At 42.4% G+C, this 576,716-nt stretch overlaps 2 protein-coding genes, 4 long non-coding RNA genes, 3 other non-coding genes and 4 pseudogenes across 14 annotated transcripts, besides 58 other annotated features; 6 read left to right on the top strand and 7 right to left on the bottom strand.

Annotated features, from left to right (window-relative positions):
- Nucleotides 4,608-4,902: a silencer, noted in NCBI's record as "tiled region #8767; K562 Repressive non-DNase unmatched - State 24:Quies". NCBI's record gives its function as "represses a minimal TATA promoter and a strong SV40 promoter by Sharpr-MPRA in K562 cells {active_cell/tissue: K562}" and the evidence as "EXISTENCE:reporter gene assay evidence [ECO:0000049][PMID:27701403]".
- On the bottom strand, nt 28,940-31,246 carry LOC105370953 (uncharacterized). Its single transcript, XR_001751742.2, has 2 exons — nt 31,134-31,246; nt 28,940-29,977 (listed from the first exon to the last, which is right to left on the bottom strand). It is a non-coding gene; the product is annotated as an uncharacterized LOC105370953 (long non-coding RNA).
- Nucleotides 71,168-71,227: an enhancer, noted in NCBI's record as "active region_10025". NCBI's record gives its function as "activates an Ori minimal core promoter by ATAC-STARR-seq in GM12878 lymphoblastoid cells {active_cell/tissue: GM12878}" and the evidence as "EXISTENCE:reporter gene assay evidence [ECO:0000049][PMID:35858748]".
- On the bottom strand, nt 89,016-92,789 carry LOC105370952 (uncharacterized). Of its 2 annotated transcripts, none has more exons than XR_932579.2 (3): nt 92,667-92,789; nt 91,950-92,107; nt 89,016-89,936 (listed from the first exon to the last, which is right to left on the bottom strand). It is a non-coding gene; the product is annotated as an uncharacterized LOC105370952 (long non-coding RNA). The 2 variants fall into 2 exon arrangements; XR_932580.2 differs by having other exon boundaries at nt 89,016-89,537.
- Nucleotides 89,186-89,445: a silencer, noted in NCBI's record as "silent region_6788". NCBI's record gives its function as "represses an Ori minimal core promoter by ATAC-STARR-seq in GM12878 lymphoblastoid cells {active_cell/tissue: GM12878}" and the evidence as "EXISTENCE:reporter gene assay evidence [ECO:0000049][PMID:35858748]".
- Nucleotides 92,790-104,349: 11,560 nt separating the features above from the next.
- MIR548AP (microRNA 548ap) lies at nt 104,350-104,445 on the bottom strand. Its single transcript, NR_049805.1, has one exon. It is a non-coding gene; the product is annotated as a microRNA 548ap (primary transcript).
- On the bottom strand, nt 108,123-108,225 carry RNU6-231P (RNA, U6 small nuclear 231, pseudogene; annotated as a pseudogene).
- Nucleotides 134,965-135,034: a silencer, noted in NCBI's record as "silent region_6787". NCBI's record gives its function as "represses an Ori minimal core promoter by ATAC-STARR-seq in GM12878 lymphoblastoid cells {active_cell/tissue: GM12878}" and the evidence as "EXISTENCE:reporter gene assay evidence [ECO:0000049][PMID:35858748]".
- KLHL25 (kelch like family member 25) lies at nt 135,155-170,754 on the top strand. 3 transcript variants are annotated; one of them, NM_022480.4, is made up of 3 exons: nt 135,155-135,314; nt 160,260-162,063; nt 169,069-170,754. In NM_022480.4, the coding sequence occupies exon 2, from the start codon at nt 160,270-160,272 to the stop codon at nt 162,037-162,039; it is 1,770 nt and encodes a 589-aa protein (NP_071925.2). In that variant the 5' UTR covers nt 135,155-135,314; nt 160,260-160,269; the 3' UTR covers nt 162,040-162,063; nt 169,069-170,754. The 3 variants fall into 3 exon arrangements, with proteins under 3 accessions (NP_071925.2, XP_047288894.1, XP_047288893.1); XM_047432938.1 differs by lacking the exon at nt 135,155-135,314 and adding an exon at nt 135,397-143,862; XM_047432937.1 differs by lacking the exon at nt 135,155-135,314 and adding an exon at nt 149,370-149,454.
- Nucleotides 135,185-135,484: a silencer, noted in NCBI's record as "silent region_6786". NCBI's record gives its function as "represses an Ori minimal core promoter by ATAC-STARR-seq in GM12878 lymphoblastoid cells {active_cell/tissue: GM12878}" and the evidence as "EXISTENCE:reporter gene assay evidence [ECO:0000049][PMID:35858748]".
- Nucleotides 140,547-141,231: an enhancer, noted in NCBI's record as "H3K4me1 hESC enhancer chr15:86332080-86332764 (GRCh37/hg19 assembly coordinates)". NCBI's record gives its function as "activates a minimal SCP1, AML or CMV promoter by ChIP-STARR-seq in naive H9 embryonic stem cells {active_cell/tissue: H9 hESC(naive)}" and the evidence as "EXISTENCE:reporter gene assay evidence [ECO:0000049][PMID:30033119]".
- Nucleotides 152,033-152,532: an enhancer, noted in NCBI's record as "H3K4me1 hESC enhancer chr15:86320779-86321278 (GRCh37/hg19 assembly coordinates)". NCBI's record gives its function as "activates a minimal SCP1, AML or CMV promoter by ChIP-STARR-seq in primed H9 embryonic stem cells {active_cell/tissue: H9 hESC(primed)}" and the evidence as "EXISTENCE:reporter gene assay evidence [ECO:0000049][PMID:30033119]".
- Nucleotides 159,198-159,970: an enhancer, noted in NCBI's record as "H3K4me1 hESC enhancer chr15:86313341-86314113 (GRCh37/hg19 assembly coordinates)". NCBI's record gives its function as "activates a minimal SCP1, AML or CMV promoter by ChIP-STARR-seq in primed H9 embryonic stem cells {active_cell/tissue: H9 hESC(primed)}" and the evidence as "EXISTENCE:reporter gene assay evidence [ECO:0000049][PMID:30033119]".
- Nucleotides 159,502-159,584, top strand: MIR1276 (microRNA 1276). The gene has a single exon (NR_031682.1). It is a non-coding gene; the product is annotated as a microRNA 1276 (primary transcript).
- Nucleotides 159,971-160,745: an enhancer, noted in NCBI's record as "H3K27ac-H3K4me1 hESC enhancer chr15:86312566-86313340 (GRCh37/hg19 assembly coordinates)". NCBI's record gives its function as "activates a minimal SCP1, AML or CMV promoter by ChIP-STARR-seq in primed H9 embryonic stem cells {active_cell/tissue: H9 hESC(primed)}" and the evidence as "EXISTENCE:reporter gene assay evidence [ECO:0000049][PMID:30033119]".
- Nucleotides 160,746-161,519: an enhancer, noted in NCBI's record as "H3K27ac-H3K4me1 hESC enhancer chr15:86311792-86312565 (GRCh37/hg19 assembly coordinates)". NCBI's record gives its function as "activates a minimal SCP1, AML or CMV promoter by ChIP-STARR-seq in naive and primed H9 embryonic stem cells {active_cell/tissue: H9 hESC(naive and primed)}" and the evidence as "EXISTENCE:reporter gene assay evidence [ECO:0000049][PMID:30033119]".
- Nucleotides 161,520-162,294: an enhancer, noted in NCBI's record as "H3K27ac-H3K4me1 hESC enhancer chr15:86311017-86311791 (GRCh37/hg19 assembly coordinates)". NCBI's record gives its function as "activates a minimal SCP1, AML or CMV promoter by ChIP-STARR-seq in naive H9 embryonic stem cells {active_cell/tissue: H9 hESC(naive)}" and the evidence as "EXISTENCE:reporter gene assay evidence [ECO:0000049][PMID:30033119]".
- Nucleotides 165,226-165,958: an enhancer, noted in NCBI's record as "H3K27ac-H3K4me1 hESC enhancer chr15:86307353-86308085 (GRCh37/hg19 assembly coordinates)". NCBI's record gives its function as "activates a minimal SCP1, AML or CMV promoter by ChIP-STARR-seq in naive H9 embryonic stem cells {active_cell/tissue: H9 hESC(naive)}" and the evidence as "EXISTENCE:reporter gene assay evidence [ECO:0000049][PMID:30033119]".
- Nucleotides 165,959-166,692: an enhancer, noted in NCBI's record as "H3K27ac-H3K4me1 hESC enhancer chr15:86306619-86307352 (GRCh37/hg19 assembly coordinates)". NCBI's record gives its function as "activates a minimal SCP1, AML or CMV promoter by ChIP-STARR-seq in naive and primed H9 embryonic stem cells {active_cell/tissue: H9 hESC(naive and primed)}" and the evidence as "EXISTENCE:reporter gene assay evidence [ECO:0000049][PMID:30033119]".
- Nucleotides 167,427-168,160: an enhancer, noted in NCBI's record as "H3K27ac-H3K4me1 hESC enhancer chr15:86305151-86305884 (GRCh37/hg19 assembly coordinates)". NCBI's record gives its function as "activates a minimal SCP1, AML or CMV promoter by ChIP-STARR-seq in primed H9 embryonic stem cells {active_cell/tissue: H9 hESC(primed)}" and the evidence as "EXISTENCE:reporter gene assay evidence [ECO:0000049][PMID:30033119]".
- Nucleotides 168,977-169,478: an enhancer, noted in NCBI's record as "H3K4me1 hESC enhancer chr15:86303833-86304334 (GRCh37/hg19 assembly coordinates)". NCBI's record gives its function as "activates a minimal SCP1, AML or CMV promoter by ChIP-STARR-seq in naive H9 embryonic stem cells {active_cell/tissue: H9 hESC(naive)}" and the evidence as "EXISTENCE:reporter gene assay evidence [ECO:0000049][PMID:30033119]".
- Nucleotides 170,755-171,354: 600 nt separating the features above from the next.
- On the top strand, nt 171,355-175,139 carry LINC02883 (long intergenic non-protein coding RNA 2883). The gene is made up of 6 exons (NR_120366.1): nt 171,355-171,569; nt 171,732-171,829; nt 172,091-172,196; nt 174,124-174,258; nt 174,425-174,562; nt 174,839-175,139. It is a non-coding gene; the product is annotated as a long intergenic non-protein coding RNA 2883 (long non-coding RNA).
- A 5,582-nt stretch (nt 175,140-180,721) lies between these two features.
- Nucleotides 180,722-549,477, bottom strand: AKAP13 (A-kinase anchoring protein 13). 3 transcript variants are annotated; one of them, NM_007200.5, is made up of 37 exons: nt 549,282-549,477; nt 444,327-444,370; nt 408,505-408,652; nt 396,200-396,496; nt 386,125-386,308; nt 354,751-354,949; nt 347,973-351,150; nt 344,257-344,378; nt 290,631-290,706; nt 284,126-284,262; nt 274,293-274,663; nt 271,490-271,543; nt 265,325-265,517; nt 260,250-260,358; nt 247,868-247,922; nt 245,207-245,339; nt 236,629-236,803; nt 221,994-222,061; nt 219,435-219,501; nt 214,157-214,292; nt 212,678-212,790; nt 211,921-212,073; nt 210,754-211,004; nt 207,964-208,089; nt 207,733-207,850; nt 206,760-207,008; nt 203,594-203,670; nt 202,833-203,014; nt 202,617-202,699; nt 199,373-199,567; nt 194,930-195,088; nt 194,450-194,520; nt 193,946-193,990; nt 189,808-189,858; nt 188,585-189,034; nt 186,255-186,588; nt 180,725-185,452 (listed from the first exon to the last, which is right to left on the bottom strand). In NM_007200.5, the coding sequence occupies exons 2-37, from the start codon at nt 444,357-444,359 to the stop codon at nt 185,403-185,405; spliced, it is 8,442 nt and encodes a 2,813-aa protein (NP_009131.2). In that variant the 5' UTR covers nt 444,360-444,370; nt 549,282-549,477; the 3' UTR covers nt 180,725-185,402. The 3 variants fall into 3 exon arrangements, with proteins under 3 accessions (NP_001257475.1, NP_009131.2, NP_006729.4); NM_006738.6 differs by lacking the exon at nt 271,490-271,543 and adding an exon at nt 267,627-267,692; NM_001270546.1 differs by lacking the exons at nt 271,490-271,543; nt 344,257-344,378; nt 347,973-351,150; ... (4 more) ...; nt 444,327-444,370; nt 549,282-549,477 and adding an exon at nt 309,908-310,130 and having other exon boundaries at nt 180,722-185,452; nt 219,435-219,498.
- Nucleotides 202,514-203,713: an enhancer, noted in NCBI's record as "BRD4-independent group 4 enhancer chr15:86269598-86270797 (GRCh37/hg19 assembly coordinates)". NCBI's record gives its function as "activates an origin of replication core promoter dependent on BRD2, P300/CBP, MED14 and CDK7 cofactors, and independent of BRD4, by STARR-seq in HCT116 cells {active_cell/tissue: HCT116}" and the evidence as "EXISTENCE:reporter gene assay evidence [ECO:0000049][PMID:35650434]".
- Nucleotides 221,321-221,450: an enhancer, noted in NCBI's record as "active region_10024". NCBI's record gives its function as "activates an Ori minimal core promoter by ATAC-STARR-seq in GM12878 lymphoblastoid cells {active_cell/tissue: GM12878}" and the evidence as "EXISTENCE:reporter gene assay evidence [ECO:0000049][PMID:35858748]".
- Nucleotides 222,423-222,732: an enhancer, noted in NCBI's record as "active region_10023". NCBI's record gives its function as "activates an Ori minimal core promoter by ATAC-STARR-seq in GM12878 lymphoblastoid cells {active_cell/tissue: GM12878}" and the evidence as "EXISTENCE:reporter gene assay evidence [ECO:0000049][PMID:35858748]".
- Nucleotides 225,099-225,228: a silencer, noted in NCBI's record as "silent region_6785". NCBI's record gives its function as "represses an Ori minimal core promoter by ATAC-STARR-seq in GM12878 lymphoblastoid cells {active_cell/tissue: GM12878}" and the evidence as "EXISTENCE:reporter gene assay evidence [ECO:0000049][PMID:35858748]".
- Nucleotides 231,994-232,163: an enhancer, noted in NCBI's record as "experimental_42385 CRE fragment used in MPRA reporter constructs". NCBI's record gives its function as "activates a minimal promoter by MPRAs in K562 erythroleukemia cells, with activity observed for both the introgressed and non-introgressed 15:86241233 or rs11636347 variant alleles {active_cell/tissue: K562}" and the evidence as "EXISTENCE:reporter gene assay evidence [ECO:0000049][PMID:34662402]".
- Nucleotide 232,078: a transcriptional cis regulatory region, noted in NCBI's record as "Neanderthal adaptively introgressed variant 15:86241233 (GRCh37/hg19 assembly coordinates) or rs11636347 in the experimental_42385 CRE". NCBI's record gives its function as "modulates activity of the experimental_42385 enhancer by MPRAs in K562 erythroleukemia cells {active_cell/tissue: K562}" and the evidence as "EXISTENCE:reporter gene assay evidence [ECO:0000049][PMID:34662402]".
- Nucleotides 236,811-236,860: an enhancer, noted in NCBI's record as "active region_10022". NCBI's record gives its function as "activates an Ori minimal core promoter by ATAC-STARR-seq in GM12878 lymphoblastoid cells {active_cell/tissue: GM12878}" and the evidence as "EXISTENCE:reporter gene assay evidence [ECO:0000049][PMID:35858748]".
- Nucleotides 237,301-237,350: an enhancer, noted in NCBI's record as "active region_10021". NCBI's record gives its function as "activates an Ori minimal core promoter by ATAC-STARR-seq in GM12878 lymphoblastoid cells {active_cell/tissue: GM12878}" and the evidence as "EXISTENCE:reporter gene assay evidence [ECO:0000049][PMID:35858748]".
- Nucleotides 238,291-238,380: an enhancer, noted in NCBI's record as "active region_10020". NCBI's record gives its function as "activates an Ori minimal core promoter by ATAC-STARR-seq in GM12878 lymphoblastoid cells {active_cell/tissue: GM12878}" and the evidence as "EXISTENCE:reporter gene assay evidence [ECO:0000049][PMID:35858748]".
- Nucleotides 238,531-238,580: an enhancer, noted in NCBI's record as "active region_10019". NCBI's record gives its function as "activates an Ori minimal core promoter by ATAC-STARR-seq in GM12878 lymphoblastoid cells {active_cell/tissue: GM12878}" and the evidence as "EXISTENCE:reporter gene assay evidence [ECO:0000049][PMID:35858748]".
- Nucleotides 242,174-242,483: an enhancer, noted in NCBI's record as "active region_10018". NCBI's record gives its function as "activates an Ori minimal core promoter by ATAC-STARR-seq in GM12878 lymphoblastoid cells {active_cell/tissue: GM12878}" and the evidence as "EXISTENCE:reporter gene assay evidence [ECO:0000049][PMID:35858748]".
- Nucleotides 252,598-252,767: an enhancer, noted in NCBI's record as "experimental_42317 CRE fragment used in MPRA reporter constructs". NCBI's record gives its function as "activates a minimal promoter by MPRAs in K562 erythroleukemia cells, with activity observed for the introgressed 15:86220629 variant allele {active_cell/tissue: K562}" and the evidence as "EXISTENCE:reporter gene assay evidence [ECO:0000049][PMID:34662402]".
- Nucleotides 261,823-261,992: an enhancer, noted in NCBI's record as "experimental_42301 CRE fragment used in MPRA reporter constructs". NCBI's record gives its function as "activates a minimal promoter by MPRAs in K562 erythroleukemia cells, with activity observed for both the introgressed and non-introgressed 15:86211404 variant alleles {active_cell/tissue: K562}" and the evidence as "EXISTENCE:reporter gene assay evidence [ECO:0000049][PMID:34662402]".
- Nucleotides 277,288-277,582: a silencer, noted in NCBI's record as "tiled region #7683; K562 Repressive non-DNase unmatched - State 22:ReprW". NCBI's record gives its function as "represses a minimal TATA promoter and a strong SV40 promoter by Sharpr-MPRA in K562 cells {active_cell/tissue: K562}" and the evidence as "EXISTENCE:reporter gene assay evidence [ECO:0000049][PMID:27701403]".
- RNU6-1280P (RNA, U6 small nuclear 1280, pseudogene) lies at nt 278,452-278,558 on the top strand (annotated as a pseudogene).
- Nucleotides 300,372-300,541: an enhancer, noted in NCBI's record as "experimental_42264 CRE fragment used in MPRA reporter constructs". NCBI's record gives its function as "activates a minimal promoter by MPRAs in K562 erythroleukemia cells, with activity observed for both the introgressed and non-introgressed 15:86172855 variant alleles {active_cell/tissue: K562}" and the evidence as "EXISTENCE:reporter gene assay evidence [ECO:0000049][PMID:34662402]".
- Nucleotides 301,228-301,769: an enhancer, noted in NCBI's record as "NANOG hESC enhancer chr15:86171542-86172083 (GRCh37/hg19 assembly coordinates)". NCBI's record gives its function as "activates a minimal SCP1, AML or CMV promoter by ChIP-STARR-seq in naive H9 embryonic stem cells {active_cell/tissue: H9 hESC(naive)}" and the evidence as "EXISTENCE:reporter gene assay evidence [ECO:0000049][PMID:30033119]".
- Nucleotides 311,950-312,119: an enhancer, noted in NCBI's record as "experimental_42240 CRE fragment used in MPRA reporter constructs". NCBI's record gives its function as "activates a minimal promoter by MPRAs in K562 erythroleukemia cells, with activity observed for the non-introgressed 15:86161277 variant allele {active_cell/tissue: K562}" and the evidence as "EXISTENCE:reporter gene assay evidence [ECO:0000049][PMID:34662402]".
- Nucleotides 313,788-313,837: a silencer, noted in NCBI's record as "silent region_6784". NCBI's record gives its function as "represses an Ori minimal core promoter by ATAC-STARR-seq in GM12878 lymphoblastoid cells {active_cell/tissue: GM12878}" and the evidence as "EXISTENCE:reporter gene assay evidence [ECO:0000049][PMID:35858748]".
- Nucleotides 313,898-313,947: a silencer, noted in NCBI's record as "silent region_6783". NCBI's record gives its function as "represses an Ori minimal core promoter by ATAC-STARR-seq in GM12878 lymphoblastoid cells {active_cell/tissue: GM12878}" and the evidence as "EXISTENCE:reporter gene assay evidence [ECO:0000049][PMID:35858748]".
- Nucleotides 317,491-317,660: an enhancer, noted in NCBI's record as "experimental_42230 CRE fragment used in MPRA reporter constructs". NCBI's record gives its function as "activates a minimal promoter by MPRAs in K562 erythroleukemia cells, with activity observed for both the introgressed and non-introgressed 15:86155736 variant alleles {active_cell/tissue: K562}" and the evidence as "EXISTENCE:reporter gene assay evidence [ECO:0000049][PMID:34662402]".
- Nucleotides 317,940-318,109: an enhancer, noted in NCBI's record as "experimental_42228 CRE fragment used in MPRA reporter constructs". NCBI's record gives its function as "activates a minimal promoter by MPRAs in K562 erythroleukemia cells, with activity observed for both the introgressed and non-introgressed 15:86155287 variant alleles {active_cell/tissue: K562}" and the evidence as "EXISTENCE:reporter gene assay evidence [ECO:0000049][PMID:34662402]".
- Nucleotides 348,408-348,702: a silencer, noted in NCBI's record as "tiled region #6632; HepG2 Repressive non-DNase unmatched - State 15:Elon, and K562 Repressive non-DNase unmatched - State 21:Repr". NCBI's record gives its function as "represses a minimal TATA promoter and a strong SV40 promoter by Sharpr-MPRA in K562 cells {active_cell/tissue: K562}" and the evidence as "EXISTENCE:reporter gene assay evidence [ECO:0000049][PMID:27701403]".
- Nucleotides 349,505-349,644: an enhancer, noted in NCBI's record as "active region_10017". NCBI's record gives its function as "activates an Ori minimal core promoter by ATAC-STARR-seq in GM12878 lymphoblastoid cells {active_cell/tissue: GM12878}" and the evidence as "EXISTENCE:reporter gene assay evidence [ECO:0000049][PMID:35858748]".
- Nucleotides 395,971-396,050: an enhancer, noted in NCBI's record as "active region_10016". NCBI's record gives its function as "activates an Ori minimal core promoter by ATAC-STARR-seq in GM12878 lymphoblastoid cells {active_cell/tissue: GM12878}" and the evidence as "EXISTENCE:reporter gene assay evidence [ECO:0000049][PMID:35858748]".
- Nucleotides 448,299-448,458: an enhancer, noted in NCBI's record as "active region_10015". NCBI's record gives its function as "activates an Ori minimal core promoter by ATAC-STARR-seq in GM12878 lymphoblastoid cells {active_cell/tissue: GM12878}" and the evidence as "EXISTENCE:reporter gene assay evidence [ECO:0000049][PMID:35858748]".
- Nucleotides 448,993-449,042: a silencer, noted in NCBI's record as "silent region_6782". NCBI's record gives its function as "represses an Ori minimal core promoter by ATAC-STARR-seq in GM12878 lymphoblastoid cells {active_cell/tissue: GM12878}" and the evidence as "EXISTENCE:reporter gene assay evidence [ECO:0000049][PMID:35858748]".
- Nucleotides 454,361-454,420: a silencer, noted in NCBI's record as "silent region_6781". NCBI's record gives its function as "represses an Ori minimal core promoter by ATAC-STARR-seq in GM12878 lymphoblastoid cells {active_cell/tissue: GM12878}" and the evidence as "EXISTENCE:reporter gene assay evidence [ECO:0000049][PMID:35858748]".
- Nucleotides 475,255-475,801: an enhancer, noted in NCBI's record as "H3K27ac-H3K4me1 hESC enhancer chr15:85997510-85998056 (GRCh37/hg19 assembly coordinates)". NCBI's record gives its function as "activates a minimal SCP1, AML or CMV promoter by ChIP-STARR-seq in primed H9 embryonic stem cells {active_cell/tissue: H9 hESC(primed)}" and the evidence as "EXISTENCE:reporter gene assay evidence [ECO:0000049][PMID:30033119]".
- Nucleotides 475,802-476,349: an enhancer, noted in NCBI's record as "H3K27ac-H3K4me1 hESC enhancer chr15:85996962-85997509 (GRCh37/hg19 assembly coordinates)". NCBI's record gives its function as "activates a minimal SCP1, AML or CMV promoter by ChIP-STARR-seq in primed H9 embryonic stem cells {active_cell/tissue: H9 hESC(primed)}" and the evidence as "EXISTENCE:reporter gene assay evidence [ECO:0000049][PMID:30033119]".
- Nucleotides 476,940-477,059: an enhancer, noted in NCBI's record as "active region_10014". NCBI's record gives its function as "activates an Ori minimal core promoter by ATAC-STARR-seq in GM12878 lymphoblastoid cells {active_cell/tissue: GM12878}" and the evidence as "EXISTENCE:reporter gene assay evidence [ECO:0000049][PMID:35858748]".
- Nucleotides 477,220-477,289: an enhancer, noted in NCBI's record as "active region_10013". NCBI's record gives its function as "activates an Ori minimal core promoter by ATAC-STARR-seq in GM12878 lymphoblastoid cells {active_cell/tissue: GM12878}" and the evidence as "EXISTENCE:reporter gene assay evidence [ECO:0000049][PMID:35858748]".
- Nucleotides 489,137-489,326: an enhancer, noted in NCBI's record as "active region_10012". NCBI's record gives its function as "activates an Ori minimal core promoter by ATAC-STARR-seq in GM12878 lymphoblastoid cells {active_cell/tissue: GM12878}" and the evidence as "EXISTENCE:reporter gene assay evidence [ECO:0000049][PMID:35858748]".
- Nucleotides 495,194-495,998: an enhancer, noted in NCBI's record as "OCT4-NANOG-H3K27ac-H3K4me1 hESC enhancer chr15:85977313-85978117 (GRCh37/hg19 assembly coordinates)". NCBI's record gives its function as "activates a minimal SCP1, AML or CMV promoter by ChIP-STARR-seq in primed H9 embryonic stem cells {active_cell/tissue: H9 hESC(primed)}" and the evidence as "EXISTENCE:reporter gene assay evidence [ECO:0000049][PMID:30033119]".
- Nucleotides 514,237-514,913, bottom strand: FABP5P9 (fatty acid binding protein 5 pseudogene 9; annotated as a pseudogene).
- Nucleotides 514,429-514,928: an enhancer, noted in NCBI's record as "H3K4me1 hESC enhancer chr15:85958383-85958882 (GRCh37/hg19 assembly coordinates)". NCBI's record gives its function as "activates a minimal SCP1, AML or CMV promoter by ChIP-STARR-seq in naive H9 embryonic stem cells {active_cell/tissue: H9 hESC(naive)}" and the evidence as "EXISTENCE:reporter gene assay evidence [ECO:0000049][PMID:30033119]".
- Nucleotides 515,784-516,983: an enhancer, noted in NCBI's record as "BRD4-independent group 4 enhancer chr15:85956328-85957527 (GRCh37/hg19 assembly coordinates)". NCBI's record gives its function as "activates an origin of replication core promoter dependent on BRD2, P300/CBP, MED14 and CDK7 cofactors, and independent of BRD4, by STARR-seq in HCT116 cells {active_cell/tissue: HCT116}" and the evidence as "EXISTENCE:reporter gene assay evidence [ECO:0000049][PMID:35650434]".
- Nucleotides 515,784-517,438: a biological region, named in NCBI's record as "BRD4-independent group 4 enhancer GRCh37_chr15:85956328-85957527".
- Nucleotides 516,268-516,562: an enhancer, noted in NCBI's record as "tiled region #6429; HepG2 Activating DNase unmatched - State 5:Enh, and K562 Activating non-DNase unmatched - State 22:ReprW". NCBI's record gives its function as "activates a minimal TATA promoter and a strong SV40 promoter by Sharpr-MPRA in HepG2 and K562 cells {active_cell/tissue: HepG2 | K562}" and the evidence as "EXISTENCE:reporter gene assay evidence [ECO:0000049][PMID:27701403]".
- Nucleotides 516,437-516,936: an enhancer, noted in NCBI's record as "H3K27ac hESC enhancer chr15:85956375-85956874 (GRCh37/hg19 assembly coordinates)". NCBI's record gives its function as "activates a minimal SCP1, AML or CMV promoter by ChIP-STARR-seq in naive H9 embryonic stem cells {active_cell/tissue: H9 hESC(naive)}" and the evidence as "EXISTENCE:reporter gene assay evidence [ECO:0000049][PMID:30033119]".
- Nucleotides 516,937-517,438: an enhancer, noted in NCBI's record as "H3K27ac hESC enhancer chr15:85955873-85956374 (GRCh37/hg19 assembly coordinates)". NCBI's record gives its function as "activates a minimal SCP1, AML or CMV promoter by ChIP-STARR-seq in naive H9 embryonic stem cells {active_cell/tissue: H9 hESC(naive)}" and the evidence as "EXISTENCE:reporter gene assay evidence [ECO:0000049][PMID:30033119]".
- Nucleotides 528,630-528,729: an enhancer, noted in NCBI's record as "active region_10011". NCBI's record gives its function as "activates an Ori minimal core promoter by ATAC-STARR-seq in GM12878 lymphoblastoid cells {active_cell/tissue: GM12878}" and the evidence as "EXISTENCE:reporter gene assay evidence [ECO:0000049][PMID:35858748]".
- Nucleotides 540,197-540,250, top strand: RNU7-79P (RNA, U7 small nuclear 79 pseudogene; annotated as a pseudogene).
- Nucleotides 545,683-546,404, top strand: LOC124903546 (uncharacterized). Its single transcript, XR_007064747.1, has 3 exons — nt 545,683-545,873; nt 545,970-546,017; nt 546,345-546,404. It is a non-coding gene; the product is annotated as an uncharacterized LOC124903546 (long non-coding RNA).
- Nucleotides 548,597-549,166: a silencer, noted in NCBI's record as "silent region_6780". NCBI's record gives its function as "represses an Ori minimal core promoter by ATAC-STARR-seq in GM12878 lymphoblastoid cells {active_cell/tissue: GM12878}" and the evidence as "EXISTENCE:reporter gene assay evidence [ECO:0000049][PMID:35858748]".
- Nucleotides 548,773-548,940: a silencer, noted in NCBI's record as "fragment chr15:85924371-85924538 (GRCh37/hg19 assembly coordinates)". NCBI's record gives its function as "represses an EF-1alpha promoter that drives an FKBP-Casp9 reporter gene in an ReSE screen in K562 erythroleukemia cells {active_cell/tissue: K562}" and the evidence as "EXISTENCE:reporter gene assay evidence [ECO:0000049][PMID:32094911]".
- MIR7706 (microRNA 7706) lies at nt 549,418-549,484 on the bottom strand. The gene has a single exon (NR_106993.1). It is a non-coding gene; the product is annotated as a microRNA 7706 (primary transcript).
- Nucleotides 549,547-549,626: a silencer, noted in NCBI's record as "silent region_6779". NCBI's record gives its function as "represses an Ori minimal core promoter by ATAC-STARR-seq in GM12878 lymphoblastoid cells {active_cell/tissue: GM12878}" and the evidence as "EXISTENCE:reporter gene assay evidence [ECO:0000049][PMID:35858748]".

The raw sequence follows: 576,716 nt of genomic DNA, 5'->3' as shown, positions 1-576,716 counted from the left end.
GCAAAAGTCAAAACTATTGGGACAGAAAGGCAGTCAGTAGTTGCCAGGGTTTGGATGTTGGGCAAGAAAATTTTCCACAAAGGGGCATGAGGAAATTTTTTGGAGTGATGAAACTGTTCTGTGTCTGGACCACAGTTATGGTTACACCACTGCAGGCATTTGTCAAAACTTATCTAACTGTACACTTTAAAATAGTGAATTTTATTGCATGTGATTTATTCCTTAATAAACCTGCCACACACACACACAAAAAAAATCACCTTCCACTTGGAAAATGCTTTACAATTAGCCATGCACCTTTTTCATCCATTATGCTGTTGATTTTCACAACTCAGTAAAGTAGGAAAAGTGGTTTTATTATCTCCATAGGAAACAGGGCTTTGGAAAGTTAGTCACTACTGAGCTCATTCAGCCTGAAGGAGAACCATGTCTTCCAAGTCCTAAACAAAGGCTCTTCCTTCTCTGCCCAGAAAATCTGCTTGGGTCAAGCAGATGTGAAGGCAGCACCCATCACCCACTCTGGATTGTGCCTGGGAATATGTGCTTCCCATTCACTCTCTAAGTTTTCTTCTGACAGCTAAGCTATAATGGAAGTATCATTATCCCAGTTTACAGGTCAGAAGAGAGAAGGATTAATTATTTGGCCTGAGGTCAAATGTCAAGACAGTGACAGTATCATGATTTTTAACCCAGGTCTGAATGGGTAGATAGTCCTGTGCTTTTCATGACCAAGCCCTGTGCTTCTCAAAACTTAACTTTAGTTCCAAATAAGAGCCCACAAAATAAAAAATCTAGAACAATCATGGGAAACAAAACAATTATGAGCTTCTTCAATTGGGCAGTGAGCAAAACAATGCTAACCAGGCTTTTAGTTATCTTTTTAACTCATCAGTTGTTAAAAGTCTTCAAATTCATCCATGTACACGTGTGGATTAAAAAAAAGTCTTCAAATTCCACAGACACTTCCTGAAAGACTCTTTGTCCAGCAAATTAGCCACCTTTCTTGATGCCCTCTCTCCTCACCAAGACCTTCCATTTTGCCAACTCTGTTGCGCAAAGCACAGTCCTGAATCAGCCGCAATCTGACCTGGAGAATCAAAAGGTAAGAACACCAGGCAGGACCAAAAGGTGCTTGGGAACAGCAGAGGGGCCCAGCAGTGTGTGCCAGAGGTTTTTCTGCAACTGTCCCAAGTAACCCCAGGGGCCAGGGTGCAGCATCTCGCTGTCCCTTCTGGCAGGGCCATCTGTAAGAACCTTTATACCGGAAGAAGCAGGTCCTGATTTGCCCTTGTCATCTGGGCAACTGCAGGCTTTACCCACATCTCTGTGGTACCTCCAAGTCCTGAGCATTAAGTTAAGCAGACTCTGCTTTGCAGATGGAAGGTCAAGGCCAGATGACAGAAGTTTCCCCTTCCTCATGCATGCCTCATTTCTTGCAGCAGGAAGAAAGGGGAAACAAAAAATTTCTGAGTGCCTCCTATGTGCCAGGATCTGTGCTATGAATTTCCTGTGTCATACTATTAATTGTCAGCATCCATGGAACATTTTCTATGTGCCAGGAATTGTGCTATTCACTTTTCTATACATTATTTAAATCCACTCAACAACCTATTTGATGAGTACCATTACTATCTCCACTTCACAGATAGAGAAATTGGAGTTTATAACATTTGAGCAATGTGTCTAAGGTCACACAGCTACCACATGAGAGGAAGATTTCAAACCTAGGGCTGCTGGCCCCAAAGACTCAATTATTTGCATTACACCCTGTTGCCTATGATGCTTAACTCCCCACAATTTAGTCTGTTTCCAGAATCAGCCCTAAGTCCCTATCTAACTTAAGAACAGAAGTGAGCATTTTTAAGAAATCAGCATGTTTCCCCTAGAAACGGCCCTGTGAGATTAAAAAATATTTCATAAACACTTTCTGAGCTTCCTACTCCACCCAAGTCAGTGATAGATGCTTCCTGCTGTGGTTTAAACGTGTCTCCTCCATAACTCATGTTGAAATTTAATTGTCATTGTAACAGTATTAAGAGGTGAGACCTTTAAGAGGTAATTAGGCCATGAGGGCTCCACCTTCACAGGTGGGATTGGTGCTATTATAAAAGGGCAAGTTCAGCCTCCTCTTGCTCTCTCACTCTCTTTGCCTTTCCAACACGTGATGCCCTCCACCATATTCTGATGCAGCAAGAAGATCCTTGCCAGATGCTGATCCCTTCATCTTGGACTTTCCAGCCTCCAGAATGATAAGCAATAAATTTCTGTTTGTTATAGATTACCCAGTCTGTGATATTCTGTTATAGCAGTGCAAAACTGCTAAGACACTTCCACATTATATCACCTAAGAGATTATATAGAAATTTGGGAGTGGCAAATGCTTGGCCCAAGACTTCCCTCTCCACGTTTAGTAGACATCCCTAATCAACCAGGACACTCACTCTACTTGAGTCTAAATGCATCCTCAGAGTCCTTCTCAACACAGAGCTCAAACTACCAAAATCAGCTAGTTTTAGCCCATAAGTTGAAGCCTATTAGACTTTCCTGCTGGAGTTTATAGGCAGAAATAGTAGTGAGGTGGCAACAAGAAATAATGGAATAGAGTATTTTGAGTAGAAGTGCTAGGCTCAAATCCTTGTTTTACTTCTGTGTGTGAGCAAGTAAAGTAAACTCTTGGCCTACTTGTCTTCTTCATCTAAATGAAAATAATAATACCTCACCTATGTCACAGGTCTCTTGGACCCAGAAATTGTTCATGAGAGTGAGAAGAAAGAGGCCACAAAACCAAAAGCCTAAAGTAAGGGTATTTGCAAGAGATAAGAAAATTGGAGAACTTAGAAAGTGAGTTTTGCCTTGGAAATAGCCTAAGATTTTCTACAAAGGAGTTATGTTAGGTGTCAGGATGTCTTCAAGGTCTTAATGCCCTGTGTTATACAACAGAATTTATTATGTATAATAGTGCTGTCCTCATAGGTAAACATAGGGCTAAGCCATAACTCTAGAGCTACCCAGGCAGGAGAACATGAAAGAAACATGCAGGCCGAGGTGCTGGCTTCCTGGTCAACTCCTGGTGTGATCACACATCAGCTGTGTGATCTTGGGTAAGTTCTTTAACTTGAAGCTCACTTCCATCATCTGAGAAGGGAAAAAATCATTTCTATTTTAAAAGATTTAATGAGATAGTTCCTACACACAGTGGGTTTGCAACAAAAGGTTTTTGTTGGAGTGTAAAGACACAGGGATTGGCAGGCAGAGATGACAGCAGAGACTCGACCATGTGGTAAAGGGATGATGTAAACAGGGGGTGGTGATTTTCCATCATGGTACAAGGAGGGGCTGAGGGCGGAATTTGCATGTGTCTTGTTCACTGATGTCACCCATGGCAGCTGGCACATAGTAGGTGCTCTCGTGTATTTATAGGTTGGTTGTTTGGTGGATTGGGTAACAATCAGGAAAACATTAAAAGGCTTCAAGCAGGGAAGAACGTGATCTGATTTACATTTTTAGAACATTGTTCTACCTGTTTCATGAAGGAAGAGAGTGGGAGGACAAGCATGGAAGCAGAAGTCCACTTTGTTTCTCTCATCCAGGATAGAGACCATGTGGATGGGAGATCCTGAACCAGTTGAAGAATCGTGGCAGCCAGGGCCCTGAGCAAGCCAGAAGAGTTGGAAGAATGTCTGGAGAATGAGATGTTCCCAATTAAATTTCTAATTAGGTGCCCTCTCTGGTGGTAACAAATCAAGGGCATATCCAAGGCAGAGGCAGCTGAGATTCTGTGTAATGAAACACTGGTGCTGATTAGAAGGTGGAGAAACTGAGAAGCCAGAGTGCTAGATGCATTATCCTTCACCGGCAGTGTCTTATTTCATTCTCATGCAAAGCTGCCATGTCTGCATAAGTGTCCTCCTGTTACAGATGATGGAGAGACTCAAAGGTTAAGTGATAGGTCAAGGACAGGATAGTCACCGAGCTGGGCTTCAACCCAGTGAGGTCGGACTTTACAATGACCATGGCCTTTCTCCCGTTTCCCTGTTGCCCAACAACTTAACTATAATCGGCACTCCTTTAACTTCACTACACCCAGCTAACATCTCACAGCTTGCATTCCTCTGATTTGTTTTTCTGCAGTTACTGCACTAAGAATGCCCCATGGAAGGAAAAGGGTGTGAGAGGGAATCAGAATTACAAAGATGCAAAGTCACAAGGTGAACAAGTGAGGGCTACAACCCAGCAGGCTATTGCCTTTGGCTACTCCAAGAGGGGAGCCACTGTTTCCCTCCAAATTGCAGGGCTGTGCCCTTTCTACCTGCCACCAGGTCCCGCAAAACAAGGCAAAGCACTTGGTATTGCTAAAATATCCATCATTTTCCAAATACGGCGCTAAATGGTGTGTCTGGACCATAAATACTGCACAGGCACTGGGCAAATAGGTGTATTTTTGTCACCATTTCATTTCTTATACATCATTACCTATGCAGACCATTTGGAGCCAAATGTTTGAGAAATAGGAGTGCAGCCCAAAGCAGTTGCCCCTCTTGCATTGTCTATTTTTTGGAAGATTTGCCAAGGTGACAGTGGAAAGATGGGGGCACATATTTATCATCCTCAGATCTGCTCATACATCAGTCCAGCCTGCCTGATCAACCTTTGCCCAATTTGGAACTTTATGGGCTTTATTTGAGCCTCACTGTGGCCGTTGGGCATCTCGCTATGAATCAGGGATCTAAAGCTTCATGACAGGAAATGCAATCACTCCCTTAGATAGCCAGCTCTGCCTGGAGATTGCATTGTAAAACTCCTCCAATGCTGCTGGGCTAGAAGGCCCAACACTGGAGAAATTGTGCCTGTCTTTCTTTATGTAAAGAGAATGCTGGCTGTTGCAAGCTCCATCACCAAGCTGCCAGTGTAATCTGGCTGCAATCAGGAGAGGTTTCAGAGGCATAGCCTAGTTTAAGGAAGAGCATCTAGGGAGAAGTTAATTTGTCAAGTAACTCAAGTTAAGGTTGAAATTCCAGGTTTGGTTTCTTTACATCCTAATAGAGGGAATTTCTGCTTCTGGTAAATGTGGATCATGACATAGCATACTGAACATCCTGCTGGAAACAACTAGAGTAACTGAACAAAAGATGTGTATAAGATCTGTTTGAAGGCATCAGAGAGCTGCTGAGGCAGCAAGGACTTGAGGGACCAAAAGCCAAGAGGGAAGAGATGCACAGAGGTGAGCCATCATTTGAGACTACTTCTTGCTCAAGGCATTTGCCAATTACAATGCAATGACAGGAGACCAAAAGACCGAACAAAACTTAGGCATATTAAGGTCTTCAAAGGACAAAAGTTGGAGTTCAGAGTTCATTGAAAAGGAAAGGCTCTGGTAAGCAACTCAGGCTTTTCATTGAGAGCTCCATGGGGCTCCCTATTAGGAGTCAGGTGAACTTGATACAGATCAGGCTCAAAGAGACTGAAGCCCATCTTCAATTCAGCCCAGTCCCCAAAGCACTCCATGCAGCCACTACCAACCAATTGGAGCTGGGCTGGCACACAAGGGGTAACTTTGCATATCCTAGAGAAGAGGTCAGACTTTAGAATTAGAAAAACCTGAACATTCTACCAAAGACGATTGTGTGACTAGGTCCCTTAACCATTCTGCCCCTCAGTATCCTTAACCTTTAAAACAGAAGCTGACTAAGGCAATATGAGAGAAGTGCCTAGCACCATGCCAGGCACACACTCCGTGCTCAGGAAATGGAAGCTGCAGTGAGTGGCGGGGAACAGCATACTGGGAGTCAGGAGACCTGGGGCCAGTCCAGCTCCACCACTACCTGGTTGTGCAATGCTGGGCAAATCACTTAGCATCTCTCAGCTCTGGTTTTCTAACTTATTAAATCAGGAGGTTGGAATACAATCTCTAGGGCCCTTCATGACTTTAAATTCTCTATTTCTCTGCTATCTATCCTGCAAGGTGATAGAGTGTATATAGACACATATACACGCATGCAGATATACACAAATACAAATTTTGATATACAAATATTTGTTTATATTTTGTATATATGTATATGTGTGTACCTATTTGTGTATATATATACTTTTTAAAGTTTTGCATCTTCTCAAAAAATATTTTCATTAAGGGCCTCCTTTTTCAAAGGATCTCTAACAGCAAGAGAGCATCACACAGCATGGTGGGGGCCAGGGAAGTGGGGGACAAGGAGTATTTCTGCCTACACTTGAAGAGCTTATTCCCCCAGGTACAAAGCCCAGGAACAGGTAGGTTGACCAGGACCTCCCAGGTCATCTCACTTCAGATCTGATGTCTTCCCCCTACACCACAGCTGTCTCTTGCCTCAAGCTGTAGAGGGCTCAGTGGAAAAAAAGATCGATAACAAGATCCTAAGAGCCTCTCCAGCTAACTTTTCCAACAAAAAGCATTATCCTTGAACCTGTAACTTTTCCCTCAGGAAACTAAAGAATGCCCAGCGGCCAGGTGCAGTAGTTCATCCCTGTAATCCTAGCACTTTGGGAGGCTGAAGTGAATGGATCATTTGGGGTTAGGAGTTCCAAGACCAGCCTGGCCAGTATGGTGAATGAAACCTCATCTCTACTAAAAATACAAAAACTAGTCAGGCGTAGTGTCATACACCTATAATCCCAGCTACTTGGGAGGCTGAGGCAGAATTGCTTGAACCCAGGAGGTGGAGGTTGCCGTGAGCCAAGATCGCACGACTGAACTCCAGCCTGAGTGACAGAGCAAGACTCTGTCTCAAAAAAAAAAAAAAAAAATGCCCAGAGGCTGTTTCTGGGAGTGGGCTTATGCCAGTGCTCCTGTTTGCAATGGTTGGAGGGGCCTATGAAGAAGCATCTGGGACTTGGGCCAAGGTCTCCAGACACCTGAGTCTGGGATTGGCCAGGAGGAATGATGACAGCCTTCCCAGCACAGGCCTTTGGGAAAATGCACCAAGAGGATAGGGCAGTTGTTGCCAAGTGAAGGGCAAGTCAGGGACTCAGTGCACTGCCTCTGGGTGGATTCTGAGAGAAGACTGGGGCCTGGATGAGTTTTTCCAGAATCCTCACTTCCTTAGCAGAGTTCTGGGAGAGACATTGAACATCTTTCCTCCACAGAACCGTGTAATAGCTTTGCTGCTAGCGGTGCATTGATTAAAAGTGTGAATTCTGGAACCAATCTGCCAGGGTTCAAATCCCAGCTCCATCACTTTCTTTCTACTTGTGTGACCTTGGGCAAGTTGCTTGACTGCTTTATGCCTCAGTTTCCCCATCTGTAAAATGGAGGTGATAATAATGTCTGCTTCATGGCATTGCGGTCAGGATTAAATGAGTGTTAGAACAACGTCTGGTCTTTAGTAAGGTCCACACCCATGTAAGTCATTATAAAGGTCCTGCTTAAAGATGCTCCAGTGCCTTTGATGTGGGCAAATGCATCTTCTGGCTAGTCACTTACAATTCTCTGCTTGACTCCTGAGGATCACCATGGGATATCTTCAGACTTTCTTCCAAGATCTTCTCACCTCTCTGGGTGACAACACCTTATCAGCGCACTCTCGCTCTCTCATCCACAGGAAATACTCTTCTCTGACCTCAGTCATTGGGAGTGGAATGACTTCCCAAAGGCAGCTTCTGTTCACTGAGTCACCTTCAGGCAGCTCCAGCCACAGCTTTAGTTCTGCAGATTCCCCAGGATAAGTTAGGTATCAGTCCACTGTGGGTTTCAAGAACCAGAGGAGGTATACCAAGATCTGCGAGTATTCCCATGAACATCCCTCTCAATAGACTTAGGGTCAGAAAGTATCCTTTGCTCCTCTTCCATCAAGGACAAGGATCACAGCACAGCTCTTTCCAAAGAAATTCTCCAGCTTCCAACTGCCCATCTCCACTGTCGCAATTTTTTATGTCCTCTCTTTATTGGCCTTTTAATACCCTCCAGTGGACAAAGGTTTAGGGTTCTAAAAACAGTTTTCAACCACATTTTCAAGTCCTCTAGCAGTGTAGGAGTCTGCAGTGTAGGAGGAGTTGGCCCTTACTGTCGTAGGATTTCAACTGAAAAGAGTGAAGTTCTATTTTTTTATTTTTCCATAAGTTATTGGGGGTAGAGGTGGTATTTGGTTACATAAGTTCTTTAGTGATTTGTGAGATCCTGGTGCACCCATCACCCGAGCAGTATACACTGCACCGTATTTTTGTCTTTTATCCCTCACCCCCCTCCTACTCTTCCGCCAAGTCCATTGTATCTTTCTTATGCCTTTGCATCCTCATAGCTTAGCCTCCACATACCAGTGAGAACATATAATGTTTGGTTTTCCATTCCTGAGGTACTTCACTTAGAATAATAGTCACTAATCTCATCCAGGTCATTGCAAATGCTGGTAATTCATTCCTTTTTATGGCTGAGTAGTATTCCATCATATACACCATAGTTTATCTACTCATTGATGGGCATTTGGGTTGGTTCCACGATTTTGCTATTGTGAATTGTGCTACTATAAACATGCATGTGCAAGTATCTTTTTTTGAATAATGATTCTTTTCCTCTGGGTAGATATCCAGTAGTGGGATTGCTGGATCAAACGGTAGTTCTACTTTTAGTTCTTTAAGGAATCTCCACACTGTTTTCCATAGCAGCTGTACTGGTTTACATTCCCATCCGCAGTGTAGAAGTGTTCCATTTTAATGCCCTTTTGAGAGAAAGGGAGTTCATGAGCAACAAGCACCTGCTTGGTATAAATACTTAAAGGAAATAGCCTGGGAACCTCACTGAATGGCCGTAATTACTCCCAGGGTTCTGGGCTGGAGGAAAATGGATATTTCTTCCTGAATGTGAGGCACTTGCCTCACCAGCAGAAACAGGCTGCAAGGGGCATTGAAGCTGACTAAATCTGCACAAGGACATTTTCCGCCCGCTGCCTGCTAACTCCCCTGCAAGGCCCAGTTCATTATCTTCTTAAAAGCTCGTTTTCCCGTGCAGGCTTGCTTGGCAGGCCAGAGGGTCTGTGGCTGTTTAGTCATGGCCTGTTGCTTCCACAAGAACTTTTTTCAACAGGACACTGCTCAAGCCCAAGGCAGCTCCCACCTTGTGCACAGCAAGCATGTGGCTGTTCTCAGTTCTTCCAGGATCCAGCAGCTCTTCCAGAGACCTGAATGTCAGATATCCCAGGTTCAAATGCTGGCTTTCCCACTCACCAGGACTGAAACCTTTTGTGAGCTATGTACCTTCTCTAGACCTCAGTTTCCTGCCCTCATAATGGGAGTTACACCTCCTTCCTTGGAGGTTTTGGCATGGATGTGACATGCTATTGTACACACGGTGCATTAGTCCGTTCTCATACTGCTATGAAGAAATACCCAAGACTGCATAATTTATAAAGAAAAAGAGGTTTAATTGACTCGCAGTTCCACATGGCTCGGAAGGTCTCACAGTCATGGCAGAAGGCAGAGAAGCAAAGGCACGTCTTACATGGTAGTAGGCAAGAAGAGCATGTACAGGGGAACTCCCCTTTACAAAAACATTAGATCTCGTGAGACTTACCATCATGAGAACAGCACAGAAAAAAACCTGCCCCAATGATTCAATTACCTCCCACCAGGTCCCTCCCATGACACGTGGGGATTATAGGAGCTACAATTCAAGATGAGATTTGGGTGCAGGCACAGCCAAACCGTATTACACAGCATACAACAAAGTACATGAAACATAACAGGGTCTCCGGCACTGTTAGCTCCCTTTCCTCTGGAGTATGCTCTAATCCATGATTTTTGGGGGGGCGGGGGGGTTGGGGGTGGGGGACAGAGTCTCACCCTGTTGCCCAGGCTGGGATGCAATGGCACAATCTCGGCTCACTGCAACCTCTGCCTCTCAGATTCAAGAGATTCTCCTGCCTCTGCCTCCCAAGGAGCTGGGATTACAGGCACCCACCATCATGCCCGGCTAGTTTTTGTATTTTTATAGAGATGGGGTTTCACCATGTTGGCCAGGCTGGTCTTGAACTCCTGACCTCAGATGATCCACACCCCCCTCAATTTCTTATATTGCTCTTCATTCCAGGTCTTTAACACTATATTTCAGTGCCAGTAACAACTAAAAATAAAAACGTTTCTATACTCATTAATAATTGTTATTGTCTTTATAGGGACACAAAACTACATAGACTAATGGGAACCAAATACACTACTAGGCCAACAAATTTTTATTTTACAAATGAAGAAACTTAGGGCATAGAAAAGATATACAGGTTAGTCTACAGAGCCACCTAACTGAAGATCTAGCCCAGAAGGCAGGCTTCCTAGCATTTGCACCTAACCTGGGACTGGGCAACCTTAGTTCTGGGAGGAGCCAGGCACAGCCTGATAAACCACCACAGCTGGGAGGAAGGGGCAGCAAGGAAAGGATCAAACAAAATCAACCAGCTAGGGGAGGGCAGCCATGGACGAGACAAAGCCAGATGTGACAATAAAAATAAACTGATCATCATTACTGGGCATTTACTATCCGTCAGCCCAGAGCCATGTGCATTATATATGATCACATTTAGTGCTTAACAATTCTATGAGATTATTATTCCTGGCCAGGCACAGTGGTTCACGCCTGTAATCCCAGCACTTTGGGAGGCCAAGATGGGAGGATCACTTGAACCGGCCTGAGCAACACAATAAGACCTCATCTGTACAAAAATTCAAAAAATGAGGCAGGAGGATCACTTGAGCCCAGAAGGTCAAGGCTGCAATAAGCCATGATTGTGCCATGGTACTCCCCCACCTGGGTGACAGAGCCAGACCCTGCCTCAAAAAAAAAAAAAAAAAAAAAAAAAAAAAAAAAAAAGATTATTGCCATTCTTATTGTCAACAAAGAAAGACAGATTCCTCGAGGTTGAGGAATCTGACCTATATTTTATAATTGTAAGATAGTAGAGCCAGGATTTGAACAAACAGGTCTGTCTGGTTCCCAGTTGTAATGTCAAGAGAGTCCAGTCTGGCGGCATCATATCCAAAGCATCTGGAGACAATCTATCCAGGCAGGATCATAGCACTGAGCCTTCAAGCTGAAGTCACCAGGAGATCTCCAGAGAACAGCACACCACAGAAGGGGCTCATTCATTCTTTCATCCTCTTTTTTGCTTTCTTGCATTCACTGCACAAGCACTAACCCATGCCTTAGCTGATATGGTATTGAGAAATGCCATCCAGCATCCTTGCTCCTCTGCCCATGAGAACACCGCATCCCCACTTCATCCCATGAGAGTCATGGAAATGTCCAAAACATTCAGATAAAAGCTTCTGAGGATTGGTATGGCATGAATTTTGCTCCCCAAAATAAGATGTGAAGTTCCAACCCTGGTACTTCAGAATGTGACCTCATTTGGAAATAGGGTCTTTGTAGATTTAACCAAGCGAAGATGAGGTTGCTTGGGTCAGTTCTCATGTGACAAGATTGATGTTGTTATACAAAGAGGAAACATGGACACAGAAACACTCAAAGGGAAGCTGACGAGAGGAAGAAACACACAAAGGGAAGAGACAGGGAGAATGCCACATGAAGACAAAGGATTGGAGTGATGTATCTACAAGCTAAGGGTCTTAGTCCATTGTGCTGCTATAAGAGACTACCACAGGCTAAATAATTTACAAAGAACAGACATTTATTTCTCACAGTTCTGGAAGCAGGGAAGTCCAAGATCAAGGTGCCGGCAGGTTGGTTTCTGGTAAAGGTCTGGACTCTGCTTTCAAGATGGCACTGTACATACTGCACCGTCCAGAGGGGAGGAATTCTGTGTCCTCATGTAGCAGAAGGCAGAGGGGTAAGAGGGGAAAAATTCCCTCCTTCAAGCCCTTTTATAAGACACCTAATCTCATTCATGAGGATGAGATTCAGTCAGTCACTGTATTAGTCCATTTTCACACTGCTGCTAAGGACATACCTGTGATGGGGCAATTTACAAAAGAAAGAGGTTTAATGGAGTTACAGTTCCACATGGCTGGGGAAGCCTCACAATCATTGTGGGAGGCAAGGAGGAGTAAGTCACATCTTACATGGATGGCAGCAGGCAAAGAGAGAACTTGTGCAGGGGAGCTCTTCTTTTTAAAACCATCAGATCTCATGAGGCTTATTCACTATCATGAGAACAGCACGGGAAAAACTTGCCCCCATGATTCAATTACCTCCCACTGGGTCCCTCCCACAACACGTGGGAATTCAAGATGAGACTTGGGTGGGGACACAGCCAAACCATATCAGTCACATCCGAAAGGCCACACTTTCCAATACTGTTGCACTGGGGATTAACTTTCAACATGAATTTTGGAAGAAACAAAAACATTCAAACCAAAGCACCAAGAAACACCAATGATTTGCTGGAAATGCAACAAAAACTAGGAAGAAGCAAGAAAAGATTCCCAAGTAGGTTTTAGATGGAGTATGACCCTGCTGATGCCTTGATTTTGGACTTCCAGCCTCCAGAACTGTGGGATAATAAATTTATCTTGTTTAAGCCACCCAGTTTGTAGTACTTCATTACAGTAGCCCTGGCAAACAACCACAGAGATGCTCCACACACTCCACCCTCAGCCCTCAAATCCCCCTACGAAGCTGAGAAGCATATATGGATATTGCTCTGAGGACTCTCAGATGACCTTTGACAATAAAGGTAACCCAGCCCTCCATGTCTCATTCATTTATTCATTTATTCATTCATTCTCCCTGGTTTTTCAAGTCCCAATTTCATGCCAGACACTATGATGAGTCATAAATGTGAAAAAAAATGCACCTCTGTCATCGGGGAGCTCATATTTGAGAGGGAGATGCGCTATTCAGAGATTCTGGCAGGCAGGATAAAGAGGGCATCCAGGTGGTTGGAATCCACTGAGAGGGAGGGGTTAGGGGCCAATGCCTCGCTTCTAAGGAGCTGGGGTGTTAGGCATGCTACCCAGATCCAACAGAGGTTCAGCTAGCAGGACAAGAGTGGTCTAGAAGTCTAAAATGAGAACCAAAGCTTTGGGAGGACAGAGCTGCTAAAATTCCTTCTAAGAATTGCTCTAGAGACCAGGGAAGCCTGATCCTATAGTGAAGAGGTAAACAGCACCAAGGTTTTGGAAAGAAAAGTCTTATTGTGAAAACTGGACTAAATCTAATCCATTCTCAGTGGTTACATGAAGTAGGAATTTTATAGCCACCCACCAGGCTGCTCAGAACTCTCATCTGCCATGGGCACATGGGGCTCTTCTCTCCCCTTGGAGACTGTGCTCCAGAGGCTGAACGGAGGCTGAAGAAAGGCTCATAGGTGGCAAAAGCTTGGCAAAGGTGTCTCAAATTTGTGAGCCATCCTGAAAATTTACATGATATTGCCAGTGAAGAATTGCAAAGCAAAAAGGATCTTTTACTAAGCTCTCAATAACAAAAAAAAAATTGATCAATCATGCTAGAGGGAATGCTGAATCATCTTTATGTGTGATTTTTATACTCTTTCTACAACAGTATCAAAAAATCATTGTCATGTGAAAAGGAAATCAAAGAATGCACAGCCAAAAACTTGTAGGATGAAAAGGTATACTAGACAAATTTGCAGGTAGTTAATGAACAAATTATGTTTCTTTTCTGGTTTGTATGCTGAGTTATTTGGTAACTTTTCTTAAAATTAATAGACTCTGGGGTTTTTGTGGGTTTTTTTTCCCCCAGATGCAGTCTCGCTCTGTCACCCAGGCTGCAGTGCAGTGGTGTGATCTCAGCTCACTGCAACCTCTGCCTCCCAGGTTCAAGCAATTCTCTAGCCTTAGCCTCCTGAGTACCTGGGGTTACAAGCACTTGCCACCACTCCTGGCTAATTTTTGTATTTTTAGTAGAGACGGGGTTTCACCACATTGTCCAGACTGGTCTCGAACTCCTGACCTCAAGTGACCCACCCGCCTCAGCCTCCCCAAGTCCTGGGATTACAGGTGTGAGCCACTGCACCTGGACAACTCTGGGGTTTGTTTTTGTGGGTTGTTTTTGCATGGTTTTAGGTTTACAGAAAAATTGAGCAGAAATTACAAAGTCCCCATATCCTCCCACATATGCACTCCCATCCCAATTTATTTGGGAGTTTTTTGTAAATTTGTAAGCTGTTGTGATTCCTTAATCTAAAGAAAAATTTACTTTTTATCAAATTTTTATGTTTGTGATTTTGTATTCTTTTTTATGAAAGGGCACCCCAAATCTTACAAGCTTCAGATACCCCAAAACCTGGACTCACTCCTCCCGTTACCTCTTAGCTTGATGCATTCTCTCTACACCAACATGAGTAGGCATATTATAGCCAAACTGCAGGCTGAGCTACAAAGAGGCTAAACAATGCAGCCAGAGGCCCTGACCAGTGAGTCACTGGGGACCCAGCACTAGTGCCCAAATTCTCCTTGAACAATGTTCCACCATCCACCCTCTCCTGACAGGCAGCTGCCAGGTCAGGGCTTTGGGCTTCCACAGGTTTCCTTGGCTAAGCACTGGGCTCACCCAGTCCAGTTCATCCCTCTCTCTAGGTGGGTGCCTGACTTCTTGTCCTCTAGAAACAGAGACAATCGTGAAAACAGGCCTGTAATCCCTCAGCCACACATCTGGAATTCAAAAACTCCAAAACTCAAAAGTTTTTCAAAACTCATCAGCAACAAAATCTGACCCAAATAGACAAGAAGTTATCACTTATCTTTATTTATCTAGCTTTGCGTGAATATGAAGATATTTTGCTGTTGGATTTCAAAGCTGCCCCAGACCCTACAGGGATGTTATGTAATATACACAACATAAACTATCATTACTTTTCTCAAGTCCACAGGGTTCTGAATTCTGAAGTACATTTGGCCCCAAAAGCGTACAAAGGAGTTATAAATTTGTGTATACCCCATAGGATTTTCCGAAGGTCAAAAATGGTAATGCACAGCTGTGCATCGTGGTGTGTACCTATAGTCCAAGCTACATGAGAGGCTGAGGTAGGAGGATCACTTAAGACCAGGAGTTGGGCAACATAGCAAGACCCCATCTACAAAAAAGAAATAAAAATGGTAATACATATCAACTTGGAGAATTACAAAGTACTGAGCAGATGTAAGTCGTGGGGACGGTGGTTGTAACTGTTACTATCGGTAGCAGATTCTGGTGTAGAAATTCCACCACCATCATATTAAGAGCTGTTACACGAGAAGGAGAAAAAGACCCTCATTTCAATCTAAGTGACTTGTCCACTTGAAATGTTACCCGAGAGCCAAGCATCCCACCTGGACTGGGGTAAACACTGCTACATCACACACCTAGATTCTGACAAAGCTCAGTGACCTGCAAAGTGCAGCAAGAATCTAAGGTCCATTCCCAGTCCTCCACTGATTAACCAGGCCACCCCCAAAAGCTCTCTAGGCTTCTGTTCCCCTTCTCTAAAAAAGGGGGAATAATAGCTCATCTGGATCTGTGTTACGAGTTGAATCGCATCCCACCAAAATTCACGTGTTGAAGTCCTAAACCCCAGTATCTTCAGAATGTCACCTTATTTGGACATAGGGTCTCTACAGAGGTAATCAAGTTAAAATGAGATCATTAGAATGGAACCTAATCCACCATGGCTGGTGTCTTTAAAACAAGGACAAATTTGGACTCAGACACATGAATAGAAGGAAGAAGGTGTAAAGAGACACAGGGAGAAGATGGCCTTCTATAAGCCAAGGAGAGAGATCTGGAATACACGCTGTCCTCAACAGCCTTTGAAGAAACCCATCCTGACCTGGGTTTTGGACCCCTAGAGTCTGCAGAACCATGAGGCAATAAATTTCTGTTGTTTAAGCTGCCCAGTTTGTGGAACTCTGTTACCGCAGTCCTAACAAACTAATACAGTCGGTGTAAAAGGAGCGTCTACTTTGTGAATGTATCACTCTACCTTTATCATTACTCCCATGATAATGCAAGTCACAGCTGGTCGTGGTGGCTCACGCCTGTACTCCCAGCGCTTTGGGAGGCCGAGGCAAGCGGATCACTGGTCAGAAGTTCAAGAACAGCCTGGCCAACATGGTGAAACCCTGTCTCTACAAAAAAAAATCCAAAAAAAAATAAAATTAGCTGGGCACCTGTAACCTCAGCAACTCAAGGAGGCTGAGGCAGGAGAATCGCTTGAACCCAGGAGGCGGGGGTTGCAGTGAGCCAAGATCGCACCATTGCACTCCAGCCTGGGCAACAGAGCAAGATTCCATCTCAAATAAATAAATAAATAAATAAAGTCACATGTGTGTCATAGCATATAGGACCATATCTCAGTAAATCCAACTTCAGGTTGAGCCTGCTGTTGCCTGGCAGATTTTATAATTCTGCATGTTCTCCTAAAAAGTTAGCTTTGCATAAGAACTCCAATTTACAGCAGAATGAAAGCAGCATAAGGATATCTCTGCTGTTATCTGATTTTGGATCTATTTTACTAAGTCAACGGGTTTGAATTTCACCTCCTGTTCCTGCCCATCTGTCAAGTCGACACATTTCAAATGAGTTGAATGATTATTTACCAAGCTGCTCTAACCACAGTAATCATAATAGTTACTGCTTACTGAGACCTACTCTGGGCCATGCCCTGGGCTGTGCACTTAGAGACATCATGTAACTTAAAGCTCACCACAGGACTGGGAAGTAGTGGTCTTATCTCCATTTTATAGATGAGAAAACTCATCTGCGCCACTAAGCACAACACTAAGACAGACACTGTTGCAAACCAAGGGGCTGTGGTCTCCACTTATGAGGACATAGAAATCCTGTTGCTGATGGAGTTTAAATATACAAAATAAGAGAATTACATGATTGGATGCATATAACAAGCTGTTAAACTGAATATAAGTGGATGTCAAACCTACGATATTATGAACTCCTCGAAGTGCAAGCCATGTTATAACTTGAAATTCTGGTCCTGTGGTTGTCACAGTTCTTGGGATTCAATAAAGATTTATGGAAGGAAAGGAAGGGAAGAAGGGCGAGAGAGAGGAAGATACAAAGAAGTTGGTTCTCCACAAAAAAAAAAGAGAAAGTGTCAATGTTCTATCTTGACCTCAATCAAAGCAAAATGGTAGGATTTGGAGCTATCAGGGCAGAAATGAGAGTAGCACATCCAGAGATGGGGGGAAGACAAAGGACAGACACTGGAAAGAGGAGATAAAATCCATATCCCAGAGAAAGACAGAGGGAAGGACACACCACCTATACAGCCGCACTCCATATCTGCCGATTCTCATCCATGAATTCAACCAAAAACAAATCAAAAATATTTGGAAAAAATAATAAATGACAATGCAAGAGCCAGTACTTGGGAGACTGAGGCAGGAGTATCACTTGAGCCCAGGAGTTGAAGACCAGCCTGGGAAACTAATGAGATTCCCATCTCTAAAAAACTTTAAAATATTAGTTCAGTGTAGTGGTATGCACCTGTTGTCCCAGATACTTGGGAGGCTAAGGTGGAAAGATGACTTGAGCTCAAGAGTTCAAGGATGCAGTGAGCTATAATCACCCCACTGCACTCCAGCCTGGGTGACAGAGCAAGACCTTGTCTCTAAAATAACAATGCAACCACAAAAAAAAAATACAAATTGTAAAATAACTATTCACATAGCATTTTCGTTGTATTGGGTAATCTTGAGGTGATTTAAAGTAAACAGGAGGATGTGCATAGGTTATGCAAATCCTATGCCATTTATATCAGGTACTTGAGCATCTGTGGATTTTGGTATCCATGGGGATCCTGAACCTAGTCCCCAAATGATACCAAGGGAGAACTGTACTCCGTGAACGGGAGGGAAATGCATTCCTGATCCACATTCAAGGGCTCTTCTGCCAAAGCCCTCTGCTGGGGTGGCCTCACAAAACACACTTTAGAAGCACATCTCATATCGGAATCTCTAGGGCTGGCAGAATGAGAAGGCCAATCCACACAGATGTATCTCTTTGAGTACATTTTGCTGTGTCTTTTTGTGGCATGCTTCTGCAGGTCTTAAAAGCACCATATACCATACACCCAGGTTCTACTCTGTCCTACTGATTGGGGAAAAAAACAACCAATTTATTCCATGCACACACATACACACATGTGTACACTTCTCTTTAGAGCAAATCTGACTTACCAGATTGGAATATCTTTGCTTCGTGGGGAGGTGGGCTTGCTCATATGCAGTAAAGGCATCTAAAACCACCAAGAGCTATAAAATCCTCAAGCGAGGTCATCTGTCTTTGACTACACAGGAGCTGACTCCAGTGAGCTGGAAGAGCACCACTGCCCAAACCCCTTAAAAAGAAATCATTCTCTCAAATGTCCCCACTGGTATTCAATGGGAATTCTAGGTGCCCAGGAGCCATAACTTGATTAGTTTAATGATATGGAATAGAATAACTTACTAAATCCTCTCAGAAGAAATTGACTTTTTTTAAAAGATGAAATCTTTGCCTCTGAGAGCCCCAGCTAGGCCTGGAGCTTACCCTTCCTGGACAACAAGTTTCAGCATACTTGTCTGAACTTCTGAGAGTCACCCCTACCTTCTGTGACAGAGACAGAGAGTGAGACATCAGATAAAGTTATCTGGATTTATTTAGGTAAAAAGTTTAGAAATCTCACTCAGAGGTGGGAGTTGAACAATGAGAACACTTGGACACAGGAAGGGGAACATCACACACCAGGGCCTGTCATGGGGTGGGGGGAGGGGGGAGGGATAGCATTAGGAGATATACCTAATGTAAATGACGAGTTAATGGGTGCAGCACACCAATATGGCACATGTATACATATGTAACAAACCTGCAGGTTGTGCACATGTACCTTAGAACTTAAAGTATAATTAAAAAAAAAAAAAGAAAGAAGAAAATCATCACCCACCTCTGGCCAATGAGTAAGTCTGCCAGCAAAGTGGATTATGCTAATTGCAGCCCTAGACAAAATCAGCACTGCCTTTAAGTTGGCCTGCCTGAGCAACACTTCCCAGTCTGGGAAGCCAGCTTCTCCACTGAATACAGAGCTTTCTTTCTCGTTAAGCAAATATCAAAGCACAAAGGTTATTAATGGCAAGAAATTCCCAGGAAACACTGATGTCAGAGCTCCGCACATGAGGCTTGTTGGCAGGGCCTATGATCTTACTCCCAGTGCTCTGAGCTGCAGTTTGCCCTGAAGGTACGGCATGCAGATTAGCTTCCTAGGCTGTGTAACAGACTCTGCTCATCCAAACGGCCCTGAATTTGTTTCCAGGGATTGTCTGGACACCTGCTGCGTGTTTTATTCTTTGTTCTTGATTTCAAAGGTGGCTCCAAGTCACCTATCCCAGCCCAGACAGAGGAGGGCATGTCAGCTCCTGCTCACATGTGATCCTCAGACCCACAGCACCTAAGCTCTTTCCCCTGGCCCTGCAGAGTATGTAGCAACAGGCTCCCAAAGAGCAGATAACTGTAGTTCCACGTTCTTGGGGGATGATTCTAAATAAATGAGACTTGGACTGGCCTACTTATGCTCTTTACCTGAGCCCCAATCGGCTAAGAAAGACATTTTCAGCAACCAAGTGTCCACTTGGTTGAGAACAGATGACATGACAGACAAGGCGCCCACCTGGTTGAGGCAAACAGTCTGCCAAGCAAGGGCCTGCTGGGATAAGGGGTGTATGACAATCAGCTTCCTACAACTGGGATGCCAAAAGAACTCTGAAGAGCCAGAGGAACAGAGAGACACCACCACAGAGCCAACAAATAGCTGCTGAACACATGAATGACCTTTCAGCATAAGCAGGTCAGCAATCCATGTTTGCCTGCTAATTATTTCCTTGTAAAACCTGCTGCTCCATTTCATGCAAAATTTAGCTGAATGCATCAAGTGGTTAGTTGAATAAGCCCTCCTACGTGAAGTTTCTAGTAACGGAAGAATTCATGTGGTCACTAATATCTAGTTTACTTTCTCTGAGTGCTGCAGATCAACACCCACCTCCCCCCAACCCCCACCACTGCCTGTCAAACCCTGCCTCCCCTGACCCCCGCTCTGCACACCAAACCACCCTCTCCTCTAGCACATCTTAGAACAGAACAGATGTGATGGTTTGTAATGTGCCTACTAAAGCTGGACTTCATTTCCCAGAATTCCTTTTTCTTGTATGTTTCCTTTCAGGGTGGACTACAAGAGATACCCTTGTGGCTTCCACAAGATACCCTCATTACCAAGGTCAGAGGCAACAAGAACAGACATGGGATTCTGTTTGTACTTATGAGGTTCCAGCCTGCATGTGATCTTCCTCTTCTGACCAATCTGCCTGGAGACTTCAAGCTCTAGCATTAGGCTGAGAGACAGCCTTGCAGAGACCACTTAGGCAGCATCTATAATTTCATAAACTAATTCCCAATGAAATTGGAATTCCATATAAAATTATGTTCATGAGTCTTTGAGTGAACCCTGTCTGATACAACAAGTAAAGGATTTTAGAGACAAAACTCCTTAAAGAAGGTATAGGTAGAGAGGATTACTAAAGTATAGAAAGCACCCAATACAGATTATGGCATGCAGTAAGAGCTCAGTAAACATCACCCAATTTTAAATGGCCAGGGTGTGTGTGAAAATAAAATAAATGTGAAAATGTTTTGAAAGCTATGAAATACTATTCAAATGCTGCTTTTATTATTACTACAGTTGGTGATATTGCTTATACTATCAGTAATATAAAGAATATTGGCTGGGCACAGTGGCTCATGCCTATAATCCTAGCACTTTGGGAGGCCAAAGCGGGTGGATTGCCTGAGCTCAGGAGTTCGAGACCAGCCTGGGCAACACGGTGAAACCTCATCTCTATTAAAATACAAAAAATTAGCTGGGCGTGGCAGCGTGTGCCTGTAGTCCCAGCTACTCGGGAGGCTGAGACAGAATTTCTTGAACCCAGGAGGCAGAGGTTGCAGTGAGCTGAGGTCGCACCACTGAACTCCAGCCTGGGTGACAGAGCAAGAGTCCATCTTCAAAAAAGGAAAAAAAAAAAAAAAAAGAATATTGATGTAAATATTTGAGGAGAAAATACCTAATTCTTTTGGATTAGTGACACAGCATTTGGAATACATATTTCTATACTGAAAACACCTATATCAACCACACCAAAATGGCTATGCTGTGATTAGAACTCCTTCCCCTAAGGCTCACACAGGTTCCCAGGCCAGTCTCAGCAGGGGCAAGGGATATGCAGATTACCACCTTCCTACTTTTCCCACCCAATGGAAATGTCAATTAAGTCATGTTTCCCGAACTGGGATCCAATAGCCAGATCCCACTATTGGGCTTCTACCTTATGAGCCAAATAGTCATATGTCCAAACACACTCAATATTTAAATGTCTTCAAAGAGTTGAACTAGCCACATACATTTTCTTCCCTCCATCTGGGGATGAGTCCTTTCCCTCACTTCCATTTCTGCTCTTTAATTCTTCGCCAACTACTCCTTTTCCTACAGACACAGCTAATTGACTCGGGTGCTAGTACCATCCTCCCCATTCCACAAGACGTGATGTTTTGCTGCCTTCTTAGGGTGGATCTCCTGAAACGACTGCATTTCCCACAAAGCCCCAGAGAATTTCACTGATGTCTGTGCAGCTACAGAATGGGATGGCCTGGAACAGACCACTTCTAGAAGTAAGAACCAGGTATCTCTGCCTCTTTAGAACTGTGGCTGGTCTATTCAGGACCCTGTTCCAGGGCAGCCAAACAGGTCAAGTTAGTCTTTCCTGGTTAACTCCCCCTCCCCATGGTGCCACATAGAAGACAGAATCATAATCCCTTGCAGCCTAAGTGTGTCTTAGTTGCCTTGGTTCTGGTCTCACAACATTGAAAGATCCCTGAGATAGGATCAGGGAGGTGTCTGTGCTTCAGGAAAAACCTTCAGTAATTGGATCTTAATTCAAACAAGCCAACCAAAGAAGACATCTTTAAAACAATCAGGAAAATTTTAACATGGGCAGTATATTAGATGCTGTTAAGGAAACTACCATGAGTTGTTTTGGGTGTGATAATTACTATTTACTGGTGAAATAAAGGATTTGCTTTAAATAGTCCAGAAAATAAGGGAGGGCAAGAGATAAACAAGATGGGCACAATGATGATAATCATTGGATCTGGGTAAGGAGATGCAGAGATTCATAAAGTTACTCTCTATGTTTTATGTCTTTGAAAGTTTCCATAATAAAAGTTTTGTTTGTGAAAAACATACAGAGACTTTCTACTCCAGGTGAATTTCTACCCTCTCAGTACCAATGAGGAGCCCAGCTCCAGTCGGGAAATGAGACTCCAACATGGGGAGGGAAAACCTGGATCTTCTCCACCTAGAGGAACAAGGGACCAGGAGAGAAGGGACATGGAGCCTGAGGTCCTCTCTCAAAGCTTCCCCTCTCTGGATTCTCAAAGCTGCTGCATATTGACCAATTTTTAGTGGCTGATCCCAGGACTATCAGACCCTAAGTAAAAGTAAGGAGTAGAAATAAGAATGCATAAAGCTGTTAGGAATTATTTTTAACAAATTTACTCTTATTATATCTTGAAATATAGGTGTAATATCATAGATGTATTTAAAGTGAAAGAGTGGTTACTGTTAGGGGAAGCAATAAAACATGCTATCAAGTTCAAATATTAATAAACATATAGGCAACAAAAACTACTATCCACATTAGATTCAACTATTAATATGAAATAGAACCACCATCTGCACTGTCAAACAGAGAATTTTTCACTTTCAGATTATATAGTTACCCAATAAAAAAGCTAGTATATTTTGAGTCCCAATGGAGTTCTCAAGGCATCTAAGCCAAAGTTAAGATTTCCACGAGGTCAGGAGATCGAGACCATCCTGGCTAACATGTTGAAACCCTGTCTCTACTAAAAATACAACAAAAATTAGCCGGGTGTGGTTGGCAGGTGCCTGTAGTCCCAGCTACCGGGAGGCTGAGGCAGAAGAATGGTGTGAACCCGGAAGGTGGAGCTTGTAGTGAGCCCAGATCACGCCACTGCACTCCAGCCTGGGCAACAGAACAAGACTCTGTCTCAAAAAAAAAAAAAAAAAAAAAAAAAGAGATTTCCAGAGGAAAACATTCTTGCAAAATCTCACATCACTTTTTTTAAATAGATAACAAACTTCAGCTTTCTTTCACAGTGCAGTAGACTCACCCTGCACAGTGGATCGTGTGCATGTATATAAATCTTCATCTCTCTCTTGCTGTGAGATGACAGTCCCATTAAGATGCCATCAGCCCCTCTTGTTCAATGGTCACCGAGTCTTTCAATCACCAAATATGTATTAAGTTGCTACACTGTTTCAAGCACTCCCAGAGGCAAAGGCTGCAAGGAAATGGTCTTATTCAGTGATGCAGTGAGGAAAGTAACATTTGAAGAGTTTTTTTTGTTTTGTTTTGTTTTTCCAGTTTACAAAGTACAAAGAACAGAACTCTCTTTTGTCTTGAGGAAGGCTCTGAATCTGTTTCCTCATTTGAAAAAGAAGGATAATACCATCATCTAGCTGAACAGCTGTGGTTTGCTTTTTGTTTCATTTTGTTTTAATTCAAAAGATATTTGTTGAGTAACCGCTTTGTATCAAGCACTGTATTTCTATTGATATCACAGACAATTACTATAACAAGCCAATGAACTGTGATAGCGCCTAGCACCCAGACTGGCAGAGTGGAAGCTTCCTAAAGCCCCATTCCGTTCCCATTCATTTTTTTCATTGGATCTGTCCGGGGACCTCCTCCGAGCCTACTTTCCCAGCCTGCGTCTTTGACAATGATTCAGTCTCTCTTCTACCACTCTGCCTTGGGCCTCACAGCACAGGCCAGCATGGGAAACATCCAATATCCACACAGCATCCTGATGGGCAGGGCTCCCACTCATCTCAGCCCAGCCCTGCCAGCACCTCCCAGACAGGATGGTAGACCAGGGACTGGAGTCACAAGGAGCAACGCAGGTCTGCCGTACTGAATTAAATAGATGAAAACTTCTGTTTCAGATACTGCTGAATTCTTGGGAAACACTTGAATAAGCAATACTTTGTGTTTTCTCACGACGGAGCAGGACTGACCCATAGAAAAGACTCCCTCAGAGCCTGCGGGGGGCTGGGCAGGCTCTGAATGGCAAGGCAGCCTTTCCCACTGGAAACCAAGGCCTTCCCGCTCCCCAGCCATTAGCAACACCAATCCCTTTTTCCCTGTCGCATTGTGTCAGCATTCACTTCTGACCAAGAAACCCCATTAATTTTCTGTGATGTACATCCCAAATGACATCACTTCAGTCCTTTGAAATTCAAAATGCTGGATTAATGAACCACAAACTTCAAGAAATTGGCTGCACAATCCATCACATCTGACTGCAACTTTACCACTACCTCAAATTCCAAAGAGCGGCATAAATTTCCCAGGCTGCTTTTGAAAATGAACACAGAAGCCGGAAACAGCAGCCCACACTGCGTTCATCGTTTCTACAAATGTTGTGTCTTCTGTGTGCTGGAAATTAAATGGTCCCATTCTCCACCTGGTATTTTATTGATATAAATTTAACCTGTTCAAATGTTGTATTAAATTCTAGTCTTTTCCAGAATAATCTGCATTTAATTCCTCATTCCACCAATCTATTGAAAATCTCCCTCTTGGCAGCCTTTCAGAAAAGCTATATGAATTACAAACTCTTTGAAATTTTGTTGAAGTATTAAGAACACTACTTACCCACATATTCAACTGAGGCCCTTTTAATTCCATTCCATTTCCCCAAACTCCTTTATATAATGTCAGAGCCACAAAAACCAGACTCAGTGACTGGGCACAGCCATTCACCTTTCCTTCAGAAGTGAAAATGGCATTAACATTCGCAAATGAAAAAATATAGATCAAACTAATTACCTCCTTTTTTCCCCAAAGTAAAAGACGATCTAACACCATTCTTTTGGACATAATGCCATTTATTTCACATAAGGGGGATTTTGTGTGCTCAGAAAAGATGGTATTTAATACGTGTGAATCAAAATCCAGATTAGCTAATTAACTGATGTCTGAGAATGAGATGAAGAATCAACATGCTATGAAAATTGTCAAAAGCACAGAAGAAATGTCACACCAGGTGAGACTAGTCCATGGGGTCCAGAGTTTTCTCTGCCAGTGAAACAGATTTTTTTTTTTTTTTTTTTTTTGACATGGAGTTTTGCTCTTGTTGCCCAGGCTGGAGTGCAATGGCACGATCTTGACTCACTGCAACCTCTGCTTCTGGGTTCAAGCAATTCTCCTGCCTCAGCCTCCCAGGTAGCTGAGATTACAGGTGCCCATAACTACGCCCAGCTAATTTTTGTATTTTTAGTAGAGATGGGGTTTCACCATGTTGGCCAGTCTGGTCTTGAACTCCTCACCTCAAGTGATCCACTCACCTCGGCCTTCCAAAGTGCTGGGATTACAGGCATGAGCCACCATGCCCGGTCCTGTTTTTTTTTCCAAAAGCACAGTAGAATAAAACTTTGGTTAGTTGAAATCACCAGAAAATGAATCATCGTCAGATAGCCAAGTTTTCCAGATAGCTGAAGGTAATTTCTTTAAATCACAAAAATGTTTTATTTAGCTTAAATGTTTCTCTGCCCTCATAGAATGCATTTATCCAACACTGGTCATTCAGTCATCACTATGAGCATCAAAAATTATTTACCGAAGGCCTAAGGACTTGGTGAATTGTAGTGGGTTATTTGCCCCTTCATTAAATTGCCCCAAACTGTTGTCCTGGATGTACCTGTCAGTGACATCTGGCTTAGTTCAATATTTCCCGACTCTCAGGTAGATTCCAGAAGGCTCATTTTTGGAAAGGTGATGTTGGGGTGGACTACCAAGGTGTCACCTTTAATGATGAAGGATTTACCTCACCCAGATCCCCAACCCTCAGTAAGAATTGGCTAAGATATTCATCATGTAGAATTTATCCAATCTAGTGGTTCCAATTTTTTTTTTTTTGGTAGAAGCAGGCAAATGAAGAGGTCATTTCTCGAATAGTCATGGTCACCTACAAGATGTGATAGTGAAACCCAGTCCTAACTGATCCAGTCTTTAGTTACAGAGGAGGAAGAGCAGAAAATTAGATTCTTAAGAGTTTCCTGGCTGTGGCAGTCAAGTGCCTCATAGAAAAATCTAGAGAACTATAGAAAAAAATAAGCCATAGAAAAAGTCCAGGCTAACAGAGGGAATGGGAAACATCAATATCACTGAAGGGTTTCCAGGTAATACTTCAAGATAAACCAATTCATTAATTTAACTACTGCAGTAACATCTCTTTCTGGTTTGTAAAATGTTTTAAGAGTACCAACTTCCAAACGTTCATACCTGTACGTCAATGTATATAAGTTTTCTAGAAACTTGAAGCCATTTAAAGTAATTAGAAGCTTTTTATTTTTCCTATTTCATGTGTAAGTCTTTTCAAAATGGACCACATGGTTTCTCGCCTACTTAGACAGGAGTTGAAGAGTCTCAACCACTCTTCTCTCAGTGTCCACGAGTACTTGACCATGGAGAAACTGGTCAACATTCCTTGTGATTTCTCCCCAGCTGAGCCACTTTGGGAACATGTATTAATGTTTCTTTACTTGAAAGATACAGAACATAACAGTACCTACCTCATAAGGTTGCTGTGATCATCAAATTAGATCAAGTAACTAGACAAGCATGTTATATTCACAAAGAGGAAGATTCTTGACATCCATATCAACTTATTCTGGATTCTGTGCCTTATTTCTTGCTTTTGCTTCTCAATTTTCTTCTGTGTTCTGCCTGAACATGTAGCTGTCATCCATCCCTTTTCATGTTTTCAGATATCTTTTTTTTTTTTTTTTTTTTGGAGGTGGGGAGACGGAGTCTCACTCTATCGCCAGGTTAGAGTTCAGTGGCACAATCTTGGCTCACTGCAACCTCCACCTCCCAGGTTCAAGTGATTCTCCTGCCTCAGCCTCCCAAATAGCTAAGGCTACAGGTGTGTGCCTCCATGCTCAGCTAATTTTTGTATTTTTAGTAGAGATGGTGTTTCACCATGTTGGCCAGGATGGTCTCCATCTCGACCTCATGATCCACCTGCTTTGGCCTCCCAAAGTGCTGGTTGTTTCTTATTTTCTACAGGTTGTCAAAATGAACTGAAGGCTCTTAAACTTCTGTGTAAAACAAGATAAAGTAGGTCCTGAATTGAGGTCTCCTCTCTGGCCTAAAACCCCTCATGAGATTTGATGGTGGTTATTTCTGATACTCAGTGGTCTTCTCTCATTACTCAATGGTAGTGATTTCCAGGAGTGTGACCCTTGATATGTGATAGAGGACTATGTCTCATGTCATTATCTCAAAATCATTCCTCATGTTATCAGTTTTATCCAAGGATTAGGACCTGGAATAAATGGACATTTATGAAACAATTTTCAAAATGTTGAGGTTAAAGAAAGTACGCAACTTCATTTACAAAGTATTTTGTTTTTGTTTTTTGAGACAGAGTCTCACTCTGTCACTCAGGCTGGAGTGCAATAGTGTGATCATAGCTCACTGCAACCTCTGCCTCCCAGGTTCAAGCAATTCTCCTGCCTCAGCCTTGAGTAGCCAGGACTACAGGTGCACGCCACCACACCTGGCTAATTTTTGTATTTTTAATAGAGACAGGGTTTCACCATATTGGCCAGGCTGGTCTCAACTCCTGACCTCAGGCGATCCACCTGCCTTGGCCTCCCAAAGTGCTGGGATTACAGGCGTGAGCCACTGTGCCCGGCCTTACAAACTATTTTTTATTTAAATACTTGAATCCAGTCAAGCCTCTAGCCCTAATTCTTTGTATAGAGGGGACGAGAAACTATAGTAGATAAAAAATGGATTAACCAAACACAATGTGGTAACTGTAAAATCTTTTTTTTTTTTTTTTTTTTTTTTTTTTTTTTTGAGACAGAGTCTAGCTCTGTCGCCCAGGCCGGACTGCGGACTGCAGTGGCGCAATCTCGGCTCACTGCAAGCTCCGCTTCCCGGGTTCACGCCATTCTCCTGCCTCAGCCTCCCCAGTAGCTGGGACTACAGGCGCCCGCCACCGCGCCCGGCTAATTTTTTTTTTGTATTTTTAGTAGAGACGGGGTTTCACCTTGTTAGCCAGGATGGTCTCGATCTCCTGACCTCATGATCCACCCGCCTCGGCCTCCCAAAGTGCTGGGATTACAGGCGTGAGCCACCGCGCCCGGCCAACTGTAAAATCTTATGTGAAGAATCTCATCAAAAGAACACGACTTTAAGAACCCATGGAGCATTCAGCATGGAAGAGGCCTCCTATGATATTAAGAAACAATGGCTAATTGTGTTGTGGTGATAAGGTTGTGGTTTTTTTAGTCTATCTATTGGAGGTACATACAGATTTATTCACAGGTGAATGACACAATGTTTGAAATTTCCTTTATGGTACTTCAGCCAAAAAAAAAAAAAAAAAGTGGACACCTGAAGTCCCAGCTACTCTGGAGACTGGGAGGCCGAGACAGGAGAATGGCATGAACCCAGGAGGCGGAGCTTGCAGTGAGCCGAGATGGCGCCACTACACCCCAGCCTCGGTGACAGAGCGAGACTCTGTCTCAAAAACAAAAAAGTGTGTGTGTGTTGGGGGTGGGGAGGCAGTGATGTGTGTTAAGGGAAGTAAACAAAAACAGCAGAATATTGATTTGAAGCTGGCGTAGGGTACCTAGGTTTTATCATACTATTCTGTTTAGTAAGGTTAAAATGTTTCCAAATTAGTCTTCAAATTTATAGATCGATTCATTTTTGGAACATGATGCCATCTAACACATTAGAGGCACCATGCTCCCGGGGATGGAAGGCTAACCGAAATCTCAGTCAGTCAAGACATCCATCAGTACTCATTGAACACCTACTGTGCACCCAGCCAGGAAGCTCTGAAAGGTCAAGCTCATTAGCAACCATTCCCAATGCAGCCTTTGACACTTGAATGCATTTATTTCCATTTAATCAATTTTGCAAAATCGTGGTCACAATGAGATTCTCATTTAGGGTTAGCGTAGGTTGAGAGACAAAGTCAATGGGTCATTTTTACCTTGTAGCAAATCAAGTATTTTTAATATATAACAATGAGTAAATGTGGCATCAATTATTAACAAAGTGAATAGAAATTGATACAATGAAACAGCTCCCCTATCTCAGTCTTCTCTGGCTTCAGTTCCTTTGCTCTTTCAAATTTGTTAAGCACTGCTAACACTATTTTTGGAATCCCTCATTAATTCCAAATAAAAGAGTCTTGGTTCTTTAATAGATTGGTTCTAGCAAAAGCAGCATGTACCTGGAAATCAGGAGGCACGACTCCTGCCCGAGACTCTGCCAGCAATACAACGTGTGACTTAGGAGAGTCGCTTCTCTGCTCTGAGTCTCAGTTTCCCCACATAGGAAATAGGGCCAATTGTACCTGGCACACGTCTTACAGGGGTTATACAAAATTATGCCTGCCCCCATATTATAGGGATCAAGCAAAAATACACAAGACAGGTGGGAAATAATGTTTAATAACTTAAGAGATGGGAACTGAGTAAATTCAAGATACCCATTGTCCTGAGTTCAAGCCTTCCTGGTCTTCATGAAGCAAAACTATTGTCCTAACAGAAATCCTTGTCGAGTCGCCTTCACGTTTCACTTGGAAGCTGGAGATCTGTCCATTCGCCCTTGTACCATGAAGTGTGGATACAGTGGCAGAATGCCCTAGAGGATCCAGGAGTTATACAGGAATTATCTCATCTGCAGTTAACCCCAGAGATGGCTGAGCAGTATGATGCCACCGTGTTCAACCATATTCAACTTATTCTTCAACTCCCCCGCGGGTGACTGCGGCTCACTGCAGCACGGTAAGTAGGAGGAGACTGCCTCGCTCAGCAGGGCACATCTGAGTCTCCAGCAGCGGCTTTTTTATGAGTTCCCCTTGGCAGCACTTCTCTAGGACTCCTTTACTGTGTAACAGATGCAACTGCTGCAAAATATCAGAACCAGATCCACCCTAAGTAAATGGGAGTGGCGTGCGTGTTCAAGCAAGAGACACAAGCAGTTACCCTGTGACCAATCTCCATAGACAAAGAAATTCTCCATAGACATAAACCCAGTGATGCAGATAAGGAAAGAAGACAAGGAAATGAATTTCATCTCTAACAGGATCATTAAAACCTTGAAAGTGGCACCTAGGAGAATTGGGAGGCTGTTCAGGGTAAAGGTGAATGGTGGTCCTCCCAATAGTGTTGAGGAGTGCAGTGGCCAGGAACCACCTCTAATGACTTTCCCTAGAAAACTCAAGCCCTAACAGAACAATAGGTAGGAAGGTGACCTCAGACTTTCCAGTAGATGGGTCTGGAATCAGAGGCAATGCCTTTGAGCTCACATCTATTGGTCACCCCTGCCTTGAGTTGAGCTCTGGTTTGCCCACCCATAGGGCCACCCTTTCCCCTCCCTCTCCCACCACTCAGCCCCTACTCGACCTTCCAGCTTCCTCATTCCTCCTTTCCCAGGCATCCTCACAGACTGAGGCCACTGTGATCTGAGAACGTTTCATGACTCTGATTTTTTATTATTTCTAATAAATAAAAGCAAATCTTTACCCCCTCTGCTGGCCCCTTCTACTCTCATTCTGAGTTAGACTTAGAAAATCACAAAGCTAGCGGCTGAGTGCGGTGGTTCACACCTGTAATCCCAGCATTTTGGGAGGCCAAGGTGGGTAGATCACATATGATCAGGAGCTCGAGACCAGCCTGGCCAACACGGCAAAACCCTGTATCGACTAAAAATACAAAAATTTCCCGAGCATGATGGTACATGCCTGTAATCCCAGCTACTCGGGAGGCTGAGACAAGAATCGCTTGAACCCAGGAGGCAGAGGTTGCAGTGAGCTAAGATTGTGCCACTGCACTGCAGCCTTGGCGACAGAGTGAAACCCTGTCTCAATAAATAAATAAATAAATTTTTAGGAGACCACATGGTCCATTTGTGTCCCTTGGTTCTGGTTTGCTCAGATCTTGGGCAAATAATTCACTGCCCCTACCTAAGTGTTACTAATTCCATTTGTTAATAACTCCAAATGTTTCTGTTTAGCTTCTCTCCCTGGATTTGGGGTACACAATGAGCAGAATTGAAAATACCTCAGTGACAGCTGCGATCTGGACATTTGGAGAACTCGAGGCTCCACACTGCAAGATGGGGTGATAGATGGGCCCTGAAAATAGAACCCATCTGATGACCTGGAATGAAATGCCAGTAGCAGCCGACACTTCCCCATCCCACTTACATGGCACATGCCGGGCTCCTGCGTGGAACAGACCGAACTGTACCGTCAAACAGGCAGATATTAATTGGAGGCAGTTTTCTGCATGGACAAGTCTGGCATCCACTTCTGTCCAGACACCCAAATGCGTATCACGTAGCAGAGACCCAAGGCGAGATTTTGACCCTTAGGCAGATAGCCAATGAAAGGCTTATCCAATGCAAAGTATGGAGCCACAGGATGCTGCAGAAGGCAGGTCCAGAGCCTCCCCTCAGGCTCCAGCTCACACCCCAGCACTCACCCATCCACCCCTCATTTTAGCATGAGAATCAGTAGCTGTCAGAGTTAATTACAGAGGGGGCTCAGGAGGCTGCTCCCACTGTGGCCTTTTCTCCCTTCTTTTTACATGTTGGGAGGGGCTTAGAAAACGATTTTTTGCTACATCAGTCCCAAAATAGATATTCTCTATATAAGTTATCATTTTTACCACAGCAAGATGCTAAACAACATTTTTCCCTTTTACATGTGTTTTTGAAGTTGTTCTCCTAAGATAAAACGCCCCTGGGAAAAGGTTTCCCCATCGCATGCCACAGAGAGCAGAGGACAGCCAGTGAAAGTGCCCGTTGCTGAGTCTTCACCAGGCCACAGTGAATCACGGATGGCAAATAAACACGCAGACCAAGCTGCAGAGCCAGCTCCCTTTCAGGTTTCTCTGAGGGTAGCTTCTGTAGTCCTGAGCTTCTGACTGGCCATTCCCAAACTCACCGTTGAATTGGGGGATGCAGGCACCGCCTGGCCTAGAGGCGGAGAGAGACAGCACAGCCAGCCAAATCCCAAAGCTCAAGACTCCTCGGGAGTCCGAATGCCTGACAGGATGAAGCCTCGGCATAGCAACAGGCACAGAGGTGAGGCCCGGGAAGAACAATTTTACCAAGCTTTGGGTGATCTCTATGAGAAATGCTATGCTATCATCTAATCAGCGCTAACATTTAACTGCTCCAAAAACATTGTGCAAGTATTTTATCTGGGTGCTGTGGAGAAGACACAGAGGCAGGAACAACCACTGTGGAAGGGGTTCACATTCAGCTGGCCAAGGAAAAAGACCCATGATTAGCGAGAAACCAATTCCAAACCATGCAGTCCTATAAGGTCATTGGGAGGTCAGTGTATACCAGATTCGAAAAAGCTGCAGGAGTTCAAGGCTGCTGTGAGCTTTGATTGCGCCACTGCACTCCAGGCTGGGTGATAAAGTGAGACCCATCTGAGAGAGAGACAGAGAGAGAGAGACAGAGAGAGAGACAGAGACACACACAGAGACAGAGACACACAGAGACAGAGAGAGACAGAGACAGAGAGACAGAGACAGAGAGAGAGACAGAGAGAGACACACAGAGACAGAGAGAGACACACAGAGACAGAGACAGAGAAAGAGACACACACACAGAGACAGGGACAGAGAGAGACACACACACAGGTACAGAGAGGAGGGACAGAGAGAGGGACAGAGATAGAGAGAGAGAGACACAGAGAAAGAGACAGAGAGAGAGAGAGAAAGAGACAGAGACAGAGACAGAAAGAGACAGAGACAAAGAGACAGAGAGACAGAGACAGAGAAAGAGAAAGAGACAGAGAGAGAAAGAGACAGAGAGAGAAAGAGACAGAGACACAAAGAGACAGAGACAGAGCGAGAGAAAGAGACAGAGAGAGAGACACACAGAGAGACAGACACAGAGACACACAGAGAGAGAGACAGAGAGAGAGACAGAGAGAGACAGAGAGAGAGACAGAGAGAGAGAGACAGAGAGACAGAGAGACAGAGAGAGAGACACAGAGAGAGACACAGAGAGAGACACAGAGAGAGACACAGAGAGAGAGACACACACAGAGACAGAGAGAGAGACACACAGAGACAGAGAGAGACAGAGACAGAGAGAGAGACACACACACGGAGACAGAGACACACACACACAGAGACAGAGAGAGACACACACACACAGAGACAGAGAGAGAGACACACAGAGACAGAGAGACACACAGAGACAGAGAGAGAAACACACACAGAGACACACACACAGAGACAGAGACACACACACAGACAGAGACACACAGAGAGAGACACACAGAAACAGAGACACACACACAGAGACAGAGAGAGAGAGACACACAGGGACAGAGACAGAGAGAGACACACACAGGAAAAGAGACAGAGACACACACAGGGACAGAGACACACACACACAGGGACAGAGAGAGAGAAAGAGAGAAAGAGAGAGAGAGAGAGAAAGAAAGAGAGAGAAAGAGAGAGAAAGAGAGAGAGAGAGAAAGAAAGAGAGAAAGAGAGAGAGAGAGAAAGAGAGAGAGAGAAAGAGAGAGAGAAAGAGAGAGAGAAAGAGAGAGAGAAAGAGAGAGAGAAAGAGAGAGAGAGAAAGAGAGAGAGAGAAAGAGAAAGAGAGAGAGAAAGAGAGAGAAAGAGAGAGAAAGAGAGAGAAAGAGAGAGAGAAAGAGAGAGAGAAAGAGAGAGAGAGAGAGAAAGAGAGAGAGAGACAAAAAAAGCAAAAAGAGAAAAAAAAGAAAAAGAAAAAGAGAAAAACAACTGAAGGAATGTTTGAGCTAGACTTTATTCAGAGATAACATTTATTTAGGTACTACTACATGCCAGACCGTAAGCTAATATTATCTCCATTTTACAAATGAGTAAAAGACACTTCAAAATGTTCAGTCATCAAGGGTTAGCTATGCATCACCCAGACCTATTTGCTGCTAATGCCTGTTTCCTAATTGCTGTTTTATTATTCAGCTTCTCCCAATATCAGTCATCCTGCAAGAGACAGAGAGAAGAAGGGGCAGAGGGAACAAAGGATGGACTAGAGCCAAGAGTTAAAGGTAGAAGAGAGGGAGAGACATGTAGAGATGTTGTGCTATTGTCATCAAAAAGCAAGCATTGGCCGGGTGCGGTGGCTCACACCTGTAATCCCACACTTTGGGAGGTGAAGCAGGTGGATCACCTGAGGTCAGGAGTCTGAGACCAGCCTGGCCAACATGGTGAGACCCTGTCTACTAAAAATACAAAGATCAGGCAGGTGTGGTGGCACACACCTGTAATCCCAGCTACTTGGGAGGCTGAGGCAGGAGAATCACTTGAACCCCAGAGGCAGAGGTTACAGTGAGCAGAGATCACACCGCTGCACTCCAGCCTGAGCAACAGAGCCAGACTCCATTTAAACAACAACAACAACAAAAAAAAACCCAAGCATTTTCTTCCTCAATAAAATAGCTTTCATGTGTCACAAACAGCAATATTGTATTTAAATGATACATAGGGCACATGTGGAGAGCATTTAAGCAGAAGAATCATAGTTCTTCATGTTCTGCTAGTTGCATGATTTCATATTACCTAGAGAGAAGCTGAGGCATCAAACTAGTCACTTGCTCAAGGCCACCGTGAGATAAAGGCAAAAGTGGAAGAGAAATCATGTCTGTGCCTGGTGGGTGCCATCTTCACCATGCTGTACACTGCTGAAGTTTTCCAACAAAGGAAGCATCAGGATGCAATCGACAGTTTAGGAAGCTTAGTAGAGGGGCAGAGAAAAGGGCAAAAGGAGTTCAGAGAGGGTGCCAGGGGATAGACTCCTGCAAGAAGGTGTGGGCAGGCTCCAGACTTCACTGCAACCAGGAGTTTTAGTAGAAAGCAGCAGCAAAGAGGAGGGAACCATGATATAACCTGAAGACTAGTCATATCGATCAAGAGAAGAATTAAAGGGAAATCTGTGTTCTGGAAGAGAGACACAATGGTGTGCTATTGACCTTCCTGACTCAGGGTCTATGGCCCAGGTGTTGAACTCCAAGTTCAACATCTGACCACCAGGAGCAGAAGCCCCTGCTCCCTCACTGCCTCTGAATCAGTCCATGGACACAGATCAGGACACTAAATTGGCGGTTCTCAACCTTTTTCTTTCACAGCAATAACCCTGATGTTTGTTATTTGTCTGCAGCGCAGCGCACACTCTCAAATTTTGATGAGACTCAACATTTTTTGGTGAAAAATAAAGTGCTTTACACTGTTTAATTGTCACAGCTATTGATGGAAGTCTTTTGCTGTGGGAAATGGCATGTGTAAGATCATCCCTGTTGTTCCCCAAGAGCTCTCTGTAACCCTGACTCTTTCTCCTAGTTAAGAAAGCACATCAAAAGCAAGTGAGTATTGGCCAAGCATGGTTGTTCACGCCTGTAATCCCAGCATTTTGAAAGGCCGAGCAGGTGCATCACTTGGGGCTAGGAGTTCAAGACCAACCTGGCCAACGTGGCAAAACTCAGAATCTACTAAAAATACACAAATTAGCCAGGCATGGTGGCATGCACCTGTAGTCCAAGCTACTTGGGAGACTGAGGCAGGAGAATCACTTGAGCCCTGGAGGCAGAGGTTGCAGTGAGCTGAGATTGCGCCACTGCATACCAGCCTAGGTGACAGAGCAAGTGAATATGTTTTCCTAGAGAAATCATCTTGATCTACCAGTGTACCAAAAAATCATAAGCACTGATTCTTTTATTGTTATAATGAATTACTTGTGAGTTTCCCTCTACAGTGTCAAGGCACTGTGTCCCAGGGAAGTCAACTAGACCTGTCCACTTGGAGATTCTTAATTTCTAAGCCATGCTGTCAATTACTGACCATGAGGGTTCAGAAGCCTCACTGGACACTACTCTGACCTGTCATTTTCTGACTTCCCACCTGCCAACAGACAGATCCCTGATGCTGTCCTCTCAACACCACCCCCGGCATGCTGGATGTTACATGGACCTCCTTCCTGATCAGAATCACCGAGTTCTTCAGTCCACTCATTTGACCTCCCTGATGCTCAACTGCTCCACACATTCCACCTTGGACAGGGATTGTGCAGTGGAAAATTTTTACGATGTGCCATTTATTATTCAGTATCATTAATGAAATGACAAGGAGAAGTAGTGAATGGTGAAAGAAAGACACAAGGACAAAGAAGCTAAAGCTACAAAATGACTATCGGGAGTGCAGGGGAGAGAAGACAAGCACCAGAGCCTACAGAAGAATGTACACACAGACTGCTTCTCTCCCCTCCTCCCACCCTCTCAGGGGTCACCCTCACACATTGCACTCATGTCCCGCCCATTACAATGTCTCATGTGGACCCCAGTGTGCCATATTTTTCTCTTCCAAACATTTCTGCTCCCACTTTACCTCCCTGACAAAAAATGACTACGTGAATGACACATAACTCAATTCCTTTTGTCCAAACACATCTTACCCCCTTTCACAAGGCTTTCCACTAACGAACAGCCTGACAGCCCCCCAGTGCTACTCCTGTCCAGTAGCCCCAGGCTTTTTCAGAAGCAACACAGAGACATGGGATCCCAAGTAAGAAGATTCTGGCCCGGTACAGTGGCTCACGCCTGTAATCCCTGCACTTTGGGAAGCTGAGGCAGGTAGATCTCCCGAGGTCAGGGCTTCAAAACCAGCCTGGCCAACATGATGAAATCCTGTCTCTGCTAAAAATACAAAAAATTAGGCATGGTGGCAGGTGCCTGTAGTCCCAGCTACTCAGGAGGCTGAGGCAGGAGAATCAGTTGAACCCGGGGCAGAGGTTGCAGTGAGCTGAGATTGTACCACTGCACTCCAGCCTGGGCAACAAGAGCAAAACTCTGTCTCCAAAAAAAACATTGTTTCCCAGAAAAATTGTGACTTTGAAGCGTAGAATTTGATGGCCTTCAAGTATAGATATCCCACAAAGAACTGGAAATACACAACCAGAAGGAATTTAAGAAGTCCCTGCTGTTATAAGTTTTATTCTTATAGGCAAGACCAACCTAGTAGACTTATCAAAACCTTACAAAACCTTTTGATGCAATGACCATATTTTCCCAATTGAACTGACCAGCATGAATACACTTCTTGGAATAAGAGGACAGAATATTTAAATTCAGGAAGGGTCTTGGGGGAAAAAGTATGTGGCTCCTTCACCTGCTGTCTGAGCACATTTTCCCCAACCACTGCACAAGGAGAAATTTCCTGGCATAAGCATTAATGTCACTTCCCTCAACTGTTGAATTAACACTTCAGATTTCCACCTTCCATAGCCTTTAAAGGAGGAAGCCAGATGTACCTGCCCCAAGAATTATATAATTTGTAGCTCGAAAGCAGTCTTGCTTTTCTGTTATTGATTTCTACGTCTAAGCAGATTTTCCAGACACTCTGTAACTTGATTCTGATTCATGGGCCTAGGGCCATGAAGTCTGATGATGTGGATGAAAAACAGGCTCATGAAGTCTGATGATTTCTGTGGACGACAGGCCCAATCGGGTGATGAAAAAGGTCAGGGTCATACCCCAGATTAGATAACTTTTTGGGTGTAATCTGCTGAATCAGCAATAGCCCATGTCTACTTCAAGAGAAAATGAACATTTAGCTCACCTAAGAAACAAGCTAATATAAAAACCACAACATGTTTTAATGAGGAAAGAGTTATCTCTGGCAAAGTAGCCCCCAAATCACCACAACTGAAGCTGCTTAATTGTGAAGCAAATGCAAATGAATTCAGAGGGAAATGGGTTTATGACTGGACCTTTGAGATAAAATCATGCCTGTCGGTGGGGCACAGTGAGTCACACCTGTAATCCCAGCAATTTGGGAGGGCGAGGCAGAAGGATCACTTGAGGTCAGGAGTTCGAGACCAGCCTGGCCAACATGGTGAAACTCCATCTCTACTAAAAACACAAAAATTAGCCGGGCCTGGTGGCAGGCACCTGTAATCCCAGCTACTCAGGAGGCTGAGGCAGGAGAATCACTTGAACCCGGGAGGCAGAGGTTGCAGTAAGCCAAGATCACGCCACTGCCCTCCAACATGGGCAACAGAGCAAGAGTCCGTCTCAAAAAATAATAATAATAATAATAATGCCCGTCATTTCACAAGTACATAAAGAGGTTCAGAGAGGGAAGGCCTGTCACTCACAGCAGGACATTTCCAAGTTAAGGATTATGCAACATCTGGCAAGCAAGTTGTTTAGTGCCACCAAAGACATAACTTGTTCATCCTTCACTTGCTCAGTATTTGTTAAGTACCTATTATGCACTAGGCCCTGATAGCCACATTGTGGTTGCTACTGAGAAAGTTCCTGAACTAAGGGGGGGGTGAGAAACACAAACCACCTGCCCTGTGAAGACAATGGATTTGCACCTAGCAGACCACACGCAGCAAGGAACTCAGCTGAAGCTGCTGTAGAGACCTCTGAGGGCAATAAGGAGGACCCAGCCACTGAGTGGATACTTACAAGAGACAACAGATGGATGCCAGAAATATCTAGCAGGTAAAAATCAGCAGAATTGTTCACGGATTGGATGTGTGGGGTGATGCAAAAGAAAGTTCTGAATGCCTCCCAGTAACCAAATAAATAGGATGTAGTGAGGAAAATACGCAAGTTTTCCAAAATGCAAGTGAGAAAAGTAAGAGACAGCCACACACAAATGCTCTAAGAGGGAGAAGGAAGAGAGATTTTTCCCCCGCCACTGGAAAAACAAGGATTGCTTCATTCACAGAAGTGACATCTGAACTAAGCCCTGAATATTGAGTAGGGTTTGAAGGGGTGGGAATGGGAGGGCAAGGCATTCTGGGTGAGGGGCTGATGTCAGCAAAGCAAGAGGAGGAGTGTTTTGTTGCGGGTCGGGGGAGGAGGGTGCAGAGTTGCCCAATGTGGCTAAAACAGAGGACTGGGAAGGGATGGACTGTGGGGGGCATGGCTGAGAAGGTGACCCACTTCCCATGCTGGGCTTTGAATGTCATGAGCAGGGCTGTGGGTTGCCACCCAGGGTAGAGGAAGAGAGTGAGGGCTTTTGAGCAGAAGGGTGACAAGATCAAAACAGAGCTTTAGAAGACACTTCCCCAATTTTTCTCAGAGTTAGTGAAACATATCATTTCCTGAGCCTAATTCTACTGCTTTGGAGACTTGGAAATGAATAAAAATGAGATGAAACTAAATCCCCTCCACATTTCTCTGGTTGGCCTCTCTCCAAGGAAGGCAGATGGAAAGAGGTGGGCACGGATAATGCTTGCCCTTTTAGACTCCACAGCCATCAAGCTGCCCCACAGAGCTTCCAAGATGGATCTCGGATCAACTGATGGACACTAAGGAGTGCTTAATGACCAGAGAAAATGTCCAGCCCCAGAGGAAAGGGAGAGCTTTCCGGAGAAGCTGGGTGAGAAGTCAGCCTTCTGGAGTGGTCTTGCAAAGGGGGCTTGAGGCAGGGAGAGAGGGAGAGGCAGCAGGACTGAGGGCTGTGTTGCCTTGCTCCTGGCAGACCCAGCTCCCTCTCAGGATGGAGCTGGCCAGCAATCAGGCACCTGAAGCGGCTGAACAGACCTTCTTCCACTGTCCCCAGGAACCTCATGGCACTGAAGTGGACCCAGCCAGTTGGCACTGGGTTTGTTGTGCAAGTGAGATGGAAGGTTACAAAGGAAAAAAAAAAAAATGAAGTCAAGGGAATAAGAAAATCCCCAGGACTTCTACCCGACCCAATGCAATAAACGCGATAGAAACAAACCCTGGAGCCAGCAGCCTGTGGTGTTCTGACGCCAGCTGCACCCGCAAATCCAAAGTCTGGCATCCTTAAGGTCACAGGCCAAATGGAATTTGTCTACTTACATGGGGGTCCCTCTTCCTTGATTTAGTACTCCCCGAGGACAAAGGACCACCCAGACTTATCCCTGGGCTCTGTCTAGACGTCGGAACCTAACACAGGGACTATTATAGCCTGGAAGACAGACGGACTGGCTGGTTCAGACAGTGAGCAAGAGGGAGCGAGGCAGGAGGGTGAAAGCCTCAACTAAACTATGCCAACAGATTAATGTCTGCTAGTAATGGGTAACTTTAATGAATCGTGTCTATGTAAATTATATTCTAAATCTAATTATACATGTTCATGTGTGATATGTGTGTATATACATACACATAAACAATTACATATTATACACACATACACACATATATATAACAGTCCCTATTGAGGATTCTGAGTTACAAAAAAGAACTTTTGAGATTTGATAACTGATTAAATCATGCTATTTCTTGCTCTCTTTTGGTCTAATCTTAACTGCTGTTTTGGAGTAGTTTGTTTCTTGGGCTTTATAGTTTTTCTAGGAAGATATCCCGAGAACCCTGTAGAAAAGCTTTGGAGGGTTTACAGAACCCCCCACTGCACCCACTCCTTGTACTCTAGCAACTGTGACCCAATTTCTTTTTATGAAAATCCACCTGCCCTAATTTGCTTGGTAGAAATGTATACCAGAGTGACAGACCTTCCCCTAGCTGAGGGGTTAAGCACATCGTCAAGGCCAGACAAATTCAACTCACTCTCTCGCCCTCTCTTTCTTTTGGGACTTTGTGTCTTGAGCAGAGTGATACAAGAAAGGAGATAAATTATTAGAGATTTAAAATAATCGTCTACTTTATTATTTTCACACAAAATAATAAAATAGTAGTTCCATGTCACTCCTGAATTGGAAGTGGAATTGTTAGGAGTATGATGAACCGCCGGAACATGGTGGGGGCCGCATAGGGGCACTCCAGTGACTATCATAGCCAAATTCTTTACCACGGAGAGGTCTAAGGGCTGGGAAATATGGCCACACTTTCCCTTCTTCCACCTTCTCCCCTGCCTTAACATGTTTGATATTAACCAAAAAATGCTTAGTCTCTGATTACTACATGGGGATGGGGAAAGACAGAAGTAAAATAAAAGTTATAATCTTTGCCTTTTATATTATTTCTCTACTACACATCAGGTGCTTTGTATATAGTATACAATTTAAAACAGCAACCCGCTGTGTAGGTGCTATTATGCTCATTTCAGGATATAACTGAGGAGATAAGGCACCAGGGATAGCAGTGTCATAATTCCCTAGTTGTGTTCTGAAATGTGTGTAGCAAACCATGGAAATAGTTCTGGAGTGGATGGAGTTCTTTAGCCAAAGCAACCTCCTGGGATTATTATATAGAATATAGGTGCACACCATGCTAAGCATTTATTTATAAAACTTAAACATATCAGGCACAAAATGACTAAACAATAACATCAGGTATGATAGGAAGTTGCCCAATACCCAAACATAATATCGAAGGCAATGTCATCCATTGGGCTGAATGTTGAACACGTAAATCACATGAGTATCCTTATAACTGTTCCACCTTGCAAGCAAAATAGCAGGATAAAGTAACAGCCAGGCATGGAAATAATATATGGGCTGGTCCTCCAATATGACACCATGCCTCTTGTGTGCTGATTATCAGGGCCGCTTAGGGATGGGTCATCTTTGGGAGCTGGGCCTGAGTGAATGGCAGCAGACATCCAGGCCTGTTTCCTTAAGTGATAAGAAATGTGTAGATCTTTTGGTTCAGCAGAACCAATTCATCCCTGCAGGAATGCTCAGTCAACTGAGTCCTGGAGTCCTGTTGCTTACTCACCATGACTCTTCCGCCTCCCGTTTACACCTATATGCTCCTGACATCCTTCCACTAAACTCTTCCTCTGTGTAAATCAGCTAGACTCCATTTCTGTTGCAGGCAACCAAACACCCTGCTTCCTAGAGGCCACGAATGACAACTAAGAGAACAAAGCATCAGGCTTTCAACAGACGTGCCAGTCACATCCAGGATGTACTATGGTCTTCAGGGGGTAGAATCATTAAGCCTCTAGAACATGCTTCCTTCAATCGAAGGCCATTTAATAAGCACCCACTATGTTCTGCATCCCATGACAACAATTTTCAGAGCAAGAGAGAACGCAAAGCCATTTTGTCCTGTCCTATCTACCCTGTTCTCAAACATTTCCTCTGATTTGCAGGGCCCACGGGAGCCATTGGCCTGGTTATGTTTCAGTCAGTTTTCTCTGGAGTTAGCACTGAATAATTCCCTAAAACTTGCTAAGTATGTCAACATGCTGCTTTGATTGTTGTTACCCTCTTGTTCCAGGATTTTGGAACACATTTTCCTGGAGGCTGAGCTGAGCAAACCCAGACTTACCTGAGGGGCTTGTGAGGGCAGCAGAGAATGGAATTGATTTCTACTATTTTTAAGTATAATACACTTTTGAGCATTTGTGTCCCACCCAACTAAATGGAGCATGGTGAAAAAGAACAGGTTTTTAACATTTTTAATGATTGTCATATTAGCTTCTGCTTCTTGAGCGCTGTGTACCACTAGGTACCAGCAACTGTTTTAGGTGCTTTTATTAGCTTCTTCATTTAATCTTCGCTGGCAAGGAAGCAACTCAGAATGTAAGTGACGTGCCCAGTACGCTGCCCAGCTATAGAGCAGGAGATGCCAGGATTTAACTTCAGGATTTTTTTTTTTTTTTTGAGACAGAGTCCCACTCTATTGCCCAGGCTGGAGTGTGGTGGTACAATAACCCCTCCCTGTAGCCTCAAATTCCTGGGCTCAAGCAATCCTCCCACCCCAGCCTCCCAAGTAGTCGGACATGTGCCACTGTGACCAACTAATTTTCTTATTGTACAGATGGGGCCCTGCTATGTCACCCGGGCTGGTCTCAAACTCCTGGGTTCAAGAGATCCTCCTGCCTCAGCCTCCCAAAGTGCAGGGATTACAGGCACAAGTCACCACATCCAGCCTAAATTCAGGTTTTTTAATTCCAAAGCTTAAAGATTTCCCCAGCCTTCCTTGATAATCCCTCTAATAATAAGTGAGGTTTTTAGACATGCAGTAGCTCAAAGGTGGTTTAATCCAAACCTTCTTATGCAAGAGAACACTGAGGCCTGTGGATTCTTGACTAATGTGGGAATATGATTAGAACTCGGTTCTCCTGAATCCCAACCCACTTCCCTTTCTACTGTCTCATCCTACAAGAAACCTTCCCTAATGCCTTTGTGCTACATATTAGGTTGATTTTTTTATGTAAATTCTGCATAAATTCATATAAAGTGTATTACACTTAAGGCATTAAATTAACTCCCGTTCCTCTTTCCATCTCCCTATGGTTCCTAATTTTCAACTCCTCCTTATTTTGAACAGTCTCCAAGTTCCTCCTGCCCGTCTGCCAGAGCAGCTGCCAGCCCAGTTTATAGCAGACTCATTTTTGCAGGATACAGTCATTTGGGAATGGTCAGGGACATCAGGGAAGCCAGGACAGAAGCCGGACAGGGCTGATTTCAAGGGCAAAAGAACAGCTGGCACTTGGGACAGCCACTGCCAGCATCGAGAGGGCAAAGTGGGCCCTGGGGAACACGAAGGAACGCCTGCCCAGCAGCCAGCGAGAGCCAGAGCCTGGCGAGGCTTAACTGTCCCAGTGGCACTGTGTTGGGATGAACAGGTGCTCCCACAGATGACTGGGCAGCTCAGCTTCTAGCAGGGATGTGGTGTGGGGTAGACTGAGCAGGGAATTGCAGATACACACAGACCAAGAGACAACCACGCCCTTGCAAAGCAGTTGAGAATAGCAGCTGGGATGAAAGTACTTATTCTTCACTTGAGACAGAGTCTCTCTGTTGCCCAGACTGAAGTGCTGCGGCACAACCTCGGCTCACTGCAACCTTCGCCTCCCTAGTTCAAGCAGTTCTGCCGCCTTAGCCTCCCAAGTAGCTGGGATTACAGGCACCCACCACCATGCCCAGCTAATTTTTTTGTATTTTTAGTAGAGACGGGGTTTCACCACATTGGCCAGGCTGGCTTCGAACTCCTGACCTCAATCTGCCTGCCTCAGCCTCCCAAAGTGCTGGGATTACAGGCATGAGCCACTGTGTCCAGCCAGAAGTACTTATTCTTAGGGGAGTAGAAACATTTGACCTTCAGCCAGTCAGAGGCTAAAGGCAGCATGACTGGGGGTGGTGCTACTCAAAGGGTGGTCCTTATACATCAGCTTTACCTGGGAGCTGGTCAAAATGCTAATTCTCAGGTCTCACCCCAAACCTACTGAATTAGAACCTGCATTTTAATAAGAAACCCAAGTAATTCCTGTGCACAGTAAAGTGAGAAATGCTGGTCTAGGACAGGGATTCTCAGTGTGGTTTCCAGACCAGCAGCATCAGCATCACCTGAGAACTTGTTAGAAATGCAAATTGTCAGGCCTCACTTCCAGACCTCTGGGGAAGGGGCTCAGCACGTGGTTCTAATGAGCCATCCAGGTGACACTGGTACGCATTAAAGTTTGAGAAGCACTGATTTCAGAAACATCTTATGCATTTTGGAGACAGGCAATTCGGAGGAATCTCAGGAAAGGAATCCTGATTGCAGCTTGGAAGGAAGACCCAGAACACCGGCGCCAGCCAGCACCGTCTCCTGCTGCTCCAGCCTCCTGACACTCTTACCCACAGACAGCAGACCCAGAATCCAGGCTTCCCTTGCCAGCCCAGGAATTCCCAAGTTTCAGAGCTCAGCTGGTTGGAGGTCACTGCATTGAGTAGTGGCCGTTCCAAATTGGTACACCATATACAATCAAGCCAAACCCCAGAAGAAAACAGAACAGCCCAGATCTGTAATCCAGCCACCAGCTGAGGTCTCTCCACACTTAAGGACCAGATACTACCAGCTAGAACTTCACTCCTTGACCTGCGGAAACCCAGGATCCTCCCCCATGACTTCTGGGTGTTCTTAAAAAGCTTATTTCAGGGTCCCTTCTAGATTCAAGTTCTGCAGCTGAATCAAGTCAGCAGATGGACAACCTCACCCATCCTCACAGGGAGTCCCTTGCCCCATGGCATCAACCTGGATATGGGACCCAGCACATCTGTGGTTACTGTTTTATGAAATATATCCCACTAGGATTTTGAAGGTAGTACACTTTCATGAAGCCACTAGGGAAAGGGGCTCCAATCAAAGAAATACAAATCATTTCCAACTGAGTAGCAGCATCTCTATTCTTAAAAGCCCCAGAACCCACCAGAATGCTCTGACACCTTCCCCTCCCTATTGTGCTGAACCCCTGTAAACCTCAATAGAGAAGGCATCAGGTTCAAGAGGCTGAAGAGACCCAGAGCAAGCACATGAGACATAGGGCTTTATTACGGAGCTTACCTACAGAGAAGAGGGTCCAGTGGCTGTGGGTTTGACCCCCTTACCTGCAGAAATGGTCCAGTGGCAGCGGGCTGGACAAGATATCCATCTCATCTACGGCCCAGTGGTAGTGGGCTGGGCAGGAAAACCACAGCCACCTGCAAATAACATGTAGTTTATATAGCATTTTAATTTAACACCCTCTGCGTAATGACCTCCACCTGGCAAGCTTCATTTAACCCAAAACTCAGGGCTTCAATTCCCTATACAGCCCGTGTTCCATGGGGTAAGCTGTAGGCTCAGATGTTCATCATGGATAAGGAATGAATCTCTGGGTTGGCCACTCCCAGATTCCCTAGCTCAGAACACACATTCAGGTGTGTCTGCCATGCAGGGTCATTCTAAGTGTATGCTTAAATGATTGCTATTGGGTGCATTTACCCCACATTCCCCTCTGATCTTCTCTCTGCTCCTCTCTTCTTTACGCCCACATCATCAAATTTCTATTTATTTATAATACAAAGAAATTCGCGTCTTGACTCTCTATAAACTATGCTTTCAACATCTTACCTTCTATACCAAGCAGGATCTTTTCTTAAATATTTTCTTCTCTAAAAGGCATTCCCTTTATCAACTATATAAATACAGGAATAGATCCAAGGGATCTATTCTTCCTCTGCCGAAGCACACAGCCCCTCCTCCTTCCCAGGCACTCCTTTGCAGAGTCTTCATTACCCCACCTTGTCCCACTTTCTTAATCTAACTCTGAGATGTTTTCTTTTATAATAACTCGAGTTATTTTCTCTCCTTCCTTTGTCTGAGACCAAACCTCATTTCTGGGACTTCTATTGTACACAAGGCCATTAACCCCCATCACAGCCTGGAATTACATGTCTCTTATCTTTGGATCATTTCCAAGGCAGCTGGCAGCTTGATACAAAAGCTAAAGTCTGGAGATGTTTTTAATGTAAAGGCTGGGAATCCCAGAGGAAAGGAACTCTATCACAGAAACTCTCCTCTCCTTTCCATTCCCAACACCGGTCTCCTAGCTCAAGACTCACTCTCTTTTCCTCAACTATTACGATAGCTGTGTATGATTTCCCCAATTCAACCCCACCACACCTCATCACCACCAACTCCACCTTTTCCCCATTCATAGAGTCAGCCCCATCCTCATAAACCTTGAATGTTCCCAGTTGCTTATAAAACAGCACCAACCTTCCCAGCTCAGTTCTTGTACTAAAATAAGAAAGGAGTAGTGGGCTGGGTGTGGTTGCTGACACCTGTAATCCCAGCACATTGGGAGGCTAAGGTGGTCGGATCACCTGAGGTCAGGAGTTCGAGACCAGCCTGGCCAACATGGTGAATCCCTGTCTCTACTACAAATACAAAAATTAGCCAGGCATGGAACCAGGCACCTGTAGTCCCAGCTACTCAGGTGGCTGAGGTGGGAAATTTGCTTGAACCCAGGAGGCGGAAGTTACAGTGAGCAGAGATTGTGCCACTGCACCCCAGCCTGGGCGACAGAGTGAGACTCTGTCTCAAAAAACAAAAACACAGAAAGGAGTTTTAGACATGAAGTCCTTGCCTGTGCCTATGTCCTGAATGGTAATGCCTAGGTTTTCTTCTAGGGTTTTTATGGTTTTAGGTCTAACGTTTAAGTCTTTAATCCATCTTGAATTGATTTTTGTATAAGGTGTAAGGAAGGGATCCAGTTTCAGCTTTCTACATATGGCTAGCCAGTTTTCCCAGCACCATTTATTAAATAGGGAATCCTTTCCCCATTGCTTGTTTTTCTCAGGTTTGTCAAGGATCAGATAGTTGTAGATATGTGGCACTATTTCTGAGGGCTCTGTTCTGTTCCATTGATCTATATCTCTGTTTTGGTAACAGTGCCATGCTGTTTTGGTTACTGTAGCCTTGTAGTATAGTTTGAAGTCAGGTAGCGTGATGCCTCCAGCTTTGTTCTTTTGGCTTAGGATTGACTTGGCGATGCGGACTCTTTTTTGGTTCCATATGAACTTTAAAGTAGTTTTTTCCAATTCTGTGAAGAAAGTCACTGGTAGCTTGATGGGGATGGCATTGAATCTATAAATTACCTTGGGCAGTATGGCCATTTTCACAATATTGATTCTTCCTACCCATGAGCATGGCAACAAAAGCCAAAATTGACAAATGGGATCTAATTAAACTAAAGAGCTTCTGCACAGCAAAAGAAACTACCATCAGAGTGAACAGGCAACCCACAAAATGGGAGAAAATTTTCAAAACCTACACATCTGACAAAGGGCTAATATCCAGAATCACAATGAACTCAAACAAATTTACAAGAAAAAAAACAACCCCATCAAAAAGTGGGCGAAGGACATGAACAGACACTTCTCAAAAGAAGACATTTATGCAGCCAAAAAACACATGAAAAAATGCTCACCATCACTGGCCATCAGAGAAATGCAAATCAAAACCACAATGAGATATCATCTCACACCAGTTAGAATGGCAATCATTAAAAAGTCAGGAAACAACAGGTGCTGGAGAGGATGTGGAGAAATAGGAATACTTTTACACTGTTGGTGGGACTGTAAACTAGTTCAACCATTGTGGAAGTCAGTGTGGCGATTCCTCAGGGATCTAGAACTAGAAATACCATTTGACCCAGCCATCCCATTACTGGGTATATACCCAAAGGACTATAAATCATGCTGCTATAAAGACACATGCACACGTATGTTTATTGTGGCACTATTCACAATAGCAAAGACTTGGAACCAACCCAAATGTCCAACAATGATAGACTGGATTAAGGAAATGTGGCACATATACACCATGGAATACTATGCAGCCATAAAAAATGATGAGTTCATGTCCTTTGTAGGGACATGGATGAAATTGGAAATCATCATTCTCAGTAAACTATCGCAAGAACAAAAAACCAAACACCGCATATTCTCACTCATAGGTGGGAATTGAACAATGAGAACACATGGACACAGGAAGGGGAACATCACACTCTGGGGACTGTTGTGGGGTCGGGGGAGGGGGGAGGGATAGCATTGGGAGATATACCTAATGCTAGATGATGAGTTAGCGGGTGCAGCGCACCAGCATGACAGACGTATACATATGTAACTAACTTGTACATTGTGCACATGTACCCTAAAACTTCAAGTATAATAATAAAATTTAAAAAAAAAAAAAAAAAACAAAGAAAGGAGTAGTGGAAGGAAGAGGGGAAAAGCAGAAGGCCACGCAGAGGCCGAGGCAGATGTCTCAGCAGGGAGGGAGGAGGACGCAGACTTGGTGTCCCCGTAAGACAGTAGAACACGAGGTACCAGCCACAAAGGTAACCCAATAGGACAAAGGTCAGAAATATTAGAAGTCATCCTGTCACTCACTAAGAGTTGGCTCAGGAATTAAACCTCTGGACACCCTTATTACGGAAAAAGCTGGAATAAGAAAACAGGTAGGGGCAGATGTCAGACGTGAAATATGTAGAAAAGTAAGCCAGGTTGAAGGCCAGTTTGCAAAGGCAATTAAATGTGTGCTTTCCAGTGAAATTACTTCATTTTCTCTTGCTGTATTCCCCTGTGAAAAAGAGCTGGATGAATGATGAGCTTTGTGATTTTATTTCCAGAATAAACTCCACACTGTTCGCTTCTTTGCCTGAACATAGTGTAAATACTTTATTTACCAAGTGTACTTGTGTGGTCTTTAATTTGGGCATCCATATACCTGTGGCCTGTGCTTTAGGGGATCCAGGCTGCCCGGATGAGAAGCCCTCCATGGTCAAGAGTTCTGTTCTGTTGGTTAAACTGCTGTGTGTGGCCCCATTACAGACAATGAGCTATTCAGTATCATTTTGATTTTGCTAATAAAAGGCTGAGAGCAGCAGAAAAAACAATCTTGGGGGCTGGAAAGAAGCTAGTTAAAAGCATCCCTTGGCCACCTACAGAGGAGAATAATGGTTTTTCCTGTACTCAAGGACCAAAACCTAACTCCAGGGGAAATGTGGGGAGTCGAATATTGAAAAGCATAGACAGGATGGAGGAAAAAAGTCACGACCATTTGTCCAGAAGGAGGAGCAGCTGTGCCAGGGTGGTTTCAATGACTGAAAGGAGAAAAACCTGGTCCGCGGAGGCCGGTGAGGGGGAAAGGTCCTCCCTAGGAAGAAGCAAACATTAGCCAGGCTTGGATTTAGAAAGACTCAGATTTGAACCACTCCTCTTGTGATTTACCAGATTACTGGCTAGCTGAATTTATGTAACCTCTCTAAGTCTCAGTCCCCTCATCTGTAAAATAAGCATCAGGGTACCCACCTCAAAGGTTTGCTGGAAGAATAAACCAAAACTGAGACAATAGACATGAGACAATAGACATGAAAGGGTTAAACACCAGTTCTGCACTCAAGAAACTCCATTTCCTTTCTTCCTTCCCTCCTTCCTTCCTCATTTCCTTCACTTATTCCAATAGATCACCTCCTAAAATGCAATACACTGGAAATGAAATAAAACCGTTCGTCCTCCTCCAGGAGAACCTCACCAATGAACCCCGACAAAGATTTGCGTCCTTGTGAAGAATCCTATGGGGATCACCCAGGGTGGAAAGAGAGATCACGGAGAAACCAATTTCATCCTCAGCTTCGGAGGGATTATTACAAGCGGCAGCGAGGAATAAGTGTATAACGATGACTGGCGTTTCAATAGCCCCATTCTTCCACCAACATTTTCAAAATTGCTCAGAAATTTTTCCAAAACCACATTTCATCCCTCGCCCCAAAACAGGCATTTTACTCAACTCTGAATGACGTGACCACCACGATCCTCCAAGAGAAAGATGGCAGCCACGTGGCAGCCACATAGCCGCCCTGGAAATACTGCAGGGAACTAAGTTCATAGGAATGCAGAGAGGGACAGAAGGTGGGGTGGGGCAGCAATTTGCCTAAGATCCAGTCAGGATGTCAGAGGTGACTATTCACACATTGGCAATGGCTCTAGTGGCACAGGCTGGAGGTCCCCAGACAAATAGGACCCCCTAAAATTTCCTCCACCCCTCAACTTCCAGATGCTCCTATCCCACCAGTCTATACTGAGATTTGAGCTGCGTCCATTCACTTTTCTGTGGGTACCCACGCTGAGAGGAGTCTTCTGGTGACCCCACGTAGGCAGAGGAACAACTGTGCTCCTAGGAAAACACGATGCCTGCATCTAGCAATACGCAGACTCCCACAGGGCGCCCCGTGGAGGTCCTTGCTGACTCAGAGGAGAGAATGTCACTTCCTGGATCACTGACACTGCACTAGCAGCTGGCTCTGCTGTCTCTAGGAAATCTCCTTGTCAAACTCTGACAAGCTCCTCAGTGGGCTCACAGCCTGAAGGCACCAGGAGCCTTTCCTACCTTCTCCTCTGGGGCTTCTCCATCTGCCTACCCACAACGTACATCGGTGTGGACAGACACAAAATCTAACCGTTTGCGTGACCATCCCAGGTCGGCAAAATAATGTGGGAACTTGGCAGCTAACCCAGAGGACACATTTCTTTATGATGGCATAATTAATTTTGATTTAAAAAAATCCATCCACAGCCACACCTGTGTGCTCTAGATATCAGAGGGTCATTTTGGCAAAAGGAGTGGAGGAGGTGTCCCTCCTGCCTGGGGGCCCCGTTCTGTGTGGCTTCTTGTCTGATTGCCCCAGACACAGCAGAGGAGCAGGGCATGACCAGGAATCTAACCCAGCCCAACTGGTTAAACTCTGAACAATGCCAGGATGTGGGAATGACAGAACCAGATTAACTGCACAAGGAAAACCTCAGACAAGCTGAAATTTACTTCGGTAAAAGAGATCCCTGACTGGATTTTTTTTTTTTTTTTTTTTAACTTTCAGCTGGACTTGCAACTTTTTTTTTTTTTTTCCAGACGGAGTCTTGCTCTGTCACCCAGGCTGGAGTGCAGTGGCATGTCTCAGCTCACTGCAACCTCTGCCTCCCAGGTCCAAGCGATTCTCCTGCCTCAGCTGGGATTACAGGTGCATGCCACCATGCCCAGCTAATTTTTGTATTTTTAGTAGAGATGGGGTTTTACCATGTTGGCCAGGCTGGTCTCGAGCTCCTGACCTCAGATGATCCACCCGCCTCGGCCTCCCAAAGTGCTGGGATTACAGGCATGAGCCACCGCGCCCGGCCGGGACTTGTGACTTTTTACTCACTAACATGTATACAACATGTATTTATTAAGCACCAGGAAACACCTCAGAGGGAGAGCATGGTGTGCTCGAAAAAGAACAGTCTTTGAAACTTGGGTCTCACCTACCTTAACCACAGTTTTCTCATCAGTGAAATGGGGAATAGTATCATCTTTAGCACATAGGGTTGTTGTTAATATTAAATATATTGCTCTAGACTGCACTGTTAGCTTCAATCTTCATTTCTCCCTTGTGCCTTGCCATGTGACTTTGAAGCCACACCTAACCACATATTTCCCCGCCCTCTGACTTTGGGTTTGGCCATGTAACTTGCTCTGACCAACTGAATGAGGTGAACATGACAATGTACCAATTCCTGACACAGGCCAGAGACCTTGTGTGTTTCCACTTGTTCTCTTGTTCCTTCGCCACTGCCAAGAGAAGAGCATGCCTCGGCTAGACCGCTGGTCCCAGGGGGAGGATGAGAAATACAAGGAGCAGAGCCACTCCAGCAACTATAGCCTGAAACAGGGCTATCCTAGCTAACTCACAGACCCTCAATGAGAAGAATCACCCAAGCAAACCCAGCCCAGATCAACTTAGATCACCCAATCCCCAGACAATGTAAATGATGATAAATGATTGAGGCTTTTTTAATCAACTGAATTTTGGGGTAGCTTGTTATGCAGCATTCTTGCAATAGCCCACCAACACCCTTACATCTATAGACACACAAGCATGTGCAGATAAAGCATCTCCCCCAGGGCCAAGAATATAGTAGATGCTCAATAAACAGAAATTTCCTTTTCTCTCCTACTATATTCCAAGTACTATGCTACATGCTGGGAATATCAAGGTAAATAAACCTCACAACCTTATGAAACTTTCAGGTTGGTGAAATAAGAACCATAAGATATCTGTTCAAGTCCTAGGGCCTCACAGAAAATTAGTGGAAGCTATGGAAAGCAAAAGCAATAGGGTGCCCTGCGGAGTCTCTTTCTCAACCTTTCCCTAAAATATGATAAAATAGTTACTTTATCAAAACAGGGGTCTCTTTTCTACTTCCTGAGACCACATCCTTCAGACACTTTCATGAGTCTATAAAGAAAAATGCCTTAAAGATGGGCAGAACTTTTCTGGCCATGTCTGTTCTTTGCCTTATATGAGGTTTCTGTTAGAAATTCTTCAAGAACCAGCCTAGTTGGGTGGAGTCAGACAGTGTGGCAAATCTAGCTAACTTGAGCTCGAAGCAGGACGCCCTTCAAGGGAGATAAAACATTTTTTATCAATGTTGAAAAAAGTAGTTCAAAAGTGGACCTATTTTTCTGAAGACAAAAGTGTACTCTCTGCAGCCGCCTACCCTCATGAAAGGAAACAGTTCTTGATGGGGACTTTGTCTGCAAGGGAAGAATCAAATCCACTAGGAGGTAAAGCACGGAGACATTAGGGATTTTATCATCGGCCATGTAATGCCTGTCATTGAATGTTCATCCAGTCATGGTACAGCCCAATAATACCCCTCTGTGTTCTGAAATCTCTCCTGTCAGGGGAGCTTTAAGGATAGCTTCTATTATTTGCCCCCTTTGAAATGACCATTCAGTGGTTTGCTGTAAGAGTAGCTTCAGCCTGACAGAGAATTATTGGCGTTTTACTTGTCGGCTCAGAGGAAACGTCTATGGGATGCCACTGGCAGCTGAGATGGCAGGCAGACAAAAGGGCACTGAGATGTGAAGCTTGAATCCAAAGGGAATGGTGTTGTCTGGAATACACTCATGCCTCAACTCCAGTGAGGCTAGCTGGTCACCTCCAGGAGAGGGACATGGTTTAGGAGAGAGTCATGCAAGGTGCTTTTGCATAAGCAGGCTCTGTTCAGGGGAAATCTGTCACTGCGATGAATAGAGAATTCCCACCCACCCAGCTGAATGGCTCCACCAGCATGTCATCCTTCTCATACTATGGACTACAAAGCACTTCCACCTACTTTCATGCACTTAAGCCTTGCCACTTATATCACCTTCATGTGATATGCATAGGTTACACCACATGAAATTGCAGCTCTTGGACTGTTTTCGACCTACGAAAACTGCAACTTCCATGTGTAGGTCTAGGGATTTTAGCAAATGCACATAATCATGTACGCACCTCCCTGATCAAGATTCAGAACATTTCATAACCCCAAAAAGATCCCTCATGTCCCTCAGTAGGCAATGCGCTCCCTGCACACACACAGCCCCTTGCAACCACTGATCTGTTTTCCATCCCTATAAAGTTGCCTTTTCTAGAATTCCACATGAATGGAATCCCACATTATGTAGCCTTTTAAATACGGCTTCTTTCACTTAGCATCATGCACTTGAGATTCACCCATGCTGTTGTGCAGATCAGCAGTTTCTTCCTTTTTATGGATTAGCAGAATTTCAATGTATAAATTCGCCACCATTTTTTTTTATCCATTCACCAGGAGACGGACATATGGGTTGTTTCCAGTTTGGGGTGATTATGAATAAAGCCACTATAAACATTTGCCTACAGGTTTTTGCATGGGTGTATATTTTCCTTTCTCTTGGGTAAATACCAAACAGTAGGATTGCTGGGTGGTAAAGTAGGTGTGCTTAACTTCACAAGAAACTGCCTATTTTCCAAAGTGCCACTTTGCATTCCCAGCAGCAGTGTATGAGAACTCCACTTTCATGTCATTGACAACACTCTGTCAGACTGGGGAAGGGAGACGGTTAGCCATTCCAAAAGGAGTGGAGTGGTATCTGGTTATGGCTTTGTGATTTTACTTTGTGTTTCCCTAATAACCGCTGATGCTGAGCATCTATTCAAGTGATTATTTTCTATCCATACTGTTTATTAAGTGTCTGCTTACGTCTTTTGCCCAGTTTTCAAAACTGGATTATTTGCTTTCTTAGTATTGAGTTGTAAGAGTTCTTTATTCTAGTTCTTTACTCACAGTTAGCATCTGGATACTAGTCCTCTCTTAGGTACAAGTTTTGCAAATGTATTCTCTCAGACTGTCTTGTCTTTTCCTTTCCTTAACACTGTCTTTGGAAGAGCATAAGATTTTAATTTGGATGAAGTCCAATTTATCCTTTTTTTTTTTTATTTTATGATTCCTGCTTTCTGTGTCCTATTTAAGAAAGTTTTGCCTAACCCAGGGTCACAAAGATTTTCTCCTATGTTTTCTTCTAGAAGTTTTCTAGTTTTAGGTTTTACATTTATGTCTGTGATTCATTTTGAGTTAATTATTGTATAGGAGGCAAGGTATGGTTCAAGGTTTATTTTTTGCATATAGATGTCCAATTGTTCCAGCAACATTGAAAAGGCCATCCTTTCTCCATTGAACTGCCGTGACACCTTTGTCGAAACTAATTGACCATATATGTGTGGGTCTATTTCTGGACTCTATTCTATTCCATTGATCTATGTGTCTATCATTTTTCCAACACCATGCTGTCTCGATTACTTTAGCTTTATAGTAAGTCTCAAAATCAGGTAGTAGGAATCTTGCAAGTTTGTTTTTGTTTTATTCCAAAATTGTTTGCGCTATTCCGTTTTCTTTCCTTTTCCATATACATTTTAGAATCTGCCTAAATCAATAAGCCTTGTGGACTATTTTTTTTTTTTGAGATGGAGTTTTGCTCTTGTCGCCCAGGCTAGAGTGCAATGGCACTATCTTGGCTCACTGCAACCTCCACCCCCCGGGTTCAAGTGATTCTCCTGCCTCAGCATCCTGAGTAGCTGGGATTACAGGTGCACGCCACCACGCCCAGCTAATTTTTGTATTTTTAGTAGAGACGGGGCTTCACCATGTTGGCCAGGCTGGTCTCGAACTCCTGACCTCAAGTGATCCTCCCGCCTCAGCCTCCCAAAGTGCTGGGATTACAGGCGTGAGCCACTGTGCCCGGCCGGTCTATTTTTAAGATGAAAACAATGACTTATCCAAGGTCACACAGTTAATACATGTCAGAGCCAGCTCAGTCTCCAATCATTTTTATGCATCCAAGTTCAAAAATCTGACCATGGGCTCCATATAGAAGTCTGAGGGAGAGCATCCTTATGGCAGATCTGAGGCAGGTCCTGCAGAGCTCACCGAAGTTCAATAATTCTGGCTCTCAATACACTGGGAAAAAAAACAACCCTGTCTTCAGTCACTCAGCCCCTGCCTTGCCTTATCAGGACACAGGGAATAATGAGAGGTTGTCTGCAATAAATCATACAATTATAGACCCAGTGTCTGGGGAGCCCAGGTTGAGCCCTGGTCTCTCATGGAGTCATGAGTCTCAGGTTTAATAAGCCCTTTCCCATTGACAAGTCTATTCAAGCAAGCTTCTGTCTCGGTTTCCTGGTTAGCATTCCCACTCCCCACTGGGAAGGAAGCCCAGCTCTGAACCGTCTTAGCTAGTGTTCTGACAACCTGCCTTGCCCATTCCAGTCCCCTCCATTGAAGGGCTGCTGCCTCTACTTTGTCACTGGCTGGGGCTCCCACACAATGAATGCTCACAGGGACAGACACGACACTTGTGCCTCTGCCTAGGCACAGCTGACTCCACCCACTGGGCTGTTCCTTTTATCTCTTCCTCCTTTCCAAAGCAAACCCAGCTTTGTACTTTCCCATTGGACAGCTTCTAGAAAGTATCCCTTCCAGGTCCTCCCCAACACCGCACAACCGGGAGGCAGATCAGGGTAGCTGTATTTTCAGGTAGGATAACTTTCTAAGTATCTGTTTGTTTCCCCCTTTGTAAAAATGCCCCCCAGGGCTGCCAGGAGAATGAAAATGAAATAAGGTGTGGGAAACGCTCGGCCTGGTTCCTGGCACATACATGGTAATAACCAGGGATTGTGTGGCTCCTCCATGCCAGACCCACTCACCCAGGCCTGTTCTCTTGCCCCGCCAACCTACACCACCAAGAAGGGAATATGCCTCTCAACAGAGCCCCTGCCTGTATTGTGTCTGCAGCTGCAATGGCTCTTCCAGCATCTATGATGAAAACAACCTTAGAAAGACTCAGCTGCGATAATTCAGCAAATCCTCCATCACGAGAACAGAAAGACTCTCCCCACAGGTCCCTTGTGTTAACTTGATTGAAGAGAAATGGGCATTTCGTTTTCATGATCCAGAAAACACCCTTTTGCACTTAGAGAAAGGAACTCAAGTCTAATATCTGACTCGATTGATAGTCTTATTCACTTTTAATGGGGAATGACCACTGAGAGCACTTGTCTACATCATTGGAGGACCTTAATGAGTCCTTTAATTCTCTTATTGCTGGCTTACAACAGAGCCAAACCAGCAGCTATCCTTCATTCCAAAAACAGTACTATTGGCTTGTGAACAAAAGAGCTTAAGATTGTTTTCTGATGGTGGTGATGAATGGCACTGGTCCACCTCACTTTCTTCACTCCCTCCCAGGACCAGCAGTGGGCACTGATGAGGAGGGGGCCTGGGTTTAGGAGGGAAGCCAAGGCTAGGGATGCAGCATTACACAGCACGCATCCAAGGATCACACCTGCCACCTTGGTGTGTTTGCATTGAGCTCTAGCCTTGGGATGACAAGTATGAGTCCTACCTGCTAAAGGAGCAAGCCTGGGGTCCTTCCTGGGCCTTCTGAGGGGAGAGGTTATTGGAAGCCTTCAGACACTAGAACTCAGAGGTCACACCAGGAACAAACCAAAAGTCACCAAATGCATAAACAGGATGGATGAGAGCATAGACCCAGGCCCACAAGGTATACCAGCAGCACACAGGAGTGCCCAGACAGATGGGATATGTTTGCAGGCATGGATCTGGAATCATTCCCTTTCCGGGACTGTTTCTAGTCCTCCATTCACTTCTGCCTTCTCACCTACTCTATCCCTCTAGTTTGGCGGGCTGACCAGTCTTATATTACCTGTCTTATATTTCCTGATTCATTTTTCAAGCATTCGTAGGTCTCCTCCCTCCTTAGAATAAACCTCATATGGAACATCCAATGGATCACCGTGCATCAGTACTGCCCTCATGGCAGCCCTGGCTGAAGATGTGATCAGCCCACTTACCCCAAGCATCTATTCCCAGCACAGCCTGAAAACAGCTCATTCCAGCCCTGGGAGAGTACAGGCAGGATCCTAAAATCTGACCCACAGATGGCAAATACCTCATACATATGCCTTGATGCTCCCAAACTTTAACCACAACAAATGTGGCGTTCTTCTCTGATGGGCCAAAGACAGTGGAGTTCAGCCTAAGTCCCAGATCGGAGACGAGGTGAGAACGTCCGGAAGTGACCAACCATCCCAGTTTGCCTGGGAGTGTCTCAGTTTTCAAACTGAAAACCTAACTCCCAAGAAACCCCTCCATTCCAGGCATTCCAGGACAATGGATCACCTTAGCAGAAGACATCAAACCAGAGGAGGCCTTGCAGAAAACCCCACTGTGGAGGGAGCCAAGGGCAAGGTGGGAGGAAGCTGGAGGCAGGGCCAGAAGCTCTGCAGATGGTTCTAGAGACTGGCTGGATGTTCCTTACCTGAAGAAACTCTACGAGTCAGGACAGGCTAACTGGGGTAAGAAACGACCCCAAAATATCAGTGGCCTGAGGTAATAAAGGTTTATTTCTTGTTCACATCACAAATTAACGTGAACTGGCAGTGAGGCCCTCCCTGCATCAAACAGCAGTTCAAGGATGTGGATGCCTTCCATGGATCGGTGTGGCACCCCTTAGGGCAGAAGTCTCCCCTGGATCCTCTGTGTTCATATAGCAGACACAGGAGGAAAGGTGGGGGAGAGAGCTGTGCAGGGGCTGTAGGGCCAGGCCTGGAAATGGTTTTTCATCACCGCCTCCCACATTGCATTGGCTGAAACCGTCACAGGGCTGATGCTAGCTACAGGGGAGACGGAAATAGAGCTGGCCGGCTGTGCACCACAGGTAAACAGGAAGGGGGTTGTGTGCTGGCCCTCCGGGTTGCCTCTGTGTTCACCACTCACTAGTCATCAAAGCAGGACTCTCAGAGCTCAGAGGGTCCAAGGGCCTCCCTCGTGCCGCAAGCCTTCTCCATACCTGGCTTCAACATGAGAATGCTGTGGAATGCCAGCAATAAAAGGGAAAGAAGCCGGGCACGGTGGCTCACGCCTGTAATCACAGCACTTTGGGAGGCCGAGGTGGGATCACCTGGGGTCAGGAGTTCGAGACCAGCCTGGCCAACATGGCAAAACCCCGTCTCTACCAAAACTACAAAAATTAGCCAGCCGTGGTGGCATGTGCCTGTAATCCCAGCTTCTCAGGAGGCTGAGGCAGAAGAATCACTTGAACCTGGGAGGCAGAGGTTGCAGTAAGCCGAGATAGTGCCACTGCACTCCAGCCTGCGCAACAGAGTGAGACTCCTTCTCAAAAAAAAAGAAAAAGAAAAGAAATGAAAGAGAAAGAACCAGCAATTACCCAAGAGAAATGAAAGCATATGTTCACACAAAAACTTGTACACAAATGAACATAGTGGTAGCCAAAGAGTGAAAACAACCCAAGCGTCCACCAATGGATAAATGGGTAACCAAAATGTGGTGTAGCTATATAACGGAATATTATTCAGCCTTGAAAAGCACTGATGAATGAAGTACTGATGTATCTACAACATGGAAGAACCTCAAAAACATTAGGCTAAGGGAAAGAAGTCAGTCATAAAAGGACAACAGTATATGATTCCACCTACAAGAAATGCCCGAAATTGGTAAATCCATGGAGAGGTGCATGGGAATAGCAGTGACTGCTAAAGGGTATTTGGAGTGACAAAAATGTTCTAGAATTAGTAATGGTTTCACAAGCTTTCAATACTAGAAACCACGGAATTGTACATCTTAAAAGGGTGCATTTTATGACATATGAATCATATCTCAATAAAAACAGAAAAAAATAAAAGGAGGGCAAAGTTGTCACTTGATTCCCCATCCAAGCCCTCTCACACCTATCCCCAGCCACCTGCTGCGCCCTTTGGCGTCCTTCCATGGGCTCCTGGCACCCCCTCATCCCGCAGCTGGTGGATAGCATGGGAACATGTACACACACACACACACACACACACACACAAGCACATGCTATGGTTGTCATGGTGATGTGTGACATGTCCAACCCTTGGGTCTACTCCTCATCTCCAAAGCAGCAGGTGGGCAGCTGTGCCAGGGCAGGCAGCGGCTGCAGATGTGAAGAGCACCAAAAGCATTGATTGCAAAGGGCATTATTGATCTTTGTTTCTGCGGGGCACTGCCAGAGCACCGGGGCTTTCCACTAAACCACGGAGCTTCTGGAAACAGTAATCTAAAAGATTTTTTTGCCGTCTGGTCTTTTAATGACCCTTCAGCTCTAAACACCAAGGCTTCCAGGGAAGCACTCTGGACTAAAATGCTAGTTTTTATTACTCAGGCAGCTGCAGAAAGAAAGTTCTGAAGACGCAGAAAAACTGAGATTTCTTTGTTTCAGGAAAACTGCCCCTGAATGAGAATAACCCCTTATATTTAGAGATTGTGTAGTATGGTTCGCTGAGCTTGGTCACACTCACCATCACATCACTCTTCATGCCAATTGTATGACAGAAATGGATTAGTCCCATTTTAAAGATGGAGCGAATGAGGCACAAAACAGTAAGAAGTTTGTCTAGGGTCATCTGCCCACAAAGAGTAGAACTTGGTCTCAGATAATACTGGAGTCAAGGCCGGGCTCAGTGGCTCACGCCTGTAATCCCAGCATTTTGGGAGGCTGAGGCAGGAGGATCACCTGAGGTGAAGAGTTCAAGACCAGCCTGATCAATATGGTGAAACCCTGTTTTTACTAAAAACACAAAAATTAGCCGGACGTGGTGGTAGGCGCCTGTAATCCCCGCTACTCAAGAGGCTGAGGCAGAAGAATCACTTGAACCTGGGAGGTGGAGGTTGCAGTGAGCCAAGATTGTGCCACTGCACTACAGCCTGGGTGACAAAGGTAGACTCTGTCTCAAAGAAAAACAAACAAAGAAAAGCCCCAATACCCCATTGAGCTGATTTCATTCATTCACTCATTCACAAACATTTACTGAGCACCTACTGTGTGCCGGGCTTTATTAGGGGTGATGATGCAGTCATAAACAAAACAACCCAGGAGTCGGCCTTCGTGGACCTTGGGAACCTGTAGGATGGGGTAAGTCATTTCTTACTTACCAGTAAGTAAAGGAATAAATAAGTACTTAATTTCAGTTGATGATCAGTGCTTCATAGAAAAATAAGCTAGAGATGAAACTAACATCTTAACTGAAACCTGGGTAATAAGAGGGAGGCACTGTGCCAGAACATTAAGGGTGGAGAGAACTGAAAGTGCAGTTTGATGTCTCCAAAAACACCGAAAGATGGCCAGGTAGGTAAATACAGTGAGCAGGAGGGAGAACAGCTAAACAAGGTCAGAAGGTAGGCAGGTACTATCCAAGTAACCTACAGATTCAGCGCAATCCCTATCAAAATACCAGTGGCATTCTTCACAGAAATAGAAAAAAAAATCTTAACATTTGTATGGAATCATTAAAGATCCTTAATAGCCAAAGCAATCCTGAGCAAAAAAAACAAAGCTGGAGGTATCACACAACCAGGCTTCAAAATATACTACCAAGAGGCTGGGTGTAGTGGCTCACGCCTGTAATCCCAGCACTTTGGAAGGCCGAGGTGTGTTGATCACTGACCAGGAGTTTGGGACCAGCCTGGCCAACATGGTGAAACCCCGTCTCTACTAAAAATACAAAATTAGCCAGGCATGGTGGCACACACCTGTAAATTCCAGCTACTCCAGAGGCTGAAGCAGGAGAATCACTTAGAACCTGGGAGGCAGAGGTTGCAGTGAGCTGAGATCGCACCACTGTACTCCAGTCTGGGCAACAGAGGGAGATTCTGTCTCAAAAAAAAAAGAAGAAAGAAAAAATACTACAAAGTTTTAATAACCCAAACAGCATGGTACTGGCATAAAAACAGACACACAGACAAATAGAACAAAATAGAGAACCCAGAAATTAATCCAGGTATCTACAGCCAACTGATTTTTGACAAAGAAATCAAGAACACTCACTGGGGAAAGGACAGTCTCTTCAATAAATGGTGCTAGGAAAACTGGATATCCATATGCAGAAGAATGAAACTAGACCCCTATCTCTCACCATATGCAAAAATCAACTGAAGATGGATCAAAGACCTAAATGTAAGACCCCAAACTGTAAAACTACCAGAAGAAAACATAGGGGAAATGCTTCAGGACACTGATCTGGGAAAAGATTTTATGAAGAAGACCTCAAAAGCATAGGCAACAAGAACAAAAATAAATAAATGAGATTACATCAAACCTAAAAAGCTTCTGCACAGCAAAGGAAATGATCAGCAGAGTGAGAAGACAACCTACGGAACTGGAGAAAATATTTGCAAATTATTCATTTGACAGGGGATTAATATCCAGAATATATGAGGAACTCTAATATCTCAACAGTGAAAAAAATCCAATTAAAAAATGGGCAAAAAGGCCAGGCATCATGGCTCATGCCAGTAATTCCAGCACTTCAGGAGGCTGAGGCCAGAGGATCACATGAGCCCAGGAGTTTGAGACCAGCCTGGGCAATGTGGCAGGCTATCTCGACCAAAAATACAAAAATTAGCTGGGTATGGTCAGTGACCAGGGTTGTGGGGATAGGAGGCCCTGAGGTGGGAGGATCACCTGAACCTGGGAGGTCAAGGCTGTAGTGCTCCTTGATCATGCTGCTGCACTCTAGCCTGGGTGACAAAGACAGACTGTCTCAAACAAACAAACAAAGCAGTGGGGGTGGACTGGAGGAGAAGCAAATGATCTCAACAGATTTTTCTCAAAAGAAGAAATACAAATGGCCAACAAATAAATGAAAAAATGTTCAATATCACTAATCATCAGGGAAATGCAAATCAAAACCACAGTGAGGTATCATCTCACCCAGTTAGAGTGTAAAGTGGCTATCATCAGAAAGACAAAAAATAACGAATGCCGGTGAAGATATGGAGAAAAGGGAGCTCATCTACCATTGATGGGATTGTAAATTAGTACAGCCACTATGGAGGAAGTGTGGAGGCTTCTCAAGAAACTACAAATAGAACTACTGTAAGTTCTGCAATTCCACTATTGGGCAGTTTTCCAAAGGAAAGGAAATCAGTATATTGAAGAGACTTTGCACTCCCACGTTTATTGCAGCGCTATTCACTATAGCCCAGATATGAAACCAATCTAGGTGTCCAACAAAGATGAATGAAGAAAATGTGGTGTATATGCACAAAGGAATACTATCCAGTCATAAAAAAGAATGAAATCCTGTTTTCGCAGCAACATGGATGGAACTGGAGGACATTATGTTAAATAAAATAAGCCAGGAACAGGAAGTTAAACACCACATGTTCTCATTCATATGGAAGCTAAAAACAGTTGCTCTCATAGAAGTAAAAAGTAAAACAGAAGATGCTAAAGGCTGGGAAGTATAGAGGGCAGGGAGGAATAGGGAGAGATTTGTTACAGGATACAAAATCACACCTAGATGAGGAGAATAAGTTGCAGTGTTCTATAGCACTGTAGGATGACCATAATTAACAATAAGATACTAGATATTAATAGTTTCGGGTAACTAGAAGGAGGATGTTGTACGTTCCCAACACAAAGAAGTGATAAGTGTTTGAGATGGTGAGTGTGCTAACTACCCTGATCACTATATATTATGTGTATTGCAGCTTCACTATCAACCTCATAATTATGTACAATTATTATGCCAATTTAAAATTTTTTTATTTTAAATTTTTTTTAATTTTAATGTTGAAAAAGAAGTTAGACAGCAGCCAGACCATGCAGGGCTGTGAAGGCATGGCAAGGAGTTTGGAAGCTATTCTGGGCATGGTGGGAAGCCATAGGAAGGTTTTGAGCAAAGGCATGGCCTCATCTGACTAACACTTTCAGAGCATCTCTCTGGCTGCTGCAGGGAGCGTACAGACCAGCGAGTCAAGGGAGGAGGTGGGGTGGCCGTTCAGGATTGCTGCAGGCGCAGGACAAGAATGAGTTCTCTGCCCGAGGTCTGATACCTTAGCTAGGTGTTCAAATTTAGCATCGTCAGTAATGGGACCACATGACATCATGTGCCGCCTGAAGTGATGTAACAGGAAGGATGCCAGATTGCCCTGGTAGTATTCTTGCCAAGATACTTAACCTGGATTAATAATCCAGAATCAGTAAGACAAATCCAGAGTGCTGGGCATTCTACAAAACACATGAACCGGACTGTTGAGAAATGTCAATGTCATAAAAGATCAAAAGCGGAGGAGGAGAGCTCTACAAAAAAGGTGACATGACAACTACATGAGGGTGTGATACTCAAATGGACTCTGTAGCAGGGGATTGAAAATTACTATAGGCCAGGCGAGGTGGCTCACACCTGTAATCCCAGCACTTTGGGAGGCCGCGGCAGTCGGATCATTGGAGGTCAGGAGTTCAAGAACAGCCTAGCTGACATGGTGAAACCCCATCTGTACTACAAATACAAAAAAATTAGCCAGGTGTGGTGGCACACGCCTGTAATCCCTGCTACTTGGGAGGTAGAGGCTGCAGTGAGCTGAGATCACACCACTGCACTCCAGCCTCTGCCACAGAGTGAGACTCCATCTCAAAGAAGGAAGGAAAGAAAGACAGAGAGAAAGAAAGGAAGGAAGGAAGGAAGGAAGGAAGGAAGGAATGAAGGAAGGAAGGAAGGGAAAGAAAGAAAATTATTGTAAAGAACATTGCTGGGACCGTTGGGGCAATTTAAATGTGATTATAAATTAAGTAATGTATCAATGTTAAGGTTCTTGGATATGGTGATGTTGTGGTTATATAAAGAAATGTCTTTATTCTTAGAAGACGTGTTGAATTATTGAGAGGTAAAGTGTCAGGGTGTCTGCAACTATCAAAGCTTTCATCCAGAGGAAGAGAGAGAAAGATGAAATAAATGTGGCTAAATGTGATAATTTGATGAATCCCAGTGAAGACCAAGAAGATGTTCATCTTCCAGCTTTTCTATAGGTTTGAAACTTTTCAGAGTGAAAAGTTGGGAGGATGGAAAAAGAAGTAAATAAATAAATGAATCAATTGAGTCAACAATTGAGATTCCTTTTCCCTAAGACCTTTATAAGCAGTTTGCTCACATTGATTCTGATGTGGACAGTTCTGGATGTAAAGGGGGCAGGCCTAGAATGAATGATCTTTCCTGGCGTCTTCCAGATTGCAGATGTACGTTTGGTTTGGTTTGGTTTGGTTTTTAATTTGGGAATTACAAAAGCAGCAGGGACCCTGTGCGAAGCTTGAGCGGCTGCTGCCATCTTGTGGATCTCAGCACTTCTGCAAAGTTGGAAACATATTCCAGGTCACTGCAGGCTAAGGAGCCCCCCTCCACAGCCTGGGAAGGAATGCCCTGGAGGTTAAAGGTGTAAGTACTTTTGTTAACTTCCTTCCAGAGTGAGTGACGATGCAGCCTACATCCTTCAGTGGGTTCTCTGGATGCACAGGGTCCTCCGCCTTTAAAGTCAGCAGGCCTGACAAAACTTGCATCGATTTCACTCTGCAAAATTCAGGCTAGGGAGCCATTGAGTGGGAATTTACTGACATTTGCACGCAATATTGACTTGTTGGCATTGTTTTCTTATTCATGAAGTCTCATAAAAATGATACTGGGCACTTCTGATACCAGCTTTTCAAACCTCTAATTGGTTCACAGACAAAGCTTTGAAAGCAGGTGTGGGAGGGTCACGATCAGAGACAGTGAGAAAGAGGAGGGAGTGGACTACCTTAGAAGGAGAGCGGGAGGAGGAGCCAGAAAAAAAACTAGCTTCTAGATTTTCTTTGCAGGCAGGGTGGATGTGGTAAGAAGCTCTGAGGACTTTCAGGCTAGGTGGACTTGGGTTTGCATTTCAGCACTGAGGTGCCACTTTCTGCTTGGGGCAGCTTAGACATCTCCTGGGGATTGTTATCTGAATGGTGGTGATAACACATAGGGGATTATGTTAAGGACTGAGGATGTTTTAAGGCAGCAGTTTTAAACTTGAGCAAGCCCCAGAATAATCTAAAGGGTTAAAACATAGATTTCTACCCCGACTCCTCCCCCAGAGTCTCTGATTCAGCAGGTCCCAGGTGGTCCCAAGCATCTGCATTTCTTTTTTTTTTTGAGACAGAGTCTGGCTGTGTTGCCCAGGCTGGAGTGCAATGGCAAGATCTCGGCTCACTGCAACCTCTGCCTCCCGTGTTCAAGCAATTCTCCTGCCTCAGCCTCCCAAGTAGCTAGGACTACCGGCACATGCCACCATGCCCAGCTAATTTTTGTATTCTTAGCAGAGATGGGGTTTTGCCATGTTGGCCAGGCTGGTCTTGAACTCCTGACCCCAAGTGATCCTCCCACCTCTGCATTTCTAATAAGTTCCCAGGCAGCGCTGATGCTGCAGGTCTGGTTACCATGCTTTGAGAACCATTGTTTTAAGGACTAAAATGGCATAAACATATGGTAAGCATGGGGTAGGTAGTCAACAATCAATCAGACCTCTGCCTGACACTTCCCAGGGCTCCTTCCAACACACCCCCTTTGAGTAGGCACAAGCATTTCTGAGACTGAGTATATCTCTACAAGACATGTCCTGGGTGTTTATCTTAGACATGAGATAAAGCAAAGTTCTCACAGTAGTGCAGGGAAAAGACCCACGTGGGCTTAGGCTGGGATTTCAGGCACTGAGTGGTGCGGCTCAGGCTTGGATGGGCACAGTTGCTTGGCCCCACCCTGTGCAGAGACGTTTGACTGAAAAAGACACAGGCCTTTTTTTTTTTTTTTAATTTTACTTTAAGTTCTGGGATACATGTGCAGAATGTGCAGGTTTGTTACATAGGTATACATGTGCCATGGTTGTTTGCTGTACCTATCACCCGTCATCTAGGTTTTAAGCCCCGTATGCATTAGGTATTTGTCCTAATGCTCTCCCTCTCCTTACTTCCAACTCCCTGACAGGCCCCAGAGTGTGATGTTCCCCTCCCTATGTCCATGTGTTCTCATTGTTCAACTCCCACTTATGAGTGAGAACATGCGGTGTTTGGTTTTCTGTTCCTGTTTTAGTTTGCTGAGAATGATGGCTTCCAGCTACATCCATTTCTCTGCAAAGGACATGAACTCATCCTTCTTTATGGCTGCATGGTATTCCATGGTGTATATGTGCCACATTTTCTTTATCCAGTCTATCATTGATGGGCATTTGGGTTGGTTCCAAGTCCTTGCTATTGTAAATCATGCTGCAATAAACACACGTCTGCATGTGAAGACACAGGTCTTATGATGGAATAAGACACTGGACACAGGTCTTATGATGGAATGACAATACCCTGAAGAAGCACCTGAGAAGGAGCCTGTCTTGCCCAAGTCTAAGGGCAGGGCTGGTTTGGCCTACACGATATCCATTTCCCCATCTCTGGGAATAACACCTCAATCTCCCTTTGGGGAGCCACTCTCCACCATCCCTGTCCGTGTGGTTCAAGTGGGGCCCCCTCCTCACTCCTGCCGCATGGGCTTGTGCCATTCACACCCAACACAGAAGTGCGTGGTCGACGGAGTAAGCAGGTCTGAAATCCAGCCGTTCTCTGCCAGCAAAGCATGTGCTGCTTAGCCCAGTGGAAGGGGCGCCCTTTTGTTACTCACCTACCCTAAACGGTCACCCCATCACCTCTCCAGGACCAAGGTCCATTCCATTCCTGACCACAGTAAGCAAAAGGATCACTAGCAAAAATCCCTGACACAGCAGACCACATCGATGGCAGCGCATGGGAAAGAGACCTGAAGGTTTAGTTATTTCACAAGCCCAGTGAGCCAACAGATTGATACAGCTATCAAAAAGCCAGAGGGAGACAAAAGTCTAGAGCTGTCTTCAACCGTATTTATGGAAGTCTAGCATTCAGATCAAAGCAAGTCACGAATCCGATGTGATTTACACCAATCAGGCCATAATAATTAATTTACATTCTTAATAACAAATTAGGTCTGTGAAAAAAACTAAAAGCGGACAATAATCAAAAGCAAACTCCAAATGTAGTTCAGGTGTAAATTCTGTGTGTTCTTTCAAGGTTTAATATAAAGGTTCTCAACCCTAATTGCACATTAGATTCAACTGGGGAGCTTTTAAAACTATTTGTGCTGGAGCACCCCCGCCCTCAAGACTCTGATTTAATTGGACTGCGGTGGGACCCAGGTAACAGTATTTTTTATTAAAGCTCCCCCGGTGATCATAATATGCAGCCAGAATGAAAACCACTGGTTTAATATTAAACATACTCTTTGGAAAATGTGAGCATTAGCTAAATAGTGCAAACGTCATCTAGACCAGCAGTTCCCAGCCCAGAACGATTGTCAGAAACACCTGAGATGGGTTTTTAAAATTCAGGTCCCTGGCCTGACCCTTAATCTACTCAATCAGCATCTTCTCTGATGAGGCCCAGAACTCAGCATATTTTTCAAGGACGCCTGCTCAATTTCAATCATCAGTCAGTGACCTACCATAAAGTTTCTCCACTGGGGGTGCATCTCAGCTCCACCTGGGCTCAACCCAGGCACACGGAATCAGTGTGGGGGCTGAGCATCAGTATTTTCGAATTTCTCCTGATTGTCCAGACTGGGGTGAGAACATGTTTCTCTTAGCTGAGCCACAGTCAGGGGGTGGCCAACAAAGAGAGAAGCCTGCTGCTTGTGGTCAAGCTCAACTCTTCTGCCTCCAGAGAGGATTTTGAACCCCAGCCTCCTCCTGTCCTTGCCCAGCATAGCAGTCTTGAATAAGCTGGATGAATGAACTATCTTTTCTCTTTTTTTTTTTTTTTTTTTTTGAGATGGAGTCTTGCTCTGTCACCCAGGCTAGAGTGCAGTGGCGCAATCTTGGCTCACCGCAACCTCCACCTCCCTGGTTCAAGCCATTCTCCTTCCTCAGCCTCCTGAGTAGCTGGGATTACTGGTACCCGCCACCATGCCTGGCTAATTTTTGTATTTTTAGTAGAGACAGGGTTTCACCATGCTGGCCAGGCTGGTCTTTAACTCTTGGCCTCAGGTGATCCTCCCGCCTCAGCCTCCCAAATTGCTGGAATTACAGGCGTGAGCCACTGTGCCCGGCCTTGAACAAATCTTTCACTTGCCATCCTTTGGTATGGATGTTGCCTTCAGCTGAATTGGCTAGGTTCAAGCTGACACCACTTCGGCTAACATGATGCTTTCCACTGATGGGCTTCACGTGCTCACAGGAGGATGTCCCCCGCCAATGGTTGCGGATCTCCTGGCACATCTGGAGAACATTTTATAAACAGCCAGGACTTTGGTGGTTGGGAGTTAAGTTTGAAGATGAAACTACTCTTAGATTTATGTTGTTAATAAAGTGAGCTTCTTTCTGTTCATATTGGGGAAAATGCTTAGACTTTCAGCAGTGTCTGGCATGGCCCAGCACTGTGCAAAAACTGTCCACCTAGAACACAAGGTCAGCAGAAGAACAAAAGGTTGAAGGTGGCCTGTGAGTGAGGGAGAGGCCGTAGACACAGGGCCCTCAGGGCTGTGGACTCCATGGGGTTTCAGTGCCCACCTGACCTGAAGTCTGCCCCATGAGTCTTAAAGAGGCCCTTGTGAGAGTCATCCGGCAGCCAATCTGACCCCTGAACTCAGCGCACAGGGCTGCCCACCTGGGGTCCCTGAATATATCATCCAATCCTGGGACGCGAGAGCCCCTCAGCCCCCTGACATGCACACCTTGATGACGATTCACTCAACAGGGGCAGCTCTGACCACACAGGTCTTACGACGGCATGACAATACCCTGAAAAGATCTGACACTGTGAATGCAAAGAGCCACGGAGCCTGATGCAGACCTGGGGTGGGACCATGAATCTACATTTCTAACACTCCAGGTGACGCCACAGTTGCCGTCCAGGGGCTACACTTTGAGTAATTAAATCCAACTCAGAAGGCATGAAATGATGACGTGACCAGCCACTCCCGTGAGTGACAGGAATGCAGGAAAAAGGCAAGGCGCTGCCAGCGTTCCCAAGGCACCCCACTCACTCTGCCTCCTTCCCTGCAGAGAGGTGACATTTCTGAGTAGGCAGTGAAACTTACAAGAAACAGCATATGGTTGGGCATGGTGGCTCACGCCCGTAATCCCAGCACTTTGGGAGGCCAAGGCAGGAGGATTACTTGAGGCCAGGAGTTCAAGATCAGCCTGGGAAACATAGCAAGACCTCATCTCTACCAAAAAAAAAAAAAGCAAAAAAAGTTTTAAAAAATTAGCTGGATGTGGTGGCAAGTGCCTGTATTCCCAGCTACTCAGGAGGCTGAGGTGGGAGGATTGCTTATGCCCAAGAGTTTGAGGCTATAGTGAGCCATGATTGTACCACTGCACTTCAGCCTGGGCCACAGAGTGAGACCCTGTCTCAAAAAAAATAAAAATAAAAAAATTTAAGGAAACGGCACAGAAGAAGATGTCCAGAGACTCACAGTCTAGTACTGATTCCTCCATTAGTAAGCTCTGTGACTCTAGGCAAATCCCTGTATCAAATGTACTGGCTGCTGCAACAGGCCCTGTAACACCTAATACAAACAGAGACCTGACAATGTTTGAAAATCACAAGTGGGTGCACAAATGTAAGGCCAAAGAACCACGATCAAAAGTTCAGAGGTCAAAGGGCAACATGCTGCCCCCAGCATCCTCACTCCTGTCTTCATCAGCCACTGCCCCGCAGGTCCCTTAGGGAGACAGGCACCATTAGTGATGCAGAGAAGTTCCCAGCAGGCTTCTCCTAGAGCCGCACTGTGTTCATAGCCAGTGAGCCCCATCAACCTGGTCATCCCTGAGGCAAGAGGCTTTAGAAAAGGACATCAGATCCCTCTTGGGCCTTAAATTCCTAGCTGCTGTGTTTGACTATTCTTTTCATCCTTCAGCCCCTAAGGAGGTTATGGGGAAAGTATGTACTCTTCAAATGTTGTGGGCAATGAGGTAAATATTAATGTTAGTACGTCTCCATTTGATAAGGAAACAGCAGGATGAGGAATCGGGTTGGGGAGTGGATCAGAACGACAGGGCCTTTGGGAATATAGTCCTGCAGTGAGTTTAGAGATGGTATATGGCTATACCCTGAAATTCCTAGGCACAGAGTGGCTCTGAGTCTCACTTATGGTTTCTACATCCCTACCCCCTGCACCCATCACACTATCATCCGCCAACACACACTGAGACCCTTAGATCTAATTCTAAGTTAACTGCTGTTTGGGGGTGCAAGGGTAGCTAGCAGAGATGATCATGAGTCAAAGAAAAATAAAAAATAAAAACACATTCCTTCTCTCCAGGAATTTAAAACTAAATATAGACATTAATTATAGTATAAACAAAAACTGCAATAAAAGTCAGGATAAGCCAAATGTCAAGCAAGATTTTCAGATGTGAAGTGCTAAGAAGTTCTATAAGGAAAAAAACCCTTGGCTCAGGCGTTTCTGACATGTGGCTGCAACACAGGGCAAAGAAGGAAAATAGGAATCATAGCCATTGTGGCAGCTGCAATTGGTTGAAGGCTCACCATGCCCTGCAGAATGGCACTAAGGGTTTGGGCCACACCCGAGGAGGCCGCAGGAGGAGTTGGGCAATGCTGCCCCCTAGAGGTCAGCTGAGAATGTCACTGAACACTGGAGACTTAAACCCCGGGCGCCGCCGACCGTGGTGTGCTCAGAGTCCGGATGCTCTGTGGAAAAAGACATGAGCCTGTCTCACCTTGAGGTGAGACCTGGGGGTTCAGACCTGTTCAGATCTTCTGCTGGGTTCGGAGGAAAGGACTCGGCCACGAGGGACGTGTGCACGCGCGCGCAGACACACGCACACTCACACACACACATGCACACACACACACACACACACACCACTGCTGGGAGCTCCCTGGGTAAGAGCTGTCGGTAAGTAATGCAAGCTCTTTATCCACCTGCTGTGAGCACAGCCTGCAGGAAGGGGAAGCAGGACAGCAGCCCAGGGTGTGACCCACAGGTTCAGCAGACAGAGGGCAAGTGTATCAATTCACTCTCCTGAAACGAGAGGGCTACTGTTACTAACTTCAGTCTTTCAAATGAGAAAAAATGATCATCAGAAATACTGGTTCCCGACCAGGAGCGGTGGCTCACGCCTGTAATCCCAGCATTTTAGAAAAAAAAGAAAGAGAAAAGAGAAGAGAAGAGAAATACTGTTTCCCTGGGCCAGGTGTGGTTTCTCACTTTGGGAGTCCGAGGCAGGCGAATCCCCTGAGATCAGGAGTTTGAGACCATCCTAGCCAACATGGAGAAACCCTGACTCTACTAAAAATACCAAAAAATAGCTGGGTGTGGTGGTGCACACCTGTAACCCCAGCTACTCAGGAGGCTGAGACATGAGAATCACTTGAACCCAGGAGGCAGAGGTTGCAGTGAGCCAAGGTCATGCCACTGCACTCCAGCCTGGGTGACAGAGGGAGACTCTCTAAAAAAAAAAAGAAGAAGAAGAAGAAAGATAAAAGAAAGATAAAATGGCCACTAGTTTATTTTCTTCATTTTCACTTCATTAACAAATAATAACATATATGTATGGAGTACATTGTGATGTTTTGAAATATGTATACATTGTGGAATGATCAAATCAGGCCAATTAACATATTCAGGATCACTAATTTAATTAGTGGCAAACCCAAGCAGTGGCTCTAGTTCTTCCCAGGGTAGAGTGGGAACTGTCAGAACTAACATTCAGGAATGAATCTTAATGGGGAAAATAAATTTTAACTATCAGAATTCTAATGAGAAAACAAGCATGGCTTAAATATGCCTGAGGTTTGAGTGTGTAGTAATCTAGAGTCAAATTACCTTGATGCAGATGAACTCAGGGCATCCTAAAAATTGCAGACCCAAGATGTACAGGGAAGTCCCAGTGCAAAACAGCTCCCAACCCTCTGCCCTGTCTCTACATTTATCTCCTTTTTTTTGCTTGTTTGTTTGTTTTTTTGAGGTGGAGTTTCACTTTTGTCACACAGGCTGCAGTGCAGTGGCGCGATCTTGGCTCACTGCAAACTCCACCTCCCAGTTTCAAGCGATTCTCCTGCCTCAGCCTTCCAAACAGCTGGGATTACAGGTGCCCACTGCCACACCCAGCTAAATTTTGTATTTTTAGTAGAGATGGGGTTTCACCACGTTGGCCAAGCTGGTCTCAAACTCCTGACCTCACGCGATCCACCTGCCTCAGCCTCCCAAAGTTCTGGGATTACAGGCGTGAGCCACCATGCCTAGACTTCTACATTTATTTCTGTGTGCTGCCTCTGCTGTGTCAGAAGTTAAGTGGCTAAAGAAACAGTTAAATTCTTACCTTAGAACAAGGAAGGAGAGAAGCCTTCCCTGACAACCAAATAAATATAAAATGATCTCTCCCTTTCCTAATGACAATAAGTTAAATTTTTTTTAAAGTTTGGGGGTTAATTTGAATATGCAAACTTTCTAGGGATGTGGAAAGAATAGTCAAAATGTCTACTTGTTAATATTTCATTTATTCACTGATGTGTGAACTGTTCTGCAGTAACATAATTTGAATTTTTTACATCATGTATTATTACAAGTGCCCATGTCCATCTGCCATTCATGACTTCTTTTATAGCCACTTACATGTGGGGTTGATGGTGTCTTTCTTGGTTCCCAGCTTCCTAACTGGAAGAAATGTAAGGTATAAGGGTAAAAAAGGCAAGACCCAGGATAGATTCATGCAATTTGCCAAAATTATTTGTTTCTATTTTTCTTAATTTTTCAGAATCAAGAATTTGAAAAAAAATTACACCATCAACATTGTATTAGTCCGTTCTCACAGTGGTATAAAGAAATACCTGAGACTGGGTAATTTATAAAGAAAAGAGGTTAAATTGGCTCACAGTGCTGCAGGCTGTACAGGAAGCATAGCAGCTTCTGCTTCTGGGGAAGCCTCAGAAAACTTTCTTTCTTTTTTTTTTTTTTTTAAATGTGAAAATTAGCATTTATTTAAAGGATATCTAAATATGGAAAATACACTATATAGACTGAAGGAGACAAAGACATTGTTAATGGTTAAACAATGTCCTCTCCATTCCAACCTAACTTCGGTCTACTGAGCAAGTAGAAGACTGTGAGAAATAAAACAATTACAGAAAATTAAGACATTTCTTTTTGTCACCTCAGTGACAGTGTGTAAATTTCCAAACCAATTCCACACAATTGCACTAAAATATAAATACTAACTTATCCTTTCAATGGATACTTTTTTCTTTGAGTTCCTCCAACAGAGTCCCTTTCCTTGTAAGTTTTGAAAAGGTTGTCAACATTCCTTCATCACAATTCAGCAAAACACTAGCTGCTATGTCATGCTCGGGTATCAACAGCGGAACTTCTTTGCACTCTCCCTCCTTCTCTCTTCTGAATAACAGGAAGGGTAAGAGTCAGCAGCACACATTGGATTTAGAACTGAAAGTATCTTTGGTTCCCTGCTAAGACTTAACTATCTCCTAGGAACCACATCATCTTTTCTTTTTTTTTTTTTTTTTACTTCAATCATGGCGGAAGGCAAAGGAGGAGAGAGCGTGAGTTGTCTCACATGGTAGGAGCAGAAGCAAGAGAGGAAAGAGGGAGGTGCTACATACTTTTAAATGACCAGATCTCGTGAGAATTCACTCATTATCATGACAACAGCATCTGAAGAATGATGCTAAACCATTCATGAGAAATCTGCCCCCATGATCCAATCACCTCCCACCAGGCCCCACCTCCAACACTGAGGATTACTATCCGACATGAGATTTCAGCAGGGACACAGATCTAAACCATATCAAGCATTATATATAATTTTAGAGATGCCAGGTTTCAACAATTGTTGGGAAAATTTTGTATTTCAATAATCTTGTTTCTGGAGAAATGTTTTTATTTTCAATTATCTCATCACTTTAAAATAATAAAATCGGCCGGGCACAGTGGCTCACACCTGTAATCCCGGCACTTTGGGAGACTGAGGCGGGTGGATCACCTGAAGTCAGGAGTTCGAGACCAGCCTGGCCAACATGGTGAAACTCCATCTCTACTAAAAATGCAAAAATTAGCTGGGCATGGTGGCGCATGCCTGTAGTCCCAGCTACTGGGGAGGCTAAGGCAGGAGAATTGCTTGAACCTGGGAGGCAGAGGTTGTAGTGAGTCAAGATCATCCCATTGCACTCCAGCCTGGGTGACAACAGCGAAACTCTGTCTCAAAAATAAATAAATAAAATAAAATCTTGGCCAGGCACGATGGCTCATGCTGTAATCCCAACACTTCGGGAGGCCGAGGCGGGCAGATTACCTGAGGTCAGGAGTTCGAGACCAGCCTCACCAACATGGTGAAACCCCATCTCTATTAAATACAAAAAATTAGCCAGGTGTGGTGTTGCATGCCTGTAATCCGAGTTAAGGCAGAAGAATCGCTCAAACTCGGGAGGCGGAGGTTGCGGTGAGCCGAGATCGCGCCACTGCACTCCAGCCTGGGCAAAAAGAGCGAAACTCCATCTCAAAAAAAAAAAAAAGAACTAGATGTATGGGCATTTGTAATATTTTCCATCATCACATCCCTAGAACATCCATAGTTCAAGCAACCCCAGCTCCCTGCAGGCTGAGCTCCTGCAGTAATATCCTGCACAAAAGCAAATCCAGCCTGCAGCCCAGCCCCAGGATCCCTGCTTGCCTCGGAGCCCTGCTTCCTAACCTCATGCATTAGAGAACATTAGAGTCCAAGCGGCAAGGTGGTTTGTTACTGCATTGGGAGGAGTGATTTCTCCTCTCTCGTTCCTTATTGCCGTGCTCAGTATGATAATATTTCCTTGATTTTCTCTCTATCTCTTTGACAGTTGCATATCAATGGTCCCTTCTGCACAGAGCAGACTTTTCTGAACACTCAAAAACTCCTTCATACACACAAACACACACACACACACCCCAGAGGACAAGGCCAATTCTGCCCATAAATTTGTCAACTTGTTGCCGTAGAGACAGACTCCGGGTACCCCAAATGTGGATCATCAGTGCCACCTAGTGGAACATTGATTATCCTGCATCCTCCAAATCCCAAGACTTCGGATGGGAGACAATGGTTAGGTTTTTTGTTCGTTTTGCTTTTTTGTTTTGTTTTTGGTAGCTATCTGGAGCTCTCTTTCAATGTTCTAGGGATCTGCCCACCAGAATCTACTTCAACCAACTTCCTCCAGGCTGGTTCCTTCCCACCCGCAAAAATAGATCACATAGGGCACTGGCAGCCCATCTCACGTTCGGGACGCTTGGCTTCACTACCTCATGCTTACTTCTTTTTTTTTTTTTTTTTTTTTTTTTTTGGCGGGGGGCTCTGTCGCCCAGGCTGGAGTGTAGTGGCGCGATCTCGGCTCACTGCAAGCTCCGCCTCCCGGGTTCAAGCCATTCTCCTGCCTCAGCTTCCCGAGTAGCTGGGACTACAGGCGCCCGCCATCACGCCCAGCTAATTTTTTGTATTTTTAATAGAGACGGGGTTTCACCGTGTTAGCCAGGATGGTCTCGATCTCCTGACCTCGTGATCCGGCCGCTTCGGCCTCCCAAAGTGCTGGGATTACAGGCGTGAGCCACCGCGCCCAGCCACCTCATGCTTACTTCAAAAAAACGCCGGAATGGCTAGGTCCCTTGATTGTCACATATAACAACAAAGACAAACCAACACCTGATCCATGGGAGAGTAAGATTCCTGAGGATTAAAAATAAATGAAGTCCTCCTTTATCATTTTATTCATTTGTCTGGCCTGTGTGGCTTCTATGGCTTCTAGCTCACACATTTGAGTGTGCAACAAGTCAATTTTCTTTATTTTCTTTTTTTCTTTTTTTTTTTTTTTCTTTTTTTTTGAGATGGAGTATCGCTCTTGTTGCCCAGGCTGGAGTGCAATGGTGCAGTCTTGGCTCACTGCAACCTCCGCCTCCCAGGTTCAAATGATTCTCCTGCCTCAGCCTCCCAAGTAGGTGGGATTACAGGTGCCCGCCATCACGCCCAACTAATTTTTTATTTTTAGTAGAGATGGGGTTTCACTATGTTGGCCAGGCTGGTCTGGCACTCCTGACCTCAGGTGATCCACTCACCTCAGCCTTCCAAAGTGCTGGGATTACAGGCGTGAGCTACCGCGCCCGGCCCAATTTTCTTTATTTTCTATACAGAGCTTACCCATTGCACTGGGTAGCAGAAGCTAATATCAATAAATGCAGGGTCTCCCACCCTCACTTTATCCAAGTTCCAGAGGACATAGAGGGTGTTGAGTCTGGGCAGGGTGGGTCGGGAGCATCTTATCCTCAGAGTGTTATCAATCCACACTCCATCCACTAACAAGGCCCCCTCCCTACTCATTTCAAGCCATGACCCTGGGGAAGAGCGCTGCTAGGTCCACCTGGTCGAGCCCTGGAGTGTCTGCAGGCCAAAGCCACCCCCTGCTGCTCTGCCCTGCCAACCTTCTTGAACAATGGCTGCCAGGTGGTGCCAGTGAAAGAGGGAGACCCTTGGTGAATATTTCCAATTATAATCTGTCAACCAAGATTTATCACACTTAGGGGCATGACCACACTTTGGGGCTTGTGGTACATAAAAATGAGAATGCAAACTCCTTTCTTACAATCAGAGACTCCTTGGGAGACAAACTAGTCAACCAAATACAGAAATCTTCCCAGCAATTGTTTCAAGGGAGGCACAGGCCCACAAGCCCTTCATCGAAACACTCGGGCCAGATGAGTTTGGGGATTCTGAATTTGTCGGATTTTAGGAACTATCTAGGATGTCACCCATAATCTATCACATCCATATTTCTGCAGCAAAATGTACCAGCAGTAAAGTGAAATAAAGACAGGCAACAGCCTCATGCTGGCTCAGGCAGGATTTGCCACCAAATGAGTTTTAGCACCAAAAAGAAAAAACTTTCAGTTTTCACAACTTTTTGGAGTTCAGAATTACAGATAAGTGTTTGCAGACCTGTATGTACAATGCAGAGAAGGGACCTGTCAGTTGGCCCAAAGACGTCAGGAGGCTTCAGAGAGGAGGTCGTGTTTGAGCTGAGATCTGACAGTGAGAGCTGGTGGGGAGACCAAGCACAGGAATCAGGTGAGAACTAGCAGAGTATGAGGGTGGGGGCAGCCTCCCCTAATTCGTTGTGCTTGGAACTATTAAGCCAGACTCTTCACTCTTGTTGGCATTCCCAAGTTGGCCTCAAAACCACCCTGTTGCAGGAAGCCTGCTGGAAGCCTTCTCTGACTACCCACCCTCTCCTATGTATATTGCATTGACATTCCAAAAAAGTCCTGTGGGTTTTCTTTCAGGCCACTACAGATATAAAATTCCTTGAGTACAGGTACAAAAACAGACACATAACACATATTCAGTGGAACAGAATAGAGAACCCAGAAATAAAACTGTGCACCTTCTTTCAAAAGAAGACATACATGTGGCCAATAATCATAGGAAAAAAAGCTCAACATCACTGATCATTAAAGAAATGCAAATCAAAACCACAATGAGATGCCATCTCACACCAGTCAGAATGGGTATTATTAAAAAGTCAAAAAATAACAGGTGCTGGTGAGATTGTGGAGAAAAAGGAATGCTTATCCATTGTTGGTGGGAGTGTAAATTTGTTCAGCCATTGTGGAAGACAGTGTGACGGCTCCTCAAAGACCTAAAGACAGAAATACCACTGGACCCAGAAATCCCATTACTGGGTATATACCCAAAAGAATATAAATAATTCTATTATAAAAATAAATAAAATGTGGTACATATACACTATGGAATGCGACGTAGCCATAAAAAAAGAACAAGATCATGTCCTTTGCAGGGACCTGGATGGAGCTGGAGGCCATTATCCTCAGCCAACTAACACAGGAACAGAAAACCAAACACTGCATGTTCTCACTTATAAAATGGGAGCTAAATGAAGAAAACACATGGACACATAGAGGGGAACAACACACACTGGGGCCTTTCAGAGGGTGGAGGGTGGGAGGAGGGAGAAGATCAGGAAAAATAACTAATGGGTACTAGGTTTAATATCTGGGTGATGAAATAATCTGTACAACAAACCCCCATGACATAAGTTTACCTATGCAACGAACCTGCACTTGTACCTCTGAACTTAAAATAAAAGTAAAAATAAATAAATAAATAAATAAATAAATGCAGACTATGGCTGGGCTCGGTGGCTCACGCCTGTAATCCCATCACTTTGGGAGGCCAAGGCAGGTGGATCACAAGGTCAGGAGTTCGAGACCAGCCTGGCCAACATAGTGAAACCCCGTCTCTACTAAAAATACAAAAACTTAGCCGGGCGTGGTGGTGGGTGCCTGTGATCCCAGCTACTCTGGAGGCTGAGGCAGAAGAATCACTTGAACCCGGGAGGCGGAGCTTACAGTGAGCCGAGATCATGCCATTGCACTCCAGCCTGGGTGACAGTGAGAGACTCCATCTCAAATAAATAAATAAATAAATGCAAAATAAAAAAGCTAAATGAGAAGATATAAATAAATAAATAAAATAGAATTCCTTCAGTACAAACAGGACCTTCCCTCTGTTGTATCTTTCCTACTCTATACTTATCCCTATTTGAGGATTCTCAATAGCAGCCATTCCCTTCCCCATACAACCATAACCACCTCAGCACCTGACAGTAACAACAGCAACACGTTCTTAGAGTTTCTTGTCTTGGGGGAATGAGGGTGACATTAGTCCTGGGGGAGAAAAGGAAGGGGGGAAATCTCTAGGGGTTGTGTGCACTCACTTGTGTGTTTCATCTCCTTACCCCCGACTCACAGAACAAAGAGACAGAATCTTTTTCTGTACGTTAATTCTTGAATCAGTGGAGTTTCCAATGCAGTGATGTAAATATTCAGGCAATAAACAAGGAGCAGATGGAATGGCCTTCACAGTTATTTTCATGTCTCTGTCAAAATATTTACTTTGTACATAAATCTCTTTTAAAATACATTAATTTGGCATTGCATGCAAACATTTCCATGAATATTAATCAATCACCCCCAAATTACTAAATGTAGCTTCCATTTCAGCATTTCATCAGCACTTACCAAGGATGGTTGGGCTGGGCAGGGAGTGGTGGCTCATGTCTGTAATGCAGATCACTTGAGTCAGGAGTTCAAGACCAGCCTGGCCAACATGGAGAAACCCCGTCTCTACTAAAAATACAAAAGTTACCTGGTTGTGGTGGCCCATGCCTGTAACTCCAGCTACTCGAGGGGCTGACGCAGGAGAATCGCTTGAATCTGGGAGGTGGAAGATGCAGTAAGCTGAGATTGTGCCACTGTGCTCCAGCCTGGGCGACGGAGTGAGACCTTGTCCCCAAAAATCCAGAATATAAGACCCAAAAAGGCCTTGCCTAAACAAAGGGATGGGCGTCCCCCGGACACCGGTTCAGGGACAGGGATGGGGGAAGAGGAGGGGCCCAGGAGGGCTTCACCCTCTGTCCGGGTGCAGGCCAACACCTGCTCTTGCCCACCCAGCCCTCAGGGAAATCAGCCTGCCACACCACCCGCTGTGTTGTGAATAGATGCTAAGGCAATTCAGAGAGCTGGGAGGAGGCTAGCGGAGAGGGGATATTTCTGGAATGTGTCTATTCTCTAGGGCTACAGTAAATCAGCCTGAACTCCTTAGAACTCTATTTGCTGCACATCACGTGAATGCAAATCCGTATGATTGGTTCAGAGTTTGTTCAGCATGGATCTCCTCTCCATTTTTGAAGACATGCACAGCACAAAACCAAATATATATTTGATACACTGAAAGCATGTGGTAGATTTTAATGGAAATGGTTACCCCTTGGCAAAGAAACAAAGTATGGAGGAGGTCGGTCAGTCTGCAACACTGCCCTCACCACCACCCCAACAGGGGAAGGACTCCTTGGAGGCATCCACTCCACTCCACTCCATAGTCTGCCAGAGGGACTCGGCTGTGACCTACAGTGAGCACCAAGGACCGCCACCTGGTGCTACTAGCAAAGGTTTGGAGAAGGAAGTTCAAGCTCTCTGAATTCCCTTCAGTTCAGCAAGCCCTCTTAAGAACCTACTTCAGCCGGGCGCGGTGGCTCACGCCTGTAATTCCAGCACTTTGGGAGGCCAAGGCAGGTGGATCACCTGAAGTCAGGAGTTCAAGACTAGCCTGGCCAACATGATGAAACCCCATCTCTACTAAAAATACAAAAATTAGCCAAGTATGGTGGCAGGTGCCCCAAATCCCAGCTGCTCGGGAGGATGAGGCAAGAGAATCGCTTGAACCCAGAGACAGAGGTTGCAGTGAGCTGAGATTGTGCCATTGTACTCCAGCCTGGGTGACAGAGCAAGACTCTGTCTCAAAAAAAAAAAAAAAAGAACCTACTTCATGCTCAGCCTTGTGCTAAGCAGGGAGGATGAAAAATAAAGTTCTGGCTTGGCCATGATGGCAGAATAGTTTTGGTAGGCAGGATAACGACCCTCAAACATATCCACATCCTAACATCCCAAACCTGTGCATGTGTTATCTTATATGGCAAAAGATTTTTGTAGATGTGATTAAATTAAGGATCCTGGGATAAGGAAGGTCATTCTGGATCATCCTAGTGGGCCCAGTGAATCAAAATAGTTGTCCAGGGTGGCAGGAGTTCATGGGCTGAGTAAGGTGTGCTGTATTTGTAACAAAGGGATTAACGAAACTGAGCACATCAACAATGATCGAATGTGCAAATACCAGAAATTAAAGACACTACAAATTCCTGTCCTATCTTGGAACATTTTGTGGCTTGAATTGCCAGATGGGAGTTAATGACTTATAATTAATGGAAGGTCAAATCAACTGACTTGTATAATCAACAAACTTACAAACTCCCATTTTACCATGTTGAGGCAGTTTGGTGTGTTAGAAAGAGCCAGGGGTCTGGATCACCTGGTAATTTACTATGTGCATTTTGGCAAATCACTTAAATTCACTAGATCTCTGTTTGCTCATGTGTAAAATGAGAATAATGCCACCTCATCAACCTGAGTAAATTACCTGGCCCTGAGCCCAACAATAGGGACCTATTATTGAAGATCTGTGTTAATATGGCAATAATGATAGGGTCTATGCAATACTAAAGTGTCTGACTGAAAAAAGAATAATTAAGATAACCCTTATAATACATTAGCCACCACAATATCAATGGTGTCCCTATGTGGAAACATTCATAGATCTGGTGATAAGATATGTACGACAGCTATTGCAAATGACTGTGAGTAAGACTTAGAAAGGGCACGGAAGGGACAGGTACCCCTCAGACACCAGTGCCCCGGGATGATAAAGAATCAAACACAAGGCATCCATGGGGTCACTTTACAGGTAATGCATCTTTAAGAGAAGAGATCTAGGTCTGAACAGCTGAGCTGACATTCTGGGTATCCTGCACCCACCATGGCAAAATTTCAAAGCTTCTTGCAAAAAAAAAAAAAAAATTATTAGACATCCAGACTCCCCTTTTGTTTCCCACCTTTTTGTACTCTTCATGTAGTAGACAGCCTGATCCCAGGTGGGAAATTATCTTTGAACTCTCACTTTTCCATGCTATCACTTTCCCATATTATCACAATAACTCAGGAGTCTGTATTCAGTGGGGGTGTAAGTGGATTAGATGGAGAAAGAGAGACTTGGAGCAGAAAGAAGACAGAATGTGATGCTCAAGTGTTGGAATAAAATTCCTCTTTACAGTTACTCTAAGGAGCTGTTTCTATGCATTTCCAGTAAGCTTAATGATCAGTTTCCACAGCATCAATCATGTTGAGAAGCTTCATTATAAAACAGCCAAAGCATTATTCATAGTCACTCTGATGATAATATGATCATATTATGGGAATAATATTAAAGCACAGAAAAATAAGAAAAATGGGTAAGGATTGGGTTGGAAAGGTACTACTCTGGGAAATATAGAGCTAGTTATCATCTGGAGCACCCATCACAGGCTTTACATGTTTAGAAAGAATCGCAAGATTTCAAGTCTGCTTGTAGAGAAATACTCAGTGTCACATTTTACAACCCAGTGTGCTCCTTTAATAAAACACATTATTTAATATTGTATCTCAACGTGATTCATTCTACTATGAGTAGTTAATATTCTTCCCAGGTGCTGAAGAACCAGAAAGTCTGGAGCTGAAAATTCGAGGGTCAGGCCAGTTTAATCCCCTTTTGTTCTCAAATCAGTGATAAATAGATTACCAGAAATATTCTCAGGGACTGAGACAGACAGGCTGGACGACATAGAGAATTTATTTCAAATCCAGCTTCTGTGAATCCAGATGTCCATTCATCTCCTATGCAAAATGCTGCCGGAATCATCTGCTGACTTGTAAATGTCCATTTCCAGTCATAGAGCTCTCCCACATTAGCTTTGGGATCATGACCCAGGGAGCTGTTTAAATATCAGTCCAGCAACCTGCACTGTTAAGCTTTTTTTTTTTCCTAATCTTTTGAATTTTATTAAGACTTATTTTATCACCCAGCATATGGTCTAACTTGGTAAATATTCCAGGTGCATTTGAAAAGAATGTGTATTCTGTTCTTGGGTATAATCTCCTATAAATGGCAATTAGGTCCAGGTAACTGATAGTATTTACATATTCTATATTCTTACTGATGCCTTTGTCTAATTGTTCTATTAATTACTGAAAAAGGGATGTTAAAAATATTCAACCAGGATCGTTGACTTGCCTAGTTGTCCCTTTAATCTTCTCAGTTTGTGTTTCATACATTTGGAAGTTCTGTCATTGGTCACATATGCATATAGAAGGGGTGTATGTTCCTGCTGATTTGGTTCTTTTATTATTATAAAATAATCTGTATTGTATCTCATAATACTCCTTGCCTTGAGGTCTATTTTGTCTAATATTGTTATAATCACACCAGCTTTCTTATACTTACTATTTTCATGGTATGTACTTTTCCATTCTTTTACTTTTAAACTATCTGTGTCTTTACATTAGAAGGGTGTCCTTATAGGCACACTTTATAGAGCATAAAGACGGGAATTGCTTTTTTATTCAGCCTGATAATCTCTGTCTTTTAATTGTTATGTTTTGTCCTTTTACATTTAATGCAAATGTTGATATGTTGGTCTATCATTTTATTATTTGTTTTCTATTTGTCCTATCTCTTTTTTGTTCCTCTGTTCCTTCTTTTCTACTGTCCTTTGGGTTAATCAAACTTTTTTAGTATTCTATTTTAACTCCTCTATTGGCTTTTGAGTCACTTGCGACATTATCGTTTCATTAACCTCGCCTAGTCCTTTCTACCACTATTGTCATTATGGTACATCTACATACATTATAAACGCCACTGATTTGAGAAATTGTATTCAGCAATTAATATATAAATAATACATAAAATAATATATGAGTCGTTTGAGTTCCTTATATTCTGATTATTAATTTGTTGTCAGATGAACAATTTGAAAATATATTCTCCCATTTTTGTAGGTTGTCTCTTCACTTTCCTGATTGTTTTCTTTGCGTTTGTGCAGAAGCTTTTATGTTTGATGTGATCCCATTTGTCCATCTTTGCTTTGGTTTCCTGTGTTTGTGAGGTCTTACTCAAGAAATCTTTACCCAGACCAATGTCCTGGAGCATTTCCCCAATGTTTTTGCCTAATAGTTTCATAGTTTCAGGTCTTACATTTAAGTCTTTAATCCATTCTGATTTGATTTTTGTAAATAGTGAGAGATCAAGATCTAGTTCCAGTGTTCTGTATATGGATACCCAGTTTTCCCAGCACCATTTATTGAACAGACTGTCCTTTCCCCAATGAGTGTTCTTGGCACCTTTGGCAAAAATTCTACCTTCCAATACCAGATGAAGAGAGAGGAAAGTAGAAGGAGGAGAAAGAAAAAGAAAGGAAAGGAAGAAAAGAGAGGCAAACCAATGAGTTCAATTGGCCAATTCACACAGTGGCTTCTGTACCATCACTCTGAACACTGTCCCAGCGTAGCCCAAAGCCCCCTTGCCTCCTTCCAGCTAAGACCCTTGCTGGCCCAGATCTGTACAATCAAGAGTAGTGTTCTACACTGGAACTTCAAGTTATTCTTCCTAGTTCATAGGCACAAACTCTGCCTAAAGCACAGGACATGCCTGGATCCCCAACCACAGCCACATTCAGAGCCGGCTCCGTGTCTTCTCACAAATCCAAGGGTCACCATCTCACCTTCCCTCACAGTGAGTTTGTACTCCAAGGCCCTTGGCGTCCTTTCCTCTCATAGGGCCTTGCTCAGGACCAAGTGTTCTATACTCCTACAGGTTTCCTGATCTTTTAATTCCAGACAGGGGTTGGAATATCAGTCCTTTTCCTTCCACAAGGCCTCTAGGCTTCTAATGCAAGTCGATGCATTCTCCAACTCCCGCCACCTCCCCCAGCCACATCCCCTTGCACTTGGAGGGGAGAAGCAGCCTTGAAGAGCCAGATAAAGCATCCTGTTAGCCTCTGTTCCCAGGAAAGGATTATCTACCGTTCCTCCCCTTGCATATTGATAGGAGCTACCCAAGTGGCTCTTCAGGAAACAAAAGAGCCCATCTCATAGTGACTTTTAATATCTGGCCAGACATTGAAGATACTGGGACAGCTTTTAAAATCCAGCTTCACAGAGTACTCAAATATACAAATATCTGCTTGCACATTGAAAGCTGGCAGAATATGCCACATCAACATATGCTGCTCTGGCGTAAGGATTATTTTGAGCTATAGGCACTTTAAAAAATACATGAAAGAAGGGCATTCTGACCCTTCCCTTTCTCTTCCTGAAAGAAGGAGATAACACCTCCTTACAGAAGAGGTCCTCCCTGTGCCAGAAGGAACGTTTGTTCTTATTATCAAAGATGGGAAGTTGAGACCAAGAGAATCCTATAAAAGTAAGTCTTGTTAAAATTTGTATCTTTCTTGAGCCTCCTCATATACTTTTTTTTTTTTTTTTTTTTGAGTCAGAGTCTCTCTCTTCTCTGTCACCCAAGCTGGAGTGCAGTGGCACAATCTCGGCTCACTGAAACCTCTGCCTCCTAGGTTCAAGCAATTCTCCCGCCTCAGCCTACTGAGTAGCTGGGATTACAGGCACCCGTCACCATGCCCAACTAATTTTTGGTATTTATAGTAGACACGGAGTTTCACCATGTTGGCCAGGCTGGTCTTGAACTCCTGTCTTCAGGTGATCCGCCCGCCTCAGCCTCCCAAAGTGCTGGGATTACAGGTGTTAGCCCCACACCCAGTCAGCCCCCTCACATACTTTAGTTACTTTTCCACAATTGCCTGCCTTTGTTCAACTTAATATAAGAGCATTTAGGTTTTGTCACTTATTTGGGTATTCATTTTCTCATGAGAGCTCCCATGTCACATGAAATTTATATTAAGTAAATTTGTTTGCTTTTCTCCTGTAAATCTGCCTTATGTCAGTTTAATCCTCAGGCCCAGCCACAACACCATAAGAGGGTATAGGTAAAAAATTTTGCCTCCCTTATGCTGTCTTCTCTGTTCCTTGATGGTGAGGATATTGGGACTGACCGAGGGTTTGAAACCCCAGTGGCTGAAACAACACTGACACAGAGGAAATGTGCCATAAATGTTTGAGAATGGATGAACAGATGAATGAACTAACTGCTGAGTTAAACCCAGGCTGGGCTGACAAGAGGCAGTAGAAACAGCCTGCAGGGAGCAGAGAAAACACCTGTACATTTCCCTACACACTCCTCACTTAAGAGTGGAAACGGGGGTCTTATGGAGTCCCATTCCGTTCCAGGCCACCGGCAGAGTCGTGTTTGCTAGTGCACAGGGCCACTGTATGTTCACTCTCTGTGTACATCCACCAGACCTCCTCTTCTGCCCCTTCCTTCCAAGAGGCTAGATGCAGAAGTGGGCCAGTGTCTTCCCCAAGATCCACCATCTTGTGAGCCAGTGTCTTCCCCAAGAGTCAACATCTTGTGAGCCAGTGTCTTCCCCAAGAGCTGCCATCCTGTAAGTGAGCCAGTGTCTTCCCCAAGAGCCACCATCTTGTGAGCCAGTGTCTTCCCCAAGAGCTGCCATCTTGTAAGTGAGCCAGTGTCTTCCCCAAGAGCCAACATCTTGTGAGCCAGTGTCTTCCCCAAGAGCTGCCATCTTGTAAGTGAGGCAGTGTCTTCCCCAAGAGCCACCATCTTGTGAGCCAGTGCCTTCCTCAAGAGCTGCCATCTTTGCCTCCACGCCATCCCTCATGGAGAGACAAAATACTGGAGCAGGAAACTCTGCCTCCCAGGTTTCCTGTCACAGCAGATGCTGCAGAAACATCCTAAAGTATCCCTGTTGCATCTGATGACCAAGTCAGAGCTGGATGTGTCATCCTGCCCTTCATCCATCATGAATCTGAAGTGGTTTTGGTTACTCTGATGATGCAAGTGTGAATTTCCTTCATGAGACCTGAGTCTGCCATCCCTGAGAGCTGGAGCTGAGCCTCCAGATGTGAAAAAGAAGAGCAATGGCTCCTGTTGATTCTGGGGGAGGGGGGTGGGATAGCATGCCTCCCCCATGCAGCACCTGCTCCAGCCCCTGGCACGAGGAAGGTGCTCAGCAAGGGCGAGTTGCTGCCCTTACCATCTTAGACTCACATAAAGAGCACATGCGGCCGGGCGCGGTGGCTCACGCCTGTAATCCCAGCACTTTGGGAGTCCGAGGCGGGTGGATCATGAGGTCAGGAGATCGAGACCATCCTGGCTAACAAGGTGAAACCCCATCTCTACTAAAAATACAAAAAATTAGCCGGGCGCGGTGGCGGGCGCCTGTAGTCCCAGCTACTCGGGAGGCTGAGGCAGGAGAATGGCGTGAACCCGGGAAGCGGAGCTTGCAGTGAGCCGAGATTGTGCCACTGCAGTCCGCAGTCCGGCCTGGGCGACAGAGCGAGACTCCGTCCCAAAAAAAAAAAAAAAAAAAAAAAAAAAGAGCACATGCACCTATAAAATGGCCCAAAAACTGAGACTCACAAAAGTTAAATATTACTCAAGATTACACAGCCAGAGAGCCTTTCTCCACAGGGCTAGTGAGGCTTGGAGCATCCTACTCCAATTTGCCTTACTTGAATTTTGACCTACCTGAGATTGTATAATGTCTTAAAAATCTGATTTTTTAAGAGGAGGGACAGTGTTCTGTGACCCATCTATCTCCAGATAGCTCAGATGGTGAACTAATTCAGCCAACCCCCTATCTCCTAACTAATACCCACACTGAAACAACTCAATAATAAAAACACGAATAGCTCCATTAGAAAATGGACAAAGCAGGCCAAGCGCAGTGGCTCACACCTGTAATTCCAGCACTTTGGGAGGCCTAGGTGAGTAGATCACTCGAAGCCAGGAGTTCAAGACCAGCCTGGCCAACATGGTGAAACTCCGTCTCTACTAAAAATACAAAAATTAGCCGGGCAAGGTTGCACATGTCTGTAATCCCAGCTACTTGGGAGGCTGAGGCAGGAGAATTGCTTGAACCTGGGAAGCGGGGGTTGCAATGAGCTGAGATTGTGCCACTGCACTCCAGCCTGGGCAACAGAGTGAGACCCTGTCTCAAAAAAAAAAAAAAAGGAGAAAAAGAAAGAAAGAAAAGAAAATGGACAAAGCTGCTGGGCACTGTGGCTCACGCCTGTAATCCCAGCACTTTGGAGGCCAAGGTGGGTGAATCACTTGAGGCCACGAGTTTGAGACCAGCCTGGCCAACATAGTGAAACCCCATCTTTACTAAAAATAAAAAATTATTATAAAAATTAGCTGGGCGTGGTGGTTCGCGCCTGTGGTCCCAGCTACAAGGGAGGCTGAGGCAGGAGAATCGTTTGAACCCGGGAGGTAGAGGTTGCAGTGAGCCGAGATCCCGCCACTGCACTCCAGCCTGGGGCAACAGAGCGAGACTCCGTCTCAAAAAAAAATTTTTTTTTAGTAAAAGAAAAAGAAAATAAAACCTACTTCAAAGGGTTTTAAGAACACCATGTGAAAAAAGAATTCTACTATAACAAAATAAATATTAGCAATCTCTTCAATTTGTTTCTTTAAAAGCTGAAGGCTGATATTTAGGGGGAAGTGTTCTAATGTCTGCAATTTACTTTTTGAAATGCATCTGAAAAATAAGATGGGGCCAGGCACGGTGGTTCACAACCGTAATCCCAGCATTTTGGGAGGCCGAGGCGGGCGGATCACGAGGTCAGGAGATAGAGACCAACCTGGCTAACACGGTGAAACCCTGTCTCTACTAAAATACAAAAAATTAGCCAGGCGTGGTGGTGGGCGCCTGTAGTCCCAGCTACTCGGGAGGCTGAGGCAGGAGAATGGCGTGAACCCAGGAGGCGGAGCTTGCAGTGAGCCCAGATCACGCCACTGCATTCCAGCCTGGGCGACAGAGCAAGACTCCGTCTCAAAAAAAAAAAAAAAAATTAAAAAGAGAACAAGAAAAAGAAAAAATAAGATAGTTTGAAGGATGGAAAGAGGGATGAATAGATGGACAGATATGCAATGAAACCAATAGAGTAAAATGTGAATAACAGAATCTAGCTGATAGATAAATGTGTGTCCACTGTAAAAGCATTTGAACTTTTAAGTACTAAAGTTTTTCAGAATAAAATTTTGAGGAAAATGGGGAGAGGTGCCACTTGCATTTTACAAAATATGAACATGCTTCTCCCCTCCCCCGCTTAGTTAGACGCGCGCTCCTTTCTGGTCTGATTGCGTTAGCAAGTCACCTTGCAGCCCTGCCCAGCGATTCGGTCCGGTGGGTGCCCAGGATAACACGCGCCAGCCTTCGCCGCTTGCGAAATGTTCAGGGCTCTTGCCGCCAGAGGGCGCGCCCGCGGAGCGCTGAGCGCCAGGGCGCCAGGGGCTGGGTGGCCCGCGCCGGGAAGTGACAGACTCCGGAGCGGACTTTGCCCGGGGGTGGGTCCCAGGCCAGCTGCTACTGCAAGTACCTGCAGAAAACAGCTCTTCGAACCGGACAGTGCGAGAGTCAGCGCCTGCTGCCTGGCCGGGCAGAGATTCTGATGAAGAAGAGAGAGGAAACTGAGTGTGCTGAGGCAGTGTCAGACAATGCTAAATGCTTTCCTAGCACTTATTTCACGTTTTAGTTATAAATCAGCCTGAAAATAGAACGGTAGTGGAAGTGCGAAGGACATGCATTTCATTCCCGGCAGAGGCTGCCCAATCAGGACTCCTGGTCCTCTGAAGACAAAGCAGCTTTTTTGGGGTAGGGAGCGGGGGCGGGATAGCATGCTTCCCCCGCCCTTTCCCCCATGAGCAAAGGGGCTCAGAGTAGCTGTGTCCCCTGAGCTGAGGTGGCAGCTCCTGTGGGTGCCCTGGGACCTCACTCAGCATCTTCAAAGAGCCTGTGCACCCTGCTCCTTCCAGCTTCTTCGTGGAGGGCTGGAGAAGTTGTGAACCTTTGTCAAAAGACAGAAGCACAAACTTAAAGATCTAATTGGCTTTTATTTGCAATTCTAGAAGTGAGCAACACCTCATCCTATAAAATGAGCTGAGCACAGGAGGTTGGCTTTGCAGGCAGAGAAGAGCGGCAGAAAGCAGAAACAGAACAAAACACGGACTGATCATGTCAAAGTTACTTTCCCTACAGGGTTAAAGCAGAGGGGACTTCCTTATTACTTAGGTTGATGCAGATTAAATGGAATGTTTTAGGGGAACTGGCCCATTTCAAAGTTCAGTTTGATGACACTGCACTTAGCACAACTGACTCCATTCTGGTGTCTGGCCTGCTGGGGCCTAGTGCAGGAGACTAGTTCCATAACAACAGCCTCCCATAAATGATGTTTCACACCTCAAACCCTTCCTCACCTCCAGTCATCCCAATGCTCCCACTGACCCAAGTATTTTCTCAGACTATTTGGTTCCCCAGCCACCAGAGAATCAGGCATAAATCATAAGTCACTCTGTATTTTAAGACCATAATCATGCTGGGTGCAGTGGCTCATACCTATAATTCCAGCACTTTGGGAGACCAAGGCAGGTGGATCACCTGAGGTCAGGAGTTCGAGACCAGCCTGTCCAACATGGTGAAACCCCGTCTCTACTAATAATACAAAAATTAGCTGGGCGTCGTGGCAGGCACCTATAATCCCAGCTACTCAGGAGGCTGAGGCAGGAGAATCGCTTGAACTGGGAGGCAGGGGTTGTAGTGAGCCGAGATCATGCCACTGCACTCCACCTGGGAGTCACAGCGAGACTTTGTCTCAAAAAAAAAAAAAAAAAGAGAGAGAACCAGATATCAAGAGTACTTATAAACCCTATAATTCAATTTATATAAAACTGTAGAAAAAATAATCATGACAGAAGAAGATGAATGCTTGCCTTGGGCCATTGGCTGGGGTGTCAAATGGAATGGGGCACAAGAGAACTCTGGGGGGCAATGGAAATGTTTGTTCTGTATTTTCATTGTGGTAGCGGTCACATGTATGTAAAAACTTGTTAACATTCAATGAAAAGTTTGCTTGAAAAAAAAAAAACCTGCCTTCCATTACTCTAATCTTCATATCTGGGGTGTTCTTCCTATTGCGATTGTGTGAACAAAATCAATTGCTCTACTTGTTCAGTTTTTCCAGGTTTCTCTACTCCATGTTCCAGAAGCTACCAACTGGGAGTGTGCAGACTGACGCACAATCGTTTCCTGGCAACTCCCCAGTAGAAGCTAAGGTGTATCTGCTTCCTGCTAGGATCCTGACCCGGGACGAGGGCCCACCTCTCTGCCTGCCTCCTTTAAGGGACGCCTCCTGCTCCACAAGTTTCTGTCCTCCCTCTGAGGGAGCCCTGGAATGTGCTCCATCTACACTACTAGGGCCACGTGGACTATCCTAGGAGTTGGGAGGGCAGGGTGCAGCTGGGGAGGGAATGCTCGCAGAGAATGGGGTTGGGGTGGCTTTGGCAAAGAATGCACTTGGGGTCTGTAAAGAGGTCAGAGAAGAGCAGGGCCACCTTTGCTCATATCAGATGCTGCTTGGCCACCCACACCTGACCCTAGCTCTAAAAGCCAGTGTGTGGAGGGTCTGATTCTGTAAACTGGATGAAAGAGCAGGGAGGATTGAATGAAGAAGATACAGGAGGAGCACAGGCTACCTGGGCAGGGGGCATTTCACTGAGGTATTCTTTCAGCAAGCTTTAATTGAACAAACACAGTGGAATCTCAATGGTCTTTATGGAGTGAGTGCAGGAAAGAAAGAATGAATGAATGAATGAATGAAGATAAGATAAGATCCCTGCACTCTCAGAACTCACCTTCTAGATAAGAAGACAATTCAAATACAAAAATACCAGTAACACAGAATGGTATATGAGAGGTACCATAAAATTTTATGGAAACGAACAGAAGAGAAAAATCACTTCTAGCAACACTGCAGGGCCATCCTACCCCTTATGAGTGTTGATGCAAATTAGAAGGAGCTTACCTGAACAGACCCAGCCTCCTGGGCCCAGCGGCCTGCAAACAAAGAGCAAATGCTTTTATGCCACTCTGCTCCTCAGCCAGGCATCCTGGTGCAGGACTCAGCCTGCTTCTCTGTGAGTGGCAGCCAGGGCTTCATGGAGGAGATGACATTGGAGTTTGCTGGAAGAACAGAGAAGACAGAGAGGACTTAGACCAGTGGGGAGGTGGGGAAGGTGGCAAGGGAGCAGATTAGAGGAGAGAAGAGGATATTCCAGGCAGAAGGATGGGTGCACCAGGATCCTGGAAGCAGGGGATAAAGAGATCTTACAGGAGTGTTAAGATTCTGCTGGGGCTGTCCCCTGGAAGGCCATAGGGGCACTTATCTTTGTAGTGGGTGTCCTCAGGTCACATGCTCAGGCCAGCCAAGCAGGGCAGCCCAGTGACTAGAGAGCATAGGCCTGGGAACTCTTATGAGTTGAATTTTGTCCCCCCAAAATTTATACGTTGGAACCCTAACCCCCAGTGTCTCTGAATATGACTGTACTTGGAGTTAGGGTCTTTAAGGAGGTAATAAGTTCGAATGAGGTCACAGAGCAGGGCCCTAATCCAACAGAACTGCTGTTCCTAAGAAAAGGAAGGCACACCAGGATGTGTCAGCACAGAGAAAAGACCGTGTAAGGACCCCATGAGTAGGCAGCCATCTGCAAGCCAAGGAGAGAGGCCCCAGAAGAAGCCAGACCTGCCAAAACCTTGATCTTGGAACTCCAGCCTCCAGAACTGTGTGAAAATAAGCTTCCATTATTGAAGCCCCCAGTCGGTGTTGGCAGCCTGAGCAAACGAACACAGGAGTCAACATCAGGCTCCTAACTTCCTCACTGTGTGTCCTGAATGAGTCATGTAGCCTAGCTCAGTTTGTTTTCTGATCTGATATGGAAAGCAAAGGTAGAAACGCCCAGGGTGGCAATGAAGCTTAAGTGAAATTGCACTTGTAAAATAGGCAGCTGGCAAGTACGCAGATGTTGACAGAATAGTCTGGTTTCTAAAATGAGATGCAGGCCGGGCACGGTGGCTCATGCCTGGAATCCTAGCACTTTGGGAGGCCAAGGTGGGCAGATCACCTGAGGTCAGGAGTTCAAGGCCAGCCAGGCCAACATGGTGAAACCCCATCTCTACTAAAAATACAAAAAAAATTAGCTGGGTGTGGTGGTGCCTGCCTGTAATCCCAGCTACTCTCAAAAATAATAGTAATAATAAAAAATAAATAAAATGAGATACAGGCACCCTGTGGGGGTGAGGAGGGGAGAAAATTCACTGGAGTGGAGGAAGAAAAGATAAGAACTTATTTCTTTTTCTTTTTCTTTTTTTTTTTTGAAACAGAGCCTCACTCTGTTACCCAGGCTGGAGTGCAGTGGCGCGGTCTCTGCTCACTGCAACCCCTGCCTCCCAGGTTCAAGCAATTCTCCTGCCTCAGCCTCCCAAGTAGCTGGGACAACAGGCACCTGCCATCACGCCCAGCTAATTTTTGTATTTCCAGAACAGACGGGGTTTCACCATATTGGCCACGCTGGTCCCAAACTCCTTACCTTGTAATCCACCTTCCTCGGCCTCCCAAAGTGCTAGGATTACAGGCGTGAGCCACCGCACCTGGCCAATAACTTATTTTTTATAGTTAGTTCTTTTTTTCTTGAGACGGAGTTTCACTCTCGTTGCCCAAGCTGGAGTGCATTGTTGTGATCTCGGCTCACAGCAACCTCCGCCTCCAGGTTCAAGCAATTCTCCTGCCTCAGCCTCCTGAGTAGCTGGGATTACAGACACGTGCCACCACGCCTGGCTAAGTTTTTTAGTTTTTTTGTAGAAACACGGTTTCACCATGTTAGCCAGGCTGGTCTTGAACTCCTGACCTCAGGTAATCTGCCCGCCTTGGCCTCCCAAAGTGCTGGGATCACAGGCGTGAGCCACCGTGCCCAGCCAATATAGTTATTAGTTATTTCTTTTCTTTCTTTTTTTTTTTTGAGACAGAGTCTCACTCTGCTGCCCAGGCTGGAGTGCAGTGGCGTGATCTCAGCTGACTGCAACCTCTGCCTCCCGGGTTCAAGCAGTTCTTGTGCCTCTGCCTCAGCCTCCCGAGTAGCTGGGACTACAGGTGTGCACCACCACGCCCGGCTAATTTTTGTAATTTCAGTAAAGACAGAGTGTCACCATATTGGCCAGGCTGGTCTCGAACTCCTGACCTAGTGATCAGCCCACCTCTGCCTCCCAAAGTGCTGGGATTACAGATGTGAGCCACTGCATCCAGTGCAATATAGTTATTTCTTAAATTTATTTTTATAGTTATTCTTATGTCCCCATTTTACATTTCTCTTTTTATATATGGCTTTAATGAGCATAATACATTAATGTTTATAATTTATGAAAAAGTATCATCCTTGTAATTTCTACTTTGTGCATGGTTTTAAGGTACACCCTATATAAATCCAGTGCTAACTGTATAAACTATATGACTAAACAGATTTGCATGTAGTAGGGATGCATGATTTTTTTTTTTTTTTTTTTTTTAGAGAGAGTCTGGCTCTGTCACCCAGGCTGGAATGCAATGATGCGATCTCGACTAACTGCAACCTCCACCTCCAGGCTCAAGCGATTCTCCTGCCTCAGCCTCCTAAGTAGCTGAGATTACAGGCATGCGCCACCACACCTGACTAATTTTTGTATTTTTAATAGAGATGGGGTTTCACCATGTTGACCAGGCTGGTCTCCAACCCCTGACCTCAGGTGATTTCCCTTCCTCGGCCTCCCAAAATGCTGGGATTACAGGCATGAGCCACCACACCCGGCCTGGACAAGTTTTAAGACCTTCGAGGTGGAAGCTCAAGCTGCCTTTATGAGAGTCTTTTGGAGATTCTAGCAGTGAGTGAGGGCCTTCAAACACTGAACAAGCTACATTGGCCCAGACGTCAGCAGCACATCATTCTTCAGGTGGCCCCTTTTGTGGTGATAATGACAAGAAAACTGTGACTAGTGCACAGGTGGAAACCAGAACCAGAAAGGAAAAAGGGGTGGGCATTGTCTGGGGTTGCAACTGACAGAGTGGGTATGTGTGTGAGGCTCCCTCTGAGATCTCCCATGAATGAGTGAAGACCCTTGAAGGCTAATGTTCTTGTCTAGGGGGATGAGTGGCTCGGAACCTGCAATTTGGGCACAAGGGTAAGTGTGACTTCATTTTGCAATCACCACCAGATGGACAGATGAGATCCAGGGAATGGGGAAGTTTGGGGCTGGGAACTCACATGATGAGGCTGCTCAAGGCATCTGCAGAATAACCCTGAGGCTGTAGGTGTTGGGCTATTCCGAACTCCCTCTCTGGGAGGTTTTCATCCATGAAGGTAGGGCCTGAGAAAGGATACAAATGTGCAGAGCTGAGAGTTTGCAAAGCAAGGTTGAGTTCAGAAAAAATATCCTGGCCGGGCACAGTGGCTCATGCCTGTAATCCAGCACTTTGGGAGGCGAAGGCGGGCGAATCTCTTGAGCTCAGGAGTTCAAGACCACCCTGGGCAACATGGTGAAACCATGCCTCTACTAAAATACAAAAAATTAGCTGGGCATGGTGGTGCACGCCTGTAGTCCCAGCTACTCGGGAGGCTGAGGCATGAGAATCATTTGAGCCCTGCAGGTGGAGGCCGCGGTGAGCCGAGATCATGCCACTGCACTCCAGCCTGGGCAACAGAGAGAGATTCCATCTCAAAAACAAACAAGAAAGAAAGAAAAGAAAAGAAAAAATATCCCAGACAGACTCAATCCAAGTTCCTAGCCGTGTGGCCTTGGAGAAGTCACTCTCTGAGCCTCAGATGTTTCATCTGTAAGACAGAAATATTCTCTCTTCCTCAGGACAAACAAGGGGAGAGGTCTATTTATCCAGCAAAACCCTCCACCCTGCCACAACCCCCACCTCCCCCATAACCTTTCTCCAGGAAATGATATTCAAAAAACAAAGTCTTCCAGCTCCGACAAGGCCCCAGAGCAGAATCACCAGTTCACTGGACAATAACCTCAGTGACGTGATTTTTCCTCCCAGAACATATGGCAAGTGGGCCAGAGCTGGAGAAGTGGGAGCAGCCGCTGCAGAGGCCGGTCTTGAGAATGTCCTCATTTTGCAGCTGACCAACAGCTTCCCCTGGCATGTACAGGCAGGAGCAGCCCCTCTCCTTTCTAGCTGGGAGGAGAATGCCCACAGGCTTAGAGCAGCTATGCCAAAGCCCATCTTGGCCATTGGCAACACCCCACCCACCCACAGGGGTGCCAGAGGACTTCTCCCTGAGCACCAGGTCCAGGTGCCATGTGGCATTCTCTGGGTAGACACCGGCTCTCCCAGCCTCTCCGCCCACCTGCCCCTTCCCCATGAGGACACTGGCCACCCTCCTTCCCCTTCCTGTTCTGTCTTCCACTCCCTCTGGCTTCATAGACACCGCCAGGGCTTGTTCTCCTCCATCTCGGTCAGGCACTATGCCCTGAGGTTGGCACTAAATGGTGGGGGAGTCAGACCACCTCCAGAGCCCCTGCACGGTGGCCCAGAGTATGTGAACAAGGTGCTTTCCTGGAAGAACATCTCCCTTAAAAAGGTCACTCATACCAAAACTTGGGCATTCTTTTTACATTTTATAGAAAAGAAAAAGGATGACGGGCTTGGTGGCTTATGCCTATAATCCCAGTACATTGGGAAGCCGAGGCGGGCGGATCACTTGAGGTCAGGAGTTCGAGACCAGCCTGGCCAACATGGCAAAACCCCGTCTCTACTAAAAATATAAAAATTAGCCTGATATGGTAGTGCGTGCCTGTAATCTCAGCTACTCAGGAGGCTGAGGCAGGAGAATCACTTGAACATGGGAGGTGGAGGTTGCAGTGAACCAAAATCACATCCCTGGAAATCAAAAAAACAAAAAAAGAAAAGGAAAAGGAGGCACCATTCAATTCAGCGTGAATTTATCAAGCATCTCCTCCATGCCAGGAACTCTCTGGACACTAAGGATGCTGTAAGTGACATTCCCTGACCTCATGGAGCCCAAGGAGATTAAATGACCCCTATAACCTAAGGCAGTTTTTCAAATGTCTTCAAGCCTCCTGATGTGTACAAAAGGTAAAAACCCTGGTACCTCTGGTGGAAGAAGCCAGAGCGATCACTGTTTCTCACCCCAGGACTCCGGGAAGTTCTCAAATCACCATGCGGGGTCTCCTGCAAGATCTTGAAAAGTAATAACAGCTAGTGTGTATTAAACACTTCTTAGGGGCCAGGCACTCTTCTAAAAACATTAGCACCTGAACTCTCAGAACAAACCCATCATGTAGGAACTATGATCCCCATTTTACAGATGGAAAGGAGATCACAGAGAAGGAAGTCACTTGCCACAAGGGCTGACTCCAGGGCCCATGACTTGTGTTCTCACCTGGCCTAGCTGCTGCACAGAGCTCCTCACAAGCCGTGAAGAGCAGCGCCAGGAAGCCCCACCGCATCACCTCCATTCTGATGATGATGGTGGTGATGGTGGTGGCAGTGGTGATGAGGTAACTCTTAGTTCCTTTATTTCCTGCAGAGAATGGCTGGTTCCTCTAAATGGCTTGGTGATTGTTTTGTTTGTTGGGTGTTTTTGAGAAAGGGTCTGACTCTGTCACCCAGGCTGTAGTGCAGTGATGAAATCGCAACTCACTGCAGCCTTGATCTCCCAGGCTCCAGCAATCCTCCCACCTAAGCCTCCCAAGCAGCTAGGACAACAGGTGTGTGCCACCACACCCAGCTAATTTTTCTATTTTTTGTAGAGACACAGTTTCACTATGTTACCCAGGCTGGTGTCGAAATCCTGAGCTCACATAATCCTCCCGCCTCCCAAAGTGCTGGGATTACAGGCGTGAGACACCACGCCCAGCCTAATTTTTCTTAATGTACATTTTCATTTTACCAGTGCTATTGTAAGTGCTTTTTGCTGTAACACATTTCTAATACATTTTAAGCAAATGCGGCATTAATTTTGAAGGAATGATCCTTTCTTGTGAAGACCCTTATTCAGCCATTCCCAGGAGGGAGGAGGGACAAAGAGAGACTGAGAGACAGAGAGTGCAGGCGTTCGCAGACAGGAGACAGAATAAGAGAACATTTGCTAAAGAAATGACCCAGGCACTCAGTAAATGTTAGAAGACACGCGAGGGGCTTTTCCAGCGGTCAGTCCTGGCTGTGAATCTCAGTCCCACCCTGTGCCAGATGACATGTCGGACCAACTACATAAATCCTCCGAGCCTTGGTTACCTTGTCTGCAAAGCAAAAGATCTCATTGGGGTTTTCTCCCACATTAAAGGAAACAACCCCACTTTGCACAAAACCTGGAACAGAATAGGAATGCAGTGTGTGCCTTATTCAACCCCTTCTGGACCCTGAGTACAAGACTGAGAATGTCAGCAGAGGGCGCTGGCTGGTCTGGGTCCCTCAATCTGGGAAGCGTGCAGTGTGGATTCAGCGTGGATCCTCTGTCTTGTGGGTGGAGGGCTGAGGACTTTAAACCATGGTCAGATTCCCCCGCCTGTGGGCACTGTGCTGGGGACGGAAAACAGAGCTCTCTGAAGGTGCAATTACACGTCATTTGCATATCTTATAGAGAACAGATGCTCCTTTCCATCGGGAAACATTCCCATATGGTCTGGCCTTGTCGCAATTTCCAACAAGGGCTGGTTTTAAGTTTTGCAATTAAAGGTGTCCCTTGGCCACAGCCAGAAAACAAACTGAGTTTTCATTGAGCCCTGGAGGTGCCTTTGTTTTGCCTCTGACAAGAAGGAAGCCAGCCCTCTGGGCCCCAGGGCCCTGCCAGCTCTCCCTGAGGTCCCCAATTGAGGGAAGGGTTGGGGCCTTCCCTTTAAGGGTGGCTGGCAGTCCCAAAAAAAAGGCTGCGCTAGGGGGATTGGGAAGGGAATGGGAGGGAGATGAGATTAGAGGACAGGGCTAGGGCTGTCAGAATGAACTTCAGGAGACTTTTCCTCCAGCATCTCACATCCTCACTTTTCTCTACCCTAACCCTCTAGACCCCCATCTTCCATCTTTCCTCCTCTCTACCCTCAGGACACATACAGCCCCCAGGTCATAAACCCTCTTCAGATGAAACACACAGGTGGCATCATCGCTCTGCCAGCTGGCCAGGTCCTCCCTTGTGCGGCATCCTCAGGCCCCCCAGCAGCCCTGCATGATAAGGGGCTCTAGGCAGCCTCCACCCTCGGGTCCAGCCTTCTCCACTTGCCTGGCCCAGCTCTTGCCCCTCCAAGGCCTTCAGCTTGCTGTTCCTTTCCTATTCCATCCTTGCCTCACTACTACTTGAATCTGATCCATGCTTTTATCTCCCTGATCAAGTCTGATTTCCTCTCGGCCAGGACTCCCCCTGGCCCTCCCAGTAATGCATCCACAAGTAACAGCAGCAACCCTTGGCCCCATTCCCCTCAGCCCCTGGTGCTTTCCTGCCTCCTAGAAACTGTTCCCACAAACTGCCATCCTAGCCAGCTCTACCTCCCTGGAGAGAGCTGATCCTTGGGCATCCCATACATATGATTTTCCACCGGTGGCCATAGGAGGATGCACGTTCACCTCCTGTCCTGCTGCTCTGTCCTCTCTGGGCAACTTCTATGTCCCCAAGCTATCTCTTGTTTCAGAGAGTCCCCTCCCAAGTAGCATTCCAGGTCTCCCCTGAACTACTGTCCTCCATCATGTGTTTATCTCCAGTGTCCCAATCCATCAGGACCTCGCATGGGCTCTGAATCCATTAACTGGCTGTGTGACCTGGAAACCAACTTATCCTCTCTGAACCGCAGGTTCCTTAAATGTAACTTGGGAGTGCTAATGTCCAATCCTTTTTTTTTTTTTTTTGAGATAGAGTCTCACTGTCACCCAGGCTGGAGTGCAATGGCGCAATCTCGGCTCACTGCAACCTCCACCTCCTGGGTTTAAGTGATTCTACTGTGTCAGCCTCCTGAGTAGCTGGGATTACAGATGCACCACCGCGCCCAGCTAATTTTTATATTTTTAGTAGAGTCAGGGTTTCACCATGTTGGTCAGGCTGGTCTCAAACTCCTGACCTCAAGTGATCCGCCTGCCTCAGCCTCCCAAAGTGCTGGGATTACAGGCATCAGCCACCACTCCCAACCATGCCCACATCATTTGCTGCTGTGATGATGTCATGAGATGACAAACAGAAACATCTCCTTCCTCCTTCCTCAGTGGTGGTAACTCTCCAGGGTGGGGTGAGAGGACTAGGACAGACTCCCCACCGTCCCCACAAGTGACTGCCTCTGCCTCAGGCCAGATGACCCTGACTCAACCCTGCAAGTTGCAGGAAAGCTGAGCCTAGTCTCTCTCTCCAAGAACCTGGTCCCAAAGAGAAATAGTTCCTGCTGCCAGGGTTCCATGGCTTTCCACAGGTGACCTGTAAGGTCAACTATCTTGAGCCGATAGTATGAGCCGCCATACTATATGGTGGCTCATTTAGAGCCTGTAGCAGCTGGATGGAGACTGCCCACAAAGAACAGGTCAATTTGGTCCATCTTTGCCTTTAGTAGTTGCTTAACAGATGATTTTTGTGGACTTAAACCAACCACCCTGATCGGAACCACACCTTTGTTCCCTTTTCCTAGATGAAAAAAAATGGGATTCTTTGCTATGGCACCTACATGGAGGCCACCTGAGGGGCTCTGGCCAGGAATCCAGGTGTTGAGTCCTTCAGAGTTGTTACCTGGGAGCCACAACCATGAAGCATGTCTGTCCTTTTACAGGTCTCTTAAAACCACCTTCCAAACAGCCACTTCCAAAGTCATACAGCCATTAGGAGAGCTGACTGCACTGATTTTTACCCTTTGTGCTACTGATGTCAGAGGCACAGTAAGCAGATTAGAACAGGGGCGAGATGCTACCTTCTGGCACTTCCTGCCAAAATTTGCCTACAGCACATGGATGGCTGTTTAGAGGTAAGCTAAAAAATCTGGTGGAAAGTGCCTGGAGTCATTTGGGATTTTGAAAACATAAGTCGGCCATGTGTCACTGACACTGCTGGTTGCCTACTTAACATGCGTTTCTCACCCACCCTCCTTTCCTCTTTCGATTCAGAACAGCATCTGCCCTCCTGTGCTCAGCTTTGTGTTTCACAAGGGGTTGATCACAGCCCCAGCCCAAGGGCTGAATCCTCATAGGTCCAAGCCAATCATGGGTTCCCAAACCCTTTGTTGGTAATTGGTTTAGATAAGGGTATGTGACATTGTGACATAGATTTCTTTTTTCTTTTTTTTTTTTTTTTTTTTTGAGACGGAGTCTTGCTCTGTCGCCCAGGCTGGAGTGCAGTGGCACAATCTTGGCTCACTGCAACCTCTGCCTCCCAGGTTCAAGCAATTCTCCTGCCTCAGCCTCCCGAGTAGCTGAGATTACAGGTGCCCATCACCACACCCGCCTAATTTTTGTATTTTTAGTAGAGATGGGGTTTCACCATATCGATCAGGCTAGTCTTGAACTCCTGACCTCGTGATCCGCCCGCCTCGGCCTCCCAAAGTGCTGGCATTACAGGCATGAGCCACTGCACCCGGCCTAATTTTCTGTCATTATAAGCCACCCAGTTTGTGGTAATTTGTTACAGCAGCCCCAGGAAACAAAAATACCCTCTGTCTCCAGCCTCTACCCTCTTTGTTGTGTTGGCTTCTCTTTTTCTTCTGGCTATGGACCAACCCCTGTACTCCCTAAACCACAAAGCTGCCAACAGCTTGCATATTTGACACCTGTCAATCAAGCTTCCAGAAAGAAAAACAGTACCCTCTGTTTTCCAAATCCAGTTCTCCATGAAATAACTTTGATTGGCCTAGCTTGACTTGCAAGCTAAATTTGGTCCAATCAACTGTGCCCAGTGGCAGACTGGCATTGAACCAAGATGGCAACTCCTAAAGTAGCCATATGGATGGGAACAGAAGATACAGGGAAATTTCTAGAGTAACAAGTGTCCGCTCCAGTTATCTTTAAATAGTTACTCCATAAACACTGGCTTCCCTGGACCATGTTAATCTTTTATATTTTCAGGTATATCTATCGATAAACAGTGAGGCAAAGATAAAGAAAAAATATGGATCTTAAAAAGCCAGATATCTCAGCTGATCAGTGAAAGTCTTTGAAAAGGATGTAATGGACACCAGTACTCTTAGAAGTAATAATGGCATAATTTATAAAGTAAATAATTTGATTGTCCCTACTCCAGCTGTCTGCGTGGAAAAGTGAATTGAGGGAATCCAGCCCCGTGCAAAAGGGCTAACAGGAGCAGCCAAATAGGGCCAGGTGCGGCAGCTTACGCCTGTAATCCCAGCACTTTGGGAGGCTGAGATGGGCAAATTACTTGAGGTCAGGAGTTCTAGACCAGCCTAGCCAACATGGTGAAAACCCATCTCTACTAAAAATACAAAAATTAGCTGGGCATGGTGGTGGGTGCCTGTAATCCCAGCTACTCGGGAGGCTGAGGCAGGAGAATCTCTCAAACCCAGGAGGCAGAGGGTGCAGTGAGCCGAGATTGCACCACTGCACTCCAGCCTGGGTATCAAAATGAGACTCTGTCTCAAAAAAAAAAAAAAAAAAAAAAAACACTCTGATAAAGAGCTGAATAGATACAAATAAATAACCCAAATATACTCTTGTTTGTCTTAGAGACAGTAAGCTAAATCTGATCAGAAATGACTGAAGCAAGTCCAGAGATGCCGACAGATTAGTACTTCTACACAGGCAGTTCTTGTGTGCTGAGGGATGAGATACTTGCAGCAACTTTGTGGCCATTCTCTTAGACCACTGAGTAATAGGCTGTGCTGATAACGACTCATAAAACCTTCAGACACAAATTTTGTAATTGCACCATTATTACAAATTGTATTGTCTGACATTCCAGGTTTCTTGTAAATAACTGATGTAAAGCCTCAATCATTAAAGGGGAGGTTTGAGATAGGATCAAAACTATCTTAGTTCTTTTTGAAAACGTCTCTTGCAGTCAAATTATTCCCCAGGAACGTTTCTGTACTATCAGCATGTTTTAAAAAAAAATCTAGATCACTTCTTTTTTTGAGAAAGGGTCTTGCTCTGTCATCCAGGCTGGAATGCAGTAGCGCAAACATGACTCACTGCAGCTTTGACCTCCCTGGGCTCAGGTGATCCCCCCACTTCAGCCTCTTGAGTAGCTGGGACTACAAGTACACACCACCTCGCCCGGCTAATTTTTCTATTTTTTGTAGAGATGGAGTTTTGCCTTGTCCTGAGCTCAAGGAATCAACCACCTCATCCTCCCAAAGTGCTGGGATTACAGGTGTGAGCCACTGCACCTGGCCATAAGTTCCCTCAGGGGTTTTTCTCAAGTTGCCTACAATAATCATAAATACAGCCTTTTCAGTGGCAGACTTATTCTATGGTCCATGATGGTTTACTGAAAACATAGGTTCCTTCCTGTCAATAACTTTCCATTATACTGTTATAATATAGCCAAGATAATATGGTAAAAATATGTTGACATGATAAATTTTTCCAATAAAATGCATCCTTTGCATGCAGACAATTCATACTTATTAGTAAATAAATTTCACTCTTTGGGCAGTTTCTGTCTAGGTCACCCCTTCAATACCAAGTTTAAGGCACAAGCTGATCTAGCATCACACAGGCAATAAACAAAAAACTATATTGTATCTTCTCTTCAACAGAGAATGAGGTAAGGCTCCCAGGATCCGCATGTCCTGTAAAGCTGACAAGGAGCATGTAGTGTGAGGGCACTTAGTGGGCAGTAGTCATTGAGCTCTTCAAGGATTCCCCAAGAGAACACAGGAGTTGGGTTGGAAGGGAAGACTCCCACAATTCCTAAAACAGTGCTGTAGTTCAAGGATAGTTTTATTCTTAGAAGAGTCCCTAGAAAGTCAAATGATAGCTTGTCGGAAGGATTTAAGGAACTAATAATCCACATGAAGTGCTTAGCACAGCACCCGATGTGTGATAAGCATTCAGTATATGTTAGCTAGTCTTGTGATTTGAAGTGGCGGTAGGATTTCTTAACATCCATGATAACTGTTGGGGCTTCCATCTTGGTATCTGTGCAGCTGCATTCTGTGAGTGACAGTGTTCTTGGGTGGAAGCAGCTGGTACCTAATGGCCATCTGGCACTCTGTGGCCAAGCACAACTCCAGCCCTATAGGGTGGAGCGATTACATCAATAAATAGTGGCTGCATTCACAAAATCCATGGGCCCTGTCTGGGAAGCCAAAAACCTGCTTGACAGCCTGTGCTCTTGTTACAGTAGGTAGCTAGCCAGCCATGAGCAGGGCAGGAGAGGAACCCTCCCAACCACCAGGAATGTCAGGCAACCATCAGGTGATGGTAAAGCATTTGTTACACTGTCTCCCTAAATTAATCTTTAGGTCAGTAAAAAGTAATTGTGGTTTTTGTTATTGGTTTTAATGACAAAGACCGCAATTACTTTTGCACCAACCTAGGAATTGGTCACAGCTGGTGCCAGGGAAAGGCAGTCTCCTAGTAGAGAGAAACACCTGAAACTAGCAATCAGCAGCTTCCCAGTGAGATCTCTAGAGTTGGGTGAGTGGGCTCAAGTATGTACACTAAGGGGCAAAATGACGGAGTTTAACCAGTATATGACCTTCCTCCAGGAACACTGGTAAGGGGAGAATGCCTCAAGTGAGCATGCACACAACTCCAGTTAAATACACTGCACATGTGGCCCCTCCCAAGTGCTGGCAGGCCACTGTGCACCCAGACAGCCCATCCCAAGGAAGAATCAAGAAGAAGAGATGCAGAGCCCGGAAGCATGCCATTGTATAAAACCCCAAGTCAAAGGTCAAGCAGTGCACTTGACTCTCTCAAGTCTCCCGCTTGGCCCTCTTCCAAGTGTACTTTACTTCATTTCGTTCCTGCTGTAAAGCTTTTTAATAAACTTTCACTCCTGCTCTAAAACTTGCCTCTGTCTGTCACTCTGCCTTATGCCCTTTGGTTGAATTCTTTCTTCTGAGGAGGCAAGAATTGAGCTTGTTGCAAACCCATAATGATTTGCCACTGCTATCACTGTCCAGGGCCAAGGAATATCCCTTTCCAGTAGGTGATAACATGGCTCAGTAATGGCTGCCATTTACAAAAATGCAAAAGAGGCCTGGCGCGGTGGCTCACTCCTGTAATCCCAGCGCTTTGGGAGGCCGGGGCAGGTGGATCACCTGAGGTTGGGAGTTTGAGATCAGCCTGACCAACATGGAGAAATCCCGTCTCTACTAAAAATACAAAATTAGCCTGGCATGGTGGCACATGCCTGTAATCCCAACTGCTCAGGAGGCTGAGGCAGGAGAATCACTTTAACCCAGGAGGCAGGGGTTGTGGTGAGCCAAGATCGCGCCATTGCACTCCAGCCTGGGCAAAAAGAGCAAAACTCTGTCTCCAAAAAAAAAAAAAAAAAAAAAAAAGCAAAAGAAAATGAGTAGCTCTGGCAGCAAGGCTATGGCACTTCCTTTATTTTTCAGTATTTTTTAGTAGATTGAACAGATACTATGCCTGCTTGATTTCAAGTGCTATGGATCCCTGAATGGTAGTCATGGTAGCAGAAGTGAAAATAGGAAGTTCCACGATATATATATTTTTTAATTTCCCACTTCTATGTCTGATTTATCTTCATAAAACAGGACATTCTGATTTTGTTCTGGGTAGTCTTTCTCTGTTGACCTCATCATTGAAACACAGTGCTACCCCCTTGGACTCCTAGAAGAGAGGTTGTCATCAAAGCATTAGGAAGCTTTAGGAACCCCAGGAATTCTAGAAAGCATCTGAAGGTCAGCGATTGGACATCTGTTGATAAACTTGGGCGGAGTCAACTATTGCAAATAATTGCCCCCTCCCAGAAAATATTAGAGGGTGCTCACTAGCCCCAGGCATCTGCCATGGGTGCTGCCTTCTCACACAGTGTCTGTACATGTCCCCAGTTACACTAACATCTTTAAGCTCAAAGAATCCCAGCTCCTCCAGGGACTGCAGTGGGAACCTTGAATAGATGACCAACCTCCATCAGCCTGTTTCTTCATCTGCAAAGTGGTAAAATAGCTTTATTCCACACGGTTGTTTTAAGGTAGAAAAATACAATATATAATAATTATATATAATATAGTTTTTATTGTATAAAAATACAACATGCAATGTAAATAAGTATGTATAATATTATATATATAATAATATAATTGAGTATTTAGCACAGCACTAGCCAGATAATAAATGCCCAATAAGTATATGGAAGAAATAGAGAAGACAACTACCAGTGCAATTCTTTTTTTTTTTTTTTTTTTGGGACAGAGTCTCGCTCTGTCACCCAGGCTAGAGTGCAGTGGCGTGATCTCGGCTCACTGCAACCTCCACCTCCCAGGTTCAAGCGATTCTCCTGCCTCAGCCTCCCGAGTAGCTGAGATGACAGGCACACACCATCACGCCCGGCTAATTTTTGTATTTTTAGTAGAGACGGGATTTTGCCATGTTGGCCAGGCTGGTTTCAAACTCCTGACCTCCAGTGATCCACCCACCTCAACCTCCCAAAGTGCTGGGATTACAGGTGGGAGCCACCATGCCGGGCCTACCAATGCAATTCTTAAAAACTGCTGAGTATGTTTTACTGATCTAAGAACACTTCGTTACGCTAGGTCGAGGATTTATAATTTGAGGTTTATGGTGCCTTAGAGAAACTTACTTAAATTTTATGCGAAATGATATATTTATGGGCGTTTCTCTAGGGAGAAGGCGCAGAGTTTTCACCAGATTCTTAGATTCTCTGCTCTGGATAAGGTTAGGAACCACCATGGTTTCTATTTCTTAAGCCCACACCTCACTCCCATTAGGATGTCTCCTATCCAAAAAACAAAAAAAAAGGCCAGGTGCAGTGGCTCATGCCTGTAATCTCAGTACTTTGGAAGGCCAAGGCAGGTGGATCACCTGAGGTCAGGAGTTCGAGACCAGCCTGGCCAACATGGCAAGACCCCCATATCTACGAAAAATACAAAAATTAGCCAGGAGTGGTGGCTGGCACCTGTAATTCCAGCTACTCAGGGGGCTGAGGCAGGAGAATTGTTTCAACCTGGGAGGCGGAGGTTGCAGAGAGCCAAGATTGTGCCATGGCACTCCAGCCTGGACCACAAGAATGAAACTCCTTTTCAAAAAAAATAATAATAATAACAGAAAATAACAGAGATTGGAACATTATTGTATCAGGCTGCTCAGACTTTCATAATAAAAAAAAAGCTCCAGACTGCAGGTCAGGCATGGTGGCTCATGCCTGTAATCTCAGAGCTTTGGGAGGCCAAGGCAGGCTGATTATTTGAGCCCAGGAGTTCTAGACCAGCCTGGGCACCATAGTAAAATCCTGTCTCTATGAAAAATACAAAAAATTAGCTGGGCATAGCGGTGCGCGCCTATAGTCCCAGCTACTCAGGAGGCTGAAATGGAAGGATAGTGGAGTCCAGGAGGTAAATGTTGCAGTGAACTGAGATTGCACCACTGCACTCCAGCCTGAACAATTGAGCGAGAGCCTGTCAAAAAAAAAAAAAGAAAAAACCAAAAACCTCCAGACTGGGTAGCTTAAACAACACAAATACATTTTCTCACAGTTCTGGAGGCTAGATGTCCAAGATCAAGTTTCTGGCTGATTCGGTATCTGGTCAGCTGATTCAGTATCTCCTCCTGGCTCGCAAATGGCTGCCTCTTGCTCTGTCCCTACAAAGCCTTAGTGCCTTCGCATGGAGAGAAAAGGGCTAGCTCTTTGGTGCTCTTCTTTTATTATTATTATTATTATTATTATTATTATTATTATTTTTTGAGACAGAGCCTCGCTGTCTCCCAGACTGGAATGCAGTAGTAGTGTGATCTCAGCTCATATCAACCTCTGCCCCCACGGGTTCAAGCGATTCTCCTGCCTCAGCCTCCCAAAGATCACAGGCATGAGCCATGGCTCCTGGACCCCATGCTTTTACAAATGAGGAAACTGAGTCGTAGAGAGGGTTAAGGAACTTCCTGAATAGAAATAAAAAGTAGGAATGGGAATCAAACCTAGGCATTTGGGATCCAGTGTGGTGGCACGCACGTGCCAGTAATCCCAACTACTGGGGAGGCTGAGGCATGTTTCCACGACAACAGGCTATCTCACAAAAATGTAAGTGTCTCATGAGTCTCTAAGTCATCTCGGTTTAGGGACCAAGCCAATTGTCTCTGTAATGCTTCAGTTTTAATATATGCACTGTCAAAGTGAGCATGTATAAAAATGTACATTGTCAGCTATGATAATTAAATCCTTGACTCATCTGAACACTCCGCTATAACAGCAAGCATCACGTCATTTTGTAACTGTCTCTTAGCTGGTCCACCTCCTCTACCTCCTCCACTAAACCGCGCATTCCCTGACAACAGGGTTGACTTGTTCCCGTCTTAACCCCTTGTCTGATACAAGGTATTATGACCCTGGATATATACAAGTTAGATCATTTTGCAAGTGAGACTTGTACCATTTATAAGGACAAATACTCATTTTATATTTTAGTCTTACAAGGAAAAAGGCATCTGAGAAAATGTAGGGCATATGCAAGGGCCCCCACAAATTGAGCATAACACAATTCTGCAGATGTCTTGCTTTGTTATTGTTGTTTGGGGTTGTGTTTTTTGTTTTTATTTTTTGCTTGATAATAAGATTAAAGCCTCATATATATGTCAGAAAGTAGGGTGGCTGAATCTAATATCTTAGCATGTCCCATATTTTAAGCATAGTAGCTGCTCTATTTTCCAAATTAACTTGTTGATCATTTAAGTATCAAGAAGCCATGTGGTCCAGTCAGAGAAACATGCATCTCACAACTAAAAGTTGTGACTTTTAGTCACAGGCAACTTCAGGCCAGGCGCAGGGGCTCACACCTATAATATCAGCACTTTGGGAGGCCAAGGCAGGCAGATCACTGGAGGCCCAGAGTTCGAGACCAGCCTGGCCAAGACAGGGAAACCCCAGCTCTACCAAAAATACAAAAATTAGCTGGGAGTGGTGGCGCACGCCTATAAGTCCCAGCTACTGGGGAGGCTGAGGCAGGAGATTCGCTTGAACCTGAGAGGCAGAGGTTGCAGTGAGCCGAGATCGTGCCACTGCACTCCAGCCTGGGCAAAAAGAAGAAGAAAAGCAAGGGAAGGAAAAGAAAAGAAAAAACAGAAAAAAAGAAAAGAAAAGAAAAAGCAACTTCAAAATAATTCAGATCCTTCCCTTGTGTTTCTCAGAAGCCATGAAGTAGGGCCAAATAAATGTTCCAGAGCAGCCCTTATTAGAAAGCCCTTTCCTTTTCTAACCTCATACTCTAGCTGCTTCAGTGCCTCCTTCTACACATTTTTGGTGCTCATCTGGATCAAAATGTTGGAATAACACCACAAATTTATCTTCTCCCCAATCTCAAACTCATAAAATGCTACTAAATTAATTTAAAAGGCATAAACCTTCAATGGTAGAAGGAATAGCAGGCAGATCACACACAAGAGATTTCAGCAAAGCTCTGCAAGATGAGGAGCACCTGGAGAAGAGTAGCTACTGGGTGGGCTGAAGAAGTCCCAGCCAAGAGTAAGGTGCTCAGCGTAACACCAGGGAAGGATGTCAGCAAGTCTCGCACAAACTTAGAGAGACTTGGGATTCAGAAATGCTTGGTGGGAGTGAAATGCGAGCTGAAATAGAAAATTATGGAAGATGTCCATATGGAACAAGTGGACTCACCACCAACGTTCAAATCCACCCACTTCACATGCCCCTGTGGAAACACCAACACCTGGGAGCAATATATATTCCCTCCAGACGAACAATCACACAACCTCTTTTTCAAGAAACTGAATGTTCCAGAGGAAAGAATTCTGTGTTCTAGCCTTTAGGGGCCCAGGATAATGGACAGCAGCCCTCCGGGTCACCCTGACGCAGAGACTTCCATGGGAGAAGCCCCACCTACAAAATGCAAAAGAGTGCAATCCCTAAGAAGGGGGATTTAGCAATATGGAGCAAAATTACATATGCATTTGTTCTCTGACCAGCAAGCTCACGTCCACAAATCTATGCAAAAGATACATTGACAAACTATGAAAAAGACATATATACAACAGTATTCATTGCAACTGTATTTGCAATAGCGAAAGACTGGAACCAAATGTCCATAGGAATGGATTGACTAAACATTCAACCCAAAACAATGGAGAGCTCTGTAACTATAAAAAGAAACAAGGAAGATGCCTGTGAACTTCTAGGAGTTGATCTTCATGAAGTATTGTTCAGGGGCAGGGAAAGCCAAGCATGTTCCCTTTTGTTTAAGAAGGGAGAAATATAAATATAAAAACATATATTTATCTTTTGAAATAAACAATGAAAGAGTAAAACACAATCGATTTTTAAATGCTTATCTAAATATCTCAGTTAAAAGGTGGAAATTGGCAGACTCAATAAAAAAAGCAAGACCCAACTACTGTATATAATCTTTATAAGAAATACATTTTATTTTATTTTATTTTATTTATTTTTAAGATGGAGTCTCTCTCTGTCACCCAGGCTGGAGTGCAGTGGCTCACTGCAACCTCTGCCTCCCGGGTTCAAGCAAGTCTCCTGCCTCAGCCTCCCCAGTAGTTGGGATTACTGGCACGTGCATGCCACCATACTGGCTACTTTTTTTTTTTTTTTTTTTAGATGGAGTCTCACTCTATCGCCCAGGCTGGAGTGCAGTGGCATGATCTCAGCTCACTGCAACCTCTGCCTCCCAGGTTCAAGCAATTCTCCTGCCTCAGCCTCCCGAGTAGATGGGACTACAGGCATATGCCACCATGCACAGCTAATTTTTTTTTTTTTTTTTTTTTTTGTATTTTAGTGGAGACAGGGTTTTACCATGTTGCCCAGGCTGGTCTCGAACTCCTGGAATCAAGTGATCTGCCTGCTTTGGCCTCCCAAAGTGCTGGGATTACAGGTGTGAGCCACCGTGACCAGCAAGAAACACACTTTAATCATAAAGACACTTTGCAAGATCTACCATGCAGGGCGGATCACAAGGTCAAGAGACGGAGATCATCCTGGCCAACATGGTGAAACTCTGTCTCTACTAAAAATACAAAAATTAGCCAAGTGTGGTGGCAGGTGCCTGTAGTCTCAACTACTTGGGAAGCTGAGGCAGGAATATCACTTGAACCTAGGAGGTGAAGGTTGCAGTGAGCCGAGATTATGCTACTGCACTCCAGCCTCGCAATAGAGTGAGACTCCGTCTCAAAAAAAAAAAAAAAAAGAAAGATCAACCATACAAACTCTAAACATAAGAAAGCTAGCGTGACTATTAAAATAGCAGGCAAGGGTAAACTTCAAGAGAAAGAGTATTCCTAACGATCAAGAAAGACATTTCATTCCAATAGAAAGGTTGATTCATCAAGAAAAAAACAGAACAATCTTAACTGTGCACACACCTCATAACGTAGCTTCCAGATACATGAAACAAAAATCGATGGTACTAATTTTAAGCACAGTTCCTGGCAATGTTAGGAGGTAAGTTTCTCATTTGTCACTTTCAGAGTGCACCTGGAGTTGACAGCTGGCTGTCCTGAGCCTACCATCAACACTAACAAGTGTGCACCACAATCCTCATGCCTCTCATTGATGCATGGCATCCGAGGGACACAGCCACTACATAAGCAAATGCCTCACTTTCCACAAGTACCTTTTCCAAATTCACCGCAGGCCAAAAGCTTAATAATTTTGATGATACTGCATACCACGTATTACCATATCCCCCTCCCAATCATTAATAATGCGGTCCTTGAGAAGACCTTAAGGTGAGTAATCCTACTCCAAAATTCTTTTTTAAGGGTCTGCTTTCTAGGGTCATGCCTGTTATTAAATATCTTGGTCAGAGCTTCCCAGACAACCGAACCTAAGGCAATCCCAAGGAGCTTGGTGTGGGTGGTGGGGAAGGAGGGAGAGCGATGGAGGAGGCACTACCAGCTGGCCCCTGCCTGTTAATGCACAGTCAGATGGGACCATCAGCTTCTCAGCACAGTCTGTCTGGAAGGGGAGAAATGGGGAAGAATTGATCAACTGGCTCTATCTTCACCAGTCAAAGCTTGGCCCTAAGGCTACACTGTTAGGGACACCTACTGCGGACCCACCGTGTCTCCCACCTCAGTGTGCGCCGGGAAACCCTCTGGGCGTGAGGGAAGAGTCACACAGTGTGGCATGAAGAGAGGTGCTGTCAAAGTATGTCTGGGATGGTGATCAGAGCCCGTGAAAAGATGCTTCTAGCAGCAACAGCTAGACCAAGATGTGAGGCAGAGAACCCAGAATGGTGCATGGGAGGGGTCTGATAGATAGAATCTACTAAATCTACACCTAACAGCACACTTAAATGTGAAACAGTCGGTGTTCTTCCCCTGGGGTTAGGAACAAGACAAGTTTTCCCGTGAGCACTGTTTTAATCAACAATGTGCCAGAGGTCAGAGGCAGTGCAAGAAGGCAAGAGAAAGGATAAGAACCATAATGGGCCAGGCGCATTGGCTCACACCTGTAATCCCAGAACTTTGGGAGGCCAAGGTGGGTGGATCACCTGAGGTCAGGAGTTCCAGACCAGCCTGGCCCTGAGGTCAGGAGTTCCAGACGAGCCTGGCCAGCATGGTGAAACCCTGTCTCTATTAAAAATACAAAAAATTAGCTGGGCATGGTGGCACGCACCTGTAATCCCAGCTATTGAGAGGCTGAGGCAGGAGAATCACTTGAACCCAGGATGCAGAGGTTGCAGGAAGCCGAGATCGCTCCACAGTGCTCCAGCCTGGGCAACAGAGTGAGACTCAGTCTCAAAAACAAACAAACAAACAAACAAACAAACAAACAAAAAACCATAATGATTGGAAATAAATAAATAAAACTGCTGTGATTCACAGAAAATTTAAAAGAACCTATAGATTAACCATTAGTATTAATAAATGAATTTATTAGGGAATCTGGAGATAAAAGTCAGTTCAAAAATCAGTTGTATTTCTATACGAGAGCAACAAACTAATAGAAAATGAAATTTCAAACTAAATACCATTTGCAACAGTATGAAAAAGCATCAAACATTTCCTGAATCTGGAACCCACAGGTGTACATCGAGTCACTCAAGGCTGATCATTTAAAAGCAAAAACAAAAACAAAAATACCTACATTGCAGAGAGCAAGAGAAATGGGCTCTAGAGCTCATCTGTACTGTAAATTTCCCTCTACCCATGTCCAAATCCATCTAAATAAACCAGTGGTCCTTCCTGAAAGGTGTGCCTGAAAGTGTGATCAGACCTGTTATGTAGACTGAAAAAAAAAATAATGAATACAAATAGAAACAAATGGCCAGGCGCGGTGGCTCACGCCTGCAATCCCAGCACTTTGGGAGGCCGAGGCGGGCAGATCACGAGGTCAGGAGATCGAGACCATCCTGGCTAACACGGTGAAACCCCGTCTCTACTAAAAATTCAAAAAATTAGCCGGGCGTGGTAGCGGGCGCCTGTAGTCCCAGCTACTCAGGAGGCTGAGGCAGGAGAATGGCGTGAACCTGGGAGGCGGAGCTTGCAGTGAGCCGAGATGGCGCCACTACACTCCAGCCTGGGCGACAGAGCAAGACTCCATCTAAAAAAAAAAAAGAAAGAAAGAAAGAAATAGAAATAAATGCCACAAGACTGCTTCTGAAGGCCTCATGGGGAAAAGCCAAGAGTTTTATGAGTGGGATTAGACAGTCAAATTGCACATGACAACCGGAATGTGACAGAAGAGTTAAGAAGCATTCTCAACTTGGTAGTGGAGACAGAGACGCACGGCATGGGAAACCTGTGCTCTCCCTTCCTTCCACTTAGACCTGGTGGTCATAGAATCTGCTCTATAGTTTGTCAGTCAAAAGGGGCAAGACCCAGAAGAGTTTTTCTCAGCTACAAGAGGAGAAAACTGTATGTCTTTGGCGGAATTAGAAAGAAATTCTCCCTGAGTTACGTGGGAGCTATTTGAGCACCATCGCCCGCTCTCCTGCCCAAAGCCTTGGCAGCTTGCCTCCTGCCCGCCACTCATTTTGCCCACACTCCATTTTCTTTGTCTGGTATAAGTCTTCTAAGTTTGGTATTCCAACCATTGGTCCCATGTTCCTTGTCACGCTCTGCGAGGATCTTTAGGACTTCAGAAGCCTGGATTGGGCCAGGCGCGGTGGCTCACACCTGTAATCCCAGCACTTTGGGAGGTCGAAGTGGGCGGATCACCAGAGGTTAGGAGTTTGAGACCAGACTGGCCAACATGGTGAAACCCTGTCTTTACAAAAATACAAAAATTAGCCGGGCATGATGTTGGGCATCTGTAATCCCAGCTACTGGGGAGGCTGAGGTGGGAGAATCGCTTGAACCCAGGAGGTGAAAGTTGCAGTGAGCTGAGATCGTGCCACTACACTCCAGCCTGGGTAACAGAGCGAAACTCCATCTCGAAAAAAAAAAAAAGGAAGAAGAAGCCTGGATTGGCATGGTAGAGTTCTACGGCATTGTATCCACAAGGTTGTTGGGTTCAAGTGTCTAAGATTGACAAGCTTTAAAAAATTAAAATTAAAAAAAGCAACACCCTGTCACCCAAGCTGGAGTGCAGTGGTGCAATCATGGCTCACTGCAGCCTCAAACTCTGGGCTCAAGCAATCCTCCCGCCTCAGCCTCCCAAACAGCTGAGACTACAAGCAAGCACAACACCACCCAGCTAACTTTAAAAATATTTTTTGTAGAGATAGGCTCTTGCTATGTTGCCGAAGCTGCTTTCGAACTCCTGGGCTCAAGTGATCCTCCAGCATGGGCCTCCCAAAGTGCTGGGATTACATCCTTGAGCTACTGCAGTATGACCTGGTTGGGAAGCTTTTAAAGGGAATCTTAGAAATGTTAGATCCCAGGAAGAATGGATGGGCTCTGAAGTATAAAAGGCAACTCAGAAATTAATGTGAATACATGTTTAAATGTAGCACTAGGCAGCTAGTCAATTGCAGCTCAACTCAGCTCTCACCTGGTTCTGTATGAATTACATTCAGTATGGCAGGTGGTATATTTTCACATGTTTTGTGGGGAAGTGCAGCCTCTAAAATGAGGTGTGCCCATCACCTTTTGTGGCCTTACGTGCCTTGGCAGAGTTCCCAAGCTGGGCCTTCAGATTCACAACCTTGTGGAAGCCTCACAGGGTGAGGATTAAGTGAGATAATAGAAATTAAACGACTTTGAAAGAACATGGTGTACCTGCACAAATACCAAAAAATGTTTTAGGTTCTTTGAGGACTTCTTGTCATTCTTTTGTATTCTCCTTTCTCTTCTGCTTTTAGACGGAGTCTCACTCTGTCGCCCAGACTGAAGTGCAGTGGCGCAATCTCAGCTCACTGCAACCTCTGCCTCCAGGGGATTCTCCTGCCTCAGCCTCCCAAGTAGCTGGGACTACAGGCGCACACCACCATGCCCAGCTAACTTTTATATTTTTAGTAGAGACGGGGTTTCGCCATGTTGGCCAGGCTGGTCCTGAACTCCTGACTTAAGTGATCTGCCTGCCTCGGCCTCCCAAAGTGCTGGGATTATAGGCATGAGCCATCATGCCCAGCCTGAGTCAATTTCAATTTCTCCTTCACCCTCATCCCTCAAGCCAATCTCAGGTACCTCTTGGGAGAACCGCCTCAACCCCAGCAAGCACTACTGTTCTGACTCTTGTTATGCTTGCCTGGACCAGTGCGGTTGTCTACGATTGTTTGGTCGGTCCACCTGGAGCCTTTGTCCCTCTAGTCTTCCACTCCCCTTTAGAAGATGAAGCTTCCTAAACCTCAGACCACATCATGCAGATCCAGGAATGTTTCCTTGCTCCATAGTCTATCAGGTTAAAAATGTTTCCTTCTATTATTAGTAAATAGGATTTTTTTTTTTTAATCAGGACGGGGCATGGTGGCTCACGCCTATAATCCCAGCACTTTGGGAGGCCGAGGCAGGCAGATCACTTGAGGTCAGGAATTCGAGAGCAGCCTGGCCAACATGGGGAAACCCCGTTTCTACTAAAAACACAAAAATTAGCCGGCTGTGGTGTCGGGCACCTGTAATCCCAGCTACTTGGCAGGTTGAGGCAGGAGAATCGCTTGAACCTGGGAGGCAGAGGTTGCAGTGAGCCAAGATCGTGCCACTGCACTCCAGCCTGGACGAAGAGTCTAGAAGAAAAAAGAAAAAGAAAAAGAAAAAGAAAAACACTCAGAAATGGGTATTAATTTCATTAAATCTCTTTTTTTAGTATCTCTTAAACTTCTCATACCAGTAGGTCCAATAAGAACCTACTGATATGCCATATCACAGTAACATATTTTCCATTTTTATGTCATTTTAACCCTCCTGAGATAAACTCTTCTTCATGGTGATAGTAGATAATTGTTTTAAATTGAATTCAATTTGCTAGCATTTTGTTTGGGATTTTTTATGGCAATAATTCTCCATAATTAGGACTGTGCAATAGAGGTAATTTTCAAAAAGCAAGCTGCACAGCCCTTAGTTTCCACAGAAACCCAAAATGTAGTTGTGGGTGGGAAGTAGGCAGGGAGGGGTTTGTGGTGGAAAGAGTGGGAAGAGGGGAAGGAAAGTAAGTGACTACAAGCTCCCCACTCTTGTTTCTACCAGCAACCCTTCATCTTTTACAGTCTTTTCACACTGGGGTTCCATGTGTGGTTTTTTGGTATTGACATTATCTGAGTAAAATAAATGAAATGGTTTTCCATCTCTTCATATGTGCTGAACCACTTTAAATAACATGGAAAATTATCTGTTCCCTAAAACATTTTAACTCAGATCCTTTTTTGCAGGGAGGGACAATGAGAGGGTCAGTAAGTTTTTGATAATTTTTTTAATTGACATTTTTGTTGAGATCATTACAGATACACATGCAGTTGTGAGAAGCAATACAGAGAGGCTCTTTGTACACTTTGTCCAGTTTTCTCCAAGGGTAATAGTTTGCAAAACTATAGTATACTGCCGGGCACAGTGGCTCAAGCCTGTAATCCTAGCACTTTGAGAAGCAGAGGTGGGTGGATAACTTGAGATCAGGAGCTCGAGACCAGCCTGGCCAACATGGTGAAATCCCATCTCTACTAAACATACAAAAATTAGCCGGGGCAAGGTGCAGTGGCTCAAGCTGGGCAGAGTAGGCCTGGCATTTTGGGAGGCCAAGGCAGGTGAATCGCCTGAGGTCAGGAGTTCAAGACCAGTCTGGCTAACATGGTGAAACCCTATCTATACAAAAATACAGGCCGGGCCTGCAGTGGCTCATGCCTGTAATCTCAGCACTTTGGGAAGCCAAGGCGGGCATAACACGTGAGGTTGGGAGTTCGAGACCAGCCTGACCAACATGGAGAAACCCTTTCTCTACTAAAATACAAAATTAGCTGGGCATGGTGGTGCATGCCTGTAATCCCAGCTACTTAGGAGGCTGAGGCGGGAGAATCACTTGAACCTGGGAGGTGGAGGTTGCGGTGAGCCGAAATCGCGCCATTGCACTCCAGTCTGGGCAACAAGAGCAAAACTCTGTGTGTGCATATACACGTATGTATGTGTGTATATACACACATATACACGTATGTGTGTATATACACACATACACGTATGTGTGTATATACACACATATACACGTATGTGTGTATATACACACATATACACGTATGTGTGTATATACACACATATACACATACAGGAAATATTCCTGTATCTGCATGATGTGGTCTGAGATTTAGGAAGCTTCATCTTCTGGAGGGGAGTGGAAGACTAGAGGGACAAAGACTCCAGGTGGACAGACCAAACAATCGTAGACATATATTTTTATATATATATATAAATTAGCTGGGCATGATGTCAGGCTGCTTATAATACCAGCTACTCCAGAAGCTGAGGCAGGAGAATCGCTTGAACCTGGGAGGCGGAGGTTGCAGTGAGCCAAGATCACGCCACTGCATTCCAGCCTGGGCAACAGAGTGAGACTCCGTCTCAAAAAATAAATAAAATAAAAAATAAAAAATAAAAACAAAAATAAAAAAGGAAGTTTTTATTTCTCCAGGATAAATGCCCAACAGTGCAACTGCTGGGTTTTGTGGTGAGTGCATATATCATTCTATAAGAAACTGCAAAATTGTTTTCCAGAATTGTGATATCATTTTATATTTCTGCTAGTAAATGCATGAGTAATTCAGTTTCTCTATTTCCTTGCCAGCATTTGGTGTTGTCATTTTCTACTGTAGCCATTCTAATAGATATACAGTCAGTCCTCCATATCCATGGGTTCCACGTTCATGCATTCAACCGAGGATCAAAAATATATTTTATTTCAAAGACGGTGGTTGTGTCTGTACTGAATATGTTAAAAAAAATTCTTGTCCTTATTTCCTAAACAATACAATATGACAACTATTAACCTAGCATTTATATTGTATTAGGGTTTTCTTAACTTTTTTTTTTTAAGAGACAGAGTCTTTACTCTGTTGCCCAAGCTGGAGTGCAATGCTGTGATTACAGCTCACTGCAGCCTTGAACCCTGGGCTCAAGAAATTCTCCCACCTCAGCCTCCCAAGCAGCTAAGACTACAGTCATGCACTACCATGCCCAAATAATTTTTTAAAAAAATTTTTGTTTTTGTTTTTGTTTTTTGTAAAGACAGGGTTTCACTATTGCCTGGGCTGGTCTCAAACCCCTGGCCTCAAGCAATCCTCCCACCTCATCCTCCCAAAGCACTGGGATTATAAGCATGAGCCACTGACCCGGCCTGTATTAGGTATTAGAAGTAACCTAGAGATGATTTAAAGTATACAGGAGGACTACATAGGTTAGCAGTACATAGGTTAGGTACACCATTTTACATCACGGACGTGAACATCCGTGGAGTTTGCTGTCTGTTGGGGAACAGGGGCGCTGGAACCAACCCCTCATGGATATGGTCGGTTCCAGCAACCCTCACGGAAATGGAGGGATGACTGTACAGGGCATCTCATTGTGATTTTAACTTGCATTTCCCTCATGGCTAATAATGTTGAACGTCTTTCATATGCCTATTTTGTCATCCTGTATCTTTTTCAATAAAATTTCTGTTCATGTCTTTTGCTCTTTTTCTAACTGGATGGTTTGTTTGTTTTTGTTGCTGTTGTTACTATTGAGTTTTATGAGTTTTTTAAACAGTATTCCACCTTTATCCTCGGGAGACACATTCCAAGACCCCCCCCAGTGAATGCCTGAAACGCAGATGGTGCTGAGCTCTGTACATACTATGTTTTTCCTTCACTTACACACCCAGGATAAAGTGTAATTTATAAATTAGGCACAGTAAGAGATTAACAACAATAACTAATAATTAAGTTTTTTGGGATTTTTTGTGAGACAGAGTCTCACTCAGTCACCCAGGCTGGAGTGCAGTGGCGTGATCTCGGCTTACTGCAGCCTCTGCCTCCTGGGTTCAAGCGATTCTCCTGCCTCAGCCTCCCAAGCAGCTGGGATTACAGGCACCCGCCACCACGCCCAGCTAATTTTTCTATTTTTAGTAGAGATGGGATTTTGCCATGTTGGCCAGACTGCTCTCGAACTCCTGACCTCACGTGATCCACCTGCCTCAGCCTCCCAAAGTGCTGGGATTATAGGCATGAGCCACCGCACCCAGCCAATAATTAAGTTATTATTAGTAAAGTGTTATTAAATAAAATAAGGGTTACTTGAACACAGGCACTGTGATACTGGGACAATCAGTCTGGTGACTGAGATGGCTGCTAAGTGACTTCCAGGTAGCTAGTGTGGACAGCGTGGCTATCCCAGGCAAAGGAATGACTCACATCCCAGTGAGGGGGAGAGGACTGGCACGAGATTTTGTCATGTTACTCAGGACAGTGCACAATTTAAAACTTATGAATTGTTTATTTCTGAAATTTTCCATTTAATATTTTCAGATACTGACTGAGAGCAGATACCTGAAACCACAGAAAGTGAAACCAAGGAGAGGTAAGGATCACTGTATATTCCAGATACTAGTCGTTTGCTGGATATTTGGTTTGCAGATATTTTCTCCTAGCATATAATTTGTCTTCATCCTCTTCACATGGACATAAACAGCAAAAAAAAAAAATTTATTTATTTATTTATTTATTTATTTATTTTGAGACAGAGGCTCACTCTGTTGCCCAGGCTGGAGTACAGTGGTGTGATCTCAGCTCACTGCAACTTCTGCCTCCAGAGTTGAAGCAATTCAGTTCTCCTGCCTCAGCCTCCTGAGTAGCTGAGATTATAGGCGCCTGCCACTATACCCAGCTAATTTTTTGTATTTTTCGTAAAGGCAGGGTTTCACCATGTTGGCCAGGCTGGTCTCTAACTCCTGACCTCATGATCCGCCCGCCTCGGCCTCCCAAAGTGCTGGGATTACAGGTGTGAGCCACCGCGCCTAGCCAAAAAACTTTAATTTTGATGAAGTTCGATTTATCAATTTTTTCTTTTATGAATCATGCTTTTGTTATCAAATCTAAACACTTTGCCTAGCGCTAAATGCTGAAAATTTTTACCTATTTTTTATTTTTTTAAAAATTATAGTTTTATGTCTACATCACATTGTACTCCATAAATGTATAAAATTATGATTGGTTAATTAAAAATAATATTAATAAAAAATCTAAATGGGTCATAGACTTAAATGTAGACATGGCAGAAGGTGAGAGGGCGAGAGAGAGAAAAGGGGCCAAACTTACCTTTTTATAACGGACCCACTCCTGGGATAACAAACCCACTCCTGCTATAATGGCATTAATCCATTAATAGGGGCCGAGCCCACAAGGCCTAACTACTTCTTAAAGATCCCAATTCTATTAATGTTATAATAGCAATTGCGTTTTTGTTTTGTTTTGTTTTTGAGATGGAGTTTTGCTCTTGTTGCCCAGGCTGGAGTGCAATGGCGTGATCTCAGCTCACCACAACCTCCGCCTCCTGGGTTCAGGCAATTCTCCTGCTTCAGCCTCCGGAGTAGCTGGGATTACAGGAGCCACCACGGCCAGCTAATTTATTTGTTTTTGTTTTGTTTTGTTTTTGAGACGGAGTTTCGCTGTTGTTGCCCAGGCTGGAGTGCAATTGCATGATCTCAGCTCACTGCAACCTCTGGCCTCCCAAGTTCAAGCGATTCTCTTGCCTCTCGAGTAGCTAGAATTACAGGCACCTGCCACAAAGCCCAGCTAATTTTTTGCATTTTTAGTAGAGATAGGGTTTCTCCATGTTGGTCAGCTGGTCTCAAACTCCCATCCTCAGATGATCCGCCAGCCTTGGCCTCCCAAAGTGCTGGGATTACAGGCATGAGCCACCACGCCCAGCGCAGTAATTACATTTTAACATAAATTTTGGAGAGGACGAACATTCAAACCATAGCAGGATAATACTAGCCTCACAAAATAACTTTGGAAATATTCCTATGCCTTCTATTTTCTGGAAGAAATTGTGTAAAATTGGCGTTCATTATTCTTTAGATGTTAGAATTTTCCAGTGAGACTATCTAGGCCTGGATATTTTTGCAGGGAGAGCTTTGAAATTGTTAATTCAATTCCTTCAGTGGTTATGGGACCAGTCAGATTTTCTGTTTCATCTTGGATGAGTCTTGATAGTTTGTGGTTTTTGAAGGATTGGTCCATTTCATAAAGTTGTCAAATTTATCACTGTAAAGTTGTGTATTAGTCCATTCTCAAGCTGCTATAAGGACATACCTAAGACTGGGTAATTTATAAAGAAAAAGAGGTTTGGGCCGGGCCTAGTGGCTCACACCTATAATCCTAGCACTTGGGGAGGCCGAGGCGGGTAGATCACTTGAGGTCAGCAGTTCAAGACCAGCCTGGCCAACATGTGAAATCCCATCTCTACTTAAAATACAAAAGTTAGCCAGGCATGGTGGTGCGTGCCTGTAATCACAGCTATTCGGGAGGCTGAGGCAAGAGAATTGCTTGAGACAGAGGTTGCAATGAGCTGAGATCACAACATTGCCCTCCAGCCTGGGGGACAAGAATGAAACTTCATCTCAAAAAAAAAAAAAATAAGAAAGAAAGAAAAGAAAAAGAGGTTTATTGGACTCACAGTTCCACATGACTGGGGAGGCCTCATAATCATTGCAAAAGGCAAAGGAAGAGCAAAGGCATGTCTTACATGGTGGCAGGCAAAAGATCCTGTGCAAGGGAACTACCCTTTATAAAACCATCACATCTCATGAGAACAGCACAGGAAAACCCACCCCCATTACCCCATTAGTTGGTAATTTGTGTCTTCTCTTCTTTTGTTTTTGTCAATCTTACTAGAAGTTTATCAATTTTATTGATGTTTTTCCTAAGAATCAGATTTTTTTTTTTTTTTGAGCCCTCTCTCACCCAGGCTGGAGTGCAATGGCACACTCTCCACTCACTGCAGCCTCCACCTCCTGGGTTCAAGCGATTCTGCCTCAGCCTCCTGAGTAGCTGGAACTATAGGCACATGCCACCACACCCAGCTAATTTTTGTATTTTTAGAAGAGACAGGGTTTCACCATGTTGGCCAGGGTAGTCTTGATCTCTTGACCTCGTGATCCGCCCACCTCGGCCTCCCAAAGTGCTGGGATTACAGGCATGAGTCACTGCGCCCGGCCTCCTTTTTTCTAATGTAAGCATTTAGTGCTATCAATTTCCCACTAAACACTGCTTTCCCTGCATCCTACATATTACGATAGGCTGCATTTTTGTGTTCATCCTGTTCTACATAATTTTTCATAGTCAGCAGTGTACATTATTTATTATTCATGATCCACTGTCGTACAAATGATGTCGTGAAGAACTTCCATTTACCAACAATTCTGAACCATGTCTTGTGTAAAAAACAAACAAAACAGAAATGTTCTCAAACTCAGGCGTACATCTGAAAACAAACAAACTTGGAGGAAAGTTAGAAAGAAACTATATTGGAAGGAGAGGGTGTAGGGACGCTGTCAGCTCAGCCATGTGTAGGTTTCTTGAAGGTCCAATCTTCTCATGTGAGAGAGAAAGTATGGAACATTTGCCAGCTGGTGCACACCAAATCAATCCTCTTTTCAGTATTGAAACAAACAGCAACTTATTAAAAACTTGGCTTCTCTGCTTTACAGGGAATTGGACTACCTCTGTGGCTTTCAATATTGTATTGTCAGGAAAGTTTTCTTGTTGGGATTGTGTATGTATTTGCTAATTATTTCTACCTTTGAGACTTCTTTTCTAACCCATAGATTATTTAGAAGTGCGTTTAATTCCTACATGTTTAGAGGTTTTCTGTTTCTTTTTCTGTAATTGTTTTCTAGTTCAATTCCATTATGGTTAGAGAACACATTTTCTATAATTTCTTTTTCTTTTTTCATTTGTTGAAGTTTGGTTTATGGCCCAAGATATGATCCATCTTGGTGAATGCTTCATGGACACCTGGGGAAAAATGTATATTCTGTTGTTGGAAGGAGTGTTTGATAAATGTCAATTAGAGCCTGTGGATTGATGGTGCTCTTCAGATCTATATACTCTCTGGTTTTCCAATAGTACTATCAGTTGCTGAGTGGAGGATTTTAAAGTCCCCAACTATGATTGCGCATTTGTCTATTTCTCCTTTTAGCTGTATACTATTTACTTCATGTATTTTAAGGCTCTCTTTTTTGGTACATTCACATTTACAATCACCATGTCATCCTGATAGATTAATCCTTTTTTATTGTCATTGAACTGTTTGTTTTTCTCTCTCTCTCTCTCTCTTTCTTTCTTTCTGTCTGTCTGTCTTCTAGGCTCCCAGGCCCACTTCCCCCTACAGATCTTGGCAGGGGATGAGGCCTAGGATTATGCTTTTTTTTTTTTTTTTTAGACAGGGTCCTGCTCTGTTCACTCTGTCGCCCAGGCTGAAGTGCAGTGACCCGATGTAGGCTCACTGCAACCTCTGCCTCCTGGGCTCATGCAATCCTCCCACCTCATCCTCCCAAGTAGCTGGGACTATACATGCCTGCCACCACACTGGCTAATTTTTGTATTTTTTGTAGAGATGGGGTTTTGCCATGTTGCCCAGGATGGTCTCAAACTCCTGGGCCTCAGCAATTATTTGTGTTTTCTACATCTTTGAGGCAGTTTCAATAACCTACATTTTCCCAGAAATCTTCAGCCTTATTGAGGTTCTCAAAATATTTTGTTAAACTGTTGCATATTGAGTGTATATGCATACATGATGTTTTTATATTTATACAATATTTGCAATTATCTATAAATAGTGTATACTTTACAGCATTGTTTGTAAGATGTTATAATGTACATAAATATGATTGTACTTTATGTATCCATTTGCCAATTGCTTTTCTCACTCAATCGGAGTCTTCAAGATGTATCCGTGTTGGCACATAAAGACAGCTGATTACTTTGCACTGGTGTGTGGGCGATCCTTTGTATAAATAAACAGTAACAGTTAATTTACTCACATGCCTCATTTTTCCTGTGGTGAGTTTTCAGTATTTGATGGACCTGGGGAGGCTTGGTAGCAGGACAATTGGCAGGACTGCTAGCCAGAAGCCAGTTTATTTTTACTCTTCTCATCTTCCCTCCCCCATGCCCCCACTTACTCCTCCCAGGGCCTCTTTTTCTTTTCTTGAATCTGTCCCTGCAATTTCCCATGCCAAGTCTTCATTTACACCTTGAGATGCTTTTCTACCCCTTTCGAATTTTACCCACTTAGCAAGACCCAGTGCAAATGTTACCTCCAAACCTCATCTTTTCTTCTCCAACTCTGCCATGGCATATTATTTGACTCTCTATCGCATTCTTTGTTTTCTTTTTTTGCAACATTAGGCATTATTTGTGCTATTTTTAACAACAAGGACTAGGATTTATTCACCTTTGTATCCCTTCTCTCTCTAGATCTACTCAACTCCCAGCATTGTGCCTAGAACACGTTGCGTGCTTGATAGACATTTTGAAATCAACACATTAATGAACTAAGCCTGTGGTCTTTAAACAACCCCTAAATAACATCCCCAATTGGGTATGCATGGACTCATTTGAACATGGAACCAAATTCCACAGGGCTCACTGTCTATTTTTCTGGAGGAGCTTTTCTGGAACCAAGCCCAGGAATCTTCCAGTCCTGTCCTGGCTACATCCCCACAGCTTTCATGGATGCCAGGGAGGGGCCCCAAGTGGTAGAGGCCACCCCCTCTGCCGTCAACAACTAGCAAGTTTTAGAATCCTAATGCGATAAGATTTTTAGGGGTGGCAAGTGAGAAGTTCTTACCCCTCCAGCTGGGGAGTTATCAGAGATGACATTGATAATAATGGTGATATTCACGGACAATAATTACAATTAACAGAGCACTTAGGAAAAGTAACCAAGGGACTCTCCTTGGCAACTTACAAACGTCCAGCTGTACTCACAGCTAGGGTGCTTCCTGGCTAGCGTTTATTAGCTCCCAGGCTCTGCCATAAGTGCTCTACACAGAATTTTGTTTTGTTTTGAGACAGTTTCACTCTTGTTGCCCAGGCTGGAGTGCAATGGCTCACTGCAACCTCTGCCTCCTAGGTTCAAGTGATTCTCCTGCCTCAGCCTTCCAAGTAGCTGGGATTACAGGCTCATGCTACCACGCCCAGCTAATTTTTGTATTTTTAGTAGAGACGGGGTTTCACCATGTTGGCCAGGCTGGTCTAGAACTCCTGATCTCAGGTGATCTGCCTGCCTCGGCCTCCTAAAGTGCTGGGATTACAGGCGTGAGCCACTGCGCCCAACCTTACACAGAATGATTTTTTAAAATCTAACCTTTTCAGAACCTTATGAAGTAGGAATTATTATTATTCCCCTTTTACTGATGGGAAAATTGGGGCCTCGAGAGGTAAAATCAGCTGTCCCTGGCACCCACAAGGTGGCAGAGCCAGGATGCAAACTCAAGTTTTTCTGGGTTTCTCCAAATGCCATTTCTTTCCTCTTTCCTGCTCTCCCTCACTCTCTTTCTTTGTTCCTTCCTTCTGAACATTATTTTTTGATTATACAGAGAAACCCTGAATACATTTTTCTAAAACTCCAGATCATATGGATAGAGTACAAGCCTCCTTTATCCTTCTCCTTCCTTTTATTCATACATAGAAAGATATCATTTTAATTGATTTTTTGAGCTTCCAACTTGGTTTTTGAATTATTATTATTATTATTATTATTATTATTATTTTTGAGACAGAGTCTTGCTCTGTTGCCCAGGCTGGAGTGCAGTGGCACAATCTCGGCTCACTGCAACCTCTGCCTCCTGGGATCAAGTGATTCTCCTGCCTCAGCCTCCAGAGTAGCTGGGACTACAGGCGCCCACCACCACGCTGGCTAATTTTTTGTATTTTTAGTAGAGACAGGGTTTCACCATGTTAGCGAGAATGGCCTCGATCTCCTGACCTCATGATCCGCCCGCCTCAGCCTCCCAAAGTGCGGGGATTACAGGTGTGAGCCACTATGCCTGGCCTTTGAATTATTTTTTGAATAAACAATAGATTCCCATGGCTCAGAAATGAAACTAACTAACAAGGTGTCCCGTGGAGTCCACCTCTGCCCAATATTGCCCCTCCCCACTTACAGGGGGCTGCTGGCTTATTTTCTGAATGTCCTCGAGGGAATCTTAATTCACACACATGCATTTCCATGAGTGTTTTCTGAATTCTCCCACTTGGGGGTCAAAAGTTAGCACACTATGCAAACTGTTTTGCATCTTCAACCGTTGTTTGTTAACCATTGTTCCCTGTTGTGTTTTTCCTCCTCATTTCTGGGAAGAAAAAGAGTAGGGCAGGCCGGGCCAGTGTTTCTAAATGGTGGCATTTGTTCTGACACCACTTATCTTCCTCCCTGCAGCTCCTTCCCCCACTTCTGGTTTTATTTATTATTTATTTATTTTGAGACAGAGTCTTGCTCTGTCACCCAGGCTGGAGTGCAGTGGCATATTCTCGGCTTACTGCAATCTCTGCCTCCTGGGTTCAAGCGATTCTCCTGCCTCAGCCTCCTGAGTAGCTGAGATTACAGGTTTGTGCCACCATGCCCGGCTAATTTTTGTATTTTTAGTAGAGATGAGGTTTCACCATGTTGGTCAGGTTGGTCTCGAACTCCTGACCTCAGGCGATCTGCCTGCCTCAGCCTCCCAAAGTGCTGGCATTACAGGCGTGAGACACGGCACCTGGCCCTTCCCGCCTTGTTGGTAGCTCCCCCGCCACTGGCATCTCTGGCCAGGCCTTGGACACCTAAAGCTCCCCCTGGTGTTTCTGCACATGCCTGCTGCCCCATAGACCAGACTAGTCATACCCTTCATTCTTCCATGCCACTGTAGCACGCTAGTGCATGAGCATGAAACCACCTTTGCAAAAATCATAACTGAGAAAATTATGACGGGCAGGTATGGTGGTTCATGACTGTAATCCCAGCACTTTGGGAGGCCAAGGCAGGTGGATCACCTGAGGTCGAGAGTTCAAGACCAGCCTGGCCAAAATGGAGAAACTCCGTCTCTACTAAAAACACAAAAATTAGCCAGGCATGGTGGCACATGTCTGTAATCTCAGCTACTTGGGAGGCTAAGGCACAAGAATCACTTGAACCCAGGAGGCAGAAGTTGCAGTGAGCCAAGATCTTGCCATTGCACCCCAGCCTGGATGACAGAGTGAGATTCTGTCTCAGAAAAATAAAGAAAGAAAATTACAATAATGAAAGAGATCAGACCTAACTGACCCCATCTTGCTTCTAACCTGTAAACTGTCCTTGTTCATTCCTGGGCATAGGTCAAACTAGCTTTCGGAAGGAATTTAGTGTATGGTTTAAGTAATGGCCCTTCCCAAAAGGCTAAACTCTTGTAAAACAAATGAAAGGCCACCACCAAGTCAAGATGAGAGGGGCTGGAATTCTAAATATTACCAACCATCATTCCAGAGGTCATAAGATTTCAACTTCCTCAATTACTCTTGAAGGTGACATCACTCTTATGAACCTAAGATTGGCTTTTTGAGATGTCTTTTCAGGCTTTTGCATTTCTAACAACTGGATGGCCCCACCTGGATCTGCCAACCAGTTCTGCGGCCCCCAATCAGGAACTGACTCAGCAGAAGAGAACTGCTTGGACTCCCTGTGATTTTATCCCCGAGACAACCAATTGGCACTCCCAATTCACTGGCCCCCTACCCACCAAATTATCCTTAAAAACTCTAATCCCTGAGTTTTCAAGGAAACTGATTTGAGTAATAATAAAACTCCGGTCTCCTGCACAGCCGGCTCTGCATGAATTTCTCTTTTTCCATTGCAATTCCCCTGTCTTGATAAATTGGCTCTGTCTAGGCAGCAGGCAAGGTGAACACATTGGGCGGTTACAAGCATGCTTTCTATGTCAGACAAAGGTCTTCATGATGGCATTGCCAGAGGTGTGGGAGGAAAAAAATTAGAGAAAGGGGCTTCATGAAGACTGATGAGTGGCTGCAGCTTCTTTAGATAGAAGGAGTAGGCCGGGTGCAGTGGCTTACGCCTGTAATCCCAGCACTTTGGGAGGCTAAGGTGGGCAGATCACTTGAGGCCAGGAGTTTGAGACCAGCCTGGCCAACATGGTGAAACCCTGTCTTTACTAAAAATACAAAAATTAGCCGGGTGTGGTGGCAGGCGCCTGTAATCCTAGCTACTCGGGAGGCTGAGGCAGGAGAATTGCTGGAACCCGGCAGGCGGAGGTTGCAGTGAGCTGAGATCGCACCACTGCACTCTAGCCTGGGCAACAGAGTGAGACACTGTCTCAAAAAAAAAAAAAAAAAAAACATGGAAGAAGCAGTGAGAGTCAGATTGTAGCAGGATAAGCCGCAAACAAAACTCCTCAGACACCGGGTTAAAGAAGGAAGGAGCTTTATTCAGCCAGGAACTTCGGCAGACTTGCGTCTCAAAAGCCGAGCTCCCCAAGTGAGCAATTCCTGTCCCTTTTAAGGGCTTACAGCTCTAAGGTGGTCTGCGTGACAGAGTCGTCATCGATTGAGCAAGCAGGGGGTACATGACTGGGGGCTGCATGCACCAGTAATCAGAACAGAACAGAACAGGACAAGGATTTTCACAATGCTTTTCCATACAATGTCTTGAATCTATAGATAACATAACTGGTTAGGTCCGGGGTCGATCTTTAACTACCGGGCCCAGGGCGCAGCACCAGGCTGTCTGCCTGTGGATTTCATTTCTGCCTTTTAGTTTTCACTTCTTCTTTCTTTGGAGGCAGAAATTGGGCATAAGACAATATGAGGGGTGGTCTCCTCCCTTAAGATGGTTTCTATCTCAGGCAGTCGCCTCACTGCCACCAGGTGAAAACACGACACCTTCCCACCTCCTGCAGCTGCTGTCCCTGCCAGACCCAGCCCTCCTGCTCCTTTGTGTGCCCAGGGCCAGCAGTGACTCACCAGTGACCTTAATCCTGGCTGCTCTCCCAGGAAGGCAACCACTGACACCTGGCTCCTCCCTTGGGAACTGAAGCTGACAAAGCCACTTTTTGCCACTGCCTTGCCCTGAGTGGGTTCCATCTTTGGGGATGCTAGATTAAAAATTGAAAACTTGATTGAATAGATCCAACACCAAGATCAGAATCTCCTAATTTTGTGGTGGTGGACACTACCTCTGAAGCTACATTGAGTTCATTCTGAATTCACTGGATAAATATGGAGAGCTTCCAGGTCTGGAGATGAGGCACTGCTCTCATGGGACTTACATTTTGGAAGAGGAGACAGCCAATCAAATCCCACTCCCCCCAAATAAAATTTATATCTGTGTACCTTATTGTCAATGCCCTCCATCAGAAACACCTGTAGTTGAACAACTTGAGCTTATTGTTGCGAGGGAGACCACACATGATAGGGTAACCATGGGGCATCTCAGTTCAAGCATGTTAAGAAGAACCTGTAATAGGATTTGGGCTTTGGTTGGGTGGCTTTGGAGAGGACCCAAGGAAGTAGGGATTTGCTCTGCATCAGCTACCCTCAGAAAGCAGGGATAAGTCTGGGACAGGGTATCTTATCCAAAAGGACAGCAGACTAGAGTGAGGCTAAAGCTACAATTCACTGAGAGGCAGCAGTCATTCATAGCAGCCAGGAGAGGAGGATGTTTGACACTTTGGGGCTTGGACAATGTTGGTGCTTTGTCTGTGTTCAGACATGATGATGGAGTGGGCTCGTTTGTCTTGACCACTCATGGTCACAGAGTGCTCTTTTCTTTTTTTTTTTTTTAGATGGAGTCTTGCTCTTGTCATTCAGGCTGGAGTGCAATGGCGCAGTCTAGGCTCAATGCAACTTCTGCCTCCCGGGTTCAAGTGATTCTCTTGCCTCAGCCTCCTGAGTAGATGGGATTACAGGTGCCCGCCACCATGCCTGGCTAATTTTTGTATTTTTAGTGGAGACAGGGTTTCGCCATGTTGGCCAGGCTGGTCTTGAACTCCTGACCTCGTGATCCACCCGCCTCAGCCTCCCAAAGTGCTGGGATTACAGGTGTGAGCCACCGCACCTGGCCAGAGTGCTCTTTTCTGATGCTGATGGTCTGGGACATTGTTTATGTTCAACATGAGAGTACCAAGGCCTAGCTATGCATGCAGGCCAGCTCCTCCCTGCCAGGGGTTGCCTCTCTCTCTCTCTCTCTCTCTCTCTGTCTCTGTGTGTATGTGTATATACTTTCAGGTGGAAGTAAGTGCCTTGGAGATATGGACTAGGGTGAGGGCCTGCCAGGAGTGGGGAATGTGGCTGCTCAGGGTGGTCAGGAGGGCCTAGGTGGCAAGGTGACATGTGAGCAGAAACCAGAAGGAAGCGGGGAAGGGAAGCATGTGGCCCTCTGAGGGAGCGCAATCCTATAGAGCAACAAGGGCAAGGCCCTGAGTGGGAGTGGGCTTGGCCTGTTTGAGGCCTTGAAAAGGGATCAGTGGGTCTGGAGCAGAGCATGTCAGGGTCAGGAACAGGGAGGTGGGAGTTGAGGTGTGAGAGTGGCCCAGGCCAGACCAGGGCAGGCTTGTGGGCCGATGGTAGGACTCTGGCCTTCACTCTGAGTGAGGTGGGAGCTACTGGTGGATTTCGAGGGGTAGACAGACATAACGAAATTATCTTATAAAAAGATCCCTCTGGCTGCTGTGTTGAGAACAGATTCTATGGGAGCAGTGTGGAAGAGGGAGATGGCCTGGAGGCTGCCATAATGTCACAGAGGAGAGAAAATGACAGTGTCTCTAGACCAGCCTGGGGGTGGCAGTGGAAGTAGTAAGTACTCAGACTCAACAGGGATTTCCTGATGGATTGGACATGGGGTAGGAGAGAATGATGCCAAGTTTTATCTTACAAAAGGAAAGACTGCGTTGTCCTTTCCTGAGATGGGGAAGCCCACAGGGAGAGCAGCCATAGGAGCTCAGCGGAGACAGTTTGAGGGTAAGGTGCCCTAGACATGCACATGGAGATACCCAGTAAGCAGCTGCACCCATGGGCTTGGAGCTTATGGAGAAGGCGGGGTGGGAGCACAGAGTTGGCAGTTGCCAGTGCTTATATGAACGTAAGGCATGGGCTTGGATGAAATCACTTAGAAGGTGTAGGTAGGGAAGGGAATAGGTCTTCTTATCTCCCTATGCTCCCTACGCTCGCTTCCCGGGCGCTCCAATATTTGTAGGTCTGAGAAGTGAGGGGGAATCAGCAGAGGAGACTAAAAAGAACACCTGAGAAGGTAGAAAGGAAACCAAGAGGCCAGGCGCGGTGGCTCACGCCTGCAATCCCAGCACTTTGGGAGGCCAAGGTGGGCAGATCACCTGAAGTCGGGAGTTTGAGACCAGCCTGACCAACATGGAGAAACCCCGTCTCTACTAAAAATACAGAATTAGCCAGGCGTGATGGTGCATGCCTGGTGATCGCAGCTACTCGGGAGGCTGAGGCAGGAGAATCGCTTGAACTCGGGAGGCAGAGGTTGTGGTGAGCTGAGATTGCGCCATTGCACTCCAGCCCGGGCAACAAGAGTGAAACCCCATCTTTAAAAAAAAAAAAGAACCAAGAATTTGATCATCTATTAACGAACATATATTGAATTCTATACATCATCCCAGAATTTCTGAGACTTCAGATTCTGGGCCACCAGGAATACTAGCTAGATGGCAATGCTGGGAGGAAGGTATTGGTAAGGATTGTTGGTGGACAACAGGCATCTATTCCCTCTTCCTTGTTAACAGAACCCTGACTTTGAGGAGGTGATGTACTAACATAAAAGTCTACATTTCCCAGCTGCTCTTGCAGGTAGGAAAACTAAATTCTGTCCATAAACAAAAGTGTTGTGTGGGACTTCTGCAGTCTGCATAAATAGAGCTAACCAGGCTGGAAGACACACATCTCATGCTCTTCCGCCATTATTCCTTCCTACTGTCTGGGATATAGGTGTCAGAGTTGGAGCCCTAGCAGCCATCTTGGACTATGGGGCAACCTTGCAAATGGGAACCAAGCATTACAGATGAAGGAATAAAAATACAGTAGCCCGTGTTTCTGACAACTGTGGAGTTGCCAACAAAGGATAGCTTAACTTTAGCTTTATTTTGCATAAGCAAGAAACTTCTATCTTGTTTCAGTCACAGTTAATTTTGGGTTTTCTGTCATATGCAGTAAAAACTAATTCTAACGGATATGAGATTTATTCACAGTATTTCAAAACTGTGTAGACAACTTTGATGCAGCCCTAAGAGTTCTGAGATGAATTCATGGTCCCTGCCCTCCCAGAGCTCCCTGCACAGCAGGTGGACTAGCTAAGCAGGCCATTACAACACTGGCTGGTAAGGGCTGCGTTGACGGTAATGCTCCAGGGTCCGCAATAGATGGCAAGGCAAACTTCCGCTCTTCCTCTCATCTTCTTTCAAATCGTACCTAAATTCGATTAACTCCACACGTGTTCTTAGTCTGATTTTGTCCCATTGCTTACACTGTATTTGATTTTAATATATTCTAGTACCTAATTTAAGCCTTGGAGTTGAAGAGAGAAAAAATTATAATGTGGACCAGATTTTACTGGGCGGTTGGCACTTATAATTTTACAGCGAACCTGCATAAAATAATAAGCAACAGTTATAAACTTGCCAAGAATCAATTTTGCATGTGGAGCTTCATTCAACCAACAATTCTATAAACACTCTAGTGCTAGAAAATCGGCAGGATAAAACTACAAATGTGATCTCTGTCATTTCCTTAATGAAGTAATTACTTTGATGCTAATGTGTTGGAGCTGGTTCCTTCCGGTGGGTTGGTGGTCTCGCTGACTTCAGGAATGAAGCTGCGGACCTTCACGGTGAGTGTTACAGCTCTTAGAGGTGGCGTGAACCCAAAGAGTGAGCAGCAGAAAAATTTACCGTGGAGAGCGAAAGAACAAAGCCCCCACAGCGCCAAAGGGGACCCAAGTGGGTTGCTGCTCCTGGCTGGGGGGCGGCCAGCTTTTATTAGCTTATTTGTCCAGGCCCATGTGCTGCTGATTGGTCCATTTTACAGAGTGCTGATTGGTCCGTTTTACAAACCTCTAGCTAGCCACAGAGTGCTGATTGGTGCATTTCTACAGAGCACTAATTGGTACATTTTACAAACCTCTAGCTAGATACAGAGCGCTGATTGGTGCATTTTACAATCCTCTTGTAAGACAGAAAAGTTCTCCAAGTCCCCACTGGACCCAGAAAGTCCAGCTGGCTTCACCTCTCACTACCTTTTCTCTTCAGAAGGCACCTTAACAGTGCACTTGGCAAGCTTCTTACCTCTGGCCAATATTGTTCATAAATATCAGAACCCTGGTGCCTTAGATGTCTGCAGATCTGGGCCAAATGGAAGCACAAATCTGTACTGAGCACTTACTACATGCCAGGCCTATTCCATATGTTATCTTAATCTTTCCCATACCCCTGCAAGAAAGGTTTTAGAATCCTCTTCACCAGTAAGAACCAGACACCAGAGAGTCTGAGCCATCTGCTTCAGTCCTACCCAGCTCTTGAGGGGCAGGGCGGGGCTTCAAACCCAGAACATCAAGCTGTTTCCCAAAAATGCCTTCCCTGGTGGTATCTTCTCATCATCTCCCAGTCTTTTAACCCTGGCATATCTGTCCTGTCTAAGCAGCTTTCTACCCAGGGGCTCTATTTCCCAGGTTCCACTAGTCACAATCCTATCCCCTCTCCCAAATCTTTGTACACTTTCTTAGACCTTCCTTGCACCTCCCACCTCCACCTCCGTCAGGGTGACCTCTGCTTCCTGGGAATTTCCCCGCCCCAGGCTTGGCTCTTTCGTTCTTATCACTTTCTATGCTTTACCTTTTGTATCCTTAAGCAACCTACTTGAATTATCGATTTTCATTGGGAGGGAGAAAAGAGAGGACATTTATTGCGCACTCATTTGTCTGGGAATTTGTCTCCTTTAATCCCCCAAATAATCCGATGAGGAGTTTTTATCTGCCGCTTTACGGATGAGATTGGACACACACAGTAAGCTGAAGTAGTAGTCAGGAGGGAAAAGGACGAAGAATCACAAACCGTTCTCCCCCTCCAAGATGAGTGCATGGTGTGGGCGTCCAGGAAACGTTCCTGGAAGAAATTATTGGATGGATGGATGAATGAATGAATGAACGAACATTTAAAGGCTGGCTTACGAAAGGAGTTTAGTGAGAAATGACACAGAGAGGAGAGCTGAAATACTCCAAAAAATACAGATTTCAAGTACAGGTGGGGTTTGGAGGCTGCAGAAAGTCCCAAACATTCAAACAAGCCCAGAGTGAAAGACAGGGTTTCATTAACACTCGGGCAACTACTAGTGTGGCTCTGAAGAGTCTAAAGAGATCTACAACACTTGTGACCCGAACACAAAAGAGGCATATGCAATCTACAGTGCTCCCTCTGGAAAGCTCTAGAACACCGTCGCGTTTTGTTCCCAAACTTGGGCGGCGGGGTTGGGCAGGCGCCTGTCTCTTTAAGAATCTGGTCGAAGTCCTTTTCCTCGCCCCGCCCCGCCCCCGGTCCCCCCCCCTCCCCGCCCCCGGCCCCCCACCCCCCGGTGCCGGCGCGGCCTGGGGCCCACCCCCTTCTTTTCTGCGGCTGCACTGAAGGGTTCGGCTGCCCATCCGTCACAGAGGCGATGCCTCTGATTGGCTGCTGCTCTTCGGGCCGGGAGGCGGGGCGGGAAGGCCGGAGAAACTAGTTTGTTGGCGGCGCCTAGGCTGTATCGCAGCGAGAGCGTTTTTGCCTGTGGAGAGCCGGCCGACGGGAGCCGCGGCGGAGCCTGTTGAGCTCGCGCGGGCTGCCGGGAGTGGTCTCTGAGGCGGCGGCGGCGGCGGGGATCGTCTCCGGCAGTGAGTATCCAGGCCGGGCGGGGACGCCGTGCTCTGGCCGCAGCACCCGCGCCCCCGCTCCCTGCGCTGGGGACTCACCACCCCGGGCCGGGCCGGGACCAAGCGCTCGGAGCCCCCGCGGGACTACGTGTCCCGGGAGGGGGCCCCGCGGCTGGGGCCGGGGCCCTGGGACAATGGTGGGGAGCGGCGGCCGGCCGGCACCCCGCGGCTCCGCGAGGGAATTCGCCGAGAGCTCTGCGCGAGGGAATGAATTGTTTGGCAAATGGATGTTGCGCGCGGGAGCCGCTACTCTTTCCCCAGGGAGTGGTTGATTCATTGAGTCCGCAGACTCTTTTTTTTAAAAAATTACTATTGATCCTGGAAAGAGAGACTGCTTGTCTTTGAGGACGCGAGCGGCGATGCCCCGCGCCTTGGACGCCCAGGCCGGATGGCTGCCTGCCTGGCGCAGAGCGAGGGCCCGGGGTTCACAAGGGGAGGGTTTGCGCGGGCCTGGCCGCGGAGCCCCGAGCCGTTCACGTTCCGCCTGCCAGGGTCCCTCGTTTCGGTTTGCAGAACTGTCCAGCGGCAGAGAAAGGTCGCACTCAAAGGCACACCCACCTGTCCACCTGGGTGGCGGCCAGACTGGCAGGTCCAGAGCAAGCCCTCTAGCCTGACTCTAATTACCACACTTGCCCTGGCTCCGAGACACACCGCGCGATGTTACGCCCCCACTCCCCCTGTCTCTTTCGTAGTTGCTTTAGAAGCTTTTCTCTTGGGGGATTGTGCCCGGGAGATACCAGATACTTTTTTTGTGTTGCTGCTCTAAGCCCCCAAAGTGCATTCCCATTGTCTTTGAACAAAGAAACATCTCTCTAGAGGCCTGACCCAACGAACTGTGGGTGAGGGGGCGGACCCAGGCCCCTGCAGATTTAATCTGGACGCTCTTGGGTCCTGCTGGATCCCGGTGAATTTGACCTTGGGGAAGGCGGGCTGGACTTTGACTCTCCTCGGTAGTCAGGGCAGAGAATGCCAGGTGTCTGGACCATTTGGTTCCACTCTATCGGCCCAATAGAGAGAGGAAGGGAAGGAAGTTAGCAGTAGCACCAGGAGAGGAGGCAGGATTCCACGGTCTGTATCCTGGACCAGATTCCAGTGACCGTTATGGGGCCAAGCCCTCTGGGACCCTGGGTCCCAGTCTCCCCATTCATAGGAGGAACTGATGCTCAGTGTGCTGATCTGAGCTGTGAGGATTCCTGGCATGTTGGTGAAGGCTTGCGTGGGGGTCTGGGGAAGAGTAGGACACAAAGTCTACCCCACCTCAGGGTCCATTTGGTGTCCCAAGACCGGAGGCTCTTGGGTCCACAAGCTGTGCCTGTGAAGGTTGACGTAGTCAGTCTTTTTCCGGCCTGGCAGCTATTTCAGTTTTGAGTCATTTGTCAGGCAGTGACTCCAGGGTGGTTGATAAAAGGGAGGTAGAAATGGAAGACACCTTCATCCTGGGGTCTTGGGCTGCAGTTGGATTTATGTATGTGGTGCGGAGAGAAGAGCTATAGGCAAATTGCATGCTCCACATCGGAAGCAGGTTCTGCAGCCCGATGCCCCTTAATAGCGTTTTAAATCTGCGGGCACCCCGTGTGGGCAGAAGAGAGCAGGAAGAAAAGAGAACAATTACCCAGTGAAAGCAAGCTTGGTTCGTCCCGTCTATCACTTGGGCGGGGGCGGGGGGAAGGGTAGGATGAGTGAGAGTGTTATTTAGTGGGTGGTTTGTGACTGATTGATTGATTGATTCATTGTTTGAACAGACTTGATTGGGCACCTGCTGTGTGCCAGGCCCTGAGTTAGGTGCTGGAGACTCTTCCTTTAGTGAGCACCTAGATGAGGGAGTGCTGGCACATGGATTAGGGGCCCTGACACATCGTAGTGATAGAGGCAGCAAGAGGAGAGAAGGAGACACAGGTGGGCAAGGCTTCCTGGGGAGAGGATGCCTTGACTAAGATGAGAAAGGCATGTCATCGCCCAGATTCGAGGTGTAGGGCAGCCACCTTTGTCCTGTCGCTCACCCACACTTCTCCCAGAGGCCCAATTCATTGCCAGCCTCAAGATAGGCACAGGTTGAGGCCATGGAGAATGCAAGTGGGAGGTGGTAGAAGGTTTGCTCTCGTCCGTAGTGTCTGGCCGCACAGTCAGCAGTCCAGCGCATTTGTAGGAAGCTGGATGGCTTCTGGATGCAGCCTCTCTTCTCTGGGGGTCCTGGGAGAACCTACCCCCTGGTCCCAAAGACCAGCCCATTGTCTGAGCCCCTAGTCCCTCTGTACCACCAGGCAGTGTAGGCATAGCCTGGCCAGTGTGGGCAGAGCTGGCACAAGAAAACAGAGTGGCCAGACACAAATGAATTGGTTGATTGAGATGCTGGTTTTCATCTAATGTGGTAAATTTCATAATTTAATTGCCTCAGCCAGCCAAGGCTGTTGAAGCATTTTCCTCACCAGGAAACACTTAGTTGGAACAAGCTGGGGGTAGAGGAGGGAGGTGCAGGGGAGGAGGGAGGAGGGAGAACTTAAGCATCCACAGCTTTCAGTCACAGCATCCCAACAGGACTTATCAATCAGCAGCTATCCCCAGCTGATGGAAGTCAGCCCAGCCCCTACAGTAGGTTCCAACCCCTTTCCTTGACCACCTCATTGCCATACCAACCTAAAGCTGTCAAAAGCTGACACCTGTCATCTTCAAGGCATAATCATCCCATACTGCCTCCAGGTCCTTCTGGGGCTGTTAGAAACTGGGGAAGGGGTGCTGTGGGATTAGGTGGGGAAGCGAAGGGGTTTGGGGATAGGAAGGGCTCCCTGTTAAGTCCTTTTAACCCAGGAGCAGTGGAAAGAGCATGGGCTTTGGCACCAGACTGGGGTTCAAATGCTGTGGGTCTGTGATCAAGTTCCTTAACCTCATTGAGCTTTGTTAGCTTTTTTCAGGGGTATGGTGAAGGTTAACCACCATACTATGCAGAATCCCCTAGAATGGGGTCTGGCACCAAGTGGGTGTCAGTCATGCCGGGCTCCCCTTTCCCTTTTTTGTTTTTGTTCCCTGGGTGCAGAATTGAGGTTGGGTGCTTGTTGCTCTGCAGCTGACTTGCAGCCCTCCCCTGAGTCCCCAGTCACCTCACCCCCGCCCCCTACCTCTCTTGCCACTCTTTCTTACTGCTAAACCTTTCCTGCTTTCCTTCCAAGCCCTGTCCCAGCACCCTGTTGGATGATAAACGATAGATGTGTGTGGCTTATTAACCTTTTTTTCTTTTGAGAAGGAGTCTCGCTCTGTCGCCCAGGCTGGAGTGCAATGGCGCCATCTTGGTTCACTGCAACTTCTGCCTCCTGGATTCAAGTGATTCTCCCGCCTCAGCCTCCTGAGTAGCTGGGATTACAGGCACACACCACCATGCCTGGCTAATTTTTGTATTTTTGTAGAGACGGGGTTTCTCCATGTTGTCCAGGCTGGTCTTGAACTCCTGATCTCAGGTGATCCACCCGCCTCAGCCTCCTAAAGTGCTGGGATTACAGGCATGAGCCACTGTGCCTGGCATTTTTCTTTTTTTTTTTTTGAGACTGAGTCTTACCTTGTAGCCCAGGCTGGAGTGCAGTGGTGTGATCTCAGCTCACTGCAATCTCCACCTCTCAAGTCAACCAGTTGTCTGCCTCAGCTTCCCCAGTAGCTGGGATTACAGGCACCCGCCACCATGCTCGGCTTTTTGTATTTTTAGTAGAGACAGGGTTTCACCATGTTGGCCAGGCTGGTCTTGAACTCCTGACCTCGTGATCCACCTGCCTTGGCATCCCAAAGTGCTGGGATTACAGGTGTGAGCCACCGCACCTGGCCTTTTTTTTTTTTTTTTAAATGGCAGCTCTGTGGTCTCAGAAATCAATTTCATTGAGAAATTGCACCATATTTTCTGCAAATACATAAAAATCTTCCTGGTCATACTTTTCTCCCACAGTGGTCTCCTGTTCCCTGAGTTGGGTACAGAGTCTGTATGAGGCTCACCTGGGCCACTTCTTGTTTCAGCGTGACCAAGGCCCGAGGCCAACTCCGTCTCTTCACCATCCCATAGCTAGAGCCCTCAGACCTGGAACCTGTTGGCAGAAAGAGCACTTGAGTCAGAGTAGGGGAGTCGTGCTTGGCCCCAGCTTGCCTGTGTGACTACATGCAGGTTCCCTTACCCCTGTGAGCCTCAATTTGCTCTCCTGTATAATACTTCTATTAAATGTTTTGCTATAAAATTTCAAAAGTTCTTGCAAGCTCTGGTGTTCAGCAGTTTTATAAGGCTCGAGTTACTTGCTTAGCCTTTCTGGTCAGGAAGAGCTTGAACAGCCAGTAGAGTACAGAGGGGCCAATTTAGAAGTCAGGAATGGACCGGGCGAGGTGGCTCACCCCTGTAATCCCAGTGCTTTGGGAGGCCGAGGTGGGCGGATCACCTGAGGTCGGGAGTTTGAGACCAGCCTGACCAACATGGAGAAACCGCTTGTTTACTAAAAATACGAAATTAGCTGGGTGTGGTGGCTCATGCCTGTAATCCCAGCTACTTGGGAGGCTGAGGCAGGAGAATCACTTGAACTGGGAGGCGGAGGTTGCAGCGAGCCGAGATTGCACCATTGCACTCCAGCCTGGGTGACAAGAGCGAAACTCCGTCTCAACAACAACAACAAAAGAAGTCAGGAATGGGGTTCTAGTTCCAGCTCTGCCTTGGATGTGTGCTGTGGGAATTGGGCAAGTTACTTTCTCTGGGATCTAGTTTTTTCACCTGTAGAGTGAGAGGGGTGACGTAGGCAAGCTCCTAGTTTCCTGAAGACTCGATTCAGATTTTCCCAGTAACTCCAAAGGGACGGGGCTGTTCTCCTTGAGCCTCTGGCAGTTCCCTGTCCCTGCCCACTGCCTCAGAGTTTGAGGCCTCCTGCGAAGGGGCTGGTGGAGACAGAAGACTGCATCAGGGGAGCACCAGGCTGGGCTTAGGGGAGCAGGCGTGGGCTCAAGGGAAGGTGGTGTGTGGGTTACTCATTTCTCAGGGCCATCGCTCTGACTGGTCGTGGGCAGGGAGCTGGGCAGCAGTTCGTGGGAGCACCAGGATGACCCCCTCTGGAATGACTAGGGTGAGACTTCCCTGGTGGGATGTCCCTTGGGCACAGAGCCAGGGCCACCTCCCAGCAGAGAGTTGGACAACGAGCTTTGAGGAGCAAGGGAGATCTTCAGCAGATTAGCTGGACATGGTGGCAGGCGCCTATAATTCCAGCTACTTGGGAGGCTGAGACAGGAGAATCGCTTGAACCCCGGAGGCAGAAGTTGCAGTAAGCCGAGATCGCGCCATGGCACTGCAGCCTGGGCAACAGAGTAAAATTCTGTCAAAAAAAAAAAAAGGGATCTCAAGGGAGCCCAGCAGGGCAGGAGGAGGCGACTGAGCACCAGCCTGCAAGACCAGTTGGATGGCTCCTCCCACGGGGAAGCAGGGCTGAGCAGGCCATGGGAGCGCTGTGCCTGCTGCCACCAGCTCAAGGGCCACATTCACCTTAGGTGTCACTCCCCACCCATCTCTGCCAGGAGGAGCCTTCCACCATCAGCCGAGTGGTGAGGAGTAGGATGCAGGGAAAGGATGGAGACAAAAAAGCCTTGCTTACATTTTTTGCCTGTTCCCATTGGGCCCCCAAGGAGAGGCTGACCACAGATCCATCTAGGCTGAGCAGAATTAATTTCCTAATTAAGATAAGGAGAAGCTGTGCTCATTCAAACTCCAGGACAAGCTGCCAGCCAGGTTTGCTGTTGGCCAGGCCAATTTGTCTGAGAGGAGTGAGGGCCAAGAGATGGAGGAGCTCTTTTTCTAGAAAACCATGGCGATTCCATCCATTGTCCGGAGTTCATGTTCTGCACCCTAGCCAGCTGGGCTTGTGAGACCTTGGCAGCAAGTCCCTTAACCTGTGAACGCTTTTGTTGTTCACAGGCTTGGAAATCTGAGGGAGAAAGGTACCCAGCTTTGTTCATGCAACAAACATTTATTTAGTTTTCTGAATGGCTCGCCGTGGACTAGAAGCTGAGGAAAGAAAGTCAGGTTCAAAGAGCTCCTGCTTGGGAGCTCAGCGTCTGATGTGGGAGGCAGACAGGCGGGTATGGCACAGCGCTAGGGTCTCAATAGTGGGCATGTTGAGAATCTGCCTCAGTTTCCTCATTGATGAGGTGAGGAAGTGGACTGTTGGTTTCCTCATTTCAAATGTGTCCAGGGAATTTTTTTCCCCCATCTGTTCTCTGCCGGGCTCTGGGATTCAGTGGAGAACAAGGCAAGGTCCTCCCCGACCCTCTCCTGATCCCACATTCAGCTGAGGGAGGCAGACAACAGACTGACAAAAATATGCAGCTGCAGAGGAAGTGGACAGGGAGGTGTGGGAAGATGGTCAAGTGAGGATGCCCTCCGAAGAGGGGTCAAGGAAGGCCTCTCTGGGGTGGTGACATTTGAGCCAGCCGTGGGAGGATCAGAGAAAGGCCTGCCAGGTGGGTAGCACAGCTCGTGCAAAGGCTGGGCCTGCGTGGGCTGCGGACAGAGACATCATGAGGCACAGAGAGGTGCCAGACCCTGACATTCTGCAGTCTTCTGGTGCAGGGAGAGACTGAGGATAACATTGTTCTCTTTCATTTTATTGTTTTTCTCTGATTTAAATAATATATCAATGGATTTCCTTTTTTTTTTTTTTTTTTTTTTGAGATCTAGTTTCCCTCTCATTGCCCAGGCCGCAGTGCGGTGGCGCGATCTCAGCTCACCTCCGCTTCCCGGGTTCAAGCAATTCTCCTGCCTCAGCCTCCCAAGTAGCTGGGATTACAGGCGCAAGCCACCACGCCCAGCTAGGATTTCCTTTATAAATGAAAAATATAGGAAAAGATGGAGCACAGTGTGAGGGTCCATCCCCTCCTTTGTATCTGTCCACAGATGGGTGCATACCCTTCTAGTCCTCCGTTGTATGTGCAGATTTTGTGTTTACATAATTTGAATCATACTCAATACTCTACAACTTATACCACTTAGTGTGTGGTGGAGCTCTTTTTCACAGCGTCGTCATATTCCACACTGCAGCCAAACCATCATTTCCTCTCATTGTGTCCTAAGGAGAGACTTTAGGTAATGCCTCATTTTCCCTGTATGATCAATGAAATCTTGTGTGTCCTTCATCATGCATCTTTCTGAGCAAGTGTGATTATTTTAAATTTTCATTGTCAAAGCCAAATGCCCTTTGCAAAGATTTACCCAGTTTACTCTTTCACTAATAATAGTGCCTGAATGCCCATTTCTCTACAGACTCACCTAATTTTTTTTTGAGACTGAGTTTCGCTCTTGTCACCCAGGCTGGAGTGCAATGGCATGATCTCAGGTTACAGCAACCTCTGCCTCCCAGGTTCAAGCGATTCTCCTGCCTCAGCCTCCCAAGTAGCTGGGATTACAGGCAAGCGCCACCACGCCCAGCTAATTTTGTATTTTTAGTAGAGACTGGGTTTCTCCATGTTGGCCAGGCTGGTCTCAAACTCCTGACCTCAGGTGATCCACCTGCCTCGGCCTCCCAAAGTTCTGGGATTACAGGCGTGAGCCACTGCGCCCAGCCCCCAAATTTTTGATGTTATCCACATTTTTAGTTTTAGCTAATGTGATGGGGTGGGGGGGCGGGTGGAATCTCATTGTTCCATTAAAAAAAATGTTTATTCAGGCTTTGTCCTTTGATTCTAGTCCACTTTTGTCTTTCCAGAAGATCAAAGTTTATTGAGTGCTGGTTCTGCCTCTTATTGGTCTCCTGACCTCAGCTGGGTACTCATCTGTGAAATGAAGCCCTTTAATCCCTGCCCGCCCCTGCCCCCCACTAGGCTGCTGTATTTTTTGCATGGGAAAACATTCCTGAAAGTTCATTTTATGCTGAAAAGCTCTGCAAACATGAAGAGGCATGGTTTTTACTAGCGAAATGGAAATATCTGGAACATTTGAGTGAATTCAGGTGTTTCTAAACAGCCAGCATATCCAGGGGAGGAGCTGGGGTGACTTTGCCCTTGTGCAGTGGAGCTGGCCTTAGGTGGGAGGTGTCTGCCTATTGTCCCAGAGATGCACGGGGCCTTACCTGGCTGAGAGCCATCTGGCTGGGCTTGAGAGCTCTTCTCAGAGGGCTGGCTTAGTCAATGATCTGTCACCTGTCTGCAGGAATAAAGAAATGAGCCAGGAGGACAGAGAGAGTTCCGTAGCTGGTCCAGAGAAAGGCCCAGAAAGGGGCAGTGGCCACCACAGACTAAACCCTGTTTACTTGCCTGTGTGGTCCCAGGAGGCATCGGGCCCCATGATAGAGGAGCCAGGGAACTGCTGACCATGGCCTGGGCCCCAGAGGAATTCATTACTGCTGGGTACCTGGGGACGTTTTGGCCAGGCTCTCCCCACCCTTCAGGAAGCAACATCCAGGTTTGGCCATGACTCCCCTGCTGCCCTGGAGATGACTCAGAACCAAGCTTCAGAGGAGGCTCCTGTGATCCCAGCCAGCCTGACCTACTTGGAACAATCTCAGGGACAGATGTAGGTAGGGGGAAGGGAGAGGGTAACCAAGGGGACAATGGGACCCTCAAAGGGCTTTGGTAGGGAGGGCTTCTGCCTTTATACCTCTGCAGCTAGTGAGCAGGAGAAGGGAAAGGGGAGGGGCCTCGCTGAAAGCAGTTTTTGCGTTTATTAGACACCTCCTGATTCTGAGAGTTGGGTGTTTCATTAAGAGAGTAAGGGAAGCATCTCACTCTAGAGCTGGTTTTGCATGGGTCCTCCTGGGGCGGGGGGGTGGGTCGGCTGCCTTTGCTGGGCTCCTGTCCCACTGCCATTGTGAGCGCAGCTTGAAGGCATTTCGCTGAGTTGGAGTGAGGTCGAATCACCAGGTTTCTTTTCAGGCATCAACTGGTATATCTGTGTTGCAGGAAGTTGCAGTTGCTATTTTTACCACTCCAACCAGGACTTTTTACTGGGAGGTACAATTACAAGCAAAATGCCAGGGTTTGGCTGGTTAGCTAAGCCGTGGGAGGCTGCTGCGGGCTGAGGCAGGGGCCACTGCACATGGTCCTTTGCTGTGTTGTACAAAGCAAGACACGTTTGCATGTGGACACACACCTACCCTGGTTGCTGGGTGGCTTTGTCTGAACCACTTCCTGTGCCTGGAGTTTCCTCTAGGTGGAAAAAAAAAAAAAGGACTTTGCTGGGTTTTGCTCAGATAATTGTACCTGGCTGCCAGGGCAGCTCCAAAGCTGTAAGCAATGTAGTTCTGACTGCCCAGAAGGTTGAAACTTTGTTAAATGAAATTGAGAACCTGCTCTATACTACCCACTCTGCTAAGGACCAGGATATAGGAATACATCAGTTGGCCGGGCGTGGTGGCTCATGCCTGTAATCCCAGCACTTTGGGAGGCTGAGGCAGGCAGATCACGAGGTCAGGAGATCGAGACCATCCTGGCTAACATTGTGAAACCTCGTCTCTACTAAAAATACAAAACATTAGCCGGACGTCGTGGTGGGCGCCTGTAGTTCCAGCTACTCAGGAGGCTGAGGCAGGAGAATGGTGTGAACCCGGGAGGCGGAGCTGGCAGTGAGCCGAGATCACACCACTGCACTCCAACCTGGGTGACAGAGAGAGACACTGTCTCAGAAAAAAAAAAAAAAAGAAAAAAGAAATACATCAGTCTCTGCTCTCTAGCATCACATGTCCAGGAATTGAAAATGCAGAAAGCGTGAGTTGTCTTCTGCTCCTTTTGGATAATTACCTGGTGTGTTTTTAATGTCTATACATTATGACTAGAGGCCAGGTGGGGCTTATATTGGTTTCTGTTACAGCATAACACATCATCACAGGCTTAGTGGCTTAATCAGTTCCTATTGATTAATGCACAGTTCTGTAGGCTGGAAGTCTGGGCTGGCCTGACTGGGTTCTCTACTTAGGGTCTCACAAGTCCAAAATCAAGGTGCAGCTGTACTGGGCTCTTGAGGCTCTGGTGAAGAATCTGCTTCCAGGCTCAGGTTTTTGGCAGAATCGAGTTCCTTATGGTCGTAGGACTGAGGTCAGTCCCCATTTCCTTGCTGGCTGCAGCCGGGTTCTAGTCTCAATGCCCTCCATCTTCAAACCTGCAGTGATGTGTCACATCCTTTCTTGCTTTGAATCTCCGACTCTTTTACTTTTGGGACCAGCTGGAGAAAACTCTGCTTTTTTTTTTATTTTTTTATTTTTTTTGAGATGGAGTTTCGCTGTTGTTGCCTGGGCTGAGTGCAGTAGAGCAACGTCAGCTCACTGCAACCTCTGCCTCCCAGGTTCAAGCAATTCTTCTGCCTCAGCCTCCTGAGTAGCTGGGATTACAGGTGTGTGCCACCAAGCCTGGCTAATTTTTTATATTTTTAGTAGATACCGGGGTTTCATCATGTTGGCCAGGCTGGTCTCGAACTCCTGACCTCCGGTGATCCGCCTGCCTTGGCCTCCCAAAGTGCAGGGATTACAGGCATGAGCCACCGTGCCCAGCCAACTCTGCTTTTAAGGGGCTTATTGACTAGATCAGGCTCACCCAGATAATCTCCCTTCTTTAAGGTCAACCAATTGATCAGTAACACCATTAATTACCTATGTAGCACACATTAATTAGATTTGAAAATCTCTGTCATGATCACAGGAATCAGGTCGACATCCATGGACCTGCATCAATAACAATATGATTAATAACAGCAGCTGTCATGAATCAAGCAAAATTTGTGTCCCACCATGCTACACTCTTTACGTGTATTCTCTCTTAATTCTGAGGATGGTACCTCGAGGTCAGGACAGTTATTGTCACCCCTGTTTTTCAGATGAGAAAACTGAGTCTCAGAGAATTTCAGTATCTTGGACCAGTTTTACAGGTAGCAATGGCAGTGCTGGGATTTGAAACCAGGGACTCTTAGCATCTAACCTTCCTGGTAGGCTGCCCAAGGTCGGTATCTGCAATTCGCTTTGTATGATTTATGGAACACCATCCAGAAAAGAGTTAAGGTTTGCTTTTTCCCATCTAGCATTTAAAATTCTTTTTTTTTTTTTTTTTTATTGAGGTGGAGTCTTGCTCTGTCACCCAGGCTGGAGTGCAGTGGTGCGATCTCAGCTCACTGCAAGCTGCACCTCCTGGGTTCAAGCGATAGTCCTGTCTCAGCCTCCTGAGTAGCTGGGATTACAGATGCCTGCCACCAAGCCTGTCTAATTTTTCTATTTTTAGTAGAGAGGGGGTTTCACCATGTTGACCAGGCTAGTCTTGAATTCCTGACCTCAGGTGATCCGCCCACCTCAGCCTCCCAAAGTGCTGTGATTATAGGCATGAACCATCACTCCTGGCCTAAGATGTTTAAATATGGCTGGGCACAGTGGCTCATGCCTGTAATCCCAGCACTTTGGGAGGCCAAGGCAGGTGGATCACCTGAGGTCAGGAGTTCGAGACCAGCCTGGCCAACATGGCAAAACCTCATCTCTACCAAAAAAAAAAATACAAAAATTAGCCAGCCGTGGTAATCCCAGCTACTTGGGAGGCTGAAGCAGGAGAATAGCTTGAACCCAGGAGCTGGAGGATTGCAGTGAGCCGAGGTCGCATTGCTGCACTCCAGCTTGGGCGATAGAGTGAGACTATGTCTCAAAATAAATAATAAATAAAATGTTTAAATATGGTATATGTTGATTATATTGCATATAATACGGCAGGTACCAGGCAGGCACCAGGGAACTCTCAGGTGGGTCTAACAGATCTCTGGATCATTTTGATTCTTTCTCCCGTGGGTATTGTGGCTAATCCCCATTTCATTCAGCAGTATTTATTAAGCATCTAATCGATTCTAGGTAGCAAAGATGACACAGAACAATGTCCTTGAGCTGCCAGTACAGAGAAGGGCACAATACGCAGTGACCTGAGGAGTGAACAGTGCTGTCCAGCAGTAGAAGAAAGGCTACCGTGCTGCAGCAAAGGCACAGAGGGCAGAAGAACGTTCATTCTAGGAGACAAGACAAAATTATGTTATTTACTGCATGCCATATGCCCTGTGTGTCGCATGGGGCACCACATTGTAGGTGCTCAGATTTCAGTGTACTTACTGCATTCATTTTCTGAGCATGTACTGTGGACAAGGCCATCCACATACCCGACAAATGTAAAATCCAGAGTGGGGTGTAGCTATGAAAGGAGAGATTGGGGAGGTGAGGGTGTGGGGCTGAGCAGGGAGAATGAGAGGAAGGGAGGGGGAGAGCTAAAGCCGAGAGAGGGAGGAAGAGGGGCTGGGGGTGGGACAAAGCTGGAAAGGGAACCGATTGAACACAGCTTGGATGTGAAAGCCTCCTTGAAGGCTTTTGAGCAGGAGCGCTCACAATTTGGCACTGGGTTGGTAGGTGTGGGAAGAAAGGGTTCAGGGGCCTGACCATAACCTGGCCTGCAGTGGTGACGCAAGACTGGGAAGGAAAACCCCAATGCAAGGTCCCAGGAAGGATGATGCAGTGGAACTTGGTGGCTAAACCATATGCTAAAAATGTGTATATGAATGACTGGCTATTTATGGGCACCCATGTTTTTGCTATAAATAAACGTACATATGTAATTTCAAGAGACCGAGAATTATCAACTGCAAAGCCCAAGTGTAGCAGTCTACTCACGGCCCCTGTACTTTGCTACTGGAGGGCCTGTCCTCTGCAAACCCAAGGTCTTTTTTTTTTTGGAGAAGGATGAGGTGGTCCTGTGGGTGAGAGAAGGCTTTTGATAATGAAGGGAGGAGCAGGCAGGGCCAGGTCATTAGAGGGAGGCAGCCAGCAGTGGGTGAGAGGGTACTGGGTCCAGCTGCCTCCGGTGACAGCAGGCTCTAGTGCATCACAGTACAAACGGGATGGAGACCCCCTGCATAGGCCCCCATGCTTCCTACAGAATTTTCTTTTTCTTAGTTCTTAAAAAAAACAGTGGTTAGTGTGGAAGATAAGAAAAATCTTCTGGCCAGGCGCGGTGGCTCACATCTGTAATCCCAACACTTTGGGAGGCCGAGGCAGGTGGATTACTGGAGATTAGGAGTTCAGGACCAGCCTGGCCAACATGGTGAAACCCCGTCTCTACTAAAAATAGAAAAAATTAGCCGGCATGGTGGCATGTACCTATAATCCCAGCTACTTGGGAGGCTGAGGCAGGAGAATTGCTTGAACCCAGGAGGTGGAGGTTGCAGTGAGCCGACATCACACCATTGCTGCACTCCAGCCTGGGCAAAAAGAACGAAACTTTGTCTCAAAAAACAAAAAAAGAAAAATCCGCTACCGCAATGTTCTCAAAGTGTGGTCTGGGTGTCCCTGAGATTCTCTTGGTGGAGAGTCCACAAGGTCAAAACTATTTTTGTGGTAATACTAAAACATTATTTGCCCTTTTCACTCATTCTCTCCAGAGTGCATAACTCAGTGAACCGATGTTTTCCAAATGGCCGATGCCTGATGTTACAGAATCACACATGGGTAAACAATCCATTCAAAGTGCAGGACAGGCTGTCAGATGGGAATGCCACTGAGTACAAAAGTTCATTGATACGGGCTGGGATACGGGCTCCTGAGTAGCTGGGATTACAGGTGCCCGCCACCACCATGTTGGCCAGGCTGGTCTGGAACTCCTGACCTCAGGTGATCCACCTACCTTGGCCTCCCAAAGTAGTACTAGGATTACAAGCATGAGCCACTGCGCCCGGCCCCTTTGGTTTTTTTTAGATAGCTGTGTGGAACTCCACTCTGTGCGTGTACCCAGGTTTATCTCACCAGGCCTCTTATTCGTGAACATTGTAGTTGTTCGCAGCCCCTCCTTTTGTAACCATGCTGCGGTGTGTAACCATTTTGTAACCATGTGCAGGCATGATGGAAGGGAAATTTTTAGGAGTGGAAATGCTGGGGCAGAGGGCACATGCATTTGTCATTTTGTAAGATGTTTCCCAATTGTTGTCTGAAGAGATTGTGCCAACTATGCTCCCCTTGCTCTCATCTCTGTCAGCGGGTAAAGAAAGAGTTGTGTCTTGGGCTTTGGGAATTGAGAGGCATTCTCATTCTGATTCAGCATCAGCGTTGACAGCCTAGAGAAGAACAGAGCTTCTGGAGAACAGGGAGAAAGAAATTCACTACCAGTAAGTGGCCAGTGCTTGGCATTTGTTCTTTTTTTGTTCTGTTCTGCATGTTTGTGTTCCTCCAAGACTGTCACTCCTGGTGGTTCATTGAAAGTGATATCTAGGCCAGAGTGCTTTTAATGGCTCCATCTGTGGGACCAGACAGGAAGAGAGACAGCCTCCCTCCAGGTCCTCAGACTGCATCTGTTTGCAAAGGGCCAGGCCAGTCCTGCCATAGAGGGGGAATCCTCCTCAGGAGGCCACGTTTGCTTTGGAGGGAGCCAATCTCGCTGCCCCTCTTTGTTTCTGTCTCTGGCTTGCTCTGGATAAGTGGAAGGAAACGAGTTACTTCACCAGATGGGTGAACCTGAGTGCTGAGTTCTTTGTCCCCTCTGTGGTGACAGCAGTGGAGTCCACTTTATTGGCATTACTCCCGTCTGGTGCAGCAGCTGGGCTTGCAGATGACTCCCAGCTCTGGGGTCCAGAGAAAGCCTGGGCAGCACCCCCAACCTGAGGGGGTTGGCATGTGGCAGGTAGAAGCCAGGCGGCACCTTCCATCTGCCTTGACAGTTTAGAGGGGCTGCCACCCCTCCTTGAGCTGAAAGAAGCCTCTTCGTTGCAGGGTGGTTTAAGTGTGGCTTGCGGGTGGCCTACCTGGTAAATAGAACTTTTAGGACGGTATGACATAAAAACATTTTTTCTCAAAAGGATTTATCTCAAGAGAATACAGTGAACCAACAGAAGCAAAAGGCATTAGTTTTTCCTTGCATAAAAATTCAGAAAATTATGGGTGAATGGATTTGTAAACCATAGTGATGTGTTTCCACAGACATTACAATTTACAGTTGACAACCACAAAGACACTAGACTAAGGTTCCTGAGGGCTCCAGAAGGCTGGGTCCCCAGTGCCTGCACTTGGCAGGCCTTTAATCAGTCTTTGTTCAGTAGTGAGGGCAGAATAGGAAAATGGCAACTCTGTGAAAAGTTGAGGTAAAACCAGTGTAAAATAGTATTCTGTAACTGCAATAATTTAAAAGTGTTTGTTTTGGGATAAAAGCTGAAAATAATAAGCCATAGTGAAAATAGTAGTTGTGTTTGCAGTGTTTCTCAATCTTGTTGGCACCTCCCTACCCCTAAGCCATTTTAGATGTTTTTTCCTAATTGCACCCACCCTCCTCATTGCATTTTAATACCACATGTGTATCTATGCCTTATACATACGATGAAGAAGAGTTTTTCATTCCCCAAGAACTAAGCTGTGTGTCCCCATCCACTGCCTCCTCCCTGCTCACTTTGGTCAGGCAGTGTGGTTCTAGGGCATTAGTGTCTTTTCTGTCTTGCTCCTCACTGTTAATGTCAGTAAAAGACAACACAGTGGAGCTCCTGGGTGTGGCTTTTGGCCTCTCTCACTTGGTCTGTAGAGCTCCCACTCAAAAAGACAGGACGCTGGGCAGAAAGGCAGGTGCTGCCCATCCATGGCTGCATCTATCTGCACCTGCCCCGGGCTGGATGTGTGGCCTGAACAGTTCCTCCCATGGGAGGGTTCGGCTGGCTTCTCTTCTTAGCAAGATGGCTTCTCTTTAAAAAAAAAAAAAAAAAAATTGTTGGTGAGGAGCTGGCCAAATCCATACGTTGCCTTTGAGTAGCTGGGCAAGTCCTGGATAGGTCCTTTCTCTAAGGTGAACTTTCTCAGTCCTGATTCCCTATCTGATCACAGAGGCTGCTCCCTACTAGGACCAGTGACCCATAGGAGAGAAGTGGGTACCATGGGGCCTGGGAGCTTAATCCTCTTCGGGATCCCTCTGTCCTGGTTGCACAGAAGCTGGTGGAGAAGGACTGCTTAAGGGGTAGACGGAGAGGACAGTGTCCTGGTGCTGGGACCTGCTGGTGGACACAGGGCTGAGGCCCCACAGACCTCTCTTCTGTCCCCTTTGGTGCTCAGCAAAGAGAGGGATGGCCTGGATTTGAACGCCGCCCCTTCCCCAGTCTTGGGTCAGTGAGCTCACATAGTGTAGTTGTGGGAACAGACTCAGCAAGACAGAGCCCTGGGCTCTGCCCCCACTCCTTGCGTAGCTTTGGGCAAATTGCCTAACACCTCCCTGCCCAGTTTCCTAAGCTGTGAAATGCAGACGATGGTTATACCTAAGGCTGAGTAGGGATGAGGTGAGTTAACACGTGAAGTGCTGAGACGGTGCCCAGCATATGATACTAAGCAACTGTGATTAGCACTGTTGTTGCCATTATCATTAACCTGCAAGCTTCTATTTTCTTATCGGTAAATTTTTTACAGAAATAGTGTGGCATATGGCAGGATTGGACTTTCTGGCTCTCTGGTGGGTGAGTGAAGGCGTGTAGCTGGATTTGGCCAGTGAGATGTGAATAGAAGTGCTGTGTGTCTTTCCAGGCCAAGCATTTAATTGTCAGTGCTATGCTTTCCAGAGCTCTCTCTCCGCCCTTTGGCATAGTGACTGGTGACATGGTGGCAGCTCTGTCATCTGGGTTCCTAGGAGTGGGATTGATGAGAACACTCATTACCGCCTGAACCATGATGCATGTATTAATAGTATGAGCAAGAAATAAAATCTTTCTCCTGTACAGCTGCTGCGATTTGGGGGTTGTTCCTTGCTGCGGCAGAACCTCATCCGTCCTGATTAAGACAGAAAGTCATAACCATGTTGAGCTTGGTTGTGAGGATTAAATTTTGTATGTAAAATGCCTAGCACAGTATCAGGTACATGATAGTCGTGCATTTGATTTGGCTCCCTTCCTGGCCAGAATCCCCTGCTGATTTTTAGCAGCACGTGTTGCTTCATCTTTCAGCAGAGTTTCACAGGCCTTGACCCCTTACCTCCTGTTCTGTGCCTTCTTTGTGAAGAAGAGCTTCACCAAACTGGGTAGGGCCCAGCGTGGTGCACCGCCTGACCCGTTCCTCTGGAGTGGAGAAGGCGTCCCTCTCAACTTGTAATCACAGCTCCCACTCCCTGGTGACCAGAGGCTGCAGTCACCCTGGGACTCTGCGGTCAATCCTGGAAGTTAAAGTGGCTGCCCTTCAAGTGTGCTTAATGTTTGGGTGCGTTACGTGAAAAGGCTGGAGCATGTGGAGAAGGCACTGAAACATCGGCCGGCCCTCTGGGTCTGTCGGGACCTCCCTTCGCTTTCCAGGCTTTGGCTGCAGGCTGACGGGTAGGGCCATGTGTAGAGTAATCCTCTGATTCATTGTCCACAAGGGACACTGTGTCTGTGTCTGGGTGGGGAAGGAGACACAATTTGAGAGCATTGGTTGGTGGCACTGTTGATCTTGACCTCAGGAAAGCAGGTGAAGCCAGGTGGTCTCACTGTATGCACTGTCAGAGGCTGCGGAAGGGCTGTGGTTCTGTGCTATTGGGGTGAGCATTGGCTGGGAGCTATTTGATGCAGGGACCTCATGGGATTGCCTGAAGGGGAAGCCCGTTTATTACCAAGCATTGTCTGAAGCAGACATTCTCAGCCCTTCCCTGATCCTTGCTCCATTCTAGAACTGCCCCATGGGCAGCCCATTCCTGTGCAGGAGGCATGGGGGCCAAAGTGAGGCAAGGAAGCTGGGGTGAGGCTGAGGGCTGGGAGGTTTAAGTACTGCCCAGCAAACTGTCCACCTGAGACCAGAAGGTGCCATTTCACAATTCTTGTGGCTTCACTGCAAGTGTCAGATCTGTTATTTATTTATTTATTTATTTATTTTTTTTGAGATGGAGTCTTGCTGTGTCCCCCAGGCTGGAGTGCGATGGTGGCATCTCGGCTCACTGCAACCTCCGCCTCCTGAGTTCAGGCCATTCTCCTGCCTCAGCCTCCCGAGTAGCTGGGACTATAGGCACCCGCCACCACACCCAGCTAATTTTTTGTATTTTTAGTAGAGGCAGGGTTTCACTGTGTTAGCCAGGATGGTCTCGATCTCCTGACCTCATGATCCGCCCACCTCAGCCTCCCAAAGTGCTGGTATTACAGGCGTGAGCCACCGTGCCCGGCCTCAGATCTTTTCACAATAAAAAGATGAAACAAAACCAAACTAAATAAATATGCACATTGAAAAATATAATTCAGATCAGTTACAGTTTAAATAACAAGATCTATACAATATTGAATAAATATGCATAAAGGTTTTTTTTGCTATTGATTGATTGATTGAGACGGAGCCTCTCTGTCGCCCAGGCTGGAGTGCAGTGGCACGATCTTGGCTCACTGCAACCTTCACCTCCCAGGTTTGAGCAGTTCTCCTGCCTCAGCCTCCCAAGTAGCTGGGACTACAGGTGCGTGCCACCATGCCCAGCTAATTTTTATACTTTTAGTAGAGATGGGGTTTCACCATATTGGCCAGGCTGGTCTCCAACTCCTGACCTCAGGTGATCTGCCCGCTTCAGCCTCCCAAAATGCTGGGATTACAGGCGTGAACCACTGTGCCCTGCCTGCATTTCTTTCTTTCTTTCTTTTTTTTTTTTTTGAGACAGAGTCTCGCTCTGTCGCCCAGGCTGGAGTGCAGTGGCGTGATCTCGGCCCACTGCAACCTCCATTTGCTGGGTTCAAGCAGTTCTCATGCTATAACCTCCCGAGTAGCTGGGACTACAGGCACACGCCAACATGCCCGGGTAATTTTTTGTATTTTTAGTAGAGACGGGGTTTCACCATGTTGGCCAGGCTGGTCTCGAACTCCACACCTTGTGATCTGCCCACCTCAGCCTCCCAAAGTGCTGGGATTGCAGGTGTGAGCCACCACGCCTGGCCGCTTTTTTTTTTTTTTTTTTTTTTTTTAAACGAGCCATTGAAAGGCAGCAGCCTGGCTGGGCGCCCTCACACATGGTTGCTGCCCCCACAGCCTCTGCAACCCAGGCAGGGGACCTCAGGCCGGGTGGCTGGTGCATCCTACCTGGCTTGTGCTGCCAGCCCTCAGGAGGGGACAGGAGAGCAAGGAGTTCATCTTTCCATCTCCTTTCCTGCCACTGCTTGCTGAACACCTCCGCCTTCCTGAGGAATTAGCAGCTCAAAGTCTGCAGTCAGGCCCAAGTTCCAAGAATGTGGCGTTGAGTCTGTTTCCTTATCAATAAAACGGGAATGATGGAACTCCTGGCAAAGGGACATGCTGAGGTCCTTGCGGCTGTGTGTTTTCATGAAGTCATTGTTGGTGGAATCCTGACTCCGATGCACCCAGTGCATACTTGGTGCCAGGAAGGGCCGTGTCTTGGGTTTCTGTCAGCGTCAGCTCCTGCAGGGTGGCCGTGAATCACTGTGCAGGTTGTTCACTGCATAAGGGCACCCAACCTCATGCAGCCTGAATTTCAGCTGCATTTTCCTCTCTAAGTCTTGTGCTTGGGTCCAGAGCCACATCTGTCAAAAAGCCCAAAAGCCAGGTTTGGCTTTTCCGAGTTTCCAAAGGTGCTTTCCTGCTAACCCAGAGACTGGTACACTGCAGGTACACTGGCAAACCTAAAATAATCGCCCTGGCCGGGCGCAGTGGCTCATGCCTGTAATCCCAGCACTTTGGGAGGCTAAGACGGGCAGATCACCTGAGGTCAGGAGTTCAAGACCAGCCTGGCCAACATGGTGAAACCTCGTCTCTAGTAAAAATACAAAAATTAGCCGGGTGTGGTGGCGGGCGCCTGTAATCCCAGCTACTCGGGAGGCTGAGGCAGGAGAATTGCTTGAACCTGGGAGTCGGAGGTTGCAGTGAGCTGAGATCGCGCCATTGCACTCCAGCCTGGGAGACAGAGCAAGACTCCGTCTCAAAAAAAAAAAAAAGAAAAGAAAAAAAGAATCGCACTGCGGGAGTGGGGAGGGGTTTTCATTTTGTACCAGGGGGCCATACGGATTGGCTTGGCCCTGAGCTCCAGAGATAATTTGAGCTGTTCATGCCTGGGTACTACGCAGGCTGAGCGCTGTGCCTCTCTCGTTTCCCCATCCTGTAGTGAAGAATGATGGAGCTGACACCCTCGTTTTGAGCCTTGCTAACTCTTGGTTAGTGGAGGCGGGTGGGAAGGGGTTAGTGCTGTAGCCATACTAAGTCAGGCCTTCCTGAGACTGGCACGGAAAAAGCAGCTTTGATGGCATCCGGGTTCCTATTTCTCTCAGGATAGGCCTTTCGCTTTCGGTCACTGGAATCTTCTGTGAGTGTGGCAAGTTTTCTTCAGAAAGTCTCACCCCTTGGCTAGTTTGTTTCTTTGTGCATTTAACTTTCCAAAGATGTGCTGGAGAAGGATGCTGGGCACATTGTTACCCGGTACATTTTAGCTGAGTCTGTAGGTGAGGATTGCCTGGGGAGCAGCGATGTCCAAGGTGGATCCACCCCTCGTAGCAGGATGAAGAGTTGCTGATCTGTGGCATTGCAACATTGTGCAGTTACGCTATGTGCCTTAAATCCATCAAAGCTCAGGACGACGCTTAGGTCATGAGAACAATTCTGTGATATGTGCAGAGCGAGAGTGTCTGATTGATTATGGCTCCAAAGACGTGAGCCATGGGCACAGGGAGGCTTCCCGGGGCCTGCTTTTGGGCCCTCTCACATGCTCCCCACCCCCCGCCGCTGGGAGCCTCTGGCTTGGGCTGCTTTTGCATCCCCAGGCCCTGCTATGAGGCTGGGTATGTCACTGGTACTGAACACATATATCTTGAGCAACTGAAAATAATCACACACAACCATTCTTCTGGTTGCTAGATGGAAGGGGTGGAGGGACACATAGCTAAGACCCCTTACCGAGACAAGCAGCCCCTGGTCACCAATTCAGGGCACTGATGACCCTGTGAGTCCTTAAGTGACAGGCCTCAGCAAAAGGGGGCGGACCAGAGGACCACAGGGCTCCACTTGGCCCTCTGCGCAGGCTTCCATCTTGGGTAGGTGGCAACACGGCTGTCACCCCTTCCCACTCCCAGCCCTGGTCCAGTCCGGTCAGCAGTCCTAGGGAAAGGGCCTGCTTCGTTCCTCAAAGTTCCAGTGAACATCTTAGTATAGAGTCCCACTGGTCTGTCCTGGGTGTAGGCCCCATCACAGCAGTTCGGAGGATGACACTAGCTCATCAGCCAGGCCTGGCACGTGTCCACTCCCCACCTGATCCCCAGGGCCCAGTGATGTGCAGCACCTGGGGCCCAGTGCCCACCCCGGGATGCCACCCGCTGAGCTGCCTGGAGGCAGGTGGTTCCCAGAGAACAGTCAGGGTGTGAGTGCGAGGAGGAGGCGGCATTGTGCTGGTGTGAGTAAAATGACACGCGTTTACCACATGTCAGGTGTCGCAGCCGCCTGGGCAGCATTCACCACTGCCTCGGCCTTCCTCTCCTCTGGGTCTTGACAGTGGCTGGGCTGGCAGTCATGGTGGAGTTGATATGAATGAGTTTCGTGTGCTGTGTCTCAGGGCTTCATCATGGGCATAGGAAGAGATGGACAGGTCCATGCCATCAAGTCAAGTGACCTCTGTGCCGGGATCTGTCCTGGGTGTTGAGGTCACATCAGTGAGCCCCACACATGGTCCCTGCCTTTCTGGGCCTCCTGTGCAGTTTGGGAGACAGTACACAAATAACATGCCCAGAAGCTGTGTGGGCCTCAGCATCCTTGCCTGTAAAGTGGGGCTCCAGTGCCTCACTTGGGATCAGGCTGAGTCGGTGAGTGAGTGGCTGCCATCAGTGGAAGATTGGCTCAGGGGCAGGCGCTGCCCAGAAGGAGATGGGACAAACCGGGGAAACAACTAGGCAGGTGCTTCCGCCCTTGGCACAGAGGTGCCCCAGGCTGGCGGCTGTCTAGGGGGTGGGAACCTGCCTGGGCGTGTACATGAGTTGCCAGCATCTGCATCAGCAGGCAGGCATTCTTGGTGCCGACTTTGGCAGGGTATCTGTCAGCTCTGGGACCCTGGGTTGCCGCTCACTGTTGGCTTGGAGAGGTCACTGCTCTGCCTCCTTCTCTGGACCATTGTGGCTGCCCTGTTTCAATTTGCCCTGCTTTTTGGCTTTCTCGGTCTTTTGAGTCTTGCTTTGTCCTGCCCATAACCCCCTCCAAAGGGAGTCTCTGCCTGGGTACTCTCGCAGGCAGCCCAGTTAACACAGTGCCCCAGAGTGGAGTTAGTTCTAGGTGTGTTGGTTCCAGGGCCGTAGTTACTAAGGTGAGGAGCTGGGATTCCAGCTGGGGCTGTCTGTAAGAAGAATCCCAGAGGGGCTCACCCCACACTTGGAGTGTCCAAGCCCAGGCATTCAAGCTGCCGTTCAGCCCAAGCTCAGAACCAGCCTCCCCTCTGGCAGGGCCAGGGTGGGGCAGGGGGCAGGTGCGATGAGGTGCCTAGGGACCTAGAGCAGGGAGGTCCTTGGAAGCACAAGTGTGTTGACAATGGAACTGAAGCCAAACCTCAGCATCAGGGCCCTTGAACGTGACCTCAGTGGAGAGGGCATGGGCTTAGGAGTCCCAGGGCTCGAACTAGAATTCTTCCTGGTCCTTGGCTCTCCACGTTTCCCCCAGCACGGTCTGCAGACCAGAGGCAACAAATGCCTCTTAAAATGTCCTGACACTGTGGGGTGGGGCAGGAGGGGACAGAGCCACATTTGGGAAATTGTCTGATCACCAAGGGGGTGGTCTGGAGTGAGGAAACTGGAGTGAGAGTTTAGCAATCACAGCAAGATTTGGGGAAATGTCGCAGGGTCTGGAATTCAGATTAGGCAATTCCGATCAGTCACGGGCCAGGCTGTTGGCAAAGCTTCCCTCAGACCCGGTCAGCGCAGTCTCTCAGGCTCCGTGCCACTGCATCTGAGGGCCCAGCTTCGAGGATGTGCTCAGGAAATAGTTGCCAACAAGTGAGTTGTGGAGGCCTGAGTAGGATGGGGATCTCACTTTACAAGAAAATAATAGTGAGGTACAGGATGGAGGTGGAGCCAGGATACAGCCTGGATCTGCGTCCAGTGCTCTCACCCCAACCCCCAGAAGGGCTAACCTCATATAGCCTCGGAGCCCTGTGGACTGTGGGCTGCAGGTTTGGACAGCAGTGTCTTAGGCAGGTCCTCGGTGTACAGTCTACCTGGAGCTTGGGGGTCCAAGCAGCAAGGCCAGTCTGGCCCTGTGCCCTCTCTGCCTAAGCCCAAAAGCAGGGACCTTGCTAGCTCTAATCTCGTCAGTTTGTGGCTTCTCTGCCTCTTTTCCAGAGGAGGAGTGAGCAAGAGAGAGCCATGTAGCCGGACACTCATTTACAATTTCACTGAAGCATGAAATCGTTTCCTACCTTTACCAGATTATTACCTAAGTAGAAAATTGACTTGGAGTGGGAGGCGGCAGGAGAGTTACATACTTTTGAAAATTAAAAATGAAAAACTTTGTTGTTTAGGGTTTTTTGTTTTTCTTGGCCCCATTACCAGCAGGAAGACAGCAGCACAGGCTTTTAGGGGGTCAAGATACTGGAATGCAGTTTGCTTTTTGGCCATGTTTTCTTTTCTTTCTTTTTTTTTTTTTTTTCAGGCTTAATTCACTTTATTTTTCTTGTATAAAAACCCTGTTGTAGCCACAGCTGGAGCGTAGGTCCTCTGCATGGAGACTCTGGTGAGGGTCTTGACAAGGTGGTCAGTGAATTCCTGATCGGGAGACTTGGTGAATACAGTCTCCTTCCACAGGTCAGTGGGGCAGGTAGCTGTGGTCTTCGAGATGGCCTCAAGGGTGTTGGCCATGTTTTCTCTAGGTATATGAGTTTTGCCGCCTGTTGGCTGAGCCTTGAGTTCAAAGTACTGAACTGGGGCCTCGGGTCATGCCATTCACTGGACATTAATGACAGTGCTTTAGAATTCCCCTAGATTGAGCAAGTAGTGAACCTGTTTCTTGGCCATCACTCCATCACTCTGAGCGCCAGGTCCCCAGGCCTGGTGGAGAAGGGCAGGCAAGGGAGGCAGGGGAGGCGCTGCGTTGGCCCAGGATCCTGGCGTCAGCTGGGGGACCTGGGAAGCTCTGGCTTCGTGTTTCTCTGCTTTGCTGAGGCAAATCTGGATCACTTCCGTTAGGGTTCGGCATGTCCTGCTGTCATCTTGGGCCTCTGCGTTGGTCTCGAGGGTGAGTCACTGGCGGCCCCACCTCCAAGCCATCACTTGCCCCAGCTAGGTAAAGAGCCCTGTGGAGACACCTGGATTCAGAGAACATGTCTCCACTGAGCACTTGGGCCTTGATGGCGGCTCTTGTTCCAAGGCAAGGGGGATGTCTAGCCAGTACCGCTTGGAGCCCGGCCCAGGGCAGAGCCTGCTGGGAGCAGGGAAGTGGGTACGTGAGGCTCTGCTTGGGCGTCCACAGCAAACCCTGCAGGGATTAGTCACCTTGAACAGAGATCAGGCTCCAGAGCCGGACAGCCCATGTGAGAATCCTGGCTGTGGCAGTTTGGGTAGTTTCTTGGCCTCTCTGAGCTGTGGCTTCCCTAGCTCTAAAATGGGACTTACAAGAGAAGCTTCTGTAGAGGACTGTCATGAGAGTGGAATGTGGTCAAAGGCACCAGTTACTTAGCACTGCCCGGACACCAGCCTCAGTCAGGAACACCGTTTGCATGTTCTCTTAACCATGGGAGGCAGCCTCAACTGGAGCTTGCCTAGGGGGTGGCTCATCTGCAGGCCAGAGATGTTTGTCCCAGAGCTGGCTCATACCCTGAGAACAAAACCAGTTTCTGCAGGGCAGGGTGAGACCCAGCCACTCTTGCCTGTGTTGTCCTTGGCAACGTGGTTGCGGGAGAGGGGCTTGGTTTAGCAGAGGTGAGCAGAGAGTGGGTGGGAGGGGACAAGGGGGCTTGTGCTGAAGAGTGAGCCCTGAGAGGGCAGATGGGCAGGAGGGGCTCCTCTAACCTGTGGGCTTGTTCCCCCACAAGCTGACGCACCATGTCGGTCAGTGTCCATGAGACCCGCAAGTCGCGGAGCAGCACGGGGTCCATGAACGTCACCCTCTTCCACAAGGCCTCCCACCCGGACTGTGTGCTGGCCCACCTCAACACGCTTCGCAAGCACTGCATGTTCACCGACGTCACACTCTGGGCGGGCGACCGTGCCTTCCCCTGTCACCGTGCCGTGCTGGCCGCCTCTAGCCGCTATTTTGAGGCCATGTTCAGCCATGGCCTTCGGGAGAGCCGGGATGACACTGTCAACTTCCAGGACAACCTGCACCCGGAGGTGCTGGAGCTGCTGCTGGACTTTGCCTACTCCTCACGCATCGCCATCAACGAGGAGAACGCTGAGTCACTGCTGGAGGCAGGCGACATGCTGCAGTTCCACGATGTGCGGGATGCTGCCGCCGAGTTCCTGGAGAAGAACCTTTTCCCCTCCAACTGCCTGGGCATGATGCTGCTCTCGGACGCCCACCAGTGCCGCCGGCTGTATGAGTTCTCCTGGCGCATGTGCCTGGTGCACTTTGAGACGGTGAGGCAGAGCGAGGACTTCAACAGCCTGTCCAAGGACACACTGCTGGACCTCATCTCGAGTGATGAGCTGGAGACCGAGGACGAGCGGGTGGTCTTCGAGGCCATCCTCCAGTGGGTGAAGCACGACCTGGAGCCACGGAAGGTCCACTTGCCCGAGCTCCTCCGCAGCGTGCGTCTGGCCTTGCTGCCGTCCGACTGCCTGCAGGAGGCCGTCTCCAGCGAGGCCCTCCTCATGGCAGACGAGCGCACCAAGCTTATCATGGATGAGGCCCTGCGCTGCAAGACCAGGATCCTGCAGAATGATGGCGTGGTCACCAGCCCCTGTGCCCGGCCACGCAAGGCGGGCCACACGCTACTCATCCTGGGGGGCCAGACCTTCATGTGTGACAAGATCTACCAGGTGGACCACAAGGCCAAGGAGATCATCCCCAAGGCCGACCTGCCCAGCCCCCGGAAGGAGTTCAGCGCCTCAGCGATCGGCTGCAAGGTCTATGTGACGGGGGGCAGGGGCTCCGAGAACGGGGTCTCCAAGGATGTCTGGGTGTACGACACCGTACATGAGGAATGGTCCAAGGCGGCGCCCATGCTGATTGCCCGCTTTGGCCATGGCTCAGCTGAGCTGGAGAACTGCCTCTATGTGGTGGGGGGACACACATCCCTGGCAGGGGTCTTCCCGGCCTCGCCTTCTGTCTCCCTGAAACAAGTGGAGAAATACGACCCTGGGGCCAACAAGTGGATGATGGTGGCCCCCTTGCGGGATGGCGTCAGCAATGCCGCAGTGGTGAGTGCCAAGCTGAAGCTCTTTGTTTTCGGAGGAACCAGCATCCACCGGGACATGGTGTCCAAGGTCCAGTGCTATGACCCCTCGGAGAACAGGTGGACGATCAAGGCCGAGTGCCCCCAGCCTTGGCGGTACACAGCCGCTGCCGTCCTGGGCAGCCAGATCTTCATCATGGGAGGTGACACGGAATTCACAGCCGCCTCGGCCTACCGCTTTGACTGTGAGACCAACCAGTGGACGCGGATTGGGGACATGACTGCCAAGCGCATGTCCTGCCATGCCCTGGCTTCCGGCAACAAGCTCTATGTGGTCGGGGGCTACTTTGGGACCCAGAGGTGTAAGACTCTGGACTGCTATGACCCCACTTCAGATACATGGAACTGCATCACCACAGTGCCCTACTCACTTATCCCCACGGCCTTTGTCAGCACCTGGAAGCACCTGCCCGCGTGAGGAGCACCTGCTGAGCCCAGCCAGGTGAGTCCCTGGCAGCCCACGGCCACTCTGGGTCCGGAAAGGTCATGGGGGAATGCAGTCCCACCTCTTCCCACTGGGTGAAGGTCACCGTGTCTTCCAGGGAAGTCTGGGTGGGCAGCAGGTGGCTGGTGTGCTCTGGAGTCAAATCCTGGCTCTGCCTTCTATTTGCAGTTAACCTGGAGCAAATTATTGAACCAGTCTGCAAAATGGGGACAGTAACCATGGTTAGACCAACATGGTGGTTCCCAAACATGGTTATACTTCAGAATCACCCAGGGACCTTTTGACAGTGCTGTGTGGAGCATAGGTCAACCTGCAGAGTCTGAGGGTGCAGTCTCCACACAAGCCTGCTCTTACTTTTGACACCAGGTGCAACAAAGGGGGCCTCCCAAACCACCCTCGGTCAATTTTGCCAGAAAGACTTATAGAAGTCGCTGAAGGCTGTTATGCTCACAGTTACAGTTTATTATAGGGGAAAGATACAGATTAAGATAAGCCAAGGGAAGAGACATGTACTAAGGCAGAGTCCAGGAGAATGGCCCCCTCCCCATGGAGTCAGGACAGTGTTACTCTCCTGGCACTGATGAGTGATGATATGTATGAAGATTGCCAACCAGGCCCGGGCATGGTGGCTCATGCCTATAATCCCAGCACTTTAGGAGGGCTGAGGTGGGCAGATGGCTTGAGCCCAATTCAAGACCAGCCTGGGCAATGTGAAAGTCAGTCCTGGCCGGGCACAGTGGCTCATGCCTGTAACCCCAGCACTTTGAGAGGCCGAGGTGGGCAGATCATGAGGTCAGGAGATCGAGACCATCCTGGCTAACAAGTGAAACCCCATCCCTACTAAAAATACAAAAAATGAGCCAGGCATGGTGGTGCACACCTGTAATCCCAGCTACTTGGGAGGCTGAGGTAGGAGGATCACTTGAACCTGGGAGACAGAGGCTGCAGTGAGCCAAGATCATGCCGCTGTACTCCAGCCTGGGCAACAGTGAGACTCCGTCTCAAAAAAAAAAAAAAAATGATCGCCAACCAGGCATGACATCCATGTCTAAATGGTGGAGTCCTCCAAAAAACTGTTAACTGTAAACACCAAAGCCTGCATGGTGGGAACAGACAGCCTTGGTTTGAGTCCTGTTTCTCCTGGGGGCAGCTGTGTGCTCACCAGCATGCAAGGGATGGGGAGAAGTCCTTCCTCGAAGCCGGCAGGCGTCTAGCTTAAGCGAGGTCATCCTTGAGGGCCTTGGAGCAGGGCTTCCTGCAGAGCGAGTGTCTGTGGGTTGCTGCCACACTGTCATTGTGTGGAATCGCTATGAAAACAGGTGACACGGAAGGCACTCTGTGGGAGGTGATGGTGGGACAGAGACACTGGGAGCAGTTTGAGCCAGGCCCTGCAGACCCTGCAGTGAAGGGAAGGAACGGGCGGGAGGAGTGTCTCATCTGGTGCTGGTTTAATCTCCTGAGAAGCTGAGCTGGGGGCGGGGTCTTCCCGCAGCAAATAGGGGCAGGATCGGCATGAGGTCCTGCCACGAGAGAGGGTATCCCGGCCAGCCTGGCAGGGTACTGGGGTAGATGCCAGAGAAGGGCTTTGTGCCCAACACACCCTCTGTGTTTAGGGCCTGGGAAAGGCCAGGGTGCGTGCCACTAGCCCTTGGCCATTCTCCCGGCTCATGCTGTCCTGGGCCCCTCACCCCTGCAATAGGGGCATAAGATCCCTGGGTGCACTCTGCCTCCAGCACAGGACGAGACTGTGGAAGATGAGCTGTCCTGCCGGAGGGAGCCCAGCCGCTTCCCACGATCCTGCAGCGCTGGGTGGTGGCAGTGATCCCCACGTGTGGGCTCAGCTTCAGGTCATAGGAACCCTTTCAGGAGCTGGCCCGAGCTAAACATTAATTTCCTCAGTGAGCCAGCGGCTGCTGATACAAATGCTGAAAGCTCTACCCAGTGAAGGCAGTCATTCTTAGCTGGGATTGCTTCTCAATGGAAGCTGATGGCTCAGCCTCTAACTCAGATCCAGCCAAGCCTTCGAGTCCCTTAAAGGGACATGGTGGCAGGCAAGGAGGGCCCAAGCATAAGCATCAAGTTGGTGAACACAGGGTGTTTGGGCTCACAGAGGCCAGCCTGAATAGGAACACCAGTTTTCTTTTTTCTTTTATTTTTCTTTTTTCTTTTTCTTTTTTTTTTTTTTGAGACAGTCTCGCTCTGTCACCCAGGCTAGAGTGCAGGGTACGATCTCTGCTCACTGCAACCTCCACCTCCCAGGTTCAAGGAATTCTCGTTCCTCAGCCTCCTGAGTAGCTGGGATTACAGACGTGTGCCACCGCATCTGGCTTGCTTTTTTCTTTTACAGCTTTTCTGTTTTCTTCTTCTTCTTCTTCTTCTTTTTTTTTTTTTTGAGACAGTCTCGTTCTCCCCCAGGCTGGAGTGTAATGGTGCGATCTCTGCTCACTGCAACCTCTGCCTCCTGGGTTCAAGCGATTCTCCTTCCTCAGCCTCCTGAGTAGCTGGGATTACAGGCATCTGCCACCATGCCCAGCTAATTTTTGTATTTGTAGTAGAGATGGGGTTTCACCGTGTTGGCCAGGCTGGTCTCAAACTCCAGACCTCAGGTGATCCACCCGCCTCGGCCTTCCAAAGTGCTGGGATTACAGGTGTGAGCCTTCGTGCCCGGTCTTCTTTTTTTTTAATCTGCTGTCTTTAGAGAAAAATCAGACCTGCCAAATTTCTTGATTCCCTGAGGAGTGAGATTCCAAGAGGATACTGGCATCTCCTCATTAATTCCCTGTTGCTATCCTCTAGGTCATTTAGAAACCTGGGGAATGTCACCTGTGGGAAATGGAGGCCCCTCCCACCCCAGGCCAGCCGGGCTGGGCAGTGTGAGGGGGCCCATGCTGCTGGCCTCAGGCAGCTGAGACCATCTCTGGTCTGAGCCTCCAGACCAGAGGCTGCCCCCTGCCTACCCTCCAGGTCAGAGGCTCCCTCCCACCTGGCCCTGCCCTGTCAACTGGACCTGGTGAACCATGTACTCTCCCAGGAATTGCTCTGATCCCAGGGACCCTGGAAGGAGAGCATGCATGGTGTCTTGGTTGTGACTTTTTGGCTGCTTCACCCTGGACTGGCTACTTGATTCCCCTGAGGCTCAGCTTCCCCATCTGGACAACGGGAGTGGAAATTGTATTACTCATAGCACTAGAATAGAGATCAAGTGATTGCCAGTTTCAGAAGCAGCTTAAAAGGGGTAGCGATGGAGGACAGGGAGATGCTGATGCTGATGGTTTTGGGGTGCTGTGGGCTGCAAGGGCCTCTAGATGTCTCTGCTTAGCCCCTCCCTCTGAAAGGCCTGTCCACCCATGACTGCTGTTCCTCAGCAGGCACTTGCCCTGTGCCCACTGGAGTCCTCCTCAGTCTGTAATGGGATTGCTGTCATCAGCTCCATTTAGGGATGAGGAAGCGGACACACAAGACTGAGCCAGTCCCAGATCTGATGGGGAAGCTACTTCCAGACCCTGTCATCCCAGAGCCATGTCCCCAAGGCGTTCTGGGCTGTGTGCTTCCTTGGCTGCTGCGCTGAGTCCGGGTTGCTCTTAAGCTTCTGCCACTGCCTTGCGTTCCAGCTGCTTCCTTCTCATGGGCCTGGTGGCCATCCAGAGACCCTCCGCGCAGCCCCTCCTCAGCCTGAGGCCACCCCAATCCCGTGGCTTCTGTCCCCTCACTATGACCCTGGGTTGTTCCCATGCTCTGCAAAGCTCCTCCTGTCCAGCTTCTGCCTGGACAGCTCAGTGTCCGAGTTCTCTTCAAAGGCAGGGAGTGAGCTGGGCTCTCCATAGAAGGGCCTGCAGCCCAGAAGCCGCTGCCCGGGCATGCCTGGCCTTCCCTGGGTCACCAGGAAATGGAGCCACAGTGGCTGCAAGCAGAGCTCTCGCTGCTCAGGCGGCCACTGCGGAGCTGTCAGGGCTGAGCCAGAGGAGAGCCCCCAACTCAGGCAGCCGCAGACCGGGGCCAGGAAGGGTGGAAACAAAGCACTCCTGCCACCTCCCCCGCGGTGGGTGCCCCTGGTGACCATGGCACTTCCCACTGAGCTTGGCTGCCTGCAGCCCCAACCAGCGCATCGTCGTCTGCCACCTAGAATGTCGTCTGGCAGTGCCTGGGCCCGAGATGGCTTCTGTGACCACCCCGCTCCCTACGTTTCCCTCCCTGACGCTACTCTCCCAGGCAGCAGTGGGGATCAGGCCAAGGATGCTGGTGAGAAGTCCAGCTCTCGCTAGTCCCCACGAGCATGGCTGAGTCTCCTGCCTCCAGCTGGGCCCAACTGCCCCTGTCCCTGGAGGCCCCTTTCCATCCATCCTGTAAGACTCTGACGTTAGCTTCAGAAGCCACCAGGAGGTCCCCTGCACACTGTGGCCTCTGCACCCCAGATCATGGCCCCTGTTTGTCCACAAGCATTTTTTTTCCCCTGTTCTGGCCACCTGTTGGAGCTCTTCATAGGTGTGAGCGTCTGCATCGAGTTCCCTGTCATTCTCCAGAGCTGTTTGTCGTAGGTCCTGCTGTTGGAGGGCGCCCACTAGGACTCTGAGAGGTGAGACAGTTGGCATCACATGAATGGTGAGTCAGGGCTGGAGCAGGACTTGAGCCCTGAGTGTGCCGCCTGCCTGCAGGCGCCTCTGGGGAGCTGGCCACGGGCATCCTCACGTCTGCGCCCCTGGCACAGAGCACAGGCTTGGCCAGCAGCCGTCCAGAAGCGGCGGGGAATTGCTGAGCTGGAACCTGAGCGACCTCCAGGGCAGCCCCTTGCTCCAGTGTTGCGGTTGGATCCACAGCCTAGGGGATAGCAGCCAGCGGCTGCAGGAGGCCCCCGCTTACCCACTAAGGGTGATCTTGCTGTGAACATTCTCTCCTTCTCTCTCTTTCTCTCCCACTGGGCACCCCGTACTCCAGGCCCTTTAAGGCGCAGACTCCCAACCCTTCTTTCCCACCCGCCTCCAGCATGGGGGGGCTGCCGAATGCAAGGCAGGCATCCGGCTGCCGACAGCTTGTCTTCTCTTCAGGGTGTTGCTGGGGCCTAGCCACTGGGGTGCAGGGCAGGGTTCCAGTCCTGGCTCTGGGAAAGGCCGAGCTCATTAATCCACTGTGGGCTCCGTCACTGCTGCAGGAGGGACAGTACAGTACATTCTCTCCTGTCTTAAAGAAGTTGCTACAGATGGGAAATCCCAGAGCACAGGCCTGAGGATTTCTGCCAGCCTTGAGGGTTGGGCCTGGCTAAGCAAGTGCCCAGGACGGAGTCCGTCCGTCCAGGCATCAGCAGTCATTCGTTCCTGTGCCAGGCTGGGGGATAGAGCAGCATCCCACCCTTGATGGGGCAGGCTGAGCCTAGTGGGGCAGGCCCTACACCAACAACCCACAGGATGCACGTTGGCCAAGACCTGCTGCACACAGGAAGTGCAGGGCGGCCGCTGACCCTTGTCCACTCTGCAAGCTGGAGGATTAGCCCATTTCACAGTTGAGGCCAGGCCCCAGGGAGCACCTGCCAAAAATTAAAGGGACCCAGCCTGAGAGGGAACAAAGGGACCCAGCCTGAGAGGGAACACAGGAGCCTGGCCCCGAGGCTCCCCAACCCCTGTGCCTCTAGCTGTCATCTGTATTCCTTTCAGCAACTCAGGGTGCCTTGGGGGACACCCCCAGGTAGGTAGCGTGGCTGTTTAGTTCCAGGTAGCAGTGAGGCCTTGCCCTGAAGGGACCACATGTCAGCATGTGGCGTGCTGGGATGGGGCCAAGACCGGGCAGCCAGGCCCCAGAGGTTCGGGTTTGCAGTCTTAGAGCATCTCAGGATGGTTAGGGCCCCTGTGACCCCAGCTTCTCACTTGTGAGGAGCTTGAAGGGATTTGGGGGCCTTCTCAGTCGCCGAACCCAGCCTCTGTATCTGGAAACAACTTGAGCACGTGGGGAGGGCAGAATTCCTGCAAAGCAGCCTTCAGAGAACAGACGGCCCAGCACTGTGTGGGATGGAGAGGTGTACCCCACTTAAAGGGGACAGCCGTGGAGCCTCAGTGCTGGCTTCAGTGTTTAATTGAAATGTAACTAAGGTTACTTAATACACACAAGCATACAACTAGAAAGCCCCTTATGTTCTTGTTCTTACACAACTAAAACTAACACGTACAGCTTAAATACAACCAAAGCCAAAAACCGCGGACAGCGTCACCATTAATCACTGCTTTGCTGAGGCTCCTTGCCTTATGGAGTGCATGAACACTCAGGGTTGCTAGAGTGCTCCGCCTGCCTGTGCCCGCCTGTGCGAGAGGGCTCACCTTTTCCTTTCAGGGCCTCGGAGTGGTATGTGAGAGGGAACTTACTCTATTAGGGGAATTGGCTCACTTGGTGATAGAGGCTGAGAAGTCCCATGATAGGCTGCAAGCTGCAGAACCAGGAGAGCTGGGGACAGACCTCAGCCCAAGGACAAAGAGCCAAGAGCCTGGGGTGGGGGTGGGGTGGTGGGCAGCAAGTCCCAGAGGCCAGAGAACCTGGAGCTCTGATGCCCGATGGCAGGAAAAGAGCAACCTAGCTCCAGAAGAAAGAAACCTGAGTCCCCATTTCCTTAGCTTTTTATTCCACCAGGGCCCCTGCCCATCTGATGGTGCTCACCTGCAACCACGGCTCTCACGCCGGTCACCTCTGGAAGCACAGACTCACTGGGGCGGCCTGGCCATTCGAATCAAGTACCAAGCCGCCTGGGTTTCCCTTCCAGCACTGAGAATACGTAATGTGTCCCCGGGCGTCTGGGTATCCCCGAATCCAATCAAGTTGACACCTGAGTCACCTGCCACTCAGTGGGGAAAGCAGGCCTGGGGTGCCTGAATCACCAGACTGCGCTGCCGGTGAATGGTGGATCTGGCGTTCTCACGCCCGAGCCTCATGGGCAGCTGTGTCATTGTCATTTTGTTCCAGATCAGGTCAGAACAGAACAATGTGGCCACTGATTGATTTTCTCTTCCTCTCCTCCCTCCACAGACCGCGGCCTTCAGTGTCACAGCGTGGCCTTGCTTGTCTGCCACAGCGGGAGCTAAGCCGGCCCTGGGCCAGCACTCCGAGAGGTGGAAGGGGCCCTGCCAGCTCTGGGGAGCAGCAGCCTTGGGCTGTTCTGAGCTTTAGGCAAGAGAAGAGAAGCATCTCTTGCATCCGTGCCCCTGGGGGCCTCTTCAGCTTTGCAGTGGTTTGTGGGAAGACATACCTCCCAGAGGGGCATGGACTGCCACCAGGACTGACCCTGGCGTCGGGGAGAAGGACACTTGCAGAGCCTTGAGATCACCTGTTTGGCAGGTCCTGGACTGGGGCCGGGCAGGCAGGGGCAGGGAGGCGCCCCGGGTGGGCTTTGGGGCTGCGGCACTGCCACACATCCTTTCCCTCCTGGCCTGCCCTGCTGGGGCTCTACTGCCATCTATAGATGGTGTCCTGGGCCTGGGAAACTAGGTTCCCAGGGGTTGAGACCAGAAAGGTGACCAAGACAGATTTTTTAAGGTGCAGAAACTGCAGGGGGGCCTCAGTGACATCCATGAGGCCTTATTAGCAAAGGACACCCAGACCTCCAAGGTTTGTGGGCCCCTTCCACAAAGCTGTAAGTCCCAGCCCACCTACTCAGGGCCTTGCTCAGTGCTGTGGCCCGGTGGGGACACAGTTGCTCGTGGCCACTCAGTGGAGCTGGGCCTGCAGCAGACTCAAGGCTCCGAGTGCCCTGGGGGTCACCCCTCCCCTCCCCTCCTCAGAGCCCACCCTGAGAGGCAGCAGTGACCCCCATGGCACACACCTGCCAACAGCACTGGGGGCTTCTCCCCAGGAGACCACGCTGCCCTCCAAGACCAGGAGCAGCTGTGAGCTGGAGACAGCAGAGGGACCCCAGGGTGTCCCCTGCAGATCCCACCAGGGCCGCATCCATCTCAGTGTGGAGGACAGTGACGGGACCCTCACCATCCTCTTGCGTTTTGGCCCCCATTTGCTCCCTGAGCTCCAAGATAAGAATGGCCCCGAGAGAACTGCTGAACATTTGTTCATTGCTGTCACCTCCTGAGTCACTGGGGTCCCTCACCAGCACCTCCCTGACACCTGGGCTATGGAGAGGTTGGCGCCTGTCAGTGACCATCCTAATGCCTCTCGCTCACTCCCAAGCCACCATTTGAGAGGGAGGGGTGTTGGTGCCCTGACAGGGACTGGGCAGGGTGTCCAAACTTGGGGCTTCCCAGGCACCTGCAGTGTGAACACTGCTTGGCTGGCTCAAGATTAGGGCCGCGGAGGGGGCTGTGCACATACCAGTTACTTAAGCAGCCACGAGTGTCCCCCATGCCTTGGTGCGGGTCCTGGAGGCCTCTTGGGGGTGGGACCTTTGGGCAGGGTTTGCCCACTGACACGCCCGCCATGGGGCACTGGCTGCATGGGGCTCCTTGGACCCTGTAGACCCAGCAGACCCCGCCTGTGTCAGGCCAGCTGCCCGAAGGCACTTGGCTGTGGTCCCAGGGGACGGCTCTGCTGGCACACTCAGGAGCCTGGCCGCGGGGACTGCAGGGAGGGTGCCTGGACCCGTGGGGTTGCTTCATTGAGATAAAGCACACTTATCACATAGCACAAAGGACGTGCCATGGTGCTTTCCCCAAAAGTTGTGTTGCTTTTATCAGTTTTCTAACTTAATAAAAAGAGTTGAGAAAATTCTTTGCCTGCCTTGTGTGCTGGGATCAGTCTTGGAGACATTGCTGGTGGCTGACTTTGGTCTTGTCCCACCAGCCAAGGCTCAAGGCCTGCCTGCTGGCATCTGCCCCTCTCATGAGCTGGGAAGGGGGAACCCACCCAGATGAGAGGTCTCCCCATTCCTGTGCCTCCTGAAGTTGCTTTAGAAGCCATGAAGTTGATTCCGTGGAGAGTCCTGATCCTGTCTGCCCCTCCTGAGAGTGATTCTCTCCTGGAAACTCTGGTAAATAGAAGTTGGGAATGTAATTCCATCCATTCGAAAAGGCAGAACCTCCAGTTGATGCTCCTTTGTCTGAAAATAACCCGAGCGCCATTCAGAGGGGCGAAATGGCTCCAGGAGGCAGCTTCACGGCCGCAGCGCCAGCTCACGGCACCGTTGCGCCCACTGGTTGCACCGTGGGCCCTGGGCTACCTGCCCTCCTTGTGCGTTTTCATAGTCACCATGAACCTCATGAGCTCAAGCGTATGCTCACGGGTAAACATCGTGTTCTGTGTTTTGTGATCTCACCTTCAGGCGCCCCTCAGACAGCGGGCAGCCCGAGAAGGTCATGCCGTGGCGCAGCCTGCGTGCAGGGTGGCTCTGCTGTGAACAGGAACCCGGAGGTGCCCCAGCACGGTGGCTCTCAGCAGTGGCTTCCGTGGTGCTCAGTGGTGTGCTGGCCCACAAAATCCAAATAGCGCCTTCACAGTGTAAGAAGTGCTTCTGATGCTGGCGTAGGGGCATGACGCCAGATTCCTTAGAAAATGGAATGATCTTGAGCGGGTGTGTCTCAGAGGTGAGTATGGTGCGTGTAGAAGAGCCAAGAGCACAGAGGGCCTCGTCCCTCCCCCTGCCCAGAGGTGCAGCCCTGGGAGGGGCATCCTGGGACTCTGCCTCGCACTGTCTGCTCCTGTAGCAGTGGTGGGGACCACAGGTGAACGCTACCACTTCCACACAGGCCTGAGCGCTTCACTCTGGGCATCCAAAGCCAGGAGTTGGCTCCAGCTAGAGTCCAGACAGCAGCAGAGGTGAAGTTCCCTGTCACACAGTCACAGGGTGAGTGTGAGCCAGCTGTGGCCCACAGGGCTCCAACTCTCTCCCCCTCTCTCCCTCTCTCTCCAACTCCCACCCCCTCTCTCCCTGCCCTGCCGTCTTCCATGCAAGGCAGCGGTTTCCTGGTCCACCCTGGCCTTCGCAGCCCCGGCCATCCCATCTGCATTCCAGCCAGTGGAAAGGGGAGGAGAGAAAGTGATGGGCAAGCCTGTTTTAAGGGCATGTCCCAGAAGTTGCACCATAACTTCTCCATTTTCCCAACAGCTAGAACTCAGTCACATCCACGCCTGACTGCGAGCGGGACTGGAAAGTGCCCCGAGGAAACTCCAGGACTCCAACGCCAAGTAAAGGGAGCGTAGATATTAGACAGGTAGCAGCCTCTTCCTCTACATGCTGGGTCAGGGGTTGGAAGGAACCTGGGCACACCGCCCTGCCTCCCGCTTCTCTGGGAGCATGCAGAGCCGTCATCTGCCAAGATCCTGGCTCTTGTCAAACCCTTCTTGTCAAGCAGTTGTCAAGCCCACTGGCCAGTGCTTTGCATAACTACCTCCTTTAACCCTCACAGTGACCCCCGGAGGTAGACATTCTTGTCCTCTTCTTGCTGATGAAGAAATGGGTCCACAGGTCACAGTAACTTGCCCAATGTCTCATGCTGGAAAGAGGAGGAGGAGGAGGAGGAAAAAACACGGTTGCAACTGACAGAATGTGGATTTGGAGCTAGGCCCACCTGAGTTTGGGTTCAAGCTCTCACGTGTGGCTCTCATGTATGTGCAAGCTTGGTTAAACCACTTGATTCTCTGATACAGACTTAATGATAGTAGGGTTAAAAGTTGAGGTCAAATTCTATAAAGCACTAAACACCAGGACCAATGCCCAGATAGCCCTTTACAGGGGGAGAATGGCCGCCACATTACAGCAGTGGAACTGGGATTTGAAACCAAGCCATATGCTACATTGTGGGGGCTGGGGGCTGGGAGCAGTGTTGCTTCCAGTCATTGCCCAGCAGGCCTAGCTCCATGTTCCTTGGCCTCCCAGGGGTCAGACTGAGTCTGGGATGGGGCTTGGGGAAGGGAGAAGGCGCCTTCCCCATCAGTGATGGGGCAAGGTCTCCCTGGAAACCTCGGTCCCAAGATGGCCAGTGGAGCTTTCCTGGGTTGTGCCTGATGCAGGAAAGAAAACGGGCCATCTTGGAGGCTTTGGCATCCTGAGAGCCTGCCTGGGGGGACTGTCAAGTTGCCAAGGGCAAGGAGAGGGTAGCCAACTGCCTCCTCCACCTGGCTGCTCAGCCAGGTCTCCCTGCCTTCAAAGGACATTTCTTTGGTCAGGAATTGACAAGAATGAGCCCAGAGTCATCCACCCCAAGGGTGTGTGGCAACCATCCCTTGCTCAACACCGAAGGCTGTAGAATCATAGTGGGGAAAGAAGCAACTTCTTCAGAAGCAGTTGTCTAATGAGCACAGCTTGGAAAGAGCCTTGGTTCTTCTGGATCATCACTGGGGGGATATTTCGCAGAGCAAGAAACTTGCATGCCCCGTCCATCATGTCCCAGCCCCGGCCCCAGGCCCAGCCCCGATGGATCTGCCCGGCCTCTCTCCTTCAGGAGGTGGGAATGGTCTCTTCCAACTTGAAGAGGCCATGAAGGTGATCGGCCCCCCAGCTGCTCTTCTTCCCTCAGGCCCAACCCTACCTGACCTGCAGCTTGGCCCGCCCATGGCACCTGCAGAGGTTCAGGCCCTGCCCAGGGAGCCAGGGTGATTTGGGTGAATTTCCCAGAACGGGCACAGTATTGTCCTGCATCTTCCCTTGCCTTGTTGGGCTTTGGGATGTGGCTCTGCCTCATTAAAGGTCAAGGAAAAGCCTAGAATAGGCCGGAGGCTTCTTAACTTGGGATTTGGGATCAAATTCAGGGGGTCCATGCACTTGGGTGGGAGAAGAATGACACCTTTGTTTTCACTAACCTCTGACTGAGGTTAGTGATCAAGTGATCCGCCCACCTCGGCCTCCCAAAGTGCTGGGATTACAGGTGAGAGCCACCTTGCCTAGCCCCAGTCACTGTTGAGGTCACCATTTTAAAGCTGAGGAAACATGCTCAGCATGGCAGCAGAAGCTCTGGCAGTTTCTGTGTGTCTGGCCCCAGCTGCCCAGGCCCCCTGAACCTGAGGGGCCTTGCTCTGGCCCTGGGGTTGGCCTGGGTTTGGCACCTGGCGCTCGGGCCCCTGAGGGCTTGCAGTAGGGGAGCAGTGGCTTTTTTGAGTTGAATTTAGTAGGGCTGGACTCCTTTCCTGTCCTTTCTGCAGGTAAAGGAGATGAGCAGCGTTGCTCTGGTACGCAGAGAAGCTTCCAGACACTCCTGGGTTGCACGATAGATTAAGTAATTCTACTGATGGGCACCAGCTCCATGCCAGGACCCAGGGCTCCAAAGCCATTTCCAGGTAGACTCATCACAGCTTCTCCACTCAGCTTGCAGGGATGGTGGGGAACCAGGGAGGATGGGAGCAAGAGACACATCCTGCCAAGCCCACCCTGTGGTGGCTCTACCAGCGTCGGGACCGCAGAGGGAACAGGATGGCACAGTCTCATCCTGACACGTGCATGCAGGATAAATGCAGGCTCTGAGAGCGAGTGCCACGGATGACTCCTCCATGGCCGCACTTTCTTCACATTGGCTCCTGTGAGCTTCCTCAACGCTTTCGAAGCTGGCCCCGCTTCTGTCCACTCTGCAGAGTGAACGTTGAGGTACTCTGTGTCTCTCATCTGTACAACCCTAACTAGGGCTTCATCCAAGACTGTCGAGGAGCAGGTCCTGTCTCTCCCTCTCTCCATCTCCCCACTTCCCATGGAAAATAGTGAGATTTTTAAAATGGGAGTTGAGGCCATACCGAAAAGCCAGCACTGTTAAATGCAGCTGTGACATTTGCCTGAGAGAGGTGGCCGGGGTGTGGGGGGGCGGGGTTTCAGCTCCCAGTCTGCCCTCCAAGCTGGTGTTGCCAGCTGTGGCTGCCTTTCCTGTAGGCCTGCGAGGTCCCTGCCATGCCTGTCTCCTCCTCCCAGCAGTAGTGTGAGCTCTGCTCCGGGATCAAGGCCAGATCTTTGCAGCCCATGTGCTTGGCTCCCTCAGCTGAGCCTCAGGACGTGGGTCCTCAGTTTGTGCTGTGCAGCGTGAGGGGCCACACTGCAGTCAAGCCAGCTGGGTGCAAACAGCAGCTTTTCTTCTACTTGGTGGCCCTCCTTGGGAAGGTCCCTCTGCTCCTGTAACTTCATTTCCTCATTGATAACAAAGAAAAAAACAGATCATATTGCCTGTTGTAAGGATTGAACTAAATCGGGTAAAGAGGCTACTAGATTTCTGTCAATGATGTCCATTTCCTTTGCCCCATATACGTTTCCAACTTAAGAGAGAGAGTGTGTGTGTGTGAAAATTAACTAGAAAGAAAGTATTCCAGCTTTCTGGGGAGTTGAAGGCAATTTCAGTAAAAATGTATGTTTCTGGCCGGGCACGGTGGCTCATACCTGTAATCCCAGCAGTTTGGGAGGCTAAAGCAAGTGGATCACTGGAGGTCAGGAGTTCGAGACCAGCCTGGCCAACATGGTGAAACCCCCGTGGTGGCAGGCGCTTGTATTCCCAGCTACTCAGGAGGCTGAGGCAGGAGAATCGCTTGAACCCTGGAGGCAGAGGTTGTAGTAAGCCGAGATTGCACCACTGCCCCTCCAGCCAGGGTGACAGAGTTTGACTCTGTCTCAAAACAATAAACAACAACAAAAAGTTTCCCTTTTAGCTGTGGCTGCCAGGAAGCCCAGAGCCCACCAGGAGGTTCCTCACAGAGGCGGGTCGTCCCTCCTGTTGGCACAAGTGCTTTGTCCTCCTTCCATGGCTTGGAATTGTATGAGCCACCCCAGAGAAATGGTTACTGCAATCACAGGGTTCAAAGGACCTTAACTTCTGCTTGGAAAGCGTGCAGAGTCTTAAAAAACTTTGTGACTTCCTGATTTTCAGACTTTTCTCTTCAGGAGGCTGATCACCTCCAGGAAGATTGATTTCCTGTGTTGTTGGTGGGGACAGTCACCCCCAGGTCCAAGCCTCAGTGTGATGACTGAAAGAAGAGTGTTCTGGTCGGGTGCTTTGCTCAGTGCATGCTGAGCCCGGAGGGTCAGGCCATGGCTTAGCAGATCTTCCCCCGGCGACCTAGAATGTCACTGGGCATGAGCTGCGTTTGTCCAGGCTTGTCTGAGCTGGAGTCAGGGCTAGTGGGTGAGGAGATGTTTCTCTCGCTTCCCAGGTAAAAGCCAGGGCTTCAAATGCTTGTGGTGATGGAGAAAGAGCAGGAAGACACCAGGGCCACCTTCCTTGGGGGGAAGTAGTCTGGCACACAGGGCTTCCACCACAGAGAGGAGCTTTGTGATGGGGCCCCAGGCTGGGCAAGTCCTGAGGAACTCCTCTGGGATCTGGGGATGCGCTTTCCCAGAACCGTGCCTCTGCCCATGCCTGTTCCCCCCTTGCTTCCTCAATCACCCTTCTTTCATTTCACAAAAGAAAGTTATCTCTCGCCCCTCCTGAAACTCATTATGGTGCACTGCTCAGGGTGTAAAAACATCTGGGGCACCAAATGGACGTGTTAAGGTTGGGCAGCATGAGGGAAAGGTGGATTGCAAAGCATAGGGTTGTTAAACAGGGCAGTGCCTTTTGGAATTCAATTGACAAGCACATGACAAGATTCCATATCTTTGTGTGTCCATCTGCTCACCTGCCTGTCCATCCACCCATGCATCCACCCATCTACCCACCCATCCACTCACCCATCCACCTGCCCATGCACCCACTCATTAACCTACCCACCATTCATTCATCCACCCATCCACCCATCCACTTGTCCATCCATCCATCCATCCATCCCATCTACTCATTCATCTTACCTCCCTCCCTCCCCATTATTAAGTCATAATTCAGAAGTGAGATAGTTGTCACTAAAAATTTTTAGTTGTCAACTAAATAACATTTTAATTTAAATTTAAAAGCAATCAAACTTTTTTAATGGAAATTGAATTCTGAATTGGCCAATCAGTTTGCCAAGAAGTACTGGCTTTGCTAATGAGGTCACATGGTGGGTATTTTCTGTAAGTTGAACAACTTAAGGCTTTAGCCCTAAATATATTTGAAGCATGAAAATAATGCCCCAGATTATATACTTTGTAGCAGTTACACTTGTGATACCGTTTGAGAGCTAGACATAAGCCATGTGAAGGGTATATGGTTGTTCGCATTTGTTGTAGGAGGACACATGAACCAAAAGTGCCGATCAGTGGCTGTGTCTTCCCTCCAGAAGCCAGCACAGAGCTTGGGCGTGGGACTTAGCTGGATTTCCTCTCTGCCTTTTGGGGTGAGATACGGCTGATGCCTTGATGTGGAGGAGGAAGCAGCGGCATCGAGCCCATGCCCACAGTTGGCCTGAGGCCCACTCAGCACCTGGTGCCAACCCAGGGCAGTGAGAGGAGGTAGGAATTCCAGGAATGAGCCGGCTGGCCCTGGGCTGGTTCCAACAGGCTCCCTGCCCTGGCAGAGGCTCCAAATCTGAGCTTCCTTCCAGAGGAGGCCAGGCCAGGTGCAGCGATGGGGTTGGGAGTCTAAGGTAGGGACAGGAAGGGGTGACCCTGTAACCTGAAACAGTCCTATGAAAGTGGCCATTTTCCATTTGAAGGTCCCTCATCCCCAGGGAAAGCCCGTGGCCTAGGGGCGGCCACCTGTGAACTAGCTGGAGATGCTGTCTGCAGCCACAGCCCTGTCAGAAAAGAAGTGGGAGTCGCTGATGCTGCAAGACAGAGACCTAAACCGAAGTGTGGGGAGGACACTAGGAGGCCCCAAAAACCAAAAGGCCAGGGAGGAGCTCTCTTCAGACTCGGGACATGAATCCGGGGCCACTGCCGTCCGTGGCAGCTGTCCCGCGGCTCCGCTGACATGCTTCCAGATGAGTGCGCTGGGCCCCAGACTAAGCACTCTGCTCATCTCTTCAGCATCATGACGAATGTGCGCGCCACCTGCAGACTCTGCAGACCCTTCTGAAAAAGGAAATGGAGACAAAGGTTTAACAGCTTGGCCACTCGGCTACCAGCGGCAGTCCTGGAGTCTGTGCCCATCCTGGGGCCTCCGCGTGGCCCCCTCAGCCCCTGTCCATACTCCTCCACGACAGAGGGGACCCCAGTGTGCCCCTCTTCCAGGCTCCTCAGGGCAGGCAGCCCTGCTTTACTTGCCCAGCAGCCCTCTCCTTTGGACCGCAGAGAAGAACCGAGGTTGTCCAGGCAACCGCCACCTCAATCTCTGAAGCTGGGGGTGGGGTGGGAAGTCCAGGGACAGCTCAAAGGGAAGCAGTGACCAGGGAGGAAGGGAGAGAAAAGCAGGCTGGCTTCCAGCTGGTCCATTCCAAGAAGCCCTGTTATGACCCCCTCCCCACAACTCTCCCACTGAGGCCTCCGGGGTCCTTGTCCTCGGCAGGGTCCAGATTCTGTTTCCCAGGAAGAAGAAAGTTTCCCAAAGGCATGGGGAGAGAGGGGTAGCCCACACATCTGTGGGACTAGGGCTGTGTAGAGCAAGCCATTACCATATGAAAGGAGGAGGCCTTAGCGGGGGTGGGAAGGGCCCAGGCTGTCACTTGGATACCAAAGGCAGCTGGGGATGGCGGAAGGGGCAGGGGCGGGCAGGCAGCAAGGGAGGGCCCCAAACTGGGGTGGAGGGGGTAGGCTGCTGGGGCTCTGGGACCCACATCCTCCCCATTTAGGGCACATGCCACTTCCTCCCACTTGTCACTCCTCTCTGGCCCGGGGGGACACCCACAGGGGTGGCAGGACGGCGCTGGAACTGGACTGCTCCAGGACCCTCTGGATGATCTGCCACTGTGCCCCTGAAGAAACAGAGTCAAATTTTAAGGACAAAGGAGTCTCCGAAGACTCCAAAGAACAGGAACTGTGGCAGGGACGGGGAGGTGGGGGGCTTGGGGAGGCACTTCTTGCTGTGCAGAGGCTGGATGAGGGGGTTGTCACCCCCAGGCAGGGAGTTCAGGGAGTTCCAGGTCTGAGGTCTAACAATCTGCAGCTCAGCTCGCCCGCCCTCTGCTTCTGTGGCTGCTTCCAAGGAAATCGCAAGGCTTGCACGCTGCATGCCTCCTCTCCTCCCAAGCTCCTCCCTGGCTTTTTGGTTTTTGGGGCCTCCTAGTGTCCTCCCCACACTTCGGTTTAGGTCTCTGTCTTGCAGCATCAGCGACTCCCACTTCTTTTCCGGCAGGGCTGTGGCTGCAGACAGCATCTCCTGCTAGTTCACAGGTGGCCGCCCCTAGGCCACGGGCTTTCCCTGGGGATGAGGGACCTTCAAACGGAAAATGGCCACTTTCGTAGGAGCCACTTGGCGGTCAAGTCTGTGCTGTGGCAGAGGCTCTGGGCACAGCAGCATCCGTTAGGAGTGGGCAGAGACTTAAGCCCCTACTGAATGGCTGGCTAGTGTTCTTGGGGCCCTCTGCGCTTTGTGTCTCTGCTGTTCTGGAAGAGAATGGAATCTTCTCGCTCTTCTTGCCTCCCAGACAGAGCCTGTCCCTGGCTCAGAACCAGTTGCGGTGGAGAGCGGAGGAGGGAGGCCATGGGAACCACTCCTCTTGCCCTGCTGAGGGTGTCTGGGTGGATGAGGGCCACCGCGGACCCAGGCCAGGATGGCTGCTGTGGGGGAGGAGACCGCCAGGGCAGCAGTGACAGCCAAGAGCAGTGAGCGAGAGAAAAAAGACCAGTGTTTTACTGGCTTATGGGGAGGCAGCTATCACCAGGGCTACAAGACTCTGCAAAGAAACCCGTGCACTTCCAAGTTCGTGGTGAAAGGAAAGACACTTGGCAGCTGGGCAGGATTTTATTTTTTGAGACAGAGTCTCGCTCTGTTGCCAGGCTGGAGTGCAGCGGCACGATCTCGGCTCACTGCAACCTCCGCCTCCCGGGTTCAAGCAATTCTCCTCCCTCAACCTCCCGAGTAGCTGGGATTACAGGTATGTGCCACCACGCCTGGCTAATTTTTGTATTTTTAGTAGATAGATATGGGGTTTCACCACGCCCAGCTAATTTTTGTATTTTTACTAGAGGCGGGGCTTCACCATGTTGGCCAGGCTGGTCTTGAACCCCTGAGCTCAAGTGACCCGACCACCTCGGCCTCCCAAAGTGCTGGGATTATAGGCGTGAGCCACCACGCCTGGCCAGGACTTTCTTTTTGGTGACTGTCAGGGAGGGGCGGGGAGCTGGGAAGTGGCAGAGCGGGGACTCCAGGCAGCTTTGCCCAGGTTCTCTGCATTACTGCGAGCGGCACAGTTCTCCAAGGCCCAGCTGGACTTAAGGGTCTTCCTATAGGTCCAGAAAGCGCAGACCTGGAAGAGTAGGAAGCTAGTAATCTAATCTAAAAATGGAAGGCACAGGCTGTGCTGGTGGAGCCAGTGACAGCTGGAGCCCTGTGTGTCTCCAGGGGAGCCCCGACATTCCGGGATCAGACCCAGTGAATCAGCCGGGAGCTACAAGCAGAGAGGATCTTTCTTCTTGAATTAGTTTCTGGCAGTTGCTCTAGTTTGGGGGTGGGACGGGGTGGAGAATGTTAGCGAAGAGAGAGAAACTAACATTAAGGGAAGTCGCAGGCTCTATAGCAAAGTTCCTGTTCACTGTATTGATTTATCTGGAAATAGGAAGTTTTGGCTCTTGGCATAAACTGTTTGTTTGACTTTAGGGCTGATCAGTCACTCTCTGGGTTTGGGTCCCACTCCGAGAGAGTGAAATGCGTCCCCAGCAGCTGCTCGGTGCATAAGGCGTCTCCTCAAGAGCTATGGGGGTGGATGGGGAGTATCCCTTCTACAGGAATCAGGAATAGGAATAAGTCACAGCACCAACCAGAACTTCACAGGAAATTTATTATTTTTTGAAAGGGCTGAGGGAGACTTTACAAGGGTCTGAAGCTGGTAACTAGAAAGAAAGATAAATAAAATACGAAGCCAGTATGTTGTGGCAAAATTCGAGAAAACACACTGAAAAAAATCTTTACAGTTTAAAACTGCTTCACTTTATACATAATTACAAATGAATATACAGCATCTGGGTTTTAACCCGTCTTTTTTATTTAATAGGATTTAGCACACAAATGTCCATAGAGCATTTGCAAACAAGCAATGAGAGCAGAGGTATCCGGTGTATCCCAACCACCCTCCTGCGGATCCCCACGCCTCCCCTGCGCATCCCATGCGGGCAGCAGCACACAGGAGACCACAGGCTAAGCCTGAACCACAGGCAGACTCACCAGGCACGCCCCATGGCCTGTGCTCATGCCCTCAGGTGGTGACGAAAGGTAGGGGAAGCTCAGGCCGGGGAAGGTGTGGGGGGTGAGTGCTTCCTGCAGAAGCCCCTCCGGACTGCAGCACAGGTGGTCCCACCTGGTTGTAGGGCAGGTCACTCACTTCGGTGGCAGGGGACACAGCCAGTGGGGGGTTGCACGCCTTTAACCCTTAGTGAGATGGAGAAGTAATTCATGGCCTATCAATCTTTTGACAATTAAATTAGATGAGTACTTGGAAAGATGCCTTTATTTTCCCTTCCTCCCCCCCGCCTCCCTTTTATGGCAGCATTAAAACACTTTTCATTTTAAAGCCTGGCCAGCAGGCAGTAGATTCCAAGGCTCTGGTTAACTAGGAATGCTTTGCTACATTGAAAGGAAAGTTCAAAACCAAGCCCAAACTCCCTGCCCTCTTCTTTGTCTCTGAGGATGGACGAGAGCGACGGGGCTGGCTGGGACGCATCCATAGGTGGCTGCGCACCTAGACGGTCCTGCTGAAGGAAGGCAAGGCACACAGATCTCCAGCAGCCGCTGCCCCAATTCCATCCACAGGGTTATTTCTAGGCTCCCACATTCCAAGGACATCCAAAACGCAGAGGGTGCACATCGTTCTGCAGTGTCTGGGGTCACCTCACAGCCACCCTCTTTGTGACCACTTGAAGCCCATTCACCAGGACTGTCTTTCTAAACTCCCTCCCAGGGCCTGCCTGGCTGTCCTCTGGGCACAGCTGGGCCACCATCATTAGAGTAAACCTCAACTCCAATGCAAATACTAAAATCCTTGGGAAGACCTGGCTACAGAAAAAGAGCCCTAGAAACAAAAATGATGAAATAGAAAGCACTTCTGTGGACAGCAACTTCTGGATCAAGTTCTGGCCTCTAAGGTTATAGTCCCACCCTCTACTAAGGCAGGGTCTATCTAGTTCAACCCTTGCATGCACTAACACCTCCCCTCCCACATCAAGAAACAACGCCAAAGGTCTCAAAACTTTGTGCTCACGACTAATACTGAGGCCTCAGGAAGGTAACAAATACGGGAGAAAATGAGCAAAGGGGCGACTCTGAATAGTATTACCCTGAGACACAGAAGGGGAAAAAAGTTAAGATTCGTACCTTTCCAAAAAAACCTTGGTAAGGATTCTTCCCCCCAGATAGCTCTCACGGGGGTAGAGGGAATACTGGCAAAGGTTGAAAGTGGCAGTTTGCATGTTTTTAACCCTCTCCATTTTCTAAGAAGAAAACACAGTCAATACATTTGATTGTCTTGAAAATGAAGCCAACCGATGAGAGCATTTAAAGTGCACATGTCACCTAACGACAACGACTGAGATGACTGGAATTGAGAGAAGACGCAGTCTCCTTCCAGGAAGCTCACTCGATTCTGGAAATCTGGGGGCTCTGGATAGGAACTCCATCTTTCCCCCAAAACTTAAGCACAGTTTCAGGCACGTGATTTCTTTAGCTTGATGGAGAACATGGTGTCCCGGCGTGGAAACAGTATGGGGAATTCAGTCCGAGTCACCCCAAAAAAACAACCCCTTCTCATGTGATAGAAACCAAGACAGGCCATTAGATCCAGCAACTAGAGCACTGTCAAGGCCATGAGCAAAAGCACAGGCAGCCACCATCCCAGGTAAATCCCCAGGACAGGAACAAATCCCCCTGAGGACAACTTCCAAGGGGGGAAGAGAGATGACAAAGGTATGTAAGCACAGTTCTTGGTAAGCGGTTCTGTTGCTGCACTGCAGACTGTATTCCTGGATGAAGTTGGGTGGTTTGAGGGAATTCCGGGCACTACTTTGATTTTAAACTTGTCCAACCAGAACCTGACCAAATCGTTTTGAGTGGGGTCTGGGCAGATGTGAAATCTCTATTTTTAAAAAAGACCACCAAAACAACCAAAGCAGATGAAACATCACAGCTGGGCGGGGAGTAAGAGACCCTCTAACATTGATGTCAAGCTCTGTGGCGACGTGCTCTAACTTCAGCATCCACGGTGTTTTTGTGAAGAGCACGTACGCAAGTAAATCCCATCAGCACCAACCTCGTATTGTTCCAAACCCGGAGAACAGGGGCACCCGGCCTACATTTACAAGGAGAAGAATGCAGGTTCAGTACTGCCCTCCTGCAAATCCCAGGAGGGGAACTCGGAGCCAGTGCCCAGAACAGACAGCCAAGCCCCGGGTAGATCTCAGGAAAGTCACGACAGATTCAGCTGTAACTTGGAGTTGTACAAATAGGTGAAAGAAAGAAACTTAACTTTTTGTTTAGGGTCTTTGCAAGGGGACATATTTTCAATAGAAAAATCAGCAGGTTTTGGCCTTTGGTCTGTTTCTGAAGGGTGAGTATTCTCCATGACAGAAAAAGGCAAAGGTAGGTCAGAGGTGGCGAGTTTCTTCATTCTCAAACAAGGGAGAAGACATCCTTTGATTAAAGAATGAGGCGGGGTGGGGGAGGGAAGGACATGGACCCCCTCCCTTTAAAATTTCATCTGGGCCTTCAAGGCACTTCAAAAGACACAGAGTGAACAGTGCTGGCTGCCACTTCACTCGGTATTGACTGGATAGTTTAGACTGTTGGGCTAGACCTGGCTCACCCTTAAAAAAAAACAAACACAAACACACAAATACAATAAATAAAACAAATGTAGGCTACAAATTTTAAACCAGACCTCTTTCAAATAAACTGAAAGATAAATATCTCCATCTGCAAGGCCAGCTTGCAATTCATCAATAAGCACCAAGTTACAGATTTTTCTTTTTTTAAGTGTGCTCAAAAGCCCCATGCTTCCGAGGGGCAAAAAAGCAAGAATTGAAGGCCACGTTGGAAGCACAAAATTTTCCAGGGCCTCCCTTCTGGTGTACGGGGCCTCAGAGGGCAACATTACCATGAACTGTCCTGCACACACCAGCTGGGGAAAGCCTCAAGTGAACAAAGATGAAAACACGGTGGGAAAAGCAAAAGCAAAGCCGAGCAGCAGGCAGCCATCTGTATCTGCTTCCAGGGGCAGAGTACAATTCAACAACAGACCTTTACATGTATTTTTGAAGAAATCCAATTTTGCCAAGGCCTCCTAACATAAGAAGGGCGCTTTCACAACCACGCCTTCCGGGCCAGCTCCTCTCCAGATCTGCACTGGCAGGAACTGCTACACATGGCTTCACCCTTCGCCTGAACCCACTTCTCAGCCAGCTGTCCTAGCTTCAGAGCACAGCTTCTGCCTGGCCTGGGTGCGAGGCTGACCCCTGGCAGTGGTGTGCCCTCACCCAGCAAGGGCCAGACAGCTGCTGTCTGGGAGAGGCACGACGGGGGCTCAGGAACACAGCCAGGAGGCCGTGGCCCCTTCTGAGTGGTCAGTGACAATCAAAAGGTGTCACGCTGCAGGGATAATGGTGAGTAGGCCTCTTCACTTTATCCATGGCCAAAACATGTGGGTAAACATGCTGGAAAACCAGGATATTTCTTCTGGATCTGATGACAGAATGAGATACTATGGGTTGTTTTGTTGCTTTAGTGCCTGAAACACCGAGATCGAGGTGGTGCACATCACGTCTTTTATACACATCAAGCCTTCTCTCACTGGTTTCACAAATGTTTGTCATCCCTAAAATGAAATGAGAAATACATGCAAAACACGGGTGGTATGTGCCCGGGATGGGTTTAGAGGGAAACCAGTCTCTGAGGAGTACTGGGTGAACTGCTGATATGCGGGGGCTCCGGGTCCGTCCAGGCACTGCCCTTGTGCTAAGTTGACCAGACGCCTGGTGCAGACTGGGCCTTCTTCTGGCATTCCCCGTGTGTATATGCAGACAGGTCCCCATGTACGTACACAGATCAAGTCCAAAACATCTGCTGTTTGGTTTTGTGTTCCCCCAAATAAAAGGCATTCGGAGGTTCAGACCTTACTTGGATACACTCTTTCAGCCTTTAGGAATTCCTGACGTGTCCAAAACCATCACCTGTACTTACGAGGCCATTACTTTCAGTGTAATCCTGAGTAGGGCCAGCCCAACCTGAGAGTCCTGGGCAGTCACAAATCATGGCCGAAGCAGAGTCTGGGCCTCCTTCCCCACCCGACACTCAATATCATCTGTTGCTTATTGTCCAGGACCTGGGGCCGCCCAGGAGGACTGGACGCTGAGGAGCAGTGGGCGTCCAGTGTAAGAGACTTGTGCACGCGGGGACAGCAGGAGAGGTGGGCTGGCCAGGATCAGGAGGCAGCTGCCTCAGCAGAGAGGAAGAGGGTCAGCAGAAGATCTCTTCACCCTCTGCTGATACTTCTGACGCGGGACCATCTGGAAATGTGAAAACCAAGAATGAAAAAAATTCAGAAAAACTGCTCCTTTCATTGAACTTCCTCCCCATCCCAAAGTCTTCTGTAATGCAAACAGGCGACTGGGGCTTATGGGCAATTAACTCTTCTGCGCACCGGGGTTTCTGAACAAATTTGGTTAATAAGGTTCTTAAGTGATATCCTTCACTGCCTAATGCTCCCTTTAACTTTTAAATAATCACTAGAATTTATGAAGAGGCCAGGAAAATGTACTTTTTCTTTAACCTCCCACACAGAAAGGAGAGATCAATCCTAAAGAGAAGGATTCAGGGGAAAAAGTGGTACATGAACAGGGAGGCATTTAGTGGAATTCAGCCGCAGGCTCTGTGGCCGCTGGCACATTAGTTAGCCTCTGTGAGCCTCAGTTTCCTCACTTCTCTTGGGGTTAGCAGTGCCAACTTCATACAGTCATTTGAGGGTTAAATCACCAAATGCTAGCTGTTACCAATGACTACTCTAGGCCCAGAAAGGCAAGGAGGACTTGAATTACTTCATTGAGGGGTGAGCTCCAGTTCCTCGATCGGATAATGCCTTGAAAATGAAACCCATGCTCTCTGCTTCTGCACACGTGCCACACAGAGTGGGTTCTTAATGTTCGCTGCATGAGTGCTCTTAGCAAGCGGAGCTGGTGAAAAGGATGGCAGTTTGGCTTTTGAGCATCTGAACTGTCCCCTTTTCAACCCCGCCCCATGCCACTAAAATCTACCCTCTCTCAGAATGCACAGACACTATGGCCACAGGGAGAGCAGGTGTGCGTGACTCACCACCGGGCTGAGAGCGGCTGGTTTTGTTCTTCTTTTTTTTCTCCTTCTTTTCCTTTGGCTTTGTTAACCCAAACAGGCGGGTAGAGGCAGAGGTGGACGCAGGGGCCTGGCTCTGCCCTTCTGGTCCTTTGTTTGTCTGGCTGGTTGAACTCAGTATGTGAAAAGGCCCCTTATCTTTGTGTGTCCGAGAGATGCTGTTCCTTTTTGGGGACACTGAAAGTTCTGAGTCCAATGACCCTGATTTGGCTATGGAAGGTGCAGATGGCGAGGGGGGCTCCTCAGGACTGGGGAAGAACGATGGGATCCTCATCAGCTTGGTATGTGGATGGGAAACCTGTACATATTCAAGAGAAGGGTTTTCACTTGGAGGCTGTCAGCGTCCGTGATGCCAACTCAATAAATCCTGGCTGAATTCAACTGGGTGTGCTGGCTGGGTACTTACCCACCTCTGCGAACTCTACAGAGCTCACGTCTGTGGACTGCATAGAGCTTGAAGGTTTCATTAGCTGCCCTCCCCCAAGTAGTATCTATAAACATGTTAAAAATATCGCCTTTAATGCTGTTAATACTTTTACTACATACACAAACGCCGGCGTTGTAAAAAACCAATAGTACCTTTGATGGGGCGACTTAGAAAAGAATTCCCATTCCCTGAAGAAACAAGGAGAGCTGCTTAAGATTGCTCTACACAGGGATGCAGATAATTATTTTAAGGCAAAGAGATTATAGAAGCCTGTTCCGGTTAGAGGATAAGTGGAAAAGCCGAGCTTACACCAAGAATCCTAGTCACAGGTTAAACCAGAGATAAAGAGGATCATCTACTCTGGGTTCTCTTAGCTGCCTGGGAACCCTCCTTTGTCAAAGCACCGATTTTATTGGGATGGGGGTGGAATCCCTCCTTATGTCATAAAAAGCAACACATGGCATTTGCTGCTCCCCACCCCCAATATATTTGGCAACATCTGCAGAAAGCTACAACTGCCCCCTACCCTGGAAGCTGTCAGTATAATTTTCTTTCGTGGTCCAAGATCAATCAATCAAACAAACGGCAACATGGTATGCATTTCAAAACACAGGCAGATCTGTGTACACCCAGGCTCTCCATCTGCCACAAGCATCCATGTTTCGAAATAACCAAGGAATATCACTGAAATAAGCTCAGGAGTGAGTGTGCTGAATAACCAAAAGCCTTCCAATATAAGCAGCAGCTATAGAGAAAGAGAGGTTTTTCATCAGCAGTAGAGAGGCAAATCAGGAACTATGCAGAGTGCAGCTGTCTCAACATCCCCAAGCAAGAATATCATCCATCCACGAGAGGAGTGGCGGCCTCCCCTAGTTGCTGGGATGGGCGTTTCCCTCTGTAACTGCCTCCCACCGATCCTGCCACATGGGTTCTTCCAGCAACTCTGGCCTGAGAGCCATTTCCTGCTGTCTCAGGACCACAGGCACCACATGTTCTGGAGGCTCTTTTATTCTTGGTGTGCTTCCCCATTAAGCTACAAGTTCCTTCAGGTTGGGGCCATGCCTGATTTCTGATGTGGCACAGAGCAGTGGCGTTGCTCCTAAAATCCTGGATGGCTGACTGCCATTTTCTCAGACACACTGAGACTCCTCTAGCTGAGGGAAGTGCCAACTCCAAATATCCATTACTGCCCTGGCCAAAATGCCCCAGCACTTCCATTCTCTTTTTCAGCCTCTTAGAGATGCAAAAAGCAGAAGAAGACTTTCTGCCTCTGCCTCTCTTTCGGGGTAAAACAAAGATTCTTTTTGTTTTTCTGTGTGTGTTTTTTTGAGACGGAGTTGCTCAGGCTGGAGTGCAGTGGCGAGATCTCGGCTCGCTGCAATCCCCACCTCCCCGGTTCAAGCGATTCTCATGCCTCAGACTCCCAAGCAGCTGGGATTATAGGCGCCTGCCACCACACCCAGCTAATTTCTGTATTTTTAGTAGAGACGCCGTTTCGCCATGTTGACCAGGCTGGTCTCAAACTCCTGGCCTCAAGAGATCCACCTGCCTCGGCCTCCCAAGGTGCTGGGATTTATAGGTGTGAGCCATTGTGTCCAGCTACAAAGATTCTTAAAAACTGTTTTTTTTTTTTGTTTGTTTGTTTGTTTTTTTTTTTTTTTTTTTAGGAGAGACAGAGTCTCCCTCTGTTGCCCAGGCTGGTCAAGCTACCCTCTCACCTCAGCCTCCTAAAGTGCTGGGATCACAGGCATGAGCATCTGGCCAAAAACAGGCTCTATATTTCTGCTCACTTTCTTACCTTGCTTAATACACAGGGGGTCTTAATTAATATCATCATTAGGTTGCTCTCGGCAGGGAGTCCCATTACCTGACACAGGTCCCGTTCTGTCTGCCGCTGGCTGAGCCGCTCTGCCTCCCGGCGCAGCTGCTCCTGTTCCCTCTCAAGCTGTTTCTGGGCAGCACGCAGTCGCTCCAGGTCATACTGGTATGTGCCCTTCTTCTGCTGGAGCTCCTCCCGCTCCTTTTCCAGGTCCTGCTGCCCCTGCTGCACCTCCTCCTCGCGCTGGGCCAGGAGGGCCTCCCGCTCCCGCAGCTCCCTCTCACGAGCTTCCCACTCACGCTCGCGCCTGCGCTTCTCCTCGAGGTACTGGGCCTGCTGCTTCTGCAGGTTGGCCAGGTCCTGGCGCTGCTTCTCCAGGCTGCGCTGCTTCTCCTGCTCAATGAGGGAGCTCGGGCGGGACAAGCTGCGAGTGAGCGCCCTCTCGCTCAGCACCAGTTTCTGGTCCTCAATGTAGCTGTCCTGCTGCAGCACCACACCCTGGGAGGCACACAGAGGGGAGCCCTGCAACTCTGGCCAGGACGACAGCGAGCTTCTGGATCCCTCCCGACCCCACAGCAGGGGGCACCAGGCACTATGACGGACTAGAACTCTCCCCTCATTTTTCAAGCCCGTCTCATAAAAATGCTCCAGGATAATTGCAGCTGTTTATCATACAAGAACCTCAAAGGTGCAGGAACTCACGGGTTTTTGTCAATCTGGTTGCATGCTGTTTGCAGTCAGTGGTATTACCTGGGGTGGGGGGGGGGGTGGTTGTGTGTGTGTGTGTCTGTGTGGGTGGGTGGGTTGTGTGTGTGTGTGTTGGAAGTGGGAGAAAGTAGGAACGAGACAGGTTAGATCTTCAAGAAAGGAAGTGAGCAGAATTTGAGGATGTTCCTGGGAAGTCCGAAACAGAAGCTGTATTAGGAAGGCCACTCTATTCAAATACCACAGAGATACGGAATATAGAAACTTATAATCATACTTAAGGCTTTCTAAAGTGAAGTAATCTCCCAGATGCATGTTAGCATGCTATGTGATTTGTAGCATGGTTATCAAGCCATGCCTACGGCACACCAGCTCTTCACTAATTCTAGTCCTGGAAGGTCGATGCATTCTGTAACTTTCTCACCACGAGAGCCAGTCTTCCCTAGACTGAGGGCCCCATTTATCCATTAAACATCCTGCAAACCTCAAAGATCCAAGTCAACAACAGCCCCAAGCTGCTGTTCTCTAGACAAATAAACGCAGGGATGGAAGATGAAGGCACGCACCTGCAGAGCGCTGAGGAGCTCGTAGAGATGAACAACGCTCTGGACAACCTGCTGCCAAAGGAACAAAATGGAAACATTCGTTTCAGGGCTTTATGAATCTCAGAATCCATCACACTAATGTTTACCTGATAAGATGGCTCCTTTAAGATACAACTAAATGCTTATATCTTTATGAAATATTTTCAAATTGAAAGCACCAAAGAAACTAAGTGAGCACCAGCAGCCAAGAAAAACAAACGAAGACCACAGTGACCTATGTATAGGAGGAACATCAGCACAAGTTAAAATGTAATAGAAAGCTTCCATTACTTAAAATGACTAGAATAAAAACAGCATACATATCAACGCAACAGAACAGAAATTCCAGAAACTTCTCATAACAATTTAGCATGTAAATAGCATTTCAAATTAATGGAAAGAATATTCAATTAATTGTTCTGAGAAAATTGGCTAAATTTCTGAAAAAAATTGAGTTGAGATCTTAGCTCACACACAAAAAAAGGTTCAAATATCTGAAAATGTTAAAGGCAAAAAATAAACCATATTTATGTCCAGCCAGGGCAAGACAGCGAGATCCTATTTCAAAAAGAAAAAAAAAGAGCTGGAAGGAACTAGAACTGTTTTCTAATCTTGAAACAGGGAAGGCTTTGCAAACACAGAAGTAATGGAAGAAACCAGAAGATTTTTTTCAAAAATTTCTATGTAAAAATGTAAAATTAAAATTAAAAGGCAAAGAACTAATAGAAATTCAAATGGAAAAATCTTTCATTTAAAAAAGGCTCTCATAGAACATTATGACAAAAAAAATACCCTAGTAGAAAAATAGGCCAGGAACACAAACCAGCAATTTACATTAGAAATATAAATGGCCAATAGCATAACATATTAAAAATTACTCAACCTTATTTGAAATCAAATAAATGCAAAATAAAATAAATGACCCAAACTTATCAAACGAACAAAAACTTAATAAGAATGATAATACTCAATGTTGGTAAAAGATGAAAATGAGCATTTGTATGTCTAATGGGTAGTACCAAGCACTGCAAAACCTCCTTTCAAAAGCATTTTGGCATACTCGGGAAATAATCAGAGAGCTGTGAAAAAACAATGTATGTACAAAGATTTTCTTGGCTCACTGCTTTAAAAGCAAAACGTAGAAAAACGGTTAACTATCACAAAGACTAAGTAAATTATGGTACACAATAAGATGAAGCTGTGCAACAGCATGCTTTGTAAAAACATGCCTTGGGGAAATGTTTTTAATGCATATTAAGAGGAAAAAAAGCAAGATATGAAGCTCTACGAAGTATTGCTATGAATTATGTAAAACTATTTTTGTACTATTCACACATATACAACTCGGATATGTTATGTAGAAGGCTGGAAATATAAACACCAAACTTTTTTTTTTTTTTTTTTTTTTTTGAGACGGAGTCTCGCTCTGTCGCCCAGGCCGGACTGCGGACTGCAGTGGCGCAATCTCGGCTCACTGCAAGCTCCGCCTCCCGGGTTCACGCCATTCTCCTGCCTCAGCCTCCCGAGTAGCTGGGACTACAGGCGCCCGCCACCGCGCCCGGCTAATTTTTTGTATTTTTAGTAGAGACGGGGTTTCACCTTGTTAGCCAGGATGGTCTCGATCTCCTGACCTCATGATCCACCCGCCTCGGCCTCCCAAAGTGCTGGGAAAACACCAAACATTTAACGGTAGCTATTTTTCAGTGGTGGGATTATGTTTATTATCAAGTAACTTATGTTACTTATCTACCATGAACATGTATTCCTTTTATAATACATTTAAAAACAAAACACAAAAATCTTAATTACCAGGCTTAGCTCTTCTGAGAAAATTTTTTACCCCTTATTCTTTTTTTTTTGAGATGGATACGGAGTTTCACTCTTGTCCAGGCTGGAGTGCAGTGGTGCGATCTTGGCCCACTGCAACCTCCACCTCCTGGGTTCAAGCAATTCTCCTGCCTCAGCCTCCTGAGTAGCTGGGATTACAGGCGTCCACCACCATGCCTGGCTAATATTTTTAGTAGAGACAGGGTTTCACCATGTTAGCCAGGCTGGTCTTGAACTCCTGACCTCAAGTGATCCACCCACCTCGGCCTCCCAAAGTGTTGGGATTACAGGCGTGAGCCACCGAGCCCGGCCCCTCTTATTTTATTCTTAATAAACAGAAGTAACAGAAGAACCTGCCGACTCTAGCTAAGCATTTATAGTGTCTAATCCATACTGGAATGTCTGAAAAACAAACAGGTCTTGTACTATTTCTTACCCTGATTCTTGTAACTAAATATAGAGGGAAAAGTCGCCATAAAGAAAAATCAAGGCCAGGAGCAGTGACTCACGCCTGTAACCCCAGCACTTTGGGAGGCTGAGGTAGGCAGATCACCTGAGGTCAGGAGTTCGAGACCAGCCTGGGCAACATGGTGAAACCCCATCTCTACTAAAATACAAAAAAATTAGCCAGGTATGGTAGTGCGGGCCTGTAGTCCCAGCTACTCTGGAGGCCGAGGCAGGAGAATTGCTTGAACCTGGGACGTGGAAGCTGCTGTGAGCTAATTTCAAGCAGCAGATCCAGAGAGCAAGTAGCTTCCATAAGCTCAGGTTTGTCATTTAAAGATAAGCACACTGAAGGATTCCTTCAGGACTCCACTGTATTTAGACTTTTGTGGCAACAAATATAAAACAATATCCTTCTGTATTTTAGGGGGAAAAAGGAAAGATTCCCCTTAAAATTTCAAAAATAAAGTTCCTTGGAGACTTTTAACTTAACGTTAAAAGCAAGGACAAGAAAAAGAAGAAACACAGTCAACATCCTTGAGAACTATACTCTAAAAAGCAATTATCATGTATCGGCTTCTATTCTGCTTACAAAGTCAGATACTCAGAATTAATTTTAGAGATGGCAGTAATCTGAAGATTATGTCACAACAAGGAGTCCTGGGGGTGGGATGGGGGATGGGCATCCTTCCAGAAGGACACCATGACTGCTTCACAGATGAAACACATATTAAGTCTAAAGCAATACTCAAAGAAGAAGATATGGCTGGGCGCGGTGGCTCATGCCTGTAATCCCAGCACTTTTGGAGGCCCAGGTGGGCAGATTGCCTGAGGTCAGGAGTTCAAGATCAGCCCGGACAACATGATGAAAACTCGTCTCTACTAAAAATACAAAAAATTAGTCAGGTGTAGTGGCGTATGCCTATAATTCCAGCTACTCGGGAGGCTGAGGCAGGGGAATCGCTTGAATCCAGGAGATGGAGGTTGCAGTGAGCTGAGATCGCACCACCGTACTCCAGCCTGGACAACAGAGCAAGATCCATCCCCAGAAAAAAAAAAAAAAAAAAAAAAGATGATGATATAACTTGAGTACTTGAAGGATAAGAAATTACTGTGTCAAATTACCCACAAGTTAAATGCCCATGTTCCAGACCTGTGGCTCTTAGTATCAGGCTTGTGATAGAGAAAAGGCTGCTATGAATTCTACTCAGTGTGCTTAGACCAAAGGAAACCACCACAGGGATTTCACAGGCCCTATTTAGAGAAAGCTCATTAAAAGCAAGAAGCGCTGGATAAGATGGCTTATGTCTGTCATCCCAGCACCTTGGGAGGCTAAGGCAGGTGGACTGCCTGTGTCCAGGAGTTTATGACCAGCCTGGACAACATGGCAAAGCCCTGTCTCTACAAAAAATACAAAAGTTAGCCGGGCATGGTGGCAGGCATGCCTGTAGTCCCAGCTACTCTGGAGGATTGCCTGAGCCTGGGAGGTAGAGGTTGCAGCGAGCTGGGCGATAGAGTGAGACCCCATCTCAAACAAACAAACAAACAAACAAACAAACAAAAAAACAGCAAGAGGCTTCCTTAAGGACAGAGAATCAAAGAAACGAATCAAAGGCCATCTTAGCAGGCAATTCTCTAACTGGCAAAATTCCAAGATGGTGCCCCTAGGACCAAAGACAGGGGAAAGGCCAAGGAAACTGACAACTGTATTGTTTACACATACAGATGATAGCCAGCAGTTAGCCTCTTTGTAACAGCAAAAAGAAAAAAAAAAAAGGAAAAAACAATATTCCTAACTTGACAATGACAACAAACACATATTTTCTTAAATAGTTCATAATGTCCTTACCTCACTGTTTCTTTTAAGCATAAATACCAGGTTAGCATTTCCACCCTATAAAACAAAAAACATACATATAAAAAAATGAAGATCTTGATGCAAAAATGACATTCAGTGTGTTTCTGTGTTAGGCTGTAGCTTTCCATTTTCTACCACAGCCTCTCACTAAGGTAGTGAAGGTTTAAGAGGTTGAACTATTTATCACTGATACCTTGTAAGGAGGTCAGGTCGGTTTGGAGCACCTGAAACAAACCTAATGAAACTGGTCCTGCCAGGACCATGGTAGAGTTATGAATGTAAACACACTGCCCTAAGCCAGTGAGGCCAAACAGCCAATAATGTGGAGCTCTTAACTGTACTATTTGTTTTAAAAATGTGATTTTCCCTGAAAATAATTTTATTAAAAGCAGCAATTCAGGCATCGAAAACAACATCAAAGTGAAATAATTTCAAAGGTTATGAATTCAGAGGAAAGTGCCAAGGAGGTTCATGGTGTATTTTAAAGAGAAATACCTTTTTTAGGCCACTATCTGATTCCGTTCTCCTAAGATCTTGGCCATCATCTCCCTCTTCCTTCTCGCCTCCTAAACAAAAAATAGGGTTGTTTTTTTTTTTAAAGTTGTGAAACAGATTAGCCAAGGAAAGAATATCATATAGGCATCTTGGGGATGTAGTATGTCTGAAACCTACTGATGCCCCCAAAAAGGGGGAGCTGCTTGGTGGCAGCTAAGTGATTATTAATAATTTTACGGATGCAGAAGAAATGGAAGCAGGAACATGTATTATTACTCTTTTAGCTGAGATCTTAGGAAAATCTTTTTTGTTACTCAAAATGAATATGAGTCTGACTGACAAGCTCTTGAGTGTCTTGAAATCTCACTAAGAAATTTGCTGATTGGGAGCGGTGATGTAGCTACTAAAGTACAAGTCATTTTGAGTTGTGTGAGATAGTCAAGGATTGCCTATAAAAGCTCATGACTTCACATCATTTACCTTTTGAAGCATTCATCTGATGGCTGTCAAATCCTCCAAAGGTCTCTGCTCTCCGGGGCAGGGAAACGGGACCGACCACATCTTGCTCAATGGGGCTGCTGACAGTCGGCCCAAGTGTGCCTCCCAGATTTCCACTCACCAAACCCTGAAGGATCTCCACTGGAATAAAGGAAACATGCAAAGCTGACATCTTATCTTTCAATGAGGGGAAAACAAGTTCATAGTATATATGATACGTACAAAGAGCACGACTTGAAAGTTCCAAAGAGTGACTGGGTGAGTTCCTTTGCTCAGAGAAGGGTCTCAGCTCAGGGTATGTGTTTTAGTTGGATTCTACTAGAAATTTAGAGATGAGACCTTCCACTTTATATGCAAGAGGCCTAGGAAATTTGAAAGTGTACAGGGAAGGCAGAGTAATTTACTAGAAGTGACATGGCTTCTGGAATCATATCCAAAGCAGACAGAAGATATTCCCTGGAAAGTAAGATGGATTGATTTGAGAACAGCAAGTAAAACAGTCAGGATTTCTGGCTTTGCCAATATGGAGTGAGTTCAAGGGGCTAGAGTAGTCTAAGAATTTGCATCTCAACTCTGGCCCACTAGGGTTCTTTTCTAGGGTATGGCTCACAGAAAGAAGAAAGTGGAGAAAATGGAATAAAAGTTAAACAGGAGAAAAATAAAAAGATAAAGAAAAAGAAGGGCCAGGTGGAATAAGGGAGGGAACCAATAGCAGGAAATCTGATAAGACAAGCCATATTAAAAAAGAAAAACTACACAAAAATGATAGACGAGTCCTATGGTGTGAGAAAAGCTATCTGAACCTGTAAACTTAAGACACTAATTTCACATAAAAATGAGCAATAGAAAATATTGAAGTCAAATCCCATATAAAGTTAAGAACAGGGAGTGATGGTGGGGAGAACACAGGGTCTAACTTCTCTACAGATAATAAAAGCACATCGGAAAGACATGTCCATAAAATAGGTGACCAAAACACATTAAGAAAATGACAAAAGACAGCTGGGTGCAGTGGCTCATGCCTGTAATCCCAGCACTTCGGGAGGCCGAGGCGGGCAGATCACCTGAGGTCAGGAGTTCAAGACCAATATGGAGAAACCCCGTCTTTACTAAAAATACAAAAAATTAGCCGGGCATGGTGGTGCATGCCCATAAACCCAGCTACTCAGGAGGCTGAGGCTGAGCCAAGATCGCACCATTGCACTGCAGCCTGGGCAACAGGAGCAAAACTCTGTCTCAAAAAAAAAAAAAAAAAAAAAGAAAAGAAAGAAAAGAAAATGACAAAAGACATGAAAGAACTAACTTAGGTCAGAATTAGAAAACACAGAAATGAAATAGCAAAGCTACAAACAAAAGAAAAACAATCATTATAGAAATCAAAACTAAACTAGAATATAAGAGCAAATTAACCCAGCAGAAAATGGCTTAATAAAAAAGAAGGTGAAAGGAAGACCATTTAAACATTAAAAAGATGAAGAGATCAAAAGTATTAAAAGAAAGTGACCAACACTGAAGATAGACAAAGAAGGTCCAACATAAGGATAAATGGAGACCTTGAAGAAGACCAAAGCAAAGGGAACAGGGAAAATAGTACAAATTATAATTCAAAAATAACTTCCTGAAATCTGAAAAATTTGAAACCACATATGAAAACAGAACACTGTGAACCTGACAGCATCAACCTAGGGTAACAAATACCAAGGAATATTCTTGTAAAACTACTTGTACTTAGAAAAAAATCCTTTGGGCATCTAGGCAAAGAGCATGTTACTTACATGGGGAAAATCAAATTATTATCAGTCTCTGATGGCAATACTTTATGCCAGAAAAAAAAATAAAACAACATACTTGAGAGTAATTAATACCTTGGGGAAGAAAATATGAACAAGCCAATAATTTTATATTCAGCAAAATAGGCTTTCAAGTATAAAGGGCATAAATTATTACCAGCATGAAAGAGCTCATGGACTATTACTCTCATGAACCTTTCCTGAGGCACATGCTAGAGAATCAGCTTCACATATCCACATGACTAGAGGGTGACTGACCTAAGAACTTCTGGTAAGCATGAAGTATGTTCACTTACAGAACAAAGACTATGGTCAAGGCTTACAAGGAGAGCATATGGCATGTAACAGTTATAAACTGACAGCGTAGACACAGCACAACTATTTTTTCAAAAACGGGAGAATGCGGACAGCAAGTAAAAGTCATATGTAGTGGTAGCAGCATTACTATTAGAATATATTATTATCAAAATAGTGTTAGTAATACTATTAGTATTACTAACAGTATTAGCAATAGTAATTAGTAAATTAGTATTAGTTAATAGTAATAGTAATACTATTAGTATTACTAACAGTATTAGCAATAGTAATTAGTAATACTATTAGTATTACTAACAGTTATGAGTAATAGGTTGGATAAAGCCAGAAAGTAAATATATAATATTCGAATTCTATGATGTATCCTTAAGAACAAGGATTTGCAATGTGAAAGAAAGGAAATAGAGATGTAATACTAAATAGGTTTAGTTAAAAAAACAAACACTGTAGTCCACAGTTTAAGAATATCAATGTGAATTCGAAAGTGTAAATATAAATTTTCATATACACATTTTATGTTCAATAGGTATTTAAATTATATATGATGTAAAACATATAATGTTATATTATGTTATATAATATATATATAATGTTATATATATGTTTTTCCCCAAGCTCTGTCCACTGAAAAGGCCCAACCTAGTAACAATCAACCTAGCAGCAATGACCACTCCCAGTACCCAGACTGTGGTCTGAAAATATAATTTCCCACTTAAAGAATCCAGAACTCTTGGAGAAATGGCTGATACCAGGACTGGGGCAGAAAACAATTAAGATGAGCCTGGAACAACTTACTATACCAGTAGCTCTAAAAGACTACTATGGTCACGTCCACAGGACTAGAAGCCAAAGAAAGAGGTGTTCACAAAAGGAACATTCTGAGCTTTTAATAAGGTTAGGAATTGCAATGACTTGAAATCCATCAAACGTTTTTTTTTTTTTTTTTTGAGATAGTCTCGCTCTGTTGCCCAATCTGGAGGGCAGTGATACGATCTCAGCTCACTACAACCTCTGCTTCCTGGGTTCAAGCGATTCTCCTGCCTCAGCCTCCTGAGGAGCTGGGACTACAGCCGCATGTCACCACACCTGGCTAATTTTTGTATTTTTAGTAGGGATAGGGTTGCACCATGTGGGCCACGCTGGTCTTGAACTCCTGACCCTCAGGTGATCCACTTGCCTCGGCCTCCCAAAATGCTGGGATTATAGAAATGAGCCACCGTGCCTGGCCCCATCAAACATGTTTCAATTCATGAGTCCATAATAAAAACTATGGGTCACTTTCAGAAGATGTTCATGGTCTTAAAAACTGGTAAATAAATGGAGGGGAAAAATAATCAAGAATTTATCCTTTTATCTTTTCTTATATGTCACAAAAAAAGAGACAACTAGATATTTATGCCTCCTCAATGAAAGAACACAACACTATAAGGGCACAATTTACCAAAGAGATCAAGTCTGAGTAATTAATTACGCCTCTGAATCCAGCTGCAAATCTGAAGGAAACAGACAACAGGACTGTATGAATAAAATCCAAACTGTGGGAAACTCTCTAAGTCAAAAAGCTCAGATTGTTCAAAGATAAATTATATGGAAAAAAAAAGATGGTGGGGGGAACTGTAAATTAAGAATTTTAAGATGCATATCAAAAAACATAAGCAAATTAAACTATAATGTCTAGGAGTAGGCACTTAAGCCATAAAGATATATAAGTAAGTGATTAATGGCCGGGTGCAGTGGCTCACGCCTATAATATCAGCCCTTTGAGAGGCCAAGGTGGGTGGATAACTTGAGGTCAGGAGTTTGAGACCAGCTTGGCCAACATGGTGAAACCCTGTATCTGTGAAAAATACAAAAATTAGCTGGGTGTGGTGGTGCACATCTGTAGTCCCAAGCTACTTGGGTGGCTGAGACAAGAGAATCACTTGAACCCAGGAGGGGGAGGTTGCAGTGAGCCGAGGTTGCACCACTGCACTCCAGCCTGGGAAACAGAGCAGCAAGATCCTGCCAAAAAAAAAAAAAAAAAAAAAAAAGCATAAGTGACTAATTAAAAAACAGTCAGAATAACTGCTCCTTTTGGAGGGAGGGAGGTGTGATGGGGACAGAGCATGTGGAGGAAGGGGCTTCAGGGCCCCTTTAAGTTCTTGATGTGAGTAGTGGTTAAAAGGATATTCACCTGATAATTTACTATAGTGAAATATTTGTTTTGGGTAATTTTCTGCATTTGTGCTTTAAAGTAAAAAAGTAAAAACTGGCAGGTAATATTAGTGTGTAAACCACTCTGGGAGTAGATGAAGAGGGGGCAATGCTGAATGTTAATTACCCTCATTTATTGCACTTTTCATTAAAGGTCCTCCTTTGAGAGCCTCTTCTGTGTTGGAGCGGAAGAGAACTCTAGGGCTATGTGTTGGGGAGCAATCCTCTGGGAGAGGGGTGCTGCACTCAGCCATGTCCCGGAAAATCATCTCCTTCTCTTCCAACAAGAGTAGGATTTTTTGGTCCTTCTGGTGAAGTTGTTCTGCAGGAAGGAGAAAATGATCTGTGATTTGATTGGTGTTTAGTAATTACGAGAATGACTAAGACACGAGCACCACCTTGTGGTAATTTATGGAAAGTGACAAGACAGGACACCCTCCCCACCCACACTGCCTTTTCTTTTTCATCAAGACAGCAATATTGTTTCTGTTCTGTGATTTCTATCTGGAAAACCATTCTGGATCTTTCTGGCAAACCATGGAAATTGTGACATAACAAGTCTGCACTTTGCTTCCACTCCCGTGTCCCCTGTTTACTTCTCAGCCCACTACTCTCTAGCTTCTGTCCACTCTGCAACTGCTTTCCCAGCTCAACTTCATGACTGAATCCAATGAGGTCTTTTAGGTTGTTTTTTCCAGCATTGATGATTACTTCTTCCTTTAAAACATGTTTCCTTCTTTAGCTTTTAGGACACCAGTTCTCTTCCTACCATTCTTTCTCAGGACACTTTACAGATCTGCCATCTGCAATGGAATCTCTTATCTGGGCTCCTGTCTCAGCTCCATCCTGAGCTGTCTTCTTTTTTTTTTGTTTTTGTTTTTGTTTTTTGAGACGGAAAGTTTCGCTCCTATTGCCCAGACTGGAGTGCAATGGTGCACTCTTGGCTCACCGTAACCTCCACCTCCTGGGTTCAAGTGATTAAGCGATTCTCCTGCCTCAGCCTCCTAAGGAGCTGGGATTACAGGCATGTGCCACCACGCCTGGCTAATTTTGTATTTTTAGTAGAGATGGTGTTTCACCATGTTGGCCAGGCTGGTCTCGAACTCCAGACCTTGGGTGATCTGCCCGCCTTGGCCTCCCAAAGTGCTGGGATTACAGGTGTGAGCCACCGCACCTGGCCTGAGCTGTCTTCTTTACCTTACCCACTTTCCTCTTGAGGATCTCATTCATCCCCATGGCTTCAATGACCTTCTATATGCTGATAATTCATTAAACCATCAAAAACCCTCCCCTTTCTTAGCAGCAGACCATGGCGCCCACGTGGCCACCTCTACTGAGATGCCTTGTTCTCAGCACGTGAGAAACCAATCTTTTCTCCAGCCCACTACCTCCTCCCTTTAGTGTGGAATCTCTTTCTCAGTCAACAACTCTTCATCTTCCAGGTCACCTGATTTGGAAACCTGTGAGAGACTCTGTCTCCTTACTCTGTCCTACCACCAACCGACCAGACTCTTTTTTTTTGAGACAGAGTCTTGTTCAGCCACCCAGGCTGAAGTGAAGTGCAGTGGTGCTACCTCGGCTCACTGAAACCTCTACCTCCCTCTGCCTCCCGGGTTCAAGCGATTCTCCTGCCTCAGCCTCCTAAGTAGCTGGGATTACAGGCACGTGCCACCACGCCCAGCTAATTTTTGTATTTTTAGTAGAGATGGGGTTTCACCATGTTGGTCAGGCTGGTCTCGAACTCCTGACCTTGTGATCCGCCCGCCGTGGCCTCCCAAAGTGCTGGGATTACAGGCATGAGCCACCGAGCCTGGCCAACTGATCAGATTTTAATGACCTTATTTCTTACATCTCTTCCTTCTCCAGCTCATTCTCACTTAACCTATCCTAACAGTCTTCCAAATGGTCTTTGTACTTCCAGTGGCTTCCCATTCCCTCAAGCAACTCTCCTAACTATCTTCAACATGTTAAAAAAAAAAATTTTTTTTTTTAATTACATGAGTCCCTTGTTGCCTTTTAATACCTGGTGCATTTCCAGCTTAAGATCCCATCCCTTAGCCCTGACCCTCCAGACACACCGAACCTGTCATTCCTTGGCAGACATGTCAAGTCCTTTTTCACCTTTGCACATAACCACTCTTGTGTGCTGAGATAATTTTTTTCAGATGTAGCTCATGCACCAGCTTCTCTGTGAGACTTACTAGAGGCAGGATGAGCAGATCCCACACATGCTAATTGTGCCTGTGGTCTAATAAATCACTGTGTGGCCCATCATTGATGTATGTCTCCCCTGCTAGGGTGTGAGCTTCTCAAGGGCAAGGGCTCTTTTTAAGGAATCTTTGCATCTGTTGTACCTAGCAGTATGCCTAGCCAGGTACTTGACAAAATTTAAAGAAGGAAGATTTTTATCCTTGTCATCCTAATCATGGGCCAATAAATTTGCTATAACTCTGGCTCTGGTCTAAAGCTGTCCATATTTTTAATTTCCCCCTCAGTGAGACAGAATGCTATCATCTGTATGGCTTTAAGGCCTAACCAAACTCCTTAGGTGCTTACATTTATTTAACTCTAAGCCTTATTTCTATCCAAAGCATAGTCTTTACTTTGAAACATTCGATAAGCCACTGGCAAAGAGAAAAGAGCAACAGGCTTTGCTAAGACAGGGAATAGAATTCTGGCTTAGCCACTAACTACATACGTGAGTACCAGGCTTTGCTAAGACAGGGAATAGAATTCTGGCTTACCCACTAACTACACACGTTAACCCTGGGTAGCTTGTCCTCTGTGGGCCTCGACTGTCTCATCGGCACAATGGGGATTAGAATGCCTGTGTTGCAGGGATACTGACAAGACTACACAAAACAGTCAGCACTCAATAAATAAGGGTCAAACATAGATTGATACATACCCTGCTCCCAAAACTTCACCTCACAACTCATTTGTAAACATGCGGATAAGTGATAACGCTAGGGACTGGGGGAGGATTAAATCAGATTAACTGGAGAATTCTTTTCCCCAAATTCCTTTCTCTCCTTGTTTTAATCTTAGATGTGACTACAAATTTTGGCAAATTCGCCTGTGACAAAGTACAGAGAATGTCATGAGGTTTGAGAACACGGATCCTGAGTCAAGAGAATCAATATTCTCTTGATCCAGTACTGGAAACATCCTTGCAGCCATTCTTTACGAGGACCCATGTCAGCCTGGCCTTGGTTTCTCTTTTGTTAACAGCTATTCATTTTGCTGCTTTCAAGTGCCTGCTGGGGCAGCTTTAGAACTGAGGGCAAACCCGTACCTCTAAAATCCACCAGCAGTCTTCTGCAACTGCAGACATTCCAGACAAGGGGCTCAGACCACTCGCAATGCCTCACCTTTTAATTCTCGGGCTCTGGTGTCCAACATTTTCTTTTCTTCCTCATTCTCACTAGGAATTCCTTCATCTTCATCTCTGTTCCTAATACAACCCAAACAAGACAGAACAAAAAATTCCTAAGATGTCAATTACTCTGGTCACAGTCCAGCCTGTTATGAAATCACACAGAGACATCAGGAGGGCTGGGAAGGGTGGGGCCTGGTGGTTAACTTACAGGGTGTTGATTGTGTCCTGAATGATCTGAATCCAGCTGTTTCGTTCCTCTTTGGAGCTGGCATGGACTTCTACCATCTCTGGATCTGTCATCCCCATGCTGATCAGGAATAAACCTTTCTCCTCATGTGCCACTTCTCTCACAATCAGCTTCTTTAAAGAGATCACTGTTGACTTCTGGTCCTGGAAAAAGGGAAGAGGGCAAATAAAAGATACATATACAATATTCTAACTCTGAAGGACAGCTTCAATCTAAGGTAAGACCAGATGCTGTTAAAAAAGCACATAGTTTGAAAAACAAGGGCTACTTTAGGATAAAGAGAAGTATCTCCTTATTTCATTCAGATTTTAACAAAAAAAGATTTCAAAAGGGAAATAGTAATTTATGGCTCTAAAGGTTCCAGTCATGTTTTCCACACGATGAATCTTTCCAGGTTCCCCAAAGAATCCAGTCAGCAATATTATACATGAGCACCATTTATGGGCTCAAATGTGAGAAATGCTCCAGTGACCAGGTTTCTTCATAGATCAAATAGTCAGATGTCCAAGACACTAAAAGAAGACTGTGATGAAACAGAATAATAATTTTTTGGGAAGAGGGGATGCCAGAAAATTCTGAGGGCATGTGGGAAATTACTCAGAGGAATTTGTCCTGAGCCATTTAATTTTAAGAGGGCGGGGGAGAGCAATAACATAGTGCTTACATTCCATAACTAAACTAGCTGCTTATAATACTATTACAAAAATAACAATTCAGCTTACCAATGATGCAAAGATGTACTTCTGGTCTTTTTCTTGAAGGAAAACTAAAATGTCAGTGAGAAGAACTGCTTGAACCTCTGGAAAATGGAAATGGGAGAAGGGAAGATAAAACGATGACTACTTAATAGTTACCCACAGTCAGAAGGTTTTTTATTGAAGGGTGTTTCAGCAACACATACACCCCTATACGGGCAAACTATGATCTGAGATCACACTCCTCCAAAGCAACAGTTTTACAGTTCTCCAGGATTCAGATCTGGTCACCAGATTTTTAGCAGCATTTTAAAATGGGATTTATCACCAAAGCCTTGTTTTGGAAAAGTTTAAGTACTCAGTCCTAGAAAGATATATCCCATAAGACAAGATTTTAAGAATAAAATACTTTTAAGAATAAAGCTGAAAAGCTGGACTTGTACAGATGTTAAACAGCAACACATAGCAGGATACTCCAAAAAATACTCAGATTGCAATATTTTTCGACTTCTAATTACAGTAATGGGAAAGGTGTGGGGCAGGAGACAGGAATGCTGCCCAAAGATGAAGTATAGAAATATCTAAGTCTAATGAAAAGACGTCTTCCATGCCCTCAAAAGAACAAAGAGTGGCCACACAGGCAGGCGCCTTCCAGTCTTACAGGTACATGTGAATATAGGGCTCTTTCCTCAGCTCCATATGCAATAGTCAGCTTAAACTCTAGCTCTGACTAATCCTCTAGGAGTAGGTAGTAACATTTTCCACTAGTCTCCTGAGGATGGTTTGATGTCTCTGGAGTTGAGTCTATCTCGAGCTAGCAGGTTGGCCCCTATGTAACATCTTCACTGTGGAAAGTGAAGTCCACAATTCCCTGGGAAAGGATGGAACTGATTTATGCAGTCCATGCCCCACCTTTTCTTCTACCTCTGCCGCAACTGAAATCCCCTTTCTGTGGAATTCACTGCAAAGCTATGAAGAAAACAGAAGCAAGGACATCTGATTCCTAGGGAGGTCTAATTTTTTTAGGCTAAACTACTGCAATTTTCTGTGTACTGCCATCAGTTATGAAAAAGTTTTTTTTTTAAAGTTTACTTTTAAATAATTCAGGTGCCTGCACCCTCCCCCTCCCCCCAAAAAAGCAGAGACACACATTTTAACTTCATTGAATCTTGAAGTTTATATGATCAGTGTCAGTGGATCAGAGAAAAACAATCCCACCCCTTTCAAAGAGTACCCAACATAGTACTGGCTGTTCTTGGCATGAATTCACTTGGGGGTGAAAATGACTAAACACCAACTCCTATCTCTACAGGAGGCATTCTAGGCCAGAAAACCTATCGTTCTGCCGCTGGCTTGACCACAACTTTATTGCAACAGCTGGAATCTACTAGTTTTTATTTTGGGAATAAATAAATTGCTATGTAAAGGAAAGAATAAAGCGCTGGATCCAGGCAACAGCAGCTCTAGGAAATTCAGGCCTTTACAAGAAGGGGCAGGTATTTCTGAACTGCCAGACAGCGTAAAAGTCTCAAAGAGAGCTAGGGCTCTCAGAACATCATGGAATATTAAGACTGGAGGGAAGGAGCCTTAGTTTAAGTTTATCACAGAACCATGAAATACACAGCCAGCTGGTGGTGGGAAAGGAGATTTCTTTCTCTGAATCTTTTCTGCCCTTCTTTTTTATGCCTTCTGCTACAATGCAGGCCCAGATGAGCTCTTCCCCAAAGCACTGCACAGTCTCTTATCTGTCACCAGTCTCTCTTCACTCCAGCTGCACTCTAAACTGCCCCTAGTTGTCATACTGAAAAACCACCTCATGTATCCCTCTCCTGCTTGCCGTTCTCGTTTTTGAACCCATTCTTTGCCCCCTTCCCTCATCAATAGTATCAACTGTTAACTCCTCAGTCTGGAGAATGCACCTCATTACAACCTGGCCCCTCCCGTTTCTTTGGGCTGGTTTCCCGTCACTCCCCTGTCATTCACTCTGCTCTCTCACGTGAGAGTCCCGGGTGTCCACTCTTCCCTGGATGTGCCACACCCTTTCAACTCTGTGCTTCCACTTTCTCTTCCTTAGTGTGGGGAACACTTTCTCCTTATGTGCCGTCATCCTTCAAGACTTGACTCTATTGCTATTCCTCTTGCTTTCTCCTCCATTCCAGCACTCACCACACTGTAGAGCAGGTATCTCTTTCCAAGGCTCTTCATTTTGATTTCAACTTCTAAGCAGGGTGTCCTGCTTTATTCATTGTTGAAACCAGCTGACTGCCTGGAACTTCTTTACCATTTGTTCTATGCGTGGGCATTTCCTATAGCAGTTATCTACATCATCACTTATACCTCAGAAATGAAAGCAGCACCCATTTCCTCCACCTTCTTTCTATGCCAGTGAGGCTGACAGTACTGGCCTACCCTGCTTCAATGTCCTCAGCTCACTGAGGCCAGGGCGACGGGGTGGGTATAATTCAAGGCTATTGGTGTAACATATAGGCCCATGGAGTATAGGTTTGATGAAAACAAACAAAAAAAATCAAATGTACACATAAATTAAAAAACAAGCCTCATAGCTTCTTTAACTTGATACGGCTGACTATTAGAAATGTAAAAATTAAAACCAAATGGAAAATGGGCATCCTTTATGATTTATTTTGCTTTAAAGATATACGAATATCATAAATTATAACAATAAAAAAATCTAATTGATGTGGGTTAAACTTAACTTTCTATTAGGTGTCTGGAGCTGCAAACTCCTCTAACATCTCTTGTGAACAAGTGATGTGTTTTGAACTCACAGATTCTGTGAAACTCGCTGACTGTGTCTCCCTCCTTGTGAGTTTTGCCACAGATCCCAATTCCAACCTGGCTGTCCATCTCTTATAGGGGAATACACCTTCCTTGACAGCTTGCATATGTGCACCAATCTTACGCTTTGCTTTGTTTTTTTAAAACCTTATTTTCCATTTTCCCTGACTGCATCATTTCTTTGTCTTCTTCCTCTATTTTGTATGATTTTGCAGGCCATCACAAACCATTTTTGATATAAGATTACGAAGAACTAAATGCTTGTTGCTCCTGGGTAGTGTTTAGAGATGGGCTCTCTGGGAAAAAAATCTGGTAGTGAATTTCCAACAAAAGCACTTGGATTTTTGCCTGTTTTACCTGGGCACATACTTAAGACAAAAGAGCCAAGCCTTACCTTTCAACCTTCCTGCTGCATTCTTCAGAAACACACTCCCATCACGTACAAGCTTCTTCCGTTTCAAATCTTCCTTGGCAAACATCTGACCACTCTTCATCCTCATGATTGACTTGCTATCTGTCTTTGTATAAATCTCATTGAGACGCACTTTCTTTTCATAACTTGCCACTTTGCTGTCTACAGCTCCAATCACATCCTTCACCAGGCTCAAGGACTGTGCTAGATCTTCCTGCTCCACTTCATTGTCTTGGAAGGAAAGAATAATTCTGTTTTTTATGGCTCTTTTTGGACAAGGGCAGAAGCAAGGGAATCCTGACTTCTCACTCCATATCATCTTTTCCCTTTGTGACTATGCTATCAGAGGGAAGCCAACACGTCAGAGATCATGTGCCTATCCTTCTTGCTGTCATAAGTTTGATTCTAAAAAAAGTCAGAAGTTTTCAATGATATAAATAATATGCAATCATATGTTGTGCTCTGAAATAAAAGGAACTAAAGACTTCTAGGAGGGACAGTAATAGCAGGAAGAGCAACCAAGTTTTTTTTTTTTTATTTGTTTTACTTAATTTTTAATGTACTGCCTTGTAATCTTTAAAATAACTACCTAGGAACAGAATTAGCCAAGAGAGAGAAACCAGTAATTACTGATTAAGTGAAAAACAGCAGCAATTCTAGCACTTCTGGGAATAACTAGTGGAAATTATCTCCCAGCCTAGTGATAACAGAATACTGTTCAGGTCATTGAACTCTGGATGGAATCAATGTGTTCCCTTTCCTTCTTGCTATCATCTATCCTAAGTCTGGTAACATAACAGTCCAAATTTTCATTCAACAAAATTCAAGATAAAACACAAGGTCTCTTTTAGACATACTAAAGCATGAAATAGCACTTCCATGGGGCTTCCAGTACTACTGGCCACAGAGGAAACAGTCCATGACCATACAAGACCGAGTTAGAAAGGAGACTTACCTTTGGTACACTGCAATATTCTTTGGAATAAAACTGGGTACTTGGTAATCCGCTGAGTTACAAGCAATATGCACTCTGGAATTCCAAGCCTTCTAACAACTGAACTGCTCATCTTCTTCTGCAAGGGAGTAAACAGACTGTGAGGAATCACATGAAAAAGGCTCTAGTGAAAGCCGACAGGGACACATGGCTCTCAACAATAACGGGGATTTTCATGTTTCTTATCAATACCTTTACAAAGGCTTGAAAACGCTTATCCTTGGCATAAAGGTCTTTGAAGTAGTTTACAGACTGGTTATGTTGCCCACAAAACTTGCCATATGTCTTCTTTAAACGTTCTGCATTCTCACCTGAAAACTGCAGAGAAAAGAGAACAGAAGTTATGCCATGGGGCGCCAAACTCATAATACCATTTTGTAAAATGTTTCCAGTCTAGTTGTAAAAGTCAAGAGCGCTTCCTCATAAATTCTCCCAAAAGAATGAAATGGTGCAGCAGCTTTGGAAAGCAGTCTGGCAGTTACTCAAGAGGTTCAACTTTAAATGGGTAGACTATATGGCATATGGATTAAATCTCAATAAAGCTGTTATACAGATTTGAAAAACAACAAAAAATTAAAGAAACTTTATGTACTGTGCACACGGAAAATGCAAAATGTATTCTAACTTCTATTTGTCATAAACAGAGTAATAAAACAATGAGATTCACTAGGAGTTTTTCATGAGACAATCTTAAATATCTGACCTTGATAAGTTAGACAGACATGACAAACAGCCATCATACCTAGGTATCTGTTTGTACTACTTACTTCAGGCCAGCAGTCCTAATAATTCTATGAGGCCCTTAAATCATTCCCAAATGTGTGCAATCTCAATGATTCCTCTAAAGGTATGTTCACTTTGCACTAAATCAATGAATTTCTGTATGCAGTTCATAAAATACATGCTAATTATTGATTTCCATGTACTACAAACCTCCAGAGGCAACACAAATTGATCCTTACCAAAAAACTGGAAAGAAGGATCAGGGTAGATTTTCACTTCACCATTTACCAATGGAGGAGCTGAGACAGAGGGACGGTAAGTTATCTGCTCATATGACAAAGCAAATGCCCCAAAGGTTGATCCTACCACTGGCACACAGAACGAGCAAACGGATACTATGAGTTAAACTGTGAATTCTAGCACCAAAGATCTTACTAGGGGTTGTACACAAGTACAAGGAGGTACAAATGGTAATACAAGTCAAAGTTTGATGAAGTACTAAGTTAGAGAAAGTAAAAGTTAGATGAAACCAGAGAGGAGGGGCAGAGAGAGAGAAATGGAAATGCCCAAGGGGATGTTTCAGGAGGAAAAGTCATCACTTGTAGGTCTTAATTTTGAGCTCTATCTGTTGCAGCTATCTGTGTTCATTTACCGCACTGCATTTGCATTTATTTCATAACATGCTTACTTTTACTCCTAGGAGTTCCCTGAGGCAGAGGCCTAAGCCATATCCCCCTTTGTAGTTCTACCTGGCATTTAATAGATGCTCAGTAAATACCTGAAAAATGAATGAGTGAATGTGCTAATAAATTAATGAAGTGAGGGGTATGGGCTCAAGAACACAAAGGAAAGACAAAATTTACAATTCTCAGACAAATGTTCCAACAATTAAGCCTCTGCTTCTACACAGCAGCAGATATTTGCCCAAAATCTTTGGGGAATTTGCATCTTTGGGGAATCTGCATCTTTGGGGAAATACCTAGTCAGATGTACATGTTATATACCCCTCTGCCTGTAAAGGTTATACTGGCAATGTGTTTTTCAAGAAGAATATTTTAAAAAGAAACATTAAAATCTGTCTATGACAATCACATCTACAAGTACCAAAGTAATTTTAGCTGAATTTTTTGGAGTATGACTAAAACCATACCACACCTTGATGAAAGTATCAACAATACATATTTTATTAAGCATTTTACAGATAGTCACTTATTCAACTTTCTGTGCTTCAGCTGGTTTTTAGACACATGAGATCCTTCTGATTTGAGGCAGAGGGGAAAGTTGAAGATTTCCAACACACACACACACACACACACACACACACAGAGTTTGTTTTTAAATGTTGAGCTGGGGTCTCTCACTCTCTCGCCCAGGCTGGAGTACAGTGGCACGAGCATCACCATGGCTCGCTGCAACTTTGAACTCCTAGGCTCAAGTGATCCTCCCACCTCGGGCTCCTGAGTGGTTGGGACCACAAGTGTGCACTACCACACCTGGCTCATTTTTTCACTTTTTTTTGTAGAGACAGCTCTTGGTACGTTGCCAGGCTAGTCTTGAACACCTGGCTTCAAGCAATCCATCCGCCTCAGCCTCCCGAACTGTTGGGATTACAGGTGTGAGCCAGTGTGCCCAGCCCCAAATATTTAAATAATTTTCAATTTTTTTTTTTTTGAGACAGAGTATCACTCTGTCTCCCAGGCTGGAGTGCAGTGGCATGAGCTCGGCTCACTGCAACTTCTGCCTCCCAGGTTCAAGCGATTCTTATATCTCAGTCTCCCATATGCCACCACGCCTGGCTAATTTTTGTATTTTTAGTAGAGACAGGGTTTTATCATGTTGGCCAGGCTGGTCTTGAACTCCTGACCTCAAGTGATCCGCCCTCCTCATCTCCCAAAGTGCTGGGATTACAGGCATGAGCCACTGTGCCTGGCCATATTAATTGATTTCTTAAACTATACTGTTTCTGATGATGGCACAGACTCTGAGGAAGAAAAACTAAGTTTTACTGAGCATCTATCATATGCATTAGGTACTTTATATATACCCTCCCTTTAACTTTCCAAAATAACATTAGGAGAGAAACCCTACTGTCTGCATTTTACAGAAAAGGAAATCAAGGCTCCAGAGAAATTAAATAAGTTCCCTGAGCTTACACAGATAATAAATGGTAGAAAGAAGATGTGAATGCATGGCTGTGGAACCCCATGACTTCCCTTTTTCCCAGTGTATGTAAGAACCTGAGATCCTTCCCATTCTCACCTGATTTACAAGCACATCCCCTATCCTCTTGATGAGAAAGTTCTTTTCACTTTTATCCACCAGAGACTCCTTCTTCCGCTCCAGAATCCTCTGGAAGAATTGGCTATGGATACTGATCAGCTCATCCAAACAGGGGAACAGCTTTTCTACCATCTGCTGCTCAAAAAGCAGATCCGCCATCATCCCCTGGCTGTACACACCACTCATGATCTTGAGAGTGCGGACATGATGAAACTCTGTCTGCATCAACTCTAAAAGGAGGAAAAAGATCAAGTGTCAGGAACACTCTTTTATAAGCATTCGCCCTCAAAGATCATCTGCTGCAGTCCCAAAGCTAGTTTAGAGCCCAATTTGAACCTTAAAATTGGGTCAACAGCTATCTTTCCCCTAAAAGTGTTCTCGTTTTTTTGTTTTTTTGTTTTTTTTTTAAGACAGGTTCTGGCTCTGTCACCCAGGCTGAAGTGCAGGCTGAAGTCATGGCTCATTGCAGCCTCAACCTCCTGGGCTCAAGCGATCTTTCTGCTTTAGCCTCTCGAGCAGCTGGGGCTGCAGGTACATGCCATCACGCCTGGCTGATTTTTGTATTTTTTATAGAAATGGGGTTTCACTATGTTCCCAGGCTAGTCTTGAACTCTGGGCTCGAGTGATCCACCCGCCTCAGCCTCCCAGAGTGCTGGGATTACAGGTATGAGCCGCTGAGCCTGGTCAAGTGTTTTCGTCTTATTCCTCTATTTTTCACGTGTCCTATTTTCTGATAATAGGTACCCCGGATTCCATCAGTCTTAAATTATGACTTCCAAAGAGGTCTTCACTGGATTCAGCACCTGTCGTAACTGACTGTATACCCAGTTCTCAGAAATGACTTGTGTTTAGTCTAGTTTTTAGTGTAGGTAAGGAAAAAAACTGAGATATCTCTTTCTAGGACTGCTGTATAAATAAGTACTCACATATAAGTACAATGTTCAGTAGAACTGAAAACAGAAGAGTGGGGCAAAAAGGAGATAGGATACCAACAGGACCACGTCTCTGTACCTTAAAGTTTTTAAAGGAAATCTTTTCAAGAAGCCACATACTAAAAAACTGATTTTTCATAGTCCAACAAATTACTGCTTAAAAATGCTGGACAATGGAAATCAAATATAATCAGAGCAAAATGAAGACTCTCACCATATATTACTTCTTGCCGTTTGACCACATCTTTCTTTTGCTGTTTTAGAAACTTGCTGTCTATTATCCGACTCCAAGACTCTGCTTCCAGCTGTTTGGACTCAATCTCAAAGTCTCCCAGTAGTTGTCCTTCATTCATGTCTGTACCTACTCCTCAATATATCAAAAAATCAATATCAGAATCAGGTTTGTGACCTGTAAAATAAGCCTATGTTGGACTTTCCTCAAGATGATAGTTGATTTCATAAGACACATGAATACAGGGGATATTCACAGAGATCATATTCTAGTACCAGAAAAAAATCAATATCCTGTTCAGGAGTGACAGACTCTACATTCGAGACTTAGGTTAACAGTAATAAACATGACATAAATCAAACATGATTAAGACATGACTTCTATCTACACGAAGTTAAGAATTGGAAGGGACCTGGTACCTTTTCATATTTAAGAGAGCAGGCTTACAATTGCTCTGTGAGCTAGAACTGTACATGTAAAAAAGTCTAAGGGAAGGAAAAGATTTGTACTAAAGAGTAGGCCCACATCGAAATAAATGACATCCTTCACTTGACAGCTGCTGGATGAGTCTGATTACGCAGTCATGACAAAGCACTGGACACTTTACTGACAATTTAGAGAATCTTCACGGGATACAGAAGAGGCAGGTACTGTCACTCCATTAAGACTTATGTTCTAGGTAATGACACACACACAGTCCCTACAGAGGCATAAAATAAAGGCCATAACTTCCTCTTACCCTCATCAGTAAGTGATTCTGTTGACTCATTGACCTTGCTGATTTTATTTAGTGAGTCTGTTGAATGAGACAGGAATTTCCAGGTGTTTGACATGTTCTCATCATTGCCAACTCTGGGGACAAAAGAAAAATACATACTGTCAAATACATTCTGATAACCTATGGCTTGCATTCTTAAATGAGTACCTGAAGACTCTAGAATGACAACTGGCTGGAAGTACTACAGTGACTGAAGACAAATTGCTTATGTCGGGGCCACAGCAACATGCACATGGCCTGGTAACAAAGTCGGGAGCATTTAGTATCACTGGAGACTCAAATTCTGAGGACTTTTTGAGCCTTTTTAAAGAAAGTGATAAGAAGCAAGGGGAACTTTCTTCCATCAAACCATGTACACATTATATAAGAAACTTTCTGTTTAAAACTTATTGCCTAACCAATACACTGTTTTTTCTGTTCTCTAGATAACTACAGATCTAGCACTTACAATCAACTATGTTCTCTTTGGACTTTCTCAATCCCAACTCACCAGCTAGCACAGCAGGCACCCAATTGATGTGTGAGTAGACACAATAGCAAGAACACTTTAAAGACCAACTTTTGAAAGTTACAATGCATACAAACTTTAGTAATGTTACAACTTTTGAAAAGTACACTTTTGGAAATAATGAGAATACAAAGACAAAACAAAACAAAACAAAACAAAAATACCTGAAACTTTTTAGAGGAGGAGAAAACATTAGCCAGCACAGAGGTTAGGAATTACAAACAAAAGGAGACTTTTGCATCCTTTAGTTAGGAATTTTGCTCCAAGATAGGTTAAAGAGATACTCTGAGTCCTACATTTGAAATGGCTTATTCACCCGACGGGAAGGCAGGCATCTTACCCAAAATAGTCAGCAACATCATTATCAGCCCCCTGCTAACCACTTGACAGCCAAGGCCTGGCCAGGAGACCAGAAAAGAAACTCAGTGCAAACGAGTGAGTGAGAACCTAATAGTAATAATTGGCTCAGCACTCACCTCCATGAAACTGACTTAAGTGTTAAAAGGCAAAGATGTAAAACAGAGGTAAGAAGAAACAAAACAACCAGGTTTACTTGAACAACAGAAAAGCATGACATCTGTAAGTGGTTGCAACCCAAAATTCTGAATTAAATCACCCTTTTTCCTATTCCTACTTATTTTGATCTAAAAAATCATCTTTTTAGAACTCAGATTCTTCAAAAGTAGGGCTGATGATATACAAAAAGCCTACAGCAACCAGCCTGCTAAGGGTATTTAAAGGAGATCCTTGCGACAGAATGACCATCATGACATGCATCAGAAACATAATCCCCATCGTCCTTGTCTGCACCAACCCATGACCTTATAGATTTATTTCTTAAAAAAAAAAAAAAGCTTTTTGTCATATGATGTGATTATTATGCTCTGGTCACCTAGATGCCAACTGTGCTATCTTTAAATATCTCCACTTACCCAGTAATGTTCTGTATGGAGACACTTTTGGAGAGCGAGACACTCTGCTGGGATCGTCTATTGGCAAATATTGGGGTGGTAGCGGTTTCATCCACCAGGAGGACTGCGGACCGAGGACGCTCCTTGGGCTGTGAGGCTGCAAAAGGAGGACACTAACTGAAGCATCACCCATCCAGCTCCACCTGGTACTGACCCATCTGACAAATAACAAGCAGAAGTAAGGCGCTTTACAGTGGATTTGCCCTGGAACTGTAAGTTTATATAAAAACTCCATGGAGGAGAGGACACTAACTGAAGCATCACCCATCCAGCTCCACCTGGTACTGACCCATCTGACAAATAACAAGCAGAAGTAAGGCGCTTTACAGTGGATTTGCCCTGGAACTGTAAGTTTGTATAAAAACTCCATGGAGGATAGTTTGGTGATAACTATTGAAATTGTAAATGCCTATATTCTTCGATCCAGCAATTTCACTTTTAGGCTATGTTTATTTTACAAGATATACCTGCATATTCGTGAAATGATGTTATGTCCAAAGTTATTCAATGCAACACCATTGGTAAAAGCAAAAGACTGAAAATGACATGAGTATCACAAGAAGACTGGTGAATAAGTTATACTACACCACACAGCAGAATACAATGCCACTTACAAAAAATAAGGACACTTTCCAAGTACTGACACAGATAGATCTATCTCCAAGATCTATTAAGGGGAGGAAAATCAAAGTGCAGAACAAAGTATATAACAGGCTATCTTTCATGCTTAAAAGAAAGAAAAATAATCCAAGTTGTATTTACTTTAACAAGCGAACTCCAGGAAAATAAACAAAAAAAACTAAGAAGAGTGGTTACCTCTGGGGTGGGACAGGCAACGGGGATAAAGAATCCTGTGGGAGTATTACATATTTTAATATTTAAGCTGCAAATAAGATTGAAAGAATTTCTTTTTTTTTTGAAATGCAGTCTTGTTCTGTCGCCCAGGCTGGAGTGCAGTGGCGCGATCTTGGCTCACTGCAAGCTCCGCCTCCTGGGTTCATGCCATTCTCCTGCCGCAGCCTCCCGAGTAGCTGGGATTACAGGCACCCGCCACCATGCCTGGCTAATTTTTGTATTTTTAATAGAGACGGGGTTTCACTACGTTGGCCAGACTGGTCTCAAACTCCTGACCTCATGATCTGCCCGCCTCGGCCTCCCAAAGTGCTGGGATTACAGGCGTGAGCCACTGCACCTGGCCCCAAGATTGAAAGAATTTTAAGGGTAAAAGGAACCTGAGAGATAACTGGGAGCAGCGTTCTTTAGGACCGTTCACCATGAAGACATCTGGAGTGCCTGTTAGATATGGAATCTCAGCCCCCCTTGTCTTCTAGGGGTGGAACCCAAGAGTCTACATATCTTACAGGCTCAAGTGATTCTTCTGCGCTCCCTGCTAGCGAGCATAGATTTTGATGATTTCCTTTAATTTACAGATGAGGAAAATTTAACACTTGTTTAACACCTGTAACTACAGATGACCCCTGAACAACATGGGTTTGAACTACATAGATCCCCTTATATGTGGAATTTCTTCTGCCTCTGCCACCCTTGAGACAGCAAGACCAACCCTTCTTTTCTTCCTCTTCCTTCTTGGTCTACTCAATGTGAAAACGACAAGGATGAAGACCTTTATGATGATCTACTTCCACTTAACAAACAGTAAATATATTTTCTCTTCCTTATGATTTTTAAAATAACATTTTTTCCTTTGGCTTAATTTATTGTAAGAATACAGTATATAATACACATAACAAACAAAATGCATTAATTGACTGTTTATGTTATTGGTAAGGCTTCTGGTCAACAGTAGGCTATTAGTAGGTAAGTTCTGGGGGAGTCAAAAAGTTTTATGTGGATTTTTGACTGCATGGGGGTGGGGCTGGCACACCTATCATCCGAGTTATTCAAGGGTCAATTCTAAATTGTTCTCATAGTGCATATTTCTCATTAACATGACTAAAGAGGAAACTGGAGATCTAATTTGCTAAAGTGGTCACGCTGGCACTTGGGAACATTTTTCCCTGGTAATGGACTTGCTGTCCCATTCACAGGTTGCATTATCTGTCCATCCCCAGGAGTGTCAAGAGGTGAAGGAAATAAGACTGGGGTGGTAGTTATGACTTCACAGTATTTCAGGATGTCTTTGACTCAATGAGCATTAATATAATCATTAATTTCCAATTCAAATTCTATTTACAAGATGATGACACAATAAAATAGCAGAAACCCGACATTCTAAAACCTGACCAGATTCTAGCTGCAGAAAGTACACAAGGATTATGGGATGTGGCCCTACCCCTCTGCCCCCACCCCCACCCCCACCCAAGAGAAAAAGAGCAAGTGGGTAGAAAAGAGAATGAGCTTAAGAGTTAAAGGGCCTGGAGCATAACCTGAATGTTTCTGAAGGGAGGTCACTGAGCGGATAAAATCTGATGGAGGAAGAAAACACTAGTTCTTGAAGAATTGCAAGGATGTGGATGGGTCAGAAGAAAAAAGAGAGGACAATTCTGATGAGAAGAACCATGGAATGAAGGCAGAAGTAATTATGTAGTATTAATGTAAAAGGGAGACACAGAGTAGAAGATGAAGCAGGTAGAAGGAATCAGTGAAAGGGCTGGAAAAGCAGAATGATGTTAGGCAGAGCTCATAATAACTTGTATCTAAAAGCCAGCATAGGGGGGAAGAAAATAACAGCTTTCCTTATTTGTAACCAATCCATATTCTACCCAAGTAAGTGACTCAATATTGCTGTTTCCTTATTTGTGATGATCATAGCAGTGAAAGCTAACACTTAAGGAATGTTTACTGCTAAGTACTTTATAGGTATGATCTGATTTAAACCTGACTACCACCCTATGATACTATTATCGTCCCCTTTTACAGAGGAAGAAAATGAGGCACAGAGAGGTTTGGTAATGTCCAGTTACACAGCTCTTAAGCAGTGGTGTCAGACTTGAATCCATACAATTAGAATTCACAATCTGTACTCTACACCACTATGTTGCCTCAGTGGAGTACAACAGGAATAAGAATATTTGTGGGAGGGCCAGGTACAGTGGTTCACGCCTATAATCCCAGCACTTTGGGAGGCCAAGACAGACAGATGCCTTGAGGTCAAAAATTCGACACCAGCCTAGCCAACATGGTGAAACCCTATCTCTAGTAAAAATACAAAAATTAGCTGGGTGTGGTGGCTCACACCTGTAATCCCAGCTACTTGGGAGGCTGAGGCAGGAGAACTGCTTGAACCCAGAAGGCGGATGTTGCAGTGAGTGGAGATTGTGCCACTGCACTCCAGCCTGGGTGACAGAGTAAGACTCTTGTCTCAAGGAAAAAAAAAAAAATACTTGTGGGGATCAAAGGTAATACTCATGAACCTTGCACATAATAGGCATTTGTTTTTAAGAAAGACATGAAAATAAGAAAGAAAACAGACTTCTGAAACAACAGATAATGTCACAAGAAAAAAAGCATTTTAGGAAGCTAGACATAAAAAGTATGTGGAATGGGTAAGATCACAGACTAAAAGTGGGTATCAACCTGGAGAAGCTCCTCTTCTAGTCATCTACGTGTGAAGATGGATAAAAACCAGATTAAATATATCTAAAGGGAATCACTCTCTTCTGGGAGTGTAGACTAGTATAGCCATTCAGGAGCTATCTGGAAGTACTCAGAGAAACTGGGCATAAAGGAGCGGTTTTCAAGCTTGAGTGGGCATCAGAATCACCTGGAGGATCTATTAAAACACAGACCAGGCTGGGTGCGGTGGCTCATGCCTGTTATCTCAGCACTTTGGGAGGCCAAGGCATGAGGACTGCTTGAGGCCAGGAGTTTGAGACGAGCCTGGGCAACGTAGTGAGACCCCGTCTCTACAAAAAAATTAAAAAATCAGCCAGGCATAGCGGCGCACACCTGGAGTGCCAGCAACTCAGGAATCTGAGGTGAGGGGATTTCTTGAGCCCAGGAGTTTGAGGTTACAGTGAGCTATGATCACACCACTGCACTCCAGCCTGGGTGACAAAGCAAGACCCTGTCTCTATTAAACACACTCCCACACACCACAAAAAAACACAGAATGCTGGTCCCATCCCACGGTTTGTGATTCACAGATCAGGGTGGGGCCCAAGAATCTTTACTTCTAAAAAACTACATTTTCAAGAACACTGCCTGGGAAAAGTCTCACAGAGGCTCCCATGGAGCCAGCTAAGAAGATATTAATCATTGCATTATTTATGGTAGTAGCTGGAAGCAAAGTAAATATTCTGTCTCTAGGGGAACTTTAAATGTGAAATATGCTTATGAAAGAATACCATGCCATAGTCTGAAACAATAGCGTACAATAACATGCATATCTCAAAACAATATTGAGTGAAAAAAATAAGCAGAACATATAAGCATAAGTCATATTATCTAATTTAAATTCACACAAAATAATACATTTTTTTCAAAGTATACATATGTCTAAAAATATGGCAGATTAGAAGGACATACATTAAATATACTAAAGTAGGAATGAGACAGGGAATGGGGAGTGAAAAGGGAAAAGTATCAGTAAAACCAAAGTGGAGTCTTCTATGCACTGGTGAAAATGGTTTGATGTGAATGGAAGAGTGTGATTTACTCAATTCTGAATAACATTTGAGGTCCTTAGAAATAATAAAAAAAAAGAACTATTTTCTATAACTTCTCAGTTTAGAAAGAAGTTTAGGCCGGGCATGGTGGTGCGTGCCTGTAATCCCAGCTATTGGGGAGGCTGAGGCAGGAGAATCGCTTGAACCAGGGAGGTGGAGGTTGCAGTGAGCCGAGATTGTGCTATTGTACTCCAGCCTGGGCGACAGAGAGAGACTCCGTCTCAAAAAAATAATAAAAAAAAAAAAGTTTAACAAGCCAGATCTCATTTGATTTGTATGATTGTAAGGCACTAAAAACAAGTCTTTTAATTCTCAACTACTATTAAAGAGGAAGTTGAGATGCGCAGGGGTCACTTGCTTAAACACACAGGGCAAAGGTGCTGCCTTTAAGCTAATACACAGACTGTTTTAGAGACCTTCCAAGAGGGTTTGATGGTATAATGTTATATGGGTAAAGGAATCTGCAGGATAAAACAGCAGCCTTCTCTCACTTACCACAAAATAGGTATTCATATCTTGACTATGAATAATAACTGAATATTACAACAGCATTTTTACATTCAGAACCAGAAAGTCAGAAAGGGAATTGAGAGGTGGGCTGAGCTACTTACGCTTGTTTCTCATAATGACCGTGGGCAGTGATGATGTGTCATGTGCCTGAAGGCTCCCTTTGGGCTGCTAAAGAGAAAGAAAGTAAGTCCATTGACAATTCACCTCTGACAAGCCCTGAGAAGCCGAGTAGGAAGGGAGCAAGCAGTTCAGCTTCCTTTCCCACTCTGCTTTTTGCACTGCCCTAAGCACCCTGTGTCCCAGCCACGGTCGCCCCCAATTGCCATCCTCTAAGCCTGCCACGTACTCCAATGCCGTAGATGCTGTCTATCCTGCCTGGAATGCTTTTCTCACCTTCAGAAGCATGGCATTCTTCCCCTTTAAGACGATTTAAGGGTTGCCTCCTTGGTAAAGCCATCTATAGCTTCTCTCCTCTCCTCACCCAAGGCAGTGACTGGCACCTTTCTCATTTATAGTAACTGTCCGTCTTCCCCAGTAGATTGCTGGTGCCTTAAGGGCAGCATCTTTTGACTTTTGCATTTCATTTCCAGTAACTAGCATTTATAAGGTGCTAAATTATTGGGTAAAATACTAATTTTAGTTAATACTTTCGTTGTAGCCATGTAGCAAAAATACTTTGAGAGATTATACACTGAAGCGATTAATCTGAGATAAATCATTAGAAGAAATAGGTTACTTCCTATTTAAAATGAAATTCCAGGCAGGGTGCGGTGACTCACACCTGTAATCCCAGCACTTTGGGAGGCTGAGGTGGGTGGATCACCTCAGGTCAGGAGTTTGATACCAGCCCAGCCAACATGGCGAAACCCTGTCTCAACTAAAAATATAAAAATTAGCTGGGCATGGTGACGGGCACCTGTAATCTCAGCTACTTGGGAGGCTGAGGCAAGAGAATTGCTTGAACCTGGGACATGGAGGTTGCAGTGAGCCAAGACTGTGCCATTGCACTCCAGCCTGGGTGACACAGTGAGACTCTGTCTCTAAAATAAAATAAAATAAAATAAAATAAAATAAAATAAAATAAAATTCCCCCTTTTAGGTTATATTCTCTTATATGGGAGATGCTATGTCTCTATCATGATCATTCTGTATAAACTAGTACATTCACAACAATTGAGTCTTATCAGAGATCACAAACTCAAATGACTATGGTGCCGGCAGGCAACAAATGACAGAAGCAAGCTGGGGTGGGGTGGGGTGTGGGAAGGCAGTGGCAGCCTGGAACTGGCATATCCTGTCTAAAGGAGGCAGCACCACTCAGCTCCAGCCATCCCTCCCTCCCTGTGAGGTGCTCAGGCGCCACTGATGGAGCCAACTCCTGCCCTCAGCCTGCTTAATGAGTTTGGAGCTTATATTCTAGTGGGGGGAAGATACAGACTATAAAAAACTATATAATAATAAATAAAGATGGGTAAATACAGACTCTAAGAAGGTGATAAGTACTATGGAAAAAAGGAAAAACTGGGAGTGCTGGGTACAGGGAAATATCAGGGAGCCAAGGGTTATAAATCTTCCAGTTTTTTCAGGAGAACTTAAGAATCCAAACTGATATAAAACATGATTTTGAAAGAGCTGCACTAACTCACATTTTAAAAATACTACATGAGCCAAACAAAATATGTGTCCATAGGCTAAAGAAGATCTGGCTATCCTATTCTTTGCCATTTTGACACTAGTTTTAGTGCTTCTCAAAGTAAGGTCCTCGGACTATCAGCATCATCTGGGAACTTACTAGAAATGCAAATTCCTGGACTCTCCCCCAGAATCTGAGACTCTGGGAGTGGGGCTCAGTAAGTTGTCTTTCAATAAGCCCTCGAGTTGATTCTGATGCACATTCCAGGTTGAGGTCATGGCACTAGATAACTGTGTTTGGTGACTGACGAAGCACACAGCTCATTAATCATCTGTGTCGACGAAGTTGGAAAGCACTCCTTTGACAAGGAATGAAGAGACACTTACAGGCGACTAGAACATTGAAAACCTCACAGGCTACCTAAAAGGTATGGCCCTTAACCCACACTTTTTTTTAAGGGCCACTGGGAAAGCATGATTACATAGCATACATGCTCAGGGCAGATACCACCATAAAACAGGCACTTTCTATTCTTACGTCATGTGATCAGAGCCACCTATATTACATACCTGAGGAGAAAAGTGCTACCAGACAGGCTGGGGCTAACCATAACACCCTCCCCACCCCCACCAGCAGGTCAATGCCCCTGACCTCCACCTGCTGCCCTGATAGTCCTGAAGGAGGAAGACAGGTGTATGAACAGCAGGGTAGGCCTGCAGACGTAGTTAAGAAGAAAACCACTTTAAGAGCAATACGGAAATATTAAAATCACGAAGAAATGTATATTGAACGTGAAGAAGTTCTGAAAGCGTTTTCTTTTCTGAAAGTCTAATTCTCCAGTGTTACTCAAGAAGAAGATTGATCGCTTAAGAGAAAAAATATTTTTTAGTTATAATTTGTTCTCAAAGTTGGTACCAAATGATTAAAATAAACAAAATCCACCACAACCTCAACTCTCCCAACTCCCGAGGATTTTGCTGGTTTAAACCCTTTTATTTTAAGCCTTGTTTTAGCCAGAAAGTCTTACCTTCATTTTGACCTTTGCACAGGAGGCTAGACTTTCTCGGCAGCCTTTGTGGACAAAAGCACTGCAATCTGAAAAGAAAGCAAACCCAAGGTCACATGGACAAAGCAAACAGATCCCAGATTCTGAGTTTCCACTGCTGCCACAAGTGGCCTCTGAATTTCAAAGTGAAGTCACTCACATGTGAGAATGTGACTGAAATTACACACTGCAGTCCTCTTCTAGGAAGCAGGTCTGTGATGTTATTTGGAGGAGGAAAAACACGAGCAGATGTGATTTTTTTTTTTTCGGTGTTTGTGTCTTTATTTGGAGACCAGGAGACAGATTACAGCTTAATGAGAGGAACAACGACTCAAGTGATCTGATGGGAAGGGTGAGTTTCCTGGCCCTTAGGAAGCAACAGATGTGATTTCTAATCAACAAAAACTAGTAAGTCTGGAACTTTTCAGACAGGAAGCTGAGAGGCTACCAAAACTAAAAGTGAAAGTGTCTGCCATCAATGTGTAAGTCTAAATTACAAATAAATACATTAATAAAGCCCCTAACAGGGGTTACAAAATTTGTATGACTGTAATAAAGCACAGAATATAAAATCTGAAAAGCTTAACTACGCTGGGCTTTTTGCACCCCATTCTCTGAGACAGGAACCACACATGAAAGGTCACTGGAACCCCCACATGCACCTCTGGGAACTGTGACTTAAGAGAAAATGGAGACTTCTTGAAAGATAAAGCAGAAACCACAATTTGGCAAGGACAGCATTTTATCTCAATTCCTTTACTTTTCACTCCCTTGGCCTACAAGGGCCACTGACGTAAAAACCCAAGCCTCTGTGTCTCAGAAGGCTTACCATCAGCTCTCAGCGCTGCTATAAAGTCACATAACAGAACTGTTCCAGGAAGCCAGAGGTAAAGCAGAAACAAATGAAAGATCGGCCTGTGGGGACACTCGAGGAGACACTCTCATGGGAAGGGCTCACTCAGGAAATCAACCACAGATACCATTCACTAGGCAATGCCTCACAGACTGATTCAGGAAGCATCACAGGTCCTGTCTACATCAACTCACCAGTTAAGGGCCAACATCTCTTTTGGGCCAACATCTCTTTTAGCCCAGACACATGGATTTGTGGGGGACTGGAGTGATGATGGGGAGGGAAGGAAACCAGAAAGGAGACTGCTAGAATCCCAGACCTCAAAGGCCTATTCCATGCCTTTTGTAACACTTCCTTTAACACCCACTTGGTTCACAGGTCTCCTCCTTAATACCACTGGCACAGTGTATTGAGACTCTCTTAGGTTTTTCTCTATCCCCTCTCTGGGGCAGGGACCATTCACCCACTGCTGAATCTTCAAATTAAGACTCTCCAGCATAGTGCCTAGCTCATGCATCCTATTCAAATGCTCCTCTCTCGGCCCTACTATGCCTATTTAAACTAAAATTAGATGAATGCGCTGACACAGCCTTGATTACAGTATGTCAAACATCAATTTAGTAACACAAAAGGACAAACAGCTGTCAAACTAAATTTGACGTAGGTCCTGGCTCTGCATGTATGTATGTACTAGTATGACCCTAGTCCCTTCTTGACAGGCCTCCGTTTCCTCATCTATAAAATTAAAAAGGAGGAATCACATTTTCCCCCAGGTTCCCTCTGCTGTGATTCTATCAGATGGGTAAGTGAGTTTCAGGCTGCTGGACCCACAGCAAGAAGCATAACAAAGTGGTCGAGGCAAACGGCTTTATTTATTTTCTAGTAAGCCAAAACATGTTTCTGCCCATCCTCACGAGCACTATTCTTACTCAGGGTGTATGGTGCACCTCCCCTCCTCTGCCACAGAGATGCCCAGGACTTGCAGCTGGCATGCTCCTTTCTGGTTTCTTCCTCTCCCATTAGTTGATCCATCATATCCTTCCCATGCACAGACTTGAAAGCCCACCCCACTCAAACCCTTTCTCTTCACAAATCCCCACTCAGCTAAAGTCTTTCAAATACATCATCTTTAAGTCCATTTCTCTTTCCCTTCTACAGAAAAAGTATAAAAAGACTATGAAAAGGCAAAGTCAATGATTAGTAGATCTATGTTTTTCAGCGTGCTGAATCCTCAATATATAATGCTGAAGAGAATAAAGCAAATTACAAAAAGAGGTACTGTATGGTAGTATTTATGTAGGTTAAAAACAAAAACAAATTATATGTTGTTTATGTATGAAAATAAATTATAAAACACAGACTACGAATGCACTGAATTCATGACAGTCCTTGTCCTTGGGGAGGAAGGAAGATGCATGGGGCAGGGAAACAAAGGGGAATCTGAACTTAACCATAATGGTTTCTTAAAAAGTGAAACAATCTGAAGCCGTCTGACAGAATGTTACTATGTGTTCATTCTGAATCATGGACACATATGTGATAAATTACCTATGTATAATACTTTGTATTAACATTTTTCAAAATTAAAAAAAATTTTTAATTTTTAAAAAATCATCACACTCTAATGTCGTTCAAAGTTCCTTGGATTTGCTTATAAACATTTCCATATCCTTTTGCATAATCCATTTATCGCATCTTGTGATAACTTAAAGATAAGATTTTATTGTCTTATAATCCAGTTAAAAAAGTATATTTTTTTTCTTTTGTTTTATTGAAAATCTATAATATTTTAGGCACCTAAGGGCAACACAGGAGGTGGCAGATTTGCTGGAGAACCAGCTACTAATTCTGATCTGCAAAAGTGACCAAGAACACTATGGGCAGAATTTGTTTCCAAGTTCTGTTCTTTCTGTTCCTTTCTTCCCAACCAGTTCCAACACCCTACAGAGATTTAAGCAATGATGATTTTTAAGGGAGTGGCACTATCACGTAAAAAGGTTTCAGCAATATTCAAACTCTCAGGCCAGTGTTTGAGTGTCTGAGATGAACATAGAAGCAGAAAAAAATCATTTAAAATGTGCTTCTAGTAAAGAACTTTTCACATAAATTCACTTTTAATTAATTGAAACATGTCCCCAAACCCACAACCCAGCTGGAAGTTTAACACGCTCTATATTATGGTCATGAGTTTTCTCTTAGTGATAGTTTGCATGGACATCTCCTTAACATGCTGAAGTACCTACTTGAAAAACACTCAACTTGTTTCCAAGTTGTCCTGGACTCAATTCACAGTGACAGTTTTAGAGCTGTGCGTGGGTGATTTAGAAACTTCAGCCCCACTGACATCAGCCAAAGTCATGAGACTAAAATCTTACTCTCTGTTTGGGAAAACAGAAAATTACCAAGAACACAAGAATTGAAGACAAATCTAATACATTTTTAAGCTCTCTGCCACAAACCATACCATGTTGTTATGAAGATCAGAAAATAATTATCTGGCCTTTTATTTATTTATTTGATAGATTTCCTAATAGCAGTAGGCAATATGCTTTCATTTTTTAAAATTCTTCAAAAAGGTCTCAGCACAGTGGTTTATGGGAACAGAGCTGATCCCTAATCGGATTCCTCTGTACCTAAAACAAACAGTCCAGCCTTCAACTTCTTTCTTTGCTACAAGGAGGCATCAAACCAAAGAAAATGAAGTTAAACCCACATGACTGGAAACTATCATCTATCTATTGCTGTATCTTTTTTTTAACCCATGCCACCAACCACCACAGATCTTTGGCGAATGGTTATATACTATGTGTTTTTTATCTTTCGGAAGAAAAATAAAACAAACCATTAGCGAGGCTAACTTAAGAAAATCAACTTTATACAATGATAAGAGGAGTGGCCATGCCAAACTGAAATGAAATGACAGAATATCAAAGGACTGCCTACACAGAAACGAGCCACCTTTGGGAGCTGAGTCATATGCAGCCAAGGCTCTGACAAAAAAGGTCTTCCAGTACTTCAGTTCATTGATCATCACTTGGGAATAGGCTGAAGACTTCTGACTGTTCTGCCTACAGATGTGAGCAGCAAAATCTAACTGGGAAAAATGACCTGATTCTTCTCCAGGACACAAGTTGAGGAATTACCTTTAAGGATAGAAATGCACAACTTTCTCCTATCATTTCAACTCTAACCAAGAAAATGAAAATAAAACAAAAAACAGTTAAATATGAGCAAATTTAGAAATGCATGCTACAAAATTCTTTCTGCAACTTTAAACTTCTTGTTTAAAATCTTTAACAGAGACCCTGTCTCTCAAAAAAAAATTATTAAATATATGTGTGTGTATATATATATATATATATTTTTTTTTTTTGAGATGGAGTCTTGCTCTGTCACCCAAGCTGGAGTGCAGTGGTACGATCTTGGCTCACTGCAACCTCTGCCTCCTGGGTTCAGGTGATTCTGCTGTCTCAGCCTCCTGAGTAGCTGGGATTACCGGTCCATGCCACTACGCCTGACTAATTTTTTGTATTTTTAGTGGAGATGGTATTTCGCCATGTTGGCCAGGCTGGTCTCAAACTCCTAACCTCAGGTGATCCACCCGCCTCAGCCTTCCAAAGTGCTGGGATCACAGGCGTGAGCCACGGCACCTGGCCAATAAATAAAATCTTTGGGGGATTTGAGACATCGCCCTATCTGGACTAAGAGTGCTTATATGCAAAAGGCATGTGAGATGTTCTTGGTAGCTGGTGTAATAACCACAGTGCTGATGTACAGAACAAGAAGAAAGCCACAAAAAAGAGCCAAATCATCTCAGCTGAAGTAGCCCCAGCAGCAGTTTTCGTAACAACACTGGTAAACAAAAATGAAATAAAATGAAAGTATTCTGCTTAAAAAAGAATTGCCTTTATTGCTTAGGGTCTTTTTTTACCTTCCTTTTCCCTAAGTAATAAACTTCCTTCCTTTAATCAACTATATGTATTTTATTCTCTCATATAAGCAATGAACTATAAATGCCAGAAAACTGTCTAGAGGGCAACTTTTCTGATGAAATCAGAAGTAAAATCTAACCATCACACACATTCTAAATTCTTATGTTTCCTACTTAGATTGCAGCTGGTTTACTTGTTTATTTTTTATGTAAAAGAAACAACCTACCACAAAAGTACTGAAATGCTGCTAGCACAACAGAAAATAAATCAGCAATAATCTCAGTATCATTTTACATCTGTTTAAAGCAAGCAAAACAGAACCACTGGCAAGACCCCAAAACCTGAACATAACAAATTCCTTATTCTGAAAGACCCCACTAAGTCACTAAGCTTTTCAAAGAACAAATTATTTGTGGCAGCTGGAAAGAACAGCTGACTATTCAAGGACAGCTTTACATAATAGAGAAATAAGAGTTGAAAAGACATTCCTCTATTAACCCTGTTAAAGTCACCTAATCCTAAAGCAAGAGTAGCGTTTTGGCTGAGATAAAAAGTCCCAGTTTCTTGTATAAACCATCATAACATATCATCATGATGGACTATATGGCTGATCTTTCTAACCACAAGTCAAAGGTGACTATGCAGTGCTGAGGGTATGAAGCTCTATCCAGGGGTCAGCCAAACAGGGTTACACTTAACCACAATGGGAAGCCACTGTCTCCTAAGAGCACAAAGGTTTCCTAGGAGGTAAACGACTAACTGCATGGATGCTACATTTCCTACGACTCCTGGGAAGATCCTGGACATGAGACGCGATGGAGGGAAGTGACGAAAGATTCTGCGTCCCCAAATTACTCATATTTTCTACTTCCTGCCAAGATAACACATGGGACTTCCTACATACAAACATTCAGCTTCTTCAGGAAGCTGAAGATAATCAGCCCATTACTTTGGTTCCTTTGAGAAGATGACTACATACTATTTTGTTGCTTTCAATCCTTTTCACTCCTTTTGTGTGTGTGTGTGTGTGTGTGTGTGTGTGTGAGTCTTGCTCTGTCACCCAGGCTGAAGTGCAATGGCGCGATCTTTGGCTGACTGTAACCTCCGCCTCCCGGGTTCGAGCAGTTCTCCTGCCTCAGCCTCCCAAGTAGCTGGGGATTACAAGCGCCCACCATCATGCCCAGCTAATTTTTTGTATTTTTAGTAGAGACGGGGTTTCACCATGTTGGTCAGGCTGGTCTTGAACGCCTGATCTCGTGATCCACCTGCCTTGCCCTCCTAAAGTGCTGGGATTACAGGCGTGAGCCACCGTGCCTGGCCTACCCCCTTCTTTTTATAAGAGGCAGGCTGCAGACTGTCTTACATAAACCTTAATGCTATCACCAGATGTTGAGACTATTTCTACATTACTTCTGGAGTAGGGTGGTATGCAAATTAAAGAATGTATTTTTGAAACTTAGTGCATATTAGGGTAACAGTCAAGCCCAACTTAAACTATTCCTTTTTGCTGTCTGATACTTTTCAGTTTAAACCTCAAATATAGCCAGGCATGGTGGCTCACGCCTGTAATCCCAACACTTTGGGAGCCTGAGGAGGGTGGATCACCTGAGTCAGGAGTTCAAGACCAGCCTGGCCAATATGGTGAAACCCCAACTCTAATAAAAATACAAAAAAAAATTAGCCAGGTGTGGTGGCGTGTTCCTGTAGTCCCAGCTACTTGGGAGACTGAGGCAGAAGAATCGCTTGAACCTGGGAGGAGGAGGTTGCAGTGAGCCGAGATTGCGCCACTGTACTCCAGCCTAGGTGACAGAGTGAGACGCCGTCTCAAACAAACAAAAAACAAAAAAAACCCCTCAAATATGTTAACTCTTTTTCCTGGTTTTTGCTGAGCAGGTAGAACTAAGATAATCTCTGATATTTGATTAGATCAAGCCATTACCAAAAATCAAAGAACAACTAGCAAAGGTTATTATGACCCCTGTCCCCACCGACAGACTTCCCAAACAGAAAAGACTTTAGTCTAGTGATAACACACTGGACTTCATGAAATAACGTGCCTCCAGAAAAAGCAAATTCCTTGGGTGACTTCATATTAAAAAAAGTCCCATTCCACTTATAAACACTATTAGCACAGAACCAGTAGCCAATCCACTATTTCACTGGTTTTCCAAAATACTAGAAAAACTCTAAAAAGTCTTATATGAAATATTAATATACTGTGTTCAGATATGTAAAACAGTACAGATTTATTTTGAGTTGCAATTTTAATATTTACTTTCAAAGTTAATGAGAACAATGAAGCAGCTGTGATGAACTAAAAACGTGAGGTCAGAGGTGCATGACATTCGCAATTCACTTACCTACCACAACCTCTAATTTCTTTATTTAATTTTGAGTACATGACACAGAGAACATCTTAACGTTCTTCATGTAGATAAATAACCAATATTAGCAGTTTTTTTTTAATGGCTTGCCTTGCAATCACAGTATAATCTTCAATTAATTAGAGATGGAAGGAAAAATACAAATGAATAGGTAGGCTGATAGCTAAAGCTGATATGTTGATGTTAAAATTTGGGAATTATACCTTTAAGAAGGTACGTTTTTATGTAGTTTTAAATATACACAAATTCAGAAATCTGTGGAGCTTCCAAACACCTGACATCCTGAAAGCTACCGCCCTATCCATTAAACTAATTACTACACAGAAGTGTGGCTGAGAATCTCAGACCCTCAAACCTTTCCTACAGTTTTCCCCAGTCAATACCAAACCCTACACAAGTGATTCTCCACGGGTACCTCTGGCATCGTTGGGCAATGGAAGTCTCCAAGAGGTAACCCAGATCTTGCTCTCCAGAGGCGGTTCTAGCACATACGACACTGATAGCATAAGGAGTCTAATAACTTGTGGTGTCCTAGCTATGTGTGCTTCATCATCCAGGGAGTCCAGTAAAAGAGAATTTCTATCATGTTTAACAGGAAGACATATCAAGAAAGCAAAAATGGGCTTAGGATGCCTGTGCATTCTCCTACATTAACTGAATATTTCTGCTATCTGATAAATTTATTATATGCCAGTTACAGGTTTAATTCTGAGTGATAGTCTAATGTAGACAAAGACTTAATATAGCCAAAGAGGGCAAATTTCAACTATTTGTAACCTAGAAATAATGTATATACACAAGTCAATGGCAATACAAGGCTAAATATACACTGGCATATATTAGACAACTTCTTTTAGCCTGAACTTAAAATTGCAAAATTATCTGGAGCTAGTCATGGAAAGGTACAGCCACTCATTATAACCATAAGCCAACGGTTCTTAAATCTATTGTCCTCTATAGCACAAGATTCTTTGGGTCTTCAAAAAGACTGTCTATAACTTTCAACCTTAAATCTCCTGATAATGTTTCACATCACAATCCAGAACTGAGAGTTGGTAGATCAACTATACTACTTCTGATTCAAGCTGGTGCTATCAATAACAGTGGTAGAACAACTCTCCTCAAGGCTTATAAGCTTACTCTGTTCTGGTAGTAATTCTGCTTTGTCCATTAAATTCTCAAATCAAATACCAACTTATTTTGTGCCTTCATCAGAGATCAGCTGATAAATAACTAGAAAAACCTTTGAAACTATCAGTGGTCCAATATTTACATTTTGTTTTTAGACATACAAATAATATGTAAGTACATTCTCTAAAAATTCAAACAATCTAAAAGAATAAAATAAAGAGTCCTCTTCAACTCCTTTTCTCCTTATTTCTCTTTCTTCAGATTGTTAACAGTTTGGTGTATAGCCTTTCAGATATTTTTGTAAAAAGAATTTTTTTTTTTTTTGAGATAGAGTTTCACTCTTGTTGCGCACGCTAAAGTGCGGTGGTGTGATCTTGGCTCACTGCAACCTCTGCCTCCTGGGTTCAAGTGATTCTCCTGCCTCAGCCTCCTGAGTAGCTGGGATTACAGGCATGCACCACCACGCCCAGCTAATTTTTTGTTTTTTAGTAGAGATGGGGTTTCACCATGTTGCCCAGCCTGGTCTTGAACTCCTGACCTCAGGTGTTCTGCCCGTCTCAGCCTCCCAAAGTGCAGGGATTACAGCTGTGAGCCACCATCCCTGGCATATTTTTGTAAATTTATATAAACTGTTTGTTTTCCATAAACTAGGATCATGCTGTATATATTGTTCTATTTACTGACTTTCCAACTCATCAAAATGTCTTGGAGAGCTCTGTCTGCACCTGCAAATCTCTCCCAGGGCTTGGCACACTATGGTCCTTGGGCTGAATTAGGCCCACAGCCTGTATTTGTAAATTTTTTTTTTTTTTTTTTTTTTTTTTTGAGACAAGGTCTCGCTCTGTTTCCCAGGCTGGAGTGCAGGGGCTCGATCTCGGCTCACTGCAACCTCTGCCTCCTGGGTTCGAGTGATTCTCCTGCCTCAGCCTCCCAAGTAGCTGGGATTACAGGCGTGCACCACCATGCCCAGCTGATTTCTGTATTTTTAGTAGAGACGGGGTTTCACCATGTTGGCCAGGCTGGTCTCAAACTCCTGACCTCAAGTGATCTACCTGCCTAGGCCTCCCAAAGTGCTGGGATTACAGGCATGAGCCACCGTGCCAGGCCTGTAAATAAATTTTTATTGGAACACAGTCACATCCATCGTCTATGGTTGCTTTTGTGCTACAAGGACAGAGTCCAGTAGTCATGACAAAGACCTGATGGGCTGCAAAGCCTAACATACCATTGGTTCCTTTGCAGAAAAAGTTTGGCAACCTCTGATCTGTCCTATATTCTCTCTCTCCTTTTTTTTTTTTTTTTTGGAGACAGAGTCTTGCTCTGTCACCCAGACTGGAGTGTAGTGGCTCAATCTCGGCTCACTGCAACCTCTGTCTCCCAAGTTCAAGCAATTCTCCTGCCTCAGCCTCCCAAGTAGCTGGGATTACAGGCACTGCCACCATGCCCGACTAACTTTTGTATTTTAGTAGAGATGGGGTTTCACCGCATTGGCCAGCTGGTTTCCAACTCCTGACCTCAAGTGATCCGCCAGCCTCAGCCTCCTAAAGTGCTGGGATTACAGGCATGAGGCACCGTGCCTGGCCCTTATATTCTCTCTTTATTATCAGCCTATCCATCTATATACTATACAAAATATACTATATTTTATGGATGGATATTTAAATTGCTTTCAATTTTTCCAGAATATAAACAAGTTCACAATAAATAAGTACGAAGGATCATTTTAGAATTCCTTTTTTTAAGCCACTGTGGGTGCCTGACTCATATTGATATTCAATAAATATTTGTTGACAAACTGCTTTTGTATGAATCACATATCAAACACAGTAGCTTGCAGAATTCAGTCAAATGAACTTTGTTGATTGACTTCATATAAGATCAAGGACTTAAGGGTACAATTATTTATGATTAAATGTAAAAAACAAATCCAGTGTGAAGTCATTAAGACTTTCTAGACTGAAGCTCTCCCCTTACTAATGCAGACAACAGAGTAGAAGCCATCTTATTCCTTTATAAACAATTATAAATCAGGACAATATGCTGAAATATTTGAAAAAATCCATGAATACCTTTCAATGACTATTTCCATGCTTTAAATTTTACTCAGTTGTTTTTAAATCTACCCATTAGTTGTTACGTCTTTTTCTTCCATTATAGATTCTATTCGTTTCATCCTTTTAGTAATTTTCTTTCTTTTTTTGAGATGGAGTCTCGCTATGTCACCCAGACTGGAGTGCAGTGGCGCGACCTCAGCTCACTGCAACCTCCGCCTCCCGGGTTCAAGAGATTCTCCTGCCTCAGCCTACTGAATAGCTGGGATTACAGGCGCACGCCACCAAGCCTGGCTAATTTTTGTATTTTTAGTAGAGACGGGGTTTCACCATGTTGGTCAGGCTGGTCTTGAACTCCTGACCTTGTGATCCACCCACCTCAGCCTCCCAAAGTGCTGGGATTACAGGCGTGAGCCACTGCGCCCGGCCCCTTTTAGTGATTTTCAACATCTCTTGCTTGTACATCCCCTAATTCTTCCTCATGGTGGTTTACTTCCTTATGTGGCATCTATGTATCTTTTATCATGAGCTCGGCTTCATAGGATTTTATTCCTCCTGCCGTAGCCTTGGGTATACTGATTTGTCAACCTAACCCAATGGAGCAGTTCTACATCTGCTACAGGCTGGGTCCCTCAAGGATCTGTCATTCCTAAACTGGAATTTCATGTAACCTCTTGTGAAAGTTTCTTAGCCTGAAGTTCTAGCACATACAGACGGTGTAAACTTGGACTCCAGATTCATCAATTCTCACTCAGGGACCTGGGGAGACTGTAAGGTTCCTTTCTGCTTCTGAAGGCCACTGGGTAGAATTTTCCAAGGCCCTTCATCATGGATGTTAGTCTTAAAACAGCATTTCTTATACAGGGGTCTCAGTCCCAGCTCCCACTACATACCCTGAGGCCGCATATCTTGACCCCAAATGAGGGGGCATGCTCTTTACTGCTCTGAGTTCCCTCAGGAATTTTCTATTTGGCAGGTTCAGCTATGTATTAATTTTTTAAAAAATAGATTTTATTTAGCATTTTATATTTTATAGCAGAAGGCAGGTATCTAGTCTGCTTTACTGATGAAGTTCCCTGAATATTAATTTCATACTGCCAATCAAGAAATACAGCCTCTTCCCGTTTTTCTGAGATCAGTGCTCTCCAAAAGAAGAACTGGCACACTGCAAGGAGGGATGTAAAAAACAATCCCTTGGAACACAGGAGGAAGATTTTACAGCTCTTATTTAAAATGACTCCTTAACGTAGAAGAAAAATTGAGTTAATGTCTAATTGATAAGTGGGTGCCTCGCTCAGTCTTTATGTTAGGCAGCCTCACTTTATATGTGACACTAGAGGTTTCTTAAGGGAGCGGGGTATTCTTCACTCAGGAGATGGGCTGGGCATGCATAATCCACATTTGTTTACTTTCAGCATGTTGTGATGAATGGAAACATACAGGTATCCAATAAAGTGGGCTTATGGATTATATTACCTGGTTTCCACTAAAATCAAATGAAAATGATGAGAGTTACACAAATTCCTTCAAAGAAGTCATGAATCAAAGACAATACTAATCATACTAATAACTAACCAGAAAACAAGAAAATGGCAATTCTGAGACTTATTTTTAGAATGAGCTCTTGGAAAGTATGGCACAGTAGGACTTGTATGTAATTTTTATGTTATGTATGTATCCTATGTGAGTATGCTAAAAATGTTTTAATAATAGGTGAACATGCTATAAAATGCTTGGTGATTACTGCTCTAGGCAACCAGGTTATTCCAGTACTAAGAAGCTAACTGTGTCCAATGGCTAAAAAACTAAACTATAGACCTCCGACTGGTGTCCCAGAAGAGTCCTATTAGAACCTGGGTTCCAAAATAAACACTGGAGGAATACTGAACAGTGACAGTCTCTTGTTTCCTAGAGGTTACATGAAATTATTATTATGTGGTAGTGGCTCTCAATGGTCTGGTAAGTCACAAATGAAGGATGACATTAATGTGTGTGATCTCTGCCCACAGGGATGCATGAGGATTCGGGTGAGAGCTCTCATGGTTTTTGGTTACTTTTGAAAAAATAGGACAGTAAAACAAATAGTGTTGCTGACTACTTTGGGGGTGTAACATCCAATAAAAATCATTTTACATGAATGTGTGTCATAAAGTCAGTCATATCAAAAAGTCACAGGAACTGTAGCACAGATTAGACAGGCTGTGTGCTAGCTGTAACTCCACTCCTCCTCTTCCAAGCAAGAAAGTGAGTGAAAATCATCACAGAAGTAACTTCCAATCTGTCCAAATACACGTTTTTTTGTGTGTGTTTTTTTGAGATGGAGTCTCACTCTGTTGCCCAGGCTGGAGTGCAATGGCACGATCTCAGCTCACTGCAACCTCCCCTTCCCAAGTTCAAGCAATTCTCCTGCCTCAGCCTCCCGAGTAGTTGAGGTTACAGGCACGTGTCACAAAGCCCAGCTAACTTTGTATTTTTAGTAGAGACGGGGTTTCGCCATGTTGGCCAGGCTGGTTTCGAATTTCTGACTTCAGGTGATCCGCTCACCTCGGCCTCCCAAAGTGCTATGATTATAGTCGTGAGCCACCACGCCTGGCCCAAATACACTTTTAAACATTTCAAATTTCTACCAGGCACAGTGGTGCATGCCTAATACCAGCTACTCAGGAGGCTGGCTGAGCCAGAAGATCACTTGATGTCAGGAGGTCAAGACTTAGCCTGGGCAACTAGTGAGACCCTGTCTCAAAAAAAAAAAGAAAAAAAATCAGATTTCAGTAAGTTAACTATTTTTAGTAAGAAATTACTTGGGATATCCAACATAAATGACTGAAAACAAGATTTCAGGACATCATGGTCTGAGAGTTGCTCCTTGACATCTGAATTCGTCACTATAACATCTGAATTGGTTATAGATATAGTATCATGTTAATTACCTCAGCCTTCCGGGTGACTGGACTGGCCCTGGACTGGCTGGAACTCCAGACTGTCACCTCTGACCAGAAGCAGCCTCCTTGATTTACCCTGGTATGCTCTACAAATACTACTTTTGATCTGTGCACTGACAAAATTTTGAGATGCACTGCCTTACAGCAAAAACGTGCAAATTATGGTCTGTGGGCTAAATGTGGCTTGAAGCCTATTTTTGTATAGCCCATGAGCTAAGAATAATTTTTACATTTTAAATAGTTTTTAAAAATCAAAAAACTATTACATAACAAAAATTTTATGAAATTCAAATTTCAGTATCCATAAGTGAAGTTTTATTGGAATCACACTCATTGGTTTATGTATTGCTTACGGCTGCTTTTGCACTGCAACTGCAGAGTTCAAGAATTGTGACAGAGACCATGTGGGTCACGATGCCTAAGATACTTTTTATCTGGTCTTGTACAGAAAAAGTTAAGCAACTCCTGCCTGAGAGTGTCTTATCAAAACCAGGAACAATGCTCAGTTAGCAGACTTGGCTTTCAGCAGGTCAGCACAGAATGTCCCTGAGCACGGAGGTGCTCTCCCTTGGCCGTCACTATGGCTTAATGTTGGTAATGGCTGAAGCATATACCAAAGTAATAGAATAAAAATGAGCACATATGATCTAACAGAAGACCACTGAGTAGCTTTAGGGTTTGGGGTTATGGATAATTTTGATGCTGACACAGACTTTTAAAACGTGCAGTGGTTTAGAGATCATAGAACAGAGTGCAGATGCTCCTCATCCTTTCAATGAGGCTACATCCACATAAACCCATGGTAAATTGAAAATACTATTAAGTCAAAAATGCATTTAAATACACCTAACCTTCTGGACATCATAGTTTAGCCTGGCCTATCTTAAACATGCTCAAAACACTTACATTAGACTATAGTTGGCCAAAATTATCTAGCACAAAGCCAGTTTTATGATAAAGTGTTGACTATCTCATGTAATTTATTGAATACTGCACTAAATGTGAAAAACGAAATGAGTGTACCAGCACTCAAAGTACAGTTTCTACTGAACGTGTATTGCTTTTGAACCACTGTAAAGTTAAAAAGCTAGGCTGAACCATCTTAACTTGACTGTATTTGAAATTGGGGCTGTCTGAAAAAAATATAGGCTGTATGTTATACATCTAGAATTTCTTTCTTTTATCATGTCTAAAGAAAGATATAAAAAGGGTTACTTCTCCACATAAATGAGGAACAGATAATGAGTGGGGACAGGAAACAAGAAATGAGCTTTCTTGAGCCAAGAGAGTTCCATCTTACGAGAGGAAGAAGCATGTCTCTTACTTGCACAAGTATAGGCATCTTTGTTGGTGAAGGGCTTCATACACTGGCTACAGCTGATGGGACCCACAACAGGAATGGAACTGAAAGTGTGCCCGTTGACAGTCTTCTTATCTTTCTCCTTGTCTTTAGAATCTTTCTCCTTCTCCTTAATCTTATCTTTTTCTTTTTCCTTTTCCTGCCGAAGAAAAGAAAATAATCCACAGTTAATTGAACACTGGAGGGCTTTCTCCTTACCTGGGCACCCAGATGGCATGTGGTTAACAACAGCTGGTGACTATTTTGGAAAGGAGTGAGAAACAAAGTTCTGGGCAAAGTGTTTTGTTTTGTTTTTTTAAATTAAGGCGTTGGCACGCAAGCTACATTAGAAAATTCACACGAAAACTGGGCAGGCGGAACAGTTCTGGCAGTGGCTTATTCATTGGTTACTTCTACCAACAGACACAATACCCAAGGACCAGCACTGCAAGGAGGCTTCTGACACCTCAGTACAGCCCTTCCTCAGCAAGCTACAGCACAGTCCACACAGGAAGAGAGTCATGGGTTTAGGGCCAGCTTTAGGCAGAGGGCAGAAAAAAGGGTGGCAGCAATTCTGGGATCAGCCTGAGGGAAAAAAAGATGCCTGGGTGGCATGAAAAATTACCGAGGCTCCTCTCTTTCTCACATCAATTGCATATCCCTAAGTGACGGAGTATGTATAAAGTCTCCTCCTTTACTCTAGTTAGAAATATTAAATATGCCCCACATATACATTTTCAGTTTCTGCTAATTAGAATTTTAAGGTTTGTAAATATTAACTTTGCCCTAATTTTCAAACCGGCAAGAGGAGACTGATAAGAAGGGGAGGCTGGAAAACCGTACAGTGGTTAAGAATACGGACGATGGTACCAGACCTCGGTTCAGATTCAGGTACTACTACCACTACTACCACTACTGCCACCACCACCACCACCACCATCACCACCACCACCACTACTACTACTCAGTAATAGCGTGACCCTAGGTAAATTATTTCTCTGAGCCTTAGTTTTCTCATTTGTCAAATGGGAGTAATCACAAAAGTACCCATCTCATATGTTTTTTAAAACATATGACAATTAGGTGAGATAATACATTTCTAAAGCATTTTGCACAGTGCCTGGCACACAGTGAATACACAATAATGCTTAGCAATATTATTAATTACTCATAATTTACTGGAAATGAGTTTCATTAGCTCATTATTCTCCTAAGCCAACACAGAAAGGTATTGCTTGCAGTAAGGGAAAGGAAGTTTTGATGTGAGCAGGGAAGATAGAAGAAATTGGGGAGTGGCTAAAGGACAACGGTGCAGGGCAGGGAGGATAGGAGAATGCACGGATGACAGGAAGGAGCCTTGTTAATAATTTTTCTCAAAAACCACCTTTGTTGTTCCTCAAGCTAGATACCAACAGGGTCACTTCCTTTAAAAAAATGGGGTTCCAGGGAAAGGAAGTCCCAAGGCTTAGTAGCTCACTCCTCTACCCTGAGTACCTAGGGGTGCAGGAAGGCAGGAAAAGCAGGCAGTGTCCCTAGGTTGGAAAGATAAGCTTCCTACGCCGTGCTCTCTGACCTCTTTTGTGAAGCTCCTTTCTTTCCTGTGGTCTTCCCTCACTTGTCAGAGTGGCAACAGAAACTGATACTCATCTTGTGCTTCCTGTGTGCCCAGCCACTGCCCAGGTGCTTCTACTTACTGAGCAGGCCAAAACCGGGCTAGGTACAAAGCACAGGGGACACCAGCAAATGAGACATGAGACTGGGTGAACAGTGGGGGCACTGGGCTGAGAGTCAGGAGCTCTAAGTGCCAGATTAAGTTGGCCATGTCACCTTAAGAATACTGCAGGAATGTCAGAAATGTTCTAGAGACAGACTGAAAGCAGAGGACTCATATGACATCAAGCCTCAATCTAAGAGAGGCTGTTGTCAAAGCTTACACAGTCATGAAGAGGAACGGAAAGGAATTCAAACACTGAAAACTTGAAGAACTACTGATGAGTGGTGGGTCCTTAATGAAATATCTAAAGCAGTCAGGGACATTTCAGGTGGACACCATCCTTAGGAGGCCAGGACCATGGGGATATAACCATGCTCTCCATAAAAGGTCCTTTAGAAGCACTGTTTGGCAGAGTACTTGGCTGGCTTATCAGTATCAATGAAATAATTTCCTTTCAAACCAACTGGACTACAAAGACCTACCATTCACAAGGTAAGAGGTTTTACCTATTGTCAATACCATTGTTATGTCCTAAAAAAATTCCAGGAAAATGGGTGTCCCAAGTCAGTGATCATGACAACTACTAAATGCCTTAACATTTTGAATCAATGTCTTCTACATACATCATTTCGTCTGACTCAATAACTCTGAAGTGGGCAGGGTGAGCATTATGCTTCCCATTTTACAACGTAGAGGATAAAGATAATAAATAACAGCTAAAAATCTGAACAGTTACTACGTGCTAAGCACTGTAGTAAGCAATTTACATGTATTTTCTCACAACAACCCAATGATAATACTAGGTATTATCTCCATTTTACATCTGAAGAGATTGAAGCTTAGAGATGTTTAATAATGCATTTGAGGCCACACGCCAATAACTGCTCAAGCTGAAATTAAGATTCAGATCTGGCTGACTGTAAAGCTCAGCTCTCATACACTGCACTATGCTGCCAGGGACTGGAGAGGTTGGTTGACTTGCAAAAGGTCACACAACAGATGATCAGCACAGTCAAAATGGGAACCCAGGTCTTCTGACTTTCTGTTCAGAACCCAACCACTGTAATGAAATGGTAAATAATTGCTAGATCTATGATTCATGTGAAGTCTTTTGTTAATCAAATACATATAATGAACATCTAAGAGCCAAATTACTACACTTTTGAACTATAAAAAATAATGAGAGAGGAAGGGAGAAAAACTCCTTCACTTTACAAAACAGGAAGCTGTTCTGAGTGAAAATTGGTAATCACTAAAGTACATAAAACTTTAGTAATAATCAACAACTAAATTTGGGTTTTTTCAAATAATTTCTTTCTTTTAACTAAATTTTGCTAAAGGTTTTTCCATGCATAAAATGTTAAATGGAAAAGCATCTGATTTTTTTGCTCAGGAAAGTTAAATTATACTTCAATCGTTTAAAAAATCTTTTTATGGCAACCAGCTTATCCTCTCAAGCCTTGCAATGCTCTTCAAACCTGAATAAATAAGAAATAGCTTCCCTTTGCAACAATCCAAATTAGTTCTTCCCAGGATGGAAACAAAACAAAACAACCAACTCCACTGGCTCTTTCTGTGTTTACTAGAATTTAGTGCTTTAAAGAAGTCAGGCTCTTACCTCCCCATGCTTTGGTCCTATGAATCTCACTGTTATGTGGGGTACTTCATGAAACCGAGCCCATTTTATCGACATGATTCGACCCCCATGCCAGGAAGCGTGCTCTCACAGAAGCGGGGGCGCATGCCGTCAGGGCAGAGCTCAGCAGCTTTGAGCTGCCATTAGTGAAATCGTAAGAGGAAGCCAGAGACTGGCTGAGAAAGGGAAGGAGGGAGGGCTGAGGCTGCTTGTTTCCTTAAGACAGTCTTAACTGTTTGAATGCTGCTGCTAAAGCCAACAACCCTTGTTACAAAGGATACAGGAAATGAAACGAGACCTCACTCCCCCCAAAAACAGTGTGTGTGGACAGTGCTTAAGCAGCAATATAAGAACTCTAGCAAGGTTTGAGGCCAAGTTTTTACACGGGAAGTTAAGGAACACATCTTACCTATTTTAAAATAGACTCCTCATTTTGTAAAATGCAGTGAGTTTCATAAGAAAACTTTTCAGTGAAGTTGCCTGGTGTAAAGTGGTGACTAGTTATTTTCTGAAGTTTGACTTTTCCATGTTTAACAACTGGCAAAATGCTTTAGCTGTGTGCTGGAGAAACAGGCTAACGGTATTTAACAGGGATAGATGCAGGTAACAACTGCACTAGGACACTATCAAAGGTGATTCTTCACTTTTCCAAAAATACCCCTTTATACATGTAATTACAATAAAAAGAACACTCTGGACAACTGTGAAAACATGATATGATCAAACAACTGTCATGTTACAGATCTTTAATCAAAGAAGGAATGAGAATTACATTTAAAATTAAGTCTTTGTAAACACTACTCTAGGAGGCACTTCTGAAAGGCCTATGGGTACAGCTCTTTTTTATACAGACCACAGGACCTAGGAGCTGTAACTGAATGTCCTGTTACAAAGTCATGTAGTATACTTGCAGCTGTGCAGGAATTTAACCTGTGCACTCAAAAATACCTACTTCAAATCAAATAGATTTGTCTAAAACATTTCTAACCACCTCTTGTTTGTCTACAAAGAGGAAAGCTTAGTATTAGGTTGGTGCAAAAGTAACTGTGGTTTAGAAAAAAGAAAACCAGTGTGATAGGATGGTTTGAAGAGGGTCATTCCACACTCCCTTTGTGAACTCGAACACCATGCATATGAGTGTTTAAATACTCTGTAACACGCAAAATTACTTAGCAGGAAACAGCACTATCTCTCAAAGATACTAAGACAAAAGCAGAAACTGCCAGTCTTCCTGCTATACTTCCTGTTTAGCATCCCCTCTCATCTTCCACAAACACATTCAATATATTTATCTAATCTAATCACTTATGCCAGTCGGTGATAATTCTCAAAAGGACATAGGATCAAGGACTCAATTTCTTAAGTTTATATACAAAACCCAGTGATCCAGACAAAATATGTTACCCTCCTAGGAATGTGAACAGTTTACTGCCTACTGGCTTTTGGCTTCTTTGGACATGTTTAAGAACTGTTTATCATCACAATTATACAACTGAATGGAATATATCTAGGTTAATCACTATAACCTATTTTCATAAAGATATATATATCATGCAAAAGGAAAGCAGACATTTTCAAATAATCCTTAGACACTTCTCTAAGAGTTACAGGTGGCATTTTAATATTATATTCGGTAGATGCTTAAATTTTTCCTTTAAAAGATGTAGGTCTAGTTTTATTGTATGGTAGATTAATAAAACAATTGGATCAGACGGTCTCTCACAGCATCTATTTAAAAAATAATTTTTAAAAACTGAAAATTTATCATTTTCACAGAAAAATCAGTGTCAATATCCATAGTAGCACTTTCAATTTGTTAACATTATGGAGAAGTAACATTATTCAATAGTTAAGAACAAGATTAGAGTTAGCATCACTATGTTAAGAAAATTTAATATTCATTAATTTTTATGTTACCATTTAGAAAATACAGTACTTCTGCATGGTAAAATGCTATGCAGATACATAGCAGAGTGAGGGTATTTAACACAAAATATACTGCTTTACTATTTCCCCTATTTCTTTCCTCTCTCTCTCTTTTTTTTTTTTTTTTTTAAGAGACAGGGTCTTGCTCCATTGCCCAGGCTGGAGTGCACACAGCGTACTGCAGCCTTGAACTCCTCGGCTCAAGTGATCCTCTTGCCTCAGCCTCCTGAGTAGCTAGGACTACAGGTGTGTGCCACTACGCCCAGCTAATTTTACAATTTTTTTGTAGAGATGAGGTCTCACTATACTGCCCAGGCTGACCTTGAACTCCTGGTCTCAAGTGATCTTCTCATCTCAGCCTCAAAGTACTGAGATTACAGGTGTGTACCACTGTGCCCCACCCCCACCTTTTAAAAAATCATCTTTTGCTACATTGACAAAAGCCAAGCTGTTCCAATTTTATTTAAAAGTGAGCTAGTAACACCTCACTATAAAAGGTGACTTACAGTTGCCACTAGGGCACTCTAAACACTTGGTAATGGGAAATGGACTACAATTCAGGGTTACAAATTTGTAATTTTTTGAGTTTCCACTGCTAAAGACAGCACGACCCCAAGAGATCAAATCTTGAAGCCAAGTCTGAAAGAGGAACCAATCTCAATTGCAAAAAAGTGTTGTCATTTTGACAAAGGAGATGATCAGAGACAAGAGGTCAACTGATACTAAAAGTTTCTACCAGTGATCACAGATTTCGGTCTAACACAAAATATGTTTTCTCCTGTCCTTTCTGCTCATCTCCTCCTAGCAAACTCCAGTCCTTTCAGATTAAAAAAGTTAAAAGAAAAAAATTACGCTGTATAGTAACATTTTGTTTAAACACAAAATGATGAGTACTACTTCCTGGAAGTCAGATAACAGGAGGTTGTGTGAGGTTGTGTGAGGTTGTGTGACATGAAGCATACATCTCTGTGCCTCAGTTTGTAAAATAAGGAGGCTAGGCTGAGGGCTGAGACTTTTTTAAAGGTCAGGGTCCAGTTTCTAAATTCCATCTTACGTTGTTTTTTTTCCTATCATGTGTATGTTTTACCTTATCCATGAGATGAGTGGTACATTCACTGCTCTGTCCTAAAACTCCATGACATTGGGGAGATGGCTAGAAAGGGGGAATCTCCACTTATTTATTGGTCTTCCACGAAAAGCTTGTTTGAAGACAAGATTCAGTAGTTTTAAAGCAAAATAAAAAACAATGAAAACATTTTGAATTCATCCAAACTAGATCATAAAGTTTTTCAAGGTCAGGACTATGAGCTTTAGTTCTCTTAGGTGCCTGTTAACACCTAGTGGAATGCTAAGACTATACAAAGCATTTAATAATACTTGGCTAATTTATATTGCTCTGTCCAAGGGGATTTTCTTTTGTTGATACCAACTAGTATCCAAGCCGGCAGTGGTAAGTAAAAAAGGTAAGGCTCTATTTTAAGCCTGGCTGCCAATATGTAAATACGTAGAATACTGGTAAAGCAGTATTCTTTGACCTTCATTTTTTTTTTTTTTGGAATTATAAAACAAGGCTGAGTCTGAAGTTAAATGTGTGATTATGCTAGAAATAATTTGCTAGACTCTTTGCATCTCTCCCTGATTGCCTACTTTCTCTCCATTCTGTACTTGCACAGGAGAAATGAAAACACAATTCTTGTGGCACGTTTGGTGGAAAAATTTCTTTGAATGTATTTGCTAAACCAAGAGATCTTACAAAACATGGTAAAATACTTTGGCTATATTTCCATCAGCCCACTGAAGTGAGGGCTTGAGAAGCTTAGTGCACCTTGTTTTGTGAGGGAGGAGGCAATGCCCTTTTATGACAATATTCTTGAATTCAATGTTTGTTTATTCCCTTACTTCTAAATATGCATGTATCTACGTGTGTATATATCTGTATGTACATGTATATACCACACACACACACACATGCATGCACGTGCACACACACACATACACACACACACACACACACAGTGATTCCTTGCAAGAGTTCCTTAACTGATTTCAAATTTTTATTTACTTATGTCTTTATTTTGTTAGAGGGTGTTGTGGGTAGATGAACAGGGTGTGAGAGGCGAAAAGTTTTTCCCCACGGACTTGAAATGGAATCAGTTTTGGTTTAGCACTGGGAATCAGTATAAGAAAGTGAACTTCTTTTCTCCCTTTCTTTTGAAAATACATTTTTAAAAAAGATTAGAAATATATAAACCAAAACATTAAGTGTAGTTATCTCTAAGCGGGGTTATTCCAGGAGATTTTCATTCTTTTACTTTTAGATTTTGAAGATTTCCATAATGAGCATGTGAAAAATAATTAGATAAAAAATGTTACTTTAGGCTGGGCACGGTGGATCACACCCAGGGCTTCGGAAGCCTGCAGCGAGAAGAGTGTTTGAGGTAAGGCATTAGACCGGCCTAGACACAACAGCAAGACTTCATCTTTACAAACAAATTTAAACATAGCTCAGCACGATGGCACAACATGACTGTAGCCCTGGCTACTCGGGAGGCTACGGTGCGAGGCAGGAAACTGCTTAAGCCTGGCAGTTCAAGACTGCAGTGAGCTATGGTCACGCCACTGTGCTCCAGCCTGGGTGATACAGTGGAGCCTTACACACACACACACACAGACACACACACACACACACACACACACACGGTTTAAACATTTATTTAATCTCTTAATCACTAAGAGAATATATTCCAAATGCTCCTAATTAGAAATAGATCTAAGAAATCATATTAGTCTTAAAAGTTCTTGTAATCTTCTGTGGGATAATCCTTCCCTCTAAAGCCAAATATAAATATTTTCAATCCTTTGATCTTTGCATAAAATCCTTCTGTTGCATTTAAACTGATATTACAGATTTAAGCACTGTGGTTTAAGAGTATGGGATTTGAAACCAAAGAGATCTGGTTTGAACTACTTCTTCACATTAGAGGAGTATCCTCGGTAAGGTACATCACTTTTAGAAAAGAGAGATAACACCTACCTGACAGGGTTGTTGAAAGGGTTAAATAATATATGGAAAGCACTTAGCATATAGTGAAAACTCAGTAACTGGTAGTTCCACTTCTTGCTATTTTTCTTCTTATTATTTTCCTTTAAATATTAGGCGATTTCGGAGAGTAATCCTGAATTTATTTCCATTTATGTCCCCATGATTTAACCAGTTTTGGTGTGAATGCAGGCTGTGACAGGATCCTACTGAGGTGATCACAAGCAATGCCCACAGTGATACTCACTTTGCTCTTCTTGCTGCTAGACATTTTATTCTTGATGTAGCTGAATGTACGACTGACTTTTGTTCCACTCTTCCATTCAGAATCTTTCTTGGAGGGGCTATGTGGCAGGAAATTATAGTTCTCTTCTGTTATACTAAATAAAAACAAGAAGATTGATTTTTTTTAAAGGGCTACAGAAGTTAAATAAAAGTGAAGCAGAATAAAAGGTAGATGAAGGCTGCTGAATGGCTTTTTATAGAGTATGCCACAACGCCCAGGTTCTGTTATCAAAACTTGGCTAAGTTTCCTTAGATCCGTCACTAATGTTTTCTTGTTCACTTGTCTGTTTTGGAGACAGTCTTGCTCTGAGTGGTGTGATGATAGCTCACTGCAGCCTTGAACTCCTGAGCTCACGCAATCTTCCTGCCTCAGCCTCTAGAGTAAGCTGGGACTAAAGGCACATGCCACCACGCCTGGCTATTTTTCAAATTTTTTTGTAGAGATGGGGTCTTGCTATGTTGCCCAGGCTGATTTTGAACTCCTGGCTTCACACAATCCTCCCACCTCAGCCTCCCAAAGTGCTTGGATTACAGGCGTGAGCTACCGCCTGGCCCATTTTTAATGTTTTAATTATGGATTTTCAGTGACCTCATGTTAAAAAGAGCCTGTCAATTATTCAGTAATTATTTTATATGGAATCTATTCATCTACAATAGCATTCAATCTACAAACTCCTTTGTAACAAATGGGTGCTTGAAAGGAAACCCATATATGTAGCAGAATGACAGGGTACTTGTTAATAGGAGTTGCAAACCAAGGAATCTTATGACTGACCACATATCCAAGTTCCTTAACGGTAGAGATCACAACTTTTTTCTAGCCTTTGGCACACGGGACAATCAGGACTGTGGACTGGTCCATGCAGCTAGGTTCAATTTTAGGAGGGAACTTACTGAGGAGCAGACAGAATTGAGGCACAGTGTTGAAAGATCAATTTTAGGAGTTTTATGTAGATTCAGTGATCTACCTGTTCAAGAAACCTACATAAAATCTAAGTCCATCCAAGATGGGCATGTTCTAACTTAGGTAATTTGCAATGGTTGATTTTCTTAAATGCTGGGCATTTGGGGCAGGTGCGGTGCTCACACCTGTAATCCCAGCACTTTGGGAGGCCGAGGTGGGCGGATCACGAGGTCAGGAGTTCAAGACCAGCCTCGCCAACATGGTGAAACCCCGTCTCTACTAAAAAATACAAAAATTAGCCAGGTGTGGTGGCACGCGCCTGTAGTCCCAGCTACCCGGGAAGCTGAGGCAGGAAAATCGCTTGAACCCGGGAGGTGGAGGGTGCAGTGAGCCGAGATTGTTTGTGCCAGTGCACTCCAGCCTGGGTGACACAGTGGGACTCTGTCTCAAAACAAACAAACAAACAAAAGAGCAGCTGGGCATTCAAATAAACAATCCGTTATATAGAAAAGGCATCCATTTATACTACTTTGCTTAGGTGTTCTAAAATATTTTAGACATTTCCCACAGAACAGCAGTGATTGCCTCTAGGGCCTCTGTGAGAGGGCAGGTGGCAGGCAGAAGCAGCACCACAAGGGGTCCTGTCAACAGTCAGTTTATTTATATATGCATTGTTTACAAAATACAGCAGTCTGTTTTTAAGATAAGGGGGAAATGGTATGAAAACCACTGCTGTAGAAAGGAGAAAGAATAAGCTATAAAAGCAGTGCAAAGAGAAGCATTCATTGCAAGGGTTCTAAATCAGAATCATAACTGATGCCTCTGTGAAAAAGAAGGCAACTCAGAAAAAACTGCAGGGCAGCCATAGGAACCCCAATTAAACTTCAAGTAGAATATTCTATCTCATAAGCATGAAAACCTAAATAAAAATAATGAGTCAGAACAGAAATCTTTTGCTTGCTGTCAAGTAAAGAATCAATTTCACGCCTGTAATCCCAGCACTTTGGGAAGCTGAGGCAGATGGATCACCTGAGGTCGGGAGTTTGAGACCTGCCTGACCAACATGGAGAAACCCCATCCCTACTAAAAATACAAAATTAGCTGGGCATGGTGGCGCATGCCTGTCATCCCAGCCACTCAGGAGGCTGAGGCAGGAGAATGGCTTGAACCTGGGAGGCAGAGGTTGCAGTGAGCCAAGATCGCGCCATTGCACTCCAGCCTGGGCAACAAGAGCGAAACTCTGTCTCAAAAGAAAAAAAAAAGAATCAATTCGTTTACTTCGACAGAGCTATGTATCATTTACATGTATACAGAAGAAAACAGCTTTAAAGCTTAAAATAGCTAAGACTATTATAAATTGCACACACACACAGACACTAATATGAAACAAAATGTTGTTTAGACTGTTAGATTTAGGAATTAAAAATCCCATAAGCAAAGGGTGCACAAGTTCATAAAGTCAAATAATAGTGTACCCTCACATCAATAAATACAACCAATTTTTATCATGAGGACAGTATAATTAATAAAACTACTGAAGACATTAACTTTAAGGTATAGCCTTCATGACAAAACCACTTTTAATCATTATTCCAAGTTTATCACTCAAAGAAGAACCCAATAAGCTCAATTAACTTAGTTTACGTAATTAAATGGCCTAAGAGATTTTAAATTTTCTTCATTTTATTTCTGGAAAAAGGAGTAACAAATTTATAGTACCTCTCAGTCAGATTAGCACTGGTATTGTGGAAGGTACTGTGGAAGGGCCGTGAATCTAGAAAACAAGGCAGAAAAAAAGTTAGAACCAAAAAATTTAACACTGATGCCGGGTAGAATATTTATAAATTCACAATGACACAGCTAAAGCAAAAACAGCGTGTGAAAGTCAGCACATGGTACCTCCTCCTTCTAAAGGTTTGAAAGAAGGAAAAATTAAACTTGAAACCCTCAAATTAGAACCAGAAGTAGGTAGTGAATTTCTCATGAAGAAAATAAGTTTAATCCAGGATTCAAGTAACTAAAAAGACTCCAAATAACTTTTTCTAATGCTTAAACACATATGAAGCATGTTTAATTCCAGTTCTTATCAATCTTCAGTTTGCACAAACCATCCTTCTGAGATGACATCATAGGAAGAATATAGAATAGGAAATTAAATGTCATATTTTATCCGTTAATACTGCTTTTATATGTTTCTATAAGATCTAGCTCATCTCTAATATTTTCATGAGAATTGCTAGAAATAGATTAGCAAACAGGAAAGAGCATCAGAGCTGGCTTATCAAGTCTTCGCCCTGTCACTAATTTGGGATGAGACCTTTGGATTTCATTTCCTCATCTGTGAAATGAGGGAGATAAAACAGATGGCAAAGTCCTTTCCAGGCTAATAGAGATAAAAATGAATGAGGCAGATGCGTACTTCTTCCTTCCACAACCACTGGACCATAAACTGCCGCAGGTCATTAAAATTCTAAGACTATGTCAGATAGGGCAATATGAAGAAAAAATAGAAGGAATATTATTATTTTTATCTACCACATGTTAATAAAGATTGAGTTACTGAAGACTTAGATGAGAGCAAGACCTCAGTCACAGTGATAAATGATTTTCAATTTTCAGGACATCAGTTATAGAACTATTTCCATGTATATTCCAGGGAAACAAAGGTTACTCTGTAACACTATTTTAACGATTTAGACAAAACACCTTCCTTTTTCCTTGAGGTTGGTTTCAAGGATCTCTGAGATTACTGTAAGCAAAACTTTAATCTGATAGAGATTTGAAGATGTTCTACTACCAGACTACCAGCATTTGGGCCAGGCGCGGTGGCTCATGCCTGTAATCCCAACACTTTGGGAGGCAGAGGCAGGCAGATCACTTGAGGTCAGGAGTTTAAGACCAGGCTGACCAACATGGTGAAACCCCTTCTCTACTAAAAATACACAAATTGGCCAGGCGTGGTGGCGCATGCCTGTAGTCCCAGCTACTCGGGAGGCTGAGGCAGGAGAATTGCTTGAACCCAGGAGGTCGAGGTTGCAGTGAGCCGAGATTGCGCCACTGCACTCCAGCCTGGGTAACAGAGCGAGATTCCATCTCAAAAACAAAAACAAACAAAAAAACTCCCAGATTACCCGCATTTGAAACTCTTCAACTCTCAAACTGTTCCAGATTCTGAACAGAAATCCAAAACTGTAGTTATTATTTTTATCTATTATTGTTACAAATTTTTTTTAGAAACAGGGACTCGCCATGTTGCCCAGGCTGGTCTTGAACCCCTGGGCTCAGGCAATCCTCCTGTCTCCGCTTCCCAAAGTGCTGGGATTACAGGGGTGAGCCATTGCACCTGGCTAAATTTAAATTGCCAACAGGTAGGAATAATACATAAGAAACCTTAAAACAAATTCTAAGTCTTCAAAAGATTGCCTTCCGTATTTTTTTCCTTTTTCCCAGTTTAGGGTTCTTCTTCTGTTCATTTCACTTACAACACATGGTAACAACAGCCAGGTAAGAGGGAAAGATTAGCAGCATAAGAATATCTGGGATCCATCCCCAGGTTCTGCATAATCTAGGTGTAAAATATCAGCATTTTAATCTTATGATGCATTAGTGTACTTAAAAAAAAAATCAAGAGGATAGTTTAAATCAGTGGTTTTAAAACCTTTTCTGCCCAAGGAAACTTCAGTGATAGGAGCAGCATTAAATTTTCTAAGCTTGCCTGGATTCTACTATACATTTAAGCAATTACCTAGTAAGTTACCACCCTAGTAATATGAACTAAATAAAAATAAAATTCATAATGCAGAAAAATACCAACCAACACAAAGCAGGGCCAATCATAAGCTTCCAGCAGATATGTGTGGAATAAATTAAAGACTGAACACATATGTGATTGAGTACTAGGAGAATCTATGACTCCTATAATATTTTCAACTTTTCCACTGCTAAAAATTTTAGTTAAGTTATGATGACCTTTTAGATGTGGTTCTGAACACAGTAATTAATCCACCAATGCCTCTGAAATTCCTAAAGTATCATCAAGTTTTCAGAGCACCTAAGGGTAGAAAACAACCAATGCTACTTCCATGACAAAATTATGGACAAAATAAATGAAACGAAACGAAACTTGTCATTAAAGTTAGCCTGCAAAGTATTATTGTGGGTAAATAATATATTTCAACTAGATTATCTTTCAAGGCATGAAATAACCTGCAGATTTATACTACAGCCAGGAACTTCAGGGTGGAACTACTGGATGGACACAGTTGATATTTTTCAGAGTGTGTTCCGTGGAACACCAGTTTCATGAAATGTTGTATACAGTGCTGCACATATTGTGGTTTTCTAGTTAATACATTTGGGAGAAACAGTATATTGAACACTGCCTTGAAAATCCACAACGTAACACAACGTTAGCATTTTAAACCTGCTTAACCCAGAGTTTCCTAAATTTACTAATATTTGGCCATGAACCAACCCCTCCCTTCTTTTGGTTCTCCCTGCCCACACATAATTCTTACTAGTAGTTTTGAATTTAAGGAACACATTTTGAGAAGATACTTGATTCAAAAAGTTTCTGCAAGCTTCCGTATTTTTAGGGTTCCATTGTGTCGGATTAACTGAATGACCAGTGCTGTTATAGGATCATAATTCTGTATTAGCAGGACCTTGGTTTTTTGTTGTTGTTTTTTTTTTGAGATGGAGTCTCACACTGTCGCCTGGGCTGGAGTGCAATGGCATGATCTTGGCCACTGCAACCTCCGCCTCCTGGGTTCAAGCAATTCTCCTACCTCAGCCTCCTGAATAGCTGGGATTACAGGAGCCCGCAACCACACCCGGCTAATTTTTTTGTATTTTTGGTAGAGATGGGGTTTCACTATGTTGGCCAGACTGGTCTTGAACTCCCGACCTCGTGATCCGCCCACCTCAGTCTCCCAAAAGTGCTGGGATTACAGGCATGAGCCACTGTGCCTGACTGGGACCTTGGTTTATTTGCCATGCTGACCTGGCTACTTCCCGGTATATTACAAATACTTTGATTTTTTTTTTTTAATTTTGTTTTTGAGATGAAGTGATCTCACTCTGTCACTCAGGCTAGAGTGTAGTGGCATGATCTCGGCTCACTGCAACATCTGCCTCCCAGGTTCAAGTGATTCTCCTGCCTCAGCCTCCCAAGTAACTGCGACTACAGGTGCCCATCACTATGCCCAGCTAATTTGTTTGTTTGTTTGTTTTAGTAGAGACATGGTTTCGTCATGTTGGCCAGGCTGGTCTCAAACTCCTGACCTCAAGTGATCCGCCCGCCTCGGCCTCCCAAAGTGCTGGGATTAGAGGTGTGAGCCACTGCACCCAGCCTATTACAAATACTCTGAAATGAAACAGCTTTGAAAATTTCTGAATACCCAAAGTTAGAGTGGATTTTCACAACCTTCCTTCTATTACAACTGGGATCATCTTATTCTGTGTCTATTTTTCAAACATCTTTTATTAGTGAAAAATATACCAAATCCTTAATAAGGCCACCATTTAAAACCAAATTAACTAAACTGTCTTATTGTGCATAAGGCACTTCCCTTTAAGAATAGTGTGAAAATGCCAGCTTGAGAAACACTTAATATTGCTGAAACTTAGAATCAGCAAGTGGTAGGGAATTAGGGTGCCTAATCATATGGGTATGGTAATTGTCTCAGACTCATAATACTAGTTATATAAAAACAATTTTATTTAACTTTCTATTATAAGTGGTTTCTCCATTAAAAGCAATCCTGGAATATTCTAGAAATCTTGCACAATTGAAGACTGTAATTTTCATGAAGGGGGAATTTCTTTCTTTTCCAAGTTTACTAAAATTGATACCTTGTAAAGTTTTTATACAAGGCATTATCAAGTAAGAATGTATTCATCTGAAGCCTACAGCTTATCCAAAGAAGTAAAAATAAAAGTTCAAAAGGAGAGAGAAAGTAGGAGATAAATACGTATATAACTCCGGCTGGGCGCTGTGGCTCATGCCTGTAATCCCAGTACTTTGGGAGGCCGAGGCAGGCGGATCATGAGGTCAAGAGATCGAGATCATGCTGGATAACATGGTGAAACCCCGTCTCTACTAAAAATACAAAAAAAATTAGCTGGGCGTGGTGGCGGACGCCTGTAGTCCCAGCTACCCAGGAGGCTACCCGGGAGGCTGAGGCAGAAGAATGGCGTGAACCTGGGAGGCAAGATCGCGCCACTGCACTCCAGCCTGGGCGACAGAGTGAGACTCCATCTCCATCTCAAAAAAAAAAAAAAAACACAACACACACTCACAAAACGTATATAACTCCCTCCCTCTAATTCATGGGGTCTAATCTTAAAGGAAAGGTATTTTTAAAGAAATGGTCTGAAAAGGAGAAGAAAAAAAGTGTAACAATAGCTTTTAAACACCACAGATGAACATCTAGATATCTGTCCCATGAGACAGAACAACACAACAAGGAAAATAAAATTTACATTGTCAAATAAAAAGTTTTGTGAAATTAGCATACAGTATTATTAGAAAGAGTACACAATGGGATGGGAACACACCCCCTACACCTTTGAGGGTATCTGTGTGCTAGAAAGATTATCTTGTGCCCTGGAATCAGGAGGCCAGTAGCTCAGCGTTAGTACTATACAGAAGACAAAAAAATGTTCTATCCAAACCAATTCTCAAAGGCAAGCATAAAGACAAATGACTTACAAAGGATGGCATGCAAGAGGCTAAAAGCCCCCATACAATTTCTTAGTACCAAGCCTACAGCATTTTCTGAGCTGGTCAGACCTTCAAGAACAGTCACTGGACACCAAAGTTGCTTACTTACTATGCAACTCCTCCTCCTCATCACTCGAATAAGAAGAGCCAAGAGAAAAGAGAGTTTTAGACTTAAGGAGGAGCGGAGAGATGCTGATGGAGATCCGCCTTGCTGGCCGCATCTGCTGCTGAGCTGAGAAGGAGGTTCACAGAAGACATTAGAGCATGCTCGGATTATGCCAGGGCCTTCAGCACATGGGGAAACAGCATAATGTCAATGGCCTATGCGGTTCCGGGAAATGCTGTCTAGGTGAATGATGTAATAATTTGTTTACATTCTCATCTCCATTTCTGAATATACAGAATTCTAATGCAGTTTCTAAAAAATTTGGCTAATAAATACATACCTGTTAGATTATGAAAATAAGAATGATCACAATTCATACCTGGGGTTCTCTTCCTTAAAAGTATACTAAAAACATCTAGTAGTGATGTTCCTCAGGATTTTATATCTGGCTCTCTTCTCCCTCACCCCAAATCTCCTAATTCACTCCACCTCTTAACAACGATCTGCATACAACACACTGGTGACTCACATCTTTCTAATCTGGAAGCCGGATCTCTGTTTAGATCTAGGCTCATTCCTCTCCCTGCTCACCTGTGGGTGGATGTTCCACAGGCAGCTAAAGCTCCAAAAGCAGGTAAGTGAACTTATCTTTTCCTGCAGACCTGTTCCTCCTCCTGTGTTCCTTCATTTAGTGAGTGGTACCAACATCTAACTCATTAATCAAAATGGAAACCTGGGCACCATTCCTGAATCCTTATATCACACTTCACTCAGGCTTCTTCACTTTGTCTTCCAGCTCAACCTCTATTCCTCCCCTATTGCCACTGCTCTCTGCCTTGGTTTAGGACATTGTCTACTACTGTAACTTGAATCCTGCAAAAGCCTTCTACTGGCTGGGCGTGGTGGCTCACGCCTGTAATCCCAGCACTTTGGGAGGCCGAGGTGGGCAAATCATGAGGTCAGGAGTTTGAGACTAGCCTGGCCAACACGGTGAAACCCCGTCTCCACTAAAAATACAAAAAATTAGCTGGGCATAGTGGTGGGCACCTGTAATCCCAGCTACTCAGGAGGCTGAGGCAGGAGAAGTGCTTGAACCCGGGAGGCAGAGGTTGCAGTGAGCCGAGATAGCGCCACTACATTCCAGCCCGGGCGATGGAGTGAGACTCCTTCTCAAAAAAAAAAAGCCTTCTACTGATCCAATCTCTCCTCCCAATACATTCTCACTATGGTCAGCCTGAAGTGTTCTAATCATTATTCGACCAACTTAATCAATGTAAATGATTCCAATTCCCTCAGGCAAGAGGCCCAAATTCCTCAGTCTTGCTTTCCACATACTAATTCACCCAGCTAATTCCCAGTTTCCTTCTGGTCCAAACTTTAATATTACTTTTCCTTAGTCAGCCTTCTGACCCCTTAGGTCTGTCAGTCCTATAACATCAGATGTTTAAGTTGCTGCATTTACCATTTTCTATTAGATTCACTTGCTCTCATCTGTAAATGTGGTGAGGAAAGGAACCCTACCTGTGAGTTCACCCCCCTCCTACCATGGTCTAGCCTGGTGTACGGAAAAGAGTAGGTACTCAAATATTTACTGGATAGACACATTAATAAATGAACTTCCCTTTATCAGACTTTCTGGAATCTCAATGTCCTAAATGAAATGAGAGAAAAAGCCCTGTACCTACCTATTATGAAAGCCACTCCATACCCCAGATAAATGCTAAGTGACATCACTATTTGCTGTTGCAGCTACTCCAAGTAACAGATCAAAGAAATGTTGGTACAAATACACACTAGTTTCTCAGGCAGAGTCTTGTGCAAAAGTAAGATACTACTGTAATGTGTGTTCTGATGTGCCTCCAAATGTCAAACAGATTTAGAAAATGAAAATAAGCTGCCCCTATTACTCAGAATCTAAGAACATCTCCTTCATGTGTCACAAAATCATGGATCATAAGGAAAAATCTTACGTGATGAGTGTCTAGAGTATCCCTGACATATGGAAATTTCCAACATATATATGATATAAAGGAAATGTTCTGGTAACAGAGCAATTCAATTTTACAAGGTAATTGAATTAAAGTTTATATTTATATATGCATTTAATGAACATGCATGTTTTCCAGTCTTACAATTTAATAAAAATGTCAAAAAGAAGTCTGATTACATTTTTGTTCTGATGTATTTGTCAATGTTATCTTTTCCAAACAGAACTGTGCTAAGAATATATATATATATTCACATATATTCATATATATATACACACACACACACACATACATATTTCAGTAAATTCCCATCATAGTTAGAGAAGAAATCCAGAAAACAGAGATAAAATATCCTCAATAGCACTGATGCCTAACTTTCCAGAGGCCCACCTTGATCTTTGGTCACACAGATCCTTTACCTTTTTAAAGATCTGGTACAGATATGTAACTGCCACAGTTCAGCTCTCAAGATGGCCTTAGCTGTCATAGTCTAATGCATGCCATACAACTACAAGCTACTACTCCCATCACAACATGCTTAAGAAACTTGGCAAACTCACATGCCATAAGCAAAGGTGTAAAAACAACCCCAAGGGAAAGTGCCCTTCTTTGTGATACACACAGAGTATTCCTTCTGAAATGCTTGGGGTCAGAAGTATTTCAGATTTTGAATTTTGGAATATTTGCATATATATGATGAGACATCTTGGGGAAGGGAACCACATCTGAACATGAAATTCATTTGTTTCATATACAGCTTATACACATAGCTCTAAGGTAATTTTATATAATATGTTACATAATTTTGTTAAGGCCTTATATGTGGAATTTTCCACTTGTGGCATCATGTTGGTGCTCGAACGTTTCAGATTTTGAGAAATTTCAGACTTTCAAATTAGGGATGCTCAACCTGTAACAAACCATGCAAAATGAAGGGGAAAATGAAATCTCATTAAGAAGCATATGAAGTTAAAACGTCTAACGGGTCCAATTCCCCTTTCAACATTATCACCACTAATGTGTTTCCAGGGATGCAATCAAGCAGATTCTCTATTATTTGAAGCATCTTCTGGGTGGGAGCAATGAAAAGGTTAAAAATACAGCCATAGAAAGGGATCATCTGGGTCGGGCACGGTGGCTCACGCCTGTAATCCCAGCACTTTGGGAGGCCGAGGTGGGCAGATCATGAGGTCAGGAGATCGAGACCATTCTGGCTAACATGGTAAAACCCCATCTCTACTAAAAACATGCAAAAAAAAAATTAGCCGGGTGTGGTGGCGGGCACCTGTAGTCCCAGCTACTCGGGAGGTTGAGGCAGGAGAATGGCATGAACCCGGGAGGCAGAGCTTGCAGTGAGCCAAGATCGTGCCACTGCACTCCAGCCTGGGCAACAACAGAGCAAGATTCTGTTCTGTCTCCCCAAAAAAAAAAAAAAAAAAAAAAAAAAGAAAGAAAGAAAGGGATCATCTGTAATAACTGAATTCTATACATGTGAAAATAAAATTTATTTTTAAGTTCTATCAAGAAACCATCTATGTTTCCCAGCACAGTGGGAGAAAAAGGCTCCACACAATCTTTCTCTGATGCAAGGAGGAGAAATGCTGTGAACACATTCCATGGAGAAGTTTCTCTCAGGGCAGTCCTCCCAGGCACCAAGCCTCATGACACAGCCAGCACCTGTGCTACTGCGACCCCCTAAAAAATTGCCGGCAAGTCACGCTCATCATATCCCACCCTTCGAATCAAGACAGGAAGTCCAAGACAGGAGACACTGCAGCTTTTCCCGTCCTCTGTGGTTCCTAAAGAAGCTACTGCTTGCCTACTCTCCACCCCAGAAAGTGATACAGAAATATTTTAGTCACCCTCTCTATTCAGTATTTTCCTTTACATCAGTAGATTTTTTAAAAAACAGATCCCAGCTTAGAAATAATGCTACAAGTTTGTCTGTTTTTCTAATCTAGCAAATGACCCAACAAAAGACATTCTGGACAACAGCTCAGTGGAAATACATTTCCAGAAATGCTCAAGTTTTACTGACAGCTGTGATAAACTGTGGTTGAGGAAACTAATAATTTCTTTAGAAGGAAAAAGAGCACAGGTAAAAGCTGGAAAGCAGTGAGATTAGGATGAGTTTAGAAAACATTCTGTTCCTAAACAAGCACACTCATAATAAACAGCCAAGTGCAAGACAACAAGGGACAATGTCCTAGCAATGGTGAGCAATGTTTAACCTTGCTTAAGCTCTGGGCAGAGAAAAATGGACCCTGGCACTGTTCTGGTTATTGTGAACAATCACACTCCACAATGACAGCATGTGCTCATTATATGACAGAAAATATGCTATGGACTTCAAATGAAGTCAGATTTAAGCCACATCACATTATCATCCCCATTTAACAGTTGAATTGATGCAGAGAGTTTCAGTAACAAGCTCAAAGTAATACAGCTACTAAGTGTGCTTAAAATATCAGTTAAAATATTTTGAGTGTACCAAACATTTTAGGCTTTAAAAATCACTGAGGATTTTATTTATGACACTATTTCAGTTAGGGAGACTATGACCATAGATGAATCATGCTGAGTATTTAAGTGACTTGGAATTGAACACTTGAGCCTGGAGCAAATTATGAAGTATCAGTTATCCCGATGCTTAAGGCATACCACACACACTTTAACACAAGTTTTAGTCTTCTCTTTAGTCAGAATTTTAACATTTCCAAAATGATGTATTATGTTTCTAGTGTAGAATAACAAATACAGGTGGGAAACTATTTTAATTGTATATAGGAGGAACTAAGGAGAAATAGTGACATTAAGGTTGATGGGTCCTTCTGTTGCAGCATATGCTATTAGGAAGGTACGTGGGGCTAGCTATCATTCCAGCCTGCATGAAACGTACACTACAAATCAGAATGAGGGTATTACATTTGGATGAAAGGAATAAACTCTTGCTTGAAGCTCCACTTTTGACAGCAGTCTACTACTGCAATCAGGTTCCCTAGGTGAGTTGAGCAGAAAAATTCTCAGCAACGGGAAGAAAAGCTCTATGTGTCAGAACCTCTAGAATAGCGCTTTGGGGAGTTAGCTGTATTATTTATAGTGTTTGGATAGCAACTGAAAACACAGTCAAAAAGCACCGTGTTTTGTGAAGGAAAAATAATGAAGTGTTTCATCCACAAGGAAAGAAAGCATGTCACAAAATATAGGAAAAAGGTCTCTCTATGGGACACATTCTGTTGGTACTAGTTATCTGTTGCTGTAGAAGTACAATATCCACTATGTCACGACACTTGCTGGTCACGGAAGGAGGGGACGCTGAGCTGAAATGTCTCACTTAGAGTGCCTTCCTGGCCTTCTCTGGCTACTGAGTGCTAGCATTCTGGCTTATCAAATTCACTGCAAACTATTCAATTGTACTTTCCATTCTATACAAGCCAAACATCTAACTCAAAGCCAAATTAAAAAAAAAAAAAAATCCAAACAAGCAAAAACAGGAAAAGCTATTTCTGTCACAGTTCTGGGGGACATATCTTTGAAAATAAGTCTCCGTTAGACACCTTTTGTCAAATACGCTAGATTTGTATTTGAAATATTAATCACATGAAAACAAGAAAAAAGTTAACAGAATCACCCATTATGTCTTTCTCTCTCTCTCTTTTTTTTTTTTTTTTTTTTTTTTTGAGGCAGTGTCTCACTCTATCACCCAGGCTGGGATGCAGTGGTGCCATCACAGCTCACTGCAGCCTTGACCTCCTGGGCTCATGATCCTCTTGCCTCAGCCTCTGAAGCAGCTGGACTACAGGCATGTGTCAGCATGTCTGGCTAGAGTCATCCATTATGTCTTAATTCCACTGTGAAAATTTTAAAAATTAGGATTCCAGTAAGTCATGAAGTGAGATGGAACATCCCATGAATATAGGGCATCTGCTTCTGTCACCAACTCTTAAACTGAATTATATCAGGGAACAATGAGGAAACCCCATAAACACCAGGAGAGTGTGTTTATTTCCTTTGCTTCAGCCTCCGAGACACATGGTCTTTCAGCAAAGAACATAATGTATCACTCACTCCCTCTCTGATGAGAATTTAATCTTTATATCCAGATCCCACACAGCAACTACTCATAAAAAAATCAACATTTAAAAAATAAAAAATGAGGCTTCTCAAAGAACAAGTTGCCTTTTTTGTGACAAACAACACTGATCCAATCCAAGTATGTTTTTGAGCATCACAAGGCCCTGCGCTTATGGATGCCATGACATCTCTACATAACTTCCAACACCAGTTGATCTGAATCCGCATACAGGTCCACTAACCCCTTTCAGATGCAATCCTACTGGCCCTCACTGAACTAAATCTCTGTCTCAGTCTTGCTTTGTCCTTCTTGAGCTTGACATTGTTGAAAAGCTCAGGTCAGTTACTGTGCGAGGTTTCTCCACTGACAAGTTTATGGAAGACAGAGATCAACTGAGGAACTTTTTAGATTAAAGTGGACTAAAGAGATATGACAACTTAATTCAATGTATATTCTTAGATTGAATCTTGGACCCAGAAATAAGTGAGAAAATTTGAAATCTGAATAAGGTGTACATACTAGATAACACAATTTTATCGATATTAATTTCCTGATTTGGATAATTAGACTACTGTAATACAGTACTACCACAGTATATAAGAGTATAAGGTACTCTTATATACTAATGCTAGCACTCAGTAGCCAGAGAAGGCCAGTATATGGTACCCATATACTATGGTAATATAAGACAATATCTTTGTTTTTAGGAAATATACACTAAATTAGAGGTAAAGGAGAGTTATGGATATAACTTATTCTCTCAAGTGTTTCAGAAAAAATCTTTAGGGGAGTGATAAAGAGAGGGAGAGAGGCTGGCGAAACAAGTATTCTAACATTTGAGGACTGGACGTGAAGAATACATGGGAATACTTTGTACTATTTTTGCAATTTTTTCCCCAGTGAATATTATTTGTAACTATTTTTCAAGTCTAAAATTATTTCAAAATAAAAAAATTTTAAAAAGTGTGTCAGATTCATGCCCACAAATACAATAAACTTAATGTATTAGGGATATTTTTAGGTAAAAGGAAGAAGATCTCAAGATAAACTCTATGCCACCTTTTCTGTTTAAGTGCTGAGCCATTCACTCAAAGAAGTAGTAAGCAAATTTTGGCAGGTAATGTTATGGGGCCTTAAAGTGAGAAAAATAATAGGAAGAGTGGTTAAGATTTAATATATTTAATTTTTTTAAAAAGTAGTATACTCACTGTCCAATCCAGGATGGCTGATTGTCATTAATGAGATGGATTTTGTCAATGGAGAGGAAATGGCTGATGTACAGTAATTAAATCCCTGCTGCTTAGATCTGTGACATATCTGTGAAGTAAAAAAGTGAAGAACACGTTGTAAGCATATACTCTCATATTTCTAGATAAGCATAAAACCTTATAATTAGACCCACATAGTAAAATAAGGCAGTGAAGAAGCGGGTGAGAGCACAGGCCTTGTGGTCAGACAGACTTAGGTTAAAGTCTGCTCCTGCTACTTAACAGCTGCTCAGTTTCAGAGAAGTTACTTAGCTTTTCTGAGGCTTAGTTTTCTCATCTGTAAAATGGGGATCATTAGAGTATCCATTCTTTACAGTGGTTCTGTATCCCTCATAGCATCTAACAATGTTTCAAACTTAGTAAGTACTTAATAAATATCTGCTGGATGCATAATCACTTAAAAATAATTTCACTGGAAATATCAAACTACATACAATACTTGTTCTTTGAAAATCTAAATATTTCTTCATACAGATATAGTAGAATATCAGTAATAGTATTCTGATTTTACTTTATTTATTATTATTTTTTTTTAGACAGAGTCTCACTCTGTCACCCAGCTGATGTGCAGAGGCATAATCTTGGTTTACTTACTGCAACCTCTGCCTCCAGGTTCCAACAATTCTCCTGCCTCAGACTCCTGAGTAGCTGGGATTACAGGTGCGCGCCACCACGCGCAGCTAAATTTTGTATTTTTAGTAGAGATGGGGTATCACCATGTTGGTCAGGCAGGTCTCGAACTCCTGACCTTGTGATCCGCCTGCCTCGGCCTCCCAAAGTGTTGGGATTACAGGCGTGAGTCACCGCACCCAGCCTATTTTTATTTTTGAGACAGAGTCTCACTGTGTCGCCCAGGCTGGAGTGCAGTGGCATGATCTCGGCTCATTGCAACCTCTGCCTCCCAGGTTCAAGCGATTCTCCCGCCTCAGCCTCCTGAGTAGCTGGGATTACAGGGGTGCACCACCACGCCCAGCTAATTTTTTGTATTTTTGGTAGAGACAGGGTTTCACCATGTTGGCCAGGCTGGTCTTAAATCCCTGGGCTCAAATGATCCACCCATCTCAGCCTCCCAAAGTGCTGGGATTATAGGTGTGAACCACCAGGCCTGGCCTCTGATTTTAAATAATTGGAAATTGAGATTCAAGTAAAGTGTCTTAAGATCACAAACAAAACAACAGTGTATCTGGAAAGAAGCCTAAATCTCTTCCCTATCCTCTTCTAAGATGATAGTGATTCTACATGAACGTAAAGGTAACTGAAATTTGATAATTTAACTCTCTCAGTAAATTCACAGCAGCTTTGAGACCATGTAATCCAACCACCTGCAGAAGTTCCTGGTACAACATCCCTGAAAGACAGTCATCTAGTGTCCACTAGCACACTTCTGGTGATAAGAGCCCATTCCAATTGTTAACTGACTTTATCATTAATCCTTTCCCTTCACAGAATGAAATCTGCCTCCTTATGACTCACATATTGAAAGGGAAGCAGTGAAAAATCCGTTACTAGCATGAACTTGACTCACTTAGGCCAGACTTCTGATTATTTAGAGCTTGTTTCATGTGTAACCATGGCAGCTGAGGCAAACAGTTGCTATGTTTCAAATACAACTGTGAGGTCTAAAAAATGACCTCAGTGAAAGGCAGAGACTTTTAACAGGAAGTTGGCTACAGGCAACTCGTCTAGATCAGAGTGAAACAAGCAGCTCAAATGCCTACTCTGAGGTTCCATACAAGATAAAAACTATGGGTAAGTAGAGATTCCAGGAAGGCTAAGCATAGCAAGGCACTAAAACAACAACTTTATCTAGAAAGACTGAATCAGAAAGTCCACTTCAGAAAGACAGTCCATTTTAGAAACACATCAGTAGTAGTAACGTCTTACTAAAATGCAGGGTTATCTGTCAAATTCCCGGAAATATCCATCTTAGAAAAGGTATCACATAAATAATATTAAGAAAATTAAATCATTCTTATTTCCTCCTTGAAAACTCACCTACTCCAAAAACCTGGAAAAAAGCAGAGAAATTAATAGCCAGGAACTCTTGAGTTTAATACTGTTCAGCTAATAGCCACTTACACGGCCTTAGGCAAGTCATTTAAATGAGCTGGAGCTAAATCTGAAGGGATATGTCAGTCTTGGCCTATGATTCTGTTTACAAATCCACAATTTTGGTATTTTACCTCATCTTGTAAATGATTTCCAAAGGATTCTATAAATTTGAAATGCAATTTATTTTAAAGATTTTTTCACTGTTTATTTACCCTTAGCAAAGCTGTGCTCAGTAGCCATCCAAGAATTGTTCCTATTTTTTTCTTCCTTTCTCTGTTACCATTAGGCTGAGTAAATCTAAATCACTTGCTTCAACAAGCATATTCTTCATATTCTTATTTTTTCTAACTCCTTCTGAAGTATCAGAACAAGTAGAAAAATTTTTAAAAGGGGCAAAATTCACTCTTCAACTGATTTTCATTATGCCTAAATCTCTTTATTTGTCTGGTCTCACACAAGCATAAGTGTTACAATAATTACTAAGATAATCCTTCAGTGTCAAGTTTATATTTGGTCATGTTAGTGCTTCATAGTAGGATGCAATAAAAATTTAAACTTCTACACAAAGTCCTACTCAGCAAATCAAGGAAGAGGTTGTCAATGTTTTTGTTTAATTAGAAATGTATCATTAGATTCTTGCCTCAAACTCCAGTCATCTATTCAAAAACAGTTTTTTTTTAAATTGTAAGTGTTTCATTTGGAGGAAATAAGATGCATCCCAGAATGCTTTCGTAAATTAATCAGTCTTCTGACCCAAGAGGAAGAGAAAAGACTTGCAGTGAGGTACAATGATATAAAAGCAAATAATTTGAATTCTCAACTCAAAAGCTCCCCAAGGGATTGTCAAAAGTGGTAAGTGATAATGAGGACATCCAGAAGATGAGAACTAAGAAGTCACTTTGATTTGGCTGACATGGAAATCCATGACCTTCAAGACAGGAGTTTCAAGAGACTGGTAGCAGCAGAAATTAAGAGATGATTAGATGGTGATAAAGAGAAGGCAAAGGCCAGGCACAGTGGCTCACACCTGTAATGCCAGCACTTTGGGAGACTGAGGCAGAAGGATCACTTGAACTGGGGAAGTTGAAGCTGCAGTGACCTGTGATGGCACCACTGCACTCCAGTATGGGCGACAGAGTGAGACCCTGTCTCTAAATAAGTAAATAAATAAATAAAATTTTAAAAAGAGAAGGCAGGGAGCATAGATGCTCTCTTAAGAATTCTGGTAGGCATCAGAGTGAACAGGCGACCTACAGAAGGCAGAAAATTTTTGCAATCTACCCCTCTGACAAAGGGCTAATATCCAGAATCTACAAAGAACTTAAAAAAATTTACAAGAAAAAAAAAACTCCATCAAAAAGTGGGTAAAGGATATGAACAGACACTTCTCAAAAGAAGACATTTATGCAGCCAACAGACACATGAAAAAATGCTCATCATCACTGGCCATCAGAGAAATGCAAATCAAAACCACAATGAGATACCATCTCACACCAGTTAGAATGGTGATCATTAAAAAGTCAGCAAACAACAGATGCTGGAGAGGATATGGAGAGATAGGAACGCTTTTACACTGTTGGCGGGACTGTGAACTAGTTCAACCATTGTGGAAGACAGTGTGGCGATTCCTCAAGGATCTAGAACTAGAAATACCATTTGACCCAACGATCCCATTACTGGGTATATACCCAAAGGATTATAAATCAAGCTACTATAAAGACACATGCACATGTATGTTTATTATGGCATTGTTAACAATAGCAAAGACTTGGAACCAACCCAAATGTCCATGATAGACTGGATTAAGAAAATGTGGCACATATACACCATGGAATACTATGTAGCCATAAAAAAGGATGAGTTCATGTCCTTTGCAGGGAGATGGATGAAGCTGGAAACCATCATTCTGAGTAAACTATCGCTAAGGACAGAAAACCAAACACCGCATGTTCTCACTCATAGGTGGGAACTGAACAATGAGAACACTTGGACACGGGGCGGGGAACATCACACACCGGGGCCTGTTGTGTGGTAGGGGGCTGGGGGAGGGATAGCATTAGGAGAAATACCTAATGTAAATGACGAGTTAATGGGTGCAGCAAACCAACACGGCACATGTATACCTATGTAACAAACCTGCACGTTGTGCACATGTACCCTAGAACTTAAAGTGTAAAAATAATAATTTTTTAAAAAAAGAATTCTGGTAGGGATGGGAAGGAGAGAGAATCAACTGACATTTCCTGGAAGGTGTAGTAAGAAAGTTTTGTTTTTAATTTTTTTCCTACAAAGGAGAAACTTGGGATATGTTTTAGAGAATTGGGAAAATTAATAACGATATGTAGCGTATTTCAAGATTCAGTTTACTATTGAGAGGGTAAAAGATGGTCTCAGATAAGAAGGAAAAACTCAATTTAATATCCTGGATACTTTCCTAATTTTAAAAAGTGTGCCTTGATGGAATATTTAAATCTATGCAGATTAACGTAGTCTTTATTTTTTCTTTTTTCTTTTTGGAGACAGAGTCTTGCTCTGTCACCCAGGCTGGAGTGCAGTGGTGCAATCACAACTCAATGCAGCCTTAAACTCCTGGTCTCAAGTAATCCTCCTACCTCAGCCTCCCGAGTAGCTGGAACTACAAGCACAAACCACCATGTCCAGCTAATTTTTAAATTTTTTGTAGAGATGGGGGGTCTTGCTATGTTGCCCAGGCTGGTCTTGAACTCCTGGGCTCAATTGATCCTCCTGCCTCAACCTCCCAAAGCACTGGGATTATAGGCATGAGCCACCATGCCTGGCCCTTTTTAATTAGGTGCTAAACACTTGGTTTAGTGCTAGATTAAGTATATCATATAATGGGTAAGTAATCATAGCTACTAGCCTTATACTACCAGAAGCCTTGCCTTCTATGTTCATATTTTGTGAAATATATTTTTTCCAAATTAGACATATTTAAGACTTACCTGCTGATCAAACATCCTATGTTCTCTCTGGTCTGACTCCAGATCCTCTTCTGAAAGTGACACCAAAGAGTCAACCCGTTCCTCACCACTGAATGGGTGTCTGAGCTCTTCGGCATTTGCAGAGCTTACTTCTAGAGATGAGGATGGCTTGTTTCCGACACCAGCTCCTCCTGTCAAGCCTTCTAGACTGAAACTGAACATAGGGCACAAAAGTTAATTCATTCTATTTCTGGGTCTCAAAAACAAAGGAGGACACAAAATCCCTTTGGGTATATCTCCCTTGTTTGTGTATTATTTCTATGTCAGCTAGCAAAACTGTCTAAAAGGGCATGGCACAAAGAATACTACCTACCTTTCCCCCACAGATCTTGGAATACTGAGAAAGAATACTGCACTTAGATTTTCTTACCGCATTAAATTTATCCAAATGTTGAACCACCTAAGATCACTTCTCAGATTTTTTTCTACACACTATATGGACAGACCATAGTTATCTGATATTTTATATATGTGTTTTTTCCTTGATCTAATTAATCTTTGTGAATCTAACTCTACTAATGCCAAGTAATTAAATGTCACAGAGAAAATACGAGCTTAAGTAACTTTCAGAAGGCAAACTGGGTAACTTGCCCTTATGTCCATTAAGTGGACCTTTATAATTTTACATTCAAGTTGACCTTTATAATTTTACAGGTATGCTTTCACCCAAGAAAACCCAAGTGTTACTCATGAGTGTTACCATCTATGCACACCTGGCCAAACAACTGCTGACAGACTTCTCGAGAATTGTTAGTTGCAACAGGCACATATAACACCTTAATGAACAAATGCTGAAAAGCAACCTGGTCTAAGAGTAGAAAGAGTTGTAATTTTTTGCCTGGATATTGGTAAAGGGAACAAAGGCAGTCAGGATTTGGCATTTTAAAGAGGATTCCTCCAAGACAGATTCTGTGGTTTGCAGAATGAAAAGCATTTTCAGTAAGCAGAAGGCTACAGAGACAGGTTAGCGATTTAACCTCCTTGGGTTGCTAACTAGAGTAATTCACATCTGTTACAACTGCAGCGGAAACTTCTTTAAAATAACCAAGATCTCGAAACATAGCTGTAGCTGACCATGTTCTCCGCTAACAATGAGCTGGAATTCAATCTGAAGGTATACTGAAGCTACTTAGTTACCTCCACTCAAGGAAAACTGTACAGAAAATTGCTCCAATTAAGTTCATACCTACCAGTCCAGGACTTGTATTTGCTTTTTTAAATTATTTATTTATTTATTTTGGTTTTGTAAATAACTTAACGAACTGAAGCCATATAACTCTATTTTCTCTAGTAGGTAAACTAAACAATGGATATGTTTTTCTTCAATATAATAGAAATCATGACTAACTACAAGTAAATGACTCTGTAAACCTCATTTTCTTTCTTTTCCTATTTTTTTTTTTTTTTGAGACAGAGCCTCCCTCTGTTGCCCAGGCTGGAGTGCAGTGGCACGACCTTGGCTCACTGCTACCTCCATCTCCCGGATTCAAGTGGTTCTCCTGCCTTAGCCTCCCAGGTAGCTGGGATTACAGGCACCTGCTACCGTGTCTGGCCAATTTTTGTATTTTTAGTAGAGATGGGGTTTCACCACGTTTTTCAGGCTGGTCTCCAATGCCTGACCTCAGGTGATCCGCCCACCGCAGCCTCCCAAAGTACTGGGATTACAGGTGTGAGCCACCATGCCTGGCCTGTAAAACTCACTTTCAATACCAGGGATAAGAGGAGGGGCTAAGTGAAGAAGAAATTACTTGAAAAGCCTAAGAAAACCAGATCTATGCTTACTGCAAAACTTAATTCTGAAAATGTTTTAGTAATTAAATCTGGCTGTTCAGTTGAGAGAAGAATATGAAACGATGAGGAGTCTCTGAATTTGGAATCTACACAGAATGGTGGATTTAGAAGCATAATAGAAATCAGTGCATCTTATTAGCTGCCTTGGTTCTTTGATTGTTTTCTTCGGGTTCCAAGAATTTTTAGGATCTGAAAATCAAGACAAACCAAAACAGAGAGAGATAAATCTGTGCAGAAAACATCAAATCTATGGCCATTTGAGACATACAGGATGCATCACCCGACTCTTAGGCTGCATCCCTTCAGCTGAGTTAGTGACACCCATAGCAAAGGCAATGAAATGCTGTGCTCACAGACAAAGCAGGCTGCCCATATGCATCCCAGCCACACAGAAGCCAGCTCCAAGCCAAAAGCCCTGATGGCGTATTTTATGGTTCCCCATTTGGTGGCGGGACACATAACAATATCATACCTTCTGTAATTAAAGTCAGCACTCAGGCCAGCAGAGTACTGCACACCAGAGGGGCACCAGCTCATACTGGGGATGACATCAAAGACAGAAACAGAAATGCAGGGAGAAAAGAGGAAACAGGAATGGGGTTATTAGGTTTAAAAACGAAGGGCATAGTTAGAGACAGACGGATTTATGCGATCAACAAAAAATTTAGGAATGTAACACTGACAATTTTTAAAAAGGCTATAATAAAAAATCATAGAAACTTAAAAATATTTTCTTCTTGTCTAGACAGCATTGTGGAAAAAGACTGTGGGTTCTTTACAGTATCACCAGTTCAACCTGAAACCCAAAAATTCCTTCTAGTGAACTGTGGCAACTACCTATGGCTTGCTCTTCAGACATGAGAGGTATTTCAAACTCCACCACTGGGTACAATCTCTCAGTACATCGCATACTCCCACATCACCCTTACCATAGTATCTCTAATCCTAGACTTTTTAAAAGAGACAGTGACAAACTGTGCTCTGGTGGGCTCATGGAGTCATCCGGTTTTTTTTTTTTTTTTTCATGTGTTTCCATTACGGATCCAACCAAACCAGACATTAATAGATTCTGCATGATAAGATACTTAGTCAACACTGGCATCCATCTTCAAACCCTACTCACTAGGCTGTTACGTTAAAGATAAAGCATATAACACTGATTATATATTTGCTTATGTTTTAATGATAATGAAAACTACCCCCCAAGACGGAGTTTCACTCTTGTTGCCCAGGCTAGAGAGTAATGGTGCGATCCTGGCTCACCGCAACCTCTGTCTCCCAGGTTCAAGCGATTCTCCTGCCTCAGCCTCCCGAGTAGCTGGGATTACAGGTGTGCACCACCACACCCAGCTAATTTTGTATTTTTTTTAGTAGAGATGGGCTTTCACCATGTTGGTCAGGCTGGTCTCAAACTCCTGACCTCAAGTGATCCACCCGCCTCAGCCTCCCAAAGTGCTGGGATTATAGGCTTGAGCCACCGCACCTGGCTGATAATAAAAATTTAAAAAAAAGGAATTCTATGGCACTGAGTTAGAAATGTATCTTTTTAATTTCAAGTTTGTTTCCATTTTTCCTACAAGATAAAAAAAATCCATCTGATCATCTACTTCCTTGAATATCCCAGTAGCGGTGTCCATTATCAAGTAGCAAGGACAGAAAATCTGGGGTTGGAAATGCTAAGTAAACACCACTAGCTAAAACAATAATCAATTCAAAATATTGTGTGTTCTATAAAGGAAACTGCATGGAAATGTTGGGATTTTTATTAACAAAAGCTATCATTAAAAAAATACCCTGCTACCTGGGCCATAAAGTTCTAGGTGATGTGTTTTTGTTTTCTGAGAAGAGATAAAAGCAGAGCTTGTGGACAATAAAAACACTCGGCTCAATAAAACCACTCGGCTCCCTCCAGAATCTTGCAGATGGGAAGGCCTGGCACCAAAAACACCTATACTGGACACATCTAATAACTTTGTTTTGTTGTCAAGTGGGGTTTTTGGCTGGAGAAAGGAGACAAGGAAAATGGGTGGGAGGATGTAAGAGCTACCCCTATGGCTCTTTTAAAAAATCTTTACCATATCATTTAAAACTAAATAGTATAAAACATTTTAAATCAGATTAAATTAGTGGTATAAAGCTTACAAGTGCAGAAGCAGAAAGTAAAAATATAGTGGAGACACTTCGCTGGTCTGGTAAGTGGGATGACACTGACATAATTTACTTGTGTGAGGAGAAGATATATATTTTACAAACACAGATAAGACTCAGAAGTCCATTCTTTGACATTATTAACTTAAATTTTAAATCGCCAGTTAATAAATAGGCATATTTTTACCTAAATATCCAACTTCTTTTTTAGAAACAGAATGTGGCAAATCAGTAACTGAACATACACTGCCAAACCATCATTCTTAAAAATAATCTCCTTCTACAGATTTAAATGTTCCTTTACTTCCAGGATATGACAATGATGTGGAAGACTGTGAGGAGATTTAACACGAAGAGAGTGAAAAACAATAGGGAGATAGGAAGACAGACATAAAAGCTTTTTTTTTTTTTTTTTTTTTTTTTTTGAGACTTAGATTCACTCTGTCACCCAGGCTGGAGTGCAGTGGCACCATCTCAGCTCACTGCAACCTCTGCCTCCCAGGTTCAAGCAATTCTCCTGCCTCAGCCTCCTGAGTAGCTGGGATTACAGGTGCATGCCACCACACCTAGCTAATTTTTGTGTTTTTAGTAGAGATGAGGTTTCACCATGTTTCCCAGGCAGGTCTCAAATTCCCGGGCTCACGCAATCCATCTGGCTCAGCCTCCCAAAGTGCTGGGATTACAGGCGTGAGCCACCGTGCTCGGCCAAGATATAACAGCTTTTCTAAGGTACCAGGAAGGAAGCTGCAGATGGTCTACAACGTCTGCCCTTTCTGGTAACAGAAAACTCCTTTCATAATTAAGAGTATTTTGGAAAGCATCGTCATTTCCTCAATTCCTCAATTAGTAGGGATAATATTTAGTAGTTCTTTGGCTTTGAGATTTGTAAAGTTCTAGATTAAAAAACAACAAATGTCCCTCCTCCTGCCTTATAATACCTGTTGTAATGTTTCAATTTTATAAAATTTTAAATTATACATTACGTTCTTCCTACAAAAATAAGTTTCACTAGGGATGAAACTGGCTGGAGTTGTTGATGACACTCCATGTATACACTAACTCAGACTGCATCCAGCAATCTGTCGTCTCCCACCTTGTCATCAAGTGCATGTTTTTAATAAGCTCATATTGAAGAGCTTTAATAAAGACCCAGACAAACGTATCTCCAAAGAACCTTCTACTGAAAAACTTATTTAGTAGAGATGGGGTTAAAACTTATTTAACAACTTATTTTCTGGAAGAACAATTTCATAGGAATCATGATTATCTGAAATTCATGAGAATATCTGAATTTCAGCTCAATTTCTTGCCTAAAATCTGGAATTAAAGAAAGCATCCACTTGAAAAAGACAAAGTAGGAAAGATCACTATTTGCCCACTTGCCAACAAACAGGTTCAGCTAATAGTTAAAAATACTTCTTTACAAATGCCTCCTGAGAAACTAACAGTAATATAACCCTAATTTTTGGATTTCTAAATATTTTTCTAAACAATGGAAGGTCACTAATGACTTCTAAAGAAAATCCAACGGAAAATTTGAAGCAAATTAGCAATCTGACTAGAAATTACTTCTCAGCTTATAAATCGTTTATTTTTAGCTTCAAAATATTACCTGACAAATACTAATTAAGGAATTCAAAGGCCAAGGAATGAACTTATGCCTCTGACTTGCTTTAAGAAATGACTATATCCACAATGGAATGGAAAATGCCAGGTGGCCTAGTAATAAAGTCTTTCATTACATTATTAAACAATGTGTTGACAATACTTTAGGGCCTGTGCACAAGCACACACACATTCCTGGTTTTTCTTTTGTGGAAAAGAAAAAAAAAGTACTCCCCAGGGTCCATTAAATAGGCACGACATAGACAATTCTTCGAACTCTCCTAGAGAAAGCTAGGTGAGACCCTATTCTCACAGTCATCTGAACAACAATAAGCACAAGATTTAAAAAAATTAAAAATAATTTTTAAAAAAGATAAAATAGCATAAAACTTCAAATTAAAGAAACCATTTCATATAAAATGGACACTAGCAATTAATAAGTACCTATATTTTATTTGCCTGAATTAGATGGGACATTACTTAAAAGTAGATGATCCAATCATGGATTAAGCAGAATGAGATGCTTGTTAGTATATGCTCAGAGGTGACATGGTTAGTCCATCAAGTTAATGAACTCTGTACCTTCTCCTATGAATGGGAGGTCTCCTGACAACATCCCCAAGAACTCGCATTGAACTGAAAATGAATGGTGAAGAGGTCAGTGTTGCAGGTGAAACAAAATGGGATACAAATGCATGAAACATACAGACACCACACTGGGGAGAGAGACACTGCTCAAAGAGAAATGGCACAGGCAAGAGAATGAAGGAATGTGGAATGAGAAAAACATCAGGACCAAAAGGGCCTGACAGTTTCTGTGGAGGGCTACTTTGCTCCTCCCCTTGCTCCAAGGAGTTAATCAGATGGCAAAAGTTACAAAGTTTATTAAATTATTAAAGAATCAGAAAAAAATTACTACTCAAAGCTTTAAAGGGGTTTTTCTTAACACTTTAAAATTCAGGTTATACTACATGCAGGTAATACCATAACAATTAGCCAAACTAATTAAAACCTCACTCTCATTCCATTATCTTCAGAGGTATTAGGACAGTGGTCCTAGGTAAGCCCTAGCAGTAAATTCAAACAGGAGATCCCATGACATTATGCAGGATGAAAAGAAGTAGAGTTCTAGTCTCAGTTCAGTCTAGAACTGAACTGAGATCACCATGTAATTTTGGGCAAATCATTTATTCTGAGCTTCAATTTCCTCATCTGAGCTACATGACAGACACAGTCACATGTAGCTCTAAAATCAAAGTTGTGACAAAGGAACCCATAGTGGATTATAAAGAAAAGGGGATTGTATAGAAAATAAACCCTCATTCCTTGATGCTGTTATCATTTAAGATAAGACTGTCCTGCCAAAAAAGTTACATTTGCTTCAAGCTCTGGCTGTAGGGATCATTCACCATGCTCTTACATTTTCTGTTGCTCTGAATGCTTAAAAAAAAAAAAAAAAAAAGAGTACACCACGAGCAAAACTGGGAAATTACTTTTTATAAAATCTAGGGTCTCAAACGTATATAAAAACAAGCTAGCAGAAAAAGCATGCTGCTTATTTTTAAGGTTAGCATCCTACATGCCACCATAGAATAATATGGAATTATAGAAACGGCATTTGACTAAGAGACCAGAGACCTTGGATAAATGATGCAAACTACCTGCACCAGTCTTCTCATCTGCAAACATGGGGATAATACCACTCGACTCATGGAGAGGACTGAAAAATTATATCAGAAATGTGTTATAAAGAGAGTCTGAAAAGATTAGCAAATTAGGAAAGTGTAAGAAGGTATTACTGTGAGCTCCATGCAGGCAGGGACTTTGTCTTGTTTACCTATCTCCAGAACCTAGAGCAGAGTCTGGCACATAGTGAGTGTTCAATATATGTTGGCTGAATAAATAAGTGAATGAATGTGATTACACAGCCATAATATTATCAGGAGGTTGAGAAATTTGAGCAAATAATTGCTATTGCTGAGCTGTTTACATCAATTATTATTATTACTACTATTATTATTATTATTTTGAGACAGGGTCTCACTGTTGCCCAGACTGGAGTGCAGTGGTATGATCATGGCTCACTGCAGCCTCGAACTTCTGGGCTGAAGCAATCCTCCCATCTCATCCTCTCGAGTAGCTGGGACCACAGGCATGTACTACCATGCGCGGCTGTTTTCTTTTTTGTAGAGATGGGGTCTCCTATGTTGCATAGGCTGGTCTCAAACTCCTGGGCTCATGAGATTACATCAATTGTTTTAAAACAACTGTCAGCCTCATCCCTTATCTGTTTTACTTATTAGCAAAGTAGCTTTGGAATAAGCACACTCTTGTAAATATAGTAGGCACTACCATACTCATTCTTTAAAGCTAAAACCATCTGCTTACATTTGTCTAGCCAGCCAGCAGTCAGAAGTCAAATTCAGGCCAGGCGCGCTGGCTCACGCCTGTGATCCCAGCACTTTGGGAGGCCGAGGCGGGTGGATCACAAGGTCAGGAGATCGAGACCATCCTGGCTAACACAGTGAAACCCTGTCTCTACTAAAAATACAAAAAAAATTAGCCAGGCGTGGTGGCGGGCGCCTGTAGTCCCAGCTACTTGGGAGACTGAGGCAGGAGAATGGAGTGAACCCGGGAGGCAGAGCTTGCAGGGAGCCGAGATTGCGCCGCTGCACTCCAGCCTGGGTGACAGAGCGAGACTCCATCTCAGGAAAAAAAAAAGAAGTCAAATTCGACATACCTTCATATAGCCTGCTTCCAAATTGAAGGACTGATACTGGGTCACACTTAATACAAGTTCCCACATGGGAAAATCCCAACAATTTAATGGTATGTAATGAATGTAAAATGAATGTAATGAGTCTTATATCCTCTTGAGGGTTAAACAATGATAATTTAGACTTTATCAAAACTTTCTGTATTAGAAACAGATGGTTTTAATTCTCAGAAAATACTCTGAAAGACTTTGATGTGTTAAGACTGTAAGACTTCATGTTTGTTTCTTAATTCAAAGTTGACATGAAACTACTGCCTCCAATATTTTCTCATTCATAAGTTTCATTAATGTGGTAAGAATAAACATTCCCATTTACTAAACACTCATTATATGACAATCACATTTCATTGTATTATTAAAAATAATAATGAAGGTATTTTACAGATGAGAATATTAAAGCTTAGAGGGGTCAGGTGACTTGCCCAAGGTCATCTACATAGTAAATTTTGGAGCTGGGGTCTGAACACAGATTTTCCTGATTCCAAAGCCTATATTCTTTCTTCTATACTATGGGGTCTCCTAAATTCTTTTACCAACAATAATACAAATCAGAAGCTTCTCAAAAGCAAGCAGACACTGAGACACTAAACAAACCGCCTCCCATCTCACCTCCGGTGGTTCATTTCTGCATCGCTGGCTGCATTTTTCCCAGGCCCCCAGCTGTGCCTCCGGAAGGGAGAAAGAGAGCGCATGGAGCTCCTTAGGACAGAGCAGTTTGCAGGCACTTCAGTGATACTGTCCATCTCCTCCTCCTCCACGTCGCCTGGGTCAGCAGGCTCACTCTCACTTTCTCGACCCTCAGCTCCCATCCCATGGCTGTAGAATCCATCAAGGCTTTGCCGATCTCTTGACCTGTTTGGCTTTAAAATCTGGGAGAGAGACACATCACTGCCATGAGAAGAATGTCGGTCCAGTGAAGCCGTGTCATCGGTGGATGAACTGGATCCGGTGATATCACAGGCCAAATGCTCTTCCTCTGGCTGTAATGGAGAGAAAGCACATATGGTTGAAGCCAGCAGGGCCAATCAGATAGCCTCAGTTATTCTAGATCAAGCCAATGGCTTCTCAGTGGATTCCAGGCAGGTAAGATCATAATTGGCCTCAGAGACTTGTTTTTTTAATAGGATGATCACAATTGGATTCAAATCCCCCCTGGACTCTAGAAGAGAAACAGTCTAGATCTATCCTCTTTTTTTTGTTTGTTTTTGAGACAGTCTCACTCTGTCGCCCAGGCTGGAGTACAGTGGCTCCATCTTAGCTCACCACAACCTCCGCCTCCTGGATTCAAGAGATTATCCTGCCTCGGCCTCCCAAGTAGCTGGGATTACAGGCATGCACCACTACGCCTGGCTAATTTTTGTATTTTTAGTACAGACAGGGTTTCACCATGCTGGCCAGGCTGGTCTGTAACGCCTAACTTCAAATGATCGACCCACCTCAGCCTCCCAAAATGGTGGGATTACAGGCGTGAGCCACTGCGCCTGGCCTAGGTCTATCCTCTTTTTATCCTCTTACTAGAGGTACTACACTAGAAGTACATCATTTTTTCTTTCTTTTCTTTTTTTTCCAATTTGAGACAGGGTCTCACTCTGTCACCCAGGCTGGGGTGCAGTGGTGAAATTATGGCTCACTGCAGCCTTGACCTCCTGGGCCCAAGTGATCCTCCCACCTCAGCCTCCCGAGTGGCTGGAACTACAAGCATGTGCCAGCATGCTGAGCTAATTTTTTGTGTGTATTTCTTTTAGACACAGGGTTTCACCATGTTGCCCAGGATGGTCTTCAACTCCTGGGATCCTCTTGCCTTGGCTTCCCAAAGTGCTGGGATTACAGGTTTGAGCCACCGTGACCAGCCCATTTTTTTCTTCAAGAGGAAAAATATCAAATTTATGTTAGTTCTTTCAGTAAATATCACCAACTGCAATGAAGGGAATCCATCTGTCTCTGGGTTTTTTGTATATGAAAACAAAATTTATCATGTGTTAGGTTTAATTATTTTTTATAAGCTTTAACTGAAAACAAAACAGTCTGCTTGGCTACAATAATAATATGCTGAAATTAATATTCCAAAAGGAAGTCTGTGGTTGTTTTTAGTGGCCTTCTGAAAAATGTGGAATAGCTTATGACCCCACCTAAAGTTTGCCACAAATGCATAAGTACCTGTTACAAATATCTAAATGGAAGAAAGCTATACATTTTTCTCATTTCACTGAGAACTGGCTGAGTATTATGAGGCCAAATCATACATTAAATAATCAGTCCTGGCAATGAGGTCTTTGATAAAGTGATGATGCTCTTTCCTGGCTAACCTCTAGTGCCTAACAGGTTCTGTGTAACTCTGTTCTAGTAGCCTGACATTTTCTACTTGTTGAAACATACCAGTGGCTGGGCGCAGTGGCTCATGCCTGTAATCCCAGCTACTGGGGAGGCTGAGGAAGGAAAATCTCTTGAACCTGAGAGGGAGCGAGGGAAGGAGATACCAGAACACAGAATTTGATGGGTGAGGGAAAGATGAGCTTCATGGTACCCAAAAGGCCAAAAGAAGTGTCTAAGAGATGTTTGATCATACTCTTAAGATGTGGACACTGTCTTAATAGCTATTTTGCACTCTTACGGGATGGGGGCAGGGAACAGGGAAGGGCATTTTGTAATTCTTTTTCCCTTTTTCACAATATTTTCCAAATTAGTCTACTCAATGTTTTAATTAAGGGTAAAAAAAAATTATGGTTCTTCAAGAAAGAGAAAAAAATTATGAAAATCTTTCAGCTTTGGAATAGAAAACAAGCTCTATATCTCTATACTATAAGGAGACTCTTTTTAAAGGTTTGATGTAATAGTTCAAAAGCACACTACCTTCTAAAAGCACCCTTCCTACCTTTTGGGCTTGATCTCATAAGCTAATAAGAAGGCTTTCTTTTTCCAGTTCCGTGGAATCCAGTTTCCTAGATTGTTTTTTAAGTAATGTATGGGAATGAGAGAAAAGATGCAAGGGGATCACTGGACAGGTCAAACTGAGGTCCAGATTTTCCAACGGACGCAGGCATGAGCAGCAGAATCAAGATTTGAACCCAGGCTGATTTCAACTCAAATTGCCCTATTCTGGTATCTCAATCATCTTTTTAAAAAACCCTGTAAGAACAAGATATCAAAGTCAGTATCAGAAAAGTCCCTTCACTGGGTCACTCTGTAAAATAAAACTATGGTTCACTGAGTAAATTCTAAATTGTGGTAGGTATTATTTTAAAATGAAATAACTGACTATGCTTTCTGAGTGAGGGACTCAGGGGTTTCCTAAAGGGGTCCTATTCACGGGGCAACTTTCCATGGACAAGGACAATGTAAATGGTCTCGTGAATATCTCGGCTTTCTCACTGTACTGGGTTGAATAATGTCCTCCTCAGATACAGGTCCTTCTCAGAATGTGAGCTTATTTGGAAAGAGGGTCTTTGCAGATGTAATTAGTTAAGATGAGGTTATACTGGAGTAGGGTGGATCCAAAATGTCCCCAGATCCCAACACAAATGGTGTCCCTGCAAGAGGAGAAGAGACACAAAAAGACACACAGGAGAGAATACCACGTGAAGGCAGAGGAGAGATTGGAGTGCAGTGTCTACAACCCAAGGAACACCAAGGACTGAACAAGCACCAGAGACTAGAAGAGAGGCCATTTTCTCTCAGAGCCTACAGAAGGAAAGCAGCCCCACTGACACGGTGATTAGGATCTCCAGCCTCCAGAACTGGGACCAAGTAAGTTCCTGTTGTTTTCAGCCGCCCAGCTTCCAGTAATTTGTTACAGCAGCCCTAGGAAGCTAATATACTCACGCTTAGCTGCCTAAATGTCTAATTCTCAAAATAATACCAAGGGACAAACAGAATGAACACCAATAAAGCAAAATGTATAACAAGCCTGTTCTAAAACACACAAAAAAGACTTCAAGGCAAACAAAAATTTTGAGTTAAAGTTTCCATTTATTAATTTACCATATAGCCTTCTTACAAGTTAGCTCTTCTCAGTTTGGAAACAACTCACAGACAGTTATATAGGTGCTTCTTCACTCTGGCATCCAATCTTGGAAGGATTTTGCCTTGAAAAAAAGGCCTGCTATCTCTCTGGCACTTAACGAATCTGAAGTTTATAAAACAACCATCTACCCTTTTGAGAGTCATTAAAATAAGGTGGGAAAATCTTTGGTGGCCTGTTTATACACATTTTAAAAACAAAGAGATCTGTCTAGAATATATTCTCAACACAAAGCCTTTCTTCCTAATATGTGCTTTTAACTCTGATCTCACTGAAACTACATGATTTCTACAGTCTTGCATATCTGGTAAGAATAAAGTTCACACAGAATAATATTCTTATACTCATTATTTTTACTGCAGTATGCAGCTCTTACTATGAATTGGTGGTTATTACTTGAAAAAGGAAAACAAAACATCACTGGTGAAAATGTAAAATGGTACAACCGCTTGGGAAAAGATCCGTTTCTTAGCAAACTAAACCTATACCTACCATATAATCTAAGAATTCGAATCCTAGGTATTTCTCAAGAGAAATGATATTATTTAGATTCCATTTATACGAAGTTCTGAAACAGAAAACTAATCTGCGGTGGGAAAACAGTTAAGACAGCTGTTGCCTTGAGAGGGTGTGAATGGAGACCGACTGAGAAGAGACATGAGGCAACTCCAAAGTGATGCTTATAGTCTGTACCCTGCTGCAGGCTGCGTACAAACGTGAATGAAGGCTTCTATCAAAAGTCACTGATGGGTGCTCACTTCAGTAGCACATACACTAAAATCGGAACAATGCACAGACGATTAGCATGGCCTCTGTGCAAGGATGATGCACACATTCGTGAAGCAGTCATTAAATTTTTTTTTAAAAAGTCACTGACTGGTACCCTCAAGATTGTACATTTCACTGTATGTAAACTTCACCGAAAAACCCAACCAACCTATAAACAAATACTGAATTCTAAGTGTTCAGAGGTGAAGTATATCGATATTTGTAACTTGCCTCAAAGAATTCAGGCAAACTGGGTGGACAGAAGGATGGACAGATATATAGTTACATAATAGAGCAAATACAATTAAAAGTTAATTGTAGGATCTAAGTAGTGGGTATACGGGTGTTCACTGTACAATTCTCCAAATTTTCTATATGCCTCAATATATTCTTAATAAAATGTTGGGAAAAATGCCTGATTGGCTTTCTTAGCCAGAGTTACATTATACAGGTATGGATACGTAAGTATATACAGAGGTATAAACATTATAAACATAAAATTACAAAACTGCTGCATACTTTATATCTTATTACTATACTTGAAGAAATCATGCTTAATATTGCCAAAATACTAGTCCTTTAATCTCCATTTATTCCCAAACATTTATTATTATTATTTGTAATGATACACAAGGCACTCTACTATGTGCCTTGGAAAATAATGGCTCACATTTTAAACACCTAACACATGCCAACCATTTAATCCATTTATGTTCAATATTTTAAGAAAAGTACCTGATTACAAGCATTACCACTGGTTCACAGTTTTAAGTTTTTAATAATTTCAGCACTTGTGCACAGGCAATTGCAGTTTTTGTTGTTTTTTTTTTTTTTTTTTTTTTTTTTTTTTTTTTTGAGATGGAGTCTCACTCTGTTGCCCAGGCTGGAGTATGGTGGCACAATCTCAGCTCACTGCAACCTCCACCTCCCAGGTTCGAATGATTCTCCTGCCTCAGCCTCCTGAGTAGCTGGGATTACAGGCGCCTGCCACCACGCCCAGCTAATTTTTGTATTTTTAATAGAGATGGGGTTTCACCATGTTGGCCAGGCTGGTCTCGAACTCCTGACCTCCAGTGATCCGCCTGCCTCGGCCTCTCAAAGGCATGAGCCACCACGCCCAGCCGCAATTGTCATTTTCTTAATTAGGATTCTGTAAATACATTTACTTTTATTTATTTTTAAGACAGCATCTCCCTCTGTTGCCCAGGCTGGAGTGCAGTTGCACAATCACAGCTCATTGCAGCCTTGAACTTCAAGGCTCAAGTGATCCTCTCGCCTCTGCCTCCCAAGTAGCTGGGACTACAGACGTGTGCCACCATGCCTGGCTAATTTTTAAATTTTTTACTGGAGACAGGTTCTCACTATGTTGCCCAGGCTGGTGTCAATCTCCTGGACTCAAGCAGTCCTCCCACTTCAGCCTCCCGAAGTGTTGGGATTACAAGTGTGAACCAGCATGCCTGGCTTACATTTATTTTTATCTCAAAAAGGTTTATTGTTTTTTTTTAAGTAATTTTTTGGCTTGGGGATCAAGGACCTGAGAAAAACTACAACACATGAAAGAAGGATGTTCCCTTTAGGTTTTGTATCTTATATAAGTCATTCTGATTTTTTTAAATCAATTGTAGATACATCTGCTAACCTGGGGAAGAAAAATAACATGGAAGGACCTTGATTTACCTCTCTTTGGGAAGACAGGCAGCAACTATTAATATTTCCTGTAGACTTTAATTATCCTTTTGGATAGTAGAGTGGCCTAGATCATGTATATTTTATAATCGTACTTTCTCTCTTAGCTAGTGCCAAAAAGAATCCTAGGATTTCTTTTCACTTTAAAAATAAAATCTAAATTTTATGCTATTGATTAAAGACCTTAGGAACCCACACATATTCATGAGAATAAACGTGAAGCTCATAACACTCACTAAAGAGTCATTTACCAGGAGGCATACTGAATGGAAAGACAGGGTTAAGGTGAAAAGGTCACGACAAACGTTACGGGCTGTTAAAGACCTCTGTGAGGCCAGAGACACAAATGGCTGCAGGAAGTGACCTCATGTACCACTCATGGTTCACAGAAAAAGATGTTGCAATGTCTCGCCTACAGATTATTTTTTAGAGATGGAGAAGAGGGTTAGAACCTGGGAACAAACTGCAAGACATTCTGATATTTTGCATAGCACACTCTGGGGGTGACCACTGAGGAAGACTTTTAAGGAAGCAGCTGATGGCCTATCTGCCAGTGCCACGCTTTTATTTAATCACTGGCTATTAGAGCAGGTTTGGGGAGGTTGAGAGTAAAATAAAAAATGAACAGATTTTAGAGTCAGGCCTAGATGCAAACCTCAAGTTGGCTGCTCACCCACTAAGTAATTCTGGATACATTTCTTTACCTATCAGTGCCTCTATTTCCTCAAGAGCATAAAACCACCCACTTGTCAGGGTTGCTGGGCAGACAAATTGAGATCAAATATTTTAAAAATTTAGTTCAGTACCTACTGTACAGTAAGTATCCTGTCAATATTAGTCTCTCTCCTTTTTGTAAGTCAGCCCTTGGTTTTATTAATGCTAGAGCAAACATTTATTGCAAAGCCTCTCCTGGTCACAGGCTACTTTGGTACAGCAAAAACACTAAGAGAAAAATCCTCCCCATCTCTTCTCAGGCCATGCAGACATTCTCAAGCATGCATGAGGAGGTGAAAGTGAAGCTACCATTTCTGGTTTTCCCTAAGCAGTCTAGTATAAAATGTAGGTGTTATTTATTTATTTATTTTTGAGACAGGGTCTTGCTCTGTCGCCCAGGCTGGAGTGCAGTGGTGCCATCACGGCTCACTGCAGCGTTAACCTCCTACACTTAAGTGATCTTCCCACCTCAGCCTCCTGAATAGCTGGGACCACAGGTGTGCACCACCATGTCTGGCTAATTTTGGTATTTTTTGTAGAGACAAGGTCCCATTATATTGGCCCAGGCTGATCTCAAACTCCTTGACTCAAGTGATCCTCCTGCCTTAGCCTCCCAAAATGCTAAGATCCACCACGCCTGGCCTCCTTCAACTTTTAAAAATTATATGTCTAATATTCTTGAAAAAAAAAATCTTCCAAATCTAGCACAGGCCATTTATATGAGCAATTTTGTAAATGGTTCTGGGAAAATAAGACGGCGAAATATAGAAAATTCTAATTCTCCTTAGCTAAGAAAACCATTCAATTAAGTGACCAGAAGTAACTCTGAGTCTGCAGAGATGGTAACATCCAGGCACAAGCTGTCATGCACCTAGGAGGTTGCAAGGAAGTATTTCTTAACAAAGACACTTCCATTTTTAAAAAACTTTTTACGTTAAAATTTTCAAACATATATAAATGTTTAACAAATCTCTGTATATCCATGACCTAGTTTCAATGATTATCAATGATCCCATTTTAAAGCTGGAACTTAGAGATACTATCTAATCTGTTTATCTCAGTATGTTTTTAGCGACACATATCTTCAGAATGGTATTCCCCTTGCGGGGAACAGAATTCCTTACAATTAAAACCTCGAAAGTCGCAGTGGAAATTACCTAAATTCTGATATTATTAAAAAAAAAATAAAATAACATAAAACTATTGATTTCTCTTTTCCTAAGTAAAGAGAAAGGCAGATCTTCTAAATGTGGAGTTTTTTTTGTTTTGTTTTTTGTTTTTTTGAGATGGAGTCTCGCTCTGTCGCCCAGGCTGGAGTGCAGTGGCACAATCTCGGCTCACTGCAAGCTCCGCCTCCCGGGTTCACGCCATTCTCCTGCCTCAGCCTCCCGAGTAGCTGGGACTACAGGTGCCCGCCACCACTATTTTTAGTAGAGATGGGGTTTCACCGTGTTAGCCAGGATGGTCTCGATCTCCTGACCTCATGATCAGCCCGCCTCAGCCTCCCAAAGTACTGGGATTACAGGCGTGAGCCATTGCGCCCGGTCCTAAATGTGGAGTTTTTACTTCATAGAATTTTTTGTCAAGTCACTATGAGTGACAATGATAGAAATCCTTAAGTTTGCATCATATTAAATAAGTCTTTCCAAAGACCTTGGGAAGACAATGAGTTCAAAAAAAAAAAAGTCAGGGAAGGCCAAAAATGAAAGGAAGGCACACAGGGTACATTCACAGAGGCACTGATATGCTCCTGATTCCCAAATCTTTAGGTCTCTTTTCTTGTAACTTCTATTTTATTTTATTTTTACTTTTGAGATGGAGTTTCACTCCTGTTGCCCAGGCTGCAGTGCAGTGGTGTGATCTCAGCTCACTTCAGCCTTCACCTCCTGGGTTCAAGCAATTCTCCTGCTTCAGCCTCCAGAGTAGCTGAGGTTACAGGCACGCGCCACCATGCCCAGCTAATTTTTTTGTATTTTTAGTAGAGACGGGTTTTCACCATTTCCAGGCTGGTCTCGAACTCCTGACCTCAAGTGATCTACCCGCCTTGGCCTCCCAAAGTGCTGGGATTACATGCATGAGCCACCACACCCGGCCTATTCTTGTAACTTCTACACAGCATCATTCACCATCTTGGACAACCTAATCACCCACTAACACAACTGCTCTCACCACTTCTCCGAGCTCATTATAAAACTAGAAGGAACCGTGTTGGTAGATGCAACAGTGTTTCCGCCTCTTCACCTCCTTACCATTAAGAAAACCACTTGTGGCATATAATTGAGTAGCATTTGCCATCTCTGCTGTGGGGAAAGCCCTCTATTCTTCTCAGGTGAGCAAAACAGAACTTGCTGCCACTAGAAACAAATATAAGCAAAAGAAAGCAAACTACCCCCATTCCCCACCTCCCTTAGGCAGCCTCCAATTATATGCAAATGTGAGCTGATTCATGTGGAAGGGCTCTATTGCAGAGATCTAGAAAGTTCCAATTAGGCAGGCTAGATGAGGATGAGTGATATGACCACACTCAGCAGGAAGCTTCAGGCCTAAACACATTAACCAGAAATGACTCTACAGCTGGTTTATAAATATGACATCATATAGTCTGAGCTGCGGTCCTTGCTGCCCACTGAGAAGTGTTCACTGTCATCTGACTTAATTAATTCTAAAGGAACTTCCATTTCTTCTGACTCCCAAGTGAGCTTCAAAATCTGTATTTAACTGGCCACAATTTCACATTAAATAACTTTGGCCAATGCTTTTTTCTTTCCCTTTTTTTTGTTTTTGGAGACAGAGTCTCGCTCTGCCACCCAGGCTAGAGTTTAGTGGCGCGAACTTGACTCACTGCAACCTCCACCTCCTGGGTTCAAGTGAGCACGTCCAGCTAATTTTTATATTTTTAGTAGAGATGGGGTTTCACCATGTTGGCCAGGCTGGTCTCGAACTCCTGACCTCAAGGGGTCCGCCCACCTCAGCCTCCCAAAGTGTTGGGATTACAGGCGTGAGCCACCATGCCCAGCCCAGTGCCTTTTTCTAAACCCTGGTAATCTGGCGCTTCCTTCTCCAAAGAACATTTACATGCCTCTCAGAGTGAGTGAGGCCCTACAAGGCTAGCTGGATCACAACTTACTAGCAGGAGTTACATATTTAGGGAAACAGGAGAGCACAAGAGGGGGAAAAAGTTGGAAAAGAGTTTGGGAAGCCCAAATAGGAACACAAAAGCCGTGTGACAAAAATGAAAGGAAGGTCCACACAGTACCTTTGGGAAGATGATGCTGTCCATGTCATCACTGGGTGAGTGAAAGAGGTCAGAATCACTCCCAGATTCTCTTTTAAGTACACCTTGTTTTGAGGTACACTCTCTGCCCAGTCCAACATCCAGGAAGTTCTCACATTCTGAAAAAGAGAATTTATTCACCAATATTGAAAAAAAAAAAACAAAAAAACCAAAAAACAAAAAGAACCACTTCCTTTTCACCCCAGCAACCAGTCTTTTAAATCTCTCTCTCACTCTTTTCTCTTCCTTCCCTCCTTATTTCTTTTTTTCAAAATTAAGAAGCTATAAAAGGACACAGTCAAATTAGTAGCTCTGCTACTCCAATTCTAGGTTGAAATAGCTCCTACAGGACAATCATGCATCTGCCACGTTTATATTAGGTACAGAAAGATAAAAGGATGATTTAGAAGCATATTCTACTTCTATTTAGATACCTGAATGGTAATGCTTTCCTCATGGTAGTGAGGGCATTTTTTTTCTTTTGTCTTCAAAATCCAAAGTCTTTTACTAGCAACTATGTGATGGGGTTTGTTTTAAACTTATAGGTTCTACTGAGTAATAACAGAAATATAATTTAACTTTTCTTACCATAAATAGCTCTTAAATTGGGGGCATAATATGCCAAAGTGGAAAAATTTATCATTTAGAATGTTTTCGGTTCAATAACTAGAACAGGGACCCTGGCAAGCTAGAGGGAGGGGTCTGTGACAGAAATACTACCTTTGTACATTGAGGAAGCCTAAAAACTTAGTAGCTTGAAATAAGCAAGGTATTCTCTCTTATTAACTTTGCTTTTCTGTTTTGTGTTGTTTATTTTGAGACAAGTTCTCGTTCTGTTGCTCAGGCTGTACTACGGTGACATGATCTCAGCTCACTTCAACCTCCACCTCCTGGGCTCAAGCAATCCTCACACCTTAGCCTCCCAAGTAGCTGAGAATGCAGGCACACGCCACCAAGTCCAGTTTATTTTTTGTAAAGATGGGGTTTTGGCATGTTGCCCAGGCTATTAACTTTGTAAACAAAAGTGACATGTGACTGGGTACCAACACGGTTAAAGAGATTTGTGGATGGTGAAACCAAGAACCCAAGTCCATTACTGAGTGGATATGAGCTTCCTTCAATAAGTTTTTGCAACTTCCGCCTCCTGGGTTCAAGCGATTCTCCTGCTTCAGCCTCTTGAGTAGCTGGGACTACAGGCACGTGCCACCATGCCTGGCTAATTTTTTTTTTTTTTTTTTTTTTTGTATTTTTAGTAGAGATGAGGTTTCACCGTGTTAGCCAGGATGATCTCCATCTCCTGACCATGTGATCCACCTGCCTCAGCCTCCCAAAGTGCTGGGATTACAGGTGTGAGCCACTGGGCCTGGCCCTAAGAAGTTTTAAGGATAAAAGTCATGGCCGGGCATGGTGGCTCAAGCCTGTAATCCCAGCACTTTGGGAGGCTGAGGCAGGCGGATCACCTGCGGCCAGAGTTCGAGAACAGCCTGGTCAACATGGTGAAACCCCGTCTCTACTAAAAATACAAAAAATTAGCCAGGCATGGTGGCAGGTGCCTGTAATCCCAGCTACTTGGGAGGCTGAGGCAGAAGAATCGCTTGAACCCGGGAAGCGGAGACTGCAGTGAGCCCAGTGAGCCAAGATCACGCCATTGCACTCCAGCCTAGGTGACAGAGAGCAACTTCATTTCCAAAAAAAAAAAAAAAGAAGATAAAAGTCATGCATCTCTGTTTTTGTAAGCAAGTTAATGTGTTATTTGGACAACCAGGTAGGCATGCTTTATCAAATTTGTAGGTGACACTAAATGATGAGGGACAGGGCAAGAAACCTGGCTATCTAGGAGTTAAAGAGAACTCTACTTGGAGGTTTTGGGGGAAGCAAATTCAAAAGGAACTGACAGTACAAGGTGATGACAAAACCAAAGAAACACTAATAGTTTTAGTCTCTATTAGTAAATAGTACACGGGCATCCAAAACGGGGACAGTCCTGTCGCTATGTGCCATCCAGACCACACCCTCGGGACTGTACTTGTTCCTAAATAACATCTCAAGTAGAACACTGATAAACAAAAATGTGTACGTAGTAATGGGGTCACGACAGTCAAACCGTCTGAGATACATACAGCTTGCCGAGGAGCTTGAAGAAAATGTGCCTAAAGACTGTCACAGATTCCCTCTGTACTGTTCCAGGGGCAAAGACCAGTGAGTGTGAGCTACAGAGCTTCACTAAAACGGGGCTTCTTAGCAATAGGTTGGGTGGCCTATAAAGTAATGACTATCACTTTACCAGAAGGGTTTTGGAACACAGAATGACTATGTCAAGATATTACAGAAAAGGTATCTGCACAGAGAGGGAAGTGAGGGTTGGACTACATAACTTCCAACGTCTCCTTTGATTATTAGATTTTATGCCTGGATGGTAATTATGTTGTCTCTGTGTGTTGAAAGTGGGAAGAAATAGTTCTTCTAATTAACAGTTAAGTAATTAGTGATAATCACTGAATTATTTGCGCTGGTAGCTTAGAGCAAGGGTCAAGGCTGCATTGCATTGCATTGGTATAGGTCATAAATCCCCTGCCAATAAAATTACTTTTTCTACTAGTTAAGCATCTGGCTAAATACTGGGGAGTAACCAAATAAAAAGAAATGTTTAGTGTTGGGGGGGAAGCAGTTTACTGTCTTGTAGCAGAAATGAACATATTAGAAGACAATTTCAACAAAGAATTACAAAAAAAAAAAATGCCATAGGAAGTGAGAGAGGGCTCATGGATGAATCTGAAAATCTTTCATTTAAAAAAAAAATCACCTTAGTCTGTTTCAGTCTTGGTTCAAACTATTTTGGAGTGTGTTAGTTCAATGGGAACAGCCCTGCCTTTAACAGACTGGAAACTATGGGTATTCTGGAGGTTTTTTTTTTTTCACGTTTCCTAGAGTATGTAGTAACCTAGGAGGAGTTGGTGGGTGTGATCTATTCCTTCTCCTTTCCCTGCTTGAAAAAATAAAAAAATGCCTTTCCATGGTTGAGGGAAAAATATGGGGGCTGGCCAAGAAAAGAAAGGGCTGTCACAGCAACTACGCTGAGCTGCTCGCTGTCCAGCTGGCCCTCTAACAGACCACGTCCAAATTCCAGACTGGAAAACAAACTAGCTCACGATATTCGAATGGAAAATTCATGGGGAAGATCCAGATTCAGCCCTGGGAGGAATACCTCACCCAGAAAATAAATTCAAGCCAGCACCACAAGGGATAACAAACCAAGTTTGGGACGAGAGTCTGCTCTGTGAGATAAAGCTGACTGTTGAGGAGGGAAAGAGGGAAAAGTACAGAAAGAAGGGCTAAGATGGAGAGAGAGGGACCGTAAACCATTATAACCCCCTAACGCCATGGGGCGGGGGGAGGTGGGGGGAATCCCTAAAGGCAGAGCTAATCCACACCCTGTGTCACATGAATTGGTAAGTTTTCAAAATTAATAAAATCTTTTCTTTCTTCCTATTTGTCCCCTTCCTACTGAATAAAGGGGAGCGGCATATCTAAGTGTAAACAAGAGTAAAGAGCTCTGGTTTTTTAGTTAGACTGATCAGGCTTAAATCTAGGTCTGACTACTTAATAGAAGAAAAATTCCAGGCAAGAAGTAATTTCACCCCTCTCAGTTGCCATTTCCATAACAGTGACAAGAGATGATTAGTACTTCCCTAAAGGAGTCATAGTGACAGGAATAATTTATACATACAGTAACCAGAACTCTGGTTTCCAGCACATAGCAGGTGTGTGATATATGTGTCTAATGAAGTTAAGGCTTCATTAACCTTTAATGTATGATTCAGTAAGTATCCAGATGACAGTACCTTAAAGGTGGACACAGGTAGGGCCAGTCCCATTTTATGACCCATATGTAAATCTGTCTGTAATTTTTGTGTACTGAGCTATTAGCTTTTCAGAAGCTAACATAATACAAACTTTTTAAAAGGTGTTATCTAGTCATTTAGGTTTAAAACAACATATATGCCAACAAACTGTTGTTGGGGAAGGGCAGGAAAACACACTGCTGAAATCCGGTGGGCTCTGTTATGTCACACTAATCATAATTCTATCTTGTAATTTATCCATTATTGAAGAGTATACAAAGTGATTTTAAAAGACAGTATCTTGGCCAGGCACGGTGGCTCATGCCTGTAATCCCTTTGTAAGCACTTTGGAAGGATGAGGGGGATGGATCACAAGGTCAGGAGATTGAGACCATCCTGGCTAATATGGTGAAACCCCATCTCTACTGAAAATACAAAAAAATTAGCCGGGTGTGGTGGCAGGCACCTGTAGTCCCAGCTACTCAGAAGGCTGAGGCAGGAGAATGGTGTGAACCTGGGAGGCGGAGCTTGCAGTGAGCCGAGATTGTGCCACTGCATTCCAGCCTGGGCGACAGAGCGAGACTCCGTTATTTATTTATTTATTTATTTATTTATTTATTTATTTATTTATTTATTTATTTATTTATTTGAGATGGAGTCTTGCTCCGTCGCCCAGGCTGGAGTGCAGTGGCATGATCTTGGCTCACTGCAACCTCCGCCTCCCAGGTTCAAGTGATTCTTCTGCCTCAGTCTCCCGAGTATCTGGGACTACAGAGGCGTGCCACCACACCCGGCTAATTTTTGTATTTTTAGTAGAGATGGGAGTTTCACCATACTGGCCAGGCTGGTCTTGAACTCCTGATCTCGTGATCTGCCCGCCTCGGCCTCCCCAAGTGTTGGGATTACAGGCGTGAGCCACCTCGCCCGGCCAAAAGACAATATCTTATTTGGTCTAATGCTATTGCTCTCTTGAGGAAGTGTGTATAAAGTAAAATACAGAAACCTGCAAAACAAAGTACCTGGGATTCACAAAAACACTATGCCTAAAATCAAAATCTCAGGTCTGAAGCTCAGTAGCATAATTCTGATCTGCAATTCTGTTAAATCGAGATTTTACAATAATTACTCTAAAAAGACTAAATTGCTTATGCTTGGGGTTAGGGTGTACAGTAGGTCTACAGAATTCAAAATTGTGTCCTGGGGAAAACATCCAGGGGTTCAAAAATTATTTCTCTAAATATAGAAATTAAACTATGATGTGTGGAGATCTTTCCTTCCTATGAATATTCAAACTGTGACCAACCTCATTTAACCTTTACTTGGCAGAAAGTCTCACTCTTGGGTGGTTTTAATTACACTTTTAGAAAAAGCCCCAAACAGTTTAAGGACCCAAAACACAGTAGTAAGTGGTACACGTTTAAGTAGAAGGTTCTAGGAGGCTACATGGGGGAAGTGTCAGCTAAATCTGTGAACAGGGCCAATCTTGTAAAACTTGGACCCTGAACACAACTATAGCATAATATCCTTAACTACTCTCAAAAAATGAGACAAAAATAGAGAAAAACACTTCTCATATTTGTTTTCAATATTTCCTTTGTAGTAAAGTTAGAGAGTTGACAATCAGTAGGAAACTGCTCTGGAGTTAGAGGATTCAAAACCATTTGTTTTTAAATTTAATACTACTGGAGGGTATCTACATGTAAACTATTTCTAAAAAGACCTGCAAATGAAGACTAGGTAATTTTTAAAGCTGGGCAGTAAAAATTGGGAAGGCAAACAGAGGCTTGCTGGGTAAAACAGACTAAAAAAACTCAGAATGCAAATTACTAGTATTCACTTAGCAGTCGTAGAACAGGCACAGGGATTACTCATCATGTCATCTGTACTACACCCTCAAAATGAGACAGGCTACTAACACTTTACAGATGGGAGGGAGACAACGGAGCACACAGACATTAGGGAACATACTTTACATCACACAGAGTTAGAGGCTGGACCTGGTTTAAAAGTTGGGAATCCTAACTAATCACAAGCTATGTGCTGTGTCATTAACAAGCAAGGTCTTAAGAGCATCGTACCCTCAAGTGTTGTTAGGAATAACTCAAAGGTACTTAAGGAAAGACTTAATTCCTGACCATGTGTCCAAAGTGTAATGGTTCTCAACCTTGGGTACACAGCAGGGTAATCAAAGGAGCTTATAAAGATTTTGATATCTAGGCCACACCCCACCCAATTAAATCAGAATATCTGGAGGTAGGACCCAGGCATCAGTATATTTTTAAAGCTTGTTCAGCCAGATAATTCCAATGTGCATTCAAAATTGAGAACCTCAGGTTTGGTTAACAGTATATTTATACTTTTACCAGATTAAAAATCCTATGTCATATGTATATGCACAGCACAGATGCCTTCACAAATGAATGAATCATAAAGCCACCTATGATGTCTGTTGCTACCAAAACAAAATTCGGTAATTACATGTGTTCATCTTCAACTGTAAGACAAAATGCCTACAAACCCAGATCACATACATCCCTTCCTCTGATTTACTGTATAACATGCTAAGGAAGGGCAGATCTCCAAATAAAACGATCTGCCAGAGTGGGGCTGCAGCTCCAGAAAATGAATGGATAATCTCAGCTTACCTGGGCTCTGCTTGGAAGCCAGAAGAGATGCTGCATCAGGGCATGGCTCTATTGTACACCAGTTTTCTCGGTTTATCTGAAAGAAAAAGAAAACACAGAGTTTCAGACATTGAAGTAATGTGAGATAATTTTACAGGTGCCAAAATTATGTCAACTGACCAACATTCCTATCTTTTTCTTTAATACAGGGTGAGCAAACTTATGTCAAGGGAAAAAAATTTTTTTTTCACAATATTACCACAGCAATCTATACTCAAGGATCTTTAGAGGTTGTCAATAAAAATTAGGCATACAAAAGCAATAAGAAAAGATACACGAAGATGAAGGCCATAGTGTAGGCCAAGGGTAAAATTAAAAAAGTTAACAAATGAAATTGACTAAATATTAAAATACATATTTGGTGTGGCTCATGCCAGTAATCCCAACACTTTGGGAGGCTGAGGTGGGAGGACTGCTTGAGGCCAGGAGTTCAAGACAAGTCTGGCAAATGTGGCAAAACCCCATCTCTACTAAAATACAAAATTTACCCAGGCATGGTGGTGGTGCACGCCTGTAATCCCAGCTACTCAGGAGGCTGAGGCACAAGAATTGCTTAAACCCGGGAGGCAGATGTTGCAGTGAGCAGAGATCGCGCCACTGCACTCCAGCCTGGGCGGAGCAAGACGCCATCTCAAAAAAAAAAAACAGGCTCAGAGGGGTTGCTGAAGTAATAAACAGCAGGACTGGTGCTGGAATGCCAAGTCTGTGTTATTCTAAAAAGCAAATACTTCCCCCTTCCCCACAAATTAAAAAAAATTTAAATATTGCCTTTACACCTCCCAACCCTCTTAATATTATAATTCTCTTTGATTGAATTTTAAATTTTTAAAATTACCACTGAAGATTTCAATACTCCTCTCTTAATTGATAAACACAAACAAAATCAGCAAGATAGAGAAAACTTGAAAAACCTCAACCAATCTGAGCTAACACAATATAGAACACTCCACCCAATAATAGCATAAGAAACATTCTCAAGTGCACTTGGAATGTTCATATTCTATCACATAAAACAAACCTCAAATAAAACAAATGTTCATATTGTATCACATAAAACAAACCTCAAATAAAACAAACATATACTGTAGCACAAAACAAGTCTTAAATATAAGAGAATTAAAATAATAAAAAGTATGCTCTGTGATCACAACAGTATTAAATCAGAAATCCAAAACAAAAGATACTGGGGAAAAACTCAAATATTTGAAAAAAATTTTAAAAACTTCTAAATAGGCTGGGCGTGGCACGCCTGTAATCCCAGCACTTTAGGAGGCTGAGGCGGGCGGATCACAAGGTCAGGAGATGGAGACCATCCTGGCTAACACGGTGAAATCCTGTCTCTACTAAAAAAAAAATACAAAAAAATTAGCCAGGCATGGTGGCAGGCGCCTGCAGTCGCAGCTACTCAGGGTCAGGAGGCTGAGGCAGAACGGCATGAACCCGGGAGGCAAAGCTTGCAGTGAGTGAAGATCGCGCCACTGCACTCCAGCCTGGGTGACAGAGATTAAAAAAAAAAAAAAAAAAAACTTCTAAATAACCCAGGGAAAGTAGAAATATTAAGAAAAAGAAGAAAATATTTTAAATTGAATAAAAATTAAAACACCACATATAAAAATGTGTGGATATAACTAAAGCAGTGCTAACAGCAATATTTGTAACATTACATGCCTATATTAGAACATAAGGTTTCAAATCAGTGATCTAAACTTCTACCTTATGAAACTAGAAAAAGAGGAGGAAATTAACCCAAAGCAAGCAGGATAAAGAAAATAAAGAACAAAAATCAATAAAATAGAATACAGAAGAACAATAAAATCAATGAAACCAAAAGCTGGTTCCTTAAAAGGGTCAATAATATCAATACAACTCTGGCGAGGCTAATCAAAAAAGAAAAGCGACAAATGACAGGAATCAGGAATTACAGAGTGACACCATTACAGATCCTATAGATATTGAAAAAATAAAGAAATATTACGAACATTACTGCAATAAATTCATCAAGTTGGATGAAATAGCATTCCATGACACTATGCAAACTACCAAAATTCACTCAAGAAAACATAGATAATCTAAATAGCCTTATTCTATTAAAGCAATTGAGTCCATAGTTTAAAACTTTATTACAAGGAAAACTTCAGGCCTAGATGACTTCAGTGGTGAATGCTACCAAACATTTAAGAAAGAAATGTCAACTCTACACAAGCTCTTACAGAAAACAGAAGAAAAGTATTTACAATGCAGCTCATTTTATGAGCCTAGCATTACTCTGAAATCAAAACCAGACAGATATAAGAAAACTATAGATCAATATTCCTCAGGAATACAGATGCAAAAAACCTTAACAAAATTTTAGGTTAATGGAATCCAGCAATATATATCATGAGCAAATGGGTCCATCCCAGGAATTTAAGGTTGGTTTAGCACTTGAAAAACCAGTTTATTAAAAGACCAAAAAACTCACGAACTAATGATCATCATTAGATGAAAAGAATTTGGGGCCGGGAGCGGCGGCTCATGCCTGTAATCCCAGCACTTTGGGAAGCCAAGGCAGGCAGATCACTTCAGGTCAGGAGTTCAAGATCAGCCTGGCCAACATGGTGAAACCACATCTCTACTGAAAATACAAAAATCAGCCAGGTGTGGTGGTGGGTCTCTGTAATCCCAGCTACTAGGGAGCCTGAGGCATGAGAATCACTTGAACCCAGGAGGCAGAGGTTGCAGCGAGCCGTGATTGTGCCACTGAACACCAGCCTGGACAACAAAGCAAGAATCTGCCTCAAAGGAAAAAAAAAAAATCAGCAAAATTCAACATCTATTCATGATAAAAACTCTCAGAACACTAGGAACAGAAAGGAAATTACTCAACCTGACAAAGGCATCTATAAAAAACCTACGGTTAACATTATATTTATTGGTGAAAGACTAAATGCTTTCATTCTGAGATCAGTAACCAAAGATGTCCATTCTCATCACTTTTATTCAACAATATTCTGGAGGTCCTATCCAGTGCAGTAAAGCAGAAAAAGAAAGAAAACGCATACCATTGGAAAGGAAGAAGTAAAACTTGGTTTATTCACAAATGGCGTGACTGCCTATGTAGAAAATCCTAAGGAATCTATAAAAATACTGGAATAAATAATGTATTAATAAAAGCAAGGTTGCCAGACACAAAGTCAACATACTAGCAATGAGCAATTAGAAATTGAAATTAAAAGTAAAAGCAATACCATTTACAAAAGCCTCAATAAATATAAAATAATTAGGGATAATTTTAAGAAAATATGAGTAAGACTCATACTCTGAAACCTTTATAAAACATTGTTGAGAAAAATTAATGCAGACTTAAATAAATACAGAGATTCCATGAGATCAGAAGACTCAATACAGTTGTTAATTGTCCTCAAATTGATCACTACATGATTTCAAGACATACTATAAAAGCTGCACTAACCAAACCGGGGTGATATTAAACAGCAGACATATAGATCAATGGCAGAGAAGAGAGAATCCACAAACAGACCTTCACAGATATGGCCCATTGATTCCTGACAAAGATGCCAAGATATTTTAATGAGGAACAAATAGTCTTATGAACAAATGATGCTATAACGACTGGATACTAATATGTAAACAAATACAACTCCCCAAGATCTAAAATCTTACCCCAAACCTTACCACCTATAAAAATGAACTCAGAATACTTTATATATCTAAATGTTCAACCTAAAACTATAAAACTCCTAAAGAAGACAGAGGGAAACACTTTTATGGGAACTTCGGTTACACAAAGATTTCTTAAATAGTACATTTTTTAAAACATGAAAAAAAAGGATAAATCTATGTCAACCTTAAAAACTTTTACTCCTCAAAAGCCACTGTTAGGAAAACAAAAAGGTAAACTAAAAACTGAAGGAAAATATTTATAAAACAATTATCTGCTAAGAACTCCTACCCGGAATATTTAAAAATAAAAGAAACTCTTACAATGCAGTAACAAAGCAACATGATTTTTTAAATGGGTAAAAGATTTGAATAAACATTTTATTTAAAAAGATATACGAAAGGCAGATAAGCAAAAAAAAGATACCCAACATCATTAATCCACAGGAAAATGTAAATTAAAATCACAAGGACATAGCAGCAGACATCCATTACAAGAGTCAAAATTTGAGACTGATAATACCAAATGTTGGCAAAGATGTGGAGCAACTAGAACACAGTACTGTTGCTGAAAGAAAGCAAAATAGTACAGCCATTTTGGGAAAGCAGTTTAGCAGTTTTTCATAATGTCAAACATATACTTACATACAACATAGCATTCCATTCATTTACCGAAGAAGAATCAAAACCTACTGTCACACAAAGACTTGCACTGGAATTTTTAAAGCGCTTTAATTCATGAGAGCTCCAAACTAGAAACAGTCCAGATTGCCATCAAATGGTAAATGGATAAGCAAATTATAATATATCCATACAATGTTATAGATTCATAGAAAGAAGAAATGAACTGCTGATACAAACAACATGGATGAATCTCAAGAGTATTACGGTAAGTTAAAAAAAAAAAAAAGCCAGACTCAAAAGACTATGTATTGTATGGTTCTATCCATGCAATATCTAGAAAAGGCAAGCCTACAGTAGCAAGAAAACATTAGTGATCAGCAGAGAATGAAGGAGAAGACTGACTACAGGGAGACAGAACAGAACTTCTGAGCTGACAGAAGTGTTCCTATTATGATGCGGTAGTGATTACACAATTTAAATATTTGTCAAGGCTCACCAAACTATAAACTTATATTGGTTAATTTTGTTGTATGGAAATTTATACCAGAATAAAGCTGAAAACAAATACATTCTCAAAAACAGAAGTATAAAATATAAAATAAATTTTAGTCTTCACAATTCCCACACACCTTAACATTATAACCCTTTAATCATTAAAACTGACATACTTAGATGTAATTCTAAATAATATGAGCAGAAATATCTAAACAAACTACTAAGTAGTTGTGAATATTTGTATGCTCAAAGACAGAAGCCTTGATTTTATTCAATAACCTCTAAAATATATTTCTGATCACTTTAGTGAGAATCTTAAACTCTTCTGCTGACAAAGATCAACAGTTTTACTGTATATGCTAAGTGGCATAAGGCAGAAAGCTAGAGACATTTTGTCAAATTATAACTGACAATAAAATGAATGAAAGGAATTAAACTGCTTGCAAATAACCAGGCAAACTAGAACCACATGAAACAAAACACTTTATCATTTGCTCTGTTCAGCTATTTTACTATTACAGAGAGCAAAAACAGCAAGAATCAGGGGCCATCAAGGTTTCAGTTCCTGGTGTGTTACAAAATGATGCCAAAAATTTAAAAGTAATCCTGAATGGAACTGAATCTTCAGCAGGTGCCCTGGGATTACACATATTTAAAAATATCCTTTCTGAAAGGTACTTTAAGGTATACACAATAAGGAAGTAACCACAAATTTTGTAACTTTACCAACACCCTATCCACATCTTTCAAAGAATTGAAACAACACATTTTCCTTTTTAAAAAAAAAAGGCCGGGTGCAGTGGCTCATACCTGTAATCCCAGCACTTTGGGAGGCCGAGGTGGGCAGATCACGAGGTCAGGAGATCGAGACCATCCTGGCTAACACAGTGAAACCCCGTCTCTACTAAAAATACAAAAACATTAGCCAGGCGTGGTGGCGGGCGCCTGTAGTCCCAGCTACTCGGGAGGCTGAGGCAGGAGAATGGCGTGAACCCGGGAGGCTCAGCTTGCAGTAAGCCGAGATTGTGCCACTGCACTCCAGCCTGGGTGACAAAGAGAGACTCCGTCTCAAAAAAAAAAAAAAAAAAAAAAAAAAGAAAAAAAAAGTCATTCAGAGAATTTTCTCTTAATTTCAAATGGCATTTCATTTGCAATGAGCCAAATTTTACTTACTGTGAAATAAGATTCTCTGCTAATAGAACCACTGTACTGCAATACAAAACTACACTTTTAAGCTGGAAGGGAAAAAATTACTCCCCCCCCGCCCCTATTATTCCTGTAATAAGAAGAGGCTGCATGAATACAGCAACAAGTTTAGTTTACAGAAATAAAAGAGCTCAGATGATTCTTTAGTGATAAGTAAAGAATGTGGAAATGAACTACTACGAATTACCATATTACTGTCTCTTACCTTGACCTTCAACAAGGGGCCAACAGTTTAGAAAACCCTATTAAAATTCTATTTCTGCCGGGCGCGGTGGCACATGCCTGTAATCCCAGCACTTTGGGAGGCCGAGGCAGGCGGATCACAAGGTTAGGAGTTCGAGATCATCCTGGCCAACATAGTGAAACCCTGTCTCTACTGAAAAAATACAAAAATTATCTGGGCGTGGTGGCACATGCCTGTAGTCCCAGCTACTTGGGAGGCTGAGACAGGAGAATCGCTTGAACCATGGAGTCAGAGGTTGCAGTGAGCCAAGATCACGCCACAGCACTCCAGCCTAGCGACAGAGCAAGATTCCGCCTCAAAAAAAAAAAAATTTTATTTCTTAGAATACTTTTCATTACCTTCTCAATACCACATGTCATTCCACAGCCAATGAGTAAAGTGAACATTATTTGCCTTGAATATGCAAGCAACTAAGACTCTCTATACTTTTCCTGTCATTTTAGGTACATGTGTTACATAAAGTGAGTTTCATATTTTACAAAATTATATACAATAAACACATACTACTAGAACAAAATTAAAGTTACATATCTTTAAGTAAATATGCTAATTTCTGAGTAACAGTGATGAGAACATAATAACAGTGATGAGAACATAATCATGTTGGAAAACAATTCTCCATGTCCCTCTTGCATTTCTGCAGGTTTTATCAGCAAAAGCCCTGATGGTCCTTTTATTCTAGACTATCTTTTCAAGACTGTTTGTATATCAAACACCCTTAGAAGATAAAAATACTGTTTCCTTCCGAAGCAAAGGGCAGGTTTGTTTCTGTCCAGTATTATAAAGATAATGTCTCAGTCAAGGGCAAAGGTCACACAGGCTTACTGTCCACTGTATAAAAATTCAGATTTCTTCAGGTTTAGATTTCTCAGCTGTGACACAGCATCAACCTGGACCCCTTCGTGTTGCCTGCATAGGGCTTAGGAAGCAAGGAGAACCAACGAGAAGGTGATGCTGATGCTGCTGGCTATGCAATGAGTAATACATTTACCTGTCTCTGACCCTAGAATGCCATGACTTCAGCCAGCACCCATGAAACTGTGTCAGGATGTAAGTTAACTTGCCAGCTTGCAAGTACGGAACAATTTCCGATCCACCACATTAACAATTAGTATATATTATATAGTATTAAAAATTTTACACACAGTGGCAGCCAAAAATCTCTTGACATGTTACACTTCTGTGGTGCAATCTCCTAATCTATTTTCAATTGGGTGGATATGTCTGAACGACCACAAAGAGACAACTTATATTCCTTTTAACTTTCCTGTAGTTTCCCAAATTTTCTTCAATGGTTATATATTTCTTTTATTTTTAAAAAATTTATCTTGATAAACTTATTTTGTAACAACTTCAGGCTGATACAAAAAATAGTATACATAAAAAGTAGAAATAACTTTAGTTTGCAAAGACAGCACAGAAAGTTCCCGTTTATCCCCACTCCCTTCCTCACTGGTTTCTCCAACGTTAACATCTTACATAACCATAACACAGTTGTCAATACTAAGAAACCAACACTGGTACATTACTATTAAGTAAACTCCGGACTTTATTTGGATTTCACTTGTTTTCCCATTAGTGTTCTCTTTCTGTTCCAGGATCCCATCCAAATCACCACATTGCATTTAGTGTGTGTGTGTGTGTGTGTGTGTGTGTGTGTGTGTGTGTGTGTGTGTGTGAGAGAGAGAGAGAGAGAGAAAGTGTGTGTGTGTTATTTTGCATTTTAACATCCTTATTGAGATGTAATTCACATACTAGAAAACTGGCCCATTTAACGTATATAATTCAATAGTACTAGTATATTCATAGAGTTGTGTAACCATCACCACTATGTAATTTTAAACATTTTTATCTTGACAAAAAGAAACCCTATATCCATTAGTAGTCATGCCTCACCCCCATCCCCTGTCCCCTAGTGCCTAGAGAGCCACGAATGTATTTCTATCTCTACAAATTTGCTTACTCAGGACATTTCATACAAATAGAGTCACACATTATTTGGTCTTTCATGCTGGGTTCTTTCACTTAGCAAAATGTTTTTGAGGTTCACCCATGTTGAAGCATGTAACAGTACTTTACTTCTTTTATTTCCAAATAATATTCTACTGTATGGATATATCCACATTTTACTTATCTATATGCATCAGTTGATGGAAATCTGGGTGGTTGTTTTTTTTTTCACTTTCTGACTGTGACGAATGATGCTGCTATGAACATTCAGAGTTTTTGTGTGGACATGTTTTCAATTCTCCTGGGCATACGCCTAGGACTGGAACTGCTGGGTTACATACATGGTAACTTTATGTTTAATACTTTAAGGAGATGTCAGACTGTTTTCCAAAGTGGCTGTACCATTCAACAATTTTTCTACATTCTTGTCAACACCTATTTTTGTTATCTTTCTTATTGTAGCTACCACAGTAGGTGTGACATGGGTGCTCATCCTGAGTTTCTTTTTTTTAATGGAAAAATCTATTTTAAAATCTATTGTTACTTTCTAGAAAAGGAAGATTGTGTGAAGATGTAAGGCTCGCCATGCTGGGATGTTTCTATCCTTCTATTTTTTAAAAACTGTGTTAAGTATCTTCTATATAATAAACACTGTACCAACCAAGCCTTAAAAGCAGAAGTAGTAAAATAGCTTGTCCTCAAAGAACTCACAGCTTACATGTGAGATGTGAAAATGTTAGGTCGGTCAATAAGCCTACCATAGCATCTTGCATAGTAGACAATGAAATGTGTGTTCACTTGGACAATGCATGCTGTAATTAATAGAGATGGGAATGACAGTGAATGGAACACCACATTGCATAGAGTATTTTCGTGCTACGTATATTTCTGGTTGGGTCACAAATGTTATATATACAGAGACACTGGGCCGGAATTACAATTTTCCATCTTAGTTCATTGTGTTTGTGTGTGTGTGTGTGTGTGTGTGTGTGTGTGTTACAATTTTCCATCTTAGTTCATGATGTGTGTGTGTGTGTGTGTGTGTGTGTGTGTGTGTGTGTGTGTATGTGTTAAAAAACAGAGAATAGAGAAGTCAGAGATGGCACACACCAGTGTCTAAGAGCCAGAGAACTCGGGAGATTAGAGCTTCACAGAAGCTGCTGCAGAGAAGTCAAAGCAGATACAAAACAAAAAGAAGTTACTGAATTTGGCAACTGTGAGCTCAGGAGTTCAAGACCAGCCTGGGCAACATGGAAAAACCCTGTCTCCACAAAAAATACAAAAATTAGCTGGACATGGTTGTGGGCGCCTGTAATCCCAGCTACTCAGGAGGCTGAGGTGGGAGGCTGGCTTGAGCCCGGGAGGTGGAGGTTTCAGTGAGCCAAGACAGCACTGCTGCACTCCAGCCTGGGTGACACAGCCAGACACTGTCTCAAAAAAAAAAAAAAAAAAAAAAAAAAAAAAAAAGGCTGTAAAGGAACTCATTATATTTCTAGATTCATGATACTTTAAAGTACCATCCCATAGATTTGACCTTTTTACATACCCCTGAGAAGGCATGTTGCCATTTTAGAGAGGAAGAAAACACACTCAGTGAGGCTTGGTGATTTGTGGAGAGCATACATGTAGATGAACTATATTGTATTTATAGCTTTATCTGCTCAAAAGACCATAAGCTTCCAGAGAACAAAATCGCATCTATTTAACGGATCTCCCCAATGAGTAGTAAGTGCATGGTTCATGGTGGATGCCTAATGAATAATCTTTGAATTCATTATCCTCAGTGATTCTGAAGAAAAAAGTGGAGAGACTCCCTGAGGATTACAGCCCTGCTTCCCTTTACTAGACCCATAAAAAACCTGAGGCCAAAGGAGGCAAAGTAATTTGATGAAAGTAATAAATATTTCAAAACAGAGGACCCAAGGTTTCCTCACTTCCAGTCCACCACAAATTTCCCCCTCAAGAGTCTCTTCTTGTTCTTTTCCCTTTTTCTTCTTTCTCCTTTCATTTTCCCTCCTTCCCTCACTTCCTTCCTTTTCAGAAGAAGAAGCTGTCACCCCAGGCTGGAGTACAGTGGTGCAATCATACCTCACTGCAGCCTCAAACTCCTGGGCTCAAGCAATCTTCCTGTCTCAGCCTCCTGGGTAGCTAGGACTACAGGCATGTGCCACCATGCCCAGTTGTTTTTTAAAAATTTTTTTGGAGAGGCAGGGGTCTCACAATGTTGCTTAGGCTGGTCTTGAACTCCAAGCCTCAAGCAATCCTCCCACCTCGGCTTCCCAAAGCATTAGGATTGCAGCCGCGAGCCACTGTGCCATCTCTTCTTATTCTTATATTTGTCTTAGAATTCAATAATAATTGTTTACAATTTTTTAGTATTAAATTGAATAAGTTTGGCAAAGTGTATTTCACATCTTCAAGAAAGATTTATTGGAAAACAGTCATTGTTGATTTAGACAAAAATATTTAGAAAATAAGGCATTACTGAAATGACACAAGTAAAATATGAAACTGGATACCAATTTTTTTAAATATCAAAATGCTGTAACTGAAAAAAAAACTGCTGTTTGTTTGTTGTTGGCTCTGTCAATTACTAGAATCCTGTGGTTTTAATCACCAGCAGTTAATTAACAATGATGTCCTGAGGAGGCTCACTGTCTCTAAGAACACAAGAAGCTCAAGCAGATCTGAGATGATGCACACTTTCGGGCAGGTTCTCTCTTCTGAATTAGGCTTCATTCGTAAACATTTAAAAGTAAAACCCATACTGAAGAACAGTAACATTTCCGATAATTCGGGGCTTCTGCACCAGGATTGGGAAATCTAGCAGAAGGCGGCTTCTTAACACTATCTTGCTGTCAGCTACACACTGACACTCATCCACACAACTAGCCAGCAGCACTTATGGAGTGCTCACTTTAGGCAAGAAACCAGGTTAAGGTACAGCAATAGACAAGAAGGTGAAAAAGATGATTCTGATTACAATTGGCATAGTAGCTACCACGGTTTATAAGTATAATTTTAACACAAAATGCCTTGGGTTACGAAGGCTTGACATCCCAAGATGATAGATATATACATACATCCTTATGAGTCTACGGATTATCAGATTCAGTGAGACAGCTCCACAAACCATGGCCTATAAGTTTGGAAACACTGATTAATTTGTGTAATACAATAGGTACACAAATAGCTAAAATCCACAAAAGAAAGTCCCCAGCATGAAAATAATTCCTGCTCAAGAATCTGGGAAAAGCTCAACAAAAGCGTTGGTATATGAGGTAGGCTTTAAAAGCGGACAATATGCTTGCAAGAGAAAGATGGTAAGGCAGGGAATTCTAGCTATACGAAAAAAGCATGAGCAAAGCAGTTAGGACACTCCAGAGCTGGACTTCATAGCCTTTCACGTCACAGACTCCTTCAAGAATCTGCAGGAAGCCATGGAACCCTCACCAGGAACGTGCACACTACGTCACAATCGGCGGTTCTTTGCATAACCTCATAACCCAGGCTAAAGACCTTTGCTTTTGATGTTTTTCAGGAACACAAAAAGCCCAACAGTATCCAGAAATGTAAACTGAGCAAGGAAGAACAACAGGAGATACAGCTACAATGAATCTAGGCTTTGTTCTCTAACAAGGGTGGACCCTGTCAATCATATAAGAAAGGTAGTAAAAAGATCAGTACTATACTTGGCCAATAACTCTAGATGTGTACAGATACAATGGGAGAGTAGGGAGGAAGGAAACACACAGTATCTGAGACACAAAAGCCAATTAGGATGAGCCTGAACTAGTCTAGTCTAGAGGTAGTGTATACCTGGACTGGGAAGCACATAAAAGGTATACATCAGAGAGCTAGTACAAAGGGCAAAATTCACAGAAGTAAGAGAGAAAAACAGGTCAAAGATCCACAATGAACAGAAATAGGAAATCTAGAGGGAAGAAGATGATGTACTCCATTTGCCCATGTTGAGTTTGAAATAACAATATGTCCTGCAAATGGTTACACAAGGTTTCGGAAGCTTGAGAGAAAGGCTGGCGCTAGCTTCATTTGTTCTTGAGATAACAGACGAAAAGAGCAAGCAGGAGAGCAAAGGCAGAGCTTGCAAAAAGAAAAGACACACTAAAGGTGGCATTCATAGTAAATAATACCTATTCGCAGATGGGGTGGTTTGGAAAGCTCATACTTGCTGGCTTCTTACAAACACAAACAGGACAAAAGTAAGTGTGCATTAGGGAAATGCAAATCAAAACCACAATGAAATAACACTTCATATCCAACAGGACAGCCATCATTTAAACAAAAAAAGATAGAAAATAAGTGTTGGCGAGGATGTGTTGAAATTGGAATTCTTGTTCATTGCTGGTGGGAATGTAAAATGGTGCAGGCACTGCGGAAAACAGTATGACAGTTTCTCAAAAAAAAAAAAATTAAACATACAATTACCTTATGATCCAGCAATTCCACTTCTGGGTATACATGCAAAGAACTGCAAGCAGGAACTCAAACAGATATTTGTATACCAATGCTCATAACAGCATTATTTGCAACAGCCAAATGGGGGCAACAGCCCAATGTCAATTGATGGATGAATGGGTAAACAAAATATGGTATATACTTACAATTGAATATTAGTTTGCCTTAGAAAGGAAATTCTGACACATGCTATAATATGGATGAACCTTGAAGATATTATGCTAAGTGAAATAAGACAGTCACAAAAGGACAAATGTTGTATGACTCCACTTAGTACCTAGAGCAGTCAAATTCATAGAGACAGAAAATAGAACGGTAGTTGCCAAACTAGCAAGCAAAGAGAATGGGAAGTTAGTGTTTTAACAGGTAAAGAATTCCAGTTTGGGAATATGAAAAAGTTCTGGAGAGACAGCTGGTGGGATGGTTATATAACAATGTGAATGTACTTAATGCCACTGAACTATATACCTAAAAATGGTTAAAATTTATGGTATGTACCTTTTATCACAATTAAGAAATGAATGAGCAGCAGTTAGAGATATGCAAGCTTGTTTAGAGAAAAGTAGTCAGGCAGCCCACACAGTTAGAGTCAGAGCCAGTAATCTGGGCCAGACACTACCAATCATGGTCAATGTCATTAACCAGAGGACAAGCTCCATATGTACTGTGTGTGGAAAGAATGTCAAAACATGTATCAGCATTTTCAACCACATCCTGTGAAACAGCAATACCACCAAGCGTATCATATTCATGTGTGAAGAATATTGTGCTTACTATAAAGTAAGCTGCTTAAGAGATGTAAAGTTGATTACAAAACATCTCCCCCCTCCTTCTGCCCTATTTCAGAATCATTGATGTGGCAGATACATTTGTTCTAGTCTTGGTTCTATTCATCAACAACTCCACTATTTCTTTCTCACTCAAACAACCAAGGCAACTTAAACGCCACACTATGTGGCTCCATTTGAAACACTGTCAGAGTGCTTCCTACAGGCCAGATACAATGCCAGGCCCTGAGTACATACATGGAAAGACATCTGAAACTTCGTTTTTTAAGCGATGGGGGTCTTGCTAGGATGCTCAGGCTGGTCTTGAACTCCTGGCCTCAAGTGATCCTCTTGTCTCAATCTCCCAAAGTGCTGGGGTTACAGGCGTGATGTGAGCCACTGTGCCTGGCCACATCTGAAACATACACTGCAGGAAATCAAAAGCCACCAGACATTTTTTTCATTAAAGGGATCCTGTTCTCATGTTAGTCTCTTTTCCAAACGTGATTCAAAGACTGAGGTTTTCACGCTAACAGATAAATTGGATCCTTATACTATCAACACTCTTCTCAGTCAGTTCTGAGACTAGGCTTGGCAAAAGATTCTGATCATCAGCAGAATTAGGAGACGGGATAGGAAAAAATCATCAGTGTTGGCAATGCAAATAATTTGAGTTTAAAGAGAAAAATGAAGATGATTATGTATCTTTCTATTCAGATTTACCCTTTTGGAATCTTCAGCTGTGAACAAAGTATAGGACTGGCAACTGACTAAATGGGTAGGAAAGTGAATGGGTGATGTAGAGAAGCAAGTAGCTGGAAATGTGGAAAACAGAGATTTTACCATTAAACATCTACATCTTTTAGAGAGACAAGTCACCAAAACATACATTTTGGCTCTAATCACATTTATGACACTTTAGCTACAAAACATAGTCATTGGTTTTCCTTTGTCCATATTATCTCCATGACAACCAGTTCATGGACACCGCAGGTATTCAACATCCAAACTTCTGGTGAATTATGGTGCACATGAAATATGGGATAATGGAAGTTACCTCAGAAGAAATGCCAGACCTATCCAGGTTACTCTGAAATTTCTGACATGAAGCCTATGGACCCCTTGTGATTATCCCTAAACCACACCCACAATGTGTTCCCATCAGTCAGAAATAGAGCTGTACATATTTTCAGTGGAGAGGGAATTGTCTTTGTTTCTGGCAGTGTTTCTGTTACTGTTCGTATCTGAACATCCTAATAATACAGCTCATGGTTACACCCAGCCTTCCCAGCCACTAACCATATTTACTTCCTCTGCAACTGTCTCAGGAGATCCTGCCTGAGCTACAAGGCTGAACAAAAGGAAGCAAAAACCCACCATCCGGACATAGAAGCCAACACTTGAGTCAAAGTCTTTTCAGGGAATTGGACAGTATCTGAGTGGCTATATATGTGGTTGTCTTCAATCCAGAGCCTCCTTATGTCTTTTGTTTTGTTGCAATGCGGACATCTCTTACAGTAAGCAAACTTTTAGGGAATGTGTGTTTCTCTGCAAAATGACACCATAATTAGAGACAGACTATTCCTCCTCAGCCTTAGCCAATGAGCTCGTGTGGCCTGCCCAAGTGTCGTGAGTCGGGGGGGAATCGTCCTGCTCTGTAAATATTTTCATTCAATGTAAACAAAACACAGTTGCAAATCTTTTAACCATTCAGCTAATTAATGTTCTGAATTACTGCCTATAAAATACTCTCTATAAATCATCAGTAACAAGAAGAATCACATTACTATTAACAGGCAGTATTTTTCCAGGTACCCAAAGTTATAAAATTAGTAAAACAGCAATGGCCCAGGCTAAAAGCAGTGCAAATCAGCAGTTAATCCTTGATTCTGACCTGCTTCCTTTTGGTACACTAATTTTACAGTCAGTTTCTGATACCTGCTGTCCTCTAGTAATGCTCACCATGAGCTAAAGTTGGCTACTGAACTCAGTTAGGTGAAAGCTCCCATCAGTTACCAACTTCCGAGGTCAACACTAGCTTTTTGAAGGATGCTGAGGAAAATGGGCATATTGGTACCAAAGGGCCCATGCCAACAATTACAATTCTTTCATATCCCATTTTTAGCATATGATTCATAGTTACCAACCACATACTGTAAGAGTCAGAAGTGCATGCATCAAGAAAAGGAGAACTGGGGGAATGTCATATACAGAGGAACAGGAATGGGTATGTGTATGTTACGCTGGAGAACAGACAGGTGGGTGACCAAGGAATACTATCAACTTAGGTTTTATTACTTAGAAAAAGTTCAGAATAGAGGTAATATTTCAGAGGCATTGGGGGTTGATGATGGGACAGAAGAGCTGATGTGAGGATGACACTAGCGTACCCAGCCTCAGGGAAATCTTACAAGAAGGTCTTGATACAGAAAAGCTACCGTGAAACTATGCAGAACTAACAAAGGAAGCAGGGCAGAATGCAGAAGCAGCCAAATAAAGCGTGGGTATATAACACAGAATGAGAATGCTGAAGCTAATCTACAGTGAATTATTAGGATGTCAATGGGAGGGATTGGAGTTGTTAAATGTGGAATACCAAAGTGACAGGCTCACAATTTAAACTCTGTAATTACTGCCATATTTCACCTCATCTGTTAAACACAATTTATATAACATGATGCTTATGAATCCATACTTACAAAGATAAATTCATTTAACCAACAAACGTTGTTTTGAGTGTTTAGATAATATTAATGAACAGATAAAAATGACAAACTCCTTAGTACAAAAAAGCAAATTTCCACAGATAAAAGTGGAGAAAGTGCACATGACGGCTTGAGAATTTATGTGGCACAGGCACCCAACTATAGTTTTTAAAACACTGATAGAAAATACTGAAATTAGAAATAATTTTGTAGAAATAATTGGAGAACACTACCAAATGGTTTTTTAGAATTGTGAGAAAACTTTGCTAAAAATCATGGGACAAAATGAACTTATATGACATGGTGTACCTATCCTAAGTATTGTAGAAGGAATTCCTGCACTGAGAAAGAAGAGAACAAAAGTCTAAGATAGAAAAAGAACACATACGCTTATATCAATAAAAGCTAATATACATATTCATGTAATAAGAGGAATTTATCGACTCAAAAAAGAGGTCTAGAATAGCAGGAAAAACATGGACTTTGAAAACAGTCCAACCTGGGACTGCACTCTATTATCAATTACATATGAGATGTGAGACACTGGGAAAGTTATTAACTACACCAATCTGTTTTCCTGTACGTAAAATGAGACAAAGAGTAGGAATGTAAACACTATATGCCTGTGTCTCATATCCATTCACTTCTTCCCACTTCAGACCACAAAATCCTCTTATCCTGCCTGTGCTATCATAACGGCAGGCTAACCGATTACTACCAGAATAATCTTTTCAACACGTACACTGAGAGGTAAGGCATCCTCCCCATAGCTGTTAAGGCCCTGCTCTTCCAGGTCCCACCTCTGGCTCCGGCCTTCTCATCCTGCTACCCCACTTTCCACTCAAGGTGCTCCCATCCACCACAATGGCCCTGTCCATTCCTTCCTTCCTCAGGGCCCTGTATTCACTGTTCATTCTTTCTAGAGAGCTCTTCCTTAGCATAGCTAGTGTCTTTCCATCCTCTGGAGATCAGCTTTTTAAATGTCTGCACCTCGAAAAGATCTTCTGTCTAAAGACCATTCTATCTGAAATAGTTCTGCCCATTATTCCCTACACAGCACCCTACTCATTTCTTTCAAATCAATTATAACAGTTTGTACTTATTTATTTCTCTATTTATTGTCTACCTTTAAGCAATAATGGGATAAAGACTGTAACCCGTGGCTCGCATGGGATAGGTACTTAGGTTTCTTTGAGTTTATAGTTCTCAAAGATGTGGTCTTCTCCATCTCCAAAGCAAAGAAACTAACACCAAACGTCCCCATCTTATTTCAAACTGGAAACAGGGTGTTTTCAGGACTCCTAGTGTTTATTTACTAATGACTATTTTCTGAGAAGTGAAGTTTTCTCCACTGAAAATCTTTTATTATTTATTGGGCAGGATAGTACAAATACACAAAGACAAACACCTTTATTAGCTGTAGGTTTGTGGGGAAAACAAAAAAACAAAAAACCACATTCTTGTCACTCAAATTCTTCATACCCCTTACCATGCTCGAGAAAACCCTCGGGCTCTTCATATGAATATGGGGTAAAAAGTAACTGCCTGGCAAGTCTCAAATTAAGTAACGTATATGGAAGTGCTTCATTAAAACTATAAAACAGCAACTCTGAGGCCAATAAGCCTGTACTGATTTAGCTCCATTCACAAGGGCTTTCCATGCCCACCTAGAGTATAAAGTATTATATATTTTAGCATTATTTTAAATGTTCAATATTTCTTGTGATACTCAGATTTTCTTTTTATCCTTCTCCCCACCCGCAGGCAAAATCATAGGGTATCATGGACATAAAGATCCTAAAAATGAGATTCTCCTAAATACATTATATGAGGACAAAAATTTTAAAACATCACCGTGATCTCACAGAGAAAATCACATTTCTGAGAAACCAAAATGAATAATATCTTGGAACAATTTCAAAACACCAAGTTACCAACTGCTGGCAGCCGAGGCCCAGCAAGTCAACCACCTGACAGTGATTATGGAGAGACAATGACAACACTCTACCACAAATCACAACGCCTCTACCTAGTGCCCTGCCCAACATGGCATTTCATTGGTTTTTGTGTCTAGCCTTCTGAGCCCATTCCTTAGCCTCACTTGACCAAAGAAAAAAATCGAAAAGACCCAAGTAATAAACTGAATTGATAAATCAATAAAATAGGTCCACTATTTCCTTGACCAAGGCAATATATTTCCACTTTGCTTAAAATGACCCTCACCTCCACATACACCCTCACAAGTTCAGTTACTGAGGTTCTTTCTGTCATCTATGAAATGCTTGGTTGACTTCCAATTTCCCCTGCCTTTGCCAGAAAATTGCTAAATTTCCAAAAAGTGCTCTTTGAGCTGTCCAACATTCCCAGACTCTCATCTTACCGGCTGGAGGAGTTCTTACTAATTTTAGATTCAAGGATGCCTTCTGTGAGCAATTAGCTATTCAGAGTCTCCGCCCTCATCCTGCTTAGACACCAAACATCACTAATGCGGAGAACACAAACAAATACAGCTATCAACAAAGTCAGAAGCTACCTCTGAAAAGCAGTCAAACCAAGCCAAAAGGTCAGCTCTGCCACCTTAATAGATAGGTTTATTGGAAATCCTTCCAAAAGAAATAAATGTTGCCTATCCTTCCCCTAAAGAATTGAACGAGACAGTAGCAGAAAAACAGAAAAGACTCAGACAAAAGACAGAAATACTTAAAAGACAGAGGCAGAGAGACTGACAGAGAAAGAGACCAGGCAGATGGGGGTGGAGTCTGGGGGCGGAGGGGTGACAGAGACAGAAGGACAAACAGAGCAACTTGGAAGGTGAATTTCTCTCTCTGTGATTTTCAACAGTATGAGGTTCTCCCAAGCATAAGAATCCATTTTAATGAAAGTAAAATTACATTTCAACAGTAAGTGGTCCAATGCTGATTACCAAGCACCTATTGCTTCCTGTTCAGATATTCCTTTAAGAGGCTTACATTCACCCCTCATCCTCCACTGTGCACAGATTTCTCGGCCTTTCTCCCAATACAGGAGGGCCAGGGACATGGCTACCGGGTTCAAAGCGCTAAAACAGCCTGCAGAGCTTCAGAATGCATGAGGTGCAGCCCCCCTTACCTTCAGCAATACCACGTCCACAGTCCTGTCCACCTTGGAGATGTCACAGAGGCTGTAGCGCCTCTTGTGCCGTTCATACATTTTGCCCAAATGCAAGAAAGAACAGAGAAAATGCAGGAAGTATATCCACTGTTAACTTGGGGACCAGTGCAAGTCCTTAGTTCCAAATTTCTCACGGTTAGGTGGTGGAGATCTCTGCCTTCCAGACTCCTCTCTATTAAAACTCTCAAAGGGGTCAAAAACAATGAATTAAAAAGAAATCAAGCAGAATCCAATGCCTTGAACTGACTGAGAACTTGCTGATAACTTCAGAGTGCTGGAAAGATGAATGTAGAACTCATAATATAAACAATAAATACCACCTAATGCTATACTTTGTGCAGATCTTGACTGAAAGAGAAGCAAACACCGTTTCCATCACTGGCAATGACTCCAGTAAAAAAATAAAGAATAAACTGGCTAAGCATAACGGCCGATACACGTAGGGAAAAAAACCCAAGAAGGCAATAAAAATCCAGTATATACTTTGCCAGGAAGAGGGAGAGAAAGAAAGGAAGACGACGCTATTTCAAAGCGATGGCATGAAAAAAGTCATTAGATTCTGTTCTTGCTTAAAACAAAAACAAAGACAAAGAAAATCTACTTTTCCTTAAAAAAAAGTAGAAGCTGGGAGATGCTTTTCAAAGTAAAGTCTTTGGAATCTCTCTTGCTCACCAGGCAGTAGGGCTTGGTTTTGATTTAAGTTGAAAATCTCTAAGGACAGCAGAGTAAAAGGGAAAAAAATAAAAGACCACTCCTGCTGTACTCCCTCCCTCCCTCCTTCCCTCCCTAGCCAGCCTCCTCCTCCCTTTTTCCTTCTCTCTCAAGAACGTCACTGCTTGCCCTTTCAGCTCCGCACCCGCAGCCTTGGAGGTTTGAAAACCCAATTGCAGTTGTGGGAACATGATTCATCTACCGAGACGAAGAGAAAAACAAGGCTTCCTTTTCCAACCCGCTTCTTCTTCCTCCTCCTCCTCCTCCCACCCCTATGAAAAAGGCTCTGTCAGGCATTGCAAGATGCAGCTCAGTTCTTTGATGTCAGAGTAGTATGCTAATAAAGGAAGGGGGGTGTTATACTAAACACCACAAGCGTGTACAATGGACTTGTCGTGAGGTACAGAAAATTGAAACTACCCAAAGCATACACTATACCTCCCTGCCAAATGCAAAGCAATGATTTAACACGAGAAAAATGTCAGCCAAATATTGCAGTTATGTCTCTAGGATCGAGACGTGGCTATAAATGTGTCTGATAAAGTTTAAAAATTATCAAGAGTTAAGCTTTATTTTTGGGGAGGGAGAAGGGATGATGGAGTTGATTTAAAGAAAATGAAAAAGAAAAGGAGTGGAACAAAGGAGTTCTGTGTATGTTAATATTTGTTGCGACTAAGTATAGCTGCCTGGCTGGGACTTCTTCAGTGTTTCTATGCACACTAACTGGGTCTTGAATTGTGGGTCTGCTACTTCATTTGCCTGTTTTCTTACTATTCCAGACCCTTCTAGCCCCCCACTCTATCTAACATTCTCAGGGACAGACTTACTTCAGAATGCATTCTCTCACCTGAGACATTCTCTTACTTGGATCATGAATGATTTGGGAGGGAAAAGGATGAGGAACTGAGGGAAGCAAAAAGCAGAAAGGAGTGAAGAAACAAAAGAAAAAGGGATTAAAAAAAAAAAAGGATTTCTCTTTCTAGGAGCTGCTGACATTTTCCTTGAGTTGTCCAGAGTAGTCCTTAGCTAGGCTGTGAAAGCAGTGGCTCAAATACCACAACAGAAGGGGAGAGGAGAGATTTAACACCTACATTTCTGTTGACATTGCAAACAAAGTTGGTGAAAAGGTTTTTCAGGAGCTAAAAAACGGATATAGAAAAAGGGTATAGATGAGTTGCTGTGTCCTCAGGCCAGATATTCAAGTTGCTGACCAGCTTAAAGGAGGGAAATACAGCAAACCCTGCTAAGAAGACTGTAAACGTCTTCCTCAACTTTCTATTAATACACCCCAGCTACATACAGGCTTTATTCTGAAATAAAAGCCATAAGGTTTTATCTCCCTATTCCTCACTGGTTCATCCGAGGAATGAAGGCGGACAACCCCTCCCCTTCTCGTGCCCCAAGTGAGCCTTGGCTCTGTAGTGGTACCAACATGTGCAGTGAAACAGATGTTGCTTTTCATTACAAATGAGGCTACAAAACAGTAGAAACAAGACGATTTGACAGAGATTTAAAAGTTGTAAATAAAATTCTTGCTCAGGCTTATCAAAAGCATGGGAACTTGACCAGAGATTTACAAATACTTCCAAACTATGTGGTCTAGGGCACAGACAGAAAGAGCCTTTAGGCTTGAATGTATAGATAAACTGATACTTTATTATCTTTTCTGTAAAAGCTTTCACCAAGCTAGAATGTAGAACTCGCCCTTCTTCTTTTTTTGAACACAGAGCTGCCTCCCCTCTGTCCTCAATATGGTTTGTTCCTCACTGCCACTCCCTTCTGTTTTAATTAGAATCAAATGATTCCTGCTTCCAAGGTTCCCAGGCATCTGTCTCTCTAGGGATCAGAGATGGTTTAATCACCATTAAAACCCTCCTACCGGCTGGGCGCGGTGGCTCACGCCTGTAATCCCAACACTTTGGGAGGCCAAGGCAAGCAGATCATGAGGTCAAGAGATCCAGATCGTGGCCAACATGGCGAAACCCCCATCTCTACTAAAAATACAAAAATTAGCCAGGCATGTTGGCACATGCCTGTAGTCCCAACTATTCAGGAGGCTGAGGCAGGAGAATCGTTTGAACCTCGGAGGCGGAGGTTGCAGTGAGCCAAGATCGCGCCACTGCACTCGAGCCTGGCAACAGAGCAAGACTCCGCCTCAAAAAACAAAAAACAAAAACAACAACAACAACAAAAAAGCTTTTCTACCCTATCCCTGTCCAGTGACTTACATGCAGATAATTTATAACAATGTAACAGATATTTTGTGACTTCTAGTGGAGGCAAGCAAAATAAATAGGTAACAAGGTGTCTGTCTTCAGGAAGTTTTTAGGAGAGAGAAACTTGTTTCAAAATAATATAATTTTCTGAAAGAGCCTAGATTACTGTTTGAGACATAAAGACTAACCTTTTTATTTCTAACTTCTGGCTTTGTGCCACAGGCTGGAAAGCTAGATTTCCTGCTCTTTCTGCATATTAAAGGACAATTCCTTACATATTCTGTTCCTTGTTGGAGGACAAATACCCTGGGTGGGAAACAAATGCTCTGGGTGGAAAAAAGAGTCTGTGTTGCTTTCCCCTCTGGATCTGCTCAGCACTCCCCAACAGAAGACAGAATCTGCAGTCTTGTGCTTTTGCAGTTGATGTGACAATTCCAAGTTTTTATCAAAAACATCTGGAACCATTGAACAGTAATTCTGCCAGGATTTTGAAATACAGCAACCAATCATTTCATATCTAAACCAGAGCTGAGAGTTACAAATTTAAAGGAGGTTCTGAGTTTATTTCCCTTTTCTTTTAATTTGGGGAACCTGTAGTAAAATATTTTATTATTTACAGCCATACTACTTAACAGTAGTTACTTACAGTATTAATTGTCTTTCCTTTCTTTCTGCAGCCTCCATCCTGCCCTCTATCCACACAAATGGTCCCAGATTCTTTAAAAACAACCAGTGCTTTTAATCTGTCTCATGCCACAGGGCCAACATGCAATTATTAAAGATTCCAGAAAATGAAATATAAAAATATTTTATACATCTTAATTTAGCTATAGCATTTGTGTTCATGAATTAAATTTTCATTTGATTTACTTAACTACAAGATCTAGCACCTTACCAAATTGTTTAAGCATTCTTATGGGTCAACACTGTGGCTGCTTTAGTTCCAGTTAGGGCAGAAGCCCATCTGGAGTCTCACAGCAAAGTTTCTGAATTAGGACACCACCTAGTGGGGGATGCTGAAGACCCAAACAGAACACCAAAGGCCAGTGAATATTTTTGTGGGGGTGTGGGGATAGGGGTAGGGCTCATCTTCTGCTACTATGTATTTTTTCCTGAAACCCCAAAGTGAACATAAAGTAGCAGCATGTGAATGGACACTGGTTAATGACTCATCAATGATCAATTTTACTCTCTGCAGAGAACACAAGGTACTAAGTGAAAATCAAGGGTTCTTTGTCTTCCTAGGTGTGCCATTATCTCACTGAGCAACTTGGGAGATACTAGTTTGACCCTCTGGACCAAGATTTCCAGAATGGAAAAATTAGAGATTCAACGCTAGGTCATATCTGAAGATCCTTCTTGCTCTAATATTATATACTGCCAGTCTGAGACTAGGAAGTTATCACATGCCATATAGTTCATGGGATACGGTAGTTTCAGAGGAGAAAGAAAAAGGAATTGAGACATTCTCTTAAAACTTGCAGAAAACATTATTCCTGCATAATGACACTTTCTACCTTTGTTCTTCACATGAAATGGGAAGGAAGGAAAAGTTTACCACAGTCAACAATTTTCATTAATCTAAACTTAAATATAGTGATCCATCCAGAGTTACACATATGTTGGTGGTAAAATGTATTAGAATACAGATAAAACATTTAGCCTCCACTTGAGCAACTCCTGTCTGCTTAGATAATAGACTGCTTCAAATAAGACAAATGAATATTTGAGAGGTGAAAGAAGAAAATACTTTACAATGGCTGCAAAGGATCGTCTCCAATTAGGCTTTCCTTGTACTATGGCTCCAGGAGAAGCAGGTCTACTGTTCCCTCCTAGCATTCACTAACATACAGATTTGAAGATTACAAGACAGTAAAAGGGTAAAGGAGAAGGAGAGACCTAGAAGGCTATAACCACCATTTCTTTTCAAATTAGTAGCAAGCAGTAGCCAACAGCTCCTTTCCTTAACCCTTTACTATCTTTGCAAGAAGAAAACTTAAGACAATTTAACTGGCAGCAGCTAACTGACAATAATAGCAACAATTAAAATAACAACAAACTAATATGGAACAATATAAGAAAAAAGTATCTTCGTAAACTTGTGCTCTTTACAGGAACAAGGTCTCATGGATCATACACACAAATGTTAAATTCTACTAAAATTACCAACAGCTTTGTGAAATAAAAGGAGGGAGGAAGGAAGAAAGGGAGATGGCAGAATCAAAATTTCAGTTGGGAAAAAGTGACAGGATAGTTTAATCTTGAGGACAAGTCTTCTGGAGCAAGATTTATTAACCACAACATTTACTGAATACCTCCTGTTTGCCAGGTGCTTCCACAGGTACAATTTCATTGATTCCTCATAAAAACCTGTAAGGTGAAATTTTACTGTCTATTTTACAGATGAGGAAAAGTAGCACTTAGAATTTAAGTCAGTTATATAACATCACACAGCTAATAAAACAGATTTGCTTTAAACTCAGTTGTGTAAATCAGTCTTTCCACTACATCTAATTTTGCCACTTGATAAATCCCCCAAGAAATGAAACTATAACAGAGAAAAGTTAGTATTTGAGGAAAGAAAACTTGGGATTCATTACTCATAATCAATATCCCTACATTTGATTTTACATAAATGCTAAAGGACAGAAAAAGATGTTTTTTAAAAAATAAAAATGCCAAGTGATTCTTAATTTTACATTAAACGGACTCAACTTCTCTGCCAACATTTCAATATTTGACATTCCACTTTTTAAAAGTTTCTCTCTATAGTAATATCTTACAAAAATAGAATGAACAAACCAAACATACAGACTAAAAGATCTCTGGATATTGCTACCCAAGTCTTCCTGAAAATGAACAGATACACTGATCTGGCTTTTCTCTTTGGAGCAAACATTCATTATTTCTTTTGGCAGCATTTCAGATATTTAAAGATGGCCGTCGTGCTTCACCACCCTCTTCAGGCTTCTCTTTCGAATCATGATTCCCACAACGGCTCCTCAGACAACAGAATACCTGAGTGCTCTCTAGTTAGTGTACTTCTTGTGATGTGGATGCCCCAAACAAAATCCTCTGACATGGTGCACACTGGGATAACTAAGATCAAATTGGTTTTCTTGACACACATATTACACCGCTAGAAGAATAAGTTTATTGTGAAATAAACTTACTTCCCATATATTTTCTTTCAGTGTGACTTACAGTATCAGGTCTCCTTTAAACTATAATCTTGTGATTTTGTTTTAAAACCTACTTTATAGCTTTCTGTATAGATATATTCTCTCAAATAAATTCTCATTTGTTTTAAAGTTATCATTTTAGCCTTAAGAGAGTATAGTGAACCTAAATTCCATCACTGAAGTAACAGCTGTTTCTCCAAACTCTGTATCATTCATAAATCTGAAGAGCAAGGCTAATGATGGAACCCAGAATTAAATCACTAAAAGCCTCCCCTGGTAGGACATCTGTCCATCAATCAGCACTCCTAATATATATATATATATATATATTTTTTTTTTTTTAGACGGAGTCTGGCTCTGTTGCCCAGGCTGGAGTGCAGTGGTGAGATCTCGGCTCACTGCAAGCTCCGCCTCCGGGGTTCATGCCATTCTCCTGCCTCAGCCTCCTGAGTAGCTGGGACTACAGGCGCCCGCCACCACGCCCAGCTAATTTTCTACATTTTTAGTAGAGACGGGGTTTCACCGTGTTAGCCAGGATGGTCTCGATCTCCTGACCTCGTGATCCACCCGCCTTGGACTCCCAAAGTGCTGGGATTACAGGCGTGAGCCACCGCACCCGGCCCCAGCACTCCTAAGATTAAGTAAAATGCTGGTCTATCAGCTACAAAGCCAACTGAATTCTGAGTCCCATACCTCCATCTTCTATACAATACAGAATAATTAATAAAACTTCTTCCTGAAATTAATACATACTAAATGTATGGCATTCTCCTATTCAACCTATCAAATAATGCTATCCAAAAGGGAAATGAGACACTACTCATGCAGTGTACTGTTTGATAACCATTTATGTTGTCTATTTAAAACCAGATCCTAAAGACTGTTGTATTTGATAAAACTATAAGCCATATTTACTCATAGTTTTGAATCTTCTAACAACATTTCTTTTTAGCATGACCACAAGAACATAAGACAGTCCAGCACTGACAAAAACAAAAACAAAAGCTACTTCATAATAGTACAATGACACAAGAACTTCTTCTCACATGTAGAAATCTTACCAATTTCATGAAGCCCGTAAGTGCAAATTTTTGAGTAAAATTACTATAAATAATAGCATCCCTTTTAAGGCATTAAGGTAAGAAGAATATGTTCTCTCCACATTTACTTTTTCTTTCTTTTTTTCTTTTTTTTTTGTGAGACAGGGTCTCACTCTGTTGCCCAGACTGGAGTGCAGTGGTACAATCTTGGCTCACCACAACCTTCGCCTCCCAGGCTCAAGTGATTCTCCTGCCTCAGCCTCCTGAGTATCTGGGGATTATAGGCACGTGTCACTACTACCCAGCTAATTCTTGTATTTTTAGTAGAGACGGTGTTTCACCATGTTGACCTGGCTGGTCTTGAACTCCTGACCTCAAATGATCCACCCGCCTCGGCCTCCCAAACTGCTGGGATTTACAGGTGTGAGCCACCACGCTTGATCTACTTAAACATGATAACTATACCATCAAATAGTCAATTCAAATGAATTCACAACCTTATGCTATTTTTCCCACCCAAATAGTTGGTATATATACAAGTGCAAAATGCGTATGTGATTCAGACAAAACCACCAGTAAAAAAAATCTATTTCAGATGGTAATCTAGATCTTGAAAAGTATTTATTATGAGGTAATTTTTAAACAGGTTTACTAAAGTATAATTTACACATAATAAACTGCACCTATTCAAAGCATAATAAATGTTTCATGTATTGTCAAATTTTCCTAACATGTTTTTAAGATACATTAGAACTTTTAAAACCTGAGGGCCAAGAACACTAAACATGGCAAATAGAGTAACTAACAATTTCAACAACAACCAGGAAATTTCACATGGAAAATCTGTGACATTATTGGGACTGTATAGTACAACTCCATGTCACTGCCCTAAATCTTCAATAAGCTTTTCAGTAAAGTTTAATCATTAGGCAACTATTTATTAAACATGTACGCTTGGCATCGAGGATACGGCAGTGAACAAAATGGATATTAAATAATTACAATCATGTTTGAGACTGGCCCTTACAGTATATTACTAATCTGAGACTTGATGGAAGACTTAATAGGAATTAACCAGGCAAAGGGTGTATATGTGTGGATGGTGCTGTAGGGAGGCAGGCAAGGAAAGCTAGAGAGACTGACCTGTGTCTACGTTCAGGCAGAAGACTGCATAAGGCCCAGAGGGAAGAAAGAGCACAGAGACAAAGGATGAGGCCAGCCCCAGCTGAACATGTTACTTGTGTTCACAAGTGTATTGTCGCTACAATAGGAAAAGCAATCGAAGAGTTGTTAGCAAGGGAAAGGCAGGATCGCATCTGTATTTCAAAAATATATTTTTCTGGAATACGCTCAAAAGACAGAAGGGAGCAAGCTTAGAGACAGATGAGTCAGAAAGCTGTTAGAGAAGTCAGGTGAGAAATGATGGCAGTGTGAACTCAGCTGCTGAAAGCAGAGCTCAAGAAAAGAAACCGAGAGTCCAAAAATATTTAACATTAACAGGATATTGGGCATTGGGGTGGGAGCAGAAGTAAAAGAAGTGTGACGATGGACTAGGTTTCTGTCCTGAACAACTAGGTAAAGGGCGGAATGCAGCAGAAGTAGGTGGCAGGGGAGAGATCAGATGATGAATTCACTTTTAGACACAGTGAATCTGAGACATGGTATCTCAGAGATATCTGAGCAGAGCCATGGTAGGCAGTTGAAAGTGTGTGACTGGAACTCAGGGGAATGGCTGAGGTTGGGCATTCAGATTTGGGAATTAACACACAGAAGTGGCATCAAGGAAACTAAATGGAGAAAGTATTTCAAAGAAAGGATAGTAAACAGTGCGAAATGCTGTAAAAACGTCATGCAAATACAAGATCCGGATTTTGCTAGGCAAATATTTCATAGATCTTGGTGAGGGTAGTTCTGGCGTAGTTGTAGACTGATGAAAACTGGATTTAAATATTCTACTATTTCACAGGGGAAAACTTAAGGTTTTTTGGGGGAGGGGAGTGGGGGGGTGGAGTTTCGCTCTTGTTGCCCAGGCTGGAGCGCAGTGGCGCGATGTCGACTCACTGCAACCTCTGCCTCCCGGGTTCTAGTGATTCTCCTGCCTCAGCCTCCCAAGTAGCTGGGATTACAAGCGCCTGCCACCACGCCCGGCTAATTTTTTTATTTTTAGTAGAGACGGGGGAGTTTCACCATGTTAGCCAGGCTGGTCTTGATCTCCTGACCTCAGGTGATCCACCCACCTCGGCCTCCCGAAGTGCTGGGATTACAGGCCTGAGCCACCACGCCCGGCCCTTAAGCTCTATCTGTATACTAACTCTTCAGAGTTTTCTCTTAAGACATTTTTTTCCTTTAGAGAAAATGCCTTAAGTGAATCCTTATATAATGGTTGCTATAAGATTACTAACCTGACAATAAATAATTTAGATTGTTAAGAACTTTAAGAAGAAAACAAAACACTGACAGAGAAAAAGGGACCATTACCAAGAAGTGAGTTCCATGCATCACGACTATCCTTTTGTATACTTTTGATTGTGTCAAAGAGATCCTGCCATAGAAACCAAAATAGAACACTTGAATACACGTACTGCTGTCTTGGTCAGGAATATGAACAAAGGTTTCATATAGCTGAAGGAGAGAGGCAGGGTGGACAAGTGTTTTGGAAAGGAAATGGAAAAAGAAGGGAAGAGGCAACAAGTGAGAAACTCCTTTTCCATATGATCATCTATGGAAATAAGAACAAACTTCATTCCATAAAAAACAAAGGCAATGAGGTAAAAGGAAACAATGCTGACATTTACTGACCATAATTCTGTAATGGGATCTCGTTGTCATCAGCATGCCACGGTCAATTAGTAGCAAACTAATGAATATTAGCCAAATTTCTTTACCCATTCAGCAAATATTTAAGTGTCTGTTTTAGGTGAGTTGCCCTGTAAGGTGTTATGAGAGATATACAAATACATAAAACATTTTTGAGTCCTCAAAGAAAATACAGCAGGAGCAACTGTATGAAACACAAACACAAGACAGCTTGGGTAGGTAGTACAGATGAAAAGCAGAATTTCAGCAAAAGGAAGAGGATCTCTGGCTGAAGTGATAAGAAAGAAAAGATGCTGTTTTAAAATAAACGGAAGGAAACAGAGAAAATGGAAGAGAGGAGGTGGGTGTTGCATATGAAGAGTGTGAGTGAAGGTAAAGATGTTAATGAATGCCAGGTATGACAGAGGAATAGCACAATGTCTGGTTACATGCATCAGATTCATGCAAGGGACTGCTATGACATCAGGTAGGAAAAGCATTAACAGCATAGGTTATACAAACAGATGATGCAAGAAGAAAACCACCGTATGATCTAGGAATCCCACTACTGGGTATATATCCAAAGGACAGGAAATCAGTATTCACTCTCATGTTTAGTATACTGTTTGCAATAGCCAAGGTACAGAACCAAGTTAAGTGTCCATCGACAGATGAATGGATAAAGAAAATGTGGTACATATACACAACAGAATATTATTCAGCTGTAAAAAATAATGAAATCCTGTTATTTATGGCAAGATGGATGAGCCTAGAGGACACTACGTTAAATGAAATAAACCAAGCACAGAAAGACAACCACCATAAGATCTCACTGATAATGTGGAATCTAAATAAGTTGATTTCACAGAAATAAAGAGTACAACAGTGGTTACTAGAGGCTGGGACAAGGATGGGGAGAAGAGAATGGGGAGAGGTTGGTCAATGGGTAAAGAGTCATAAGAGGAACAAATGTAGTATTCCATCACACCGAAGGGTGACTATAGTTAGCAATAATATATTGTATATTTCAAACTAGCGGGAAGAGAGGATTTTGAATGTTTTCATCATTAAGAAATAATTAACGTTTGAGGTGACAGATATGCTAATTATCCTAATTTGATCATTACACATTGTATACATGTACCAAAATATCACACTGTACTCCATAAATACGTACAACTATGTGTCAATTAAAAATGAAAAAAGTGTATGTGTTATGCTAAAGAGTTTAAGACTCTATTCAGGGGCAATAGGGAGCCAGTGAAGATGTTTGAACAAAGAAGTGATATGACTTAGGCTGTCATTCAGAAAGGCAGTACAAAAGTCTTTAGCTTCATCCAGTCTAATCTCCCTTGTCTGGATTTCAGACTACTCCATGACCCTTAACCAATCTCATTTTCTATTGTTCTTCAAGATAAAGCCTAATTGTGTATCAAGGTTCCACAATCAGAATATGGTTCTTCCTACTTCAAGGCCCCCGGCTCTCAGAACAATCATGGTTTCTGGAATTCCCTCTCTCGCCTATCCACCTTAGTCAAAGTCCATCCTTTAATTCTACTTTCCCAATTCAGCTCTCTCTGCCTACTCTAACCCTCCTTAAAACGCTCTCCTTTGAACCACTATGGGGCTTAGACTCTGCCTTGCTGACTCTATGGTGTCCTGCCCTGTGTTGTTCATTGCTACTGCATGTTGGTCTGATTCTAAGCAAATAATAATTGCCTTAAAGGCAACAGCCATTTCTTAAATTTCTCCAGAGTGCCAAAAATGGTATGATACATCCAAGGTGAGATGAATAACTAATAATGTCTTCGTTTACCACCACAATCACAACCCTAAGACTTCCAATGGCTGACCAAATTTAGTTATTAAACAAGGAGAGAAAATAATTTTGTCTGAAGTAGTTTCTGTATTAGAAGAATACTCCTGGCCAGACACAAAAACTCCTGCTCAAAATAACCACAACCCAAGGAAAATATGAATCCCACATAAAATAAAAATGTATTACTTTAGGAAATTACTTGACTTCTTATTTTTCTCTTCAAAAAAAGAATAGCTCTAGCACAGTCACACAGTCAGACAAGCCAAAAAATGACTCAGCTTCCCATGGAAGACTTCCCTCATCCCTCCAGGCAAATATACACCATTGTACAGTCATGCGCTCCAAAAAATGCAGAGGTACAACTTGCTCTTTTTATCAATTGTCCAAAAAAACAAAGCAAAGGGGAAAAGAAAGAAGTTCTTCATGAAAAAGCCTATTTGTCAACACTACTGCCAGGTTAATTTTGGCATTCACTCATATTCAAAGCAATAAACTTGCTTCTGTTCATTCAGAGACTATTATCTGGAGCTTGTATTTTGAGAATTTTACTTAACTAGAACACATATTTTAATGTTCTGGAAATTTTTAAGAAAGTACAATGTAACTGTTTACCTTAGATTACACTGTGAACATTTGCTTTGGAAGGGTTATCACAAAAATATGTTTAAAGAGTGGAGAATGCTCCTTTACTTAAATACATACTAGCAGAGATGTCTCATACAGGAAACATCAAAGGAAATGAAGGGACAAATGAGTAGCTTAGTGACTCTATTAAGCTAGCATCGTGGTTAAAAGCATGAACTCTGGAGCTAGGCTGCCTTACGCAAGTTTTAAAACCTTTCTGTTCCTCAGTTTCTCACCTACAAAATGGGGATAAAAATAAAGGCAAATGGTTAAAAAAAAAGGTGTGAGCAATAAATGAATTAATGTATGTTACATTTTTGTCTTATTTTTTAAAAGGAGGTATTTAAGTCAGCCTACAAGGGTGCATATAAAATAAAACCAAGTAACTATGGTAAATTCTGACTCAAGTCAGAATGGAAAGAACAAAACACTTTTCCTTTCAATCAGACTACCATATCCCCTCTGGATCTATTTTGTACCATGACAAAGGAAAGCAGAGGGAAAAGTGAAGTCTTCTGATTATCTGATAACTGGAGAAGGTAGGGAGCTACCTCAAAAACTAAGAATAAAGGAACTACTAAGTATCTGAAGCTGTTTTACAAAGAAGTACTTCTTTAAAAGCCAAGATAGAACTAGGAACACAGATGGAAGAGTTAAGTCTCAAAAAAAAAAAAAGAAAAAAAGAAAAAAGCCTCTTCATCTGAGGCAAAGGGAAAGAAGAAACGACAGATATTTATAGATTTTTCCTGGCCAATCCCCAAGTGCCTAATTTGGATTGAACTTAAAATGTCCCCGAAACAATCCCCACCCAGAAGGCTGAAATACTAGTGTGACCCATTGGGGTAAAGAGCATCTAGCTCTGAGAGGTGATCCTGGGAAAGAAGCCTTGCACCATGACCACTTCTCTGGCCTTTTCTCTCACCTTTCCTTGCAAGATTCTTCTACTTCAGTCACACAAGTCAACTTACTGTTCTCAGATTATTTTACACCTGGCTGCCTCCATGTCCTTGACCCTGCCATGATGTTCTTCCCAGTCTAGGCAAAACCGGAAAAGTCTTTAAGATCTCTTCAACTGTAGTCACCCCCATGATGCCTCCACCAAACACCTCAGTCAAAAAACTGGCCTATCTTGCCTCTGACTCCATTAGAACTGTGTTAGCACTCATCCATCAATTATCACAGTTAAGTAGGGGCCTGTTGTACAAGTCTCGTGGAACAAGACATCTCCTGTTTCTTTGGATTTCTTAGCATTCAACAAATGGCTTCTGTGTAAATAAATATGCATATCTGAAAAGGATCTTTCAGGTAAAGGAACCTATGCTCAAGGGTAAATCAAACCTAGGCTGGGCACTGTGGCTCATGCCTGTAATCCCAGCACTTTGGGAGGCTGAGGTGGGCGGACCACCTGAGGTCAGGTGTTCAAGACTAGCCTGGCCAACATGGTGAAACCCCTTCTCTACTAAAAATACAAAAATCAGCTGGGCGTGGTGGTGGGTACTTGTAATCCCAACAACTCAGGAGGCTGAGGCAGGAGAATTGTTTGAACCCTAGAGGCGGAGGTTGCAGTGAGCCAAGATCATGCCACTGCACTCCAGCCTGGGTGACAGAGCAAGACTACATCTCAACAAAAAAAAAAAAAAAAAAAAAAAAAAGTAGATCAAACCAGTGCAGAAAATCTAGATTCAGAAGCTCCTTTATTTAAAAATGTAAAATAAACCACAAATATCTGACACACAGATATGCACTAAAGGGCATCCACTCTGCCCACTACAAACAAATGGTACTAGTAGTTAGACCTTATAAATACATGAGATCTATCAGAAATTTATCATTAAATGGAGGATATTCTGTCTACCCTTAATGCTGTTTTAAAAATTTTAATCCACTTTATTGAGGCATGACAGAAATACAAAAAGTTATGTATATTTAAAGTACACAACTTGATAAGCTTGAAGACTGAATGCTTTTTTAAAATATAAATGGAAGTTTGGGTGGGTTCCATAAAATTATCCATCCTTGAGATATGTCTAAATACATATTGATTTTTATATTATTTGTTCACAATTATTTATAAGCTTATATCCCAGTACCTTTTTAAAACAATTTTATTTTAAGTTCCGGGCTACATGTGCATGACTCGGGAGGTTTGTTACATAGGTAAACATGTGCCATGTTTGTTTGCTGCACCTATCAATCCATCAACCCAGGTATTAAGCCCAGCAATGCATCAGCTATTTATCCTGATGCTTTCCCACCTCCCACCTCACCCCACAACAGGCCCCAGTGTGTGTTGTTTCCCTCCCTGCATCCACATGTTCTCATTGTTCAGCTCCCCCTTATAAGTGAGAACATGCAGTGTTTGGTTTTCTGTTCCTGTGTTAGTTTGCTGAGGATAATGGCTTCCAGCTCCATCCATGTCCCTGCAAAAGACCCTTTCTAAGTGTGCAAATATCTCCCTCTGGAATTTATATGAATGTTCTACAATTGTTCCCAGTGAAACTTTTAAATATCCTCTCCACAAAATGGTAAATTATTCGAGACGAAGTTTCATGAAAGCATTCTGATAATTTCTCAAAAAATAACGGGATGTATGTGTGTGTTTAATGGCTCAGAAGCCCTGCAAAGCGCTGACTGTCGGGAATAGTTTATCTAGGAAATTAGGTAATCCATGGGGATTAAGAGCATAAATTATTACCAGGGGCACCCATGAGCTCTTAGTGCAGCACTGAGCAGGAAACATGTAAGTTGTCCCTCCAACTAGCCATCTATAGATTATTAACATCTCTCTTCTGACTGCCCTATGAAGATGTTACAGTAAACATCAGTGGTATTCAAGAGCTTAGCATATGGTTTATTGTTAAGAAGAACTTCCCAAATCTTCCTAATCTTTCTTTCATATAAGTAGGGTTTTCCTGGGTCTGAATTCTAATGGCTCTATGCATCTAACTCTCATTCTGATGAACCTAAAGAAGCTTTGAAGGCTGGGTGCAGCAGTTCATGCCTGTAATCCCAGCATTTTGGGAGGCCGAGGTGGGTGGATCACCTGAGGTCAGGAGTTCAAGAACAGCCTGACCAACATGGTGAAACCTCATCTCTACTAAAAATACAAAAATTAGCTGGGAGTGGTGGCAGGTGCCTGTAATCCTAGCTACTTGGGAGGCTGAGGCAGGAGAATTGCTTGAACCCGGGAGGCAGAGGTTGCAATGAGCCGAGATTGCAGCATTGCACTCCAGCCTGAGCAACAGAGCGAGGCTCCAACTTAAAAAAAAAAAAAAAGCAGCAGCAGCAGCAGCTTTTGATTGGTTCCATTTCATTACTGAGTCAATTATCCAAATTCTATACAGACAGAAAGATGAATCACCTCTCTTGGTTCAGTCCTAAATACTCATTTTAATGGGTTATCAATGAGGACCTTCCTATTCTTCACCTAATTTTTAGCTGCAACTCCTGCCACAGTGATTAAATCAGCTTTTCAACCTCAACTTACAAAACTTAAATCTTCAAATGTATTTATTATGTAAATAGGAAATAGTTATTTTTTTTAAAGTGACCTATTTAAGGTTGTCAGTGCCCTGAAGGAGAGAAAATAATAAATGAAGTAAATACTGTATCCCCTTATGTAGAGCTCGCTGAAGCAATACTTAACAAAAAACTGTCAACTAACTAGATATCAACCTTGCTGAAGTTCTTCCTGTGTCCCTTTTTCTTTTGAGACACTCAACACACATCAGACATTATAAATGTCTGCCATGTGTGAGAAATGTGACAAGTCACTGTGCATGAAAACATGGCTGAAGCAGAGTCACTGGCAGGAGGCGGCAGAGCTCCCAGTGCAGTACTTAGTGAGGCACATGAGATACACTGCAATTCCACTGGGTCTGTTCCAGTGTGGGGAAGGAGAAGAGTATAACAGGAGGCCTGAGAGAGCGAAGAGGACACCACAGGTAACACTGCACATCAGGGAAGGGCTTTAAAGAAGGAAAGGGTACCCATGTTGACTCCAGAGATGCATTTCAGGCACAGAATACATTGAGTGAATACAACAATAAATTTCAAATAATAAGGGGATTCTGGCGAGGCTGGCAGCTGGACTGTGGGGTGAAAAAGTATAGCTGATGGGACTGTACAAGTAATCTTCAGAGACAGACTGTAAAGTCCATGTATGCCACATCACAAAGTTTAAAAACCAAGGAGCTATTTAATTTACTTTGAGCAAGAATCTGCAACATGGGCTAGACAAAGTGGTTCTCAAAGTGCGGTCTGCAAAACCTTGAGGAGACCTTTTCAGGGTGTCTGTGTGATCAAAACTATTTTCATAGTAATGGTAAGATGTTACTTGCCTTTTTACTGTGTTGACATCTGCACTGATGGTGCCTTAGCACAAACCAAGGCATTGGTGCCAGAATGAATCAGGAGTCATTATAGTCTTCACTGCCATACTCTGAGTACACACCTTTTTAAAATTCTGTGTGACAAAATGGGAAGCAAACACATAATACTTCTGTGTATGTGATGTGATGCCTGTCTTGAGAAAAATCACTTGTACAGTTATTTTATGTTGTGAGCTAAACTGCTTTTTTCAGGAAACAACACTTTACTTAAAAGAATGACTGACAAATAATGGTTATTCAGAACTTGGGGTTATTTTCTTAGAACCTGCTTCTCAAGGGAAACAACTGACAGTATTTATAGTTGATAAAATTCAGACTTCAAATGAAAATGAAAATTCTGGAAAGCCTGTAGTCGTCACTATGAGTTTGCCAGTTAACAAATACTTAAAGACATTTCTGATGAGACTAGTAGTAACATTAACAAATTTGAGTTTCTGATATTGTAGAATGAAACATTCAACATTTGGAAGAGTTGTATTACTCAGTGAATCAATATTTTCCAAATGACCAATGTAGGATTTTACAAAATTATGCATGAGTAAAAGATTCATTGAAAGTATGATAGGCTGGGTGCAGTGGCTCACGCCTGTAATCCCAGCACTTTGGGAAGCTGAGGCGGGCGGATCACTAGGTCAGGAGTTCAAGACCAGGCTGGCCAACATGGTGAAATCCTGTCTCTACTAAAAATACAAAAATTATCCAGGTGTGGTGGTGCACATCTGTAATCCCAGTTACTGGGGAGGCTGAGGCAGGAGGAGAATCACTTGAATCCAGAAGGTGGGGGTGGCAGTGAGCCAAGACTGCACCACTGCACTCCAGCCTGGGTGACAGAGCAAGACTCCGTTTCAAAAAAATATATATATATGAGATAGACCAGACCCAGCACAATGGCTCACATCAGTAATCACAGCACTCTGGGAGGCTGAGGCGGGAGGATCACCTGAGATCAGGAGTTCAAGACCAGCCTGGCCAACATGGAGAAACCCCATCTCTATTAAAAATACAAAAATTAGCTGGGCATGGTGACGCACGCCTGTAATCTCAGCTACTTGGGAGGCTGAGGCACAAGAATGCCTTGAACCTGGGTGGTAGAGGTTGCAGTGGGCCGAGATTGTGCCACCGCACTCCAGCCTGGATGACAGAGTGAGACAGAGTACAAAAAGTTCAATGATACGATTTCAGATTGCATACCGAAAGTAGCTTTTAAGAACCTACTGTTTGTCAATTCTGATCTAGTATCAAAGAATATCACAATTATTTGAGAAAACTATTAAGGTAGTTCTCCCTTTTCTAAGCATATACCTGTATTTGCTTAATTTTCTTTATATACTTCAACTAAAACAATATATTGCAATAGGCTTAATGCATGAAAGATGTAAGAATCCAAATATTTTATATTAAGTCAGAAATTAAAACAATACCACTCCTCTAAATTTTTTTGTAGAAAAGTAATTTTTTGTAGAAAAAATATCTTTATAAAAATATAATTTTAATAATGATTAGTTTATTGTAGTAAATGAATTAATAAACATTTTTTAAATTTCTCAGTTTTAACTTCTAATACAGTAAACATTTCTAGATATAACCTATATAAACAAAAGCTCTTTGGGGCTCTTAATTTTTAAAAATGTGAAGAGATCTTAAGACCAAAGAGTTTGAGAACTGATGGGTTATAAGGAATACAAGAATAGCTGGAAGAAAAACACACACACACACACACACACACACACACACACACACACAAAGAATTCAGGTGAGAGAAGATGAGAGTATGAGTTCCCTAAATTGGCAGTTTAATGTGATAAGTTAAATTTACTGTCTCAGAGAAAAAAAGCTTTTCTTATTTTGGGGGAAAAGGATAGAATCTTGGGTGAGAGCTTTCTAACTTAACAGACTATATGAAAGCTAATGCCTTTAGTTATATGTGAGATTAGGTCTAAACAATTTCATAACATTATGAATGATGCTGGTGAATTAAGAGTAATTACAGCAAGAACAATAAACAGAGATGGTTTTCTGAAGGGCAAATAAAATTATTTAGGAAAAGACTTTTGATGACCTATGTGCTAATGAAGTTAACTGAAAGGTACTTCCTAAGGGACTATATGGCTGAATAAGTCTCATTGCATTTTTGAAAGACCAGGGCAAATGGTAAACTGACATGAGTAACTCTTTTTAATGCAAGTTCCTGAATTATTACTCGGATTAGTGCCCATTAATGTACATTTTAATACATAATAGTAATAGATACCCTCATAACAATAATTCTGAGCCATCAAGGATAAATTTTGCTCAGCATTTAAGAAGTCAGCCAAGTACATGGATATTTTAGAAATATAGTGTAGCAAAGGTGTCAAAGTAGAAGATCTGGCACGTAAGGCTTTACCTCCAGCTATCTGACTGCCATTCCAAAAAGATTAACTTGTCACAGGTTCTACAGTGGAAATGTTCCAATAATTGTAAGAGGGTCTTCCCACTCCTGGGGAAAGTGATATTAGGAAGAGCCACAGACACAATGCTAAGGAATGGAAGGTAAAAACGTGGCAGAAGAATTTTATCTCCCTGACAAAGACAAGTTGTTTCTTCAGCTCAGTTATTCATTGTGGTCATCAGGACATAAATGCTTTTTGGGGCTGGGTAGGGGAATATATTCCTTTAAAAGGCTATCTTGTTAAATTTAAAATTAATGTCATGCATTTGTTAAATCTTTTAATTACTATTTGTTTATTAAAAAGAATTTCCTAAAGGAACATTTGTGTTGTGAAAATGGATGTCAATATTTAAAGTCCTGTCTACTACATTAAAAATGGCCCAGCAGTGCCTCTACTTAGCAGCAGCTGTTGAAATTTCCTCCAAGTAATTGTGTATATCTAAAAGTAAAAGCCTGCTTTTAAAAATATTTAACAATTCGTACTTTTAATTTATTTAGATTTGTGCTATTATCTTCCACCATTAGACTAAACTAGTTGGTTATGTGATAAAACGCTTTTCAGAGGAAGAATAGTAAGCTAGCCTTTTTTTTTTTTTTTTTTTAAATCTAAGCTATTCCCATCTTCCCCATTCTATGCTGGGGTGATACACCACAAGAAGTTACAGGAACAACTGCTAAAAGAATTAAACATCTTGGGCCTTTACACAGCTGTTGCCATATCATGGCTTTGGTGCATGGTCGGTCACAGATGCTGTCAAGAGGCTTATGTTTAGTTATCCTTTTGCTTCCCCAACCCCCACATTAAAGGTCTCCTTCACCTTCTCTGTCCTTTTTGCTACCTCCCTTCTTCCTGCTCCAAGCTCCCACAAACCAGCCTTAATAAAAGAGGAAGGATCAAGGCAACACTCCACATCAGTCATATTTCAGGGCAGCTTGATGTTTGTTTGCTAATAGATGGTTGGTATTATCTAACCAATAGGGTGACTCCAAGTTTTAAAAAACAGCAAGACTAATTCAGAAATAATATTATTTCTTAATTTTTTTAAAAATAGAGATGGGGTCTCACTTTGTTGCCTAGGCTGGTCTTGAATGCCTAGGCTCAAGCAATCCTCCCACCTTGGCCTCCCAAAGTGCTAGGATTACAGGCATGAACCACCTCACCCAGCCCAGAGATAATATTCATAAAAGGTATGCATTATTTTGTTTTTATTTAACCCCTCTTCCTTCCCAAAGAGTTATGCCAAGAAACAGACAAATGGCAGTATAAGTTCCCATTAGGAATAAAACAAAGAAAACTTGGCATTGTTAGGCACTGATGAGCTTCCCACCTCCCCCCTTCTGGGACAGCTAGAAGCACAGTAGCTCCCCAAGATGAGACCAAAACCAGTGAGTAGGTAGAGATACACGGTAACTCTGACACCCAGGAGCAAATGTCAATCACCTGAATTCACTACTGCCAGAATCACTTAAGACCCTCCAGTGGCTACAAAGAAACCTGTGGGGCTATGACGGGTGGGATGTGCCAATGACAAATTCTATTCTTTTTCAAATCCTACAGAACACAGTCTTTCGATTTAAAAGCAAACCTAAGAGCACTTGTCCACATTATATTATATGCTAATCTTCAAACAATATTTCTTCTCACAGCTTGCAGGTACTCCTTTTAATGCGTTCAGCTGCAACAGCCACTGCAGGAAAGTTCCATGTCAGGAAAGCCAGGATTTAAATCCTTTTCCTCACTCAAGGAGGAAAGAGCAGGCTCAGACAAGGGAAAAACAATCCACTGAGCTTGATGTGAAGCAGATACAGCACCAGATTTCAGCACTAATGAAGGAAGAGGGCCAGAGCTCTATTTCCCTCCTTTCCATCATCCCATTAGGGAAACCTAATGACTCCTGGGAAGGAACATAGCCTATTGTGTTGACTACGAGGGTAATAGGGACAGGAACTGTTTCATAGCAAAACAATCATGATACACGCATCACTTTCTGGAACTGGAATGAAAAGTCTGACCCCCTATTTTAAGGCAAGCAATGCTGTCAACAGGGAAAATCCTTTGAGTGAAACATTTCAGCAGAATTCCACTTAATGCCTGATGTTACAATGCTACTAGAAGGGAACAGTAGAAGGGACAGTGGTGTAGATAGGCCTAAACAATGGAAAATTCCTTCTCTGAGTTCCCACGACCCAGGTGTCAACTCCTGGTTCATTTCTTTGTTTCTCCCAATAGAGCTTCTTGAGGGATGAAATCTGTCTTATTTTACCCACCATGGCATCCCTGGTTTCTATTACAACGTTCAGCATACAAAATAGTACATATTTGCAGATTAAAGGCTCAATTTTGCTTTGGAAATGCACAAGAGTAACATCTCCTGGAAGAAGGGACTATGTTCCAACAGCATAATTTACCGTTGGAATCTTTGCTACAAATGTTTAAAGTAAGGGATTCGTGCATGGACATATGTTTTTTCCATGCCTCTCCCGCTGACAAGTCAGTCTGTGGCTTCCCACAGTTTCTGGCTTTCACGGGGTGGAATGAGAGAAAAAATTCCTGAGCCTCTTAGAGAAAATGTCCTGTTGCCCACAAAGTAGAGACTGCACACTACACAGGCTCTGATGCTTCTCATCATGCATCCTCTCCAGAATGGACCAGGCCTAGGCCCAATTGCAAGAGGCCTGTGGGTGGCTGAGGTGGTACCCCTTGGTTCTTCTCTAGCCCAGCATGGCAGGGGGAGTCCAAACCAACCCATTGTCTTCAGGCCCCTTGATTCAAGGGAAAAAATAAACACAACAAATTTTTGGTAGCAAAACAAGGAGGAAGAATGACAAAGAAAGAAATTAATGATGTCAAAAATAAAACTGAACATACGACATTTTCCTTGAGTTATTATTTTCATAGAAACCAAAAGATAAAGAATATTGGAAAGGGGATCTTACAATTCTGCTTTTCCCAGAGCGACCAGGATCTTACCCTAAGGAAGAACATGACAAGCAGAAGGCTCTTCCATTTTTCACATCATTCATCTGCTGTCAGAAAACGCTGGAATTACACAAACCTGGATTTCACAGTGATTCATGCAGGCTTACTGGGTTGGTAGGTAACAATTTTCACTAAATTTCAAGGAAGGTAACACACAACAAGCACACCCAAAAATAAAGATGCCATGCTCAGGAAAGGAGAAGGCAACAGGAAGTGGGAATCCTCAGTCTACCCAGATCACCCTATACCGTGATCTGCCCATGGCCCAGCCACAAGCCTCCAAGTATCTGTATCAGAAGGCAATTTGCTAAAAGGAAGTACTGCAGAGTCACCAGTGCAGCAGATGCACACAGCTCATCAACCACAACAAAGGGATCAAGCGTACACATTCAGCTGTATCCTTCCCATAATTTTTCTTAATGTATGGGGAGTAAGGATTAAAGGATTTCATAAAGTAGAGGAAAGTCACTGACCAGTAAAGATGGTCCTATTTAAGAATTTCCTATTTAAGAATCTCCAGCAGAAACACTGGAGAGGTTTCCAGTGTGCCTCTGGCTTACCATGTGACACTGAGGAGCTTACTTCAGTGACAGGTGATGTCTAAGACAGAGGTGGGCAAGGAGAGGCTCCTGGGCATCACAAATGATGGCAGGCCCTTTGAGCATGCTAGCTCTTTGGGGACTCCAGTTCCTTTCTTGCAAATTAAAGGGCACAAGCCTCATGCTCACTAAAATTCCTCCCTAAACTAATATTCTATAATGAGAACAATTATTTTTGGAAGATTTTGGATTCCCATAGTTATAGAATCTGGAGTATAAATAGAAAAGACCTCTAAATGGTTCCATTACAAATTTTTTGATCACATGCTGTTTTTACATAAATCAAAAGGGAACAGGACATCTCCAGTTCAAGTATGTTTTTCTACTAATCTATCTTTCTTCAAGGGGATTCCAAGCAATAAAATAATTCATAATTTTTAACTACTTAGCCTCTCCACCATGTTTTTTTTCTGCCTCAGAGAAGGGGTTCAGCAAAAACTTCCCAGATGTGCCACTCCCAAGGTACTTCATACTCTACACAGTAAAAGAAACATACACATACACACGTATCTCACATAAATGAAAGCGCCAAGCCAAATTTATCCTTTCAAATACGTATTTAACCATAAAGGCCAACTGTGAAGCTATACAATTTACCCCAATTATTCCTATTATAATTAGTTCAAACTGTTAGAGAAATCTTTTGCAACCATCTTCAGTACAAACACTGAAATCACATGTGAAAAGTCTGACTCGTTTTTATACCTCCATAACCCCAAATTCCAACCCCAGAGTGACTAGGTTTTTTATTTTATTTTGAGACAGGGTCTCATTCTGTTGCCCAGACTAGGGTGCAGTGGCATAATCATGGGTCACCGCAGCCTCCACCTCCCCAGGCTCAGATGATCCTCCCACCTCAGCCTCCCAAGGAGCATGCCACCACGCCTGGCTAATTTTTGTAGTTTTGGTAGAGACAGGGTTTTGCCCAGGCTGGTTGCGAACTCCTAGGCTCAAGCAATACACCTGCTTCGATCTCCCAAAGTGCCAGGATTATAGTTGTGAGTCACTACACCCAGCAACTATGCTTTCAAAACTCTTAAATATATATATGAATACTAATGACTCAGTCAGGAGCAAATGCCAACTACAGAAAAAGAAGATCAATACAATAAACATTTTGGCTTACTCTGACTTCTGAGTTAGGTTTAAACTTAGATATTTTAAATGTGCTCATAAGAGTATTCTCTGCCCTGAACTTTATGAAAGGCATTTTCACCATCAACTAACTTTCTTTGAAGACTTCATATGTACACTTAAGACACTGTCCCAGTTGCTCAGGTCCACAGCAGTGATAGGGTTTTGGGTGTCCTCAGAATGGAAGCAAAATGTCTACATCACTGTATGAAATGAAAGAGGCAGGAAGGGAGAACACACACTTTCAATGGCTGAATGGAAATATTTAAACAGAAATACTACTTGTTTCAATTTCCACATGGTTCATATACTACTGAATACTTCCATTTTTCATATTCTGTGGTAAATTTTATGTTTTTCAGTCCTAATGAAATTTCTTTTTTTAACCTGGATTACTGCCAGATCAGTTACCTTGCAAACTGATGTGTCTCTGGCAATCCTTAGGCAATTCTATGATCTTCGAAGGGCTGAGCGTATTGTGAAAGTAAAAAAATAACTACAAGGCTGGAAAGCATATCAATGGCTCCCTGAAGCTATCCCTGTTCTTGCCAATAGACTATTGATACCACCTGTGGTACAACATGGGTCTCACCAAGGAAACACCATTACGTTTCAGACAGGCACTTTTCAAGAAGTATTCCTCTCTCTGATCTCCTATAGCACATTAATGGTATCTGATAACATGTCTCATATACTGCATTCATGTATTGTGATTATATCTGTATATGTTTGCTTTTTTAAATTTAACTAGATTCTAGGTATGCTGAGGGCAAAAAGGATACCTAACTTTCAAAAATTATCTGGTATTTGGCAGGGTGCAGTGGCTCATGCCTGTATTCCCAGCACTTTGGGAGGCTGAGGTGGGAGGGTCACTGAGTCCAGGAGTTTGAGACCAGCCTGGGCAACATTGTGGAGACCGTGTCTCTACAAAAATTTAAAAATTAGCTAGGTGTGGTGGCTCGCACCTGTGGTCTCAGCTATTCTGGAGGCTGAGGTGGGAGTATCACTTGAGCCCAGGAAGTTGAGGCTGCAGTGAGCTATGATCACGCCACTGCACTCCAACCTGGGCAACAAAGTGAGACCCTATCTCTACAAAACAAAAACAAAAACAAAAAAAACCCTCCAAATTTGATGCAATAATTTGTCCAGGGAAAAATAATCATTTAATGTTTACTAAATGAATAAATGAATGAAATTAAAGCCACAGGCTAATATCACAAAATTGAGCAGCCTAGGAGACTAGAAACATCTGAAATTGGTGACCCTGAAACTTTTTCTGGATAAAGTAGACAACTCCATATATAGTGGACAACTCCGTAAATAGTGTACACATTTACTCTTCTGGTGGTCAACTAGCGACATATCACTAGACTCTTGTTAAAATCCACAATCAAAACCTAATATGGAATATCTAAAACTGCCTAAATTGTAGGTACCCAGGTAGATCCCTGAGGTGGACCTAGGCCTTTCTCAAAGATCAAATGACATCTCTCTTTTAATTTTCTACTATGGAAACTTTCTCTTTTACAGGCAAAAACAAGCAGCTCTAAGTCATATTTATATCAGTAAGCAACACAGAACTTAGAACTACAAGCAATACATAGTTTTTTCTAAGAGATCACCTATTGGTAGCCCTTCCAAATTTACTGGTAGAAATAATGGCTACGCCCAAGCCTATATTTCTGATACATAATGCATATATCTTCATTCCCACAGTGTAAAAATAATATAATATTCTTTAAAAACTTCCTTAGAAAGGAGAATTTAGCGTCCATTTCACTGAAAGTTATCTTTTCACAAGCACCTATATGTTTACCTGTATTTTAACACTTGAGAATATGTCTGATTTACTGGTTTAATAATTGCCTTTCCTACTAGAATATGAGCCTTTGAATGCAGAGACTCATCTACTTTCATTTCAGCATATCTGAGGCCTAGCACAGAGTTCAATGAACATTTGTTGAACTGAGTACTGAATAAATTAGTACACCCTTGCAGTAAACATAAAGTGACATGGAAAGTTAAATGAGTACCACTGTGGCCTGATATAACTGATAGCTTCTTCCAAGACCATTTAAAAATCATTATCTAAAATCACTCATTCATACTGTCTTAAGATGGGCCTAATAATTCTGAGTTACTTTAAAATGAGATTAGAATTATATCTATTGCATTTAAAATGCCTATTATAGGCTAGAATTTCCTAACTCTAGTTAATACAAACAACCTTTGTAACAGGCATCAATATCCCAAATTTACAAATGAGGAAACAGCCTCTAAATAAATGAATCAAAATTATTCAGCTGGTAGTTGGCAAAACTAGGTTAAAACCCTAATTCACTGGGCTCCATAATCTTTCCCTTATACTTAGCTATTATCATTGGCTGTCAATATAATACGAATGAACAAAAGAGAAATGAGTGTAAGTAGTAGACAGAAAGAGTGGTAAGACTCAGATACAGTTATTTTCACTCAAGAGGGGGTGGCATGAGACACACATCCCCTCTAAAATGCACATATGACCTATGATTCAGCAGTTCTATGAAAGAAAAAAGCAGATTCTAATATAATTGATTTTAATATCCCAGAACAAAACACCTTGGAAAACATTTAAGACAAAAGTGATTAGTTAAGGATTGGGTTAAAGAATGTGTGATTTAAAAAAAAAAAAAAAAATTCCCACATGGTGGCTCACACCTGTAATCCTGCACCTTGGGAGGCCAAGGCAGGAGGATCACTTGTGCCCAGGAGTTCAAGATCTGCAACATAGCAAGACCCTGTCTCAAATTTAAAAAAGAAAAAAAAAATCCCTCATGATTGTCCTTTTGGTCCAAATGTAAGATATCCTCAGTTTTGTTTTTGGTTTTCTGTTTTTTTGTTTTTTTGTTTTTGTTTTGAGATAGAGTCTCATTCTGCCTTCCAGGCTGGAGGGCAGTGGTGCAATCTTGGCTCACTGCAACCTCCACCTCCCAGGTTCAAGCAATTCTCATGCCTCAGCCTCCCAAGTAGCTGGGATTACAGGGGCGCACCACCACGCCCTGCTAATTTTTTTGCATTTTTAGTAGAGATGGGGTTTTGCCATGTTGGCCAGGCTGGTCTCGAACTCCTGGCCTCATGTGATCCACCTGCCTCAGCCTCCCGAAGTGCTGGGATTACAGTATTTTTTAAATTATTCTAATCATTTCATAATCACACACTGGTCAAAAATTAAGAGCTGGAAGAAACTAGAGATTAACCATTACACAAAGGAGAAAACACAGATCAGAGAAATTAAATAACTTGCTTAAGGTCACTTAAAAATGTACAACTAGATCATTAAATTATACCTTTACATACATTATCTATGGGTAGTTTTACACTAAGTTTATAGTTTTGCCACTTGTGACTTTATGGTCTGGGGTTCTCTGAGGTACTTCTTTTCCACAATTGTATTAAAAATTTGTATTAGGAGCCGCTGATAATTTCCTGGAAACTCTCCATTTCAGAGGAGATACAGAGAGTCTCCAAAAAATCTACATGAAAAAAACTGAGAATTAAATTTTGTGTGGTTGATGCTAGCTCTAGCTTTGGACCTATATGGGATAATTTAAGGAGAGCCTGCCTCTCTTACATGCCAAAAATGTATGCAGATAAGACTTTCTGGCAACTCAGAAAGTGGGCAATTTGCCTTTCCCTAGGTGACACACACACCACAAAACTATGTGAATATGATGGCAGAAACATTTTTAAAGGACCTTTTTAAAAACTGACAACTATTAAATAACAGGGTGGGACGTACAAGCCATTTTGAATATCAGCATTATAAGTTGTTGGATTAGTCACCAAATAGCCTAGAGGCTGTCATATTTTCCCACGGCAGCTGAGCATGAAGTCTGTGAACAGCCACACAATACAAAAGCTTTCAACCAAATTCCTAGACTAGGGATGGAAATACAAGTTCGCCCCCTTTAGACAACAGAAAGAAAACAGAGTGTTCCATTAAATATAATAAAAGGACATAGTTCAGGAAGATATTAACAGGCAATATTCTAAGACCAACAATGCCCTTACTACAGTCCTGAAGAAAAAAACATGAATACTGTTGTAAAAATAACTAAGAATGGAAATTCAGTTAATTTGATGTTTGGCTGTATAATTGCCAAAAAAAAAAAAAAAAAAAAAGATCATGGTTCTGATTTTAAATGCTTTCTTGATTGAGGAAGGTATGTTAAATAAAGAGTAGATTTTCCCAGTAGCCTAATACTCAACACATGGGATTTTACAGTTGTCCTTGAACATAGTTGTTCTTGAGTGTTTGACTGTTAGGACCATAGGAGCCCTGACAATATATACTGGTTTGTAGAATTAACTGTTCCATACGGCTAATAAGCTTATGCAAAGAGCATTCAGAAAAGGAACTATTATTGAGATACTTCAATGAACAGATGCCCCAGGGAGAGAAGGTCCTTCCTAATGAACTTGGCCATATCTTGAAGAGAAAAGATCCCTACAACATACGATATTGGTTTGCAGTACTGGGACATACTATGAAGGCGAATGGTGTCAGACGGCCCTCTTTTCTGAACTTTTTCTGAACTTAAGTATTCAATGTCATCTCCTGCTTGCCTCCAGCATCTGGCTCAATATCATATCATTCTTTAGGAAATAAAAGGCAGGTCTAAAAAATCTTCCTAATTTCTGCACCAAAAGCAAGCATTTTGGAGAAACATCATCTTAGTGGTATTTAGTTGCAGCTAAACAGATTATAGTAAGAACATGAGACTTAAAGTATATCAGCTTACATCTTAAAATGGCTAAAGGAGTTTCTCCAACTATTACCAAAAGCATGAAAGTATAATGCAATGGCTTTAGAATTTTAGCATGCATTAAGTATCATTCAGGGATGCTTGTTTAAAACGCAAAAACCCATCCTAAACCAAGTGGATGGGACTTCCCAAGTGTACCCTCAGATGATTCTTCAGGAAATAGTATAATGGGAAAAATTATTCACATAGAAATTGGGTTCTAGTCCAGCTGACAGTTAACTAGCTGTGAAACAAGGTAAGTCATTTAACTATCCTGAATCCATTTCTTCTCTTATAAAGCAAAGGTGCTGGACTTCAGAAAATCTTTAAGGTTCTTTCAAATTGTAACGGTCTCAGAAGCAAAACAAGTTCCATGTCTTTCAATTTCAAATTAATGTAAGAAACTATTCCTGAAGCTTTTATAACATGTTCAAGAAGCAGTAACTGAGTCTGAACCACCATATTCCACTAGTTACTAAAATAAGTGAATAGCATATTGTAATCTGAAGTTACTAAACTAATAATAATACTAAGCTGTACTTATTTTGTGCCAGGCTCTGATCTAAGTACTTGATATATATTAACTCACTAAGGAAAAAAAGATGACAACGAAAGGTAATCTGAATACCTTCAAACCAGTAAAGCATACAGGTGGAGGTAATGATGAATATTAAATTGCAATGGGCATTAAAACTTTGGCTAAAATAAAATGATAAAATGATTAATGGGAATAAACCACAATATGTGTAAAGTAATAACTTTGCCTCAAAAATTGTGAACATTTTCACCCCAATAAAGAAATATCAGTAAAGACTATCAAGAAATCTGCAGCATTTAACACATACCTGTGTTTTCTCTGAGAATATAAGTAAACGAATGCAGATACTGTCTAATTCCTTCATGAACTATGATTTTCAGCACTGGACCTTTAAAGTAAGGATTTATTTACAATACATGTGTCAAACAGGTTAAGGAATGAAAAATTACTCCTCAGTTTGTATGACAGATAGCAGACTAAAGGACTAAAGAAAACAAGAACTCAGCTGTAGCTTTTTTCTTTAAATCCTTGGTAGTGCCACTCGACAGAGGTTCTTATGCTCTGACCATTACACGTTTAGAGAATGTTACAAAACTTCCATAAGAATTTAAATGGATTATTTACATTTATTAGAAAACTGCCATAAATTTACCATACTACTGGTTTTGAAGCCGGTAGCAAAGCATAAGATACAGGAATTTGTTCTATTTTACATTTGGAGAGGATGATTCAATGATTCAATGAAGCAATGACTGGCCTATTCCCAAGGCACACACATAGACGGGGTATGTGGCAGAAAGATCAGGTTAAATATTACACAAATGCCACTCCTCCCTCAAATATAATCATAGACTCTAACCCTTTTCAGCATGAAAACAGACTCTAGAAGGTTAAAGCTAGAGAATGATTAGAGACAAGGAAACTGAGCCCTAGAGAGGCTGTCAAAAAGCTATTCAGGAAAGACAGAACTTGATCCCACTCCCAACCTGTAGTTTAAAAACCAGAGGTTTCACCACAAAACAATTTAAGAAATCTGCTTGCTTCTTTTTTCTTTTCTTCCACTGGTGCACAAGTATTTATTAGGCAGGGGCTCACATGCTATTGCCAGTGGGATATTAACTCTTTTTTACAGCCCATGAAAAAAAATTAAGAGTAGGCTTTTTTTTTTTTTTTTTCAAGACAGAGTGTTACTCTGTCGCCCAGGCTGGAGTGCAGTGGTGCGATCTCGGCTCACTGCAACCTCCCGGGTCAAGCAATTTCTGGCTAACTCTTGTATTTTTTTTTTTTTTTTTAGTGGAGACAAGGTTTCCCCATGTTAGCCAGGCTGGTCACGAACTCCTGACCTCAAGTGATCCGCCTGCCTCAGCCTCCCAAAGTGGCAGAATTACAGGCATGAGCCGCTGTGCCCGGCTGAGATTTTACATTTTTTTAATGGCTGGAAACATAATTCAAAACAATAATATTTCACGACACATGACCATCACATGAAATTCAAATTTCAGTGTCCATAATAAAGTTGTATTGAAGCACAGTGACACTCCTTTGTTTACATACTAGCTACAGACACTTTCATACTCACAGCAAAGCTTACTAGTTTTAAGAGACCATATGTCCCACAAAGCATTTACAAAATCTGTCCTTTACAAAATGTTTGCCGACCTCTGCTCTCTTTCCCCATCCAGTGAAAACCTATATGAATATAGTATGTGAAGAGTTAAATGGGAAAAATTAAAGTGTGTGTCTGTTTTATCCTTTCAACTCACAGCAAATAAGGCAAGTTTGTCAGAGCACCACGGAGAAGAGTTAAGTAGTCAGATTTCACATCATTATAAGAATGCTGTGAACACAAAAACTTCCTGAATTTAGGCCTGCAAATCCTCAAGAACTGAAAATCCCACTGACATATGCTTTCCCCAACTCTACACGGTGGAAGCAAACACAAAGCATAAGGCATTGATATCTCGCAGCTAGAGATAAATTACATGGTTCTCAGGCTTCTTATAGCAACTTTACCAATCAGAGCCCAGGTTTCTTGAGTCAAGGAGGAATCGCCCTGTTGTGTAAGTCCCAGATTAGAAATCAAACCTCAAACTCTTCCAGCTGCCTTTGGCCTCAAGCTAGTCATGTGACTCTCCAAGGGTCTATTCTTTTATCTGTAAATTGAGGTATGCTGACCAACCAGAGGAATATTCACTCTCTCAACTCTTAAAACTAGAGAAAAAAGGAGAAGAGGAAAGGGACTGAGAGAGGAGACCTTTTCTTTTCTTTAAGTCATGTTTTGTTTTCTTCTTTATAGTAGACAAGATACCATTAGAATAGAGATATCCCTCATCAGAAAGCAAAGGGTCTAGAGCCAAGTACCAGCCTGGATTCAATGACTCTAATCACTACAATATTAAAATGGAGTACTAAGAAACAGAGGTATTTGAATTCAAGGATGTGAGTTTTTTCCTTCCCTTTCTAAGGGGCTTCTGGAAACAAAGACACACGTACCCATGCAGGGTGTGTTCTCTTTTCTTCTCACAGGGGTAAAAGCAACATTTGTCTGAATAATGCCTGCTTTACAAGTAGCCACCCAGGCATTAGTCATGAATATTATGTGTAATAAGGGCGGGTTAGAACAGTCAGCACCTTCATACCACAGTACTCCAATACAACAAGGTTTGTTCATCACTGTTCATACTCTTGAAACAATCTGGGATAGTCTGTTCCATTTACCTACCGTGAAATTTCAAAAAAACATACCACTTAGTCCTCTGAAGAGTAAAAACAGTGCAATGTCAAGTGTAGCCCAAGGAACATGGACTTTCAAAGGGGCAGCATGAGTAAGTTCACTAACTTGATTTTCAGCTTTCTAATTTTTTTTTTTTGACCACCATGGAATCTAAAGCATAGGGCACTGTTTCTCTCAACAAGTTTGTTTTAAAAGTTAATAGCTGGCTGGGTGCACAGGCTCACGCCTGTACTTCCAGCACTTTGGGAGGCCAAGGCGGGTGGATCACTTGAAATAAGAAGTTTGAGACCAGCCTGGCCAATATGGCAAAACCCCATCTCTACTAAAAACACAAAAAAGTAGCCGGGCGTGGTGACGAGTCCCTGTAATCCCAGCTACTCGGGAGGCTGAGACAAGAGAATCGCTTCAACCCAGGAGGTGGAGGTTGCAATGAGCCAAGATCCTGCCATTGTACTCCAGCCTGGGTGACAGTAAGACTTCATCTCAAAAAAATAAAAAATAAAATAAAATAAAAGTTAATAGCTTTAAACAAAGAAAAATAATCTCAAGACCTTGAAGAAAAATATTTTTGAAGCCAAATAAATGGAAATTACCATATGACCCAGCAACTCCACTAGGTATATAAAAACATGTCCACATAATTTTGTACACAAATGTACATAACAGCATTATTCACAGTAGCCAAAAAGTGGAAACAATCCAAATCCACAAAAAAATGTGGTATATCTATACAACGGAACAGTATTTGACAATAAAAAGAAATAAAATACTGATCAATGCCACAACATGGATGAAACTTGAAAATATTACGCTAAGTGAAAGAAGCCAGAGACAAAAGATCACATATTGTGTTATACCATTTACATGAAGTTCTGGAATGGGCAGTTTACGTACTATCTACAGCCACTTTCACACTCTCACAGCAAATCTCTCTATGGATTTACAGAAAGCAAAAGTAGATTAATGAGCTGGGGGAGGGAAGAGTGAAGGAAAGGCACACTGCTAATGGGTCTGGGGTTTCTTCTTAGAGTGATAATGTTCTGAAATTAGAGCCTTAGTGGCGATGGTTGCAGAACTCTGTAAATCTATTTAAAACCAATGACCTATGCACTTTATTTGATTGGGTGGATTTTATGGTATGTGAATCATATCCCAAAACAAACTATTCTTAAAACAAAAAAAAAATGTTGATTGAACCTTTTATTCTCTTATTTTTTTTTTTTTGAGAAGGTGTCGTGCTCTGTCGCCCAGGCTACAGTGCTATGGCACAATCTTGGCTCACTGCATCCTCCGCCTCCCAGGTTCAAATGATTCTCATGCCTCAGCCTTCCAAGTAGCTGGGATTACAGGCACCTGCCACCACGCCCGGCTAATTTTTTTGTATTTTTAGTAAAAACAGGGTTTCACCATGTTGGTCGGGCTGATCTTGAACTTCCGACCTCAGGTAATCCACCCACCTCAGCCTCCCAAAGTGCTGGGATTACATGTGTGAGCCACCGCGTCTGGCCTATTGAACCTGTTTTTTCATTGCTGAAAACGATATACTTCATAATTTAGACAGTTACTATTGAGCTATAAAGTAAAAATCTCATTTTGGCTATCAGTTTTTATATAAAGAAAGAAGAGTCAGGTTTAAGAAGGGTTTATAGGCCGAGTGCCATGACTCACATCTGTAATCCCAGCACTTTGGGAGGCTGAGGCAGGTGGATCACTTGAGGCCAGTTCGAAAACAGCCTGGCCAACATGGCAAAACCCCATCTCCACAAAAAGTACAAAAATTAGTCAGTCATGGTGGCGCATGCCTGTAATTTCAGCTACTCACAGCTGAAATTAGGCAGGAGGCGAAGGCAGGAGAATCGCTTTCACCCAGGAAGCAGAGGTTGCAGTGAGCTGAAATCACACCACTGCACTCCAGCCTGGGTGACAAGAGCAAAACTCCATCTCAAAAAAAAAAAAGAAAAAGAAAAAGAAGGAAAGAAAAAAAGAAAGAAAAGGTCTATAGATCCCCTTTTGTGATAGCTCAGATTTTGTGACAATTTAAGCTTACTGACAAATCTTAAAGCCTTGTGCTCAAGGGGAAAATGTTTTTCAGCATAATCTATAAGAAAACATGTAACAGCCCATTCCAAAACTTTGCTGTATGGTATATACCATTTATGAAAGCTTAGCTGCAGCAACATAAACACATTTATATAACAGCACAAGAGGGAAGGGGGAAAATACTATTTTGCCCACTTACCCTCAAATAAAAGACAAAGCCATAAATAAGACACAGCAGAACAGGATAAACACATTTTGTGCCCTTATAGACTTACTGATGCCACTTACCGCCTGGGTCATTGGGCCTTGCTTCATCTTCAGTGTAGCAGCTATGCTCCCTACAGCCACTTCTTCAGAAATTGAACTTGCTCTAAAATCCACTTCATCTTCAGCTTTCACGTCTGGCATTTCTGAAAGTGCAGGGGGGTTACAGAGTACATTTTTAAAAACTGATTCCTGTGCCTTACTATTCATACAACATGCTCCAGGTTTCATGTGTTTTGTTTTGCTTTTGCGTTAAAATGGAAAAGTATTCTTTTGTTGTCAGCGGCTAGTGTCATTTCTGACCCTATGCTGAGCTATTCCTTTATCGCATGGTTACTGGTTTTCCCTAGCCTTTGTAGGCGCTTGGAACTAAGCGAGGATCCAATTCAATGTCTTTTGAACATCCATTTCACTATTGACTTTTTATGACAAATCTGAGTGTAGCACCAACTTGCATATGGAAAACTAAATTCATAAGCTTCAGGGGAACAGATTAATAGCTGAAGCTAGGTAGTCCATCTTGGCCATCATCAAAAAAGCAAGGATTTGTACAAAACAAAAAGGAAAAAGCCACTGAGAATGAGAAAAAGCCTCTGGGACAAGTATGACTTTCACTAACATACAACACACTCTGATCCACCCATCACTGTAACCAGTAAGAATGAACTACTCAGCAGTTACGTCTTATTTTTAACCCTTATTTCTTCCAAAACTGAAACCTAATCACAGACTAGCTATCCCTTTCTTAAGAGAAACGTTTCTGCGCATGTTTTCTCAAGAATTACATAGTTGTCCTCTTGCTGGCCATGTTGACAGACCAAAAACAGTGGTGGTTTTTGTTACCTGACCACCACATGGTCAAGCAAATACAGGAAGGAAATGATAAATGATGTCTGAGGCAAATTTAGGCTTCTGACACTTCTTTAAACGGGACTCATGATTGAACAGTCAAAATTCACCTTAATAATCCAAATGCAAATGGAACTGTCATCTCGATTTCATGTGGAAATGCATCTGTGGTTATTAACCTAGTGATGCCACTACTCTGGCAAGAAAAATGCTCCCCACACTAAAGAGCACAGAAGTTTCTTTCACCAAAGAATAAATTATATTAAGATTTTATTCTAGGAGCACATGACATGTACAAAAGTCTACCTTAAATTTGTAAGAGTTACATTTCTATAGATGAACCTCTTTTCTTCCTTCTTTGACCTTATAATTATATAATCTTACCAGCAGTTTAAAAATGGGTAAACAAGTTTCCTTGCCCAAAGAACCAAAATCTGTGTTAAATTTCATAAAATGTTATTAAAGTTAAAATCTGACTAAGCAATCCCCTTAGAACTATCCCTTGATCAAAACATCTCTAAGTGAGTCAGAGTAATTTCTGGGGGGAAAGAGGGTTGCTTTCCTCTGGGGATGTGATTTTTGGTACCTCCTTCCTTTCCTATACCTATCAACTTTGAAAAGATGCATCTTGGCACAGCAACCAGTCACACTAGAAAACAGTGATTACTCACACTTGACGGGTGTCGGCAGCCTCTGCAGGACTGGCGTGGCTCAGTCATGCATCACTGATTTCCTAAGCACTGTGGTCAATGCTTTTGGTGGGTCAAGGGCCACATCCCCTTCTTTCAAACTGGCTCCTTCCAAATCAGCAGTTAAACCTATGTCTTCTCACTCACAAAACAGTATGATTAAATCTATGAGTAGAATGTAAACTTGATAGAAAATACCCTTTGGCTCTGAGATCACACTCAGGTGCTTTTTCTCTAAAGTAATGTGACCAGGGATTTTCCCAATCCTGGCCATTTTCTGAAGAAAGTACCAATTTCTTCATGACTGGCTACTTTCTCTGTAGTCTGAGACCATCAATACAGAGTTCCTCTGCAGTTTGAGACCATGAGTATGACTCCTTTTGGTAACAGGACAAGTAACTCACCTACACAAAATTTACCAACCTCAAGCCCATATATACTGCTGAAAGTCCATACATTTTTCTTCCTTCTCAAAACCTCAAAATCCTAAACATCCGTCATTTCTCACCATCTTTACTATATGTGCTAATAAAAATCAAAGTCTGAAATTCTCCCTGGTTTTTACTTTTTCTCATAGGATACTACAGACACAATCCCCACAGAGTTCACACTTGCTTGAGTCAAATTCTGACCACTGAGCCAGAAAGAGAAATAATTCCGGCCCATGTGGCCAAGGACGCAGCACCGAAATGAAAAGAACATCACCAGGCATCAGCTTACAGCCACTCCCATTCTTCTGAAATGCCAACCTGCCAGGGCCCCCAAAATAGACTTGTTGTTGTGGCTTTTTTTAAAAATTAGAGACCTCATTTAAATCCTGAGACAACAGCCAGCAAGTATCTATCACTAACAATCCAAAACATTAATAAAACTAAAAAGCTAAAGTCATCAAAAATTCTACCTCGGATTCCTTAAATCCCTCAACTGGGGAGGAAAAAGATTATAAACGGCTAAAAGCCCTTTACCAGGGAAAATAACCACTGTATTTAAATTGCGCTTCTTCCAAAGCAACTTCTTTTGCTCCATTGATTCATTTCTCTCCATAACCCTCCCCCACATTCTTAATACATATGTGTAAAGGGATTTTCAAAAATTGAAAAGAACAGCAAAAATAAACAATAAAGACAAAACAGGCTGCTTCTTACCTACAAAAGCCTAGGGGCAAGCATGGAGATAGGTCTTCTGTCTACAGCTGGTAACAGGTGGTGGTATAGAAGTGTGCATCAAACTGACCTTTAAAGACTTCAGGAGCCAAGATCGTGTCCGACTCCCGTTTCAGCTTCAGCCTCAACCCCCGTTAAGAAGTTTTATTCAGATAGTTTATTTCCACGGAGCAATAGCGGTTTCTCTTTGCTGCCTCGGAACATGGTTACCCACAGATGGAACAGGCTGCTGTGTGAGCAATCTGCTCAGTGCAGCTGCTTCACCAAGATAAAGCAGACACAAGGTCTGCCCTGTGACAGCAGCTCAGCAGACTGGGCTTGGGCGGAAATCCTGCATCCTATCCCCTGCACTGTGCAGGGTCTTGAATTCTCAGACTGCTGCCCAAAAGCAACAGGCAATGGAACTAGAGGTCCACTCCCCAAGCAGGAAAAGGAAGGAGTTCCCCGTCAACAACACCCCTAGCCCAAAAAAAACAAAAACAAACAAACAAAAAACCACCAATGACCTAATACCACCATTTTGGATGTTGGGAAGTCAGCTCAGAACAATACTTACAGCTGTTCATGAAACCACTCTGACTCTAAATTTGCTCAGAATACAGACTAGGATGATAGGGGAGGAAGGGAGTTTCAGGCTTGTAGATAAAACACAGCTTTTTGGCACTGTTTTCTATGGTACTAGAGAAAAGGATTAAGCCATGTGAATAAAAACATCTGCTAAATTCTTTCACCACTTTAGAGTACCTGTGATCTAGGCATTGTTTTCTAGGTTTGCAAAGTTGCAACCACTCCAGAATGAGACAGGAGTGTTTATAAGCTTAAGCAACCAAGCAGTAAGTCTACAATACAGGAAGCAAAATCTGTCCAACCCTGAGATGACGTGCCCCTCCTGATGGTGGTGACTATTAACTTGGCTACCTACCCAATGAGTGCAAGGCCTCAAAACAACAAAGATGCCTATATTTTTACCAGGACACCACAGTGACTCTTAAGGGAATCTGCTTCTCAGACTGTTAATTTTGTATTATGTTTTGCTTACCTGCTGCTGGCTCAGGCCCCTGGACAGGTAAAATGATCTTCTCTGGCTCCTCCCTTCCAGCAAAACATCCTGCAAGGCTCCCCGTGGCTTCCTCAGGAGTACTGCCCATTGGTAGGCTCTCCCCAGGTGGGAAAGTACTCACTTTTTCTGTAAAAGCACTCTCTAGTCCTTTAGTGAGAGGACCCAACTCAGGGCTGGACAGTGACATGTGACAGGCCTCCCCCTCAGTAAGCAGTGCTCCAGCGGCCTTGACTTGTTCGATGACAGCATCCACTATACGGCTGGCAGCCTCCTCTATCAAGTCTGCCCCCTTAGGCAGAGGTGCGTCCTGGGCAGAGACCATGCAAGGTAGAGAGGGAGTGCTCCTTTCCCTGCCTGAAGGCGGGGCTCGCATGACTTCCCTCACACCAGCTGGGGCCCCATCATCATGGGCTGAGAGCTCCATGTCTGTGGGGAGCTCCTTGGCAACAGGCTGCAGTAGGACAGGATGTGCTTCATCGTCTATTTGGGCTTCCTCAGCGTCACCCATGGTACAGCTGTGGTCTGCTCCCTCCAGCTTCCCTTTCTCCCAATCAAGAGGTATCATCTCTGGGGTTCCAACTCCCTGTGGGTCAGTCACAGCTTTGTCCTGTAGAGCCACTGGCAAACCTAGAACGGCATTCTTCTCTTGGCTCAACAAGACGTTTGGAATCAGGATGTCTTGGGTGTTGTGTGATATATTCTCTCTTCTGGGCTCAGCCATACCTTGTAGAGCATTAACCCCTGTAACATCCACCGTCACATCTCCACTCACCTCACAGGCACTAGTTTTTCCCTGGGATTGAGTGTTCTTCACTCCAACATCCAGAGGAGAAGGCTGACTGCAGTTAAGAGCATCGGACCCATCAGACCCATCTGGCAACAGACATGGCAACAGAGCGGAGCTGTTGTGCTCTGCCCCCAAGGCTTCCTGCCTTGACTCTGTGGCCAGACTTGCTCCTGGTGGCACCAGGCTCTGGGCAGCCCCACCTTGAGTCAGCAGTGAGACTTGTGGGGCCACTTCCTTGTTATGTTCAGTTTCTGCCTTAAGAAAGGCAGAGGATGCACCCGGTGAATTACTTAGCTGAAGTGCTTTGTCCTTGGCACAGTCAGCTGAGATTGATTTTTCATGAAATTGTTGAGTATCTTGTCCAGGAGGTGGTGTTCTCTGCTCTTCCTGCAAAGTTCCTGAAGAGAGAGCATTTTCCTTAATAGAGGAACAGGTCACCGCTTTATCCTTATCTTGTTCCTGAGCTGCAGAGCTTTCTGAAACCACCAGAAGTTTTCCTTCTTCAGTCAAAACTGAATCTAAAGCCAAAGTGGCCTTACCCACACTTTGCAGGGAAGAGTCAGTGTTCCCCTTGATATTCAGAGCTTCTGGGATTGCTGGAGGGGCGGGACCCTCATGCTCTCCACCAAGTCCTGTGAGACTGGTATTCCCCATCCCGTGCTGAAGCTCTGCAGCAGTGGAGGATGTGGACAGGCCTACTGCCCTGTCTTCTAGTGGCCGCGTATCAGGCTCATTCGAATTTCCATCTGGGCCATCTCTATAATCTGTAGCTGTATGTAGTTCAGGAGTTGCTGTTCCCTTTTCTTTCTGGGAGGGGACAAAAGAAAGTGCGTCATCCTTGGTTACTGATTCACTGCCTGGACTGTTTGCCAGAGAGAAAGTACTGTCTGATATTACTGCCTGGTCTGGCACCAGTTCTTTCTCCATTTTAGGGACAACTGGATGTGGATGTGAAACCACCTCAAGCATATTTGTTAAAGGTTTATCTAGTTTCACATCTTTTCGTTGGCCTTTGTTATCCACCACTTTGAAAGGACAAAAATCCGCACGTTCCTGGGTATCCCTTACAGGGTCAGAGGTGACTGTATGAGCCTGTGGGTCTTCACAGTGGGAGGCATCGGGTGGATCTTGTGAGCTGGGTTGCCTTGCTGTGGTGCTTTCGGACTCGCTAACTATGTTATCACACAGTTTTGCAACCAAATCGCCACTAGAAGTCACTGTGTTCTGTTGACATGCAGAGTCTGCACAAAGTTTATCGTCTCCAGTTGTAGAACAAATGGGTGAGGATTTGCCCTTTTGGCTTTGAGCATGAGATGAATTTGTTTCTGAGTTCTGGTGTGGCATTACATCTTCTTCCAGCCCAAGAAGGGCTAAATCTGAGGGTGACATTGCCTCACCTATGCCTGCTGCTAAGAGAGTATAAGGTTCTAATCCATCTGAAATCTTGTCTTTTGCAGCAGCTGGAATCACCACAGAATTCTGATCTACTGGAGCATCAGCACTCTCCTCACGACTTCGTGAAGTTTCCGTTTCTGCTGTTTTTTCAGTGGAGGTTTCTTCATTACTAAATGCAAGTGAAGACTCAGCAGGTTTGTTACCATCCAGGGAACTGGCAGCAGGGGCACAGTTTGGAACACTGATTTTATCCACAGGCTTACTTGTGACGTGCACGTCAGAGGCTCCAGCTGTGCCAATATTAGAGTTCTCAAATCTTTCCTTTGTACTTTCCCCTCCCTGAAGCACATTCTTCCAAACAGTGGCATCTGGGTTCATGAGCCCATGTTCCATTTCCCCTGCAGTGTCTGGGGTACTGACATTTGTTGTTGAAATGCCTCCCAGTTCACCTCCAGAGGAATACTGGGCTGTGCCTGGCTCCATGACCAAGTCTCTCTGAAGCACAGCATCTCCACTGCTCAGGGACTCCTGGTCTGTGGGCATTCCAGAAGATTTTGTTCCAGTTTCTTCATTTCTGTTTCCACAGGACGAAAGGCCTTCCGTGCCCTTTACTCCACAATCAGGCAAGCTCTGAAGGCAGCTGTCTTGATCAGATACAGTTCCAGAGTCCACAATAGGTGCTGGCTCCACCTCTTCCCCTTTTCTTTCCACGCCTTTATTTTTCTTCCTACAGGAACGGTCTGTATTCTCCTCCTCAACTATGCTTGACAAATCACAGGGACTTTCAGTCTGTGCAACAGGGCTCCCTGGGCAGCACTGAGTGCTCTCAGTCTCTTCAGAAGAAGAAAGTCGCTGAGGGTCCGTGGGCTCCGGTGCACAGGGAAGAAACTGGCCATCTGTCTCTGGGGCACTGGAAGGATCCTGTGCTGTCATCATTAAGGGCATAAGACTGTCCATCTGCTTGAGGTTTGTTTTCTAGGAGGAAATGAAATACACTTTTAAAAAACTGCCTGTAGGAGAAGATGTCACTGACACCTCTGAGCAAAAATTCTGTTGGACAGAACTCACTTCTATTCTAGCTCTTCTAAGGTCACATGATAAGCGAATCTAAAAGAATACAAATAAATTTCCTCTTATTTCTGATATTACTTTCCTTTCATATCTGCCTATATACTGGGATGTTCAAAATAGATTAGGATATATGAAATATCTATTTTCTAAATTTTGAACTTATTTTAGGAAGTAGATGAAAACTGAGTCTCGCCGGGCATGGTGGCTCATGCCTGTAATCCCAGCACTTTGGGAGGCTGAGGCAGGCAGATCACCTGAGGTCAGGAGTTCGAGACCAGCCTCAACATGGAGAAACCCTGTCTCTACTAAAAATACAAAATTAGCTGGGCGTAGTGGTGCATGCCTGTAATCTCAGCTACTTGGGAGGCTGAGGCAGGAGAATTGCTTGTACCCGGGAGGCGGAGGTTGCAGTGAGCCGAGACAGCACCACTGCACTCCAGCCTGGGCAATAAGAGCAAAACTCCGTCTTAAAAAAAATAAAAATAAAAGAGTCTCAAAAACCTGATTTTTAAAAAGCTCAGTGAATATCTTCAATTGAGCTGCTAACATTAAGGTGGGCTCTCTCATTCTGAGGCCAGGCTGAAGTGCAGTGGTGTGATCACAGCTCACCGCAGCCTTGAACTCCTGGGCTCAAGTGACCCTGCCGCCTCAGCCTCTTCAGTAGCTAGGACTACAGGTGTGCACCATTGCACCTGACTAATTGTTTTATTTTTTGTAGAGACGGGGTCTCACTATGTTGCCCAGGCTGTTCTCCAACACCTGAGCCTATGGGATCCTCCTACCTTGGTCTCCCAAAGTGCTGGGATTATAGGGCCTACACCACTGTGTCCCACCTATATTTTTCATTGTCTTCAGAAGGGCAGAGTCTACTTACACCCTGCCTCATATATACAAGTAAAAACAAATCCTAGCTCTTTTCCATTACAAGGTGCAGCCAATGTGCCTGTGCCCTAAATACTTACTGAGTTCAGTGTCCTTTAATCCCCAAAATATGTTCCAACCAATCTAACTTAACCATCGAGTTATGGGGTCATAATTTCAGGAACAGTGGCATGGCAGATATTCTTTCACCTTTTGATAAAATCAGAACATATTAAATATAAAATAAATGAGAACATATACCTATATACTGTCAGAGTATATTATGGATACTATATGTAATCTCAAAAATGGATTTTGCAACTTTAAAGTATTTAAAAAATATAAACAGATATAACCAACAGCATGGGAATGATTAAGAAAATCAAGGTTCATAAAACTGATGGAAGAAATACTAGCCATTATTAACTATGAGGACCATATTGCAATTAGAAAAAAATTATTAATCTAAGTTTATAAATATGCAAAAATCCCATGTGCATGCAGCAAGGTTTAAAATGGAGAAAAACAAATACAGGTGATCTTTAGTGATTTTACCTTTATATCAAAATTTCAAAAATTCTTATAAAAATATTTTCTCAACACCTAAAATCTATTTTTCCAAACATCTGGTTTGCTCGCCATTCATTCATTACCTGATCTACTGCAATAATATGCATACCTACTGCCATCCATCCTCTCATTCACCTACTCACTCAGTGAATATATTGGGCACTTACAGGGTTCCATCATCAGACCATTCCTATCTACCTACTGAGCCTATTGTAAAAGTTTATATGTACAAGTGTAAAATGTGTCATGCTTGTTAAAGTCTTTCTAGTAGAGTGTACAAGCAAAATGGACTTTCACTAAAAGCTTCTGTGTTAGGCTCCTTAAGAGTATTCAAAATTAGCTTATTTCCAGTCCTGCTGAGAGTACGACAGTCTCCTAAAAATCAGGAAATGAAGTCATTAAATTTAATAAATGGTAAACATTATAAAACAGAAATCTGGCGAAACAAGTAGTGTTGCCTAAAGAAAGTAGCACATGTATGTTCCCACAGTTTTAATTTCTCGTATTTGCCTGCCAACCATTTCCATATCTTGGCAGGTAGCTTTGGTACCTGCAAAACTATATTTTCAAGTGAACTACCATTCACCTAGTAAAAAGAGCTCTAAGGAAAAACCTGATTGCCTAGAAGTCCATTCAGAGGAAAATGAAATGTCACGTGCTCTGGAACAAACACAATTCTAAAACACAAAAGTGGGAGCATCACATAACCCTATGGAATTTCTTGGCTTGCTGGTCTCAAATAATGCATGCTCCCAAAGAAGCCTCTGGCATTGAGCTGACCTTAAATGAAATTACTGTCCAGTGGTTTCCAAATCAAATCAGCTCTGAAATAAACTGGGTGGAAAAATTACCTAAACACAGCCTTTCAGATGTTATGCCCAAGAGAGATGTACACATATGACGTTTATGTTATTCGTAATAAATGCTAACAGGGAGTCTGTAATGTTTTTATGTCTGGCAACAACTTTATCTTGAAGACTTGAGTGGATTATAAAATCTTTTCTGTTTTTTTTAGCTATCTTTGTACCATACAACTATTGATTTAAATATAGTAACACTATATTTAAATGGTACATATCATCGCCACTAAAATAGTTGTAAAAATACTCCTGATTAAATTTGGTTCTTGTTCTTTGGCAACAATCTCAGAAACTGTTGGTTCTTTCATTTTGTAAAGTTAAGCCAAACACAGACAAATATCCTTTTATGCCAGAAATTTAGTTCTAGTTGTTGCATATTTCTGTACCTGAAATGTGTGTCTTCCATTATTCCCAAAACCAATGAAAAAAACCTCTCAGTCCCCCTACGGCTACAACCTTAATGCTAGCTCTGATCTGTAAGTGGTAACATTTAATACTGCTAATACTGCTTTACAGGTCTCAGAATCTTTGGGGAAAGTCCTTCTTTTTCTGTTTTTGAGACAAGGTCTTGCTCTGTCACCCCGGCAGGAGTGCAGTGGTGTCATCTCAGCTCACTGCAACCTCTGCCTCCCAGGCTCACATGATCTGCCTGCCTCAGACCCCCAAGTAGCTGGGACTATAGGCGTACGCCACCATGCCCAGCTAACTTCTGTAGAGCCAGAGTTTCTCCATGTTGCCCAGGCTGGTCTCAAACTCCTGAGCTCAAGTGATCCACCTGTGTTGGCCCTTCCAAAGTGCTGGGATTACAGGCATGAGCCACTGTGCCTGGCCAGGAAAGTTTTTTTTTTTTTGAGACGGAGTCTCGCTCTGTTGCCCAGGCTAGAGTGCAATGGCGTGATCTCGGCTCACTGCAAGCTCCGCCTCCTGGGTTCACGCCATTCTCCTGCCTCAGCCTTCCGAGTAGCTGGGACTACAGGCGCCCGCCACCAGGCCGGCCAATTTTTTGTATTTTTAGTAGAGACAGGGTTTCACCGTGTTAGCCAGGATGGTCTCCATCTCCTGACCTCGTGATCCGCCCGTCTCAGCCTCCCACCAGGAAAGCATTTTTATGTTCTAATTATATCAAGGTTCATTGGAGGAGGGCGGGGACACACACATACAAAACACACACATACACATGCATATACTTAAAAATAAAAGCTTTCTGACTTACCATTAGTTGCTGTTGGATGTTCATAAGTTTAAAAATTGGTCCAGTGCAACCGTCTCCAGGAAATGGGTGTTCATGATGTGAATCAGACTCAGAGGTTAATGTATAGATGTCCAACTCTCGATGATGCCTCACAGAACAGTCTCCATACGGTATTTCATAGGATAAACTGCTCCAGGAGTCTGGTTCTCCAGCATTCTCCCTACATGCAAGCATCTCTGGTTAATATATATACATTCTGCCTCCCAGGCATAGGCTTAACGTTCTAAGTCTTACTTCGTATTTCTAACCTGATTGTTCTTTGAGGTTCAACAGCAAAAATTAGTATATATACCTCCCAAATGATTCAGGCATATAACCAATAGCTCCATCCTCCTCACAAGAGATCACAAATGGGTTAAATGAAAACTGCAGGACTCCTAGCCCTAACAATGTTCTTTAGATCAAGATAAAGAGATATGTGGGATCTAATAATAGTTAATATTATGCTAACAACCAAGTAATGAGGAAGTGCAAGGAAGATGGTTTTAGCCTGATTTTCAACAAAATCAAGGCTTATTAAGAGGTGCTCTTAAAATAAATTAGACCATATGCTAACTACAGTCAATTATAATGGCAAGAGAAGAACCACTCACTCCAACCCTTACAAGGGCACTCCAACTTTTCTAACAATAGGTGCAGAAAACACCCTCAAGATTATTGAAGTCAATTACACAAAGAAAAACTGTTACAATGACATATTGTTCAACACTTGTCAATATAATTATCATATCCTATTTGGAATAAAGCACTTGGTTCCAAGAACTTAAAGTTAAAATTCGTAAAATTTAAAAAACAAGCAAGTTTGCTCAACTCATATCATTATAAACAAATATAACAACTTTCCACCATTATACGCCAACTGATTTGAACAAGGCAAGTGGGTTTCTCCTCTAAAGGCTACAGCACCTCCAATTCCACCCTTGCATCCAGAAGGCATACCCATGCCCGTAATGCCTGCTGTGATACCACACATAATCTGCACTGTGCTTTTTTGCAGCAGATGAAAGAATCTTGGGGCATACAATAAACAGGGATGAGGCACACAATCATACCCCACACAATCTCATATTATTAACTATTGTACTTGAGCACGCATTTCAAGTGTTAAGCACCCTCTTCTACATTCAGCACAAATGTAAATGTCTGAAGTCCTAACCGTTGGTGTCACTATTCTTTCTCATTAGTTTGATACACAGTGTGGTATACAGAGTTAGAGATTTCTGGGTACAAAATTTTATCTCCTAACTATATGATGCTAGACAAATTTCTTAACTTTTCTGAGCCTTAATTTCATAATATGCAAACACAGATATTATAATCTAAGCACTGTTTTGAGAATTAGAGAAAATGTGCATAAAAAACTACATCTATGGTGTTTGACACAGAGAAATCACACACGGATACTGCCTATTCTTCCTCCTTCTACTCTTTCATTCATTTAAAAATAATTCCTAGTAAGCCTTCCCTTCTTAAAAGTAGAAAAACATATCTACTTTTTTCTATTTTTCTACTTGTATCAGAAAATCCTACTTTCTCTGAAAGCTTTAAACATAATGAAAACACTCCTCAAACAGCATTCTGATAAGGTGCCTAGCAGCTCAAAGATCAGGCACAATAATAGATTATGCTTTCCATCAACCCTTTCCTCCTTATATGAAATGTTATTTTTCCTTTCCTTACAACATTAACACCTTTGAATATCCCATATCATATCATATTTATTTATTTATTTATTTATTTATTTTTGAGACAGAGTCCCGCTCTGTCGCCAAGGCTGGAGTGCGGTGGTGCGATCTTGGCTCAATGCAACCTCTAACTCCCAGGTTCATCGATTCTCCTGCCTCAGCCTCCTGAGTAGCTGTGATTACAGGCGCGTCCCACCACGCCCAGCTAATTTTTTTGTATTTTTAGTAGAGACAGGGGTTTTGCCACATTGGCCAGGCTGATCTCGAACTCCTGACCTCAGGTGATCCACCCACCTTGGCCTCCCAACCTATATCACAGTTATTATAATCCCACCAAAGCAAACAATAGATTGGTAAAGTATCCCTGAGATTTTGGGAGGAAGGTTATATTTGAGATCATTATCATGTTTTGAAATAGAAGAAACTAAAGAGTTAAGAAATTACAGACATGCTATCTAGCCACTGAAAAATATGAGAAAGATTACTTCAACTGTCTCTCCAGTTTTTTCTACTAAGTCACACCTGTCTGTCATTAACAATTCACCTGAGACTAATTGGAATTTTAAAGCTAAAAATATGCTACAGTAGCAGCCATAAAAAAGGATGAGTTCATGTCCTTTGTAGAGAAATGGATGAAGCTAGAAACCATCGTTCTCAGCAAACTAACACAGGAACAGAAAACCAAACACCACATGTTTTCACTCATAAGTGGGAGTTGAACAATAAGAACACATGGACACAGGAAGGGGAACATCACACACCGGGGTCGGTCAGGTGGTTGGGGGCTAGGGGAGGGAGAGCATTAGCAGAAATACCTAACGTAGATGATGGGTTGATGGGTGCAGCAAACCTCCACGGCACGTGTATACCTATGTAATAAACCTGCACGTTCTACACATGCATCCCAGAACTTACAGTGTAATAATAAAAAAAAAATTTTTTTTTTAATGCTACAGTGGAAAACGTATAAGGCAATGGAAAATCATGTACTGGCTGACGGTAATAATAATAAAGTGTACTCCAAAAACTACTATTACAACTTCCATACCCAAGAGTGGCTCCCCAAAAGCAGCTTAAAATAAGAATGGCATATGCTATACTACATGTTTTACATATTTTACTAAGTTGCTATACTCTGAGTGAAATGACCTCAAACAGAAAAGCACTTGTAAAATACTCTCGACAGTTCAAAGAAACGACTCAAGAAGTCAAATAGCGGGGAGACAACTTCTCTATCAATGTAGCTTTCAAGCCTACATTGACATAGTCACTAACATGCCTTATTGTGTGGCAGACATTAGTGGCATATCTGCTTAATCAGATTATCACATACAGCCATATTCCAACAAAAAAGATCTCTGAAAACAAAACCTGCTTTATATACCACCACTGAGCATGACCCAAATATAACAAGATTAGAGGACACTGTTTGCCAAGGCAGGAGCAATTAAAAAGTGATACAGTCCATTCTCCATGAAATGGAGTATTCTACCAACCTTCTCAAAATTAAATTTGAGAATTTAATTCTCAAACTGTTCCATTTCTAATATCTAAACCTTGGGAAATCCCTTTCTCTAACCACAGCCTACTTACCTTCTACCTCTCCCACTCTCACCTTCCAGAGGAATGTGCTTTTGTTGTCACAATTACCTCCAGGTACTAACCCTTCAATCTCCCAATTCATGTCCCTGGGGACTTTTGTTGCTTCCTTGTCCCTCTAGATACTAAAGATCAGTCATTGCAAGTATCTTCCCACTGGCTTCCATGAATATCTGTTGCTACTGACACTCTTCCAAACTCATTTCGCCTACAGGTCTGGGTAAGTCCCATCATCCATTCATTCAGCAAGTATGTATGTGCCAGGCACTATTTAAGGTACTGGTGAAGCAAACCAAAATCCCTGTTCTGTCGAACAAGGGAGACAACAGCAATCAAGATAAATAAGTAAAACACCTAGAAGATAGCAAGTGCTACAGAGATTAAAGCAGGAATGAAGGTTGCAATTTTAAATGTGGTGGATCAAGGGTGGCCTCATTAATGTGACATTTCAGAAAATACATTTCCTGCTCTGTGTTACCACCGTATAAAACCTTTACTGGGTCCACTAGTAAAATCTCGCAAAACTCTATGCATAAGAATGTTTACTGCAACTTTTGGCACAACTTCATTAAAAACTGGAAGCAATCTAACCAGTTAGTAACTGAAGCGCTGATTGGTAAATTAAAGAACAGATCTATAGACTATTATGTAGCCATTAAAAATAACTGAAATAAAAGTTCAATAACATTGAAATCTACAAAGTCCTGTGAAATAAGCAAAATAAAAAGTAAAAAAAAAGTACATAAGTCTAGTCTGTAAAACGCACAAATATAAAAAGTATCAGCGTGGTTGAGATATACATTTTACCAATCTTTTTAATAATTGCTTCAAAAGTTCCATTCAGCCAGGCCTCATTGCTGCTCAGTAATCCTTTTACTCACCTGTACACTAATCTTCCCCCACTGGGATTAAAGTTTATATAATTTCCTCTAATGCCAAACATTAACCTTGCCTACTTCATTCTCAAAAGACCTTTTCTCCTTTCTCAGTGATAAGCTTGAGGCCATCTAATGTAAGCCAAAACAACTGTCATTACAAAAAAAAAAAACAACAACAACAATGCATTTCCCCACCCTCTCCAACTTCAGGATACCTCTTCTAGACCGAGGTTTTGCTCTGTTTCTTCCTGCCCTCCTTGGGTCCCTGCTTCAGTAAATCATCCCCTGGCTGCCTGTGGTTTTCCACCCACTTCTGGACTAGCTCCTTCCCCACTCCAGCGGTAGGAATCCTTATTCAACCCTGTCGATCAGTTCTCACCCAAGGAATATGGCCCCCAGGGGACATTTGACAATAACTGGAGGCATCTTTGGTTGTCACAACTCAGGAGTAGGAGGGGATCCTACAAAGCACAGGACTGCTCCCTACAACAAAGAATTATCAGGCCCAAACTCGGTAGTGCTGGCATCGAGAAATCCTGCTGAACGCACTGAAACATGTTCTGTCTTCCTCTTCCTCTTTCCTTCAGGGAGTCTCACCATCTCTACCTCCTTTCCAGCCATTTCAACATTTTAAGGCTTTGTGGTCTGGCTCCTACTCACTTTGGTTTTTGTTTTTTGAGACAGAGTCTCGTTCTGTCACCCAGGCTGGAGAGCAGTGGCGCGATCTCGGCTAACTGCAACCTCTGCCTCCCAGGTTCAAGAGATTCTCCTGCCTCCGCCTCCCAAGTAGCAGGGATTACAGGGCGTGTGCCACCACACTTGGCTAATTTTTCTATTTTTAGTAGAGATGGGGTTTTGCCATGTTGGCCAGGCTGGTCTTGAACTCCTGAACTCAGGTGATCCATCCTTCTCTACCTCCCAAAGTGCTGGGATTACAGGCGTCAGCCACCACACCCGGCCTCCTACTCACTCTGAATGCTACCAAAGCTTTGTCACAGGTATCCAGTGATAAGTAAATATCAAAATCCAGTGGTTTTTTTTTTTTTTTTTTTTGAGACGGAGTCTCGCTCTGTCGCCCAGCTGGAGTGCAGTGGCACAATCTCGGCTCACCGCAAGCTCCGCCTCCCAGGTTCACGCCATTCTCCTGCCTCAGCCTCCCAAGTAGCTGGGACTACAGGCGCCCGCCACCATGCCCGGCTAATTTTTGGTATTTTTAGTAGCAACGGGGTTTCACCATGTTAGCCAGGATGGTCTTGATCTCCTGACCTTGTGATCCACCTGCCTTGGCCTCCCAATGTGCTGGGATTACACGAGTGAGCCACCACACCCGGCCCAGTGGCCTTTCTTTATCCCTGTCAACCCTGAGTTTTGCAGAATTTAAAAATGTTGATCTGGCTGGGCATGGTGGCTCACAGTTGTAATCCCAGCACTTTGGATCACCTGAGGTCAGGAGTTCAAGGCCAGCCTGGCCAACATGGCGAAACCCCCTCTCTACCAAAAATACAAAAATTAGCCGGGTGTAGTGGCGTGCACCTGTAATCCCAGCAACTCGGGAGGCTAAGGCAGGAGAATCGCCTGAACCCGGGAGGCAGAGGTTGCAGTGAGCCGAGATCGATGCATTGCACTGCAGCCTAGGCAACAAGAGTGAAACTCTGTCTCAAAAAAAAAAAAAAAAAAGAAAAGAAAAAAATATGTTGATCTGATTCTTCTTTTAAAATGTATTCTTATTTGCCATCCACAAAAATCCATCCTATACATCTACTGTTTTCCCTGGCTCCTCTTCCTCATCTCCTAGAGGTGAACACATCAATTCTCTGCATTCAGTCCTCTTCTTTCATCTATCCTTTCCCACAGCCCCAATTCACCCCCACAATCTCTTTCTCTTGACTCAAAGTCTCTCTTAGTTCTGCACCAACACTTCCAACTACTTTATGAATGTCTTTACCAGGGTGTCTAATGGGCACCTTCAAATTTCAAACCTCAATTTTATGTTACTCCATAATCAAAAGCAGCAGCAATGCCAAACCTATTTCCATTTATGAAACCACTGTTATCCCTAGCAATACCACTTCCCTTGCTCAGAACATTCTGAACATGTTGACTTCGTGTTTGCAATGCTTCCCCCATTCAGCTCCTTATTTCAAATCCTACAGGCACTGGTCTAGTTCAGACTTTGACTGAATTACCTGGACTCTTACAGCCACTCTTGTTATGGGGCAATTACCCTAGGGCCTTCACTACCCCCCAATCTATCAGAAACAACTGTTTCAAAGCAATAGTGACATCATTCTTTTGCTCAAAAGCTCTGTTCTACAAAACAAAACAACGTTTTTGTTGTTCTTTTTGTATTGAGAGTGAAATACATGTGTGCCTGTATCACCTAGGCTTTCTCTCTTCATCATAATCTTAATTCTGCGAAGCATCCTATCTCTACTGTATAGATATATAAAGCAAAGAGCCACAGAACTTCATGACCAAGGTCACCCAGCTAATAAGCAGAGCCAGAATACTATCTCTTTCCACTCTACCACAGTGCCTCTATAGGCCATGCCACACCAGCAACTCTTCTGCCGGGCCATCACCATTCTCCGTATTCACCGATGTTCTTTTCCAGCCACAATTAATCTTCTTATACCCCATTCTGCAGCCAAACTGTAAATGTGCATTCCTCAAAGACACCTCATCATCCAGGGATTCCAGACTATCCAAAACCCACCCATCTTTCGGTCTGGCTTACTGATCGCTTTTCCATTCTTTTCTCTATGGACATAGGATCTTTCCCCTCCTCCTTATTATATTACTCTCTTGTGACTTTTTTTTTCCTTTTTTCTTTTTTTTTGATAGAGGGTCACTCATGCTGGAGTGTGCTGGTGCAATCTCAGCTCACTGCAGCCTCAACCTCCGGGGCTCCAGTGATCCTCCCACTTCAGCCCCCTGAGTAGCTGAGACTACAGGCACGCACCACCATACGAGCTAATTTTTGGATTTTTCCTAGAGACACGGTTTTGTCATGTTGCCCAGGCTGGTCGTGAACTCCTGGACTTAAGGAATCTGCCTGCCTCAAGCAATCTGCCTGCCTCAGTCTCCCAAAGTGCTGGGATTACAGGCGTGAGCCACTGCGCCTGGTCTCTACTGGCTTTAAAAAATACACACACACACACACACACACACACACACACACACACACCTCTTTGGGCTATTTAATAGGTATTTATATACTTTTCTCAGCTCTCTAACTAGAACAGAAGCTCCATATTAGGTGTGGGACAGCGTCTGCTGGAGTTGCATTTTACTGAGGGTTTAAGATCCAAAGTTGGTACATAATATAAAAATACGAGTAAACAAAGTATTTCTCTTTATCACTTTTTTTTGGCCAGTTAACAAATAAAATCTTGGCCTAACATTTTTGGGCCATGTTACATAAAAACTACACATCTCCAAACAACAGCATCACAAAGCAGAACCGGACATGCACACAGAAGAGGAATGTGGGAATGGAGACCAATGAGGTTACAAACTGACTTCTCAACATAGAAAATGAGTATTTAGCTTAGTGTCTGCCCCTCTTCCCCAAAAGCACATGCACACAGCTTGTCCTTTTCTCTTCATAATAATTATAATTTTGTTAATGGGTACAAGGTACATTATTTAGGTGATGGTTATACTAAAAGCCTACAGTCACCACTACTACAAAATATGTCCATGTAACAAAACCGCACTTGTGGCTGGGCGTGGTGGCTCACGCCTGCAATCTCAGCACTTTGGGAGGCCGAGGTGGGTGGATCACAAGGTCAAGAGATCCAGACCATCCTGGCCAACATGATGAAACCCCGTCTCTACTAAAAATACAAAAATTAGCTGGGTGTGGTGGTACACGCCTGTAGTCCCAGCTACTCGGGAGGCTGAGGCAGGAGAATCGTTTGAACCCGGGAGGTGGAGGTTGCAGTGAGCCGAGATCACACCATTGCACTCTAGCCTGGCAACAGAGCGAGACTCCATCTCAAAAAAACAAAAAACTGCACTTGTATCTCTTAAATATATACAAATATTTTAAAAGTTACAATTTTGGTAGGATCAGTATTCAGTATCTACATTACTATGCATCTAGAAATGTTGTACACAGGTGATCTAAGTAATATACTATGATTACTTGCCTTACTTGTACAAATTATTTTTCTCTTGAATAAAGTCAGTCATTTCCGGTCAGGCACAGTGGCTCACGTCTGTAATCCCAGCACTTTGGGAGGCCGACGCAGGCAGATCACGAGGTCAGGAGATTGAGACCATCCTGGCTAACACTGGGAAACCCCGTCTCCACCCAAAAAATATAAAAAATTAGCCGGGTGTGGTGGCACACACCTGTAATCCCAGCTACTCAGAAGTCTGAGGCAGAAGAATCGCTTGAACCCAAGAGGCAGAGGTTGCAGTGAGTCGAGGCTGCACCACTGCACTCCAGCCTGGGCAACAGAGCGAGACTCCATTTAAAAAAAAAAAAAAAAAAAGTAAGTTATTTTCTTTTTTCTAATTACTCCCAACTAAAACTTTGTTTTAATGGTCTAGCCTCATAAACTAATATTAAAAGACCATTCAATGAAACATTTACTGAACACCTATTAAGTGGTAGGCACTATGCTAGAGGCTAGAGCTACAAAGATACATGACATCTGTCTCAACATTAATGTCTCAATATTAATTACTGTTAGCCACAGTTTGGCTTACTGAAGTTATTGCCACCTTCATAGATGCAAAAAAGCAGGAAAGAATGTATGAGGAGTTTTACCCTTATATGTGTGGCATCTTATGCACTAAATATAGCATATTTCATCAAAATTAAGATGCTATTACTTGTAAAGGCACCATCATCTTATGTACCACTAAGGCAAAAAACTGTTGCAAATTAAATTATGATAAAATGGTATAACAGCATTGATCAAAATGTACCTGATTTGAGATGAACATTTGAAGACACTGTAATAGAGTATAAATAAAGTGAATTGTCTCTCTGTAGCACTGGTAGTGATAGTACAAATAGTTCACATGAACCATTAGTTCCAACATCATCTGCTTCACAGTATGCTCTAACTTAATGTTACCATGCACCAATGTTACCATGCACCTATGTTCCCAAAGTATGCAACCAATGGACAGCAAACACCTGTGAATAAAGCAGCTCAGAGGCTTTATACAGAGCTGCAAGGAACCTGAGAGACCATGGCTTGGTACAATTTCACAAATACAACTAAGACACTAGTTTTCAAACTTCTAAGTAGCTGCATGTTTTCAGATAAAATCATATGCAGAAATAGAGTGGCTATGTGTGACAGGACCAGTAGAGGGAAGGAAAGGCAAGGCCCTGCTCTCTCTCTGTCCACTCTCCTTCTTAGGTGAACTATGAGGCCCATACCTAGAATCCTAGGTGTATCTGAATGCTCTACAATTCTAGCACAGAATTTCTTTATGTACTACTACCACATTTCCATTTTAAATCCATCTTCCACATTCAGTCTCCTTTAGACTTGTAAAATAACTACTCAGCATTCTCTTGACTGGAAGCCCTTCCTACATCTACAGTTGGTAATTAAGTTGTCCGTCAGCCTTGTGTTTCTGCCATAAAGAGGACTATGGCTGGGTATCTAAAATTTACCTTGAAAAATGTGAACAAAGATTATATTGTAACCAAATCAGGCCTTGCAGGACAGGAAAGCATAACCAAATGCACTAGAAATTCTGGTTGTTTCAGTTGGTGAATTAAGAGGCACCATAGCCTCAGCTGACACTTTAAAAAACCAGACAAAAAACAAGTGAAAGAAAGATCTGTAGATGAACGAATATAAATACTGCAGGAAGGTCCATAGAGATTTCTACTGCCTTCTGATTTTTTTTTTTAATTCCAATGAGGAAACTATCACCCTGAATAAACGAAATGGTACTTTACCACCAATTGTGGCAATGATGCAGTACAGGCATTGTTTCATTACTACTACATCAGACAGTGTTAAAGTCTCTTAGATTTTCACATTCAACCCGATTTCAAAACAGACTTTAAGATATGAAAAGCTGACAATATGATTACCTTGAAATTTTCAATCTTCCTGTCATGAGGTAATTAATATTGTTTTTAAACATCCTTTGGGAGCCCTGAATTGTATCTAGTTTCCAGCACACTTCCAGGAGCAGTCTCTCTTGTGAGCTCAGCAAGACTTGCTGAACTGCACTATAACAATCTTACTCATCTGGAAGCCCCATTGAGAACCAGGACCGTGTATCTCCTGACCTGCTGATCTCCACCACTCAGCACAATCTCTTGACATACACAGTTACTCAAGTATTTGTTGGGATTTCACTCCAGGGCAGAAGAGTACAAATATTCTTCTCTTTTACTCACAACGTTTAAGATGGTTTGAGATCATCACTCTCTGAAGAGACAGATAATCTAAGGAAGTAATTCTAATACAACCCAATGTAGTGGCAGTAATGGCTCAAAAGGCACAGGTGGCAAAGGAGACTAAACATGACAACTAAATCCAGTGTGTGATCCAGATCAGGAGGAAAAATACTTAAAAGAACACTATTAAGCAGATGGTGAAAAGTAGAATATAAACTACTATATATTAGATTATTGTATTAATGATAAATTACTAATTTTGATAAATGCACTGTTACTGTATTGACTGTCCTTGTTCTTAGGAAATATATGCTGAAATATTTAGGAACAGAAGGTCATGATTCTGCAACTTACTCTCAAAGACTTCAGTAAAATTCTATATATGTATATGTATACACACACAGATAAAGCAAATGTAACCAATGTTAAGAATCGGAGAATTTGGATGAAGGATATATAGGAGTTCATTGCACGTTTCTTGCATCTTTTCTGAGTTCAAAATTTTTCAAAATACAAAGTTAAATGTAAAACATTTTAATAAAGGCAGAGGTGAAAATTGCTTCATTCTTCTGTTATTATTACTTACTAAAGGTAGGGAAGAAACTAGTATTATTTGAGTATCTACTTAAACAGATACTGACAGAAAATTTTAAGTACACTAATTTAATCCTCTTATCAGTCCTTCAAAGTGGTAGTATTCCGGTTTCAGAGATGAGGAAATTGAGAACAGAAATATTAACATATTTGTTCAAGGTATACCACATACATTAGCAGTTTGATAAACCTCAGTTCAAAATCAAACTTTACCACTTACAAGAAGTGAGAACTTGAGCTAGATACTTAACCTCTTTGAGCATGCATCTTGACCTATAAAAAATGTAACAGTCCTTTTAAAAGGTTGCTGTGAAAAAGCAAAGAAAGTTGTTGTGGAAATTAATGAGGATAGTAAATAAATTATTTAATAATGCCTGGCACACAGTAGGCAGTCAATAAATATTAGCACCCTCTTACTTAGCACATTGCTAACAAGTAATAGATTTGAATCCAGGTTGGGCTGCTCCCAAAGCCTGTGCTCTCCCCCTTATATAATGCTGCACTACTTTAAGTGGAAAGGGCTGGCTTTTGTAGGAACAGTTCATGCGGTGCCCACAGCAGGAAGTATTCAGGGTAATTTGAATGCAACAAGGAGCAAAGAGGTCTTTAAGAGAAAAATTTTTTTATGAGTCAAAGGAATGTTCCTTCCAAGTAGAACATTTCTCAACACACATTCTCTGATAAAAAGTTCCAAAGTCCACCATCTGCTACATTGATCAACAGAATAGTGAGCGTTGAAGAGACTGACAAAATGTTGGACAAACTGCCTAGCCCAAATTCTCATTCTCCGTCTTTAAAAAAAAAAAAAAAAAAAAAAAAACAAGCACATTCTACTCAAATGAAGGACAATATTGATTCCGACAGGCTGGAAAATGGCATGCCCACATTGCTCACCATATTGTTCACAAAATTGACACCAACCTACCTTTTCCTACGAGGAAAAAAATACCAATTCACTACAAATTCATCTAATTATGTTCAACTGAGACTTCCCTAGAGGCTAAATCATAGTGTGGTATGGGAAAAGTACAGGTGCTAAAGTCTGAGTAGAATCCCATTTATACCATGGTCTGATCTAAGACAAATTATTTCGCTTCTATGAGCCAGAGTTTTTTATCTGTTTAAAGAAAAGTGGGGGCCAGGTGCAGTGGCTCACACGTGTAATCCCAGCACCTTGGGAGACCGAAGCAGGTGGATCACCTGAGGTCAGGAGTTTGAGACCAGCCTGGCCAATATGGTGAAACCCTATCTCTACTAAAAATACAAAAAAAAAAAAAACAAAAAAAACCTGCTGGGCGTGGTGGCGCATGCCTGTAATCCCAGCTACTCAGGAGGCTGAGGCAGGAGAATCGCTTGAACCCAGGAGGCAGAGGTTGGAGTGAGCCGAGGTCGCGCCATTGCACTCCAGCGTGGGCAACAAGAGGGAAATTCAGTCTCAAAAAAAAAAAAAAAAAAAAAGAAAAGAAAAGAAAAGAAAGAAAAGGAAAGTGGGATAACAGCAGTTTTCTTACAGAGGCTCAAGGATTAAGATATAAGGACAGAGATATATATATATATATATATATATATATATATTTTTTTTTTTGAGGCAGATTCTCACTCTGTCACCCAGGATGGAGTGCAGTGGCACGATCTCAGCTCACTGCAACCACCACCTTCCAGGTACAAGCGATTCTCCCACCTCAGCCTCCCAAGTAGCTGGGATTACAGGCGCTTGCCACCACGCCCAGCTAATTTTTGTATTTTTAGTAGAGACGGGGTTTCGCCATGTTGGCCAGACTGGTCTCAAACTCCTGACCTCAGGTGATCCGCACGCCTCGGCCTCCCAAACTGCTGGGATTACAGGTGTGAGCCACCACGCCCGGCCGAGATATATATTCTTAATATGCATACTACTAGTAAGTACTCATTAAATACTGGTTTCTATTTCCACAACATAACCACTTCCTTTTATTGTTAATATTTATCAACTGCTTAACAATGTATCAGATATTGAACTGTGCATTTGGTACACATCATCTCATTTACTCTCGTAATCATTCTGTGAAGGAGAATATTATTACCGTAATTTGCAGGTCAGGAAACTGAAGTTGTGAGAAATGTAGTAACTTGCCTAACAGCTACTAAGTAATGGAGCCAGCCAGCATTTGGATCAACAATCTAAACCAAAACACAAACCTACCTCTGCTGCCTATTTTGTAGCAGAGAATGCAGACAGACGAAACTAAAAATATAAATAATTTTAAAAATACACATTTTGAGAGACTAGTGTGCAAGTTCTAGATCATTGCGTACTATGGATATGGGTACAGAAGTTAGTAGTCCATGGCGTCTATGGTCATTTTTCTCTTGCTTTTCATCCTGAGGGGCTACTTCACTCCCTTTCTCAATGAGTCCATAACTTCTGGAATACTACATCACTCCAATAGCCAAAGTTGTATTTTTTAGTCCTACCTTACTGTACTGGTTTCAAGATCTCGAAAAAAGTGATTTTCAGCATACTGCCACTGTATTAGTTATAGATGCATCGATATCTAATATACCAACATTCACAAGATTAGTAAAAATTAAAGTTAAATCAATTTTATACTAGACAGACGTATAAATTTATTGATGTGATCAAAGTATTTAGTTGGTTCCTCTTACTGAATCAGATTTAAGCCACCAACCTGATTCAACAAATAAATCAATTTTCAGATGCAATGTTAAGCTCAATCTCACTAAAGTAACCTTTTAACCTTAGCTGCACTTTGAAATTGCCTGGAGAGCTTTTAAAAATCCTTATGTCCAGAGGCTGGGCATGGTGGCTCACGCCTGTAATCCCAGCACTTTGGGAGGCCAAGGCAGGTGGATCACCTGAGGTCAGGAGTTCGAGACCAGCCTGGCCAATGCGGTGAAACCCCGTCTCTACTAAAAATACAAAAATTAGCCAGGTGTGGTGGCGGGCGCCTGTAATCCCAGCTACTTGGGAGGCTGAGGCAGGAGAATCACTTGAACCTGGGGGGCGGAGGTTGCAGTGAGCCGAGATTGCGCCGTTGCACTCCAGCCTGGGCGGCGAGTCAAACTCCGTCTTAAAAAAAAAAAAAAAAAAAAAAAAATCCTTACATCCAGATGGCATATCACATCTATCAAATCAAAATCTCTAGAGGTGGTCCTCAGGCATGAGTGTTTTTTAAAGCTCCTGCAGAGACTTTAATGTGCAGCCAAGGTTGTAAAACACTGCATTAAAGTAACCTACAGGTGGCAGTTACTTAAAAAAGAAAAGCAGAGTTAATACTGGCCACATTGCAATGAATATGGGAGTTGCAAACATCATTTCCTTTGACCTAATTATACAATTCCTTGAAATTTAGCCTAAGGAAATAATTTAACAGAAGCAAAAAATCAGTAGGTAAAAGATAAGGCTCACTCTAGCACTCACTAGTTTTAATTTTTTTAAAAATCAGAAATTGATATTCAATATTAGTTGAATAATTTACTCATAATAAAAGAGGGCCTCAAAAATATTTATAAAGACCATAGAAATAGATAAAAATATGACAAAGTGAAACTATCAGACTACAAAATGGAGCATCAGCTACAACTGTTATTAAAAATTCCATACAATATGGGAGGTAATATCTGATAATAAAATAAACCTGTCTTATGCAGGTGCATCATGAATATTATTATGTACAACTTAATTATTAAAAATAAATAAATAGGCTGGGTGCAGTGACTCACACCTGTGTTCCCAGCACTTTGGGAGGCTGAGGTGAGAAGATTGCTTGAGGCTAAGAGTTCAAGACCAGGCTGGGCAAAACAGGGAGACCACCCCCACTCTTTGCAAAAAAAAATTAGCCCGGCCTGGTGGTGCACACCTGTAGTCCTAGCTACATGGGAGGCTGAGGCGAGTGGTCAAGGCTGCAGTGAGCTATGGTCTCACCACAGCACTCTAGACTGAGTGACAGACCAGCAAGAGGAAGAATTAATTGATTATTTTATTTTTACTGTTTTTTTTTTTTTTTTTTTTTTTTTTTTTAGGTGGAGACAGCAGGTATCACAGGAGCTCCTTGAAACGAACACAGGAGTAATAAACCATGACGCAGACATCTGCGCTTAGGCTCCAATGCAGTTATATTTAGTTCACAGTAGACCAACACCAACATCAAATAGATCCTCATCTAAGAAACAATCCCAGATAATCTTTACTCACTCACTAATGTACTTTTTCTTTTCCAACCTTCTCACCCCCCAGATGACTTAGAGCATCTAAGTGATTATAAGTTATAAGTGATTAAATAAAGCAGGGGTCCCCAACTCCCATGCCACAAACCAGTACCAGTCTATGGCGTGTTAGGCCACACAGTAGGAAGTAAGTGCAGGCTAGAGAGTGAAGCTTCATCTGTATTTACAGCTGCTCCCCACTGCTTGCATTACCACCTGAATTCCGCCTCCTGTCGGATCAACGGTGGCACTAGATTCTCACAGGAGCGTGAACCCTATCGTGAACTGCGTATGTGAGGGATCTAGGCTCCTTATGTGAATCTAATGTTTGATGATCTGTCACTGTCTCCCATCACCCCCTGATGGGACTGTTTAGCTGCAGGAAAACAAGCTCAGGGCTCCCACTAACTCTACATTATGGTGAGTTGTATAATTATTTCATTATATATTACAGTGCAGTAATAACAGAAATAAAGTGCATGATAAATGTAATGCGCTTGAATCATCCCCTCAACCATCACATCCCCTCCTCCCACAGGTCCATGAAAAAACTGTCTTCCACAAAACCAGTCCCTGGTGCCAAAAAAAATTGGGGACCACTGAAATAGAGATTTCTATTTAAATATTATTTAAATTTGTATTTATACACAAACTAGGTTGATCTATGTCAGAACTTGTGTTGTCTCTGTCTATTCCATGACAGTTATTGGCTTACTAGCTACTTAACTGTCTTCTGTTTAACCAGTGCTTCACGCCACTTAGTGAGGCTGAGAAACACAGGCCCCTGAAAATTATTTTCAAAGCGAGAACATTACCACTGTTGACCAAGATCAACAACAGTGGTAATGAGAACAGGAAAAAAGAGAATTGCTTACAAAATAAGCTGAAACTTGGAAAGAATGATATAACTGAATAAAGTAATTTCAAACCGATGACAGAAAAAAAAGTCAAATTTCCAAGAAATGAGGGGGAGGGGACGGCAAAGGGAGGGAGGAGGAGGAGGGAGGGGAAAGGGAAGGGAGGAGTACACACTCATCTTTAAAATGTCAAAAAGTTTCTTTAGCTTTCTCGTGGGGCAAAAACACAAAACAAAATCAAACAGAAACCCTGTAGGATTACCAATTTAAATAACAGAATCAGGAGAGAAAGGAATGCACATCCATTTCTTCCAGTTTTATTTCTGAAGATCATGAGAAACTTAAACATGATAGAAAGATTAAGAACTAAATATGAACCCAAAACTCCAGTGTAATGGTGAACGTTAAAATCAGCTGATTAACAAGCTTCCAACTTAATGGAGAAGCGATGTGTTCCATACTTACAGAAACTGGTAACTTTAATCACAAAGAAGTCATCACTCTGTAAACTAGCTTTTCCAGTTCAGGAAAAAAGACACATTTTTGCTCATTTGTCTAGGCAGGACCCCCATCTTCAGGCACGAAGTTCACTTAACTATGTGTGAGGTTATCATCACTAAAATTCAAGAAAAGAACCCATACTCAACAAGTCCAATAAGCTTCTAATGACCTTGCGTATTTTTATATAGCCCACTGACCTGATTCGGCACTTTTCATAAGTTATAATTAAAGTTGATTAATCCTATTTAAAAACAGTTACATTAATAAAATAGGTCCTCATAAAGAGATAATGTCTTTTGGACAAACTAGATGTGACTTTTCTCATGTTTCTCCTGTAATTTGCTGCTTTTGCAGAAACATATAACATTGATTTACTCTCCCTCATAATAGCACTGCACAATAAACAGGTAAGGTGGGTCAGAGAACTTCTCAAATTACTTACAAGCGATCAGATTTTTTTTAACTTTTCAATTCATCACTGAAGCAAAGATTCTAAAAATGAACTACTGGAAAAATGAAATTTAATGTGCACAGATTCTGGGGAGAAAAACTACTGGCAGAAGAGATAAGAGGCATAGCATAGATAGGAATACGGCATGTGGTATAAGCTATAGACCCATTGGACAAGGTTTCATTTTCTCCCAAAGGTAAACTTCATATAGGCCTGAGCAAAGCTGAAAACCAACTGAACAATAGCAAGAGTATTTTAAAAGTTCAGTCCCACCCAGTCTTTATTATTGTTGTTATTGCTATTAAAATCAAAAGTATCCAAATATCAGCTTTAACAGTCATGTTCTAAAGAGGTTCTGTCGTGTGGGCATGGGGGCTCATGCCTGTAATCCAGCATTTTAGGAGGCTGAGGCAGGCAAATCACTTGAGTCCAGGAGTTTGAGATCAGCCTGGGCAACATACAAGACCTCATCTCTACACAAAATTTTCAAAAGTTAGCCAGGTGCGTTAGTTAGTGGTGGTGCGTGCCTGTAGTCTCAGCTACTGCGGAAGTTGAGGTAGGATGTCGAGGCTACAGTGAGCCATGACTGGGCCACTGCACTCCAACCTGGGCAACAGAATGAGACCTTATCTCAAAACAAACAACAAAACACAAAAAAAACCACACCTAACAAAAACGACAACAAAAGAAGCTCTATAATTTGTTGAAATGATTTCCCTGAATCAAATGTGAAATATCAGGAACAAATCACAGTACATAATAAATATAAAACGATTGTAAAAAGCTGTATTCAGTTTTTCAGAGCATTTTCATCATAAATATCTTATTTAATCTTCCAAGTAACAAGGCCAAGGTTCTGCAGATAGATAGCGTTTAGGCAAATCAACCAAGGCTTCACAGAGCTAAGGGCTGAAATGAGGGCTAAAAAATAAATTTTAAAATTAATTCCAAGCAATCTGTTTATTCTAAATCAATTTAGTGTAGTAATTTATGTGGATTAATGAGCAGAAAGAAAAGATAAAAGCAAAATGTTTCTTTAGATCACATTTTAAAATGGCACTAAGAGGTATTCGACTGAACACTCACACCTTAAACAACAAAACCACTTCAAATGCACATATTCTCTAAAAGGAAGTGTATACACAAAAATCCCAGAAGACGTTTACAGCAAAATTGTGTAGAGAATTTTTATTTACTCTGTATGTATTCTAAAACGCAAATCCAAATCTTCACTTAAGGAAAATAAAACAGGTGCTTATGGTAGAAAATGTCTTCGACTGGAAATGGCGGCTTCTTCTGAAGAGCTTTCTGAGGAGGTGACCTAACAACTGACCTGAGTGGTATGAAAGAGCCAGCATGCAGAGTTAGGGAACAAGAACATCAGGCAATGTGTACAGCAAGTACAAAGATCCTGAGGTGGCAATGAGCTGGCCAGGGAGGTTACAGCCAGTGTAGCTGTGCAGACAGAGCTATGGGAATGAGAAAAATGTTATGAAATGAAGTCTCAAGAGTTGCACCAGGTTCAGATTTCACAGAGCTTTGTGAGTCCTGGTAGGAACTAGGATTTTATTCTTGGAGGGGTGAGAAAACACTAGGGGGAGGAAGGCAAAAATGACAAAACAAAAGAAGGATGCTAACAATATTTACTACAGTCATGTGCCACTTAGCCATGTTTCAGTCTATGATAGACCATATATGGAATGATGGTCCAGTAAGATTATAATGCAGCTGGAAAATTCCTATCACTCAATGATGTTACGGCTGTCATAATGTTGTAATGCACTGCATATCTGCAGTGATACTGGTGAAAGCAAACCTACTGTGCTGCCAGTCATATAAAAGTATAGCACATAAAATTATGTACGGTACATATTTGATAGCGATAATAAAATGACTATGTTGTTGGTTTATTATTTACTTTTAATCCTCACAAAAACTCTGAGGCAGGTATCAGTGTATTTCCATGTTGCATGTGTGGAAACTGAGACTTAATGAATAATTTCCCCAAGAATTCACAGCTGTAAGTGAAACGGCCACAATCTGTACTCAGAGCTAACTCTAAAACTTATGTGCCTCCTTCCACTACCCACAACGAAACCTACCTCTAAAAAAGTTTCAAACCACATTCAAATTATACTAACTGGATGTCTGATGTAATATTTATCAGAAGCTAATAAAGTATATTAGGGTTTTTGTTATAAGTTTTATAAAATCCATAGCAAGTTTTTCAAATGCAAAATAACACAAATTAGAAGCCATTTCTCAGAGATAAGGTTACAGCATCCAAACCAAGTGTCCACAGTTTATGTATATGATACAACAAAATTCAATAAGCCCAGGATGAGTTTCAACTAATTTTCTAGCATTCTACCTGCCATGCAATAATCAACAACCAATCAGTCTCTGCCTTCTTACCTTGCCTAGCATGCGCAAGAAAACAATGGGGTTTTATGCTAACATACATAGAAAACCCAGTCAAATTAACTTAACTGCAGAGAAGAACACTTTTCTGATCCTAACAACACAAGTCCTTCAGGGAAGTTCAATGATGCTTCAGGTTGAGTTACAGCAAAAAGCCAGAGAAAATGTCAGAGAATAAACAATGAAGATTAACAAAGCATTGGTCTGGAAGCTGATACTCACACATGGCTGCCCAAGCACCCCGAATATCGCAAGCCCATCCTCTTTTAGTTTTGGCTTCATACTACAGCTTTAAAAATAGAGGAAAGCAGCCTGGTTACCCCTCCTAAAGGCGTGTTTCGCTCCAAGTTTACTTCTGACAAGGAACTGCAGCATCTAGTTCCTTTTCTGAGGGCTATTGCAATATCTTCTCAAAACCACATCACCATAATAGTGTCCAACCTTAATGAGTTCTACAAACCCAACCACAACTCTACTCAAATGGAGCTGGAGAAGCTAAATGCCAGAAAGGGGTAGGGGGTGGGGGGTAGCTAATCCACCTCAAAATGATGTATTTTAGCTATCCGTAGGGAACTCGCTGCTAGGCTAGTTATGGTCAGATATGCAATCCTGCATACCCAGGGCCACAAGATATTTTAGCACTGAAACTTAGTTTTCCTCTTTTCCTTCCTTTTTTTGGGGGGGAGGGAACATAGAACTGCCACTCTCGCCTTAATAATTAGCATAAGGAGAGTGCAAAGAAAAAGAAGGCACATCCTTGAAGCAACTACTGTCTATGAGTAATTTGCTCTAAATTTTGTGCTTTTAAACAAAAAAAGTTTTATAAGGTAATTGTTAGAGCATAAGCTGGAAAGTCAGACAGAGTTGGTTTGATTCCTTACTCTCACCTTACCATCTTTGTGATCTTGGACTACTTAAATTTCTCTGCGCTTCAATTTCCTCATCTGTAAAGTGAAAATACTAAATCTGTCATGAGGATTAAATGAATGTGAATTCAAAATGTTAGCTGTCTGGACACCCGAAACGATTGATATATTGTGACTGTGTGGTATGCTAGAGGGCTGGTATAATTCTAATGAACCAAAAAAGAAGGCAACTTCTGAGTATTAGACTTAAAAAAAAAAGAAAAAAAAGTAAGGGAAGCCTGCTTGTGGGGTAAGTGTCAAGCAACTACCCCTACAACACCTACCACAATTTACCCTCCAAAATTCTGTAAGGAAAATGGGGCTTGGTTTCCCCACTAGGTTAAGAGATAGTTACAATTGTGGGGTGAGGCTGACTAGGAAACAGTAAGTCAGAAACTGAATGGTGGTTAAAAGAGATATCATATTCATACGCACCTGAAATATTTCCAATGAATTGTCCTTCCTAGCTCTCCAAATAAAGAGATATCTAAGCTCCTAAGAACTTTATAAACATGTTCTTGTTTAATCCTAACAGATCTATGAGGTACATATTATTTTTCCCTATTTTGTAGATGAAGAAACTGAGGCCTATAAGAGATGTTAAACAATAGGGACACACCAAGTTCAGCTTTGCCATTTTTAAGGCCAAAGAGATGGATGCCTGCTGAACAAGGATTAAGTGATTACAGGGCTACCATCACTATCAGTGAGGCAGCACCACCAATACAAGAAATACTATTAAAATAAAGAGTACTATGTAAGCATTCTCTACATAATCTAAACCAGCGGTCCCCAGCATTTTTCGCACCAAGGACCAGTTTCACGGAAGGCAATTTTTCCACAGATGAGGGGGCGGGGTATGGAATGGTTCTGGGATGAAACTGTTCCACCTCAGATCATCAGGCATTAGATTCTCATAAGAAGCATGCAACCTAGATCCCTCACATATGCAGTTCACGATACGGTTTCCACTCCTATGAGAATCTAATGTCACCACTGACTGGACAGTAGGCAAGCTCAGGTGGTAATGCTCGCTCGCCCGCCTGACACTCACCTCTTGCTGTGCAACCTGGGTCCTAACAGTCCATGGACCAGTACCAGTCTGTAGCCTAGGCGGTGGGGACCCCTGATTTAAAGTACAAATCTCCTTATGTGCTTTTTATGCAGAAATTCTATTGGCCAGTTAAAGCATAAAATATGTACTATAAGAATAAAATGGTACAATAATCAGTGACTATAGAAACTGTTAATGTCATATGCAAAAACAACTAAAGAGTTTTCAAATGGATAAATAGTTTGACAGTTAAAATGAATATTAAGAGATAGTGCACCGGCTAGATAACCTTAGGAAGAACATTTTATCTTTATTAAGCCAACAAATATTTATTAAAATTTAAATGGTATAAGAATTACAGATGTTAGGCCAGGCACGGTGGCTCATGCCTGTAATCCCAGCACTTTGGGAGGCCGAGGCAGGCGGATCACCTGAGGTCAGGAGTTCAAGACCAGCCTGGTTAATATGGTGAAACCCTGTTTCTACTAAAACTACAAAAAATTGGCTGGGCATGGTGGCGAGTGCCCGTAATCCCAGCTACTCAGGAGGCCAAGGCAGGAGAATTGTTTGCATCTGGGAGGTGGAGGTTGCAGTGAGCTGAGATCGCGCCATTGCACTCCAAATTGGGCAAAAAGAGCGAAACTCCGTCTCCAAAAAAAAAAAAAAAAAAGAATTACAGATGTTAGATTATATTAAAACTCTAGATTTAACTTTTTATTAACTAGTGTTCAGAACACTAAACATTAAATAAAACAATTTTTTAAATTGTAGATATTCCATTTAGGCCATGTGTCTTTCTAGGGTAAGTTCAATTTGAAAATCATTCACATAAGAATAAAATTAAGAGCAGAATGTCAACATTGCCATCTCCAAATTTTGTAAGAAAAAATGGCCAAAATCATGTATAAAAACTATGATAAATCCATCCTGGCTAACACGGTGAAAAAACATACAAAAAAATTAGCCGGGCATGGTGGCACACGCCTGTAGTTCCAGCCACTCAGGAGGCTGAGGCAAAAGAATCACTTGAACCCGGGAGGCGGAGGTTGCAGTGAGCTGAGATCGCACCACTGCACTTCAGCCTGGGTGACAGAACGAGACTCCGTCTCAAAAAAAAAAAAAAAAAGGCCAAAAAAACGATGATAAATTATCCTCAATCCTGATATAAATGTATTTTTAAAAGTGTTAGGAAAAATATCAGGTACCTCAAATACATTTTGTTTTCATTAATAAAACAAAATAGGCTTTAAGAAGAATACTTAAGAATACTGCGCCTTATTTATGTCTATGGACATTAAAGATTTAAACAAAACCTTGTCAAAATGATTATTATACAATGATAACCAATTTCAGCAGCTAAAAGATTTTTGTGATTCATTAAATCCAGAATCCTAACACAAAATTCCTTCTAGAACATGTTACTGAAAAACTTCCCTGAATTATAACTGTCTGTAGTTCAACTAGATAGAGGTCTTACTGATGTGCCAGGACAAGTTGTATATGCTGTTTAATGAATCAAGAACAATCTAGAAGTTGGTAATGCTGAGAAACTGTTCTCCTACTATAAGGTTAAACTTTCAAAACAGAACAGGCAGATATTAATAAATGCATAGGATTGGTTGTATTTTTTTACTACCTCATATTTATTCTTGTATCGCGTAACTTCATTCTATGCTGGTGATATTCTGCTCCAGCCAAATAATGGTTTTAGTGAAAATGTTTATTCAACACACCTAGTTTTTTTCTTGTTTCTCTAATCACTTTCCTTGTTTCCCCAATCACTTCTATTTCTGCCAATAATAAATGCAGGTAAAATGTTCAAGTCATTCTTTCTATTGGTATGCGTTTAAGAAAACTTTAGAATTGACCAAGTAAAAATCACATGTAGCTTTTAAGAGCAGAAGGTGCTATCAACTGATCCTTCATTTTCTCACACCTGACTATCAAGCCCTATACTCCAGGTCTGTATTTTCTTCCACTTAAGCCTGAAGTGAAGTCAGAAACAAATCACATGCTGTTGCCATAGATAATTTGTTACCACAGATCAAGTAGTGTAATTTCACAACTCTGACCACTCTGAAGTCTAAATGTTATACGGCAACCAAGAACAAACACATACCTTGCTCAGTACATATGTGTCATTCTGCAGGGAGAGAAAAGAAGTTTATAGAAACACAAGATGCTTGGAATGGCTCTGTGATTCCAACCAACTTTAAATTCCTACCCATCTTCTTAGAAAGCCCAAGGGAGTTTGTAAAAGTTCACAGGACTTGGAGTTACAACCTGGTTCAAATTATTCCTCCATCACTTACCAGCTATGGCTATTACATTTCCTTGTGCAATGGAGATAAAACGCCCACCTTCAAAGGGCTGGGGAGAGGATAAAGATATGAGAATTTACACAAAATACCTAGCAACGAATACAATAAATTGCTCTATAAGTACAATATTATCTTCAGAAAGTACATTTTGCAATTTTCTAGCATGTTGCCAGATAGGCAATCCTGAGATTACTAGTTAAATGGTTTAAAAAATACAAAATGTCAAAATGCTTAAAGTTGTCCAGCTGAAAACTTAGGGGGAAAAAAAGGCACTGAGAACCAGAGTTATTAACCATCATAAATTAATTAGGTTAAAAGCCTGAAAATGCTACCAAACATGCCTCCTCACAAAATTCTATGAATAAATCCAAATACAACCTAAAGACAGGTTGTGAAAAGAGCGACTAACTATACGGCCTTGGACAAGCTGCTTTAGCCTCCCCGAGGTTTGCTGAGGGGTTTTAAATGAAAACGCAAGTAAAGCACCAAGGTAGTACTGTGCATAATACAAAGCAGGTATTCAATATTCAATAAATGTTAGTCTCCTCCCCCATTCTCTAGTTTCCACTCAGTTCTACAACCTTATCTTTACCAAGACACAAAGACCTAGATCACACAATGACAAAGGAAGTCAGATACAAAGGGATGGACAGACTGATGAATGGGAATTTGGCCAGATGTCAAGTTATCCCAAATCCTGCCTCTCTGGTTATTATTTTTAAGGTATGTCTGTACATTTGTTTCATCTTTTGCTTTACTATGCAAAAGCAAAGTCTCCAAACTTGTTTTGCACCAGATGGGCTACTGAGGACCCACTTGTCAAGTACCTGAAGAGGAATCTAAAAGGGCAAAATTACTATGTTGGCAGAACATCTTGCTCAATAGCACTTGGTTCCATTGTGAAATATGTATTCTTGAGTAGTCACTCCACCACCTAACCCTACACCTAGGTTTCAAGCGCAAGTGTCTTGTAAGAAGGACTTGAGAGCTTACAGGCACAAACCCTTTGAGAGGGGCCAATAGTGCCCACTACAGTAAATCATGACTGAGTACCTAGAGCTTGTCAGGCTGGGTCTGTGTTCAACATTCACATGTGTCCCCTCAATCTGGACAGATCGGTGCACTTTAGGTTCTGTTACTTTGCAACCTTGTGAACCGAGACCTTGGGCAAGTCACTTTACCTCTCTGGCCTCAGTTTCCTCAATTATAAAACAGAGATGGCCAGGTGCAGTGGCTCACGTCTGTAATCCCAGCACTTTGGGAGGCCAAGGCAGGCGGATCACGAGGTCACGAAATCGAGACCAGCCTGACCGACACGGTGAAACCCCGTCTCTACTAAAAATTCAAAAATAAGCCGGGCGTGGTGGCGTGCACCTGTAATCCCAGATACTCGGGAGGCTAAGGCAGGAGAATCACTTGAACCTGGGAGGTGGAGGCTGCAGTGAGCCGGAATCATGCCACTGCACTCCAGCCTGGGTGACAGCAATAGTCTGTCTCAATCAATCAATCAATCAGAGATGACAATACTTACCATATGTAAAATGGTAGCTTAAATGTAATCAACCATACTTTAAAAGTCATATAATGGGTAATATAAATGTACAGTTATTATAGTAAGAACCTTGTTTTCCTCAAAAAACATATAGACTAGAAACCATATAACCCTTTACATTTAAGAGTCATTTAATACTGTACCCTAGTAGCCTCGTCCTGAGTCTCTTCTTTCTCTCTGCCAAATTTTTGTAGAGGGAAGAATATGGGCCTTGGCATTCCACAGCTGTCTGTGTAACAGTAGCTCTACAATTTTCTATATAGCCTTGGACTAGTTACTTTAATTATCTGAGCCTCCATATTTCTCCCGCAAAACACAGATAATGCCTATTTCACGAGGTTGATATAAGGTTGAAATGAAACAATATCTGTAATGTACCAACCATGGTTTCTAGTGCAGTATAGGCATTCAATAAATGAAGATTTGTTCAGCTGATACTAAAAATAAGATGACATTTATGAGGACAAATATGTTTAAACTGGCTCTTATGGCAACTGAAATATTTCAGCACTTGTATGCCACCACTCCAGAGTTGAAATTCTTAAAATAAATACTCTTCTTATAAGGGTGGAAGGACTGTAAATGATTTTTTATCCATCTAGAATTCCTTGTTCCATTAATCTACAGGCATCAACATCACAGCATGTATCAAAGGGCCAAACTAATTTTATTTAAAGTAGTATCTATTACACTAGGGAATAATTTCCAACCTACATCAAGTCCCTACATCAAGTCCTACATCAAGTAGGGACATTCAAATGATGCTTAAAATACTTCAAGATTCTGGTAAAATTTCCCTGAAGTATGAAAAACTGACATAGGCATTAGAAGGAAAAGAAAATTAAAGAAAGGGAAATGGGGGTAACATTTATGTCAATCACTGAGTTATGCTCTCTACATGAATTGTTTATTTCTCAAAGCAACCCATTGAAGACAGTCCTCTTCTTCTTCTTGTGAGACCAAAAAAAAAAAAAAAAAAGGCACTGAGGTTTGGAGAGGTTAAGTGAATCACCCAAGATAAATAATACAGTTTCACAGAAGTAGACCCTGGATTCAAAACCAGCCAGTCTAACTACAATTCTCCAATCTCTCTACTAACTTTAATTCACAGAGAACTACAAGAAATATTACAAAACAAGATATCTGGTAGACCGATCAACTGGAATTTGAGTTTCATTGATCAGTTAACTCTAATTTTACTGATGTCATTATTATTATTAATATATAAGAAATGTTCAAATAGAGTATCTTAGAGTTTAACAAAGTATTTGCACCAATCTTTTTTTAGTTAAAATAACCTTGTGATGTAGGCAGAACAGGTATTATCATTAAGAGAGGGGAAACATGAGACTCAGTGGATAGGTGACATTTTCCAAGTCACACTAACTACTAAGTAGGCAAGCTTAGATTTTTATTAAGCTTTTAATCCGTAAGCAGTTCTACCATACTATACTACCATCTTTCTCCAAGAAGAAATATTTATGCACCTTTATTTGCTCCACAAAAATAACCAGAATCTGTATGACAAATAAGCCCTAATTTTTCATATTGCATACACTAAAGGCTGGGTTATCATCCAGGAAGTAAATAGCAATATCCTTTATTTATGAGATGAAGAAATCAAGGCTTAGCAAGGAAAGTTTGCAAATGGCAGAGCCAAAATGCAAACCTAGGTTTGACTTCCAAGTTTGCACACCTAGTCACTAGCTGGAGCCTCCTCTTACTCTCAAGCTCCCTCATACCCCCAACATGGGTGATCCAAGTCCCAAGATTTCTACTTTGAGATGTGTGAGTAAGAGATCAGCCAGATCCAATAACATCTGGCTCTAATATTTTCTTCTTAGATAACTACAATGCCACGCTCATCTGATATTGTCACTTCCTAGCATTCATGACACCAAGAGCCTGCAAACTGGGGTCTTTACCTATTCTCTCCATTACTAACTAGTTAGGTGACCATGGGTGGGGTCTTCAAATCAGAGGAGATGATTGTCCAACTAAAGGAAAAGTAGGCCTACATGTTTTGGGTACTCTTCTGGGGCTAAGATTTCTCAGGCAAGACAGAAAATTAAAGAAAGGGAAATAAGAGATAACATATATGTCAATCACTGAGTTATGCTCCCTACATGAATTCTTTCATTTACTTAGAGTGAAACTTAAATACAATGTATTTAAGATGAATTTTCAGATCACAAATGCATTCATATTCATAATGTAAGATCTAAATATAAGCTAAAGTGAAACAGCAAGTCAACAAAAGCTCTGCCTTCCCTAACACTGAACAAAGTGAAAGTTAACAATCATGGGTTACAAAAAAGGGAAACTGTAAAAAAAATGTCCTGAGTAGTTATTACTATCTGGTAGGATTTAAAATAAAGTTCAAGTGTTTTCTAAAGGGATAGGTCTTAGAGAATCCTTATATGTCCAAGAATGGCTAATCATAATTTTCGCAGAAGTAAGACTTGCTTTATCAAAATAGACTGGCAATCAAAATAAGCCTTGAACAAAGAAACACAAAAAGAACTTGGGCCCTAACCAGCACAAGGCTCCCCACACCCCACTTAAAAATTAAAAAGCAAAAAACAAGGTAAAGCACCAAGGAATTAAAACAACAAATGTACTTGGGAAGGGCTATAAATGGGGTTAAATAAGCTTGACTTTTCAGTAAAGTGTAGAATGCAACTAGTTATTCAATAAATGTAAAATATACATAGCCATACTTCAATTTCATACTAACTGAAAAGAGGCAATAAAAGAGGCCGGCTTATATGTGGACAATTTCATTTTTAAAAAGCAGGGTGGGGAAGAAGATACCCAAACTATTAGAAAGATAGCATCATGGCTGGGCGCGGTGGCTCACGCCTGTAATCCCAGCACTTTGGGAGGCCGAGGTGGGTGGATCACGAGGTCAGAAGTTCGAGACCAGCCTGACCAACATGGTGAAACCCCGTCTCTACTAAAAATACAAAAATTAGCCGGACATGGTGGCGCATGCCTGTAATCCCAGCTACTCAGGAGGCTGAGGCAGAAGAATTGCTTGAGCCTGGGAGGCAGAGGCTGCAGTGAGACAAGATCGTGCCACTGCACTCCAGCCTGGGCTACAGAGCAAGACTCCATCTCAAAGAAAAGAAAAAAAAAAAAAAAAGAAAGATAGCATCATACATTGTGGCGATTCTTAACTTTCTACAAACCCCTTCGTGAATCTCACCAACAAATGCTTTATTCAGAAAAACATGTGCATAAACCTTTATAATTTCAAGAGATACAGACCCCATGAAGTCTATTCTTGGGCCACTTTTTAAGAATCCCAGGAGTGGAAGGAAAGAGCTCTGGACAGCTTTTGGCTTCTATTTCTGGTCATACCACCTTGTTATCTTCATCCAACCACTTTGTCTCTCTGGATCTCAGTTTCATCTGTTAAAGATGATCTTTTCTTTTTAAGGCTGTAGTATTCCGTTATATGAATATACCACATTGTCCATTTATCTGTGATGGACATCTAGGTTGTTTACACTTTTGGCTGTGTGTGTGTGTGTGTGTGTGTGTGTGTGTGTGTGTGTTTGGTAACAACAATTATATAAATTTATTTATGGGGTACAGTGTGATGTTTTAATCTATGTATATACCATAGAAAGATAAAATCAACCTAAGTAACATATCCATCATCTCAGCTACTTATTTTTTTGTGGTGAGAAATACATTCTTTTTTAGCAATTTTGAAGTACGTATTGTTTTTCTGACACGTTACAACATGGGTGAACCTTGAGGACATTAGCTATGTAAAAGACAGACACAGAAAGACAAATGTTGCATGATTTCACTTATATGAGGTACCTAGAATGGGCAAATTCTTAGAGACAGAAAGGAGAACAGAGGTTATCAGGGGCTGGAGAAAAGGAAGTTCAGTTTGGGTGATGACAAAGTTCTGGAAATAATAGTGGTGATGGTTACGTAACTCTGTGAGTGTTGTGATGGTACTGAATGCTACTGAATGCTGTCCCTAAAATTTACTATTTTAACCATTTTTACGTTATGTATATAGGAAAAGAAAGGGGAAGGAAAGGAGAAAAGAAAACCAATAACAAAATGATCATTCTTGATTCTTTAACAACTGAAATTCTACCAAATTCTACTAGAATCACTCTCACACTGAGTGATTTGGGACAATCGCCCCCTTTCCATTTTTTAATCGCTAATTATGACTCAGAACTTTTTCTAAGCTTCACAACAGTAACATCCCAGAATTCAAGTTAAGAGCTAGATCTGCAGCAAGGTGCTCATCCTCTCCTATCAGGGTCCTCTATTGGTGATTTCTCAGGTTGGTTTTCCCTTACCAATCTCCCTTCAAAAGGAGGTAAGTGGCTTTCCCACATGTAACAGAAGTAGTACTTTTAAAGTAAGCAAAAAAAAGTCAAAGAACAAACACACTCTAGTTTCCTTAAAGCTGTGCTGCAATAACAGTCTTGTGACATCCCCTCCAAGGATATAATGAAGCTGTTGTAATCACTTTATTTCCCCATTTGGATGGCAGTCCTTAACCAACTCTGCTTCCCAGCAAAAATCAAATTTAGAGGAAATGCATTTGAACTTCACAATAGTTATGCAGAGTTAACTGTTTCAACTTCTGAAACAAGGCCTCTCTTCCTGAGGCCATGAGGCTAACCGTAGAATGAATCCAATCATTGGCCAGATGGGAAGTGTGAAGGAGTAGAATGTATCACTCCCTGGAATACTGTCTTAGGAGAGCTCAGGTATCCAAAGCTCATTTGAGATAAGTGCCCCTCCTACCACCACTGTATCTGTAGCACCCATCAGAAAGCTTTCTGCAAAGAACTGTCTGTCTAGCGTGATGGGGAAAGGTATAAGCCTGGCAAGTGAATCAAGAAAAAGCTGTTTACATAACCGTAAGTAGCACTACATTCTGAGGTCTCTTTTTGGTCCTTCCAGACTATATACACAGTTAAAAATGGTAAAACATAAAGCACAACTAAATTAAATCTGGCATGAGCAAAATATCTGAGAATTTGCTAATACTGACTCAATTTGCACAGGTCCCTCAATTGCTAAAGAACATAGATCCAATGGGTTTATACTTGTTCAGATAATGTGGTGGAAAAGATAATGATGATAACCACAAAACTAATAAAAATGTATTAAACAACAGAAACTATTCTTGAAACTTCTTTATATAAACATTCCAATAAAAACTTTTGGCTGCTCTAGTGTGTTTATTTCTTTATTTATACAAGAATAAAAGAGCGCTCTTCAAATGTTTTGACTAACAACCTTCCTCTAGAGAACTCTTTAAAGAGTCAGGACATATAATAATTGAGCCCAAAAACAGACAGGATTTCCTACTGCACATTTCCAGGACAATTCAGTTGCTTTTTATTGCTGTTCATATGAAGAAACCACTGCTCTCAAATTTTATTCACAGAAATTACATTCAATCCAAAACTTAATTGTTTACAATATTTTCTGTATGCAATTATAATATGGAAGTACTGGTTTCTAATTAACTCTTTCAAGTCTTAAAGACATACCAGAAAAAAATATATGATATAGGAAATCTGTTTCCTCTTGTACTAAACCAGGATAAACTGTATACATTGGTAATGTTATGCTACCTCCACAGACAAGGCTCATTCTGACTTTTGAGTAAAATAGTAAAATATAAGAGATAAGAATTGAAGAAGGCAGGCAGGCAGACGAGAGAGAAAATGGTTAACACGACTTACGTTTCTCTCTCAGACAATGAAGTGGTTAGCAGGAGCAAGCTTACAAACCTCCAGCAGAAGGCAAGATACAGAGCTGAGGTTTTAATTTGCGGCAAACACACAATGAGATGCCAAGTGGGTGGTACTCCTATGAATCGGGGGTGGGGCTGGGGATGAGAGGAGGGAAATAAGGCAGAAGGAGCACTTACTCGGTTAGAAGCTGGTGCAGCTTGTGATAGCCTCGCTCCAAGGCCAAGCTCACAGGCGTCGCCCCTTCCTGGTTGTGGATACTGAGAGCTCCGCGGCCACCTGGCTTCTGCAACAGGAACCACGTCAACCTCAGCAGTCCCAGCCGCACAGCAAAATGCATCAATGTCTCTCGCGGGCCAGCATCTGTAAATGGGGGAGAAAATGAACGTAAGTGAGGAAAATATAAAAACAAAAAACAAACAAACATAAAGACAAGTTATGTAAACACCACTGCCTCCAAGTGCCTAAGATTGTAAAGTTAAGCTACAACATACAGTGTGAACAGCTTTATTGTGGCCAGGTAGAATCAGCCCTCAAGTAAAGGCAAAACAAAGCTACAAAAGCATAGAAAGTATAGGAAGCAAAATCTTCAATCGAACACAGTCCTGCAAAAGAGAATCAGGACATTTCTATATTCTGACTTAATACACAGTGTTTGTTCAACCAATTTCACAGGCAGGCATATAAAGGCGACCCATACACACGTTCTTTTACTCAAATAATAATAACAGAAGCAAATGCAGCCCCACAACATGAGGTCCAAGAGGGAATAGCTGTTGGGACTTAAATGGGTGTATCATAAATGGTATAATTACTTTTTAAAAGAACACCCAGACAGGAGTTGGCTAGTTAAACACTAAAAACAGGTTCTGCTTGTTCAGTACACATGGGTCTTTTTATTCCTACACAATAAGGGCAAATCAAATTTCTGGCACTGCCAGCTTTATTTATTTGTTTAATGAGAGGAAGAAATGCATCTCCTGGCACAATAAGGAAGACTAACTCTAAGACAATCCACTAATAACTGCAGAAAGGAAAACGTTTATTTAACTTGAAATAAAGGCTCCCTCTTAGTAAAGTGAGTCACTCTGAAAGTGACAGAATGAGGAAGGGCTTGTAGTTAGACAAATCAGGGTTCGAATCTGGCATTTACCATCTGTGTGACCAAGCGTGATTCATGTAACATCTCTGAACTTCACTTTCTTCATCCCTAAAGTGAGATACCAACACCTCACTCACAGAGGTGTAACAAATGAGAAGAGGTAGATGAAATGCTAGTATTATGACTGGCTGTAGTAGACATTCATTAAATCCCAGTTCCTCTCTGTTTCCCGGCTCTCTTCACTGTCCTCTTGGACATCAAATTACATTCAAGGTTCACTAGCAATACTCTCTTCCTTCAGCAGTCCTCAGTGCCCAACCTAGGATGACAGGAGCTGAGGTCTTTGCAGGGATGCCACATATAGCCCCACAAGGCTGTACTACACTTAACTCCAGGGAGCTGGGAATGGCACCCTGAAGTTGTGCCTGCCTCAGCTTAGCTATCATCTCTTTCTTCATGGCCTCCCACGGGTCTAAACTTCTTCACTAAGCACTCGGACTTTTTGGACCCCAGTGGTTTTCTCCTTACTGTGAAGTCCTCAAATGCTTCTATACGTGAATATCACAAAGGAATGAACAGATTTTTGAAGCTGTGATTTTACACTGAATTACACTGTTTCCAAATGTCATCTGTGTATTAGTCTGGTATCCCTATTTCCAAGGTAAATTTCCTTGGAAGCACAATTTTTCATATTGTATATTTTCCCTACAGAACTGTATATGCATAGACCAATTCAGGATTTAAAGGGTGTTTAACCAGAGGCACATGGCTGGAAAGATTATGCCCCAGAAGCAACAACTACATGTGCAGGTACAAATTTTAATAATCAACACCTCTGCGCAGATGGCAAGGCCAGACAAAAGGACAAATAGAATCCTCACAAAAGATCAAATAGCACCATCTAACTTTTGCCTTACAGTTGTTCTGACATCCTTATCAAGAACAAAGAGCTAATGAGGCACTAACTAGGAAATACCTGATTCTTTAGAGGCTAGTTATTTCCAACCTTGAAGCAGCTGTCTCTTTACCACCCTCCCACAACCACTCTTCTGATTTGTTATTTGTTCTGAGTCAGCTCAGCATTTCAGTAGAAATCCCAATACTACAGCCACACGCCTGCTCAGAAGCTGATGCCCTGACTTCTGCACTACATCCTCTCTCAATTTCTGAAAGTCTTAGCAACTGGTACCACATCTGCTTTTGTGTAGACCCTTTCTGAGGATAACAGATTAGGAGAAAACAATGTAGTGCTATGCACCATGCACTGGGCTAGGCAGTTTATGTCAACTTTTTCCATTCTATCTTCTCAGTAACCCTATGAGGTCTGGTTATCTTCATTGTGCAAATGAAGGCAGATTCATAGAATTAATAGCTTGCCCACAGTCAGATCAGGATTTAAAATCAAAAGTTCTTCTGTCTTGCATTAAACAAACAAACAAACAAAAAACCTTTTCCATTACTCCACCCTGTTTCTTTTTGCTAGGAAATAAAACCACAAATACAAAAACAAGCAATCATACAAGCAAGCTAAACTAATGTGGTTTAAAAAGCACCTTTTTATGTTTTCTTCCAACATTTTATTAACTTTTCCAACATACACATAGTTCAAAGAATCACACAGCAAATAGCCAGACACTCACTCAACAACCTAGATCCTACAATTAATGTTTTTCTATATTTGCCTTATCACATATATATCCAACGATTCTTCCTTCTATTTCCCCATCGATCCACCTTATTTTTATGCATTTCAAAATAACTTGAAGATATCAGTCCACTTCACCCCAAAATACTTCAGCATGCATATAATTAACTAGCATTCAATATGTAGTTACAATTTTAGGTGATTTATATACAATGAAATACATATGGTATAGTATACCCATTTGATAAATTTTGACAAATGCATATACACGTGAACCCAAATCTGTACCAACATATAGAAAATTACCAATATCCAAAAAAGTTCTTTTGTGCCACTTTCCAGTTAATCCTCTCCTCCTCATTCAGAGTTAACCATTGTTCTGAATTTTTCACCTACATTAGTTTTGCCTGTTCTACAACTCCATATAGATGAAATTATAGAATATACACTCTTGTGTAAGGCTTCTTCGATGAGCATGTTTGAGATTCATCTACATTGCTGCATGTAGCAGTAGTACATTCTCTTTTACTGCTGAGTAGTCCACCGCATGCATATACCCCCAGTTTTAGGTATTCTCCCATTAATTTCTCACACATTTTTATTTGATTCAGGGGTCATGTGAATTAGGTTTGTAGAAGAGGCCAAGGTGCAAAGGGATAAACGAATATATGAATTTAGTTTCCTTTAGTCTGTGTTGTTTTAAGAGCATGAAAGCTTCCATCACTGCTTTCTTCCTTTTGTGTTTAAACTGCAGAGCTCAATCATTTAGGATCAATCTCTGTTCCCTTTTCTCTGCATCAGTACTCCTCTGTAATCTGAGTTACTCAACTTCATTTTTTTAGATCACTAATGGCCTTTCCTACAGTGTCAACTGAGTCCTTTGTCCCCAGTGTGAATTAACTGTGCTTTAGGATTGTGGATGGCTGCATCATTTTTGCCAACTCACTCCCCTTCCATCCTTGTCGTCATAATAATAGCTTTGCCGCAGATGTAATTAAAGCCCCTAACCAGTTGATCTAATAAGGGAGGTTATCCTGGATTATGTGGGCAGGATAATCCCACTGCATCAACTGGAAGGCTCTGAAAGCAGGTCTTAGATTTCCCCTGGAGAGAAGGGATTCCATTCCACCTGTGGAGGACAGCACTAGCCTGTGCCTGTGGAGCTCCATCCTGCCCACGATCTTCCCTTCCTCACGTGATATTTTGGCCCATGTTGGTGGACTGACTTTTGCCCATGATCTTCCCTCCCCCTCCTGCCCTACAAATTTTGGACTTATTAGCCCTCACAATCAAAGGCGCCATTCCTTGTAATAAATCTCAACATATTATTTCTCTTAGTGGTTCTGCTTCTCTACTTGAACACTGACTCATAAAACCTACTTTTCTCCTTGCTGTCTCCTTCTCTAATTTCATAATAAACCTGATTTTATTGAGCTCTTTAAAGGGCAAATGGGAAATATCATCTACATTTTTTTGTTTCTTACAGAAAGCATACTCAGAAAATCTTCCATCTGAATACTTATGATACTTTTCCCTTTTCTTTATGCTGTAATGTTATTCCATAGACCCCATGTTGGCTGGTTATCCTGTTTAACCATACTTAATTGGAAAGATCTCTGTAGGCTTAGCCTCTACCCACAGAGAAGGAAGGCAGAAAATGTCTCACATCCTGCTTTCTATTTACTTATATGCTGGACACACCTGTCACACACCTTCCCTCAGATCTGCAAAAAAGTTGATGTGCCTAGTAGGCATTCAAGCATGATGAGCCTGCTAGAGGGTTGTATCTTTTATAAATGGTCAGATTCTCTAAGTAAAATGTTCTAAGTTCTGAGATCAGTACAATAATCAAGGACTACTCTCCTACCCCATCAATCCCCCCAGCAAGCCCAGCTTACAGTACTCTTTGAATCTATACCTATGATTCCAAAATCACCATTCTTTGTACTATTCTGGACTACCTCTTAAAAAACCTAAAGTCCCACATGATGCAGGAATTCTCAGCTGCATGTGAAAGGAAGGAGAACAGGCCACTGTGAGAAAATGCAGTTGTGGAAAAATGAGACCTGTAACCTTGTAACAAAAACAAGGTTTCAGAGGCAACAAAACCTTTTGGAGCTCAAGTCCTACCACTACTAGTCTTGGGATCAATAAATATTAATCTTCTGCCAAGGGGAAAAAAAAACCACTAGCAGTTTTAAAATATGTTGTTATTTTCTTTTCAGCAGTGATGACAGCTGAAAAAATACACAAACACAGGCCAGGCACAGTGGCTCATGCCTGTAACCCAGCACTTTGGGAGGCCGAGGCGGGAGGATCATGAGATCAGGAGATCGAGACCATCCTGGCTAACATGGTGAAACCCCGTCTCTACCAAAAAATACAAAAAATTAGCCTGGCGTGGTGGCGGGCACCTGTAGTCCCAGCTACTCAAGAGGCTGAGGCAGGAGAATGGTGTGAACCTGGGAGGCAGAGCTTGCAGTGAGCTGAGATCGCACCACTGCACTCTAGCCTGGGGGACAGAGCAAGACTCCCTCAAAAAAAAAAAATACACAAACACTAATGTAGCTACGAAAAAATATTTATGAAAAGCTATCAAGGCCGGGCGCGGTGGCTCAAGCCTGTAATCCCAGCACTTTGGGAGGCCGAGGCGGGAGGATCACGAGGTCAGGAGATCGAGACCATCCTGGCTAACACAGTGAAACCCCGTCTCTACTAAAAATATAAAAAATTAGCTGGGCGTGGTGGCGGGCGTCTGTAGTCCCGGCTACTCGGGAGGCTGAGGCAGGAGAATGGCATGAACCTGGGAGGCGGAGCTTGCAGTGAGCTGAGATCACACCACTGCACTCCAGCCTGGGCGACAGAGCGAGACTCCGTCTCAAAAAAAAAAAAAAAAAGAAAGAAAAGCTATCAAACACTCTGAAAGGAGGTGGGAACTGAATCATCAAATGATTATGGTGGGCGACCTATTAACCAATATCAGATGTATAGAATTGGGAATACACAGGCTGTTCTTACTGCAGTTTTTCCTAAACCTGTCTTCCACCTCTCCACCCAAATTTCTCTTTGAGGGGAGAATTCTTGCCCCCAAAGATGATCAGATCTCTTTTTCACTTGGTTATACAATATCATGAGTAAATAAGAATGAAGATTCCCCCAGGATGTTTCTCCCTGCTTCCTCTAGAGCAAGTCTGCAGTGGGCCCACCCTACATTACCTGGGAGTTATGCTGACGGCTACTGCACAAGGGTCTCTCAGGGAAAACACCCCCCTAGCTTACCATTTTCACTAACCACCGAGCTGAGAAACTAAGTGAGACTTGGAAAACTCAGAGAAAAAAATGTCCTTACCCCACCATTCACGCCACACCCAGATGAATCCTTATCACCTGCATTTAAGGCAGAACTGTGGCAAACAGTACAATGTGTAGAAGCTTGTTTATATAATTAGGGATGAGAGAACATTTGGAAGATTTAAAAGGACAAACTCCCTCCTGTTCATATTTAAAGTGAAGATTAATTTTTGTAACAAGTAAAACATCAATGTTTTGTGTCTCCAAATGGTACATTCAAAATGAATAGCTTATAAACTAGCACACATTATCAGAATACACTTTCCCCCATTTCACAGATGAGGAAATTAAGTAACAGAGAGATTGAGTATTTTGCACAAACTCTTGCAATGAAGCCAGGATGCAAACAAACTGACTCCAATGCCCCTGCTTTTCCCACTTTGTAAGAGCAAAGTTAAACCCAGAATTCTTAACTTTATGCTCATGCCTGAAGTTCAGGGAGACTTAAGAAATTTATCATATGTAAATGTGTGCACATAGGCACCTATAAACATTTTTTTCTGAGGAGAAATCTGAGCAATTTCCAAAGGAGTCACTGACCTGAAGAAAGCTAAAAAGCACTGCAACTAAACAATTAAAACAGTAGGAGGATTAGCCATAAATCTTACATAAACTACTTTGTCTAAGTATTAGGCTAGAATATCTCTAAACATCCTAGCTTTCAACAGCAAGAAGTCCTGTTATGTAACAAGGTGCCTTATTTACCTGTATTACCTCAGGCATCATGGTTACTTTGTACCTTTCTCCTTTAAATACCTATTTAAAAGTATTTATGTGCAACTCATTGATGTGAACAGACTATTCCATTACATTTGTCCCTCAACAGCAGGCGTGATGAACTCTTAACTGATGCTTCTCTCCCTTACTGTACCCAGTGTTCCCAGATTCTAATCATCAATTAATAGAACAATTTAAACTGCAGAATGTGAACTGAGCACAGAAAATCAGATTCCTCATCCCAGTTGTTGACTTAAAGACACTTCTATCAAGTCACTTGCATGCATTTCACCTTGCAAAGTATACAACTTACACAATTTCTTTTGTTATTTTATTATTTTAAATATATGTACAATAAAATTCACCTTTAGGGGATGTACACTCCTATGAGTTTTAACACATGCATAGATTCTTACAGCCACCACCACGAACAAGACAAAACAACTCCAACAACCCAAAGAATTCCCTCATGATACCTCTTTCCAGTCAGACTTCCCCCACTCCCAGCCCCTAGCAACTACTCATCTGTTCTCTTTTTCTATAATTTTGCATCTTCCAGAATATCATATAAATAGAATCACATAGTATGGAACCTTTGGAAACTGACTTCATTTTCCCGCATAATGCATTTAAAACACATCCAAGTTGTTGCACATGTCAACAGTTTGCTTCTTTTTATTGCTGAGTAGTATTCCACTGTATGGATATATTATAGTTTGCTTCTGTATTCACTCAGTGAGGGAAATCTGGGTTATTTCCAGTTTTTGAAGATTATGAATAACATTACTATGAGCACGTCCGTGCACAGACTTTTTGGTGACTACAGATTTTCATTTCTCTAGGATAAACACCCAAAAGTGGGATTACTGGGTCATACGCTAAGTGTATGTTTAACTTTACAAGAAACTGCCAAATATTTCTAGAGTGGTTATACATTTTGCATTCCTACAAGCAACATATGATATGTTCTTCATCTTTGCCAGCACTTGGTATTCTTCATCTTAGCCATTATGATAAATGTGTAATGATATCTCATTGTGGTTTTAATATGTATTTCCTTCCTCAAGTGTTCAAATTTGGTTTGGCCTTTGTTAGCACTGCTTGAGCAATTTTGTGCAACAGAAAATTTACCAGTACACTGACAGTACAAAAAAAAATTAAAGCTGGCCAATTCCCTCCTATTAAAGACAAGGAAGTTAAGGCCCAAAGAGAGGAAGTGGCCGGGCACAGTGGCTCACGCCTGTAATCCTAGCACTTTGGGAGGCTGAGGCGGGTGGATTGCCTGAGCTCAGGAGTTCAAGACCAGCCTGGGCAACATGGTGAAACCCCGTCTCTACTAAAACACACAAAAAAGCAGCAGGGTGTGGTGGCATGTGCCTGTATTCCCAGCTACTTGGGAGGCTAAGGCAGGAGAATCGCTTCAACCCAGGAGATGGAGGTTGCAGTGAGCCGAGATTGCACCATTGCACTCCAGCCTGGGCGACAGAGCAAGACTCTATCTCAAAAAAAAAAAAAAAAAAGAGAGAGAAAGAGGAAGTGATATGTCCAAAGTTTCAGATGTTTGCTTTTTCTAATAGTTGTTTTTAATCATGGCAACATAAAACTATCCAACTCCTGGGCCCCTCTTTAAACAAGACAAAACAAAACCATAAAACACCATAAGCCCCACAAATAACTAATGCAGTACTATCTTGACACTGATTTGTGAAAGGCAGCCAGAATAAACATTCCTGTATCAATACAGAAATAGGAGGAGCTAGAGGTATTAAGGCCCATCACCAGGTTTATATAAGGCATGAGTGCCTTTTCAGAATGTCAAATATTCTGATCTCTAAATATTAGCAAGACAGAAGTTTCTTGGACACTATACTTAAAAAAAGAAGAAGAAAAGGATAAATCCTTTCTTCCTTGATTTGATACTTCCTTTCAGGTTTTACCTGGGCAGGACTATCCAGGTAGAATCTGACAGTATGCACCTGACAGTATGGGACACCGTTCTGACGGCTGACCACAGGTTTAACTGTTAAATTTAGTGTAGATTTAAGAGAATCAAAGCTGGCAAAGACCTCTTTACCATTCTTCCATGGAAGAAGACAAAATTCATCTGAGTGTAGAAACTAACTATGCTATGGCTCAGGCCCCTCTGGGTATTTCTCCTCAGGAACTGCTCACCTGTGGGGAGAGTGACTTGTGGTCTGCTTACCCAAAATAATTCAATACTCAAGGCTGGGTGGACTCTACAGGGCAATGGTGTGACTGACCAGCTCTTTCATTGAAGACATAGAAAGTACAAGCAGACCCTTCTGGCAGGAGCTCTAACATCAGGCTTCCAATCTAGATTTCATCAGTAATAAACATTTTGGTTTCTATCTCAGGACTCCCAAATCGTTCAATTGGACTTGAACTCAGAAGGGAAACTGGATGTTACTTATTGAACTCCAGGTACACATTATGTTTCATTAAAAAATATCTATACAATTATGACATCAAGTAGATGTCATTGGCTACTAGAATTATGTGGGAAAACCCTTGTTTGAGTAAGAGGACTTACTATGTAAATATTTTTGAAAAAGTGGAGTTCTGGCCGGGCGCAGTGGCTCATGCCTATAATCCCAGCACTTTGGGAGGCCGAGGTGGGTAGATTACCTGAGGTCAGGAGTTCGAGACCAGCCTGACTAACACGGTGAAACCCTGTCTCTAATTAAAAAAAAAAAAAAATTTGCTAGGCATGGTGGTACATGCCTGTAATCCCAGCTATTTGGGAGGCTGAGGCAGCAGAATCACCTGAACCCAGGAGGTGGAGGCTGCAGTGAGCCGAGATCATGCCACTGCACTCCAGCCTGGACTACAAGAGTGAAAGCCCGTTCTCAAAAAAAAACAAAAAACAAACAAAAAGTCCTTTCTTCAGTGAACTCTCATAGGGAGGGCCAACAGATAAAGTCAGTAAGAGTGACACTAACCTGGTTAAGGAAGTGTGTGGTTTCTCAGAGCACACCCTGTTCTCATGCTCCTCCCACTCACTGCCCAATCTTTCCTCTCCTTCACTTCCAGGCTATCTTTAGAGAACTTCAGAATACAATAATGAAAACCATGTCTTTGATCATTAAACACCAAAAAGTAACTCTGCTACTCTCCTCATGAAGAGCATGTCACTTTCTACACTTGAGAGATCAAATCTGAAATCCAGACCCACAGGAAGGTGACGTGCCACTCTCCTTGGGTAATCCCTAGGGTCATTTCGCTGCAACAACATGCTTAACAGCTCAATTGAAGAACCTAGAAGAGATGCCATTGAGGCCACTTTCCTACAGTAATTCTAAGATTTACGCAGCCTCTGTGGAAGACCTGAATATGATGACCATAGAAAAGTAGCCCCATTAAAAAAAAAGTAGAAATATCACAAACTTAAAGTGTGTTTGTAGATCATATAAATTCTCACCATGCAAACTCTGATCTGTCCCCAATACATTCCACTCCGTGGGCAGCTTCAGGTGCCTGAATGCCAGCACCAACTTCTTATCAAGGGAATTCACATCCCCAGATGGGGGTCCTGACTGGTCAAGAAAACGGGTAAAGTTCAAAGCCTGCTGATTTCCAGCACTGGTTGCTAGGAATTGAGCTGCATCATACGCTTCATCCTGGACGAAATGAAAGTCTTCTTCAGCCACCACAAACACGGGAAGGCCCTCTTTGGAAGCACAGAGCTGCACCTTCACTGTTTCACAACAATCATGACCTAAAGGAAACACAGGCAGCAAATAAAACAGTATTAGAGCCTCACTGCTGAAAGGACGCTAGTGGATCCTCTTAGCTCTTATTTCACGACATACAAATTTCTCCTCCTAAAAAACACCCCCTCCTTCCTCTTGAGCTCTGACAGCATTTTTCCAAACTTCTTAAAACTCCATTTTCAGCTTTTAACATTATTTGCAAATATGAATTCCCTTAACAAAAAACAAAAAACTTTGTATCCCAGCTTTCACCATGCCTATAACATGGTATCTGGAACCGAACAGGCTCTGAATGTCAACAAGGGCTATTCAATTTGAACATATTTAAGAATGAAAGCTGAAGGACCTTCAAGGCATAGCATATGATGGAAAGTCCAATAGCTACTGAACTAAATTAGATCTGAAAACATAACAGGAAAAAATATCACTCATACAAGTTATATAGCAAGAATTTTACAGATTCACTAGCACTTGCTTTATTATCACGATACAAAGGCTCACATGATGAAGCACTTGGAAAAGTACATAATTACTTGATTTTATTTTACTACTATGAGCAATCCAAGGCCTAAAAAATAAGTAATGATTTTTGTTCTCAGATACACATTATTTCCCATCTCAACCACTAATGTAATGAGGACTTCAATGAAATTACCTGGTTTGCATGAGGATAATGCAATGCTGTGGCTGGGAGCCCAGTTCAGGAAACGCAAACATGCCAAGGACTCCATGGTGCCCAGTGTACAGACTGGCAGGCACCTCAGGAGTGATGATTGGAGGCAGAAAACTGCATGCCACTCCAAAGAGTTCGGCTGCAGACAGGTCAGCAAGATTTAACACCACGTGTCTATGGGTAAGACCTTCTTGGACAATTGGGCTTTCTTTTGAAATTTTAGCCTCACAGAATTAAATATTTCCAATATTCAGAATATACTCATCACAATGAACACTATTTCCCCTGTTTTCACACACTGATCTCAAATAGCCAGAACTATGCTCCTATCACCATCCTTCTCCCATTATCTTTCTGATGACAGAAAAGAAAGTAGAGTTAATGTTTTTGTTTGGGTAACGCCACTTTGTGCTCTGCCTGATTAATCATGGGCACCCATGCACGTGCCACTTCCCTGAATCTCTAACACATTCAGACTGCTCTTCTACAGCTAAGGGCATGGAGGGAAACCCTCTACATGGTCCCTGCGACTGAATTTCCATACCACGGGCACAGGCCAACAGAGGTTTCAGACTTGGAATGAACTAAGCTTTCTGCTGTCTTTGAAAGAGACAATGTTTCTTCCATGTAATCAGAATAATAAGTAAGTTAATTTTCCACATGCTTTTTTCCCAAGGGCCTCCTTAAGCCCTCATCCTGTGGCAAGAGAAATCTCTCACTGCTGTGTAATTTTAGGGTGGTAGGAAACATTTACCAAGCAAGTACCTAGCACACGCCAGGCATCTGACAGTCATCTCTCCACAACAATTTTATGAGGCATGTATTGTTCTCAATTTATAGATGAGAAACTGAGACTTAAAGAAGTAACTTGCCCCATGTTACACAGATATTAAGGTGCAGAATTCATTATTCAGAGTCGAGGCTGATGCCAAAGGACATGGTCTATTATATCAGGATGCAAGGGTTTTGTATCACATTGCCTATAAACAGGGCAATGTGTTTGAAGAGGAAGAAGGCTAAGAGCTAAGTCCCTGCCTAAGAGGAGCCTAACACTTGGAATGATGGGCTAGTTTAACTTTTAAGCAAGAATAATTGGTTCATGAACCATGAAGATAAGTCTTCACATGAACACTGAATCCACACGATACTCCCACTGCCTTCCAAGTCGAATTCTTTCTAAGAAGGCTGTAGCAAGCTGAAGCATCCGCTGCCTGGTGTGTGTGTGCAAGTGCGAGCACGTGCACATGCATGCACACTTTATAATAATGTATATGCGGTATTTATGCATTTAATATATGAAAGAGAATTAGGGGAAAAAAGCAATATTTCTTTGAAGGGCAGCCAGCCTAACTACACAGACATCAATGTTAGCAGAAACAAGCCAAATGATTCAGTTAGTAAGATTTGTCTATTTTTCTAGCAGAAAATGTTTCTTTTAAAATATTCTCTAACATCTGACTCAGTTTTGTTCAAGAGCTAAAAGCTAGACATCCATCAAGTCCAGGCACTATGATCAGAAGGTGAAGATGAGTAAAGTAAGGAGTCTCAACTCCCCAGAGATTTACGGTTCATAACAGAGAATCAAGTTGCAGATAACTGCAATGAAGTCAAAATGAGAGGAGTTCTACAAGAACTTTCCTATCTAAAATACCTAAATATCTAAATACAGTGCAATCTGGGGAGAGGAGTGGTGCATTCCATATGTGGGCAAAAGCAGGAAGATTTCACAAAGGAGATGGCAATTAAGAAGGACTTAGGCCAGGCGCGATGACTCATGCTGTAATCCCAGCACTTTGGGAGGCCGAGGCAGGCAGATCACTTGAGGCCAGGAGTTCGAGACCAGCCTGGCGAACATGGCAAGACTCTGTCTGTACTAAAAATAAAAATTAGCCGGGCATCTGTAGTCCCAGCTACTAGGGAGGCTGAGGCAGGAGAATCACTTGAACCTGGGAGGCAGAGGTTGCCATGAGCCAAGATCATGCCACTGGACTCTAGCCTGGGAGACAGAGACCCTGTCTCTAAATAAATAAATAAAATCTAGAAGGGGCCTCCTAAATTCTTTATTATTATCACCCAAAACACCATATATAGCCTCACTTAATTTCCAAATAAACTGATGGTGGATGGATGATGAACGATGGATGGATGGAGTGATACGTATGTCAGTCAGGAGAACTGCTTTAAAGAAGAAATGCTGTGGTTCGTCAACAGAATCAATATATAGCATTGTCCCATTTATCCAAAATTAAGCTAATCTGTAAACTTCTGAAAGTCCTTTGAGGTAGATATGAATAAATGTCAATAAATGTCAAAATTTCACAATTCAATGATGATGATGATGCAAGTAATCTGAGATCCAAATTGAATTATGCCTTCAAACCTTAAATTTACAGTGCCTTAGAAGAGAGATTACACTATGTAAAACAGAATATCCACAGCCCTATCCATTTAACCAGTCCTTTTCCTTTCTTATTGATCTCCTTCCTCAGGCCTATGCAAAGATGAGAAACCTGAACCCTTGAATCAGAAAGGGAGTCACAATACCACTAAAAGTAAACACCATTCACACAGCAAAGAGCCATGGTGAAGCAATGCTACCTTACCCAAAACTGTGAAGTGCCAAAGTAAGTATCAGCACAGAAATTTGTCCCGAATTGCTAAAATGACTGTTTACTCAGGCAGAATGGGATGAGGGCGAACGACAGGGAGAGAAACAGAACAACGCGGGATGGGTGTGTGTTGGGGCGCGGGGGTTGTGCTTGGCAACAACAGTATGCTTATCTCTTTCTGCTGCATTAGCAGAGTTTGTTAGCAGGTGAATGGATGGATGTGTGAGCTACTGTCAGCTCTGTGTATAACTAAAATCAAACTGTATAACCGAGAAGGCAGAATGTCAGAAATAGCCATGAAAGAGATACCTGAGAAACTGTCCAATTGTTAATCCAATATTTTCCCTTCAGACACGAATTCAAAATCTGAAGAAGAAACTATGAATCATCATAAGTAAAATATGCCATAAATCTGGAATTTGTTTGGTACGATTAGAGGCTTCTTTTTCAAAAGAAAACCTGAGGGTTAAAAGATGAGTGGGGAACTCAGGGTTTCCTGGATTAGTCTTTATTAAACTTAAGAGTACATTGGAAGCGTTACTACTGATCAAGAATAAAGTACCTCACCCTACTGTCCGGAAATCAACCACACCAGTTTGGCAGGCCTACTCTCTCACATTAATGTTTTCCATTAGGTTCAAGTGGCTCTCAAGATTATTTTTTAATTCCTATAACCTTTCTGATAAAGCACCTGGGGGGTAAATCAGCATTTTTTAAAAAGTTACATAATACAGACTCAATAATTTTACACCGCGTATGCCTACACCAAACCTCTTACTATCATAAATTAGCGCTAGAGACATGACTATTTGCAACAGGGTCATTAGTCATATGACTACCTTTGTACATAAAGACTGCAGGGTTATTTTATTTATTTATTTATTTTGAGACGGAGTCTCGCTCTGTCTCCCAGGCTGGAGTGCAGTGGCACGATCTCGGCTCACTGCAAGCTCTGCGTCCCGGGTTCACACCATTCTTCTGCCTCAGCCTCCTGAGTAGCTGGGACTACAGGCACCCGCCACCATGCCCCGCTAATTTTTTTGTATTCTTGTAGAGATGGGGTTTCATTGCATTAGCCAGGATGGTCTCGACCTCCTGACCTCGTAATCCGCCCGCCTAGGCCTCCCAAAATGCTGGGATTACACCTTACACCGTGCCTGGCCAACTGCAGGGTTATTAACAATGTCTACAATTACACTGCAAAGACATGGGGATGAGAAACTGTATCCAATTTGATATAATAACCACAATCTAACTTTCTGCATAAAAACAGAAGCTGCAGTAGGAAGAACAATAGCAGGATTTTCAGTTAGTTCCATGGTGTTTTTCCTTTGATTAAATTTCCTGGTAACAAGAAAGGAAAATAAAAATCCCAATCTTTTTTTAAAAAGGGAAGTTCTGAAAATTTTACTGAACTTATGAAGGCAGCTACTCTAGAGGATTTAGAGAGGGGAAGGAGAGAGAGAAACTATTGGAAGAAACACAGCCCAAACTTTAATTCCGTATTTTAAATTAGGAATTAATTTCTGAACTTCTCACACTATCAAGTCCACTTACAAGACAAATATAAATTATGGGGTGGGAGAAGTCTGCTCCCAGCTGAGTAAACTGTAGGGATCCTCATCAAGTATGCTGGCAATTAGCTGTCAAGTAGAAAATATTAGGTTTGAACTCCAGCTCCACTGCAACAGATTTGGTTATCCTGAGAAAGTCATTCAACCTTGAAGCCTGTTTTCCTTGTACACAAAATGAGAACACCATCAACCTTACGGATTGTTAAAAACATTAGAGCTGTGCACAAAGTATCTGGCATAAAATGGGCAACTAAAACTGGTAGTTTTTATTATTAGCTATTAAAATGCTTCTGTTTAGGAAACTCAAGGAAAACAGATCCCTAATACTCTACAAAGAGCTTCTCCAGCATGGCCCAACAAAGCTTGCCATTGGCACTATAGAACTAAAAAAATTAAGTGAGGAGGGAAAGAATAAACAAAAACACAAGGAGCACCTAGGTGAGAAACAAAAACTTAACTACTGATGACCCTCTTAAAATCACCTAATCTGCACCTTTTTTATGCTGGCAGGTCAGGAGGTGTGTGTGTGCGAGGTTGGGAGAGCTCTCCTGCAGGCTCCTTCTCACTATATGGAGCACCGCACCCATGGAAACGAAATATTGCTACTGATAAACAAAACTGCTGAAGCACAGCCCAAGAATTACTTCATTTCCTATTAAGCTAAAAGTGGAATGCATCCCATCTGGGCCCTCTCTTTTGAGGATGAAACAATAGGAACTTTGTTTCATCAGCTATCCAAAAAGAAACCCTAAAAGTGTTTGCTGGGCCAGCCAAGCCCAGTCCCACACAGATGTCACCTTCTAAGAGAAAAAATGATGGAAAATATAAAAATAATATCTTTATTACTTCAGTTTCGCATCAAAGTCTCTAAAAATCTGGTGTCTTTTTCTTCCTTATGAAGTGTCTATGATAGGGTTAAAGGAAACAAATTTTCAGTCTTCAGATTCAGACTCTAATAGGAAATAGGATTATGTGCAGAAGTATACACCCACTGCTGGGTTTTGGGGACCTAATAGTAGTGTGCAAATTTGGTATATGTGTAAAATGTCTCTATGTGTACAGGAGTATTTAATCAGAAGAGAACAAAGAGTAGGCACAGGAATTTCACCATGAGCATTTTAGAGGAGGAAGGAGAGATTTAATGCTAAAAATGTGCTCCGCTATATTCCAGCCCACACCTCTAAGGCAGTGTTTCTCAGCCTTTTCTTCCATTATCATATCCCAAAGAGCCTTTTCAGACATTATTCTCTACTCACTCCTCACTTCATGAAACTTTAATACCACAGATATACCACAAATTTGTGTAACTGTGTTTTATATATCACTGTAAGTTTTTTTTGGTCCCAAAAGGCAATTTTCACCCCCTTGGGAGGATATCACTCCCTTAATATTGTATGCCCTAGGATTCCAGTGCTGTGTTCATGGTTCCAAAGTTATGAAATATATAATTTCCTCCTAACATTACAACAGGGCCGGGTGCGGTGGCTCACGCTTGTAATCCCAGCACTGTGGGAGGCCAAGGCGGGCGGATCACGAGGTCAGGAGATCAAGACCATCCTGGCTAACACGGTGAAACCCCGTCTCTACTAAAAAACACAAAAACTTAGCCGGGCGTGGTGGCGGGCGCCTGTAGTCCCAGCTACTCGGGAACTCGGGAGGCTGAGGCAGGAGAATGGCCTGAACCCAGGAGGCGGAGCTTGCAGTGAGCAGAGATCGCGCCACTGCACTCCAGCCTGGGCGACAGAGCGAGACACCCTCTCAAAAAAAAAAAAAAAAAATTACAACTAAGGACAGTAGACAACAGATTTTTTTCCTCTTCAACTAGTTCTCACTCTGTTTTTCCAGTATAACCACTATATGTACTAACTAGCATTAGGACAGTAATTTAAGTTTTCTAGAATATAAAATCTCATCTGTCTAGAGATAGCTTGAGAGTATTTCAGAATAGGGAGACTGTTAGAAAAAGTCCAATAAAAATAACTGATTACCTTGACAGGCGTTGCCAGGGGCAGGGCCAGGCTGGGGGATGGGGGGTGTCAGAATTCTCTAATGAAGCCCATTAAATTAAAAGTCTACAACTTCTTTTCAAATATGCTATTCCATTTGGTAATACTGGACACCTGCTGCTAGAAAGTAATTCTTGGTTGACGAGAAATGAAAGAGGCCAGGTATGGTGGGTCACGCCTGTAATCCCAACACTTTGCTAGGTGGAGGCAGAAGGATCACTTAGACCAGAAGTTTGAGACCAGCTTGGGCAACACAGGGAGACACCATCTACACACACACACACGTGCCAGCCACTTATGATGGACACACACACGTGCCACTTACGATGGTGAGTGCTACTTGGGAGGCTGAGGTATAAGAATAACTTCAGCCTGGGAAGTCAAGCCTGCAATGATCTGTGATTGTGCCACTGCACTTCAGCCTGGACAAAAGAGTGAGACTCTGTCTCAAAACAAAACAAAAAAAAAGAGAGAAAGAAAAAGAAAGACATAACATATTATAACTCAGACCATTTGTTGCAATCTGGGCTGCAATTTTTTTCTTTAAACCCAAAAGAACTTCTGATCAGGTAAATGTATTATTCTTTTTTAATGACAAATCTACTTTATAAAGTACCCTCCCTTATCAGTGAAAAAGAAAAGGAAAATATAACAGAGCTGAGTCAAATTTGGAGTCAATAAAGGTTTGTAGTTCTTCAAACAAGAACTCTTGCTGTGAATTCTAAAAATAAATAACAGACATGCTGAAAATAGATTTCATTTTATGAAAGATTCTGCACCAAAGCCTTTTACAAAAATAGTATACAAAACCCACTAAACATCCTGTTCCATCTTCCACTATGAAATCACTGCTTGGTCTAAATTCACAGTTTCATTAATAAAAATGAACACAATAAAACAGTACTCTATGCCCCCATCCCACCCCAACAATTATCTTCAAAGGATGTCCAGATTTTGTACACTATTTGCCAATCCTACATAGGTCTTAAAAAAACAAATCTCAGCTTTAGAGGAAAATCACTAGTTAATTAAAATGTCATTTAGGGTTGTATTTGTTTTCTATGAAGGGACAATAATGGAATATTTTACTTTCATTTATTACTAAGGCAAGATCTTTCATTACTAGAAGTATACTTCCATCTCAAGCTATGTTTCAAGGCAAATTATATTCTTGAACTAGCCACTTTCATAGGTGTTTTAAATGTAATATTTTATTATAACGCTTTGGTTAGCCTCCAGTGTTAATCAGCACAAAGATGGATTTATTTTCAAAAGACAGGACATTCTTTTCAGCCTTCAGAATGTTTTCATCAAAAATTACTATGTATCATAAAAATAACATGCTCACTGTAAACATTTAAACAATTCAGGCTGGGCACGGTGGCTCACAACTGTAATCCCAGCACTTTGGGAGGCCAAGGCAGGTGGATCACGAGGTCAGGAGATCGAGACCATCCTGGCTAACACGGTGAAACCCTGTCTCTACTAAAAATACAAAAAAATTAGCCAGGTGTGGTGGTGGGCACCTGTAGTCCCAGCTACTCGGAGGCTGAGGCAGGAGGATGGCGTGAACCCAAGAGGCGGAGCTTGCAGTGAGCCGAGATCGCGCCACTGCACTCCAGCCTGGACCACAGAGCGAGACTCCATCTCAAAAAAAAAAAAAAAAAATTTAAAGATAGATAAAATAGAAAGTCAAAGTCTCCACGTACCTGCCCTCTAAGATGTTACTACTTACGCTTAAAATACTTTATTTTTAAAAAGGAGGGGAAATCACATCATAACTACTTTAAAAGGCCTTTACAACTTCTTTGTAATTACACACAGACACACACACACACACACACACACACAGGGGAATGGGGAAAGAGGGGGCAGGAGGGAGGGACAGACAGACAGACACACACACACTTCATTGTAGGACTTATTACAAAACACGCAAAAAAAAGAGAGAAAACTGAGATGGGTGGGGAGATGGGCCTGCAATTTCAATATCCGAAGTCAAAACAATTTATTAGGAGATAATTTAGAATGTCTGTGTGTCAACTCTATTTAGGGAAATATTGATTTGATAAAAGGTTACAGACTAACATCAAAAAGTGCTGCCTTTTGAAGGTTAATCAATCCTTTGGTTTTAGGAAAAACTAAAATGTTACAAAACACACAGTGAAACATACAGAGAACTCAAAGAAAAATCAGAGCCAGCAATCTGGATGAAACATGAAAAATAAAAAAATAATAATAAAAGCAAGAAGAGGCTGGGCACGGTGGCTCACGTCTGTAATCCCAGCACTTTGGGAGGCCGAGGTGGGCAGATCACGAGGTCAGGAGTTCAAGACCAGCCTGGCCAACATGGTGAAACCCCATCTCTACTAAAAATACAAAATTTAGCCAAGTGTGGTGGTACGCCTGTAATCCCAGCTGCTCAGGAGGCTGAGGCAGGAGAACTGCTTGAACCCAGGAGATGGAGGTTGCAGTGAGCCAAGATCGTGCCATTGCATTCCAGCCTGGGCAACAGAGCAAGACTCCTTCTTGGGGTGGGGGGTGGGGGACAAGAACAAGACACAAAGCTCTTTTTCTTCTCTTAGCCAAAATGACTAGAAATTGCAGAGCTAGTCCCACACGTAAGCACAAAGAGTGCAGAGACATCCCTGCAGGCAGTAGCTGCTGCAACAAACAGACCATGCACATTTATCCAGGAACTGGGATGCACAGTGCACTGCATGGACTTTCCACGAAGACTGGACTTTCCATGCAGATTCTTGACTAATCTAACACTGCCCTCAGCAAACAGGAAATCTGAGGCTATCAATGCAGCTAACTGGTACACAAAAATCATCGTATTCCTTCTCCAAGCTAAAAATGCAACTCAAGAAGCCAGAGACTCTTTTGAATTTATTAAAAAACAAAAAAAGGGGGGCGGGGAGGGGGGTTACGTGTGAGTGCGAGTGTGGGTGTATTCACATACATACACATCTTTCTAGAAGAGCAGCTTCTGGGAAGCTGGATGTGTGAAATGTTGTTCTATCAAGTGACAGTTTCCTAGAACAGCCTTCTTAGCAGATACCAGTGAAGAAACCAAACAAAGATCCTTGTCCTCATAAAGCTGACACTTTAGTTGGGGCAGATAGAAAATAAATAAGATAAATAAGTAAAATATATGTGAGAAGTTGAAAAGTGCAATGGAGAAACATAAAGCAGGAAAGGGGGATAGGGAATGTGGAGAGGAGGCAGCTGTGTATTTTTATGAGCTGGACCGAAAGGCCTCACTGAGGAGGTGATACTGAGTAAGGGCCTGAAGGAAGGGAACACACAAGTCTAAGTCCACAAAGGCAGATTTAAAGAAGTTTAGGTCCAGGCTAAAGAATTTACCCCATGTTATAAACAAGAAATGCAAAACAAGTTAACCCCCAAAATGCCTCTATCTCTACCCCTCCACAATAAATTACCAAACTAAGCCAAATGACAGTAGCTGAAAAAGACAAGTAATCAGAAAAATCTCATATGTGATAAGCAGAGCAATAGGGTCCGGTCAGGAATCTCCTTTGCTTAGTTAACAGAGTTTCTACTATACCAACTAAGGATCTCACTGGTACCCTTGCACACATATCAAAGGCTCACACGTTAAAGTGTTGCCTTACTCTGCATTTGGCCTTCCAGAAGTAAAAAAAGGTCTTTCAAGGACTCTAATCCTTCTGTTACCTCTGCTGTGATGAGGCACCTCATATCAGCTGCCTGACTAAATTCAGGTGGGAAGCAGAACATTCAGGCCAATGGGATGGGGGCGACGGGGGGAGGGGGTGTGGGTGGGGGTGGGGGGGGTGGCTGGTATCTGACCTCATAAGCATGATGGAAAAATACTGAAATGTGGCTAAGAGGAGAGATGATTAGCAGAAAACAGAAGAAAAGCCAGGTACTAGGTAGGACTACAGGGCCAAAGCAAAGGGGTCAGGAATGATTTCTGAGGATTCGGACCAAATTAGAGGAAAGGAGCAGAGTCTAATACCCATTCTGCTTGGCTTGGGTAGGCAGGGCAAGGGTACTTACATAGACATATATAAAGTGGTACTAGAATCAAAGTCAAGGGAAGAAATGTGAACTAGAGCTCAGAAAGGGAGGCTGAGGACAATGTACAAGGATCTGGTACAAACTTAGAGCTCCAGGCTGTCATACAAGTTCAGTGACTCTGAGAAAGTAATTGCCTGCTGCCCATCCTAATTTAAGGACCTTACCAGTAAAGGCATAAGGGCTTCCAGGTACATCCCTCTCCACCAATAGAACAGACTTTGTTGGGATTTGTGACTGAGGATCACAGTTAGGACACAGGCCATGCTTTTTGTATTTGCCTTTTCCCTTATATCTGCTTGCAGTCTCCTTGTATCTACTTATATGCCCTTTCTAGATATATATGCACACACAGGTATATAAACACACAGCCCTCGAACTTTAACCCTAAAGTGTTCCTATTATAGGAAGTATTATGTTTATAAAAATTACCTCAATTCCTTTCCTAATGAGAACTGAGTCACGGACTGATCGATTATACCTAGGTTAAGAAGCTGTTTCTCCCCATCACCAACACATAATAAATGTTCAGCAATGGTGATACTGGATGGTACCTGCTAGAGAGCAGACCTCAAGTTCCAGAAAAGCCTTTCTGATATGATATACATCACAGGAAACAAGATGACTGGAGCTGTGGGTTACAAGGAAGGATATCTAATACTCTTCAGAAAAGAAATCGGTATCTATGCTGACTACCTTCTTTTATTCCCTGTCCATAAAAATTTGGCAATAATATACCTAGAGACTCTCTAGAATCTTTAAATCCTTGAATTTTCAACATCATTTTTGCCAAGTAGGAGGATAAATACAGCTTTCAACTGTCATAATCCCAGTTCTTAAATAAGTTATAATTTACAGAATTTGGTAGGTGGCCGACATAACAGTAATATACATAAAATGGCACAGCAATAAAAAACTGGCAATCTGTTCCAATACCAGCAGGACCAGATATTCAAACTGCTTTATAAACTAATAAATTTTTTTATACTGTCTACACTTCACTCTTCCTGTCACTCTATACTCATAAACATCGAATAAAAGGGTTTAAGAACTAGGAAAAGCTAGTAAGGATCCCATTCAAATACTTACCAGGAGCAATGGTCTCCAATGTATCAGAACTGACCTTCCGAGTACTTGTACAGTGACGGAGGGTGGAACCCAAAAATACCAAGTAAAACACTACATCATCTTCAGCTTTGTCCTCTTCAGCAAGCAGCACTGTAACAACACAATCACCCTAGGAAAGGAAACAATATAGCAAGTTTACATTAGTAAGGTTCCTCTTCGCAGCCTATCTTTATCAAACATCATATTTAAGGGAAAATCAAATTTATCATCTAAACCATGCCCCCATTCTGGTAAGCTGAAACAAGTATAAAGATTGAGCACTTATACACCAGGCAATCATCTAGGCATTCACAATACAGAATGAACCTGAAAATAAGATCGCTCTCTCTTCTTTAAACTTACATTTTAGTGGAGGTCATTAGACAAGTAAGTTAATCAACAAGATGAAGGAAAACTTTACTTGATGAATGGGTTAAAAAGGGGAGGGGCAGGGGGAGACATAGAAGAAAATCCAAAAATAAGGCAGAGAGGATGGAGGGGGTATAATAAATGATCACATCCTTATACTCAGAATGCTCCTTAACTCCTGTGTTCCAGTTGACAATAATTCTCTAAATTCTATATCCCATAAATCATTACCAAGTCCATACATTCTCCAGCAACAGGCTTGCCTGGAAAGGGTAGAGTGCAAAGAAGACGAGCTTGGGCTCCAGCTTAAGTGCACAGCAGGCTACAACATCCAAGTTTGTGTTAAGTATATGCTATGATGTTTGCACAACAAACAAAATCACCTAATACCACATTTCTCAGAACGTATCCCCATAGTTTAAACAACACATGACTGTATAGGAAAGCTCCTGGAACATGTTCAACTCTCGGTCTATAATATTTTTAACCTATTTCAATAGGAGGCTGCTTTTCTAATAATTTGTATTTCCTGACCATCTGACATTCCTACTCTTCTTTATCCACCCCTACATTAATCCCATAAAATCAGACAAAAATCTTGAGCCAATAACTTTGTCTATGACTTTGCAACTACTAGAAGGTAAGACATCTTTGTCTTTCAGTTGCTTTTTTTTTTTTTTTTTTTTTTTTGAGACGGAGTTTCCCTCTTGTTGCCCAGGCTGGAGTGCAGTGGCGTGATCTCAGCTCACTGCAACCTCCAACTCCTAGGTTCAAGCGATCCTCATGTCTCAGCCTCCTGAGTAGCTGGGATTACAGGCACCCACCACCACGCCCAGCTAAATTTTTTTGTATTTTTAGTAGAGACAAGGTTTCGCCGTGTTGGCCAGGTTGGTCTCGAATCCTGACCTCAGATGATCCACCCGTCTCAGCCTCCCAAAGTGCTAGGATTACAGGAGTAAGCCACCGTACCCAGCCGCAAATACTCTTTAGTAGTTTTTATATATTGATTTTTTTTTTAAATCAAGGCCAGTGGCTAAATATATTCTATGAAATACAGTCCTAATTATTAGCATTCTCCCAATTACGAACTATATAATTCCTGTTGTAACCATAACAAAAGATTACAAAGCATCAAGGTTTAAAGCACTGAGATTTAATACTATATAAATCTTAATAATGCACTATAGAAAAATCAATCTAGAGAAGGCTGGGCCATTTTAGCATCATAATTAGGGGAGTAAATTCTCATTATGTACAGAATATTTTTCCTTTCGATTTTAGCAACAATTAAAGCCAACAAGAGAAACATACCACCCTGTGGTCACAATTTACTAAGCCCAGCAGCATAACTGAGCAGAAGGTAGTTTTTTACTAAACACTAAAAAGCAAAAATCATCAAGTCAAACCTAGGAACCAGGTCTATTAACAAACAATGCTCCAGTGGGTCCATGACTACTACGACTACCACAGTGGAGCATTCAACAGTATCCTAATCCAAGGAATATCACGGCTGGTAAAACAGAATTATCACTGACTTCAGTTACTACTCAGAATTAGACTTCTGTCTTGTTTATAAGACTCTCTCTTGGAAACATTTTTGAAAAGCTTAGCCTGGTAAAATGTGTAATCTTCTTTGGCATGATGCAACCAGTTAAAAAGATGTTTTTGCAGCGTGTATGAGAAGAGTCCATTTCTCAAGGTACTGAAATATCCTCACAGCCTGAAAAAAGTACAAATAAAAAGTTCCATCCTTTGCAGCACAGGTTGACAAACTATGACTAGGTTGACAAACTATGACCCACAAGTCAATTCCAGCCTCCCACCATCCCCTGTTTTACATTTTGTGGGGGCGGGTGTGGGGGTTAGGGTTAGGGAAGAAAGAAGGCCTTTTAATCCTTTTAATGTGAAAATTACATGAAATTCAAATTTCACTGTCAATAAATAAAGGTTTAATTGAACCCAACCCATTCATTTACCCATCATCCATGGCTAGTTTTGCACTACAATGGGCCATAAAAGGTAATGATTACGTGAGAACTTAGCCCACAGCCTAAATTATTTACTATCTGGACTTTTACAGGAAAAAAAAAAAATTCACTTTGATTTCTAACCTGGTATTCTAAGAATATATCTTCCTTTTCCAGATCAAGAATTTTGTCCTCATATGAGACCCAACATCTTGCTGGGAGACTCTCTGTGCCCCAAGATACTAGTGAAGTCTGGGCCTTCCTTTGGGGACAGAGGAGGTGGCTAATTATAGGCAGATGAAATCCTTTTAGCAATGCTTTCAATATGAACCTCTTTTTACAAGTAAGTTTTAAATTGCTTTCATACCTTTAATTGGGTTTTTGTTGTTGTTTGAGACAGGTTCTCACTTAGTTTCCCAGGCTGGAGTGCAGTGGCACAATCAGGGCTCACCACAGCCTGCAGTTCCAGGACTCAAGTGATCCTCCCCCTGCTGCCTCCCAAGTAGCTGGGACAACAGGCATGCGCCACCACTTCTGGCTTTTTAAATTTTTGTAGAGATCAGGTATCCCTATGTTGCCCAGGATGGTCTCAAACTCCTGAACTCAAGCAATCCTCCAGCCTTGGCCTGCCAAAAATGTTGAGATTACAGGCATGAGCCACTGCACCTGGTCTGTAGTTTTTTTGTTGTTTTGTTTGTTTGTTTGTTTTTAATATTAAGTCACACTACCTTATGCCCAAAATATTCAAGAGAAGAGAACACAGAAGCTCCATTCATTTCAAAGCCTCTTGAAATTTAGATTCCGAAGGCACCTGGAATTAAAATTACCTGTTTTCCTTGAAGGAGTATTCTCTGCACACTGATAAAGTCACTGACAGCAAATAACAAACTGCATTTCAGCCACTAACTCCCATTTTACTCCAGTAGAACCAGGTACCTACTATTACTTGAGATGGCTTTTAAAGATTAAATGAGTAGAATGGTGATGAAAAAATAACAAGGAAAAACAGATCTAGGTAACAATTTTTGTCATGATGCTTTAATCCTACCATCCTTAAAGAATACCCTGGTATTAATAAATTATTCTGCTGTGCCTGGGAAAGACCAGCCTACAAGAATAAATAGACACATCAGTCTGGCTACACAGTGAACAAGTCTGCCATGTTTCTAAATAAAATAAAATAGATCAACTTATTAACAAGGGCAATATTCAAGACATTCTCAATTATCATTTTAGTTTGACCCAACCTCAGGAAGAGTACACACCTACATCACCACCCTCTTCCAATAATCTGAACTTAAGAAACAGCGTGATCCCCTTACACAGATATTTTCCATGTTTCTTCATTAGTGAGAAATGTATCCCTGCAACTGACAATTTTTTCAGGGTCCTAATTAGTTTTGCTGACAGATGACACAAAAACTAATGGAAAAGACCTCTATACTAGGCCTTATTCTGTAAATATAGGTTAGCTCCCCCCACCCCCATATAAATAAACTGTGTTCTAAAATATCACCTATCAAATCACTTATTTGCAAATAAAAACAGGTTTTTATAAAACAGTTACTTTAAAATGGGGTTTTAAATGGTAGCCATGGTCTCACTTTTCCCCATCCTGAAGTAATTCTTAGAGTAGCTACATACTATAATAATGGCACTGTAACTTCCTTTATATATTAAGTTTAAAAAAATCTTTTCACCTAGATTTCAACCCTGGAATTCTAAGAACGTATTTTCCTTTTCTAGACCAAAGATTTCCTCACTTCATAAGACCCAACATCTTGCTGGGAGACTCTCCATGTCCCAAGATACTAGTGGTCTGAGGCTTTCCTTTAACTGGGAAAAGTAACTTGATGGGGGGAAAAAAAAAAGTGTGATGGGAAAGGGAAACGTATTTGGGGGATGGGAAGAGTCAAATTACAGTGCAGGGATGAATGGAAAGAAATGGGCTTTGAACAGGGAAGGTAGTAGATATGGATTAGGAGAATGAGATAGAAAGCCCTGTAGGAGGAAGAGTGAAAGACAGGATGGCACTGATGTCATCTTAGATAGTAAGGAAGTGTCAGCCATAGATTTTCAAAGGTGGGCCCAGTCAGCAGCAAAGAAATCACAGTGGTATACTGGAGCTGGCTTGTGTAGGCTCATGAGTGCTCATTGTTAAATTTTCAGGAATTCTGCAAGACAGCTGTTAAACTCAGCCATTATTAAAAATTACATGATATAGGCTTATAACTAAGTAAACTGCATTAAAAACAAATGTCATAAATACTCAAAACTTATCACTTTCTAATTATTTACCACAACATACTATTCTCCATGCCCTGAAAGTTTGTATCTATTGTATCCAGACAGCAGAAATTCCACATAATGGTGTCCTGCTGCGTGTCTTCACAACTCACATCTCTTGTCAAATCTGTATTCGTAATGTGGTGTGGATACCTGAAATCAACCATTATGGGAGTATTTACACCACTGAAATTGGCAAATGATATAAATGAGGGCTTTCTTTTTTTCTTTTTAACCAGCACACCACTGAGAACAGGTCAGCAGAAGGGAAGGAGAGGGGAAAAGGGGAGAATTTCCACAGGGAGGACCAAGGAAGGCCGTGGCAGGCCCATTTAAGAGACATCACCACTTACGGAAAGAATGGAGGTCTTGCTATAAGACAAAACCCTAGTCAAGTACAAACCATCACAGGTTATAGGTAACAGTGTCATCATAGTTCTCCTCACAGCAGTTCAGTATTATCACCACTTTAAGTTAACTTGTTAGTTTATAACTTGTTAGTGTATCACCGTGATTAAGAAGATGATCTCTGACACCAACCTGCCTGTGTCTTTATCACAGTATGGTATATCACTTTACATCTGTTTAACTTGGGGTATGTTGTTTAACTTCCTTATGCCATAATGGAGGACAAGAATCATCAACCTTATCTCATAAGGTCGTTTTGAAGAATTAAGTGATTGATAAAAGGAAAGCACCTATATCAAGTGCCTGGCACATAATATTCAATAAATGACTACTATTATAATGTGCCAGGATGTACACCCCATTAGAGCATGTTTTATTCACTGAGAAACCTGCTTTGTCTAGACTAGTAAGTTGCATCTGAAGAGACAGAAAGGGAGACACCAAAACTTTAATGGCAGTTATTCCTAGGTGGAATTTTAATACACCATGTGCTTTTCTGAGTTTTCTGATTTTTAACATCTTTGTTGTTAAAAATTGGACAACAGAAAAGATGTTTAAAATGTTAAAGAAGTTGTTAAAAACACAACAAAGATGTTGGAGAAATGCTCACTTAAGGCTTATAAATAACAAAGGGGAAAGCAGAACTTTGGCAGATAACACCTGAATCAAATGATTTAAAAAAAAAAGGAAAAATAACCATAGAGAAATAAGCTAACATCACATTTCACATAGCATGCACTAAGGACACAGCATCACTTACAGTGTTCCTAACAAAAATGCATAACTTCAATCTAGTCATGAGAAAACATCAGACAAACTTGAATTGAAGGGGCATCTATGTAAAAAAATGGTCTGTAACTCTTCAGAAAATGTCATTAACAAAAGACAAAGATTGAGGTCCTGTTCCAGAGTAAAGAAGACTAAAAAGATTTGCCAACTAAACACAACACATGATTTTGGAGTGAATACTTAATAAAAACAAGCTGCTATTAAGGATATTATCGGGACAACTTGCAAAATCTGAATGAGGTTTACAGATTAACATGGAACCAATGTTAAAATTCCTGGTTTTGGTATTGTGCCGTGGTTATGAAAGAACACCTTTGTTCTCAGAAACCACACAACAAAGCGTTTGGAGTAAAGGGACGTGAGACCTACAATTTACTCTCCAATGGTTCAGGAAAGAAATGATAAGAGACAGAATGATTAAGCAAATATGGCAAAATGTCAACAGTTGGAAAATAGGGGCATAAAGTTTATAAGATGTAATATCTGTTCTATCCTTACAGCTTTTCTATAAACTTGAAATTATTTCAGAATAGTTTCCAAGAAATATCTGCTCAAATAATTTATAATCAAATATTTGAAGTTAAAAGGTATAAAATTTAGATTCCTGAGTTTATTTTTTATATCTTGCAGTCACATATTTTATGTAAAGACATTCTTGTAGGCTCCAAGAATTGTGAAATTATAACAAAAACTACCTTTCAATCCAGAATCTTAAAAGTTTCACAGGCCTTCCCAAATTTATTTCCCAGTCTGACAAAATGACAGGATTTATACCCACTGCAAATTTGGGAAAAGTGAAACAAGAGAGTTAAGTAAACTAAATAAAAACTGAGTGTTATTACAGGGTATTACCTTTCCATGAGGTGGCAATTATTACAGTACCAAAAAAAAAAAACCCCTCAAAATCTCATTAACCAACACTGCTTGTATTCACATAACTATCTTCGTTCTCTCCTTTAAACATACAATTGATAGGCAATTGATAACACTTTGCCCAGTTACTCTGCTAAAACAACCAAACACTGACAGGTAGCTACAACTTTTCCATAGGCTAAAAGGCAAAGTCATGGCATTTTAACTTGGCAACTCATGGCAGCCAGTGTTCAATTTCATTAAAGGCTTACACAACAGAGGAACACTCAGTAGCAATGAATATTATCTAGTGTACAGGCATTGGTCACTAATACCATTCTCCAATAAAAAGAACCGAGTCCCTTCAGAGACTTGGCTGATTCCAGGCCTGGGTCAGAGTATCTATAAGATGAGACTGTAATATCTTGTTTTGACAGAAAACAATGAAGTGCTCAAAAAAACGATGGGGCCATGTCTTAAGGACACAGAAGCCAGACTCAAGTGGCTTCCTCTGTACAAACCTGGGACAATTTAAAGACTACACAATCAAGAACAGCAATAAATTATAAACAATTTTTTTAACAAATAGGAAGTCATGAGTCCATATTAATAACAGTAGATAAATTATACAGCAGAGAAGGGAGTTCCTATGAGTATCACAGAATGACGGGCTGACTGCTTAAAGAGGGGAGATTGCTGGAATAGTAAAATTATCACTGCGCAAACATATGGTAAAGATTCACTCTGGCAAAAAGTTATCAATGAATGCTCAATCCAGAGGGAGATTCTGATGAGGAACAGCATACATATTACACAGTCTTTAAGTGTCTCCCCAAAGACTGCTTATTAGTTATAAGAAAGAAAAAAAAAGGAGAATTCATTCAGCGAAATCTGCCAATACACTGAACAGGTTAATCAAAATAAAGATCTCAATAAAGACAGATGACAGATGTGTCTCCAGAGTCACACACTGAGAAAGACACAAGGTTACCTATGCAGTGCTCTGACCAAGCATGCAAGCCCTCAACCTAATCACAAGGAAACGTCGGACAATGAGAAACAGTCTATTAAGCAAGAGGAGAGGGCACTGTATTCTTCAAAATCGGAAAAGACAGAAGATAAAGAAAGGGTGTGGACGTGTTCCACATTAAAGAAGGCTAAGAGACATGACAACTAAAGAGCAGTATCTACCCTGCTGTGATTACAAAGGAGAATATCCCTATTTTAGGAAATACATACTGAAGCATTTTTGAAATAAACAGCCAGGATACATGTAACTTACTGACAGATAATTAAGGAAAAAAATTGTCGGCCTACAGGTAAATCGCTAGAGTGAAAATGATACAGCAAATGGCGTAAGATGTTAACAACAGGTGTTGCCCTGAGTAAAGAATATATGAGTATTCTTTGTACTACTTTTGGAAAACTCTTTATAAAATTATTTTTTAATATTTTTAATATTTTGGAATTATGTCCACATTAAAAGTTTTAAAAACATAAAAATAAAAAATTGTAAAACCTCCAAGGCTTCCCACAAAAAACTGTAAAAAGGCTTTAAAATAAATTAAGGGCTGGGGTTGTGGGAAGCCCTATCAATACAGATGTGAAGAAAGCTCTATCATTAACAGCAAATGTAGAAGTTCCTTCAGCCTCACTCTGAGAGCATGGAGCCTGTCCATGCTCACACAAGCGCCTTTTACCCGAGGACCTAGGAAAAATAAATAATACAACACCACAGACGTTTTTATCACTAAACTAAAATTACAAAAATAGTCAACACTGGGCCGGGAACGGTGGCTCACGCCTGTAATCCCAGCACTTTGGGAGGCTGAGGCAGGAGCATCTACTAAAAATACAAAAAAATTAGCCGGGCATGGTGGTGGGTGCCTGTAGTCCCAGCTACTCGGGAGGCTGAGGCAGGAGAATGGCGTGAACCCAGGAGGCAGAGCTTGCAGTGAGCCGAGATCACACCACTGCACTCCAGCCTGGGCTACAGAGCGAGACTCCACCTCAAAAACATACATACATACATACATACATACATACATACATACATACATACATACATACATAAAAATAGTCAACACTGTAGGAGCATGGTAAAGGTGAGAAAGGAAGATGAGTCAGCACATACTACTGCATTTTCTGAATGCCTACTGCAGGTGAGGGGCTGACTGAGGTGCTTTGCAAATACTGCAAGGTATCTTTATCTCCATTTTAGAGATGAGAAAGCTGTAGCCGAGAGTATTTTTTAAATCTTGCCTTTAAAAAGCTAGAAGGGGTCAAGCGGGAATTCAAATCCAAGTAGGATTCCTAAGTCTGTATTCTTTCCTCTATATCCTGACCTTGAAGTTAAGAGGAGACACAGTTAGGTGTGGGGAAAAAAGAGATACGTGTAAAGAGATCATTGTTGATAGAAGGAACATGTTACATAGCAAGCAAGTCGCAGGCATCGAAGGACTACAGGGTATAGGAGAAAGAGGGTGCTAAGAACAAGAAAGATGGAAGAGTCTGGAGGTGGAGAAGGGAGGAGAAGCAAGAGGTCTGCTTACACTCACGGTAAACCCAAACCCAAACGTGTTGCTTGGGTCCAAACGTGTGACAAAGTCAGAGAGATGTGCAATTATGTGCACTGCGCTGTACATGTTTCTCTTCACCACCTGAGGCTTATGGAAAGCAAAAACTGTCTTTTTGAAACTTCACACAAGGCCCATCTAGCATTAGGAAGTTGTTCCATAACTGAGTAAATAAAGATGGCAGAGATGAGCTTATGCCGAATATTAATGGCAAGCCAAAAGATTCATACTTGAACCTGTGTAGGCGACGAAGAAAAAAAAAAAGACAGTCTTATGTGGTATATACTGAAAGAAAAATGGGGGGTGAGGGGGTGTTAAAGGCAGCAAATATTCCAGAAAGATTTCTCTCACAGTCACGTCCTAAGAAGGAAAAAGAATAGAGACAAAGAAACCATTTGGAGAAAATAATACAAAAACACAATGTGAGAAAGTTAAAAGTGCTTAACTGCCATGGTAGCAAGATCTACCAATCTAAAAAAATAATAAATGTGAGAAAAAAATTCTGTTAAAAATAATTTGGGCCAGGCGCAGTGGCTCATGCCTGTACTCCCAGCCCCTGGGGAGGCCAAGGTGGGAGGATCTCTTGAGCCAGGAGATGCAGACTAAGTGAGCTATGATCACACCACTGCACTCCAGCCTGGGACAGGGCAAGACCTTGTCTCTCAAATTAACAATAATAATAATTTGATGAAATATGACAAGTGACTGGATGGGACTGGAAGATAGTAAGCCTCAAGCAGAATTAAGAGAAAAAGGGGTATCTCTAAGGAAAACTAGTGGCTTGTGGGAATAATTTGTGATAAGATGATGGGGCTTTGAATCTTAAGTTTCATGTATCAGCAGGGTAGACAGGATAGATATTTGTACTTATTCTATATCCAACAGGTAGGTAACAGGGCAAGCTGTCAAAAAAGGGCTAGCCTGGCCAGTCAGATCTGAAAGTCAACCTGCACTAAGTTAAGAACTAAAACCTTGACTGTAGATGAGTTTGTGGTAATAGAGAGCCAATGACTAGACGCTGGTGTTCCAGCAAGGGAAGGCAGTAAGAAGAAATGGATCCAGAGAAACAGGCCAAACAAGGAAGGGCCAGTCCGAGAAGAGGAGAAATCAGAGAAGAGAGGATCAGCAAAGCCAAAAGAGGCAAGGATATAAAAGTCTTGCAGCATTAAAAGGAATGACTTTTTAAAAAGAAATCCTCAGAACAAACAATGGAAGAGAGACGTCTGAAGAAAAGCAACAAACTCAGAAATTTTTTTTTTCTCTAGCCTTAAATGGGTTTTTTCATAACATATCTTTCATCTATCTATTCCTGTGCCTTGAACCCAGAAATGGCCCTATGGACCCAAGAGGAACCCAAACTCAAGCGCCACCTAAAAACATGGGATTTGCCATATCTCTCTCTATTAATGGCAGTCACAAGTGAGCACTCTGCAGCCAAAACTTAAAATACTTGTTTCCCATTTCAAATGTTTCAGAAAGCTCATTTGCTAAACCAAAATAATGATCCCTTCCCAGATTCATGATACACTCAATTCCACACCATTTAAAATATTTCAGAGTTCTCTTTATTTTAACCACCTATTGTTAATAACACCCTTGGTAACTATGAAAGCCTTTCAGGATGATACAATCTTGACAAGATATAATTGTTCATCTGTGATAATCAGGTGGAAACCTAGCCTGCATTAATTAAAGGATTTTCAAATGACTTACTGCTAGCAAATATACATATAGAACTGCCATCCATTACTGGGATCATTTTTTAAAATACAAACATTATATGAAATCATGTTGACAGGTAAATGAGTCTTAAAATATCTGAAAATATTTTGTTACTTTAAACATTTCCTTTTATTATTACTTCAATAATTGTATACTAGCAATAAAATGTATTACTAATATAATTATACATTTATTAGTAATATAACAAATGCTATATTAATACATATACTGACTTCTCTAGGTACAGGGAGATGAATGCCCAAACTCTACCTTGAAGAATATGACCAAAAAGACTTCTGTGGAGAAATGTCTAAGCCCAGTGCTGCTCAAAGCTCAAGACAGATCACCTCGAGCAGGCGCATACTCTCTGAAAGCTTATGCCATTACAGTGAAGCTGGGCCAGAGACTGCATCTCATTCATCTTTGTACACAGCCTCTTCAGGGAAAAAGACACATAAGGTAACAATTGCAGCTGTATCAAAAGCATAGTAAGAGAAGCAAGGACCAGGGACTGCAGGGATTAGAGGAGGCCCTTGACTGCCTGAGCAAAACGCAGGGCAGGGAGGCCTCCCACAGTCTTCTCAAACACAGGTCACCTGGAAGGAGCCTGAGGAATACCGATTCTCTCTCACCTGATTTCAAATTATGTTTGAAAGAAATGATATTTGCAACCAGTGGACAGGGGTGACATGTCGGAGGAGGTGACAGAGGCTACAAACTAAATCCAAAACCATTCAGCTCTCAGACCTGAGAGTTTCTAAACACTGGATATAATGACGCTTATAAAATGTCATGTAACACTAGCAAACCCCAAAGAAACACAAACCTTGTATTTCTAACTTTGTGAATACCCTGAAGTGCTATCCCTTGGCCTTCCTTACATCGGAATTCATTCAAAAGGAGAATATCACAAAATTTAATTATAGGATAAATGAGTTACATTTGTGCTGCCTAATTTAGTGGAGTGCTCTAGAAAATGAAAGACAAATTCATAAGGCACGGTCACAGCAAAGCAGTACCCCAAGGCTCCTTAGGATGAGAACGTAAATATATGATGTTATTGCCATCAAGCTAGAAAACAGAAATCCTACCAGAAGAAAAAAATCTAAAATCCTAAATCACTGAACAGAGCTATCCTGTTCTGTTGGTCCTTTAGTATTACCTCAAAGTAGCATGAATGGCTCTGAGTAGCTTCGTTTCTCTGGGAAATCAATACCATTACAAAGCAAGCATATGCACAAAAATCTTTAATATTATTTAGCACTCACTATTTCTTAAATGCAACATGCTACTCGGTAACAAGGTATCAGCCGCCACACATGGTAGTGAAATATAAAAATGGAGGCTGGGAAACAGAATCAGAATCAGTCACTTAATAGCTACAGACCCCTGATAAGAACCACTTGAAACTCATTTTGTCAGCAAAATGAATTCATTCATTACAAAACTTACTGTAATATGTGTCAGACACTGTTAAGAACTAGGCCTCAAACATGAAAGACAAGGCCCTTTGCCCTCATGGAGCTTATATTTTAGCAGGTAAGACAAATTATAGAAAGTAACATTAGAGGGAAAGTTCTATTAGAAAGAGTAAGACAGCATAAAGGGGTTAAAGTTTGTCTGAAATAGGGATGAGAGGATACTTTTCCTGACAGGGTGGTCTGGAAAAGCTCCTCCAAGGAAGGCAAATTTGAGCTGAAACCTGAATGAAGCAAGTTAAGGGAAGATAAAGAAAGCAGTCAAGGCAAAGGGAATATATCGAGTGCAAGGGAAGTACAAACTCAGCGTGTTCAAAAAATAGCAAAGGTCAGTCTGGAGGAGCAAATGAATGAACACTGGATGGAAGGCGAGGTTGGAATATGGATTTTTTTTTCTTTTTCTTTTTCTTTTTTAGTGTGATGCTAAACCATTGGAGGGTTTTGAAAAGAAGAGTGACATGATTCATGTTTCAAAGGATTACTGTGGTTCCTCTGCGGAGAACAGGACAGAGCAAGGAAACTACAGAAAGACCACTTAGGAAGCTATCAAGAGTGGTCCAGATGAAACACGATAGAGGACTCAGCTAAAGAGCCAGCAGTACCACCACCCCCGTCAGAGGGCTGGAATTCCCCACTTCAACCCCTTACCTTTAAAAAAATCTACACAAGGCCAGGCACGATAGCGCACGTCTGTAATCCCAGCACTTTGGGAGGCCGAGGCAGGTGGATTGCTTGAACCCAGGAGTTCAAGACCAGCCTGGGCAACACAGCAAAACCCCATCTCTACAAAAAATACAAAAATTAGCCAGACACGGTAGTGCATGCCTGTATCCCAGCTACTCAGGAGGCTGAGGTAGAAGGACTGCTGGAGCCCAGGAAGTCGAGGCTGCAATGAGCCAAGACTGTGCCACTGCTCTCCAGCCTGGGTGACAAGAGTGAGACCCTATCTCAAAAAAAAAAAAAAAAAATTACACAAAGTGCCTGAGGAAAAGAGAGGCTCCATCAATATTACTCAGGGCTCATTCCTGCTTGAAATGCTTTGAGAATATCTTGCTGAAACCCATCTGTAAAGATATGGCATCAAATGGACAAAGCAAAATGCCACAGAGAAAAGGAGGAGGGACCTACACCATCAAGGACAGTTTAGGAATATATCCTTGCCAGGATCCATGGCCCCCATTCCTGCCACGCCCTCATGGGCAAGTCTCAGAAGAAGCACACTGAAAACTTTTCCAGCAGGTGCCCACCTGTGCCCAGGGAGCACCACCAGTCTGATGTGTGGGAGTGGAGGAGGGTGATTAGGTGCTACTGCCATCATATCCTACTCCCACTTGCCGCTGCTTTGGGGATGTCAGTTCTAAAGGAAGCAAGCTGATTACACCAGTCCCCAGAAGCTCCCATTCTTGGCCACACGACCACCACCTGTCATCAGGTGTTGGTGACATCCAAATTGGTTGACTAAAAGAATGTCATGCCCTCTGTCTTGGGGCAAAGAGAAACTTGAAGTTAGGTGACTTGTTCTGTCTTTGCTGTGGTTTCTAGACACAAGGAAAAGGCAGTCAGCTTCATGCCATACAACACCAAATGTTTCCTTTTTAATCCCCATTTCATCTAATATCAGGATTGGCAAACTTTATCTGTGAAGACTCAGATGGTAAATATTTTCGGCTTTGTGGGAAATATGGTTACTACTGCAACTACTCGTTTCTTATGTTTTTTTTTTTTTTGGTAGCACAAAAGGAGCCATAGACAATACATAAAGAAATGGGAGTGACTGTGTTTCAACAAAACTTTATTTACAAAAACAGGCAGCAGGCTAGATTTGGTTCACAGGCTGTAGCTTGCCAACCACTAGTCTAATATAACCTTTTAGTACAGTTTTCCAGCAGTTCACACACCCCCAAAGACATCAACAAAAAACAGATTAAGACCCCCTGATTTAGTAGAAGAAACTCATGCCAACATACAGTTACAGTGATATAACAGGTGCTATAAATAGAAACATTTCAAAAGTGCTATGGCCTAACAGAAGATAAAGAAAGAGAAGGAAGAAAATTTGCCAGAGGAGACTACAAAGGCTACCCAGAGAAAGTAAAATTTATGAATTTCAAAAGCCATGTAAGAGCTGACTAGGAAGACAAGAGATAAAGTCACTCCAAGGAGGGGAGAGTATGTACGAAGGCACAGAACTGAACAAACACGGTGTATTCAAGGACTAACGGACCATGGCTTCAGCATAGGGAACATGGGCATAAAGCAGTGCCAAGGATCAGCCTTTATATTCTAGACCAAGGGGGCCCATGAAACGATTAATAACATCATCTGTCCCATGTGCTTTCTGTACATGGTTGGTGAAGGTCAGGCAAGACGATCATAAACAACTGTTTTATATAACACTAATAACCATTGGTCTTCATATGTCCCCTTAGCAGTGAGGTCATCCCTGACCATCCTCAATGAAGTATGAGCTCTCCTACCCTAACTCTCCTTATCTATCTTGCCCTGCTTTATTTTTTCCATAGCATCATTTACTTTCTGACACGTATTTATTCATGTATGTCTATTTAATACATTATATATTATACCTATATGTATATATAAAATTCTAAAAGCATGTATTTATGTATTTATCTGAGTTCCCCTTTCCTCCCAACTGTTACGTAAGCTTCCTGAGAGGTGGGACCATATTTGTTTTATTCAATGCTACATCATTGCCTAAAGGTATGTCTCGTTGTTCTAGGTGCTCAATAAATGTTGGCCAAATGAATGCACGAATTCCTTTCTGGTCTCTCTTTCTGTAAACAATCTTTCTTTTTTTGTTGTTTTTGAGATGGAGTCCCGCTCTGTTGCCCAGGCTGGAGTGCAGTGGCACAATCTCAGCTCACTGCAACCTCCACTTCATGGGTTCAAGCAATTCTCCTGCCTCAGTCTTCCCAGTGGCTGGGATTACAGGTGCCCGGCTAATTTTTCTGTATTAGTAGAGACGGAGTTTCACCATGTTGGCCAGACTGGTCTTGAACTCCTGACCTCAAGTGATCCGCCCACCTCCTCGGTCTCCCAAAGTCCTGGGATTATAGGCATGAGCCACCACGCCCGGCCTGACAATCTTTCTACAATTCATCTTAAATACTTAAGATGACTGGATGAGAAATTAATTAAAAGATCTAGAGTCTAATGGTCTGGGTATGCCAAATTTTTAGCTCAGTTGCCCTTAAGAAGTCACTTAAAATATAACTAAAATTCAAAAAGACTAATGACAAGAAGAGCACCTAACAGCTTCACCCTTATTTATTTAACCTAGGGGCTTTTCCTATATCTGTCTCAGCAGGAAAATACTAAGATAGTATCCACATCCCTCAAAATAAAACGCATTCTTGAAACTAGCCAACAAAGCCATTTTTATAAATCTTTCTTTAAAAGACACCTCAAAGTATCTCATGCAACACGAATAGAAATCCACCAAGAAATTTATCGACTTTTACATAAAGTCATTCCAGATAAAGACTTAGGTTGACTTCACTGTTAGAAAATATTAAAGAATTTTATTTGGCATTTAAGGTTACTTTTTATTTAAACTAGGCTAATCTTTTGCCCAATAAAGATACTGGCCAATGAAATCCCTATAACCTGTCTTCTTTTTTAATCAGGTTGTGTGTATTCTCCTGCCAAAACCATACCCCTTTCTCAATGCCAACACAAAACTATTATTTTAAATACTACTACCAGTCATAGCCCAAATTCATACTGTCTTCCAGCTTCATAATTTTGCAACACTAAGATACAGGATAATTCTTAAAGATGTCCAGGCACCACCTATTTGGTCCATTAAAACAAAGCCAGCAGATGGCGCTCAATAAATCTACTCAAGTTCTGTGTCTATGGAGTAGTTTTAGAGATTGTTCTAACAGGGATTTCAGACAGAAAAGAAATTAAAACTACTCAAGTTTGGATATAATTTAATGTATGGTCCCTTTAATGAGAAGTATTCCTTAAAAGGAAGAGAGTGTTGAAAAATTGTAAGAGTGTAAGTTCTTCTTGTTTCAATGTACAATTCTCCCTCTCAAGTCTATTTTTGTCCAGCAAAGCTAAATTGTTCAGATGGTGCTGGCTTTCAAACACATGTGCGCACACACACACAGAGAGTGAGAGCAAAAGAGAGGGAGAGAGAGAGAGATGGGAGAGAGGGGGAGAGGGGGAGAGGGTGCGAGGGAGAGCAAGAGCGAGAGAGCAAGAGAGAGAGAGCGAGAAAGAGCAAGCGAGAGTGTCTCTACCTCTGAAAAATGTTTCACAACTCTCTGGAAGTGGTAGAATTATTAATTAGGTCAATACTTAAAGAGACATTCTCTCTTTTGCTAACAAAACCATATATTTGGCTAAAATGCAGACATGTAAGGATTTTTTTTTTTTTTTTTTTTTGGAGACAGGGTGTTGGGCCCTGTCACCCAGGCTGGAGTACAGTGGTGCGACCATGGCTCACTGCAGCTTCGATCTTCCAGGCTTGAGCAACCCTCCTGTCTCAGCCTCCCAAATAGCTGGGACTATAAATGCACGCCACCATGCCTGGCTAATTTTTTCTTTTTTTTTTTTTTTTTTTTTTTTTTTTTTTTGTAAAGACAGGGTCTCACCACATCGCATAGGCTGGTCCTGAACTCCTGGGCTTAAGCTATCCTCCCACTTCAGCCTCCCAAAGTGCTGGGATTACCAGCACGAGCCACTGCGCCCAGCCTGTATTAATTCTCCATAAAAATTTAATGAAAGAGTTAGAAGTGATTAGCTAAAATCAATCTCTCTGGCTCCTCATTCCTCGCTCCTTCCCCTCTCCTCTCTCCTCTCCCAGAGAGCAGATGGTTGAAGATTATACTCGGCTACTTTGTTGCTGATTGAAAAGGTGACATTCTGTCATTAAAATCTGAAGATCTGACTTCTGCTCTCACCTATATCTTACAGTTATTCACCTAGCTTTCTTGGTTATTTATTATCCTCAGTTCTCTTGTTTTTCTCCAAAGTCATCAATTAAGTTGGGACTCCAGGCTTCTAAGCTGGCCTCCACACACTGGGAAGCACAGAGTCTCCAAAATACAATCTGATCAAGCTACTCTCCTGATAAAGCCCTATGCCTGAGCATGTCCCTTCAACACACAGCACACAAAGCCCCCAACAAACCTAGCCCTCACTGACCCCTCCAGCATCATCTCCCTCACAGAGCCTCTCCTCAAACACTTTGCTACAAGTATACCAAGCCCCTGAGAATTCATGAACACATGTTCAAGGCTCACTCTTCCTACCTGTCTCACTACTCGGCCATGCTGCTCCCTTTATCTGTCACACTGATGATTAGAGCGAGAGAGTAAAGCATGAAATACAATGCCTTTCTTTTCTAAGTAGAAACCTGGGCCCCTTCCTCAGATGAAGGGCCTCCTTTACCTGATCTAATACATACTATGCCTCACCCACTGCAGGCAGATCAAGGTGCCCTCTGATTCCATGAGTCCATCAGGTTTGCACAATCGTCATCTCTGCACCAGCAATGCCTAAGTCACGGAGCCCAGCAGGTCAAGTTGAATCACCTCTGGTCACACATCATTCCTAACCCAGGGTACAACATGCTGAGACCATGGAAAAGAGACATTCAAAGTTGGGAAGTGGGACACTGTCAACTACAAGATTAAGAAGGGAAGGTACCAATACAGAATGGACAGCATTGCTTTGGGGGCTATAGTACCAGAGGAAGACCACAGGCTTTGAAATCACGTGACTTAGAATACCAGCTTCCCTTGTTACCAGCTGTGTATTTAAAACTGCTGATTCTTTTAGGAGCTACCTCAAATTCCCTGTAAGAACTCCTAGATTGTAAACTCTAAGAGGATGGAAATTATTATAATCCCATATCTGAAATGCATGAAATAATGGCTCTTGTATCAAATGCTTACTATGTGCCAGGAGTGTCTTAAATGTCTTACACAAATTAAGGTTGCCATTTAATCCCCTTACCACGACATAAAGTAAGTACTAAAGTATTTTAACAAGGTATACCAAGTACGTAGCATACACTAGGTACAAAGAAAATGTTCCCATCCATTCCCAAGTAAATAGAAACATCCCACATTTCATAATCTCCATGTCTCTACCTCTCTTAATCTCTTCTAGTAAAACACACTATTTCTCAAACAGAGCCAAATAAAGTATGGTAATAAAATTGATTACTTTTTGGTTTTACTTAATAATAGGTGAAGAATTTTAACTAAATGGCAAATAAGTCTTACGAAAGAAACTGTCTGAAAAGGTGTCATATGGAAATTTAGGAGAAGAAAATCCATCTAATTAATTTTAACGGTAAACCAGCTTTTTTGTAAAGCTGGTTAAGCTTTCTGATTTCTAACGAATAGTTACATGAGTATCAAACAACCCACAGTACTTAACCACAAAAGTAATCAGAAGAAAATTCTATCATTTCAGACATTATCACTTTTCTTATCTAGTGTTACCAGTAAAACCATTTCACAAAAACACGTATTTTAAGTTTTCCTTTTTAAGTGTCGACATTTTTTAAAGAAATAAGCCAACTTTATGAAAATCTTTCTAAGGGATATTACACATTTCCAGGCCTAAGAAGGCCTACTGATAAAGGTGTGCAGGAATATTAACTGAGCAACTGATACGTATTAAGATTTTTACATGTAGGAATGACATACTTAACTGCTTAAGATTAAATTACATATGTTAAATGCTTCTCAAAGTAACTGATGTTTAGTAAGTATTCAATAATTGCCAAATATTGCTGTCACTTTCTAAATCACATGTAGTGCTCATGAAAAATCCTGTAATATACATACTACCCTATATTACAGAACTTTTAAGATGAAGACTCTAAGCCTCCCACAGTAGGGCAGGAATGTAAAGCTGTGTCTACTTGACTCCTAAGCACATACACTTTCTCTACATGGGTTCTCAAAGTGTTGGATCACCTGGGAACTTACCAGAAATGCAATTTTTCACCCCATCCCAAACCTAGTAAATCAGAAACTCTGGGGTGTGGCCCAGCAATCTGGGTTTTAATAAGCCCTCCTGGTGACCCAAATGCATGCTCAAGTTTGAGAACCAGTGACCCCACAGCACCATGCTCCGCCGTACCAGTTACCACAAAGGTCTAGTGTCTGTCCCTAAATGGTTCCCCTTCTTCCCAACAAATTCCACTTTTCAGTGTTTCCTTCTGACTTTAATAATCTCACCAACATCCTTATTTCACAAATCCTAGGCAATAGCCCGCTTCTTCCCTACACCATGCAGGGTTAAACGCTGACACAGAGGAGCAATATACTGACATCATTAAAAGCCTAGGTTTCTGAAGAAAGGTCTGGTTTGAATTCTAACTCTGTTCTTACTAGCTGCATGACCTCAGCAAGTGACAAAAGTTCTCTGATACTTTCCTCTGCTTTAAAATGTAGAAAAAAAATAGTTATCTCATGAGATCATTAAGATGATTAAATGAGAAAAATTAATGTAGGACATATAGCATAGTGGATAAGCACTAGCAGGTATGGAATAAACAGAGGCTTAAGATCAGCGTTTGAACACAATACACATTTCTGCCAACCTCTACTGCATACAAATGCACACATATACAGTATGGCAAATGAAAAATCAACGTCCCATACTCACCAGAAAAACTGAAATATCGGTACTTCATTTTTAAAAACACCTATCTCTGTCTCACGGTCAAGGAGAAGAATTACTTTGTATTCTGAGACTTAGCAAGATATGGGCAACACATAATCACGAGTATATGGTGGCAAGAATATAATAAATTTCACAGGGATCTGGAAAATGAGGATTTGTGGAGGAACAATACTGGCTGTAAGAAATACCCACAGTTGTAGCTTCTTAATATTATGCTGCCTGGGATCCCTAAACCATACAAGACAGGACAAACTACACAATAATACACTTCACTCAAAGTAGAATTTAGGAACACAAGAGGTGATTGAGAAGAAAATGGTGTTCACGAGTGATGGTAGGTGAAGATCACCCCTGGCCTTCTTTAACAAATTCCGGAAGATGACAGGAATGGTAGGAAATACTCCCACAATCAGATTGGTGGTAGTCCCATGAACCAAAAAAGGAATGTACCATCGCCTGAGCAGTAAGATAAAACTCACATTTCCTTCTGTGGACAAAACAAAGAGAGACAGCTGAGAATTCCACCCCAGCCGCCAGATGCTCTGTATATCACATGGGGTCAACAGTTAATCCAGACACAGAGCTTTGTGAAGGGCTCCAAAGACACCAGAGCCAATAGCTCTTTCCTGGTTTAAAAAGGGTAACAAACAAACACATTTCTGGGAGTACAGGTGACATTCTCTATACTTAAAGATAAATACCCTAAGTTACAGCCCCCACATAAAAGGATCCAAAAGGAAATAAGCAGAATCTCTGGGGGGGAAATGTGTCTGAATGAGGAAAAAGTACTAAAGATGTGCATCACCAACCGATCAATCAATAAATTCGTGTATCCTCCAGAAAAATGTAATTTCTACCTCCGTGCTGATATAAATAAATGTTCCCAATGTTGTACTTGAAGGGAGCTATTTATAGATTTCTGAATTATAGATTCAGTGGGCTGACTTCACGAATCTAGCTAATAGTCTCATCTCAGGTGACAGAATTTCCAAAGAGAGCAATGAAAATGTTACAATCAACATACTAGAACTTTAAAATATAAATCTTCCTGTCTCAAACCTAATTCATAGGTTTGTCAGACCAATAAAATGAGATTTGTGTAGTAAGAAGCAAACACAGAGTGTTCCAAGTAAATACCCACACACCACACGGAAGCACTAGGCTACAGTGGTTGAAATCCGGTTTTTCACCTAGTATCAGTTCCAGGTTTTCACTAGGAGAGCACCTCTTAGAGGCTCTACCCAAAGATCAAAGCAAAGTGACACATTGTCCCAGATCACAAAATCCCCCTGTGTGGTTTCATTTATTGGCTGATGAACTACAGTAACCTTCCCTTTGGGGTCATAAATCCTAACCAAAAAGAAAACTCTCATCTTTGGCAAATCAGACATTTATAATCATCCATGTATGAGGCAACACCCTTTCCCAAAGAACAGCTTTAATTCTACTTGGAAACAATAAAAAACACTAGCATTATGATGCACAAAGTACTGTGATAGAAGCTGAAGTAAAAATGAGAGCAATAAAATAATAATTCAAATACAAAGCCCCTACCCTCAAGGAACATAATAAACGGAAAAGGCATGCATACAAATGTGCATCTGAAGTGCTCAAGCTCTTATTACAAAGTCTGCACAGAGTAGCCGGGGCATAGGAGTAGGAGTGATGGATCCACAGGAGGATGAAAGCTCAGGAGGGGCTCCACAGAGACAAGTGGCAGGAAATGAATCCTGAAAGATAAGTGTTTTTCTTTATGCATGTGTTAGGGATTGGCAGGGCTCGGGGGTGCAGTTCAGAGAGAGGAAGAGATGCCGTTAACAGTTTCACATGGCTGAAGGCTAGCTTACATAGAGTTGGAATTGGTTTACCTGAAGTACCAATGACTCAGCACGGGATCCATGGCTAGGGATTTTTAAACTCCAAATGCTGACATCAGAATACTGCTTTCATTTATGCTGTCCAAAAATCAGTCTCAGCAGCCCGTCTACAACCTCATTTCAAAACCTACTGCTCTTACCAATTCCATCTGCATCATAATCTGCGCTGCTGCTACTACTGCAAAGCATATGGGGCTTTAATTATCTACAATCATACAAGGAATAATTCGTGAAAAATTCTAAGTGACATAAAAATATCATGAAAAAAATGTGAAGTGCTAATTCCCTTAATTATCCACTGAAAATCACTGCTATCTCTTACAAAGAGATACCCAACCCTGTATTTGATAGTACACACCTTGATATTATTCTGAGTCAATAACGCAGTGATAATTTACTCAGGAAGCTAGCCTTTAAAAAAGAAAAGCCATAGATCTGTCCTTCTGAAATAATATCTTACTTAATATATACACTTTCCCATGCATCTTTACAGGCAACCACTGCTGATGGGTTACACAGTCAGCCGTGTTGAAAAATGTAAATGTACCCATACAGTTCCAATTTAATTCATAGGAGGCTTTTCAAAACTATCCTCTTTGTTCATTTGGTTTATATGCTTAAACTTTGGAGTGCATCAGAATCATGTGAAGGGCTTATTTTAAAGTGACTTTTTGGGCCCCACCCTCTGGCATTTAGGTCTGAGATGGGGCGTAAACACCTGCATTTCTACCAAGTTCCTAGTGGTGCTCATGCCTGTGGCTGCTGGTTGCGGACCTCACACCAAGAGCCAGCGCCCTAGAGAAGTCCAGATGGCAGTCATTCCAGGTCACCCCACATACCAATTACCACTGAGAGTAAGCAAGTTTTATAGGATGTATGTCTTACATTTGAAAAAGAGATGGTAAATAGAGTTCAGTGCCAAAGACAACCTCTAAATGTAGATGTGATGTAAGCATCAAGCTTCAATAGTATCAACCTGGGGAGCTGATAGTGAAACCATCCTCACGTGCAGAGATGAAATGGGAAGAGCAAAAGTTTTTAGTTTGAATTACCGCTTCACCTCTTCCTAGCTATGTTCGTTCATCTATAAAATGGATCTCACATGGGTGAGGAGATAAAGTAAGTTACCTTACAAGGAAGGTGTTCAGTAAAAGGTAGTTGCTACCTAAGCTAACAAGGGAAAGAGCTCTCAGCGCAAGTATTTATGCAGAAGATGCAAGACGAAGCCACACAATGTAACTTTACATGCACTATGTCAAAATAACGGGGGTACGTCTCTTTTTAAAACCACCTATATCTAAAGTTTTATCTATGATCTCGCTCAATGTGATATATATATATATATATATATATATATCTCACTTCATTTAATCCTTACTACCACACATTGTTGTAAAAAACATGACTGTTCTCCCTCAGGCTTCCAAGGCAGCTCCTCCTCCAAACTGTTTGCTCATTGATGCTACACCATTCTCCCTCTGTCCCTCACACTAAAACCCTCAGTGGCCATTCTGTGGCTCCTTGAGGTTTTCAGTCATTCTACCAGACAAAATCCATATGTTCTTCCTGCGGAACAGCTTCATCATCCCCAGATCTCATTCTGTGTGCTGTAACGGTGAAGTGATAGGCCTACCTACTTGACAGCCCCTCACTGCTCTCCTTCTACTCTTTATTTTGGGTATGACTTTCATCATGCTACTATTTGCCTGGTCAAAAGATCTCCAGTTGCTCTTCACACTGTTATCCTGTGTAAAACCCCATACTTCCTTTATCAGTGCTGACCAACAGAATTTTCTGCAATGATGGAAATATTTTCTATCTGCAATCAGTATGGTAGCCACTAGCTATGTGTAGCAACTGAGCACTATTTGATGAAGTGAATTTTTAATTTTATTTCACTTTAATTAAACAGTCACATGTGGCTAATGACTACATTACTAAACAGAGCAGCTATATATAATCTCATCTCCAGGTATCCTTCAATGTGAACTGCCCACCCTGGTCAAGCAAAGTCTCTCCCCACAACTGATAACACTCTTCCATGCCTTACTCCAAAGACTGTGCTTCCTCCTCTCACTCTGCTCTTCCCAGTCTCCACAGCCTATCTATCCAGGCTGGTAGAGCCCCCACCTTTTCTGAAAGCTTCCCAATTACATCTGCCAATATTCCATTCCTCTCTCCCTGCCATGAACAATCACTGTTTGCACAGCTCGTCTAGCAGCACTCCAACAGGTATTCCTTGCACTGTAATTTATCTACGCATGCATCTGAGCCCCTTCCTCCCCAGTGAAAGAATCTATTCCTCTAAGATCAAATGTCCCATTCACCTAATAGGTGCTTCACAAATACTTGTTTTAAATGAATTAAAGGTACAGAGTGATATATTTTAATCTTTCTTGGACAGCAAGACTCCTCTTCACTAGTACCAAATGGAAATTTTAATCCCCTCACTGTTATGTGATAGCTTGGCAAACACCCAGTTATTGAAAAAGTATCCTGTAAAAAGGCTCTGAAAAGTCTTTGACCTTTGTACCTTTGTCTGTTCTAAAAATGCCAAGGAAAAATGAGAAAATACTACTTACAAATGAAAAGCCCATTAACTTCAAATTCAAAGCAAGTTTCTGGAAACTGATTAAAAAGTCCAACAGAAAGAAACTGAAATTCCTGCTCTGTAAAACCATCAAAAGCTAGACGGAGGAACCCTTGATTTCCTTATTCTTCTGGCAGGTCTCAGATCTGGCTGGACAAGGCCACCAGCCCACAGATGCTGGAGCAGACCTATCAGAAATGTATTGTTAAGGCAAAGGCAGGTAATCCATTTAAGAGATCAGGAGGCTGATAAGGCTCTTTGTATAAGCAAAATGTATCCTAACAGCCAAGTGAGAAGCACAGCCAGGTTATTTCAGAGCCTGCTGTGGAAATGCATTTCCTAGGAAGAACGATAAAACTGTGCCATTACCAAATTAGTCTTCCCTATAAGGAGGCAACTGAGAACACTAAGCTGAGGTAACCTAATTTCTGTGGCCCTTCAAAAATTTGATTATTTATGCAAACTACACTTGTTCAGGAATAAATTTTTTTAACTGATAAAAATTTTAAAACCTCCTCCTCCTAATCACAGTATCTCCGTTTGCATGCTCGTCTTCTGAGGTCTGTTTTAATTAGCATAAACAGAGAAGCAAGTTAATCTACGCGCAAAGTCCAAGTCTTCACGGAGGCTGAAAATGTAAGTCTGGAGTAAACAGGAACCCAATGTGGTGGTAGAAAATCACTCTGATAAGCTTTTCTCGAGATCTAAATGCAAGTCCAGTGGATACGCTCTTCTGATTTCCCTTCTTTAAATGGGCTTTTGAGGGAAAAAAGGAGGTGGGGGTGCTTTGTAGCCACTCACAGGATGCGAACCCTACCATCCACCCTGGCTGTAAAGTGGATACAATAACCAAACCCTATATGTCTATTGTCATGATTAAATCAGGTAATGTGTATTAAGTGCTGGCCATGTTTCCTTGCCAAGAGTAGGTTCTCAACCAATAATAGCACCCTAACTTTTCCTTGGGAAAACAGAACAATATCATAAGGAACGGTCCCTATTCTAATAGAAACAGTTTAAAATCACTGGAGATTTTGTTTTGCACATTTTAAATAAAGAAAGGCATCTAGTGCCAGATAATTCTTTCTTATGGTGCTCTTCTATTATCAGGATGTTTTGCCTCCTCCCAGAAGCAGTTACATGCAAAAACATTTGGTACTGAGAGAAAACAAGAGAGGAAGGACGACATAATCAACCAGATCTGTTGGGGTTCTGGAAATTTGTTTTATAATTGGAATGGCTCTTCCCCTTGAAAATCTAATAAGTGTGGGTTTTATCCCAAACATATGGCAGGTAATGATTATTATCCCATATATTACCTTCGAGCATGCCTTGGAAAAAATTGAAATCTCACATCTGAGTAACTCACTGGCTTTAAAAAGTGTTTAATTTGCAGGGGCAAAAATATGCTGTTTGGCTTTCCTGAGGGAGACACAGAGATGTGTTCAATAGACCATAAATCTTAAGAGACACAAAAAAGCAAGTTTATAACTGAAGAATCTGAGATATGCACCCCAAATTTCTCCTCTTGAAATGTGTTCTTATAGTCGTTTTAGTTAGTGAATTATCAGCATCGAATACAAGCCATCTGAGTCAGTGTTCTGTAGAGCCAGCCACTCTGGAGTTACAGCTGCACAGATCATTAACCACAAGGGTCCAATGCCCACCGAAACATGTTGGAAACCAGTAAAGAACATTATTCTAACACAGAAAAAGCATCAAAGAACCATGGGAACTGAGCTTTACAAGAGAAAGCCTTACTGTTCCAGGGCCTTGGTCTTACTCTCACTGATCCAGAGCTAATGTGTAACCATCCTCTTGAGGAATCTCTAAGTATAAAGATGAAATAGCTGAGCATATACTTTATTGAGATGGCTATTACTGACTTTCCTATATCAAAAGTCACAAAACACATTTTATCTTGACTACTTCCTTCACTATAGAGGAATTTCAAATAATAACTGTAAACTATTTTCCAATGTACCTATAATCCATAAAGACAGTATAATCCTCACCTGTTCACTCCACCAAGAAAGGAGCACAATGCTATCTTTTTGAATATTCCTCTCTTCTTCATCTTCCAATTGCTACATTTTTTTCTCTTACTTAGCCCATTTGTTCTGAATCTTATACTATAACTTCTCTGCGCATGTACTTTGAGTATTAAATTCAAACCAATTAGGGACCTGCCTCCTGTACACCAGATAAGCTAATTATTTGCAGATTCTGCTACCTGTTCAGACCTCTCGTAACCTGCTGTGAAACTGCAGGCAACTTCCCTCAATCTCTCTCTGTAGTTCAATATCCTCACTCTTCCGGAAGACTGGGCTCAACCACTCCTAACATACAATGATTCCTATGACTCATCAAATTCGTCACCAGTCCTGACCTCTCCCATAAAGTCCATTCCTACATGTAGAACTGAGTGTGGGACATTCACTTGGGTGTAGTAAAATGATGAGAGGACAGAGGAAGTGACTTTCTCTGGCATATCAAGTATGGGATTCATCCACGTCGCCTAATTCTTGACAGCTATTATTTCCTTGTACCTTGCAGAGCTTCAGGCCTGGCCTAGACAGATCTCTTCCAGACTAAGCCTGGGGCCTGACATAAGGGGCATCCAAAGACCCTTTCCTCCTCCTTCATCAGAAGTCTAAAACTCTTGTTTCCTTTTCAGCTGTTAGTCTGAGGGAGGATTTATTTACTGTTTCTGGAGTCTAGTTGCTAGGTTGCTAGATCCAGTAGGGCTTAGAGTGTGGGAGTGGTGATAGATAGAGCCCATTAACTTTGATACCTTAGTTAAGGTGGTATTGAATCTCCATAATTTATCTGTTCCAGAGGAATTGGGCATATAAGAGATGGTATGAGTAGTTGTTCACTTTCCCCCTCTAAAGTTGTTTCTGGTTTGGAGGTATCTTTTGCATATTGGATTTTCCTAAAATGGGGTACCCTTGTTCTGCGCAAGGTGTACCCTTGAATATAGGTGAAAGGGCTAATGTCAACAGAGAGCTCATTTTGAGTGATAAATTGCCTGAGGTTTAAGGGGGCATTGTCTCTGCCTTTGTGGATACACATGGTTATTTAAGAAATGTAATACATTTTTTAATACCAACCTTTCCTTCATGTGCTTGGCTTTTTCTTTTATCATCTGACAGCATCCCTCGTCCCTTACCCCGTCTAGGACAAGACTATGCTTTGTATCTTGACAGTGAGGAGAGCTCTAGAGACAAAGGGGGCATGTACTATGTTCATAAAAAATAGAAGCAGTCACATGGCTTGCTATAAACAAATGGCTCAGATTATAACTCCCAAAAGAACTAAGATAATTCAGGACTGGAGAGATATAGGCACTATTTCTAGTACGCTTCTTCAACTAGGTAAGATATTATCTCACAGAATGCATCTCTGTAATAAAACTATCAAACACACTCAGCTGTACTTCACAGGGATGCTGTAAGGATTTCCTTACAGTTTCAAAGGTTCCACATGCACCATAAAGACAAGGTTATCACCTTCATTTCCCTGTTGGCCACACCTTCAGTAACAAAGGTGACATCACTAGCTACTCAGGGCCTATGCTAGGCAGATTAATGAATGAAACCTGGGAAACAAATGAGCAATTTTAAGAAAAGTAGCTCTGTCAAAATGAAGTGAATTTCATTAAAATTTTAGTAGTCTTATCTAAACTGTAGTTCATTCACTCACTCAATGAATGTTTACTAAGTGCCTACTATGTTCCATATTAAAAATGGTCATTATAGCTCAGCTGAGTATTACATTTCTTAAATAACCATGTGTATCCACAAAGGCAGAGACAACGCCCCCTTAAACCTCAGGCAATTTATCACTCAAAATGAGCTCTCTGTTGACATTAGCCCTTTCGCCTATATTCAAGGGTACACCTTGCGCAGAACAAGGGTACCCCATTTTAGGAAAATCCAATATGCAAAAGATACCTCCAAACCAGAAACAACTTTAGAGGGGGAAAGTGAACAACTACTCATACCATCTCTTATATGCCCAATTCCTCTGGAACAGATAAATTATGTAGATTCAATACCACCTTAACTAAGGTATCAAAGTTAACACTTCCAATAATTGGAAAAGAATACATCATGTGTCCTCCTAATGTGATACTCCAAGAACATCACTCATGTAGTCCATTGCCAAAATCATGACAAAACATGCTACAAAATAAAATTAAGAGACTAAAGAGATATAATGTGTTTAAATCCTGGATTGAAAAAGGAAAAGGGTGCTATAATGGACATTATTGGGAAAATTAGAGAAATGTGAATATAGACTTACATCATGTAAGAGTATTACATCAATGTTACAATTCCTGTTTTTTGTTAATTATACTGTGGTTATGAAGCAGAATGTCTTCATTCTTAGGAAATATATGCTGAAATATTTAAGGGGAACAGAGTATACTGTTTGCAACTTTCAAATGACTAAAATAAATAAAAATATGTAATACAGAGAATAAGCAAATGTGACTAAATTTAACAAGAGTTGATAGAGGTGAAGTTATTGTATTCTTCTTGTAACTTCTCTGTACATTTAAAGTTTTGTTTTGTTTTTTGAGATGGGGTCTCGCTCTGTAGCCCAGGCTATAGTGCAGTGGTATGTTCATAGCTCACTGCAGGCTTGAACTCGTGGGCTCAAGCGATCCTCCTGCCTTGGCCTCCCAAGGTACTAGGATTACAGGCATGAGCCACTGTGCTTGGCCTTGGAGTTATTTCAAATAAAACCCATTAAATCTTTTAAAACATGAAATGGAAGAGTAAACTTGGGTTACCTATTCTTTAAAAGGATTTTATTTCTGCAAGTCTCTATAATATTAAGTGCTATGACATGTTTGCATCTTATGGAACAGTTGTGGACTTGGTATTTGTAATAAGACATCTTGGTATATAGAAGAATGAAAATGAATTTCAGAGTAACCATTTCTGGGTAAAGCCCCACTTCTGCCATTCACTAGATGAACCGTCTTAACCTTATGTTTCCTTATGTATGACGAAAGTAACGATGCAGCTTTCTCTGCTCTGGGACTGGTAACACTGCTGTGAGCACTGCATGCATTAACGTAAGGCATGCAAATGTGCTTTCTTAACTATGAGGTACTATGCAAACATGAGCTCTTGTTTTTAAGGAGCTGTCAACTAGAAAGGTTACAGGTGATGCAAATGAATTACACAACTGCAGGTAAAGTACCCACAGAAAACTAGAGAATGAAAGGACTACTATTAAATCATATTATACACCACTTATTCAGGTTCACAAATGGAGTAACAGTACCAAGTTTTGAAAATAGTTTTTTTCCTCCCAAAAAGCAATCCAGCCATGAAACAATATAAAAACAAAGAAGTATTCTTTATTACACTGTCCTCTCATAAGAGCCAAATCTGCTAAAATATATATATTATATATAAAATATATAATATATATAATATATAATATATAATAAATATATATAAATATATACATATTCCTCAATTCAAGAACATCCATTTATATCTAAATGTGGATCTTAATGACAACTAGAAAGGACTAAAACTATTTTTTCCTCAAAAGGGTAGTCCAAAATATGTATGTTTAAACTATCTAAGAATCCCATCTGCCCAGGGTCAGCAGATCCACATTAGGATAAATCCCAGTATCCCTAAGAGGTCTGACTTGACCTCAAGCCAGAAGGAGCTCTAATGTTTTCTGAGTACACACAGGGATAGGAGCTGTAGTAGGGTTCAGATGTGAGGGAAGGTAGGCCCAGGGAGATTATCCAGTGGTCTGTTAAATCCTACAAGATCCAGCTTCTTCCTCATCTCCTCCCTAAATCTCCAACCTCATGCAGAAGAGATTGGACCCCTTCCCCTTGCACTCATTAAGCCCCAGCCACTGTTCTGTTCCTCAAACATATTAAGTTACTACTTCTCATTTTAGAGTTTCTGCATTTGTTCCCTTGGGCTAGAACACTTCTAGGAGCTTCACATGCTGGCTCCTTCAGGTCTCAGCCTAAATGACATGCCCCTCAAAGGCCTTCCCTGACCACCCAAGATAAAACAGCCCCTGGTCAGGCACAATCACATCGCCATTTCATTTATTTTCATAGAACTTTTCTTCCTGATATGTTATCTTGCTGTCTTCCTTCTTCTCACTACAATGCAAGTACCAGGAGAGCAGGGACCTTCTGTTTTGTTCATGGCTAAATCTCCAGCATCCAGAACAGGTCTTGGCACAAAGAAGGCACCTGAATAAAAGAATAAATTGCCCAGCTCCAGCCCAAAGTTTACTTCCAATCCTGATGTATAAGTGAAATTAAGAAACACCAGGAACAAAATGTTTAAGGCTAAAATGCAACCCAGGTTTCTGGAACTCCTTTCTTGACTCACTTTGTCTTCTACACCACAGTCCACTATACTAATTCCATCCACTCTTTTAGCTTCTCAAAGAGCTCATCTATTCTTACAGTCACATGGTGTCAAAAGAATCAATTTCTTAGAGAAGACTCAAACGATTTCACTTCAAAACCAACTTCCTTGCTCTGTAGTTTCAAGCACACACCTCCACCTATGAACAGGATACCCATGTGACTTTATTTAACATGTGTAAAGAACAAGATCATCATCTCCTTCTTCTCTATACCCAATGATGGCATCAGCTGTCACTCACACTCAAGTTCTCAATCAACTGTCATTCATGGTTCTCTTTCACTCCCTATAGTCTAATAAAGCATTTGGCCCTGCTGTTTCTTTTGAAATATTTCTTGCATCTGCCACTGCCTCTCCATCTTTCCTCTCTCTAAACAATCCAGGCCCTCATACCAAGAAGGATACTACTAAGCTACTCAGAGTTTTTAGCACTACCACTAAATGGAACTGAAAATGCAATTCTTATGAATTCATCTGGCAATAATCATTACTTTTGTGGCGACTGTGAGAAAAACCCGACTTAGTGATGTAACTAGCTTGCCTAACATAAAGGTTGTACTCATGCAATCAGAGCTAACAGACAGGAAAACCAAGGCATAGCCATATTGAGCTACTGGTCTCCAAAGTTTCAGGCCAGGGTCCTGCACATTTTATGGTGAACATTTCATTGAAAATAATTCATTAAAAGAGCTTAATTGAAACATCCAACAGTACTGCCACCTGTACACTTTGGAACCTTCCTTACATTTTTAACTATTGCAACGTATTCTGGACACATCTTTATTCAAAGTCTGATTAAAATATTTATTTGGAGTCCAGCCTATTTGTCTTAACTGACAGATAAAAGTTCTTCTCCGGGTACAGTGTTTTTCCTTATTTAGCAGCAATATTCTCCCTTCTAATGATGATACTCACCCCTGGCAGATCCCAAATATGATCTAAATGAAAATCTTCACAGTCTTTGTTCTCTTGCTTATTTCTTTGTCCAGGTGCAGAGAACTTCCCCCACCACCCTGCTCAATGAGCCATCATAAAACAGCTACTTTTCCTCACCAAAACAGCATAAATCCCTGCAACTTGACTCAGTTCACTGAGAATCCAATACACTGTTACTCTCCTTTTAAAAAGGAGATAACATATTGCCCCATTAAGTATTACTGTTGATGGACATACTTGAATCCTGAAGTTTAAAGAAGTATTCTTCAGTAGAGCCTGCTCAAGTCAATTAAACACAAACATATACAAAGCACTTAGTGTATTAACTATGTTACTCAGAACTGAGCTGTGCTTCCCTAACAGAATGAAACTTTTTAAAGCTTAACAAGGTTTACAGTGGTTTCTATGACTTAAGTCCAGAAAACAAAGGTTCAATTCACAATTTACCACCAATTAGCTGTGCCATCTTATCACAACATCTTCAGACCTCGTTTCCTCATGTCTAAAAGGGAGAGGTTGAAGCATATATTAGCTAAAGTATTTACTAACTCTAAAGTTCTCAGGCTCCATGATGGCAAGATCAGAGAGTTTCTAACTGACCTAACTGCATTTATCCTTTCCTTCCCAAGTATCCTTTATCACTAATTTTCTCAAACTACTACTCTATTAGTTTTCTACTGCTGTTACAAAAAATTATCACAAACTCAGTGGCTTAAGACAACATAAATTTATTATCATATATCATTTCTGGAAGTCAGAAGTCCAAAATGACTTTCACTTGTTTAAAAATCAAGGTGCCAGCAGGGCTGTGTTCCTTCTAGAGTCTCTATGTGGAGAAAGTGTTCTTTTGCTATTTCCAGCTTCTAGAGCTGCATTCCGTAGCTCATGGGCTCCTTCCTCCATGTTCTAAGCCAGCAGTGTAGCATCTTCAAATCTCTGACCACTGACTCTCCTGATACTCCCTCTCACTCATGAGAACTCCTGTAATTACAACGGGAAGCTCAGATATTTCAGAATAAGCTCCCATCTTAAGATCCTCAACTTAATCAAGTATGAAAAGTTCTTTTTGCCATGTAAGGTAAATATTCACAGGTTCTAGGGATTAAGAAGTGAATAAATTTGGGGAAGCCATCCTTCTGTATAACACAACTACTTATTTACAACTGTTCCCTAACCAAAAACCTTTAATACTCAAAACCAGACAAAGACATCACAAGAAAGCTATAGAACATATCTCTATGTATAGACACAAGAGTCCTCAAAATACTTTCAAAACAAATCCAACAACATATAAAAAAGATTGTGCAGCATTATCAAATGATACTTACCTCAGAAATGCCAGGTTGCCTTAACATTAAAAATTCAACCAAGGTAGCCTGGCAACACAGCAAGACCTTATCTCTAAAAATTAAAACAGGCCAGGCAGGATGGCTCATACTGTAATCCCAGCACTTTGGGAGGCCGAGGTGGAAGGATCACTTGAGCCCAACCTGGGCAGCATAGTCAGATCTCGTCTCTACAAAAAATAAATACAAATAGCTGGGCATGGGTGCACATGCCTGTGGTTCCAGCTACTCAGGAGGCTGAGGTGGGAAGAGCATTTGAGCCTGGGAGATCGCAGCTACAGTGAGTCATGGTCGCGCCACTGCACTCCAGCCTGGGTGACAGAGCAAGACCTTGTCTCAATAAATACATAAATAAATAGCCAGGCATGATGGCGCACACCTGTAGTCCTAGCTACTCAGGAGGCTGAGGTGGGATGATCCCTTGATCCCAGGAGTTCCACGATGCTGTGAGCTATGATCATGTCACTGCACTCCAGGCTGGGTGACAGAGCAAGACCTTGTCTCAATAAATACATAAATAAATAGCCAGGCATGGTGGCGCACATCTGTAGTCCTAGCTACTCAGGAGGTTGAGGTGGGATGATCCCTTGATCCCAGGAGTTCCACGATGCTGTGAGCTATGATCATGTCACTGCACTCCAGCCTGGGTGACAGAGCAAGGCCCCATCTCCATAAATAAATAAAAACTATTTAATTGAGTCAATGTAATATATCACATTAATGAAAGGAAAAAAACCTACATGGCCATCTCAACACAGAAAGATCACCTGACAAAATCCAACATGTTTTCATCATAAAAATAGTCAAACTAGGAATAGAAGGGAATGTCCTCATTTAACAAAAGATTCCTGTGAAAAACCCACACCTAACAACATCATACTTACTGGTGAAAGCTTGGATGCTTTCTCTTTAAGATCAGGAAAAGACAAGGATGTTTGCGCTCACCACTTCTATTCAATGTTGTACCAGACATGCTTCTCAGGGCAATTAGGCAAGAAAAAGAAATAAAACGCATCCAGATTGGAAAGGAAGAAAACGATCTCTGATCACTTGATCCTGTACAGAGAAAATCCTAAGGCATCCACTTAAAAACTGTGGCCAAACAAGTTAGATTATAGTTTGTAACTCATCTCTGACACAAGGCTATAGTTTCAGGGATCAGTACACAAAAATCAACAGTATTTCTATATATAAGCAATGAACAATCAAAAACTGAACAATTGGCCAGGTGCTGTGGCTCACGCCTGTAATCCCAGCACTTTGGGAGCTGGGTGGATCACGAGGTGAGGAGTTCGAGACCACCCTGGCAAACATGGTAAAACCCTGTCTCTACTAAAAATACAAAAAATTAGCCAGGAGTGGTGGCAGGCACCTATAGTCCCAGCTACTTGGGAGGCTGAGGCAGGAGACTGGCGTGAACCTGGGAGGCGGAGCTCGCAGTGAGCCAAGATCGCGCCACTGCACTCCAGCCTGGGCAACAGAGCCAGACTCCATCCAAAAAAAAAAAAAAAAAAGAACTGAACAATTAAGATAACAAAATTAACAATACCATCAAAATGAATAAAACCATAAGCAACAAATTTCAAGGAAGTACCAAGTTTATACAGTGAAAACTACCAAACACTGTTGAAAGAAATCAAAAACAACCTAAATGAAAGGAATCGACTTCAGAGTCCAGAAAAAATTCCTCACACTTCTGATCAATTTCAACAAGGATGCCCAAGACAATTCAATGGGAGAAAGAACAGTCTTTTCAACAAATGGTGCTGGAACAACTGGAGATCCACATGCAAAAGAAAAAAGTTGGACTCTTCCCTTACAAAATACACAAAAATGAACTCTCACATTACATACCTAAATGTAAGAGCTAACTAAACCTATACAATTCCTAGATGAAAACATAGGAATAAATCTCTGTGACTTTAGGTTATGCAAAGAATTCTTCTTAGATATGATGCCAAAAAAAAAAGCAACAACAAAACATTATCAAAACTGAAAATTTTTGTGCTTGAAAGGATAGCATCAAGAAAGTGAAATGACAACCCACTGAATGAGGGAAGTCCCTCACTTTAGGGAGATGAGTCCTAAAGAAAACAGTACTCTTGCCAATGACATAGTGCCACCTAGTGGCAACATAAGGTAAATCACAGTGGCAGTAGGAGGATCTCCACACTACTTTTACAGGAATGCACTGCAGGTAAAAAATAAGAAGCTACAGTACTGTTTGGCAGGACAATTTGTTTCATACATGCATACTATTACCCTGACTAAATTAACTCTCAAGTCTTACAGGTATTATTTGTTTTCATTTCCATGCACAGATTAGCCATTTAGTATTTACTAAATCAAACTCAATTTCTGAAGTGTCTTACACCAATATATTCATGGACATATGGTTAAAATTTTCCTTGAGGATCTATCATGTGAGAGTGTGGCTTATTATAACAAGTAAGCAGAACAGATAAACACAAAATAATAAGAAATCTCATGATTTACTCACATATAAGGGAGCTTGCTGTGGATTAAGTTTCATGACCCAGGACACTGAAACAGAAATGGAATAAATGAGAATAAAATTAAAAGTTGTCACCGAAAATATATAAGCCACCTAAAGTCCTAGGTGTCAAGCATAGCTCTGTGAGTACAATCCCGTGCCCGAGATTACCATATGCCCAGCTGTATGCTATACACTAAGAGATTTAGGAAGGAAGCGGGGTCAGGAATTGATCCCAGACTCAATCTTTTCAAGTGGGGAAGAAAGATCTTCCGATTGAAAAATAAAGACAAAAGGCTTCACTGTCACAGAAGTTTCAACAACCAACAGGATATTTAAAACAGTTATCAAAGCAAAACCATTGTATGTTCACTTACATTTTTACGTAGTCCCTCAAACTCACAAAATGCTGTTTACTCAGGGACTTCTTGCAGTCTTACTAGGGAGCCTGGAAAGTGAGGGGAGGATTGCAAGGGACCACTAGAACTCTCTTCCTCAATTCCCCTTCTCTGAGAAGGGAGGCTACAGCTTGCCTCTCTAACCACTAAAAGGCATGACCCTCCTCAAAGTTAATAGCTGGATTCCCTGATTGTTATGTTCACTAAATGAATTCTCATAAAAATCTCATTAAGATTTAGAGAAGGCTTCCAGGGTTGAATTCCTGAACATTAAGAATAGCATGTTCTTAAAAGTTTAACTTGGTGATTGGACCAGGACTTCATCTAGGCTATAAATGCTCAGAAGGGTAGGTCCTTTACCAAACACCCTGAGTTTGAGTATAAAGTGATCTCAATCTCTTAAGAGTCAGAGAAACAGAACCAAGTGACTTTACTATAATTTGATCTGAGGAAGTTTCTTACTCACAATAGGTAAATGAAGGCACATACTAACCAGCAAAATAACAGTATAAAGTGTCATTCATACATGCAAAAACACAGACAAAATAACAAACTTTGTATTCTAACAAATCACAAAAGCCTCACTGAAATTGAAATGACCAACTGTTGGGACTGAAAAGCAATGCCTTGGTAGCCTAGCCATGCCTAACTCAAATAACAGAACCATCTCGATATTACAATCCTCACAGATCAAGTTGTGTATGTCTCGGATCAAGACTTCACCAAAAGGCAGTTAACACACACTTAGAGGGAAAAAAATCTACATCAGCCTCCTAAATGCAATCATCTCCACACCAGTTGCAGGCCCCAAGCTTCAACGTGTTCTGCTGGACAACGCAGTAGAAAACTGACAAGCAAGTGGCTTTCCCACACTGACTGAACCACCTCCATGCCCATGCCCATTCATTCTCTGGTCCACCCCATGCGCTATAACAGACCTCCTGGCTCAGGGCACTCTTTCCTTCCTGACTATCTTCACTTAATGACTTTGTACTTTTAGGTGCAAAAATTATCTGCAGAAATCCACACTGAAAACCAAGCTTGAGAAAGGCAGCAATAACCAACCAACATTTTTAGAAGAACAAAGTCAATTTCAAGCCCATCAGATTCAAACAGCAAGCATGGATGAAAATGAAAGATTGAAAGGCTTGAGTGCCTTCTTAATGTATTAAATATCCATTTAATTTACAATTAAGCTCACTGTGCTCACTGGCCTTTTAATCAGCTTTCCAGGGCCTGCTCAGACTTGCCTAGGACATGGGAATGAAAGAACCTATAAATTTATGGACCAATCTACCTTAACTAACTTGTCAAGTGTTCCTGCATCAAGCAGAAGAAATATCAGTGAAATTTATACAGGAATTAACACCTTGTTAAGCCACAAAAATTAAAAGAGTGTCGTCCAATCTTGTAGCTTCCCTGGGCCACGCTGGAAGAAGAAGAATTGTGTTGCGCCACACATAAAATATACTAACACTAATAATAGCTGATAAGCTTTAAAAAAAATTGCAAAAAAAGAAAATTTCATAATTTTTTTGTTTGTTTGTTTTTGAGATGGAGTCTCGCTCTGTCGCCCAGGCTAGAGCGCAGTGGCACAATCTTGGCTCACTGCAACCTCTGCCTTCTGGGTTCAAGCAATTCTCCTGCCTCAGCCTCTCGAGTAGCTGAGATTACAGGCACCCGCCACAACACCCAGCTGATTTTTTGGTGTTTTTTTTTTTTTTTTTTTGAGACGGAGTCTCGCTCTGTCGCCCAGGCCGGACTGCGGACTGCAGTGGCGCAATCTCGGCTCACTGCAAGCTCCGCTTCCCGGGTTCACGCCATTATCCTGCCTCAGCCTCCCCAGTAGCTGGGACTACAGGCGCCCGCCACCGCAACCGGCTAATTTTTTGTATATTTAGTAGAGACGGGGTTTCACCTTGTTAGCCAGGATGGTCTCGATCTCCTGACCTCATGATCCACCCGCCTCGGCCTCCCAAAGTGCTGGGATTACAGGCGTAAGCCACCATGCCCAGCCAATGTTTTAAGACAGTTTACGAATTTGTGTTGGGCCACATTCAAAGCCTTCACAGGCTGCATGCAGCCTGCAGGCCACGGTTTGGACAAGCCTGGATTAGAGAAATCTACAGAGACAAACTAGTGACTTAGCAGCCCTCTGATGTTTCGTGATTTGCAAGAAACTTCGGATGACTATGTGTAAAGACCACAAACATCAATTTAACTGAATGGTTCCCGCCACACTGGAATGAGGAAGCTGAGCAAACTTAGAGGGCTCTAAGAAAGGGCTGATGTCATCTGAACTGTTCGGAATTATAAACTCCTCTAAACATGTTTCAAAACCAGAACTCGTAAGAGTTGTTCTGATACAAGGATTAAAAGAGGGATGACAAAGTGTCTGTCCCTCACACTGGTCAAAGGGACAGGTCATTGTTATGCTGGCAACACAGGCTGCTGAAAAGAATGTATCTGTCAAAAGTAATCAAAGTAATGACCCCAGAAGGCTCCAGAAACAGACTGGTAAATTCAGGTTGCTTTCAGACTTCCACAATGCTGGCACACAACGGGAAAGACAAAACTAACATTTACAGAGCATTATATTTGATATTACATTTAATCCCCACTAAAAAGATACTATTTCCCCTATTTCACTAGTGAAAAAAATTGATCTTTCAAAGGTTAAATCATTTAACACCAAGGTCAAAGGGTAAGTTGGAGAGACCAGATTCAAACCCAGTCTGACGTTAAAACGTGTGTTTTTCCCCCCACATCGTAAGAGGATCTCCTGCTAATGACCTCAAATCTAAAAACTGACTTGCCCTATACCTCGAGCCCCATCCTACAAACTCTCCCTGACATTGTTAATTCAGCTGTCATTGTGCACCTACAATGTGCCAGACACCATACTCCTCAAGACTCTGTAGGCACAGAAGGAACAGACAAAAATCCCTACCTTCATAGATATTATTCTAGGGGTAACACAGGTAAATAAAACATTAAAATAAATAGTTTTCACACAGTAACAAATTCTATAGAGAAAAATAAAACAGAAGAAGGAATAGCAAATGAGGGAGATGCCCTTTAAAACATGGTGCTGAGGGAAGGCCTCCCTGAGAAGATATCATTTACCCCAAAAATAAAAAAGCAAGTAATAGAAATAACAGCTAAAAGGTGTTCTAGACACTTAAACCTGCCACAACATTGAGAACTCAGGGTTCTGATGCAAAACCTCGCTGCATATAATGCATTAACTTATTTTATACATTTAAACAAACTCTACTTAAGAACTGAGTTCTAAAGGGAGGAGCATATTACAGGAAGGCAGTTTTTGGTCAGAGTAAACACACTTAAAAACTAAACCTACTGAAAGACCAAGAACAACTGAAAGTCTTTGCTTTGTCAGTAGATTTTTTTACCAAAATGAAAATTAAAGAAACACATCATGCCCATCCAATGATTTCACCAAGGAATTTTAAGAGAGAAAATCCTACTTCTTCCTCACCCAGTAGCCAGTGAAATGACTGAGCAAATTCACAAGTTCACTGAGGCTGCTTTCATGTAACACAGGGACAATACATGACAGACACAGTGGAACCCTACAGGTTGCCTAGTATTTAAAGACTGTGAAGAGGAGGAAATGTCAAAATTCAAAGTCTTAAATGATGTGGTTTTAAGTATGTTCAGCAATTTCACCACTCAGTAGTAAAGCCAGCTACAGTTGAAAGGAATCAGAAATTTGAGGGGTGTGAAATAAGCAGAAGCACAGAAGTTAAGAATTTGTATTCTTCCCACATTTTCCACTTTATTTTATACTGATGAGAAAAAACAAATTTAATAGTTTTCTGCTGTATAAAAGAGACACATTCACTTTATGTCAAAATAAGAGTCACTCAATTTTAATACAACTATCTCAATTTATAAATTAACATTCTCCCCCACTGACCACACACAGTAAGTCTCTTCTGGTGTTGTTGATTAGAGAAGCAAAAGTTGCTGCTACAATTCTCTTCCTACATTTTAATATAAACAATCATCAGTCTTTTCTTCATAAAGTGCAGTGTGGACACCATCATCAGAATGTACCAGCGCTGGGTGTGCAAAGTTTACAAAGATCAGCAATAGCAAAAGTTTGGAGATTTTTGAAATTCATGCTGCTGCAAAGAACTATGTAAAAACCACTCACTATAGAGGACCACAGAGAAACTCAGGCATGAAGTTATATGGCTGTGTGATTGGTTTGGGAAAAGGAACAGAAAGCATTTCCACCAACCCGTATGTCTGAACAAATGACTGCAAAACCTCAGAAGCTACGAAAATGTTTATATACTAACCAAATACCTCTTAATAAGCCAGAGAAACAGTGTGTCTCCTTAGGACAGACGCGGTGGCACACGCCTGTAATCCCAGAATTTTGGGAGGTCAAGGCAGGCTGATCACTTCAGATAAGGAGTTTCAGACCATCCTGGCCAACATGGTGAAACTATACATGTCCCTACAAAAAATACAAAAATTAGCCGGGTGTGGTGGCGGGCACCTGTAATCCCAGTTTCTGGGGAGGCTGAGGCATGAGAATCGTTTGAACCTGGGAGGTGGAGGTTGCAGTGAGCCCAGATTGCACCACTGCACTCCAGCCTGGGCAACAAGAGAGAAACTCTGTCTCAAAAAAAAATAAGAAGAAAGAAATGGTGTGTCTCTATCCAACAGCTTTATACATCTCACAGATATTTTCAGCTTAACCCCCCCACCCCCACCACCTACATCTCAATACAGGAAAGTAATAGGGTGCCATACAATATTCTCTAGACAATAAATCAAATTCAATCCCAAGTCCTCTACAATTAACTGTATTACCTTGAGCAAGTCACTTAACTTGTCTGAATCTTCATCTCCTTATGTGCAGAAAGAGCATAATAATGCTTCCTATACTGTGGGGTTACTGGAAGAGATGATCCAGGTAAAGTATTAAAGCACACTGACAGGCACATAGCAGAAGCCAATGCTTCTCCCTCTTGCAGAGTTCCTGAGTCTCAATGGAGACTAACCCCACATAAGATACTTTGAAATCCATAAATGGCTAAATGAAAGGCTTCAGATACTCAGAGACGCCTTTCTGGTAACTTCTTAAAATACGCTGGTGGGTAAACTACAATTCTAAAATATAATACAATAATCATAGAAAAGAATCTGGAGGAACGAACACCAAAATGTTAAGTGTACATATCTCTGGAGATTACAGGAAATTTTCATCCCTAAATAATCTGTTTCTTAATTGTAACTATTCAAATAATGAACAGATATTACTTTTTAATCAGGAAGAAAACATTATACACAGCATGTCTGTTTTAAAGTCCCTTGTCATTCAATACATCACAACTGTACTGGAAATAAGTAAAAAGACACTGTTTCCTAAATGTGTAAAACTGAAGACATCCACAATCTTTACCAAAAGTCCCTAGAACCAATAAAAAAAAATTAAAATGAGAATGTATCCAGATGTACATTAACATCAATCAAATTCACTATTCTTTAGCCACACCTACACATGCTACAAGAGAAGCCTTTAACAAGCGCTCCACCATTAATGACATGTCCCTAAAAAGGGGGGTGGGGAGTCACAGGCCCAACATCATATAACAAACTGGAAACCCTTCTGTACCTGTTAACTTGGTGATCTCAGCATATTTTCTAAGGACCAGCTGTCCAGGTCTGACATACCTACCACATCAATTGACAGGGTTTTTGTCACTCTCAACAGGGAAGCTTCCAAATCCACAAAAAAATAGGAGGGGGCAGATCACCCCTACATCTGCTCCCAGTCCCAACAGGCAGACAGCAGCTGTCTGGGACTCAGCCAAGTATAAATAGAGCATTTTTACCTGCAGGGTACTTCCATGGCACAATGTGCTTCAAATGAATTTCCATGGCCAGGGATCCTGCTAAGACTGGGCTACAGTCAATCCTTCAAAACCCACAAAAATTTCGAGTGAGGGTTAACATGGAAATGACAATGCATACTTTGGATTCTTGTAAAAGAGTCAATGTTCAGCTCTTCCTCCAGGAAAATAACAGGATCCAAAAACTCTTTCCTTCAACCCACGGAGCCTGGGCTGGTGGCTATAAAAATGTTATGCCCTGGTTGGGGAGGCTGGGAATATGAGCTAGAAATTCTGAACAACGGAAGAAGACCAGGATACAAAAAGTAAATACGCTTTTCCTGTTGAAGATGCCAAGTTCTATCAAAAAAGTAAAATACCACATGGGCCAAATATATTTCCTGAATAAGGGACTGAGGAAGTCTTACAAGACCCTCATGAATGCTTTACTTTTGTTTGCAGCTACATTAATAATTGAGCAGTTAGTTTTAAGCAGCGATTCTTGAACCTTAGTACACATGAACATCAGTTTAAGGCCTTGTTAAATAAGGCTGATTCTCATTCCCAGGACCAGAAAGAGTAGAAATCGGGAGACCAAATCTGGTGATCCTTTGCTCTGGAATCATGACCCACACTTCGGGAAATGATGTTAAGACTCATAATATGTGTCTGATTCTCATACGGAACAGTTAGCCCTGCTCTGCCCCACTATCATATGATGGTACTTACTAGCCACCAAGACAAAACACAAAGCACTGAGCCCAAATGGGTAAGGCGAGGGGTTGGGAGTGGGACAAAGGAGGCAGGCATGACATGAAGGAAATGAAGAGTCTAACACAGGGTAACATTCAACAGTAAAACAAAAGAACATAGCAAATTAAAACAACAGCAACGACAAAACAGTAACACCCACGTTCACTCATTTAATTTATTCTTTATCAACGCTGGATTACCCAAAAGGCATAAATGATCCTGAGTTTGGGCCAAACACATGCACAAACACCAAATCAATGTAATTATCATGGAAAAAAAATCAGAACTCTTACAATAATGAAATACAAATAATTTAAAATAGTAAGTTAAATGTAGTTTTAAAAAATCAGAACTCTGACATCCTTATAATCATTTTAGAGTTTATTTGAAAGTTGTGTAGGAGAGTACACTATAATCTTTTCCGTGTTTAGGTTATCTTTTTCTTGACATATATTTATAATATGTGCCTGGCACATAAAAACTCAATAAAGGGAGATAATTTCACATTTCTGAGCCCCTAAAATATTACATGTACTAAGTTATTGAGCTTTAGCAATAAATAATATGTGGTTCCTACCACTTTAGTAAAGGGTCATATGTATGTAAACAGATATTACAGTATGATGAGCACAATAATAAAAATGTTACAAGGATCAGGAAGGAGCAATAAACTCTCTAGAAGATGGGGGGTCCAGACAGAGATTACTGGAAGAAGCAAACCATGGGGAAAGTTCCACCAAGTGGACACAGGAGGAGAAGCACAGGATAGAAGGAACAGCACGCGCCAGATATGACAGCACAGTGAGTAGCTGAGAACTACAAAGATGAATAGGAAGTGCACGCAGGGGATCGTGGGGAAGGAGTCACAAGAGGCATCCAGGTCAATCCACATACCTCAAAGTTGCCCAGCCTTAGAAACAGAGGCAGGGAGAGAGAAGAAAATACATAAACCACTGTGACACAGCTCCATACTAAAGAAATCTCAGCCATTATACAAGGGAAAAATAAATGTGTTGCAGCTAAATGGGGAAAAAAGAAATCATGGCCCTATAATGGCAGTGGTATCAACAAAGCTCTGCCTTTTTTTTTTTTTTTTTTTTTCCTTTTTTTAAGCTCAGTTCAAATTTCTGTTCATTCACAACTGCAGGTTCAAAGATTCACAAAAAGCAGCACTGGAAAAAGTTTGTAATTGTGTAGCGTAAACTCAAACCCAGACACAGCAAGGATCTGTTGGGGGCCCCAGCCAACAGGGCCAGGCCAGACTCCCACCATGACTTCCCTGAGGTGCAGCAAACAACAGCTGGTGCCCCATCAATTTACACCAGCCTCTGGAGTTTCTTAATCCCAATCCCAAATTACAAGAACTTACAGGTAGAAGGGGTCTTGGAAGTAGCCCAGATCATTCTTCTTCCCCAAGGAGGACTCACTGCCAATGTGCCTGTCTCTGCTTGTAGACTTGAGCACCAGGGCCTTATCACCCTGAGAAAATCTCTCTATGCCCCACTCGCACCTCTGACTCAACCTTCCTAAAATGCTATTTTCATTCTGTAGCACCCTCTCTGCCTTCACAGAAGTAAGTAATCTTTTAGAACAGTTCTTTTGGGATACCAGTGCCTTTACTTTAGGGAGTTCTAGGGCATGGCACTCAAATAGTAACCTACCATGACTCGAGAAAGGGAGAGAAAAGCATAAACATAAAATGTGATCACAGTTTTGGGAACACATTTAACCCACCTTAGTTTTCCTAGAGCTTCCAACCTCCAGAGCTTAAAGATGGAGCCCTGTACTCTGGGACCCATATTCCTAAATGCTGCATCCACAGACACACATGGCCAGCACATGATTAAGCCCACTACATTTCTTCTGTAAAAAATTAAACGTACTTATTTTACAACAACGATAGACAAGCCACTTGGATGAATAGTTATTAAAGGAAAGGATGATTGCAGAGTCCTCATTAAGATTAGAGACAACCTTCTAGTATTTAAGAATCATTTGATGACCCCAACAGACTAATGTAAGGATAAAAATTAGAGTACTAACGTAATTCAGAGACAGAGACAAAAAGACCTAGAATTGAGTTGTAAATGTGGCACTTACTGGCTGTGTTACCTTGGACAAGTTACTTAACTACCAAGCTTTATTTTCCTCATCTGTAAAATGAGAATACATAAAATTAAAGATGTGTAGTTAAAGGTTTAACACAGTGGTAGGCAATAAGAAAATAATAAAGTAAGCTCCTATTCTTCTTGCCTGTTATGAATTACATGATAGCCTTTCAGCACTAACCTTCTATCACATTCAGCTACCACATCTCTCAGGACATCCTCATCACTGTGTCGATCCCTAATTCTAAATAAAAGGTGATGGTGAGGAAAATATACATTCCAACAGATAAGGTACTCTATTAAACATACCATTTATCATTGGTGAGCTCTCAGAAGCCATCCACCATGCCCCCACTACCCCTCTGGTGCCTCCAAAGAGTGTTCAGGGTCCCTCATTATCTATAAAGCCTTACTGAGCACTCTTTTCTTCCATACCACACCTTCCATCCAGTCCCTGCATACCTCACATGCATGCACCATGCTCAGTCCAGTCCTCAAGTCTTTGCTCATGTTCATGCCCTCCACCCTTGCTGATTTTAATAGGATTATCACTGATAATCTAACCCACACTATCAGCAGTAAGTCAAATACTATCTTCTATTTTTCTTTTATTTTTGTGCTTGCCTTCTCTCCCCAACTTGTTTTTAATCTAGTCTACTGCATTGCAGATGTCTCCTGTAGCACCCTCCACACCACTACTGCTCATGCCACAGCACCTGGCACAGTACTGAGCCCCCAATGAATGCTAGAGAAATAACTGTTTGACATGAACATCAGAGACAGAGAAATTCATCAGCTGCTTTGCTGCACCATAGTTTGATGGCAAGGGATCCACAGTTATAGCTATAAGTACAAAAATCAACTCATCAAAACAAAAATGTCTAAAAATCACTCTAGCCCCAGAAGGTTAAACTGGTAGCTCATTAAAGGCAGCATGAATTCTGCTAAGTGTTAAGCAATCCAGCCTGAAGCAATTTGCTTAATCTGCCAGAGAGGTAATAGGGACCAGAGCTGGGGAATTCAACATCATATAACTAGACAACCTCAAAGTGAAGGGGAGGACAAAGAGCTACTTAACACTATACTTAGGATCCCACATGATGGTTGGTACCTCTGGAAAGAGGAACTCATGGACATGTTATTTCAATTCTCTTTTGGTGTTTAACACAGGCTTGTGGTTTCCTGCAAAAATGGTTTCTGCTGCTTTGCAAAGATCTATATGGAGAAGAAAACTCCCAATGGCCATTCCACAGGTGAGAATTTTGCCACCAGCTGTATCCTGTTATCCAAAGGAAACGGGAACCATAAGCTGCCAGGAGGTCCAGACACAGGAGAGGAAGGCCATAATTCAGTGAGTGCTGACATTCCTATCCCTACGGTAATAAGAATAAACTTTAAATTTAGAAAAATTCTTACACAGCTGGGTTTTATGTAAATTAACTTCAGGAGGGGTTAAAATAGATATCCGGCAAAGAGACTGCCAAATTCAAGCCTTTACACTTCCTTCATCCTCCCCAGCCTCTATCAACCAAAAAGCAGGCTGTCCAATGGGCTAAACCAATTATAAACCACCTGGAAAGACTAAATATAGGCAGGTAGGCTCTCACACAAATGAGGACATTACTGAGCTGGATGACCTTACCTGGACAAATGCGAGACCTGTTAGGAATGATTTCCAAGGCAGGCACGGCCCACCTTCTCACACACGTTATGTGACTATCGAACGAGTCACACAAGTGTCAGAGGGGATCAGAGACGTTAAAAATGTCAGTTACCTTGTTAATTATTAGACTGGTTCTTGTCTTGAGAATAAATATTGTCTTCAATGTTATAATTTCACAATACTAAGCCTTTAACATCTTGAGAACAATGACACTGGAAACACAAGGTGGTAGGTTTTTGTTAAACCACCTATCAAAATTGGAAGGAAAAGTTTTAAACAATGAAGACTTCAAATTAAAAACTTGTATATGTCATAATTAAGTGAAAATTCTACAGATATGAGGAAAACTTCAATATTCTAAGCAGTCCCCTATTAAAGATTTTGTTAATGTTAATCGCTTCAATGAAAAATTTTATTTCTAATGGGGAATTTCTAATCATAAAACATTCCTGACATGAGTAATCCCTTAGACAGTCATTCTTGCTCTTATACACCAAGCAAGGATATTTCTGAAAATACTAATGCATTTATTTTATGTGGCAAAGAACTAGGTTAGCCAACTAAAAGCACATGAAAATTAATTATCAACACTGATGCCAGGTCAATACAGAACTTGTGACAACATGAATGGCATTTTTAGCAGAGAATCTGACTATTTAAAGACAGCATTTGGGGAGTGGGGCAGAGGGAAAGAAAGGAATCAGGAATATATGTTTTAAACTACGAAAATAATGGGCTTATGAGCTTTTACCTCTTGGAGGAAGAGCTGAGAACATGTTAGCTTGTGTTTTTTAACCACTGCTACTCCTGCTGATGGAGAGTCAGCCACATGTTTGATACAGAAACCCATGTTTACAGTTGGGAACACTTTTTTCATCCTATGTAAGTCACCTAGAGAAAGAACTGATATCACAGAGACTTTAAACTTTCAAACTAGTAGTTGAGTGGGCTGTATTTCTTAAGGATTCTGCTGTTCAAGTAAGAAGTGAGGATTTTATTTCCTCATTGCTTCCCATTATCATTTTTTTCTTGTTGCTTATCCCAAGTCAGGTATGCCTGTTTACTGGATTAGTGTCAGTGAAAGATGAAGTTTACAGAACATCTCCTGTGCACTAAATTGCTGCACAGATGGCATCTCATTTGACCTACCACAGGCCTCTCAGGCGAGTGGTTATTAACTCTGTTTTCTACAGAGGAGGGAGGCCCCTGGCTAGCAAGAGGTTGGGCTTCACCTCCCTCCCCTCTCATGACCCTCTTACTATGACCAAAGCAGTCCATCATTCTTCAGTTGACATGGGATGTTTAGTTGATTCTGAGCTTTGGCTGTCTCTGGGTTTTTGAAGCAACCTGAGTTCTTTGGTTTTTCAGATCAGTCTGAATTCTGGCCATCTTCTAACGATGACTAATCTAGCACTGAACCAACTGCGTGTTGCAGTGGGGGCCTCCTGTGGGGCCTATTTAACTTATGTGGAGAATCAGAAAGCCAAGGTCTCAGCATTCTCTGGAGGGTTTATTTGGACTTTTTATAGTTCATTCTATCTATAATCTCGGTCCAGAGTATGCACTCAAATATTTGCTGAATTGAATTATTTCCCTTTCAAATACTTTTTGTTTGCGTGGTTTACATCTTCTCTTACTTGTGCCTTCCACATCAAATTGCTCTCCTGACAACCTGGGTCTGTAAGCCTACATCCCTACTCTTTACTCCCACCCCCACACCCGCGCCCAGTTAACAAAACCTGCAAAGCAGTAGCTTTACTTTTAGGACCCCGTACCTTGAAATCTTCAGTCTTTTTTCCCTAAATTAATTTACTTTTTGACTGTAACAGTTTTCAGGGAAAGTAGCCAGTTGTGCTCCTTATGTGCTTATTATGACCAAATTATTAGCACGTGGGTCATTCTGTTACAACAGTGATTTTATGAAACACCTATGTGTATTTTTTGAATTTTTGAAGTGTAGTAATTTTAAAGGAAAGGGTACTATTTAGCAGATGTCTAGCTGTTTCTCTAGCTATATTCTTGTGTATATGTCACATATATTAAATATTTAAAGTGTCACATACATAGTAATATGGCCTGTTTCCACATTTACTAGAAACAACAGTTTATCATTATGCATTTCTGTTATATAAGTGCTATTTATCTTTTCATACACAGCTACAAATGCTAAAATGTTTTAAAGCACCAGGTCTGTATTTTTCATGACAACCTTATTTTTTATTATCTTAGTTCAAGTGGGGAAATTAATTTTATTCCTCCCCTATATGAGAAGTTCTTAATATGTAAATCCTCTAAGAGTTTCCTACTAAGAGGAGTTCAAAGCTAGGTGTGGTGGTGCACACCTATAGTCTCAACTACCTGGGAGGCTAAGGGGAGAGGATTGCTTGAGCATCTCCTCCCTTGAGAAGTTTGAGGCCAGCCTGGGCAACGTAGCAAGATCCTTTGTCTACATTTTTTAAAATGTCAAAAAGAGTTCAGAAAAGTTGAAATTCAGGGAATGAACACTGAAGCTTCTCTTAAATGTTTTATTTCTAAATCCAGAACGAGTGTTATATTACCCCAATTTAGACTGGCAATAACTTGTTGAAAATTTGTTGAGTTGTTGTCTTTGTTTTTTTTTTTTTTTAAGAGATGGGTCTTACTATATTGACCAGGCTAGACTCCAACTCCTGGGCTCAAGTGATCCTCCTGCCTCAGCCTCCCGAGTACTTGGGACTACAGGTGGGCACCACTGCACCAGCTTCCTGCTTTGTTTTTTGTTTTTTTTTTAACCTAGTATATGACTTTAAACTCAGATCTAATCTAACCAATTCTTCACCATAGCATTGTTAAACAATTACAAGTTGAAATTTCAAATAATTGTAACAGCATAAAAAACCATGAAATACTTAAGGACAAATTTAATGAAATGTGTAAGGCCTGTATACTGAAGACCGAAAAACTTGCTTAAAAAAATACAAAACTAAAGATCTTTTAAAATAGAGAGATACATGGTAAATATATTAGCTTAATATCATTAAATGTCAACTTTCCCCCAAACTGATCTACAAATTTAATGCATTTCTAATAAAAACACCAGTAGTCTTTCATAAGGCAAGCTGATTCAAAAACACATGGAAATGCAAATGACTTAAAATATTCAAATCAGTTTGAAAAAATAAACAGAGCTAGTATAAGTTCAAAGACTTATATTACCTATTATGCGATCCCATTCTTATGCAATTCTAGAAAAGGCAAAAGTAGTGACACAATGTAAACCAGTGCTTGCCTGGACCCAGGGATGGGGGGAGGCGATTACAAAAGGACAAGAAACCTGGGAGTGATAGGAATGTTCTATTTGCTGATTGTGGTGGTGGTTACGTACGCAGTTATCAGAACCAACTGACCTAAGCACTTAAAATGGGTGAATTTTATTGTGTTTAAATTATACCCTAAATAAAGCAGTTTTTTGTTTGTTTGTTTGTTTGTTTTTTGAGACGGAGTCTCACTCTGTCGCCCAGGCTGGAGTGTAGTGGCACCATCTCAGCTCACTGCAAGCTCCGCCTCTTGGGTTCATGCCATTCTCCTGCCTCAGCCTCCGGAGTAGCTGGGACTACAGGCACCTGCCACCACACCCGGCTAATTTTTTGTATTTTTAGTAGAGACAGGGTTTCACCATGTTAGCCAGGATGGTCTCGATCTCCTGACCTTGTGATCTGCCTGCCTCGGCCTCCCAAAGTGCTGGGATTACAGACGTGAGCCACCGCGCCCAGCCAATAAGGCAGATTTTTAAACTTTTAAAAAATATCTTCAAACAATTCAACAGTTCTTTATAATGCTGTAATGCTTTGTGTCATTGTGTTGAACACCAATTGTCACTATTCCATGGCTGAGCCTGGTAGAAAATCTCAGCTTCCTCCACAATGAGGGCAGTAACAGGCTGGCAACAAGAGGCCAGCATGAAGTCACAAGGGACGTGGAAAGTACATAAAACTAGGTAACTAAGATAGTGCCAGATGTTTGTTTAAAAGCGCTACAAAGTGAATAGATAATAAGGATAAGAATGACTAAAATTACACTGAAACTTAACCAACTGCAGTCATGATGTTATAGCTCAGAGAAAGCATAAAATTGAATGTTCCTGAGATACTGCATCTCTGTTTCTCCCCACATCTCCAAAGTAACATAAAATCACTGAACTCTCTTCACTGTCAATGCTTAAAGCACTGAGCCTTTGTCTAACTGCATGTCTGTCAGATGCATGCTGGCTACTTCAAACAAAAGAAAGTGATTAGGGCATACTGACTTTATTATAAAGTTACAAAATGAAAGGCAAGGAGGGATAAGAAAAGCTATTTTGGAAAGGGAAAAGCTACTTTAAAAAGACCGATCGTGAGCCTCTAAACTAGTTAAGAATTTGAAAGAACCTTGTACAAACCACGTAATCTCTCTAGGTGTCAGATTATTCCTCTATAAAACAAACTATAATGTTTTAATGCTACTGTTTTAAACATGTTTGTTTTATAAAGCAGTATGTCTGAGTTGAAAGTGAATTACCTTTATTAGCATCGAAACAGAATCAGGCACAACTCTTATAAACTGGCGTTTTAAAAAGGCACTGGCAGTTCTTCCTCCTCTACTATGGACTCTTGGGAATGCAGATTCTGTTTTGTTTTGGTTTGGTTTGGTTTGGTTTTTTGAGACAGAGTTTCGCTCTTGTCACCCAGGCTGGAGTGCAATGGCGAGGTCTCGGCTCACTACAACCTCCGCCTTCTGGGTTCAAGTGATTCTTGTGCCTCAGCCTCCCGAGTAGCTGGGATTACAGGTGCCCACCACAATGCCCGGCTAATTTTTTGTATTTTTTGTAGAGACAGGGTTTCACCGTGTTGGCCAGGCTGGTCTCGAACTCCTGACCTCAGGTGATCCACCCACTTTGGCCTCCCAAAGTGCTGGGATTACCGGCGTGAGCCATCACAACCAGCTGATTCAGTTTTCTTTAGTACTGCCCTATATGTTACTTGGAAGAGAGATTATTGAAGGCTGCCTTTCCCATGTAGCGAGAGGTTGAGAAAAAGTACCATTATTTCAGAACACTCATGAACTTTTGTCTTTAAATACTACAATTCTCTGCTAAAAATGCCATTCACATTATCACAAGTTCTGTATCGACATGGCATGTAGATTGTAAAACTGGAGTTGACAGTTTTCATGTGCTTTTAGTTGACTAATCTAGTTCTTTGCCACCTAAAATAAATGCATTAGTATTTTAAGATTCTCTGTTCAGGGGTCTAATGTGTTCTGGCCAAAGTCTATGTGCACACTTATTAACAGATGAGTTAGTTATTTAATGCATGCTGCTTAACAGTCACAGTATCCTTGCACTGGAGGAAAACAGGTCAAATAATAAATCTGTATCTTGCAGCTGGTGGGTCCACCAGAAATGGCCTGCAAATGATGACTCCAGATGAGCAGCTATTCCAGAAGTAAACTTAGGGATCAATGCTAAACTTTATACCTAAAACAGCACCTGTCTTTACCAGATTAATCCATTTGTCACAATCTGGAACTACCTGGAAAGAGGTAATCCTGCTGACAGGAACACCCAATAGTAATATCCACTGTACATAGCAACTACAGCCCTAACCTCAGGTCTATCTATTCTAGAAGGCACTATTATATGCAGTTCCTTATTAATAGAGGCACTTTCTGGTTGCAATAGGACATATATCCGCACATGACATCTCTCATTTATCCTCTTAAACATTTACACACCTGGCCTGGTGCGGTGGCTCACGCCTGTAATCCCAGCACTTTGGGAGGCCAAGGCGGGTGGATCACCTGAGGTCAGGAGTTCAAGACCAGCCTGGCTGACATGGTGAAATTCCATCTCTACTAATAATACAAAAATTAGCTGGGCGTGGTGGTGCACGCCTGTAGTCCAAGCTACTGGGGAGGCCGAGGCAGGAGAATTGCTTGAACCCAGGAGGCAGAGGCTGCAGTGAGCTGAGATCACGCCATTGCACTCCAGCCTGGGTGACAAGAGCAAAAGTCTGATTAAAAAAAAAAAAAAATTTACACACCTAATAAGGGCCAGATCAACTGGTAGTCACAGCCCTCAAGGAGCTCTCAATCTGTTAGGAGAGACCTGTATGTAAACTCCTAATTGCAAGGCAATGAAAATATTCTACAAGTATTTGTGAAGCATGAAGGGTGAAATGGGGGCAGCTTCACAGAAGTTATGCTCTCTGACCTAAAAAAATTAGTAAAGACTAAACTCATTCCCCAAATGTTAATTTAATTATATTTTAAGTCAGACTTCATACAAAATTCTACAAATCCAGTTCATATTAGAAACTACTTGTTGTGCTTTGCTTGGATAAAGAACAAAATATCTGAAAGTGATACAACAGAACTCATCTGAGAGAACCAAGACATCTCTTTAGTAGCCTGGTGTTCTTTAAAGCATCAAAGCTATATTGTTAAAATGCTAATATGCCTATTCTTCCAAGCTACAAATCACGACTGATTTTACCAAAACTTAATTTTATCTCAGTCTGTTTCCAAAGAGTTATTACCTCTCATCTGCTACTAGAGATTTTAAATAGTCCAAACTTAGAGGACAACTACTAAAACCACGAAAAGTCATAACACAGTGTGATTTTCCAATCTCAATATACCTCTAGAAGGGCTAAGACTCTGACCGTCTAAAAGGGGCATCAACCATAAGACAGTATACTCAGGCTATTTCAAAGATGTAATGCAAATTGAGGGCCAGACTAGAAAAACAGACAGGCTTCCCAATTTCAGCTTCTTGCAGCCTTAATAAGTCTTCATAGAATACCTCAAAAGTTCCTTTACCCTGAGAAATATAAGAATGCTTTTCCAACATAGTCTTATAATATTCATTCACCCAAGAAAGAGTTTAAGAACCACCTACTCACACAACATTTTGAAGTTTTGTTGTTCTTTCACATTATTGAGACAAAAATACAAAGAAATTAAAATGTGCAAATTTGAGTACTTGAACATATCAGAAATCAGGCATCAAAAATGTCCTCCTCAACTCTGCCTCCGTCAACACTTGAGTCAGTAAGCTGGATGAGGACAGAGAGCACACCCTGACCAAACTTGCTGGATCTAATGGGCAACAGGTTGGATAACAGAGCCGAAAAGATTGCAGGCCGAAATATCAACCCCTGAAATGTCCCATTATTATTTTAGTTATTCACTCATTCGCCAAAATTCAGTAAGCAGTTATTACTAGGCATATTGTGTTCGGTACTGCAGATAGAACAGTAAAAATACAGTCTTTTCCTTCAAAGTAGATATGTTCCAAGAGAAACAGATATGAAAACAAGGAAGACACAAGGGAGTGGCCAATTCTACCTAGGAAAGAAAGGATGGTCAGGAAGGCTGCAGAGAGGTAATCTGATCTCAATCTCAGAAGTTGAAAGAATGAAAAAAGCCTGACAATACATTAGGGATGACAGAGAAGTCATTCTAGATGGATAAAACTGTGTGTATGTTCACAGAGACACAAATAACTCATGGCTCTTTAAAGGAACAATTAATGGTGGCCCAGTAGGAACAGATCACAAGGTAATATGAGGATGCTGTGAAGCGGAAAGGTGGGAAGGAGGGCTCGCAAAGTAGGCAAGTTCAAAATCACAATCACTCAAACATTTATTGAGTACCTACCATGTACCAAGTACTGAATATACATATATGCAAGGTCTATATTTAGAATCAACTACATCAAATAAAGGTAGAAAAGCACAGAAGCACTTGTAAAATATACTATAGTGTTCACAAATGAATAATCAACAGTATAAAATGGGTGCCAAGATTGTTGGTGTGCACTAATACACGGATGATTGAGTTACATACGTGTGTGTGTGTGTGTGTGTGTGTGTAGTTAATACAATAATAGATGTAGTATCCAATGCAGAGAAGGTAATGAGTGATTCCAAATTACTATTTACTTAACAAACCTAGGATATAATGGTCCATGCTGGGAACCCACCAAGACAGACACAGATAAAATTTTTAAAAGGTTGGGAACAAAGTGAAGGGATGGTAAACAAAATAAAAATCATGTTGTAAAAATAGCAGTGGACAAAAATTAAAGAAGATTAACCAGGAAAAAGATCAAAGGATCTTTAAGTTTCTCTTAATTCCAAGATTCCAAAGCTTAACAACTGAGCAAAAATTTAAAAGCTTATTCTGGTGTTTCAAAGGTTTTATTCAAGTCATCACTGTCACCAATAAAAAGTACTGTGTGCCCATTATGATGAATAAGATGCAGTGCTAGACAGTACAAATGGGAAGAGGGATACAAAACTGAATCTGCCAAAGGATTCAAAAATGACTAAGATCCTTCCCTATTTAATAAATGGTGCTGGGAAAACTGGCTAGCCATATGTAGAAAGCTGAAACTGGATCCCTTCCTTACACCTTATACGAAAATTAATTCAAGATGGATTAAAGACTTACATGTTAGACCTAAAACCATAAAAACCCTAGAAGAAAACCTAGGCATTACCATTCAGGACATAGGCATGGGCAAGGACTTCATGTCCAAAACACCAAAAGCAATGGCAACAAAAGCCAAAATTGACAAATGGGATCTAATTAAACTAAAGAGCTTCTGTACAGCAAAAGAAACTACCATCAGAGTGAACAGGCAACCTACAAAATGGGAGAAAATTTTCACAACCTAGTCATCTGACAAAGGGCTAATATCCAGAATCTACAATGAACTCAAACAAATTTACAAGAAAAAAACAAACAACCCCATCAAAAAGTGGGCAAAGGACATGAACAGACACTTCTCAAAAGAAGACATTTTTGCAGCCAAAAAACACATGAAAAAATGCTCACCATCACTGGCCATCAGAGAAATGCAAATCAGAACCACAATGAGATACCATCTCACACCAGTTAGAAAGGCAACCATTAAAAAGTCAGGAAACAACAGGTGCTGGAGAGGATGTGGAGAAATAGGAACACTTTTACACTGTTGGTGGGACTGTAAACTAGTTCAACCATTGTGGAAGTCAGTGTGGCGATTCCTCAGGGATCTAGAACTAGAAATACCATTTGACCCAGCCATCCCATTACTGGGTATATACCCAAAGGACTATAAATCATGCTGCTATAAAGACACATGCACACGTATGTTTATTGCGGCACTATTCACAATAGCAAAGACTTGGAACCAACCGAAATGTCCAACAATGATAGACTGGATTAAGAAAATGTGGCACATATACACCATAGAATACTATGCGGCCATAAAAAATGATAAGTTCATGTCCTTTGTAGGGACATGGATGAAATTGGAAATCATCATTCTCAGTAAACTATCACAAGGACAAAAAAACCAAACACCGCATGTTCTCACTCATAGGTGGGAACTGAACAATGAGAACACATGGACACAGGAAGGGGAACATCACACTCTGGTGACTGTTGTGGGGTGGGGGGAGGGGGGAGGGATAGCATTAGGAGATATACCTAATGCTAAATGACGAGTTAATGGGTGCGGCACACCAGCATGGCACATGTATACATATGTAACTAACCTGCACATTGTGCACATGTACCCTAAAACTTAAAGTATAATAATAATAAAATTTTTTTTAAAAATGACTAAGATCCAAATATTTGCCTTTAAAAGATCTCTAGCCTACTAAAGAACAGATATATACAGCAAGGTTAAAAAGTAATTAATGCCTGGCCGGGCGTGGTGGCTCACGCCTGTAATCCCAGCACTTTGGGAGGCTGAGGCAGGCGGATCACAAGGTCAGGAGATCGAGACCATCCTGGCTAACACATGAAACCCCGTCTCTACTAAAAAAAAATACAAAAAAAAAAAAAAATTAGCCAGGCGTGGTGGTGGGCGCCTGTAGTCCCAGCTACTCAGGAGGCTGAGGCAGGAGTATGGCATGAACCCAGGAGGCGGAGCTTGCAGTGAGCCGAGATCGTGCCACTGCACTCCAGCCTGGGCGACAGAGCAAGGCTCCATCTCAAAAAAATAAAAAAAGTAATTAATGCCTAAAGATCAATAAAGGTAATTACAAGCAGGTTTAGGAGAAAACTACAGTTTAGTCTCTGGTTTCATCATTAACCTATCCTTAGAAATTAAAGAACTAGTAAAAGAAGAAAAAGGGACGGGGTAAGCAATTGAAAATTCTAAACCGACATAACCTTATTGTTAGAGAGATGTTGATACAAATTTGTTAATAGTCCTGACTCTGGTATCAGACTGCCTGAGGTTAAATTCTAGTTACACTGCTTCCGAGTTATATAAGCTTGAGCAGCTCAATTTAACTCTGAGCCTCAGACTTCTCTTTGGTAAAGACAGATGAACAAGAACCTACCAGTTCTAACCTCCCTCTTTGAAATTAATTCCTTAAAACAGAATAATTATACAAAAACTAGAGAGTTAGAAATGACCTAGGATAACTGGCTATGATAAAACCAAAATGAAATCAAAGGAATAAATATGAATGTGGAAGGCTTATCATACAGATTAAGTTTCAAAACTCAGGAATAGATATTATCCATATTCTACAAGAAAATGGACAATAGGGCTCAAAGAACTTGTTTAAGGACACTGCTCAAAAGTTATAAACTCTGGAGTCAACCTAAATCCAAAGCTCATTTTTTTAAATTCTAGACTGTATTACCTTCCAAAATCTGTAACTGGACTTCTAACAACTATTTTTAACACATACTAGAGCACACACAAGGATGGGCACAGGCACAACAGGGACAGGGAAGGGAGATATTTCAGTATTTATGAAGAGGAAAGTCGCCAGTCAGATAAAACAGAAAAGAGGAAGGCATGCCAGACTTTAACCCTTTGGTTGTTGGATCATAGACGCCGTGTGGGAAAGGGAAGAGTGATCATCGGGGTGGTTCAAGAGCAACTAGGACAAAAAGAAGTAGGAACAGGGCCTCGGGAGCAGTAATTCAAAACTGTAACAATCATTATGGCTTCCGCAGTACATACTACCTGGCTGTTGAGCATACAAGTATGCATTTCTAAAAAGGTTATGGTTAAAATCACAGGAATCTGGCTTCCAAATTTCAATCAAGGCACATTGGCAAGGACTCATTACCAACTGACTCCTAGCACTGCCACCAGCAACATCACCCAGGGGGAAAAAAAAAAAAAGTAAAGACCCAACAAAAGCCTCCCCAGTAGTCGCTTTATGTTGCAGCTGACTCAGATATCAATAGAACTCACTGCCTTTGATGTAGCCAGTCTAGCTCAAATGCTTCAGTCTCCTTTTTGCCCTTTCTCAGAAACAAGAAGAGGGTAGCAGGAAAGGAAAGCAAAGAAAAAGGGCAGAGGGAAAAGCAGCACACACAAAAAGATCCAGTGTTCACTACAGATCTCCGAAAGAAACCAGCCCTGGCATGTTTCAAAAAACCACCATCCATATATTCTACCATTTTGTGCAATTTAGTCCTGGCTGCAATTTAATCTAGTGATCTCATAACAGTGTGGATCTGTAAGACCCAGAAAGAAACACTACAGCAACTGAAATCAGTCAGGCTTGATAAATCAGATCATTGGGGAGAAGAAAGTCAAGCCTAAATTATTCTTAGGCTCAATGTGAAAGAAGCATCCTTTTAATTTGTCAAACGGCAACGATCTCTACATAATTCCTACATTAAATTTATAAAATGTTCATCCCTTGTTTGTTCAAATATTTTTTTCTTTCCCATGCTCCCTTCTTTTTAGAACTCCAATTACATGCATATTATAGACCTTTTAAAGACTGTCCCACATTTTCCAGGTTCTGTTCATTTTGTTTCAATCTCCTTTTCTCTCTGTTCTTCAAATTCAGTAATTCTTACTGAACTACAGTGCGATGATTTTTTTCTGTCATCTCTGTTTTGCTATTAAACTTATCCTGTAAAATTTTTATTTCTTTTTTTTTTTTTTTTTTTTGAGACGGAGTCTCGCTCTGTCGCCCAGGCTGGAGTGCAGTGGCGGGATCTCGGCTCACTGCAAGCTCCGCCTCCCGGGTTCACGCCATTCTCCTGCCTCAGCCTCCCAAGTAGCTGGGACTACAGGTGCCCGCCACTACGCCCGGCTAATTTTTTGTATTTTTAGTAGAGACGGGGTTTCATCATTTTAGCCGGGATGGTCTCGATCTCCTGACCTCGTGATCCGCCCGCCTCGGCCTCCCAAAGTGCTGGGATTACAGGCGTGAGCCACCACGCCCGGCCAAAATTTTTATTTCAAATAAATTTTTTTACAGTTTCTATTTCTCTGCCAGATTTCATAGCTTTGATTCTAAGTAGATTTTCCTGTGTGTAAATGAGTATAGTAATAACAGCTGCTTTAAAATCCTTATCAGCTAAGTTTAACATGTAGGTCATCTTGGGATCCAATCTCCATTAATTAGTTGGTCTCTTGAGAATGGGTCACACTTTCCGGTTTCTTCAAATTTTGAGTAACTTTAGATGTATCCTGGGCATTGTGGCAACTCTGGATTTTTCTATTCCTCCAAAGAATCCTGACTTTTTGTTTTGTTTTACCAGGTAGCTAAACTCAGATGGCAAACTTCTGTCTCTTGATGGCAGCACCAATCTCTATTTAGTTTTAAGCATTAGTGTGGATGCCCCATTCTGATGGTATGGGGCATGGTTCAGTGATTTGCATAGAATTTCTATGCAGAATTAGGGATGTCCCCTGGCAGGGCACTCTCTTTCTTCATGTTCCAATGACTGTGATTGATGGGACAAGTCATAACCACTGAAGGCTTCCTATGGACTTCCAGCTGTCACATGAGGCCTGCTATCAGGTGAGAAGCCATGAAAAACAAGAAACTCATCCAGTGACTGCTGGTCTTCCACATACCAACTGCCCTCCAGAAACCACTGTTGTTGGTTACTCTCTAGTGTCTTCATGTAGTTGTTTTTTTGTACTTTATCCAGGTTTATAGTTGGCAAATTAAGGCAGGATAAGTGAATCTGGTATTCATATAAGATTTACACTGGAATGCAAGTTTAACAAATAGACGAAATCAGTAATTTTATTTCATTTAATAAAATTACCAAAGTTAAAATTCTTGTTCAGATTTCTCTATGGGAAAGGAAGTACATGCCTGTAAAGACACACTGAGAAAACATAAACTCCCAACATCTTAGCTTTACTACAAAAACTTCTATCCAAAAGGGACTTAGATACAATGTCACTCTACTTTAAACTGTCATGTGCAAATGACATATTTGAAGCAACAAACTATCAACAGGAAAAGAACCACCATGGCTAAAGAAAATAGGAGCAGAAAGAAAAAAAGTTAACAAGAAGGAAAGAGACTTCCCTGCACCCCTCCCCCAACAACAACAACAAAAAAAAACACACCATTTAAAAAGTGAAAACAGTAACCCAAAAAATAAATAGGGGGATTTGGTATGTAGCAAGGATTGCTGAACACATTATCAGGATACAAATAACACTATATTAGTTAATTCACACATTCAAACTTTTCAGGGTTAACACTGTGTTAGCACTGTGCAAAGTTCTGAGGATAGAGATGAAATTATAACGGGCCGGGCGCAGTGGCTCACACCTGTAATCCCAGCACTCTGGGAGGCCGAGGCGGGCAGATCACCTGAAGTCAGGAGTTTGAGACCAGCCTGGCCAACATGGCAAAACCCCGTCTCTACTAAAAATACAAAAATTAGCCAGTCATGGTAGCAGGCACTTGTAATCCCAGCTACTTGGGAGGCTGAGGCAGGAGAATTGCTTGAACCCTGCAGGCAGAGGTTGCAGTGAGCCAAGATCATGCCACTGCACTCCAGCCTGGGCGACAGAGAGAGGCTCTGTCTCAAATAAAATAAAATAAAATAAAATTATACAGTCCTTGTCCTTAAAGAGCTTAATATCTAGTGAAAAATAAGAAATTAGCTATATAACTTGATAAGACAGAGAAGATGCAATGACAGTATATTCATTTTCTATTGATGTCATAAACTACCACAAACTTAGTAACTTAAAATAACAAAAAAAAAAACTCTGTTCCCCCATTCTGTAGGTTAGAAATCTGAGATCGATCTCACAGGGCTAAAAATCAAGGTGCCATCTGAGCTACATTCCTTTCAGGAGGCTCTATGGGAAAATCTTTCTCCCTGACCTTTATTGCAGCTTCTAGTGGGCACTTGCATCTCTTGGCTGCATGCAGCCCCTTTCTCCATCTTCAGAGCCAGCAAAGTCAAATTTATCTGACCTTTCTTCAATTGTCATCTCTCTCTCTGCCCACAGGCAAGAAAGGTTCTCTGCTTTTAAAGATTCCTATGATTAGACTGGCCCATCTGGGTAATCCAAGATGATCTCCACATCTCAAGGCCTTTCATCTTAATTATATCTTCAGAGAGAACCTTGTGCCATATAAGGTAAAATGTTCATAGGTTCCAAGGATAAGGACATGGACAACTTTGTGGGGGCCATTATCCTGTCTACCACAGAAAGTATCATAAATGGCTCAATAAACATGGAGCAAGGAAGGTATTTCTGTCCAGGCTGGGGGTGACAGGGTTCATGAATAATGTCACACCAGTGAACTTCCACTGTATCTTCTAAGAACGCATTACAATGATGGGTAAAATGCAGGGCGAGCTGTATCGGGGGCTGTGTACTTTCCAGGGAGAATAAACAGCCTGTACAAATGCATATGCACATAAAATTGCACACAATAGTCAGAAAACTGCTAGAAGTTTGATAGCAAAAGCTTGGTGAGTGTGTGTGTGATAGGAGCAGGAGAAAACGCCAGAAAGATAAAAAGAAACAATTATAGACTAATATGGAGTTAAATTTGACTCCAGGTGCAATGGGAAGCCATTAAAAGTCTGTAAGCATTAAAATAGCATGACATGTATGCCCAAGAAAGCAATTTTTGCCCTTGATATGAAAACACATTTGAAAAGGTAAGTCTGTGAAAAGGAACTTGGGAGGCTACTGCAGCTGTCCTGATAAAAACTAGTGAACCTAAATATGGGCAATAGTAATAGGGATGAAGAGGAGAAAACAAATTTGAGAAATATTTGAAAGGTAGCATGGCTAGAACTTAGTGATCCAATATACTTGAGAGTGAAGACTAAGTAGGAGTCTAGAAAGATTTTCACCTTAACTAGATAGATGATGGTACTGTTAAGGAAAAGCAGGCTAGGCCAGGCACAGTGGCTCACGCCTGTAATCCCAGCACTTTGGGAGGCTGAGGCAGGCGGATCACAAGGTCAGGAGATTGAGACTATCCTGGCTAACACGGTGAAACCCCATCTCTACTAAAAATACAAAAAATTAGCTGGGCGTTGTGGCGGTCACCTGCAATCCCAGCTACTCAGGAGGCTGAGGCAGCAGAATGGTGTGAACCTGGGAGGCGGAGCTTGCAGTGAGCTGAGATTGCACCACTGCACTCCAGCCTGGGCGACAGAGCGAGACTCCATCTCAAAAAAAAAAGAAAAAGCAGGCTGGGTGTGGTGGCTCAGGCTTGTAATCCTATCACTTTGGGAGGCCAAGGCGGGCAGATCACTTGAGGTGAGGCATTCAAAACCAGCCTGGCCAACATGATGAAACCCCATCTCTACTAAAAATACAAAAAAAAAAAAAAAAAATTAGCCGGGCGTGGTGGCGGGCACCTGTAATTCCAGCTATGCCGGAGGCTGAGGCAGGATAATCTTTTGAACCCGGAAGGCAGAGGTTGCAGTGAGCCAAGATCACACCACTGCACTCCAGCCTGGGTGACAGAGTGAGACGAAGGAAAGAAAAAGTAGATGAGCAAGTAGTAATTTCAGGGGAATACAAGTTAAATTCTAGTGTTACTTTTGAGGTGTCTTTGATACAGTCAAAGGATAACAGTTTGTGACAATGAGCACCAGAAAGATGGATATAGGGATCTAAAGTTCATGCAAAGTCTTGGTTAGAGCTGTAGATTTGGGAATCATTCGCACAAAAGTGATATAGTTTATGACATGAAGGTAGTTGAAACTGTCTAGACAAGTACATGCAGAAAAGTATGACTCAATGCAACACACTAAGGAAAACAAATATTTAGAAAGAAGCCAGACAGGAACAAGAAAGGCTGGAGTGATAGAAGCCATTAAGGAGGAGACTATTCCAGCAACACAGTAAGATTGATGCTTATAATTTAATGATGGCACCAAGTTGTCACGGAAAACTTAAGCTGTTAAGTAATTTATTAAAGTATATAATGTTTTTTAAGAAACATTTATCCAAGATGCTTAAAATAAAGTTTTCAGGAGGGAAAATCTTCAGTTGTAAAAACTGCCATTCAAAATGATCACCCTAAGTTTCAACGCAGTAGAAATCTGTCTAATACGTATTAGGTATTAAAAATCAAACATTTACAAATAACTGTGTCTACAAGGATTTTATTTATACTATTAAAATCTGGAAATAATCTATATAACATTAGGAGAATGATTATTTTAATATATAAATTAGAGCTATGAGAGGAACTTAATAGCATGTACAAATGCTTAATCAATGTAAAGTGATAACTAAAATACAGATGTGTTGCACTCCATACATATATAGTAAAAAAAAAAAAAAACAAAAAACAAAAAATACAAAAAAAGAGAAAAAAAGAAAGGGGAAGACTCAAATGTTCATAGTGATTATTCCTAGAAATTACAATTATGGGTAATTTTCATTTTTCTACTTTATATTCTAAAGTTTCCATAAGTTAAGGTCTACATATTTCAGAATTTCCGTAACAAACATGTATTACTAAAAATCAGAAAAACTGGAATATCTATTTTTAAGGGATAATTAAAAGTTAGTATTTTCAACTTTTTTTTTTTTTTTTGAGATGGAGTCTCGCTCTGTCATCAGGCAGGAGTGCAGTGGCGCAATCTCGGCTCACTGCAACCTCTGCTTCCCGGGTTCAAGCAATTCTCCTGCCTCAGCCTCTAGAGTAGGTGGGATTACAGGCGGGCGCCACCACACCCAGCTAATTTTTGTATTTTTAGTAGAGACGGGGTTTCACCATGTTGGTCAGGCTGGTCTCGATTTCGTGACCTCATGATCCACCTGACTTGGCCTCCCAAAGGGCTGGGATTACAGGCATAAGCCACCACACCCGGCCTCTTTATAACTTTTTAAGACAGTGCCTCACCCCTGGAAGAGACCTACTTCTACGGAGCAAACATTCAAATCTCTCTTCGTGAAGCTCTGGCTTAGAAAGGTCAAACAGAATAGTCATTACAATTAAGCAATGTAGTCAACTCAAAATCCTTCTCCACCAAAGGCTTCAGTTGTGTAAAAGATGACAGACATAGTAAGCAAAAGAGCCTAAAGGCAAATTATTTGGTTTGTTACCATGCAACCCGAGGAAACAGCTGTGTCCAAATACAGAGTGACATACAGATCACTCCAAGGAGTCAGGGCTACAACTAGTCGCCAAGGGTGCTGAGCTAGGCGCTCTCCAATCTCCACCTCCTTCTACTATGGCTCCAATTCTGTACACTGCTGAACAGAATCAGTACAGTGCTTCCCAAAAGAAAGGTAGGAAGTGTCTCTCTTCTTAAGAAATCTCCATGGCTTCCTTCACCCTTTAAAAAAGAAAAGTGTTTAAAAGCCGAGATGGTGTTTTCCTTAAAAGAGAATGTGTCCTCTTTATTTCTGGTGGATAATTTCTTATCTTCCAAAGAAGCTGCCACAATGATATATTACGGTAGGCCCTCAATCACCAAAAAAAAGCAGCACTCACTGTGGTGTTAAACAGACCTACACTAGAATTTTAGACATGCCTCTTACTATTTTAGATGTGTTACTTTTTAAAAACTGATTTAAAAATACAAATGCAGAATATATTATTTCTATGAGGTCTGGGGCAATTCATTCAACCTTCACTTTACAGGTTCAAGTTACTGATCAGAAAAAAGGGGATCATGTCCTCTTTGTAACACTGTGGGGAAGTATACAAGAAAACGTAACTAGAATGTCTCGCTACAGTTGGTGCCTGACTCACAGTAGATAATAAACTATAGTCATTACTGTTATTGTATTGAATGGACTGAGGAATACTTCTCCAAATCCACAACCTCATGAAATTTTTAGAGAAGGTTCATGATCTCAACAAGAACGTATAGTAATAATTTTACATGAGATGAGTAGACCCATGTTGGAGAGAAAAGCTGTCAACATGAGCTATAAGGAAATAGAAAGTGGATCAAGACCATCCTGGCTAACACGGTGAAACCCCATCTCTACTAAAAATATAAAAAATTAGCCAAGCGTGGTGGCGGGCGCCTGTAGTCCCAGCTACTCGGGAGGCTGAGGCAGAAGAATGGTGTGAACCCGGGAGGCCACAGTTTGCAGTGAGCCAAGATTGCGCCACTGCACTCCAGCCCGGGCGACAGAGCAAGACTCTGTCTCAAAAAAAAAAAAAAAAACAGAAAGTGGGCTACTCTGGGAACACTGCCTTTGGGGTAGCCCTGCTCTGCAAGGAACAGTAAAAAAATAAAATTAAATTAAAAAATAAAATTTTTTAAAAAGAAGAAAACAGAAAAGTGAGAGCAGTGGGTGTCCCCATAGAGACTGCAGCAGTGCAGTCCTTATTATTTGGATTCTGATTAAGAAGAAGAAGTCAGGATTGATTTTCATTTCTAACACCTTATTAACAGTCATCCTCAATTCAAAGCAGAAAGGTCTGTTTAACTAAAAATGTTCAGTGTATATATCCAAGTGACTAAACAATTAAACACCTCTGATTTTGCTTACAAGAAGAAGAATGAATTTGCAGAAGTTTAGAGTGGAAAGCCAGAAAGGGTATGATTCTTTACTCCAAAACTGAACTGTACCTTGGAAAAATGCCATGGACTACAAAAAAGAGCTTTTCTGATTTTCTAATTATGTTTGCAGCAAGACAAATAAGGAAGATCTAAGACTTAAGGCTCAGAGTGGTGATGTGTGAAAGTATATAAAAGAGTGCTTTTTCTATTTTATGTCCTCCTTTTCAATCAATGAGAATGAACTTCAGGGTACATAACATAGAATAAATAAGTCACACTATCTGACTTAAAGGAGTTAGTCCCAGGCTAGAAAGAGATACATCCTAAGTCCCAGAAGAAGATTATTTAAGAATAAAACAGATGGAAGATTACAAAGGGATTACAGTAGTTTGCAGTAAGAAGCTAGATTCAACAATCTGTAATCTATTGAGTTTTATCTCGGTGTCAGACACAAATTGTTAAAGGGATGGACTGTGCGCCTTTGAAAGGGAAGCAATAATCTAAAAGCTCAGCATATACCTTCAAGAAGACACACCACAGTTCTTTTTTTAAAATAAATTTTATCATCCAAGGGATTGGTAACAGAGACTAAGGAAAACTAAAAACACTGTGTCTGAATTTGAGTAAAACCTATGCCCAAATCCCCTATGTTATTGCTGTGAACAAACTGAAGAAATGTGAGTTGAGACGTCATGGTGGCTATAAGTATAAAGAGTGTGACTAAAATTCCCCTCCCGCCGCTCATGCTTTTGTCTGTGCTTCTAGGTGAAATCTAGGAATTTAGAGAAGCACTGTGGGAGGGGGAGAATATGCCTCGTGTCCCACTGTTGCCATCCTCAACCCTATAATGGTTCTGTAAACAAAGCAAAATGAGTAATTCATAAATATCTACAAGAAACGAGATTTTGTACAGGCAACGCCAACTCTTCCCCACTCCCACTCTGCCTAATTCTAATTAACACATTTGCCAATGACTTAAAAAAAAAATCTAATGATCAAATGATCAAATATACAGACCATATTAGGTTCACTAAGAACATTAATACATTAAAAGGCAGACTGAAGATCCAGAAGTCCTAAAAGGCTAAAAGGATGTACCAAGGACAGACATGAGAGGCCCAATACACCAAGATGAAATTTAATATGGATACACATAAACCATGTACTTCCATCAAAACACCCAGGTCCTTCACTGAAACTCCCAAATGAACTCACAGAAGACAAGAAATCTATCTTAAAGTAGCATACACAGAAAGGAATTGTGATTTTTGGTGCCTAAAAATCTGTCAGTAAGACGACAGATCGAGAAAGGAGATAATCTGGATCAATTTCTTGCTGCCTGTTAAGAGACCAAATGATCTTCAGTGAGTAACTCAAAACAGTTACGAAATTTGGGTCAAGATAACAACTAAGGTGTGCAAAGTCTCGTTCTGGGGTGATGAAAAGATTCAAAATTGATCACAGTGACAGTTGAACAACTCTCTGGATATACTAAAATAACTGTACACTTTAAATGGGTAAGTTATATAGCATGTGAATTACATCACGATAAGATTTTTTTTTAAACAGTTTAAACGGCTAGGGAGTGGCCAACAGAGCCGACTAGAGGCAGCTAGTGTGTGTGACTCTCACAGAGAGGAACAGAAAGGGTGAGTAAATACAACACCTTCAACTGAAACATCCAGGTACTCTCATTGGGATTAATCAAGGAAACAACTTGACCCACAGAGAACAGAGAAAAGCAAGGCAGGAAAACAGCGCACCTGGGAGCAACACGGAGCCAGGGGTTCCTCCCCGACTCAGGGAAGCAGTGAGTGAATGAGCGATCCCCAGAAACTATGCTTCTCCCACAGACCTTTGCAAACTTCAGGTTAAGAGATCGCCTTGTGAACCCACTCCACCAGGGCCTGCAGTCTTCAGTCTGACCAACAGAGCCATGTGGAGTCTTGGCATGCGTGAAGACCCTGGAGCCTTAGATACTTGGGCTTTCTGGCAAAAGTAGCTGTACCTCCAGCAGGGTGGGAGGTTAGACTCCTGTAAATACCCCTAGGAAAGAGGCTGAATCCAGGGGACTGACCAGCAAGAGCCCACAGGACCCACTTCCATGGCAGCCCACAAGATAAGACCCACTGGCTTGGAATTCTAGCCAGCTGCCAGTAGTGGCACTGCACCTCCCTAAGAAGGAGCTCCTAGGGGAAGAGGTGGGCCACCATCTTTGCCATTCCAGCCTTTGTGCTTTGGAGAATCTGTGCTGACCCAGAACAGAAGGGATGCCCCAGCACAGCACAGCACAGCTGCTCTACCCAAACGTGGCCAGGCTGTTGCTTTAAGCAGGTGCCCAATCCCATTCCTCTTCACTGGGTAGGACCTCCCAACCTGGGCCTCCAGCCACCCCCACCCAAGCTCTCCAGCCAACAGAGATCTGAAGTTCCCCTGGAACAAAGCTTCCGGAGGAAGGGGTGGCTACCATCTTTGCTGTTTGGGTGACTCAGCTGTTCCAGCCTTAGAGCTTCAGAGTGTCTGAGGCAACCGAGGGCTGAAGTGGACCCCCAGCACAGCACACATGCTCTACCAAAATGTGGCCAGACTGCTTTTTTAAGCAGTCCTGATCCTGCTCCTCCTCACTGGGGGACCTCCCAACTGGAGTCTCCAGCCACTTCCTATAGGTGCCTTTGGACCAGCAACAGGTCATTCCTCCCTGGGACAAAGTTCCCAGAGGGAAGGACAGGCAGCCATCTTTGCTGTTTCACAGTCTTCACTGGTAACACCTCCAGATTCTGGAAAATCTGAGGTGACCAGGGACTGCTGCAGGCCTCAAGTATACCACAGCAGCCCTAGGGAAAAGTGGCCCCACTGTTACGTGGGTGGCTGATCCCATATCTCCTCACAGGGCAGGTCCTCCAAGCCTGGGGCTCCAGCCACCCCCAACCAGAGCTACTCAGCTAGCACCAACTCAGCAACTCCCTGGACAGAGCCTCTAGTGGCAACTAAAAGCCTCTCGGCCACTGACTCTACTGTGGAACTGCCCTTGCCACCCTCGGTCTGATGAAGGAGCAAAGACATTAAGTGCTTTATCCACACTCCAACAAGCTGCAGTAAACTCAAGGAGAGGAGGCCAGTCCATCTCCCACAGGTCCCACACACCTCTGACGGCTCATCACCAGACAGGGAACCAACCCCTGGCTTGGGCCCGCAGCACTGACCCTCCATCCTGGGCTGACTGCACTAAGCAACTGCTCACCTGCATCTCTCTGAGGTGGAGCCCCCAGGAATCAAGCAAACAACCCTTGGCCAAAACCACTAATAAGATCTCTCCCTCTGCAGCCTGTAAGCTGGGGGAGGAACATAAATACTGAGATCTCCCCAGAGCTGTACTGGATGTCATGAACTACAGCCAGCACTCAAGGGGCAGAGAAACCCATACTTTCAGGACACTGAGAGGGAACATGGCTACAACTGTGAGGAAACATAGGGGAGCCACACAACTGAACAACTGTTTAGTCCACCAGCTGTCCAATAAGCCTAAGAGCCACCTGCTGGATCATACCCCAAAGCTTTAACACCAAAGATACCTGACATACCCTCCCCTCTGAAACCAGAAACAAGAAGTCAGCTTCAAATAAACACCCTACACAAAACCTCAACTCAGTGAAAACATGCAGTAAAGAAGTCTATTGACCATACTCAATCTACACTGCAGTTAAAGTAATACCCACACACACTGACGAGAAATAACCAACACAAGAACTCTAGTAACTCAAATGGCCAGAGTGTCATATGTCCTTCAAATGACTGTACCAGTTCTCCAACAACAGTTCTTAACCAGGCCAAATGGGCTGCAATGACAGAAATATAATTCTGAATATGGATAGGAACAAAGATCATTGAGATTCGGGATGATGACAAAACCCAACCCAAGGAAAATAAGAATCATAATAAAGTGATACAGGAGCTGAAGGATGAAATAACCAGTATTTAAAAAAAAAAAAAAACCCTAAGGGATCTGACAGAGCTGAATATCACACTACAAGAATTTCACAATACAATCACAAGAATTAACAGCAGAATAAACCAAAGCTAAGGAAAGAATTTCAGAACTTGAAGACTTGTTTTCTGAAATAAGACAGACGGAAATAAAGACAAAAGAATAAAAAGGAATGAACAAAACCTCCGAGAAATTATGTAAAGAGGACAAAACTACAAATCACTGGCATCCCTCAAAGGCAAGGGGAGAACGCCAACAACTTAGAAAATATGTTTCAGGGTATCATCCACAAAAACTTTCCCAACTTTGCTAGAGAGGCCAACAGTCAAATCCAGAAAATACAAAGAACTCCTGCAATATTCTACACATGAAGATTATCCTCAAGACACATAATTGTCAGATTTTCCAAGATGAAAATTAAAGAATAAATGTTAAAGGCAGTTAGGGAAAAAGAGCAGGTCACCTGCAAAGGGATCCCCATCAGGCTAACAGTGGATCTCTCAGCAGAAACCCTACAAGCCAGAAGAGACTGGGGGCCTATATTCAACATTCTTTAAAAAAATCTTCAAGAATTTCATATCCAGCCAAACTAAACTTCCGAAGCAAAAGAGAAATAAGATCCTTTTCAGGAAAGCAAATGTCGAGAGACTTCATTACCACCAGACCTGCCCTTAAAAGATATCTTGAAAGGAGCACTAAATATACAAAAGAAAGACCGCTACCAGTTAATACAAAAACACACTTAAACACAGACACCAGTATCACTGTAAATCAACCACACAAACAAGCCAACATAATAACCAGCTAACAGCACAATGACAGGATCAAATCCAGACACACCATTACTAATCTTGAATGTAAACAGGCTAAATGCCCCCACTTAAAAGGCACAAAGTGGCAAGGATAAAAAAGCAAGACCCAATGGTATGCTGTCTTCAAGAGACCCATCTCACTCATAGTGAAACTCCTAGGCTCAAAATAAAGGGATGGAGAAAAATCTACCAAGCAAATGGGAAACACAATCTACCAAGCAATGGGAAACACAAAAAAGGTTGCAATCCTAATTTCAAACAAAACAGACTCCAAACCAACAAGGATCAAAAAAGACAAGGAAGGGCATGGGATAATGGTAAAGGGTTCAATTCAACAAGAAGACCTAACTATCTTAAATATATATGCACCCAACAGAGGAGCACCCAGAGTCATAAAGCAAGTTCTTAGAGACCTACAAAGAGACATGGACTCCCCACACAATAATAGTGGGAGACTTCAACACTCCACTGACAGTATTAGACAGACTGAGCCAGAAAATAAACAAAGATATTCAGGACCTAAACTTAGCGTTGAACCAAATGGATCTGACAGACCTTTTACAGAAGTCTCCAACCAAAAGCAACAGAATATACATTCTTCTCATCACGACATGGCACATACTCTAAAATCAACCATATAATTGGACATAAAACAATCCTCACAAAAGTAAAAGAAACCAAATCATACCAAACACACACTCAGACCACAGCGCAATGAAAATAGGAGTCAACACAATGAAAATCACTCAAAACCATCCAATTACATGGAAAATAAGAACATGCTCCTGAATGACTTTTAGGTAAATAATGAAATTAAGGCAGAAATCCAGAAGTTATTTGAAAATAATGAGAACAAAGATACAACATAACAGAATCTCTGGGACACAGCTAAGGTGGTGTTAAGAGGAAAATTCATAGCACCAAATGCCCACACGAAAAAGAAAGATCTCAAATTAACAACCTAATCTCACAACTGAAAGAATTAGAGAAGAACAAATCAACCCCAAAGCTAGCAGAAGAAGAGAAATAACAAAAATCAGAGCTGAACTGAAGGAAATCAAGACATGAAAAATCATTCAAAAGATCGCTAAACTAATTAAGAAGAAAAGAGAGAAGATCCAAATAAACACAATTAGAAGTGACGCAGGGAATGTTACTACTGACTCCATAGAAATAAAAACAATCATGAGAAACTACTACAAACACCTCTACCCACACAAACTAGAAAAACTAGAAGAGATGGATAAATTCCTGGACACATACACCCCCACCCAGACTGAGCAAGGAATAAATTTATTCCCTAAACAGACCAATAATGAGCTCCAAAATTGAATCAGTAATAAAAGCATACCAACCAAAAAAGGCCTAGGACCTGATGGATTCACAGCCTAATTCTACTAGATGTACAAAGAAGAGCTGGTACCATTCTTACAGAAACTATTACAAAAAATTGAGGAGGAAGGACTTCTCCCAACTCACTCTATGAGGCCAGCATCATCTTGATACCAAAACCTAGCAGAAATACTACAAAAAAAGAGAAAACTTCAGGCCAATATCCTTGATGAATATCAGTGCAAAAATCCTCAATAAAATACTTGCAAAACAAATCCAACAGCACATCAAAAAGCTAATCCACCATGATCAAGTAAGCTTCATCCCCAGTTGCAAGTTGGTTCAACATACAAAAATCAATCAATGTGATTCATCACATAAACAGACTAATAAAAACCACATGATTATCTCAATAGATACAGAAAAGGCTTTTGATAAAACTCAACATCGCTTTAGGTTAAAAACTCTCAATAAACTAGGTATTGAAGGAACATACCTCAAAATAGTAAGAGCCACCTATGACAAATCCACAGCCAACATCATACTGAATGGGCAAAAGCATTCCCCCTTGAAAACCGGTACAAGACAAAGACGCCCTCTCTCACCACTTCTATTCAACATAGTATTGGAAATCCTAGCCAGAGCAATCAGGCAAGAGAAAGAAGTAAAGGGCACCCAAGTAGGAAGAAAGGAAGTCAAACTATCTCTATTTGCAGATGACATGATTCTGTATCTACAAAACCCCATAGTCTTGGCCCAAAAGCTCCTTCAGCTGATAAACAACTTCAGCAAAGTTGCAGGATATAAAAATCAATGTACAAAAATCACTAGCATTCCTATATACCAACAGCAACCAAATCGAGAGCCAAATCAGAAAGGCAATCCCATTCACAACTGCCATAAATAAAATAAAACAACATAAAATAACATAAAATAAAATACCTAGGAATACAGCTAACCAGGGAGGTGAAAGATCTATACAAGAAGAATTATAAAATACTGCTCAAAGAAATCAGACAAGACACAAACAAATGGAAAAACATCCATGCTCATGGATAGGAAGAATCAATATCATTAAAATGGGTATACTGCCCAAAGCAATTTACAGATCCAATGTTATTTCTATTAAACTACCAACGACATTCTTCACAGAACTAGAAAAAAAAATTTTTTTAATTATATGGAACCTGAGGAAAAAAGTTTTCTTTTTTCTTTTCAGAAAAAAAAAAAAAAAGCCTGAATAGCCAAGGCAATCCTTAGCAAAAAGAACAAAGCTGGAAGAATCACGTTACTCAATTTCAAACTATACTAAAGGCTACAGTGACCAAAACAGCATGGTACTGGTACAAAACAGGCACACAAACCAATGGAACAAAATAGAGAGCCCAGAAATAAGGTCACACATCTACGACCATCTGATCTTTGACAAAGGTGACAAAAACAAGCAATAGGGAAAAGACTCCCTATTCAATAAATGGTGCTGGGATAACAGGCTAACCATATGTACAAGTTTGAAGCTGGACCCCTTCCTTACATTCTGTATAAAAATTAACTCAAGATGGATTAAAGACTTAAATGTAAAACCCAAATCTATAAAAACCCTGGAAGATAACCTAGGTGATATCATCCTGGACTTAGGAACGGGCAAAGATTTCATGACAAAGACACCAAAAGCAATCACGAAAAAAAGGAAAAATTGATAAATGGGATCTAATTAAGCTTAAGAACTTCTGCACAGCAAAACAAACTGTCAACAGAGTAGACAATCTACAGAATGGGAGAAAATATTTGCAAACTATGCATGTGACAAAGGTCTAATATCCAGCATCTACAAGGAACTTAAATTACAAAAGAAAAACAAACAACCCTATTAAAAAGTGAGCAAATGACATGAACATACACTTCTCAAAAGAAGACATACATGTAGCCAACAAGCATATGAAAAAAAAGCTCAATATCAGTGATCATTAGAGAAATGCAAATCAAAACCACAATAAGACATCAACTCACACAACTCAGAATGGCTATTATTAAAAAGTCAAAAAAACAGCAGATGCTGGCAAGGTTGCAGGGAAAAGGAACCCTTATACACTGCTGGTGAGTTGGTAAATTAGTTCAACCATTGTGGAAAGCAGTATAGCGATTCCTCAAAGAGCTAAAAGCAGAACTACCATTCAACCCAGCAATCCCATTATTGAGTATATACCCAGAGGATTATAAATCATTCTACCATAAAGACACATGCACACAAATGCTCACTGCAGCACTGTTCACAACAGCAAAGACAAGGAATCAACATAAATGCCCATCAATGACAGACTGGATAAAGAAAATGTGGTACATATACATCTTGAAATATTACATAGCCATTAAAAAGAATGAGATCATGTCTTCTCTGGGAACATGGATGAAGCTGGAGGCTATTATCCTCAGCAAATTAACACAAGAACAGAAAATCAAATACTGCCATGTTCTCACTTGTAAGTGGAAGCTAAATGATAAGAACTTACTAACACAAAGAAGGAAACAACAGACACTGGGGTCTATTTGGGGGTGGGGGAGGAGGGAGAGGAGCAGAAAAGATAACTATTATGTACTGAACTTAATACCTGGGTGATGTAATAATATGTAAAACAAACACCCGTGACATGTGTTTATCTGTGTAGCAAACCTTAACATGTATCCCCAAACCTAAAATAAAATTTTTTTTTAAAAAAGGAGTTAAAAATCAAATCCAGGTCCATATCCTATCCATTTTGCTGAAGAACTCTTATTTTAAAATAATAATAATAACAGATTTATTTATTTATTTATTTTGAGATGGAATCTCACTCTGTCACCAGGCTGGAATGCACTGGTGCAATCTCAGCTCACTACAACCTCCACCTCCCCGGTTCAAGAGATTCTCCTGCCTCAGCCTCCCAAGTAGCTGGGATTACAGGTGCGCACCACCACGCCCAGCTAATTTTTGTATTTTTGGTAGAGATGGAGTTTCATCATGTTGGCCAGGATGGTCTCAATCTCTTGACCTTGTGATCTCCTGGCCTCGGCCTCCCAAAGTGCCGGGATTACAGGTGTGAGCCGCCACACCCGGCCTAAATTTATTATTTTAAAAAGCAAATCAGTAGCTCTGTCATTTTCTGACTACACATTCACTTTTTTAAGTTTAACCCATTTTCCCATTCCTTCCTTGGTGAAACCCAGATATTTATGCTGCCTTTAAGAGCACACCATTTATTTATATAATGTTTAACAATGTGTGATGAATTTTAAATTCAATCCTCTTCATCAGAGCCTGGACTAGAGCTTTAAGAAGGGCTGGAAAGCCTGGACAACACAGCGAGACTCTGTCTCAAAAAAAAAAAAAAAAAAGAAAAAGAAAAAGAAGGGCTGGGCAAAGCGGGGAAGACGAAAAGGCATGTTTACTTGGCCAGACCAGCTAATTCCAGATTGTCCTCGCATCCAACAAATATCTTTCCATCCCATTCTCTCAGTTTCAACTATTGCTTATAGGCAAACCACTCTCAACTTTGAGTCTCTAGCCCTAAAGTCTTTTCTAAGCTCCATAACCTAATTGCCAAGTGCCTGCTAGACATCCTAGTCCCCTTGGATGTTCTGCACTGAATCCATCTTCTACATGCTCATTCGTTGTCCTTTATCCTCATTAACGGTCTCACCTCAAGCTCTCATAAAACCATTTCCTTCTCCTTCACTGCCTACATTGCCTCCCAACAAATCCTATTTCGTTTACCTCCACACTGTCTCCTTATCCACCCCTGCTGCCCAAGTCGTTGTCCTCACTCCTGGACCTATTCCCTGCTGTTGTCTTTGCCTCTAAGCATAACTATCTTCCACGTTATCACAAGGTTCAACTGCCCCACAACTTCAATATAGTATGTGTCAATTCTCTGGTCAAATCTTTCCAAGGACTTCTTGCTTTCTTCACATTAAAGCCAAACTCCCTAGTCCCAAATCACTATCTATACCTTTATTTCCTGCTGCCATCACAACTCTAGCAATACCAAGTTGCTCACCAACCATGGCACTTCTACAACTAAATCAAAATAAATAGAAAAAAGTGTATATTTTTAAACAAAGGGGGGGATTTAGAATGTTCCCAACACAAATGTTAAATGCTTGAGGTGATGGATATCCCAATTACCCTGATTTGATCAGTACACATTGTAGATTGTATTAAATATCACATGTACCCCATAAAAATGTACAATTATGTATCCATAGAAATTAAAAATAAAATTACCTTAAGAATTAAAAATAAATAGAAGCATCAAGTACAGTGCCATTACAAGGAGAAAAATATGAATAATTTTTAGCTCTCTCTGTTTGTGCCTTAATTTTTAGCTCTGTTTGTGCCTTAATTAAATACAGACTGATTTTTTTCACAGACAGTTGGCATCTTTCTCTCCAAGTTTGTAAGTAAGTACTATAATAAAGGTAAGTCACAGTGCTATGAAAGTCCAAAGGAAGATGTAATTAAATGACTGCTCATAAGAGCACGCTGTCATATAAACTACTTCCATAATATGACAAGTGGGTAGAAAAATACAATTAAATAACATTTCAGGAAACAAAACATCCTAAATAACTAAATTTCCTGCCTAAATTATTTATGCATCAATGATTACAAAAAATCCTAAGATGTATGGGTTTTCTTTCCTGTCTCAAGAATTAGAACATATCAGTCAGTTTTCTCTGGGCTACCAGTGATACCATCAAAGCCTGTAACTCCCACTGTGAGCTCTCGAAATGCAAATTCAGAGATGAAGCCCCTTTCAGTGGTAAGGTGCCAAGTTGCTGACCATTTTCTTTGGTATTGTAGGGGCCTCAAAACAATGCCCACAAACTGTACTAACTGAATGTTCACAAGAGTTATCCAGCATCTTTTAAACACAGATAAGGACATTCATTCCAAAGAACTGTTTTGATCATAGGTTTTTTTGATCAGATAGTTTCCCAGTACTTATCAGAGATCAGAGGATAAGGGCTTTTTGACTGAATAAGCATATGGAAGGTGAGGGAAAAGAAGGGAACAGTTCATTTAAAGTATTATATACTTTAAGAGAATACAGTAAATGGAAAAGCAACATGCATGACCCCTTTGCAACTTCTTTCCGCCTTAATTCCCTCAGCTAAAAAACAGATTTCAAAACAGCTATGATGATTGTACCATATGAAGAGTTAACTCCTTTTGTGGTAACAGAATACCCAAAGGCAAAGGGGCTAGGAGAGAAAGCCTCCAGGAAGTAAGAGGTCCAAAAAGGAAAGCTTAAGGACACAAAGAACAAAATTAATTCACCAGGAAGGGCTGCTAGAGTCCTGGTGTTGACTTCACTAAATTTTAACTAAATTACAATCCCCTTCCCACAAAAGCCTCTGTGGCCATGTCTTCTGAAAAAGATTAAGACTGATTCTGTAGTCCATCTTAGACATTCTAAAAAGATTACATTGAGTTTTTTGGCATTTCACTTACAGATTTTCTTCCCAATTTTTCTAACATGTGAAAAGGGAAAAGACATCTGTGCAAAGATTTTACTCTAAACAACTGCTTGCTCCCATGTAGATTCGTTCTGCAACCAAGTCAAAGGTTCACTGGCACTAGAATAAGAGATGTGAAAACATTTTACTTTTTATTGCCTTTAGGATTTCATTTCCACACCTCCTCAACTACCTTTTATTGCTCATCCTAGTTCACTAGTCCAAATGTACTAAGGTGAAATCTGGAAGGGGCCACCTTTCATTGTTTTCTATTTTGTCTGTCTGAATAAGCCTGAGGTAGCAGCAACGTGCTCCACTCTAGCCTGAGTTCTAAATGTTGAACCCAAGCATAACACCTGTCAGGAATAAATATAATTCATATAACAAGTAGCTGGCTCGAGTGGAAAGCCCTAAATCACTAAATAAAATAATTTAGCAATTAATAGAGTGGATTAATATAAAGAAGTCTGCTTCAAACTGTCCAAATATCCCACCTCCCTTTGTACTCATTATAGCCCCAAGCCTTAGCCCGAATCACTAGGATAAAAATTCCTGCCAGCAGATGTCAATCAGGGGAAAGGCCCTGAATTCCTGTACAAACATATCAACCACCTTTCTGTTTTCAAAAAGGTTACTATGGCAACAAAATAAACAACAGATTAGAATAAGCTATGCCATTTGATGAAGTGAGCACATCAATGGCAAGTTCTGGCAGTCAAGTAGCCTTGACAGTCATAAATACCTCCTAAATGAAGAAGGAAAAATCAGGCTCCAGAATCACAAATACCCTACACACACACACACACACACACACTTTTTTTTTTTTACATGAAACCAGTGCTTTTTACCCACTGACACAAATGCAAATACAGTCATGTACCACAAAATGACTTTCCAGTCAACCACGAACCGCATATAAGACAGCAGTCGGTCACATAAGATTATAATGCTGTATTTATACTGTACCTTTTCTATGTTTAGATATAGATACTTACCATTGTGTTACAACTGCAAATACTCTGTGCCCATATCGCCAGAAATTTATTTCATGGTTCTACTAACAAAAACAAATAATAATAATAAGGAATGCTGATACACCACAGAAGGATCCTTGCTGAGTAGGTAGTTCATTTTACAGATGAAGAAAGTGAGTGGACTTGCCTGGGAATCCACAGCTAGTAATTAGTTAATACTTAAGAAAGTAAAATTGATGATGAAATCAATCCAATTCAAGAAATGTTCCCTATTAAAACTCTAAGCTCTCTCACTTTATCTTTTTATTCAGCTAATAAACACCAAAGCTAAAACAGGGCCTCAGAGTTGAAAGCACAATACAGAAAGGAGAAGAGAAACAAGTCTTAATTTGAGTAGGACATAAGGGGATCTTGGGACTTCTAAATCTGATAGAAAATAAAAGGAAGACCACAGAAGCCAGAAAACTGTGTTGGGGGGTGGGGGGAGAACTATCTTTCTTAAACCATGAAATAAGACACAGGTTAACAATTTTAACTGAATGATACTTAAGTTTTCCCCAACTTTTCAAACCTACCACATACTAGCTGAGTGACACTGGGCAAATTATTTAACCCAAGCCTAAAAAAAGCAGGGAGTTAGGGAGGATGAAGAGAGGAAACAAATTTTTCATGCTATTTTAATGTAATTTTAATGCTTCACAGAGCTTTCTGGGATACAAGGCCTAGCTCACAATAGATGCTCATCAAATGTGAGTTCCCATCCTTTTCCCTTCTCAAGAGAAATATTTTTTAAAAGGCCTGAATCCTTCAGTAGATCCAAAAATTATTCCAAGAAACTAAGTGGTCCAGAGTCCCTATTTCAATTGCACAAAATTAAAAGTGTTGCTGAGCCAAAATCAGGATGGCAATGATAGGGGAAGAAAGTTTTTTCTTCATACTTGTGGTAATTTCCAAACGTTTCTGTAATAAACATGTTTTAGTTTTATAGTTAGAAACAACTATTTGGAAAAAGAAAATAAAATGTTTTAAGAAGAGTTTCATCATTCTCATGCTAGAAATAAATATATATATAATATATATTATATATAATATAATATATATTATATATAATATAATATATATTATATATATTATATAATATATATTATGTATATTATATATGTATATTTTATATTATATATATATATATTTTTTTTTTTTTTTGAGACAGAATCTTGCTCTATCACCCAGGCTGGAGTGCAGTGGCACGATCTCGGCTCACTGCAACCTCCGCCTCCTGGGTTCAAGCAATTCTCCTGCCTCAGCCTCCTGAGTAGCTGGGATTACAGGCACCTGCCACCATGCCCAGCTAATTTTTGTATTTTTAGTAGAGACGGGGTTTCACCATGCTGGCCAGGCTGGTCTCGAACTCCTGACCTCGTGATCCGCCCACCTCAGCCTCCCAAAGCGCTGGGATTACAGGCATGAGCCACCGCGCCCAGCCTAAAAATATTTTTAACAAATGTTCTGTCCAATAGCTTGTACTATCCTAGGCTTACCCAGCCCTAACTGTGCAAAATAAGATTTCATAATCATCCCTAGGGAGAGGATAACAGAGTCACCTTCTTAACTAAAGCCAAATTGACCAGAACTCTATTCGTTGTTCCCAAAGACTGTGAATATCTTCTTAAAGGGCAGAATAAAGCAAAGTGAACTATGATAGAAAAGCTCCCTACAATAAGGCCAAGACCCAAGACAAACTCCTTTCCTCCCTCTTCTCCCAATTCAGTCAGAAAATGAAGGCGTGTGTTCACAGCATATGTAAGACTATTTACTGCAGTAATACAGTTTAACAGAAAAAAAAAACTTTTAAGAGACTTGTCAATAAATGGCACCAGAACAAGCAAATATCCACATGCAAAAAATGAACTTATACCCTAGCTTACACCATACACAAAAATAAACCCAAATATGGATCACAGATACAAACTTACAAAATAAACTATGAAATATCTACAAGAAAACATAAGAGAAAATCTTTGTGATCTTGGCTAAGGCAAAGATCCCTTAGATATATGACAACAAATGTATGATCCATAAAAGAAAACATGATACACTAGATTTCATCAAAATTAAAAACTTTTCCTCTTCAAAAGACACCATCAAGAAAATTAAAAGACAAGACTCTACGTCAGAGACTAGGAAAAAATATTTACCAATTATATAAACTAATAAAGGGCCTATATCCAGGATATATAAAGAACTCTTATAACTCAATACAAAAACAGTAAATTTTTTTAATAGGCAAAAGGTTTGAACAGACACTTGACCAAAGAAAATAAACAAATGGCAAATATGAACAGTAAAAAAAAGCTTAACATTATTGGTCATTATCAATACACACCCACCAGAACGGCCATTAAAAAAAAGATTAAAAATACCAAGTATTGGCAAAATGTGTGGAAAACTGAAGCCCTCATATATTGCTGGAGGAACTGTAAAATGTATAGCCACTTTGGAAAACAGTGTTACCCAGCAATTCCACTCCTAGGTATCTACATATGTGAAAACATAATTACAAAAAAGACCTCAAGTGAACAGAAATGTGTAAACCTTCGAATGACACCAATGACATCAGTTTGTTTTGTTTTGTTTTTTTAGAGTTTCTCTTGCTTTCAAACCGTGGGCTCTTATAACTGCTATATCAGTCCCTACAGTGAAATCTACTTGCACTATTTAAGCCACTGCAGAATTTTTTTAAAAATTTCCACCACACTAAGCCATTCCCAAAATTAATCCTTGGCTTCTAAATGGTCATCATTACCTTGGTAGAGGTGAGAAAAAAGAGGCAGAAGTAAACTTCTTCAAACTGCATATATGACAAGAGTAACTGGATGGCTCTGAGAAAGCAGCTTTCATAGCAAAAAGGAAAGTGTGTAAGAGAACTTGATGCAACGCCCTGTTGACAACTTTGTCACTGTTTAGATACTCCCCTCCCTTTTAGGTACCTGAATGACCTCAGGTGAAAACTGATTTTGAAAAGAGTCATCTATGCAAATCCTAGACAGAACATTTTTTACTGATGAATATAGAAAGAAGAAAGCTCCTTTATCTATTTGACAAGCTCTTTTTCATCGGCCTGTTTAAGATTTTGCATCAGCTCTTCAGTATCAAAGTCAAGATCCTCCCAGATAAAATCCATGAATTTACAATACAGTCAGTAAGTTACAATAACAGCAGCATTTCAGAACACATGAATAAATTCCAGGAAAAGGGAAATTTAAATTAAGAAAAAGTTTTCATCTATAAAACAGAAATATGCCTGACAGAAACAGAGCTATAAAGTTGTGTGAACAAGTCTATAACAAGTAAGCTAGCTGAGGACCTGCTAGTCATGGTCAAAAGAAAAGGCAAAGGGAGGAGATGACCATTGTGTGTGCTTAGAGGAAGGGAAGGGCAGAGACATTCTGACTGGTTCTTCTATATGAACAAACTGGTTCAGCTAAAGTAATTGCTAAATACATAAAGGGTGGGCACAGAACACTGCCAACACTGAAAGCTTTGTTAGGTGTTCTTTTTCCTTTACAGTAATTTCCAAATGCTTCCTTAACTTTTCAGTGACAACCTGGTTTTTATTTATTATTATTATTATTATTATTTTTTATTATACTTTAAGTTTTAGGGTACATGTGCATATTGTGCAGGTTAGTTACATATGTATACATGTGCCATGCTCGTGCGCTGCACCCACTAACTCGTCATCTAGCATTAGGTATATCTCCTAATGCTATCCCTCCCCCCTCCCCCCACCCCACCACAGTCCCCAGAGTGTGATATTCCCCTTCCTGGGTCCATGTGATCTCACTGTTCAATTCCCACCTATGAGTGAGAATATGCGGTGTTTGGTTTTTTGTTCTTGCGATAGTTTACTGAGAATGATGATTTCCAATTTCATCCATGTCCCTACAAAGGACATGAACTCATCATTTTTTATGGCTGCATAGTATTCCATGGTGTATATGTGCCACATTTTCTTAATCCAGTCTATCATTGTTGGACATTTGGGTTGGTTCCAAGTCTTTGCTATTGTGAATAATGCCGCAATAAACATACGTGTGCATGTGTCTTTACAGCAGCATGATTTATAGTCATTTGGGTATATACCCAGTAATGGGATGGCTGGGTCAAATGGTATTTCTAGTTCTAGATCCTTGAGGAATCGCCACACTGACATCCACAATGGTTGAACTAGTTTACAGTCCCACCAACAGTGTAAAAGTGTTCCTATTTCTCCACATCCTCTCCAGCACCTGTTGTTTCCTGACTTTTTAATGATTGCCATTCTAACTGGTGTGAGATGGTATCTCATTGTGGTTTTGATTTGCATTTCTCTGATGGCCAGTGATGATGAGCATTTTTTCATGTGTTTTTTGGCTGCATAAATGTCTTCTTTTGAGAAGTGTCTGTTCATGTCCTTCGCCCACTTTTTGATGGAGCTGTTTATTTTTTTTCTTGTAAATTTGTTTGAGTTCATTGTAGATTCTGGATATTAGCCCTTTGTCAGATGAGTAGGTTGCGAAAATTTTCTCCCATTTTGTAGGTTGCCTGTTCACTCTGATGGTAGTTTCTTTTGCTGTGCAGAAGCTCTTTAGTTTAATTAGATCCCATTTGTCAATTTTGGCTTTTGTTGCCATTGCTTTTGGTGTTTTGGACATGAAGTCCTTGCCCATGCCTATGTCCTGAATGGTAATGCCTAGGTTTTCTTCTAGGGTTTTTATGGTTTTAGGTCTAACGTTTAAATCTTTAATCCATCTTGAATTGATTTTTGTATAAGGTGTAAGGAAGGGATTCAATTTCAGCTTTCTACATATGGCTAGCCAGTTTTCCCAGCACCATTTATTAAATAGGGAATCCTTTCCCCATTGCTTGTTTTTCTCAGGTTTGTCAAAGATCAGATAGTTGTATATATGCGGCGTTATTTCTGAGGGCTCTGTTCTGTTCCATTGATCTATATCTCTGTTTTGGTACCAGTACCATGCTGTTTTGGTTACTGTAGCCTTGTAGTATAGTTTGAAGTCAGGTAGTGTGATGCCTCCAGCTTTGTTCTTTTGGCTTAGGATTGACTTGGCGATGCAGGCTCTTTTTTGGTTCCATATGAACTTTAAAGTAGTTTTTTCCAATTCTGTGAAGAAAGTCATTGGTAGCTTTATGGGGATGGAGTTGAATCTGTAAATTACCTTGGGAAGTATGGCCATTTTCACGATATTGATTCTTCCTACCCATGAGCATGGAATGTTCTTCCATTTGTTTGTATCCTCTTTTATTTCCTTGAGCAGTGGTTTGTAGTTCTCCTTGAAGAGGTCCTTCACATCCCTTTTAAGTTGGATTCCTAGGTATTTTATTCTCTTTGAAGCAATTGTGAATGGGAGTTCACTCATGATTTGGCTCTCTGTTTGTCTGTTGTTGGTGTATGAGAATGCTTGTGATTTTTGTACATTGATTTTGTATCCTGAGACTTTGCTGAAGTTGCTTATCAGCTTAAGGAGATTTTGGGCTGAGACAATGGGGTTTTCTAGATATACAATCATGTCATCTGCAAACAGGGACAATTTGACTTCCTCTTTTCCTAATTGAATACCCTTTATTTCCTTCTCCTGCCTAATTGCCCTGGCCAGAACTTCCAACACTATGTTGAATAGGAGTGGTGAGAGAGGGCATCCCTGTCTTGTGCCAGTTTTCAAAGGGAATGCTTCCAGTTTTTGCCCATTCAGTATGATATTGGCTGTGGGTCTGTCATAGATAGCTCTTATTATTTTGAAATACATCCCATCAATACCTAATTTATTGAGAGTTTTTAGCATGAAGGGTTGAATTTTGCCAAAGGCTTTTTCTGCATCTATTGAGATAACCATGTGGTTTTTGTCTTTGGCTCTGTTTATATGCTGGATTACATTTATTGATTTGCGTATATTGAACCAGCCTTGCATCCCGGGATGAAGCCCACTTGATCATGGCGGATAAGCTTTTTGATGTGCTGCTGGATTCGTTTTGCCAGTATTTTATTGAGGATTTTTGCATCAATGTTCATCAAGGATATTGGTCTAAAATTCTCTTTTTTGGTTGTGTCTCTGCCCGGCTTTGGTATCAGAATGATGCTGGCCTCATAAAATGAGTTAGGGAGGATTCCCTCTTTTTCTATTGATTGGAATAGTTTCAGAAGGAATGGTACCAGTTCCTCCTTGTGTCTCTGGTAGAATTCAGCTGTGAATCCATCTGGTCCTGGACTCTTTTTGGTTGGTAAACTATTGATTATTGCCATAATTTCAGCTCCTGTTATTGGTCTATTCAGAGATTCAACTTCTTCCTGGTTTAGTCTTGGGAGAGTGTATGTGTTGAGGAATTTATCCATTTCTTCTAGATTTTCTAGTTTATTTGCGTAGAGGTGTTTGTAGTATTCTCTGATGGTAGTTTGTATTTCTGTGGGATCGGTGGTGATATCCCCTTTATCATTTTTTATTGTGTCTATTTGATTCTTCTCTCTTTTTTTCTTTATTAGTCTTGCTAGTGGTCTATCAATTTTGTTGATCCTTTCAAAAAACCAGCTCCTGGATTCATTGATTTTTTGAAGGGTTTTTTGTGTCTCTATTTCCTTCAGTTCTGCTCTGATTTTAGTTATTTCTTGCCTTCTGCTAGCTTTTGAATGTGTTTGCTCTTGCTTTTCTCTAGTTCTTTTAATTGTGATGTTAGGGTGTCAATTTTGGATCTTTCCTGCTTTCTCTTGTGGGCATTTAGTGCTATAAATTTCCCTCTACACACTGCTTTGAATGCGTCCCAGAGATTCTGGTATGTTGTGTCTTCGTTCTCGTTGGTTTCAAAGAACATTTTTATTTCTGCCTTCATTTCGTTATGTACCCAGTAGTCATTCAGGAGCAGGTTGTTCAGTTTCCATGTAGTTGAGCGGCTTTGAGTGAGATTCTTAATCCTGAGTTCTAGTTTGATTGCACTGTGGTCTGAGAGATAGTTTGTTATAATTTCTGTTCTTTTACATTTGCTGAGGAGAGCTTTACTTCCAACTATGTGGTCAATTTTGGAATAGGTGGGGTGTGGTGCTGAAAAAAATGTATATTCTGTTGATTTGGGGTGGAGAGTTCTGTAGATGTCTATTAGGTCCGCTTGGTGCAGAGCTGAGTTCAATTCCTGGGTATCCTTGTTGACTTTCTGTCTCGCTGATCTGTCTAATGTTGACAGTGGGGTGTTAAAGTCTCCCATTATTAATGTGTGGGAGTCTAAGTCTCTTTGTAGGTCACTCAGGACTTGCTTTATGAATCTGGGTGCTCCTGTATTGGGTGCATATATATTTAGGATAGTTAGCTCTTCTTGTTGAATTGATCCCTTTACCATTATGTAATGGCCTTCTTTGTCTCTTTTGATCTTTGTTGGTTTAAAGTCTGTTTTATCAGAGACTAGGATTGCAACCCCTGCCTTTTTTTGTTTTCCATTTGCTTGGTAGATCTTCCTCCATCCTTTTATTTTGAGCCTATGTGTGTCTCTGCATGTGAGATGGGTTTCCTGAATACAGCACACTGATGGGTCTTGACTCTTTATCCAATTTGCCAGTCTGTGTCTTTTAATTGAAGCATTTAGTCCATTTACATTTAAAGTTAATATTGTTATGTGTGAATTTGATCCTGTCATTATGATGTTAGCTGGTGATTTTGCTCGTTAGTTGATGCAGTTTCTTCCTAGTCTCGATGGTCTTTACATTTTGGCATGATTTTGCAGCGGCTGGTACCAGTTGTTCCTTTCCACGTTTAGCGCTTCCTTCAGGAGCTCTTTTAGGGCAGGCCTGGTGGTGACAAAATCTCTCAGCATTTGCTTGTCTGTGAAGTATTTTATTTCTCCTTCACTTATGAAGCTTAGTTTGGCTGGATATGAAATTCTGGGTTGAAAATTCTTTTCTTTAAGAATGTTGAATATTGGCCCCCACTCTCTTCTGGCTTGTAGGGTTTCTGCCGAGAGATCCGCTGTTAGTCTGATGGGCTTCCCTTTGAGGGTAACCCGACCTTTCTCTCTGGCTGCCCTTAACATTTTTTCCTTCATTTCAACTTTGGTGAATCTGACAATTATGTGTCTTGGAGTTGCTCTTCTCGAGGAGTATCTTTGTGGCATTCTCTGTATTTCCTGAATCTGAACGTTGGCCTGCCTTGCTAGATTGGGGAAGTTCTCCTGGATAATATCCTGCAGAGTGTTTTCCAACTTGGTTCCATTCTCCCCTTCACTTTCAGGTACACCAATCAGACGTAGATTTGGTCTTTTCACATAGTCCCATATTTCTTGGAGGCTTTGCTCATTTCTTTTTATTCTTTTTTCTCTAAACTTCCCTTCTCGCTTCATTTCATTCATCTTCCATTGCTGATACCCTTTCTTCCAGTTGATCGCATCGGCTCCTGAGGCTTCTGCATTCTTCACGTAGTTCTCGAGCCTTGGTTTTCAGCTCCATCAGCTCCTTTAAGCACTTCTCTGTATTGGTTATTCTAGTTATACATTCTTCTAAATTTTTTTCAAAGTTTTCAACTTCTTTGCCTTTGGTTTGAATGTCCTCCCGTAGCTCAGAGTAATTTGATTGTCTGAAGCCTTCTTCTCTCAGCTCGTCAAAGTCATTCTCCATCCAGCTTTGTTCCGTTGCTGGTGAGGAACTGCGTTCCTTTGGAGGAGGAGAGGCGCTCTGCATTTTAGAGTTTCCAGTTTTTCTGTTCTGTTTTTTCCCCATCTTTGTGGTTTTATCTACTTTTGGTCTTTGATGATGGTGATGTACAGATGGGTTTTCGGTGTGGATGTCCTTTCTGTTTGTTAGTTTTCCTTCTAACAGACAGGACCCTCAGCTGCAGGTCTGTTAGAATACCCTGCCGTGTGAGGTGTCAGTGTGCCCCTGCTGGGGGGTACCTCCCAGTTAGGCTGCTCGGGGGTCAGGGGTCAGGGACCCACTTGAGGAGGCAGTCTGCCGGTTCTCAGATCTCCAGCTGCGTGCTGGGAGAACCACTGCTCTCTTCAAAGCTGTCAGACAGGGACACTTAAGTCTGCAGAGGTTACTGCTGTCTTTTTGTTTGTCTGTGCCCTGCCCCCAGAGGTGGAGCCTACAGAGGCAGGCAGGCCTTCTTGAGCTGTGGTGGGCTCCACCCAGTTCGAGCTTCCCGGCTGCTTTGTTTACCTAATCAAGCCTGGGCAATGGCGGGCGCCCCTCCCCCAGCCTCGCTGCCGCCTTGCAGTTTGATTTCAGACTGCTGTGCTAGCAGTCAGCGAGATTCCGTGGGCGTAGGACCCTCCGAGCCAGGTGTGGGATATAATCTCGTGGTTCGCCGTTTTTTAAGCCGGTCTGAAAAGCGCAATATTCGGGTGGGAGTGACCCGATTTTCCAGGTGCGTCCGTCACCCCTTTCTTTGACTCGGAAAGGGAACTCCCTGACCCCTTGCACTTCCCAAGTGAGGCAATGCCTCGCCCTGCTTCGGCTCGCGCACGGTGCGCGCACCCACTGGCCTGCGCCGTCTGGCACTCCCTAGTGAGATAAACCTGGTACCTCAGATGGAAATGCAGAAATCACCCGTCTTCTGCGTCGCTCACGCTGGGAGCTGTAGACCGGAGCTGTTCCTATTCGGCCATCTTGGCTCCTCCCTATTTTTTATTTTTTTATTTTTTGAGACAGAGTCTCGCTCTGTCACCCAGGCTGGAGTGCAATGGCACAATCTCGGCTCACCGCAACCTCCAACTCCCGGGTTCAAGTGATTCTCCTGCCTCAGCCTCCCGAGTAGCTGGGATTACAGGCACGCGCCACCATGCCCAACTAATTTTTATATTTTTAGTAGAGAGGGGTTTCACCATGTTGGTCAGGCTGGTCTCGGTGATCCACCCACTTCAGCCTCCCAAAGTGCTGGGATTACAAGCGTGAGCCACCACATCTGGCTGACAACCTGGTTTTAATGAAACCATACTAATCTTACACAAACATCCATGTGTTTAGGAAGCTTAGCTAATACCAAGAAGGGATGATCAGGAAGTCCCCAGAATTGGGTTTAAACCAAAAAACAAAGGCTAAGGAGTTTGTGGACTGACTAGGCATTCACAGCATTTCTAAGTATCACTGAATGTGAGGTGGTATCATCTTCCACCTAGAAATCGAAGAAAAAGTGTAGGAAAGCGAAAATGCCCACTACCGACAAAGACGTGGAGAAACAAGTGCTCCCATACTTAGATGATGGGAATGAAATAAGAAGTGGTCACAAGCATTTTGGATAAAATTTAACACATTTATATATGAAGATACTTGAAAACGTTCAAACTTTAATCCAGTAATTTTACTTTATCATAAGGAAATAATGTTGGAATTGAGAGGAAAAGTTGTTTTGGAGGGGGGACGTTGCTGTCTAACAACAGAGAACTGGTTAAATGGGATAGCTCCAAAGAACAAAATGATGCTATCCCTTAAAAACAGTACTCCAAAAAAAAAAAAAAAAAAAAAAAACTGTACAGAAGGGAACACAGTGTTAAAGGGGGGAAAAAGGAGAAAATAATGGTATATGATTTAATATTTTAAAAACTATTTTTAAAACCATGTAAGAAAGAGAAAAAAGCAAGAAGAAAACTAAAATGTTAAGTATCTCAAGGTAATGGGGTGTATATTTTTTTTTCTTTCTATATTTTCCAAATTGTAACCATCACCTATATACCTGGGAGGTGGCAGAGAAAGGAGATAGCAGACAATCCCACCACCACCACCTTTCAAAAATATGACAGCAAACTCCCTATCAACCAAAGTAAACAAAGTAGTTAGAAATCTGCTAAGAGCCTCCCCCAGTGTTTTCTGCCCTTTTATAGTAATATGACTCAAAGTGATGGAAATTAGTCCATAGCAACACTGCCAGGATCATGGACCATTTTTTTCACCTTGTATTATATTAGCTTCATAAAAGTCAATTTTGCGAAGTGAATGAAAATTGAGTGGTATAATGAGGCCTTATATCCACTTAGGTCTTTTTCAGATAACAAAGTAAAGTTTTTCCTGGTTTATATACTGAATTCTAACATTCTCCTTGTAAACTTTAAAACTTTCCCAGAATAGTAAAGACATCAATAGTAATCTTTATCACCAGTAAGCTACTACTGAATGATGCTCTAAGAGGGAATTCAGTAGAATTCTCCCGTATTTTACAAACCACTTTCTGCATAAAAAATGTTTCAGCTATCCTCAAACTGAATCGACTTTTTTTTTTTTAAGATTTGCAGAGAGGCATGAACAGAGCTCATTAGGAAAATAATGGGGTAAAAAGATAATCCAAAATAAATATGTTAGCTTGCATTTTTCCCCTCATTGAAGGAAAAATACATTTTTATAGAAGATAAAGTGGGCAGGATTTTGCAGCCAAAATAAACTATAGAGTTAGGCTAAGTTAGGAATGAGGTTAGAATTGAGTTGAAATAGCTAAAAGAGAAAGCTATTTTCCATTGTTCTTAGACTAAAATACGTATTCTTCTAAAAAAAAAGAAATGAGAACTAATCTGGTATGTAACATTCAACACCCAAAAAAATAGAATCCCAGTGTTGGAAAGTGCCTCTCATCTAAACAGCCTCCCAATGAAATTAGGCATCTTTTTCATACACCAAATCCCAGATCTGCACAACTACAGCAACTCTTCATTTGGGTACGTAACTGTACCACTGTTGACATTTCTTTCGCCTGAACCTCTCCAAATAAATAAAAACACGTAAGCACACAACTCTATCTTTCAGATTATATCGTAGAGTTGATCTGCTAAAGAATCTGGTAATCATTTTTTTACCATCTAATTGAGTTTCATATTGCCTACAAGCAAGAATATTGTAAAATGTAAACCACTTTAAAATGTTTTAAAATATTTCAGAATTTAGGATTTTTACTTACATCTTGAAGTTACTACCTAAAAGCTGGGAAGAGTTGACTTTAGGACCACCAACACAAATCAGCTAAACACTAAGGGGCAAGGTAACCAGCACCTCATCACCTGACCACTCCTTCACCTCAAAGCTTTTATATCCACTCTCCATTTAATACCTCTTTGATTTTCCTATTAACTCAAGATAGTAAAGCAATATTTGAAGCTTGGTATATATAAGACACTCTGCTAAGTTCTTCACATTGTCTTAATTCATCCTTATAAAATCTCTTTAAAGAATGTACTACCACTACCCTTGTTTTACACATGAGAAAACTGAGGTGTGGGGAGCATAAATAATTTGCCTAGAGTTACAGAGCTGGAAGAGCTAAGGTATGAATGTAAAGAGTTCAGCTCCCAGCCTTAAGTTCGTAATCACTGTACTGGGATAATCAAAGGGATATTTTAGATTTTCCTGATACACCTTGTTCCTCAATTTATAGCAAATCAGGCTTCTAAACAATGTTATAATGTTGCTTGCCCTAGAGTGAGCATGATCCTGTACACCATCACTGTGAATGTCTGAGAAGTAATACATTTATGGTTATTCCATTCTCTGGAATCACAATGCAGCAGCGATTATTTTTAAAATGCTAACTGATTATGCACTAACTATGACCTTTATCTCTCATTATCACCAGAACAACCTACAGCCGCTTACCAACTTGATAAGGAAAAGAGAAAAGTGATGATGATGATCTGGCCTGGTCCTGGGGCAACAGATAAAAGCTAAAAACACAGGTTCTAAAAGCATGTGTGGATTTGAATGTGGGATCTTTTCATTTGTTAGCTCTTTGACCTAGTACAAGTATTTAAACCCTCAAAGCCTTGCTTTTTCACCTGCAAAATGTGGATAACAACAGCACTACTCACACAGGTATTATAAATATTAGGCCAATGTACATAAGGCCAGCAAGCATGACGCCCCGTATATGGTAGGTATTCAAATGCTAGTTGTTATACACAATTAGGATAAGAATGAAGAAGGCCAAAGAGTAACTGTCTGACATGTTAGAACAAAAGGCAGAAACGCTACCAAGACCCACAGTATCACTCCAACCACAAGAGTAGGAATGACTAAAACTTCAAGACAGCTTAGCTGTACAGGTGGTTCAGTGAAGTACAACATATAGCCTTTAAGAAACAAACCCACCGCCAGCCACTAGCATTCCAATCACTCACATCCCCCTGATGGGAAGATTAAGTCACATAATCTCTCTCTACAATTGAAGAGAAAGTGTCAGCTTATTTCTATTCAGCTAACAGTGTTTACAACTTCAACTAATTTCTAAATGCTTAGGAAAGACAAGTTAACTAACTAAATTTTTACTACTATAAGGCAGAAAATAACTTGAAAGTAGGAGCCAGTAAAACACTGCCAAGAAGAGGTTGTATTCAACCTGCTACAATGATTAAGACATGTAATTAGCCCATTATAGTAAACAATGGTGCCCTTATTAAGGGTAAACTTTACCTCAGTGTGCCTCCAAAATACAGATTTAAATTACAGGCTCCATATTAATGAGACTTTACAGAATATGACGAGGCATTCTATTAAATACAGAAGTTTAGTCCAAAAGATATGCAAATAAATGAAGGCTACTTTACTACATTCTACAATTAATTCCAAGACAGACTGAATTTACTTCCACATTGGACATTCTGCCTAAATCCATTAAAGATTACATTCACAGATCTACTAACTAAACATGGTGAATCAGCCAACAGGCACCCAAGTTCCATTATTCCCACTTCAGAGTAAAGTGCAGGGGAAAATGCAAGGGAATATTCAAAAGATAAAAACAAACATGCTTTGGAGAACTAAAGAAATAAAAGATTATCCTTGATAGCATAAATCCCAGTGCATATCAGCATCACAGATTCCTGCGCCACCCTACACCTACTGAATTAAAATCTCGCCAGGATATTCTCATCCAGAGCCAGGACTGAGAATAGCCTCCCTGTTATAACTATGCAGATTTGTGCTCTCTTCCCCACTCTGAACAGCCAATGGTTTGGTTTTTGGTTGGCTGGTTGGTTGGCTGGTTGAACTATGGCCTTGTGGCACTTATCATACTCACCAATTATGTGCACACTTTAACTCCCAAACCGAATCCTAAATTTCCTGAAGGCCAGAGGGAGGTTACTATTTTCTTAGGCACCTAGGACCAAATCATGTCAACAAAGAGTACTATAGTAGATATTCAACTAATACAGAAAATTAGTCCAATCAAGATAGAATTTTAAGAAATAGTTTAGGGAATCGCTTCCCTTGCTGCACAGAGGTAGTCAGGCCTCTCTCTGACTCTTCCCTACCCTGAAAAACAGCTCCCAGATGGACCATTAGTCTTGCACGAGAGAAATGAAAGGAGATTATCTGAGAAAACTGCTAGAAGTAATACATGATTCCAAATTAGGAACTCAAGATAATTAAGAACTCAAGAAAATATGCCAGGGAAAACAGATAGGGGGCCCAAGAGGTGTAAAAGTAAATAATTAGGTAGAAAAATGGTAGTAGTTAGGCCATTCTAAATAAGAGAGTAATATCATTTGTCTTTTGTGGTCATAAAAGTCAAACAAGATCTTTTCAGTCAAGATTTTGAATTCGAATTCCAGCTTCACTAGCTATATAACATTACTTTATGCATGTACCACAGTTTCTTCATCTGTAAGTGGGGTAAGAACACCACTATAAGGTAAGGAAAAACAAAATCTACATTGTAAAGCACTTGTTCATTGTCTGGCACATCTTAAGTGTTCAATAAAGATTAGTTCCCTTCCTCTCCAGGTGGAAACTCAGAAGGTAAGATAATGAAAATAATGATTATCTGGTAGAAAAGTAGTGGATGGTCATTCCAATACCATTTTTAACTGTGTGCTTTCTCAGGGGTATTTTTGTTTTTCCTGTAGACAACCCACAGCACTACCGACAGCTACCATCTCTGATATGCAAGATCACCAGAAAGCCAAACGTGAGTGTAAGGCCAAGAAATTTTATATGTCCTTGTTAGAAACAAGACATTAGTAGCATGGGTACAAACCCACAAATGATCATTTAAACCCCCAGCCACTTTGAAAAACAAGGAGAAAATGTATTCTGAGGCTTCAGGCCAAACTTGGCAAGAAGTCTGGGAAACAGCTTCCAGCCTTCACAGCTTTAAATAAGGGTAAGGCCAGGCGAGGTGGCTCATGCCTGTAATCCCAGCACTTTGGGAGGCCGAGGCAGGCAGATCACCTAAGGTGGAGGGTTTGAGACCAGCCTGACCAACATGGAGAAACCCCACCTCTATTAAAAATACAAAATTAGCCAGGTGTGGTGGCGCATGCCTGTAATCCCAGCTGCTTGGGAGGCTGAGGCAGGAGAATCACTTGAACCCAGGAGGCGGAGGTTGCGGTGAGCCAAGATCGCACCATTGCACTCCAGCCTGGGCAACAAGAGCAAAACTCTGTCTCAATCAATCAGTCAATAAAGGTACCATGGCCTGATCATGCCTAGGAAAGTAAAGGTGTCACTGTGATCTTTATACAGGAGGAAAAGCAAGAGAATTACATTAAGAAAAACAGGCAAAAAACCAGACTTGTTCATGTGGCCAGGAAGAACACTTGAAGTCAGGTACAGTGAGTACCTGGAGAACCTGGTGGGAGATTCTGGTTTCAAATAGTTCTCAGGAGTGTAAGTTGGACAGTAAGCTCCAGTTCATCAATGTTCCTCTGAAAACTGGTGATCCAGGACTAACCACATTTGATACTTCAAATATTCTGCTGTTGTTGCCTTCTCTAACAGGCTACCCCTTTCTCCTTGTTTTGACATACTTTTATTATTGTAATTCAAGATCAACTTAGCAACTCTGACAGCCATGTCACTTATGACTAACATAAGCTTATTATGGTCAACTAAAAGCTCCACTTAAACCAAGACTTCCTTCATCTATATTTCCATAACTGGTTTTGTAGACCCAAATGCAGGTCCTTAGAATTAATTCTATAATTGGCCTCATCAGAGTTGCCTCTTTGGCCCTCAAATTCCTCATCAATAAAATGAACAAATTTGACAAGATACTTTCAACGGTTTCTTCCAGTTTTAAAACTACAGTCTAGCATTTACCAAACATACATGGTTAATGTTTTACTTTTAAAGCGTGTGTGTGCGCACACACACACAACTACAAACTTGCCTAGAGGAGTCGATAGACTTGCATACTACTCATACTCCCATCATAAAAGTGCTCTATCAAGCGTTTAGGATTACACAGGCCTCTCAAAACATCATGTACTAGGAGAAGGAAGGAGAAAAAAAAATCTCAAAATTTCTAGTAACTAGTGTTGTTTATTCCCATGAAAGCAGAATACAGGCAGAAGACCTGGACAAATTAAGAGCAAGGTTTCAATTCTTATAAACCAGAAAACAATACTAAGGCCGGGCGCGGTGGCTCACGCTTGTAATCCCAGCACTTTGGGAGGCCGAGGCGGGCGGATCACAAGGACATGAGATCGAGACCGTCCTAGCTAACACGGTGAAACCCCGTCTCTACTAAAAATACAAAAAATTAGCCGGGCGTGGTGGTGGGCGCCTGTAGTCCCAGCTATTCGGGAGGCTGAGGCAGGAGAATGGCGTGAACCCAGGAGGTAGAGTTTGCAGTGAGCCGAGATGGCGCCACTGCACTCCAGCCCCGGTGACAGTGTGAGACTCCGTCCCCAAAAAAAAAAAAAAAAACAAAACAAAACAATACTAAGGAGGTTGTGTGGAAACAGTACTTCAGACACATACAACTTAAAATCTCTAGTCAACACAACTACATACCAATGATGGCCACAAGAATTACATGGAAATAATTCTTTAGAGATGTTTATGAAGGAAAGGATATCATCAGAAAATACATTGCACTGCACTGTCTTTTAAAAAACATTGCAGACAGAGAGATAGGGTAGTGGCTAGAATCTCTCTGTACTTAGGATCTTAAATGACAAAGTAACTGAGTAGAAACTGTGCTAGACAAATAAACCTCAACAACTATCACATACCATCTTCCAACAAGTTTTTCCTGAATGACACTGAGAACTAAGAATATTTTCTCTCATTTACATTTTTATGATCATTTGGTTTTCTTTATAAGACCACATGTGAAAATACACTTTAAATATGCGCAATTGTCAGTTATAACCCAAAAAAAAACAAAAAAACAAAAACTTATCCACAGACTGTGCTACCTCAATATTCAGGTGAATCTGCATACACACAAACTCATTCTCTTAGATTTCTACCTATTTTTGTTTTAGATGATCCTAGACAGTAATCACAGAGCCCACTAAACAGTAAAGGCTCACTCGCACAATGGGAGATGACTGAGTTCTTGCCCCAGTGGCTGAACACTGCTTCTTTGTCAACTTTCCTAATTAGCACTTGGCTTATTAATTCAAGGTCTCGTAATACAGTGACACCTTACATTTAGACTAAGTGAGGGACCCATTAGTATTAATGACTAAACCAATATAAAATATTTTAAAGAAGATTTCCATAACATGAATCCTGATTAAGAGCCAAAACTGGATATTATAGAATGAACCAAGGATTATCCTATACAAAGTTCGTCTGGATGAATTAGTCCTTCACCAATACTGCCATTGCTCAAGTATTTTTGGAGCTTCTTTTTCACAAGAATCTTCAAAAATAGCATTAGAAAGGCATTACTTTATAGATGTCTCTTATTTTCTCTCTTCACATAAAACAAATACTTCGCAATCTGATAATGACTCTTTTTTTTTTTAAACCGATCTTGTTTCTGAGTATCTTTTGGGCTATTTTTAAAAACCAAAAACCTCATCTGCTCAAGGAAATTTATCTACCCCACAATTAACAACAGTACTTTCAAAAAAGTCTTGCCCTAACTCCCACAGTAATGCAAAGAGGATAATTAAGTCCTAACTGAGGTAAGTTCTTTTTTTTTTTTTTTTTTGAGACAGAGTCTCACTCTGTCGCCCAGGCTGGAGTGCAGTGGCACAATCTCAACTCACTGCAATGTCCACCTCCTGGGTTCAAGTGATTCTCCTGCCTCAGCCTCCCGAGTAGATGGGATTACAGGCACGTGCCACCACATCGGCTGATTTTTTATATTTTTGGTAGAGAAGAGGTTTCACCATGTTGGCCAGGCTAGTCTTGAACTCCTGACCTCAAGTGATCTGCCCACCTTGGCCTCCCAAAGTGCTGGGATTACAGGTGTGAGCCACCAGGACCAGCCTCTAGTATAAGTTCTTAGAGGAATCTTAAAATGAAAAAATTAGTTTGACATTCCCAAAACTGTTTTCCAAGAACCAAAAGGCTTTATCTTATATAAACACACCTAGAAAACTGTAATTTAAAACCAGGCTTTTTATACATAACAAAAAGGTAATCTCAATAAAAATAAATAATAAACCTGAATACAGGCATATCTCATTTTAATGCATTTCACTTTATTACACTTCAAAGATAGAGATTTTTAACAAATTGAAGGTCTGTGGCAACCCTACATCAAGCAAGTCTATCAGCACCATTTTTCCAAAACACATGTGGCTCACTTCATGCCTCTGTGTCACGTTTTGGTAATGCTCACAATATTTCGAACATCTTCATTATTATATCTGTTATGGTAATCTGTGATCATTGATCTTTTATGTTTTTTATTTTACTATTGTAATTGTTTTAGGGCACCACCAACTGTGCCCACAGAAGACAGCAAACTAAATAAATGTTGTGTATGTTCTAACTGCTCCACCAACTTGCTGCTACCCCATCTCTCTCCCTCTTCTTGAGTCTCCCTATTCCCTGAGACACAGTAATATTGAAATGAGACCAATGAATAACCCCATGATGGCTTCTAAGTGTTCAAGTGAAAGGAAGAATCACACATCTCTCACTTTAACTCAAAAGCTAGAAATAATTAAGGTTAGCAAGGAAGGCATGTCAAAAGCTGAGACAGGCAGAAAGCTAGGCCTCTTGCAACAAACAGCCAAGTTGTGAATGCAAAGGAACAGTTCTTGCGGGAAATTACAAGTGTTATTCCAGTGAGCACATAAATAATAAGAAAGCACAATAGCCTTATTACTATTAACAAATTAACAATATGAAAGCTTGAGTGGTCTGGATAGAAGATCAAGCCAGCCACAACGTTCCCTTAAACCAAAGGCCAATCCAGAGTAAGGCCCTAAATAATCTCTTCAGTTCTATGAAGGCTGAGACAGGTGAAGAAGCTGCAGAAGAAAAGCTAGCAAGCTAGCAGAGCATTGGTTCATGAGGTTTAAGGACAAGAAGCTATCTCCATAACATAAAAGTGCACTACAAACAAGCAAGTGCTGACACAGAAGCTGCAGGAAGTTATCCAGACAATCTAGACAAATGATGAAAGTAGCTACACTAAACAACAGATTTTCAATGTAGACAAAACAGCCTTATACTGGAAGAAGACACCATCTAGGACTTCCATAGCTAGAGAGGGAAAGTCAAAGCCTGGCTTCAAAACCTCAAAGGACAAGCTGACTCTCTTGTTAGGGGCTAATGCAGCTGATGACTTTAAGTTGAAGCCAATGCTCACTTACCATTCTAAAAATTCTAGAGCCCATAAGAATTATGCTAAGTCTACTCTGTGTTTCCGTAACTAGAACAAAGCCTGGACAGAACATCTGTTTATAGCATGGTTTAATATTTTAAGGTCACTGTTGTGACCTACTGCCCAGAAAAAAAAGACTCCTGCTCACTCACAATGCACCTGGGTCACCCAAGAGCTATGATGGAGATGAACAAGGAGGTTAATGTTGTTTTCATGCCTGCTAACACACTTGCTTTCTTCAGCCCACTGACCCAGAAGTAAGTTTGACTTTCAAGTCTTATGATTTAAGAAACTAATTTCATAATCCTAGACCTGCCATCCATCCTCTGATGAATCTGGGCAAAGCCAACTGAAAACCTTCTGCAAAGGATTCACCATTCTAGATGCCATTAAGAACATTCACAATTCAGGGGAGAACATCAAAATATCAACATTAACAGGAGTTTTGGAAGAAGCTGATTCCAGCCCTGATGGATGACTTGGAGGGGTTCCAGACTTCAATGGGAGAAGTCACTGGACATGTGGTGGAAACAGCAAGAGAATTAGAATTGGAAGTGGAGCCTGAAGATATGACTGAATTCCTGCAATCTCATGATAAAACTTGAACAGATGGCAGGTTGCTTCTTAAGGAATGAGCAAAGAAAGTGGCTTCTAGACATGGAATCTACTCTTGGTGCAGATGCTGTGCATTGTTGAAATGACAACAAAGGATTTACAGTATTACATAAAGTTAGTTGATCAACTAGCAGCAGGGTTGGAGAGGAGTGACTCCAATTTTGAAATGAGTTTCTACTGTGGGCAAAATGCTATCCAACAGCATCACATGTTACAAAGAAATCTTTTGTCAAGGAGAGTCAATCAATGCAGCAAACTTCACTGTTGTCTTATTTTAAGAAATTGCCTAAGCTGCTCCAATCCTCAGCAACCACCACCTGATCAGTTAGCAGCCATCCACATCAAGGCAAGACCATCCAGCAAAAAGATCACGACTTGTTGAAGGTTCACATGATTGTTAGCATTTTTTAGCAATATTTTTCAATTAAGGGATGTACAGTTTTAGATGCAATGCTATCACACACTTACTAGACTACAGCATAGTATAAACAAAACATATGCACCGGGAAACAAAAAACATGTGTGACTTGCTTTATCGCAATGTTCACTTTATTCCAGTAGTCTGAAACCAAACCCACAATATCTCTGAAGCATGCCTGCAGATTAATATTGTACTATATTCAAATAGGTCACTTCTATACTGGCCATGCAACTGTTTTTCACAACCAGAAAATATCATATTAATAAGTCACCTATTTTACTGCAGAACATCTGCATTGCTGAGATGGGTTTGCTGCCAAAATAAGAAACTGTACACTAACAGCAACTCCTATTCACAAGAGAGTTGGATTGGTTTTTCTTTCCTAATTTAAAATCATATGCAGGTATGCACAGAGAAGGATGCAACACCTCATTTGGTTTGGTTTGGTTAGGGTAGGGTAAACAAGGTAAGTTCTTTCTTAAACTGCTCCATTATTAAAACAAAACAAAAAACCTCTGTTCAAATTATGAGAAAAGTCCAAACTAACCAATTACATTACTTCCTTAAAGATTAGTCAAAATGGTGCATAACTTGAAAACTGAACAGAGTACTTCCCCAACATAAGGACAAAGTTTTCTCAGGGCTCCAAGCCTTTCCTCCCCTTTTCCCTGCTAACTCTTCCTCATCTTACAGAACATGATCATGTAACCATCATCTCCTTCATGAAACAATCCCCTAATTCTCTCAACTCACTCTAAACTGGGTCAGGTAGCCTTCCTCTCTGCTCTCTAATGCACACCTCAAATCTCGTAACAGCACCCCCATACTGTAATTGTTGGTTTCCTAGTATGTCCTCTCCTACCAACATATAAGCTCTCTAAAGGTCCTAAATACGTACATACCCAGGACCAGACATACTAGTTGGTACATGGTAATTATTCAAATGACTCTGGATAAATCCCTGCCAAGAGAGATCATGATAGAGCCCACCATCATCTGTACTATTCACATCAATGCTCTATTTACAGTAACAAAGACCTTTGGAATGCTGACATATACTGAAGCACCTACTTAAGTGCCAGGCAGTGAGTTTTAGGTACTGGATATATGAGAGATAGAGTATAGACCTCCCTTATGGAGCACGAATGGTGACATTATAAACCAAATTGCAAATGTTCCTTATGCAACATGGTGGAAATGCAGTTAACAATGCATACACACCGAAAAACAGCACATGGGAAAATAAACTTTTAGTAGAAAATGAAAAACAATAATAAGTCTACAAAGTAGAAAGTCCCTTCTGTCGCCTTTCTTGGACCTGTGAAAGATTGTAACTCATTAACAGAGGAGGAAGGGCCTTTGCTTCTTCCAATTATATTATGAAAATCTGGACAAGAGTGAATATTAGAGAGAAGGGCAAAGAAAAAAAAAGATACAAAGTTGAGAGTGTGCACAGGCGCGCGCGCACACGCGCACACACAAACCCATCAAAACATTTGCTACTGTCCTGCAACCTCTCAAATCAAATATTGGGCTTTCATTCTGACAGTGACAGAAATGATCAAATGTTTCCTGCCATTTATTCCACTTCCTGTGCTCTAATTCAAGCCCCTTTAATATCCTTCTCAAAAACGCCAGGAGAGCCAGTGAAGACTTTCTCAATACAGCAAATAACCAGAGAGGGAGAATTATTCAGTTAGGAAGAGTAAGGGAGTAAGAGACCCACTCCAGCTGTTCCACAAGTTCAAATGTGCAGATAAGCTTCCATCTATTTTTAGTTTTTGCCTTGCTCACCCTTTAAGAATGACTAGTGCACCACAAGAACTCTAAAGCAACATTCTCCCTTAATTTATTCTAATTATATGTGCCTTGGACTGTTTTGACACCTGGAGATTTCACAAAATAGTTGCTTGTTTTCTCTGAGACTGTCACCATTTTCTAAAACTTGAGAAACTAGGCATGAAACAAAATCACCGCCTGCATTTCTAAGTCATCATCCATCTATACCTTTGTTTAATAAAAGTCTATATATTGGAAATAGTTCTCAGACCTTCACATAATTCAACTGTCCTAATCTATAACTAGGAATGAACCACACTCCTTAAAATGCAGAATTCCGATTTTTTTTTTAGAGAGACACGGTCTTGCCATGTTGCCCAGTCTGGCCTCAAACTCCTGGACTTAAGCAATCCTCCTACTTCAGCCTGTTAAGTATTCTCATTTTTAATGTAGTCCTTTTAAATTTTTTCCAATGAAAAAGTAATAGCCCACATTTAAGAAAATATTGGGGGAAATTCTCTTTCAATATTTCAGCTTCCTTTCCTTATAATTCCATCCCATTCAGATAATTTCCCTTACATAAAATAGCTAGCTCTTGACCTCCTTCGAAAATGGTCCCCACACTTTTACCCTTAGCAAAATTTTCTGGCATTATTCTCTGGTGAAATAAAGTACTCTTCCTCCTAATCCCAATTAGGGTAAGAGTTTTAAGTATCAACTTTCAATGAGTATTTGTCTTTTCTGTCTCATGGTATGGTCAACTAATTGCTTCATATTGAATAAAAACATAATCAGAATCATACCATACCCTGCATCCATTCTTTTCAAGCAGGAAAGATAAGAAATCAACTCCAAAGATGAATGAACAGACTGGGCTAGGGAAGCCATCAATCCTATCCAAAGTCATGGGCCAGATATCCCAAGAAGCTGTTTTGCAGCTCAGCAGACAAAAGAAGTGACAACAGTCTACGTCTTGAAGCCATCGCTGCTCTATCAGAATACTGTTAAAAGAGTCAGATTAAAAAAAAAAAGGCCGGGCGCGGTGGCTCACGCCTGTAATCCCAGCACTTTGGGAGGCCGAGGCGGGCGGATCACGAGGTCAGGAGATCGAGACCATCCCGGCTAAAGCGGTGAAACCCCGTCTCTACTAAAAATACAAAAAATTAGCCGGGCGTAGTGGCGGGCGCCTGTAGTCCCAGCTACTTGGGAGGCTGAGGCAGGAGAATGGTGTGAACCCGGGAGGCGGAGCTTGCAGTGAGCTGAGATCCCGCCACTGCACTCCAGCCTGGGCAACAGAGCGAGACTCCGTCTCAAAAAAAAAAAAAAAAAAAAAAAACAAGAGTCAGATTCAGACACTTAAGCCTTCTAGAAATGACAGATGAATATGAAAGGTGTGCCTTCTTTCTCTCACCCTCTTCACTCTTTACAGCCTTACAGAGAAAATGAGGTACACAATTTCCCTTCTCTGTGCCCTACTTATCCTTAGATATTGACATTTATCAACAGAATAGATTACATACATATGTTGATTACTGACAAAAGGCATATACTATCTTTCAAGCTTTTTAAAAAAAGCTGTCATTATTTTGAAATGAGACATAAATACTGGTTAACCATCTCTCTACATTCCCTCTCCATCCCCCAACAAAAAAACTCACTAAACTTGGAAAATTTTTTATTCTCCCTCCTCAACCCAAAAACTAGAATACCAAGAATCTTTCACTCTTAAATGATTAGGCAACTATATTTTCATCTATCTTGCAACTAAGCAATCCTATACATAAAAATATCCGGGTCAACAGTGACATACAATTGTTTTCCAGAATGATACACAATGTATCAGCGGCCACGTTACTTGTATGACTAAGCTCAGTCCAAAATGCAGATCAAGTTCATCAGTATGATCGGTGAGTCTTTACCAGGAATAGAAATGGGGCAACATAATGGCAACTCACAGAGTATCAAAAGGAGAGCATTTTATAAAGTGGCCCTGAGGCTGCCATAATTAAATCTCTCAGAACCACGCATTCTTTTAATGCATACAAAGAAGTTTGCAAAGTACTTGCAAAGAAGTTTGAAAATTTTACAAATCCTATGATGATATGATACAAAGATTATACTTAAAGCAAACAGTGTCCACTGTGGAATGTTCAAAAATATACAAAGACTCTTCCCATCACCACCAAATTTTTCTGGAAATAATGGTTCTAATTAATGGTTCTGGAAATAATGGCTCTAATTAAACCCTTAAGGGTGGCATCCTTGAGCACAGAATCCATTTCTTATTTTAACATCTGAACATCTAAACAATGCCCAGCACACAGCAGGTACTATAAGCAGACTGCTGAATTTAATTATCTATACTTAAACCCATGTACAATATTTCAACTGTCTCCTTTTTGTGGTTAAAGTGGTCTTAGCCACTTGTGGTCTTTATTATTAATGATAACTATGCGATTGATTCCTTATCTCTAGACTAAATGCAATTATTTGCCTTTTAAATGCTACTTAAATATTTTATTTTAACCTACATCATCTCCTGTTCAGAGAAGTAAAAATTGTAAATATGGGAAAGACAACCAAATATTTGCATTATGACAAGGCTACTTTATCACTTTTTGTCATGACTGATTTTATTAAACTAGTGGCTATAATTATATGCTACAAGCTTAAATAATTCAACAACATGCAAAACCGAAGTCTTGGTTTCTTTACCGCTTATAGTACTGGCCACTGCACAGGTATCAGGGCTACACAATCCCATTATAGAGCCACCAGCCACATCTCAATTTGGGTTAGCCACATTTCAACTTGAAGAAATGTGGCCAGCCTGAACTGAGATGTGCTATACATCTAAAATACACACACTGACTTTGAAGATGGTACAAAAGGCCAGGCATGGTGGCTCACCCCTGTAATCCCAGCACTTTGGGAGGCCAAGATGGGAAGATCGTCTGAAGCCCAGGAGTTAGAGACCTGCCTGGGCAACAAAGTGAGACCCTGTCTATACAAAACAAAATATAAAATAATTAGACAGGCATGGTGGCGCACGCCTGTAGTCCCAGCTACTCGGGAGGCTGAGGCAGGAGGGTCCCTTGAGCCCAGGAGATTGAGACTGCAGTGACCTATGATCCTGCCACTGCACTCCAGCCTGGGCAACAGGGACAGACCCTATCTCAGAATAATAATAATAATAATAATAATGATAATAATAATAATAATAAATAATGAAGATGGTACAAAAAGAATGTAAAAATGTAAAATATCTCAATTTTATAATTACGTCAAAATGAACTTTTATATATTGAATTAAAATATTAAAATAAACTTCTCCTTTAATGTAGCAACTAGGAAATTTTAAATTACCTAGTGGCTGATATTATACTTCTACTGGACAGTACTGGACTGGAGCCAGACAAATCTAGGTTCAATTACCAGTACTAATAACTTCCTTGGTTTTGTGCTGCCTGATCAGCTGCTTAATACATAAGCTGCATTTCTCCATCTGTAAAACTAGAATAATGTCGCCTTCTTCACTGGCTCCTGGTGAGGATAAATGAGCACTTAGAACGTAATGGTTGGAATACAGCAGAAAATGGCAAAATGACAGTCATGTTTAATCGGCAAAAGAAAGATTTCAAACTTTGCTCTCAAATAAGTATCTCACAAAGTTTATCAATGGGCTAACAACAGATTGTTCTTTTAACAATTCATGACTTGTCATTACATTGCAACATTTCCATTCCTAATACCCATTAATCATACTGATTAACTTGACTCTACAACCTTGACCAATACTACATTCCAGTAATTTCTGGTTAATTTTTACATAAACGAATATTTTCTAACTTAAACGCCCATTGCTCATACGCTATTTCGATTCCACCAAAAAGGACCAGTGAGTATCAGAAAGATTCCTTTGGTCATACATACCAATTTTAAATTAAGACAAAGAAAAAGCAGTGAAGTCACCCATCCCTGAAAATGAGGTTTCTAAAATCTCAAAGTCTAAAAACTACTGGAAGCTCATCTGGCACATATTAAAGAAAGCTGGCTCCTGCCTAGGATAAACTATTAATATTTCTAATATCAATCCAAAACTTAATATCAAACAATCAGAAAACAATAAAAGGCAAAGAAAAAAGTTACCTTTTGTTCCTATGCTAGCAAGCTTTTAAGGGAAACAATGCAAAAAATCAGCTGTTCAAGTTAAGCATTAATTTTCTTTTGGAAAGGAATGAAACAAAGACAAACTAGTGAATAAAAATCCCGTATTTCATTTTGAAGCATAACACATTTATATTACTCTAATATATCAAACTCCACCAAATAACAAATGTCAATCCTATAATCATTTGTGGACAGCCGAGCTTACACATTACAGAACAATTTTAAGAACCCCAAATGTGTAAGAACCTCCAAAATTTGCTACCTTTAATGGGCAGGGAAAAGGAGAAATGAACCATGATAGGGAAACTATGGCCTTGCTGAAGAGTGGAATGGAGTGAACATACTGGTTTTCAGATGGGTCAGTTTTCAGCAGAATTCTGACCTTAACACTATCTCTGACATTCAAACACACACCAAAATTCCATAATCATAATAGATGTGATTCAATACTTAACACACCCTGCAAGTTAAAGCAAATTATGCAGCTTCTCTCAAATTTCCTTTTGCCCACTAAAAACTAGTTAGCCATGGAAGAAATTAAGTACCTGAGACATACTCATTGACCACTGGAGTCCCAAAAATTATCGTAGCTACCAGTCATGTCCACGGGAATTAGTGCGTAGAGGTATAAAATATGACTTTACATTAATGAAACTGATCATTTCTAAAGTGGCTTACCAGCAGGGAGGAAAAAAACCAGACTTAACAAAAGCACCAGTCCACCACAGTACCTGGCTACCCACAACTGAGTCTTGAACAAAATGTTACTCAAGCTGTTCACATAGTAGCCCCACTCCCAAGAAAGTACTGAAACAGGACATCTTTTATTTTTTAACTCCTTCCCCAAGAACCTGGCACAGTGCTAAACATAAACTGCACAATGAATAGAGGTATTTAACTAAATATTATGTGTCCATTTATGCAAATACATAGTACAATAAACTCTACAATTATAAAAGAGTAACCTATTCTTTAATGCTCTCAAAATTTTAGAATGTCCTTCCCTCCTTGACTCCTCAAAGCAAATATAGTTGCTCCATCCTTCTGTGCTCCCATCTCACTTCATTCGAATCTTCCCATTGACATTTACCATACTGACTCATTATTCTTCTATTTACAAATCTGCCTTGATCCATGAAAACTGAGCTCTAGGGGTTATGCGTACTGAACCACCAGGCTTTAAGTGCACCAGCTCTCTCATAAACCTCCCATTATTTTTTAAAAGATAATCATCAATATACACATCTCATTTTTTTTATTAGCACAAACACATTTATTTATTAACCAAAGGGATGATCCTAATTAATCCAACACACTTTGAAATAGCTGTATGTAAAATGTTTGGGATAAAGATAATTGAACACAGTAATGAAAAAAAAAAAAAAAGAAACGGTATGGAGATTTGCTCATTGAACTGAGCTTGGTCATTCTCTTAGTTAACTCCTGTCCAAAGTGATGATGGAATTTTTATTCTACTTTTTCATAGATCCGAGTACAGGTGACACTGTTCATGACACAGTCCACCACTAATTTCCCATCTTTCAATTTTCTTCTTATTGTGTTTTCCTTCCCATCCCACTCCTGATGTTGAACCAATGCACCATCTGTAAAGTTGCACACAGTCTGAGTTTTTCTGCCATCAGCTGTGGTTTCTTCAAACTTCTCTCCCAGGGTACAAGAAAACTGTGTTGTTTTCAAAGTGCTCTCGGTTTTTATGGTGAGGTTTTTGCCATCACAAGTGATGATACAATCTGGCTTGGCTATTGTGTCCATTTTTCGCAAAGCTATTCCCACTCCTAGCTCCTTCACATATTCATCAAAGCCTCTGCTGTCCACCAGGCGCCATCTTCCTTCCAGCTGCTGAACTGTGGCCATGAGGGGTGCGGGCGAGCTGGCGTGCAGAGCGGGGTCTGCGTCGGCGTGGCAGCGTGCTGTCACATCTCATTTTTTTTTAAAGGTATTTCCCTCTGAAACTCCTGGGATGCTGTTACTAATTATAGAAAAATTATGAATTTTCAGAGTAACTTCACTACCACCCCAAACCTGAGAGCAAAATTTAAGAAACAAACCACTCCAACATAGAAAACCCAACCAAAACAGTTGACAGGTCACACTTTCTCACATTCTGAAGTTACACTTAGGTGATTTTCTCCCATCCTAAAGCACCAATTGCATATAACAATCCCAGAATCCATTTTAGAAAACAGAATACTAACCCTCCTCCCAGACCATTTTAGTCACATCCAGTCATATACTTCTTTAATACAAGGCAAAGCCTAAGACAAGAGAAGGCATTAGGCAAATGTCAATGGTCTCTCCTTAAAGCTAGGACATCTCAATTTGTCATTTGCTCAAAGAGACTTTGAAAAAGAAACAAGAACAAATTAACTATTCATCTTAGAAATGCATCCACACCAGGAGAAGGCACTCTAACATAAGAATTAACAAAACATGTAGTCTACCAACTTCCTTATCTTATTTTGGAGCTCCCTCACCCTTTTCAAATTATACACATAAAGGAACACTCTGTACCTATACCATATGTATTAATACCAAGAGGATTTTTTCCCATCTTCATTCTCTATATCATCATCTAAATCTCACTACCCCTCATTTTTGTGTATGTATAGAAACCTTGTTAATTATCACCAGAATACAAAGCTATTGACTAGTTCAGAAGTGAAAAAAGAAAGCACGGTGGTCTTATTCCTCTTGGATTTTTTTTTACTGTGCTACTATTCATAAGTTCTCATTTTGTTTGTCCCTCATTTTCAAAAACCCTTCACACAATCAGCAATTCAATTCTACCACAAAACATGTATTAGAAATGAATAGGCAATCTTTACAACAGTTTAAATTTGCCCCGTCAAAGCCTGTTTACAGAATACAAATCTGAAAGACAAGTACCAATTATACACAGGCCACAATAGTGCTGAAAAAAAGGAAGACTGGTTTCAAGAGACAGTATGAACATCGGAGAAAAATCTGGGAATAACACATAAGTTAAACATGACGAAAAACCTTAAAAAGAGTTACACCTTTTTTCCTCTGCTTTTCAGGCTATAACAGGTACTCTCATTTCCATTTCCACTGAGGTGGTAAAAAAGGTTGGAGAAAACAATGAAAGTTGAATGAGTATAAAAAAGTATAATTAAAATATACATATATTCTTTAATAGAGGAGTATAATGGATAATGTAAATAAAGCTGTTCATATAAATTTCAAAATACATGTACCAAGACAATTTTAAAGTAGCTGTCTATGTAATATAAAGTTGAGTTAGTAGGGCACGTGGGATACTGTGAATATAAATGCTTCTGAGGCGCTCTCAATCAACAAACCCACCAAGCAGAAACAACTATTGTGCTAAGAATCCTAACAAGGGCCTGAGAACACACTGCGATCTCACCGTCCGGAGCTGAAACCGTGATGACACATGTTCCTGTGCAGGGTGCCTGGGTTGAGTCACTTCCCCTCTCTGAATCTCTACTTTCATGTTTGCTTTTTCAGTCACCTGATGCTTGCAGCACAATAACCCAAAAGCCAGGGGTCAGGGCAATGGTGCTATTCTCTTCACCTTCACCTGACTTCAACTCCATCCCCACTTCCTTGTCTCCCAATGGGAAAACTCCTGAAAATAACATTTTCAGACAATCTAAAGTTTCTATACCCCTGAATGAAATGAAAGAACTAGCATAAGCAACGACAACTGAACTACAGCCATCCTGAAAAATCTCTCCAACCTTGAGCTAGATTCACATACTAACTACTAGTAACCATAAGAAACTAAGCCCACAGTCTTCCAGTTACGGTCTGTTCTGAAGTTCTGAAAGAACCACCTTCTAAAGATCCAGCTCCACAAAACAGTACAAGACTACGTGACCTGGGATAAAAAGAAAACATGCGCAGGATCTTCAGCCACTGCTCAACCTTGCATCAACAATCTTCAGACAACAGCATTCTGCACTTTTCCCTAAGGATCAATTAGCAGTGCGGACACAGTGCCGACTTACAAACTTTTCTGTGAGGCAGCAGAACATCCTGATGAAAAGCGCAGGCTTTCAATTTCAACTTAAACTAAGTCTAAAACTTAGCTCTACTACTTACCTCTTAAATAAGCTTGGGCCAATTACTTGACCCGCCAGTGCCTTAGCCCCCTGATTTGTAAAACTAAGGTAATATATACGTTGCAGGATAAGATAAAGGTTAGAGGAGATAATATAGGTACGGTGTTCAGTGCAGTGTCAGGCACATATTAAGTGCCCAATAAATATAACTCAGCATTATGAAAGCAGATACTAATTATTTTCCTCTGTGTTGTTTCTATAAAGATTTTCAAATAAGAAACTAAAGTATTTCATGAGGATCAGCTTATTTCAATCCATTGTAAGCTATAATCAGTGGTTTGAAAGTTCTTGGTTGCCTGAGCTCCCTCCTTTTTACTCTTAAAAACTGAGAATCCCAAAGAGCTTTTGTTATGTGGGTTATATTTATTGGTACTTTATTGTATTAGAAATTAAAACTGAAAAATTTATAAAATATTACTTCATTTTAAAATTCCATGAACTCATTACAAATAAACATACTTTTATGAAAAATAACTATGTTTTCCAAAACAAAACAAAAATAAGAACGTGGCACTGTTTTACATTTTGGCAAATCTCTTTAATGTCTGGCTTAATAGAAGACAGCTGGATTCTCCTATCTGCTTCTGCATTCAAACGGTTACACTGTTTGGGGAAGTACATTTTTAAAATTTTGCCTCAAATAGATACCCAATTTGAAAAAGGAGTAGTATTTTAATAGTCTTTTGGGATAGTTGTTAATATTCTTTTTCCATGTTACACCAAAACTTGACAAGTGGTAGCTTCTTAAAGAGTTAGTCACAATGTGAAATCTGAAACTGTATCAATGACCGTTTTGTACTCTGTTACATTAAAAGTGACTGGTCTTTCACTTTGAATGAATCGTTTACCCAAGCATGATTTTTGCTGTAACATCATACATTGATCATTTGTGAAAATACTGGTTCCTTGAGTTATGCAGATCTTCCAAATGTAGATACATTTCATTATACAATATCAAAAATCACATTTGTTAATATCATTACTTTACTCATAAAGCTTTTAAATACTGAAAAGCTGTCAAGCTCATGGTGGCGAATACATATTTTCCAAACTTCTGATTTTCACTTGCAAACTCAAATTTTATCACTGGCAACAAAGACTCCACTACTTCCTTGAAGTAAAGGCTTGCTTTATTTTCAAGAAGGTATCTGCCAAATAACCAATTTCTGGATAACCACAGCTTATCAAAGTCCTCCCTTCAAATAAAAATGGAGTTTCATTTAAAAAAGCAGTTAGTTGGCCGGGCGCGGTGGCTCACGCCTGTAATCCCAGCACTTCAGGAGGCCGAGGCAGGCGGATCACGAGGTCAAGAGATCGAGACCACCCTGGGTAACACGGTGAAACCCTGTCTCTACGAAAGATACAAAAAATTAGCCGGGCGTGGTGGTGGGCGCCTGTAGTCCCAGCTACTCAGGAGGCTGAGGCAGGAGAATGGCGTGAACCCGGGAAGCGGAGCTTGCAGTGAGCCGAGATCGTGCCACTACACTCCAGCCTGGGGGACGGAGCAAGACTCCATCTCAAAAAAAAAAGCAGTTAGTTCACCTTAATGTCCATCACACGAGAGCTTTACCTCAAGATAACCACAATACTTCCACGTGCAGAACTCCTTTGCGCATATTTCCCTTTTCTTCCCACATTTTTAAATGTGTGCTCAAAGGTTGAGATTTAATAAAAGTAATAATGTTCACTACTTCATCACAGACATTAAGTGGAACTGGCATTATTTCTCACTCACAGTACATGACTGTAATGAATACCGTGACTACTGGAGCTCAGTTTAGTTCACTGTCGTGATTGATTCTAAGGCATCGGCAGCTTCACCCATTGTTGCTTTTGCACTATGCACTATCAGGTCAAATGTCTGCACACTATAAAAAGGTAAATAATGTTTTCATGTGTTGACCTCACAGACTCACTGAAAGAGTCTCAGGAATGTTCAATGGTCTACTGACTACACTTGGAGAACCAATGTTATAGGATCAATGAAGATCCATCAATTACCTACGTGTGTAGAACCTGTATAGAGTACAAGTCATGATTACTACTACAAGGAACTAAAGGGGACAGAACATTTTCTTAAAAACACACAAAAAGCTAACACAATACAGAGCCATTTACAATCAATTGCCCAATGAAACAGCACAGAAAATAAATGCCATAATCATTCTGAGAACGGAAAATGATCTCTATGGGCTGGACCAGCTAGAGAAGGATTCAAGGAGGAAAGGGATTTGAGTTAGGCCCTGAAAAACCAGGCAAGGTGAAGAGGTGACAGCATTCCAAGCAGAGAGCACAGCACAAGCACGTCCAGGTGACAGATGGTAAATCTGAGAGTCGCAGAAGAGAAATGGCCCACCTATCAAGCATCTTACCCCAGTCCAAGGAAGATAAAATGCCTTGACTGACACTGCCAATATACTAATGACCAGGGAAGAAAATAACTGCAAAGGGGGGTTAAGGTCAAGGTAGAAGGAGTTGGACTGCCAAGCTTAGTGTCTGAACTTGATCCTGAAAGCATCACAAAGCCCCTGAAAGGTGTTTTGGAAAGGCCAGTCCAAACAGTGTACAGGAAAATTAAGAGAAATCTGAAGCAGAAGACCTATTTTGAAGCCATTCTCATGACCCAGGTGAAAGTCGACAAGAAGGGCATGAGTAGGGAGACAGCCCCAAGACAACTACTACTGTAAGACATGGTACACAAAAGCAGGTATGACCAGACTTGCTTCTAACTGGACAGCTGGTGATGAGCGACCAGCCCGGGGAAGTCATGGTCATGATGCTTATTCTAATAACCACACCTGAGGGCCATGAAAAAGAAAGGAAGGAGACATTACTCAAAAGATACTAGGTCATAAATCATACCTAGAAAGGAAAATTCCAGAAAAAGTGAATACCAACCCTTTTTCAAATTATAAAATTATATCATACTCCTCTAAAGGAAAATGGAGGAAACTAATTTCTTCATTTGAGCTCAGTAAAGTTACTATAAAAGCAACAACCTCCCTTATAATTTAAGGTTCATTAAAAAACTACTAGCTGCATCAGGCCAGGCGCGGTGTCTCACGCCTGTAATCCCAGCACTTTGGGAGGCCGAGGCGGACGGATCATGAGGTCAGGATATAGAGACCATCCTGGCTAACACGGTGAAACCCCGTCTCTACTAAAAATACAAGAAAATTAGCAGGGTGTGGTGGTGGGCGCCTGCAGTCCCAGCTACTCGGGAGGCTGACGCAGGAGAATGGCGTGTACCCAGGAGGCGGAGCTTGCAGTGAGCCGAGATCGCACCGCTGCACTCCAGCCTGGGCGACAGACAAAGCGAGACTCTGTCTCAAAAAAAAAAAAAAAAAACTACTACTAGCTGCATCAAAGAATATAATCAACAGAGTGAAAAGGCAACCCACAGAATGGGAGAAAATTCTAGCAACTCTTATTTAATAAGAGATTAATATTTAGAATACATAAATAATTCCTACAACCAATTTAAAAAAAGGGTAATGGACCTGATAGGGTGGCTCATACCTGTAATCCCAGCACTTTGGGAGGCCGAGGCAGGCAGATCACCTGAGGTCAAGAGTTCGAGACCAGCCTAGACAACATGATGAAACCCTGTCTCCACTAAAAATACAAAAAATTAGCTGGGTGTGGTGGTGCACTCTTTCATCCCAGCTACTCAGGAGGCTGAGGCAGGAGAATCGCTTGAACCTGGGAGGCAGAGGTTCCAGTGAGCAGAGATCGTGCCTATGCACTCCAGGCTAGGCGACGAGTGAAACTCCATCTCAAAAAAATAATTAAATTAAAATAAAATAAAAATGAAAAACAGGCAAAGGATTTGAACAAATATTTCTCCAAAAAAGATATACAAATAGCCAATAACCACATAAAAAGATGCTCACATCACTAACTACTAGAAAAATGCAAATCAAAACCACAATGAGATATCACTTCACACACTATAAGATGACTACTGTCACAAAAACAGAAAATAACAAGTGTTGGTGAGGGTACAGAGAAACTGGAACACTTGTGCACTGCTGTTAGAAATGTAAAATGGTACAGCCACTATGGAAAACAGTATGGCAGCTCCTCAAAAAATTAAAAATAGAATTACCATATGATCCAGCAAGTCCACCTCTGGGTACATACGCCAAAGAACTGAAAGCAGGGACTTCGAAAGATGTCTGTACACCCATGGTCAAAGCAACATTATTCACAATAACCCATATGTGGAAACAACTCTAGTGTCCATTGGTGGATGAATGGATAAACAAAATGTGGTATATACATACAATGGAATATTATTCTGCCTTAAAAAGGAAATACATTCTGACACATGCTACCACATGGATGAATTCTAATGACATTGTGCTAAGTGAAGTAAGCCAGTCACAAGAACGCAGACTGTGTGGTATCATTTACATATAGTACCCAGAATAGTCAAATCCATAGAAACAGGAAGTAGAAAAGTATTTGCCAGGGACACGGAGGAGAGAGAAATAGAAAGTTATTGTTTCATGGGTACAAAATTTCCGTTCCGCAACATGAAAAGAGTCATGGAAATGGACAGTGGTGATGACTGCACGACAATGTGAAAGAGCTAAATGCCACTGCCTCTGCACTTAAAAATGATTAAGACGGTAAATGGTTAAGATGGTAAATTTTATGGTATGTGTGTTTACCACAATTAACATTTTTTAATATTCTTAAAATATCAATTACTGGCATGCAGTAAGCAGTTGGTACTTTCTAGATGAATAAATGGACTCTAAAATAGATTGTGGGCAAAATCAAGAACCACTTTGAATGAGGTAATCTAAGCCAAATGTAAACATTACCACTTCCAGGAAGCCAACTCCTCTCCCATGCCAGAATGAATCATGCCCCTCAGTGCACTCTCATTCACCCAGCAGCCTGTGCTAGAAATTCCCAGTTATTCTGGACAACTACCACCTCCTAATTCCCACCATCTACTCAACAAGTTTCATCCATTCAACTTTCAAAATGTCCATTAGATCTGCTGGCTCCCTTCCAACCTCACTGCATTCAAGCCCTCACAATCTGTCCAAAACTATGGTAATGGCCTCCTCTAACTTGTCTGAGAGGCAATGCTCCCTTCTCCCTCTGCCAAGCCACTATCCTCTACTGCTCACAGAATGAGGTATCCAAAACAAAACCAGACTATCCTCCCTTTTGCTTCAAGAGGACAAACTAAAAGACGCTTCCACCCACCCCATTTTGACTTTCTAACCTAATTCGGTGACCACACCCTATCCACACGAAATAATTCTACACCTCACTGCTCACTGAGTTCAAACACACCAAGCTCTTTGACGTCTGTTTCTTTGCACACAGTGTATCACAGCAGAACCATCATTCCATTCTTTCTCTCCTCAACCCAGGCCTGGCAAATTCCTACTCATGCTTTAAGACCCAGCACAGGCCGGGCACGATGGCTCATGCCTATAATCCCAGCACTTTGGGAGGCCAAGGCAGACAGATCACCTGAGGTCAGGAGTTGAAGAACAGCCTGGCCAACATGGTGAAACCCTGTCTCTACTAAAAATAAAAAAAATTTTAAAAAAATTAGCCAGGCATGGCAGCGCATGCCTGTAGTCTCAGCCACTCGGGAAGCTGAAACAGGAGAATCTCTTGAACCCAGGAGGCGGAGGTTGCAGTGAGCCCAGATCGCACCACTGCATTCCAGCCTGGGTGACAGAGCAAGACTCCGTCCCAAAAAAAAAAAAAAAGACCCAGCACACCCGTCCCATCCCTCATCCCTCATCTGTGTTCCTTAGAAGCCTGTATACCACAAAGTTGGTACTCTAACATTGTTACACAACAAATTTCCATATCTCTCACTATACCCCAATTATCTTTGCATTCCTAGTGGCTGGTGCACATTCCTTCTGCTTAAATATTTCTTCAATGAGCTTATACTACTTGTAACTAGCATAAAATATATTATTTCTGTTTTGTAAGTAGGACAAAAAATCCAGAGATCTTATCCTCCAGAGACATACTCTTTGTGGCCTAGGACTGTGCTTTACTCTCCCTTGGTTCTTTCAGGGCCTAGCCCATAATATGCTGTCTCATATTGTCTGCTGAAAGGAATTTCAAAATAGAACTACCCCTAGAAACCATCAAATTAGCTTTTATTATGCATTTTTCTCTCAAAGTGTCTATGTTCTCCTAACACAAAATGTTATGAAATCTAATTACATTTACAAAAATTAGCAAAGAAACAACACTGCAAACAACTTATTAGCCAATTCATGTCTCCTAAAACAGTAACACAAATAACATAAGTAGTTTATTTCTAAATAGGAATTCAGACTGGAAAGGTCAGTAACTGCTGTATATAGTACCTCTTCTTCTACCTTCCAATGTCCTATACCATAATTGATCTACACTTAAAGAAAAAAAATTCTCCCCAATTATAGGTACAACCACAGACAAAAAATAAATGCTTGCTGGACACATATGTGTCCAGCAACGAGCAATATGGTATATAAAATAGGTACTGTTTTTCCCATCTTACACACAGTGGAACTGCAGCTCCAAAAAAAAAACAAAAAAAAAAACTATTTTCTAGTCTAAGGTCACAAAAATTAGTTGAGAGAGAGCAAGACTTGAAACCACAATCATAAAACCATACAATGTCATGGGAATTTTAATCATGGTCCCTTCACTCTTCACTCAGGATGGTAAAGCACACTTACAGGCACAATGGAAATAACTGCACTACCGTGGGGTGTGCAGTCTTAATCAAAGATCCAGAGAAATAGTTTATTTATCCACTCTAGTTTTTGTATCTTAAGAGCATTTTGGTCTGGCTCAGTGGCTTACACCTATAATCCCAGCACTTTGGGACGCCAAGGCAGGAGGATCGCTTGAGGCCAGGAGTTTGAAACCAGCCTGGGCAACATAGTGAGACCCTGTCTCTACAAAATAAAAATTACAAAGTTAGTTGGGCATGGTGGCACATGCCTGTAGATGCAGCTACTCAAGAAGCTGAAGCAGCAGGTCTGCTTGAGCCCAGGAGTTCAAGGTTGTGGTGAGCTGTGATCACCAGTGTACTCTAACAGCCTTGGCGATGGGGCAAGACTCTGTCTCAAAAAAAAGAGGGTGGGGGGTGAGGGCAGGTATTCTACCAGTAGTATGACATGCAACAGAGAGTACTTTCTTCAAGAGACACATACAACACCTATCATTTGTCCTAAAGGCTACTCCGTTAGAGAAGTCTGGAACGGCTTGCAAACTGCAACAAAAAGAACACTGGCTTTGGAATGAAATTGACTTTGGCCGAAGTTCTGGATCCTGCCCTTACTAGCTCAATAAGTATCCTAGCTTCTTTGTATCTCATATTTCTGTAACTAAAACACAGAGATAAAATCTTCACAGGTTAGTGAATAAGGCAAATAAACAGCATCTAGCACATAGTAAGCACTCAATAAATAAATAAAGTTTCCTTCAACCTTTGCCAACCCTACCAGAATTTTGTCTCCAATTTTTGTATCCACACAAGATTAGAATTCAAATAACTTACCCGGTCCATAGTAAAATCAGTATGTGAATCATGGATTTTTGTCAAACTCATTTGTTTCGTGGATACAAACTTCACAACCAAAGTTAACAAAGTGAGCTAGAAGCCAAACTAAACTAGAATCTGGGTCTTTTAAACTACCCAGTTCAAAGCTCTTTAGTAAAAGGGGAAAGACTAACACCATACGAAGAGAAACCAGAGTATAAGTTCAGAACACAGATTCAAAGGCACAAATCTTTCAGGAAAACATCAGTAGAAACAACAAGACACCAAGACAAAACTAAGTCTGAATCGATTAAAACACATGACTCATCTATTCATAAGCTCTAGACTTAGAAGTCACATTAAGAAACTTCACAATGGATCTTTAAAACACAAAACAGACTTTAAACAATGGTAAGGAAAGCTCACCAGAATGTGCTAGGATACAGCATTCCAGATAGCTTATAAAAAAAGAAAAAAACACAACCACTGCTACATAAGGCCCTACTGAGTACTAAGAATGAACACACACAATGATAATAGCTAGAAGGAGGTAAGTGCAAGCAACGAAGGCAAAATAACTTTAAAGATAGTAACAATTTGTCAAACAAAGGCAAATTAATCATTGGCTTTTCAACACAGCCACAATCTAACAGCCATTCATTCAGTAAAGATTACTGAGCCCCTACCATAAGCTGGGAGCTAGGTACTAAAGATACAAAGGTGTGACACTAGCCCAGTAAAGGGAATGAGATATACAAGTACAACTTTACAACCAGGATAGGAAACAGTGTGCCAGAAATGCTTGAGAGGTCAGAAAGACAGCTTATAACCAACTGTGAGAATGAAGCAGGGTTTATGTAGGAAACATCCTTCAAGACTTAGCTTGAAAAGCTAAGGCAGAATTGGACATGAACAGATGGGAAGGAACATTTTGTGTGTCCCTAGGGTCTAGCCTCCACATTGGCACACAAAGTAATCAATATATGTTTCTCAAATGCATGAATGGGCAAAGGCACATGATGATAAATAAATACTTCACCACAGTGAGAGAACAGTTTTTAAAGCGTGTTGTTGCAGAACCAAACTGTGGCAGGCCTTACTCAGATTTTATTCGGTGGGCAATGAGGAACTACTATTTTTAAATGGGGCAGTGATACGACCAAAACTGAGCTAAAAGAAGAATAAACTGACAAAACATAAAACAGGTGACAGCTAAAAGAGAAAACCTGCCCTTAACTATGCTATTGACCTTATCTGCATCTGAGGTAATTATGCTTCAATCTTGGTCAGTCCCTCTCCTTAAAAATCTTTTACACTAATGATTTCTGATGATGTGTGTAGTAAAGTCAGGATAAGCTAGATTATACTATGGTAACAACAACCAGAAGGTATCAGAAGTTAACACAATGAAGTTTACTCCTCACTCACTCAAAGATCACTATGGCTCCAGGCAACTCTCTGGGGCAGCAATCCTTCAAGCCTCAGGGCAGTATTCCAACCTGATTTCATCATGTGGTACTGTCATAGCTACTTGTGCTTCCAGGTCCCAAAAGCAAGGAAAGAGAGAGAGCATTTCACGTCAGATTTTTTTTTTTTTTTTTTGAGAGGAGTTTTGCTCTTGTTGCCCAGGATGGCATGCGATGGTGTGGTCTAGGCTCACTGAGAATCGCTTGAACCACCTCCCGGGTTCAAGCGATTCTCCTGCCTCAGCCTTCCAAGTAGCTGGGATTACAGACATGCGCCACCACGCCCGGCTAATTTTTGTATTTTTAGTAAAGACAAGGTTTCACTATGTTGATCAGGCTGATCTCGAACTCCTGACCTCAGGTGATCCACCCACCTCAGCTTCCCAAAGGGCTGGGATTACAGGCATGAGCCACTGCGCCCGACCTCACATCAGCTTTTAAATGCTTCTAGCCAAAAGCGACACATTTCCATGGGACACAGCAAGTCACAAGACCATGCCATCTTGAAATAGGCTGGGAAATGTGATATTCCACATGCAAAAAGGAGAACTAGAAATTGTAGTGAGTGGCACTAATGCCCACCACGTTTTGATATTTTTACAGTGTCCAGCAATAAATTATGTTGTGAAGAAAAAAATGCCCAATTTCCTTGCATTAGGTACCACCATGGTAAATCCATTCTTAGGGCATCAAAGTTAGCACCACACTGATCATAAAACAATCTAATCTCTGTATGTTCACTGACTCTAAAGAATTTAGCATCACCTATTTTAGATTTTTTTCATATCTATTATTCTTTTAGGAATAATTTCCAACCATTAAAGAAAACATAGCTTATTTCATTCTGCTCTAATCTTACAAATTTCTCATTTTTTCCTTATTTATGAGGACCTAACAGATAAGGAATGGTATATACAATATAATCAAATCATTTCTGCCCTACTATTAAGAGTCCTTGGCATAACAAGCAGTTAAGAACAATGAACGTTGCTAATCACTTTTATTACCAGATTTCATTAATGAAAAACATGAGTAACAGCGGTGCTATTAAAAACGTCTCACAGCTACAAAACTCCTGTAACTTTAAGAAAGGCAGGTGAACATAATAAAGAATGCACACATTTTAGAAACACAATCCTAGTTTCAATCCCCAGCTCTTGCACTTCTGGCTGTGGGAGTTTAGCCAAGCTACACAATCTTAGTAAGCCTCAACTACCATTTACGGCAGAGCTAACTCCAGCTACTTCACAAGACCACCCCAGGGTTAAGTGAGACATACAGATAAAATGCTACAAAGTAAGTGCTCGAAAAAAAAAATGGCAGCTAGCATAAATAGGTTTTGATAAGCAAGGAGTATGATTCTTTGCATCTTTTTATCAGGATTTCCCAAGCTCCCGGAGAGCTAAAAAGTATTTTAATTTCTAATTGCTTAGTTGAGAACTATCTCATGGGCAGTTAACATCAGAGCACAGCCTAGCAGTCAGATACCACGATCCCCCATTGTATTATACAGTTCCTTCATGATTCAGCCAGTAAAATTTCCCTAACCATGAAAGACTTATACCAAGAACAAAGACATCCAGCCAACAGATGGAGATTCATAAACACCAAATCCTAGGCACCAGAAGGCACTTTCAACATATTTCAGTCCAGATGTTTCCAAACTGATTTTTTGGCCATGGAAGTGTCTTCGAAGGAAACATTACAGGAAACACAAAAATAAACTAGAGGAAAGTGGAACTACTCTGTGTAGCACCACTTGCTCTCTTTTTCATGCCCTCCCCAATCTCACTTGGGCCCTTGATGTAATTCCAAGGATCTCCAGGACTTGAGGATACTTTTTGGGGAAAACACAACAAAGAACCAAACAAAAACCTGATACAGTTTAACCGTTTCATTTTTGATGGGAGAATTGAGGTGGAGTGGGCTAAGCAACTTGCCCAAGGTTGTTGGCAGCAAACTAAACCAAATTTATTGAATCCTAATCCAGTGTCTGTTCACTAACAAGTTTTTCTCAGCTACAGAATGTTTTACATCAGAATTTATCCTTTACATTTCTACCAGTCAGTGAGTTTCCATCTTCCTATTTTTAATCTGGCATTCTTATTACTACTGTCTTGTTACTCATTCTCTTATTATTTTGTTCCCCATTATTATTGTCCTATGTCCCAGAAAAACTGCACAGAAACATTTAATTCCTACCACTGATTTACCAAGCTAATTGTTTATCCCAGATCCCTAAGACAGGAAAGAAAGTAGGGAGACCTAAGGAAGAATCCTCTGAAATGTGAGATACCAAGGTCCTATTTGTTGGTTGACCTGCTAATTGTTATTACTCTCTTTTTTACAACCTCAAAGGGACAGTTTAAGAGAATACTGAGACAAAAATGACTAGCTTCTTTGGTAAACAGTTTATAATAGCTCAAGTTACCAGGGGGAGGAAACAGTAAAAAAGCAGAATGGCACACTTCTGAGATTTAAGCCCAAATAATGCTGTTGTAACAGAGAAAACAAATCAAAGCTGGCCTTGCCCCAAAAGATTTCCAAAACAGAGGTCCTTTGGGAGGTCTATAAAAATTCTGATCAATTCAGGTTGGCAGAGGAGACGTCCTCAAAATTCTACATAGGGTTCCTTACCAAAACCAAGTAACATCTAGACTTCATAACGAAACTAACAGTTCAATAATCAGGTATACTACATAAAAAACTGGGTGGTTTCAAGACCACAGAAGCCCTCCCACATCTGAATTAACTATCTACATGTTCCAAGACTTTATTATAGAACCATCATAAATTAAATTTCTACATCTAGTGATATAATATGCCGGGCACAGTGGCTCGTGTCTATAATCCCAGCACTTTGAGAGGCCAAGGCAGGTGGATCACCTGAGGTCAGGAGTTTGAGATCAGCTTGACGAACATGGTAAAACCCAATCTCCAATAAAAATATGAAAATAAGCCAGGCATGGTGACACACACATGTGATCCCAGCTACTTGGGAGGTTGAGGCAGGAGAATCGCTTGAATCCGGGAGGCGGAGGTTGCAGTAAGCCAAGATTGTGCCACTGCACCCCAGCCTGAGCAACATACTCTGTTTAAAAAAAAAAAATATATATATATATATACATATATATATATATGGCTACTAAATTATGATTAATCAGCTATTTCTCTGTAACCAGAAATAGGCTGAATATCAACAAGATACTCCTAAGAATGGTCAACAAAACAGAGACAAGCTGGTGTATCAACAGTGCCAAGAGATCACCTTACACAGCTACCTGACTTACAACTTCCTATACAACTAGTTCTTCCTACTTATAATACAGAAAACCTTCACAAATATTATGATTGAAAATCATTATTATAGCTGAGACCAGTTGACTAATCTTTGGCTCAGAGAAAAAGGTTTGCCTACATTAAAGTCAAGAACACAGTTTCAATGTTTAATTTGCTTGTTTTCTTGATTATCTAAACCATGATGTCAATATGTAACTGTGATTTGAGGAACATATGTGGATTATACGTATTTGTACTTTCAGAACTAAATTTTGTTTTTTAATTTTTTTTTTAGAGACAGGATCTTGCTTTGTCACCCAGGCTGGAGTAAAGGCAGTGTGATCATAGCTCACTGTAACCTCTAACTCATGGACTCAAGTGATCCTTCCGCCTCAGCCTCTCAGGTAGCTACAACTATAGGCATGCATCACCACCCAGCTAATTTTTTAATTTTTATTTTGTAGAGACAGGCTCTCACTATGTTGCCCAGGCTGGTCCTGAACTCCTGGCCTCCTGACTTCAAGCTATCCTCCCACCTCAACCTCTCAAAATGCTGAGATTATAAGTGTGAGCCACTGAGCCTGGCCCAGAACTAAAAGCTTTAACAGTCAGGCGCAGTGGCTCATGCCTGTAATCCCAGCACTTTGGGAAGCCCAGGTGGGAGGATCACTTGAGGCCAAGAGTTTGAGGAGACCAGCCTGGTCAACACAGCGAGACACCATCTCTAGAAAAAATAATAATGAAATAAATAAATAAATAAGTTATATTAATTCTAACATGCATTTAGATAAGCAACAGAATGGCCACAGATCATCTTTCACAGGGCTCTTTGTGTAGAAGAGGACCTTACTCCTCAGCATCTCTAAATCTTATCTCAAATACTTCCCTGTTTTATTGCTGGAGTTAATCTGAACCGACAACTAAGAACAAGCCAAAGGAACATGATATCAGTGACTTTATTTGAAAGTTTCCTCCATCTGTCTTTTAATATTGAGAACTCAGATTAACGTTTAGCACCTAAGAGGACAGTAACGATGCTTCGTGAGTTTCTTCATATCCTTTTAGAAATACAGAGTTCTTTCATTTTTTCTTTGGTTGCCAGTAATCCAGTAATTCTATGAGTAATTATCTTATGGCATCTAAAACTTTATTTATTTATTTATTTATTTTTTTATTTTTTTATTTTTTTTTTTTTTTTTTTTGAGACGGAGTCTCGCTCTGTCGCCCAGGCCGGACTGCGGACTGCAGTGGCGCAATCTCGGCTCACTGCAAGCTCCGCTTCCCGGGTTCACGCCATTCTCCTGCCTCAGCCTCCCGAGTAGCTGGGACTACAGGCGCCCGCCACCGCGCCCGGCTAATTTTTTGTATTTTTAGTAGAGACGGGGTTTCACCTTGTTAGCCAGGATGGTCTCGATCTCCTGACCTCATGATCCACCCGCCTCGGCCTCCCAAAGTGCTGGGATTACAGGCGTGAGCCACCGCGCCCGGCCTGCATCTAAAACTTTAAAAACGTGTTTTCTAAAAGTTATGGGGAAATAGTAAATAGGAACTGTCATATTCTGCCAGTAGAAGTATAAATGACAAAAGCTTTCTGTAGACAACTTGACAATATCTATGAACAGCTGCTGAAATGTACACCATTTGCCCTAACAATTCCATTTCTCTAACAAAGTAAACAAGGACACACAGATGTATGTATAAGGCTGTCCTTCAAAGCAATGTTTATAATAGCATAGAGGAAAGAGGCAGGAGGAAGGGTGATGGGGAAAAAAGATACACAACCTATTCAAATAATAGGAAATGAACTGAAGATAAACTTAAGTTCATACAAGGAAATACTATATAGCCATTAAAATAACTATGTCAGTTACTTGAAATCATATAAAGGTGGCTGGCGGAAACACGTGGATCACTTGAGGTCAGGAGTTCAAGACCAGCCTGGCCAACATGGTGAAACCCCATCTCTACTAAAAATCCAAAAATTAGCCGGGCGTGGTGGCATGTGCCTGTAATCCCAGCTACTCGGGAGGCTGAGGCAGGAGAGTTGCTTGAACCTGGGAGGCAGAGGTTGCACTGAGTAGAGATTGCGCCACTGCACTCTGGCCTGGGCGACAGAGTGAGACTCTGTCTCAACAACAACAAAAAAGAAATCATATAAAGGTACATTGATGAAATGTTTTATAACCTGTTTATGCTCAAGAGTACATAAAATACGCCACATATGGCTAGTCCACATATGGGCTGTATATATGTACATACACACACTCTCTCTCTACAAGTTTTCAAGTTTGGAAAGAAAAATTATACCCAACAATTTTCTCTAGGTAGTGTCATTTATGTGTACTTTTGGGGGACTATAGTTCCTAAATTTCTAGAGGAACTGTACATTACTGTTGTAATAAAAATAAGACTTATTAAAAATGTCTTTCATAAATCATGAAAACGATCTGATGACTCCTAGAATAAGAGATTAACCATAAAAATAAATCTACTGGCAAAGTCAAAGTTACATAAAGTTCTGCCAAAATAATAGCTCACAATGATGTCCCTTTCACATCATTACTCGTTTCAACTCTCGCCAGAATGAGGAATGCTGAGCAGAGTATAAGTTCTAGAGTAAGATCCATGTTCAAGTATGAACTCAGCCACATACTAACTGTGTGACCCTGAGCAAGTCCAGCCTCTCTGGGCCTCTGTCTCCTCATCCATAAAATATGGATACTTCCACATTTTGTGAGGATTAGAATTATGAGGATTAAAATGAGACAAGGGTTTGTAGAGTACTTACTACTACACTTGGCAAATGGAAAGTAATAATAAATGATGGCAATTATCACTATTATTGTTACTGCCTATCAATCAAGAAACAAAATCATGAGTGCTTTAAGGGCAGTGACTACATCTTATTTTGTTTATTCCTCAATCCCTGGTGCCCAGTAGTGTGCCTGACATACAACAGGCCTTAAATAAAATGCTGAATGAAGTATATATAAAATTAGCTATTAATTTCTCTGAGCTTCAATTTCCTTTTCTGGTAAAATCATAAAAATACCTTCCTTGCAGAGATAAGACCTGACCTATATAAGACACTTAGATGAATAGCTACCAATAGATCAATAATGGTTCCCAATAAGTGACAGCTATTATATTAGTGAACTTGTCCCCGCAGATTTCAACATGCATCAAGGCTGAGGGGAGAGAATAAATATAATTTTTCTTCTGAATTAGTATTTGAGTCCCGAGGTATCTCACAGATGAACCATTACCTTTATTTGAGCTCGGGAAAGAAAACTCTCCATTTATGGGCACATATCCCAGTGAGCTAACTAATAAAGTGATCATCTTTAGACTGCCACAAGCACTTTTGGCAAAGCAGCCAAAATAATTCTTTACCACAGAGGGGGTGAAAGAGGAGTATTTCAAAGAATCTATGCACTTAGGACATAATATTTACAAAAAGTGCTATGAAAAACAATGTATCAGTTGTTTTTGGGCCTTCAAATGAAAGCTTTTAAGATATCAACACTGTTTTTAAATACATTGCCAAATAAATTATTAAGGAAATACAAGATTTATGGAGGTATTCAATTACCTTAAAAAGTATTTTCTTTCACAAAAGTCAAAATACTTGGGAATGCATTATTTAAAAAATAATCCTCGGGGGGCGGGGGGGAATCACCAAATTCAATGGGGGGAACAAAAGACTACTGACGTGAAAACAAAAATAATTATGTATAAATCATAGCATTCCTGTGCTGGTACTTAAGAGAAACAGTTATCTTAAAAAAAAAAAAAAAAAAAAAGTCTAACATACGAGAGGACTCAAAAAAACTGCACAGATCAGTAATTTGTGCAGCTTTAATTTTCCATGTCTAATTTGACAGAAACCTCAAATTTCATATAAAAGTGCTTAATAAAAGGTTTGCAGTCCTATTTCTGCAATTACTCTGCTGAAAGGAAAACAGGCTACTCAGCACTCATTTGCTTTGAGTTAAAGTTGTCTGTTTCATATCCTGGAAACCTATCGTGCCTTGTTTTACAGAGGCATTTCATGGTTTACAGTATTATACATTGGAGTAAAAATACCATTTAAAAATCACTAAAAAGAATAGTTCGTAGTGACTTTCAGGACAACTAGGACAAACATATTATAGTAAAGCATGGGTGAATTTTATGGTATATGAATTATATCAAAACAAAGCTTTTTTTAAAATAATGCATGTAGAGAATAGCAAAATCTTGCTAGAATCTGGGTAATGAGTATATGAGTCAATTCTACCGTTCTACTGTGAACATGTTTTACAATCATAATTTTGTTTTTTAATTAAGCCAGCCATCACGCACCACATTCTTAGGTCAACCATCCATATGCCAATGATGAAGTTGCTGAAGAGGTTAAAACGGAAAGTGACAGAGCCCTACGTGGACCAAGCACAACCATCAGGCAAGAGCTGTATAGATTTTACCACCAAACTTGGTCAATACCAAACTTCCATTTAACATGATGTCTTCTCTTTCCCCAAAAGGAATGCTTTAAACTGACCAAAATCAAACTAAAACTGATGCTAGAAAAGAAAAAATAAACATCTGTTCATTTATTCGCAACAGGATAGATTTTATTAAGTTTAATATATACATGTATGTTATGTGTGCATATGTATGTGTGTGTGTGTGTGTGTGTGTATGTATGTATAGTCAAAAATTCATTCATCCTTCCATCAACCCATATATTTCTTGAGAAGCAACTATTATGTGCCATTGTTGCTGGGGATACAGCAATAAACAAAGCAGATAAAATTTGCCCTCAAGAAGTTTATAATCTGGGAGGAAAGATAGACATGTGATATTACATTACCCCATCTATTCAGTGGGCAATCTGACAGTACATCCTACTAGATTAACCGGGGAAAGGAAATGAACACTGGGCAAAGACAATACGGAAAAATCAAAGAGGTAACCAAAAACAGTACAACTCAAATCCCTAATCTAAATAGGAAAAACAATCATTTATTGGATTGTTTGGAAACCAGCTAGGTTTCCAAAAGAAAACTTCTATCTTGTCTTATACATACAATCTGTCCTATCGAAAAGTCTCCCTTTTCAAAAAGATAAATAAACACTGCCTTCAGATATCCTTTCAAATAAAAGAGTAACTTTAACCGCTTAACTAAGCCAATCTCAATTATTCATAATTCATATATAGTATTACTCAATGTCCGGCTGTAAAATATTCCTTCCAAGTTACCATAAATCTTGGCAGAACAGAAAGATAAGTTTAAACCTGGGTGTATTTCATGTTACAAAGAGGTTCAACAGCCACAGCCAACTCATCCCACCTTTAAATTTTCAGATTTCAAGAAGAGAAGGAAAGGGATGGAGAAAAAAAGAAAGACTTGAAAAACAACACTATTGGATAGAGGCAAAAGTTCAGGGCCATTCTTATACAGCCCCATTAAAAGAACAGATTCTCATTCATTATAAAAATTTAATTAAATATACATGCCAAGCTATCAGAATTCTTCTCCTTTCTGAGATCACATACTAAGTAAGGTTTCTCTGGCAAGGTTATCTACACAAAGATTCTTCTGAACAATGAACGGTTCCTCTGAACAATGGGCTATAAGCACTGATTAAAAGGAACTTGCATGTCCTGTCTTAGGAAATTACCCAGACACACTATTTATCAAATAATTCTATTTACTGTACTGTATTAGAAAAAGTGTTTATAGTAATGAGGTTGACAAGAATAGTAAGAAAATTAGTTACTCCAAGCAAAGTAGAAAGGAGTCGTTGCAACTCTGAAGAATCCTCACTAATGTGAAAATAACCTCTGTCCCATTTCATGTCCAAGAGTCTAAGTTTTATATCTTTCTCTGGCCATCCTTCTAGGACTCAGTGAAAGGTGAGTCAGCAAATACCATTTCACAGAACAAAAGAACTCAAAGGCAAAAGAGCAGTAACCTACCTGCTCAAGGTCACACAGTCAATTATGTGACAGAACCCAGCTAAATTGGGACTACTGTCTCCTTCCAACTACAAACCTTGCCAAGTTAAAGCCATTTTACCAGGGGGTGGGAGGAGAGGAGATGGAATCAGGTGACAAGCAGTTGTGAGGAAACTAGCAAAGTATCTAGTTATAGAGCTATTATTTCCTAAATCAAGAGTGAAAAATAAAAGATTTTTTCCCTAGAAATTAACATGCATGCTCCATTCATTTGCCAGAGTCTCTGCTCCAACAACATCCTGGCCTTCAAAATGCTCAAAGGGATGAATCAAGGACAATTCACATTTAAGGGACTACGGAAGAGAAAGTTGCATTACATGACCCAGGTCTTTCCCCAACCATTCCACCCTGTCTTCTGTTGGGTCCACATAATCCACTCCCCTGTATTACAGAGAAGATATACACCCAAAAAACATGTTTGATATGAGCCAAACTGGGCTGAAAGCTAGGCAGGTAAGAAAAGATGTTTAGAACTTCATGGTGCATACCTGTATTTTTCTTACTGAGGGCTTGCTTACTCCTTCTCCCCCTAACACTTCAGTACTACTAAAATGAACCTAAAAAACTGGTTTTTCAACTTCCTATATAGTTTACACATGAACTAATTAAATGTTTGTAAAACACTTTGAAGATGTGAACAAATGTGTAAATGTTAATTATTAATGTCCATCCACAAAGCTTCTGTATGTGAAGGAAAATACAGTTCCACAATTCTATTGGCAAGTTTCTGCTACTTTCAAGGCACAAACATGGAAGCCTAGCATGTTTTTAAGAATTCTAGGAAAACTTTAAGAGCAGACCACAATCAATGATTTTCTATTTACACCAAGAACAAGATGGAATTTTAAACTAGCTACTTTGGATATAATTACATCAAAGTGAAAAAAATGTGACTTATGGCATATATAATAAAACTAGAGTTATGTTTGTAGTCACAATGTCCCAGATCAAAATTGTAGTTCATTGACTTGAGAGAAGCAAACTTAAATCTCTAAACCCTAGTTTTTTCATCAAAAAAGGGAGAAAGAATAATATCTGTCTTATAGGATTACTGTAAGGAATTAAGAGAATGTAGATAACATAACACGTAGGTAAACACACAAAAGTTTCTTCTTCCCTTTATAGTAACTTTACTTTTTCAAAAACACCTTATAGAAAATGACCTCAAAAAACCTCTCTAGACTGGACATACACACTATTCTATGCTCTAAACATACACACAGCACTATTTTGGCAGGAATGCCCAAGCAAAAGCTTTGGCTATTACTGCCCACTGACCCATGCATGCCTTTAATCCCTGAAGAGAGGAAGCACCTCAGCCAGCCCCCAAGGCTTCATGTGATCAAATGAACACTTAGAACTCTACTTCCCAACTCTTGTTACCGTATTTTTTCCCCAAATAACTCCCAAACTGCAAAGTCTCATCTATAGTTCCTTTCTATTCTGAGCCCAGCCGCTCTGTGTACAAAGCATCCAAGAGGATGTACACTCTGTGTACAAAGCATCCAAAAACCATTTTCTTCCAGCTTGTTAAAGGTAAAAGAAATTATTTCCATGCAATGTCACAACGGACCTCCCTTCTCCCACTCCAGAAACACACCCACTTAGACAAGGCAGAACTCAAATGCCAAGACAAGGATGATAGATTAATTTACAGATACCACCCAAATCACTGAGTATGTTTTTAGAAGTGATTCATGAATTACTGAAAATGCCAAATTTGTCAAAAGCCCCTGTCATATCCACCACCTTTAGGACAGCTATCACCTGGGAAAAAGGATACTTCTAAAAATCTAAGTTAATGCTGATGGTGTAATTCAGATTTTAAAACAAAACAACTTCATGCTCAGTTCAATTATTCTGAAGAGATCTGCCCACCACAGTGCAACATAAAGTACCCTTTCAACAAAATGGTGCCACGATTAGCCTGGTGGGAAGAGTATGTGCTAACAATTTTTCCAGGAACTGTTATGGACTCATTTCAAAACCACCCAGAGCCAGGTGCAGTGGCGTGTGCCTATAGTCACAGCAACTAGGAAGGCTGGAGTGGGAGGACCACTTAAACCCAAGAGTTCAAGTCCAGCCTAGGCAACACGGCAAAACCTCATTTCTTAACAAAAAAAAGAAAGAAAATACTCTTAACTGATTCCCATTTACGATTAAGATTATTCTGTAATCCCAGCACTTTGGGAGGCCAAGGCGGGTGGATCGCAAGGTCAGGAGATCAAGACCATACTGGCCAACATGGTGAAACCCTGTCTCTACTAAAAATACAAAAATTAGCCGGGCGTGGTGGTGCACGCCTGTAGTCCCAGCTACTCAGGAGGCTGAGGCAGGAGAATCACTTGAACCTGGGAGGCAGAGGTTGCAGTGAGCCGAGATAGCGCCACTGCACTCCAGCCTTGGCGACAGAGCGAGACTCCATCTCAAAAAAAAAAAAAAAAAAAAATTATTAAGGGCTCACATTTTTAAGACAATAGACTATACATAGTAAAAAAAAAAATGGAATAAGTAATATCAGCAACCACAAACAAATGAAACCCACTACCCTAGAAACTCACCAACTGAGCCCAACCTCAAAAAATATTATTAACTCCTTTTATTAAGAATAAGAATAGAGCCGGGCATGGTGACTCACGCCTGTAATCCCAGCACTTTGGGAAGCGGAGGTGGGTGGATCACGAGGTCAGGAGTTCAAGAACAGCCTGGCCAACATGGTGAAACCTCATCTCTACTAAAAATACAAAAATTAGCCAGGTATGGTGGCACATGCCTACAGTCCCAGCTACTCGGGAGGCTGAGGCAGGAGAATTGCTTGAACCTGGGAGACGGAGGTTGCAGTGAGCCGAGATCGCACCGCTGCACTCCAGCCTGGGTGACAAAGCAAGACTCTGTCTCAAAAAAAAAGAATAAGGAGGCCAGGTGCAATAGCTCACACCTATGATCCCAGCACTTTGGGAGGCCAAGGTGGGTGGATCGCTTGAGTCTAAGAGTTCAGGAACAGCCTGGACAACCTGGCAAAACACCACCTCTACAAAAAGTACAAAAATTAGCTGGACGTGGTGGTGCACACCGGTGGTCCCAGCTGCTGGGGAGGCTAAGGTGGGAGACTCACTTGAGCCCAGAAGGGAGAGGTTGCAGTGAGCCGAGATCGCGCCACTGCACTCCAGCCTGGTCAAAGGAGTGAGACCCTGTCTTAAAAAAAAAAAAAAAAGAAAAGAAAAGAATAAAGACAAATATACACTCTGCAGAAAATCAAAAGATCAAAAGTTACCCTCATCTACTTTGCAGTAGCCTCCTTCCAGACTATCTTCGTATATGTGTATGTGAAGTACATTCAAATAATACACTAGCATCACATAAAAACGTCATTATCTTTCCACTATCACCAATATCCTTACAGACTACAAATGGAAAATAGAGTTCACTAATATTTTTATCATGCTTAGAGAAGAAAAGTTTTCAGCATGTTTAGAATCCTAACTAATTCTGATATAATATGCAAGATAATTGTTTTAGGTCACTACCATCTTCCTTCATTCATATCTAGCCTTCCTTTAGTTACTATACATAGTGGTGGTTGTTTTATGACTGTCATGATTATTAACTACTATGCCATGAGCCCCTATTATGGAGCTTTATATATCCCTAATTCCCACTAAAACCTCCCACTCTCCCTTCTCTATCTACAATTCTCTAATTCATACACCCAGTCCAGACCATCACTGAACTCCAGAACTGTATATCCAAATGCTTACTGATACCTTCACTTAAAAATTTCACAGATCTCAAACTTAGCATGTCAACAGGGAAATCACAATTTCAACCTCTCAGCAAACTGATTCCACATCTTCCCCATTTACCCAGTTGTTCAGGTAAAACACCTAGGAATCCTCCTTAATTTCTTTCTTTCCTTTAGAACCTTTTTCCAATCTGTAAGTAATCCTATAGTTCTATTTTCAGCGTATATGGATTCAAACCGCTTCTCACCACTTTCGCTGCTACCACCCTAATCCAAGCCACCATCTTCTCTAGCCTGAACGACTGCAAATCTCTTAACTAGTCTCTCCGTTTCCACTACTGCTCCCTATGCCAAGAGTAAAGTTTTTAAAGCCTAAATCAACCTTGTCATGCCTTGCTCAAATCCTTCAGCTGTTTCCCACCATACCTAAGAGCCTATTTGATCTGGTCTCTGGCTACACATACAAACCTTATCTCCTCACGCTCTTTCTCACCCATTCCAGCCACACCAGGCTCCCTGTTCATTCTCCCATCTCAGGTCCTTTGCACTTGATGTTCCTTCCATACTTCCTCTGAATCTTCATGTGACTTGCTCCCTTGACTTTCTTCAGGTCTGTTCAAATCTCACCTCCTCAGTAAGGCCTTGTCTGACCTCCCCAATCTCTGCTAATACTCTTCATATCCTTCCTAGAATCATCACCACCAGACATGACTGCAATTGTTTGTTCACTCGTTTATTTTCTACTTCCCTCAATAGGATATAGATTAACGGCAGCAACTACAGATGTCACTGAATTCCCATTACCTAGAACCGTGCCTGACAAACAAAAGATACTTGAAAAAATTAACAAACAACCCTACAAGGTATGTCATATAACCATTTGCCAAGAGAAAAGAGAAGATTAGATTTCAGAGACAAATAACTTACCTAAAGCTGCATAGTAAATAAATAGCAAATGCACCTGAAAGAGCCAGCACTCTACCCACTGACTCACTACAACTTGCGACATAAAGCATATATGCTAAGAAACAAAAACGCAAAAGCAAGCATTTCTACATGAAAACACCAGATCACAAGTGTTACAGATCTTTTAGAATCTGTCTAGCAGGTTTTCTGCTTTTCACTGGAAGACTCCCCCACGGGGGGACAGAAAATAATAGATTATAGTGATCCTTCTCTTTCTGTTCATCACCATAGCAATTCATTTCTTTGATTAATCTTAGGTATGTACCATGTGCCTCTTCAACTAAAAGATACCTACATTGTTTTGTATTTCCCACAAAGCAATGGCTGAGCTACTGTCAGAAGATAGTCAACAAATACTTCTTTGTTATTTATACCCCCAAAGATTTTGAGAATCCTGTAATGAAATTTTAAGAACCACCAACAAAGCATACTCACCCAAAGGACTTCAGCTGCTAACCATGACGGAGTAACTGGATCCAGATTTATCCTGGCATCCTCCCTAACTACTAGAAAAGTGGACAAAATGCATGAGGCAGCATCCTTTAGAGCCTGAACAACAGGTAGCACAGAACTGCAGTCCCAAAGAGAAGGGAACAAATGAGATAAGCCCTAAAATCGCCCCAGCTTTCTGGCTGGAGGTACCTTCTAGACCATGGTGCAATGAGGAGGATCAAGCACAACATGACAGCCTTGTCAAGTTTAGAAAACAAACATAGCTTGGGAAGGCTAAGGAGTTTGAAAATTGCAGAGTACGAGAGAAGAGGAGGGAGCTGTATGAAAAAGGAGCTCCAGAAATCAGCATAGAGGCCCCATGAGTCTCACACCCAGTAGTAAGCCAAGCATGCATATTGTAAAAATACATGAGGGCACGCAAAGAATCACCCAGGAACTGTAAGCTAAATGATCTCCAAAGTTCACACAGGGCTGGGAGACATTTGTGTTCTCAACTGCCAGAATAGAGTCCTCAAGGAGAGCCCAATTCTTCAATGAAAACTACAGGAGCTTCATGCCTTAGTAATGGGGTGTAACAAGCAACTTACACACATAAGTTTGGCAACTTAACTTGCCAAAACAAAGTATGATACTCTTTAAAGCAATGGTTCTTGTGTTTGAAATAACTTTACCCCCAAGGAGACATCTGACATTTAACAGATAAGGACTCAACAACTATCATGAATATTATACATATGATCAAGAACCTATTTTTAAAATGAACATAACGGGAAACAAATGGAAGAAATAAAAAAAGATTCAGTAGCAAATGGAACCCAAAGACATGTAAAAAATAATACATCACGACTAAATGAGTATTATCACAAGAATGCAAAGCTATTTCAACGTATTACACCAGACTAAAGAAGAAAAAACATATGATTATGTCAATAAATACAGAAAAACCTTTGACAACATTCAATATCTATTCATGATAAAAACTCTCAGCAAACTAAACATAGAAGACAATTTCCTCAACTTGATAAAAGACATCTACAAAAACAAACACCTATGGCTACCATCATATTAATGGTCAAACACTCAGTGTTTTCCCCTCTAACATCAGGAAAAAGGAAAGGATGTCCACTTGTAAAACTCCTATTACACATTACACTGAGGGTCCTAGATAGTTCAGCAAAGTAACAAAAAGAAATCACGCCCAGCGCTGTAGCTCACGCCTGTAATCCTAGCACTTTGGGAGGCTGAGGCTGGCGGATCACTTGTGGTCAGGAGTTTGAGACCAGCCTGGCCAACATGGTGAAACCCAGTCTCCACTTAAAAAAAAAAAAATACAAAAATTAGCCGGGCATGACAACATGCACCTGTAATCCCAGCTACTTAGGAGGCTGAGGCACGAGAATCACTTGAACCTGGGGGGCCACAGGTTGCAGTGAGCTGAGATCGCACCACTGCACTCCAGCCTGGGTGACAGAGCGAGTCTCTATCTCAAAAAAAAAAAAAGGAAATGAAAGTATACAAAGTGAAAACGAAGAAATCAAACTGCCCTTATTTGCCAATGACAATAATGTCTATGCAGAAAATTCCAAAAATCTACAAAAAAAGCTTCTATTACTAAAAATGAGTTTAGCAAGGGTGTAGGATCCAAGGTCAGCAAATAATATAAAATGATCTTTCTATATACCAGCAATGAGCAACTGGAAATTGAGAAGTATCATTCACAACAACACCAGAATACATGAAATACATGTATAAGATTACAAAACACATGCAAGATCCAATTGCTAAAAACTACAAAACACTAATCAAAAATCTAAGGTCTAAATAGATATACCATGTTCATGGCTCATTATTAAAATGTCAATTGCCCCCTAACTGATTTCCAGCTTCAACACAATGCCAATCAAAAACCACAGCAGGCTGGGCATGGTGGGTCATGCCTGTAATCCCTACACTTTGGGAGGCCACAGTGGGAGGATCACTTCATCCCGGGAGTTTGAGGCCAGCCTGGGCAACATAGAGAGACTCTGTCTCTACAAAAATAAAAAAATTAGCCAGGTAGTGCATGACTGTGATCCCAACTACTTGGGAGGCTGACGTGGGAGAATCGCTTGGGCCCAGGAGATCAAGGCTGCAGTGAGTGGTTATCCTACCACTGCATTCCACACTGGACAACTGAGTGAGACCCTATCTTTTTTTGTTTTTTTAAGACGGACTCTCGTTCTATCACCCAGGCTGGAGTAAAGTGGCGCAATGTCGGCTCACTGTAACCTCCATCTCCCGGGCTAAAGCAATTCTCCTGTCTCAGCCTCCCAAGTAGCTGGGATTACAGGCGCCCACCACCACGCCCAGCTATTTTTTGTATTTTTTAGTAGAGACGGGGTTTTGCCATGTCAGCCAGGCTGGTCTCGAACTCCTGATCTCAGGTGATCCACCCGCCTCAGCCTCCAAAGTGCTAGGATTACAGGCGTGAGCCACCACACCCGGCTGAGACCTCATCTTAAAAAAGAAAAAAAAGAAAAAGAAAAACCCAGCAGGACTTGTGGATAACAGCAAGATGAATCTAAAATATGCACAAAAGGCAATGCAACTAAAATACCCAAAAAACAATTCTGAAAAATAATAAGATAACTCACACTACCTGATTTTAAAACTTACTCTAAGGTGACAGTAATCAACAGTGAGGTGATAGAGAAATGAAAGACACAGATCAATGGAATAGGAGAGAGAATCCAGAAACAAAACCACACATTTATGATCAACTTGCAAAAAAAAAAAGGCACAAAGGTAATCAACAGAGAAAGGACAGTCTTTTCAAAAACTGTTGCTGGAAAAATTGTAAATCCATCCACAAAAAAATAAACTCAATGCATACCTTGCACCATTTAGGAAAATTAAATCAAAGCAGATAATAAATGTAAATATAAAATTTTAAATGATAAAACTTCTAGGCGAGCCGGGCACAATAGCTCACGCCTGTAATCCCAGCACTTTGGGAGGCTGCGGTGGGTGGCTCACTTGAGGTCAGGAGTTCAGACCACCCTGGTCAACATGGTGAAACCCCATCACTAGTAAAAATACAAAAATTAGGCATGGTGGTGGGTGCCTGTAATCCCAGCTACTCAGGAGGCTGAGGCAGGAGAATCACTTGAACCCGGGAGGCGGAGATTCCAGTGAACAAGATCTCACTCACGCCAGCCTGGATGACAGAGTGAGACTCCATCTCTAAAAAAAAAAATAATAACTTGTAGGAGGAAATATAGGGGAAAGTCTTTGAGCTCTTAAGTTAGGCAAAGATTTCTAAACTATTATACCAAAAGCATGATCCACTCAGGGAAAAAACAAAAAAACAAAAAAACACTGGATATCATAAAAATTAAGAACTTCTGCTCTTCAAAAGACATTATTAAGACAAGAAGGCCAGACACAGTGGCTCGCGCCTGTAATCCCAGCACTTTGGGAGGCCGAGGCAGGCAGATCACTTGAGGTTAGGAGTTCAAGATCAGCCTGGCCAACATGGAAAAGCCCCATCTCTACTAAAATACAAAAATTAGCTGGGTGTGGTGGTGTGTGCCTGTAATCCCAGCTACTCGGGAGGTTAAGGCAGGAGAATCACTTGAACCCAGGAGGCAGACGTTGCAGTGAGCCAAGATCTCACCACTGTACTCCAGCCTAGGTGACAGAGCCAAACTCCATCTCGAAACAAACAAACAAAAAAAGACATTATTAAGACAAGTAAAAACAGACTAGGAGAAAATATCTGCAAATCATGTATTTGATTCCAAAGTATATACAAAAACTCATTTTTTAAGCAAAAGATTTTGAATTGACATCAAAGAATGACAAATAATCAGATGAAAAGATACTTAATATCATTAGTCATTGGGCAAATGAATAAAAAGGCTACATTCCGTGTGATTCCATTTTTACAACATTCTTGAAAAGGCAAAAAACCATGGAGACAGAAAACAGATCAGCAATTTCCAGAGTCTGGGGGTAGAGAACCGGTTGAGTACAAAAGGGCTCAGAAGAATTCTGGAGGATGAAGGGACTGTCCTGTTTGCAGCAGTGGATATATGAATGTATACACCTGTCAAAACTCAGAGAATGTTACACTAAAATGGCGGAATTTTAGTGAATGTAAACTATACATATGAATAATTAAAGAATGAAAAAATAGAGACTAAAGAGACATAATGATGTGCTGAGTGAACTTTAATTTTACTCTGTCCAAAATTTTTCTTAATCAACTATAAAAGATATTTGGGAGACAAATAGAGAAAGTTGAATAGGTATTGAATAATATTATAGAATTAACGTTAATCTTTCTTGTTGTGAATAACTGCAGTTGGTTATGTAGAAAAAGGGTCAGCAAACTTCTGTAAAAGCCCAGATAGTAAATATTTTCTGCTTTGCAGATCACATGGTCTCTGTTGTAACTACTCAACTCTGCTACTATAGCACCAAAGTAGCCAGAGAAGAGCTTACAGAGTGACATAAATGGTCAAAAACCTCACACGTTTTCCTTCTCTCCCATACTAGCACCCATATCATACAAACACACTGATATCCACATTCCCCAGGCACTGAACACAGCATTGCCCCACACAAATGTTCATACAATCACGGTATTTCAGTACCAGGTCCATCCTTACAGCAAGGTCTGACAAAAACACATTATCCATTCATCTTCTATTCATAACGTCACAATCAACTTGTAGGTGGACGAGAAAACTATAAATATGAGGACAAACGCAGGAAACAAACTTTCTTCCACTGACCAGTGAGGACAGATGCATGAAACAAACCTTTTTTTTTTTTTTTTTCAGACGGAGTCTCGCTCTGTCGCCCAGACTGGAGCACAGTGGCATGATCTCGGCTCATTGCAACCTCCACCTCCCGGGTTCAAGCGATTCTCCTGCCTCAGCCTCCCAAGTAGCTGGGATTACAGGCACCTGCCACCCTGCCGGGCTAGTTTTTGTATTTTTAGTAGAGATGTGGTTTCACCATGTTGGCCAGGCTGGTCTTGAACTCCTGACCTCAAGTGATCCGCCCGCCTCAGCCTCCCAAAGTGCTGGGATTACAGGCGTGAGCCACTGCGCCAGGCTATGAAACAAACTTTCTTCCACCCACAGCTTTCTCGTCTCTCCCCATTTACAGCAGTAAGACAGCCTAACCTGGGAAAGAGAGAGGGAAGCTACTTCCAAATGGATGCCTGTCCCCATCAGTAATAACCAAGTCTATTCAAGTGCCAGATGTTAACTTTAAAAGAAGGGAACATCAAAAGTCCAACTTTCTTCGCCTAGCTTTGTCAGGAATGTTTTTACCCTCAATCTGTAAGTGTGACCAACTGTAATTTTTAAAGGTTTATCCTCAATCTGTAAGTTTGATCAAATATAATTTTTAAAGGTTTACTATAATCTCTTCATCAGAAAACTAATGGAAAGATGGAATAAAATCTAAAGAAATGTCCTTAACAGGTAAATATTTCTAGAATGTATCTACTCCATCTAGGTAGTGTAAGTATTCTAAACTATGCTAGTATAACTGATTTAAATCACTGCCTTCTTCTGTAAATGGTGTCACCTTTAAAGTGTTATCTTGAAGAGGAAGTGAGTGATTTGCTCATGTCTCTGTACTGAACTAACACTGTTAACACCCAGTCCAGCTCTACCTTAAACAAGTTTGAGAAATACAGACACAATCCACACTTATTTGCCAAGACTAAGGTAAAATAAAGTTGGAACTCATATCCTCTTATGACTGATGTACTGAAAACAATCCATCTCTCACTGTTGCCCAAATAGCATAGTCACAAAGAGCTCTACCCTACCAAGCCACTCTGCAAGTCCCACTCTCAAAGGAAGACTCACAGGTGACTGAGAAGATAAACTCGCTATTGTTTCCATTATCCTTCAGTTCATCTGGCACCTTTGAAGAAATAGACTTCGATAAGACTCACAAGTCTCAAGGCCCCTTCTTTATGAAAGAAATAGCTAAACCTCTACACTCAGAAGCATCAGACTTTTAAGAATGCTTAAGTCATGTAAAAATGTACCAAAATTATTATCATTACAGCTACTAGGTAATAGCTGCCTACTCCATGTTAGATACTGTAGTTAAGTACCTCACATAGTTTCACTGATTCCTAAGAACACTGTTACTAACGCTTATGGAGTAGGAAACTGAAGCTCTGAGAGGCTATGCAACTAGTCAATGGAAGTGTGGAGATCTGAACGCTACCTAGTTCCAAAGGGTGTACTTTTTTCTAAAATTTCTAATTTTTTTCCAATTTCACAATGGAGGGAGAGTTGTGACTAGATTTGTCCAACAATTTTAATAATTTCACTGGCTGGGTGGAGTGGCTCACGTCTGTAATTCCAACACTGTGGGAGGCTGAGGTGGGAGGATGGCTTGGGTCCAGGAGTTAGAGACAACTGGGCAACAGTGAAGATTCCGACTCTAAAAAAAAACAATAATAATTTCACAAAAAGGGGGGGGCTGATTTCTAAATTGGAACCTCTTGTTGAAATCCTTAGAGCGCTAGTTAAACCCACTTCTTTTCAAAAAATAATTGACAGATTAAAAAAAGGTTAGAAATCCTTTTAAAGTAAATGTCATCACAGATCTGCAAGTGAACTGTCATTCTGGACAGGTCCCCAGTTAGTGGCTCTCTCCTGTGTACGCTAGCTACCACTAGGCAGTAAAAATAATTTACCCAATTCAAACACGTACCGTGCCTGCACTATGTTAAGACTACCGGCAAAGAGGGTAAAAAGCTAAATAAGGTCTATCACAGCCCTCAAGGAGTTAAAGGACTAGAGGAGGAGTCCATTTATAGTATAGTATGTGTGCAGTTACCATTTAGTCAAGGCAAAAGAAGTGTGAGAAATCCTAAAACAATAGTACCTACAGTATAACATGCCATCACCGCCCAGAGAAGGAAAGCAACTAGTGCACTCGTCACGTCATGTTGTAAGTAGTACTTGCTTACATTATGTCCCTCCCTGACAATCCCTTCCAACCTCTGTCAACCTCCTTCCCCACAATCACACACACAAAACCACACAACCAGGAAGGGAAGCCATGGAGCGAGTACTGTGAATCCTAAAAGCGGCTCTGTAATTTAAAAGTGCAATGGCTGTACCTGAAGAAAATTTGTCTTTAGCTTCATCAGGTGAAGAAAATTGGTTTTATAACACAAGGCCCACCAAACCAGAAAAGCCCAGGAACGCTTCTCCACAGGACTCACTTAGCACGAGAAATCACTCTGAGCAAACTGACACACACAGTATTTCTCAAATTTTTCTTTTTCATTTAGCAGATGGTAAAGGAATACAACTGAAGTTAACAATAAATGACACTCTGGCCATTTTGCTCCACTATGAATGACAGACATTTAAGCTAGTTCCATCTGGGGAACTGAAACAGAATCATGTTCATATAATAAGCCACACAAACCAAATTAAGTGTAATATGTGCACCCAAACTTGACAAAACTTGTACTTAATGCAGCCTGCAAATCCCCAAGAGTCCACGACAGAATACAAGAATAGTAACAATGATTTATCTCAACTGATCTTAGCTTCTTCACAAACTTGCCAATAATGACCTTTCAAGAACTGCACCGTTTGTCCTCATCTGCGCAATCCAACAGTTCAGAAAAACTGAAGAAAATGCTTCTTCTAAAAATAAAACACTTGTTGTGGGGGGGACTACTAACAAAAAAAAAGGCACACTGGTTTTTACTGTACTGAAGCAATAAACTCTCCAAATAACTTCATTAAGGAGTGTCATTAGCAAAGAATGAACACCAAAATACCGCTCAATCCAATTTTCATTGTGAATTCCGGGATCTAGAAAATTAAATGGGACGGTATCACTCTGCTATAAGAACTATTTCCAAAACAAAACAAACCTATCTACCCCCTTTCTTGATTTTTTTTTAAAAAGTTTTAGGGTTTTTCCTTTTTTCAACTTCACATACTTCGTGGCTTTGCAAAAAAAAAAAAAAAAAAAAAGCAGTAAACCGTATTTACCAAAAAAAAAAAAAAAAGTTTTGTTTGGTATCAAAGTATAGCTGCAAGCTGAGCCGGCTGGCTGCACGGGTCCCAGAGCGCGTGGGGACCGCACGGGTCTCCTGGGCCGCTCGCCTGCGACCCGCGCGGGTCAGCTGGGCCGCACCCCCGAGAAGCCGCGGAGAGGCACCGACAGGCAGGCGCGGCCCGACGTGTTTACCGTCCGCGTCGACCCCGGGGAGCCGCTCCCTCGCGCCCGCAGCACTTGTTCACGGCGCGGACTCCACGGCGGGGACTCCACACCGCGGCCGCCCGCCCCAGGGGAGGAGTGAGCCCGCCCCGGCGGCGCCGACCCGGGGACCCGGGGCAAGGATTCGGGGCCTCGCTGGGGGCGGAGCGCCTGAGGTAGCATCGGCGGCCGGGCGCGCCCCCCACCCGGAAAGCGGCGACGGCCTCTAAGTTGGGCTGCGGAGTGGGAGGCGCGCCGAGCCCCAAGCAGACAATGCGGGAGAAGGGCGATGCGCAGGGAGGAGGGGTCCGCAGACCTGAGGTCCCGGCGCCGCCCGGCGACCCGTCTGTCCAGCCCGCCCCCGAAACCCCCGCAGCCCCCGCCCCTCCTCCGGGGCCCGCCCCACCGAGCAACCGCAGGGGACTGGCCGCGCTCCGCGCCCCGACCCACAAATCACAAAACTTCCCCCAACTCCGCCAACTAAGTTGCGCTCTCACCGTGCGGCTCCCGGGGCTCCCCCGCGGGCCGAGCTGGGACAACTCTTCACCTTCGCCGCGGAGAAAGACAATAGGCGGCCGCTCCCCCGGAGGCGGCTAAAGCGGCGGCGACCGAGGCGAGCAATGGGCACGGCAGTCTCGGCAGAGCACAGGCGCTTCACCGCGGCTGCTCGGGCTCCGCGCTGGCCCTGCACACAGCTCCAGTCCGCGCATGCGCCGAAAGACGCTCGGGAGGGTGGGCGGGGCACGCGGGAAGGCGGTAACGCCTGCGAGTCCTCCCGTGAGTACACGCGGAGCAAGAACTGCGAGCTGGGATTGCACGGCAGAACTGCCCATCTCGCTGCATGAGACCAATAGTAAGGCTCCTGGACGGGGCACTCAGGTTGCTAAGGGAGGCTGAGGTTGACCGCCGCTGCTGCTCGGCGGCAAAGTGATCAAAGTAGGGTGGCTGGCAGAGGCTGCTCTGGGAAATGCCCACCCACGGTCTCCTCTCCGCCCTGTCTCCAGAAACCGCCCTTCCTCTGTGTACTGGTGGTTACCTGAGCTGCAGCACTTAACCACACATCGTGAAATGATTTACTCCTCTATTTCCCCCACTTCAACTCAGGAAGTGGGGTTTAGTCTTCTGTGTCCACAGCCTAGGACCGTCTAAGGTATTAGGTATTAAATATAGGTATTAAACAAGTGTTGGATGGATGCACGGCGCTATGGCGGAATCACAATTGTGACAGTGCATTCCGTGAACTTCTGGCTACTCGATCACCACAAAGTCATTCCGTGTTCGAGCTGCAAAGGACCTCAAAAATCATCTGGTTGCTTTGGGAAACAAAATGTGGTCCGTGTACCAATGGTGCCGGTAACCACCGGCCCACAGAGGAAGGGCGGTTTCTGGAGACAGGGCGGAGAATATATTAGTTGGTACACGAAGAAACTTCTTTTTTCAAATAGTTAAGTGTTTTTAGTGCGCATTAGGAGGGAAATGCCTATCACGTCAAACCACTGTTTCATTAATGTTATTTCTTAGGTCAAATAAAAAGTGGCAAAAAACGAAAGCACTTCAAGAAAAGTGTTAAGTAAAAAACTGAGACAATTTATATGCAGTTGAAGAACGTGTAAAACTAGTTGATAGTGATTGAAGTAAGAACAGCGGTTAGGTAGGAGGAGAAGATTATTGGCTGGGAAGGAGGAGGAGGGAACCCTCTGGGGTGCTGGTTCTGTATTTTGACCTGGGTGATAGATAACAAAAGTATATACATGAATAAAAAATACATCCAGTGCACTTTAGTGCACTTTGCACATTTTAAACATGTATTTTTAATGTCAGTTTTCAAAAATCTGGTACAGGATATTACCCCCCCGCCCCCAAAAGAAAAGCAAAGATGCAAATGACTGCCATTTGGGAAACACTGATCCAGGCGGCTCACTAGCAGTGACCAAACACCTGAGAAAGGGTATTGTGAATACCTGATGTGTGTGCCAGGAACTTCCATTGTTGAATAGCTCCAAATCTCAGAAATGCTCCTAATGTTGAGCTCTGGTGCTCACATATATTTTCTCTTTTTTTCTTTTTTCTTTTTTTTTTTTTTTTTTTTTTTGAGGCAGAGTTTCACTCTTGTTGCCCAGGCTGGAGTGCAATGGTGCAATCTCAGCTCACTGTAACCTCCACCTCCAGGGTTCAAGCGATTCTCCTGCCTCAGCCTCCCAAGTAGCTGGGATTACAGGTACCCACCACCACACCCGGCTAATTTTTTTATTTTTAGTAGAGACAGTGTTTCACCATGTTGGCCAGGCTGGTCTCAAACTCCTGACCTCAGGTGCTCCACCCACCTCGGCCTCCCAAATTGCCGGGATTACAGGCATGAGCCACCGCACCCGGCCCTATTTTCTTAAGTAACCCTCACCGAATGGCTTTAAAAAAAAAAAAAGAAAAGAAAAGAAAGGCCAAACATGCCCAGTTCTTCATGTGAAATTATTTCTGTATCACTTCATCATGCTGCTCACCCTCTTCCACTGTTCTCTAATCTGTCCTTGTTGATTTTTAAAAACTGGCACAAGGCCTGGCGCGGTGGCTCACACCTGTAATCCCAGCACTTTGGGAGGCTGAGGAGGGCAGATTGCTCGAGCCCAGGAGTTCGAGACCAGCCTGGGCATCAATTGAAACGCCATCTGTACTAACAAATACAAAAATTAGCCAAGCATGGTAGCCCAAATCTTAGCTACTTGGGAGGCTCAGGTGGAAGGATTGCTTGAGCCCAGGAGGCAGAGGTTGCAGTGAGCCAAATCATGCCACTGTACCCCAGCCTGGGTGACAGAGCCAGACCCTATCTCAAAAAAAAAAAAAAAAAGGCTGGCACAGAGAGAGAAGCAGCCTATCATGAGCCGGTCACTTCTCAAAGAACCTGAGTCTTCTGTGAAGCAAGAGTGCTAACCAAGAAAATCACTTGGACCCTAACATTTGATAACCCAGTGAACTTCCCCCTTAGAACCTAGCTTGTTTGTTTCAGAGGCAGCAGTAAATGTTACCATGTCATCTTTCTACGGACACTGACAACACCGTTCCCTGCTCCCCGCCTCAGCAGGATTTACACCTTTCCAGTGGGCTGCAGGAAAAGTTAAGAGTCTAGCACTTCTTGAATTTACTGTGCTTACAAATCACCTGGGAGTGTTTGTTAAATGTGGATTCTGATTCAGTAAGTCTGGGGTGGCATCTGGGATTCCGCATTTCTAAAAAGCTCCCAGGTGCTACTGACGTAGCTATTTTGAAACCCGACTTTTTTTTTTTTTTTTTTTTTTAAGACAGAGTCTCACTCTATTGTCCAGGCTGGAATGCAGTGTCATGATCTCGGCTCACTGAAACCTCCGCCTCCCCGGTTCAAGCGATTATCCTGCCTCAGCCCCCCAAGTAGCTAGGATTACAGGTTCACACCACCACACCCAGCTAGTTTTTGTATTTTTGGTAGAGACAGAGTGTCACCATATTGGCCAGGCTGGCCTTGAACTCCTGACCTTAGGCGATCTGCCCGCCTCGGCCTCCCAAAGTGCTGGGATTACAGGCATGAACCACCATGCCCAGCCTGAAACCCAACTTTGAAGGCAGGAGTCTACCCTAAATTCCCCAAACGGTTGAGCCCTCTGTCCTCCTTGGGAATTCCTAAATTGTTATCTGCATGGCTGATGTCGTCTCATCATTCAGGCCTCAGCTCAAATGATCCTCCTCAGAGAAACCTTCCTTGGCCACCCTCCCTAAATTGACCCACTCTAATCTAGTCCCTCTCTTGCGTATTACTCAGTTTTTTCCATAGCATTTATCTCAATCTGAAAGTACCTTATTTATCTTGTGTGTTTATTGGCTCCTCCCACTATAATGTAAGCTCCTTGAAGTATGCTGTGTTTACCCCCTCTCTCCTGCCCCTCTAATAGTGTCTGGTTCACAGTATGGACTCAATGAATTTCACATTAGTGAACTTGTACAGAAGAAGCTATTACAAGGAGCCTTCAAACTGAGTGTCCCTGATACTAAAGACTTGTTCTTCCAAGGTGTACCAAATATTTCTACATAGTATGCCATATTTCACAGAAAGAGGTTGCAGGTTTAATCATTTCCTCATGTACTCTCAGTAAGTTCGCAAGCCAGGAAAGATGCCTTACTAAACAGTGGTGGGGTTTTGTATCTCTGAACTATCTCTCCATTGACTTATATATCTTCCCAACTGATTTACACAGGTTCTATATAATACCTAAAAATATAACAAGAATAAATCCCATTTTACAGAGAGTTCCTGGCAATGCCAAAGCAAAGAAAAAACAAAATTAACACAGTTAAAAGAGCATAAATTTCTCTTGAAGCTCACACTGTCTAACCTGTCCACTTTGATAATAGAAGCACTGGAACAAGTATATCCCAGTGTTCCTTCACAGCAGTGGACATTGTATTGCATTTGTGATAGAAATAGTGTCCTGATCATGCTTTGAGAGCTTCCACTCTCAGCTCCTTGCTTGGTGTGAAGCCAGCTCTACCACAGCCCCAATTCCATGGCCTCAGCGTGGAATCCAGACCTGACTCTCCTGATGTATCCTATCCACGGGCAACGGTGACTACTTCCAGACTACTCTGCTGGAACTAGGGTCTTGTTTGACTGGAATATTTGTCTCCCTTAAATGGAATCTGGAAGGATATACCTGTCAGCCATCTTGTCACCACAAAGAAAGAACCTTTAGAATGGAACTGGAACAACGGGAAGTAAACAGAGATGAAGAAAAACAGTGTCTTAGTGACACTAGTTGAACTGCTGAATCCGGCAATGTAGACTTTTCAATCCTGTAGGCCAATAAAGCCTGGCACAGTGGAGGTTTCTGTCACTTGCATCCAGAAGAGTTCTAATTGCCACACCACCCATGAGCTGATGATCCCTGGCCAATTCCCTGACAAATGTCTATTGAGAGTTTACTGTGTTCCAGGCATTAGTCATGGTCCTGGGGTTATAGGTGAAGAAGAGGTTACTGTCTTTAAGAAACTCACAGTCAATTGAAGGCAGGCAAACCAGGAAGAAATCAAATGTGTAGGTGCCTTTAAAGAGGCCAATGGAGGGTGTTATGGGGAACAGAGAGGAGTATTTCTCCTAGTTAAAGGATGAAAGTTTAGGAAAGACATCCAAGAGGATGAGACAGATAAGCTGGGTCTTGGAAGACAATCAGGCAGATAAAGAACAGTGGGGTAGTGCAGGAGACTAGGGTGTGTGTGCACAGATAATAGAATGACCTTTCTAGAAAAGGGAAGAGCAAATTCAAAGACACGGCGGTATCAGAAATACAACACACATAAGAAACTGGGTGGGAGATGAAGCTGAGGGCAGGGAGTGGCAGCCAGGTCACGAATGGCCTGGTACGCAGCCCTGGTAAGGAGTGTGTCCCTTATTCTGAAAGGCAAAGAGGAAACCTCAAAATGTGTGAAGAAATAGAACAACAGTGAGAGCAGATTTTCATCTTGTAATAGAAAGATCACCTTACCACCATATGTCGAGGCTGGATTTAAGTTGGGGATGAGGATGGAAGAGAACAAGGGAATCTTTAAGAGAAATCTTCCTCCAGGCAGAAGGTTTTGCAGTCTAGAGCTGAATTTTTATTTCTTGGGGGCAGAGGGAATCTTGCCTCCCTGATGTCAAGCCCAATGTTATCCAATATATATGAGCCATATGTATGCTTTAGAATTTTCCAGTAGTCACATTTAAAAAGTAAAAAAGAAGCAGGTGAAATTTGTTAATGGGGTATTTTTACATTCTATCTATTGTGCTAAGTCTTCAAAATAATCCAGTGTGTATTTACACTTACAGCACATTTCAATTCAGTCTAGTCACATTTCAAGTGCTCAAAAGCCATGTGTGGCTGATGGCTAGTGTACTGGACAGCAAAGGTGAGGTTGATTGCTTCTGATACAGAGCCTCTATCTAGGAATTCCTTCCAAACCTCAATATGTTCCTAAAGCCAAAATTCCTGCACCATACCTCTTCACTTGCATTATCTCATTTATTCATCACAACAACCCTAGGCTGGCACTATTATCCTCCTTTTACAAGTAACAAGTAATCTCTTTTACAGAGATTAAGTAATTTGCTCCAAGTCACATAGCTACTGATTGGCACCGCTTATCGTTCAAGAGATGAAAACTAAGGGAAAGTTGCCAAATCCAAGTTAGAATAGTACTTGAATACAATTTCCCTCATTAGGGCTCTCTCACCTCCTCTTCCTCCTCCCCTCTGTACTTGGAACTATGAACCTATCTAGTCAGCCTAGCTACAGAGTAGGTGCTCAGTAGAGAGCTGATTAAGCAACCAGTTCCTTGTTGAGAATACATCTCAGGAATTCTACAGGCGCAAACTAAGCAGAGATATGGCTTAAGGTTATATGCTGGATTGTGGGTAAATGCACAGTAAATGGCATTTATCATTACGATTATTACCAGGTCAGATACTATTAACATTTTAGGGACCTTGCTGCATATTCATTGCAAGCAGTCTTCCAAAACAGTTGTGCTGATTTATAATTTACATCCCTGTCGTCAGGGCATCAGAGTGCCTAACCTCTCTAATTTAAGTTCTTCTTGCATGAAACAGAAGGAGTTTAGAAGTGGTCAGAACTGGCCGGGCGCAGTGGCTCACGCCTGTAATCCCAGCACTTTGGGAGGCCCAAGCGAGCAGATCACAAGGTCAAGAGATCAAGACCGTCCTGGCTAACATGGTGAAACCCCATCTCTACTAAAAATACAAACAATTAGCTGGGCGTGGTGGCACACGCCTATAGTCGCAGCTACTCGGGAGGCTGAGGCAGGAGAATTGCTTGAACCCAGGAGGCGGAGGTTGCAATGAGCTGAGATCACACCACTCCAGCCTGGGCTACAGAGTGAGACTCTGTCTCAAAAGGAAAAAAGAAAAAAGAAGAGTTCAGAGCTAAGTTTGGATCATGGATGCTCAAATTCTTTGTCTGTAAAGGGATCACTCCCACCCAATAGCCACATTATAACAAATATAACCCTGAGCACATTGTCTGGCACAATGCAAGTTGCTCTGTCCACTTTACATCCCTCCTCCACTTCCCCCTTGAGAGACAATAAGATAAAATGAAGTCTAGGAGTAGATCTGATTATGCAGAAAAATTGATAATTGACAAATGCAGGGAAACATGCACCTTGCCAAAATTGTCATAGAGAATTTTCAACAAAAAGTGCATATTATCATGTACTGACTTCCTCAATACTTGCAGCAGCCACCCAGTCTCCTGCCCCCAGAGGCTCCCCAGCCTTTAATTAATAAATGCCAGATGTACTGCTTATTGATAGAACAATTTATTTCATTTCTGAAACCCTTGCTTTTCTCCATAACGACCTTCCCAGCAAAAGGTTTGCTTGAAGGCTGCTCATGAGACCAAATTGAGCTTCTTAAGTCATTATGTTTCCAGTGGTAGAAGGGTGAGGGATGCTGGGTTGATAGGGGGGAAGGAATCACAAATGCCTCAGGATTAAGGGACCACCCTGGCCCCAAACAAAGTTATTGCCATATTTTTTAGCCTGGAGTCAGGGGATTTAATTTTAGGGGCACGAAAGGGTCCAGAGATTCTCTCTCAATAACTGCACGAAAGGGTCCAGAGATTCTCTCTCAATAACTGCAAAATAAAACTAGAGTCACTTTTCAGGGTACCGTTATTTTGATTTGGTTAGGTTTCATTTGGTATTGACTTTATATGCGCATTCCAGTTTGGAGAAGATGGGGGCTGTTTTTCTGCCTCCAGAAAGATTTATGGGCGAGCTCAAGTACTGCACATTTCCTCCTATTGCTTTTCTCTTTATGCCCAACCTTTTCCAGTTTATTCAGCTGCTCTCATAATTATCCCCAATTATTTATAATGGTAGGTTTCTGAAGCTGGAGTTAGAGAAACACTATGTTGTTGAGCCCCAAACGCTATTTAATGGAAATGGACTCCAACAACTCATGTGAGGCCTAAGCTCAGGCTTTCTTGGGAAGAACTTGTTAAAAAATTTTCTTCACTACTAATAGAATTTTTTTCCAAAACTATATTGCATTTTCTATATTAAAGGAAAGAAGTCCTTATTTGTGTACAACTATTACAAATAACGGCCGTCTTGGCACAGCTGAAATCAGTTTTTCTTAAAGTGCTTCTCTTGGAGCATTAATTCCTTAGAAAAACCATTGTCTGTTTAAATGAATATAAGAAATGCTTTATTTTATATTTCTCTCCTCATGAAGATTAACTGTGCATAGTAGCATTACATATTAAGGCCTTGAGAAGTCCTGCATTTGAAAAACCCCAACTGTTTGGCTTTGCTTAATCCTATATTACTCAAACTTATTTGACCATGACACAAACTGCCCTTGGAAAACACATTAATATATCATATCCCATTAAGGGCACATTTTTGAGAAACACTGCCTGAACCCATTCAACCTATCTTCCAGAAAGAACAGGGTAGGTATTACTGACTCTGAAGCACCGTTTACCATTTACCCACTGTTAATGGAATAAATGTGTATATCCTCTCCAAAACTCATATGTTGAAGCCCTAATCCCCAATGTGGTGATATGAGGAGGTAGGAACTTTGGGAAATAATTAAGTTTAGATGAAGTCATCAAGGTGGAGCTCCCATGATGGGATTGGTGCCCTCATAGGAAGAGGAAGAAACACCAGGCTGGGCATGGTGGTTCACGCCTATAATCCCAGCAATTTGGGAGGCCGAGGCAAGCGGATCACTTAAGCTCAGGAGTTCGAGACCAGCCTGACCAACATGGTGAAACCCTGTCTCTACTAAAAATACAAAAATTAGCTGGGTGTGGTGGTGCACACCTGTAATCCCAGCTACTGGGGAGGCTGAGGCAGGAGAATCTCTTGAACCCGGGAGGTGGAGGTTGCAATGAGCCAAGATTGCACCACTGCACTCCAGCCTGGGCAACAGAGCAAGACTCTGTCTCAAAAAACAAAAAAGGAAACACCAGAGGCTCCTCTCTCTGCTAGGTAAGAAAACAAAGAAAGGGTGGCCATCCGCAAGTAAGGAAGCAGGCCCTCACCAAGGAGTGAATCTGCCAGCATCTTGATCTTAGACTTTTCAGCCTCCAGAATGGGAAATAAATGTCTGTTGTTTAACCCACCCGGTCTATGGTATTTTGTACTAGCAGCTTGAGCTAAGACACCCACACTATCATTTGTTTCAAAAGGGACACCTAGTCCAAACCAAGAGGTGATCTCTTAGTTCAGAAAGGAAAATAGGCCGGGCGCAGTGGCTCACGCCTGTAATCCCAGGACTCTGGGAAGCCGAGGCGGGCGGATCACGAGGTCAGGAGATCGAGACCATCCTGGCGAACACGGTGAAACCCCGTCTCTACTAAAAACACAAAAAAATTAGCCGGGCATGGTGGTGTGTGCCTGTAGTCCCAGCTACTCGGGAGGCTGAGGCAGGAGAATGGCGTGAACCTGGTAGGCGGAGTTTGCGGTGAGCCGAGATCGCGCCACTGCACTCCAGCCTGGGCGACAGAGCAAGGCTCCGTCTCAAAAAAGAAAGAAAGAGAGAAAGAGAGAAAGAGAGAAAGAAAGAAAGAAAGACAGAAAGAAAGAAAGAAAGAAAGAAAGAAAGAAAGAAGGAAGGAAGGAAGGAAGGAAGGAAGGAAGGAAGGAAGGAAGGAAGGAAGGAAGGAGAGAGCCGAGCACGTTGATGCACGCCTGTAATCCCAGCACTTTGGGAGACTGATGGGGGTGGATACCTGAGGTCAGCAGTTCACGACCAGCCTAACATGCTGAAACTCCGTCTCTACTAAATACAAAAATATTAGCGGAGTGTGGTGGCGCATGCCTGTAATCTGAGCTACTTCGGAGGCTGAGACAGGAGAATCGCTTGTACCTGGGAGGAGGAGGTTGCAGTTAGCTGAGATCGCGCCCATTGCACTCCAGCGTAGGCAACAAGAGCGAAACTCCGTCTCAAAAAAAAAAAAAAAAAAAAGAAAAAAGAAAAAGAAAAACGAAAGAAAATAGATGCTTCCTAAATCTCATCCGCAGCTTGATCAGATCACTCCTACTAGGTCTCACACTCTATTCCCTCTCACTACAAGCACCTCTTCACCTGAATTGCCTGCTGGACCACAAACTTGGCTCCAAAAGTGAGAAATCCTTCTCTCCCTCATCTGCTCTATTTTCCGCTTTCCTTCTCCCTCAATCCCATCCAGTCATTTCCAGCATGCCGCCTTTTCATTCTGCCGCAATCTCTTTTACAAATTAAGGTAAAGTTTCCCATTCCTACTTCTCTTGGGCTCATTCACCAGCTTTTGTCCCTAGGATTGCAATATTCTTCTAACTGGTTTTCCTGCGTCTAATAACTCCCAACTAGTCCATGGTCCTCTCTGTAACAGAATGATTTTCCTAAAAGTACAGCCCTGACTTTTCACTTTCCTGCTCAAAAGACTTAAATGGCTCCCTTTTGCTTACAGAATAATGCTAAACACTTTAGCAGAGAATTCAAAAGTAATTGACTTCCAGTGTCAACTCACATAAAAACTACATTAAACTTCTTCTCTATCTAAACCTAACTCCCCACTCAAAGCCTTGAACTTCTTGTATGTAAACAGACCTACATTACTGAGGACACTAGAACTGAGTGCCTAAAATCTCTTTAACCTATCTTCCCCGGGAAGTAGTTCATGATCTAACTAAACTCCCGGCTAAACATCATTTATTTCAGTCCCCGCCAGAATTTATAATTTAAGCTTTATAAATTTATAATTTTATAATTTATAATTTAAGCTTTCTGGTTTATATCTCTAGTCCTTATAGTCTGCCTTCAAACTTATTCAAATCTCTCTTATCTTAAAAAATGCCTAAAATCCTTGACCCAAGTACATTCTTAAGACACTGTCCCATCTCTCTTCTTGCCTTTGCCATCATACTTTTTAGCCTACTGATTCCACCTCCTCATCACTTGCCCTCTTTTCTTAAAATCAATCTTATTAAGGTAAAATATACAGTCAACAATATTCCAATTTTAAGTGTACAATTCAATGAGTGTGACAAATGTGTAAGCACTCCAATAACTAAGAAATAGAACATTTCTGAGGTCTCCGCAAGTTTTTATATGGCCCTGCCCACAATTCCCACCCCTACCTCCGTGACCCTAGGCTATGCTAATTTTCTTTTTCTTTCTTTCCTTCTTTCTTTCTCTCTCTCTCTATGTAGAGATATCTATCTATCTATCATCTATCTATCTATTTCTGTCTTTTTGTGTGTGGGGGTGGGGGGACGGAGTCTCGCTCTGTTGCCCAGGCTGGAGTGCAGTGGCACAATCTCGGTTCACTGCAGCCTCCGCCTCCTAGGTTCAAATGATTCTCCTGTCTCAGCCTCCAAGTAGCTGGGATTACAGACATGCACCACTATACTCAGTTAATTTTTTATTTTTAGGAGAGACGAGGTTTCGCCATGTTGGCCAGGCCGGTCTCCAACTCCTGACCTCAGGTGATCCGCCAGCCTCGGCCCCCCAAAGTGCTGGGATTACAGGCATGACCCACCATGCCCGGCATTATTTCTGTCTTTTTTGGGACAGGGTCTCATTCTGTTGCCCAGACTGGGTGCAGTGGCATGATCATAGCTCACTGCAGCCTTGACCTCCCACGCTCAAGTGATCTCTACCTCAGCCTCTTGAGTAGCTGGGATGACAGGCATGCGCCACCATGGCCAGCTAGTTTTTTTTTTTTTTTTTAATTTTTTATAGAGACAGGGTCTACCTATGTTGCCCAGGCTGGCCTTGAACTCCTGGGCTCAAGTGATCCTCCCGCCTCGGCCTCCAAAGTGCTGTAATTACAGGCATGAGCCATCATGCCCGGTCTGATTTGCTTTCTATCATTATAGATAAAATTTGTCTCAGAGTTTGTTTAAATGGAATTGTAGAGTATGTGCCTTTGGAAAGTATATTATTTATAGCTGTATAAGACATTACCCTCCTAATTTAGTTTAAAACTGCAAACATTTATTATCTTGCAAAGTTTCTGAGAGTTAGGACTCTGTAAGCTACTTACATTGGTGGTTCTGGCTCAAGGTATCTCCATGAAATTGCAGTGAAGCTGTCAGTAAATCTGCATTCTCTGGACTGAAACTGGAGGATTCACTTCCAAGCTTACTCACCTGGCTGTTGTCAGGAAGTTTCCATTTCTTGCTATTTGGGCCTTTCCTTAGGACTGCTCACAACGTGGCTGCTCACAGACTGAGTGATGAGAGAGAGAGAGAGAGAGACCGAGAGAGAGAGCAGAAGCAACACTATATTTATGACATAGTCTTTAAGTTGTATACCAACCCTTCTGCCTTATTCTTTTCATTAGAAGCAAGTCACTAAGCTCAGCCCACATTTAAGAGGGGATTACACAAAGGACTGAATTCTAAGAGGTGGGGCGCATCGGGGTCTATCGCGGAGGCTAACTATAACAATCTAGTCTCTGGCCCTTCATTGATTCATGTTCTTCCCACATGCAAAAAGTACTCGCCACCTCCCAAGACCCTCAAAAATCTCAGCCCATTATAATATCAGCCCGAAGTCCAGAATCTCATAACCAAAATGAGGTCCAGCTGTAGATATAGCCCTTACATAAAGTTCTTCTTAATCATTAAGCTTTTGAAGTCTGCGAAATAGGCAAGTATTGTGCCCCCTACACACACACACACACACACACACACACACACACATACATACACATACACTCAATGTACAATGGGGAAACAGGCAAAAGATAATCACTATAGACATTCCTGTTCAAAAAGGGAGGAAATGGGGAATATAAAGGCATCATTGCTGTGGACCAGCCATGGTGGTCCATAGCAATTCTGAATCTATCCTGAGAACTGTTGTGAGTTCCTTGATTAGGAGTCAGTCCTAGTTCTTCCCAGGAGTGATTCTCATAGCTCTTGGTTCCCTCTTCTGAGTTATCTTTCCTTTTTAATGACAGGTAGTGTGTGTTTGCAATAGAGTAGTTTTCTCAGCCAGCTTCTTTCTTGTTGAATTTGAGAATCCAAAGCCCTCTTTTCATTTTGTACTGTCTCTGCCTCTTTCAATCTAAGATTATGATGTTTCTGCTCATGTAATTATTTTAAATATGTAGTGGATTTCTTATGAATCTTAATGGGGGTCCATGTTGTTAAATTAAAGTCATACTTGCAAGTCTCTTTGATATAAGCACTCATCTACTTTGGGTTTCTGCTGATAGGCAACAATTTTTTTTTTCTTTTGGGACTGGGTCTCACTCTGTCACTCAGGCTGGAGTGCAGTGGCACAATCACGGTTCACTGCAGGTTCAACCTCCTGAGTTCAAGCCATCCCCTTACCTCAGCTTCCTGAGTTGCTAGGACTACAAATAGGCACTACTACACCCAGCTAATTTTTAAAATTTTTGTAGACAAGTTCTTGCTATGTTGCCCAGGCTGGTCTCAAACTCCTGGGCTCAAGTGATCCTCCCGCCTTGGCCTCCCAAACTGCTGGGATTAAAGGTGTGAGCCAGCACGGCCCAGCGGAGACAACACTCTTAAGCTTTTTAGAAGCCCTATTCTTTGATCAAGAGGATCTGTTCACCACACCCTTACAATCTTAAGAGGCTTTTTGTTGGACTAAAGGGTACTGTAAGGCTCCACTTTTAAGCTTTCTGAAGTTTTAACCGTGGATTTATAGATACACCCTTGGCTTTGTCTTTGGACCATGTTTCCCTAGCAGTATCCTGGATTTGATCTTTCCTCAGAAGCCACTAAATTTTTTTTTTTCTTTTCGAAACATGTTTTGTTGCTCAGGCTGGAGTGCAGTGGCACAATCTTGGCTCACTGCAACCTCCACCTCCCAGGTTCAGGTAATCCTCCCACCTCAGCCTCCCAAGTAGCTGGGAGTACAGGTGCATGCCACCACACCTGGCTTTTTTTTTTTGGTAGAAACAGGATTTCACCATGTTGACCAGGCTGGTCTCGAACTCCTGAGTTCAAGCAATCTGCCCATTTCAGCCTCCCAAAGTGCTGGGATTAGAGGCGTGAGCCACAGTGCCTACCCCAAAAATTTTAATGTCATTTGCCGTCTAGAGAGTCTAGGAATCCTTTTCTTTTTTTTGAAACTCAGTCTCACTCTATCGCCCAGGCTGAAGTGCAGTGGTGAAATCTCGGCTCACTGCAACCTCCACCTCCTGGGTTCAAATGATTCACGTGCCTCAGCCTCCCGATTAGCTGGGATTGCAGATACCCACCACCACGCCCGGCTAACTTTTGTATTTTTAGTAGATACAGGGTTTCACCATGTTGGCCAGGCTGGTCTTGAACTCCTGACCTCAAGTGATCCACCCGCCTCAGCCTCCCAAAGTGTTGGGATTACAGGCGTGAGCCACCGTGCCCGGCTGAGTCTAGGGATCTTCAAAGCCATCTCCTTTTTGTTTAACAATCTTTCCATTAGTTAATTCCTTTCTCTTGTCCTTTTCCATAAGAAGCAAAAAGAGACCAGGTGGCATCTGGAGTGATGAACATATGATCGAAGTCGAGCTAATAAAAGACAACCCTGAGACTTTTGATAAAAGTATTGGAAAACACAAACTCTCATTCCACTGGGAGTAGAGAGCTGGTAGAATGGCGGCCTGAAGTTCCAATGGTCATCTTGTCACTATGAGGGAAGAGCTTTCCGAGAAAGAAACCAAGACAGAGGGAAGCAGAGCTAAGACAGGGTGATGGGGAAAGACTAGAAATCTCCTTAACTTGATCTCTCAGTTCCTTAGGGACATTTTCTACCACCCACATTACGGTAGGCAACAACAATGCTAAAATTTCTGCTACTGCATTAAAAATCCCCTTTTATCTAATTTCCCATAAGATTGTCATCATTTTTCCCTTAACGGAAAAGTGGTTGTCCTCACTGACAGCCTCCTTGAAGTCCACAGTTCTACTAATAGTGTGTTCAAGACGCTTTACGCTTTCACTATCACTCTCTTCAAAATCCTCACAGCTTTTCCAGCTTCTACTTACTTACTGGTTCCAAAGCAATTCCAACATTTAGATTTTTTCTGCATCAGCACCCACCCTTGGTACAAAAATCTGCATTACTTATGTACTGCTGTGTAATACATTTCCAGCAAATTTACCAGCTTAGACTCAAACAAACATTTGTTATTTCACACTGTTGCTGAGAACCAGATATCAGGAATGGCTTAGTGGTGTGGTTCTGGCTCAGGGTCTCTCATGAGGAAGCAGTGAAACTGTCAGTAAAGTTCTAGTCCCCACCAGAACTGGAATTGGAAGATCTACTTCCAAGCTTATTCCCTTAACTAAAGGAACCTTCGGTTTCTCACCTCATGAGCCATTTCACAGCGCTGATTATAACATGGTTTCTGCCAGAGTGAGTGATCTGAGAGAAAGAAGCCAGAGAAACAGAGAAATAAGAGTAGAAGCCACACTGTATTTATGATCTAGTTTCCAGGTCACATACCATCACTTCTGCCTTACTCTATTCATTAGAAGGAAGTCACGGCCGGGCGCAGTGGCTCACACCTGTAATCCTAGCACTTTGGGAGGCCGAGGCGGGCGGATCACGAGGTCAGGAGATCGAGACCATCCTGGCTAACATGGTGAAACCCCGTCTCGACAAAAATACAAAAAATTAGCTGGGCATGGTGGTGGGCACCTGTAGTCCCAGCTGGTCAGGAGGCTGAGGCAGGAGAATGGCATGAACCCGGGAGGCAGAGCTTGCAGTGAGCCGAGATCGCACCACTGCACTCCAGCCTGGGTGACAGAGTGAGACTCTGTCTCAAAAAAAAAAAAGAAGGAAGTCACTAAGTCCAGTCCACACTCAAGGGGAGAGGATGAAATAAAGACATGAATACCAGGAAGCGGATCTCACCAGGACCATCGTGGAGTCTGGCCACCACAGCAAATTACTAAGCCTCTCCTGTGTGTCTGTTAGTGTCCTTACCTGTAAAATAGAAATAATAAAAGTATTTAACTGACATGGCTGCTGTGAGGTGGAATGAGAGAATACATATAAAGCTCTTTAGAACAATATCTGGCACAAAGCAAAAAATATAATAAATATTGCCCCTTATTATTGTTTTAACCATGTGAATGACTCTCAGATATTTATCTCAGTGCTCAGGGCACTCGATATAGTGTTCAAAGCACTAATTCTACTTTTTTGACTGCCTCGATGACTTCCAGTAACTTAAATATGTATGTCCCAAACCAACATCTTTGTATTCATTAAGACTCTTTTAGTCCATTGGCTCAAGAAAAAAACCAAAAGGGAAATTTAAGTCCAGAGAAAGATTTCAAGCAAGTCTGGTTCCAGATGACCCAATGATGCCGTTAGGAATCTGTCTCTCCCCAACACCTTCTTCATCTTTCCCCATTGCCTTCTCCTGGTTGTGCTCTCCTCTATCTTGGTTTCTTTCTCAGAAACCTTCTCTCTCATAGTGACAAGATGATCATCAGAAGCTTCGATTCCCCATTTTATCAACTCCCTACCCCAAAATGAAATGAGAGTTTCTGTATCTTTTATCAAAAGTCTACTACTGGCTGGGCATGGTGGCTCATTCCTGTAATCTCAGCACTTTGGGAGGCCGAGGCGAGTAGATCACTTGAGGCTGGGAGTTTGAGACCAGCCTGGCCAACATGGCACAACCCCGTCTCTACAAAAAGTACAAAAATTAGCTGGGTGCGGTGGTGTTTGCCTGTAATCCCAGCTACTTAGGAGGCTGAGGCAGGAGAATTGCTTGAACCCAGGAGGCAGAGGTTGCGGTGAGCTGAGATGGCGCCACTGTACTCCAGCCTGGGCAACAGAGCGAGACGCCATCTCTAAACAAAACAAAGTCTATTACCAATATTACTGTAGGCAGCAATTGTACTAAACTTTCTACTACTGCATCAAAAGTCTCAGGGCTGTCTTTCATTGGCCCAGCTTTGATCATATATCCATCCGTACGTCACTATAGCACTGTAGGGAGGTCATTGAAGAAGTGTTGGTTCCTTGGCCGGGTGCAGTGGCTCATGCCTGTAATCCCAGCACTTTGGGAGGCTGAGGCAAGCGAACTGCTTGAGGTCAGGAGTTTGAGACTGGCCTGGCTAACATGGTGAAACCCCGTCTCTACTAAAAATAAAAAAATTAGCCAGGCATGGTGGTACATGCCTGTAGTCTCAGCTATTTGGGAGGCTGAGGCAGGAGAATCGCTTGAACCTGGGAGGTGGAGGTTGCAGTGAGCCAAGATTGAGCCACCGCACTTCAGCCTGGGCAACAGAGTGAGACTCTGTCTCAAAATAAAAAGATAAAAATAAAAAAAAAGGTTTCCCCATAATCTTTATCATTCCCCTATCCTTCAGTGATTTCCTAATTTTACATAAATTAATATGCAGACTTAGCTTAAATTTCTATCCTCCCACTATTATACTTGAATTAATAAGCAATTCTATATAAAAATTATAGAGCCATGCCTGAGGGCCTAAGATGAGTTAGGCCCAGGTCATGTGTTCACCCACTGAGCCAAAGAGAGTGTCATTTACACCTGAACTACGTGAACTGAGAATGTGGCGAAGGCCCTTTGCTTAGAAGAAAATTGACATACTGTGGCCAGAAGCAAGTAGGATTGATGCCAGGCAAGCAAAACCAACAGATGCCCTTCTTAATCACCTTCCTTCCCAAATCCATTCCTTTTCCTATGTTCCATCCTTCAGTAAAGGGTCACCTCTTGGGCTGACAACCTCTGACACCTAAATCTGCCCTGCCCCAAGTATCCAGACTGATGCCATGTTCTTCTGACTCTACAGCTCTATGTGCCCAGAATGTGTTCTCTGGTTTCCTTCTGTCCTGCCCCTATTCATATGTTTCCCTCTACCTAGAAGATCCATCCACAGCATCTCTGCCTGGCAAATTCCACAAACCTTAAAGGCTGGCTCAAGAACACCACCTCCATGAAGCCCATTATTGATTTATTGAGAAGAGTCCAATCAGTCACCAACTTATAGGAATATAGTGCTGAGTCCCACTTTTATTTGGGAGCTGCTCTCACAGTTAAGTAGAGCTCTACATCAAGACGCCTGGAAACAGAGACAGGATAGAAGCTGGTCCTTCACCTCTCTCCTCTACTTCTTTATCCTCACATTCACTTCCTTTCACACAAAGCAAGCACTTTGCAAATGCCAAAACTGCCTAAATGCAGAAACTCATTCAGTCCGAGAAAAGCACTGGGAGAATGTTTTTAACATCTCACATCTTGTGTCTCAATTTGTGAAACCTTATTGAAGTTTATGAAAGAGCTACTTAATTTTGTTTTCTTTCCCTTTTTGGCTTTGATTCAGATTTGATGGGTCTCCATCACATCAGCTTGAAGATGCCTTCTGCTAATGCACTTAAGTCTTGACCCACAGACCCCGGTGGGTGGATAATTCCCAGCTGGGCTATGATAGAGCTCCACGTTGGGAGGACTTGGCCTCAGCATACCTTAGGGACAAAGCTTGTGACACAAGACACTCTTTAACTGGGGTAATTTTAGCTGGTCTCCTGAAGTGCATATCAGGTCTCTTTGGAAATCTGCTTCACTTCTCTTTGTTTTTTCTTCTAAGGATCCCCATCTTTCCCCTTTCTTTCTTCCTTCTCTATTTCTTTCTTTCTTCCCTCTCTTTCTTTCTTCCTTCTCTTTCTTTCTCTTTCTCTTTTCTTTTCTTTCTTTCTCTCTCTCTTTCTTTCTTTCTTTCTCTCCTTCCTTCCTTCTTTCTTTCTTTCCTTTTTTGGCAGAGTCTCGCTGCAACACCGAGGCTGGAGTGCAGTGGTGCAATCTCAGCTCACTGCAACCTCCAGTTCCCGGGTTCAAGCGATTCTCCTGCCTCAGCCTCCTGAGTAGCTGGGACTGCAGGTGCATACCACCACGCCCGACTAAATTTTGTATTTTTAGTAGAAACAGGGTTTCGTCTTGCTGGCCAGGCTGGTCTCGAACTCCTGACATCAAGTGATCCGCCTGCCTCGGCCTCCGAAAGTGCTGGGATTACAAGTGTGTGCCACCACGCCTCGCGCCTCTTTTCATTTTTAAGTACACCACTACCTTCTGGTTTTCTTCTGTAGGTATTCAGCAATAGGAAGATGGCAGTCATAACACACACACACACACACACACACACACACACACACACACACACACACAGACTGATTTAAAAAGCGAGCCTAAACCTAACTTCAAGCAGGGTTGCCAAGTCAGAGAGGAAAAATAGCTTTTATTTTGGGCCCTTGGCCTGTCTGTGCTGACAGTTACATACATTCCAGCTTGTCACTTGCCTCTGACTTACTTTCCCAAATACTTCCATTGAGTTATGCCACTTATCACCTGCTTAGTATGTGACACTTCATCGGCCAAGACAAATGTCACATTAGGAAAGTTGTCCAGCGAATGAAGGCAATAAAGGACTGCAACACAAAAAGTTTGGGCTTTTTCTTTTAATCCACTTTCCAGTTCTGCTTTCCAGATCTTGCCTGTGGTTGGGGCTGGTTGGATTTTTTAGTATGAGTGAGAGTGTTGTATTTAGGTTACAGAGACAGATCTTCCAATAAATGGAGAAACTGGTTAAGACAAACTGCCCTTGAAACTCAAAAACCCTGACAGTAAATTTGACCAAAAGTAGTGACAGTGCTGAAAAACAAATGTTCACAAATATTACAGAGCTACCAAAAATGAGGTCACTGGATTTTCAGGGGACTTCTGTAGACTTCTCACAATCATGTATATATATTTTTTTCATGAAGTGAACTAAGTTTTTTTGAAAGTGAGAAGCTGACAGCTTTGGTTAGAGCCAGAAATAGAAGGCAAGCACTGGTGTGCCTTAACGGCGAGACTTCGTGGTCATTACCTGCTTCTGCTAATAAATTTCGAGGTTAGGTTACAGCCTTTCTCACTTCTGAGGGGCTTCTCAGAACCTGTTTTTCAAAGTGAAGATCACTGTCTCCAGATTTGGTAAAAATACCATAGCTCCTGTTCGTAGCATGAGTACCATTGATTTGGCTCTGCAGGTAAAAGAAGAGCAAATCAGTAAGTCTCAGTGTCAATATTCCTATTCAAGTCCAACCTTCCCCACTCCCTACAGCAAATAAAACCCAAATTCCACCTAACACGAGGTACTTGGACAATTTTAATTTTTGAAGATGTTACTTTTTCTTTACATGGAAGGAAAGGAAGTTGGGTATTATCATGAGTTCATAAAAATAAGTCAAATCTGTGGACACAAATTTTCATGGCAATTTTAAAAAGCAAATCTGGGCCAGGCATGGTGGCTCATGCCTGGAGTGTCATCACTTTGGGAGGCCAAGGTGGGAGGATCACTTGGGCCCCAGAGTTTGAGACCAGCCTAGGCAACATTGTGAGATCCCCATCTCTACAAAAAATTAAAAAAATTAGCGGGGCATGGTGGCACATGCCTGTAGTCCTAGCTACTCAGGAGGCTGAGGTGGGAGAATTGCTTGAACCCAAGAGTTCAAGGCTGCAGTGAGCTATGATCATGCCACTGCACTCTACCTGGGCAACAGAGCAAGACCCTGTCTCTAAGCAAATAAATAAATAAAATTAGAAAAGCAAATCTGGGCCGGGCACGGTGGCTCATGCCTGTAATCCTTGCACTTTGGGAGGCCGAGGTGGGTGGATGGCCTGAGCTAGGAGTTCCCGTCTCTACTAAAATACAAAAAATTAGCCAGGCATGGTGGTGGGTGCCTGTAGTCTCAGCTACTCAGGAGGCTGAGGTGGGAGAAATGCTTGAACCTGGGAGGCGGAGGTTGCAGTGAGCCGAGATTGCTCCACTGCACTCCAACGTGGGCGACAGAGCGAGACTCCGTCTTAAAAAAAAAAAAAAAAGCAAATCTGATCATGTTACCCTGCTGCTTGGAATCCTTCAAAGATTCTCCATATATGTCATGTTTAAACCCAAATCACATAGCTTAGCCACCCAGACCCTTTGTGATCTGACCCCTGTCCAACTCTCCAGCCTCTGTTTCAGCCCTGTCTTCCGCAGTACAATCCCTATGGCCTGCCTGTCAGAACCAAAGGCGATTTCCCATCATGAGCCTGCGCATATGCTGTTGTCTCTGCTGGCAGAGTGATCCTCACCCTCCTTTACCGGTCTACTCCTGCTTGCCCTTTCTGGCTCCCATCTGCCCCACTTCCCACCAGGCCTTACTTCCAAACAGCAACACACACACCCCTCACACAGTTCCTGAGAATTCTATCTGGACGCTCTTCCTGAGATGTGTTCAGCACCCTGTTTTTGCCTTCATATACCTCACAACAGTCTTATTTGTCTGTGTTCCACTCTAAATGAGACCCACACCTCATTTATCTATCTCTAGCTCCTGGTTCAGTCCCTAACACAGAATAAGTACTTAATCATTTTTATTGAATAAAAGAATAATTGAATTGCCCATTTCCGTTTCTGGAATACACAGTGTCTCAGGACGCCCTTCTGTGAATTTCTGATCAATGAATCCTATGTTAGAAAGAATAGATGACTCTAGACCTCTCAAAAGGACTTTCAAATACAGAAAGAAGTTCAGGTCCGCCCAGGAGATTGGGCGACCAAGATACAATTAACCATGAGTCAAACACTGGCTTGTGCACTTTAGTATGTATTTTCTCATTTAATCTTCCTAACAACAGTTAAGTGTAAGTCTTGTTTTCTCCATCTTATAGATGAATACGCTGTTCAAAGCCCAAGCAGCAGGGAAGTCTTAGAGTTGGGGAACTCATTTCCAGATTTTTTTTTTTTTCAAGACAGTCTCACTCTGCCCCCAGGCTGGAATGCAATAGTGCAATCATGGCTCACTGCAGCCTTGATCTCCTGGGCTCAAGCAATCCTCCCACCTCAGTCTCCCCAATAGTTGGGACCACAGGAATGCAATCATGCCTAGCTAATTTTATTCTATTTTTTTTTTTTTTTTTTTTGTAGAGTTGGGGTCTCAACTATACTTTCCATGCTAGTCTTGAACTCCTGGCTTCAAGTGATCCTCCTGCCTTGGCTTCCCAAAATGCTGAGATTACAGGTATGAGCCATCATGCTCAGTTCATTTCCAGGTCTTTTTTTTTTTTTTTGAGACAAAGTCTTGCTCTGTCTCCCAGGCTGGAGTGCAGTGGTGTGATCTCAGCTCACCGCAACTTTTGCCTCCTGGGTTCAAGCAACTTTTCTGCCTCAGTCTCTCAAGTAGCTGGGATTACAGGCACCCACCACCAGGCCCAGCTAATTTTTTTGTATTTTTAGTACAGACAGGGTTTCACCATGTTGGCCTAGCTAGTCTTGAACTTCTGACCTCAAGTGATCCACCCGCCTCGGCCTCCCAAAGTGCTGGAATTACAGGTGTGAGCCACCACGCTCGGCCTTTTTCCAGGTCTTTATGATTCTAAATTCCTGTTCTCTTTTCATATAGCATGAATGCACAACTTCTTTTTCTTTCTCTAGGAGGATCTGGGTGAGGGGAACATTTCTGGTTTGTCTTTTGAAAGAAATAAATGCAGATTATTGAGACCTACAGGAGCCTAGGTCTGTCTGGGTTTGCAGTACAAGGTGATCCTGACCCTCCCCGACTACAGTATTTACTCATGAAGTTCAGATTCAGAGAAAGAGGTTGACCTAGAGAAGATGGAGCAAACCTGGACCAAGGAGACACTTTTGACAAGACTTTTCTATTTGGTTTAAGCCTCTACAAACCGATATCATTGTTTTTAGTACAGCATGCACTAATTGCATCGATATTTTATTTTTGGCTAGTTCATGTTGCAGATATTATTTAACAATATAAATAAATATGTCCCTTCATTTTGGATGCATTATACACATCTTTCCTGAGTTCTTGAATACAGTGATGAGCAGAATTGAACAGGTGCATTTCCATCTATGTGGCCTTAGGATTGTTTCTGCTAGAGTAGAATGAAGTTTGGTAGTTTGGTCAATGACCATAATACCACTCACCTATCCAGTCTGTCTCTCTCTGGCACATTAGCACTGCCCTTTTCCCCCAGGGAAGTCCACTTTAGTCCACTGGAATTTGTGAAACCAGCTGCACCTTGGCAAGCCCTGGCCTGGGATTAATTTGGCAGGGAGGTTATTCTGAGAAGTCTCTGACTCATAACTTTGGGGCTAACTCTGAGTACCAAGCCCCAGCCCTGCCCTCTTTTGATTTTTCTCTGTGCTGATTCATTCTGGGTTGGGACTTTATTGTCAGCAGTCATAATTGTATATGGGTGGAACTTGGTTTTTAAATATGGCAAGGAGCCAAGTCTAGGGCTTCTGCTAGCTTTGTTATTAATTGTGTCATTTTTTATTAACTGAAAAAAGGAAGAAAAGAAGGGATGATAGGAAGTAGAGAAAAAGGAAGTAAAAAAAAAAGAAATATCCCACTGACCCAAGCTGAAACCTATTCTCTTCCACCTTCTATATTTTCTCCAAGCCCTTGGAAAGACTTGTCCTGAATCTTGCTCACATGAGAAGAAGCCAAGTGCAGTAGAAAAAGTACAGCCGGGCACAGTGGCTAATGCTTGTAATCCTAGCACTTTGGGAGGCCAAAGTGGGCGGATCACCTGAGGTCAGGAGTTCGAGGCCAGCCTGGCCAACATGGTGAAACCCCATCTCTACTAAAAATACAAAAATTAGCCAGGCGTGGTGCTGCCTGCCTGTAATCCCAGCTACTCAGGAGGCAGAGGCAGGAGAATCACTTGAACCCAGGAGGTCGAGGTTACAGTGAGCAGAGATCATGCTCTCCAGCCTGGGTGACAGAGCGAGACTCTGTCTCAAAAAAAGAAAAAGAGAGAGGATAGATTTTGGGGTTAGCATATCTGAATAATTGTATGATCATAGGCAAGTTATTTAAACCTCTTTGAAACTCTGTTTCCCAATCTGTAAAACAGCAATAATATTTACTTTTAGGGTTGTCATGATGGTTAGAAATATTCTGTATAAATTGTCTGGTACATTAAAAAGCATTAATAACTTGAAAATATCATTGTTATAGCTATTTTTATTTTTATTTTTATTTTTATTTATTTATTTATTTTTGAGACGGAGTCTCCCACTGTCGCCCAGGAGCGCAGTGGTGCAATCTCAGCTCACTGCAAGCTCCACCTCCTGGGTTCAAGCCATTCTCCTGCCTCAGCCTCCCGAGTAGCTGGGACTACAGGCTCTCGCCACCATGCCCAGCTAATTTTTTGTATTTTTTTAGCAGAGACGGGGTTTCACCGCGTTAGCCAGGATGGTCTCGATCTCCTGACCTCATGATCTGCCTGCCTGGGCCTCCCAATATGCTGGGATTACAGCCGTGAGCCACCGCGCCCGGCCAATATCTGAATAATGGTATGATCATGGGCAAGTTATTTAAACCTCTTTGAACCTCTGTTTCCCAATCTGTAAAACAGCAATAATATTTACATTTAGGGTGTCATGATGGTTAGAAATATTCTATATAAGGTGTCTGGCACATTAAAAAGCATTAATAACTTGCAAATATTATTGTTATAGCTATTTTTATTAAGGGATCCTTTGAAACAGTGAGAATGTAGCCTCGCAGAATAGACTGAAAGTTTAAATTTCATTCCTCTGAAATTGTGGCAGAATGTTCTATGCTCCCTTTGAGTGGAGACTTGGGTATGTCTAAGTACAATGGTGGTTGGGTCTCAGGGACTGACTCTGGCTGTGAGAATACCCAAAACAGTCAGTATAGGAGAGGATCAAGCAATAAACAGAAGTCAGGTATTTGGGGAAGCAGTAGGAACTGGAGATAAAGAGCTCCCTTAGTGGCTGGCAACTCCCCATTTACTAACGGAATAATCTTGTAGAAGTTGCATAAATCACTGTGACTTGGTTCTCTTATCTGTGTCTATCTTTTGGGTTGCCATGAGGAACAGAGGAGATCACAGATGGAAAGTGTCTAGCACAAATTAAAGTGCTCAGTAAAGAATCATCTCACATGTGGAGAGACAAACTGAAATGTATGCAGTTGAAGTGTAGTTTGGCATAGACTTTGGAGTAATACTACCTTGTTCAGATCTGAGCTCCACTACTGTCTGTCTCACTTTCTCATCTGTGAAATGGATATAATCGCTTCCTTGTCTGTACTTATCACATACATGTGTTAGGAGGAAAAATTTTTTTTTTTTTTTTTTTGAGACGGAGTCTCACTCTGTCGCCCAGGCTGGAGTGCAGTGGCACAATCTCGGCTCACTGCAAGCTCCGCCTCCCGGGTTCACACCACTCTTCTGCCTCAGCCTCCTGAGCAGCTGGGACTACAGGCACCCACCACCACGCCTGCCTAAGTTTTTGTATTTTTAGTAGAGACGGGGTTTCTCCGTGTTAGCCAGGATGGTCTCGATCTCCTGACCTCGTGATCCGCCCGCCTCAGCCTCCCAAAGTGCTAGGATTACAGGTGTGAGCCACCTCGCCTGGCCTAGGAGGAATAATTTTGAGTCAATATATGTAAAGCATTTATAATGTCGTCAAGTACTATATCAATAAATATTAAATAAATACATAGAGAAGTCAGTGCTATGACAAGAACAGAAGGCAAAACTAGAAGGATAAAAAACAAAATTGAGCTGGACACAGTGAAATGTGCCTGTAATCCCAGTTACTTGGGAAGCTGAGGCAGGAGGATTAGTTGAGCCCAGAAGTTTGACACCAGCCTGGGCAACATAGTGAAATCTCATCGCTAAATAAATAAATAAATAAATAAATAAAGTTGTTGACTCTTGACTAGAGTGGGCCATGAAGAACGAAAGCAGTAGTGGCCAGGCACAGTGGCCCACACCTGTAATCTTGGGAGGCTGAGGTGGGTGGATCTCTTGAGCTCTGGAGTTCGAGACCAGCCTGGGCAACATGACGAAACCCTGTCTTTACCAAAAATACAAAAATTAGCTGGGCACGGTGGCACACACCTGTAGTCCCAGCTACTTGGGAGGCTGAGGTGGGGGGTCACTTGAGCACGTGAGGTTGAGGCTGCAGTGAGCTGAGATCATGCCAGTGCCCTCCAGCCTAGGCGACAAAGCCAGACCCTGTCTCAAAAGAAAGAAAAAGGAAAGAAGGAAGGAAGGAAGGAAGGAGGGAGGGAGGGAGGGACGGAGGGACGGAGGGAGGGAAAGGAAGGAAGGAAGGAAGGAAGGAAGGAAGGAAGGAAGGAAGGAAGGAAGGAAGGAAGGAGCAAAGTAGTAGTGAAGCAAGTGCTTCCTCCTCTTTTTTTGTTTCTTTTTAAAAATTGGCTACAGGCAGTAAGGGGTGAGGGTGTGTCAGCCTGAGTTAAAGACCAGGATGTGAGTGGACACAGTCCTTCCAAGCTGCCATGGACCCCAGGAAAACACCGTGGGATCACTGTAACAGCAAGTCCTCCTTCCTTAGCTTCCCAGACCTGGTGCCTGAGAGCGGCTCTAAGCCTTTTCTGTGGGGGTGGGCTTGGTTAGGAAAAACTCCCTCCATGGGAATGGCCACTGCTTTTAAGAGGTCCACGGCCATTTCCAAGGCCAGCTGACTGAGTAGATGGGAAACCCCGGTGACTTCTGCTTCTTCTGCTGTCTGACTTTGATGCATAAGCAGGATGTAAAGTATTCAAATTCCAGGGATAGAGCCAACTGTGCAAATTCCTGACAGGCAAATTGAGACCCATTATCCGTAATTACAGTCACCCGAATTCCATGCCAGTGAGACCCTGTTTTCCAGCAGTCAGCAATAGCAGCTGCTGCCCTTGTGCCAAAAGCATCCAGGGAAAGTCCCAGGAATGGAGATAAGCAGCCCTCACAGGGTATTCCTGACAGCTTCTGTCAAGAATACCAAATCTTCTCACTTAAAACCTGGAGATGGCTCATGTAGCTCTCAGGATTAACTCTTTGGCTGGGCTTGTCATAGTTTGGAACATCACCATCTTGAACTTCTTTTCCCCAACAACCTTCACTTAAGCCCTACTGAATTGCTTGTTTATAATGAACAACCTGATCCCTGATTCCAACCTATTGCCCCTCATTAAGGCGCTTCCTTATATGTGATTTAGTCCTTGGGCTAGGAATGACCTCATCACTAACTCCTACTCATCCTTAAAAACTCAGCTCATGTAATCCCAGCTACTCGGGAGGCTGAGGCAGGAGAATCGCTTGAACCCGGGAGGCGGAGGTTGCAGTGAGCCGAGATCGTGCCTTTGCACTCCAGCCTGGTGACAGAGCGAGATTCTGTCTCAAAAAAAAAATGAAATGAAATAAAAACCCTTAGCTCATGCCTCCTTCTCTTCTCTGAGAAGCCTTCCTTGACATCCTCAGGCTGGATTTGATTTTTTTTCTGTTGGGCTCCCATTGTGCCTGTGCTCACACAACACAACACTGTCATTCTTTGTTTGATTTGTCTCCTCTGCTAGAGTGCAAGCCCCCTGAGGGCAGGGACCACATCTTATTAGATTTTCTCAGAACCCAGCACAATATCCAGCATCACTGGGCATCTATCCAATGACTGTTAGCTCATCAATAAATGACATCTTCCCTGCTGTAGTGCTAATGAAATTGTTCTTTCACTTGGTTAGATCAGAAGATCCTCCTCAGAGATTACTGCTCAAACTTACTCTTAAAAGCAACCAGTGAAAACCCACAGAGAAAATTTCATTGGTATACTGAGTGTAAACTCAACTCACCACATGCCCTTCTATTTTTAATGCTGTTTAATCTTACAAGGTTGGGTTCCCTAGGTATATAATAAGGCACAAAGACTTAATTAACCTTGTTGATTCTGTTTTGTCATGGTGCTCTATTGAGGCCTTATTTAAATAGGATTTCGTGCTAGTCTTGTCATAGTTATTAACCAAGTCCAAAGGTTTTTATTCAATTTCTAGCCATAGCATTATTTAAAGTGTAACTATTAAGAAATGTCTTTTTTTTTTTTTTTTTTGAGACGGAATCTCACTAACT

The sequence above is a fragment of the Homo sapiens genome, chromosome 15, assembly GCF_000001405.40.
Source record: "Homo sapiens chromosome 15, GRCh38.p14 Primary Assembly".
NCBI classification, from domain to species: Eukaryota; Metazoa; Chordata; class Mammalia; order Primates; family Hominidae; genus Homo; species Homo sapiens.
Note: the sequence above shows the minus strand (reverse complement) of the source record. Positions and strands in the feature narration are given on the sequence as shown.

Bases quoted from the DNA above. Each gene is read 5' to 3' on its own strand.
- AKAP13 (NM_006738.6), bottom strand. From the start codon at position 444,359: ATGAAACTTAATCCACAGCAAGCTCCCTTATAT. The intron at 354,950-386,124 runs GTAAGTGCTCCT...GCTTGCATGTAG, and splicing joins CTGCACCAGCTTCTAACCGA to GGAGAATGCTGGAGAACCAG. The intron at 199,568-202,616 runs GTGAGGCATTGC...TCCTTCCTGCAG, and splicing joins CAGAGCCCGAGAATTAAAAG to AACAACTTCACCAGAAGGAC.
- KLHL25 (NM_022480.4), top strand. From the start codon at position 160,270: ATGTCGGTCAGTGTCCATGAGACCCGCAAGTCGCGGAGCAGCACGGGG.